The sequence below is a fragment of the Procambarus clarkii genome, chromosome 68, assembly GCF_040958095.1.
Source record: "Procambarus clarkii isolate CNS0578487 chromosome 68, FALCON_Pclarkii_2.0, whole genome shotgun sequence".
NCBI lineage: Eukaryota > Metazoa > Arthropoda > Malacostraca > Decapoda > Cambaridae > Procambarus > Procambarus clarkii.
The window spans coordinates 20,251,278-20,827,993 of record NC_091217.1 but is presented as its reverse complement, the minus strand read 5'-3'; positions in this window follow the sequence as shown (position 1 = coordinate 20,827,993).

Sequence of the window (576,716 nt, the reverse complement as noted above, 5' to 3'; positions counted from 1 at the left end):
TCACTTTTTATTCGTTTCCCTCTTAAACTATAAAAGAGGGTGGTCCTTCGTAATTGATTTCATTACTTTAATAATTAAATAAATAGTCAAGCCCCAAATGTCCCACATTATGGTCCTTATCGAACCGGATAAACATAAATTATAACTATAAATACTAATTAGTAATAACTAATCAATGTGATGTAGTCTTGACTAATCATTTTAATCAATTGTGTCTATCAACAGCATAACATAGGTTAGCCTAAGTCACACCAATTCATTGCTACTTTCACCTCATGTATAAGGTAGCACTCATGGGACACAGTCAATTACCCACAACACTTAGACCTATACCTCATACTGAGGTAAGAATCTTTAGGTCACCAGGTGCAACAGCTCATAACTTTTATAACAATTCCACACTAACACCTGCATTAGAGTAGCCTCACCATCTAACCATTATATACCTAGGTGGTAATGACATCCATCCTACTCGTCATCCAGCCGAGGTGATCAAGCACCTTAAAGCCATAATTTCTTCTTTCAAGCTCATCAGTAATTCGGTAGTATTCACATTAGTGGAACCTCACCAACCAAGTCAAGTTAATCGTTGGGGAGTAACACCAGAATACTACCAGAGAGCTGCTAAGTACATAAATTTCAGGCTGAAAAAACGAGTGAGATTGGATGCCACTTATATCCAATTTACAGCCAGACCATATAGACAAAACCTGGCCAGAGATGGTGTACACCTGTCAGGTGAGATTTAGGTTGCATGTGGTTGACAAATTGATCAACACAATCAATTATCACAAACGGCTGTGGCTAACAAGCCAAACTTAACTGCACATAATTGTTTTCACTTGTGTGTGCAAGTGCACACTTATAAACTATAAAATCCAAAAAACCCAAAAATACAGCACAACTATATTCACATTACTGCACCACAATAATCTTTGCCAATCTTATTAGGTAGAATTTAGGCTGTGATTGTGCTGAATTTGGCACAAGCCCAGACTAAATAAATTTGTAGTTTCTTAGGTAGGAATTATCACGACTAGACTTAAGCTAGTCAGTAGTGTATGTATTATATCATTTGTGCTGACCCTTTCCAGGGTGGGATTAAACTTTGAGATAACTCTGATTGGAGTGTCTCCATAATATTTCATCTTGTACTCATTATTTTGTGTGTATCTATTTTGTGTATTGCTGGATGATCACCATTACATCTAATGGTGATATAGAAGAGCTAACCGGATGAAAGTTAGTGGTGAAGTTCAGACAATGCACAAATTATTTAGCTATCTCTTGTTAGGTAGGTAAAATTATAGTCTATTCAAGTATATTAGGCTATTCTCATTGATATTGATCTCCACTGAATGAGTCAATATCCCAGTTATCTCAGTAACAAATATTTACTGACAAACCAGCCTTTACCCACCAAAATGGAAACGGCTGCAAAAATGAAAGGGACCCTTATCGGTCTGAAAGGTCATTTGACCCGACAGATTAATAAATGCCAAAATCTGTCACAACAGTCAACTGTTGATTACTTTGAATTAGAAGATTTACAACAAGTTGCTGAAAGCAAATTTGCCCATATTAAGCAACATATGAGTCTGTATTTGACAGAACTTCACTCAACTTCTGTAGATAGTAGTGAACTTGAGGATGTTATAGATGATTTAGCTCAGTATGAAGAAGATATACGGGTTAAGCTTCTACCCTTTAAGAAGCAAATTGCTAAAAACAAATTGACAGTAGCTTCTGCTGCACGCACAGATCCTGAGGTCAAATTACCTCAAATCAATATACCCACATTCTCTGGTAATGAGAACGAAAGTTGGGATGATTTCTGGAGTAAATTCGTAGATGCAGTAGACTCTAAAGTTAACATTCCTCAAACAACCAAATTCACTTATTTACAAGGCTTGTTACGAAATGAAGCCTTGAAAGTAATCTCTAATATAACACTGACCAGTGATGGTTACACATTAGCTGTTCAATTGCTCAAAACCAACTACGATAACACGGAGAGAACTATTACTGTCTTAGTTCAAAAATTGCTAGATTTACCCTCTGCTAATAATTCTACAGATTCTCTCCAAACTTTCAGGCTAGAGTTAGAGTCTTTATTCAAGGCCTTAAGCCTTAAGGTCCAAATTCAGTCAGCTGAATGGATGACCAAAGCAGTTGTTAGGCGAAAATTGCCAAGAGAAACCTTAGATAAATTGTGTACTATGTACAGTAAGACTTTTTTGAAAGAAATCACAGAAGGTCTACATACCTTAGTCGAAAGACAAAGAGCCAACCAAGATGGGGAGCATGTTTCAAACTTCTCTACTAACTCCCATCGTAACTCAGTTCATATTGACACTTCAGTCAAACCAAAAATGACTTTAAATAAGTCTAATAAATTTAAATCTAGGACTGATCCATCCACTGGAAAAAGGAGTGGTAATGTAGGTACTTATTCGGTGTCTCCTTCTGAGATAACCAATGACTTGTCTGCTAAAGAGACAAAGTCAACCAAAGAAAGAAGGTGTCTGTTTTGTAATCAAGGACATGCCACCTACCAATGCTCTGTTTATCCTAAATATAATACTAGGATTAAACGGTTACAAGAAATACACAAGTGCACCAGGTGCATGGGCTCTCATGATCCCAAAAAATGTGTAGGGCAACTACGTTCATGCAGTAGATGCAACCAAGGTGTACATCACTACGCCTTATGTAGAAAAACTTCTACCCAATCCATGACCACTGGGGAGAATTCGAAGAATTCTACCACAGTTCAATATTGCAAAGTGCATCAAGAAATAAATGTACTTGCTACTGAGTCAGGCAATAATACCACTCTGCCTACAGCTCAACTTAGACTAATAAATAGGAGATCTAGAGTTAACACTAGAGGTCTTTTTGATCAAGGATCACAGAAAACTTTCATTACACAACAGTTAGTAGAGCAGTTAAAATTAAAACCTGCCAAAAGTGTGAGATTAAATATTTCTGGTTTCTTGACTAAAAGTGGACCTCGTGAATACCAAGTAGTTAAGGTATTAGTGAGACTTGGATCTTCCACTAGTCCAATACAAGCGGTAGTAGTAGATAAACTTCCTACAGACCTGCAGGTCAGAGGATTAGCTCGCACTGCGAAATATCTTAAACGAAACCGCATGAGGCTAGCAGATTACAAAATAAATTCTGACTGCCTCACTGATGTTGGAATACTTATAGGCGCGGATCATTATTATAAATTTATAACGGGATGCACCAGACAACACGGAATGAATTTGTTGTCATCTGTTGGAGGCAAGTTGCTTACTGGACCGGTGCTTTTCCAACAAAATCCAGCGTCAACAAACCAACAATCTAACAACATAATAGTGGCGTGACTAGGCTTGGAACAGTCACCCCTACATTTCAGAGAAATATCTGAAGATATTGAGTCTGATCCACCTGTACATCGTCTGTGGGATTTAGACACTTTAGGTATTATCCCTGAACAACCAAGCCCTGATGATATGTGGACTTACCAGCAATATCTGGATACAGTTGTCTATAAAGATAAACAATACTGGGTAAGACTCCCATGGAAGTTGGATCATCCACAATTTCCAGTTAATTATTTTATGGCAGCCTCACAATTGCAGTCTCAGTTAACACGACTACAGAAGCAGCCAGACAAACTGAACATGTATCATCAACTAATCCAAAAACAACTCAACAGTAAATTCATCGAGGTTGTTGATAATGATGACCGGAAAATAGGTCATTATTTACCCCATCACGCTGTGGTGAAAGATTCATTGACAACACCTATACGCATTGTCTTCAACTGTAGTGCTAAAGTGAAGCCAAGCAGTGTGTCTTTGAATGAATGTCTCCAAACAGGACCTAGCCTAACCCAAAGGCTACATGATGTGCTATTACGATTCCGCACTGGTGTTTTTGCTTATACTGCTGATATCAGTAAAGCTTTCCTCCGAGTAGGTTTACAGGAAGAGGATCGTAATTACACTAAGTTTCTCTGGATTAAGGACCCACTGGATCCTAACAGTGATATCATCACATATCGTTTTGCCTCAGTATTATTCGGAGCGACATCCTCCCCGTTTCTATTGCAAGCAACATTAGACACACATTTGAGGAAGTCAAATAGCCCTTATAAGGCAGAAATTAGTGACAACTTGTATGTGGACAATTTCCAGGGAACTACAAATGATCAATCCAATTTGGTAGAAATCTACCATGAGGTTAACCATGAGTTTTCAGGAGCCAATATGCCACTACAGTCATGGGCCTCAAATAATGAATCATTAAACCAGATAATCGAGAAAGAATTTCCAGGTTATCAGGTACCCAATCAATTAAAGGTTCTAGGTGTGGAATGGAACACAAGTACTGACGAGATGAATGTCAAGTCAGTACAAACCGATAATTCATCCCTTACCATGAGAACATTGCTCTCGTTTGTCAGTCAACCATTTGACCCTTTAGGCTTACTTAGTCCTATATTAATAAGGGCCAAACTCCTAATGCAGGAGTGCTGGCAGAAACATATGGGATGGGATGATCCGTTACCAAGTGAGTTACAAGCTAAATGGCAGGTACTCTCAACGGATTTTAATCAGTTAGGTGTTTTGAAATTTCCTCGTAATGCTTCAGGACCAAACTTGCCCACAAATTTGCACGTTTTCTGCGATGCCTCTGGCAAAGCGTATGGCGCTGTAGCCTACTTAGTTAATAGTGCACAATCAATTTTGCTCACATCTAAAGCAAGAGTTGCTGCCATTAAGAAGAGATCTTTACCTCACACGGAGTTGACTGCATTGCTGGTGGGAGTAAGATTGGCTCATTGCTTGACTAAGACACTCAATAATATCCACTTTGGTGAGATTGTCGTGTGGTCAGACAATGAGGCAGTCTTACAATGGTAAGAAACAACAATAATAAAACTCCCTACGTCAGTAATCGTGTTACGGAAATTCATGAATTATCTGCTGGATATAAATTCAGACATGTTCCTACTAAGGACGATCCTGCAGATTATTTATCTCGAGGATTAACACTGAAACAACTTATCAAGTCTTCGCTGTGGTTCAATGGACCTTCATGGCTTGTTGGTGGTCAGTGGCCCAAACAAAAGCCACAAGTCATAGTGACCAATATCACCACTCCCATGAAAGAACCAGAACCTCAACGAATCTTAGCTATTGATCCTCACAATTATTCCAACTTAAGTAAGTTATTAAGAATGACAGCACATGTGTTTGACTTTCTTGCTAAGATAGGAATCCGACATAAGTTTCCCAATCCTATCCTCTACTGGATCAAACGTGCACAACAAGAGACATATGGAAGCGAATATGAAAATCTTCCAGATAAATTAACTAAGTCTCTAGGTATCTGGTATGATGCCAACACTCATAATATACTAAGGTGTGGAGGACGTTTGCTTCATGCAAAAATTTATCTGGACACAAAGAATCCAATTCTTCTACCACGTCACCACATCATTACCAAACTTCTAGTTTTACATCACCATCAATATGGTACTTTACATGGTGGAGTGTTAGATACTCTCACCGACCTTAGACAGAAATACTGGCTTCCTCAAGGTCGTCAGACAGTCAAGTCAATTATTAAATTCTGTGTAATCTGCAAAAGATACGATGCTAGAGTATGTCCTTACCCAGGACCTCCACCACTCCCTGAAGAAAGAGTGGTTCATCTTCGTCCTTTTGAAACCACTAGTGTTGATTACACAGGAGCCTTGCTTCTCACTGGCAACCCAGATAAGATACCAGTGAAAGCTTACATTTGCTTCTTTACGTGTGCTACTACCAGAGGCGTACATTTTGAAGTGACTTCAGATATGAGTGCTGAAGCCTTCATCCAAGCCTTCCGCAGATTTGCAGCTCGCAGATCTTGTCCGAAACTAATGATATCGGACAATGGTTCCAATTTTGTGGCAGGAGAAGCCTGTCTGCGAGAAGTATGGAATCATCCAGATATACAGTCAGTCCTACAGAGACGACAATGTCACTGGAAATTTATTGCTCCAAGAGCCCCTTGGCAAGGTGGGTTCTACGAACGAATGATAGGCACTGTAACACGGGGAGGGTGTTCTCGAATTATCTTTCCTCCTATTTCTCCCTCTACCCGTATTCTTACTTTTTATTCTCTACAAGGGACTCCAAAACTTTTACTAAAGCCGACTCCATGCCACGTGGTCCTAAGACGATTGACCGACTTAGGATTCTACAACCCGTAAGACGTGACATAGGCTTCGAGCAAAACCCTAGAGTCGCCTCCGCCGCCACCACCAGACCAGTAACACTGAGCAATGATCGAGGTCTGGATCGATCATGCTAATTAATCAACCGTGGGGCTTGATCCCCACTATAACCGATACCCTTAAAGATCTTAAGTGTGGAATTAATTAAACGGGACTGATGACTTCCGATTTGGTGTTAGAATCGGCGCCCAATCCAACTCTGCCTCGTGTGGACCACGTGACCAGGACAAGTTCACATACATATACATACACATGGAAATAATAAAAAGGCAAATTATTAACTAATTAATTTATTAAAAGAAAAACTAAAACAAAATCTAAAGATGTTCACTCCCTACTTGACCTGAACGGCAATGAGTTGACTATCCCTATAAAAACTCATAAAGCAACTCTACCTTGGGCGACCAGCTCAGATGTTGGGGCTGGTCTTGGGGGAGGTAAGATGGTTGACCTCTCCCAGTTGATCTCGCGTCCACACTGATCTCCCTCTCTCTCTGGTCTTCCCCAGACTAGAGCATTGTATTGTTCCGCATCGCTTACCCAGTAACTTAGCAAGGTTTAAGTTATAACTATTAAATTATGTTGTACTTAATTGATCCAGACTGGTTGAATTATTTTACTGAAGTTAAATTACACAAGCATCTAACGGCAGAGCTGTTCCCGATCACCAAAATGGTTATTTGAACTTTGAAAAATAGTGGACATGTCAACTCTGATGACCTATGACCGCCGGTATTTCGCGCCTTACAACTTAGATCTGATTCGTGACGTCACTGATGGTGACTTAACTCAAATCTCCTAATAATTAGAATACTCTTGGTACTATAACCAGGAATATTATACAATACAATTTTAATACAAAATGAATAAAGGCTAATTTCTCTAAATTACTGAATACTATAGGATGATTCATTATACGCAACTATGAACAGAGACGCCCGCCATTTGTGACTCAGACCTGCTAATCCCCAGAGGAATGTGCGTTGTTGAGGTCAGGTCCCTACACGAAACTTCTGGAACCTTCTGGAATAATTCTTACAACAGCCTAGTTTGTTACAGCACTGTCAAGAAGTGTTTAAGAAAAACCTTACATCGACAGAAAATTAGTTACTCCGAACTCCAAACAATTGTTGTGGAAATCGAGGCGCGAGTCAATAACCGCCCATTAACATACCTGTCTGATGATTTCTCACAGAGAGAACCTCTGAGTCCCTCACACTTGATACATGGAGGCCTGCTGAGCCCTCTCATACCTTTAGCAGAAGAGGACCCCGTCGACCCTTCACATGTAACCAGGAGTGACTTGGTAGAAAGTTACCAACATCTCTCAAGAGTCATTGAAAGGTGGAATGAGGTGTGGACTGGAGAGTACCTCACAACTCTACGAGAGTACCACTATGGAGCTTCGAGTCCTTATAATAAAGTACAACTTAAACCAGGGGACCTAGTATTGGTCGACAGTGATAGACCAAGGTCAGAGTGGCCCATAGGCAAAATTGTTACCGTCCATCCAGATCATCAAGGTATCCTGAGAGTAGTGAAAGTTTTATGCCGAGGCAACACTACCCTAAAAACTTTAGAGAAGTTGCTACCTCTCGAATTAGCAGAACGAGAGTGTTTGCCAGAACCAGCTTCACCAGTAGTTTCCGAGGACAGTAATTCTCATCCACCGAGCAACCGCCCCACTAGAGTTGCTGCTCAACAATGCAAGCGGAAACTGCAAGCCTATTACAGCTCTGACCAAGAGCAAATACCTTCCCATCCAATTTAAGTAATCATGATGATACTGTGGTGTGATGTCAAGTAACAAATCATTACAAGTCACTATGACCCAGGACATTCTCATCACAGTAGATTCTCTGTTATTTAAATTGTGTGATTTAAATTCTTAATTGTTGTATAGGCTATAAATAACATTATTTGTCTAGAGTATCTGAGAGTTTACTAGACTTTGAGACTTAGTAACATAAACATTACATGTCATAGCGACCCCAGTCACAGAGTTTATTGTAAGCTTTCTTAGTTATTAGCTTTAGGTAATTCATAATAACATGTTTCATTTAACATGATATCTGCAAGACTTAAGTTTCTTGTATGTCCTTGACAAATACGGGACATCCGTTATGTGTGTACTAACATACTAACATATTAACACTTTTCTGGATTTTCGACTTGGAATTACGGGCGTTTTCCCTAACCGCTTGTCGGATCACGACATAAATTTACGGTGCGGTTTAAAATATTTGTAAAAAATCCAGTTTAAATCCGATTTACTTGGGGTTTGTTTCAAACTCCGCGCCATGAAATTCCCGTTCTCTCGGGTAGGCCGCAAGTCACGTCGGCCTACTTGGTCACGTGACAGGCCGTGACCCAGTGATCCGTCACGTGTCCGGATCTCTCTCCCCTCGGCTGCCAAACTCGCACGTTTTCAAGGATTATTACCCGTTTGTGTGTGTTTATAACCCACTTAATTCATCAATAATGGATCCAGCACCAGGCCCAAGCGGTGTTGGGCTACAGGAGCCTCAGAATCAAGTGGAAAAGACAGGATTACCGCCATCTATAGGAGGTTTGCTGGTATGAGGCTCACTCCCACCAAGATTCCCAATGTCTTGGATGCCTTTGATCAAGCTGAAAATGAACGAAGTGATGCAGAAGGTGAGGATGTAGAAGAAGAATTTGAAATTGTGGGCCGTAGACCCCTTGGGGATGACTCAACAGAGGATGAGACTGAAAGCCAAACTGAGGAGGAGGGGGCGAGTTGCGGGCGACAAGCGAGTTGTCTCTATGATTACCAACCTACACAATGCAGACACAAAGAAAGTTCAGAAAAGAAAACGAGTTCGCAGGGTAGATGGAACAGTAAGACTACAGCAGGTTGTGGTGAACAAACCACAGGCAATTGTTGACTACAATAAGTTCATGAAGGGTGTTGACCACTTTGATCAAATGGTAAAGTATTACCATTTCGCCAGGAAATGTCACAAGTGGACCAAGAAAATAACATTTTATTTCTTGCAAATGGCATTGCAAAACGCTTATGCATTGTACAAGGCCAACACAGATGATCGAAGGAAACTAACTCTGCTCCAGTTCCATGAAGTTGCTATTTGGTCTTTATTGAAATTTGACAAGGCAGAGTGGCCTGCAACAACTACACCATCTCCACATCTAGTTCATGCTCCAGACATAAATGATGACACTGGTCCTGTGTATCCTGCTGCTGACCCGTCGGGTGTAAGGCGCCCTCTCTTCACGTCTACACCTAGTGCTGAAGCTGAATCTGATGAAGATAATTCATATTCCACATTAGTGTTTGAAAACAATAGTGAGAGCGACGATTCAGACAGTAGTTTATTGCCAACCCAGAGACAACAGCGACGTGTTGTTATAGCAGAGACTCGCCTGAACTATAAATTGAAACATGAGCTGGTAAAAATCCCCAAACGTCGCAGGTGTGAAGTGTGTGCAAAGTCGGGTATCAGGAAGGAAACTGGTATAGCGTGCAAGACATGCGATGTTCCACTTTGCGTCATACATTGTTACACCACTTATCACAGGAAAAGGGTGTATTGGGTGGACAAGAAATAACCACCCGCACCAGCTTCACTCCACCTAGGAACATCTGTTGAGCAACTTCAGGAATCAGTACCTGAAGGAGGTGGAGTGGAGATAAAATGCTCAACTTATTTTACTACAGTCGTCTTTGCTTTGGTAAGTACACATAATTGTCTTAGATTGTTTCAGTATTGTAGTCTATTTTCTTAGGAATATTTTGATACCTAAATGAGAACTGTAGCACGAAAACTAAAGTAAGTATACACGAAACAAGAGAAACTTTTTTTGTGGGTGTTGCGGGTGTTGTGGGTGTGAGTTGGAGTGTCAAGAGCGGGTTCCGGTTGTGTGTTTTCCGTCATCTCTACAGCTGTGAATTCCAAGGAATTGTATTTGATATGCATATGTCTGTGTAGGGAATTTTATTCCGAACACTATATAAAAGAAAAAAACGGTGTGAAACAAGTATAAACTTGAAAAACATGAGCAAAGTAAAAACTTTTGACGCTCACGGGTACAAACACGCGTAAGATTTTATTCGCTGCAAATTTATTTGACGCTGTGTTAGCCAACTCTACCCATGTTCTTATAGAACTTTCTATTGCGAACACATTGCTATAAAAATGAAATACGTAGCTCCAGAAATAATGTCAGGACAGTGAAATAAGTATAAACATTCAAAGCGCTGCATCACACCAGTGTCGTCGCTGCTGAAATCACGGCTAACGCTTCGCCCAGTTCCCACACTCGTGGGGGTCACCCGATACCATAATTAGACATTAATAGGCATATGTCTGGGTGGGGAATTTTATTGCGAGTTCAGTGATATCAAAATGAGCGCTGTAGGGTGACTGTGAGGCTGGCAACAAACGAAAGAGTATGAACATTTACTTCCTGTTTGGGTGTCACGGCGAGTCAACTTCGTGTTTATTTACTTTGTGGTGGGATACCAAATGCTTGGGTGACATTTTATGCAAATGTTCTTGTAGAGAATTTTATTGCCAACGCATTGATACCAAAATGAAAAACGTAGCTCAAGAATTTATGATAGGAGGGTGAAAAGATTATACACTTTTTTGTGTTTACGCTTGAGCGCCCAGAACGCCCTGCGCACAACCCACTTTATTTTCAGCAAGTGCCGCGCGCACTAAAGTGCTAATATTAATATTAACTTCGGGATGGGTATGTCAGTACTCAACATTACACTGCGACCCGATAAATCTCCCCCCAGAGGTATGTTGGAAATTTCCAACACTAATACAATATAGTTGTATTATTATTAATTATTACTAAAATCTACTAATTACTGTAGTAACTAAAATTAACCAACAGAAGGGTTCACATGAACTAATAATTGTATCTGTACAATAATGCTAGAATTCTTACGTAACCAAACACCAGTATTGCGTCCATATTCTACCAAAATAAACACATTTATATCCAGTGTGTTAGAGAATTGAGTTTGATTCTCTAAAAACAACAGTATTCTGTGTGATAATTATTACCGATAACATGACTCCCAAATAATGCCAAACGGAGAGTTTCTAGTTACAACTGTTATATGGTAATAAATTTAACGTCACGCGTGAATGCCATGGAGAGAATTAAAATCATCTCCATTTCTCGTTTACCATCGTAAAACGAGAAAGTAATAATATTTAACTCCCTAGAATTATAACCCATGCTTTATCAAAGCATTTTAGCCACAACTGACAGAAATAATATTATTCGTGGTAAATAATTTGTATGGCGAATGCGGGACGTGGGGCAGGGAGAGACGCCATTAATTAGAGAACGTTTAGAGGCGTCGGCGTGAGAGGAAGGCGCCTGAGTGCGGCGTGAAGACTTGTTGTGGAATTGAGCAACTCGTTTGGTGTCAGTGTCTAGGATACGTTGTGGTGAATCGTCAGCAAGATTTAACCTGACATTCAGCCCGGAACTTGTCAATTTGTTCTGCGTAATCCATCGTGACCGGCCAGAGAAGCGCGTCGACATCCAGGCCAAGCTAGCCACCACGTGTTCGCCATTGTGACGCTAGAGCCTGAGACGCGAGTTTCGGCAAGCTTCAACTTATACAGTGCCCTATTAGCTAAGTACACATATAACTCGCTTTTGATGCATCATTAGAGATTGTATATAGCAGGGTAGCTTGTCGTCACGCCGAGCGACATAAATAAAACACATGTTAGTATATTTTATTACTCTCCATTCCCAACTTCTTGAATATAGATATTTAGTAGCCTAATATGTTGCTACGTAATATATCTTAATTTACAGCTTGCGTGTGAGGAATTCCCCGAGCTGTTACTTTACCGTGTTATTCATCTCCCAGTGTTCTACGAAGAATTCCGGAGATTCCGAGGATGATTCGTGACTGATGTCTTTGAAAACGTCTTCAAGCTAAGACTTTTTCATATTTCTTTATTGTTCAAATTATCTGTATTTGATTGTCATTATAGAATGCTGTGCACTGGAAGTAACACGTTTTTATTATAATTATTAATTTCTGATATTCATGATCTATATTCTTATTGGTGACAAATTTACTATTGATTCTCTAATTGGTCATAAGATTAGGTTATTACACAATGAACTGGTGTACGAACCACACTAGTTCCTAGACATATATGAAGTTCTAGCAATAACCCCCCAATGTAGGTGTTTGAGGCTTTGATTCAATTAAATTATTTATACAGCCCATTAATTATTCAAGTGATTATATTTTCTAGTATTTATCCATAGTTACTGGTTCCTCTAGGAATTTCAAATGATCACTTTTTATTAGTTTCCCTCTTTACTATAAAAGCGGGTGGTCCTTCGTAATTGATTTCATTACTTTAATAATTAAATAAATAGAGTCAAGCCCCAAATGTCCCACAGCTGGCATGAGTTAGTGCCTCACATGTGTTGGCTGGCGTGAGTGCCCTACTTCTGTCAGCTGGCGTGAGTGAGTGTCCCACATGTGTTGGCTGGCGTGAGTGAGTGTCCCTAATATGTTGACTGGCCTGAGTGAGTGCTCCACATGTGTTGGCTGGCGTGAGAGTGTCCCACATGTGTAGGGTTGCATGAGTGAGTGTCCCACATGTGCTGGCTGGCGTGAGTAAGTGCCCCACATGTGTTAGCTGGCGTGAGTGAATGCCCCACATGTGTTGGCTGGCTATGGTGACTATCCGACATGTTTTGGCTGGCGTGAATGAGTGCCCCACATGTGTTGGCTGGCATGAGTGAGTGCCCCACATGTTTTGAATGGCGTGAGTGAGTGCCCCACATGTGTTGCTGGCGTGAGTGAGTGTCCCACATGTGTTGGATGGCGAGAGTGAGTGCCCCACATGTATTGGCTGGCGTGAGTGAGTGCCCCTCATGTGTTGGATGGCGAGAGTGAGTGCCCCACATGTTTTGGCTGGCATGAGTGAGAGTCCCTCATGTGTTTGCTGGTGTGAGTGCCCCACGTGTGTTGGCTGGCGTGCGTGAGTGCCTCACATGTGTTGGCTTGCGTGAGTGAGTGCCCCACATGTATTGGCTGGCGCGAGTGAGTATCCCACATGTGTTGACTGGCGAGAGTGAGTGTCCCACATGTGTTTACTAGCGTGAGTGAGTGCCCCACATGTTAACTGGCGTGAGTGAGTGCCCCACATGTGTTGGCTGGCTTGAGTGAGTGTCCCACATGTGTTGGCTGGCTTCTGTGATTGTCCCACATGTGTTGGCTGGCGTGAGTGAGTGCCCCACATGTGATGGCTGGCGTGAGTTAAGTCCCCACATGTGTTGATTGGAGTGAGTTGGTGTCCCATATGTGTTGGCTGGCATGAGAGAAAGGCTCAAATGTGTTGGCTGTCATGAATGATTGCCCCACATGTGTTGGGTGGCGTGAGTGTGGGTAATTCATGTGCTAGCTGGCATGAGTGAGTGTCCCACATATGTTAGCAGGCGTGAGTGGGTGCACCACACGTGTTGTCTGGCGTGAGTGAGTGCCCCACATGTGTTGGGTGTCTAGAGTGAGTGTCGCACATGTGTTGGGTGGCTTCAGTTAGTGCCCCACATGTGTTGGCTGGCTTGAGTGTCCCACATGTGTTGGCTGGCTTGAGTGTCCCACATTTGGTGGCTGGCGTAAGTGAGTGTCCCACATGTGTTGGCTGGCGTGAGTGAGAGTCACACACGAGTTGGCTGGCGTGAGTGAGTGCTCCACATGTCTTGCCTGGTATGAGTGACTGCCCCACGTGTGTTGGCTGGTGTGAGTGTTCCACGTGTGTTGACTGGCGTGAATAAGTGTCTCACATGTGTTAGCTGGCATGAGTGAGTGTCCCACAAGTGTTGGCAGGCGTGTGTGTGTGTAATACATGTGTTAGCTGGCATGAGTGACTGTCCCACATATGTTAGTTGGCGTGAGTGAATGCTCCACATGTGTTGGCTGGCGTGAATGAGTGTCCCACATGTGTTGGATTGCGTGAATGAGTGCCTCACATGTGTTGGCTGGCGTGAGTGAATGACCCACATGTTTTGGCTGGCATGAGTGAGAGCCCCACATGTGTTGGCTGGCGTGGGTGCCTTCATGTGTTAACTGCCGTGAGTGCCCTACATGTGTTGGCAGGCGTGAGCGAGTAACCCACATGCGTAGGCTAGCGTGAGTGAGTGTCCCACATGTGTTGGCTGGCGAGAGTTAGTGTCCCACATGTGTTTACTAGCGTGAGTGAGTGTCCCACATGTTAACTGGCGTGAGTGAGTGCCCCACATGTGTTGGCTGGCTTGAGTGAGTGTCCCACGTGTGTTGGCTGGCGTGAGTGAGAGCCCGACATGAGTTGGCTGGCATGAGTGTCCCACATGTGTTGGCTGGCGTGAGTCAGTGCCCCACATATGTTGGCTGGCTTGAGATAAAGCTCCACATGTGTTGGCTGGCGTGAGTTAGAGCCCCACTTGTGTTGGCTGGCGTGGGTGAGTGTACCATATGTGTTGACTGGCGTGAGTTAGTGCCCCACATGTGTTGACTGTCGTGAGTGAGTGTCCCACATGTGTTGGCTGGCGTGAGTGAGTGCCCCACTTGTGTTGGCTGGAGTGAGTGAATGTCCCCTCATGTGTTTGCTGGAGTGAGTTACTTCCCCACATGTGTTGGTTGGGCATGAGATTGAGCCCCACATGTGTTGGCTGGCGTGAGTGCCCTACTTCTGTTAGCTGGTGTGAGTGCTTGTCCCACATGTGTTGGGTTACATGGGTGAGTATCTCACATGCGTTGACTGGCATGAGTGAGTGTCCCACATGTGTTGGCAAGCGTGAGTGTGTCCTACATATGTTGGCTGGCATGAGTGAGTGTCCCACATGTGTTGGCTTGCGTGAGTGAGTGTCCCACATGTGTTGGCTTGCGTGAGTGAGTGTCCCACATGTGTTGGCTTGCGTGAGTGAGTGCCCCACGTGTGTTGGCTGGCGTGAGTGTCCCACATGTGTTGGCTTGCGTGAGTGAGTGTCCCACATGTGTAGGGTTGCATGAGTGAGTGTCCCACATGTGCTGGCTGGCGTGAGTAAGTGCCCCACATGTGTTAGCTGGCGTGAGTGAATGCCCCACATGTGTTGGCTGGCTATGGTGACTATCCGACATGTTTTGGCTGGCGTGAGTGAGTGCCCCACATGTGTTGGCTGGCATGAGTGAGTGCCCCACATGTTTTGAATGGCGTGAGTGAGTGCCCCACATGTGTTGCTGGCGTGAGTGAGTGTCCCACATGTGTTGGATGGCGAGAGTGAGTGCCCCACATGTATTGGCTGGCGTGAGTGAGTGCCCCTCATGTGTTGGATGGCGAGAGTGAGTGCCCCACATGTTTTGGCTGGCATGAGTGAGAGTCCCTCATGTGTTTGCTGGTGTGAGTGCCCCACGTGTGTTGGCTGGCGTGCGTGAGTGCCTCACATGTGTTGGCTTGCGTGAGTGAGTGCCCCACATGTATTGGCTGGCGCGAGTGAGTATCCCACATGTGTTGACTGGCGAGAGTGAGTGTCCCACATGTGTTTACTAGCGTGAGTGAGTGCCCCACATGTTAACTGGCGTGAGTGAGTGCCCCACATGTGTTGGCTGGCTTGAGTGAGTGTCCCACATGTGTTGGCTGGCTTCTGTGATTGTCCCACATGTGTTGGCTGGCGTGAGTGAGTGCCCCACATGTGATGGCTGGCGTGAGTTAAGTCCCCACATGTGTTGATTGGAGTGAGTTGGTGTCCCATATGTGTTGGCTGGCATGAGAGAAAGGCTCAAATGTGTTGGCTGTCATGAATGATTGCCCCACATGTGTTGGGTGGCGTGAGTGTGGGTAATTCATGTGCTAGCTGGCATGAGTGAGTGTCCCACATATGTTAGCAGGCGTGAGTGGGTGCACCACACGTGTTGTCTGGCGTGAGTGAGTGCCCCACATGTGTTGGGTGTCTAGAGTGAGTGTCGCACATGTGTTGGGTGGCTTCAGTTAGTGCCCCACATGTGTTGGCTGGCTTGAGTGTCCCACATGTGTTGGCTGGCTTGAGTGTCCCACATTTGGTGGCTGGCGTAAGTGAGTGTCCCACATGTGTTGGCTGGCGTGAGTGAGAGTCACACACGAGTTGGCTGGCGTGAGTGAGTGCTCCACATGTCTTGCCTGGTATGAGTGACTGCCCCACGTGTGTTGGCTGGTGTGAGTGTTCCACGTGTGTTTACTGGCGTGAATAAGTGTCTCACATGTGTTAGCTGGCATGAGTGAGTGTCCCACAAGTGTTGGCAGGCGTGTGTGTGTGTAATACATGTGTTAGCTGGCATGAGTGACTGTCCCACATATGTTAGTTGGCGTGAGTGAATGCTCCACATGTGTTGGCTGGCGTGAATGAGTGTCCCACATGTGTTGGATTGCGTGAATGAGTGCCTCACATGTGTTGGCTGGCGTGAGTGAATGACCCACATGTTTTGGCTGGCATGAGTGAGAGCCCCACATGTGTTGGCTGGCGTGGGTGCCTTCATGTGTTAACTGCCGTGAGTGCCCTACATGTGTTGGCAGGCGTGAGCGAGTAACCCACATGCGTAGGCTAGCGTGAGTGAGTGTCCCACATGTGTTGGCTGGCGAGAGTTAGTGTCCCACATGTGTTTACTAGCGTGAGTGAGTGTCCCACATGTTAACTGGCGTGAGTGAGTGCCCCACATGTGTTGGCTGGCTTGAGTGAGTGTCCCACGTGTGTTGGCTGGCGTGAGTGAGAGCCCGACATGAGTTGGCTGGCATGAGTGTCCCACATGTGTTGGCTGGCGTGAGTCAGTGCCCCACATATGTTGGCTGGCTTGAGATAAAGCTCCACATGTGTTGGCTGGCGTGAGTTAGAGCCCCACTTGTGTTGGCTGGCGTGGGTGAGTGTACCATATGTGTTGACTGGCGTGAGTTAGTGCCCCACATGTGTTGACTGTCGTGAGTGAGTGTCCCACATGTGTTGGCTGGCGTGAGTGAGTGCCCCACTTGTGTTGGCTGGAGTGAGTGAATGTCCCCTCATGTGTTTGCTGGAGTGAGTTACTTCCCCACATGTGTTGGTTGGGCATGAGATTGAGCCCCACATGTGTTGGCTGGCGTGAGTGCCCTACTTCTGTTAGCTGGTGTGAGTGCTTGTCCCACATGTGTTGGGTTACATGGGTGAGTATCTCACATGCGTTGACTGGCATGAGTGAGTGTCCCACATGTGTTGGCAAGCGTGAGTGTGTCCTACATATGTTGGCTGGCATGAGTGAGTGTCCCACATGTGTTGGCTTGCGTGAGTGAGTGTCCCACATGTGTTGGCTTGCGTGAGTGAGTGTCCCACATGTGTTGGCTTGCGTGAGTGAGTGCCCCACGTGTGTTGGCTGGCGTGAGTGTCCCACATGTGTTGGCTGGCGAGAGTGAGTGTCCCACATTTTTTTGGCTGGCGTGTGTGATTGTCCCACATGTGTTGGCTGGCTTGAGTGAGTGTCCCACATGTGTTGGCTGGCGTGAGTGAGCGCCCCACATATGTTGGCTGGTGTGAGTTATTGCCCCACATGTGTTGACTGGCGTTAGTGAGTGCCCCACATGTGTTGGCTGGCGTGAGTTAGTTCCCCACTTGTCTTGGCTGGCGTGAGTGAGTGTACCACATTTGTTGACTAGCGTAAGTTAGTTCTTCACATGTGTTGACTGGCGTGTGTGGGTGTCCCACATGTGTTGGCTAGCATGTATGAGATCCCCACATGTGTTTGCTGGTGTGAGTGCCCCACTTGTGTTGTCTGGCGTGAGTGGGTGTCCCACATGAGTTTGCTGTTTGGTGGTTCACGTTCTGGGTGTGAGAGGGGGAAGGGACACGCTATGCGAACTCCGCGAAAAACAATATATATCTATAGATATTTCAGTGATACTGGAACTAAACACAGTCAGGTAACTTTTAAAGTGTGTATCAACATATTAAACAATATATCATAGTGATTACCATCCGACCGTTTGTGTCAAGGAAAAATAAGTGAAATTCGTGTGTAGTCAAGGCCTGCCCTCGTGGTGCCAGGAGGCCTTTTGCGATAGTTGCCAAGTCGTCTTTATATCACGTCCCTCGCTATTGAAACATCAAGAAATCAGTGCCCATAGTGCTAAGCTCTCTATACAAAACGTATGTTATATATATATATATATATATATATATATATATATATATATATATATATATATATATATATATATATAACAAAATAAGTTAACATATCTTAATATTTATACACAAAATAAGTCCGTCGTGTGTATGTAAACAAGGGCCATTTGGAGGTAGGCTCACCCCAGTACCCACTGTGAGTGTATTCTTCCAAATAGTGTAACGTACTCAGGTAACTAGTGCTCAGACACAGAAACTAGACGCCTCTACTGTAAGGTAACTAACGGGAAAATGCAAGTAATGTAATCTAACAAGTGAACAAAACAAATTAAGAGTGCGACACGTGGTAGCAACACTGCCAGTCCATACAGCCTCCTGCAGGCCTATGTCAAGTTGGTAAACACCCACGGTCAACCCCCAACGGTCAACACCCCACCTTGTAAGACTATCACCACTGAACAGAAGTGTTCAACAAAAATGTCTTTGAATAAAACGTGCATAGAATGCAACATGAAGGTAGATTACCAACAGAGCTTTCAATGCCAACTCTGTTCAGCAGCCATACACAAAAAATGTGCCAACATGACTAACAATTCAAAGAGAAATGGTCCCAGTGACCACTCTGTGTACTGGCTCTGCAAAAAGGATGATGTAACTTTTTTGAAGAAGATGGAAATCCTGAATAAAACTCCCGCCGAAAACAGAGAATCACTAATAAATGCCTGTATAGCAATTTCTAATGGCTTCAAACAAACTGTACATGACACCAAGGTACAACCAGATGCAGCACAGAGCTCGGTGGCAGCGGCGCCTGAGCAGAGCGGGGAGTCGGGGACGCCTGAGCAGAGCGGGGAGTCGGGGACGCCTGAGCAGAGTGGGGAGTCGGGGACGCATGAGCAGAGCGGGGAGTCGGGGGCGCCTGAGCAGAGCGGGGAGTCGGGGACGCCTGAGCAGAGCGGGGAGTCGGGGGCGCCTGAGCAGAGCGCGGAGTCGGGGGCGCCTGAGCAGAGCGCGGAGTCGGGGGCGCCTGAGCAGAGCGCGGAGTCGGGGACGCCTGAGCAGAGCGGGAAGTCGGGGGCGCCTGAGCAGAGCGGGGAGTTGGGGGCGCCTGAGCAGAGCGAGGAGTCGGGGGCGCCTGAGCAGAGCGCGGAGTCGGGGGCGCCTGAGCCGAGCGCGGAGTCGGGGAAGCCTGAGTAGAGCGCGGAGTCGGGGACGCCTGAGCAGAGCGCGGAGTCGGGGACGCCTGAGCAGAGCGCGGTGTCGGGGACGCCTGAGCAGGGCGCGGTGTCGGGGACGCCTGAGCAGAGCGCGGTGTCGGGGACGCCTGAGCCGAGCGTGGTGTCAATGGCACCAGAGCAGAGCGCGGTGTCGCAGGCCCCAAAGCAGAGCAGTGTCGGGGACGCCGCAGCAGAGTGTAGTCCCTGGCAAAGGGACACAAACAAAACAAGTCCCCAAAATCTGTTGGTATTACAAATGGGCAACCTGTAAACATGGAATATCGGGAAGAACAAAGGGAACATGCAAGTACGATCACCCTAGAACGTGCAGAAACCTCCTCAATACAGGTAAATGTACCAAAAGCTGTGAATTCTTTCACCCAGAAATTTGCAAGAACTCTTTGGACAGGAAAGAGTGCTTCAGTGCTTAATGTCCAGCTTTTCATATAAGAGGTACCAGTCGAATAAAACCGACAGACCGCCACTATGAAAACAGCCACTACTCTATCGACCGGGATAATTTTTTAGCAAGAGGAGGAGGAGGAGGAGAAGAATGGCTAAAAATGACCAAACTCTACCACTAACTCGGTCAAATGCTAGAGAGGACGCAAACACAGTGGCCTCCTTACCAGAGCCTCAGATATTAACACCAAGTAAGGCATCCAGCACTTCCACTAACACGATAACATCATTTATATTTGCCAACATCCAGGGTATAAAAACAAGCAAATCAAACAAAATTCACTTTATAGATGGTCTCCTTCATGAGGCAAATGCAGTGTTTGCAGCCCTAACGGAAACTCACACAAAGGACTACCTTGATGGTGAAATATGGATCTCAGAGTACAATCTTTTCAGATGTGATAGGAAACACAAGCTACAGGGTGGGGTCAGCCTCTACATCAAAGAAACACTCATCTGTACTGAGCTGCTAAGCACCTCAAATGATATGGTGGAAGTGCTGATAATCAAAATAGAGATCCTAAATGTAGTTATTGTCCTTGTATATAAGTCACCGTAGGCAAACCCTCAGCAGTTTAAAGACCAACTAATGAAAATAGAACACTGCTTGGAAAACCTCCCAAATCCAGCTCCAAACATCATCCTGCTTGGGGACTTCAACCTACGGCACCAGAAACGGAAGCACCTGGCTAATACAGTAATATCAGAGAGAATACCAGGAAGTAGCCTAAATGAAAAGGCACATGCAAATGACCTGCTATGGATGTGCGACAGGGTTGCCTTAAACCAGCAAATAGTAGAACCAACTAGGAAGGAGAACACGCTGGACCTCATTTTCACTAATAATGATGAATTGATCAGGAACATAATGATTACAAATGCCTGTTACTCAGATCACAACGTAATTGAAGTTATAACAACCATGGGGAATAGACCTTCAAAACCAGTCCAGATTTCCGGTGGAGGAGATTTCAGCAAATTCAACTTCAATAATAAACAGATAAACTGGGAGCTAATAAACCAGGACTTCACAGAAATAAACTGGGAAGAACAGCTAGAAAATGCAACCTGAACCAGTGCCTGGAAAAAAATAAGCTCAGTAGCACTAGAAATATGTTCAAACCGCTTACCCCTAAGAAAAAAATAGAGAAGATTCAGGTTGGAACGGGAACGTCGTTCCCTATACAGACAAAGAAAACGAATTGCGGAACAACATGAGAGTCGCACCCTATCTCAAGAACGGCGAAGAAGGTTAGGTAGAGAAATAAAAACAATTGAACTAAAGCTACAAGAATCATACAAAACCCAGGAGAGGCAAAGAGAGCAAAAGGCCATCAGTGAAATAGAGAGAAATCCGAAATATTTTTTCTCCTATGCAAAATCAAGATCAAAAACCACATCTAGTATCGGGCCCCTGCGAAAGGGAGATGGAACTTTCACCGATGACAACAAAGAAATGAGCGAGCTACTAAAGAAGCAGTACGACTCTGTTTTCAACGAACCATTAAACGCACTAAAGATTGATAACCCAAATGAATTTTTCATGGATATGATACCAACATCAAATCATATATCAGACGTCACCCTATCCCCACTGGATTTTGAAGAAGCCATAAACAGTATGCCTATGCATTCTGCACCAGGCGCGGATTCTTGGAACTCCATATTCATCAAGAAATGTAAGAAACCACTATCGCAGGCCCTCCACATTCTGTGGAGACAAAGCTTAGATACTGGCGTTATTCCTGATATACTAAAAACAGCAGAGATAGCACCACTTCATAAAGGAGGAAATAAGGCAGAGGCAAAAAATTACAGACCGATAGCACTAACATCACACATCATAAAAGTTTTTGAGAGAGTGCAAAGAAGTAGGATCACAAAATACATGGAATCACAGCATCTCCATAACCCCGGACAACATGGTTTCAGAACAGGGCTCTCTTGCCTGTCGCAGTTGTTGGACCACTATGATATGGCATTAGATGCTATGGAAGACAAAGAAAACGCTGATGTAATTTACACAGATTTCGCAAAAGCTTTTGATAAATGTGACCATGGTGTTATTGCACATAAAATGCGTTCAAAAGGAATTACCGGAAAAGTAGGCAGATGGATCTACAATTTCCTGACTAACAGAACTCAATGTGTAATAGTCAACAAAATAAAATCCAGCCCATCAACCGTGAACAGCTCAGTCTTCCAGGGTACTGTGCTTGCTCCAGTACTTTTTCTCATCCACATATCGGACATAGACAAGAACACAACCTGTAGCACTGTATCATCTTTTGCAGATGACACTAAGATCTTCATGAGAGTAGGCAACATAGAGGACACGGCAAACCTCCAATCAGATGTAGATCAGGTCTTTCTATGGGCTACAGAAAATAATATGGTGTTTAACGAAGATAAGTTCCTGCTCATGCGCTATGGAAAAATTTAAAATATAAAAACGGAAACCACGTACAAAACTCAGGCAAATCATACCATAGAACGAAAAGGCAATGTAAAGGATCTGGATGTACTCATGTCGGAATACCCTACCTTTAAAGAACACAATAAAGTAGCCTTCACAACTGCAAGAAAAATGACAGGTTGGATAACAAGAACTTTTCACACTAGAGATGCTATACCGATGATGATACTTTTCAAAACGCTTGTGCTCTCTAGAGTGGAGTACTGCTGCACAATGACAGCCCCTTTCAAAGCTGGAGAAATTGCTGACCTGGCGAGAGTGCAGAGATCCTTTACTGCTAGAATCCACTCAGTTGAACATCTAAACTATTGGGACTGACTAAAGAGACTAAATCTGTACTCTCTTGAGTGCAGGCGGGAGAGATACATAATACATAATAACACGTGGAAAATATTAGAGGGGCTGGTCCCAAACCTGCACACAGAAATAACATCACATGAGACCAAAAGACAGGGCAGGATGTGCAGAATACCCCCAATGAAAAGCAGAGGTGCAACAGGTACTCTGAGAGAGAACTCTCTCATCATCAGAGGCCCGAGACTGTTCAACACGCTTTCCGGTACACATAAGGGGCATAACTGGCAATCCCCTCACAGTGGTCAAGAGAGAACTGGATAAGCACCTCCAAAGGATACCTGATCAACCAGGCTGTGACTCATACGTCTGGGTGCGAGCAGCCGCGTTCAACAGCCTGGTTGATCAGTCCAGCAACCAGGGCCATCAACACAATTCTAGGCCATCAACACGCCTCCAGGGCTATCAACACAATTCTAGGCCATCAACACGCCTCCAGGGCCATCAACACGCCTCCAGGGCTATCAACACAATTCTAGGCCATCAACACGCCTCCAGGGCCATCAACACAATTCTAGGCCATCAACACGCCTCCAGGGCTATCAACACAATTCTAGGCCATCAACACGCCTCCAGGGCCATCAACACGCCTCCAGGGCCATTAACACAATTCTAGGCCATCAACACGCCTCCAGGGCTATGAACACAATTCTAGGCCATCAACACGCCTCCAGGGCCATTAACACAATTCTAGGCCATCAACACGTCTCCAGGGCTATCAACACAATTCTACGCCATCAACACGCCTCCAGGGCTATCAACACAATTCTAGGCCATCAACACGCCTCCAGGGCCATCAACACGCCTCCAGGGCCATTAACACGTCTCCAGGGCTATCAACACAATTCTAGGCCATCAACACGCCTCCAGGGCCATTAACACAATTCTAGGCCATCAACACGTCTCCAGGGCTATCAACACAATTCTAGGCCATCAACACGCCTCCAGGGCTATCAACACAATTCTAGCTAGGCCATCAACACGCCTCCAGGGCCATCAACACAATTCCAGGACATCAACACAACACCACCATCAACACACCATCCAGCCTACCACCACAAGCTTATATATATACTACACATGTCTAAGAACAAATAAAAGAAAACAGTTACCTTAACTATTGAAGATGCAGCAGGAGTTTGTAGATAAGCCAGCAGGCGTCCCTCTGGACACGATTTTAAAATGGCGACTACCACAAAATGCAACGAGCCTAAAGAATGTCCAGCTCTAGCATTATCTAAACGCTATTATATATTATCAAATATTACGAAAATCTAAAATAAAAAAATGTTACAAATAATTGTATTAAATATTTATTTGCAATTACAATACCTCGGGAATATATTTTTGCGTTAGCAAAATATATATTAAGTTCGTATTTAGTTTAACTCATTTAAATTCTTTACAAATATTAACCTGATTTTACTTGATGGCCACTAACATTAATGTTTTATGTTGATGCATTTAATACCGCTATTAATATCCCACTTCGTTATGTTCATTCATCCAATTGTACACCTCCATCAGGTCACCCCTAATTCTTAACAATGAGCTCACAGGTACATCGAGCAGTTTATAGAATCACTTGATCCATCGTCCAGGCCACGTAACCCAAATTACACTGGTCATAGCACTTATACTTATTATAATGATTCTAAATTGCATGCACTAAAACGTACTGCCAGAAGAATTGGACTAGCTTATAGAAGGACCCGCACTGCTGAAATGCTTAAGCTCTTTCAAACGGCTCTGGCTGAGGCCAGGGTACGTATGGTAGAGCTGAGGCAGACAGACTGGGAAACTTTTGTCAGTGGTCTCAATTCTCACACGCCGATCGACTTGGGGATAGTATAGACATGTTTGTCATACAATTTTCGTTTTCTCTAACAGTCACATAGCCTTTTTGGGAGAACAGCATTGTATTGGATCTTCGTGGTAAAACTATTGTATTGTTGACACGACAAGTGTAATTAATCGACGTAGGTTTTTTTTTATTTGTTGCCGGTCTAACGCATCCTTGTGTGACATTTTATACATATGTCCTTGTAGAACATTCTATTGCGAACACATTGGTACAAGAATGAAATACGTACATTGAAAATTAAGGTCAGAACAGTGAAAAGAATACACTTTTCAATACTAATTTCGTCGATGTGCTGTAACAGGTAACACTTTCCCCACTTCCCACACTCTTGAGGGTGGGCGCGATCATGATTCTACATTTATATGCATATGTCCGTGTAGGGAATTTTATTGCGATTTCAGTGATTACAAATTTAACGCTGTAGGTCAAGTGTGGAGTTTACAACCATGAAAAGAATAGAAACATTTCGTCGCTGTGTGGAGCTCACGGCTAGTGATCGATGTAGTTATTTATTTGCTGCCGGTCTAACGCATCCTTTATTTATTTATTTATTTATACACAAGAAGGTACATTGGGATTGTGAGGATAAATAGGATAGTAATTACAATCTTGTAAAGCCATTAGTACGCGCAGCGTTTCGGACAAGTCCTTAATCTAAGAAAATTTTAAGTAGGTAAATACTTGCAAAATTTATGAAAATGATAACAGTTACATAGCAAGAAAAAAAATAAAACATAAGAGAAAAATTGTAGGTATATTAAGCACATAGGTAGCTCAGATTGATTGAAATGACAGCTTGAATGGTAGTTTAACAAAAATTAGTAGGCACAGTACAGCATATGGCTAGCACAGAAAAGAAGACGGCAATGAACACAATAATAAAGTTGTTTGGGTTAAGTACATAAAGATTGGGAGATTTGGTAACACTAGATACAGAGCACATTTAAAGCTCAGTGTAGGAAACTACGAAGATGAAATTAGGTACTTTTTGTTTTTGTTTTTAAATGAGGCAAAAGTTTGACAGCTTTTCAATTCACTAGGGAGTGAGTTCCATAGACTAGGTCCCTTCATTTGCATAGAGCGTTTACACAGATTAAGTTTGACCCTGGGGATATCAAAGAGATATTTATTTCTGGTGTGGTGATAATGGGTCCTATTACATCTGTCCAGGGAGAGTTTCAGAGCAGGATTTGCATTTAAGAACAGGGTTTTGTAAATGTAATTGACACAAGAGAATGTGTGGAGGGAGTTAATATTTAGCAAGTTTAGGGATTTAAACAAGGGAGCTGAGTGTTGTCTGAAAGCAGAGTTTGTTATTATTCTGATAGCAGATTTTTGCTGGGTGATGATGGGCTTAAAGTGGTTTGCAGTGGTCGACCCCCATGCAAAGATACCATAATGAAGATAGGGATAGATTAGTGCATAATATAGTGAGAGGAGAGCAGAATTAGCAACATAATATCTTATTGTTGAGAGTATCCCAACTGTTTTAGAGACTTTCTTAGTTATGTATTGAATGTGGGTGCTGAAGTTGAGTCTCTTGTCCAGGAATAGGCCAAGAAACTTTCCATCGTTTTTATTACTGATGTTAATGTTGTCTATCTGTAGCTGAATTGCATTCGATGATTTGCTTCCAAATAAGATGTAGTAGGTCTTTTCTACGTTTAGTGTTAGTTTGTTAGTTGAAATCCATAAGTGGACCTCTTTTTAATTCATTATTCACAACATTATTTAGTGTGTGTGGGTTGGGGTCTGAATAGATGAGGGTAGTATCATCAGCAAACAATATAGGTGTAAGAATATTAGAGACATTAGGCAGATCATTGATATATATAAGAAATTGAAGAGGTCCTAAGATGCTGCCTATTGGCACTCCAACGGTTATTGGTAGAGTGGAAGAGGTTGTATCATTGATGGTTACACATAGGTGTCTGTCACTAAGATAGGATCGGATGTAGTCAAGGGCAAGGCCTCGGATTCCATAATGCTGGAGTTTAAGTAAGAGGTAGTTGTGATTAACAGTATCAAAGGCTTTTCTTAGGTCGATGAAGAGTCCAATCAAAAACTCATTTTTGTCAAGGGCTGAGTAGATTACGTCAAGGAGACTAATGATTGCATCATTGGTGCTCTTTTGGGACCGGAAGCCAAACTGGCAGGGGGGCTGAGTATGCCGAATTTTACGAGGTAGGAATAGAGCTGTTTGTAGATAATTTTTTCAAATATTTTTGATAGAATGGGTAGTTTTGAAATTGGTCTATAATTGTTTATGTCCGCCGGATTGCCTCCTTTATGGACTGGCGTTACTCTTGTTTTTTTAAGGATATCAGGGAAGGGGTGACACTCTATAGATTTGTTGAACAGTAGAGCTATGGGTGGGGCAAAGGCATGGGAGGCGCTCTTGTATACAATGGACGGAATTTTCCTGGTGTTCCCTGCGTTAGTTTTTAGAGAGTAAATGATGGACACAACATCTGCCGGGCTGACTGGTGAAAGGAGAAGAGAGTTTGGATAGCTGCCTGAGAGATATGTGTTAATATGTGTCTGAGTCTGTGGGATTTTACTGGCAAGATTAGCACCAGCCGATGAAAAGAAGCGATTAAATTCATTTGCCATTTCTAAATCAGTTGACGGTGTATCACCATCCTTATAGAGTTTTATTTGGTTATGTGAGTGTTGTTTAGTTCTTAGGATACTAGAGATTGTTTTCCAAGTGCTTTTCATGTTGCCTTTTGCTTCATTGAATCTATTCACATAATATGAAAGTTTTGCCTTTCTTATGATACTGGTAAGCATTGATGAGTACCATTTAGCTACTTCCTTTGAAACTAGGCCAATCCTAACTTTCTTTTCATATTCATGTTTCTTGTTGATTGAGTTAAGAACACCACTTGTAAGCCATGGATTGTTTAATCATTTGTCAGTTACTTGCTTGGTAAAAAGGGGACAATGAATTTTGTAGAGGCTTAGAGTTTTGGAGAGGAATAGGTTAGCTAATGAATTTATATCCTAAGTATTATTGAATTCAGAATCCCAGTTAATATTGTGAAGTGCATTGGTAAGATTACCTAGAGCTGATTCACTGTACAACCTGAATGAAAGTTTCTTGCTTTTTGGTGGTGTTATGTCCATGTTCGCTATGAGAAAAGTAGGATAGTGGTCAGTTGTTCTGTCGTAGATTATACCAGATACAAGGGGAGCTGTTATGTTTTTCCATATGTGATCCAAGGTAGTGGCTGATGTTTGAGTGACTCGGGTAGGTTTGGTGATTGTGGGGATTAGCATACAGGAGTTCATGCTGTTAAGGAAATAGTCAACTTGAGAGCAATTTTGTTGACTCAAGTCAATATTGAAGTCTCCTCCCAGAATGATGTATTTTTTGTTGAGATTGTTGTTTATAATATGATTCCTTAGGTTTATCTGAGAAAGAAGCTATGTTAGTATTGGGAAATCTATAGATGGCTCCAATAGTCAAGGAGGATTTAAGGGATTTAATTGTAAACTGAGCAAAAGTATATTCACAGTAGTCATCTCTATCACTAATGACACTGTTGCAGATAAATGTATCTCGGTAATATATAGCTGTGCCACCACCTTTTTTATTAGGCCTACAGTTGTGAATGGCTTTATAACCAGCTAAGTTGTAGTGTTGGGTATAGTCTTTATTTAGCCAAGTTTTTGTTAAAATAATGAACGATAAGTTAGTCCCTAGTGCTGTGAGTAATGCATATATATCGTCAAAATGTTTACCAAGTCACCTAACATTTTGGTTGTAAACTGATAAGCAGGTGCTATTTTGGAGTTTGTTTTTTGCCTGGTGTGCTGTGTAATACTTGCAATAATGATGATCAATGTGCTGGTTGGTGTAGATATGAGAGAAGATTTAGATCAGGATCATTATCAGTGTGCATGGAAATGCAGAGCGATCACGATACAATACGACAAGCAATTACAGAAACAGATAAATACTAAATCTGCTGTAAAAACAAAGTAATTATAGCAAAACACAAGAATAGAAGCAAATACACATAAAATAGTAACAAATTAGAAGTAAAATAAAGATCCAATAGATAGCCAGGAAGGACCCAGAAGTTAGATATAAGAAGAAAAACAAAAAATCAGTGAAGACTGACAATATAAATGTAAAATAAAAAATAATAATCATAAAGTAAAATGATCTTAAAGATAATTAGCTTAGTAATGGTTAGTTAAAATCCTATAATTAGTATGAACCTAAGAAAACAAAGTGAGCTCAAGTAGATAATTCAGAAAAAGAAAAAAAAAATGACATATAAATAAATGTAAGTGAATCTAGAAATTTACTCTAATATAAATCTAAGTGAAAAATAAACAGGGTGAGATTATATTTATGTGGAAGATTTTATTATAATACTGAGGTAGATGCTTATATAAACATTTATACAATTAATTAATTCCAATAAATGATTACTAAGAAACAAATTCCAAGTTACTTTTATTTGTTTATTTATGCATATACAAGAATGTACATAAGGAATGTGAGGATACAAATATGGTAATTACAGTCTTGTAAAGCCACTAGCACGCGCAGCGTTTCGGGCAGGTCCTTAATCTAAGAAAATTTTAAGGAGGTAAATACTTGCAAAATTTATAGACAAAAAAATGGTAACAGTTACATGAAATGAAAAAAAAGATGAGAGAAAATTGTAGGTACAGTATATTAAAGCACATAGGTAGCTAAGATTGATTGCAATGACAGCTTGAATGGTAGTTGACAAAAATTGGTAGGCACAATACAGCAGAAACAATATAAGATTGATTGCAATGACAGCTTGAATGGTAGTTGACAAAAATTGGTAGTCACAATACAGCATATGGCTAGCACATTAAAGAAGAGAGCAATGAACACAATGATAAGGTTGTTTGATATTACATAAAAATTAGGAGATTGGGTAACACTAGGTACAGAGCAAATTTAAAGCTCAGTGTAGGAAACTAAGAAGACGAAGTTAGGTTCTTTTTGGTTTTGCTTTTAAATAAGGCAAAAGTTTTACAGTTTTTCAATTCACTAGGCAGTGAGTTCGAAAGACTAGGTCCCTTAATTTGTATAGAGTGTTTACACAGATTAAGTTTGACCCTGGGGATATCAAAGAGATATTAATTTCTGGTGTGGTGATAATGGGTCCTTTTACATCTGTCCAGGGAGAATTTCAGAGCATGGTTTGCATTTAAGAACAGGGTTTTGTAAATGTAATTGACACAAGAGAATGTGTGGAGGGAGTTAATATTTAGCAAGTTTAGGGATTTAAACAAGGGAGCTGAGTGTTGTCTGAAAGCAGAGTTAGTTATTATTCTGATTGCAGATTTTTACTGTGTGATGATGGGCTTAAGGTTGTTTGCAGTGGTAGACCCCATGCACAGATACCATAATTAAGATAGGGGTAGATTAGTGCATTATATAGTGAGAGGAGAGCAGAGTTAGGAACATAATATCTGATTTTGGAGAGTATACCAACTGTCTTAGAGACTTTCTTAGTTATGTGTTGAATGTGGGTGCTGAAGTTGAGTCTCTTGTCTAGGAATAGGCCAAGAAACTTGCCATCATTTTTATTACTGATAGTAATGTTGTCTATCTGTAGCTGAATTGCATTTGATGATTTGCTTCCAAATAAGATGTAGTAAGTCTTTTCGATGTTTAATGTTAGTTTGTTCGTTGACATCTATAAGTGGACTTTTTTTAATTCATTATTCACAACATTATTTAGTGTATGTGGGTTGAGGTTTGAATAGATAAGGGTAGTATCGTCAGCAAACAATATAGGTTTGAGAATATTAGAGATATTAGCCAGATCGTTTATATATATATAAGAAATAGAAGAGGTCCTAAGATGCTGCCCTGTGGCACTCCAACGGTAATTGGTAGAGTGGAAGAAGTTGCATCATCGATGGTTACATATTGGTGTCTGTCACTAAGATAGGATCGGATGTAGTCAAGGGCAAGGCCTCGGATTCCATAATGCTGGAGTTTAAACTGTTATCACTACACACTGCAATCACTTCAAACTGTTATCACTACACACGGTATTCACTACATACAGTTATCACTACACAGTTATCACCACACACTCTTATCACTACACACTGTTATCACTTCACACGTTTATCACTACACACTGTTATCACTTCACACTGTTATCACTACACACTGTTATTTCTACACACTGTTATCACCACACACTGTTATCACTACACACTGTTATCACTACACATGGTTATCACTACACACAGCTATCACTACACACTGTTGTCCCTATACACTGCTATCACTACTCACTGTTATCTTTTCACACTGTTATCAATACACACTGTTATCACTACACACTGTTATCACTACACATGGTTATCACTACAGACTGTTATAACTTCAGACGGTTATCACTACACACAGTTATCACTACACACTGTTATCACTACACACTGTTATCACTAAACACTGTTATCACTACACACTGTTATCACTTCACACAGTTATCACTACACACTGTTTTCACTACACACTGTTATCACTACACACTGTTATCACTACACATTGTTATCACTACACACTGTTATCAGTTCACACGGTTATCACTACACACAGCTATCACTACACACTGTTATCACTAATCTGTTATCACTACACACTGTTATCACTAAACTGTTATCACTACACACTGCAATCACTTCAAACTGTTATCACTACACACGGTTATCACTACATACAGTTATCACTACACAGTTATCACCACACACTCTTATCACTACACACTATTATCACTTCACACGTTTATCACTACACACCTTTATCACTTCACACTGTTATCATTACATACTGTTATCACTTCACACGGTTATCACTACACACGGTTATCACTACACACTTTTATCACTACATACGGTTATCACTGCATACGGTTATCACTACACACGGCTATTACGACTCACGGTTATCACCACACACTGTTATCACTACACACTGTTATCACTACACATGGTTATCACTACACACAGCTATCACTACACACTGTTGTCCCTATACACTGCTATCACTACTCACTGTTATCTTTTTACACTGTTATCAATACACACTGTTATCACTACACACTGTTATCACTACACAAGGTTATCACTACAGACTGTTATAACTTCAGAAGGTTATCACTACACACAGTTATCACTACACACTGTTATCACTACACACTGTTATCACTAAACACTGTTATCACTACACACTGTTATCACTTCACGCAGTTATCACTACACACTGTTTTCACTACACACTGTTATCACTACACACTGTTATCACTACACATTGTTATCACTACACACTGTTATCAGTTCACACGGTCATCACTACACACAGCTATCACTACACACTGCTATCACTAAACTGTTATCACTACACACTGTTATCACTAAACTATTATCACTACACACTGCAATCACATCAAACTGTTATCACTACACACGGTTATCACTACATACAGTTATCACTACACAGTTATCACCACACACTCTTATCACTACACACTGTTATCACTTCACACGTTTATCACTACACACCGTTATCACTTCACACTGTTATCACTACATACTGTTATCACTTCACACGGTTATCACTACACACGGTTATCACTACACACTTTTATCACTACATACGGTTATCACTGCATACGGTTATCACTACACACGGCTATTACGACTCACGGTTATCACTACACACTGTTATCACTAAACACTGTTATCAATACACTGTTATCACTTCACACGGTTATCAGAACACAATGTTATCACTACACTCTGCTATCACTTCACACGGTTATCACTACACACTGTTATCACTACACACTATTATCACTACATACGGTTATCACTACATATGGTGATCACTACAAACGGCTATCACAACACATGGTTTTCACTACACACTGTTATCACTGCACTGTTATCACTATACTTTTATCACTTCACACGGTTATCACTACACACAGCTATCACTACACACTGTTATCACTACACACTGTTATCACTTCACACGTTTATCACTACACTCCGTTATCACTGCACACTGCTATCACTACACACTGTTATCACTACATACGGTAAATACTACACAAGGTTAACACTACACACAGCTATCACTACACACTGTTATCACTACACACTATTATCACTTCACACGTTTATCACTACACTCCGTTATCACTGCACACTGTTATCACTACACACTGTTATCACTACATACGGTTATTACTACACACGGTTATCACTACACACAGCTATCACTACTCACTGTTATCACTACAAACTTTTATCACTACACACTGTTATCACTACACACTGTTATCACTACACACTGTTATCACTACACATGGTTATCACTACACACAGCTATCACTACACACTGTTGTCCCTATACACTGCTATCACTACTCACTGTTATCTTTTCACACTGTTATCAATACACACTGTTATCACTACACACTGTTATCACTACACAAGGTTATCACTACAGACTGTTATAACTTCAGACGGTTATCACTACACACAGTTATCACTACACACTGTTATCACTACACACTGTTATCACTAAACACTGTTATCACTACACACTGTTATCACTTCACACAGTTATCACTACACACTGTTTTCACTACACACTGTTATCACTACACACTGTTATCACTACACATTGTTATCACTACACACTGTTATCAGTTCACACGGTTATCACTACACACAGCTATCACTACACACTGTTATCACTAAACTGTTATCACTACACACTGTTATCACTAAACTGTTATCACTACACACTGCAATCACTTCAAACTGTTATCACTACACACGGTTATCACTACATACAGTTATCACTACACAGTTATCACCACACACTCTTATCACTACACACTATTATCATTTCACACGTTTATCACTACACACCTTTATCACTTCACACTGTTATCATTACATACTGTTATCACTTCACACGGTTATCACTACACACGGTTATCACTACACACTTTTATCACTACATACGGTTATCACTGCATACGGTTATCACTACACACGGCTATTACGACTCACGGTTATCACCACACACTGTTATCACTACACACTGTTATCACTACACATGGTTATCACTACACACAGCTATCACTACACACTGTTGTCCCTATACACTGCTATCACTACTCACTGTTATCTTTTTACACTGTTATCAATACACACTGTTATCACTACACACTGTTATCACTACACAAGGTTATCACTACAGGCTGTTATAACTTCAGAAGGTTATCACTACACACAGTTATCACTACACACTGTTATCACTACACACTGTTATCACTAAACACTGTTATCACTACACACTGTTATCACTTCACACAGTTATCACTATACACTGTTTTCACTACACACTGTTATCACTACACACTGTTATCACTACACATTGTTATCACTACACACTGTTATCAGTTCACACGGTCATCACTACACACAGCTATCACTACACACTGCTATCACTAAACTGTTATCACTACACACTGTTATCACTAAACTATTATCACTACACACTGCAATCACATCAAACTGTTATCACTACACACGGTTATCACTACATACAGTTATCACTACACAGTTATCACCACACACTCTTATCACTACACACTGTTATCACTTCACACGTTTATCACTACACACCGTTATCACTTCACACTGTTATCACTACATACTGTTATCACTTCACACGGTTATCACTACACACGGTTATCACTACACACTTTTATCACTACATACGGTTATCACTGCATACGGTTATCACTACACACGGCTATTACGACTCACGGTTATCACTACACACTGTTATCACTAAACACTGTTATCAATACACTGTTATCACTTCACACGGTTATCAGAAAACAATGTTATCACTACACTCTGCTATCACTTCACACGGTTATCACTACACACTGTCATCACTACACACTATTATCACTACATACGGTTATCACTACATATGGTGATCACTACAAACGGCTATCACAACACATGGTTTTCACTACACACTGTTATCACTGCACTGTTATCACTATACTTTTATCACTTCACACGGTTATCACTACACACAGCTATCACTACACACTGTTATCACTACACACTGTTATCACTTCACACGTTTATCACTACACTCCGTTATCACTGCACACTGCTATCACTACACACTGTTATCACTACATACGGTAAATACTACACAAGGTTAACACTACACACAGCTATCACTACACACTGTTATCACTACACACTATTATCACTTCACACGTTTATCACTACACTCCGTTATCACTGCACACTGTTATCACTACACACTGTTATCACTACATACGGTTATTACTACACACGGTTATCACTACACACAGCTATCACTACTCACTGTTATCACTACAAACTTTTATTACTGCACACTGTTATCACTACACACTGTTATCACTATACACTGTTATCACTTCACACGGTTATCACTACACACAGTTATCACTACACTCTTTTATCACTACATACAGTTATCTCCACATACGGTTATCACTACACACAGCTATCACTACACATGGCAATCACTACACACTGTTATCACTACACACTGTTATCACTTCACAGTTATTGCTTCACACGGTTATCACTACAAACTGTTATCACTACACACTGTTCTCACTTCACAGGGTTATCACTATACACTATTATCACTACATACGGTTATTACTACACACGGTTATCACTACACACGGCTATCACTACTCACTGTAATCACTACAAACTTTTATCACTACACACTGTTATCACTACACACTGTTATCATTAAACACTGTTATCACTACACACTGTTATCACTTCACACAGTTATCACTACACACTGTTTTCACTACACACTGTTATCACTACACACTGTTATCACTACACATTGTTATCACTACACACTGTTATCAGTTCACACGGTTATCACTACACACAGCTATCACTACACACTGTTATCACTAAACTGTTATCACTACACACTGCAATCACTTCAAACTGTTATCACTACACACGGTTATCACTACATACAGTTATCACTACACAGTTATCACCACACACTCTTATCACTACACACTGTTATCACTTCACACGTTTATCACTACACACCGTTATCACTTCACACTGTTATCACTACACACTGTTATTTCTACACACTGTTATCACCACACACTGTTATCACTACACACTGTTATCACTACACATGGTTATCACTACACACAGCTATCACTACACACTGTTGTCCCTATACACTGCTATCACTACTCACTGTTATCTTTTCACACTGTTATCAATACACACTGTTATCACTACACACTGTTATCACTACACAAGGTTATCACTACAGACTGTTATAACTTCAGACGGTTATCACTACACACAGTTATCACTACACACTGTTATCACTACACACTGTTATCACTAAACACTGTTATCACTACACACTGTTATCACTTCACACAGTTATCACTACACACTGTTTTCACTACACACTGTTATCACTACACACTGTTATCACTACACATTGTTATCACTACACACTGTTATCAGTTCACACGATTATCACTGCACACAGCTATCACTACACACTGTTATCACTAAACTGTTATCACTACACACTGTTATCACTAAACTGTTATCACTACACACTGCAATCACTTCAAACTGTTATCACTACACACGGTTATCACTACATACAGTTATCACTACACAGTTATCACCACACACTCTTATCACTACACACTGTTATCACTTCACACGTTTATCACTACACACCTTTATCACTTCACACTGTTATCATTACATACTGTTATCACTTCACACGGTTATCACTATACACGGTTATCACTACACACTTTTATCACTACATACGGTTATCACTGCATACGGTTATCACTACACACGGCTATTACGACTCACGGTTATCACCACACACTGTTATCACTACACACTGTTATCACTACACATGGTTATCACTACACACAGCTATCACTACACACTGTTGTCCCTATACACTGCTATCACTACTCACTGTTATCTTTTCACACTGTTATCAATACACACTGTTATCACTACACACTGTTATCACTACACAAGGTTATCACTACAGACTGTTATAACTTCAGACGGTTATCACTACACACAGTTATCAATACACACTGTTATCACTACACACTGTTATCACTAAACACTGTTATCACTACACACTGTTATCACTTCACACAGTTATCACTACACACTGTTTTCATTACACACTGTTATCACTACACACTGTTATCACTACACATTGTTATCACTACACACTGTTATCAGTTCACACGGTTTTCACTACACACAGCTATCACTACACACTGTTATCACTAAACTGTTATCACTACACACTGTTATCACTAAACTGTTATCACTACACACTGCAATCACTTCAAACTGTTATCACTACACACGGTTATCACTACAAGCAGTTATCACTACACAGTTATCACTACACAGTTATCACCACACACTCTTATCACTACACACTCTAATCACTTCACACGTTTATCATTACACACCGTTATCACTTCACACTGTTATCACTACATACTGTTATCACTTCACACGGTTATCACTACACACGGTTATCACTACACACTTTTATCACTACATACGGTTATCACTGCATACGGTTATCACTACACACGGCTATTACGACTCACGGTTATCACTACACACTGTTATCACTAAACACTGTTATCAATACACTGTTATCACTTCACACGGTTATCAGAACACAATGTTATCACTACACTCTGCTATCACTTCACACGGTTATCACTACACACTGTTATCACTACACACTATTATCACTACATACGGTTATCACTACATATGGTGATCACTACAAACGGCTATCACAACACATGGTTTTCACTACACACTGTTATCACTGCACTGTTATCACTATACTTTTATCACTTCACACGGTTATCACTACACACAGCTATCACTACACACTGTTATCACTACACACTGTTATCACTTTACACGTTTATCACTACACTCCATTATCACTGCACACTGTTATCACTACACACTGTTATCACTACATACGGTTAATACTACTCAAGGTTAACACTACACACAGCTATCACTACACACTGTTATCACTACACACTATTATCACTTCACACGTTTATCACTACACTCCGTTATCACTGCACACTGTTATCACTACACACTGTTATCACTACATACGGTTATTACTACACACGGTTATCACTACACACTGCTATCACTACTCACTGTTATAACTACAAACTTTTATCACTACACACTGTTATCACTACACACTGTTATCACTATACACTGTTATCACTTCACACGGTTATCACTACACACAGTTATCACTACACACTTTTATCACTACATACAGTTATCTCCACATACGGTTATCACTACACACAGCTATCACTACACATGGCAATCACTACACACTGTTATCACTACACACTGTTATCACTTCACAGTTATTGCTTCACACGGTTATCACTACAAACTGTTATCACTACACACTGTTCTCACTTCACAGGGTTATCACTACATACGGTTATTACTACACACGGTTATCACTACACACGGCTATCACTACTCACTGTAATCACTACAAACTTTTATCACTACACACTGTTATCACTACACACTGTTATCACTAAACACTGTTATCACTACACACTGTTATCACTTCACACAGTTATCGCTACACACTGTTTTCACTACACACTGTTATCACTACACACTGTTATCACTACACATTGTTATCACTACACACTGTTATCAGTTCACACGGTTATCACTACACACAGCTATCACTACACAATGTTATCACTAAACTGTTATCACTACACACTGCAATCACTTCAAACTGTTATCACTACACACGGTTATCACTACATACAGTTATCACTACACAGTTATCACCACACACTCTTATCACTACACACTGTTATCACTTCACACGTTTATCACTACACACCGTTATCACTTCACACTGTTATCACTACACACTGTTATTTCTACACACTGTTATCACCACACACTGTTATCACTACACACTGTTATCACTACACATGGTTATCACTACACACAGCTATCACTACACACTGTTGTCCCAATACACTGCTATCACTACTCACTGTTATCTTTTCACACTGTTATCAATACACACTGTTATCACTACACACTGTTATCACTACACAAGGTTATCACTACAGACTGTTATACCTTCAGACGGTTATCACTACACACAGTTATCACTACACACTGTTATCACTACACACTGTTATCACTAAACACTGTTATCACTACACACTGTTATCACTTCACACAGTTATCACTACACACTGTTTTCACTACACACTGTTATCACTACACACTGTTATAACTACACATTGTTATCACTACACACTGTTATCAGTTCACACGGTTATCACTACACACAGCTATCACTACACACTGTTATCACTAAACTGTTATCACTACACACTGTTATCACTAAACTGTTATCACTACACACTGCAATCACTTCAAACTGTTATCACTACACACGGTTATCACTACATACAGTTATCACTACACAGTTATCACCACACACTCTTATCACTACACACTGTTATCACTTCACACGTTTATCACTACACACCTTTATCACTTCACACTGTTATCATTACATACTGTTATCACTTCACACGGTTATCACTACACACGGTTATCACTACACACTTTTATCACTACATACGGTTATCATTGCATACGGTTATCACTACACACGGCTATTACGACTCACGGTTATCACCACACACTGTTATCACTACACACTGTTATCACTACACATGGTTATCACTACACACAGCTATCACTACACACTGTTGTCCCTATACACTGATATCACTACTCACTGTTATCTTTTCACACTGTTATCAATACACACTGTTATCACTAAACACTGTTATCACTACACACTGTTATCACTTCATACAGTTATCACTACACACTCTTTTCACTACACACTGTTATCACTACACACTGTTATCACTACACATTGTTATCACTACACACTGTTATCAGTTCACACGGTTATCACTACACACAGCTATCACTACACACTGTTATCACTAAACTGTTATCACTACACACTGCAATCACTTCAAACTGTTATCACTACACACGGTTATCACTACATACAGTTATCACTACACAGTTATCACCACACACTCGTATCACTACACACTGTTATCACTTCACAAGTTTATCACTACACACCGTTATCACTTCACACTGTTATCACTACACACTGTTATTTCTACACACTGTTATCACCACACACTGTTATCACTACACACTGTTATCACTACATATGGTTATCACTACACACAGCTATCACTACACACTGTTGTCCCTATACACTGCTATCACTACTCACTGTTATCTTTTCACACTGTTATCAATACACACTGTTATCACTACACACTGTTATCACTACACAAGGTTATCACTACAGACTGTTATAACTTCAGACGGTTATCACTACACACAATTATCACTACACACTGTTATCACTACACACTGTTATCACTAAACACTGTTATCACTACACACTGTTATCACTTCACACAGTTATCACTACACACTGTTTTCACTACACACTGTTATCACTACATACAGTTATCTCCACATACGGTTATCACTACACACAGCTATCACTACACATGGCAATCACTACACACTGTTATCACTACACACTGTTATCACTTCACAGTTATTGCTTCACACGGTTATCACTACAAACTGTTATCACTACACACTGTTCTCACTTCACAGGGTTATCACTACATACGGTTATTACTACACACGGTTATCACTACACACGGCTATCACTACTCACTGTAATCACTACAAACTTATATCACTACACACTGTTATCACTACACACTGTTATCACTAAACACTGTTATCACTACACACTGTTATCACTTCACACAGTTATCGCTACACACTGTTTTCACTACACACTGTTATCACTACACACTGTTATCACTACACATTGTTATCACTACACACTGTTATCAGTTCACACGGTTATCACTACACACAGCTATCACTACACAATGTTATCACTAAACTGTTATCACTACACACTGCAATCACTTCAAACTGTTATCACTACACACGGTTATCACTACATACAGTTATCACTACACAGTTATCACCACACACTCTTATCACTACACACTGTTATCACTTCACACGTTTATCACTACACACCGTTATCACTTCACACTGTTATCACTACACACTGTTATTTCTACACACTGTTATCACCACACACTGTTATCACTACACACTGTTATCACTACACATTGTTATCACTACACACTGTTATCAGTTCACACGGTTATCACTACACACAGCTATCACTACACACTGTTATCACTAAACTGTTATCACTACACACTGTTATCACTAAACTGTTATCACTACACACTGCAATCACTTCAAACTGTTATCACTACACACGGTTATCACTACATACAGTTATCACTACACAGTTATCACCACACACTCTTATCACTACACACTGTTATCACTTCACACTTTTATCACTACACACCTTTATCACTTCACACTGTTATCATTACATACTGTTATCACTTCACACGGTTATCACTACACACGGTTATCACTACACACTTTTATCACTACATACGGTTATCACTGCATACGGTTATCACTACACACGGCTATTACGACTCACGGTTATCACCACACACTGTTATCACTACACACTGTTATCACTACACATGGTTATCACTACACACAGCTATCACTACACACTGTTGTCCCTATACACTGCTATCACTACTCACTGTTATCTTTTCACACTGTTATCAATACACACTGTTATCACTACACACTGTTATCACTACACAAGGTTATCACTACAGACTGTTATAACTTCAGACGGTTATCACTACACACAGTTATCACTACACACTGTTATCACTACACACTGTATCACTAAACACTGTTATCACTACACACTGTTATCACTTCACACAGTTATCACTACACACTGTTTTCACTACACACTGTTATCACCACACACTGTTATCACTACACATTGTTATCACTACACACTGTTATCAGTTCACACGGTTATCACTACACACAGCTATCACTACACACTGTTATCACTAAACACTGTTATCACTAAACTATTATCACTACACACTGCAATCACTTCAAACTGTTATCACTACACACGGTTATCACTACATACAGTTATCACTACACAGTTATCACCACACACTCTTATCACTACACACTGTTATCACTTCACACGTTTATCACTACACACCGTTATCACTTCACACTGTTATCACTACATACTGTTATCACTTGACACGGTTATCACTACACACGGTTATCACTACACACTTTTATCACTACATACGGTTATCACTGCATACGGTTATCACTACACACGGCTATTACGACTCACGGTTATAACTACACACTGTTATCACTAAACACTGTTATCAATACACTGTTATCACTTCACACGGTTATCAGAACACAATGTTATCACTACACTCTGCTATCACTTCACACGGTTATCACTACACACTGTTATCACTACACACTATTATCACTACATACGGTTATCACTACATATGGTGATCACTACAAAAGGCTATCACAACACATGGTTTTCACTACACACTGTTATCACTGCACTGTTATCACTATACTTTTATCACTTCACACGGTTATCACTACACACAGCTATCACTACACACTGTTATCACTACACACTGTTATCACTTCACACGTTTATCACTACACTCCGTTATCAATGCACACTGCTATCACTACACACTGTTATCACTACATACAGTTAATACTACACAAGGTTAACACTACACACAGCTATCACTACACACTGTTATCACTACACACTATTATCACTTCACACGTTTATCACTACACTCCGTTATCACTGCACACTGTTATCACTACACACTGTTATCACTACATACGGTTATTACTACACACGGTTATCACTACACACAGCTATCACTACTCACTGTTATCACTACAAACTTTTATCACTACACACTGTTATCACTACACACTGTTATCACTATACACTGTTATCACTTCACACGGTTATCACTACACACAGTTATCACTACACACTTTTATCACTACATACAGTTATCTCCACATACGGTTATCACTACACACAGCTATCACTACACATGGCAATCACTACACACTGTTATCACTACACACTGTTATCACTTCACAGTTATTGCTTCACACGGTTATCACTACAAACTGTTATCACTACACACTGTTCTCACTTCACAGGGTTATCACTATACACTATTATCACTACATACGGTTATTACTACACACGGTTATCACTACACACGGCTATCACTTCTCACTGTAATCGCTACAAACTTTTATCACTACACACTGTTATCACTACACACTGTTATCACTAAACACTGTTATCACTACACACTGTTATCACTTCACACAGTTATCACTACACACTGTTTTCACTACACACTGTTATCACTACACACTGTTATCACTACACATTGTTATCACTACACACTGTTATCAGTTCACACGGTTATCACTACACACAGCTATCACTACACACTGTTATCACTAAACTGTTATCACTACACACTGCAATCACTTCAAACTGTTATCACTACACACGGTTATCACTACATACAGTTATCACTACACAGTTATCACCACACACTCTTATCACTACACACTGTTATCACTTCACACGTTTATCACTACACACCGTTATCACTTCACACTGTTATCACTACACACTGTTATTTCTACACACTGTTATCACCACACACTGTTATCACTACACACTGTTATCACTACACATGGTTATCACTACACACAGCTATCACTACACACTGTTGTCCCTATACACTGCTATCACTACTCACTGTTATCTTTTCACACTGTTATCAATACACACTGTTATCACTACACACTGTTATCACTACACAAGGTTATCACTACAGACTGTTATAACTTCAGACGGTTATCACTACACACAGTTATCACTACACACTGTTATCACTACACACTGTTATCACTAAACACTGTTATCAATACACTGTTATCACTTCACACGGTTATCAGAACACAATGTTATCACTACACTCTGCTATCACTTCACACGGTTATCACTACACACTGTTATCACTACACACTATTATCACTACATACGGTTATCACTACATATGGTGATCACTACAAAAGGCTATCACAACACATGGTTTTCACTACACACTGTTATCACTGCACTGTTATCACTATACTTTTATCACTTCACACGGTTATCACTACACACAGCTATCACTACACACTGTTATCACTACACACTGTTATCACTTCACACGTTTATCACTACACTCCGTTATCAATGCACACTGCTATCACTACACACTGTTATCACTACATACAGTTAATACTACACAAGGTTAACACTACACACAGCTATCACTACACACTGTTATCACTACACACTATTATCACTTCACACGTTTATCACTACACTCCGTTATCACTGCACACTGTTATCACTACACACTGTTATCACTACATACGGTTATTACTACACACGGTTATCACTACACACAGCTATCACTACTCACTGTTATCACTACAAACTTTTATCACTACACACTGTTATCACTACACACTGTTATCACTATACACTGTTATCACTTCACACGGTTATCACTACACACAGTTATCACTACACACTTTTATCACTACATACAGTTATCTCCACATACGGTTATCACTACACACAGCTATCACTACACATGGCAATCACTACACACTGTTATCACTACACACTGTTATCACTTCACAGTTATTGCTTCACACGGTTATCACTACAAACTGTTATCACTACACACTGTTCTCACTTCACAGGGTTATCACTATACACTATTATCACTACATACGGTTATTACTACACACGGTTATCACTACACACGGCTATCACTTCTCACTGTAATCGCTACAAACTTTTATCACTACACACTGTTATCACTACACACTGTTATCACTAAACACTGTTATCACTACACACTGTTATCACTTCACACAGTTATCACTACACACTGTTTTCACTACACACTGTTATCACTACACACTGTTATCACTACACATTGTTATCACTACACACTGTTATCAGTTCACACGGTTATCACTACACACAGCTATCACTACACACTGTTATCACTAAACTGTTATCACTACACACTGCAATCACTTCAAACTGTTATCACTACACACGGTTATCACTACATACAGTTATCACTACACAGTTATCACCACACACTCTTATCACTACACACTGTTATCACTTCACACGTTTATCACTACACACCGTTATCACTTCACACTGTTATCACTACACACTGTTATTTCTACACACTGTTATCACCACACACTGTTATCACTACACACTGTTATCACTACACATGGTTATCACTACACACAGCTATCACTACACACTGTTGTCCCTATACACTGCTATCACTACTCACTGTTATCTTTTCACACTGTTATCAATACACACTGTTATCACTACACACTGTTATCACTACACAAGGTTATCACTACAGACTGTTATAACTTCAGACGGTTATCACTACACACAGTTATCACTACACACTGTTATCACTACACACTGTTATCACTAAACACTGTTATCACTACACACTGTTATCACTTCACACAGTTATCACTACACACTGTTTTCACTACACACTGTTATCACTACACACTGTTATCACTACACATTGTTATCACTACACACTGTTATCAGTTCACACGGTTATCACTACACACAGCTATCACTACACACTGTTATCACTAAACTGTTATCACTACACACTGCAATCACTTCAAACTGTTATCACTACACACGGTTATCACTACATACAGTTATCACTACACAGTTATCACCACACACTCTTATCACTACACACTGTTATCACTTCACACGTTTATCACTACACACCGTTATCACTTCACACTGTTATCACTACACACTGTTATTTCTACACACTGTTATCACCACACACTGTTATCACTACACACTGTTATCACTACACATGGTTATCACTACACACAGCTATCACTACACACTGTTGTCCCTATACACTGCTATCACTACTCACTGTTATCTTTTCACACTGTTATCAATACACACTGTTATCACTACACACTGTTATCACTACACAAGGTTATCACTACAGACTGTTATAACTTCAGACGGTTATCACTACACACAGTTATCACTACACACTGTTATCACTACACACTGTTATCACTAAACACTGTTATCACTACACACTGTTATCACTTCACACAGTTATCACTACACACTGTTTTCACTACACACTGTTATCACTACACACTGTTATCACTACACATTGTTATCACTACACACTGTTATCAGTTCACACGGTTATCACTACACACAGCTATCACTACACACTGTTATCACTAAACTGTTATCACTACACACTGTTATCACTAAACTGTTATCACTACACACTGCAATCACTTCAAACTGTTATCACTACTCACGGTTATCACTACATACGGTTATCACTGCATACGGTTATCACTACACACGGCTATTACGACTCACGGTTATCACCACACACTGTTATCACTACACACTGTTATCACTACACATGGTTATCACTACACACAGCTATCACTACACACTGTTGTCCCTATACACTGCTATCACTACTCACTGTTATCTTTTCACACTGTTATCAATACACACTGTTATCACTACACACTGTTATCATTACACAAGGTTATCACTACAGACTGTTATAACTTCAGACGGTTATCACTACACACAGTTATCACTACACACTGTTATCACTACACACTGTTATCACTAAACACTGTTATCACTACACACTGTTATCACTTCACACAGTTATCACTACACACTGTTTTCACTACACACTGTTATCACTACACACTGTTATCACTACACATTGTTATCACTACACACTGTTATCAGTTCACACGGTTATCACTACACACAGCTATCACTACACACTGTTATCACTAAACTGTTACCACTACACACTGTTATCACTAAACTGTTATCACTACACACTGCAATCACTTCAAACTGTTATCACTACACACGGTTATCACTACATACAGTTATCACTACACAGTTATCACCACACACTCTTATCACTACACACTGTTATCACTTCACACGTTTATCACTACACACCGTTATCACTTCACACTGTTATCACTACATACTGTTATCACTTCACACGGTTATCACTACACACGGTTATCACTACACACTTTTATCACTACATACGGTTATCACTGCATACAGTTATCACTACACACGGCTATTACGACTCACGGTTATCACTACACACAGCTATCACTACACACTGTTATCACTACACACTGTTATCACTTCACACGTTTATCACTACACTCCGTTATCACTGCACACTGCTATCACTACACACTGTTATCACTACATACGGTTAATACTACACAAGGTTAACACTACACACAGCTATCACTACACACTGTAATCACTACACACTATTATCACTTCACACGTTTATCACTACACTCCGTTATCACTGCACACTGTTATCACTACACACTGTTATCACTACATACGGTTATTACTACACACAGTTATCACTACACACAGCTATCACTACTCACTGTTATCACTACAAACTTTTATCACTACACACTGTTATCACTACACACTGTTATCACTATACACTGTTATCACTTCACACGGTTATCACTACACACAGTTATCACTACACACTTTTATCACTACATACAGTTATCTCCACATACGGTTATCACTACACACAGCTATCACTACACATGGCAATCACTACACACTGTTATCACTACACACTGTTATCACTTCACAGTTATTGCTTCACACGGTTATCACTACAAACTGTTATCACTACACACTGTTCTCACTTAACAGGGTTATCACTATACACTATTATCACTACATACGGTTATTACTACACACGGTTATCACTACACACGGCTATCTCTACTCACTGTAATCACTACAAACTTTTATCACTACACACTGTTATCACTACACACTGTTATCACTAAACACTGTTATCACTACACACTGTTATCACTTCACACAGTTATCACTACACACTGTTTTCACTACACACTGTTATCACTACACACTGTTATCACTAAACATTGTTATCACTACACACTGTTATCAGTTCACACGGTTATCACTACACACAGCTATCACTACACACTGTTATCACTAAACTGTTATCACTACACACTGCAATCACTTCAAACTGTTATCACTACACACGGTTATCACTACATACAGTTATCACTACACAGTTATCACCACACACTCTTATCACTACACACTGTTATCACTTCTCACGTTTATCACTACACACCGTTATCACTTCACACTGTTATCACTACACACTGTTATTTCTACACACTGTTATCACCACACACTGTTATCACTACACACTGTTATCACTACACATGGTTATCACTACACACAGCTATCACTACACACTGTTGTCCCTATACACTGCTATCACTACTCACTGTTATCTTTTCACACTGTTATCAATACACACTGTTATCACTTCACACTGTTATCACTACACAAGGTTATCACTACACAAGGTTATCACTACAGACTGTAATAACTTCAGACGGTTATCACTACACACAGTTATCACTACACACTGTTATCACTACACAATGTTATCACTAAACACTGTTATCACTACACACTGTTATCACTTCACACAGTTATCACTACACACTGTTTTCACTACACACTGTTATCACTACACACTGTTATCACTACACATTGTTATCACTACACACTTATCAGTTCACACGGTTATCACTACACACAGCTATCACTACACACTGTTATCACTAAACTGTTATCACTACACACTGTTATCACTTCAAACTGTTATCACTACACACGGTTATCACTACATACAGTTATCACTACACAGTTATCACCACACACTCTTATCACTACACACTGTTATCACTTCACACGTTTATCACTACACACCGTTATCACTTCACACTGTTATCACTACATACTGTTATCACTTCACACGGTTATCACTACACACGGTTATCACTACACACTTTTATCACTACATACGGTTATCACTGCATACAGTTATCACTACACACGGCTATTACGACTCACGGTTATCACTACACACTGTTATCACTAAACACTGTTATCAATACACTGTTATCACTTCACACGGTTATCAGAACACAATGTTATCACTACACTCTGCTATCACTTCACACGGTTATCACTACACACTGTTATCACTACACACTATTATCACTACATACGGTTATCACTACATATAGTGATCACTACAAACGGCTATCACAACACATGGTTTTCACTACACACTGTTATCACTGCACTGTTATCACTATACTTTTATCACTTCACACGGTTATCACTACACACAGCTATCACTACACACTGTTATCACTACACACTGTTATCACTTTACACGTTTATCACTACACTCCGTTATCACTGCACACTGTTATCACTACACACTGTTATCACTACATACGGTTAATACTACACAAGGTTAACACTACACACAGCTATCACTACACACTGTTATCACTACACACTATTATCACTTCACACGTTTATCACTACACTCCGTTATCACTGCACACTGTTATCACTACACACTGTTATCACTACATACGGTTATTACTACACACGGTTATCACTACACACAGCTATCACTACTCACTGTTATCACTACAAACTTTTATCACTACACACTGTTATCACTACACACTGTTATCACTATACACTGTTATCACTTCACACGGTTATCACTACACACAGTTATCACTACACACTTTTATCACTACATACAGTTATCTGCACATACGGTTATAACTACACACAGCTATCACTACACATGGCAATCACTACACACTGTTATCACTACACACTGTTATCACTTCACAGTTATTGCTTCACACGGTTATCACTACAAACTGTTATCACTACACACTGTTCTCACTTCACAGGGTTATCACTATACACTATTATCACTACATACGGTTATTACTACACACGGTTATCACTACACACGGCTATCACTACTCACAGTAATCACTACAAACTTTTATCACTACACACTGTTATCACTACACACTGTTATCACTAAACACTGTTATCACTACACACTGTTATCACTTCACACAGTTATCACTACACACTGTTTTCACTACACACTGTTATCACTACACACTGTTATCACTACACATTGTTATCACTACATACTGTTATCAGTTCACACGGTTATCACTACACACAGCTATCACTACACACTGTTATCACTAAACTGTTATCACTACACACTGCAATCACTTCAAACTGTTATCACTACGCACGGTTATCACTACATACAGTTATCACTACACACTTATCACCACACACTCTTATCACTACACACTGTTATCACTTCACACGTTTATCACTACACACCGTTATCACTTCACACTGTTATCACTACACACTGTTATTTCTACACACTGTTATCACCACACACTGTTATCACTACACACTGTTATCACTACACATGGTTATCACTACACACAGCTATCACTACACACTGTTGTCCCTATACACTGCTATCACTACTCACTGTTATCTTTTCACACTGTTATCAATACACACTGTTATCACTACACACTGTTATCACTACACAAGGTTATCACTACAGACTGTTATAACTTCAGACGGTTATCACTACACACAGTTATCACTACACACTGTTATCACTACACACTGTTATCACTAAACACTGTTATCACTACACACTGTTATCACTTCACACAGTTATCACTACACACTGTTTTCACTACACACTGTTATCACTACACACTGTTATCACTACACATTGTTATCACTACAGACTGTTATCAGTTCACACGGTTATCACTACACACAGCTATCACTACACACTGTTATCACTAAACTGTTATCACTACACACTGTTATCACTAAACTGTTATCACTACACACTGCAATCACTTCAAACTGTTATCACTACACACGGTTATCACTACATACAGTTATCACTACAGAGTTATCACCACACACTCTTATCACTACACACTGTTATCACTTCACACGTTTATGACTACACACCTTTATCACTTCACACTGTTATCATTACATACTGTTATCACTTCACACGGTTATCACTACACACGGTTATCACTACACACTTTTATCACTACATACGGTTATCACTGCATACGGTTATCACTACACACGGCTATTACGACTCACGGTTATCACCACACACTTTTATCACTACACACTGTTATCACTACACATGGTTATCACTACACACAGCTATCACTACACACTGTTGTCCCTATACACTGCTATCACTACTCACTGTTATCTTTTCACACTGTTATCAATACACACTGTTATCACTACACACTGTTATCACTACACAAGGTTATCACTACAGACTGTTATAACTTCAGACGGTTATCACTACACACAGTTATCACTACACACTGTTATCACTACACACTGTTATCACTAAACACTGTTATCACTACACACTGTTATCACTTCACACAGTTATCACTACACACTGTTTTCACTACACACTGTTATCACTACACACTGTTATCACTACACATTGTTATCACTACACACTGTTATCAGTTCACACGGTTATCACTACACACAGCTATCACTACACCCTGTTATCACTAAACTGTTATCACTACACACTGTTATCACTAAACTGTTATCACTACACACTGTTATCACTAAACTGTTATCACTACACACTGCAATCACTTCAAACTGTTATCACTACACACGGTTATCACTACATACAGTTATCACTACACAGTTATCACCACACACTCTTATCACTACACACTGTTATCACTTCACACGTTTATCACTACACACCGTTATCACTTCACACTGTTATCACTACATACTGTTATCACTTCACACGGTTATCACTACACACGGTTATCACTACACACTTTTATCACTACATACGGTTATCACTGCATACGGTTATCACTACACACGGCTATTACGACTCACGGTTATCACTACACACTGTTATCACTAAACACTGTTATCAATACACTGTTATCACTTCACACGGTTATCAGAACACAATGTTATCACTACACTCTGCTATCACTACACACTGTTATCACTACACACTATTATCACTACACACTATTATCACTACATACGGTTATCACTACATATGGTGATCACTACAAACGGCTATCACAACACATGGTTTTCACTACACACTGTTATCACTGCACTGTTATCACTATACTTTTATCACTTCACACGGTTATCACTACACACAGCTATCACTACACACTGTTATCACTACACACTGTTATCACTTTACACGTTTATCACTACACTCCGTTATCACTGCACACTGTTATCACTACACACTGTTATCACTACATACGGTTAATACTACACAAGGTTAACACTACACACAGCTATCTCTACACACTGTTATCACTACACACTATTATCACTTCACACGTTTATCACTACACTCCGTTATCACTGCACACTGTTATCACTACACACTGTTATCACTACATACGGTTATTACTACACACGGTTATCACTACACACAGCTATCACTACTCACTGTTATCACTACAAACTTTTATCACTACACACTGTTATCACTACACACTGTTATCACTATACACTGTTATCACTTCACACGGTTATCACTACACACAGTTATCACTACACACTTTTATCACTACATACAGTTATCTCCACATACGGTTATCACTACACACAGCTATCACTACACATGGCAATCACTACACACTGTTATCACTACACACTGTACACACTGTTATCACTTCACAGTTATTGCTTCACACGGTTATCACTACAAACTGTTATCACTACACACTGTTCTCACTTCACAGGGTTATCACTATACACTATTATCATTACATACGGTTATTACTACACACGGTTATCACTACACACGGCTATCACTACTCACTGTAATCACTACAAACTTTTATCACTACACACTGTTATCACTACACACTGTTATCACTAAACACTGTTATCACTACACACGGTTATCACTTCACACAGTTATCACTACACACTGTTTTCACTACACACTGTTATCACTACACACTGTTATCACTACACATTGTTATCACTACACACTGTTATCAGTTCACACGGTTATCACTACACACAGCTATCACTACACACTGTTATCACTAAACTGTTATCACTACACACTGCAATCACTTCAAACTGTTATCACTACACACGGTTATCACTACATACAGTTATCACAACACAGTTATCACCACACACTCTTATCACTACACACTGTTATCACTTCACACGTTTATCACTACACATCGTTATCACTTCACACTGTTATCACTACACACTGTTATTTCTACACACTGTTATCACCACACACTGTTATCACTACACACTGTTATCACTACACATGGTTATCACTACACACAGCTATCACTACACACTGTTGTCCCTATACACTGCTATCACTACTCACTGTTATCTTTTCACACTGTTATCAATACACACTGTTATCACTACACACTGTTATCACTACACAAGGTTATCACTACAGACTGTTATAACTTCAGACGGTTATCACTACACACAGTTATCACTACACACTGTTATCACTACACACTGTTATCACTAAACACTGTTATCACTACACACTGTTATCACTTCACACAGTTATCACTACACACTGTTTTCACTACACACTGTTATCACTACACATTGTTATCACTACACACTGTTATCAGTTCACACGGTTATCACTACACACAGCTATCACTAAACACTGTTATCACTAAACTGTTATCACTACACACTGTTATCACTAAACTGTTATCACTACACACTGCAATCACTTCAAACTGTTATCACTACACACGGTTATCACTACATACAGTTATCACTACACAGTTATCACCACACACTCTTATCACTACACACTGTTATCACTTCACACGTTTATCACTACACACCTTTATCACTTCACACTGTTATCATTACATACTGTTATCACTTCACACGGTTATCACTACACACGGTTATCACTACACACTTTTATCACTACATACGGTTATCACTGCATACGGTTATCACTACACACGGCTATTACGACTCACGGTTATCACCACACACTGTTATCACTACACACTGTTATCACTACACATGGTTATCACTACACACAGCTATCACTACACACTGTTGTCCCTATACGCTGCTATCACTACTCACTGTTATCTTTTCACACTGTTATCAATACACACTGTTATCACTACACACTGTTATCACTACACAAGGTTATCACTACAGACTGTTATAACTTCAGACGGTTATCACTACACACAGTTATCACTACACACTGTTATCACTACACACTGTTATCACTAAACACTGTTATCACTACACACTGTTATCACTTCACACAGTTATCACTACACACTGTTTTCACTACACACTGTTATCACTACACACTGTTATCACTACACATTGTTATCACTACACATTGTTATCACTACACACTGTTATCATTTCACACGGTTATCACTACACACAGCTATCACTACACACTGTTATCACTAAACTGTTATCACTACACACTGTTATCACTAAACTGTTATCACTACACACTGCAACCACTTCAAACTGTTATCACTACACACGGTTATCACTACATACAGTTATCACTACACAGTTATCACCACACACTCTTATCACTACACACTGTTATCACTTCACACGTTTATCACTACACACCGTTATCACTTCACACTGTTATCACTACATACTGTTATCACTTCACACGGTTATCACTACATACGGTTATCACTACACACTTTTATCACTACATACGGTTATCACTGCATACGGTTATCACTACACACGGCTATTACGACTCACGGTTATCACTACACACTGTTATCACTAAACACAGTTATCAATACACTGTTATCACTTCACACTGTTATCAGAACACAATGTTATCACTACACTCTGCTATCACTTCACACGGTTATCACTACACACTGTTATCACTACACACTATTATCACTACATACGGTTATCACTACATATGGTGATCACTACAAACGGCTATCACAACACATGGTTTTCACTACACACTGTTATCACTGCACTGTTATCACTATACTTTTATCACTTCACACGGTTATCACTACACACAGCTATCACTACACACTGTTATCACTACACACTGTTATCACTTCACACGTTTATCACTACACTCCGTTATCACTGCACACTGTTATCACTACACACTGTTATCACTACATACGGTTATTACTACACAAGGTTAACACTACACACAGCTATCACTACTCACTGTTATCACTACAAACTTTTATCACTAAACACTGTTATCACTACACACTGTTATCACTTCACACAGTTATCACTACACACTGTTTTCACTACACACTGTTATCACTACACACTGTTATCACTACACATTGTTATCACTACACACTGTTATCAGTTCACACGGTTATCACTACACACAGCTATCACTACACACTGTTATCACTAAACTGTTATCACTACACACTGCAATCACTTCAAACTGTTATCACTACACACGGTTATCACTACATACAGTTATCACTACACAGTTATCACCACACACTCTTATCACTACACACTGTTATCACTTCACACGTTTATCACTACACACCGTTATCACTTCACACTGTTATCACTACATACTGTTATCACTTCACACGGTTATCACTACACACTTTTATCACTACATACGGTTATCACTGCATACGGTTATCACTACACACGGCTATTACGACTCACGGTTATCACTACACACTGTTATCACTAAACACTGTTATCAATACACTGTTATCACTTCACACGGTTATCAGAACACAATGTTATCACTACACTCTGTTATCACTTCACACGGTTTTCACTACATACTGTTATTACTACACACTATTATCTCTACATACGGTTATCACTACATATGGTTATCACTACAAACAGCTATCACAACACATGGTTTTCACTACACACTGTTATCACTGCACTGTTATCACTATACTTTTATCACTTCACACGGTTATCACTACACACAGCTATCACTACACACTGTTATCACTACACACTGTTATCACTTCACACGTTTATCACTACACTCCGTTATCACTGCACACTGTTATCACTACACACGTTTATCACTACACTCCGTTATCACTGCACACTGTTTTCACTACACACTGTTATCACTACATACGGTTATTACTACACACGGTTATCACTACACACAGCTACCACTACTCACTGTTATCACTACAAACTTTTATCACTACACACTGTTATCACTACACACTGTTATCACTATACACTGTTATCACTTCACACGGTTATCACTACACACAGTTATCACTACACACTTTTATCACTACATACAGTTATCTCCACATACGGTTATCACTACACACAGCTATCACTACACATGGCAATCACTACACACTGTTATCACTACACACTGTTCTCACTTCACAGGGTTATCACTATACACTATTATCACTACATACGGTTATTACTACACACGGTTATCACTACACACGGCTATCACTACTCACTGTAATCACTACAAACTTTTATCACTACACACTGTTATCACTACACACTGTTATCACTATACACTGTAATCACTTCACACGGTTATCACTATACAATTTTATCACTACACACTGTTATCATTTCACACTGATATTACTACACAATGTTATCACTACACACTGTTATCACTACACACAGGTATCACTTCACACTGTTATCACTTCACACGGTTATCACTACACACTGTTATCACTATACACTGTTATTACTACACACTGTTATCATTTCACATGGTTATCACTACACACAGTTATCACTACACACAGTTATCACTACACTGTTATCACTACACACTGATATCTCTACACACTGTTATCATTACACACTGTTATGACTACACACTGTTATAACTACACACCGTTATCACTACACACTGTTATCACTTCACACAGTTATCACTACACACTGTTATCTCTACACACTGTTATCACCACACACTGTTATCACTACACATAGATATCACTACACACTGTTATCACTACACATGGTTATCACTACACACTGTTGTCAGTTCACACGGTTATCACTACACACAGCTATCACTACACACAGCTATCACTACACACTGTTGTCCCTATACACTGCTATCACTACTCACTGTTATCTTTTCACACTGTTATCAATACACACTGTTATCCCTAAACACTGTTATCACTACACAAGGTTTTCACTACACACTGTTATAGTTTTACACGGTTATCACTACACACAGTTATCACTACACACGGTTATCATTAAACACTGTTTTGACTACACACTGTTATGACTACACACTGTTATGACTACACACTGTTATCACTACACACTGTTATCACTACACATGATTATCACTACACACTGTTATTACTACACATGGTTATCACTACACACTGTTAACAGTTCACACGGTTATCACTACATACGGTTATCACTACACAAGGCTACCACAACACACGGTTATCACTACACACTGTTATCACTACACTGTTATCACTATACTGTTTTCACTTCACACGGTTATCACTAGACGCTGTTATCACTACACACTGTTATCACTTCACACGGTTATCACTACACACAGCTATCACTACACATAGTAATCATTACAAACTGTTTTCACAACACACTGTTATCAATACACACAGTTATCACTACACACTTTTATCACTAAACTGTTATCACTAAACTGTTATCACTACACACTGCTATCTCTTCAAACTGTTATCACTACACACGGTTATCACTACACACTGCTATCTCTTCAAACTGTTATCACTACACACGGTTATCACTACACACTGTCATCAATACACACTGTTATCACTACTTACTGCTATCACTACTCACTGTTATCTTTTCACACAGTTATCACTGAACACTGTTATCACTACACACTGTTATCACTACACACAGTTATCACTACACACTGTTATCACTACACACCGTTATCACTACACACTGTTATCACTACACATGGTTATCATTACACACTGTTATCAGTTCAAACGGTTATCACTACACACAGCTATCACTACACATGGTTATCACAACACACTTATCACAACACACTGTTATCAATACACAAGGTTATCATTACACACTGTTATCACTAAACTGTTATCACTACACACTGCTATCACTTCAAACTGTTATCACTACACACGGTTATCACTACATACTCTTATCACTACACAGTTATCACTACACAGTTATCACTACACACTTTTATCACTATACACTGTTATCACTTCACACGTTTATCACTGCACACCGTTATCACTTCAAACTGTTGTCACTACACACGGTTATCTTTTCACACGGTTATCACTACACACGGTTATCACTACACACTTTTATCACTAAACACTGTTATGAATAAACTGTTATCACTTCACACGGTTATCAGTACACAATGTTATCGCTACACACTGTTATCACTTCACACGGTTATCACTACACACAGTTATCACTACACACTGTTATCACTACATACGGTTATTACTACACACGGTTATCACTACACACAGCTATCACTACACACTGTTATCACTACACAATGTTATCACTACACACTGTTATCACTACACACAGTTATCACTTCACACTGTTATCACTTCACACGGTTATCACTACACACTGTTATCACTATACTCTGTTATTACTACACACTGTTATCATTTCACACGGTTATCACTACACACAGTTATCACTACACACAGTTATCACTACACTGTTATCACTTCTCACTGTTATCATTTCACACCGTTATCACTACACACTGTTATCACTACACTCGGTTATCACTACACACGGTTATCACTACACACTGTTATCACTTCCCACGGTTATCACTATACACTGTTATCACTTCACACGGTTATCCCTACACACTGTTATCACTACATACGGTTATTACTACACACGGTTATCACTACACACAGCTATCACTACTCACTGTTATCACTACAAACTTTTATCACTACACACTGTTATCACTACACACTGTTATCACTATACACTGTTATCACTTCACACGGTTATCACTAAACACAGTTATCACTACACACTTTTATCACTACATACAGTTATCTCCACATACGGTTATCACTACACACAGCTATCACTACACATGGCAATCACTACACACTGTTATCACTACACACTGTTATCACTTCACAGTTATTGCTTCACACGGTTATCACTACAAACTGTTATCACTACACACTGTTCTCACTTCACAGGGTTATCACTATACACTATTATCACTACATACGGTTATTACTACACACGGTTATCACTACACACGGCTATCACTACTCACTGTAATCACTACAAACTTTTATCACTACACACTGTTATCACTACACACTGTTATCACTAAACACTGTTATCACTACACACTGTTATCACTTCGCACAGTTATCACTACACACTGTTTTCACTACACACTGTTATCACTACACACTGTTATCACTACACATTGTTATCACTACACACTGTTATCAGTTCACACGGTTATCACTACACACAGCTACCACTACACACTGTTATCACTAAACTGTTATCACTACACACTGCAATCACTTCAAACTGTTATCACTACACACGGTTATCACTACATACAGTTATCACTACACAGTTATCACCACACACTCTTATCACTACACACTGTTATCACTTCACACGTTTATCACTACACACCGTTATCACTTCACACTGTTATCACTACACACTGTTATTTCTACACACTGTTATCACCACACACTGTTATCACTACACACAGCTATCACTACACACTGTTGTCCCTATACACTGCTATCACTACTCACTGTTATCTTTTCACACTGTTATCAATACACACTGTTATTACTACACACTGTTATCACTACACAAGGTTATCACTACAGACTGTTATAACTTCAGACGGTTATCACTACACACAGTTATCACTACACACTGTTATCACTACACACTGTTATCACTAAACACTGTTATCACTACACACTGTTATCACTTCACACAGTTATCACTACACACTGTTTTCACTACACACTGTTATCACTACACACTGTTATCACTACACATTGTTATCACTACACACTGTTATCAGTTCACACGGTTATCACTACACACAGCTATCACTACACACTGTTATCACTAAACTGTTATCACTACACACTGTTATCACTAAACTGTTATCACTACACACTGCAATCACTTCAAACTGTTATCACTACACACGGTTATCACTACATACAGTTATCACTACACAGTTATCACCACACACTCTTATCACTACACACTGTTATCACTTCACACGTTTATCACTACACACCGTTATCACTTCACACTGTTATCATTACATACTGTTATCACTTCACACGGTTATCACAACACACGGTTATCACTACACACTTTTATCACTACATACGGTTATCACTGCATACGGTTATCACTACACACGGCTATTACGACTCACGGTTATCACCACACACTGTTATCACTACACACTGTTATCACTTCACACGTTTATCACTACACACCGTTATCACTTCACACTGTTATCACTACATACTGTTATCACTTCACACGGTTATCACTACACACGGTTATCACTACACACTTTTATCACTACATACGGTTATCACTGCATACGGTTATCACTACACACGGCTATTACGACTCACGGTTATCACTACACACTGTTATCACTAAACACTGTTATCAATACACTGTTATCACTTCACACGGTTATCAGAACACAATGTTATCACTACACTCTGCTATCACTTCACACGGTTATCACTACACACTGTTATCACTACACACTATTATCACTACATACGGTTATCACTACATATGGTGATCACTACAAACGGCTATCACAACACATGGTTTTCACTACACACTGTTATTACTGCACTGTTATCACTATACTTTTATCACTTCACACGGTTATCACTACACACAGCTATCACTACACACTGTTATCACTACACACTGTTATCACTTCACACGTTTATCACTACACTCCGTTATCACTGCACACTGTTATCACTACACACTGTTATCACTACATACGGTTATTACTACACAAGGTTAACACTACACACAGCTATCACTACACACTGTTATCACTACACACTATTATCACTTCACACAGCTATCACTACTCACTGTTATCACTACAAACTTTTATCACTACACACTGTTATCACTACACACTGTTATCACTATACACTGTTATCACTTCACACGGTTATCACTACACACAGTTATCACTACACACTTTTATCACTACATACAGTTATCTCCACATACGGTTATCACTACACACAGCTATCACTACACATGGCAATCACTACACACTGTTATCACTACACACTGTTATCACTACACACTGTTCTCACTTCACAGGGTTATCACTATACACTATTATCACTACATACGGTTATTACTACACACGGTTATCTCTACACACGGCTATCACTATACACTGTAATCACTACAAACTTTTGTCACTACACACTGTTATCACTACACACTGTTATCACTATACACTGTAATCACTTCACACGGTTATCACTATACAATTTTATCACTACACACTGTTATCATTTCACACTGATATTACTACACAATGTTATCACTACACACTGTTAACACTACACACAGGTATCACTTCACACTGTTATCACTTCACACGGTTATCACTACACACTGTTATCACTATACACTGTTATTACTACACACTGTTATCATTTCACATGGTTATCACTACACACAGTTATCACTACACACAGTTATCACTACACTGTTATCACTACACACTGATATCACTACACACTGTTATCACTACACAAGGTTATCACTACAAACTGTTATAACTTCACACGGTTATCACTACACACAGTTATCACTACACACGGTTATCATTACACAGTGTTATGACTACACACTGTTATAACTACACACCGTTATCACTACACACTGTTATCACTTCACACAGTTATCACTACACACTGTTATCTCTACACACTGTTATCACCACACACTGTTATCACTACACATAGATATCACTACACACTGTTATCACTACACATGGTTATCACTACACACTGTTATCAGTTCACACGGTTATCACTACACACAGCTATCACTACACACAGCTATCACTACACACTGTTGTCCCTATACACTGCTATCACTACTCACTGTTATCTTTTCACACTGTTATCAATACACACTGTTATCCCTAAACACTGTTATCACTACACAAGGTTTTCACTACACACTGTTATAGTTTCACACGGTTATCACTACACACAGTTATCACTACACACGGTTATCATTAAACACTGTTTTGACTACACACTGTTATGACTACACACTGTTATGACTACACACTGTTATCACTACACACTGTTATCACTACACATGATTATCACTACACACTGTTATTACTAGACATGGTTATCACTACACACTGTTAACAGTTCACACGGTTATCACAACACACGGTTATCACTACACACTGTTATCACTACACTGTTATCACTATACTGTTTTCACTTCACACGGTTATCACTAGACGCTGTTATCACTACACACTGTTATCACTTCACACGGTTATCACTACACACAGCTATCACTACACATAGTAATCATTACAAACTGTTTTCACAACACACTGTTATCAATACACACAGTTATCACTACACACTGTTATCACTAAACTGTTATCACTAAACTGTTATCACTACACACTGCTATCTCTTCAAACTGTTATCACTACACACGGTTATCACTACACACTGTCATCAATACACACTGTTATCACTACTTACTGCTATCACTACTCACTGTTATCTTTTCACACAGTTATCACTGAACACTGTTATCACTACACACTGTTATCACTACACAAAGTTATCACTACACACTGTTATCACTACACACCGTTATCACTACACACTGTTATCACTACACTTGGTTATCATTACACACTGTTATCAGTTCAAACGGTTATCACTACACACAGCTGTCACTACACATGGTTATCACAACACACTTATCACAACACACTGTTATCAATACACACGGTTATCATTACACACTGTTATCACTAAACTGTTATCACTACACACTGCTATCACTTCAAACTGTTATCACTACACACGGTTATCACTACATACTATTATCACTACACAGTTATCACTACACAGTTATCACTACACACTTTTATCACTATACACTGTTATCACTTCACACGTTTATCACTGCACACCGTTATCACTTCAAACTGTTGTCACTACACACGGTTATCTTTTCACACGGTTATCACTACACACGGTTATCACTACACACTTTTATCACTAAACACTGTTATCAATAAACTGTTATCACTTCACACGGTTATCATTACACAATGTTATCACTACACACTGCTATCACTTCACACGGTTATCACTACACACAGTTATCACTACACACTGTTATCACTACATACGGTTATTACTACACACGGTTATCACTACACACAGCTATCACTACACACTGTTATCACTATACTCTGTTATTACTACACACTGTTATCATTTCACACGGTTATCACTACACACAGTTATCACTACACACAGTTATCACTACATTGTTATCACTTCACACTGTTATCATTTTACACCGTTATCACTACACACTGTTATCACTACACTCGGTTATCAATACACATGGTTATCACTACACACTGTTATCAATTCCTACGGTTATCACTATACACTGTTATCACTTCACACGGTTATCCCTACACACTGTTATCACTAAACACTGTTATCACTACACACGGTTATCACTACACACAGCTATCACTACACACTGTTATCACTACACACTGTCATCAATACACACTGTTATTACTACACGCTGCTATCATTACTCACTGTTATCTTTTCACACAGTTATCAATACACACTGTTATCACTACACACTGTTATCACTACACACTGTTATCACTACACACTGTTCTCACTTCACAGGGTTATCACAACACACTGATATCATTACACACTGTTATCATCACATACGGTTATTACTACACACGGTTATCACTACACACGGCTATCACTACTCACTGTAATCACTACAAACTTTTATCACTACACACTGTTATCACTACACACTGTTATCACTATACACTGTAATCACTTCACAGGGTTATCACTATTCAATTTTATCACCACACACTGTTATCATTTCACACTGATATTACTACACAATGTTATCACTACACACTGTTATCACTACACACAGGTATCACTTCACACTGTTATCACTTCACACGGTTAGCACTACACTCTGTTATCACTATTCACTGTTATTACTACACATTGTTATCATTTCATACGGTTATCACTACACACAGTTATCACTACACACAGTTATCACTACACTGGTATCACTACACACTGATATCACTACACACTGTTATCACTACACAAGGTTATCACTACACACTGTTATAACTTCACACGGTTATCACTACACACAGTTATCACTACACACGGTTATCATTACACACTGTTATGACTACACACTGTTATAACTACACACTGTTATCACTACACACTGTTATCACTTCACACAGTTATCACTACACACTGTTATCTCTACACACTGTTATCACCACACACTGTTATCACTACACATAGATATCACTACACACTGTTATCACTACACATGGTTATCACTACACACTGTTATCAGTTTACACGGTTATCACTACACACAGCTATCACTACACACAGCTGTCACTACACACTGTTGTCCCTATACACTGCTATCACTACTCACTGTTATCTTTTCACACTGTTATCAATACACACTGTTATCACTAAACACTGTTATCACTACACAAGGTTTTCACTACACACTGTTATAGTTTCACACGGTTATCACTACACACAGTTATCACTACACACGGTTATCATTAAACACTGTTTTGACTACACACTGTTATGACTACACACTGTTATGACTACACACTGTTATCACTACACACTGTTATCACTACACATGATTATCACTACACACTGTTATCACTACACATGGTTATCACTACACACTGTTAACAGTTCACACGGTTATCACTACATACGGTTATCACAACACAAGGCTATCACAACACACGTTTATCACTACACACTGTTTTCACTACACTGTTATCACTATACTGTTTTCACTTCACACGGTTATCACTAGACGCTGTTATCACTACACACTGTTATCACTTCACACTGTTATCACTACGCACAGCTATCACTACATCTAGTTATCACTACAAACTGTTTTCACAACACACTGTTATTAATACACACAGTTATCACTACACACTGTTATCACTAAACTGTTATCACTAAACTGTTATCACTACACACTGCTATTTCTTCAAACTGTTATCACTACACACTGTTATCACTACACACCGTTATCACTACACACTGTTATCACTACACATGGTTATCATTACACACTGTTATCAGTTCAAACGGTTATCACTACACACAGCTATCACTACACATGGTTATCACAACACCCTTATCACAACACACTGTTATCAATACACATGGTTATCATTACACACTGTTATCACTAAACTGTTATCACTACACACTGCTATCACTTCAAACTGTTATCACTACACACGGTTATCACTACATACTATTATCACTACACAGTTATCACTACACAGTTATCACTACACACTTTTATCACTACACACTGTTATCACTTCACACGTTTATCACTACACACCGTTATCACTTCAAACTGTTGTCACTACACACTGTTATCTTTTCACACGGTTATCACTACACACGGTTATCACTACACACTTTTATCACTAAACACTGTTATCAATACACTGTTATCACTTCACATAGTTATCAGTACACAGTGTTATCACTACACACTGTTATCACTTCACACGGTTATCACAACACACTGTTATCACTACACACTGTTATCACTACATACGGTTATCACTACATACGGTTATCACTACACACGGCTATCACAACACATGGTTGTCACTACATACTGTTATTACTGCACTGTTATCACTATACTGTTATCACTTCACACGGTTATCACTACACACTGTTATCACTACACACTGTTATCACTTCACACGGTTATCACTACACACAGTTATCACTACAAACTGTTATCACAACATACGGTTATTACTACACACGGTTGTCACTACACACAGCTATCATTACACACTGTTATCACTACAAACTTTTATCACTACACACTGTTATCACTACACACTTTTATCACTACACACTGTTATCACTTCAGACGGTTATCACTACACACGGTTATCACTACACACTTTTATCACTACATACGGTTATCACTGCATACAGTTATCACTACACACGGCTATTACAACACACGGTTATCACTACACACTATTATCACTAAACACTGTTATCAATACACAGTTATCACTTCACATTATTATCAGTACACAATGTTATCACTACACACTGTTATCACTTCACACGGTTATCACCACACACTGTTATCACTACACACTGTTAACACTACATATGGTTATCACTACATACGGTTATCACTACAAACGGCTATCACAACACATGGTTATCACTACACACTGTTATCACTGCACTGTTATCACTATACTTTTATCACTTCACACGGTTATCACTACACACAGTTATCACTACACACTGTTATCACTACGTACGGTTATTAGTACACACGGTTATCACTACACACAGCTATCACTACACACTGTTATCACTACACAATGTTATCACTACACACTGTTATCACTACACACAGTTATCACTTCACACTGTTATCACTTCACACGGTTATCACTACACACTGTTATCACTACACACAGTTATCACTACACACAGTTATCACTACACTGTTATCACTTCACACTTTTATCATTTCACACCGTTATCACTACACACTGTTATCACTACACACGTTTATCACTACACACGGTTATCACTACACACTGTTATCACTTCCCATGGTTATCACTACACACTGTTATCACTTCACACGGTTATCCCTACACACTGTTAATACTAAACACTGTTATCACTACACACGGTTATCACTACACACAGCTATCACTACACACTGTTATCACTACACACTGTCATCAATACACACTGTTATTACTACACGCTGCTATCATTACTCACTGATATCTTTTCACACAGTTATCAATACACACTGTTATCACTACACACTGTTATCACTACAAAAGGTTATCACTACACACTGTTATAACTTCACACGGTTATCACTTCACACAGTTATCACTACACACGGTCATCATTACATACTGTTATGACTACACACTGTTATCACTACACACTGTTAACACTACACACTGTTAACACTACACACTGTTATCACTTCACATAGTTATCACTACACACTGTTATTTCTACACTCTGTTATCACCACACACTGTTATCACTACACACTGTTATCACTATACATGGTTATCACTACACACAGCTATCACTACACACTGTTGTCCCTATACACTGCTATCACTACTCACTGTTATTTTTTCACACTGTTATCAATACACACTGTTATCACTACACACTGTTATCACTACACAAGGTTATCACTACAGACTGTTATAACTTCAGACGGTTATCACTACACACAGTTATCACTACACACTGTTATCACTACACACTGTTATCACTAAACACTGTTATCACTACACACTGTTATCACTTCACACAGTTATCACTACACACTGTTTTCACTACACACTGTTATCACTACACACTGTTATCACTACACATGGTTATCACTACACACTGTTATCAGTTCACACGGTTATCACTACACACAGCTATCACTACACACTGTTATCACTAAACTGTTATCACTACACACTGCAATCACTTCAAACTGTTATCACTACACACGGTTATCACTACATACAGTTATCACTACACAGTTATCACCACACATTCTTATCACTACACACTGTTATCACTTCACACGTTTATCACTACACACCGTTATCACTTCACACTGTTATCACTACATACTGTTATCACTTCACACGGTTATCACTACACACGGTTATCACTACACACTTTTATCACTACATACGGTTATCACTGCATACGGTTATCACTACACACGGCTATTACGACTCACGGTTATCACTACACACTGTTATCACTAAACACTGTTATTAATACACTGTTATCACTTCACATGGTTATCAGAACACAATGTTATCACTACACACTGTTATCACTTCACACGGTTATCACTACACACTGTTATCACTACACACTATTATCACTACATACGGTTATCACTACATTCGGTTATCACTACACACAGCTATCACTACACACTGTTATCACTACACACTGTTATCACTTCACACGTTTATCACTACACTCCGTTATCACTGCACACTGTTATCACTACACACTGTTATCACTACATACGGTTATTACTACACACGGTTATCACTACACACATCTATCACTACTCTCTGGTATCACTACAAACTTTTATCACTACACACTGTTATCACGACACACTGTTATCACTATACACTCTTATCACTTCACACGGTTATCACTACACACAGTTATCAATACACACTTTTATCACTACATACAGTTATCTCCACATACGGTTATCACTACACACAGCTATCACTACACATGCCAATCACTACACACTGTTATCACTACGCACTGTTATCACTACACAGTTATCGCTTCACACGGTTATCACTAAAAACTGTTATCACTACACACTGTTCTCACTTCACCGGGTTATCACTACACACTGTTATCACTACACACTGTTATCACTACATACGGTTATTACTACATACGGTTATCACTACACACGGCTATCACTACTCACTGTAATCACTACAAACTTTTGTCACTACACACTGTTATCACTACACACTGTTATCACTATACACTGTAATCACTTCACACGGTTATCACTATACAATTTTATCACTTCACACTGTTATCACTTCACACTGATATTACTACACAATGTTATCACAACACACTGTTATCACTTCACACGGTTATCACTACACACTGTTATCACTATGCACTGTTATTACTACACACTGTTATAATTTCACACGGTTATCACTACACACAGGTATCACTACACACAGTTATCACTACACACTGATATCACTACACAGTTATCACTACACAAGGTTATCACTACACACTGTTATACCTTCACACGGTTATCACTACACACAGTTATCACTACACACGGTTATCATTACACACTGTTATGACTACACACTGTTATCACTACACTCTGTTATCACTACACACTGTCATCACTTCACACAGTTATCACTACACACTGTTATCTCTACACACTGTTATCACCACACACTGTTATCACTACACATAGATATCACTACACACTGTTATCAATACACATGGTTATCACTACACACTGTTATCAGTTCACACGGTTATCACTACACACAGCTATCACTACACACAGCTATCACTACACACTGCTGTCCCTATACACTGCTATCACTACTCATTGTTATCTTTTCACACTGTTATCAATACACACTGTTATCACTACACACTTTTATCACTACACACTGTTATCTCTACACACTGTTATCACTACACACTGTTATCACTACACATGATTATCACTACACACTGTTATCACTATTCATGGTTATCACTACATACTGTTAACAGTTCACACAGTTATCACTACATACCGTTATCACTACACAAGGCTATCACAACACACGGTTATCACTACACACTGTTATCACTACACTGTTATCACTATACTGTTTTCACTTCACACGGTTATAACTAGACGCTGTTATCACTACACACTATTATTACTTCACACGGTTATCACTACACACAGCTATCAAAACACATGGTCATCACTACACACTGTTTTCACAACACACTGTTATCAATACACACGGTTATCACTACACACTGTTATCACTAAACTGTTATCACTACACACTGCTATCACTTCAAACTGTTATCACTACACACGGTTATCACTACACACTGTCATCAATACACACTGTTATCACTACTAGCTGCTATCACTTCTCACTGTTATTTTTTCACACAGTTATCACTACACACTGTTATCACTACACACTGTTATCACTACACACAGTTATCACTACACACTGTTATCACTACACACCGTTATCACTACACACTTTTATCAATACACATGATTATCACTACACACTGTTATCAGTTCACACGGTTATCACTACACACAGCTATCACTACACAAGGTTATCACTACACACTTATCACAACACACTGTTATCAATACATACGGTTATCATTACACACTGTTATCACTAAACTGGTATCACTACACACTGCTATTACTTCAAACTGTTATCACTACACACGGTTATCACTACATACTATTATCACTACACAGTTATCACTACACAGTTATCACTACACACTTTTATCACTACACACTGTTATCACTTCACACGTTTATCACTACACACCGTTATCACTTCACACTGTTATCACTACACACGGTTATCATTTCACACGGTTATCACTGCAAACGGTTATCACTACACACTTTTATCGCTACATACGGTTATCACTGCATACGGTTATCACTACACACGGCTAATACAACACACTATTATCACTAAACACTGTTATCAATACACTGTTATCACTTCACACGGTTATCAGTACACAATGTTATCACTACACACTGTTATCACTTCACACGGTTATCACAACACACTGTTATCACTACACACTGTTATCACTACATACGGTTATCACTACATACGGTTATCACTACACACAGCTATCACAACACACGGTTATAACTACACACTGTTATCACTGCACTGTTATCACTATACTGTTATCACTTCACACGGTTATCACTACACACTGTTATCACTACACAGTGGCATCACTACATACGGTTATTACTACACACGGTTATCACTACACACAGCTATCACTACTCACTGTTATCACTACAAACTTTTATCACTACACACTGTTATCACTACACACTGTTATCACTATACACTGTTATCACTTCACACGGTTATCACTACACACAGTTATCACTACACACTTTTATCACTACATACAGTTATCTCCACATACGGTTATCACTACACACAGCTAACACTACACATGGCTATCACTACACACTGTTATCACTACACAGTTATCACTTCACACGGTTATCACTACAAACTGTTATCACTACACACTGTTCTCACTTCACAGGGTTATCACTACACACTGTTATCACTACACACTGTTATCACTACATACGGTTATTACTACACACGGTTATCACTACACACGGCTATCACTACTCACTGTAATCACTACAAACTTTTATCACTACACACTGTTATCACTACACATTGTTATCACTATACACTGTAATCACATCACACGGTTATCACTATTCTATTTTATCACAACACACTGTTATCACTTCACACTGATATCACTACACAATGTTATCACTACACACTGTTATCACTACACACAGTTATCACTTCACACTGTTATCACTTCACACGGTTATCACTACACACTGTTATCACTATACACTGTTATTACTACACACTGGTATCATTTCACACGGTTATCACTACACACAGTTATCACTACACACAGTTATCACTGCACTGTTATCACTTCACACTGTTATCATTTCACATCGTTATCACTACACACTGTTATCACTACACACGGTTATCACTACACACGGTTATCACTACACACTGTTATCACTACACACTGTTATCAATTCAAACTGTTATCACTACACACGGTTATCACTACATACAGTTATCACTACACAGTTATCACCACACACTCTTATCACTACACACTGTTATCACTTCACACGTTTATCACTACACACCGTTATCACTTCACACTGTTATCACTACATACTGTTATCACTTCACACGGTTATCACTACACACGGTTATCACTACACACTTTTATCACTACATACGCTTATCACTGCATACGGTTATCACTACACACAGCTATTACGACTCACGGTTATCACTACACACTGTTATCAATACACTGTTATCACTTCACACGGTTATCAGAACACAATGTTATCACTACACACTGTTATCACTTCACACGGTTATCACTACACACTGTTATCACTACACACTATTATCACTACATACGGTTATCACTACATTCGGTTATCACTACAAACGGCTATCACAACACATGGTTATCACTACACACTGTTATCACTGCACTGTTATCACTATACTTTTATCACTTCACACGGTTATCACTACACACAGCTATCACTACACACTGTTATCACTACACACTGTTATCACTTCACACGTTTATCACTACACTCTGTTATCACTGCACACTGTTATCACTACACACTGTTATCACTACATACGGTTATTACTACACACGGTTATCACTACACACAGCTATCACTACTCTCTGGTATCACTACAAACTTTTATCACTACACACTGTTATCACTACACACTGTTATCACTATACACTGTTATCACTTCACACGGTTATCACTACACACAGTTATCAATACACACTTTTATCACTACATACAGTTATCTCCACATACGGTTATCACTACACACAGCTATCACTACACATGGCAATCACTACACACTGTTATCACTACGCACTGTTATCACTACACAGTTCTCACTTCACCGGGTTATCACTACACACTGTTATCACTACACACTGTTATCACTACATACGGTTATTACTACATACGGTTATCACTACACACGGCTAATACAACACACTATTATCACTAAACACTGTTATCAATAAACTGTTATCACTTCACACGGTTATCAGTACACAATGTTATCACTACACACTGTTATCATTTCACACGGTTATCACAACACACTGTTATCACTACACACTGTTATCACTACATACGGTTATCACTACATACGGTTATCACTACACACAGCTATCACAACACACGGTTATCACTACACACTGTTATCACTGCACTGTTATCACTATACTGTTATCACTTCACACGGTTATCACTACACACTGTTATCACTACACACTGGTATCACTACATACGGTTATTACTACACACGGTTATCACTACACACAGCTATCACTACTCACTGTTATCACTACAAACTTTTATCACTACACACTGTTATCACTACACACTGTTATCACTATACACTGTTATCACTTCACACGGTTATCACTACACACAGTTATCAATACACACTTTTATCACTACATACAGTTATCTCCACATACGGTTATCACTACACACAGCTATCACTACACATGGCAATCACTACACACTGTTATCACTACGCACTGTTATCACTACACAGTTATCGCTTCACACGGTTATCACTACAAACTGTTATCACTACACACTGTTCTCACTTCACCGGGTTATCACTACACACTGTTATCACTACACACTGTTATCACTACATACGGTTATTACTACATATGGTTATCACTACACACGGCTATCACTACTCACTGTAATCACTACAAACTTTTATCACTACACACTGTTATCACTATACACTATAATCACTTCACACGGTTATCACTATACAATTTTATCACTACACACTGTTATCACTTCACACTGATATTACTACACAATGTTATCACTACACACTGTTATCACTACACACAGGTATCACTTCACACTGTTATCACCTCACACGGTTATCACTACACACTGTTATCACTATACACTGTTATTACTACACACTGTTATCATTTCACACGGTTATCACTACACACAGTTATCACTACACACAGTTATCACTACACTGTTATCACTTCACACTGATATCACTACACACTGTTATCACTACACAAGGTTATCACTACACACTGTTATAACTTCACACGGTTATCACTACACACAGTTATCACTACACACGGTTATCATTACACACTGTTATGACTACACACTGTTATCACTACACACTGTTATCACTACACACTCTCATCACTTCACACAGTTATCACTACACTCTGTTATCTCTACACACTGTTATCACCACACACTGTTATCACTACACATAGATATCACTACGCACTGTTATCAATACACATGGTTATCACTACACACTGTTATCAGTTCACACGGTTATCACTACACACAGCAATCACTACACACAGCTATCACTACACGCTGCTGTCCCTATACACTGCTATCACTACTCACTGTTATCTTTTCACACTGTTATCAATACAGACTGTTATCACTACACTGTTATCACTACACACTGTTATCACTACACATGATTATCACTACACACTGTTATCACTAATCATGGTTATCACTACATACTGTTAACAGTTCACACAGTTATCACTACATACCGTTATCACTACACAAGGCTATCACAACACACGGTTATCACTACACACTGTTATCACTACACTGTTATCACTATACTGTTTTCACTTCACACGGTTATCACTAGACGTTATCACTACACACTATTATCACTTCACACGGTTATCACTACACACAGCTATCAAAACACATGGTCATCACTACACACTGTTTTCACAACACACTGTTATCAATACACACGGTTATAACTACACACTGTTATCACTAAACTGTTATCACTACACACTGCTATAACTTCAAAATGTTATCACTTCACACGGTTATCACTACACACTGTCATCAATACACACTGTTATCACTTTTAACTGCTATCACTACTCACTGTTATCTTTTCACACAGTTATCACACACTGTTATCACTACACACTGTTATCACTACACACAGTTATCACTACACACTGTTATCACTACACACCGTTATCACTACACACTGTTATCACTAAACATGATTATCACTACACACTGTTATCAGTTCACACGGTTATCACTACACACAGCTATCACTACACACGGTTATCATTACACACTGTTATCACTAAACTGTTATCACTACACACTGCTATTACTTCAAACTGTTATCACTACACACCGTTATCACTCCATACTATTATCACTACATACTATTATCACTACACAGTTATCACTACACAGTTATCACTACACACTTTTATCACTACACACTGTTATCACTTCACACGTTTATCACTACACACCGTTATCACTTCACACTGTTATCACTACAAACTTTTATCACTACACACTGTTATCACTACACACTGTTATCACTATACACTGTTATCACTTTACACGGTTATCACTACACACAGTTATCACTACACACTTTTATCACTACATACAGTTATCTCCACATACGGTTATCACTACACACAGCTAACACTACACATGGCTATCACTACACACTTTTATCACTACACACTGTTATCACTACACAGTTATCACTTCACACGGTTATCACTACAAACTTTTATCACTACACACTGTTCTCACTTCACAGGGTTATCACTACACACTGTTATCACTACACACTGTTATCACTACATACGGTTATTACTACACACGGTTATCACTACACACGGCTATCACTACTCACTGTAATCACTACAAACTTTTATCACTACACACTGTTATCACTACACATTGTTATCACTATACACTGTAATCACATCACACGGTTATCACTATTCTATTTTATCACTACACATTGTTATCACTTCACACTGATATCACTACACAATGTTTTCACTACACACTGTTATCACTACACACAGTTATCACTTCACACTGTTATCACTTCACACGGTTATCACTACACACTGTTATCACTATACACTGTTATTACTACACACTGGTATCATTTCACACGGTTATCACTACACACAGTTATCACTACACACAGTTATCACTACACTGTTATCACTTCACACTGTTATCATTTCACATCGTTATCACTACACACTGTTATCACTACACTCGGTTATCACTACACACGGTTATCACTACACACTGTTATCACTACACACTGTTATCACTTCCCACGGTTATCACTACACACTGTTATCACTTCACACGGTTATCCCTACACACTGTTATCACTAAACACTGTTATCACTACACACGGTTATCACTACACACAGCTATCACTACACACTGTTATCACTACACACTGTCATCAATACACACTGTTATTACTACACACTGCTATCATTACTCACTGTTATCTTTTCACACAGTTATCAATACACACTGTTATCACTACACACTGTTATCACTTCACACTGTTATCACTACACACTGTTATCACTACAAAAGGTTATCACTACACACTGTTATAACTTCACATGGTTATCACTTTACACAGTTATCACTACACACGGTCATCATTACACACTGTTATGACTACACACTGTTATCACTACACACTGTTATCACTTCACACAGTTATCACTATACACTGTTATCTCTACACACTGTTATCACCACACACTGTTATCACTACACACTGTTATCACTACAAATGGTTATCACTACACACAGCTATCACTACACACTGTTGTCCCTATTCACTGCTATAACTACTCACTGTTATCTTTTCACACTGTTATCAATACACACTGTTATCACTACACACTGTTATCACTACACAATGTTATCACTACACACTGTTATAACTTCAGACGGTTATCACTACATACAGTTATCACTACACACTGTTATCACTACACACTGTTATCACTACACACTGTTATCACTACACACTGTTATCACTTCACACAGTTATCACTACACACTGTTTTCACTACACAGTTATCACTTCACACTGTTATCACTACACACTGTTATCACTACAAAAGGTTATCACTACACACTGTTATAACTTCACATGGTTATCACTTTACACAGTTATCACTACACACGGTCATCATTACACACTTTTATGACTACACACTGTTATCACTACACACTGTTATCACTTCACACAGTTATCACTACACACTGTTATCTCTACACACTGTTATCACCACACACTGTTATCAATTGTAATGACCGCTTACCCTGTCGTAATAACCGCGGCCTCTATTGTAATAACCCAATGTTCCCTAGTATTAATCCTGTTATCGTGTTATCTCTCGTGATCGTAATATACGCTCTCTGTTGTACATCTCTGTCTCTCTTCACTCAATACCCCGGCTTAACACTGTTACAGTCCAGCATGACCCCTCACTGGACGGCCACGTATATAAGAGGAATATTAAATGAGGAAGATACACCAAGGACATGGGTTATTAGTTAAAAAAAAAACAATAACAAAACACATTTACACTGCCACCACCTTCCCGACCAACCATACCTGAATGTGTCTATCACCGATCCCCCAGGAAGGCAAGGAATCAGTAACCATGGGACTCCGGGTAGTATGAATTTCAGTAATAAATTTTGGAAAATTAGTTTGTGTAATTTACGTTACTAATTTAAATCCAAGGGCAACTTTAGTATCGATTAATTGTTAGGAGAACCTGGGGGAGGCTTCCAATACAACACCTAAAAATGACAAAGTAGCCAAATATATCAAAGGGGAGTTAAGTGAATACCACTGGACAAGCTATACAATTTATTTTATGAAACATGTAAATTAAGACAATTTGAACACATCACCTATTCTATTTCCCTAGAGGCACAATGGATATTTATCGAGGACACAAAACTCAAGTGCTACTATACCTTAAATACCCGCACTACGGCCAAGATGTTGATGGCTGCCCTCAGCCCCGAGGATACGGGCTTGCGGCCCTGTTCCTAATACACTCCCAAGACACACTGATGAAATTTTGTTTTTCCAACTTATTGCTGGGAAGGATTACTCCTCCCACCATCTAATACAGCCCCAGGGCTCCACCCCTTATTTTGGCAATGGCCAACCATTTAACACGTAGGCCTGAGGTCTGGCTCTCTAGGGCCAATAAGGACTTGGCCCTTATCTCAGGCCAATCACCTTCACTGATCTGTCGTGGAAAGCTACATGAATTCCTGAAGATTGAGTCAGCTCTCCCCAGCTAAAGAGAAAGGGGACAAGGCGCGTCTATGGAGCCCAGGCACCTGCGAGCAATGTTTACAAAACTGATAATTTATGTTCAAGCCTGTCTCCTCTAAGATAGGAGTAGGGACATTTGACTCTGCCTGGTATGGGGAAGGCCGCTGCTGAGAGGGAAAGAGAGGGAATGAGAGGGAAAGAGAGGGGATGAGAGGGGGAAGTTGAGTGGGAGAAGCCAAGGTATCCAAGACCACCCTACCCTCAGGTCAACCTCTTGACCCTGACAAATGGGCGACAGGGCGGGGGGAAGAGGAGGAGACGAATGACTGCCAAGGGGAGGGGAGAAGGAAGAAGGGGAGAGGTAGAAGGAAAGGAGGGGAGAAGGGGAGGGAAAAGAGGGGAGAAGGGAGAACCAATGATCTGAGCCCCAGATCATTACAACTCCCCCTCCTCGGAAATTAAGAAATTTGTGTGTAAAGCAAGTTACACACACTTTTCTTATCCAGAAATCCTGCCCTACCCTAACCATTAACTCCAAAAACAACATTTTTAACCCAACACTATATTAAACCAATGCCTCAAAACAAAAGAAATTATCTAATCCTAACTAATTCCATACAATACTCCAACAACAGTAACGGCACACCCAAAAGGTGTGCCCCAGCATGTATTTATATCTATCAACACAACAGTAATAATACATAAAACATAAGGACAGAGACCGCCCCTATAATCCTGACTATCCAACTTGGATGCAGCCACGTACCCTTCCAACTACCTGGAAGACAAAATATCCTATACCTGTCTTAATATAGTAACAAATAACTGGAGAAATCCCAACCTAACAATTACTAACTAGCTAAAATCAGCTGATAGCCTTCAGCTATCCCAGTATTCCACCTGGAATAAAGATCAAACACATCACACAAAACATTAAATAAAAAAAAAAATAAATGTCATTAAAAAAAATTAACAAAATTATAAAATTATATCAACATGGAAGAACACTACCTCTCAGGGACCTAGTGTTCCACTCCACACCTGTGGCAACTGTCCACCACAGCGCATCCCAATCTTAAAATCTAAAGAAAAGACACAGAAATATTTTTATTATTAAAAAAAATTCAATGTCCACAGAGATGTCCCTCAACCAACAACAACACGCTGGATATAAGTTCCTCAAACTCCTAATATCCCAGAGTTCATATTCAAGTCCACAACAACAGCGGGTGAACACATTTGTCAGACTGTGTACCACACCCTTATTGTTCAGTAAACCACAAAAAAAAATTAAAAAAAATATATGTATAACTATCAGTATCTAGGATCTAGAAAAATCTAGATAAAGTTCCCCACTGATCAACGTTTCTAGAGATCCTACTAGATGGTTCTCAAACCAGTTCACTCATACAACTTATCTAGAGACAGGGTCATTGTCTAATGTTCACTTTCTAGATTTATTTCTCTATTTCACTAGTTCTAGTTTTCAACATTTAATACTGGTCCAGAGAACTTTCCGAAGGTGTATAGGTGCTTACTATCAGAAGGAAAATTAAAAGTTGAACTGTTCCGAGTTACCACAGTTTACTATATTAATAGCGTTTATTTTTATATGAAACTTTTCTATAAATATTTTCTCTCGTTCGTTCCTGTTGACATTTCGTTGCTGTAGATTCCGGCGACTACCTCCATTGTAATGACCGCTTACCCTGTCGTAATAACCGCGGCCTCTATTGTAATAACCCAATGTTCCCCAGTATTAATCCTGTTATCGTGTTATCTCTCGTGATCGTAATATACGCTCTCTGTTGTACATCTCTGTCTCTCTTCACTCAATACCCCAGCTTAACACTGTTACAGTCCAGCATGACCCCTCACTGGACGGCCACGTATATAAGAGGAATATTAAATGAGGAAGATACACCAAGGACAAGGGTTATTAGTTAAAAAAAAACAATAACAAAACACATTTACACTGCCACCACCTTCCCGACCAACCATACCTGAATGTGTCTATCACCGATCCCCCAGGAAGGCAAGGAATCAGTAACCATGGGACTCCGGGTAGTATGAATTTCAGTAATAAATTTTGGAAAATTAGTTTGTGTAATTTACGTTACTAATTTAAATCCAAGGGCAACTTTAGTATCGATTAATTGTTAGGAGAACCTGGGGGAGGCTTCCAATACAACACCTAAAAATGACAAAGTAGCCAAATATATCAAAGGGGAGTTAAGTGAATACCACTGGACAAGCTATACAATTTATTTTATGAAACATGTAAATTAAGACAATTTGAACACATCACCTATTCTATTTCCCTAGAGGCACAATGGATATTTACCGAGGACACAAAACTCAAGTGCTACTATACCTTAAATACCCGCACTACGGCCAAGATGTTGATGGCTGCCCTCAGCCCCGAGGATACGGGCTTGCGGCCCTGTTCCTAATACACTCCCAAGACACACTGATGAAATTTTGTTTTTCCAACTTATTGCTGGGAAGGATTACTCCTCCTACCATCTAATACAGCCCCAGGGCTCCACCCCTTATTTTGGCAATGGCCAACCATTTAACACGTAGGCCTGAGGTCTGGCTCTCTAGGGCCAATAAGGACTTGGCCCTTATCTCAGGCCAATCACCTTCACTGATCTGTCGTGGAAAGCTACATGAATTCCTGAAGATTGAGTCAGCTCTCCCCAGCTAAAGAGAAGGGGGACAAGGCGCGTCTATGGAGCCCAGGCACCTGCGAGCAATGTTTACAAAACTGAAAATTTATGTTCAAGCCTGTCTCCTCTAAGATAGGAGTAGGGACATTTGACTCTGCCTGGTATGGGGAAGGCCGCTGCTGAGAGGGAAAGAGAGGGAATGAGAGGGAAAGAGAGGGGATGAGAGGGGGAAGTTGAGTGGGAGAAGCCAAGGTATCCAAGACCACCCTACCCTCAGGTCAACCTCTTGACCCTGACAAATGGGCGACGGGGGGGGGGGGGAAGAGGAGGAGACGAATGACGGCCAAGGGGAGGGGAGAAGGAAGGAGGGGAGAGGGAGAAGGAAAGGAGGGGAGAAGGGGAGGGAAAAGAGGGGAGAAGGGAGAACCAATGATCTGAGCCCCAGATCATTACACTGTTATCACTACACACTGTTATCACTACAAATGGTTATCACTACACACAGCTATCACTACACACTGTTGTCCCTATTCACTGCTATAACTACTCACTGTTATCTTTTCACACTGTTATCAATACACACTGTTATCACTACACACTGTTATCACTACACAATGTTATCACTACACACTGTTATAACTTCAGACGGTTATCACTACATACAGTTATCACTACACACTGTTATCACTACACACTGTTATCACTACACACTGTTATCACTACACACTGTTATCACATCACACAGTTATCACTACACACTGTTTTCACTACACACTGTTATCACTACACACTGTTATCACTACACATGGTTATCACTACACACTGTTACCAGTTCACACGGTTATCACTATACACAGCTATCACTACACTCTGTTATCACTAAACTGTTATCACTACACACTGCAATCACTTCAAACTGTTATCACTACACACGGTTATCACTACATACTGTTATCACTTCACACGTTTATCACTACACACCGTTATCACTTCACACTGTTATCACTACATACTGTTATCACTTCACACGGTTATCACTACACACGGTTATCACTACACTCTTTTATCACTACATACGGTTATCACTGCATACGGTTATCACTACACACGGCTATTACGACTCACGGTTATCACTACACACTGTTATCAGTAAACACTGTTATCAATACACTGTTATCACTTCACACGGTTATCAGAACACAATGTAATCACTACACACTGTTATCACTTCACACGGGTATCACTAGACACTCTTATCACTACACACTATTATCACTACATACGGTTATCACGACATACGGTTATCACTACACACGGCTATCACAACACATGGTTATCACTACACACTGAAATCACTGCACTGTTATCACTATACTTTTATCACTTCACACGGTTATCACTACACATAGCTATCACTACACACTGTTATCACTACACACTGTTATCACTTCACACGTTTATCACTACACTCCGTTATCACTGCACACTGTTATCACTACACACTGTTATCACTACATACGGTTATTACTACACACGGTTATCACTACACACAGCTATTACTACTCTCTGTTATCACTACAAACTTTTATCACTACACACTGTTATCACTACACACTGTTATCACTATACACTGTTATGACTTCACACGGTTATCACTACACACAGTTATCAATACACACTTTTATCACTACATACAGTTATCTCCACATACGGTTATCACTACACACAGCTATCACTACACATGACAATCACTACACACTGTTATCACTACACAGTTATCGCTTCACACGGTTATCACTACAAACTGTTATCACTACACACTGTTCTCACTTCACAGGGTTATCACTACACACTGTTATCACTACACACTGTTATCAGTACATACGGTTATTACTACATACGGTTATCACTACACACGGCTATCACTACTCACTGTAATCACTACAAACTTGTATCTCTACAGACTGTTATCACTACACACTGTTATCACTATACACTGTAATCACTTCACACGTTTATCACTATACCATTTTATCACTACACACTGTTATCACTTCACACTGGTATCACTACACAGTGTTATCACTACACACTATTATCATTACACACAGTTATCACTTCACACTGTTATCACTTCACACGGTTATCACTACACACTGTTATCCCTATACACTGTTATTACTACACACTGTTATTATTTCACACGGTTATCACTACAAACAGTTATCACTACACTGTTATCACTTCAAACTGTTATCATTTCACACCGTTATCACTACACACTGTTATCACTACACACGGTTATTACTACACACGGTTATCACTACACACTGTTATCACTTCCCACGGTTATCACTACACACTGTTATCAATTCACACGGTTATCCCTACACACTGTTATCACTACACACGGTTATCACTACACACAGCTATCACTACACACTGTTATCACTACACACTGTCATCAATACACACTGTTATTACTACACACTGCTATCATTACTCACTGTTATCTTTTCACACAGTTATCAATACACACTGTTATCACTACACACTGTTATCACTACACACTGTTATCACTACAAAAGGTTATCACTACACACTGTTATAACTTCACACGGTTATCACTTCACACAGTTATCACTTCACACGGTTATCATTACACACTGTTATAACTACACACTGTTATCACTACATACTGTTATCACTACACACTGTTATCACTTCACACAGTTATCACTACACACTGTTATCTCTACACACTGTTATCACCACACACTGTTATCACTACACATATATATCACTACTCACTGTTATCACTACACATGGTTATCACTACACACTGTTATCAGTTCACACGTTTATCACTACACACAGCTAACACTACACACAGCTATCACTACACACTGTTGTCCCTATACACTGCTATCACTACTCACTGTTATTTTTTCACACTGTTATCAATACACACTGTTATCACTACACACTCTTACCACTACACAAGGTTATCACTACACACTGTTATAATTTCACACGGTTATCACTACACACAGTTATCACTACACACTGTTATCACTTCACACAGTTATCACTACACACTGTTATCTCTACACACTGTTATCACTACACACTGTTATCACTACACATGGTTATCACTACACACTGTTATCACTACACATGGTTATCAATACACACTGTTAACAGTTCACACGGTTATCACTACATACGGTTATCACTACACAAGGCTATCACAACGGACGGTTATCACTACACACTGTTATCACTACACTGTTATCACTATACTGTTATCACTTCACACGGTTATCACTAGACGCTGTTATCACTACACACTGTTATCACTTCACACGGTTATCACTATACACAGCTATCACTACACATGGTTATCACTACACACTGTTTTCACAACACACTGTTATCAATACACACGGTTATCACTACACACTGTTATCACTAAACTGTTATCACTACACACTGCTATCACTACACACTGTTATCACTACACACGGTTATCACTACACACTGTTATAACTTCACACTTCATACGACTTCGCAAACTGAGGTATACAAGGAACTACAAAGAGGTATATGTTCAGAGGGACATGACCAGAGACGAGATAGTAAGGGCAGCAGATGCAAGGAAAAGGCGCAAGGAGAGGGAAGAGAGCCAGGGAACCTCAGCCTCCAACCCAGCAATCCCTGAGGGGAGTGGGGAACCCCAATCCAGCAACCCAGGAACCCCAGGGGGGAATGCAACACCCCAGTCCACCACCCAATAGGGCCCTCCCTACCCCCCAGCACAAACCCTTCCTTGCCCCTGCATAATGCCCATCATGAAACCCAAATCCTCCCCCTCCCCTTACCCCAAGTAGCCCCTGCTTTCCCAGCCCCTGGTCTTCTCCCTGCCCCAAGCAGGCCTGAGCAAGACCAAAGCCCTCTTTTCCCCACTCCACCTCCCTCCAAACCCCTGTCAACTACACCGCAGGAGGGCGTGCCCTCTCCCCAAGCAATCCCTGCTCCCTCACCCCCAGGACTTCTTCCTGGCCCAAGCAGGCCTGAGGAAGACCTAAGCCCTCCTCCCCCCACTCCACCTCCCCCTGAACCCCTGGCAACTACCTCACAGGAAGAGGAGCCTACCCAAGTAGCAATGACCATAGAACAACCTCCTACACTTGTAGGGAGTGTGGGTGAAATTGGATATAAGAAAGTGAGCTTCAAGGTAATGTACTCAAACATTGATGGGATTACCAATAAAGCAAGTGAACTGGCAGAAAGGGTGCAAGAAGAAAACCCTGATGTAATAGGACTAACAGAAACAAAATTGTCAGGAGTCATAACAGATGCTGTGTTTCCAAAGGACTACTTTACAGTAAGGAAAGAGAGGGAAGGGAGAGGAGGTGGAGGAGTGGCCCTGCTGATAAGGAAGGACTGGAGTTTTGATGAGATGGAAATTCCGGGCTGTGACGGATTCAGAGATTACATAACAGGAACTATAACAATGGGTGGATCTAAGATAATAGTGACAGTCATTTACAACCCTCCCCTAAATGACAGAAGACCTAGACAGGAGTTTGATAGGAACAACATGGCAACCATTTATATAATAGAGAGAGCAGCTTCAGTTGTCTGCAGGAATGGCTCAAGACTCTTAATAATGGGTGATTTCAACCATGGAAAGATAGACTGGGAGAATGGGGACCCACATGGTGGTGCAGATACGTGGCGAGCTAAACTCTTGGAAGTGGCAACAAGGAATTTTCTGAGCCAGCATGTCAAGGAACCCACAAGAATGAGAGGCAATGATGAACCAGCTAGACTCGACTTAATATTCACCCTGAAGGAGTCAGAAATAAGGGAAGTCAAAGTTGAAGCCCCCATAGGAATGAGTGACCACAGTGTACTGACCTTTGAGCACTTGGTGGAGGTAGGGATAACCTATCCAAGGATGGGAGTGGAGGGGAAAAGACTGAATTACCGAAAAGGAAAATATGACGAGATGAGGAACTTCCTCAGGGGAATACCATGGGAAACAGAACTTAGAGACAAGAATGTGCAGGTCATGATGGATATTGTCACCCAAAAGTGCCAGGAAGCTGCAGACAGGTTTATCCCCGTCCAAAAGGAGAAAAACGAAAAACAACAGAAAAACCCATGGTTCAACCAGGAATGTAAGGTAGCGAAACAACTGAGTAAAAGAACATGGAGAAACTACAGAAATAACAGAACACCAGAGAGCAGGGAGAGATACCAGAGGGCCAGAAATGAGTACATCAGAGTGAGGAGGGAAGCAGAGAGACAGTTTGAAAATGACATCGCGAGTAAAGCCAAGACCCAACCAAAGCTGCTCCACAGCCATATCAGGAGGAAAACAGCAGTGAAGGAACAAGTGATGAAGCTGCGGAAAGGGGAGAACAGATACACAGAGAATGACAAGGAGGTGTGTGAAGAACTCAACAAGAGATTCCAGGAGGTCTTCACAATAGAACAAGGAGAAGCCCCTGCACTAAATGAGGAGGCGGCAAACCAAGCAACCTTGGAGGAATTTGACCTCACCAGTAATGAGATCAAAAGGTGTCTGCTGGAGCTAGATGTGACAAAGGCTGTTGGGCCTGATAGAATCTCACCATGGATACTAAAGGAAGGTGCAGAAGCACTAAGTGTGCCACTCTCTATGGTGTATAACAGGTCACTGGAAACAGGAGACTTACCAGAAAGTTGGAAGACAGCTAACATGGTCCCAATATACAAAAAGGGTGACAGGCAAGAGGCACTGAATTACAGGCCAGTTTCCTTAACTTGTATACCATTCAAGGTGCTGGAGAAGATCGTGAGGAAAAGGCTCGTAGAGCATCTGGAGGGAAATAACTTTGTAACGCACCACCAACATGGGTTCAGAGATGGTAAATCGTGCCTCACAGGTTTAATAGAATTTTATGACCAGGCAACGAAATTTAGGCAGGAAAGAGAAGGGTGGGCCGACTGCATTTTCCTGGATTGCCAAAAAGCCTTTGACACAGTACCCCATAAAAGGCTGTTAAAAAAGTTGGAGCAACAGGCAGGAGTAAAAGGGAAGGTGCTCCAGTGGATAAGGGAGTACTTAAGCAACAGGAAACAACGAGTAACGGTGAGGGGGAAGACATCAGAGTGGCGAGATGTCACCAGCGGAGTCGCACAGGGCTCAGTACTTGGACCCATCCTGTTTCTAATATATGTGAACGATCTTCCAGAGGGTATAGACTCATTCCTCTCAATGTTTGCTGATGATGCAAAAATTATGAGAAGAATCAAGACGGATGAAGATAGACAGAGACTACAGGATGACCTGGATAAACTGGAGGAATGGTCTAGAAAATGGCTGCTGAAGTTCAACTCTGGAAAGTGTAAGGTGATGAAATTAGGCGAAGGGAGCAGGAGGCTGAACACAAGGTATCATCAGGGAGGGGAAATCCTGCAAGAATCAAATAGAGAGAAGGATCTGGGGGTTGATATCACACCGAACCTGTCCCCAGAGGCCCACATCAAAAGAATATCATCAGCGGCATATGCTAGACTGGCCAACATAAGAACTGCCTTCAGAAACTTGTGTAAGGAATCTTTCAGAACCCTGTATACCACTTATGTAAGACCAATCCTGGAGTATGCAGCTCCAGCCTGGAGTCCATACCTAGTTAAACACAAGACAAAGTTAAAGAAGATTCAGCGGTATGCCACCAGGCTCGTCCAGGAACTGAGAGGATTGAGCTACGAGGAAAGGCTAAAGGAGCTGAACCTCACATTCCTGGGAAACAGAAGAGTAAGGGGAGACATGATAACCACCTACAAAATTCTCAGGGGAATTGACAGGGTGGACAAAGACAAACTCTTCAACACGGGTGGGACACGAACAAGGGGACACAGGTGGAAACTTAGTACCCATATGAGCCACAGAGACGTTAGAAAGAATTTTTCAGTGTCAGAGTAGTTAATAAATGGAATGCACTAGGAAGTGATGTGGTGGAGGCTGACTCCATACACAGTTTCAAATGTAGATATGATAGAGCCCAGTAGGCTCAGGAATCTGTACACCAGTTGATTGACAGTTGAGAGGCGGGACCAAAGAGCCAAAGCTCAACCCACGCAAGCACAATTAGGTGAGTACAATTAGGTGAGTACACGGTTAGCACTACACACAGTTATCACTACACACTGTTATCACTACACATGGTTATCACTACACACTGTTATCAGTTCACACGGTTATCACTACACACAGCTATTATTACACATGGTTATCACTACACACTTATCATAACACACTGTTATCAATACACACGGTTATCACTACACACTGTTATCTCTAAACTGTTATCACTAGACACTGCTATCACTTCAAACTGTTATCACTACACACGGTTATCACTACATATTGTTATCACTACACAGTTATCACTACACACTTTTAACACTACACACTGTTATCACTTCACACGTTTATCACTACACACCGTTATCACTTCACACTGTTATCACTACACACTGTTATCACTTCACACGGTTATCACTACACACGGTTATCACTACACACTTTTATCACTACATACGGTTATCACTGCATACGGTTATCACTACACACGGCTAATACAACACACGGTTATCACTACACACTATTATCACTAAACACTGTTCTCAATACACTATTATCACTTCACACGGTTATCAGTACACAATGTTATCACTATACACTGTTATCACTATACACTGTTATAACTTCACACGGTTATCACAACACACTGTTATCACTACACACTGTTATCACTACACACGGCTATCACAACACACGGTTATCACTACACACTGTTATCACTGCACTGTTATCACTATACTGTTATCACTTCACATGGTTATCACTACACACTGTTATCACTACACACTGTTATCACTACACACTATTATCACTACAAAAGGTTATCACTACACACTGTTATAACTTCACACGGTTATCACTTCACACAGTTATCACTACACACGGTTATCATTACACACTGTTATCACTACACACTGTTATCACTACACGCTGTTATCACTTCACACAGTTATCAATACACACTGTTATCTCTACACACTGTTATCACCACACACTGTTATCACTACACATAGATATCACTACACACTGTTATCACTACACATGGTTATCACTACACACTGTTATCAGTTCACACGGTTATCACTTCACACAGCTATCACTACACACAGCTATCACTACACACTGTTGTCCCTATACACTGCTATCACTAGTCACTGTTATCAATACACACTGTTATCACTACACACTGTTATCACTACACAAGGTTATCACTACACTCTGTTATAATTTCACACTGTTATCATCACACACAGTTATCACTACACACAGTTATCACTACACACTATTATCACTTCACACTGTTATCACTACACACTGTTATCACTACACATCGTTATCACTACACACTGTTATCACTACACATGGTTATCACTACACACTGTTAACAGTTCACACGGTTATCACTACATACGGTTATCATTACACAAGGCTATCACAACGGACGGTTATCACTACACACTGTTATCACTACACTGTTATCACTATACTGTTATCATTTCACACGGTTATCACTAGACGCTGTTATCACTACACACTGTTATCACTTCACACGGTTATCACTATACACAGCTATCACTACACATAGTTATCACTACACACTGTTTTCACAACACACTGTTATCAATACACACGGTTATCACTACACACTGTTATCATTAAACTGTTATCACTACACACTGCTATCACTTCAAACTTTTATCACTACACACGGTTATCACTACACACTGTCATCAATACACACTGTTATCAGTACACACTGCTATCACTACTCACTGTTATCTTTTCACACAGTTATCACTACACCCTGTTATCACTACACACTGTTATCACAACACACGGTTATCACTACACACTGTAATAACTTCACACGGTTATCACTACACACAGTTATCACTACACACTGTTATCACTACACATGGTTATCACTACACACTGTTATCAGTTTACACGGTTATCACTACACACAGCTATCACTACACATGGTTATCACTACACACTTATCACAACACACTGTTATCAATACACACGGTTATCACTACACACTGTTATCACTAAACTGTTATCACTACACACTGCTATCACTTCAAACTGTTATCACTACACACGGTTATCACTACATACGTTTTCGCTACACAGTTATCACTACACACTTTTATCACTACACACTGTTATCACTTCACACGTTTATCACTACACACCGTTATCTCTTCACACTGTTATCACTACACACTGTTATCACTTCACACGGTTATCACTACACACGGTTATCACTACACACTTTTATCACTACATACGGTTATCACTGCATACGGTTATCACTACACACGGCTAATACAACACACGGTTATCACTACACACTATTATCACTAAACACTGTTATCAATACACTATTATCACTTCACATGGTTATCAGTACACAATGTTATCACTACACTGTTATCACTTCACACGGTTATCACAACACACTGTTATCACTACACACTGTTATCACTACATACGGTTATCACTACATACGGTTTTCACTACACACGGCTATCAAAACACACGGTTATCACTACACACTGTTATCACTGCACTGTTATCACTATACTGTTATCACTTCACATGGTTATCACTACACACTGTTATCACTACACACTGTTATCACTTCACACGGTTATCACTAAACACAGTTATCACTACACACTGTTATCACTACATACGGTTATTACTACACACGGTTATCACTACACACAGTTATCATTACACACTGTTATCACTTCAAACTTTTATCACTACACACTTTAATCACTACACACTGTTATCACTTCACACGTTTATCACTACACACCGTTATCACTTCACACTGTTATCACTACACACTGTTATCACTTCACACGGTTATCACTACACACGGTTATCACTACACACTTTTATCACTACATACGGTTATCACTGCATACGGTTATCACTACACACGGCTATTACAACACACAGTTATCACTACACACTATTATCACTAAACAATGTTATCAATACACTGTTATCACTTCATACGGTTATCAGTACACAATGTTATTACTACACACTGTTATCACTTCACACGGTTATCACCACACACTGTTATCACTACACACTGTTATCACTACATATTGTTATCACTACATGCGGTTATCACTACACACGGCTATCACAACACACGGTTATCACTACACACTGTTATCACAGCACTGTTATCACTATACTGTTATCACTTCACACAGTTATCACTACACACTGTTATCACTACACACTGTTATCACTTCACACGGTTATCACTACACACAGTTATCACTACACACTGTTATCACTACATACGGTTATTACTACACACGGTTATCACTACACACAGCTATCATTACACACCGTTATCAATACAAACTTTTATCACTACACACTGTTATCACTACACACTGTAATCCCTACACACTGTTATCACTTCACACGTTTATCACTACACACCGTTATCACTGCACACTGTTATCACTTGTTACGGACCCGAGCCCAGCGTCCAAGCATGGAGCAGTGACGACAGCGCTATCTGTGGATCAACTCCCGAAACCCACTCCAAATGGACAGCGCCATCTAATGAGGACGAGATATACTGGCCACAAGGTCTAGTTTCCCGTCCTGATCAGCTCATAACACCGCCGCTGCTGACCACTGGTGAGGTGACGCTTAGACAGCAACGCCATCTATGGAGTGGATAGGTGGGCGTTTGCGTCTAAGCCTGTAAGTGAGGTGCCCTAGAGTGTAACTAGTACTGATGACGTGTCTGATTACAGAGTCGACCTGGGACTGCTGTAATGGAAGTTGGATCAGTCTACCCAAGGCAGCCATAGAACCTCCACGCATTTGCTGCTGAAGCTGTGAGTCACCCCCCGGATGAACAATGTTGTGTTAGTCTGCCTGTGAAGTGGCTGAACCAGGAATTGTCGTACCCGGGGCTGACTGGTGGAGAAGATTAACCTCTGGGGTGTTGTGGTGAGGAGAGTGATCTGTGTAATCACACGAGGCTCCTGCCTAGGGCTCGCAACCCTAGCATCAGTCGTGGAGTGGCCTACGCAGCGTTGCTGATTGGAACCTGCCTGCTACAGGCTGGATTTGTGGTTGACGGCCTCCACGACGGTGCACCCAGTGGGACTGTGATTTGGCTGGCCTGTGGCTGGGGTAGACTCGCTAGGAGAATCTAAGGGTTCGTCTAGAGGCCACGAGAAGAGGATCAAGGGCTAAGCATTGTTGAGCAGCATGGAGCATCCCGTGTCTTCGAAGAAGTTATTGTAATTAAGTGTAGTAATAGCAACCCTGCTGGTGATGGTTTATATACTTATTTATTGGTGATGGAATAATTATATATTTAAGTTTAAGTGCAGTTTTATCCCTTCCCCTTTAATTTACTTGCGTTACGGAGCACACCCCTTGAAAGCCACTACCATTTTGGGGCCGGATACCCAAACTCTATTAACATCAGAGAAAGAACCCAGTTGCGACCCAAGAGGGCCGTAACATAATTGGCATCCCCAGCGGAATGCGACCCATTGTCAAGTATGTTTGACAGGGGTGGTGAAGTGGCGCATTCCCTGTAAATAATTCCCCCTGTGTGTGACTATTAGGACGTTATACGTCCTGTGCGGTGCTCAGAGTGTTAAGTGCAATATTGTGTAGTGCGGTGCTCGCTATGATTAAGTGCAATATTGTGTAGTGCGGTGCCCGGTGTAATTACGTGAAATATTAGCAAGTGAGGTATAAAGTGCGATAATGTGCAATATTGACGTAGAACAGTGACTTCCATCTCGGTGACAATGGCAGAAAAAGCGACCATCGACGATCTGGACGATGTTCAGGCCTTTCTGAACAGGGAGGACTGTCTTGCCAGATTGAAATATCTGGGAAAACAGGAACTCATACTAGTGAGTGCCTACCTGGAGATCAAGATACGTGCCAGTGATTCCCGTGTGGAGATCTTGCCCAAGGTTCACCGGCATTTGAAGTCCTAAGAAAAACAGGAAGGTGAGGCACAAAGTACAAAAAAAAGTGAGAAAGTAGCTTCCACTGAAAAGGAAGATAAGGGCAGTGACATTGACAGCGATGCAGGTGAGCTGAATATTAGCTTGCTAACAGTCAAAATGCGTGCCTGAGAAATAAATCGCGAGATAGAATGGAAGAAGTTAGAATTAGAACGAGAATTAACAGATAAAGAAATGGCGATGAGACGTTTAGAATTAGAAGAAAGGAAAGAAGAGCGAGACAGAGAAGAGAAACGAGAAAGAGAAGAGCGAGAAAGAGAAGAGAAACGAGAAAGAGAAGAGCGAGAAAGAGAAGAGAAGAACGAGAAAGAGAAGAACGAGAAAGAGAAAGAGAAGATCGAGCGAGAGAAGAAAAAGAAAAAGAAAGACAACGTGAGCTAGAAGTATTACGATTAAGTGGTGGAAGGCAAAGAATGGAAACAAGTATTTTCGATCCGGTGAGGAACATCAAAATGGTCCCAAAATTCAATGAGAAGGAAGTGTCGAAGTTCTTCGCGGCCTTCGAGAAAGTCGCTGCCTCTTTGGAGTGGCCAAAGGAGAATTGGGCCATCACGATACAGTCAGTCTTAACTGGGAAGGCCGAAATCGCCAACTCCACGTTGTCCCTTGACGACTCCGGCGATTATGAAAAGGTGAAGAAGGTCGTGCTCATTTCGTACCAATTGGTACCTGAGGCGTACAGGCAGAAGTTTAGAAACCTGAAAAAGACCTCAGAGCACACGTTCACCGAATTCGCCACCATCAAGGAGCGGCTTTTCCAAGAATGGTGTGCCTCTCGGAAGGTGGAAACCAAAGAAGACCTCGAGCAGCTCATACTGTTAGAGGACTTCAAAGACTGTCTGTCTGGAGACCTGAAGAGATACTTAGAAGAGCAGCAGGTGGAGACCTTGAGTGCGGCAGCCACCATAGCTGAGGAATACATCCTAACGCATAGGCCTTCTGCTAAGTATGTCCCGAGGAATTACCCACGCCGGTTTGACAAACCTCGTCATGACGAAGAGGAGACCCCGTCCCACAAAGCGCTAAGAAGACGCCCCCAAGTAGCCCTCGAAGTACTAGTCCTAACAGTCCGAAACACCGGAGTCCGAGGAGGAATATGGTGTGCTGAACTTGTGGGCAGAAAGGGCATGTAGCTGCTCTGTGCCGAGGCAGAAGAGGTAGCGGCCCATGTAGGGAGGTGATGTTGATGAGCTGTGTGACACCAACAGAAGGAAGCCAGTCTACAACTACTCAGGATGAACCAAGATTGTTTTCCACTCACACTTCAAGCGGGTATGTATCGAGTGATCATACTGGTAGATCGGTTGTAGTGCTCAGAGATAGTGGAGCAGCCCAGTCCCTGATCGTGAGAAACTCGTTACCCGAGGGAGTGAGTGTGGACGGGAAACAAAAGGTTGTCCTGGTTGGGTTTCCTAGGACGCAGTACGTCGCCCCCTTAGTGCCGGTACATCTAGACTCGCCTTACTTCAGTGGCTCATGTGCGTTGGCAGTAGTCGATACCCTCCCTATAGCTGGGATTGACGTGATACTAGCCAACGACTTGGTGACAGGTTGGGACTACAGACATCCCAAGATAGTGGACGAGCCAGCCGGAACAGCACGGTTTGAGGTAACAGTGGGAAGTGGTAATATCCAGGTACAGACAGACCCGGAATTAAATATGTTTAATCCTTCCTCTCACCTACAGATTGAGAGCATCCTAGCAGAGTCTCCTGATTCTTCTCCCAACAAGGAACATGAGGTTATGATGGCAGAAGCGACTGAGCATGAAGAGAGGTCTCGTGTGCAAGCACCCACGGATACCAACGAGTCTGGAGCGAAGGCGGATGAGTACTTGCGGCAAGGTACAGCGTTCATTGAACCGGCCAAAGATTCCCCAGACGTCGGAGGTATGTGAGGTATGTGCAAAGGTTTTAGTGCCCTCTTCGGTCCAAACCAGGCTAATGGTTATAGCCGGCTATGGACATTACAGGCTCAGGAAGCTTATCCCTCGGTTGGCCATATGTTTCTTAGCGGTGTTTTGTTTTGTTCTCCTGTGTGTTCTCAGTAAGGACCAGTGGACGACCCGACAGATGATGGTTCCCTTGAACATCGTGAAGAGATCCCAGGGATTGGAGACTTGCACTGCAAGTGTTGCAGTCAAAGGAGGGACCTGGAAGGTGATAGATACAGGAGGTACGAGGTGTGATATTATGAGTGACTGTTTCCGACAGGTTGACACCCCCCGTGTGATTGCTGAGCTGGGATGCAGCTTTATACGGAACGTTGGTCGACCTGACGGTGGCAGAGCGAATGCCATCCTCGATGTACGAGCCGCCCTGTTGGAACTAGGAGTGAGCCTAGTAGAGGCATATGCTGTGAGTACTGATTTAACTGTTGCTGTCACTCTAAATAATCCAACCCCTGCATTCCAGGTTCCCGTCTCCCTGAAAGACTACAGGACCGGCACCAGAAATGCCGTCTGTGACCGGCCATCATCGGTGCCACGACACAGGGAAGTGTCGAGTCGCCCCAGATCGTGTCTATACCAATCCTTACTCGGGACACGTGAGATTATGCCCCTGCTTGACATCGCAGTGGAGGTGTGGAAGATTACATCAGGCAGATCATTGCCTTCCATCGACAAGTTTCCTTTGTGTTTCTCCTTAGGACAGTTCCGTGGACAAGACAGCCTCGCCACTCCAGTTCATAATTGTTACGAACCAGGATCCAGCGTCCGAGCCCGGAGCAGTGACGACCGCGCCATCTGTGGGTCAGCTCCCGAAACCCCCGCCAAACGGACGACGACACCTGGTGAGGACGGCGAATACTGGCCACAAGGGCCAGTTTCCAGTCCTGTGCAGCTCACAACACCGCCGCTGCTGACCTCTGGTGAGGTGGTGCTCAGACTACAACGCCATCTATGAAGTGGATATGTCGGGCGTTTGTGTCTGAGCCTGTAAGTGAGGTGCCTTAGTGTGTCCGAGTTATTGATGACGTGTCTGCTTACAGAGTCGACCTGGGACTGCTGTGATGGAAGTTGAGTCAGTCTACCCGAGGCAGCCGTTTCCATACCTTGTACTTTGCTGCAGCAGTTGTGAAGTCGTCCCCCCGGAAGAACACTGTGGTGAGTTACCCTGCCAGTGGAGTGGCAGTAAAAGGATTACCCGGGACCGACTGTTGGAGACGATCATCCACTGGGGTATTGAGGACAGGAGAGTGATTTGTGGTGTCACACGAGGCTCCTGTCTAGGGCGTTCACCTTATATCGTTCGTGGAGTGGCCTCCTAGCGTTGCGGGTCCGGAACCTGCCAGCAGAGAACCTGCTGGATTTGTGGTTGACGGCCTCCACGGCGGTGCCCCCAGTGGACCTGTGTTTTGGCTGACCTGTGGCCAGGGTAGGCTCAGCTTCCTAGAGGATTCGTTGTGAGGCCACGAAGAAGCACCGAGGACTCAGCACCGAGAGAGAGAGCGAGGATCCATAGTCTTCAGCAGAAGACTACAGTGTATTTCCCCTGTAAATAAGTGTTTATACCCCTCCCCCTGTGCACTCTTTTATATCTTATTTATTTATTTGGTGATGGTGAATTACAATCTTAAGTTCTTAACTTTCTTTCCCTTCCCCCTTTAAGTTACTTGCGTCACGGATCACATCCCTTGATAGCCACTACTGGCTTGGGAACGGATATATATCTTCCTCTAACAACATCAGAGTAAGAACCCCGTTGCGTCCCGAGAGGGCCGTAACAATAATGTACGTGAGTCCGTGTGGAGTTGTATCCACGTACCAATTTGGTTTGTGTCTTTCTTTATAGAACCCCAAACCAAATTCTTTTTGGTGGGGAGGTGTTACGGACCCAAGCCCAGCATCCAAGCATGGAGCAGTGACGACAGCGCCATCTGTGGATCAGCTCCCGAAACCCCCTCCAAATGGACAGCGCCATCTAGTGAGGACGAGATTTACCGGCCACAATGGTTGTTTCCCGCCCTGATCAGCTCATAACACAGCCGCTGCTGACCTCTGGTGAGGTGACGCTTAGACAGCAACGCCATCTATGGGGTGGATAGGTGGGCGTTTGCGTCTATGCCTGTAAGTGAGGTGCCCTAGAGTGTAACTAGTACTGATGATGTGTTTGATTACAGAGTCGACCTGGGACTGCTATAATAGAAGTTGGATCAGTCTACCCAAGGCAGCCGTAGAACCTCCACGCATTTGCTGCTGAAGCTGTGAGTCACCCCCCGGATGAACACTGTTGTGTTAGCCTGTCTGTGAAGTGGCAGAACCAGGAATTGTCGTACCCGGGGCTGACTGGTGGAGAAGACTAACCACTGGGGTGTTGTGGTGAGGAGAGTGATCTGAGTAATCACACGAGGCTCCTGCCTAAGGCTCGAAACCCTAGCATCAGTCGTGGAGTGGCCTACGCAGCATAGCTGATTGGAACCTGCCAGCTACAGGATGGATTTGTGGTTGACGGCCTCTACGACGGTGCACCCAGTAGGACTGTGATTTGGCTGGCCTGTGGCTGGGGTAGACTCGCTAGAAGAATCTAAGGATTCGTCGAGAGGCCACGAGAAGAGGATCGAGGGCTAAGCATCGTTGAGCAGCGTGGAGCATCCCGTTTCTTCGAAGAAGTTATTGTAATTAAGTGTAGTAATAGCAACCCCGCTGGTGACGGTTTAAATACTTATTTATTGGTGATGGAATAATTATATATTTAAGTTTAAGTGCCGTTTTATCCCTTCCCCTTTAATTTACTTGCGTTAAGGAGCACACCCCTTGAAAGCCACTACTAACTTGGGGCCGGATACCCAAACTCTATTAACATCTGAGAAAAAACCCAGTTTCGACCCAAGAGGGCCGTAACATCACTACACACTGTTATCACTTCACACTGTTATCACTACACACGGTTATCACTACATACTTTTATCACTACACACAGTTATCACTACACACTGTTATTACTACACAGTTATCACTTCACACGGTTATCACTACAAACTGTTTTCACTACACACTGTTCTCACTTCACACGGTTATCACTACACACTGTTATCAGTACACACTGTTATCACTACATACGGTTATTACTACACACGGTTATCACTACACACGGCTATCACTACTCACTGTTATCACTACAAACTATTATCACTACACACTGTTATCACTACACACTGTTATCACTATACACTGTTATCACTTCACACAGTTATCACTATACAATTTTATCACTACACACTGTTATCACTTCACACTGATATCAATACACAATGTTATCACTACACACTGTTATCACTACACACAGTTATCAATTCACACTGTTATCACTTCACACGGTTATCACTACACACTTTTATCACTATACACTGTTATTACTACACACTGTTATCATTTCACACGGTTATCACTACACACAGTTATCACTACACTGTTATCACTTCACACTCTTATCATTTCACACCGTTATCACTACACACTGTTATCACTACACACGGTTATCACTACACACTGTTATCACTACACACTGTTATCACTACACTGTTATCACTTCACATTCTTATCATTTCACACCGTTATCACTACACACTGTTATCACTACACACAATTATTACTACACACTGTCATCAATACACACTGTTATCACTAAACACTGCTATCATTACTCACTGTTATCTTTTCACACAATTATCAATACACACTGTTATCACTACACACTGTAATCACTACACACTGTTATCACTACACGCTGTTATAATTTTACACGGTTATCACTACACACAGTTATCTCTACACACGGTTATCATTACACACTGTTATGACTACACACTGTTATCACTACACACTGTTATCACTACACACTGTTATCACTTCGCACAGTTATCACTACGCACTGTTATCTCTACACACTGTTATCACTACACACTGTTATCACTACACACTTTTATCACTACACATGGTTATCACTACACACTGTTATCACTACACATGTTTATCACTACACACTGTTATCAGTTCACACAGTTATCACTACACACAGCTATCACTACACACGGTTATCACTACACACTGTTATCACTACACACGGTTATCACTACACCCAGCTATCACTACACACTGTTATCCCTATACACTGTTATCACTACACACTGTTATCACTACACACTGTCATCAATACACACTGTTATCACTACACACTGCAATCACTACTCACTGTTATCTTTTCACACAGTTATCAATACACACTGTTATCACTCCACACTGTTATCACTACACACTGTTATAATTTCACACGGTTATCACTACACACAGTTATCACTACACACGGTTATCATTGCACACTGCTATGACAACACACTGTTATCACTACACACTGTTATCACTACACACTGCTATCACTTAACACAGTTATCACTACACACTGTTATCTCTACACACTGTTATCACTACACACATTTATCACTACTTATGGTTATCACTACACACTGTTATCACTACACATGGTTATCACTACACACTGTTATAATTTCACACGGTTATCACTACACAGTTATCACTACACACGGTTATCCTTACACACTCTTATGAAAACACACCGTTATCACTACACTGTTATCACTATACAGTTATCACTTCACACGGTTATCACTAGACGCTGTTATCACTTATCACTGTTATCACTTCACACGGTTATCACTACACACAGCTATCACTACACATGGTTATCACTACACCCTGTTATCACAAAACACTGTTATTTAATACACACGGTTATCACTACACACTGTTATCACTAAACTGTTATCACTACACACTGCTATCACTTCAAATTTTTATCACTACACACGGTTATCACTACACACTGTTATCACTACACACGGTTGTCACTACACACTGTTATGACTACACACTGTTATCACTGCCCACTGTTATCACTACACACTGTTATCACTTCGCACAGTTATCTCTACACACTGTTATCACTACACACTGTTATCACTACACATAATTATCACTACACACTGTTATCAGTTCACACGGTTATCACTACACACAGCAATCACTACACACTGTTATCAATACACACGGTTATCAATACACACTGTTATCACTAAACTGTTATCACTACACACTGCTATTACTTCAAACTGTTATCACTACATACGGTTATCACTACATACTGTTATCACTACACAGTTATCACTACACACTTTTATCACTACACACTGTTATCTCTTCACACGTTTATCACTACAGACCGTTATCACTTCACACTGTTATCACTACATACTGTTATCACTTCACACGGTTATCACTACACACGGTTATCACTACACACCTTTATCACTACATACGGTTATCACTGCATATGGTTATCACTACACACGGATATTACAACACACGGTTATCACTACACACTGTTATCAATACACTGTTATCACTTCACACGGTTATTAGTACACTATGTTATCACTACACGCTGTTATCACTTCACACGGTTATCACTACACACTGTTATCACTACACACTGTTATCACAACATACGGTTATCACTACATACGGTTATCACTAAACACGGCTATCACAACACACAGTTATCACTACACACTGTTATCACTGCCCTGTTATCACTATACTGTTATTACTTCACACGGTTATCACTAGACACTGTTATCACTACACACTGTTATCACTTCACACGGTTATCACTAAACAGTTATCACTACACATTGTTATCACTACATACGGTTATTACTACACACGGTTATCACTACACACAGCTATCATTACACACTGTTATCACTACAAACTTTTATCACTACACTCTGTTATCACTACACACTCCTATCACTACACACTGTTATCACTTCACACGTTTATCACTACACACCGTTATCACTGCACACTGTTAACACTACACACTGTTATCACTTCACACGGTTATCACTACACACGGTTATAACTACACACGGTTATCACTACACACAGCTATCACTACACATTGCTATCACAACACATAGCTATCACTACACACTGTTATCACTACACACTGTTATCACTACACACTGTTATCACTACATAGTTATCACTTCACACGGTTATCACTACAAACAGTTTTCACTACACACTGTTCTCACTTTACACGGTTATCACTACACACTGTTATCAGTACACACTGTTATCACTACATACGGTTATTACTACACATGGTTATCACTACACACGGCTATCACTACTCACTGTTGTCACTACAAACTTTTATCACTACACACTGTTATCACTACACACTGTTGTCACTATACACTGTTATCACTTCACACGGTTATCACTATACAATTTTATCACTACACACTGTTATCACTTCACACTGATATCAATACACAATGTTATCAATACACACTTTTATCACTTCACACTGATATCAATACACAATGTTATCACTACACACTGTTATCACTACACACAGTTATCACTTCACACAGTTATCACTTCACACGGTTATCACTACACACAGTTATCACTACACTGTTATCACTACACACTCTCATCATTTTACACCGTTATCACTACACACTGTTATCACTACACACGGTTATCACTACACACTGTCATCAATACACACTGTTATCACTAAACACTGCTATCATTACTCACTGTTATCTTTTCACACAATTATCAATACACACTGTTATCACTATACACTGTTATCACTACACACTGTTATAATTTTACACGGTTATCACTACAAACAGTTATCTCTACACACGGGTATCATTACACACTGTTTTGACTACACACTGTTATCACTACACACTGTTTTCACTTCACACAGTTATCACTACACACTGTTATATCTACACACTGTTATCACTACACACTGTTATCACTACACATGGTTATCACTACACACTGTTATCACTACACATGGTTATCACTACACACTGTTATCAGTTCACACAGTTATCACTACACACAGCTATCACTACACACGGTTATCACTACACACTGTTATCACTACAAACGGTTATCACTACACACAGCTATCACTAAACACTGTTATCCCTATACACTCTTATCACTACACACTGTTATCACTACACACAGCTATCACTACACACGGTTATCACTACACACTGTCATCAATACACACTGTTATCACTACACACTGCTATCACTTCTCACTGTTATCTTTTCACACAGTAATCAATACACACTGTTATCACTACACACTGTTATCACAACACAAGGTTATCACTACACATTGTTATAATTTCACACTTTTATCACTACACACAGTTATCACTACACACGGTTATCACTACACACGGTTATCATTACACACTGCTATGACAACACACTGTTATCACTACACACTGCTATCACTTCACACAGTTATCTCTACACACTGTTATCTCTACACACTGTTATCACTACACACTGTTATCACTACACGAGGTTATCACTACACACTGTTATAATTTCACACGGTTATCACTACACACAGTTATCACTACACACGGTTATCATTACACACTGTTATGACAACACACCGTTATCGCTACACGGTTATAACTATACAGTTATCACTTCTCACGGTTATCACTAGACGCTGTTATCACTTATCACTGTTATCACTTCACACGGTTATCACTACACACAGCTATCACTACACATGGTTATCACAACACTCTGTTATCACAACACACTGTTATCACTACACACTGTTATCACTAAACTGTTATCACTACACACTGCTATCACTTCAAACTTTTATAACTACACACGGTTATCACTACACACTGTTATCACTACACACTGTTATCACTGCACACTGTTATCAGTTCACACGGTTATCACTACACACAGCTATCACTACACATAGTTATCACTACACACTGTTATCACAACTCACTGTTATCAATACACACGGTTATCATTACACTCATTTATCACTAAACTGTTATCACTACACACTGCTATCACTTCAAACTGTTATCACTACACCCGGTTATCACTACATACTGTTATCACTTCACACGGTTATCACTACACACGGTTATCACTACACACTTTTATCACTACATACGGTTATCACTGCATATGGTTATCACTACACACGGATATTACAACACACGGTTATCACTACACACTGTTATCACTAAACACTCTTATCAATACACTGTTATCACTTCACACGGTTATCAGTACACTATGTTATCACTACACACTGTTATCATTTCACACGGCTATCACTACACACTGTTATCACTACACACTGTTATCACTTCACACGGTTATCACTACACACTGTTATCACTACACACTTGAATCACTACATACGGTTATCACTTCATACGGTTATCACTACACACGGCTATCACAACACACAGTTATCACTACACACTGTTATCACTGCACTGTTATCACTATACTGTTATTACTTCACACGGTTATCACTAGACACTGTTATCACTACACACTGTTATTACTACACAGTTATCACTTCACACGGTTATCACTACAAACTGTTTTCACTACACACTGTTCTCACTTCACACGGTTATCACTACACACTGTTATCAGTACACACTGTTATCACTACATACGGTTATTACTACACACGGTTATCACTACACACGGCTATCACTACTCACTGTTATCACTACAAACTATTATCACTACACACTGTTATCACTACACACTGTTATCACTGTACACTGTTATCACTTCACACAGTTATCACTATACAATTTTATCACTACACACTGTTATCACTTCACACTGATATCAATACACAATGTTATCACTACACACTGTTATCACTACACACAGTTATCAATTCACACTGTTATCACTTCACACGGTTATCACTACACACTTTTATCACTATACACTGTTATTACTACACACTGTTATCATTTCACACGGTTATCACTACACACAGTTATCACTACACTGTTATCACTTCACACTCTTATCATTTCACACCGTTATCACTACACACTGTTATCACTACACACGGGTATCACTACACACTGTTATCACTACACACTGTTATCACTACACTGTTATCACTTCACACTCTTATCATTTCACACCGTTATCACTACACACTGTTATCACTACACACAATTATTACTACACACTGTCATCAATACACACTGTTATCACTAAACACTGCTATCATTACTCTCTGTTATCTTTTCACACAATTATCAATACACACTGTTATCACTACACACTGTAATCACTACACACTGTTATCACTACACGCTGTTATAATTTTACACGGTTATCACTACACACAGTTATCTCTACACACGGTTATCATTAAACACTGTTACGACTACACACTGTTATCACTACACACTGTTATCACTACACACTGTTATCACTTCGCACATTTATCACTACGCACTGTTATCTCTACACACTGTTATCACTACACACTGTTATCACTACACACTTTTATCACTACACATGGTTATCACTACACACTGTTATCACTACACATGTTTATCACTACACACTGTTATCAGTTCACAAAGTTATCACTACACACAGCTATCACTACACACGGTTATCACTACACACTGTTATCACTACACACGGTTATCACTACACCCAGCTATCACTACACACTGTTATCCCTATACACTGTTATCTCTACACACTGTTATCACTACACACTGTCATCAATACACACTGTTATCACTCCACACTGTTATCACTACACACTGTTATAATTTCACACAGTTATCACTACACACAGTTATCACTACACACGGTTATCATTGCACACTGCTATGACAACACACTGTTATCACTACACACTGTTATCACTACACACTGCTATCACTTCACACAGTTATCACTACACACTGTTATCTCTACACACTGTTATCACTACACACATTTATCACTACTTATGGTTATCACTACACACTGTTATCACTACACATGGTTATCACTACACACTGTTATAATTTCACACGGTTATCACTACACAGTTATCACTACACACGGTTATCCTTACACACTGTTATGAAAACACACCGTTATCACTACACACGGTTATCCTTACACACTGTTATGAAAACACACCGTTATCACTACACTGTTATCACTATACAGTTATCACTTCACACGGTTATCACTAGACGCTGTTATCACTTATCACTGTTATCACTTCACACGGTTATCACTACACACAGCTATCACTACACATGGTTATCACTACACCCTGTTATCACAAAACACTGTTATTTAATACACACGGTTATCACTACACACTGTTATCACTAAACTGTTATCACTACACACTGCTATCACTTCAAATTTTTATCACTACACACGGTTATCACTACACACTGTTATCACTACACACAGTTGTCACTACACACTGTTATGACTACACACTGTTATCACTGCACACTGTTATCACTACACACTGTTATCACTACGCACAGTTATCACTACACACTGTTATCACTACACACTGTTATCACTACACATAATTATCACTACACACTGTTATCAGTTCACACGGTTATCACTACACACAGCTATCACTACACATAGTTATCACTACACACTGTTATCACAACACACTGTTATCAATACACACGGTTATAAATACACACTGTTATCACTAAACTGTTATCACTACACACTGCTATTACTTCAAACTGTTATCACTACACACGGTTATCACTACATGCTGTTATCACTACACAGTTATCACTACACACTTTTATCACTACACACTGTTATCTCTTCACACGTTTATCACAACAGACCGGTATCACTTCACACTGTTGTCACTACATACTGTTATCACTTCACACGGTTATCACTACACACGGTTATCACTACACACTTTTATCACTACATACGGTTATCACTGCATATGGTTATAACTACACACGGATATTACAACACACGGTTATCACTACACACTGTTATCAATACACTGTTATCACTTCACACGGTTATTAGTACACTATGTTATCACTACACGCTGTTATCACTTCACACGGTTATCACTACACACTGTTATCACTACACACTGTTATCACTACATACAGTTATCACTACATACGGTTATCACTAAACACGGCTATCACAACACACAGTTATCACTACACACTGTTATCACTAAACACGGCTATCACAACACACAGTTATCACTACACACTGTTATCACTGCCCTGTTATCACTATACTGTTATTACTTCACACGGTTATCACTAGACACTGTTATCACTACACACTGTTATCACTTCACACGGTTATCACTAAACACAGTTATCACTACACATTGTTATCACTACATACGGTTATTACTACACACGGTTATCACTACACACAGCTATCATTACACACTGTTATCACTACAAACTTTTATCACTACACTCTGTTATCACTACACACTCCTATAACTACACACTGTTAGCACTTCACACGTTTATCACTACACACCGTTATCACTGCACACTGTTAACACTACACACTGTTATCACTTCACACGGTTATCACTACACACGGTTATAACTACACACGGTTATCACTACACACAGCTATCACTACACATAGCTATCACTACACATATCTATCACTACACACTGTTCTTACTTTACACGGTTATCACTACACACTGTTATCAGTACACACTGTTATCACTACATACGGTTATTACTACACACGGTTATCACTACACACGGCTATCACTACTCACTGTTATCACTACAAACTTTTATCACTACACACTGTTATCACTACACACTGTTGTCACTATACACTGTAATCACATCAAACGGTTATCACTATACAATTTTATCACTACACACTGTTATCACTTCACACTGATATCAATACACAATGTTATCAATAAACACTTTTATCACTTCACACTGATATCAATACACAATGTTATCACTACACACTGTTATCACTACACACAGTTATCACTTCACACAGTTATCACTTCACACGGTTATCACTACACACAGTTATCACTTCACTGTTATCACTTCACACTCTTTCATTTCACACCGTTATCACTACACACTGTTATAACTACACACGGTTATCACTACACACTGTTATCACTACACACTGTTATCACTACACTGTTATCACTACACTCTTATCATTTTACATCGTTATCACTACACACTGTTATCACTACACACGGTTATCACTACACACTGTCATCAATACACACTGTTATCACTAAACACTGCTATCATTGCTCACTGTTATCTTTTCACACAATTATCAATACACACTGTTATCACTATACACTGTTATCACTACACACTGTTATAATTTTACACGGTTATCACTACACACAGTTATTTCTACACACGGTTATCATTACACACAGTTTTGACTACACACTGTTATAAATACACACTGTTTTCACTTCACACAGTTATCACTACACACTGTTATATCTACACACTGTTATCACTACACACTGTTATCACTACACATGGTTATCACTACACACTGTTATCACTACACATGGATATCACTACACACTGTTATCAGTTCACACAGTTATCACTACACACAGCTATCACTACACACGTTTATCACAACACACTGTTATCACTACACACGGTTATCACTACACACAGCTATCACTACACACTGTTATCCCTATACACTCTTATCACTACACACTGTTATCACTACACACAGCTATCACTACACACGGTTATCACTACACACTGTCATCAATACACACTGTTATCACTACACACTGCTATCACTACTCACTGTTATCTTTTCACACAGTAATCAATACACACTGTTATCACTACACACTGTTATCACAACACAAGGTTATCACTACACATTTTATAATTTCACACTTTTATCACTACACACAGTTATCACTACACACGGTTATCATTACACACTGCTATGACAACACACTGTTATCACTACACACTGCTATCACTTCACACAGTTATCTCTACACACTGTTATCTCTACACCCTGTTATCACTACACACTGTTATCACTACACGAGGTTATCACTACACACTGTTATAATTTCACACGGTTATCACTACACACAGTTATCACTACACATTGTTATCACTACATACGGTTATTACTACACACGGTTATCACTACACACAGCTATCATTACACACTGTTATCACTACAAACTTTTTTCACTACACTCTGTTATCACTACACACTCCTATAACTACACACTGTTAGCACTTCACACGTTTATCACTACACACCGTTATCACTGCACACTGTTAACACTACACACTGTTATCACTTCACACAGTTATCACTACACACGGTTATAACTACACACGGTTATCACTACACACAGCTATCACTACACGTAGCTATCACTACACATATCTATCACTACACACTGTTATCACTACACACTGTTATCACTACACACTGTTATCACTACATAGTTATCACTTCACACGGTTATCACTACAAACAGTTTTCACTACACACTGTTCTTACTTTACACGGTTATCACTACACACTGTTATCAGTACACACTGTTATCACTACATACGGTTATTACTACACACGGTTATCACTACACACGGCTATCACTACTCACTGTTATCACTACAAACTTTTATCACTACACACTGTTATCACTACACACTGTTGTCACTATACACTGTTATCACATCAAACGGTTATCACTATACAATTTTATCACTACACACTGTTATCACTTCACACTGATATCAATACACAATGTTATCAATACACACTTTTATCACTTCACACTGATATCAATACACAATGTTATCACTACACACTGTTATCACTACACACAGTTATCACTTCACACAGTTATCACTTCACACGGTTATCACTACACACAGTTATCACTTCACTGTTATCACTTCACACTCTTATCATTTCACACCGTTATCACTACACACTGTTATAACTACACACGGTTATCACTACACACTGTTATCACTACACACTGTTATCACTACACTGTTATCACTACACACTCTTATCATTTTACATCGTTATCACTACACACTGGTATCACTACACACGGTTATCACTACACACTGTCATCAATACACACTGTTATCACTAAACTCTGCTATCATTGCTCACTGTTATCTTTTCACACAATTATCAATACACACTGTTATCACTATACACTGTTATCACTACACACTGTTATAATTTTACACGGTTATCACTACACACAGTTATTTCTACACACGGTTATCATTACACACAGTTTTGACTACACACTGTTATCACTACACACTGTTTTCACTTCACACAGTTATCACTACACACTGTTATATCTACACACTGTTATCACTACACACTGTTATCACTACACATGGTTATCACTACACACTGTTATCACTACACATGGTTATCACTACACACTGTTATCAGTTCACACAGTTATCACTACACACAGCTATCACTACACACGGTTATCACTACACACTGTTATCACTACACACGGTTATCACTACACACAGCTATCACTACACACTGTTATCCCTATACACTCTTATCACTACACACTGTTATCACTACACACAGCTATCACTACACACGGTTATCACTACACACTGTCATCAATACACACTGTTATCACTACACACTGCTATCACTACTCACTGTTATCTTTTCACACAGTAATCAATACACACTGTTATCACTACACACTGTTATCACAACACAAGGTTATCACTACACATTTTATAATTTCACACTTTTATCACTACACACAGTTATCACTACACACGGTTATCATTACACACTGCTATGACAACACACTGTTATCACTACACACTGCTATCACTTCACACAGTTATCTCTACACACTGTTATCTCTACACCCTGTTATCACTACACACTGTTATCACTACACGAGGTTATCACTACACACTGTTATAATTTCACACGGTTATCACTACACACAGTTATCACTACACACAGTTATCATTACACACTGTTATGACAACACACCGTTATCGCTACACGGTTATAACTATACAGTTATCACTTCACACGGTTATCACTAGACGCTGTTATCGCTTATCACTGTTATCACTTCACACGGTTATCACTACACACAGCTATCACTACACATGGTTATCACAACACTCTGTTATCACAACACACTGTTATCACTACAAACTGTTATCACTAAACTGTTATCACTACACACTGCTATCACTTCAAACTTTTATAACTACACACGGTTATCACTACACACTGTTATCACTACACACTGTTATCACTGCACACTGTTATCAGTTCACACGGTTATCACTACACACAGCTATCACTACACATAGTTATCACTACACACTGTTATCACAACACACTGTTATCAATACACACGGTTATCATTACACTCATTTATCACTAAACTGTTATCACTGCACACTGCTATCACTTCAAACTGTTATCACTACACCCGGTTATCACTACATACTGTTATCACTTCACACGGTTATCACTACACACGGTTATCACTACACACTTTTATCACTACATACGGTTATCACTGCATATGGTTATCACTACACACGGATATTACAACACACGGTTATCACTACACACTGTTATCACTAAACACTCTTATCAATACACTGTTATCACTTCACACGGTTATCAGTACACTATGTTATCACTACACACTGTTATCACTTCACACGGTTATCACTACACACTGTTATCACTACACACTGTTATCACTTCACACGGTTATCACTACACACTGTTATCACTACACACTTGTATCACTACATACGGTTATCACTACATACGGTTATCACTACACACGGCTATCACAACACACAGTTATCACTACACACTGTTATCACTGCACTGTTATCACTATACTGTTATTACTTCACACGGTTATCACTAGACACTGTTATCACTACACACTGTTATTACTACACAGTTATCACTTCACACGGTTATCACTACAAACTGTTTTCACTACACACTGTTCTCACTTCACACGGTTATCACTACACACTTTTATCAGTACACACTGTTATCACTACATACGGTTATTACTACACACGGTTATCACTACACACGGCTATCACTACTCACTGTTATCACTACAAACTATTATCACTACACACTGTTATCACTTCATACAGTTATCACTATAGAATTTTATCACTACACACTGTTATCACTTCACACTGATATCAATACACAATGTTATTACTACACACTGTTATCACTACACACAGTTATCAATTCACTGTTATCACTTCACACGGTTATCACTACACACGTTTATCACTATACACTGTTATTACTACACACTGTTATCATTTCACACGGTTATCACTACACACAGTTATCACAACACTATTATCACTTCACACTCTTATCATTTCACACCGTTATCACTACACACTGTTATCACTACACTGTTATCACTTCACACTCTTATCATTTCACACCGTTATCACTACACACTGTTATCACTACACACAATTATTACTACACACTGTCATCAATACACACTGTTATCACTGAACACTGCTATCATTACTCACTGTTATCTTTTGTTACGGCCCTCTCGGGACGCAACGGGGTTCTCACTCTGATGTTGTTAGAGGAAGATATATGTATCCGTTCCCAAGCCAGTAGTGGCTATCAAGGGATGAGATCCGTGACGCAAGTAACTTAAAAGGGAGTAGGGAAAGAAAGTTAAGAACTTAATATTATAATTAACACCATCACCTATTAAATATATAAAAATCAAACGTGCACAGGGGGAGGGTATTAACACTTTACAGGGGGATCAGGCACAATCTAGTCTTCTGCTGAAGACTCTTGATCAATGGCTAGGTGCTGAGTCTGCGGTGCTTTCTTCGTGGCCTCAAGACGTGTCCTCTGAGAACGCCGAGCCTACCCTGGCCACAGGTCAGCCACAACACAGGTCCACTGGGGGCACCGTCGTGGAGGCCGTCAACCACACGTCCAGCAGGTCTGCTGGCAGGTACTGAGCCACCAAGGCTGGTACGGCCACTCCACGAACGATAAAAGGGGTACGCCCTAGACAGGAGTCTCGTGTGATATCACCAATCACCCTCCTGTCCTCAATACCCCAGTGGATTATCGTCTCCAACCGTCGGTCCCGGGTAAATACGTTCACTGCCACTCCACTGGCAGGCTTAACACACCACAGTGTTCTTCCGGGGCGACGACGTCACAACAGCTGCAGCAAACTTCACAGTATGGAGACTGGCTGCCTCGGGTAGACTCACTCCACCTTCAACACAGTGGTCCCAGGTCGGCTCTGTAAGCAGACACGTCATTAATAACCGGGACACTAATACACCACACTCACAGGCTCAGATACTAACACCTGACGTATCCAGTCCATAGATGGCGCTGTCGTCGGAGCACCACCTCACCAGAGGTCAGGAGCGGCGGTGTTGAGCGCTGAACCAGACTGGACACTGGTCCTCGAGGCCAGTACACGCTGTCCTCACTAGGTGTCGTCGTCCGTTTGGCAGGGGTTTCGGGAGCTGACCCACAGATGGCGTGGTTGTCACTGCTCCTTGCTCGGACGCTGGATCCGGGTTCGTAACACCTCCCCACCAAAAAGAATTTGGTTTGAGGTTCTATAAAAAGAAACACAAACCAAATTAGTACGACGACACAACTCCAAATGGACACACATGCTTTATAATCTGGGATGTCGAGGCTGTCACGTCTACAGAACTGTACTGAGGAACCCTGGCACAAAGGGAACTTGATAATGGCAGGCGATGACCTGCCTGACGTAATCTTCCACACCTCCTCTGCGATGGCAAACAGGGGCATCATCACACACCTCTCTAGTGAGGATCCGTGTAGACTCGATCTGGGGTGACTCGACACTTCCCTATGTCGTGGCACTGATGATGGCTGAACACAGACGGCATTTCTGGTACCGATCCGGTAGTCCTTCAGGGAGACGGGAACCTGGAATACAGAGGTCTGATAATTCAGAGTGATAGCGACAGTGGGTAAGGCAGTACTTACTACATACTCTTCTACTAGGCCCACACCTAGTTCCAACAGGGCTGCTTGCTCACCGAAGATGGCATTCGCTCTGCCCCCGTCAGGTCGACCAACGTTCCGTATAACGCTGTGTTGAGGCTCAGCAGTCACGCGGGGGGTGTCAACCTGTCGGAAACAGTCACTCATATTATCACATGTCGTACCTCCTGCATCATCTATTACCTCCCAGGTCCCTTCTTCAACTGCAACCCTTGCAGTACAAATCTCCAATCCCTGGGACCTCGTCACGATGTTCATGGGAGCCATCATTCGTCGGGTTGTCCACCGGTCCTCACCGAGAGCACAAACGAGAACACATACGAGAATCAAACAAAATACTGCTAGGAAACATTTGGTCATCTGAGGGATAAGCTTCCTGAACTTGTCATGTCCATAGCCAGCAACATCCACAAGCCTGGCTTGGACCGAAGAGGGCACTAGACCTTTTGAAAACACCCCACATACCTCTGACGTCTGGGGAATCTCTGGCTGGTTCACTACATGCTGTAACTTGCCATACCGCAAGCACACATCTGCCTTCGCTCCAGACTCGTTGGTATCCGTGGGTGCCTGCACACGAGGGCTCTCTTCTAGCTCAGGTACCTCTGCCTTCTTAACCTCATGTTCCTTGTCGAGAGAAGAATCAGGAGACACTGCTAGATTATCGTCGATCTGCGGGTGAGAGGACAAATTAAATATGTTCAAATCCGGGTCTGTCTTTACCTGGACATTACCATTGCCTGTTACCTCAGACCGTGCTGTTCCGGTAGACTCGTCCACAACCTTGGGATGATTGGTGCTCCAATCGGTCACCAAGTCGTTGGCTAGTACCACGTCCATCCCAGCCACAGGGAGGGTATCGACTACTGCCAACGCACATGTGCCGCTGAAATAAGGCGAGTCGAGATGTACTGGCACTAAGGGGGCGATGTACTGCGTCCTTGGAAACCCAACCAGGATAACCTCTGGTCTCCCATCCACATTTACTCCCTCGGGTAACGAGCTCTTCACGATCAGGGACTGGGCTGCTCCACTATCTCTGAGCACTACAACTGATCTACCAGTATGATCACTCGTTACATACCCGCATGAAGTGTGAGGGTCAAACAAACTTGGTCCTTCCTGCGTCATCGTAGACTGGTTTCCTGCTGGTGGTGTAACACAGCTCATCAACATCACCTCCCTTCGTGCGCTGCCACCTCTTCTGCCTCGGCACCTAGCAGCTATGTGTCCCTTCTGCCCACAAGTCCAGCACACCATGTTCCTCCTCGGACTACGGTGTTTCGGACTACTAGGACTTGTTCTTCGAGGGCTACCTGGGGGCGTCTTCTTAGCACTTTGTGGGACGGGTCTTTCTTCTTCGTCGTGAGGTCTGTCAAACCGGCGCTGGTAATTCCTCGGGACGTACTTAGCAGACGGCCTATGAGTCAGGATATACTCTTCAGCCATGGTGGCTGCTGCACTCAAGGTCTCCACCTGCTGCTCTTCTAAGTATGTCTTGAGGTCTCCAGACAAACAATCCTTGAAGTCTTCGAGCAGAATCAGCTGTTCGAGGTCTTCCCTGGTCTCCACCTTCCGAGAGGCACACCATTCTTGAAAAAGTCGCTTCTTGATCGTGGCGAACTCTGTGAAAGTGTGCTCTGAGGTCTTCTTCAGGTTTCTAAACTTCTGCCTGTAAGCCTCAGGTACCAATTGGTACGCCATGAGCACCACTTTCTTCACCATATCGTAATCGCCGGAGTCGTCAAGGGATAACGTAGAGTAGGCGATTTGGGCCTTCCCAGTCAAGACTGACTGTATCATGATGGCCCAATTCTCCCTTGGCCACTCCAAAGAGGCAGCGACTTTCTCGAAGGCTGCAAAGAATTTTGACACCTCCTTCTCATGGAATTTGGGGACCATTTTGATGTTGCGTACCGGATCGAAGCTACTGGTGTCCGTTGTTTGCCTCCGACCACCGCCTAATCGCAAAACTTCTAGTTCATGTTGTCTCTCTCTTTCCTCCCTTTCTCGCTCTCGTTCTTCTCTCTCTCGTCTCTCTTCTCTTTCTCGTTCTTCTCTCTCTCGTTCTCGTTCTTCTCTCTCTCGTCTCTCTTCTCTTTCTCTTTCTCGTTTCTCTTCTCTCTCTCTCTCTGCTTTCCTTTCTTCTAATTCTAAACGTCTCATCTCTAATTCTTTATCTTGTCTCTCTCGCTCCATTTCTAATTTCTTCCATTCTATTTCACGATTGATCTCTAGGGCACGCATCTTGACTGTTAGGAAGCTGATATTAAGCTCGCCTGCATCACTGTCAACGTCGCTGCCCTTATCTTCCTTTTCCGTGGAAGCTATGTCTGCACTTTCCTTTGTACTAGGAGTCTCGCCTTCCTGTTTCTCTTCTGCCTTCAGGTGCCGGTGTACCTTGGACAAGATCTCCACTCGGGAGTCACTGGCACGGATCTTGATCTCCAGGTAGGCGCTCACTAGTACAAGCTCTGGTTTACTCAGATATTTTAATCTGGCAAGACAATCTTCTCTGTTCAGAAAAGCCTGAACCTCGTCCAGATCATCGATGGTAGCTTTGTCTGCCATTGTCACAGATGGAACACTTAGCACTTAACACTGCTTACACGTTAGCACTTAACACACCGAGCACTGTTCTACGCCAATATTGCACTTTATCGCACCAAACACTGCACTTGCCAATATTGCACGTAATCACTTCGGGCACCGCACTACCCAATATTGCACTGAGTCCAAGCGAACACTTCGCTCTACAATATTGCACTGAGTCCAAGCGAACACTTCGCTCTACAATATTACACTAAATCACTGAGCACCGCACTAGTCAATATTGCACTTAATCGCTTAATCACAGCGAGCACCGCACTGCACAATATCGCGCTTAGTCACTCTGAGCACCGCACAGGACGTATAACGTCGCAATCGTCACACAGGGGGAATTATATACAGGGATTACGCCACTTCACCACCCCTGTCAAACATACTTAACAAGGGGACGGATCCCGCTGGGGATGCCAATTATGTTACGGCCCTCTCGGGACGCAACGGGGTTCTCACTCTGATGTTGTTAGAGGAAGATATATGTATCCGTTCTCAAGCCACTAGTGGCTATCAAGGGATGAGATCCGTGACGCAAGTAACTTAAAAGGGAGTAGGGAAAGAAAGTTAAGAACTTAATATTATAATTAACACCATCACCTATTAAATATATAAAAATCAAACGTGCACAGGGGGAGGGTATTAACACTTTACAGGGGGATCAGGCACAATCTAGTCTTCTGCTGAAGACTCTTGATCAATGGCTAGGTGCTGAGTCCGCGGTGCTTTCTTCGTGGCTTCAAGACGTGTCCTCTGAGAACGCCGAGCCTACCCTGGCCACAGGTCAGCCACAACACAGGTTCACTGGGGGCACCGTCGTGGAGGCCGTCAACCACACGTCCAGCAGGTCTGCTGGCAGGTACTGAGCCACCAAGGCTGGTACGGCCACTCCACGAACGATAAAAGGGGTACGCCCTAGACAGGAGTCTCGTGTGATATCACCAATCACCCTCCTGTCCTCAATACCCCAGTGGATTATCGTCTCCAACCGTCGGTCCCGGGTAAATCCGTTCACTGCCACTCCACTGGCAGGCTTAACACACCACAGTGTTCTTCCGGGGGGACGACGTCACAACAGCTGCAGCAAACTTCACAGTATGGAGACTGGCTGCCTCGGGTAGACTCACTCCACCTTCAACACAGTGGTCCCAGGTCGGCTCTGTAAGCAGACACGTCATTAATAACCGGGACACTAATACACCACACTCACAGGCTCTGATACTAACACCTGACGTATCCAGTCCATAGATGGCGCTGTCGTCGGAGCACCACCTCACCAGAGGTCAGGAGCGGCGGTGTTGAGCGCTGAACCAGACTGGACACTGGTCCTCGAGGCCAGTACACGCTGTCCTCACTAGGTGTCGTCGTCCGTTTGGCAGGGGTTTCGGGAGCTGAGCCACAGATGGCGTGGTTGTCACTGCTCCTTGCTCGGACGCTGGATCCGGGTTCGTAACATCTTTTCACACAATTATCAATACACACAGTTATCAATACACACTGTTATCACTCCACACTGTTATCACTACACACTGTTATAATTTCACACGGTTATCACTACACACAGTTATCACTACACACGGTTATCATTGCACACTGCTATGGCAACACACTGTTATCACTACACACTGCTATCACTTCATACAGTTATCACTACACACTGTTATCTCTACACACTGTTATCACTACACACTGTTATCTCTACACACTGTTATCACTACACACATTTATCACTACTTATGGTTATCACTACACACTGTTATCACTACACATGGTTATCACTACACAGTTATCACTACACACGGTTATCCTTACACACTGTTATGAAAACACACCGTTATCACTACACTGTTATCACTATACAGTTATCACTTCACACGGTTATCACTAGACGCTGTTATCACTTATCACTGTTATCACTTCACACGGTTATCACTACACACAGCTATCACTACACATGGTTATCACTATATACGGTTATCACTACACACGGCTATCACAACACACAGTTATCACTACACACTGTTATCACTGCACTGTTATCACTATACTGTTATTACTTCACACGGTTATCACTAGACACTGTTATCACTACACACTGTTATTACTACACAGTTATCACTTCACACGGTTATCACTACAAACTGTTTTCTCTACACACTGTTCTCACTTCACACGGTTATCACTACACACTTTTATCAGTACACACTGTTATCACTACATACGGTTATTACTACACACGGTTATCACTACACACGGCTATCACTACTCACTGTTATCACTACAAACTATTATCACTATACACTGTTATCACTTCATACAGTTATCACTATAGAATTTTATCACTACACACTGTTATCACTTCACACTGATATCAATACACAATGTTATTACTACACACTGTTATCACTACACACAGTTATTACTACACACTGTTATCACTACACACAGTTATCAATTCACACTGTTATCACTTCACACGGTTATCACTACACACTTTTATCACTATACACTGTTATTACTACACACTGTTATCATTTCACACGGTTATCACTACACACAGTTATCACAACACTATTATCACTTCACACTCTTATCATTTCACACCGTTATCACTACACACTGTTATCACTACACACGGTTATCACTACACACTGTTATCACTACACAATGTTATCACTACACTGTTATCACTTCACACTCTTATCATTTCACACCGTTATCACTACACACTGTTATCACTACACACAATTATTACTACACACTGTCATCAATACACACTGTTATCACTAAACACTGCTATCATTACTCACTGTTATCTTTTCACACAATTATCAATACACACTGTTATCACTACACACTGTAATCACTACACACTGTTATCACTACACGCTGTTATAATTTTACACGGTTATCACTACACACAGTTATCTCTACACACGGTTATCATTACACACTGTTACGACTACATACTGTTATCACTACACACTGTTATCACTACACACTGTTATCACTTCGCACAGTTATCACTACGCACTGTTATCTCTACACACTGTTATCACTACACACTGTTATCACTACACACTTTTATCACTACACATGGTTATCACTACACACTGTTATCACTACACATGTTTATCACTACACACTGTTATCAGTTCACAAAGTTATCACTACACACAGCTATCACTACACACGGTTATCACTACACACTGTTATCACTACACACGGTTATCACTACACCCAGCTTTCACTACACACTGTTATCCCTATACACTGTTATCACTACACACTGTTATCACTACACACTGTCATCAATACACACTGTTATCACTACACACTGCAATCACTACTCACTGTTATCTTTTCACAGAGTTATCAATACACACTGTTATCACTCCACATTGTTATCACTACACACTGTTATAATTTCACACGGTTATCACTACACACAGTTATCACTACACACGGTTATCATTGCACACTGCTATGGCAACACACTGTTATCACTACACACTGCTATCACTTCATACAGTTATCACTACACACTGTTATCTCTACACACTGTTATCACTACACACTGTTATCTCTACACACTGTTATCACTACACACATTTATCACTACTTATGGTTATCACTACACACTGTTATCACTACACATGGTAATCACTACACAGTTATCACTACACACGGTTATCCTTACACACTGTTATGAAAACACACCGTTATCACTACACTGTTATCACTATACAGTTATCACTTCACACGGTTATCACTAGACGCTGTTATCACTTATCACTGTTATCACTTCACACGGTTATCACTACACACAGCTATCACTACACATGGTTATCACTACACCCTGTTATCACAAAACACTGTTATTTAATACACACGGTTATCACTACACACTGTTATCACTAAACTGTTATCACTACACACTGCGATCACTTCAAATTTTTATCACTACACACGGTTATCACTACACACTGTTATCACTACACACGGTTGTCACTACACATTGTTATGACTACACACTGTTATCACTGCACACTGTTATCACTACACACTGTTATCACTTCGCACAGTTATCACTACACACTGTTATCACTACACACTGTTATCACAACACACTGTTATCCATACACACGGTTATAAATACACACTGTTATCACTAAACTGTTATCACTACACACTGCTATTACTTCAAACTGTTATCACTACACACGGTTATCACTACATACTGTTATCACTACAGAGTTATCACTACACACTTTTATCACTACACGCTGTTATCTCTTCACACGTTTATCACTACAGACCGTTATCACTTCACACTGTTATCACTACATAGTTATCACTTCACACGGTTATCACTACAAACAGTTTTCACTACACACTGTTATTACTTTACACGGTTATCACTACACACTGTTATCAGTACACACTGTTATCACTACATACGGTTATTACTTCACACGGTTATCACTACACACGGCTATCACTACTCACTGTTATCACTACAAACTTTTATCACTACACACTGTTATCACTACACACTGTTGTCACTATACACTGTTATCACTTCACACGGTTATCACTATACAATTTTATCACTACACACTGTTATCACTTCACACTGATATCAATACACAATGTTATCAATACACACTTTTATCACTTCACACTGATATCAATACACAATGTTATCACTACACACTGTTATCACTACACACAGTTATCACTTCACACAGTTATCACTTCACACGGTTATCACTACACACAGTTATCACTACACTGTTATCACTTCACACTCTTATCATTTCACACCGTTATCACTCCACACTGTTATAACTACACACGGTTATCACTACACACTGTTATCACTACACACTGTTATCACTACACTGTTATCACTACACACTCTTATCATTTTACACCGTTATCACTACACACTGTTATCACTACACACGGTTATCACTACACACTGTCATCAATACACACTGTTATCACTAAACACTGCTATGATTACTCACTGTTATCTTCTCACACAATTATCAATACACACTGTTATCACTATACACTGTTATCACTACACACAGTTATCTCTACAAACGGTTATCATTACACACTGTTTTGACTAAACACTGTTATCACTACACACTGTTTTCACTTCACACAGTTATCACTACACACTGTTATATCTACACACTGTTATCACTACACACTGTTATCACTACACATGGTTATCACTACACACTGTTATCACTACACATGGTTATCACTACACACTGTTATCAGTTCACACAGTTACCACTACACACAGCTATCACTACACACGGTTATCACTACACACTGTTATCACTACACACGGTTATCACTACACACAGCTATCACTACACACTGTTATCCCTATACACTCTTATCACTACACACTGTTATCACTACACACAGCTATCACTACACACGGTTATCACTACACACTGTCATCAATACACACTGTTATCACTACACACTGCTATCACTACTCACTGTTATCTTTTCACACAGTAATCAATACACACTGTTATCACTACACACTGTTATCACAACACAAGGTTATCACTACACATTGTTATAATTTCACACTTTTATCACTACACACAGTTATCACTACACACGGTTATCATTACACACTGCTATGACAACACACTGTTATCACTACACACTGCTATCACTTCACACAGTTATCTCTACACACTGTTATCTCTACACACTGTTATCACTACACACTGTTATCACTACACGAGGTTATCACTACACACTGTTATAATTTCACACGGTTATCACTACACACAGTTATCACTACACACGGTTATCATTACACACTGTTATGACAACACACCGTTATCGCTACACGGTTATAACTATACAGTTATCACTTCACACGGTTATCACTACACACAGCTATCACTACACATGGTTATCACAACACTCTGTTATCACAACACACTGTTATCACTACACACTGTTATCACTAAACAGTTATCACTACACACTGCTATCACTTCAAACTTTTATAACTACACACGGTTATCACTACACACTGTTATCACTACACACTGTTATCACTGCACACTGTTATCAGTTCACACGGTTATCACTACACACAGCTATCACTACACATAGTTATCACTACACACTGTTATCACAACACACTGTTATCAATACACACGGTTATCATTACACTCATTTATCACTAAACTCTTATCACTACACACTGCTATCACTTCAAACTGTTATCACTACATACTGTTATCACTTCACACGGTTATCACTACACACGATTATCACTACACACTTTTATCACTACATACGGTTATCACTGCATATGGTTATCACTACACACGGATATTACAACACACGGTTATCACTACACACTGTTATCACTAAACACTCTTATCAATACACTTTTATCACTTCACACGGTTATCAGTACACTATGTTATCACAACACACTGTTATCACTTCACACGGTTATCACTACACACTGTTATCACTACACACTTGTATCACTACATACGGTTATCACTACATACGGTTATCACTACACACGGCTATCACAACACACAGTTATCACTACACACTGTTATCACTGCACTGTTATCACTATACTGTTATTACTTCACACGGTTATCACTAGACACTGTTATCACTACACACTGTTATCACTTCACACTGTTATCACTAAACACAGTTATCACTACACACTGTTATCACTACATACGGTTATTACTACACACGGTTATCACTACACACAGCTATCATTACACACTGTTATCACTACAAACTTTTATCACTACACACTGTTATCACTACACAGTTATTACTACACACTGTTATCACTTCACACGTTTATCACTACACACCGTTATCACTGCACACTGTTATCACTACACACTGTTATCACTTCACACGGTTTTCACTACTCACGGTTATCAGTACACACTTTTAACACTACATACGGTTATCACTACACACAGCTATCACTACACATAGCTATCACTGCACACTGTTATCACGACACACTGTTATCACTACACAGTTATCACTTCACACGGTTAGCACTACAAACTGTTATCACTACACACTGTTCTCACTTCACACGGTTATCACTACACACTGTTATTACTACACACTGTTATCACTACATACGGTAATTATTACACACGGTTATCACTACACACGGCTATCACTACTTACTGTTATCACTACAAACTTTTATCACATCACACTGTTATAACTTCACACTGATATCACTACACAATGTTATCACTACACACTGTTGTCACTACACACAGTTATCACTTCACACTGTTATCACTTCACACGGTTATCACTACACACTGTTATCACTATACACTGTTATTACTACACACTGTTATCATTTCACACGGTTATCACTACACACAGTTATCACTACACTGTTATCACTTCACACTCTTATCATTTCACACCGTTATCACTACACACTGTTATTACTACACACGGTTATCAATACACAGTGTTATCACTTCACACGGTTATCACTAAAAACTGTTATCACTTCACCCTGTTATCCCTACACACTGTTATCACTACACACTGTTATCACTACACACGGTTATCGCTAAAGACTGTCATCAATACACACTGTTAACACTACACACTGCTATCATTACTCACTGTTATATTTTCACATAGTTATCAATACACACTGTTATCACTACACACTGTTATCACTACATACTGTTATCACTATACAAGGTTATCACTACACACTGTTATAACTTCACACGGTTATCACTACACACAGTTATCACTACACATAGTTATCAATACACACGGTTATCATTACACACTGTTATGACTACATACTGTTATCACTACACACTGTTATCACTACACACTGTTATCACTTCACACAGTTAACACTACACACTGTTATCTCCACACACTGTTATCATTACACACTGTTATCACTATACATGGTTATCACTACACACTGTTATCACTACACATGGGTATCACTACACACTGTTATCAGTTCACATGGATATCACTACACGCAGCTATCACTACACACGGTTATCACTACACACTGGTATCACTACACACGGTTATCACTACACACTGTCATCAATAGACACTGTTATCACTACACACTGCTATCATTACTCACTGTTATCTTTTCACACAGTTATCAATACACACTGTTTTCAGTACACACTGTTATCACTACACATGGTTATCACTACACACTGTTATACCTTCACACGGTTATCACTACACACAGTTATCACTAAAAACGGTTATCATTACACACTGTTATGACTACACACTGTTCTCACTCCAGAGAGTTTTCACTACACACGGTTATCACTACACACATCTATCACTACACACGATTATCCCTACACACTGTTATTACTACACACGGTTATCACTACACACAGCTATCACTACACACTGTTATCCCTATACGCTGTTATCACTACACACTGATATCACAACACACAGCTATCACTACACATGATAAAGTAACAAGGATAAGGCAGGACAGAGAAGGCTGGGCAGACTGCATATTTCTTGACTGCCAAAAGGCCTTTGATACGGTACCGCACATGAGACTGCTATACAAACTTGAGAGGCAGGCAGGAGTAAGCGGAAAGGCCCTAGTATGGGTGAAGAACTACCTAACAGGAAGGAGCCAGAGGGTAATGGTAAGGGGCGAAAAGTCGGACTGGCGAACAGTAACAAGTGGAGTACCTCAAGGATCGGTGCTGGGACCAATCCTCTTTCTAATTTACGTAAATGATATGTTTACAGGAGTGGAATCATACATGTCAATGTTTGCAGATGACGCAAAATTAATGAGAAGAGTTGTGACAGACGAGGATTGTAGGATCCTCCAAGAGGACTTAAACAGGCTGCAGAGATGGTCAGGGAAATGGCTACTGGAGTTTAACACCAGTAAATGTAAAGTTATGGAAATGGGATCAGGTGACAAGAGACCAAAGGGACAGTACACAATGAAGGGGAACAGCCTACCTGTAACGATTCGAGAAAGAGACCTGGGAGTGGATGTGACACCTAATCTAACTCCTGAGGCACATATAAATAGGATAACGACAGCAGCGTACTCTACACTGGCGAAAATTAGAACTTCATTCAGAAACCTAAATGAGGAAGCTTTTAGGGCGCTTTACACTGCCTACGTGAGACCCGTCTTAGAGTATGCCGCGCCATCATGGAGCCCCCACCTGAAGAAACACATAAAGAAACTGGAGAAGGTTCAGAGGTTTGCGACGAGGCTTGTCCCAGAGTTACGAGGGATGGGATATGAATAGCGGCTGAAGAAACTGAACCTTACGACACTAGAGAAAAGAAGGGAGAGAGGAGATATGATAGGGACATATAAAATACTCAGGGGAATTGACAAAGTGGAAATAGATGAAATGTTCACACGTAATAATAACAGAACGAGGGGACATGGGTGGAAACTGGAAACTCAGATGAGTCACAGAGATGTTAGGAAGTTTTCTTTTAGCGTGAGAGTAGTAGAAAAATGGAATGCACTTGGGGAACAGGTTGTGGAAGCAAATACTATTCATACTTTTAAAACTAGGTATGATAGGGAAATGGGACAGGAGTCATTGCTGTAAACAACCGATAGCTAGAAAGGCGGGATCCAAGAGTCAATGCTCGATCCTGCAAGCACATATAGGTGAGTACATATAGGTGAGTACACACTGTTATCCCTATACGCTGTTATCACTACACACTGCTATCACTACTCACTGTTATCTTTTCACACAGTTATCAATACACACTCTTATCACTACACACGGTTATCACTACATACTGTTATCACTACACAGTTATCACTACACACTTTTATCACTACACACTGTTTTCACTTCACACGTTTATAACTACACACCGTTATCACTTCACACTGTTATCACTACATACTGTTATCACTTCACAAGGTTATCACTACACACGGTTATCACTACACACTTTTATAACTACATACGGTTATCACTGCATACGGTTATCACTACACACGGATATTACAACACACGGTTATCACTACACACTGTTATCAATACACTGTTATCACTTCACACGGTTATCAGTACACTATGTTATCACTACACACTGCTATCACTTCACACGGTTATCACTACACACTGTTATCACTACACACTGTTATCACTACATACGGTTATCACTACATACGGTTATCACTACACACGGCTATCACAACACACAGGTATCACTACACACTGTTATCACTGCACTGTTATCACTATACTGTTATTACTTCACACGGTTATCACTAGACACTGTTATCACTACACACTGTTATCACTTCACACGGTTATCACTAAACACAGTTATCACTACAAACTTTTATCACTACACACTGTTATTACTTCACACGTTTATCACTACACACCGTTATCACTGCACACTGTTAACACTACACACTGTTATCACTTCACACGGTTATCACTACACAAGGTTATAACTACACACGGTTATCACTACACACAGCTATCACTACACATAGCTATCACTACACATAGCTATCACTACACACTGTTATCACTACACACTGTTATCACTACATAGTTATCACTTCACACGGTTATCACTGCAAACTGTTTTCACTACACAGTTCTCACTTCACACGGTTATCACTACACACTGTTATCAGTACACACTGTTATCACTACATACGGTTATTACTACACACGGTTATCACTACACACGGCTATCACTACTCACTGTTATCACTACAAACTTTTATCACTACACACTGTTATCACTACACACTGTTGTCACAATACACTGTTATCACTTCACACGGTTATCACTATACAATTTTATCACTACACACTGTTATCGCTTCACACTGATATCAATAGATATTGTTATCACTACACACTTTTATCACTTCACACTGATATCAATACACAATGTTATCACTACACACTGTTATCACTACACACAGTTATCACTTCACACTGTTATCACTTCACACGGTTATCACTACACACTGTTATCAGTACACACTGTTATCACTACATACGGTTATTACTACACACGGTTATTACTACACACGGCTATCACTACTCACTGTTATCACTACAAACTTTTATCACTACACACTGTTATCACTACACACTGTTGTCACTATACACTGTTATCACTTCACACGGTTATCACTATACAATTTTATCACTACACACTGTTATCACTTCACACTGATATCAATACACATTGTTATCACTACACACTTTTATCACTTCACACTGATATCAATACACAATGTTATCACTACACACTGTTATCACTACACACAGATATCACTTCACACTGTTATCACTTCACACGGTTATCAGTATACACTTTTATCACTATACACTGTTATTACTACACACTGTTATCATTTCACACGGTTATCACTAAACACAGTTATCACTACACTGTTATCACTTCACACTCTTATCATTTCACACCGTTATCACTACACACTGTTATCACTACACACGGTTATCACTACACACTGTTATCACTAAACACTGTTATCACTACACTGTTATCACTTCACACTCTTATCATTTCACACCGTTATCACTACACACTGTTATAATTTTACACGGTTATCATTACACACAGTTATCTCTACACACGGTTATCATTACACACTGTTTTGACTACACACTGTTATCACTACTACACACTGTTTTCACTTCACACAGTTATCACTACACACTGTTATATCTACACACTGTTATCACTACACACTGTTATCACTACACATGGTTATCACTACACACTGTTATCACTACACACGGTTATCACTACACACTGTTATCACTACACACGGTTATCACTACACACTGTCATCAATACACACTGTTATCACTAAACACTGCTATCATTACTCACTGTTATCTTTATACACAATTATCAATACACACTGTTATCACTACACACTGTTATCACTACACACTGTTATAATTTTACACGGTTATCATTACACACAGTTATCTCTACACACGGTTATCATTACACACTGTTTTGACTACACACTGTTATCACTACTACACACTGGTTTCAGTTCACACAGTTATCACTACACACTGTTATTTCTACACACTGTTATCACTACACACTGTTATCACTACACATGGTTATCACTACACACTTTTATCACTACACATGGTTATCACTACACACTGTTATCAGTTCACACAGTTATCACTACACACAGCTATCACTACACACGGTTATCACTACACACTGTTATCAATACACACGGTTATCACTACACACAGCTATCACTACACACTGTTATCCCTATACATTGTTATCACTACACACTGTTATCACTACACACTGTCATCAATACACACTGTTTTCCCTACACACTGCTATCACTACTCACTGTTATCTTTTCACACAGTAATCAATATACACTGCTATCACTACACACTCTTATCACAACACAAGGTTATCACTACACACTGTTGTAATTTCACACTTTTATCACTACACACAGTTATCACTACACACGGTTATCGTTACACACTGCTATGACATCACACTGTTATCACTACATACGGTTATCACTACATACGGTTATCACTACACACGGCTATCACAACACACAGTTATCACTACACACTTTTATCAGTTCACACGATTATCCCTACACACTGTTATCACTACACACGGTTATCACTACACACAGCTATCACTACACACTGGTATCCCTATGCGCTGTTATCACTACACACGGTTATCACTACACACAGCTATCACTACACACTGTTATCCCTATACGCTGTTATCACTACACACTGATATCACTACACACAGCTATCACTACACACTGTTATCCCTATACGCTGTTATCACTACACACTGCTATCACTACTCACTGTTATCTTTTCACACAGTTATCAATACACACTCTTATCACTACACACAGTTATCACTAAACACGGTTATCATTACACACTGTTATGACTACACACTGCAATCACTACACACTGTTATCACTACACACTGTTATGACTACACACTGCTATCACTACACATGGTTATCACTACACACTGTTATCACTACACATGGTTATCACTACACACTGTTATTAGTTCGTACGGTTATCACTACACACAGCTATCACTACACACGGTTATCACTACACACTGTTATCACTAAACACTGTTATCACTACACTGTTAACACTTCACACGGTTATCACTACACAATGTTATCACAACAAACTGTTATCACTTCACACGGTTATCACTACACACAGTTATCACTACACACTGTTATCACTACATACGGTTATCACTACATACGGTTATCACTACACAAGGCTATCACAACACACTGTTATCATTACACAGTTATCACTTCACACGGTTATCACAACACACTGTTATCACTACACACTGTTCTCACTTCACACGGTAATCACTACACACTGTTATCAGTACACACTGTTATCACAACACACTGTTATCACTACATACGGTTATTACTACACTAGGTTATCACTACACACGGCTATCACTACACACTCTTATCACAACAAACGTTTATCACTACACACTGTTATCACTACACACTGTTATCACTATACACTGTTATCACTTCACACAGTTAAAACTATAAAATTTTATCACTACACACTGTTATCACTTCACACTGATATCACTACACAATGTTATCACTACACACTGTTATCACTACACACAGTTATCACTTCACACTGTTATCACTTCACACGGTTATCACTACACACTGTTATCACTATACAATGTTATTTCAACACACTGTTATCACTACACATGGTTATCACTACACACAGCTATCACTACACACTGTTATCCCTATACGCTGTTATCACTACACACTGATATCACTACTCACTGTTATCTTTTCACACAGTTATCAATACACACTCTTATCACTACACACAGTTATCACTAAACACGGTTATCATTACACACTGTTATGACTACACACTGCAATCACTACACACTGTTATCACTACACACTGCTATCACTACACACTGTTATCTCTACACACTTTTATCACAACACACTGCTATCACTACACATGGCTATCACTACACACTGTTATCACTACACACTGTTATTACTACACATCGTTATCACTACACACTGTTATCACTACACTTAGTTATCACTACACACTGTTATCAGTTCGTACGGTTATCACAACACACAGCTATCACTAATCACGGTTATCACTACACACTGTTATCACTAAACACTGTTATCACTACACTGTTAACACTTCACACGGTTATCACTACACAATGTTATCACTACAAACTGTTATCACTTCACACGGTTATCACTACACACAGTTATCACTACACACTGCTATCACTACATACGGTTATCACTACATACGGTTATCACTACACAAGTCTATCACAACACACTGTTATCATTACACAGTTATCACTTCACACGGTTATCACAACACACTGTTATCACTACACACTGTTCTCACTTCACACGGTAATCACTACACACTGTTATCAGTACACACTGTTATCACAACACACCCTTATCACTACATACGGTTATTACTACACACGGTTATCACTACACACGGCTATCACTACACACTCTTATCACAACAAACGTTTATCACTACACACTGTTATCACTACACACTGTTATCACTATACATTGTTATCACTTCACACAGTTAAAACTATAAAATTTTATCACTACACACTGTTATCACTTCACACTGATATCACTACACAATGTTATCACTACACACTGTTATCACTATACAATGTTATTACAACACACTGTTATCACTACACATGGTTATCACTACACACAGCTATCACTACACACTGTTATCCCGACACACAGCTATCACTACACACTGTTATCCCTATACGCTGTTATCACTACACACTGATATCACTTCAAACAGCTATCACTACACACTGTTATCCCTATACGCTGTTATCACTACACAATGCTATCACTACTCACTGTTATCTTTTCACACAGTTATCAAAACACACTCTTATCACTACACACAGTTATCACTAAACACGGTTATCATTACACACTGTTATGACTACACACTGCAATCACTACACACTGTTATCACTACACACTGTTATGACTACACACTGCTATCGCTACACACTGTTATCTCTACACACTTTTATCTCTACACACTGCTATCACTACACATGGTTATCACTACACACTGTTATCACTACACACTGTTATTACTACACATGGTTATCACTACACACTGTTATCACTACACATAGTTATCATTACACACTGTTATCAGTTCGTACGGTTATCACTACACACAGCTATCACTACACACGGTTATTACAACACACTGTTATCACTAAACACTGTTGTCACTACACTGTTATCACTTCACACGGTTATCACTACACAATGTTATCACTACAAACTGTTATCACTTCACACGGTTATCACTACACACAGTTATCACTACACACTGATATCACTACATACGGTTATCACTACATACGGTTATCACTACACAAGGCTATCACAACACACTGTTATCATTACACAGGTATCACTTCACACGGTTATCACTACACACTGTTATCACTACACACTGTTCTCACTTCATACGGTAATCACTACACACTGTTATCAGTACCCACTGTTATCACAACACACTGTTATCACTACATACGGTTATTACTACACATGGTTATCACTGCACACGGCTATCACTACACACTCTTATCACAACAAACTTTTATCACTACACACTGTTATCACTACACACTGTTATCACTATACACTGTTATCACTTCACACTGTTAAAACTATAAAATTTTATCACTACACACTGTTATCACTTCACACTGATATCACTACACAATGTTATCACTACACACTGTTATCACTACACACAGATATCACATCACACTGTTATCACTTCACACGGTTATCACTACGCACTGTTATCACTATACAATGTTTATACAACACACTATTATCACTACACACGGTTATCACTACACACTGTTATCAATACACACTGTTATTACTTCCCACGGATATCACTACACACTGTTATCACTGTTACGAACCCGGATCCAGCGTCCGTGCCTGGAGCAGTGACAAACACGCCATCTGTGGGTCGGCTCCCGAAACCCCCGCCAAACGAACGACGACACCTAGTGAGGACAGCGTGTACTGGCCTCGAGGACCAGTTTCCAGTCTGGTTCAGCGCTCAACACCGCCGCTCCTGACCTCTGGTGAGGTGGTGCTCCGACGACAGCGCCATCTATGGAGTGGATATGTCGGGCGTTTGTATCTGAGCCTGTGAGTGTGGTGTATTAGTGTCCCGGTTATTAATGACGTGTCTGCTTACAGAGCCGACCTGGGACCACTGTGTTGAAGGTGGAGTCAGTCTACCCGAGGCAGCCAGTCTCCATACAGTGAAGTTTGCTGCAGCTGTCGTGACGTCGTCCCCCCCGGAAGAACACTGTGGTGTGTTAAGCCTGCCAGTGGAGTGGCAGTGGAAGGATTTACCCGGGACCGACGGTTGGAGACGATAATCCACTGGGGTATTGAGGACAGGAGGGTGATTGGTGATATCACACGAGACTCCTGTCTAGGGCGTACCCCTTTTATCGTTCGTGGAGTGGCCGTGCCAGCCTTGGTGGCTCAGTACCTGCCAGCAGACCTGCTGGACGTGTGGTTGACGGCCTCCACGACGGTGCCCCCAGTGGACCTGTGTTGTGGCTGACCTGTGGCCAGGGTAGACTCGGCGTTCTCAGAGGACACGTCTTGAGGCCACGAAGAAAGCACCGCGGACTCAGCACCTAGCTTCTTAATCAAGAGTCTTCAGCAGAAGACTAGATTGTGCACGATCCCCTTGTATAGTGTTAATACCCTCCCCTTGTGCACGTTTGATTTTTTATATATTTAATAGGTGGTGGTAATAATTATAATATTAAGTTCATAGCTTTCTTTCCCTACTCCCTTTAAGTTACTTGCGTCACGGATCTCATCCCTTGATAGCCACTACTGGCTCGGGAACGGATACATATATCTTTCTCTAACATCAGAGCAAGAACCCCGTTGCGTCCCGAGAGGGCCGTAACAATCACTTCACACTGTTATCACTACACACTGTTTTCACTACACACTGTTATCACTACACACAGCAATCACTACACACTGTTATCCCTACACACTGTTATCACTACACACTGTTATCACTACACACTGTCATCAATACACACTGTTATAACTACAAACAGTTATCACTACACACTTTTATCTCTGCATACAGTTATCTCCCCATACGGTTATCACTACACACAGCTATCACTACACATGGCTATCACTACACACTGTTATCACTACACACTGTTATCACTACACAGTTATCACTTCACACGGTTATCACTACAAACTGTTATCACTACACACTGTTCTGACTTCACAGAGTTATCACTACACACTGTTATCACTACACACTGTTACCACTACATACGGTTATTACTACACACGATTATCACTACACACGGCTATCACTACTCACTGTAATCACTACAAACTTTTATCACTACACACTGTTAGCACTACACACTGTTATCACTATACACTGTAATCACTTCACACGGTTATCACTATACAATTTTATCACTACACATTGTTATCACTACACACATTTATCACTACACATTGTTATCACTACACACTGTTATCACTACACATGGTTATCACTACACACTGTTATCAGTTCACACAGTTATCACTACACACAGCTATCACTACACACACGGTAATCACTACACACTGTTATCACTACACACGGTTATCACTACACACAGCTATCACTACACACTGTTATCCCTATACACTGTTATCACTACACATTGTTATCACTACACACTGTCATCAATACACACTGTTTTCACTACACACTGCTATCACTACTCACTGTTATCTTTTCACACAGTAATCAATACACACTGTTATCACTACACACTGTTATCACAACACAAGGTTATCACTACACACTGTTGTAATTTCACACTTTTATCACTACACAGTTATCACTACACACGGTTATCATTACACACTGCTATGACAACACACTGTTATCACAACATACGGTTATCACTACATACGGTTATCACTACACACGGCTATCACAACACACAGTTATCACTACACACTTTTATCAGTTCACACGATTATCCCTACACACTGGTATCACTACACACGGTTATCACTACACACAGCTATCGCTACACACTGCTATCCCTATACGCTGTTATCACTACACACTGATATTACTACACACAGCTATCACCTCACACTGTTATCCCTATACGCTGTTATCACTACACACTGCTATCACTACTCACTGTTATCTTTTCACACAGTTATCAATACACACTCTTATCACTACACACAGTTATCACTAAACACGGTTATCATTACACACTGTTATGACTACACACTGTTATCACTACACACTGTTATCACTACACACTGTCATCAATACACACTGTTATAACTACAAACAGTTATCACTACACACTTTTATCTCTACATACAGTTATCTCCCCATACGGTTATCACTACACACAGCTATCACTACACATAGCTATCACTACACACTATTATCACTACACACTGTTATCACTACACAGTTATCACTTCACACGGTTATCACTACAAACTGTTATCACTACACACTGTTCTGACTTCACAGGGTTATCACTACACACTCTTATCACTACACACTGTTACCACTACATACGGTTATTACTACACACGGTTATCACTACACACGGCTATCACTACTCACTGTAATCACTACAAACTTTTATCACTACACACTGTTATCACTACACACTGTTATCACTATACACTGTAATCACTTCACACGGTTATCACTATACAATTTTATCACTACACATTGTTATCACTACACACATTTATCACTACACATTGTTATCACTACACACTGTTATCACTACACATGGTTATCACTACACACTGTTATCAGTTCACACAGTTATCACTACACACAGCTATCACTACACACGGTTATCACTACACACTGTTATCACTACACACTGTTATCACTACACACAGCTATCACTACACACTGTTATCCCTATACACTGTTATCACTACACACTGTTATCACTACACACTGTCATCAATACACACTGTTTTCACTACACACTGCTATCACTACTCACTGTTATCTTTTCACACAGTAATCAATACACACTGTTATCACTACACACTGTTATCACAACACAAGGTTATCACTACACACTGTTGTAATTTCACACATTTATCACTACACACAGTTATCACTACACACAGTTATCATTACACACTGCTATGACAACACACTGTTATCACTACATACGGTTATCACTACATACGGTTATCACTACACACGGCTATCACAACACACAGTTATCACTACACACTTTTATCAGTTCACACGATTATCCCTACACACTTTTATGACTACACACTGCAGTCACTACACACTGTTATCACTTCACACTGTTATGACTACACACTGCTATCACTACACATGGTTATCACTACACACTGTTATCAATACACATGGTTATCACTACACACTGTTATCAGTTCGTACGGTTATCACTACACACAGCTATCACTACACACGGTTATCACTACACACTGTTATCACTAAACACTGTTATCACTACACTGTTAACACTTCACACGGTTATCACTACACAATGTTATCACTACAAACTGTTATCACTTCACACGGTTATCACTACACACAGTTATCACTACACACTGTTATCACTTCATACGGTTATCACTACATACGGTTATCACTACACAAGGCTATCACAACACACTGTTATCATTACACAGTTATCACTTCACACGGTTATCACAACACACTGTTATCACTACACACTGTTCTCACTTCACACGGTAATCACTACACACTGTTATCAGTACACACTGTTATCACAACACACTGTTATCACTACATACGGTTATTACTACACACGGTTATCACTACACACGGCTATCACTACACACTCTTATCACAACAAACGTTTATCACTACACACTGTTATCACTACACACTGTTATCACTATACACTGTTATCACTTCACACAGTTAAAACTATAAAATTTTATCACTACACACTGTTATCACTTCACACTGATATCACTACACAATGTTATCACTACACACTGTTATCACTACACACAGTTATCACTTCACACTGTTATCACTTCACACGGTTATCACTACACACTGTTATCACTATACAATGTTATTACAACACACTGTTATCACTACACATGGTTATCACTACACACAGCTATTACTACACACTGTTATCCCTATACGCTGTTATCACTACACACTGATATCACTACAAACAGCTATCACTACACACTGTTATCCCTATATGCTGTTATCACTACACACTGCTATCACTACTCACTGTTATCTTTTCACACAGTTATCAATACTGTTACGAACCCGGATCCAGCGTCCGAGCCTGGAGCAGTGACAACCACGCCATCTGTGAGTCAGCTCCCGAAACCCCCGCCAAACGGACGACGACACCTGGTGAGGACAGCGTGTACTGGCCTCGAGGACCAGTTTCCAGTCTGGTTCCGCGCTCAACACCGCCGCTCCTGACCTCTGGTGAAGTGGTGCTCCGACGACAGCGCCATCTATGGGCTGGATACGTCAGGTGTTTGTGCCCGAGCCCGTAAGTGAGGTGTATTAGTGTCCCAGTTATTGATGACGTGTCTGCTTACAGAGCCGACCTGGGACCACTGTGATGGAAGTGGAGTCAGTCTACCCGAGGCAGCCAGTCTCCATACCTTGAACCTTGCTGCAGCTGTTGTGACGTCGTCCCCCCGGAAGAACACTGTGGTGTGTTAGCCTGCCAGTGGAGTGGCATTAAAAAGGATTTACCCGGGACCGACTGCTGGAGACGATCATCCACTGGGGTACTGAAGACAGGAGAGTGACTTGTGTTGTCACACGAGGCTCCTGTTTAGGGCGTTCCCCTGTTATCGTTCGTGGAGTGGCCGTACCAGCCTTGTTGGCTCAGAACCTGCCAGCAGACCAGCTGGACGTGTGGTTGACGGCCTCCACGGCGGTGCCCCCAGTGGACCTGTGTTTTGGCTGACCTGTGGCCCGGGTAGGCTCGGCATTCTCAGAGGACACGTCGTGAGGCCACGAAGAAAGCACCGCGGACTCAGCACCTTGCTTCTTGATCCAGAGTCTTCAGCAGAAGACTATATTGTACATAATCCCCTTGTATAGTGTTAATACCCCTCCCCCTGTGCACTTGTTGATTCTTTATATTTAATCGGTGATGGTGAAAATTATAATATTAAGTTCTTAACTTTCTTTCCCTACTCCCTTTTAAGTTACTTGCGTCACGGATCTCATCCCTTGATAGCCACTACTGGCTTAAGAACGGATACATATATCTTCCTCTAACAACATCAGAGTGAGAACCCCGTTGCGTCCCGAGAGGGCCTTAACATAATTGGCATCCCCAGCGGGATCCGTCCCCTCGTTAAGTATGTTTGACAGGGGTGGTGAAGTGGCGTAATCCCTGTAAATAATTCCCCCTGTGTGACGATTGTGACGTTATACGTCCAGTGCGGTGCTCAGAGTGACTAAGTGCGATATTGTGCAGTGCGGTGCTCGCTGTGATTAAGCGATTAAGTGCAATATTGACTAGTGCGGTGCTCAGTGATTCAGTGCAATATTGTAGAGCGAAGCGTTCGCTTGGATTCAGCGCAATATTGGGTAGTGCGGTACCCGAAGTGATTACGTGCAATATTGGCAAGTGCAGTGTTTGGTGCGATAAAGTGCAATATTGGCGTAGAACAGTGCTCGGTGCGTTAAGTGCTAACTTGTAAGCAGTGTGTTAAGTGCTAAGTGTTCCATCTGTGACAATGGCAGACAAAGCTACCATCGATGATCTGGACGAGGTTCAGGCTTTTCTGAACAGAGAAGATTGTCTTGCCAGATTAAAATACCTGAGTAAACCAGAGCTTGTACTAGTGAGCGCCTACCTGGAGATCAAGATCCGTGCCAGTGATTCCCGTGTGGAGATCTTGTCCAAGGTACACCGGCACCTGAAGGCAGAAGAGAAACAGGAAGACGAAACTCCTAGTACAAAGGAAAGTGCAGACATAGCTTCCACGGAAAAGGAAGATAAGGGCAGTGATGTTGACAGTGATGCAGGTGAGCTTAATATCAGCTTCCTAACAGTCAAGATGCGTGCCCTAGAAATTAATCGAGAAATTGAATGGAAGAAGTTAGAAATAGAACGAGAATTAAAAGATAAAGAAATGGAGATGAAAGAAAAAGAATTGGCGATGAGGCGTTTAGAATTAGAAAGAGAAGAAAGAAGAGAAGAGCGAGAAAGAGAAGAGAAACGAGAAAGAGAAGAGCGAGAAAGAGAAGAGAAACGAGAAAGAGAAGAGCGAGAAAGAGAAGAGAGACGAGAGAGGGAAGAGCGAGAAAGAGAAGAGAGACGAGAGAGGGAAGAACGAGAAAGAGAGAGAGAAGAACGAGAAAGGCAAGAACGACAGGACAGAGAGGAAAGAGAGAGACAACATGAACTAGAAGTTTTGCGATTAGGCGGTGGTCGGAGGCAAACAACGGACACCAGTAGCTTCGATCCGGTACGCAACATCAAAATGGTCCCCAAATTCCATGAGAAGGAAGTGTCAAAGTTCTTTGCAGCCTTCGAGAAAGTCGCTGCCTCTTTGGAGTGGCCAAGGGAGAATTGGGCCATCATGATACAGTCAGTCTTGACTGGGAAGGCCCAAATCGCCTACTCTACGTTATCCCTTGACGACTCCGGCGATTACGATATGGTGAAGAAAGTGGTGCTCATGGCGTACCAATTGGTACCTGAGGCATATAGGCAAAAGTTCAGAAACCTGAAGAAGACCTCAGAGCACACTTTCACCGAATTCGCTACAATCAAGGAGCGACTTTTCCAGGAATGGTGTGCCTCTCGGAAGGTGGAGACCAGGGAAGACCTCGAGCAGCTGATTCTGCTCGAGGACTTCAAGGATTGTTTGTCTGGAGACCTCAAGACGTACCTAGAGGAACAGCAGGTGGAGACCTTGAGTGCAGCAGCCACCATGGCTGAAGAGTATATCCTGACTCATAGGCCGTCTGCTAAGTACGTCCCGAGGAATTACCAGCGCCGGTTTGACAGACCTCACGACGAAGAAGAAGAATGACCCGTCCCACAAAGTGCTAAGAAGACTCCCCCAGGTAGCCCACGAAGAACAAGTCCTAGTAGTCCGAAACACCATAGTCCGAGGAGGAACATGGTGTGCTGGACTTGTGGGCAGAAGGGGCACGTAGCTGCTAGGTGCCGAGGCAGAAGAGGTGGCAGCGCACGTAGGGAGGTGATGTTGATGAGCTGTGGAACATCACCAGCAGGAAGCCAGTCGACGACGACACAGGAAGAACCCAGATTGTTTTCCCCTCACACTTCAGGCGGGTATGTATCGAGTGATCATACTGGTAGATCTGTAGTAGTGCTCAGAGATAGTGGAGCAGCCCAGTCCCTGATCGTGAAGAGCTCGGTACCCGAGGGAGTAAGTGTGGACGTGAGACAAGAGGTTGTCCTGGTTGGGTTTCCAAGGACGCAGTACATAGCCCCCTTAGTGCCAGTACATCTCGACTCGCCTTATTTCAGCGGCACATGTGCGTTGGCAGTAGTCGATACCCTCCCTGTGGCTGGGATTGACGTGGTACTAGCCAACGACTTGGTGACCGATTGGAGCATCAATCATCCCAAGGTTGCGGACGAGTCTACCGGAACAGCACGGCCTGAGGTAACAGGCAATGGTAATGTCCAGGTAAAGACAGACCTGGATGTAACTATGTTTAATTTGTCCTCTCGCCTACAGATTGAGAACGATCTAGCAGTGTCTCCTGATTCTCTCGACAAGGAACATGAGGTTACGATGGCAGAAGTACCTGAGCTAGAAGAGAGGCCTTGTGTGCAGGCACCCACGGATACCAACGAGTCTGGAGCGAAGGCGGATGTGTGCTTGCGGTATGGCAATTTACAGCATGTAGTGAACCAGCCAGAGATTCCCCAGACGTCAGAGGTAGGTGCGGTGTGTTCAAAAGGTCTAGTGCCCTCTTCGGTCCAAGCCAGGCGTGTGGATGTTGCCGGCTATGGACATGACTGGCTCGGGAAGCTTATCCCTCAATTGGCCCCATGTTTCTTAGCGATATTTTGTTTTATTCTCCTATGTATTCTATGTGTTCTCAGTGAGGATCAGTGGACGACCCGAAGGATGGTGGCTCCCGTGAACATCGTGAAGAGGTCCCAGGGATTGGAGATTTGTACTGCAGGTGTTGCAGTTGAAGAAGGGACCTGGAAGGTGATGGTTGATACAGGAGGTACGACATGTGATAATATGAGTGACTGTTTCCGACAGGTTGACACCCCCCGCGTGACTGCTGAGCCTCAACACAGCGTTATGCGGAACGTTGGTCGACCTGACGGTGGCAGAGCGAATGCCATCTGCGGCGTACGAACAGCCCCGTTGGGACTAGGTGTGGACCTAGTAGAGTATGCTGTAAGTACTGTTTTACCCGCTGTCGCTATCACTCTGAATTATCAGACCCCTGTATTCCAGGTTCCTGTCTCCCCTGAGGACCATCGGACCGGTACCAGAAATGCCGTCTGTGTCCAGCCATCATCGGTGCCACGACATAAGGAAGTGTCGAGTCGCCCCAGATCGTGTCCACACAGATCCTTACTTGAGACATGTGAGATGATGCCCCTGTTTGACATCGCAGTGGAGACGTGGAAGATTACGTCAGGCAGGTCATCGCCTGCCATTTTCAAGCTCCCTTTGTGCCAGGGTTTCTCAGTAGAAAGGTTCTGTGGACAAGACAGCCTCATCACTCCAGTTCATAGTATAAGTAAGTCCATTTGGAGTTGTGTTGCCGTATTAATTTGGTTTATGTTTCTTTTTATACAACCTCAAACCAAATTCCTTTTGGTGGGGAGGTGTTACGAACCCGGATCCAGCGTCCGAGCCTGGAGCAGTGACAACCACGCCATCTGTGAGTCAGCTCCCGAAACCCCCGCCAAACGGACGACGACACCTGGTGAGGACAGCGTGTACTGGCCTCGAGGACCAGTTTCCAGTCTGGTTCCGCGCTCAACACCGCCGCTCCTGACCTCTGGTGAAGTGGTGCTCCGACGACAGCGCCATCTATGGGCTGGATACGTCAGGTGTTTGTGCCCGAGCCCGTAAGTGAGGTGTATTAGTGTCCCAGTTATTGATGACGTGTCTGCTTACAGAGCCGACCTGGGACCACTGTGATGGAAGTGGAGTCAGTCTACCCGAGGCAGCCAGTCTCCATACCTTGAACCTTGCTGCAGCTGTTGTGACGTCGTCCCCCCGGAAGAACACTGTGGTGTGTTAGCCTGCCAGTGGAGTGGCAGTAAAAGGATTTACCCGGGACCGACTGCTGGAGACGATCATCCACTGGGGTACTGAAGACAGGAGAGTGACTTGTGTTGTCACACGAGGCTCCTGTCTAGGGCGTTCCCCTGTTATCGTTCGTGGAGTGGCCGTACCAGCCTTGTTGGCTCAGAACCTGCCAGCAGACCAGCTGGACGTGTGGTTGACGGCCTCCACGGCGGTGCCCCCAGTGGACCTGTGTTTTGGCTGACCTGTGGCCCGGGTAGGCTCGGCATTCTCAGAGGACACGTCGTGAGGCCACGAAGAAAGCACCGCGGACTCAGCACCTAGCTTCTTGATCCAGAGTCTTCAGCAGAAGACTATATTGTACATAATCCCCTTGTACAGTGTTAATACCCCTCCCCCTGTGCACTTGTTGATTCTTTATATTTAATCGGTGATGGTGAAAATTATAATATTAAGTTCTTAACTTTCTTTCCCTACTCCCTTTTAAGTTACTTGCGTCACGGATCTCATCCCTTGATAGCCACTACTGGCTTGGGAACGGATACATATATCTTCCTCTAACAACATCAGAGTGAGAACCCCGTTGCGTCCCGAGAGGGCCGTAACAAATACACACTCTTATCACTACACACAGTTATCACTAAACACGGTTATCATTACACACTGTTATGACTACACACTGCAATCACTACACACTGCTATCACTACACACTGTTATCTCTACACACTTTTATCACTACACACTGCTATCACTACACATGGTTATCACTACACACTGTTATCACTACACACTGTTATTACTACACATGGTTATCACTACACACTGTTATCACTACACATAGTTATCACTACACACTGTTATCATTACACAGGTATCACTTCACACGGTTATCACTACACACTGTTATCACTACACACTGTTATCACTTCACACGGTTATCACTACACACTGTTATCACTACACACTGCTATCACTACATACGGTTATCACTACATACGGTTATCACTACACATAGCTATCACAACACACTGTTATCATTACACAGGTATCACTTCACACGGTTATCACTACACACTGTTATCACTACACACTGTTCTCACTTCATACGGTAATCACTACACACTGTTATAAGTACACACTGTTATCACAACACACTGTTATCACTACATACGGTTATTACTACACATGGTTATCACTACACACGGCTATCACTACACACTCTTATCACAACAAACTTTTATCACTACACACTGTTATCACTACACACTGTTATCACTATACACTGTTATCACTTCACACGGTTAAAACTATAAAATTTTATCACTACACACTGTTATCACTTCACACTGATATCACTACACAATGTTATCACTACACACTGTTATCACTACACACAGTTATCACTTCACACTGTTATCACTTCACACGGTTATCACTACGCACTGTTATCACTATACAATGTTTATACAACACACTATTATCACTACACACGGTTATCACTACACACTGTTATCAATACACACTGTTATCACTTCCCACGGATATCACTACACACTGTTATCACTTCACACTGTTATCACTACACACTGTTTTCACTACACACTGTTATCACTACACACAGCAATCACTACACACTGTTATCCCTACACACTGTTATCACTACACACTGTTATCACTACACACTGTCATTAATACACACTGTTATAACTACAAACAGTTATCACTACACACTTTTATCTCTACATACAGTTATCTCCACATACGGTTATCACTACACACAGCTATCACTACACATGGCTATCACTACACACTGTTATCACTACACACTGTTATCACTACACAGTTATCACTTCACACGGTTATCACTACAAACTGTTATCACTACACACTGTTCTCACTTCACAGGGTTATCACTACACACTGTTATCACTACACACTGTTACCACTACATACGGTTATTACTACACACGGTTATCACTACACACGGCTATCACTACTCACTTTAATCACTACAAAGTTTTATCACTACACACTGTTATCACTACACACTGTTATCACTATACACTGTAATCACTTCACACGGTTATCACTATACAATTTTATCACAACACATTGTTATCACTACACACTGTTATCACTACACACTGTTATCACTACACACTGTTATTACTACACACTGTTATCATTTTACACTGTTATCACTACACGCGGTAATCTGTGCACACTGTTGTCACTTCACACGGTTATCACTACACACTGTTATCACTACACATTGTTATCACTACACACATTTATCACTACACATTGTTATCACTACACACTTATCACTTTACACTGTTATCACTACACACTGTTATCACTACACTGTTATCACTTCACTTGGTTATCACTACACACTGTTATCACAAAACACTGTTATTACTTCACATGGTTACACTACACACGGTTATCACTACACACTGTTATCACTACACACGGTTATCACTACACACTGTTATAACTACTCACTGTTATCACTTCATACTATTATCACTACACACTGTTATCACTACACACTGTTATCACTTAACACGGTTATCACTTCACACAGTTAACACCACACACTGTTATGACTTCACACTGTTATCACTTTACACTGTTATCACTACACACTGTTATCACTTTACACGGTTATCACTACACACTGTTATCACTTCACACTGATATCACTTCACACGGCTATCACTACACACGGCTATCACTACACACTGTTATGACTACACACTGTTTTCACTACACACTTTTATCACTTCACACTGTTTTCACTTCACACGGTTATCACTTCACACGGTTATCACTACACACTGTTATCAATTCACACTGTTATCACTTCACACTGTTATCACTACACACTGTTATCACTTCGCACTGTTATCTCTACACACTGTTATCACTTCATACTGTTATCACTACACACTGTTATCACTGCACACTTTTATCACTTAACACTGTTATCACTTCACACGGTTATTACTTCACATGGTTATCACTACACACTGTTAACACTTCACACGGTTATCACTACACACGTCTATCACTACACACGGTTATCTATACACACTGTTGTCACTTCACACGGTAATCACTACACACGTCTATCACTACACACGGTTATCTATACACACTGTTGTCACTTCACACGGTTATCACTACACACTGTTATTACTACACACCATTATCACTACTCACTGTTATCACTTCACACTGTAATCACTACACACTATTATCACTACACACTGTTATTACTTCACACAGTTATCACTTGTTACGGCCCTATTGGGTCGCAACTAGGTTCTTCTCTGATGTTATTAGAGTTTGGGTATCCGGCCCCAAGTTAGTAGTGGCTTTCAAGGGGTGTGTTCCGTAACGCAAGTAAATTAAAGGGGAAGGGATACAAATGCACTGCTTTTGTATATATATTGCTACCACCACCATAAATAAATATATCACAGTCACTCATGGGGTTGCTATAACTACTTTTATTATATACAGATTAGTCTTCCTCTGAAGACACAGGATGCTCCACGGTGCTCAAGATGAGTAGCCCTGGATCTCTTCGTCGTGGCCCACGATGAATCCTCTGATTCTCTCGGCGAATCTACCCTGGCCACAGGCCAGCCAAATCACAGACCCACTGGGTTCACCGTCGTGGAGGCCTTCAACCTCAAATCCAGCCTGTAGCTGGCAGGTTCCAATCAGCTCCGCTGTGTAGGCCACTCCACGACCGATACTAGGGTTACGAGCCCTAGGCAGGAGCCTCGTGTGATTCCGCAGATAACTCTCCTCTCTCCGCACCACAGTGGCTAGTCTCTTCCACCAGCCAGCCCCCAGATAAGACGATTCCTGGTACTGCCACGTCACAGGCAGGCTAACACACTCAGCAGTGTTCGTCTGGGGGTGGTTCACAGCTTCTGCAGCAAACATGTGGAGAGACTTTGGCTGCCTTGGGTAGACTGCCCTATCGTCCAATACAGCAGTCCCAGGTCGACTCTGTAATCAGACACGTCATTAGTACTGGTGACACTCTAGGGCACCTCACTTACAGGCTTAGACACAAACTTCCACCTGTCCACTTCATAGATGGTGTTGCTGTCTAAGCGCCACCTCACCAGAGGTCAGCAGCGGCTATGTTATGAGCTGAGCAAGACGGGAATCCAGCACCTGTGGCCGGTATATCCCGTCCTCACTAGATGGTGCTGTCCATTTGGAGGGGGTTTCGGGAGCAGACTGGCTGATGGCGTTGTCGCCACTGCTCCGTGCTAGGACGCTGGACTCGGGTCCGTAACACCTCCCCACCAAAAAGAGTTTGGTTTGGGTTTCTCTAAAAGAGAACAAAACAAACCAAATTAGTACTTGGGTACAACTCCAAACAGACTCACGTACACTATGAACTGGAGTGGCGAGGAAGTCTTGTCCACAGAACTGTCCTAATGAGAAACTGGCACAAAGGAAACTTGAAAATGGTAGGCAATGACCTGCCTGATGTGACGTCCCACACCTTCACCGAGATGTCAAGCAGGGGCATAATCTCACGTGCCTCGAGTAAGGATCGGTATCGACGCGATCTGGGGTGAATCGACACTTCCCTGTGTCGTGGCACCGTTGATAGCTTGTCACAGCCGGCATTTCTGGTACCGGTCGGTAGTCCTTCAGGGAGACGGGAACCTGGAATACAGGGGTCTGATAATTTGGAGTGACAGCGATTGTTGTTACATCGGTACTTACAGCATAACCGTCTACTAGGCCCACGCCTAGTCCCAACAGAGCTGCTTGTACAACGAAGATGGTATTCGCTCTGCCACCGTCAGGTCGACCAACGTTCCGCATAATGCGGCATCTAGGCTCAGCAATCACGCGGGGGGTGTCAACCTGTTGGAAACAGTCACTCATAATGTCATTTCTCATACCTCCTGTATCTACCATCACCTTCCAGGTCCCTTCTTTGACTGCAACACTCACAGTGCACGTCTCTAATCCCTGGGATCTCTTTATGATGTTCACGGGAGCCATCATCTGTCGGGTTGTCCACTGGTCCTTACTGAGAACACACACGAGAACAAAACAAAATACCGCCAAGAAACAATTGGCTAACTGAGGGATAAGTTTCATGAGCCTGTAATGTCCATAGCCGGTTATATCCATTAGCCTGGTTTGGACCGAAGATGGCACTAGAACCTTCGCACATATCTCCGACGTCTGGGGAATCTCTGGCTGGTTCAATGAACGTGGTACCTTGTTATACCGCAAGTACTCATCCGCCTTCACTCCAGACTCTTGGGTATCCGTGGGTGCTTGTACACGAGGCGTCTCTTCTCGCTCAGTCGCTTCTGCCACCATAACCTCATGCTTCTTGTCGGGAGAAGAATCAGGAGACTCTGCTAGAATGCTCTCGATCTGTCGGTGAGAGGAAGAATTAAACATGTTAAGTAATCCGTCTGCCTGTACCTCGATATTACCATTTCCTGCTGTTACCTTGGACCTTGCTGTTCCGGCTGACTCGTCCACAACCTTAAGATGTTTGTTGCTCCAATCTGTCACCAAGTCGTTGGCTAGTATCACGTCAATCCCAGCTATATGCAAGGTATCAACTACTGCCAACGCACATGTGCCACTGAAGTAATTCGAGTCGAGATGTATCGGCACTATGGGGGCAACACACTGCGTCATAGAAAACCCAACTAGGACAACCTTTTGTCTCCCGTCTACACTTACTCCCTTGGGTAACGAGTTTCTCACGATCAGGGACTGGGCTGCTCCACTATCTCTGAGCACTACAACTGATCTGCCAGTATGATCACTCGATACATACCTGCCTGAAGTGTGAGGGGCGAACAATCTTGGTCCTTCCTGACTAGTCATAGACTGGCTTCCTGCTGGTGGTGTTACACAGCTCATCAACATCACCTCACTAAATGGGCCGCTACCTCTTCTGCCTCAGCACATAGCAGCTACATGCCCTTTCTGCCCACAAGTCCAACACACCATATTCCTCCTCGGACTACGATGTTTCGGACTGCTAGGACTGGTCTTTCGAGGGCTACTTTGGGGAGTCTTAGCGCTTTGTGAGACGGGTCTCTCTTCTTCCTGACGAGGCTTGTCAAACCGGCGTGGGTAATTCCTCAGGACATACGTACTGGAAGGCCTATGCGTCAAGATGTACTCCTCAGCCATGGTGGCTGCTGCACTCAAGGTCTCCACCTGCTGCTCTTCTAGGTACGTCTTAAGATCTCCACACAGTCTTTGAAGTCCTCTAACAGTATGAGCTGCTCGAGGTCTTCTTTGGTCTCCACCTTCCGAGAGGCACACTACTCTTGGAAAAGCCGTTCCTTGATTGTTGCGAATTCGGTGAACGTGTGCTCCGAGGTCTTTTTCAGGTTTCTGAACTACTGCCTGTAAGCCTCAGGTACCAATTGGTAAGCCATGAGCACTACCTTCTTCACCTTGTCATAGTCGCCGGAGTCACCAAGGGACAACGTGGAGTAAGCGATTTGGGCCTTCCTAGTCACGACGGACTGTATCATGATGGCCCAAATCTTCTTTGGCCATTCCAAAGAGGCTGCGACCTTCTCGAAGGCTGCGAAGAACTTCGAAACTTTCTTTCTCGTTGAACTTCGGGACCATTTTGATGTTCCTTACCGGATCGAAACTACTCGTTTCCATTGTTTGCCTCCCACCACCTAATCGCAATACTTCTAGCTCATGTTGTCTCTCTTTTTCCTTTTCTTCTCTCTCTCGCCCTTCTCTTTTTCTTTCTCTATCTCGCTCTTCTTTTCTTTCTTGTCTTTCTTTTTCCTTTTCTTCTAATTCAAAACGCCTCATCTCCATTTCTTTTTCTTGTCTCTCTCTTTCCATTTCTAATTTCTTCCATTCTATCTCGCGATTTATTTCCTTGGCACGCATTTTGACAGTTAGAAAGCTTATATTCAGCTCACCTGCATCACTGTCAATGTCACTGCCCTTATCTTCCTTTTCAGCGGAAGCTACTTCCTCACTTTCTTTTGTACTTTGTGCCTCACTTTCCCGTTTCTCCTCGGCCTTCAAATGCTTGTGAACCTTGGACAAGAGCTCCACACAGTAATCACTGGCACGTATCTTTATCTCCAGATAGGCACTTACTAATACGAGTTCTGGTTTTCCCAGATATTTTAATCTGGCAAGACAGTCCTCCCTGTTCAGAAAGGCCTGAACATCGTCCAGATCGTCGATGGTCGCTTTTTCTGCCATTGTCACTTAGATGGAACACTAGCACTTAACACACCGCTTCACTTTAGCACTTAACGCACCGAGCACTGTACTACACAATATTGCACTTAATCACAGCGAGCACCGCGCTCTACAATATTGCACTGAATCACACCAAGCACCGCACAGGACGTATAACGTCCTAATAGTCACAAACAGGGGGAATTATTTACAAGGGATTGCGCTACATCACCACCCCTGTCAAACATACTTGACAAGGGGTCGGATCCCGCTGGGGATGCCAATTATGTTACTGCCCTATTGGGTCGCACCTGGGTTCTTCTCTGATGTTATTAGAGTTTGGGTATCCGGCCCCAAGCTAGTAGTGGCTTTCAAGGGGTGTGTTCCGTAACACAAGTAAATTAAAGGGGAAGGGATACAAATGCACTGCTTTTGTATATATATTGCTACCACCACCATAAATAAATATATCACAGTCACACGCGGGGTTGCTATAACTACACTTATTATATACAGATTAGTCTTCCTCTGAAGACACAGGATGCTCCACAGTGCTCAAGATGAGTAGCCCTGGTTCTCTTCGTCGTGGCCCACGATGAATCCTCTGATTCTCTCGGCGAATCTACCCTGGCCACATGCCAGCCAAATCACAGTCCCACTGGGTGAACCGTCGTGGAGGCCTTCAACCACAAATCTAGCCTGCAGCTGGCAGGTTCCAATCAGCTCCGCTGTGTAGGCCACTCCACGACCGATACTAGGGTTGCGAGCCTTAGGCAGGAGCCTCGTGTGATTCCACAGATCACTCTCCTCTCTCCGCACTACAGAGGCTAGTCTTCCACCAGCCAGCCCCCAGGTAAGACAATTCCTGGTACTGCCACGTCACAGGCAGGCTAACACACTCAGCAGTGTTCGTCCGGGGTGGCTCACAGCTTCTTCAGCAAACACGTGGAGAGACTTTGGCTGCCTTGGGTAGACGGCCCCATCCTCCAATACAGCAGTCCCAGGTCCACTCTGTAATCAGACACGTCATTAGTACTGGTGACACTCTAAGGCACCTCACTTACAGGCTTAGATACAAACGTCCACCTATCCACTTTATAGATGGCATTGCTGTCTAAGCGCCACCTCACCAGAGGTCAGCAGCGGCTATGTTATGAGCTGAGCAAGACGGGAATCCAGCACCTGTGGCCGGTATATCCCGTCCTCACTAGATGGCGCTGTCCATTTAGAGGGGGTTTCGGGAGCAGACTGGCAGATGGCGTTGTCGTCACTGCTCTCCGTGCTAGGACGTTGGACTCGGGTCCGTAACATCACTTCACACGGTTATCACTGAGCTAGGACATATAATGCCTAAACCCTCTATTACGCTAAGCGTTTCGGGCATCACTACACACTGTTATCACTACACAGTTATCACTACACACTTTTATCACTACACACTGTTATCACTTCACACGTTTATCACTACACACCGTTATCACTACACACTGGTATCACTTCACACGGTTATCACTACACACGGTTATCAATACACACTTTTATCACTACATACGGTTATCACTACATAAGGTTATCACTACAAACTGTTATCATTACACACTGTTATCACTTCACACAGTTATCACTTCACCCCGGTTATCACTGCACACTGTTATGACTTCACGCAGTTATCACTTTACACTGTTATCACCACACACTGTTATCACTACTCACTGTTATCACTTCACACTGTTATCACTGCACACAGTTATCACTACACACTGTTATCACTTCACACAGTTATAACTTCACAAGGTTATCAATACACACGGCTATCACTACACACGGTTATCTATACACACTGTTATCACTCTACACAGTTATCACTACACACTGTTATTACTACACACTGTTATCACTACACACTGTTATCACTTCACACTGATATCACTACACAATATTATCACTACGCACGGTTACCACTACACACTGTTATCACTACACTGGTATCATTTCACACGGTTTTCACTACACACTGTTATCACAAAACACTTTTATTACTTCACACGGTAACACTACACACGATTATAACTACACACTGGTATCACTACACACTGTTATCACTACACACTGTTATCACTAAATACGTTTATCACAACACACTATTATCACTACACACTTTTATCACTACACATTGCTATCACTACACACACTCTTATTACTACACACTGTTATCATTTCACACGGTTATCACTAGACACTGTTATCACTACACTGTTATCACTTCACACGGTTATCACTACACACTGTTATCACAAAACACTGTTATTACATCACACGGTTACACTATACACGGTTATAACTACACACTGTTATCACTACACACTGTTATCACTACACACTGTTATCACTACATACGTTTATCACTACACACTATTATCACTACACACTGTTATCACTACACACTGTTATCACTACACACGGTTATCACTACACACTGTTATCACTGCACACTGTTATCACTACTCACTGTTATCACTTCATACTGTTATCACTTCACACTGTTATCACTTCAAACGGTTATCACTTCACACGGATATCCCTACACACTGTTGTGACTTCACACTGTTATCACTTTACACTGTTTTCACCACACACTGTTATCACTTCACACGGTTATCACTACACACTGTTATCACTTCAAACAGATATCACTTCACACGGCTATCACTACACACGGCTATCACTACACACTGTTATGACTATACACTGTTATGACTATACACTGTTATCACTACACACTGTTATCTCTTCACACTGTTATCACTTCACACGGTTATCACTTAACCCGGTTATCACTACACACTGTTATCAATTCACACTGTTACCATTTCACACTGTTATCACTACACACTGTTATCACTTCACACTGTTATCACTACACACTGTTATCACTACACACTGCTATCACTTCACACTGTTCTCACTTCACACGGCTATCACTGCACACAGCTATCACTACACACCTTTATCAATACACACTGTTATCACTACACACTGTTATCACTGCACACTGTTATATCTTCACACGCATAGCCCTTCAAACCGTTATCACTTCACTCGGTTATCACTACACACGGTTATTACTACACACTGTTATCACTACATACGGTTATCACTATACACTGTTATCACTTCACACGCTTATCACTACACACTGTTATCACTTCACACGGTTATCACTACACACAGCTATCACTACACACGGTTACCTATACACACTGTTATAACATCACACGGTTATCACTACACATTGTTATCACTACACACTTTTATCACTACTCACTGGTATTACTTCACACTGTTATCACTACACACTGTTATCACTACACACTGTTATCACTTCACACGGTTATCACTTCACACGGATATTACTGCACACTGTTATGACTTCACGCTGTTATCACTTTACACTGTTATAACCACAAACTGTTATCACTTCACACGGTTATCACTACACACTGTTATCACTACACACTGTTACCACTTCACACGGTAATCACTTCACACACTGTTATCACTACATAGTGTTATCACGACACACTGTTATCACTTCACACGGCTATCACTTCACACTGTTATCACTACACACTGTTATCACTACACACTGTTATCACTACACACTGTTATCACTTCACACGAATATCACTATTCACTGTTATCATTACACACTGTCATCACTACACAGTTATCACTACGCACGGTTATCACTACACACTGTTATCATTACACACTGTTATCACTACACAATGTTAACACTTCACACAGTTATCACTTCACCCCGGTTATAACTGCACACTGTTATGACTTCACGCTGTTATCACTTTACACTGTTATCACCGCACACTGTTATCACTTCACACGGTTATCACTACACACTGTTATTACTTCACACTTTTATCACTACATACGGTTATCACTACATACAGTTACCACTACACACAGCTTTCACTACACACGGCTTTCACTACACACTGTTATCACTACACACTGTTATCTTTTCACACAGTTATCACTACACCCTGTTATCACAACACACTGTTACAACTACACACATAGTTATCACTACACACTGTTATCTCTTCACACGGTTCTCACTACACAGTTATCACTACACACTGTTATGACTACACACTGTTATCACTTCATACGGTTATCATTACACACTGTTATCAAACACACACTGTTTTCATTACACACTGTTTTCACTACACATGGTTATCACTACACACTGTTATCAGTTCACACGGTAATCACTACACACTGCTATCACTACACACGATTGTCACTACGCACTGTTATCACTACACACTGTTATCACTACACATGGTTATCACTACACACTGTTAATACTAAACTGTTATCACTACACATTGTTATCACTTCAAACTGTTATCACTACACACTGTTATCACTACACACTGTTATCACTACACAGTTATCACTACACACTTTTATCACTACACACGGTTATCAGTTCACACGTTTATCACTACACACCGTTATCACTACACACTGGTATCACTTCTCACGGTTATCACAACACGGTTATCAATACACACTTTTATCACTACATACGGTTTTCACTACATACGGTTATCACTACACACTGTTATCACTACACACTTTTATCACTACACTGTTATCATTTCACACGGTTACACTACACACGGTTATCACAACACTCTGTTATCACTACACACTGTTATCACTACACCATTTTATCACTACACACTGTTATCACTACACACAGTTGTCACTACACACGGTTATCATTGCACACTGTTATCACTCCAAACGGTTATCACTACACACTGTTATCATTACACACGGTTATCACTACACACGGTTATGACTACACACTATTATCACTACACACTGTTATCACTTCACACTGTTATCACTACACACTGTTATCACTACACACTGTTATCACTGCACACGGTTATCACTACACACTGTTATCACTACATCCGGTTATTACTACACACGGTTATCACTTCACACGCTATCACTACACACTCTTATCACTACACAATGTTATCACTACACACTGCTATCACTTCACACAGTTATCACTACACACGGGTATCACTACACACGATTATCACTTCTCTCTTTTATCACTACATACGGTTATCACTACATACGGTTATCATTACACACGGCTATCATTACACACGGCTATCATTACACACTGTTATCATTACACACTGTTATCACTACACAATTATCACTTCACACGGTTATCACTACGCACTTTTATCACTTCACACGGTTGTCACTACACACTGTTATCACTACATATTGTTATCACTACACACTGTTTTCACTACACACTGTTATCACATCAAACTGATATTACTACACACGGTTATCACTACACACTGTTATCACTACACAGTTATCACTACACGCTGTTATCACTAAATTCGGTTTTACTACACACGGCTATCACTACACACTGTTATCACTACACACTGTTATCACTACACACTGTTATCATTAAACAGTTATCACTACACACTGTTATTACTACATACGGGTATTACTGCACACTGTTATCAGTACACACTGTTATCACTTCAAACTGTTTTCACTACACACGGTTGTGTTTACACACTGTTATTACATCACACGGTTATCACTACACATTGTTATCACTACACACTTTTATCACTACTCACTGTTATTGCTTCTCACTGTTATCACTACACACTGTTATCACTACACACTGTTATCACTTCACACGGTTATCACTTCACACGGATATCACTGAACACTGTTATGACTTAACGCTGTTATCACTTTACACTGTTATAACCACACACTGTTATCACTTCACACGGTTATCACTACACACTGTTATCACTACACACTGTTACCACTTCACACGCTTATCGTTGCACACTGTTATCACTACATACTGTTATCACTACACACTGTTATCACTTCACACGGTTATCACTGCACACTCTTATCACTACACACTGTTATCACTACACACTGTTATCAAAACACACTGTTATCACTTCACACGATTATCACTATTCACTGTTATCAATACACACTGTTATCACTACACAGTTATCACTACGTACGGTTATCACTATACACTGTTATCACTACACACTGTTATCACTACACACTGTTATCACTTCGCACAGTTATCACTTCACCCCGGTAATCACTGCACACTGTTATGACTTCTTGCTGTTATCACTTTACACTGTTATCACTACACACTATTATCACTTCACACGGTTATCACTTCACACTGTTATCACTTCACACTTTTATCACTACATACGGTTATCGCTACATACGGTTATCACTACACACAGCTGTCACTACACACGGCTATGACTACACACTGTTATCACTACACACTGTTATCTTTTCACAGTTATCACTACACACTGTTACAACTACACACATAGTTATGACAACACACTGTTATCTCCTCACACAGTTATCACTACACAGTTATCACTACACACTGTTATGACTACACACTCGTAGGGGCCTCGTAGCCTGGTGGATAGCGCGCAGGACTCGTAATTCTGTGGCGCAGGTTCGATTCCCCGCACGACGCAGAAACAAATGGGCAAAGTTTCTTTCACCCTAAGTGCCCCTGTTACCTAGCAGTAAATAGGTACCTGGGATCAAGTCAGCTGTCACGGGCTGCTTCCTGGGGTGTGTGTGTGTGTGTGTGTGGTGTGGAAAAAAAAAAAGTAGTTAGTAAACAGTTGATTGACAGTTGAGAGGCGGGCCGAAAGAGCAAAGCTCAACCCCCGCAAAAACACAACTAGTAAACACAACTAGTAAACACACTGTTATCACTTCATACGGATATTAATACACACTGTTATCACTACACACTGTTATCATTACACACTGTTATCACTACACATGGTTATCTCTACACACTGTTATCAATTCACACGGTTTTCACTACAAACTGCTATCACTACACACGGTTATCACTACGCACTGTTATCACTACACACTGTTATCACTACACATGGTTATCACTACACACTGTTAATACTAAACTGTTATCACTACACATTGTTATCACTTCAAGCTGTTATCACTACACACTGTTATCCTTACACACTGTTATCACTACATAGTTATCACTACACACTTTTATCACTACACACTGTTATCACTTCACACGTTTATCACTACACACCGTTATCACTACACACTGGTATCACTTCTCACGGTTATCGCTACACACCGTTATCAATACACACTTTTATCACTACATACGGTTATCACTACATACAGTTATCACTACACACTGTTATCACTACACACTTTTATCACTACACTCTTATCACTTCACACGGTTACACTACACACGGTTATCACAACACTCTCTTATCACATCACACTGTTATAACTACACACGGTTATCACTACACACTTGTATCACTCCACGGGGTAATACTACACATGTTTATCACTACACACTGTTATCACTACATCCAGTTATTACTACACACGGTTTTCACTACACACGGCTATCACTACACACGGCTATCACTACACACTGTTATCACTACACACTGTTATCACTACACAGTTATCACTTCACACGGTTATCACTACACACTGTTATCACTTCACACAGTTATCGCTGCACACGGTTATCACTACACATTGTTATTACTACACACTGTTATCACTACACACTGTTATCACTTCAAACTTTTATCACTACACACGGTTATCACTAAACTGTTATCACTACACACTGTTATTACTACATACGGGTATTACTACACTCTGTTATCAGTACACACTGTTATCAGTACACACTGTTATCACTTCAAACTGTTATCACTTCAAACTGTTATTACTACACACGGTTATCACTACACACTGTTATCACTACACAGTTATCACTACACACTGTTATCACTACATTCGGTTTTACTACACACTGTTATCACTACACACGGTTATCACTACACACTGTTATCTCTACACAGTTATCACTACATTTGGTTTTACTACACACTGTTATCACTACACACTATGTTTTCACCACGAAACTATTCCACGAAAAAAATCCAGAGATAAGTGCGGGAATAGCTAGCCAGGAACCACTGGAAGACTTTGAGATTACCAGCGGGGAAGTAAGGAAGTGTTTACTGGAGTTGGATGTGATAAAGGCTATAGGCCCATATTGAATCTCCCCTTGGGTTCTAAAAGAATGAGCAAGAGAACTGTGCCTACCACTCTCCATATTGTATAACAAATCACTGGCAACAGGGGAACTGCCAGATATTTGGAAAGCAGCTAACGTAGTCCCGATATACAAGAAAGGGGATAGACAGGAGGCACTGAACTACAGGCCAGTGTCCCTAACCTGCATACCATGCAAGCTGATGGAGAAGATTGTGCGAAAAAAACTGGTGGAGCATCTGGAGCGAAGGAACCTTGTAACACAGCATCAACATGGGTTCAAGGATGGCAGATCCTGCTTACAGGGTTATTTGAATTCTACGAACAGGCAACAAAAATATGGCAAGAAAGAGAAGGGTGGGCACACTGCATATTTTTGGATTGTCAGGAAAGCCTTTGATACAGTGCCACACAGGAGGTTAGCGAAATAGCTGGAGATGCAGGCTGGAGTGAAAGGTAAGGTACTCCGTTGGATACAGGAGTACCTAAGCAAAAGGAGACAACGAGTCTGTGTGAGGGCTGAGGTCTCAGATTGGCGAGACGTTACAAGTGGAGTCCCACAGGGGTCAGTCCTTGGACCTATACTGTTTCTGGTATATGTAAATGATCTCCCAGAGGGTATTGATTCGTTCCTCTCAATGTTTGCCGACGATGCAAAAATTATGAGGATGATTGAAACAGAGGATGAGTAGGAGGCTACAAGATGCCCTAGATAGACTGAGTGAATGGTCCAACAAATGGCTGTTGAAATTCAACCCGAGTAAATGCAAAGTAATGAAACTAGGCAGTGGAAATAGGAGGCCAGACACAGGATACAGAATAGGAGATGAAGTACTTAATGAAACAGACAGAGAGAAAGATCTAGGAGTTGATATCACACCAAACTTGTCTCCTGAAGCCCACATAAAGGGAATAACATCTGCGGCATATGCGAGGCTGGCTAACATCAGAACGAAGTTCAGGAACCTGTGTAAGGAATCATTCAGAATCTTGTACACCACATATGTAAGACCAATCCTGGAGTATGCGGCTCCACCATGGAGCCCGTACCTTGTCAAGCACAAGACGAAGCTGGAAAAATCCAAAGGTATGCTACTAGACTAGTCCCAGAACTAAGAGGCATGAGTTATGAGGAAAGGCTGCGGGAAATGCACCTTACGACACTGGAAGACAGAAGAATAAAGGGGGACATGATCACAACCTACAAAATCCTCAGGGAAAACGACCAGGAAAACAAGGATAAACTATTCAACATCGGAGGGACGCGAACAAGGGGACACAGGTTGAAGCTGAGTACCCAAATGAGCCACAGAGACATTAGAAAGAACTTTTTCAGTGTCAGAGTAGTTAGTAAATGGAATGCACTAGGAAGTGATGTGGTGGAGGCTGACTCCATACACAGTTTCAAATGAAGATATGATAGAGCTCAGTAGGCTCAGGAATCTGTACACCAGTTGATTGACAGTTGTAAGGCGGGAGCAAAGAGAAATAGCTCAAACCCCGCAAGCACAATTAGGTGAGTACAATTAGGTTAATACACTGTTATCACTTCACACGGTTATCATTACACACTGTTATCACTTCACACGGTTATCATTACACACTGTTATCACTTCACACTGTTATCACTACACACTGTTATCACGACACACGGTTATCACTCCACATAGCTATCACTACACACTGTTATCACTACACAAAACAGTTATCACTAAATACTGTTATCAATAAATACTATTATCACTGCACACTGTTATCACTACACACTGTTATATTTTCACACGGTTATCACTACACACTCTTATCACTACACACTGTTATCACTACACACTGTTACCACTACACACGGTTATCACTACACACTGTTATCACTTCACACGGTTATCTCTACACATTGTTACCACTACACACGGTTATCACTACACACTGTTATCACTACACACTGTTATCACTACACACTGTTATCTCTACAAACTGTTATCACTTCACACGGTTATCACTACACACTGTTATCACTACACACTGTTATCATTACACACTGTTATCACCACACACGGTTATCACTACACACTGTTACCAGTTCACACGGGTATCACCACACACTTCTAACACTAAACACGGTTATCACTACACAGTTATCACTACACACTTTTATCACTACACACTGTTATCACTTCACACGTTTATCACTACACACCGTTATCACTACACACTGGTATCACTTCTCACGGGTATCACTACACACGGTTATCAATACACACTTTTATCACTACATACGGTTATCACTATACACTGTTATCACTACACACTTTTATCACTACACTGTTATCACTTCACACGGTTACACTACACACGGTTATCACAACACTCTGTTATCACTACACACTGTTATCACTACACCCTTTTATCATTACACACTGTTATCACTACACACTGTTGTCACTACACACGGTTATCATTACACACTGTTATCACTCCACACGGTTATCACTTTACACTGTTATCATTACACACGGTTATTACTACACACGGTTATCACTCCACACGGTTATCACTACACACTGTTATCACTACACACTGCTATCACTTCACACAGTTATCACTACACACGGTTATCACTACACACGATTATCAGTACTCTCTTTTATCACTACATACGGTTATCAGAACATACGGTTATCATTACACACTGTTATCATTACACACTGTTATCACTACACAGTTATCACTTCACACGGTTATCACTACGCACTTTTATCACTTCACACGGTTGTCAATACACACGGTTATCACTACATATTGTTATCACTACACACTGTTTTCACTACACACTGTTATCACTTCAAACTGTTATTACTACAAACGGTTATCACTACACACTGTTATCACTACACAGTTATCACTACACACAGTTATCACTAAATTCGGTTTTACTACACACTGTTATCACTACACACTGTTATCACTACACACCAGTTATTACTACACACGGTTATCACTACACACGGCTATCACTACACACGGCTATCACTACACACTGTTATCACTACACACTGTTATCACTACACACTGTTATCAATACACACTGTTATCACTAAACAGTTATCACTACACACACTGTTATTACTACATACGGGTATTACTACACACTGTTATCAGTACACACTGTTATCAGTACACACTGTTATCACTTCAAACTGTTTTCACTACACACGGTTGTGTTTACACACTGTTATTACATCACACGGTTATCACTACACATTGTTAACACTACACACTTTTACCACTACTCACTGTTATTACTTCTCACTGTTATCACTACACACTGTTATCACTACACACTGTTATCACATCACACGGTTATCACTTCACACGGATATCACTGTACACTGTTATTACTTCACGCTGTTATCACTTTACACTGTTATAACCACACACTGTTATCACTTCACACGGTTATCACTACATACTGTTATCACTACACACTGTTACCACTTCACACGGTTATCCTTACACACTGTTATCACTGCATACTGTTATCACTACACACTGTTATCACTTCACACGGTTATCACTACACACTCTTATCACTACACACTCTTATCACTACACACTCTTATCACTACACACTGTTATCACAACACACTGTTATCACTACACAGTTATCACTACGCACGGTTATCACTATACACTGTTATCACTACACTCTGTTATCACTACATACTGTTATCACTTCACACAGTTATCACTTCACCCCGGTTATCACTGCACACTGTTATGACTTCTTGCTGTTATCACTTTACACTGTTATCACCACACACTATTATCACTTCACACGGTTATCACTACACACTGTTATCACTACACACTGCTATCACTTCACACAGTTATCACTACACACGGTTATCACTACACACGATTATCAGTACTCTCTTTTATCACTACATACGGTTATCAGAACATACGGTTATCATTACACACTGTTATCATTACACACTGTTATCACTACACAGTTATCACTTCACACGGTTATCACTACGCACTTTTATCACTTCACACGGTTGTCAATACACACGGTTATCACTACATATTGTTATCACTACACACTGTTTTCACTACACACTGTTATCACTTCAAACTGTTATTACTACAAACGGTTATCACTACACACTGTTATCACTACACAGTTATCTCTACACACAGTTATCACTAAATTCGGTTTTACTACACACTGTTATCACTACACACTGTTATCACTACACACCAGTTATTACTACACACGGTTATCACTACACACGGCTATCACTACACACGGCTATCACTACACACTGTTATCACTACACACTGTTATCACTACACACTGTTATCAATACACACTGTTATCACTAAACAGTTATCACTACACACACTGTTATTACTACATACGGGTATTACTACACACTGTTATCAGTACACACTGTTATCAGTACACACTGTTATCACTTCAAACTGTTTTCACTACACACGGTTGTGTTTACACACTGTTATTACATCACACGGTTATCACTACACATTGTTAACACTACACACTTTTACCACTACTCACTGTTATTACTTCTCACTGTTATCACTACACACTGTTATCACTACACACTGTTATCACATCACACGGTTATCACTTCACACGGATATCACTGCACACTGTTATTACTTCACGCTGTTATCACTTTACACTGTTATAACCACACACTGTTATCACTTCACACGGTTATCACTACATACTGTTATCACTACACACTGTTACCACTTCACACGGTTATCCTTACACACTGTTATCACTGCATACTGTTATCACTACACACTGTTATCACAACACACTGTTATCACTACACAGTTATCACTACGCACGGTTATCACTATACACTGTTATCACTACACTCTGTTATCACTACATACTGTTATCACTTCACACAGTTATCACTTCACCCCGGTTATCACTGCACACTGTTATGACTTCTTGCTGTTATCACTTTACACTGTTATCACCACACACTATTATCACTTCACACGGTTATCACTACACACTGTTATCACTTCACACTTTTATCACTACATACGGTTATCACTACATACGGTTATCACTACACACAGCTGTCACTACACACGGCTATCACTACACACTGTTATCACTACACACTGTTATCTTTTCACACAGTTATCACTACACACTGTTACAACTACACATACAGTTATCACAACACACTGTTATCTCCTCACACAGTTATCACTACACAGTTATCACTACACACTGTTATGACTACACACTCGTAGGGGCCTCGTAGCCTGGTGGATAGCGCGCAGCACTCGTAATTCTGTGGCGCGGGTTCGATTCCCGCACGAGGCAGAAACAAATGGGCAAAGTTTCTTTCACCCTAAGTGCCCCTGTTACCTAGCAGTAAATAGGTACCTGGGAGTAAGTCAGCTGTCACGGGCTGCTTCCTGGGGTGTGTGTGTGTGTGTGTGTGTGGTGTGGGAAAAAAAAAAATCTCTACACACTGCTATCACTTCACACAGCTATCAACACACACTGTTATCACTACACACTGTTATCACTACACACTGTTAACACGATACACGGTTATCACTACACACTGTTATCAGTTCACACGGTTATCACTATACACTGTTATCACTACACACGGTTGTCACTGCACATTGTTATCACTTCAACCTGTTATCACTACACATGGTAATCACTTCACACTGTTATCACTACACAGTTATCACTATACACTGTTATCGCTACACACTGTTATCACTTCACACGGTTATCACTACACACTGTTATCACTACACACGGTTATAACTACACACTGTTATTCACTACACACTGTTATCACTACACTTTGTTATCAATACACATTGTTTACACTACACACTGTTATCACCACACACGGTTATCACTACACACTGTGTTACGAACCCGGATCCAACGTCCGAGCCTGGAGCAGTGACAAACACGCCATCTGTGGGTCAGCTCCCGAAACCCCCGCCAAACGAACGACGACACCTAGTGAGGACAGCGTGTACTGGCCTCGAGGACCAGTTTCCAGTCTGGTTCAGCGCTCAACACCGCCGCTCCTGACCTCTGGTGAGGTGGTGCTCCGACGACAGCGCCATCTATGGACTGGATACGTCAGGTGTTAGTATCTGAGCCTGTGAGTGTGGTGTATTAGTGTCCCAGTTATTGATGACGTGTCTGCTTACAGAGCCGACCTGGGACCACTGTGTTGAAGGTGAAGTCAGTCTACCCGAGGCAGCCAGTCTCCATACTGTGAAGTTTGCTGCAGTTGTTGTGACGTCGTCCCCCCGGAAGAACACTGTGGTGTGTTAAGCCTGCCAGTGGAGTGGCAGTGGAAGGATTTACCCGGGACCGACGGTTGGAGACGATAATCCACTGGGGTATTGAGGACAGGAGGGTGATTGGTGATATCACACGAGACTCCTGTCTAGGGCGTACCCCTTTTATCGTTCGTGGAGTGGCCGTACCAGCCTTGGTGGCTCAGTACCTGCCAGCAGACCTGCTGGACGTGTGGTTGACGGCCTCCACGACGGTGCCCCCAGTGGACCTGTGTTGTGGCTGACCTGTGGCCAGGGTAGGCTCGGCGTTCTCAGAGGACACGTCTTGAGGCCACGAAGAAAGCACCGCGGACTCAGCACCTAGCTTCGAGGATCCATAGTCTCCAGCAGAAGACTACAGTGTTGATCCCCTTTGTAAAGTGTTAATACCCCTCCCCCTTGTGTACGTTTTACTTTTATATATTTAAATGGTGATGGTGAACATTATATAATATTAAGTTCTTAACTTTCTTTCCCTACTCCCTTTTAAGTTACTTGCGTCACGGATCTCATCCCTTGATAGCCCCTACTGGCTTGGGAACGGATACCTAAATCTTCCTCTAACAACATCAGAGTGAGAACCCCGTTGCGTCCCGAGAGGGCCGTAACACACTGTTATCACTAAACTGTTATCACTACACACTGTTATCACTTCAACCTGTTATCACTACACACGATAATCACTACACACTGTTATCACTCCACACTATTATCACAACATTCCGTTTATACTACACACTGTTATCACTACACACTGTTATCACAACACACTGTTATCACTACACACGGTTATCACTTCACACGTTCATCACTACACACTGTTATCACTACACATTGTTATTACTGCACACTGTTATCATTTCACACGGTTATCACTACACTGTTTTCACTACACTGTTATCACTTCACACGGTTATCACTACACACTGTTATCACTACACACTGTTATCACTACACACTGTTGTCACTAAATACGGTTATTACTACACACGGTTATCACTACACACAGCTGTCACTAAACACTGTTATCACTACAAACTTTTATCACTTTACACTGTTATCACTACACACTGTTATCACTATACACTGTTATCACTTCATACAGTTATCACTATACAATTTTATCACAACACACTGTTGTCACTTCACACTGATACCACTATACAATGTTATCACTACAGACTGTTATCACTACACACTGTTATTACTACACACTGGTATCATTTCACACGGTTATTACTACACTGTTATCACTACACTGTTATCACTTCACACTGTTATCACTTCACACTGTTATCACTAGACATTGTTATCACTGCACACGGTTATCACTACTATTATAGTCTGTGGGTTGGTTGGTGTTGTCGTCGTTGATCCTTCTCTATGGACAACCCAACCCACAACTCGGTAGAGTGCTTATACTCGGAGATCACCCTTGGCGCTTCTGGCTCTTGGAGAGGGGCTCAACGTCACACGTTTAGGGGATGCGGCTCCAACACTTAGCCTCGTTGTCACGTGCACACACCCACTCGAGCCGCTGTGACTCCCCACTCTCTCCTTAGGTGATATGATCTCCTCAATTCCCCTTTGACTTATTAGTATTACCTTCTACCCTGTCCACAGCAGTGGTTCTTGGTTCTTTCTCTCTCTCTCTCCTTCTTTACTACCTCCTGGGAAGCCTCACTAGGACAAGGGCAAACACCAGCAAATTGGAATACATTTACTGGACAGAGCAAATACACGATACATACACATATATAATAATAATGAATCCTATACTCTATAATATTACAATCAGGTTGCACTCCAGACACCATCAGAACTCTATTATCAGTTTACCGAGTGGTAACCAATCTTCTGATTCACCACCTGATATTATTACCCTCCTCAAGTAGATCAAATCTACTTACACTGTTGCACCATCAGCAAGAGAATATATATATGTATCTATAAATGTGTACAAAGAAAATCAGCATGTGAATGCAATAACATATATCAGTATAAATGTTCATTGATACACAACAATGATCAATCGATCACTCTATCAGTCCTAGAACACGTACATCTGTAGGTAATCCAGCCTACGACTGTAACTCTAAACTTCAGTATAAAACACTCATTGACGTGAGCATCCAAACAACCACTCACCTCTCACTGCGTCTTGCACACTAATGACAACCAAACACTATCACTCCCTACAAGTAATCCACCAGAACTTCCCTTCCACCTCTGGAAGTTCACTACCCTGATATCTTCAGGTTCTTCTGGGCTTAACTACCAGGATCCTCTGCAGCTCCTCCAGGCTGCTACCATGAAGTTTCTTTGAGCAACTACGGTGCTTCATCCTTTTGCTAGGGTCCTCCACAGCTCTCTTGGCTGCTACACCATGAAGTTTCTTCGAGCAACAATGATGCTTCACCACCTCTACAGAAGCACGTGACACTCCTCTTCACTGCTTCTCCTCACAGCTCGAGGTCCTCTGCTCCACTACCTTGGAGGCTCATCAACTACTTCATCTGTGCTGGCTTCGAAGTTCTCAGCAACTTCTTCCCCAAAGACAAACCTGCAACCCATCGACACTCCAATAAAATGTTCCCCTTTAACACATAAACAAAAATAATCACACAATATGTTTGCCTCAAACCTCTATCTGTCCTCTACGTACAGTGAGAGTGGACTCCCCCGATTTGGGCGGGTCCATACTCCACCTCGCCCGGCGGCGGTCCTCACTCACTCCGCCTCACTCACTCAGGGAGGGGCCTTCGCCGTCAGGAGCCAGGCTCCCTCACTTGCCCGCCAGCGCTCAGAGGGGACGGACGTCGCTCCGTGTTCCTCCCTCTCCACTCTCTTATTTCAGGCCTTCTGCCTTATTAAAACATGTCTAACTTATCAATAAACATTGCTACTGTCGCTGGGCACACGACCAGCTACAAGCAATCACTATGAACTGGCTTATATCGTGCTTACCACAGATTGTCTAGTCGAGGGCGCTCCTCTCTCTGACGAAGCTTGGTCAGGGCGCTGCCACGGCCCACAATAATGCCTCTGGGCGGTTTAATAAACACTTCTCATCGCCCACGACTTGAGACCACACGTCCCCAGCTCGATTCCACAGCTGGTACGTCTGCACACTTCTCTTCTCTTCGAGATATATCACTAGGGGTTCCCTTCTGACGGGAGCTCAACGGAGCGCAGCTTTCCCCCTGCGATGTCTGGCCTCAAGTGAGGTCAAAGCCCCTCCAGAAGCGAGCCTCACGCCTCCAGCAAAATGTCCACATCTCCTAGCCAGTCATTTATCTGTTTTCTTCTTCATTGCCCATAATCTCAAACTGTTATACATATCCAAGCAACTATTTTGCATATGGGTTATCACCTCAATATTTGCTAGACCTTCTAATCAGGTCAGGCTTGATGAATAACTCTCAAGGAGGGAGACTCGTTTCTCCTGCAGGCTGAGATCATAACACTCCCCTCCCCTTATTTTTGAGAGTTATTCCAGTGGCAAAGCTCGGGATAATACATCCACCACCACACTGTCTCGTTCTTCAACCGATTGGTTCGACCGGTTGATCTGCTTACGTACTCCCTTAGTCGTCTACAACTATTTCGTTGCACCTTGCAACATCTGGCTCACAACTCGCCAGAAATATGATCCTCTCACAAACGATTTGACTTCTCTGGCACCTCTTGGCAAGGCTGTCCTCCTTGGACGCTTGCACTCCATCGGTCCACTCTACTTATTGTTTCCACCCTCCGATACCTTGTCTTCTTCTATTCACGTCCAGAGTCAGACATCTACTGTCTGTACCTCCTCTGTCGTCTTCACACTTCCATCTACTGCCATTATACTTTCGTCTCCTGCCATCATACTTCACTCCCTCGTCTTCACCGACGATTCTCCCTCTCGTCTCCTCATTTATCCAAGACCTCATCCTGTTTGACTTCCATCGAGTCCTCGGCTTCCTTCTACTCCTCCATGCTTGTATCCTCATCCTCTTCTCACACTTCTCACCTCTGTACCACTCGATTTCTTCTCCTTCAACTCTTCTTCGTTCCCTAAAAGTTTCTTCGAGCACTGTACTACACTCAACAGCACTCGACCGTACATGTCGCTTTACCTCTCCTAAAGTGCTCTTAAGCATCTCTCCACACATACTCTCTCTTCTCCTTTCATTTTCTCGGCAATTACTCTTCTTCACTATCTCTCTTCCTTGTTTTCTGTGAAACATGTCAACTCCTGACATCTCAAACAACTTAACTCCACTATCCATATGCCCCTGTGCTCGTGAAGTCTCGTGAAGGAAGATGAAGTCTCGGTGAGGTCAAAGGTGAAGATGGCCCAGCCGAAGAAGAATCATGTGAAGAGAGCGGACCTGAGTAGAGCCCAGACTGCTGAAATTAAGAGTCGGAAGGCGAATGCAACTGTGCTGAGTAGGAATGAGGAAAGATGTGGACAGACTGAGGACGGGAGTAGAGCGTCAAGTTGTCCACGAGCACAGAGGCATCTGGATAGTAGAGTTAAGTTGTTTGAGATTTCAGGAGTTGACATGTTTCACAGAAAACGTGGAGGAGGGATAGTGAAGAAGAGTAATAGCCGGGAAAATGAAAGGAGAAGAGACAATATGTGTGGAGAGATGCTTACGAGCACTCTAGGAGAGGTAGAGCAACATGTACAGTCGAATGCTGTTGGTTGTAGTACAGTGCTCGAGGAAACTTTTAGGGAACGAAGAAGAGTTGAAGGAGAAGAAATGGAGTTGTATAGAGGTGAAAAGTGTGGGAAGAGGAAGATGATACAAGCATGGAGGAATAGAGGAAAGCCGAGGACTCGGTGGGAGTCGAACACGATGAGGTCTCGGATAAATGAGGAGACGAAAGGGAGGAGCGTCGGTGAAGACGAGGGAGTGAAGTATGATGACAGGAGACGAAAGTAAAATGGCGGTAGATGGAAGTGTGAAGACGACAGAGGAGGTACAGACAGTAGATGTCTGACTCTGGACGTGAAGAGAAGAAGACGAGGAAACGGAGGGTGGAGACAGTAAGTAGAGTGGACAGATGGAGTGCAGGCGTCCAAGGACGACAGCCTAGCTAAGAGGTGTCAGAGAGGTCAAATCGTTTGTGAGAAGATCATGTTTTTGGCACGTTATGAGCCGGATGTTGCAAGGTGCAACGAACTAATTGTAGACTCCTAAGGGAGTACGTAAGCAGATCAACCGGTCGAACCAATCGGTTGAAGAACGAGACAGTGTGGTGGCGGATGTATTATCCTGAGCTTTGCCACTGGAATAACTCTCAAAAATAAGGGGAGGGGAGTGTTATGATCTCAGCCTACAGGAGAAACGAGTCTCCCTCCTTGAGAGTTATTCATCAAGCCTGACCTGATTAGAAGGTCTAGCAAATATTGAGGTGATAACCCATATGAAAAATAGTATGGTGGATTCAATGAACAGTTTAAGATTATGGGCAGTAAGTAAGGAAATAGATAAATGACTGGCTATGAGATGTGGACATTTTGCTGGAGGCGTGAGGCTCGCTTCTGGAGGGGCTTTGACCTCACTTGAGTGCCAGACATCGCAGGGAAAAGCTGCGCTCCGTTGAGCTCCCGTCAGAAAGGAACCCCTAGTGATATATCTCCAAGAGAAGAGAAGTGTGCAGACGTGCCAGCTGTGGAAATGAGCGGAGAACGTTGTGGTCTCAAGTCTTGGACGGCGAGGAGAGTTTAATAAGCTGCTCAGAGGCATTTTCGTGGGCTGTGTGGAGCGCCCTGACCAGACGCCGTCAGAGGGAGAGCGCCCTCGACCAGTTAATCTGTGGTTTGTCTTTGGGGAAGAAGTTGCTGAGAACTTCGAAGCCAGCATAGATGAAGTAATTGATGGGACTCCAAGGTAGTGAAGCAGAGGACCTCGAGCTGTGAGGAGAAGCAGTGAAGAGGAGTGTCACGTGCTTCTGTAGAGGTGGTGAAGCACCATAGTTGCTCGAGGGGACTTCATGGTGTAGCAGCCAAGAGAGCTGTGGAGGACCCTAGCAGAAGAGTGAAGCACCGTAGTTGCCCAAGTAAACATCATGATAGCAGCCTGGAGGAGCTGCGGAGGAACCTGGTAGTGAAGCCTGGAAGAACCTAAAGATATTAGGGTAGTGAACCGCCAGAGGTGGAAGGGAAGTTCTGGTGGATTACTTATAGGGAGTTGATAGTGTTTGGTTGTCATTAGCGTGCAAGACGCAGTGAGAAGTGAGTGATTGTTGGCATTCTTATGTCGAGGAGTGTTTTACACTGAAATTTAGAGTTACAGTCGTAGGCTGGATTACCTACAGATGTATGCGTTCTAGGACTGTTAAAGTGATCGATTGATCATTGTTGTGTATCAATGAACATTTATACTGGTATATGTTATTGCATTCAAATGCTGATTTTCTTTGTACACATTTATAGATACATATATATATTCTCTTGCTGATGGTGCAACAGTGTATGTAGACTTGATCAACTTAAGGAGGTTGATAGTATCAGGTGGTGAACAAGGAGATAGGACACCACTTGATAAGCTGATGATAGAGTTCTGATGATGATGGAGTGAAACCTGATTGTAATAGTATAGAGTATAGGATTCATTATTACTGTATGTGTGTATGTATTGTGTATGTGCTTTGTCCAGTAAATGTATCCCAATTTGCCGGTGTTTGCCCTTGTCCTAGTGAGGCTTCCCAGGAGGTAGTAAAGAAGGAGAGAGAGAGAGAAAGAACCAAGAACCACTGCTGTGGACAGGGTAGGAGGTAATACTAGTAAGTCATAGGGGATTGAGGAGATCATATCTCATAAGGAAAGAGTGGGGAGTCACAGCGGCTCGAGTGGGTGTGTGCACGTGACAACGAGGCTAAGTGTTGGAGCCGCATCCCCTAAACTTGTGACGTTGAGCCCCTCTCCAAGAGCCAGAAGCGCCAAGGGTGATCTCCTAGTATAAGCACTCTACCGAGTTGTGGGTTGGGTTGTCCATAGAGAAGGATCAACGACGACAACACCAACCAACACACACAATCTATAATACTACACACTGTTATCACTACATACGGTTATCGCTGCACACTGTTATCACTTCACAAGGTTATCACTACACACTGTTAACACTCCACTTGGTTATCACTACACACAGCTATCACTACACACGGTTATTTATACACATTGTTATCACTTCACAATGTTATTACTACACACTGTTATTACTGCACACTGTTATCACTACTCACTGTTATCACTTCACACTATTATCACAACACACTATTATCACTACACACTGTTATCACTTCACACAGTTATCACTTCATACGGTTATCACTGCACACTGTTATGACTTCACGCTGTTATCACTTTACACTGTTATCACCACACACTGTTATCACCACACACAGTTATCACTACACTCTGTTATCAATTCACACGCTTATCACTTCATACGGGTATCAATACACACAGCTATCACTACACACTATTATCACTACACACTGTTATCACTACACACTGTTATCACTACACACTGTTATCACTATACACGGTTATCACTACACACTGTTATCATTGCAGACATCTATCACTACACACTGTTATCACTTCACGGTTATCACAACACACTGTTATCACTACACACGGATATCACTACATACTGTTATCACTACAAACTTTTATCTCTACACACTGTTATCACTACACTCGGTTATCACTGTACACTTTTATCAAGTCACATGGTTATTACTAAAACTGTTTTACTACACACTGATATCATTTCACACAGTTATCACTACACACTGTTATCACTACACACTGTTATCACTACATACGGTTATTACTACATACGGGTATCACTATACACGGCTATCACTACACACTGTTATCACTACAAACTTTTATCGCTACACACTGTTATCACTACACACTGTTATTACTACACACTGTTATCATTTCACACGGTTATCACTACACACTCTTATCACTACACTGTTATCACTACACACTTTTATCATTACACACTGTTATCACTACATACGTTTATCACTAGACACTATTATCACTACACACTGTTATCACTACACACTGTTATCACTGCACACGGTTATCACAACACTGCTATCATTCCTTACATCTATCACTACACACTGTTATCACTTCACAGTTATCACAACACACTGTTATCACTGCACACTGTTTTCACTACACCCTGTTAAAACTACAAACGGTTATCACTTCACACGGTTATCACTACACACTGTTATCACAACACACTGTTATTATTACACACTTTTATCATTACAAACGTTTATCACTACATACTTTTATCACTACACACTGTTATCACTACACAATGTTATCACTCAACAAGGTTATCACTACACCCTGTTATGACACCACACGGTTATCACTAAACATAGTTTTTACTACACACTGCTATCACTACATCCACTTATTACTACACACAGTTATCACTACACACGACTATCACTACACACTGTTATCACTACACACTGTTACCACTACACACTGTTATCACTTCACACGTTTATCACTACACACTGTTATCACTACACACTATTATCACTACACACTACTATCACTTCACACGGTTATCACTACACATGGTTATCACTACACACGATTATCACTACACATGATTATCACTACACACGATTATCACTACACTATCTTATCACTACATACGGTTATCATTACACACGGCTATCACTACACATGGCTATCACTACACACAGTTATCACTTCAAACTTTTATCACTATACACTGTTATCACTACACACGATTATCACTACACTCTTTTATCACTACATACGGTTATAACTACACACGGCTATCACTACACATTGCTATCAGTACAAACAGTTATCACTACACACTGTTATCACTACTCAGTTATCACTTCACACCGTTATCACTACACACTGTTTTCACTCCACACGGTTATCACTAAACACTGTTATCACTACACAGTTATCACTTCACACCGTTATCACTACACACTGTTTTCACTCCACACGGTTATCACTAAACACTGTTATCACTTCACACGGTTATCACTGCACATAGTTATCACCACACAGTTATCACTTTACACCGTTATCACTACACACTGTTATCACTCCACACGGTTATCACTACACTGTTATCACTACTCACGGTTATCACTACACACTGTTGTCACTACACACTGTTATCACTATATACTGTTATCACTACGCACTGTTATCACTTCAAACTGTTATCACTACACACGGTTATCACTACACACGCTTATCACTACATACGGTTATCACTACACACTGTTATCACTACACACTGTTATCACTACACACTGTTATGAATTCACACGGCTATCAATACACACTGTTATCACTACATACGGTTATCGCTGCACACTGTTATCACTTAAGAGTGTGTAGTGATAACCGTGTGAAGTGATAACGTTTTGAAGAGCTATCCTTCTGAAGTGATAACAGTGTGTAGTGTGACGGAGTTCCCCCCCTTATAAATCTCCCACGCCTGCAGTAAGAGTCATGTCTACTTTTCCCAAGTGTTCTCTACGTTGCAGGCTACAATTTGATATATGGGAGAGAGTGAAGTGTTCTCGGAGAGCCGAGAAATTTGTGAAATAGTGATATTTTGGCCTGTGGTTTAGGCCCTTTAGGGAGCGAAGATGGCGCTGGCCTCCCTGATCTCCCGCCAAAACCGTGTGACGTCAGTGGCACCGGATTGGTCACCGACAGCAGTGTGGCACCGGGAGCCAATGATAACTTCCCATAGCGAAAGTGACGTCACGAAGGAAGGGGGTCCAGTCCGCGCGCCGGGCTGGCGCCAGCAGTCAGACACGACACGTCATAGAGGTCGGACGTGCGACGAGTGGTCCTGTCAGTCGGACAGTTATTCCAGCTCCCGTGGATTTACGCGTCACCGGAAGTCCGCCAGTACTCTGAGAAGTCTTCCCTAGTTCATGTGTTGAACCAGAAGAGGGAATTGACGGTTATTTGAGCAACAAGTGCTCCAGTCAGGTACTGTGCCAGTAGCAGTGAAGCCGTGCAGTGACGTATGTTGACGTCTGTGGCAATTCACCAGTTCGTGACAGCGTAGTGGCTGACAGAGCCACTGGGTAGCTGAGGAAGAGAGGACTATTTGGGGAAACCGGACGACTGTAGCTGAGACGTAGGCGACAGCCGTTGCTGGGAGAAGACGACGGCCAGGAGACCGACTCCAACCTTCAAGAAGTTAAGAAGGAGGACGGACCTGCAGTGAGGAGGCCCGGAGACGACGCGCTAAACGGTGGGACGACGAGAGGCTCTGGTAGGACACGACGACGTGTAGTGTGGGGGCGTTCCCGACACGAGGACCAGGAGCTACATCTCGACTCTCATCGGAGGATAGGGTGAAGTAGGTGGTTCTAGTTCCCTCCCCATTCCCCTTTAGTTAGCTATGTTATTTGGCAATATTTTCTAGCCTGAGGATTTTATATGTCGTGAGCAAGTCTCACCCATGTCACGGTAAAGCACCAGTGTGCTAGACAGTACTATCAAGAGTACTTGTAATATTCATGTTGATTATTGGTGTGTACAGGCACCAGGAACCAGTGATAAATTTACTGTGTTGTGTATATCTTTCTATAGATTTTGATATGAACATATAGTGGTAAATCATATATAAGATTATGCCAGTATTTGGAGGTTAGGCTATGTGCCCAGAAACTATTTATTTTCCATGTATTGATGATTGATTTATATACCATATATATGTCTATGTTCATTCAGTGAATAATCATTTGTGAGTACAGTGAATTATTGCGCTATCACCCACGAGAGAAAGTATTGAAAACTCCAGTGTTAATATTTCATAATATATTGCTGAGTGAAGAACAATGTAAAGCCATTACAGTGAATCATTGTAGAATTGATTGTAGAAAAGACTGTTTGAGCCTGAGTACAGTGTAACTAAGTAATTCGGTTTATTTGTGCCAATATCGAGTGTGCGAGTTTCTAGTAATATTGGAGAATTTAAAGAAACCGCACGCGTGAATCTAGAAAACAAGCAAATTTCGCGCGGAGAGACCATTGCGATCAGCTGTTCTTGACACTTGATGAGGAGGGGAGAGTGTTGCCCTCTCGTGATCGCATAATATCCGTGGGAATTACCGGCCGAGTCAGGATCAGTTGATTTATCGATTATTGTGTGGCCTTGTGACATCTTTCATACATTTTAAGTAAAATACAAAACTCTCTTTGTGTTTTTATATTCCCCTCCATTGACCTTGTGGCTATATTATACTGGTAAACATAGAGTGATAATAATAAGTACCTGCCTGATTCCTGATCTTTGAGTGTGACCTTGCCAAGGCTACCACTAAATACACCAGTCCACTGATGGTGTTACTGGCCACCAAAAACACCAGTTGGCGACCTTGTGTTTAACCGTAGAGCCCTATTGTTGGGGAGGGCACACGACAGTCGATGTGAACGAGTCGTGTTCTCACTCTTTCTTAATAAGAGGCCGTTAAGATTGACTGGGAGACTCTCCTGGCGTGCAGTGGCGCCGTGAGGATCGAGGGAAGACCCGCAGGGCTACGGTGAGTTACCTTGGGCATAACTATTGCTCACCCCAGACTAGAGAGAAGAGAGGTGAAACCCCAACATTGGCGACCTTGCCAGGATATCGATCGAAGTAAAGGTTGCAGTGGTACTTGGCAGTGGTGTTAGAGATCAGGTGCAGGTTAACACTCATAGCACAAGATGGAGGATGATAAAGTAACCAAGTTTATTGACTCTAGAGACGAACAGGTGCTGGAAGAGTGCACCAAGGTACAGTTACAGGCTATAGCGAATCATTTTGGAATAAAGCTGAAATCTGCCAGAGTTGGTGAAAAAAGACTAGAGATAATGGCTCAGCTCAAGGCTCGAGACGAAGCTTTGGGGGAGGAACGGCCCCAAACACCTGCCAGTGAGGGTGAACACCTGAGTATTGGTGGAAGCAGCAGGGGATCCAGCGGCAGCAGGCACAGCATTAAGCTGGAAATAATGAAGCTGCAGCTGGAAGCACAGCAGCGCAAAGAAGAGCGAGAAGCAGAAGCGCAGCAGCGCAGAGAAAAGCGGGAAGCAGAAGCACAGCAGCGCAAGGAAGAGCTGGAAGCACAGCAGCCCCAAGAAGAGCGAGAAGCACAGCAGCTCAAAGAAGAGCGAGAAGCAGAGGCACAACAGCGCAGAGAAAAGCGAGAAGCAGAATCGCAGCTAAGGCGTGAGGAGCTAGAAGCACAGCTACGCCGGGAAGAGCAAGAGCGAGAAGCACAGCTACGCCAGGAAGAACACGAGCAAGAAGTTAGGCTGAGACAAATGGAAATAGAAGCCAAAAAGGAAGTAGAGCTGAAGCGAATTGAATTAGGAATAAGTGTACCTGCCCCGCCACAGGAAGACCGACGAGTGAGGGAACAAGACCTGCCGGTCTACGTGCCTAGTGAAGCCGAAAGTTTCTTCGATCACTTTGAGAGAGTTGCTGCTATGAAGAGGTGGCCGAGGGCGGAGTGGGCGGAGTTGGTCCAAGGGAGGCTCACAGGTGAAGCTCGTGAAGCCTTCACTATACCTGGTTGATACCTGGTTGATGGGGTTCTGGGAGTTCTTCTACTCCCCAAGCCCGGCCCGAGGCCAGGCTCGACTTGTGAGAGTTTGGTCCACCAGGCTGTTGCTTGGAGCGGCCCGCAGGCCCACATACCCACCACAGCCCGGTTGGTCCGGCACTCCTTGGAGGAATAAATCTAGTTTCCTCTTGAAAATGTCCACGGTTGTTCCGGCAATATTTCTTATGCTTGCTGGGAGGACGTTGAACAACCGCGGACCTCTGATGTTTATACAGTGTTCTCTGATTGTGCCTATGGCACCTCTGCTCTTCATTGGTTCTATTCTACATTTTCTTCCATGTCGTTCACTCCAGTACGTTGTTATTTTACTGTGTAGATTTGGTACTTGGCCCTCCAGTATCTTCCAGGTGTATATTATTTGATATCTCTCTCGTCTTCTTTCTAGTGAGTACATTTGGAGGGCTTTGAGACGATCCCAATAATTTAGGTGCTTTATTGCGTCTATGCGTGCCGTATATGTTCTCTGTATTCCCTCTATTTCAGCAATCTCTCCTGCTTTGAAGGGGGAAGTGAGTACTGAGCAGTACTCAAGACGGGACAACACAAGTGCCTTGAAGAGTACAACCATTGTGATGGGATCCCTGGATTTGAAAGTTCTCGTAATCCATCCTATCATTTTTCTGGCTGTCGCAATATTTGCTTGGTTATGCTCCTTAAACGTTAGGTCGTCCGACATTATTATTCCCAAATCCTTTACATGCTGTTTTCCTACTATGGGTACATTTGATTGTGTTTTGTACTCTGTATTATGTTTAAGGTCCTCATTTTTACCGTACCTGAGTACCTGGAATTTATCACTGTTAAACATCATGTTATTTTCTGATGCCCAGTCGAAAACTTTATTAATATCAGCTTGAAGTTTTTCAATGTCCTCAGCCGAGGTAATTTTCATACTGATTTTTGTGTCATCTGCAAAGGATGATACGAAGCTGTGACTTGTATTTTTGTCTATATCTGATATGAGAATAAGGAAAAGCAGTGGTGCAAGGACTGTACCCTGAGGTACAGAGCTTTTCACTGCACTTGGACTAGATTTTATATGGTTGACAGTTACTCGCTGAGTCCTGTTTGACAGAAAACTGAGTATCCAGCGTCCTACTTTACCGGTTATTCCCATTGACTTCATTTTGTGTGCTATCACGCCATGGTCACATTTATCGAAGGCCTTTGCGAAGTCCGTGTATATCACATCAGCATTCTGTTTCTCTTCTAATGCCTCAGTGACTTTGTCGTAGTGCTCAAGTAGCTGTGAGAGGCACGATCTTCCCGCTCGAAATCCATGTTGGCCTGGGTTATGAAGGTCATTGGTCTCCATGAAATTGGTGAGTGTAACTAAGTAACGTTCTCCTAATCACTCTCTCAAATACTTTTATGATGTGCGATGTTAGTGCAACTGGTCTATAATTTTTTGCCAATGCTTTGCTCCCTCCCTTGTGTAGAGGGGCTATGTCTGCTACTTTAAGTGCATCTGGTATCTCCCCCGTGTCCAAGCTCTTCCTCCACACTATACTGAGTGCCTGTGCTACCGGCACTTTGCATTTCTTTATAAATATTGAATTCCATGAGTCTGGACCTGGGGCCGAGTGCATGGGCATGTTTTCAATTTCTTTTTCAAAATTTAGTGCGCTCGTGTTTATATCAGTTATATTTACCGGGGTTTGAATATCCCGCATAAAGAAAATGTCTGGATCTTCCACCTTCATGTTGTTTATTGGAGTGCTAAACATGTCCTCATACTGCTTTTTTAGGATTTCACTAATTTCTTTGTCATCCTCCGTGTATGAACCTTCACTTGTACGAATAGGTCCAATACTGGCAGTGGTTTTTGCTTTTGATTTCGCATATGAGAAGAAATATTTTGGATTTTTCTTTATTTCCTGAATTGCTTTCTGTTCTAACTGCCTTTCTTCAGTTTCATATGAGTGTTTCAATTTCCGCTCGATTTCCTCAATCTCCCTATTTAAATTATTCCTTCTTTGACGGGAAATTCGTGTCTGCATAAGCAGTTCCGTTATTTTTTTCCTGCGTTTATAGTGTCGTCTGCGTTCTCTTTCTACGTTAGATCTCTTTCTGGCTTTCCTCAAAGGGACATGTTTCAGACAGACTTGATACGCTTCTGAAGTAAGTTTTTCTATTCCTTCTGTAGGACTTGTATTATTTAGAACAGTTCCCCATGGAATGTTTGTAAGTTCCCTGTTTATTATCTCCCAGTCTATCCTTTTATTATTAAAATTGAATTTACTGAATAGCCCCTCTCGCTTTATCAACGTTTTAGGTCTATTCTGAGTATTGATGGTCGTTTGCACTTCAATGAGTTTGTGATCTGAGTATGTGGTATCTGATATCGTAATGTCTCTGATAATGTCTTCATTGTTCGTAAAGACCAGATCTAGAATATTTTCATTTCTCGTTGGCTCCGATATATGCTGATTGAGTGAAAATTTGTCACAGAATCTAAGTAGTTCTCTAATCTGTGGTTGGTTAGGTCCTGATAGATTTCCTGGTATAATATTATTGTTTGCTATTTTCCACCTGAGACTAGGCAAGTTGAAGTCACCTAGGAAAATAATATCAGGTATCGGGTTCTCCAAATTATCAAGGCTATTCTCTATTTTGCTTATCTGTTCTGTGAATTCCTCAGCCGTTGCATCTGGCGGTTTGTATATTAGTATAATCACTAAATTTATTTTCTCTATTTTTAATCCCAGTACCTCTACCACCTCATTTGTAACGTTTAGGAGCTCCGAGCATACAAGGTCTTCCCTAATATACAGACCCACTCCTCCATGTGACCTAATTTTCCTATCGCACCTGTATAGGTTATATCCTGGAATCCAGATCTCACTGTCCAACAATTCCCCTGCATGGGTTTCTGTGAAAGCTCCAAATACTGCATTTGACTCCGTGAGGAGGCCATTTATGAACTGTACTTTGTTGTTTGTTCTTGTTTTCAGTCCTTGTATGTTGGCAAAGATGAATGAGGTTACTCTATTAGTGATAGTTTGAATGGGAGACTTTTTCGGCACGTCCATTAATTGTGGACATAATGAGTTTGTTCTGACCAGTACTGATTGTTGTAGGGCAGTTTTCTGTCGTAGTTGTAGTTCCCTTTCGGTGGGTAATTGTATCTGTAATTCTGGAATGCCAGTGGATCTGGCATCCAGTTCCATACACTCTCCATGCTGCTCCTTTTGAATTCTCTGCCGGTCTGGTATAAAAAATTTATAGAGTTTCCTCCAAATTCATTATCCTGCTTGCCACTCTTTATGTAGCGTTCCGTGCCTTTCACGTGAAAGTGTGGGCAGCTAAGGTCATAGCATTTTCTGTCCTCCAGTGAGGTTTGGCACATGTCAGGATGGAAAAACCTACATATTGATCCAAATCGACACTCACCTTTCCTAAGCATATTTAAACATTTTTGGGGATGTTGGTAACTGCATTCTAATCCTTTCTTATTACCAGCATATCTATGTCTGCATATGCCCTTTGCATAAAATTTGCATAAGTCTGTCCTTCTGTTCTGAATTGCTCTATCGAGAACCGTCGTGGTGTCTGTACCTATCGAGCTGTCAGGTACACTTTCTAGTTTAATGTCATCTACATCCAGGCCTACTGAGTCAGAGTTTGCAACTTCCTGAGTTTCAGCCTCAGTTTCATCCCTGACTATAGCCTCCGCCCCTTGTATATTAGAATTGTTGTTCCTTTCCCACTCCTTCTGGATGGCTGGTAGGCTTCCAATGAATGATGTTTTCCGTTCATGCGTCATGTTATCTAGAAGGTTTTTTAGGATATTCCAAGCTGGCAGGTCATTTTTACACACCCAGAGCAAGTGGCCAGCTCTCAGTGCCGTAGTGTTACTCACTCCTGTACAAGCCGAATGGAATCTAGTCTTACAGATATAACATTCAATTCCCATTACCTTCGTCTTTAAGAAGTTGTTACAGTGGCCACAAATTTGTTTATTTACTCCCATATTGCCTTGTTTTGTTGTATATATCTATATATTTATAATATTATATGTATATTGTATATTTGTAACAATATATATGTATATATATTTATATGTTTAATATTATAATATTATATGTATATCGTATATTTGTAATATTATGTGTGTTATTTTGTTCAAACTTTATGGCAGGTACTTAGCGTAGGTAGCGAGGCTGGTCCCCCGGTCGGTACAGGTGACCTCTTGTGGCCCAGGTTGATGTCACCAGTTTCCAGTTACCCGATTTATAACCACTGATGCCGCCTCTTGCCACTATTCTATATTTCTAGTGTTCTATATTTATAATATTCACTTCCAACTTATATGTTGTTGTGATACCCGTTCCACATCACTGTTCCACGAATCACCGTTCACTATTTTTTTTTGTTTCGTTTTTTTTTATCCTAATACACGCATGTACACAAAGCCTCGTTCACTGGCTCACACGTGGTCTCCCGTTTATTCTCTATTTAACAGAAAGTTCTATTGTTACTATGCTCGACTTCCAAGAATGCACTAACTACGATGCGGTAAAACGAGCTGTGCTCCGTTCCTTTAAACTCACGCCAGAGTGTTACAGAAAGAGGTTTAGAGAATGTACCAGGTCGCCAGGAAAATCGTATGCAGAGACGGCGAGGGACATGGAAAGAAAGTTCCTTAAGTGGTTGGACTCTGAAGAAGCGGGGTCGGCCAAAGAGGTCAAGGAACTAATGGTCATGGAAAAGTTTATGTCCGTGCTCCCTCCTGAGATCAGGATGAGGGTCAAGGAGGCGGACATAAAGGACCTGAGGGTCGCAGCCGACCGGGCCGACATGTTAGAAGAAGCCCTACGCCCACGCCGAGAGGGACAGAACCGACCACCCGCATACGTCGGAAACGATAGGAGTTATAGAAGGACGGATGGATGGAGGACAGGAGCGAGTTCTCCCAAATCCCACCTCTCAAGTTGGAACACCCGAGGATCAAGAGGTGCTGTAGAGCCGATAAAGGAGAACCAAGCTGAGAGCTCGGGAACTATTACTGCAGGGAAAGAAACGACAAGTGAGGCGGGAAAGACACAGGGTGTGACGGTCTCTGGAGGCAGTGCTAAGACGAGCGGTGGTGGATGGTCTCCGCCGAGGGGCCGCTGCTACAACTGCGGAATACCCGGACACGTCGCGCGGGAGTGCAGACGCTCTAAGCAGCGGGGACATGTTGCTTTAGTGATGTTCGAGGACCAGAGGGCCGAGGGAGTGCGGGATGAACCCGTGCTGAATGGGGAGAAGAAAGTTCACCCATTCATGTGTCAAGGAACCGTAAGGATGGGGGTCGCAGACCCCATCCCAGTAAAGATGCTAAGAGACACCGGGGCTGACTTTACCCTGGTAAGTGAAACCCTGTTCCCCGAGGGTTACAGAAGTACCAGTGTGGGGGTGGCACGGGTGGCCACTGTGGGAGGCCCAGTGAGGATGCCCCTGCACCAGGTAACTTTAAATTCCGATTATGGCTGCCAGACCCTAGTGGTGGGAGTCTGTATATCAGTGCCCAAGATGGAGGCACAGATCATCTTGGGGAATGACGCGTGTGGAGAATACGTCCTCCCACATCTCGTGAAAGGCGAAGAGTGCATAGAACAATGCATGGAGGCAGGCGGAGAGTTGAACGTCTGTGGGGACGAGAAGGGAATCGCACCGGTGGCGATCCCAGTTTGTACTGTGACACCGAGACAACGTGAAGAACCAGGAGGTTGTGGATCTGATGGGGCTGAGGAGTCGACTGACAGCCTGGGAACAGATCACCTCTGCGTAGGACCCAGAGAACGAGTGGAGGGCGAGAGTAGCCCGAATGGTGAGTTGCAGGTGACCTTCACCAGTTCTCCAGGGGTAAACCGCACTCGTCTCGGAGAGTTACAGCAGGAGGAGTTCCCCGAATTGGTTAGTAAGGCCGAAGGAGGACGTGTGGGTCCTGAGAAGGCTTACTTTCCATTTATATATATTATATATGCCGTGCTATTCATGATGAAGGAACGATGGACGCCAGGAGCAACCGTGTTAACGGTGAATAAATATGTCCAGAAGTTCAAAGAACGTCTCACTAGAGCGAAGGGACTGGCTAGGAAACTCCTGAAGAAGGCGCAACGTAAGATGTCGGAGTGGTACGACAGGAGAGCTGCGCAGAGGGATTTTCAGGCCGGATCCAAAGTATTGATTGTGCTGCCAGGTAAAGGTAGAGTGACCAGGTCGCGGTTCAAGAGACCATACCGAGTGCTGCGACGGTTGGGTCCAGTGTCGTACGAGATTGGGAAGCCGGATGGACCCCGAAAGAAACAGGTGTGTCCCGCAGACCGCCTAAGACCTTTCCTCACTGTGGAAGGTAGAGCCGCCAAGCAGGACGGAACGAATACCCGAGAAACCCAGCGGAAGACGGGTCTGAGTGTACCGAGGGACCGAGAACTCCCGGAGGAGGAAAGTAAGTGGTCCAGGGCGGACGGCACCCGTCTCACCCGCACTGAGAGTCTGACAAGGATCAAGGTCAAGCACATCAAGGGGAAGGACAACGTAGTAGCGGACGCCCTATCCCGCATACACTAACGAGACATGACTCTTATTTTAAGGGGAAGGGTATGTGACGGAGTTCCCCCCCTTATAAATCTCCCACGCCTGCAGTAAGAGTCATGTCTACTTTTCCCAAGTGTTCTCTACGTTGCAGGCTACAATTTGATATATGGGAGAGAGTGAAGTGTTCTCGGAGAGCCGAGAAATTTGTGAAATAGTGATATTTTGGCCTGTGGTTTAGGCCCTTTAGGGAGCCAAGATGGCGCTGGCCTCCCTGATCTCCCGCCAAAACCGTGTGACGTCAGTGGCACCGGATTGGTCACCGACAGCAGTGTGGCACCGGGAGCCAATGATAACTTCCCATAGCGAAAGTGACGTCACGAAGGAAGGGGGTCCAGTCCGCGCGCCGGGCTGGCGCCAGCAGTCAGACACGACACGTCATAGAGGTCGGACATGCGACGAGTGGTCCTGTCAGTCGGACAGTTATTCCAGCTCCCGTGGATTTACGCGTCACCGGAAGTCCGCCAGTACTCTGAGAAGTCTTCCCTAGTTCATGTGTTGAACCAGAAGAGGGAATTGACAGTTATTTGAGCAACAAGTGCTCCAGTCAGGTACTGTGCCAGTAGCAGTGACGTATGTTGACGTCTGTGGCAATTCACCAGTTCGTGACAGCGTAGTGGCTGACAGAGCCACTGGGTAGCTGAGGAAGAGAGGACTATTTGGGGAAACCGGACGACTGTAGCTGAGACGTAGGCAACAGCCGTTGCTGGGAGAAGACGACGGCCAGGAGACCGACTCCAACCTTCAAGAAGTTAAGAAGGAGGACGGACCTGCAGTGAGGAGGCCCGGAGACGACGCGCTAGACGGTGGGACGACGAGAGGCTCTGGTAGGACACGACGACGTGTAGTGTGGGGGCGTTCCCGACACGAGGACCAGGAGCTACATCTCGACTCTCATCGGAGGATAGGGTGAAGTAGGTGGTTCTAGTTCCCTCCCCATTCCCCTTTAGTTAGCTATGTTATTTGGCTATATTTTCTAGCCTGAGGATTTTATATGTCGTGAGCAAGTCTCACCCATGTCACGGTAAAGCACCAGTGTGCTAGACAGTACTATCAAGAGTACTTGTAATATTCATGTTGATTATTGGTGTGTACAGGCACCAGGAACCAGTGATTAATTTACTGTGTTGTGTATATCTTTCTATAGATTTTGATATGAACATATAGTGGTAAATCATATATAAGATTATGCCAGTATTTGGAGGTTAGGCTATGTGCCCAGAAACTATTTATTTTCCATGTATTGATGATTTATTTATATACCATATATATGTCTATGTTCATTCAGTGAATAATCATTTGTGAGTACAGTGAATTATTGCGCTATCGCCCACGAGAGAAAGTATTGAAAACTCCAGTGTTAATATTTCATAATATATTGCTGAGTGAAGAACAATGTAAAGCCATTACAGTGAATCATTGTAGAATTGATTGTAGAAAAGACTGTTTGAGCCTGAGTACAGTGTAACTAAGTAATTCGGTTTATTTGTGTCAATATCGAGTGTGCGAGTTTCTAGTAATATTGGAGAATTTAAAGAAACCGCGCGCGTGAATCTAGAAAACAAGCAAATTTCGCGCGGAGAGACCATTGCGATCAGCTGTTCTTGACACTTGATGAGGAGGGGAGAGTGTTGCCCTCTAGTGATCGCATAATATCCGTGGGAATTACCAGCTGAGTCAGGATCAGTTGATTTATCGATTATTGTGTGGCCTTGTGACATCTTTCATACATTTTAAGTAAAATACAAAACTCTCTTTGTGTTTTTATATTCCCCTCCATTGATCTTGTGGCTATATTATACTGGTAAACATAGAGTGATAACAATAAGTACCTGCCTGATTCCTGATCTTTGAGTGTGACCTTGCCAAGGCTACCACTAAATACACCAGTCCACTGATGGTGTTACTGGCCACCAAAAACACCAGTTGGCGACCTTGTGTTTAACCGTAGAGCCCTATTGTTGGGGAGGGCACACGACAGTCGATGTGAACGAGTCGTGTTCTCACTCTTTCTTAATAAGAGGCCGTTAAGATTGACTGGGAGACTCTCCTGGCGTGCAGTGGCGCCGTGAGGATCGAGGGAAGACCCGCAGGGCTACGGTGAGTTACCTTGGGCATAACTATTGCTCACCCCAGACTAGAGAGAAGAGAGGTGAAACCCCAACAGTAGTGATGACAGTGTGTAGTGATAACAGTGTGTATACATAACAGTGTGTATTGATAGCCGTGCGCAGTGATAGCCGTGTGAATTGATAACAGTGTGAAGTGATAACAGTGGGTAGTGATAACAGTGTGTAGTGATAACCGTATGTAGCGATAACCGTGTGTAGTGATAATCGTGTGTAGTGATAACAGTGTAAAGTGATAACAGTGTGTAGTGATAACAGTGTATAGTGACAACAGTGTGTAGTAATAAGCATGTGTAGTGATAACCGTGTGTAGTGATAACAGTGTGTAGTGATAACCATGTGGAGTGATAACAGTGTGTAGTGATAACATTGTGTAGTGATATCAGTGTGAAGTGATAACAGTGTGTAGTGATAACATTGTGTAGTAATAAGAGTGTGTAGTGATATCCGTGTGAAGTGGTAACAGTGTGTATAGATAACCGTGTGTAGTGATAGCCGTGTGTATTGATAACCGTGTGAAGTGTTAACAGTGTGTAGTGATAACAGTTTGTAGTGATAATAGTGTGTAGTGATAGCCGTGTGTAGTGATAACTGTGTGTAGTAATAAGTGGATGTAGTGATAAGTGTGTAGTGATAACCATGTGTAGTGATAACAGTGTGTAGTGATATCTGTGTGCAGTGATAACAGTGTGAAGTGATAACAGTGAGTAGTGATAACAGTGTGTGGTGATAACAGTGTAAAGTGATTACAGCGTGAAGTCATAACAGTGTGCAGTGATAACCGTGTGAAGTGATAACCGTGTGAAGTAATAACAGTGTGTAGTGATAATAGTGTGTAGTGATAACAGTGTAAAGTGATAACAGTGAGTAGTGATAACAGTGTGTAGTGATAACAGTGTGTAGTGATAACCGTGTGAAGTGATAACAGTGTGTATTGATAACCGTGTGTAGTGATAGCCGTGTGTAGTGATAACCGTGTGAAGTGTTAACAGTGTGTAGTGATAACAGTTTGTAGTGATAATAGTGTGTAGTGATAGCCGTGTGTAGTGATAACTGTGTGTAGTAATAAGTGGATGTAGTGATAAGTGTGTAGTGATAACCGTGTGGTGTCATAACAGTGTGTAGTGATAACCTTGTGGAGTGATAACAGTGTGTAGTGATAACCGTGTGTAGTGATAACCGTGTGTAGTGATAACTGTGTTGTGATAAAAGTGTGTAGTGATAAACGTTTGTAGTGATAATAGTGTGTAGTAATAACAGTGTGTTCTGGTAATCGTGAAGTGATAACAGTGTGTAGTGATAGATGTGTGGAATGATAACAGTGTGTAGTGATAACCGTGTGTAGTGATAACAGTGTGTAGTGATAATAGTGTGTAGTGATAAACGTATGTAGTGATAAAAGTGTATATTGATAAGCGTGTGAAGTGATAACCGTGTGAAGTGATAACTGTGTAGTGATAACTGTGTGAAGTGATAACAGTGTGAAGTGGTAAGAGTGAGTAGTGATAACCGTGTGTGGTGATAACAGTGTAAACTGATAGCAGCGTGAAGTCATAACAGTGTGCAGTGATAACCGTGTGAAGTGATAACAGTGTGTAGTGATAACTGTGTGCAGTCATAACAGTGTGAAGTGATAACAGTGAGTAGTGATAACAGTGTGTGGTGATAACAGTGTAAAGTGATAACAGCGTGAAGTCATAACAGTGTGCAGTGATAACCGTGTTAAGTGATAACCGTGTGAAGTAATAACAGTGTGTAGTGATAATAGTGTGTAGTGAATACAGTGTGAAGTGATAACAGTGAGTTGTGATAACAGTGTGTAGTTATAACAGTGTGTAGTGATAACCGTTTCAAGTGATAACAGTGTGTTTAGATAACTGTGTGTAGTGATAGCCGTGTGTAGTGATAACCGTGTGAAGTTTTAACAGTGTGTAGTAATAACCGTGTGAAGTGATAGCAGTGTGCAGCGATAACGGTATGTAGTGATAACAGTGAGTAGTGATAACCGAGTGTAGTGATAACCGTGTGAAGTGATAACGGTTTGAAGGGCTATCCATGTGAAGTGATAACAGTGTATAGTGATAACAGTGTGTAATAATAACAGTGTGTATTGATAGCCGTGCGCAGTGATAGCCGTTTGAATTGATAACAGTGTGAAATGATAACAGTGTGTAGTGATAACAGTGTGTAGTGATAACCGTATGTAGCGATAACCGTGTGTAGTGATAATCGTGTGTAGTGATAACAGTGTGAAGTGATAACAGTGTGTAGTGATAACAGTGTATAGTGACAAGAGTGTGTAGTAATAAGCGTGTGTAGTGATAACCGTGTGTAGTGATAACCGTATGGAGTGATAACAGTGTGTAGTGATAACGGTGTGAAGTGATAACTGTGTAGTGATAACAGTGTGTAGTGATAACTGTGTGTAGTGATAGCCATGTGTAGTGATAGCCGTGTGTAGTGATAACCGTATGTAGTGATAACCGTATGTAGTGATAAAAGAGTGTAGTGATAATCGTGTGTAGTGATAACCAGGTGTAGTGATAACCGTGTGAAGTGATAGCAGTTTGTAGTGATAACAGTGTGTAGTGATAACAGTGTGTAGTGATAGTCGTGTGTAGTGATAACCGTGTTTAGTAATAAGTGGATGTAATGACAACAGTGTGTAGTGAAAACTATGTGTAGTGATAACCGCGTGGTGTCATAATCGTGTGTAGTGATAACCTTGTGGAGTGATAACATTGTGTAGTGATAACCGTGTGTAGTGATAACAGTGTGTAGTGATAAAAGTGTGTACTGATAAACGTTTGTAGTGATAACAGTGTGTAATAATAACAGTGTGTTGTGATAACAGTGTGTAGTGATAACCGTGTGAAGTGATAACCGTTTGTAGTTATACCAGTGTGTAGTGAAAACAGTGTCTAGTTATAAGAGTGTGTTGTGATAACTGTGAATTGATAACAGTGTGTAGTGATAGATGTAAGGAATGATAACAGTGTGTAGTAATAACCATGTGTAGTGATAACAGTGTGTAGTGATAACAGTGTGTAGTGATAATAGTGTCTAGTGATAAACGTATGTGTTGATAACAGTGTGTAGTGATAACAGTGTGTAGTGATAACAGTGTAGTGATAAGAGTATGTAGTGATAACCGTGTGAAATGATAACAGTGTGTAATAATAACAGTTTTAATGATAACCGTGTGACTTGATAACAGTGTGTAGTGATAACAGTGTTTAGCGATAAAAGTTTGTAGTGATAACAGTGTGTAGAAATAAAAGTTTGTAGTGATAACAGTGTGTAGTAATAGCCGTGTGTAGTGATACCCGTGTGTAGTAATAACCGTATGTAGTGATAACAGTGTGTAGTGATAACAGTGTGTAGTGATAACAGTGTGTTGTGATAACCGTGAAGTGATAACAGTGTGTAGTGATAACCGTGTGTTGTGATAACAGTGTGTAGTGATAACAGTGTGTAGTGAAAATAGTGTGTGGTGATAAACATATGTAGTGATAACAGTGTGTTTAGATAAACGTGTGTAATGATACCCGTGTGTATTGTTAACCGTGTGAAGTGATAAGCGTGTGAAGTGATAACAGCGTGAAGTCATAACATTGTGCAGTGATAACCGTATGAAGTGATAACTGTGTGAAGTGATAACAGTGTGTAGTGATAACTGTGTGCAGTGATAACAGTGTGAAGTGATAACAGTGAGTAGTGATAACAGTGTGTGGTGATAACAGTGTAAAGTGATAAAAGCGTGAAGTCATGAGAGTGTGCAGTGATAACCGTGTGAAGTGATAACCGTGGAGAAGTAATAACAGTGTAGTGATAATAGTGTGTAGTGATAATAGTGTGAAGTGATAACAGTGAGTAGTGATAACAGTGTGTAGTGATAACAGTGTGTAGTGATAACATTGTGAAGTGATAACAGTGTGTATAGATAACAGTGTGTATTGATAGCCGTGTGTAGTGATAACCGTGTGAAGTGTTAACAGTGTGTAGTGATAACCGTGTGAAGTGATAACAGTGTGCAGCGATAACCGTATGTAGTGATAACAGTGTGTAGTGATAACCGTGTGTAGTGATAATCGTGTGAAGTGATAACGGTTTGGAGGGCTATCCATTTGAAGTGATAACCGTATGTAGTGATAACAGTCTGTAGTGATAACAGTGTTTAGTGATAACAGTGTGTTGTGATAACCGTGAAGTGATAACAGTGTGTAGTGAAAGATGTGTGGATTGATAACAGTGTGTATAGATAACCGTGTGTAGTGATAGCTGTGTGTATTGATAAATGTGTGAAGTAATAACCGTGTGAAGTGATAACAGTGTGTAGTGATAACTGTGTGCAGTGATAACAGTGTGAAGTGATAACAGTGAGTAGTGATAACAGTGTGTGGTGATAACAGTGTAAAGTGATAACAGCGTGAAGTCATAACTGTGCAGAGATAACAGTATGAAGTGATATCCGTGTGAAGTGATAACAGTGTGTAGTGATAACTGTGTGCAGTCATGAACAGTGTGAAGTGATAACAGTGAGTAGTGATAGCAATGTGTTGTGATAACAGTGTAAAGTGATAACAGCGTGAAGTCATAACAGTGTGCAGTGATTACCGTGTTAAGTGATAACCGTGTGAAGTAATAACAGTGTGTAGTGATAATAGTGTGTAGTGATAACAGTGTAAAGTGATAACAGTGAGTTGTGATAACAGTGTGTAGTGATAACAGTGTGAAGTGATAACCGTTTCAAGTGATAACAGTGTGTATAGATAACCGTGTGTAGTGATAGCCGTGTGTAGTGATAACTGTGTGAAGTGTTAAGAGTGTGTAGGTATAACCGTGTGAAGTGATAACGTTTTGAAGAGCTATCCTTGTGAAGTGATAACAGTGTGTAGTGATGACAGTGTGTAGTGATAACAGTGTGTAGTGATAACAGTGTATTGATAGCCGTGCGCAGTGATAGCCGTGTGAATTGATAACATTGTGAAGTGATAACAGTGGGTAGTGATAACAGTGTGTAGTGATAACCGTATGTAGCGATAACCGTGTGTAGTGATAATCGTGTGTAGTGATAACAGTGTGAAGTGATAACAGTGTGTAGTGATAACAGTGTATAGTGACAACAGTGTGTAGTAATAAGCATGTGTAGTGATAACCGTGTGTAGTGATAACAGTGTGTAGTGATAACCGTGTGGAGTGATAACAGTGTGTTGTGATAACATTGTGTAGTGATATCAGTGTGAAGTGATAACAGTGTATAGTGATAACATTGTGTAGTAATAAGAATGTGTAGTGATATCCGTGTGAAGTGGTAACAGTGTATATAGATAACCGTGTGTAGTGATAGCCGTGTGTATTGATAACCGTGTGAAGTGATAACCGTGTGAAGTGATAACAGTGTGTAGTGATAGCTGTGTGCAGTGATAACAGTGTGAAGTGATAACAGTGAGTAGTGATAACAGTGTGTGGTGATAACAGTGTAAAGTGATAACAGCGTGAAGTCATTACAGTGTGCAGTGATAACCGTGTGAAGTGATAACCGTGTGAAGTAATAACAGTGTGTAGTGATAATAGTGTGTAGTGATAACAGTGTAAAGTGATAACAGTGAGTAGTGATAACAGTGTGTAGTGATAACAGTGTGTAGTGATAACCGTGTGAAGTGATAACAGTGAGTATTGATAACCGTGTGTAGTGATAGCCGTGTGTAGTGATACCCGTGTGTAGTAATAAACGTATGTAGTGATAACAGTGTGTAGTTATAACAGAGTGTAGTGATAATTGTGTAAAGTGATAACAGTGTGTAGTGATAACCGTGTGAAATGATAACAGTATGTAGTAATAACAGTTTTAGTGTTAACCGTGTGACTTGATAACAGTGTACAGTGATAACAGTGTGTAGTGATAACAGTGTGTAGAAATAAAAGTTTGTAGTGATAACAGTGTGTAGTAATAGCCGTGTGTAGTGATACCCGTGTGTAGTAATAACCGTATGTAGTGATAACAGTGTGTAGTGATAACAGTGTGTAGTGATAACAGTGTGTTGTGATAACCGTGAAGTGATAACAGTGTGTAGTGATAACCGTGTGTTGTGATAACAGTGTGTAGTGATAACAGTGTGTAGTGAAAATAGTGTGTGGTGATAAACATATGTAGTGATAACAGTGTGTTTAGATAAACGTGTGTAATGATACCCGTGTGTATTGTTAACCGTGTGAAGTGATAAGCGTGTGAAGTGATAACAGCGTGAAGTCATAACATTGTGCAGTGATAACCGTATGAAGTGATAACTGTGTGAAGTGATAACAGTGTGTAGTGATAACTGTGTGCAGTGATAACAGTGTGAAGTGATAACAGTGAGTAGTGATAACAGTGTGTGGTGATAACAGTGTTAAGTGATAAAAGCGTGAAGTCATGAGAGTGTGCAGTGATAACCGTGTGAAGTGATAACCGTGTGAAGTAATAACAGTGTAGTGATAATAGTGTGTAGTGATAATAGTGTGAAGTGATAACAGTGAGTAGTGATAACAGTGTGTAGTGATAACAGTGTGTAGTGATAACATTGTGAAGTGATAACAGTGTGTATAGATAACAGTGTGTATTGATAGCCGTGTGTAGTGATAACCGTGTGAAGTGTTAACAGTGTGTAGTGATAATCGTGTGAAGTGATAACGGTTTGGAGGGCTATCCATTTGAAGTGATAACCGTATGTAGTGATAACAGTCTGTAGTGATAACAGTGTTTAGTGATAACAGTGTGTTGTGATAACCGTGAAGTGATAACAGTGTGTAGTGAAAGATGTGTGGATTGATAACAGTGTGTATAGATAACCGTGTGTAGTGATAGCTGTGTGTATTGATAAATGTGTGAAGTAATAACCGTGTGAAGTGATAACAGTGTGTAGTGATAACTGTGTGCAGTGATAACAGTGTGAAGTGATAACAGTGAGTAGTGATAACAGTGTGTGGTGATAACAGTGTAAAGTGATAACAGCGTGAAGTCATAACTGTGCAGAGATAACAGTATGAAGTGATATCCGTGTGAAGTGATAACAGTGTGTAGTGATAACTGTGTGCAGTCATGAACAGTGTGAAGTGATAACAGTGAGTAGTGATAGCAATGTGTTGTGATAACAGTGTAAAGTGATAACAGCGTGAAGTCATAACAGTGTGCAGTGATTACCGTGTTAAGTGATAACCGTGTGAAGTAATAACAGTGTGTAGTGATAATAGTGTGTAGTGATAACAGTGTAAAGTGATGACAGTGAGTTGTGATAACAGTGTGTAGTGATAACAGTGTGAAGTGATAACCGTTTCAAGTGATAACAGTGTGTATAGATAAACGTGTGTAGTGATAGCCGTGTGTAGTGATAACTGTGTGAAGTGTTAAGAGTGTGTAGGTATAACCGTGTGAAGTGATAACGTTTTGAAGAGCTATCCTTGTGAAGTGATAACAGTGTGTAGTGATGACAGTGTGTAGTGATAACAGTGTGTAGTGATAACAGTGTATTGATAGCCGTGCGCAGTGATAGCCGTGTGAATTGATAACATTGTGAAGTGATAACAGTGGGTAGTGATAACAGTGTGTAGTGATAACCGTATGTAGCGATAACCGTGTGTAGTGATAATCGTGTGTAGTGATAACAGTGTGAAGTGATAACAGTGTGTAGTGATAACAGTGTATAGTGACAACAGTGTGTAGTAATAAGCATGTGTAGTGATAACCGTGTGTAGTGATAACAGTGTGTAGTGATAACCGTGTGGAGTGATAACAGTGTGTTGTGATAACATTGTGTAGTGATATCAGTGTGAAGTGATAACAGTGTGTTGTGATAACATTGTGTAGTAATAAGAATGTGTAGTGATATCCGTGTGAAGTGGTAACAGTGTGTATAGATAACCGTGTGTAGTGATAGCCGTGTGTATTGATAACCGTGTGAAGTGATAACCGTGTGAAGTGATAACAGTGTGTAGTGATAGCTGTGTGCAGTGATAACAGTGTGAAGTGATAACAGTGAGTAGTGATAACAGTGTGTGGTGATAACAGTGTAAAGTGATAACAGCGTGAAGTCATAACAGTGTGCAGTGATAACCGTGTGAAGTGATAACCGTGTGAAGTAATAACAGTGTGTAGTGATAATAGTGTGTAGTGATAACAGTGTAAAGTGATAACAGTGAGTAGTGATAACAGTGTGTAGTGATAACAGTGTGTAGTGATAACCGTGTGAAGTGATAACAGTGAGTATTGATAACCGTGTGTAGTGATAGCCGTGTGTAGTGATAACCGTGTGAAGTGTTAACAGTGTGTAGTGATAACAGTTTGTAGTGATATTAGTGTGTAGTGATAGCCGTGTGTAGTGATAACTGTGTGTAGTAATAAGTGGATGTAGTGATAAGTGTGTAGTGATAACCATGTGTAGTGATAACCGTGTGGTGTCATAACAGTGTGTAGTGATAACCTTGTGGAGTGATAACAGTGTGTAGTGATAACCGTGTGTAGTGATAACAGTGTGTAGTGAAAATAGTGTGTGGTGATAAACATATGTAGTGATAACAGTGTGTTTAGATAAACGTGTGTAATGATACCCGTGTGTATTGTTAACCGTGTGAAGTGATAAGCGTGTGAAGTGATAACAGCGTGAAGTCATAACATTGTGCAGTGATAACCGTATGAAGTGATAACTGTGTGAAGTGATAACAGTGTGTAGTGATAACTGTGTGCAGTGATAACAGTGTGAAGTGATAACAGTGAGTAGTGATAACAGTGTGTGGTGATAACAGTGTAAAGTGATAAATGCGTGAAGTCATAACAGTGTGCAGTGATAACCGTGTGAAGTGATAACCGTGTGAAGTAATAATACTGTAGTGATAATAGTGTGTAGTGATAACAGTGTGAAGTGATAACAGTGAGTAGTGATAACAGTGTGTAGTGATAACAGTGTGTAGTGATAACATTGTGAAGTGATAACAGTGTGTATAGATAACCGTGTGTATTAATAGCCGTGTGTAGTGATAACCGTGTGAAGTGTTAACAGTGTGTAGTGATAACCGTGTGAAGTGATAACAGTGTGCAGCGATAACCGTATGTAGTGATAACAGTGTGTTGTGATAACCGTGTGTAGTGATAATCGTGTGAAGTGATAACGGTTTGGAGGGCTATCCATTTGAAGTGATAACCGTATGTAGTGATAACAGTGTGTAGTGATAACAGTGTGTAGTGATAACAGTGTGTTGTGATAACCGTGAAGTGATAACAGTGTGTTGTGAAAGATGTGTGGAATGATAACAGTGTGTATAGATAACCGTGTGTAGTGATAGCTGTGTGTATTGATAAATGTGTGAAGTGATAACCGTGTGAAGTGATAACAGTGTGTAGTGATAACTGTGTGCAGTGATAACAGTGTGAAGTGATAACAGTGAGTAGTGATAACAGTGTGTGGTGATAACAGTGTAAAGTGATAACAGCGTGAAGTCATAACTATGCAGAGATAACCGTGTGAAGTGATATCCGTGTGAAGTGATATCCGTGTGAAGTGATAACAGTGTGTAGTGATAACTATGTGCAGTCATGAACAGTGTGAAGTGATAACAGTGAGTAGTGATAGCAATGTGTTGTGATAACAGTGTAAAGTGATAACAGCGTGAAGTCATAACAGTGTGCAGTGATTACCGTGTTAAGTGATAACCGTGTGAAGTAATAACAGTGTGTAGTGATAATAGTGTGTAGTGATAACAGTGTAAAGTGATAACAGTGAGTTGTGATAACAGTGTGTAGTGATAACAGTGTGAAGTGATAACCGTTTCAAGTGATAACAGTGTGTATAGATAACCGTGTGTAGTGATAGCCGTGTGTAGTGATAACTGTGTGAAGTGTTAAGAGTGTGTAGGTATAACCGTGTGAAGTGATAACGTTTTGAAGAGCTATCCTTGTGAAGTGATAACAGTGTGTAGTGATGACAGTGTGTAGTGATAACAGTGTGTAGTGATAACAGTGTGTATTGATAGCCGTGCGCAGTGATAGCCGTGTGAATTGATAACATTGTGAAGTGATAACAGTGGGTAGTGATAACAGTGTGTAGTGATAACCGTATGTAGCGATAACCGTGTGTAGTGATAATCGTGTGTAGTGATAACAGTGTGAAGTGATAACAGTGTGTAGTGATAACAGTGTATAGTGACAACAGTGTGTAGTAATAAGCATGTGTAGTGATAACCGTGTGTAGTGATAACAGTGTGTAGTGATAACTGTGTGGAGTGATAACAGTGTGTTGTGATAACATTGTGTAGTGATATCAGTGTGAAGTGATAACAGTGTGTAGTGATAACATTGCGTAGTAATAAGAATATGTAGTGATATCCGTGTGAAGTGGTAACAGTGTGTATAGATAACCGTGTGTAGTGATAGCCGTTTGTATTGATAACCGTGTGAAGTGATAACCGTGTGAAGTGATAACAGTGTGTAGTGATAGCTGTGTGCAGTGATAACAGTGTGAAGTGATAACAGTGAGTAGTGATAACAGTGTGTGGTGATAACAGTGTAAAGTGATAACAGCGTGAAGTCATAACAGTGTGCAGTGATAACCGTGTTAAGTGATAACCGTGTGAAGTAATAACAGTGTGTAGTGATAATAGTGTGTAGTGATAACAGTGTAAAATGATAACAGTGAGTAGTGATAACAGTGTGTAGTGATAACAGTGTGTAGTGATAACCGTGTGAAGTGATAACAGTGTTTATTGATAACCGTGTGTAGTGATAGCCGTGTGTAGTGATAACCGTGTGAAGTGTTAACAGTGTGTAGTGATAACAGTTTGTAGTGATATTAGTGTGTAGTGATAGCCGTGTGTAGTGATAACTGTGTGTAGTAATAAGTGGATGTAGTGATAAGTGTGTAGTGATAACCATGTGTAGTGATAACCGTGAGGTGTCATAACAGTGTGTAGTGATAACCTTGTGGAGTGATAACAGTGTGTAGTGATAACCGTGTGTAGTGATAACAGTGTGAAGTGAAAATAGTGTGTGGTGATAAACATATGTAGTGATAACAGTGTGTTTAGATAAACGTGTGTAATGATACCCGTGTGTATTGTTAACCGTGTGAAGTGATAAGCGTGTGAAGTGATAACAGCGTGAAGTCATAACATTGTGCAGTGATAACCGTATGAAGTGATAACCGTGTGAAGTGATAACAGTGTGTAGTGATAACTGTATGCAGTGATAACAGTGTGAAGTGATAACAGTGAGTTGTGATAACAGTGTGTGGTGATAACAGTGTAAAGTGATAAAAGCGTGAAGTCATAACAGTGTGCAGTGATAACCGTGTGAAGTGATAACCGTGTGAAGTAATAACAGTGTAGTGATAATAGTGTGTAGTGATAACAGTGTGAAGTGATAACAGTGAGTAGTGATAACAGTGTGTAGTGATAACAGTGTGTAGTGATAACATTGTGAAGTGATAACAGTGTGTATAGATAACCGTGTGTATTGATAGCCGTGTGTAGTGATAACCGTGTGAAGTGTTAACAGTGTGTAGTGATAACCGTGTGAAGTGATAACAGTGTGCAGCGATAACCGTATGTAGTGATAACAGTGTGTAGTGATAATCGTGTGTAGTGATAATCGTGTGAAGTGATAACGGTTTGGAGGGCTATTCATTTGAAGTGATAACCGTATGTAGTGATAACAGTGTGTAGTGATAACAGTGTGTTGTGATAACAGTGTGTTGTGATAACCGTGAAGTGATAACAGTGTGTAGTGATAACAGTGTGTAGTGATAACAGTGTGTTGTGATAACCGTGAAGTGATAACAGTGTGTAGTGAAAGATGTGTGGAATGATAACAGTGTGTATAGATAACCGTGTGTAGTGATAGCTGTGTGTATTGATAAATGTGTGAAGTGATAACCGTGTGAAGTGATAACAGTGTGTAGTGATAACTGTGTGCAGTGATAACAGTGTGAAGTGATAACAGTGAGTAGTGATAACAGTGTGTGGTGATAACAGTGTAAAGTGATAACAGCGTGAAGTCATAACTGTGCAGAGATAACCGTGTGAAGTGATATCCGTGTGAAGTGATATCCGTGTGTAGTGATAACAGTGTGTAGTGATAACTATGTGCAGTCATGAACAGTGTGAAGTGATAACAGTGAGTAGTGATAGCAATGTGTTGTGATAACAGTGTAAAGTGATAACAGCGTGAAGTCATAACAGTGTGCAGTGATTACCGTGTTAAGTGATAACCGTGTGAAGTAATAACAGTGTGTAGTGATAATAGTGTGTAGTGATAACAGTGTAAAGTGATAACAGTGAGTTGTGATAACAGTGTGTAGTGATAACAGTGTGAAGTGATAACCGTTTCAAGTGATAACAGTGTGTATAGATAACCGTGTGTAGTGATAGCCGTGTGTAGTGATAACTGTGTGAAGTGTTAAGAGTGTGTAGGTATAACCGTGTGAAGTGATAACGTTTTGAAGAGCTATCCTTGTGAAGTGATAACAGTGTGTAGTGATGACAGTGTGTAGTGATAACAGTGTGTAGTGATAACAGTGTGTATTGATAGCCGTGCGCAGTGATAGCCGTGTGAATTGATAACATTGTGAAGTGATAACAGTGGGTAGTGATAACAGTGTGTAGTGATAACCGTATGTAGCGATAACCGTGTGTAGTGATAATCGTGTGTAGTGATAACAGTGTGAAGTGATAACAGTGTGTAGTGATAACAGTGTATAGTGACAACAGTGTGGAGTAATAAGCATGTGTAGTGATAACCGTGTGTAGTGATAACAGTGTGTAGTGATAACCGTGTGGAGTGATAACAGTGTGTTGTGATAACATTGTGTAGTGATATCAGTGTGAAGTGATAACAGTGTGTAGTGATAATATTGTGTAGTAATAAGAATGTGTAGTGATATCCGTGTGAAGTGGTAACAGTGTGTATAGATAACCGTGTGTAGTGATAGCCGTTTGTATTGATAACCGTGTGAAGTGATAACCGTGTGAAGTGATAACAGTGTGTAGTGATAGCTGTGTGCAGTGATAACAGTGTGAAGTGATAACAGTGAGTAGTGATAACAGTGTGTGGTGATAACAGTGTAAAGTGATAACAGCGTGAAGTCATAACAGTGTGCAGTGATAACCGTGTGAAGTGATAACCGTGTGAAGTAATAACAGTGTGTAGTGATAATAGTGTGTAGTGATAACAGTGTAAAGTGATAACAGTGAGTAGTGATAACAGTGTGTAGTGATAACAGTGTGTAGTGATAACCGTGTGAAGTGATAACAGTGTGTATTGATAACCGTGTGTAGTGATAGCCGTGTGTAGTGATAACCGTGTGAAGTGTTAACAGTGTGTAGTGATAACAGTTTGTAGTGATATTAGTGTGTAGTGATAGCCGTGTGTAGTGATAACTGTGTGTAGTAATAAGTGGATGTAGTGATAAGAGTGTAGTGATAACCATGTGTAGTGATAACCGTGTGGTGTCATAACAGTGTGTAGTGATAACCTTGTGGAGTGATAACAGTGTGTAGTGATAACCGTGTGTAGTGATAATCGTGTGTAGTGATAACAGTGTGTTGTGATAAAAGTGTGTAGTGATAAACGTTTGTAGTGATAATAGTGTGTAGTAATAACAGTGTGTTCTGGTAATCGTGAAGTGATAACAGTGTGTAGTGATAGATGTGTGGAATGATAACAGTGTGTAGTGATAACCGTGTGAAGTGATAACAGTGTGTAGTGATAATAGTGTGTAGTGATAAACGTATGTAGTGATAAAAGTGTATATTGATAAGCGTGTGAAGTGATAACCGTGTGAAGTGATAACAGTGTGTAGTGAAAACTGTGTGAAGTGATAACAGTGTGAAGTGATAAGAGTGAGTAGTGATAACAGTGTGTGGTGATAACAGTGTAAAGTGATAGCAGCGTGAAGTCATAACAGTGTGCAGTGATAACCGTGTGAAGTGATAACCGTGTGAAGTGATAACAGTGTGTAGTGATAACTGTGTGCAGTCATAACAGTGTGAAGTGATAACAGTGATTAGTGATAACAGTGTGTGGTGATAACAGTGTAAAGTGATAACAGCGTGAAGTCATAAGAGTGTGCAGTGATAACAAATTTAATTGATAACCGTGTGAAGTAATAACAGTGTGTAGTGATAATAGTGTGTAGTGAATACAGTGTGAAGTGATAACAGTGAGTTGTGATAACAGTGTGTAGTTATACCAGTGTGTAGTGATAACCGTTTCAAGTGATAACAGTGTGTATAGATAATTGTGTGTAGTGATAGCCGTGTGTAGTGATAACCGTGTGAAGTGTTAACAGTGTGTAGTAATAACCGTGTGAAGTGATAGCAGTGTGCAGCGATAACCGTATGTAGTGATAACAGTGAGTAGTGATAACCGAGTGTAGTGATAACCGTGTGAAGTGATAACGGTTTGAAGGGCTATCCATGTGAAGTGATAACAGTGTGTAGTGATAACAGTGTGTAGTGATAACAGTGTGTAATGATAACAGTGTGTATTGATAGCCGTGCGCAGTGATAGGCGTTTGAATTGATAACAGTGTGAAATGATAACAGTGTGTAGTGATAACAGTGTGTAGTGATAACCGTATGTAGCGATAACCGTGTGTAGTGATAATCGTGTGTAGTGATAACAGTGTGAAGTGATACAGTGTGTAGTGATAACAGTGTATAGTGACAACAGTGTGTAGTAATAAGCGTGTGTAGTGATAACCGTGTGTAGTGATAACCGTATGGAGTGATAACAGTGTGTAGTGATAACGGTGTGAAGTGATAACTGTGTAGTGATAACAGTGTGTAGTGATTACTGTGTGTAGTGATAGCCATGTGCAGTGATAGCCGTGTGTAGTGATAACCGTATGTAGTGATAACCGTATGTAGTGATAAAAGAGTGTAGTGATAATCGTGTGTAGTGATAACCATGTGTAGCGATAACCGTGTGAAGTGATAGCAGTTTGTAGTAATAACAGTGTGTAGTGATAACGGTGTGTAGTAATAAACGTGTAAAGTGATAACAGTGTGTAGTGATAACAGTGTGTAGTGATAGTCGTGTGTAGTGATAACCGTGTGTAGTAATAAGTGGATGTAATGACAACAGTGTGTGGTGAAAACTATGTGTATTGATAACCGCGTGGTGTCATAATCGTGTGTAGTGATAACCTTGTGGAGTGATAACATTGTGTAGTGATAACCGTGTGTAGTGATAACAGTGTGTAGTGATAAAAGTGTGTAGTGATAAACGTTTGTAGTGATAACAGTGTGTAATAATAACAGTGTGTTGTGATAACAGTGTGTAGTGATAACCCTGTGAAGTGATAACCGTTTGTAGTTATACAAGTGTGTAGTGAAAACAGTGTCTAGTTATAACAGTGTGTTGTGATAACCGTGAAGTGATAACAGTGTGTAGTGATAGATGTGTGGAATGATAACAGTGTGTAGTAATAACCGTGTGTAGTGATAACAGTGTGTAGTGATAACAGTGTGTAGTGATAATAGTGTCTAGTGATAAACGTATGCATTGATAACAGTGTGTAGTGATAACAGTGTGTAGTGATAACAGTGTAGTGATAAGAGTATGTAGTGATAACCGTGTGAAATGATAACAGTGTGTAATAATAACAGTTTTAATGATAACCGTGTGACTTGATAACAGTGTGTAGTGATAACAGTGTTTAGCGATAAAAGTTTGTAGTGATAACAGTGTGTAGTGATAGCCGTGTGTAGTGATACCCGTGTGTAGTAATAACCGTATGTAGTGATAACAGTGTGTAGTTATAACAGAGTGTAGTGATAATTGTGTGAAGTGATAACAGTGTGTAGTGAAAACCGTGTGAAATGATAGCAGTATGTAGTAATAACAGTTTTAGTGTTAACCGTGTGACTTGATAACAGTGTACAGTGATAACAGTGTGTAGTGATAACAGTGTGTAGAAATAAAAGTTTGTAGTGATAACAGTGTGTAGAAATAAAAGTTTGTAGTGATAACAGTGTGTAGTGATAGCCGTGTGTAGTGATACCCGTGAGTAGTAATAACCGTTTGTAGTGATAACAGTGTGTAGTGATAACAGTGTGTAGTGATAAAAGTGTGTAGTGATAACAGTGTGTAGTGACAATAGTGTGTGGTGATAAACATATGTATTTATAACAGTGTGTTTAGATAAACGTGTGTAGTGATACCCGTGTGTATTGATAACCGTGTGAAGTGATAAGCGTGTGAAGTGATAAAAGCGTGAAGTCATAACATTGTGCAGTGATAACCGTATGAAGTGATAACTGTGTGAAGTGATAACAGTGTGTAGTGATAACTGTGTGCAGTGATAACAGTGTGAAGTGATAACAGTGAGTAGTGATAACAGTGTGTGGTGATAACAGTGTAAAGTGATAAAAGCGTGAAGTCATAATAGTGTGCAGTGATAACCGTGTGAAGTGATAACCGTGTGAAGTAATAACAGTGTGTAGTGATAATAGTGTGTAGTGATAACAGTGTGAAGTGATAACAGTGAGTAGTGATAACAGTGTGTAGTGATAACAGTGTGTAGTGATAACATTGTGAAGTGATAACAGTGTGTAAAGATAAGCGTGGGTAGTGATAGCCGTGTGTAGTGATAACCGTGTGAAGTGTTAACAGTGTGTAGTGATAACCGTGTGAAGTGACAACAGTGTGCAGCGATAACCGTATGTAGTGATAACAGTGTGTAGTGATAACCGTGTGTAGTGATAACCGTTTGAAGTGATAACGGTTTGGAGGGCTATCCGTTTGAAGTGATAACCGTATGTAGTGATAACAGTGTGTAGTGATAACAGTGTGTAGTGATAACAGTGTGTTGTGATAACCGTGAAGTGATAACAGTGTGTTGTGAAAGATGTGTGGAATGATAACAGTGTGTATAGATAACCGTGTGTAGTGATAGCTGTGTGTACTGATAAATGTGTGAAGTGATAACCGTGTGAAGTGATAACAGTGTGTAGTGATAACTGTGTGCAGTGATAACAGTGTGAAGTGATAACAGTGAGTAGTGATAACAGTGTGTGGTGATAACAGTGTAAAGTGATAACAGCGTGAAGTCATAACAGTGTGCAGTGATAACTGTGTGAAGTGATATCCATGTGAAGTGATAACAGTGTGTAGTGATAACTGTGTGCAGTCATAACAGTGTGAAGTGATAACAGTGAGTAGTGATAGCAATGTGTTGTGATAACAGTGTAAAGTGATAACAGCGTGAAGTCATAACAGTGTGCAGTGATTACCGTGTTAAGTGATAACCGTGTGAAGTAATAACAGTGTGTAGTGATAATAGTGTGTAGTGATAACAGTGTAAAGTGATAACAGTGAGTTGTGATACAGTGTGTAGTGATAACAGTGTGTAGTGATACCCGTTTCAAGTGATAACAGTGTGTATAGATAACCGTGTGTAGTGATAGCCGTGTGTAGTGATAACTGTGTGAAGTGTTAAGAGTGTGTAGTGATAACCGTGTGAAGTGATAACGTTTTGAAGAGCTGTCCTTGTGAAGTGATAACAGTGTGTAGTGATAACAGTGTGTAGTGATAACAGTGTGTAGTGATAACAGTGTGTATTGATAGCCGTGCGCAGTGATAGCCGTGTGAATTGATAACAGTGTGAAGTGATAACAGTGGGTAGTGATAACAGTGTGTAGTGATAACCGTATGTAGCGATAACCGTGTGTAGTGATAATCGTGTGTAGTGATAACAGTGCGAAGTGATAACAGTGTGTAGTGATAACAGTGTATAGTGACAACAGTGTGTAGTAATAAGCATGTGTAGTGATAACCGTGTGTAGTGATAACAGTGTGTAGTGATAACCGTGTGGAGTGATAACAGTGTGTAGTGATAACAGTGTAAAGTGATAACTGTGTGGTGATAACTTTGTGTTGTGATAACCGTGTGTATTGATAACAGTGTGTAGTGATAACCGTGTGGAGTGATAACAGTGTGTATAGATAACCGTGTGTAGTGATAGTCGTGTGTAGTGATAACCGTGTGAAGTGATAACAGTGTGCAGCGATAACCGTATGTAGTGATAACAGTGAGTAGTGATAACCGTGTATAGTGATAACCGTGTGAAGATATAACGGTTTGAAGGGCTATCCTTGTGAAGTGATAACAGTGTGTAGTGATAACAGTGTGTAGTGATAACAGTGTGTATTGATAACAGTGTGTATTGATAGCTGTGCGAAGTGATAGCCGTGTGAATTGATAACAGTGTGAAGTGATAACAGTGGGTAGTGATAACGTTTGTAGTGATAACCATATGTAGCGATAACCGCGTGTAGTGATAATCGTGTGTAGTGATAATCGTGTGTAGTGATAACAGTGTGTAGTGATAACAGTGTATAGTGACAACAGTGTGTAGTAATAAGCGTGTGTAGTGATAACCGTGTGTATTGATAACAGTGTGTAGTGATAACCGTGTGGAGTGATAACAGTGTGTAGTGATAACGGTGTGAAGTGATAACTGTGTAGTGATAACAGTGTCTAGTGATAATTGTGTGTAGTGATAGCGATGTGTAGTGATAACCGTGTGAAGTGATAGCAGTGTGTAGTGATAACAGTGTGTAGTGATAACAGTGTGTTGTGATAAACGTGTGAAGTGATAACAGTGTGTAGTGGTAACATTGTGTAGTGATAACAGTGTAGTGATAGTCGTGTGTAGTGATAACTGTGTGTAGTAATAAGTGGATGAAGTGATAACAGTGTGTAGTTAAAACTATGTATAGTGATAACCGTGTGGTGTCATAACAATGTGTAGTGATAACCTTGTGGAGTGATAACATTGTGTAGTGATAACCGTGTGTAGTGATAACAGTGTGTAGTGATAAAAGTGTGTAGCGATAAACGTTTGTAGTGATAACAGTGTGTAATAATAACAGTGTGTTGTGATAAGAGTGTGTAGTGATAAACGTGTGACGTGATAACCTTTTGTAGTTGTAACAGTGTGTAATGAAAACAGTGTGTAGTGATAACAGTGTGTTGTGATAACTGTGAAGTGATAACAGTGTGTAGTGATAACCGTGTGTAGTGATAATAGTGTCTAGTGATAAACGAATGTAGTGATAACAGTGTGTAGTGATAACAGTGTGTTGTGATAACTGTGTAGTGATAAGAGTGTGTATTGATAACCGTGTGAAATGATAACAGTGTGTAGCAATAACAGTTTTAATGATAACTGTGTGACTTGATAACAGTGTGTAGTGATAACAGTGTGTAGCGATAAAAGTTTGCAGTGATAACAGTGTGTAGTGATAGCCGTGTGAAGTGATACCCGTGTGTAGTAATACCCGTATGTAGTGATACCAGTGTGTAGTGATAACAGAGTGTAGTGATAACCGTGTGAAATGATAACAGTGTGTAGTAATAACAGTTTTAGTGATAACCGTTGTTACGGTGCCCTCTCCTATTTCTTTCGTTTGCCGGCTTAAAGAGTCATATCAGCTCTCCCTACTGATTCTCTGAGGTTCAGGGAGTCTAATGATATATGTGGCGACCAGACCGGCTGCCAGTAAAGGGAAGGAAGTTATATTATAAGTTGTAAATAAAGGAAAATTGGCGCCCTGTTATAAAATGAAACAGTATCCCCTACGGCAGATATGACCTTTTGGAAGGGACACAAGCCGATCGCGGATTGGCCGACGTAGGTCGCGGGCGACAAATCAGGGCCCGCCATGATGTCACCGAGTGCCCCGGGCGGCGCCAACGTCAGAGTTGTTCTGACCTTGGAAGCGACAGGACGCGCCTCGGTCTGCTCTCAAGGATTGGAGGCTCTGCAAGCCTTGTTCAGTGGATTGAGCTGGCCATCGCAGCCCATCATAGTTATTGGAGACCCTGCGCTTCTGGGAAGCAAAAGAGGAACCAAGTTCAGTGAGCAGAGAAGTGCCAAACTTGGAAAATAGTCGGCGACGACGCTGGGCGGCGCCGCTGGCTGGACGTTGAGGTCTGGAAGGTGGGCGGGCAGGCCTAGCTGTGACTGGGGTCACATCCACTGAGAATCTTGGAAGGACGACACCGTGCCTAGGACAAGGAGCAACGCCTTGTGGGAGAGGCGACTGTGGGGAAAATATTGATTAGCTCAGCGCCCATCGATGAACCAGGATTGGGGCAGCTGAATCTCAGGGATTGGAACGGCGACGACGCGAAGGCTCCATGACACCTGTGGAGCGTCCTGGATCGTCAAGGATCGACCCAAGGAAGCGTGGGAACCTCACACCATCGAGGGACAGGCATCGTGAGCCAGGAATGTAAGGTAGATCATTTTCCCTCCCATTACCCCTTGTATGAGTAGGCTAGTTAGGCCACAATATTTACTTGTGTATGTGGCAGCAAGACTTTATTACTTTAATAGTAGAATAGGCTGCAAAGCAGCTTGTGTCCAGGACTGTCAGAGAGGACAGTGTGTATGGATGGCAGGACAGTGAAGAAGAGGTGCCGACGTGGTGAAGAGGCCCTCCTGTGAGAGTGTGAGACTCCTGTCTTCCTGCCCAGTTGAAGGAGTGTTGGAGGTCGTGGAAGAAGAGGCTGATGATCTCCAGACTCATTATCCATATTCCATATTCATGTATTACTTGTGATTGTGTGTGTGTGTTCATGTAATTTGCATCAGTAAATCCACACATTTTATTACTGTGTTTGAGTGTGCCTCCATTTATGATATTTCTCTATGAGCATACATTTCTGGCTACAAACAATATATAATACACCCACTGAACTGCATTGCTGGGGTGCAGATATAATAACCCAGCTGGCGACCTTGCTAAGAGGAAGATAGAGAAGACAGGCGGGAAAGGAGTTCCTGCAACCTTTTTTTGTCTGGCAGGCAAGACTCAGGGAGGTTATGGTTATAGGTAAGCCTGAGTCTTCCTTCACTCCCCCACGGGTCTAGGCCGGAACTGTTAACAGCAGTTTCCCCGTGTTTGACTGAAGGGCTTCCAGGGTGAATCAGTAGCACCCCTTTGTGGTGGAAGCAAAGACCTGCGGAGGTGGGCATTGTTGGTCCTATCTTGTGTGACCAAGGAGACTCCGGTGAATCCCGGGAGTCGGAGGGGCTGAGTATTTGGGCCTTTTGAGCCCCTAGCAGCCGAGTGTTAGCAGAGCCCCGGACCGCCCACCCCCACGTGACACCGTGTGACTTGATAACAGTGTACAGTGATAACAGTGTGTAGTGATAACAGTGTGTAGAAATAAAAGTTTGTAGTGATAACAGTGTGTAGTGATAGCCGTGTGTAGTGATACCTGTGTGTAGTAATAACCGTATGTAGTGATAACAGTGTGTAGTGATAACAGTGTGTTGTGATAGCCGTGAAGTGATAACAGTGTGTAGTGATAGATGTCTGGAATGATAACAGTGTGTAGTGATAACCGTGTGTAGTGATAACAGTGTAGTGATAACAGTGTGTAGTGACAATAGTGTGTAGTGATAAGTGTGTTTAGATAACAGTGTGTAGTGATAGCCGTGTGTATTGATAACCGTGTGAAGTGATATGCGTGTGAAGTGATAACAGTGTGTAGTGATAACTGTGTGTGGTGATAACACTGTGTGGTGAAAACAGTATAAAGTGATAACAGCGTGAAGTCATAACAGTGAGTACTGATAACAGTGTGTAGTGATAATAGTGTGTAGTGATAACAGTGTGAAGTGATAACAGTGAGTACTGATAACAGTGTGTAGTGATAACAGTGTGTAGTGATAACATTGTGAAGTGATAACAGTGTGTATAGATAACCGTGTATAGTGATAACCGTGTGTAGTGAAAACCGTGTGAAGTATTTACAGTGTAGTGATAACCGTGTTAACACTTCACACAGTTATCACTACACACGGCTATCACTACACACGGTTATCTATACACACTGTTATCACTTGAAACGGTTATCACTACACACTGTCATCACAACTCACTGTTATCACTTTACACTGTTATCACTACACACTATTATCACTACACACTGTTATTACTTCACACGGTTATCACTTAACACGGTAATCACTGCACACTGTTATGACTTCACGCTGTTATCACTTTACACTGTTATCACAACACATTGCTATCACTACTCACTGTTATCTCTTCACACTGTTATGACTGCACACAGTTATCACTACACACTGTTATCACTTCACACGGATATCACTTCACACGGTTATCACTGCACACTGTTATGACTTCACGCTGTTATCACTTTACACTGTTATCACCACACACTGTTATCACTACTCACTGTTATCACTTCACACTGTTATCACTGCACACAGTTATCACTACATACTGTTATCACTTCACACGGTTATCACTTCACACATTTATCAATACACACAGCTATCACTACACACGGTTATCTATACACACTGTTATCATTCCACACATCTTTCACTACACACTGTTATCACTTCACGGTTATCACAACACAATGTTATCACTACACACTGTTATCACTACACACTGTTATCATTCCAGACATCTATCACTACACACTGTTATCACTTCACGGTTATCACAACACACTGTTATCACTATACACTGTTATCACTACACACTGTTATCACTACATACGGTTATTACTACACACGGGTATCACTACACACGGCTATCACTACACACTGTTATCACTACAAACTTTTATTTCTACACACTGTTATCACTACACACTGTTATCACTGTACACTGTTATCAAGACACACGGTTAACACTAAAACTGTTATTACTACATACTGTTATCATTTCACACGGTTATCACTACACACTGTTATCACTTCACACAATTATCACTACACTGTTATCACTACACACTGTTATCACTACATACGGTTATTACTACACACGGGTATCACTACACACAGCTATCACTACACACTGTTATCACTACAAACTTTTATCGCTAATTACTGTTATCACTACACACTGTTATCAAGTCACACGGTTATCATTAAAACTTATTATTACACACTGTTATCATTTCACACGGTTATCACTACACACTCTTATCACTACACTGTTACCACTACACGCTGTTATCACTACACACTGTTATCAATACATACGTTTATCACTAGACACTATTATCACTACACACTGTTATCACTACACACTATTATCACTACACACGGTTATTACTACACACTGTTATCATTCCACACATCTATCACTACACACTGTTATCACTTCACGGTTATCACAACACACTGTTATAACTACACACTGTTTTCACTACACACTGGTATAACTACAAACGGTTATCACTTCACACGGTTATCACTACACAGTTATCACAACACACTGTTATTGTTACACACTGTTATCACTATAAACGTTTATCACTACACACTTTTATCACTACACACTGTTATCACTACACACGGTTATCACTACACAATGTTATCACTCCACAAGGTTATCACTACACACGATTATGACACCACGCGGTTATCACTACACATACTTTTCACTACACACTGTTGTCATTATATCCACTTATTACGACACACGGTTATCACTACACACGACTATCACTACACACTGTTATCACTACACACTGTTATCACTTTACACGTTTATCAATACACCGTTATCACTACACACTGTTATCACTACACACTGCTATCACTTCACACAGTTATCACTACACATGGTTATCACTACACACGATTATCACTACACTCTTTTATCACTACATACGGTTATCACTACATACGGTTATCACTACACTCGGCTATCACTACACATGGCTATCACTACACACAATTATCACTACACACTGTTATCACTACACAGTTATCACTTCACACCGTTATCACTACACACTGTTATCACTCCACACGGTTATCACTACACACGGTTATCACTACACACGCTTATTACTACACACTGTTGTCACTATACACTGTTATCACTACACACTGTTATCACTTCACACTGTTATCACTACACACGATTATCACTACACACGTTTATCGCTACATACGGTTATCACTACACACTGTTATCACTACACACTGTTATTATTTCACACTGTTATCAATTCACACGTCTATCACTGCGCACAGCTATCAATACACACTGTTATCATTACACACTGTTATCACTACACACTGTTATCACTACACAGTTATCACTTCACATGGATAGCCCTTCAAACCGTTATCATTTGTTGGGGTTTTCCCTTCTCTATTCTCTCTTACTCTGGGGTGAGCAATAGTTATGCTCAAGGTCACTCACCGTAGCCCTGCGGGTCTTCACTCGTTCCTCACGGCGCCACTGCACGCCAGGAGAGTCTCCCAGTCAATCTTAACGGCCTCTGATTAAGAAAGAGTGAGAACACTACTCGTTCACTTTACTGTCGTGTGCCCTCCCCAACAATCGGGCTCTACGGTTAACCACAAGGTCGCCAACTGGTGTTTTAGGTGGCCAGTAACACCTCAGTGGACTGGTGGAGTCAATGGTAGCCTTGGCAAGGTCACACTCAATAGATCAGGAATCCAGGCAGGTACTTACTGTTATCACTCTATGCTTTCAGTATTATATAGCCACAAGATCAATGGAGGATATGATAAAAACACAAAGATAGTTTTGTATTTTACTTAAAATGTATGAAAGATGTCACAAGGACAAACAATAACAAATAAACCAACTGATCCTGACGCGGTCGGTAGTTCCCACGGTTAGTATGCGATCACTAAGTGGCAACACCTGCCCTCCTTGTCAAATGTCAAGAACAGCTGATCGCCTGGCCTCCGCGCGCGAAAGCTTTTGCTTGTTTCCTAGATTCACGCGCGCTGTTTCTTTAAGTTCTCCAATATTACTATAAACTGGCACACTCGATATTGGCACAATAGCACATATCACTTAGTTACACTATACTCAGGCTCAAACAGTCGTTTCTACAATCAATGCTATAATGATTCACTGTAATGGATTTCACTGCCCTTCATTCAATGACATATTATAAAGTATTAACCCTGGAGTTTTCAGTACTTTCTCTCGTGGGCGATAACGCAATAATTCACTGTACTTGCAAATGATTATTCACTGAATGAACATAGACATATATATGGTATATAAACCAAACATCAATACATGGAAAATAAATAGTTTCAGGGCACGTAGCCTAACTTCCAAATACTCGCATAATATTATATATAATTTATCACTATATGTTCACCTCAACATCTGTAGAAAGATATACAATACACAGTAAATTTATCACTTGTTCCTGGTGCCTGTACACACCAATAATTAAACATGAATTTTACAAGTACTCTTGATAGTACTGTCTCGCACACTGGTGCTTCACCGTGCCATGGGTGAGACTTGCTCATGACATATAAAATCCTCAGGCTAGATAATATAGCCGAATAATATAGCTAACTAAAGGGGAATGGGGAGGGAAATAGAAACACCTACTTCAACCTATCCTCCGATGAGCGTCGAGATGCAGCTCCTGGTCCTCGTGTCGGGAACGCCCCCACACGACACGTCGTCGTGTCCTACCAGAGCCTCTCGTCGTCCCACCATTTAGCGTGTCGTCTCCGTGCCCTCTTCACTGCAGGTCCGTGCTCCTTCCTGACTTCTTGAAGGGTTGGAGTCGGTCTCCTGGCCGTCGTCTTCTCCCAGCAACGGCTGTCGCCTACGTCTCAGCTACAGTCGTCCGGTTTCCCCAAATAGTCCTCTCCTTCCTCAGCTACCCGGTGGCTCTGTCAGCCACTACGCTGTCACGAACTGGTGAACTGCCACAGACGTCACATACGTCACTGCACGGCTTCACTGCTTCTTGCACAGTACCTGACTGGAGCACTTGTTGCTCAAATAACCGTCAATTCCCTCTTCTGGTTCAACACATGAACTAGGGAAGACTTCTCAGAGTACTGGCGGACTTCAGGTGACGCGTAAATCCACGGGAGCGGGAAACAACTGTCCAACTGACAGGACCAATCGTCGCACGTCCGACCTCTATGACGTGTCATGTCTGACTGCTGGCGCCAGCTCGGCGCGCTGGCCGGACCCCCTTCCTTCGTGACGTCACTTTCGCCACGGGAGGTTTTCATTGGCTCCCGGTGCCACATTGCTGTCGGTGACCAATCCGGTGCCACTGACGTCACACGGTTTCGGCGGGAAATCAGGGAGGCAAGCGCCATCTTGGCTCCCTAAAGGGCCTATACCACAGGCCAAAATATTACTATTTCACAAATTTCTCGGCTCTCCGAGAACACTTCACTCTCTCCCATATATCAAATTGTAGCCTGCAACGTAGAGAACGCTTGGGAAAAGTAGACATGACTCTTACTGCAGGCGTGGGAGAATTATAAGGGGGGGAACTCCGTCACACACTTCACACGGTTATCACTACACTCGGTTATCACTACTCACTGTTATCACTACATACGGTTATCGCTGCACACTGTTATCACTTCACACGGTTATTACTACACACTGTTAACACTTCACACGGTTATCACTACACACAGCTATCACTACACACACAGTTATCTATACACACTGTTATCACTTGAAACGGTTATCACTACACACTGTTATCACTTGAAACGGTTATCACTACACACTGTTATAACTACACACTGTTATCACAACTCACTGTTATCACTTTACACTGTATTCACTACACACTATTATCACTACACACTGTTATTACTTCACACGGTTATCACTTAACACGGTTATCACTGCACACTGTTATGACTTCACGCTGCTATCACTTTACACTGTTATCACCACACACTGTTATCACTACTCACTCTTATCACTTCACACTGTTATCACTTCACACAGTTATCACTACACACTGTTATCACTTCACACGGTTGTCACTTCACACGGTTATCAATATACACTTTTATCACTACATACGTTTATCACTACACACTATTATCACTACACACTGTTATCACTACACACGGTTATCACTACACACTGTTATCATTCCACACATCTATCACTACACACTGTTATCACTTCACGATTACCAGAACACACTGTTATTACTACACACTATTATCACTACAAACGTTTATCACTACACACTTTTATCACAACACACTGTTATCACTACACACGGTTATCACTACACACGGTTATCACTACACACTGTTATCACTCCACAAGGTTATCACTACACACTGTTATGACACAACACGGTTATCACTACACATAGTTATCACTACACACTTATCACTACATCCACTTATTACTACACACAGTTATCACTACACACAGCTATCACTACACACTATTATCACTACAAACTGTTATCACTACACACTGTTAACACTTCACACGGTTATCACTACACACAGCTATCACTACACACAGTTATCTATACACACTGTTATCACTTGAAACGGTTATCACTACACACTGTTATAACTACACACTGTTATCACAACTCACTGTTATCACTTTACACTGTATTCACTACACACTATTATCACTACACACTGTTATTACTTCACACGGTTATCACTTAACACGGTTATCACTGCTCACTGTTATGACTTCACGCTGCTATCACTTTACACTGTTATCACCACACACTGTTATCACTACTCACTCTTATCACTTCACACTGTTATCACTTCACACAGTTATCACTACACACGGTTATGACTATACACTGTTATCACTACACACTGTTATCTCTTCACACTGTTATCACTTCACACGGTTATCACTTCACACTGTTATTACTACACACTGTTATCACTACACACTGTTATCACTTAACACTGTTATCACTTCACACGGTTAATAATACACACGGTTATCACTACATACGGTTATCACTACACACTGTTATCACTACACACTGATATCACTTCACACTGTTATCACTTCACACAGCTATTACTGCCCACGGCTATCACTACACACCTTTATCAATACCCACTGTTATCACTACACACTGTTACCACTGCACACTGTTATCACTTCACACGCATAGCCCTTCAAACCATTTTTACTTCACTCGGTTATCACTACACACGGTTATCACTACACACTGTTATCACAACATACTGTTATCACTACACACTGTTATCACTTCACACGCTTATCACTACACACTGTTATCACTTCACACAGTTATCACTACACACGGCTATCACTACACACGGTTATCTATACACACTTGTATTACTTCACACGGTTATCACTACACATTATTATCACTACACACTGTTATCACTACTCACTGTTATCACTTCACACTATTATCACTACACACTGTTATCACTACACACTGGTATCACTTCACACAGTTATAACTTCACACAGTTATCACTGAAACACTGTTATGACTTCACACTGTTATGACTTCACGCTGTTATCACTTTACACTGTTATCACCAAACACTGTTATCACTTCACACGGATATCACTACACACTGTTACCACTTCACACGGTTATCACTACACACGGTTATCACTACACACTGTTATCACTCCACAAGGTTATCACTACACACTGTTATGACACCACACGGTTATCACTACACATGGTTATCACTACACACTTATCACTACATCCACTTATTACTACACACAGTTATCACTACACCCGGCTATCACTACACACTATTATCACTACAAACTGTTATCACTACACACTGTAAACACTTCACACGGTTATCACTACACACAGCTATCACTACACACAGTTATCTATACACACTGTTATCACTTGAAACGGTTATCACTACACACTGTTATAAATACACACTGTTATCACAACTCACTGTTATCACTTCACACTGTATTCACTACACACTATTATCACTACACACTGTTATTACTTCACACGGTTATCACTTAACACGGTTATCACTGCACACTGTTATGACTTCACGCTGCTATCACTTTACACTGTTATCACCACACACTGTTATCACTACTCACTCTTATCACTTCACACTGTTATCACTTCACACAGTTATCACTACACACTGTTATCACTTCACACGGTTATCACTTCACACGGTTATCAATATACACTTTTATCACTACATACGTTTATCACTACACACTATTATCACTACACACTGTTATCACTACACACGGTTATCACTACACACTGTTATCATCCCACACATCTATCACTACACACTGTTATCACTACTCACTGTTATCACTTTACACTGTTATCACTACACACTATTATCACTACACACTGTTATTACTTCACACGGTTATCACTTCACACGGTTATCACTGCACACTGTTATGACTTCACGCTGTTATCACTTTACACTGTTATCACCACACACTGTTATCACTACTCACTGTTATCACTTCACACTGTTATCACTGCACACAGCTATCACTACACACTGTTATCACTTCACACGGTTATCACTTCACACGGTTATCAATACACACGGCTATCACTACACACGGTTATCTATACACACTGTTACCACTTCACACGGATATCACTACGCACTGTTATTACTACACACTGTTATCACTACACACTGTTATCACTTCAAACTGATATCACTACACTGTGTTATCACTACACACTGTTATCACTACACATACTTATCACTACACACTAATATCACTTCACTCGGTTATCACTACACACTGTTATCAATACACACTCTTATTACTACACACTGTTATCATTTCACACGGTTATCACTACACACTGTTATCACGACACTGTTATCACTTCACACGGTTATAACTACACACTGTTATCACAAAAGACTGTTATTACATCACACGGTTACACTACATACGGTTATAACTACACACTGTTATCACTATACACTGTTATCAATACACACTGTTATCACTACATACGTTTATCACTACACACTATTGTCACTACACACTGTTATCACTACACACTGTTATCACTACACACGGTTATCACTACACACTGTAATCACAACACACTGTTATCACTACTCACTGTTATCACTTCACACTGATATCTCTTCACACTGCTATCACTACACACGGCTATCACTACACACAGTTATGACTATACACTGTTATCACTACACACTGTTATCTCTTCACACTGTTATCACTTCACACGGTTATCACTACACACTGTTATCACAACATACTGTTATCACTACACACTGTTATCACTTCACACGCTTATCACTACACACTGTTATCACTTCACACAGTTATCACTACACATGGTTATCACTACACACTGTTATCACAACATACTGTTATCACTACACACTGTTATCACTACACACTGTTATCACTACTCACTGTTATCACTTCACACTGTTATCACTACACACTGTTATCACTACACACTGGTATCACTTCACACAGTTATCACTTCACACAGTTATCACTGAAACACTGTTATGACTTCACACTGTTATGACTTCACGCTGTTATCACTTTACACTGTTATCACCAAACACTGTTATCACTTCACACGGACATCACTACACACTGTTACCACTTCACACAGTTATCACTACACACTGTTATCATTACATACTGTTATCAATACACACTGTTATCACTTCACACTGTTATCACTACACACTGTTATCACTACACACTGTTATCACTTCACACGATTATCACTATTCACTGTTATCACAACACACTGTTATTACATCACACAGCTACACTACATATGTTTATAACTACACACTGTTAACACTACACATTGTTATCACTACATACGTTTATCACTACACACTATTATCACTACACACTGTTATCACTACACACTGTTATCACTACTCATTGTTATCACTTCATACTGTTATCATTACACATTGTTATCACTTCACACTGTTAACACTTCACACGGTTATCCCTACACACTGTTATGACTTCACACTGTTATCACTTAACACTGTTATCACCACGCACTGTTATCACTTCACACGTTTATCACTGCATACTGTTATGACTTCACGCTGTTTTCACTTTACACTGTTATCACCACGCACTGTTATCACTTCACACAGTTATCACTGCACACTGTTATGACTTCACGCTGTTTTCACTTTACACTGTTATCACCACACACTGGTATCACTTCACACGGTTATCACTACACACTGTTATCACTACACACTGTTACCACTTCACACAGTTATCACTACACACTGTTATCATTACATACTGTTATCAATACACACTGTTATCACTTCACACTGTTATCACTACACACTGTTATCACTACACACTGTTATCACTTCACACGATTATCACTATTCACTGTTATCACAACACACTGTTATTACATCACACAGCTACACTACATACGTTTATAACTACACACTGTTAACACTACACACTGTTATCACTACATACGTTTATCACTACACACTATTATCACTACACACTGTTATCACTTCACACTGTTATCACTACTCATTGTTATCACTTCATACTGTTATCATTACACATTGTTATCACTTCACACTGTTAACACTTCACACGGTTATCCCTACATACTGTTATGACTTCACACTGTTATCACTTAACACTGTTATAACCACGCACTGTTATCACTTCACACGTTTATCACTGCATACTGTTATGACTTCACGCTGTTTTCACTTTACACTGTTATCACTACGCACTGTTATCACTTCACACGGTTATCACTGCACACTGTTATGACTTCACGCTGTTTTCACTTTACACTGTTATCACCACACACTGGTATCACTTCACACGGTTATCACTACACACTGTTATCACTACACACTGTTACCACTTCACACGGTTATCAATACACACTGTTATTACTACATAATGTTATCACTACACACTGTTATCTGTTTACACTGTTATCACGGCTATCACTACACACGGTTATCTATACACACTGGTATTACTTCACACGGTTATCACTACACATTCTTATCACTTTACACTGTTATCACTTCACACGGTTATCACTACACACTGTTATCACTACACACTGTTATCACTACACACTGTGATCACTACACACTGTTATCACTTCACACGATTATCACTATTTACTGTTATCACTACACACTGTTATTACATCACACAGTTACACTACATACCGTTATAACTACACACTGTTATCACTACACACTGTTATCACTACATACGTTTATCACTACACACTATTATCACTACACACGGTTATCACTACACACTGTTAACACTACACACTGTTATCACTACTCACTGTTATCACTTCATACTGTTATCACTACACACTGTTATCACTTCACACGGTTTTCCTTACACAATGTTGTGACTACACACTGTTATCACTTTACACTGTTATCCCCACACACTGTTATCACTTCACACGGTTATCACTACACACTGTTATCACTTCACACTGATATCACTTCACACGGCTATCACTACACACGGCTATCACTACACACTATTATGATTATACACTGTTATCACTACACACTGTTATCTGTTTACACTGTTATCACTTCACACGGTTATCACTTCACACTGTTATCCCTACACACTGTTATCACTACACACTGTTATCACTTAACACTTATCATTTCACACGGTTATCACTACACACGGTTATCACTACATACGGTTATCACTACACACTGTTATCACTACACACTGATATCACTTCACACTGTTATCACTTCACACGGTTATCACTGCACACGGCTATCACTACACACCTTTATCAATACACACTGTTATCACTACACACTGTTATCACTGCACACTGTTATCACTTCACACGCATAGCCCTTCAAACCGTTTTCACTTCACTCGGTTATCACTACATACGGTTATCACTACACACTGTTATCATTACATACGGTTATCACTACACACTGTTATCACTTCACACGCTTATCACAACACACTGTTATCACTTCACACGGTTATCACTACACACGGCTATCACTACACACGGTTATCTATACACACTGTTATTACTTCACATGGCTATCACTACACATTGTTATCACTACACACTGTTATCACTACTCACCGTTATCACTTCACACTGTTATCACTACACACTGTTATCACTACACACTGTTATCACGTCACACGGTTATCAGTTCACACGGTTATCACTGCACACTGTTATGACTTCACGCTGTTATCACTTTACACTGTTATCACCACACAATGTTATCACTTCAGACGGTTATCACTACACACTGTTATCACTACACACTGTTACCACTTCACACGGTTATCACTACACACTGTTATCACTACATACTGTTATCACTACACACTGTTATCACTTCTCACGGTTATCACTACACACTGTTATCACTACACACTGTTATACCTAAACACTGTTATCAATACACACTGTTATTACTTCACACGATTATCACTATTCACTGTTATCACTACACGCTGTTATCACTACACAGTTATCACAACGCACCGTTATCACTACACACTGTTATCACTACACACTGTTATCACTACACACTGTTATCAATTCACACGGTTATCACTTCACACGGTTATCACTGCACACTGTTATGACTTCACGCTGTTATCACTTTACACTGTTATCACCACACAATGTTATCACTTCAGACGGTTATCACTACACACTGTTATCACTACACACTGTTACCACTTCACACGGTTATCACTACACACTGTTATCACTACATACTGTTATCACTACACACTGTTATCACTTCTCACGGTTATCACTACACACTGTTATCACTACACACTGTTATACCTAAACACTGTTATTGCTTCACACGATTATCACTATTCACTGTTATCACTACACGCTGTTATCACTACACAGTTATCACAACGCACCGTTATCACTACACACTGTTATCACTACACACTGTTATCACTACACACTGTTATCAATTCACACGGTTATCACTTTACACGGTTATCACTGCACACTGTTATGACTTCACGCTGTTATCACTTTACACTGTTATCACCACACACTGTTATAACTTCGTACGGTTATCACTACACACTGTTATCACTACACACTTTTACCATTTCACACGGTTATCACTACACACTGTTATCACTACATACTGTTATCACTACATACTGTTATCACTTCACACGGTTATCACTATACACTGTTATCACTACACACTGTTATCACTACACGCTGTTATCACTACACACTTATCATTTCACACGATTATCACTATTTACTGTTATCATTACACAGTTATCACTACGCACGGTTATCACTACACACTGTTATCACTACACACTTATCACTACACACTGTTATCACTTCACACGGTTATCACTTCACACGATTATCACTGCACACTGTTATGAATTCATGCTGTTATCACTTTACACTGTTATCACCACACACTGTTATCACTTTATACGGTTATCACTACACACTGTTATCACTACACACTGTTACCATTTCAAACGGTTATCACTACACACTGTTATCGCTACATACTGTTATCACTACACACTGTTATCACTTCACACGATTATCACTATTCACTGTTATCACTACACACTCTTATCACTACACAGTTATCACTACACACGGTTATCACTTCACACTGTATCACTACACACGGTTATTACTTCACACTGTTATCACTACACACGGTTATCACTACACACTGTATCACTACACACGGTTATTACTACACACTTTCATCACTACACACGGTTAGTGTGTAGTGATAAGCTACAGGGGATATCACTATCCAGGAGACCCCTGGATGCCCCTGGTAAGGTCCCGGGGCCCTTAGGTGCCAGGTCCCGAGGCCTCCAGGGGCCAGGTCCCGGGGCCTCCAGGGGCTAGGTCTAGGGACCAAGTCCAGGGTCATCTAGGGGCCAGGTCCAGGGGCCTCCAGGGGCCTGGTCCCGAGGCCTTTAGGGGCAAGTTCCCTGTGCCTCCTGGGGCAATGTTCAGGGGCCTCCAGGGGCCAGGTCCAGCGGCCTCCAGGGGCCAGGTCCAGCGACCTCCCGGGACCAGGTCCCGAGGCCTTCAGGAGCCAGGTACAGGGGCCTCCAGGAGCTCGAGGGGCTAGGTCCAGGGGCCTCCAGGGGCTAGGTCACGAGGCTTCCAGGGGCCAGGTCCAGGGGGGGCCTCCAGGGGCCAGAACCAAGGGCCTGGTCCAGAGGCCTCCAGGGGCCTCCAGGTGCCAGGTCCAGGGGCCTCCAATAGGCCAGGTCCAGGGGCCTCCAGGTGCCGGGTCGAGGGGCCTCCAGGGGCCAGGTCCAGGGGCCTCCAGGAGCCAGGACCAGGGGCCTCCAGCAGCCAGGTGCAGGGGCCTGCAGGGGCCAGGTCCAGGGGCCTCCAGGGGCAAGGTCCAGGAAACTTGTACCGCCGCTAAAGTGACGCTGGCCCTCCCAATAACTTTTAATATCTTAGACAATAAATATTAGTTAGGGGGAAAGTTTTATTTGGACATTATTAATGATATGAACTTAATGGGTATAGTGTAGTTGAGGTGGTTAAAGGTAGGGTAGTTGTTGTTGTTGTTGTTGTTCTTGTTCTTGTTGTTTCAGACTCAGCAACTGGGAACATAAGGGTGCACGTGGCACGAATAAAGGGCTGTACGCAAATTGTGAAGAGTTGACTTGGTAAATGGTAGGGAAGGTGGTGAAGGTTAAAGATGGTGGTGAAGGGTAGGGAAGGTGGTGAAAGTTAGGGGTGGTGGTGAAGGATAGGGAAGGTGGTGAAGGGTAGGGAAGGTTGAGAAGGGTAGGGAAGGTGGTGAAGGATAGGGAAGGGGGTGAAGTGTAGGGAAGATTATGAAGGGTAGGGAAGGTGGTGAAGGATAGGGAAGGGGTGAAGGGTAGGGAAGATGGTGAAGGTTAAGGGTGGTGGTGAAGGATAGGGAAGGTTGTGATGGATAGGGAAGGTTGTGAAGTTAGGAAAGGTGGTGAAGGGTAGGGAAGGTGGTGAAGGGGAGGGAAGGTTGAGAAGGGTAGGGAAGGTAGTGAAGGATAGAGAAGGGGGTGAAAGGTAGGGAAGGTGGTGAAGGGCAGGGAATGTTGTGAAGGTTAGGGGTGGTGGTGAAGGATAGGGAAAGTTGAGAAGGTAGGGAAGGTGGTTAGGTTAGGGGTGGTGGTGAAGGATAGGGAAAGTTGTGAAGGTATGGAAGGTGGTTAGGTTAGGGGTGGTGGTAATGGTAAGGAGTGGAGGGGAAGGTGGTTAAGGGTAGCGAAGATGGTGAAGGGTAGGGAAGGTGATGATGCGTTGGGGAGGTTGTGAAGGATAGGGAAGGTGGTGAACGGTAGGAGAAGGTGGGAAAGAGTAGGGAAGGTGGTGAAAGGTAGGGAATGTGGTTAAGGGTAGGGAAGGTAGCAAAGGGAAGGGAAAGTGGTGAAGGGTAGGGAAGGTGGTGAAGGGTAGGGAAGGTGGTGAAGGGTTGGGAAGGTGGTGAATGGTAGGAGAAGGTGGGATAGCGTAGGGAAGGTGGTAAGGGGTAGGGAAGGTGATGAATGGTAGGGAAGGTGGTGAATGGTAGGAGAAGGAGGGATAGCGTAGGGAAGGTGGTAAGGGGTAGGCAAGGTGATGAATGGTAGGGACGGGGGTGAAGGGTAGGGAAGGTTGTGAAGGGTAGGGGAGGTTGTGAGGGATATGGAAGGTGATGATGGGAAGAGAAGGTGGTGAAGGATAGGGAAGGGGGTGAAGGGTAGGGAAGTGGGTGAAGGGTACGGAAGGTAGTGAATGGTAGGGAAGGTGGTGAAGGATAGGGAAGGTGTTGAAGGATAGGGAAGGGGGTGAAGGGTAGGAAAGCTGGTGAAGGGTAGGGAACTTGATGATGGGAGGAGAAGGTGGGGAAGGATAGGGAAGGGGGTGAAGGGTAGGGAAGGGAGTGAAATGTACGGAAGGTGGTGAAGGTAGGGAAGGTGTTGAAGTATAGGGAAGGTTGTGAAGGGTTGGGAAGGTTGTGAAGGGTAGTGGTAGTGGTGAATTGTAGGAAAGGTTTAGAAGGGTAGAGGCGATGGTGAAGGGTAGGAATGGTGGGGAAGTTCAGAGGTAGTCGTGAACTGTAGTGATGGTTGTGAAGAGTAGGGAAGGTGGGGAAGAGTAGGGAAGATGGTAAAGGGTAGGGAAGGTGGTGAAGGGTAGGTGCGATGGTGAAGGGTAGGAAAGGTGGGGAAGTTTAGTGATATTGGTGAACTGTAGGGAAGGTTGTGAAGGGTAGGGAAGGTTGTGAAAGGTAGGGAAGGTGGTGAAGGGTAGGGAAGGTTGTGAAGAGTAGGGAAGGTTGTGAAGGGTAGAGAAGATGGTGAAGGGTAGGGAAGGTTGTGAAGGGTAGGGAAGGTTGTGAAAGGTAGGGAAGGTGGTGAAGGGTAGGGAAGGTTGTGAAGAGTAGGGAAGGTTGTGAAGGGTAGAGATGATGGTGAAGGGTAGGGAAGGTGGTGAAGGGTATGGAAGGTTGTGAAGGGTAGGGAAGGTTGTCAAGGGTAAGGAAGGTGGTGAATGGTTGGGAAGAAGGTGAAGGATAGGGAAGGTTGCGAAGGGTAAGGAACGTGGTGAACTGTAGGAAAGGTGGTAAGGAGTAGGGGAGGTTGTGAAGGTAAGGGAAGGTAGTGAAGGGTAGGGAAGGTTGTGAATGGTGGGGACGTTGGTGAAGAGTAGGAAAAGTTATGAAGGGTAGGGAAGGTGGTGAAGGGTAGGGAAGGTGGTGAAGGGTAGGGAAGGTTGTGAAGGGAAATGAACGTGGTGAAGAATAGGGAAGGTTGTGAAGGGTTGGGAAGGTTGTCAAGAGGTATTGGTGAAGGTTAGGGGTAGTGGTGAAGGTTAGGGATAGTGTTGAAGGGTAGGGAAGGTTGTGAAGGTAAGGGGTAGTGGTGAAGGGTAGAGAAGGTTGTGAAGAGTAGGGAAGGTGGTGAAGAGTAGAGGGGGTGGTGAAGGGTAGGGAAGGTGGTGAAAGGTTGGAAGGTGGTGAAGGGTATGGAAGGTGGTGAACTGTAGGGAAGGTGGTAAGGAGTAGGGGAGGTTGTGAAGGTAAGCGAAGCTGGTGAAAAGTAGGGAAGGTGATGAAGGGTAGGGATGGTGAAGGGTAGGGGAGGTTGTGAAGGGTAGGGGTGGTGGTAAAAGGTAAGGAAGGTGGTGAATTGTAGGGAAGGTTGTGAAGGTTAGGGGAGGTGTTGAGGGTTAGGGGTAGTAGTGAAAGTTAGGGGTGGTGGTGAAAGGTAGGGAAAGTTGCGAAGGTTAGGGGTGGAGGGGAAGGGTAGGGACGGTGGTGAAGGGAAGCGATGATGGTGAAGGTTAGGGTAGGTGGTGAAGGTTAGGGGTGGTGGTGAAGGATAGGGAAGGTTGTGAAGGGTAGGGGTGGTGGTGAAGGGTAGGGAAGGTGGTGAAGGGTTAGGGAAGGTGGTGAAGGGTAGGGAAGATTCTGAAGGGTAGGGAAGGTAGTGAAGGGTAGGGAAAGTGGTGAAAGGTAGGGAAGGTGGTGAAGAGTAGGGAAGGTGGTGAAGGGTAAGGAAGGTGGTGAAGGGTAGGGAACGTGGTGAAGGGTAGGGAAGGTGGTGAAGGGTAGGGAATGTGGATAAGGGTAGGGAAGTTGATAAAGGGTAGGGGAGGTGTATAGTAGGGGAGGTGGTAAAGGGTAGGGAAGGTGGTTAGAGGTAGGGGAGGTGGTGAAAGGGTAGAGAAAGTGGTAAAGGGTAGGGAAGGTAGTGAAGGGGAGGGAAGGTTGTGAAGGGTAGGAAAGGTTGTGAAGGATTAGGAAGGGGGTGAAGGGTAGAGAAGATGGTGAAGATTAGGGGTGGTGATGAAGGACAGGGAAGGTTGTGAAGGGAAGGGAAGGTGGTGAAGTTAGGGAAGGTGGTGAAGTGTAGGGAAGGTGGTGAAGGGAAAGGAACGTGGTAAAGAATAGGGAAAGTTGTGAAGGGTTGGGATGGTTGTCAAGAGTAAGGAAGGTGGTGAATGGTAGGGAAGGTGGTGAAGGGTAGGGAAGGTTGTGAAGGGAAAGGAACGTGGTGAAGGATAGGGAAGGGGGGTGAAGGGTAGAAAACGTGGAGAAGGGTCGGGAAGGTTGTGAAGGTTAGGGAAGGTGGTGAAGGTTAGGGGTATTGGTGAAGGTTAGGGGTGGAGGTGAAGGTTAGGGGTAGTGGTGAAGGTTAGGGATAGTGTTGAATAGTAGGGAAGATTGTGAAGGTAAGGGGTAGTGGTGAAGGGTAGAGAAGGTTGTGAAGAGTAGGGAAGGTGGTGAAGAGTAGAGGGGGTGGTGAAGGGTAGGGAAGGTGGTGAAAGGTTGGAAGGTGGTGAAGGGTATGGATGGTGGTGAACTGTAGGGAAGGTGGTAAGGAGTAGGGGAGGTTGTGAAGGTTAGGGAAGGTGGTGAAAAGTAGGGAAGGTGATGAAGGGTAGGGATGGTGAAGGGTAGGGGAGGTTGTGAAGGGTAGGGGTGGTGGTAAAAGGTAAGGAAGGTGGTGAAGTGTAGGGAAGGTTGTGAAGGTTAGGGGAGGTGTTGAGGGTTAGGGGTAGTATTGAAAGTTAGGGGTGGTGGTGAAAGGTAGGGAAAGTTGCGAAGGTTAGGGGTGGAGGGGAAGGGTAGGGACGGTGGTGAAGGGAAGCGATGATGGTGAAGGTTAGGGTAGGTGGTGAAGGTTAGGGGTGGTGGTGAAGGATATGGAAGGTTGTGAAGGGTAGGGGTGGTGGTGAAGGGTAGGGAAGGTTGTGAAGGGTAGGGTTGGAGGGGAAGGGTAGGGAAGGTGGTGAATGGTAGGGAAAGTAGTGAAGGGAAAGGAAGGTGGTGAAAGGTAGGGAAGGTGGTGAAGGGTAGGGAAAGTGGTGAAGGGTAGGGAAGGTGGTGAAGGGTAGGGAAGGTTGTGAAGAGTAGGGAAGGTTGTGAAGGGTAGAGAAGATGGTGAAGGGTTGGGAAGGTTGTGAAGGGTAGGGAAGGTTGTGAAAGGTAGGGAAGGTGGTGAAGGGTAGGGAAGGTTGTGAAGAGTAGGGAAGGTTGTGAAGGGTAGAGAAGATGGTGAAGGGTAGGGAAGGTTGTGAACGGGAGGGAAGGTTGTGAAAGGTAGGGAAGGTGGTGAAGGGTAGGGAAGGTTGTGAAGAGTAGGGAAGGTTGTGAAGGGTAGAGAAGATGGTGAAGGGTAGGGAAGGTTGTGAAGGGTAGGGAAGGTGGTGAAGGGTAGGGAAGGTTCTGAAGAGTAGGGAAGGTGGTGAAGTGTATGGAAGGTTGTGAAGGGTAGGGAAGGTTGTCAAGGGTAAGGAAGGTGGTGAATAGTAGGGAAGGAGGTGAAGGGTAGGGAAGGTTGCGAAGGGTAAGGAACGTGGTGAACTGTAGGGAAGGTGGTAAGGAGTAGGGGAGGTTGTGAAGGTTAGGGAAGGTAGTGAAGGGTAGGGAAGGTTGTGAATGTTGGGGAAGTTGGTGAAGAGTAGGGAAAGTTGTGAAGGGTAGGGAAGGTGGTGAAGGGTAGGGAAGGTTGTGAAGGGAAAGGAACGTGGTGAAGAATAGGGAAGGTTGTGAAGGATTGGGAAGGTTGTCAAGAGTACGGAAGGTGGTGAATGGTAGGGAAGGTGGTGAAGGGTAGGGAAGGTTTTGAAGGGTAGAAAACGTGGTGAAGGGTCGGGAAGGTTGTGAAGGTTAGGGAACGTGGTGAAGGTTAGGGGTATTGGTGAAGGTTAGGGGTGGAGGTGAAGGTTAGGGGTAGTGGTGAAGGTTAGGGATAGTGTTGAAGGGTAGGGAAGGTTGGGAAGGTAAGGGGTAGTGGTGAAGGGTAGAGAAGGTTGTGAAGAGTAGGGAAGGTGGTGAAGAGTAGAGGGGGTGGTGAAGGGTAGGGAAGGTGGTGAAAGGTTGGAAGGTGGTGAAGGGCATGGAAGGTGGTGAACTGTAAAGAAGGTGGTAAGGAGTAGGGGAGGTTGTGAAGGTTAGGGAAGGTGGTGAAAAGTAGGGAAGGTGATGAAGGGTAGGGATGGTGAAGGGTAGGGGAGGTTGTGAAGGGTAGGGGTGGTGGTAAAAGGTAAGGAAGGTGGTGAAGGGTTAGGGAAGGTGGTGAAGGGTAGGAAAGATTCTGAAGGGTAGGGAAGGTAGTGAAGGGTAGGGAAAGTGGTGAAAGGTAGGGAAGGTGGTGAAGGGTAGGGAACGTGGTGAAGGGTAGGGAAGGTGGTGAAGGGTAGGGAATGTGGATAAGGGTAGGGAAGTTGATAAAGGGTAGGGGAGGTGTATAGTAGGGGAGGTGGTAAAGGGTAGGGAAGGTGGTTAAAGGTAGGGTAGGTCGTGAAAGGGTAGAGAAAGTGGTAAAGGGTAGGGAAGGTAGTGAAGGGGAGGGAATGTTGTGAAGAGTAGGAAAGGTTGTGAAGGATTAGGAAGGGGGTGAAGGGTAGGGAAGATGGTGAAGATTAGGGGTGGTGATGAAGGACAGGGAAGGTTGTGAAGGGAAGGGAAGGTGGTGAAGTTAGGGAAGGTGGTGAAGGGTAGGGAAGGTGGTGAAGGATAGGGAAGGGGGTGAAGGGTAGGGAAGGTGATGAGGGGTAGGGAAGGTTGTGAAAGTTAGGGAAAGTGGTGAAAGTTAGGGGTAGTGATGAAGGTTAGGGGTGGTGGTAAAGAATAGGGAAAGTAGTGAAGTAAGGAAAGGTGTTGAGGTTAGGGGTGGAGGTAATGGTTAAGGGGTGGAGGGGAAGGGTAGAGAAGGTGGTGAAGGGTAGCGAGGATGGTGAAGGGTAGGAAAGGTGGTGAAGGTTAGTGGTGGTGGTGAAGGATAGGGAAGGTTGTGAAGGGTACGGAGGGTAGTGAAGGGTAGGGAATGTGGTGAAGTGTAGGGGAGGTTGTGAAGGGTAAGGAAGGTGGGGAAGAGTAGGGAAGGTGGTGAAAAGTAGTGAATATGGTTAAGGTTACGGAAGGTAATGAAAGGTAGGGGAGATGGTGAAAGGGTAGGGAAGGTGGTGAAGGGTAGGGAAGACGGTGAAAGGTAGGTGAGATGGTGAAAGGGTAGGGAAGATTGTGAAGAGTAGGGAAGGTGGTGAAGGGTAAGGAGGGTGGTGAAGGGTTGGGAAGATGGTGCAGGGTAGGGAAGGTGGTGAAGGGTAGGGAAGGTGGTGAAGGACAGGGAAGGGGGTGAGGGGTACGAAAGGTGGTGAAGGGTAGGGAAGATTGTGAAGGGTAGGGAAGGTGGTGAAGAGTAGGAAAAGTTGTGAAGGGTATGGAAGGTGGTGAAGGGAAGGGAAGGTGGTGAGGAGTAGCGGAGGTTGTCAAGGGTAGGGAAAGTGGTGAAGAGTAGGGAAGGTGGTGAAGGGTAGGGAAGGTGGTGAGGAGTAGCGGAGGTTGTCAAGGGTAGGGAAAGTGGTGAAGAGTAGGGAAGGTGGTGAAGGGTAGGGAAGGTGGTAAAGGGTAGGAAAGGTTGTGAAGGAAGGGAAGGTGGTGAAGGTTAGGGGTGGTGGTGAAAGTTTGGGGTGGAGGTGAAGGGTCGGGACGGTTGTAAAGAGTAGGGGTGAAGGGGAAAGGTACGGAAGGTGGTGAAGGGTTGGAAAAGTAGTGAAGGGAAGGGAAGGTGATGAAAGGTAACTAAGGTGGTGAAGGGTAGGGAAAGTGGTGAAGGATAGGGAAGGTGGTGAAGGGTAGGGAAGGTGGTGAAGGGTAGGGGAGGTTGTTGAGGGTAGGGAAGGTGGGGAAGAGTAGGGAAGGTGGTAAAGGGTAGGGAAGGTGGTGAAGGGTAGGGAATGTGGTGAAGGGTAGAGAAAGTAGTAAAGGGTAGGGAAGATGGTGAAAGGTATGGAAGGTGAAGAGTAGGGAAGGTGGTGAAGGGTAGGGAAGGTGGTGAAAGGTAGGGTAGATGGTGAAAGGGTTGGGAAGTTGGTGTATGGTAGGGTGGTGGTGTAGGGTAAGGAAGGTGGTGAAGGGTAGGGAAGATTGTGAAGGGTAGGGGTGAAGGTGAAGGGTAGGAATGGTGGGAAGTTCAGAGGTAGTTGTGAACTGTAGGGAAGGTTGTGAAGGGTAGGGAAGGTGGGGAAGAGTAGGGAAGGTGGTAGAGTGTTGGGAACGTGGTGAAGGTTAGGGAAGGTGGTGAAGGGTAGGGAATGTGGTTAAGAGTAGGGAAAGTGGTGAAGGGTAGGGAAGGTTGTGAAGGGTAGGGAAGGTTGTTTAGGTAGGGAAGTTGGTGAAGGTTAGGGGTGGGGGTGAAGGTTAGGGGTAGTGGTGAAGGTTAGGGGTGGTGGTGAAAACTAGGGAAGGTTGTGAAGGTAGAGAAGGTGGTGAAGGTTAGGGGTGGTGGTGAAGGTTAGGGGTAGTGGTGAAGGTTAAGGGTGGTGGTGAAGGGTAGAGAAGGTTGTGAAGGTTAGGGTTGGAGGGGAAGGGTAGGGAAGGTGGTGAATGGTAGGGAAAGTTGTGAAGGGAAAGGAATGTGGTGAAAGGTAGGGAAGGTGGTGAAGGGTAGGGAAAGTGGTGAAGGGTAGGGAAGGTGGTGAAGGGTAGGGAAGATGGTGAAGGATATTGGAGGTTGTGAAGGGTAGGGAAGGTGGTGAATGGTAGGGAAAGTAGTGAAGGGAAAGGAAGGTAGTGAAAGGTAGGGAAGGTGGTGAAGGGTAGGGAAAGTAGTGAAGGGTAGGGAAGGTGGTGAAGGGTAGGGAAGGTGGTGAAGGATAGGGGAGGTTGTGAAGGGTAGGGAAGGTGGGGAAGAGTAGGGAAGGTGGTAAAGGGTAGGTAAGGTGGTGAAGGGTAGGAAAGGTGGTGAAGGGTAGGGAATGTAGTTAAGGGTAGGGAAGGTGGTGAAGGGTATGGAAGGTGAAGAGTAGGGGAGGTGGTGAGGACTAGGGAAGGTGGTGAAAGGTAGGACAGGTGGTGAAAGGGTAGGGAAGTTGGTGAAGGGTAGGGTGATAGTGAAGGGTAAGGAAGGTGGTGAAGGGTAGGGAAGATTGTGAAGGGTAGGGGTAGTGTTGAAGGGTAGGAAAGGTTTTGAAGGGTAGGGGCGATGGTGAAGGGTAGGAATGGTGTGAAGTTCAGAGGTAGTGGTGAAATGTAGGGAAGGTTCTGAAGGGTAGGGAAGGTGGGGAAGAGTAGGGAAGGTAGTAAAGAGTACGGAAGGTGGTGAAGGGTACGGAAGGTGGTGAAGGGTAGGGAATGTGGTTAAGAGTAGGGTAGGTGGTGAAGGGTAGGGAAGGTTGTGAAGGGTAGGGAAGGTGGTAAAGGGTAGGGAAGGTGGTGAATGGTATCAAAGGTGGTGAAGGATAGGGAATGTAGTTAGGGGAGGGGAAAGTGGTGAAAGGTATGGAAGGTTATCACTACACACTGTTATCACTACACACTGCTATCACTTCACACGGTTATCACTACACACAGTTATCACTACACACGGTTATCACTACACACTGGTATCATTACACTGTTATCACTTCACACGGTTATCACTACACACTGTTTTCACTACACACTGTTATTACTACACACTGTTATCACTTCACACTGTTATCATTACACACTGTTATCACTACACACTGTTATCACTACATCCGGTTATTACTACACACGGTTATCACTACACACGGCTATCACTACACACTGTTATCACTATAAACTGTTATCACTACACACTGTTATCACTTCACACGTTTATCACTACACACCATTATCACAACACACTGTTATCACTACACAATGTTATCACTACACACTTTTATCACTACACACTGTTATCACTTCACACGTTTATCACTACACACCGTAATCACTACACACTGGTATCACTTCACACGGTTATCACTACACACTGTTATCACTACATTCAGTTATCACTACACACAGCTGTCACTACACACGGCTATGACTACACACTGTTATCTATTCACACGGTTATCATTACACATTTATCACTACACACTGTTATCACTACACATTGTTATCACTACACACTGTTATCTATTCACACGGTTATCATTACACATTTATCACTACACACTGTTATCACTACACATTGTTATCACTTCACACTGTTATCACGACACATGGTTATCACTACACACTGTTGTCAGTTCACACGGTTATCACTACACACTGCTATCACTACACACTGTTGTCAGTTCACACGGTTATCACTACACACTGCTATCATTACACACGGTTATCACTATGCACTGTTATTACTACACACTGTTATCACTACACACGGTTATCACTACGCACTATTATTACTAAACTGTTATCACTACAGACTTTTATCCCTTCAAACTGTTATCACTACACACTGTTATCACTAGACACTGTTATCACTTCACATGGTTATCACCACACAATTTTATCACTACACACTGTTATCACTTCACACTGATATCACTACACAATCTTATCACTACACACTGTTATCATTGCACACGGTTTTCACTACACACTGTTATCAGATCACCAGGTTATCACTACACACTTTTATCACTACACACTGTTATTACTACACTGTTATCATTTCACAAGGTTATCACTACACACTGTTATCACTACACTGTTATCACTTCACACGGTTATCACAACACACTGTTATCACTACACATGCTTATAACTACACACTGTTATCACTACATCCAGTTATTACTACACACGGTTATCACTTAACACGGTTATCACTGCACACTGTTATGACTTCACGCTGCTATCACTTTACACTGTTATCACCACACACTGTTATCACTACTCACTCTTATCACTTCACACTGTTATCACTACACACTGTTATCACTTCACACGGTTATCACTTCACACGGTTATCAATATACACTTTTATCACTACATACGTTTATCACTACACACTATTATCACTACACTCTGTTATCACTACACACGGTTATCACTACACACTGTTATCATCCCACACATCTATCACTACACACTGTTATCACTACTCACTGTTATCACTTTACACTGTTATCACTACACACTATTATCACTACACACTGTTATTACTTCACACGGTTATCACTTCACACGGTTATCACTGCACACTGTTATGACTTCACGCTGTTATCACTTTACACTGTTATCACCACCCACTGTTATCACTACTCACTGTTATCACTTCACACTGTTATCACTGCACACAGCTATCACTACACACTGTTATCACTTCACACGGTTATCACTTCACACGGTTATCAATACACACGGCTATCACTACACACGGTTATCTATACACACTGTTACCACTTCACACGGATATCACTACGCACTGTTATTACTACACACTGTTATCACTACACACTGTTATCACTTCAAACTGATATCACTACACTGTGTTATCACTACACACTGTTATCACTACACATACTTATCACTACACACTAATATCACTTCACTCGGTTATCACTACACACTGTTATCAATACACACTCTTATTACTACACACTGTTATCATTTCACACGGTTATCACTACACACTGTTATCACGACACTGTTATCACTTCACACGGTTATCACTACATACTGTTATCACAAAAGACTGTTATTACATCACACGGTTACACTACATACGGTTATAACTACACACTGTTATCACTATACACTGTTATCAATACACACTGTTATCACTACATACGTTTATCACTACACACTATTGTCACTACACACTGTTATCACTACACACTGTTATCACTACACACGGTTATCACTACACACTGTAATCACAACACACTGTTATCACTACTCACTGTTATCACTTCACACTGATATCTCTTCACACGGCTATCACTACACACGGCTATCACTACACACTGTTATGACTATACACTGTTATCACTACACACTGTTATCTCTTCACACTGTTATCACTTCACACGGTTATCACATCACACTGTTATTACTACACACTGTTATCACTACACACTGTTATCACTTAACACTGTTATCACTTCACACGGTTATTAATACACACGGTTATCACTACATACGGTTATCACTACACACTGTTATCACTACACACTGATATCACTTCACACTGTTATCACTTCACACAGCAATTACTGGCCACGGCTATCACTACACACCTATATCAATACCCACTGTTATCACTACACACTGTTACCACTGCACACTGTTATCACTTCACACGCATAGCCCTTCAAACCATTTTTACTTCACTCGGTTATCACTACACACGGTTATCTCTACACACTGTTATCACAACATACTGTTTTCACTACACACTGTTATCACTTCACACGCTTATCACTACACACTGTTATCACTTCACACAGTTATCACTACACACGGTTATCACTACACACTGTTATCACAACATACTGTTATCACTACACACTGTTATCACTACACACTGTTATCACTACTCACTGTTATCACTTCACACTGATATCACTACACACTGTTATCACTACACACTGGTATCACTTCACACAGTTATCACTTCACACAGTTATCACTGAAACACTGTTATGACTTCACACTGTTATGACTTCACGCTGTTATCACTTTACACTGTTATCACCAAACACTGTTATCACTTCACACGGACATCACTACACACTGTTACCACTTCCCACAGTTATCACTAAACACTGTTATCATTACATACTGTTATCAATACACACTGTTATCACTTCACACTGTTATCACTACACACTGTTATCACTACACACTGTTATCACTTCACACGATTATCACTATTCACTGTTATCACAACACACTGTTATTACATCACACAGCTACACTACATATGTTTATAACTACACACTGTTAACACTACACACTGTTATCACTACATACGTTTATCACTACACACTATTATCACTACACACTGTTATCACTACACACTGTTATCACTACTCATTGTTATCACTTCATACTGTTATCATTACACATTGTTATCACTTCACACTGTTAACACTTCACACGGTTATCCCTACACACTGTTATGACTTCACACTGTTATCACTTAACACTGTTATCACCACGCACTGTTATCACTTCACACGTTTATCACTGCATACTGTTATGACCACGCTGTTTTCACTTTACACTGTTATCACCACGCACTGTTATCACTTCACACAGTTATCACTGCACACTGTTATGACTTCACGCTGTTTTCACTTTACACTGTTATCACCACACACTGGTATCACTTCACACGGTTATCACTACACACTGTTATCACTACACACTGTTACTACTTCACACAGTTATCACTACACACTGTTATCATTACATACTGTTATCAATACACACTGTTATCACTTCACACTGTTATCACTACACACTGTTATCACTACACACTGTTATCACTTCACACGATTATCACTATTCACTGTTATCACAACACACTGTTATTACATCACACAGCTACACTACATACGTTTATAACTACACACTGTTAACACTACACACTGTTATCACTACATACGTTTATCACTACACACTATTATCACTACACACTGTTATCACTACACACTGTTATCACTACTCATTGTTATCACTTCATACTGTTATCATTACACATTGTTATCACTTCACACTGTTAACACTTCACACGGTTATCCCTACATACTGTTATGACTTCACACTGTTATCACTTAACACTGTTATAACCACGCACTGTTATCACTTCACACGTTTATCACTGCATACTGTTATGACTTCACGCTGTTTTCACTTTACACTGTTATCACCACGCACTGTTATCACTTCACACGGTTATCACTGCACACTGTTATGACTTCACGCTGTTTTCACTTTACACTGTTATCACCACACACTGGTATCACTTCACAGGGTTATCACTACACACTGTTATCACTACACACTGTTACCACTTCACACGGTTATCAATACACACTGTTATTACTACATAATGTTATCACTACACACTGTTATCACTTCACACGGTTATCACTACACGCTGTTATCAATACACACTGTTATCACTAAACACTGTTATCACTACACACTGTTATCACTAAACACGGTTATTACAACACACGGTTATCACTACACACTGTTATCACTACATACGGTTATCACTACACACTGTTATCACTTCACACGCTTATCACTGCACACTGTTATCACTTCACACAGTTATCACTACACACGGCTATCACTACACACGGTTATCTATACACACTGGTATTACTTCACACGGTTATCACTACACATTCTTATCACTTTACACTGTTATCACTTCACACGGTTATCACTACACACTGTTATCACTACACACTGTTATCACTACACACTGTGATCACTACACACTGTTATCACTTCACACGATTATCACTATTCACTGTTATGACTACACACTGTTATTACATCACACAGTCACACTACATACCGTTATAACTACACACTGTTATCACTACACACTGTTATCACTACATACGTTTATCACTACACACTATTATCACTACACACGGTTATCACTACACACTGTTATCACTACACACTGTTATCACTACTCACTGTTATCACTTCATACTGTTATCACTACACACTGTTATCACTTCACACGGTTTTCCTTACACACTGTTATGACTACACACTGTTATCACTTTACACTGTTATCCCCACACACTGTTATCACTTCACACGGTTATCACTACACACTGTTATCACTTCACACTGATATCACTTCACACGGCTATCACTACACACGGCTATCACTACACACTATTATGACTATACACTGTTATCACTACACACTGTTATCTGTTTACACTGTTATCACTTCACACGGTTATCACTTCACACTGTTATCCCTACACACTGTTATCACTACACACTGTTATCACTTAACACTTATCATTTCACACGGTTATCACTACACACGGTTATCACTACATACAGTTATCACTACACACTGTTATCACTACACACTGTTATCACTACACACTGTTATCACTGCACACTGTTATCACTTCACACGCATAGCCCTTCAAACCGTTTTCACTTCACTCGGTTATCACTACATACGGTTATCACTACACACTGTTATCACTACATACGGTTATCACTACACACTGTTATCACTTCACACGGTTATCACTACACACGGCTATCACTACACACGGTTATCTATACACACTGTTATTACTTCACATGGCTATCACTACACATTGTTATCACTACACACTGTTATCACTACTCACCGTTATCACTTCACACTGTTATCACTACACACTGTTATCACTACACACTGTTATCACGTCACACGGTTATCAGTTCACACGGTTATCACTGCACACTGTTATGACTTTACGCTGTTATCACTTTACACTGTTATCACCACACAATGTTATCACTTCAGACGGTTATCACTACACACTGTTATCACTACACACTGTTACCACTTCACACGGTTATCACTACACACTGTTATCACTACATACTGTTATCACTACACACTGTTATCACTTCTCACGGTTATCACTACACACTGTTATCACTACACACTGTTATACCTAAACACTGTTATCAATACACACTGTTATTACTTCACACGATTATCACTATTCACTGTTATCACTACACGTTGTTATCACTACACAGTTATCACAACGCACCGTTATCACTACACACTGTTATCACTACACACTGTTATCACTACACACTGTTATCAATTCACACGGTTATCACTTCACACGGTTATCACTGCACACTGTTATGACTTCACGCTGTTATCACTTTACACTGTTATCACCACACAATGTTATCACCACACAATGTTATCACTTCAGACGGTTATCACTACACACTCTTATCACTACACACTGTTACCACTTCACACGGTTATCACTACACACTGTTATCACTACATACTGTTATCACTACACACTGTTATCACTTCTCACGGTTATCACTACACACTGTTATCACTACACACTGTTATACCTAAACACTGTTATCAATACACACTGTTATTGCTTCACACGATTATCACTATTCACTGTTATCACTACACGCTGTTATCACTACACAGTTATCACAACGCACCGTTATCACTACACACTGTTATCACTACACACTGTTATCACTACACACTGTTATCAATTCACACGGTTATCACTTTACACGGTTATCACTGCACACTGTTATGACTTCACGCTGTTATCACTTTACACTGTTATCACCACACACTGTTATAACTTCGTACGGTTATCACTACACACTGTTATCACTACACACTTTTACCATTTCACACGGTTATCACTACACACTGTTATCACTACATACTGTTATCACTACATACTGTTATCACTTCACACGGTTATCACTATACACTGTTATCACTACACACTGTTATCACTACACGCTGTTATCACTACACGCTGTTATCACTACACACTTATCATTTCACACGATTATCACTATTTACTGTTATCACTACACAGTTATCACTACGCACGGTTATCACTACACACTGTTATCACTACACACTTATCACTACACACTGTTATCACTTCACACGGTTATCACTTCACACGATTATCACTGCACACTGTTATGAATTCACGCTGTTATCACTTTACACTGTTATCACCACACACTGTTATCACTTTATACGGTTATCACTACACACTGTTATCACTACACACTGTTACCATTTCAAACGGTTATCACTACACACTGTTATCGCTACATACTGTTATCACTACACACTGTTATCACTTTACACGGTTATCTCTACACACAGTTATCACTACACACTGTATCACTACACACTGGTATCACTACACACTGTTATCACTTCACACGATTATCACTATACACTGTTATCACTACACACTCTTATCACTACACAGTTATCACTACACACGGTTTTCACTTCACACTGTATCACTACACACGGTTATTACTTCACACTGTTATCACTACACACGGTTATCACTACACACTGTATCACTACACACGGTTATTACTACACACTTTCATCACTACACACGGTTAGTGTGTAGTGATAAGCTACAGGGGATATCACTATCCAGGAGACCCCTGGATGCCCCTGGTAAGGTCCCGGGGCCCTTTGGTGCCAGGTCCAGAGGCCTCCAGGGGCCAGGTCCCGGGGCCTCCAGGGGCTAGGTCTAGGGACCAAGTCCAGGGTCATCTAGGGGCCAGGTCCAGGGGCCTCCAGGGGCCTGGTCCCGAGGCCTTCAGGGGCAAGTTCCCTGTGCCTCCTGGGGCAAGGTTCAGGGGCCTCCAGGGGCCAGGTCCAGCGGCCTCCAGGGGCCAGGTCCAGCGACCTCCCGGGACCAGGTCCCGAGGCCTTCAGGAGCCAGGTACAGGGGCCTCCAGGAGCTCGAGGGGCTAGGTCCAGGGGCCTCCAGGGGCTAGGTCACGAGGCTTCCAGGGGCCAGGTCCAGGGGGGGCCTCCAGGGGCCAGAACCAAGGGCCTGGTCCAGAGGCCTCCAGGGGCCTCCAGGTGCCAGGTCCAGGGGCCTCCAATAGGCCAGGTCCAGGGGCCTCCAGGAGCCGGGTCGAGGGGCCTCCAGGGGCCAGGTCCAGGGGCCTCCAGGAGCCAGGACCAGGGGCCTCCAGCAGCCAGGTGCAGGGGCCTGCAGGGGCCAGGTCCAGGGGCCTCCAGGGGCAAGGTCCAGGAAACTTGTACCGCCGCTAAAGTGACGCTGGCCCTCCCAATAACTTTTAATATCTTAGACAATAAATATTAGTTAGGGGGAAAGTTTTATTTGGACATTATTAATGATATGAACTTAATGGGTATAGTGTAGTTGAGGTGGTTAAAGGTAGGGTAGTTGTTGTTGTTGTTGTTGTTCTTGTTCTTGTTGTTTCAGACTCAGCAACTGGGAACATAAGGGTGCACGTGGCACGAATAAAGGGCTGTACGCAAATTGTGAAGAGTTGACTTGGTAAATGGTAGGGAAGGTGGTGAAGGTTAAAGATGGTGGTGAAGGGTAGGGAAGGTGGTGAAAGTTAGGGGTGGTGGTGAAGGATAGGGAAGGTGGTGAAGGGTAGGGAAGGTTGAGAAGGGTAGGGAAGGTGGTGAAGGATAGGGAAGGGGGTGAAGTGTAGGGAAGATTATGAAGGGTAGGGAAGGTGGTGAAGGATAGGGAAGGGGTGAAGGGTAGGGAAGATGGTGAAGGTTAAGGGTGGTGGTGAAGGATAGGGAAGGTTGTGATGGATAGGGAAGGTTGTGAAGTTAGGAAAGGTGGTGAAGGGTAGGGAAGGTGGTGAAGGGGAGGGAAGGTTGAGAAGGGTAGGGAAGGTAGTGAAGGATAGAGAAGGGGGTGAAAGGTAGGGAAGGTGGTGAAGGGCAGGGAATGTTGTGAAGGTTAGGGGTGGTGGTGAAGGATAGGGAAAGTTGAGAAGGTAGGGAAGGTGGTTAGGTTAGGGGTGGTGGTGAAGGATAGGGAAAGTTGTGAAGGTATGGAAGGTGGTTAGGTTAGGGGTGGTGGTAATGGTAAGGAGTGGAGGGGAAGGTGGTTAAGGGTAGCGAAGATGGTGAAGGGTAGGGAAGGTGATGATGCGTTGGGGAGGTTGTGAAGGATAGGGAAGGTGGTGAACGGTAGGAGAAGGTGGGAAAGAGTAGGGAAGGTGGTGAAAGGTAGGGAATGTGGTTAAGGGTAGGGAAGGTAGCAAAGGGAAGGGAAAGTGGTGAAGGGTAGGGAAGGTGGTGAAGGGTAGGGAAGGTGGTGAAGGGTTGGGAAGGTGGTGAATGGTAGGAGAAGGTGGGATAGCGTAGGGAAGGTGGTAAGGGGTAGGGAAGGTGATGAATGGTAGGGAAGGTGGTGAATGGTAGGAGAAGGTGGGATAGCGTAGGGAAGGTGGTAAGGGGTAGGCAAGGTGATGAATGGTAGGGACGGGGGTGAAGGGTAGGGAAGGTTGTGAAGGGTAGGGGAGGTTGTGAGGGATATGGAAGGTGATGATGGGAAGAGAAGGTGGTGAAGGATAGGGAAGGGGGTGAAGGGTAGGGAAGTGGGTGAAGGGTACGGAAGGTAGTGAATGGTAGGGAAGGTGGTGAAGGATAGGGAAGGTGTTGAAGGATAGGGAAGGGGGTGAAGGGTAGGAAAGCTGGTGAAGGGTAGGGAACTTGATGATGGGAGGAGAAGGTGGGGAAGGATAGGGAAGGGGGTGAAGGGTAGGGAAGGGAGTGAAGTGTACGATAGGTGGTGAAGGTAGGGAAGGTGTTGAAGTATAGGGAAGGTTGTGAAGGGTTGGGAAGGTTGTGAAGGGTAGTGGTAGTGGTGAAGGGTAGGAAAGGTTTAGAAGAGTAGAGGCGATGGTGAAGGGTAGGAATGGTGGGGAAGTTCAGAGGTAGTCGTGAACTGTGGTGATGGTTGTGAAGAGTAGGGAAGGTGGGGAAGAGTAGGGAAGATGGTAAAGGGTAGGGAAGGTGGTGAAGGGTAGGAGCGATGGTGAAGGGTAGGAAAGGTGGGGAAGTTTAGTGATATTGGTGAACTGTAGGGAAGGTTGTCAAGGGTAGGGAAGGTTGTGAAAGGTAGGGAAGGTGGTGAAGGGTAGGGAAGGTTGTGAAGAGTAGGGAAGGTTGTGAAGGGTAGAGAAGATGGTGAAGGGTAGGGAAGGTTGTGAAGGGTAGGGAAGGTTGTGAAAGGTAGGGAAGGTGGTGAAGGGTAGGGAAGGTTGTGAAGAGTAGGGAAGGTTGTGAAGGGTAGAGATGATGGTGAAGGGTAGGGAAGGTGGTGAAGGGTATGGAAGGTTGTGAAGGGTAGGGAAGGTTGTCAAGGGTAAGGAAGGTGGTGAATGGTAGGGAAGAAGGTGAAGGATAGGGAAGGTTGCGAAGGGTAAGGAACGTGGTGAACTGTAGGAAAGGTGGTAAGGAGTAGGGGAGGTTGTGAAGGTAAGGGAAGGTAGTGAAGGGTAGGGAAGGTTGTGAATGGTGGGGACGTTGGTGAAGAGTAGGAAAAGTTATGAAGGGTAGGGAAGGTGGTGAAGGGTAGGGAAGGTGGTGAAGGGTAGGGAAGGTTGTGAAGGGAAATGAACGTGGTGAAGAATAGGGAAGGTTGTGAAGGGTTTGGAAGGTTGTCAAGAGGTATTGGTGAAGGTTAGGGGTAGTGGTGAAGGTTAGGGATAGTGTTGAAGGGTAGGGAAGGTTGTGAAGGTAAGGGGTAGTGGTGAAGGGTAGAGAAGGTTGTGAAGAGTAGGGAAGGTGGTGAAGAGTAGAGGGGGTGGTGAAGGGTAGGGAAGGTGGTGAAAGGTTGGAAGGTGGTGAAGGGTATGGAAGGTGGTGAACTGTAGGGAAGGTGGTAAGGAGTAGGGGAGGTTGTGAAGGTTAGCGAAGGTGGTGAAAAGTAGGGAAGGTGATGAAGGGTAGGGATGGTGAAGGGTAGGGGAGGTTGTGAAGGGTAGGGGTGGTAGTAAAAGGTAAGGAAGGTGGTGAATTGTAGGGAAGGTTGTGAAGGTTAGGGGAGGTGTTGAGAGTTAGGGGTAGTAGTGAAAGTTAGGGATGGTGGTGAAAGGTAGGGAAAGTTGCGAAGGTTAGGGGTGGAGGGGAAGGATAGGGAAGGTTGTGAAGGGTAGGGGTGGTGGTGAAGGGTAGGGAAGGTGGTGAAGGGTTAGGGAAGGTGGTGAAGGGTAGGGAAGATTCTGAAGGGTAGGGAAGGTAGTGAAGGGTAGGGAAAGTGGTGAAAGGTAGGGAAGGTGGTGAAGAGTAGGGAAGGTGGTGAAGGGTAAGGAAGGTGGTGAAGGGTAGGGAACGTGGTGAAGGGTAGGGAAGGTGGTGAAGGGTAGGGAATGTGGATAAGGGTAGGGAAGTTGATAAAGGGTAGGGGAGGTGTATAGTAGGGGAGGTGGTAAAGGGTAGGGAAGGTGGTTAGAGGTAGGGGAGGTGGTGAAAGGGTAGAGAAAGTGGTAAAGGGTAGGGAAGGTAGTGAAGGGGAGGGAAGGTTGTGAAGGGTAGGAAAGGTTGTGAAGGATTAGGAAGGGGGTGAAGGGTAGAGAAGATGGTGAAGATTAGGGGTGGTGATGAAGGACAGGGAAGGTTGTGAAGGGAAGGGAAGGTGGTGAAGTTAGGGAAGGTGGTGAAGTGTAGGGAAGGTGGTGAAGGGAAAGGAACGTGGTAAAGAATAGGGAAGGTTGTGAAGGGTTGGGATGGTTGTCAAGAGTAAGGAAGGTGGTGAATGGTAGGGAAGGTGGTGAAGGGTAGGGAAGGTTGTGAAGGGAAAGGAACGTGGTGAAGGATAGGGAAGGGGGGTGAAGGGTAGAAAACGTGGAGAAGGGTCGGGAAGGTTGTGAAGGTTAGGGAAGGTGGTGAAGGTTAGGGGTATTGGTGAAGGTTAGGGGTGGAGGTGAAGGTTAGGGGTAGTGGTGAAGGTTAGGGATAGTGTTGAATAGTAGGGAAGATTGTGAAGGTAAGGGGTAGTGGTGAAGGGTAGAGAAGTTGTGAAGAGTAGGGAAGGTGGTGAAGAGTAGAGGGGTGGTGAAGGGTAGGGAAGGTGGTGAAAGGTTGGAAGGTGGTGAAGGGTATGGATGGTGGTGAACTGTAGGGAAGGTGGTAAGGAGTAGGGGAGGTTGTGAAGGTTAGGGAAGGTGGTGAAAAGTAGGCAAGGTGATGAAGGGTAGGGATGGTGAAGGGTAGGGGAGGTTGTGAAGGGTAGGGGTGGTGGTAAAAGGTAAGGAAGGTGGTGAAGTGTAGGGAAGGTTGTGAAGGTTAGGGGAGGTGTTGAGGGTTAGGGGTAGTATTGAAAGTTAGGGGTGGTGGTGAAAGGTAGGGAAAGTTGCGAAGGTTAGGGGTGGAGGGGAAGGGTAGGGACGGTGGTGAAGGGAAGCGATGATGGTGAAGGTTAGGGTAGGTGGTGAAGGTTAGGGGTGGTGGTGAAGGATAGGGAAGGTTGTGAAGGGTAGGGGTGGTGGTGAAGGGTAGGGAAGGTGGTGAAGGGTAGGGTTGGAGGGGAAGGGTAGGGAAGGTGGTGAATGGTAGGGAAAGTAGTGAAGGGAAAGGAAGGTGGTGAAAGGTAGGGAAGGTGGTGAAGGGTAGGGAAAGTGGTGAAGGGTAGGGAAGGTGGTGAAGGGTAGGGAAGGTTGTGAAGAGTAGGGAAGGTTGTGAAGGGTAGAGAAGATGGTGAAGGGTTGGGAAGGTTGTGAAGGGTAGGGAAGGTTGTGAAAGGTAGGGAAGGTGGTGAAGGGTAGGGAAGGTTGTGAAGAGTAGGGAAGGTTGTGAAGGGTAGAGAAGAAGGTGAAGGGTAGGGAAGGTTGTGAAAGGGAGGGAAGGTTGTGAAAGGTAGGGAAGGTGGTGAAGGGTAGGGAAGGTTGTGAAGAGTAGGGAAGGTTGTGAAGGGTAGAGAAGATGGTGAAGGGTAGGGAAGGTTGTGAAGGGTAGGGAAGGTGGTGAAGGGTAGGGAAGGTTCTGAAGAGTAGGGAAAGTGGTGAAGTGTATGGAAGGTTGTGAAGGGTAGGGAAGGTTGTCAAGGGTAAGGAAGGTGGTGAATAGTAGGGAAGGAGGTGAAGGGTAGGGAAGGTTGCGAAGGGTAAGGAACGTGGTGAACTGTAGGGAAGGTGGTAAGGAGTAGGGGAGGTTGTGAAGGTTAGGGAAGGTAGTGAAGGGTAGGGAAGGTTGTGAATGGTGGGGAAGTTGGTGAAGAGTAGGGAAAGTTGTGAAGGGTAGGGAAGGTGGTGAAGGGTAGGGAAGGTTGTGAAGGGAAAGGAACGTGGTGAAGAATAGGGAAGGTTGTGAAGGGTTGGGAAGGTTGTCAAGAGTAAGGAAGGTGGTGAATGGTAGGGAAGGTGGTGAAGGGTAGGGAAGGTTTTGAAGGGTAGAAAACGTGGTGAAGGGTCGGGAAGGTTGTGAAGGTTAGGGAACGTGGTGAAGGTTAGGGGTATTGGTGAAGGTTAGGGGTGGAGGTGAAGGTTAGGGGTAGTGGTGAAGGTTAGGGATAGTGTTGAAGGGTAGGGAAGGTTGGGAAGGTAAGGGGTAGTGGTGAAGGGTAGAGAAGGTTGTGAAGAGTAGGGAAGGTGGTGAAGAGTAGAGGGGGTGGTGAAGGGTAGGGAAGGTGGTGAAAGGTTGGAAGGTGGTGAAGGGCATGGAAGGTGGTGAACTGTAAAGAAGGTGGTAAGGAGTAGGGGAGGTTGTGAAGGTTAGGGAAGGTGGTGAAAAGTAGGGAAGGTGATGAAGGGTAGGGATGGTGAAGGGTAGGGGAGGTTGTGAAGGGTAGGGGTGGTGGTAAAAGGTAAGGAAGGTGGTGAAGGGTTAGGGAAGGTGGTGAAGGGTAGGAAAGATTCTGAAGGGTAGGGAAGGTAGTGAAGGGTAGGGAAAGTGGTGAAAGGTAGGGAAGGTGGTGAAGGGTAGGGAACGTGGTGAAGGGTAGGGAAGGTGGTAAAGGGTAGGGAATGTGGATAAGGGTAGGGAAGTTGATAAAGGGTAGGGGAGGTGTATAGTAGGGGAGGTGGTAAAGGGTAGGGAAGGTGGTTAAAGGTAGGGTAGGTCGTGAAAGGGTAGAGAAAGTGGTAAAGGGTAGGGAAGGTAGTGAAGGGGAGGGAATGTTGTGAAGAGTAGGAAAGGTTGTGAAGGATTAGGAAGGGGGTGAAGGGTAGGGAAGATGGTGAAGATTAGGGGTGGTGATGAAGGACAGGGAAGGTTGTGAAGGGAAGGGAAGGTGGTGAAGTTAGGGAAGGTGGTGAAGGGTAGGGAAGGTGGTGAAGGATAGGGAAGGGGGTGAAGGGTAGGGAAGGTGATGAGGGGTAGGGAAGGTTGTGAAAGTTAGGGAAAGTGGTGAAAGTTAGGGGTAGTGATGAAGGTTAGGGGTGGTGGTAAAGAATAGGGAAAGTAGTGAAGGAAGGAAAGGTGTTGAGGTTAGGGGTGGAGGTAATGGTTAAGGGTGGAGGGGAAGGGTAGAGAAGGTGGTGAAGGGTAGCGAGGATGGTGAAGGGTAGGAAAGGTGGTGAAGGTTAGTGGTGGTGGTGAAGGATAGGGAAGGTTGTGAAGGGTACGGAGGGTAGTGAAGGGTAGGGAATGTGGTGAAGTGTAGGGGAGGTTGTGAAGGGTAAGGAAGGTGGGGAAGAGTAGGGAAGGTGGTGAAAAGTAGTGAATATGGTTAAGGTTACGGAAGGTAATGAAAGGTAGGGGAGATGGTGAAAGGGTAGGGAAGGTGGTGAAGGGTAGGGAAGGTGGTGAAGGACAGGGAAGGGGGTGAGGGGTACGAAAGGTGGTGAAGGGTAGGGAAGATTGTGAAGGGTAGGGAAGGTGGTGAAGAGTAGGAAAAGTTGTGAAGGGTATGGAAGGTGGTGAAGGGAAGGGAAGGTGGTGAGGAGTAGCGGAGGTTGTCAAGGGTAGGGAAAGTGGTGAAGAGTAGGGAAGGTGGTGAAGGGTAGGGAAGGTGGTGAGGAGTAGCGGAGGTTGTCAAGGGTAGGGAAAGTGGTGAAGAGTAGGGAAGGTGGTGAAGGGTAGGGAAGGTGGTAAAGGGTAGGAAAGGTTGTGAAGGAAGGGAAGGTGGTGAAGGTTAGGGGTGGTGGTGAAAGTTTGGGGTGGAGGTGAAGGGTCGGGACGGTTGTAAAGAGTAGGGGTGAAGGGGAAGGGTACGGAAGGTGGTGAAGGGTTGGAAAAGTAGTGAAGGGAAGGGAAGGTGGTGAAAGGTAACTAAGGTGGTGAAGGGTAGGGAAAGTGGTGAAGGATAGGGAAGGTGGTGAAGGGTAGGGAAGGTGGTGAAAGGTAGGGGAGGTTGTTGAGGGTAGGGAAGGTGGGGAAGAGTAGGGAAGGTGGTAAAGGGTAGGGAAGGTGGTGAAGGGTAGGGAATGTGGTGAAGGGTAGAGAAAGTAGTAAAGGGTAGGGAAGATGGTGAAAGGTATGGAAGGTGAAGAGTAGGGAAGGTGGTGAAGGGTAGGGAAGGTGGTGAAAGGTAGGGTAGATGGTGAAAGGGTAGGGAAGTTGGTGTATGGTAGGGTGGTGGTGTAGGGTAAGGAAGGTGGTGAAGGGTAGGGAAGATTGTGAAGGGTAGGGGTAGTGGTGAAGGGTAGGAAAGGTTGTGAAGGGTAGGGGTGAAGGTGAAGGGTAGGAATGGTGGGAAGTTCAGAGGTAGTTGTGAACTGTAGGGAAGGTTGTGAAGGGTAGGGAAGGTGGGGAAGAGTAGGGAAGGTGGTAGAGTGTTGGGAACGTGGTGAAGGGTAGGGAAGGTGGTGAAGGGTAGGGAATGTGGTTAAGAGTAGGGAAAGTGGTGAAGGGTAGGGAAGGTTGTGAAGGGTAGGGAAGGTTGTTTAGGTAGGGAAGTTGGTGAAGGTTAGGGGTGGGGGTGAAGGTTTGGGGTAGTGGTGAAGGTTAGGGGTGGTGGTGAAAACTAGGGAAGGTTGTGAAGGTAGAGAAGGTGGTGAAGGTTAGGGGTGGTGGTGAAGGTTAGGGGTAGTGGTGAAGGTTAAGGGTGGTGGTGAAGGGTAGAGAAGGTTGTGAAGGTTAGGGTTGGAGGGGAAGGGTAGGGAAGGTGGTGAATGGTAGGGAAAGTAGTGAAGGGAAAGGAATGTGGTGAAAGGTAGGGAAGGTGGTGAAGGGTAGGGAAAGTGGTGAAGGGTAGGGAAGGTGGTGAAGGGTAGGGAAGATGGTGAAGGATATTGGAGGTTGTGAAGGGTAGGGAAGGTGGTGAATGGTAGGGAAAGTAGTGAAGGGAAAGGAAGGTAGTGAAAGGTAGGGAAGGTGGTGAAGGGTAGGGAAAGTAGTGAAGGGTAGGGAAGGTGGTGAAGGGTAGGGAAGGTGGTGAAGGATAGGGGAGGTTGTGAAGGGTAGGGAAGGTGGGGAAGAGTAGGGAAGGTGGTAAAGGGTAGGGAAGGTGGTGAAGGGTAGGAAAGGTGGTGAAGGGTAGGGAATGTAGTTAAGGGTAGGGAAGGTGGTGAAGGGTATGGAAGGTGAAGAGTAGGGGAGGTGGTGAGGACTAGGGAAGGTGGTGAAAGGTAGGACAGGTGGTGAAAGGGTAGGGAAGTTGGTGAAGGGTAGGGTGATGGTGTAGGGTAAGGAAGGTGGTGAAGGGTAGGGAAGATTGTGAAGGGTAGGGGTAGTGTTGAAGGGTAGGAAAGGTTTTGAAGGGTAGGGGCGATGGTGAAGGGTAGGAATGGTGTGAAGTTCAGAGGTAGTGGTGAAATGTAGGGAAGGTTCTGAAGGGTAGGGAAGGTGGGGAAGAGTAGGGAAGGTAGTAAAGAGTACGGAAGGTGGTGAAGGGTAGGGAAGGTGGTGAAGGGTAGGGAATGTGGTTAAGAGTAGGGTAGGTGGTGAAGGGTAGGGAAGGTTGTGAAGGGTAGGGAAGGTGGTAAAGGGTAGGGAAGGTGGTGAATGGTATCAAAGGTGGTGAAGGATAGGGAATGTAGTTAGGGGAGGGGAAAGTGGTGAAAGGTATGGAAGGTTATCACTACACACTGTTATCACTACACACTGCTATCACTTCACACGGTTATCACTACACACAGTTATCACTACACACGGTTATCACTACACACTGGTATCACTACACTGTTATCACTTCACACGGTTATCACTACACACTGTTTTCACTACACACTGTTATTACTACACACTGTTATCACTTCACACTGTTATCACTACACACTGTTATCACTACACACTGTTATCACTACATCCGGTTATTACTACACACGGTTATCACTACACACGGCTATCACTACACACAGTTATCACTATAAACTGTTATCACTACACACTGTTATCACTTCACACGTTTATCACTACACACCATTATCACAACACACTGTTATCACTGCACAATGTTATCACTACACACTTTTATCACTACACACTGTTATCACTTCACACGTTTATCACTACACACCGTAATCACTACACACTGGTATCACTTCACACGGTTATCACTACACACTGTTATCACTACATTCAGTTATCACTACACACAGCTGTCACTACACACGGCTATGACTACACACTGTTATCTATTCACACGGTTATCATTACACATTTATCACTACACACTGTTATCACTACACATTGTTATCACTACACACTGTTATCTATTCACACGGTTATCATTACACATTTATCACTACACACTGTTATCACTACACATTGTTATCACTACACACTGTTATCACGACACATGGTTATCACTACACACTGTTGTCAGTTCACACGGTTATCACTACACACTGCTATCACTACACACTGTTGTCAGTTCACACGGTTATCACTACACACTGCTATCACTACACACGGTTATCACTATGCACTGTTATTACTACACACTGTTATCACTACACACGGTTATCACTACGCACTATTATTACTAAACTGTTATCACTACAGATTTTTATCACTTCAAACTGTTATCACTACACACTGTTATCACTAGACACTGTTATCACTTCACATGGTTATCACCACACAATTTTATCACTACACACTGTTATCACTTCACACTGATATCACTACACAATCTTATCACTACACACTGTTATCATTGCACACGGTTTTCACTACACACTGTTATCAGTTCACCAGGTTATCACTACACACTTTTATCACTACACACTGTTATTACTACACTGTTATCATTTCACAAGGTTATCACTACACACTGTTATCACTACACTGTTATCACTTCACACGGTTATCACTACACACTGTTATCACTACACACTGTTATTACTTCACACGGTTACACTACACACGGTTATCACAACACACTGTTATCACTACACATGCTTATAACTACACACTGTTATCACTACATCCAGTTATTACTAAACACGGTTATCACTACACACGGCTATCACTACACACGGTTATCACTACACACCGTTATCACTCCACATGGTTATCACTACACATTGTTATCACTACACACGGTTATCACTACACATTTATCACTACACAATGTCATCACTACACACTGTTATCACTACACACTGTTATCACTTCACACTATTATCACTACACACTGTTATCACTACACATTGTTATCACTACACACGGTTATCACTACACACTGTTATCACTACATCTGGTTATTACTACACAAATACTTATTACTTACTTACTAGGTTATTACTAGCAAATACTATTCATACTTTTAAAATTAGGTATAATAGGGAAATGGGACAGGAGTCATTGCTGTAAACAACCGATGGTTGGAAAGGCGGGATCCAAGAGTCAATGCTCGGTCCTGTAAGCACAAATAGGCGTGTACAAATTGGCGAGTACACTGTTATCCCTACAAACTTTTGTCACATCACACTATTATCACTACACAATGTTATCACTAAACACTGTTATCACTTCACACGGGTATCACTACACACTGTTATCACTAAACACTGTTATCACTTCACACGGGTATCACTACACGCTGTTATTACTACACACTGTTATCACTTCACACTGATATCACTACACAATGATATCACTACACACTGTTATCACTACACTGTTATCATTTCACACGGTTATCACTACACACTGTTATCACAAAACACTGTTATTACTTTTACACGGTTATCACTACACACTGATATCACTTGTTACGGACCCGAGTCCAGCGTCGGAGCATGGCGCAGTGACGACAACGCCATCTGTGAATCCGCTCCCGAAACCCACTCCAAATGGACAACGCCATCTAGTGAGGACAGGATATACCGGCCACAGGTGCTAGATTCCTGTCTTAATCAGCTCATAACATAGCCGCTGCTGACCTCTGGTGAGGTGGCGCTTAGACAGCAATGCCATCTATGGAATGAAAAGGTGGACGTTTGTGTCTAAGCCTGTAAGTGAGGTTCCCTAGAGCGTCCCAGTATTAATGACGTATCTGATTGCAGAGTCGACCTGGGACTGCTGTATTGGACGATGGAGCAGTCTATCCAAGGCAGCAAAGGTCTTTTCACGAGTCTGCTGAAGAAGCTGTGAGTCACCCCCGGACGAACTCTGTTGAGAGTATTAGCCTGCCTGTAACGTGGCAGTATCAGGATTCACCTTATCCGGGGCTGGCTGGTGGAAGAGACTAGCCACTGTGGTGCTTAGTGAGGAGAGTGATCAGCGGGATCACACGAGGCTCCTGCCTAGGGCTCGCAACCCTAGTATCGGTCGTGGAGTGGCCTACACAGAGGAGCTGATCGGTACCTGCCAGCTTAAGGCTGGATCGTGGTTGAAGGCCTCCACGACAGAGCACCCAGTGGGTCTGTGATTTGGCTGGCCTGTGGCCAGGGTAGATTCGCCAAGAGAATCATAGAGGATTCATGAGGATTCATAGAGGATTCCTTCTCTACGGACAACCCAACCCACAACTCGGTAGAGTGTTTATACTTTACCAGGAGATCCCCCTGGGCGCTTCTGGCTCTTGGAGAGGGGCTCAACGTCACACGTTTATGGAATGCGGCTCCAATACTTAGCCTCGTTGTCACGTGCACATACCCACTCGAGCCGCTGTGACTCCCCACTCTCTCCTTAGGTGATATGACCTCCACAATCCCCTTTTGACTTATTAGTATTACCTTCTACTCCGTCCACAGCAGTGGTTCTTAGTTCTTTCTCTCTCGCTCTCTCTCTTCTTCTGTACTATTCCATGGGAAGCCTCACTAGGACAAGGGCAAACACCAGCAAATTGGAATACATTTACTGGACAAAGCACATACACAATACATACACATATAATAATAATGAATCCTATACTCTATACTATTACAATCAGGTTGCACTCCAACACCATCAGAACTCTATCATCAGCTTTTCAATTGGTATCCTATCTTTTGATTCCTCACCTGATACTATCTACCTCTTCAAGTAGATCAAGTCTTATACTACAATGTTGCACCGTCAGCAAGAGAATATATATATGTATCTATAAATGTGTACAAAGAAAATCAGCATGTGAATGCAATAACATATATCAGTATAAATGTTCCTTGATAGACAACAATGATCAATCGTTCACCCTATCAGTCCTGGAACGCATACATCTGTAGGTAATCCAGCCTACGACTGTAACTCTAAACTTCAGTATAAAACACTCCTTGACATAAGAATGCAAACAATCACTCACCTCTCACTGCGTCTTGCACGCTAATGACAACCAAACACTATCAACTCCCTACAAATAATCCACCAGAACTTCCCTTCCACCTCTGGAAGTTTACTACCCTGATATCTTCAGGTTCTTCTGGGCTTAACTACCAGGATCCATTGCAGCTCCTCCAGGCTGCTACCATAAAGTTCTCCTTGAGCAACTACGGTGCTTCACCCTTCTGCTAGGTTCCTCCACAGCTCTCCTGGCTGTTACACCACGAAGTTCCCCCGAGCAACTATGGTGCTTCACCACCTCTACAGAGACATTCACGTGACATTCCTCTTCACTGCTTCTCCTCACAGCTCGAGGTCCTCTGCTCCACTACCTAGGAGTCTCATCAACTTCACCCTCTGTGCTGGCTTCGAAGTTCTCAGCAACTTCTTCCCCAAAGACAAACCTGCAACCCATCTACACTCCAATAAAAATGTGTCCCCTTTAACACATTAACAAAAATAATCACACAATATGTTTGCCTTAAACCTCTATCTGTCCTCTACATACTGTGAGAGTGGACTCCCCCGTTGGGCGGGTCCATGCTCCACCTCGCCTGGCGGGTGTGAGTCACACTGGGAGGGTCCTCCACTGTCAGGAGCCGGGCTCCCTCAGTAGCCTGCCAGCGCTCAGAGGAGACGGATGTCGCTCCATGTTCCTCCCTCTCCACTCTCATATTTTAGGCTTTCTGCCTTATCAAAACATGTCTAACTTATAAATAATCATCGCTACTGTCGCTGGGCACACGACCAACTACAAGCAATCACTATGAACTGGCGTATATCGTGCTTACCACAGATTATCTGGTCGAGGGCGCTTCTCCCTCTGACGGAACTTGGTCAGGGCACTTTCACGGCCCACAATAATGCCTCTGGGGGTTTTAATAAACACTCCTCGTCGCCCGGGACTTGAGACCACACGTCCCCAGCTCGATTCCACAGCTGGTACGTCTGCACACTTCTCTTCGAGATATGTCACTAGGGGTTCCCTTCTGACAGGAGCTCAACGGGGCGCGGCTTTTCCCCTGCGATGTCTGGCCTCAAGTGAGGTCAAAGCCCTCCAGAAACGAGCCTCACGCCTCCAGCAAAATATCCACATCTCCTAACCAGTCATTTATCTATTTCCTTACTTACTGCCCATAATCTTAAACTGTTCATTGAATCCAACAAACTATTTTACATCTGTGTTATCGCCTCTATATTTCTTAGACCTTCTGGTTAGGTCAGGCCTGCTGAATAACTCTCAAGGGGGGAGACTCGTTTCTCCTGCAGGCTGAGATCATAACACTCCCCTCCCCTTATTTTTGAGAGTTATTCCAGTGGCAAAGCTCGGGATAATACATCCGCCACCACACTGTCTCGTTCTTCAACCGATTGGTTCGATCGGTTGATGTACTTACGTACTCCCTTAGGAGTCTACAATTTGTTCGTTGCAACTTGCAACATCCGGCTCACAACTCGCCAAAAATATGATCTTCTCATAAACAATCTTACTTCTCTGGCACCTCTTTGCTAGGCTGTCCTCCTTGGACGCCTGCACTCCACTGGTCCACTCTATTTATTGTTTCCACCCTCCGTTTCCTCGTCTTCTTCTAACTTATTTTTGAGAGTTATTCCAGTGGCAAAGCTCGGGATAATACATCCGCCACCACACTCTCGTTCTTCAACCGATTGGTTCGATCGGTTGATGTACTTACGTACTCCCTTAGGAGTCTACAATTTGTTCGTTGCACCTTGCAACATCCGGCTCACAACTCGCCAGAAATATGATCTTCTCATAAACAATCTTACTTCTCTAGCACCTCTTGGCTAGGCTGTCCTCCTTGGACGCCTGCACTCCATCGGTCCACTCTATTTATTGTTTCCACCCTCCGTTTCCTCGTCTTCTTCTCTTCTGATGTCTGATGTCTGACACCTCCAGAGTCAGACATCTGCTGTCTGTACCTCCTCTGTCGTCTTCACACTTCCATCTACTGCCATTATACTTCCGTCTCCTGTCATCATACTTCACTCCCTCGTCTTCACCGACGATCCTCCCTTTCGTCTCCTCATTTATCCGGGACATCATCCTGCTTGACTTCAATCGAGTCCTCGGCTTTCTTCTACTCCTCCATGCTTGTATCATCATCCTCTTGCCACACTTCTCACCTCTATACAACTCCCTTTCTTCTCCTTCAACTCTTCTTCGTTCCCTAAAAGTTTCTTCGGGCACTGTACTAAAACCAACATCACTCGATCGTACATGTCAATTTACCTCTCCTAGAGTGCTCGTAAGCATCTCTCCACACATACTGTCTCTTCTCCTTTCATTTTCTCGGCTAATACTCTTCTTCACTATCTCTCCTCCAAGTTTTCTGTGAAACATGTCAACTCCTGACATCTCAAACAACTTAACTCCACTATCCAAATGCCTCTGTACTCGTGTACAACTTGACGCTCTACTCCCGACCTCAGTCTGTCCACATCCTTCCTCATCCTTCCTGAGCACAGTTGCATTCACCTTCCGACTCTTAATTTCAGCAGTCTGGGCTCTACTCAGGTCCGCTCTCTTCACATGATTCTTCTTCGGCTGGGCCATCTTCACTTTTGACCTCACCGAGACTTCAATTTCCTGGGCTGGACCTTCATCAAACAGCCATGCTATATCTACGTCGATATCTTCTACCGGTTGAATCGACACTGTCTTATATTCTCCAGCGTCTCCCTCGTCGGCCACCTCTGCCTTCATCACTACCGAGACAGGGTTTTCAATGGCTTGGCGGTCTCCTGACTCATCTCCTCGGATGTCAGTCAGGTTCACACTCTCACGTGTCCCACCCGTGCCATGGCCTTCTGGGCACTCCTCTGGCACAGTCTCCGCTATGACTCTTGGCAACACCTTTGTCCCGCACAAGTCATTCCCCAGGATCACTTGGACTCCTGGAATAGATATGTCGGGGCATACTCCCAACATCACCTCTGCCGACACATATTCCGACCTTAGCTGGACAGTGCATACAGGTATGTCACTCTCAGACAATAACCCATATACTTTCATCTTACTCCTGCCAGCTAACCGTCGATCCTTCCCGATCAGGCTTCTCGTAATCAAGCTCTGATTAGCTCCGGTGTCCCTTAAGATACCAACTTCTACCTCAGGTTGGCCTCCTATACTGATCCAACCTTTGCTCATGAACGGCCTATACCTCTCGTTCACTAAGTTCGCTCTCTGTGGTTTGTCTTGGAACACATTAGTATATTTACTTCGGGGGTCACACATGGCCAGGGTCACAGCTCTCTTGCCCTGCTGACAATCTCGCATCACGTGACCCAATCCGTTACAATTGTAACACCTCACCTGGGAAAAATCTCTGCTATATGTACCAGAGCGGCTCTGACTTTGTCCACTCACAAAGTTTTACTGGGTTTTACTGGACTCTTGATTTCCTGGATAACGATCAGTTTCTCGTTTAGCTCCTCCATCTTCACTTTCAGACGAAGTGCGCGACCTACTCTTCTGAGTTTTAGGGTACTTACTTTTATCTGCCCATTTATCAAAATTCTTCTCACCCCAGACTCCTCTGGGTCTTTCATAATTTCTTCCTCCCCAGACTCCACTGGATCTGCCATTGCTGTGTCTCACCTCATTCTTCACTCTATTTTCCCTCAAGCTCTTGTACGCTTCAGTAATCATATCCGCCCTATCTGCGGCATCTTTCACATCCTTTACCCCTGCTTCTTGGATCTTGAACTTTGTTTCGGGATGCATCATCTCCAAGAACTTCTCCATGACCATCAGTTGCTTCAGGTCAGCGTAAGATCCAACTCCAGCAGCCTCAATCCACTTCTGGAATCGTCTTTCTAGATCCCTTGCTGTCTCAGCAAAGGTACATGCTCAAACCTTGATCATCTCTCTGAAGCGCTTATATAAGCTTCTGGGGTTAGCTGAACCGAGCGCAGTATGCTGCTCTTTACTGTGGCATAATCCTGGCACTCTTCCAGTGACATTTGGGTGTATGCCTCCCTGGCTGCACCGGTCAGTCTTAACTGAACCAGCTGGGCCCATTCCTCCTGTGGCCACTCCTTGATGCTGGCTACTTTTTCAAAGTGCTCGAAAAAGCTTTCTGCCTCTTCGGGAACAAACAAGGGAATGTCCTTCTCCCTAACCCTAACATCTGGTGGGTGAGATACCTGGGTGGTGCTCTCTGGCAACTTATGTTCAATCCTTTGCTCAGCCAAGGTTCTATTCGCTTCTATCTGCATTTGTTTTGTTCTCTCTTTTTCTTTTTCCACCTCTAGTCTTGCTTTCTCTTTTTCTACCTCTAGTCTGGTTTTCTCTTTTTCTACTTCCAGCCTGTTTTTTTCTCTTTCCTTCTCAGCTTCATTTTTCATCTGGAGTTCTAATTTCATCTTTTCCAGCTGGAACTGTCTCTCCTTGTCCTCTCGTTGTTGCTGCATCTGGAGCTCTAACTGGAATCTCTCCAAGCTCCTATTTCGGCTACTCCTGCTACTGCAGCTACTCTTACTGCTTCTACTCGATCCCTGGGATCTCACTTCATCCTGCCCATCATCCTCCTTTCCACTTTCATCTCCTTTCTTGGCTCCTTGTTCTGCCGCTTCATTTTTGGCTCTTAACTGCCTCAGGGTCTCATCCTTCATCCCAGCTACTTTAGATGCTCTCAACCTGATGCCACATTTTTCTGCTATTTGTTTTAATTGATCCCTCGTGCAACCTTCCAAGTCCTCAGGCTTGCCTGACTCCACAAACGCTTGCACCTTATCCAACTTGTCCTGTGAGTCTTCCCAAAAAAGAGAGAATATACACCTGCGGTCACACAGTTTATCTGTTTCAGCAAGGGTGTACAAATCCACTCTTGGACAGGGTGTGGGTGTGTCAGTTCACTCTCCCGGACACAGGCCCCCCAATTTATTATAGTTTTGTGGGTAGGTTGGTGTTGTCGTCGTTGATCCTTCTCTACGGACAACCCAACCCACAACTCGGTAGAGTGTTTATACTTTACCAGGAGATCCCCCTGGGCGCTTCTGGCTCTTGGAGAGGGGCTCAACGTCACACGTTTATGGAATGCGGCTCCAATACTTAGCCTCGTTGTCACGTGCACATACCCACTCGAGCCGCTGTGACTCCCCACTCTCTCCTTAGGTGATATGACCTCCACAATCCCCTTTTGACTTATTAGTATTACCTTCTACTCCGTCCACAGCAGTGGTTCTTAGTTCTTTCTCTCTCGCTCTCTCTCTTCTTCTGTACTATTCCATGGGAAGCCTCACTAGGACAAGGGCAAACACCAGCAAATTGGAATACATTTACTGGACAAAGCACATACACAATACATACACATATAATAATAATGAATCCTATACTCTATACTATTACAATCAGGTTGCACTCCAACACCATCAGAACTCTATCATCAGCTTATCAAGTGGTATCCTATCTTCTGATTCCTCACTTGATACTATCTACCTCTTCAAGTAGATCAAGTATTATACTGCAATGTTGCACCGTCAGTAAGAGAATATATATATGTATCTATAAATGTGTACAAAGAAAATCAGTATGTGAATGCAATAACATATATCAGTATAAATGTTCCTTGATAGACAACAATGATCAATCGTTTACCCTATCAGTCTTAGAACGCATACATCTGTAGGTAATCCAGCCTACGCCTGTAACTCTAAACTTCAGTATAAAACACTCCTTGACATAAGAATGCAAACAATCACTCACCTCTCACTGCGTCTTGCACGCTAATGACAACCAAACACTATCAACTCCCTACAAGTAATCCACCAGAACTTCCCTTCCACCTCTGGAAGTTCACTACACTGATATCTTCAGGTTCTTCTGGGCTTAACTACCAGGATCCTCTGCAGCTCCTCCAGGCTGCTACCATGAAGTTCTCCTTGAGCAACTACGGTGCTTCACCCTTCTGCTAGGTTCTTCCACAGCTCTCCTGGCTGTTACACCACGAAGTTCCCTCGAGCAACTATGGTGCTTCACCACCTCTACAGAAGCACTTGACACGCCTCTTCACTGCTTCTCCTCACAGCTCGAGGTCCTCTGCTCCACTTCCTTGGAGTCTCATCAACTAAACAGTCTCCGTCGTGTAGTGGTAAGACACTCGCCTGGCGTTCCGCGAGCGTTATGTCATGGGTTCGTATCCTGGACGGGGAGGATTTACTTGGCGCAATTCCTTACCTGTAGCCTCTGTTTAACGCAACAGTAAAATGTGTACATGGATGAAAAAACGATTCTTTGCGGCAGGGGATCGTATTCCAGGGACCTGCCCGAAACACTACGCGTACTAGTGGCTGTACAAGAATGTAACAACTCTTGTATATATCTCAAAAAAAAAAAAAAACTACTCCCTCTGTTTCGAAGTTCTCAGCAACTTCTTCCCCAAAGACAAACCTGCAACCCATCGACACTCCAATAAAAATGTTTCCCCTTTAACACATAAACAAAAATAATCACACAATATGTTTGCCTTAAACCTCTATCTGTCCTCTACATACTGTGAGAGTGGACTCCCTCGTTGGGCGGGTCCATGCTCCACATCGCCTGGCGGGTGTGAGTCACACTGGGAGGGTCCTTCACCATCAGGAGCCGGGCTCCCTCAGTCGCCTGCCAGCGCTCAGAGGAGACGGATGTCGCTCCATGTTCCTCCCTCTCACCTCTCTTATTTTAGGCTTTTTGCCTTATCAAAACATGTCTAACTTATAAATAAGCATCGCCACTGTCGCTGGGCATACGACCAACTACAAGCAATCACTATAAACTGGCGTATATCGTGCTTACCACAGATTATCTGGTCGAGGGCGCTCCTCCCTCTGACGGAGCTTGGTCAGGGTGCTTCCACGGCCCACAATAATGCCTCTGGGCGGTTTAATAAACACTTCTCGTCGCCCGGGACTTGAGACCACACATCCCCAGCTCGATTCCACAGCTGGTACGTCTGCACATTTCTCTTCTCTTCGAGATATGTCACTAGGGGGTTCCCTTCTAACAGGAGCTCAAAGGAGCGCGGCTTTCCCCCTGCGATGTCTGGCCTCACGTGAGGTCAAAGCCCTCCAGAAACTAGCCTCACGCCTCCAGCAAAATATCCACATCTCCTAACCAGTCATTTATCTATTTCCTTACTTACTGCCCATAATCTTAAAATGTTCATTGAATCCAACAAACTATTTTACATCTGTGTTATCGCCTCTCTATATCTTAGACCTTCTGGATAGGTCAGGCATGCTGAATAATTCTCAAGGGGGGGAGACTCGTTTCTCCTGCAGGCTGAGATCATAACACTACACACTGTTATCACTACACTCGGTTGTCACTACACACTGTTATCACTACACACTGTTATCACTTCTCACTGTTATCACTTCACACGGTTATGACTTCACACGGTTATCACTACACACTGTTATGACATCACACTGTTAACACTTTACACTGTTATCACCACACACTGTTATCACTTCAAACGGTTATCACTACACAATGTTATCGCTTCACATTGATATCACTTCGCACGGCTATCACTACACACGGCTATCACTACACACAGCTATCACTACACACTGTTATGACTACACACCGTTATGACTACACACTGTTATCACGTCACACTCTTATCACTTCACATGGTTATCATTTCACACGGTTATCACTACACAGTTTTAGCAATTCACACTGTTATCACTTCACACTGTTATCACTACACACTGGTTGATACCTGGTTGATACCTGGTTCATGGGGTTCTGGGAGTTCTTCTACTCCCCAAGCCCGGCCCGAGGACAGGCTCGACTTGTGAGAGTTTGGTCCACCAGGCTGTTGCTTGGAGCGGCCCGCAGGCCCACATACCCACCACAGCCCGGTTGGTCCGGCACTCCTTGGAGGAATAAATCAAGTTTCCTCTTGAAAATGTCCACGGTTGTTCCGGCAATATTTCTTATGCTTGCTGGGAGGACGTTGAACAACCGCGGACCTCTGATGTTTATACAGTGTTCTCTGATTGTGCCTATGGCACCTCTGCTCTTCACTGGTTCTATTCTACATTTTCTTCCATGTCGTTCACTCCAGTACGTTGTTATTTTACTGTGTAGATTTGATACTTGGCCCTCCAGTATCTTCCAGGTGTATATTATTTGATATCTCTCTCGTCTTCTTTCTAGTGAGTACATTTGGAGGGCTTTGAGACGATCCCAATAATTTAGGTGCTTCATTGCGTCTATGCGTGCCGTATATGTTCTCTGTATTCCCTCTATTTCAGCAATCTCTCCTGCTCTGAAGGGGGAAGTGAGTACTGAGCAGTACTCAAGACGGGACAACACAAGTGACTTGAAAAGTACAACCATTGTGATTGGAACCCTGGATTTGAAACTGTTATCACTACACTGTTATCACTACACACTGTTATCATTTCAAACTATTATCACTTCACACGGATAGCCCTTCAAACCGTTATCACTTCACACGGTTATCACTACACACGGTTATCACTACACAGTTATCACTACATAAGGTTATCACTAAACACTGTTATCACCTCACACGTTTATCACTACACACTGTTATCACTTCACACGGTTATCACTACACACGGCTATCACTACACACGGTTATCTATACACACTGTTATCACTTCACACGGTTATCACTACACACGGCTATCAATACACACGGTTATCTATACACAATGTTATCACTTTACACGGTTATCACTTTACATAGTTATCACTACACACTGTTATCACTACACACTGTTATCACTACTCATTGTTATCACTTCACACTGTTATCACTACACACTGTTATCACTACACACTTTTATCACTATTCATTGTTATCACTTCACACTGTTATCACTACACACTGCTATCACTACACACTGTTATCACTACTCACTTTTATCACTTCACACGGTTATCACTTCACACGGTTATCACTGCACACTGTTATGACTTCACGTTGTTATCACTTTACACTGTTATCACCACACACTGTTATCACTACTCACTGTTATCACTTCACACTGTTATCACTGCACACAGTTATCACTACACACTGTTATCACTTCACACGGTTATCACTTCACACGGTTATCAATACACACGGCTATCACTACACTTGGTTATCTATACACACTGTTATCACTTTACACGGTTATCACTACACACTGTTATTACTACACTGTTATCACTACACACTGTTATCACTTCACACTGATATCACTACACAATCATATCACTACACTCTGTTATCACTTCATACGCTTATCACTACACACTGATATCACTTCACACGGTTATCACTACACACTTCTATCACTACACACTCTTATTACTACACACTGTTATCATTTCACACGGTTATCACTACACACTGTTATCACTACACCGTTATCACTTCACACGGTTATCACTGCACACAGTTATCACAAAACACTGTTATTACTTCACACGGTTACAGTACACATGGTTATAACTACACAGTGTTATCACTACACACTGTTATCACTACACACTGTTATTACTACATACGTTTATCACTACACACTATTATCACTACACACTGTTATCAGTACACACTGTTATCACTACACACGGTTATCACTACACACTGTTATCACTACACTCTGTTATCACTACTCATTGTTATCACTTCATACTGTTATCACTACACACTGTTATCACTTCACACGGTTATCACTACACACTGTTATCACTACACTTTGTTATGACTATACACTGTTATCACTACACACTGTTATCTCTTCACACTGTTATCACTTCACACGGTTACCACTTCACACGGTTATCACTACACACTGTTATCACTTAACACTGTTATCACTTCACACAGTTATCACTACACACTGTTATCACTACACACTGTTATCACTTCACACGGTTATCACTACACACGGCTATCACTACACACGGTTATCTATGCACACTGTTATTACTTCACACGGTTATCACTACACATTGTTATCACTACACACTGTTATCACTACATACGGTTATCACTACACACTGTTATCACTTCACACGCTTATCACTACACACTGTTATCACTTCACACGGTTATCACTACACACGGCTATCACTACACACGGTTATCAATGCACACTGTTATTACTTCACACGGTTATCACTACACATTGTTATCACTACACACTGTTATCACTACTCACTGTTATCACTTCACACTGTTATCACTTGCCACTGTTATCACTACACACTGTTATGACTTCACACGGTTATTACTTCACACGGTTATCACTGCACACTGTTATGACTTCACGCTGTTATCACTTTACACTGTTATCACCACACACTGTTATCACTTCAGACGGTTATCACTACACACTGTTATCGCTACACACTGTTACCACTTCACACGGTTATCACTACACACTGTTATCACTACATACTGTTATCACTACACACTGTTATCATTTCACACGGTTATCACTACACACTGTGATCACTACACACTGTTATCACTACACACTGTGATCACAACACACTGTTATCACTTCACCAGATTATCACTATTCACTGTTATCACTACACACTGTTTTCACTACACAGTTATCACTACGCAGGTTTTCACTACACACTGTTATCACTACAAACTGTTATCACTACACACTGTTATCACTTCACACGGGTATCACTTCACACGGTTATCACTGCACACTGTCATGACTTCATGCTGTTATCACTTTACACTGTTATCACCACACACACTTATGCGCTCAACCCCTGCAAAAACACAACTAGTAAACACACTGTTATCACTACTCACTGTTATCACTTCACACTGTTATCACTGCACACAGTTATCACTACACACTGTTATCACTTCACATGGTTATCACTTCACACGGTTATCAATACACACTGTTATCACTACACACTGTTATCACTTCACATGGTTATCACTTCACACGGTTATCAATACACACTGTTATCACTACATACGTTTATCACTACACACTATTATCACTATACACTGTTATCACTGCACACGGTTATCACTTCACGCTGTTATCACTTTACACGGTTATCACTTCACCTGGCTATCACTGCACACTGTTATGACTTCACGCTACTATCACTTTACACTGTAATCACCGCACACTGTTATCACTACTCACTGTTATCAATTCACACTGTTATCACTGCACACAGTTTTCACTACACACTGCTATCACTTCACACGGTTATCACTTCACGCGGTTATAAATACACACTGTTATCACTACACACGTTTATCTCTACACACTATTATCACTACACACTGTTATCACTACACACGGTAATCACTACACACTGCTATCATTCCACACATCTATCACTACTCACTGTTATCAATTCACACTGTTATCACTGCACACAGTTTTCACTACACACTACTATCACTTCACACGGTTATCACTTCACGCGGTTATATATACACACTGTTATCACTACACACGTTTATCACTACACACTATTATCACTACACACTGTTATCACTACACACGGTAATCACTACACACTGCTATCATTCCACACATCTATCACTACACACAGTTATCACTTCACGGTTATCACAACACACTGCTATCACTTCACGGTTATCACAACACACTGTTATCACTACACACTGTTTTCACTACACACTGTTATAACTACACACTTTTATCACTACACACTGTAATCACTACACACGGTTATCACTACACACTGTTATAACTACACACTTTTATCACTTCACACGGCTATCACTACACACTGTTATCACAACACACTGTTATTACTACACACTGTTATCACTACAAACGTTTATCACTACACACTTTTATCACTACACACTGTTATCACTACACACGATTATCACTACACACGGTTATCACTACACACTGTTATCACTCCACAAGGTTATCACTACAAACTGCTATGACACCACACGGTTATCACTACACATGGTTATCGCTACACTGTTATCACTACACACCTCTATCACTACACACTGTTATCACTACAAACTGTTATCACTACACACTGTTATCACTTCACACGTTTATCACTACACACCGCTATCACTACACACTGTTATCACTTCACACTGTTATCAATTCACACAGCTATCACTGCACACGGCTGTCAATACACACTGTTATCACTACACACTGTTATCACTTCACATGGATAGCCCTTCAAACCGTTATCACTTCACACGGTTATCACTACACACGGTTATCATTACTCACTGTTATCACTACATACGGTTATCGCTGCACACTGTTATCACTTCACACGGTTATCACTACACACTGTTAACACTTCACACGGTTATCACTACACACGGCTATCACTACACACGGTTATCTATACACACTGTTATCACTACACACTGTTATCACTACACACTGTTATCACTACACACTGTTATCACAACTCGCTGTTACCACTTCACACTGTTATCACTACACACTATTATCACTACACACTGTTATTACTTCACACGGTTATCACTTAACACGGTTATCACTGCACACTGTTATGACTTCACGCTGTTAACGCTTTACACTGTTATCACCACACACTGTTATCACTGTTACGGACCCGAGCCCTGCGTCCGAGCACGGAGCAGTGAGGACTATGCCATCTGTGGGTCAGCTCCTGAAACCCCCTCCAAATGGACGGCGCCATCAAGTGAGGACAGGAAATACCAGCCACAAGGGCTAGTTTCCCGTCCTGATCAGCTCATAACACAGACGCTGCTGACCTCTGGTGAGGAGGCGCTTAGACAGCAACGCCATCTATGGAGTGGATAGGTGGGCGTTTGGGTCTGAGCCGGTAAGTGACATGCCCTAGAGTGTCCCTAGTACTGATGACGTGTCTGATTACAGAGTCGACCTGGGACTGCTGTAATGGAAGTGGGATCAGTCTACCCAAGCCAGCCGTCTTGTCTCCAAGTGTTTGCTGCAGCAGCTGTGAGTCGCCCCCCCCCCCCCCCCGGATGAACACTGTGGTGTTACCCTGCCTGTGACGTGGCAGTTGAGGGATTGTCGTACCCGGGACTGAGTGGTGGAGACGCTTAACCACTGGGGCGTTGTAGTGAGAAGAGTGGTCTGTGGGATCACACGAGGCTCCTGACTAGGGCTTGCTACCCTAGTATCGGTCGTGGAGTGGCCTAACCAGCGTTGCTGATTGGAACCTGCCAGCTACCGGCTGGACTTGTGGTTGATGGCCTCCACGACGGTGCCCCCAGTGGAACTGTGATTTGGCTGGCCTGTGGCCAGGGTAGAGTCAAGAGAATCGAAGGATTCGTCGTGAGGCCACAAGAGGACCAAAAGCTTAGCATCGTTGAGCATTGTGAACGTCCAGAGTCTTCAGAAGAAGACTACGTTGTACATTCTAGTGTTTATACCCCCCCCCCATGTTATCTTTTATATAGTATTTATGGTGATGGTGACAATTATATTATTAAGTTTTTGCCTTTATTTCCCTTCCCCTTTAATTTACTTGCGTTACGGATCACATCCCTTGAAAGCCACTACTGGCTTGGGGCCGGATACCCTTCCTCTAACAACAGCAGAGAAAGAACCCGGTTGCGACCCGAGAGGGCCGTAACATAATTGGCATCCCCAGCGGGATCCGACCCCTTGTCAAGTATGTTTGACAGGGGTGGTGAAGTGGCGTAATCCCTGTAAATAATTCCCCCTGTATGTGACTATTAGGACGTTATACGTCCTGTGCGGTGCTCGGAGTGATTCAGTGCAATATTGTAGAGCGAGGTGCTCGCTGTGATTAAGTGCAATATTGTGTAGTGCGGTGCCCGGTGTAATTACGTGCAATATTGGCAAGTGCAGTGTTTGGTGCGATAAAGTGCAATATTGACGTAGAACAGTGCTCGGTGCATTAAGTGCTAAAGTGAAGCGGTGTGTTAAGTGCTAGTGTACCAAGTGACGATGGCGGAAAAATCGACTATCGACGATCTGGACGATGTTCAGGCTTTTCTGAACAGGGAGGACTGTCTTGCCAGATTAAAATATCTGGGCAAACAGGAACTCGTACTGGTGAGTGCCTACCTGGAGATCAAGATCCGTGCCAGTGATTCCCGTGTGGAGATCTTGTCCAAGGATCACCGGCATTTCAAGGCCGAAGAAAAACAGGAAGATGAGGCACAAGGTACAAAAGAAGGTGAGGAAATAGCTTCCACTGAAAAGGAAGATAAAGGCAGTGACATTGACAGCGATGCAGGTGAGCTGAATATTAGCTTGCTAACAGTCAAAATGCGTGCTTTGGAAATAAATCGTGAGATAGAATGGAAGAAGTTGGAAATAGAACGAGAATTAAAAGAAAAAGAATTGGCGATGAGGCGTTTAGAATTAGAACGAGAAAGAGAAAGAGAAGAGCGAGAAAGAGAAGAGAAACGAGAAAGGGAAGAGCGAGAAAGAGAAGAGAAACGAGAGAGAGAAGAACGAGAAAGAGAAAGAGAAGAAAGAAGAAAAGAGCGAGAGAGAGAACAAAAAGAAAGACAGAGACAACATGAGCTAGAAGTATTGCGGTTAGGTGGTGGAAGGCAAACAACGAGAACAAGTATTTTTGATCCGGTGAGAAACATCAAAATGGTCCCGAAGTTCAACGAGAAGGAAGTGTCGAAGTTCTTTGCGGCCTTCGAGAAAGTCGCTGCCTCTTTGGAGTGGCCAAGGGAGAATTGGGCCATCATGATACAGTCAGTCTTGACTGGGAAGGCCCAAATCACCTACTCCACGTTGTCCCTTGATGACTCCGGCGATTACGACAAGGTGAAGAAGGTAGTGCTAATGGCGTACCAATTGGTACCCGAGGCTTACAGGCAGAAGTTCAGGAACCTGAAAAAGACCTCAGAGCACACTTTCACCGAATTCGCCACAATCAAGGAGCGACTTTTCCAGGAATGGTGTGCCTCTCGGAAGGTGGAGACCAAAGAAGACCTCGAGCAGCTCATACTGTTAGAGGACTTCAAAGACTGTCTGTCTGAAGATCTGAAGACGTACTTAGAGGAACAGCAGGTGGAGACCTTGGGTGCGGCAGCCACCATGGCTGAGGAATACATCCTGACGCATCGGTCTTCCGCTAGGTATGTTCCTAGGAATTACCCACGCCGGTTTGACAAACCTCGTCATGACGAAGAGGAGACTCCCGTCCCACAAAGCGCTAAGAAGACGCACCCAAGTAGCCCTCGAAGGACCAGTCCTAGCAGTCCGAAACACCGGAGTCCGAGGAGGAATATGGTGTGTTGGACTTGTGGGCAGAAAGGGCATGTAGCTGCTATGTGCCGAGGCAGAAGAGGTAGCGGCCCACGTAGGGAGGTGATGTTAGTGAGCTGTGTGACACCACCAGAAGGAACCCCGTCCCTGATGACTAGTCAGGAAGAATCCAGATTGTTTTCCCCTCACACTTCAAGCGGGTATGTATCGAGTGGTCATACTGGTAGATCTGTTGTAGTGCTCAGAGATAGTGGAGCAGCCCAGTCCCTGATCGTGAGTAGCTCGTTACCCGAGGGAGTGAGTGTGGATAGGAGACAAAAGGTTGTCCTAGTCGGGTTTCCTAGGACGCAGTATGTCGCCCCCCTTAGTGCCGGTACATCTCGACTCGCCTTACTTCAGCGGCACATGTGCGTTGGCAGTAGTCGATACCCTCCCTATAGCAGGGATTGACGTGGTACTAGCCAACGACTTGGTGACAGATTGGAGCATCAATCTTCCCAAGGTCGCGGACGAGTCAGCCGGAACAGCAAGGTCAGAGGTAATAGCAGGCAGTGGTAATGTCCAGGTACAGTCAGACCCGGAATCAGGTAACATGTTTAATTTGTCCTCTACCCGACAGATCGAGAACGTTCTAGCAGAGTCTCCTGAATCTTTTCCCGACAAGAAGCAAGAGGTTATGATGGCAGAAGTGACTGAGCGAGAAGAGAGGCCTCGTGTGCAAGCACCCACTGATACCAAAGAGTCTGGAGTGAAGGCACCTGAGTACTTGCAGTATGGCAAGGTACAGCGTTCATTGAACCGGCCAGAGATTCCCCAGACGTCGGAGGTATGTGCGAAGGTTTTGGCGCCCTCATTGGTCCAAACCAGGCTATTGGATGTAGCCGGCTATGGACATTACAGGCGCAGGAAGCTTATCCCTCGGTTGGCCATATGTTTTTTAGCGGTATTTTGTTTTATTCGTGTATGTGCTCTCAGTGAGGACCAGTGGACGACTCGCCAGATGATGGCTCCCATGAACACCATGAAGAGATCCCAGGGATTGGAAATTTGCACTGCGAGTGTTGCAGTCGAAGAAGGGACCAGGACGGCGAGGGTAGATACAGGAGGTACGAGTTGTGATATTATGAGTGACTGTTTCCGACAGGTTGACACCCCCCGTGTGATTGCTGAGCTGGGATGCAGCTTTATACGGAACGTTGGTCGACCTGACGGTGGCAGAGCGAATGCCATCCTCGATGTACGAGCAGCCCTGTTGGGACTAGGTGTGGGCCTAGTAGTGGAGTATGCTGTGAGTACTGATTTAACATTCGCTGTGACTCTAAATAATCCGACCCCTGTATTCCAGGTTCCCGTCTCCCTGAAGGACTACCGGACTGGCACCTGAAATGCCGTCTGTGACCAGCCATCATCGGTGCCCCGACACAGGGAAGTGTCGAGACGCCCCAGATCGTGTCTATACCGATCCTTACTCGAGAGATGTGAGATGATGCCCCTGCTTGGCATCGCAGTGGAGGTGTGGAAGATTACATCAGGCAGATCATCGTCTTCCACCGGCAAGTTTCCTTATGCCAGAGTTGCCCAGTGGGACAGTTCTGTGGACAGGACATCCTCGCCATTCCAGTTCTTAGTGTACGTGAGTCCATTTGGTGTTGTGTCCTCGTACTAATTTGGTTTGTGTTTCTCTTTATAGAACCCCAAACCAAATTCCTTTTGGTGCGGAGGTGTTACGGACACGAGCCCTGTGTCGGAGCACGGAGCAGTGACGACCACGCTATCTGTGGGTCAGCTCCCGAAACCCCCTCCAAATGGACGGCGCCATCAAGTGAGGACAGGAAATACCAGCCACAAGGGCTAGTTTCCCGTCCTGATCATCTCATAACACAGCCGCTGCTGACCTCTGGTGAGGTGGCGCTTAGACAGCAACGCCATCTATGGAGTGGATAGGTGGGCGTTTGAGTCTGAGCCGGTAAATGACATGCCCTAGAGTGTCCCTAGTACTGATGACCTGTCTGATTACAGAGTCGACCTGGGACTGCTGTAATGGCAGTGGGATCAGTCTACCCAAGCCAGCCGTCTTGTCTCCAAGTGTTTGCTGCAGCAGCTGTGAGTCGCCCCCCCAGATGAACACTGTGGTGTTACCCTGCCTGTGACGTGGCAGTTGAGGGATTGTCGTACCCTGGACTGACTGGTGGAGACGCTTAACCACTGGGGCGTTGTAGTGAGGAGAGTGGTCTGTGGGATCACACAAAGATCCTGACTAGGGCTTGCTACCCTAGTATCAGTCGTGGAGTAGCCGAACCAGCGTTGCTGATTGGAACCTGCCAGCAACCGGCTGGACTTGTGGTTGCTGGCCTCCACGACGGTGCCCCCAGTGGAACTGTGATTTGGCTGGCCTGTGGCCAGGGTAGACTCAAGAGAATCGAAGGATTCGTCGTGAGGCCACAAGAGGACCAAAAGCTTAGCTTCGTTGAGCACCGTGAACGTCCAGAGTCTTCACAAGAAGTCTACGTTGTACATTCTAGTGTTTATACCCACCCCCCCGTGTAATCTTTTATATAGTATTTATGGAGATAGTGACAATTATATTATTAAGTTTTTGCCTTTATTTCCCTTCACCTTTAATTTACTTGCGTTACAGATCACATCCCTTGAAAGCCACTACTGGCTTGGGGCCGGATACCCTTCCTCTAACAACAGCAGAGAAAGAACCCGGTTGCAACTTGAGAGGGCCGTAACAATCACTACTCACTGTTATCACTTCACACTGTTATGACTGAAAACAGTTATCACTACACACTGTTATCACTTCACACGGTTATCACCTCACACGGTTATCACTGCACACTGTTATGACTTCACGTTGTTATCACTTTACACTGTTATCACCACACACTGTTATCACTACTCACTGTTATCACTTCACACTGTTATCACTGTACACAGTTATCACTACACACTGTTATCACTTCACACAGTTATCACTTCACACGGTTATCAATACACACAGCTATCACTACACACGGTTATCTATACACACTGTTATCACTACATACGTTTATCACTACACACTATTATCACTACACACTGTTATCACTACACACTGTTATCATTACACACGGTTATCACTACACACTGTTATCATTCCACACATCTTTCACTACACACTGTTATCACTTCACGGTTATCACAACACACTGTTATCACTAAAGACTGTTTTCACTACACACTGATATAACTACACAATGTTATTATTACACACTGTTATCACTACAAATGTTTATCACTACACACTTTTACCACTACACACTGTTATCAATACACACGGTTATCACTACACACGATTATCACTACACACTGTTATCACTCAACAAGGTTATCACTAAATACTGTTATGACACCACATGGTTATCACTACACACTGTTATCACTACATCAACTTATTACTACACACGGTTATCACTAGACACGGCTATCACTACACACTGTTATCACTACACACTGTTATCACTACACACTGTTATCACTTCACACGTTTATCACTACACACCGTTATAACTGCACACTGTTATCACTACACACTGCTATCACTTCACACGGTTATCACTACACATGGTTATCACTAAACACGATTATCACTACACTCTTTTATCACTACATTCGGTTATCACTACATACGGTTATCACTACACACGGCTATCACTACACATAGCTATCACTACACACAGTTATCACTACACACTGTTATCATTACACAGTTATCACTTCACACCGTTATCACTACACACTGTTATCACTCCACACGGTTATCACTACACACTGTTATCACTACACACGGTTATCACTACATACTGTTAACACTTCACACGGTTATCACTACACACGGCTATCACTACACACGGTTATCTATACACACTGTTATCACTTGAAACGGTTATCACTACACACTGTTATCACTACACACTGTTATCACAACTCACTGTTATCACTTCACACTGTTATCACTACACACTATTATCACTACACACTGTTATTACTTCACACGGTTATCACTTAACACGGTTATCACTGCACACTGTTATGACTTCACGCTGTTATCACTTTACACTGTTATCACCACACACTGTTATCACTACTCACTGTAATCACTTCACACAGTTATCACTATACACTGTTATCACTACACACTGTTATCACTACATAGTTATCACTTCACACCGTTATCACTACACACTGTTATCACTCCACACGGTTATCACTACACACTGTTATCACTACACACGGTTATCACTACACACTGTTATCACTACACAGTTATCACTTTACACCGTTATCACTACACACTGTTATCACTCCACACGGTTATCACTACACACTGTTATCACTACACACGGTTATCACTTCACACTCTTATCACTACACACGGTTATCACTACACACGGTTATCACTACATACGGTTATCAGTACACACTGTCATCACTACACACTGTTATCACTTCACACTGTTAATTCACACCGTTATCACTACACACGGATATCACTACACACTATTATCAATACACACTGTTATCACTACACACTGTTATCACTTCACACCGATAGCCCTTCAAACCGTTATCTCTTCACATGGTTATCACAACACACTGTTATCACTACACACTGTTATTACTACATACGGTTATCGCTGCACACTGTTATCACTTCACACTGTTATCACTACGCACCATTATCACTACACACTGTTATTACTTCACACGGTTATCACTTCACACGATTATCACTGCACATTGTTACCACATCACGCTGTTATCACTTTACACTGTTATCACCACACAGTTATGAATACTCACTGTTATCACTTCACACTGTTATCACTGCACACAGTTATCACTACACACTGTTATCACTTCACACGGTTATCACTTCACACGGATATCAATACACATTGTTTTCACTACATACGTTTATCACTACACACTATTATCACTACACACTACAGGGGCCTCGTACCCAGGTGGATAGCGCGTAGGACTCGTAATTCTGTGGCGCGGGTTCGATTCCCGCACGAGGCAGAAACAAATGGGCAAAGTTTCTTTCACCCTAAGTGCCCCTGTTACCTAGCAGTAAATAGGTACCTGGGAGTTAGTCAGCTGTCACGGGCTGCTTCCTGGTGGGTGTGGTGTGGGGAAAAAAAAAGTAGTTAGTAAACAGTTGATTGACAGTTGAGAGGCGGGCCGAAAGAGCAAAGCTCAACCCCCGCAAAACACAACTAGTAAACACAACTAGTAAACACACTGTTATCACTACATACTGATATCATTCCACACATCTATCACTACACACTGTTATCACTTCACGGTTATCACAACGCACTGTTATCACTACACACTGTTTTTACTACACACTGTTATAACTACACACGGTTATCACTTCACACGGTTATCACTACACACTGTTATCACAACACACTGTTATTACTACACACTGTTATCAATACAAACGTTTATCACTACACACTTTTATCACTACACACTGTTATCACTACACACGGTTATCACTACACACGGTTATCACTACACACTGTTATCACTACACAGTTATCACTTCACACGGTTATCACTACACACTGTTATCACTACACACTTTTATCACTACACACTGTTATCACTGCACACGGTTATCACTACACACGGTTATCACTACACACTGTTTTCACTCCACAAGGTTATCACTACACACTGTTATGACACCACACGGTTATCACTACACATGGTTATCACTACACACTGTTATCACTACATCCACTTATTACTTCACACAGTTATCACTACACACGGCTATCACTACACACTGTTATCACAACAAACTGTTATCACTACACACTGTTATCACTTCACACGTTTATCACTTCACACCGTTATCACTACACGCTGTTATCACTACACGCTGTTATCACTACACAATGCTATCACTTCACACGGTTATCACTACACATGGTTATCACTACACACGATTATCACTACACTCTTTTATCACTACATACGGTTATCACTAGATACGGTTATCACTACACACGGCTATCACTACACATAGCTATCACTACACACAGTTATCACTACACACTGTTATCACTACACAGTTATTACTTCACACCGTTATCACTACACACTGTTATCTCTCCACACGGTTATCACTACACACTGTTATCACTACACACGGTTATTACTACACTCTGTTATCACTACACAGTTATCACTTTACACCGTTATCACTACTGTGACGATAATTTCTTTCAAGAGAGATTGAGCCTGCTCTTCCCTACATAAGTACGTCAATATACAAGAGACTATATACAAAATACGTTCACCAAGTATCGCCAAACGTTTTGCCCAGAGAGCAAATCGTACACAGCACACCGTGACACCTGCTACCACCGCCGTAACCAGCTAACCACCAGCTCATCCTCTGCCTGCCTGTCGCTGATTGGCTGGTGACTCGTCGCCCCTGCCCTCCGCCTCCATCCCAAGTCGACGTCTGGGCTGCAGTGCAGCAGTATCGTCAGAATATCTCAGTGCTGCAAGCAGTTGACATCTCTCGCTAGTAGACTAAGCCTTGGCTTTCGTGTACTAAGGGAGGTGGCAGCTCGAAGCCAGTATTCCAGCACCACTTATATTTTATTTTGCTATCACTGTAACTTACTTGTCTTAGCGTAACTTTTCATTTGCCAGTGATTATTCATGTTATTTTGTTTGTTGACTTATCTTGCATATTTTTATGTCATTACCTTTATTCATGCCTTGTTTTTCTAGAGTAATTAAAATTTCATTGTTTATATACTTGTGTTTTGTGTGTCTTCCCATTACCTTACCACAGACGAAAGGACCAACTTTTTTTTTTCGATTATGTGACGAGGCCCTGCCCCTAGCTTTTGAAGCAGCCGAACACCAACGCTTTACCGTCACATAACGTGGGGGGCCTGCCCTAGGAGCTTCACTCAGGTACTGGTGCCAAGTAGTAAATTTATGGTAAGCGTATTTGGCTTTGGTAGCGTAGCTTTTCACTATTGTAATATTCAATTTTATTTTCATATGGTGCTGTGTGTATTGTGCATTCCGAGAGTAGCATATGGTGAAGATGAGACAACTTTGGATTACGTGGTGACTGTAGGCCTCAGTCATTCTCTTAATTGGTCATCTCTCCCTCCGTGTTATTACTCGTGTTTACCATCTTTTGTCCCTAGGATATTTCTCATATTTTCGGCAGATCATCATATTGGTACCCTGGTCCTGTGGTCTGTCCCCGGGTCAAGTGCACCTAATCTTCTGCAATCTGACAGTAGGAGCATAAAGAGGGCCATAGTTCCTCTCGCACGAACTTTAGTTGCTGAATTGAGACCTCAGCAGCAGTTCTCGTCACCAGTTGACACCTCGCACCCCTACACGTCGGTCAGAGATGATGATACCTACATTGGTAGGGAATTAGCCTTCTTTTTCAGAGCACAAAAGTTCGCTAATTCTGTAAGTATCATATTAATTTCAGTGGGAAAAACTTGCTTATGTCCTATAGAGACTCGGCAAGCTATGCCTACATTCATGGACTACCAATTTTACTTTTGAGGCAATTAACTGTTTCATTTGTTATAGAAATTCAGTTTCGCTTGTTTAGTAGGATTTTCTTGCCCTTATTCTCTTACATGAGTACCGAGTACAAGATTTCCTGCGACCTTGATTTAATTAATCATTTATCATCTTGAAATTAACATTAATTGTTAAAGATTCCACAGGATAGGTACCAGTTGCCACGTTGTCCTGTTTCTGACATTCACCATATCACAACAGTATATTCGTTGTGCATTTATTTGCTAATTTCACCATGTTTCGTCTCCAAGCTTTCCGTGCAGATCCAGCAGGTGTTATCCACTGTTATCACTACACACTGTTATCATTTCACACTGTTATCACTTCACACGGATAGCCCTTCAAACCGTTATCACTTCACACGGTTATCACTACACACGGTTATCACTACAGTTATCACTACATAAGGTTATCACTAAACACTGTTATCACCTCACACGTTTATCACTACACACTGTTATCACTTCACACGGTTATCACTACACACGGCTATCACTACACACGGTTATCTATACACACTGTTATCACTTCACACGGTTATCACTACACACGGCTATCAATACACACGGTTATCTATACACAATGTTATCACTTTACACGGTTATCACTTTACATGGTTATCACTACACACTGTTATCACTACACACTGTTATCACTACTCATTGTTATCACTACACACTGTTATCACTACACACTGTTATCACTACACACTTTTATCACTACTCATTGTTATCACTTCACACTGTTATCAATACACACTGTTATCACTACATACGTTTATCACTACACACTATTATCACTACACACTACAGGGGCCTCGTAGCCTGGTGGATAGTGCGCAGGACTCGTAATTCTGTGGGCGGGTTCAATTCCCGCACGAGGCAGAAACAAATGGGCAAAGTTTCTTTCACCCTAAGTGCCCCTGTGACCTAGCAGTAAATAGGTACCTGGGAGTTAGTCAGCTGTCACGGGCTGCTTCCTGGGGGGTGTGGTGTGGGGAAAAAAAAAGTAGGTAGTAAACAGTTGATTGACAGTTGAGAGGCGGGCCGAAAGAGCAAAGCTCAACCCCCGCAAAACACAACTAGTAAACACAACTAGTAAACACACTGTTATCACTACATACTGATATCATTCCCCACATCTATCACTACACACTGTTATCACTTCACGGTTATCACAACGCACTGTTATCACTACACACTGTTTTTACTACACACTGTTATCAATACAAACGTTTATCACTACACACTTTTATCACTACACACTGTTATCACTACACACGGTTATCACTACACACGGTTATCACTACACACTGTTTTCACTCCACAAGGTTATCACTACGCACTGTTAGGACACCACACGGTTATCACTACACATGGTTATCACTACACACTGTTATCACTACATCCACTTATTACTTCACACAGTTATCACTACACACGGCAATCACTACACACTGTTATCACTACAAACTGTTATCACTACACACTGTTATCACTTCACACGTTTATCACTTCACACCGTTATCACTACACACTGTTATCACTACACAATGCTATCACTTCACACGGTTATCACTATACATGGTTATCACTACACACGATTATCACTACACTCTTTTATCACTACATACGGTTATCACTACATACGGTTATCACTACACACGGCTATCACTACACATAGCTATCACTACACACAGTTATCACTACACACTGTTATCACTACACAGTTATCACTTCACACCGTTATCACTACACACTGTTATCACTCCACACGGTTATCACTACACACTGTTATCACTACACACGGTTATTACTACACTCTGTTATCACTACACAGTTATCACTTTACACCGTTATCACTACTGTGACGATAATTTCTTTCAAGAGAGATTGAGCCTGCTCTTCCCTACATAAGTACGTCAATATACAAGAGACTATATACAAAATACGTTCACCAAGTATCGCCAAACGTTTTGCCCAGAGAGCAAATCGTACACAGCACACCGTGACACCTGCTACCACCGCCGTAACCAGCTAACCACCAGCTCATCCTCTGCCTGCCTGTCGCTGATTGGCTGGTGACTCGTCGCCCCTGCCCTCCGCCTCCATCCCAAGTCGACGTCTGGGCTGCAGTGCAGCAGTATCGTCAGAATATCTCAGTGCTGCAAGCAGTTGACATCTCTCGCTAGTAGACTAAGCCTTGGCTTTCGTGTACTAAGGGAGGTGGCAGCTCGAAGCCAGTATTCCAGCACCACTTATATTTTATTTTGCTATCACTGTAACTTACTTGTCTTAGCGTAACTTTTCATTTGCCAGTGATTATTCATGTTATTTTGTTTGTTGACTTATCTTGCATATTTTTATGTCATTACCTTTATTCATGCCTTGTTTTTCTAGAGTAATTAAAATTTCATTGTTTATATACTTGTGTTTTGTGTGTCTTCCCATTACCTTACCACAGACGAAAGGACCAACTTTTTTTTTTCGATTATGTGACGAGGCCCTGCCCCTAGCTTTTGAAGCAGCCGAACACCAACGCTTTACCGTCACATAACGTGGGGGGCCTGCCCTAGGAGCTTCACTCAGGTACTGGTGCCAAGTAGTAAATTTATGGTAAGCGTATTTGGCTTTGGTAGCGTAGCTTTTCACTATTGTAATATTCAATTTTATTTTCATATGGTGCTGTGTGTATTGTGCATTCCGAGAGTAGCATATGGTGAAGATGAGACAACTTTGGATTACGTGGTGACTGTAGGCCTCAGTCATTCTCTTAATTGGTCATCTCTCCCTCCGTGTTATTACTCGTGTTTACCATCTTTTGTCCCTAGGATATTTCTCATATTTTCGGCAGATCATCATATTGGTACCCTGGTACTGTGGTCTGTCCCCGGGTCAAGTGCACCTAATCTTCTGCAATCTGACAGTAGGAGCATAAAGAGGGCCGTAGTTCCTCTCGCACGAACTTTAGTTGCTGAATTGGGACCTCAGCAGCAGTTCTCGTCACCAGTTGACACCTCGCACCCCTACACGTCGGTCAGAGATGATGATACCTACATTGGTAGGGAATTAGCCTTCTTTTTCAGAGCACAAAAGTTCGCTAATTCTGTAAGTATCATATTAATTTCAGTGGGAAAAACTTGCTTATGTCCTATAGAGACTCGGCAAGGTATGCCTACATTCTTGGACTACCAATTTTACTTTTGAAGCAATTAACTGTTTCATTTGTTATAGAAATTCAGTTTCGCTTGTTTAGTAGGATTTTCTTGCCCTTATCCTCTTACATGAGTACCGAGTACAAGATTTCCTGCGACCTTGATTTAATTAATCATTTATCATCTTGAAATTAACATTAATTGTTAAAGATTCCACAGGATAGGTACCAGTTGCCACGTTGTCCTGTTTCTGACATTCACCATATCACAACAGTATATTCGTTGTGCATTTATTTGCTAATTTCACCATGTTTCGTCTCCAAGCTTTCCGTGCAGATCCAGCAGGTGTTATCCACTGTTATCACTACACACTGTTATCATTTCACACTGTTATCACTTCACACGGATAGCCCTTCAAACCGTTATCACTTCACACGGTTATCACTACACACGGTTCTCACTACACAGTTATCAGTACATAAGGTTATCACTAAACACTGTTATCACCTCACACGTTTATCACTACACACTGTTATCACTTCACACGGTTATCACTACACACGGCTATCACTACACACGGTTATCTATACACACTGTTATCACTTCACACGGTTATCACTACACACGTCTATCAATACACATGGTTATCTATACACAATATTATCACTTTACACGGTTATCACTTTACACGGTTATCACTACACATTGTTATCACTACACACTGTTATCACTACTCATTGTTATCACTTCACACTGTTATCACTACACACTGTTATCACAACACACTTTTATCACTACTCATTGTTATCACTTCACACTGTTATCACTACACACTGCTATCACTACATCACACTGCTATCACTACATCACGCAAAAATGCAAGGATGCAGCAAACAAGTTTGTCCCAGTCCAAAAGGAAAACAGTGAAATGAAGATGAGAAACCCATGGTTTAATCAGAGATGTAGGCTAGCTAAGCAGCAAAGTAAAAGGGCATGGAGAAACTATAGGAATAACAGGACACTGGAGAGCAGAGAAAGATACCAGAATGCCAGGAATGAATATGTTAGGATGAGAAGAGAGGCAGAAAGACAATACGAAAATGACATCGCAAGCAAGGCAAAGACTCAGCCTAAATTGCTGCACAGCCACATCAGGAGAAAAACAACAGTAAAGGAACAGGTTATGAAATTAAGGTTAGGGGCAGAGGGATTCACTACAAACGACAAGGAAGTGTGTGAGGAACTGAATAAGAAATTCAAGGAGGTCTTCACCCTGGAGCAAGGAGAAATCCCAGAAATAAGAGAGGGAATAGCTAACCAGGAACCACTGGAAGAGTTTGAGATTACCAGCGGGGAAGTAAGGAAGTGTTTACTAGAATTGGATGTGACAAAGGCTATAGGTCCAGATGGAATCTCCCCTTGGATACTAAAGGAAGGAGCAGAAGAACTATGCCTCCCGCTCTCCATGGTGTATAACAAATCACTGGCAACAGGGGAACTACCAGAAATTTGGAAAGCAGCTAACGTAATCCCGATATACAAGAAAGGGGATAGGCAGGAGGCACTGAATTACAGACCAGTGTCCCTAACCTGCATACCATGCAAGTTGATGCATGGTATGTATCAAGCTACCGTATGTAGCTATCACTACATACGGTTATCACTATACACGGCTATCACTACAAATAGCTATCACTACACACAGTTATCACTACACACTGTTATCACTACACAGTTATCACTTCACACCGTTATCACTACACACTGTTATCACTACATACGGTTATCACTACTCACAGTTATCACTACACACTGTATCACTACACACGGTTATCACTACACACTGTTATCACTACACACTGTTATCACTTTACACTGTTATCACTACACACTGTTATGACTTCACACTATTATCACTACACACGGTTATCACTACACACTTTTATCACTACACACTGTTATCACTACTCACTGTTATCACTTCACACGGTTATCACTTCACACGGTTATCACTGCACACTGTTATGACTGCACGCTCTTATCACTTTACACTGTTATCACCACAACCTGTTATCACTACTCACTGTCATCACTTCACACCGTTATCACTGCACACAGTTATCACTACACACAGGCACTGTTATCACTACACACGGTTATCACTTCACACGGTTATCAATACACACGGCTATCACTACACACGGTTATCTATACACACTGTTACCACTTCACACGGATATCACTACACACTGTTATTAATACACACTGTTATCACTACACACTGTTATCACTTCACACTGATATCACTATACAATGTTATCACTACACAATGTTATCATTACACATTGTTATCACTTCACACGCTTATCACTACACACTAATATCACTCCACACGGATACCACTACACACTGTTATCACTACACACTCTTATTACTACACACTGTTATCATTTCAAACGGTTATCACTACGCACTGTTATCACGACACTGTTATCACTTCACACGGTTATCACTACACACTGTTATCACAAAAGACTGTTATTACATCACACGGTTACACTACATACGGTTATAACTACACACTGTTATCACTACACACTGTTATCAATACACACTGTTATCACTACATACGTTTATCACTACACACTATTATCACTACACACTGTTATCACTACACACTGTTATCACTACACACGGTTATCATTACACACTGTTATCACTACACACTGTTATCACTACTCACTGTTATCACTTCATACTGTTATCACTACACACTGTTATCACTTCACACGTTTATCACTTCACACGGTTATCACTTTACACTGTTATCACCACACACTGTTATCACTTCACACGGTTATCACTACACACTGTTATCACTTCACACGGTTATCACTACACACTGTTATCACTTCACACTGATATCACTTCACACGGCTATCACTGCACACGGCTATCACTACACACTGTTATGACAATACAGTGTTATCACTACACACTGTTATCTCTTCACACTGGTATCACTTCACACGGTTATCACTTCACACTGTTATCACTACACACTGTTATCACTACACACTGTTATCACTTAACACTTTTATCACTTCACACGGTTATTACTACACACGGTTATCACTACATACGGTTATCACTTCACACTGTTATCAGTACACACTGTTATCACTACACACGGTTATCACTACACACGGTAATCACTACACACTGTTATCACTCCACAAGGTTATCACTACACACTGTTAAGACGCCACACGGTTATCACTACACATGGTTATTACTACATCCACTTATTACTACACACAGTTATCACTACACACAGCTATCACTACACACTGTTATCACTACAAACTGTTATCACTACTCACTGTTATCACTTCACACGTTTATCACTACAAACCGTTATCACTAGACACTCTTATCACTACACAATGCTATCACATCACACGGTTATCACTACACATGGTTATCACTACACACGATTATCGCTACATACGGTTATCACTACAAACGGTTATCACTACATACGGTTATCACTACACACGACTATCACTACATATAGCTATCACTACAAACGGTTATCACTACACACGGCTATCACTACACATAGCTATCACTACAGACAGTTATCAGTACACACTGTTATCACTACACAGTTATCACTTCACACCGTTATCACTACACACTGTTATCACTCCAGATGGTTATCACAACACACTGCTATCACTACACACGGTTATTAGTAAACTCTGTTATCACTACACAGTTATCACTTTACGCCGTCATCACTACACACTGTTATCACTACACACGGTTATCACTACACACTGTTATTACTACACACTGTTATCACTATACACTGTTATCACTACACACTGTTATCACTTCACACTGTTATCACTAAACACGGTTATCACTACACACAGTTATCACTACATACGGTTAACACTACTCACAGTTATCACTTTACACGGTTATCACTAAACACTGTTAACACTTCCCACGGTTATCACTACACACGGTTATCACTACACACGGTTATCAGTACACACTGTTATCACTTCACACGGTTATCACTACACACTTTTATCACTACACACTGTTATCACTACTCACTGTTATCACATCACACGGTTATAACTGCACACTGTTATGACTTCACGCTGTTATCACTCCACACAGTTATCACTACACACTGTTATCACTTCACACGGTCATCTCTTCACACGGTTATCAATACACACGGCTATCACTACACACGGTTATCTATACACACTGTTGCCACTTAACACGGATATCACTACACAATATTATCACTTCACACTGATATCACTACAAAATGTTATCACTACACATTGTTATCACTACACACGCTTATCACTACACACTAATATCACTTCACACGCTTATCACTACACACTGTTATCACTCCACACTGTTATTAATACACACTGTTATCATTTCACACGGTTATCATTTCACACGGTTTTCACTACACACTGTTATCACGACACTGTTATCACTTCACACGGTTATCACTACACACTGTTATCATAAAAGACTGTTATTACATCACACGGTTACACTACATACGGTTATAACTACACACTGTTATCACTACACATGGTTATCACTACACACTGTTATCACTACACACTGTTATCACTACTCACTGTTATCACTTCATACTGTTATCACTACACACTGTTATTACTTTACACTGTTATCACCACACACTTTTATCACTACTCACTGTTATCACTTCACACTGTTATCACTGCACACAGTTATCACTACACACTGTTATCACTTCACACGGTTATCACTTCACACGGTTATCACTGCACACTGTTATGACTTCACGCTGCTATCACTTTACACTGTTATCACCACACACTGTTATCACTACTCACTGTTATCACTTCACACTGTTAACACTGCACACAGTTATCACTACACACTGTTATCACTTCACACGGTTATCACTTCACACGGTTATCAATACACACTGTTATCACTACATACGTTTATCACTACACACTATTATCACTACACACCGTTATCATCACACACGGTTATCACTACACACTGTTATCATTCCACACATCTATCACTACACACTGTTATCACTTCACGGTTATCACAACACACTGTTATCACTACACATTGTTTTCACTACACACTGTTATAACTACACACGGTTATCACTTCACACGGTTATCACTACACACTGTTATCACAACACACTGTTATCATTACACACGGTTATCACTACACACGGTTATCACTACACACTGTTATCACTCCACAAGGTTATCACAACACACTTTTATCACTACACACTGTTATCATTACGCACGGTTATCACTACACACTGTTATCACTCCACAAGGTTATCACTACACACTGTTATGACACCACACGGTTATCACTACACATGGTTATCACTACACACTGTTATCACTACATTTACTTACTACTACACACAGTTATCACTACACACGGCTATCACTACACACTGTTATCACTACAAACTGTTATCACTACACACTGTTATCACTTTACACGTTTATCACTACACACCGTTATCACTACACACTGTTATCACTACACAATGCTATCACTACATACGGTTATCACTACATACGGTTATCACTACATACAGTTATCACTACACACGGCTATCACTACATATAGCTATCACTACATCCGGTTATCACTACACACGGCTATCACTACACATAGCTATCACTACACACAGTTATCACTACACACTGTTATCACTACACAGTTATCACTTCACACCGTTATCACTACACACAGTTATCACTCAACACGGTTATCACAACACACTGTTATCACTACACACGGTTATTACTACACTCTTTTATCACTACATATTTAACACTTTACGCCGTCATTACTACACACTGTTATCACTCAACACAGTTATCACTACACACTGTTATCACTACACACTGTTATCACTATACACTGTTATCACTACACACTGTTATCACTTCACACTGTTATCACTACACAGTGTTATCACTTTACACGGTTATCACTACACATTGTTAACACTTCCCACGGGTATCAGTACACACGGTTATCACTACACACAGTTATCAATACACACTGTTATCACTTCACACGGTTATCCTAACACACTTTTATCACTACACACTGTTATTACAACTCACTGTTATCACTTCACACTGTTATGACTACACACTATTATCACTACACACGGTTATCACTTCACACGGTTATCACTGGACACTGTTATGACTTCACGCTGTTATCACTTTACACTGTTATCACCACACACTGTTATCACTACTCACTGTTATCACTTCACACTGTTATCACTGCACACAGTTATCACTACACACTGTTATCACTTCACACGGTTATCACTTCACACGGTTATCAATACACACGGCTATCACTACACACGGTTATCTATACACACTGTTACCACTTCACACGGATAACACTACACAATGTTATCACTACACACTGTTATCACTACACACGCTTATCACTACACACTAATATCACTTCACACGGTTATCACTACACACTGTTATCACTACACACTCTTATTACTACACACTGTTATCATTTCACACGGTTATAACTACACACTGTTATCACGACACTGTTATAACTTCACACGGTTATCACTACACACTGTTATCACAAAAGACTGTTATTATATCATACGGTTACACTACATACGGTTATAACTACACACTGTTATCACTACACACCGTTATCAATACACACTGTTATCACTACATACGTTTATCACTACACACTATTATCACTACACACTGTTATCACTACACACTGTTATCACTACACACGGTTATCATTACACACTGTTATCACTACACACTGTTATCACTACTCATTGTTATCACTTCATACTGTTATCACTACACACTGTTATCACTTCACACGTTTATCACTTCACACGGCTATCACTACACACCTTTATAAATACACACTGTTATTACTACACACTGTTATCACTGCACACTGTTATCACTTCACACGAATAGCCCTTCAAACCGTTTTCACTTCACTTGGTTATCACTACACACGGTTATCACTACACACTGTTATCACTAAATACGGTTATCACTACACACTGTTATCACTTCTCACGCTTATCACTACATACTGTTATCACTTCACACTTTTATCACTACACCTGGCTATCACTACACACGGTTATCTATACACACTGTTATTACTTCACACGGTTATCACTACACATTGTTATCACTACACACTGTTTTCACTATTCACTGTTATCACTTCACACTGTTATCACTTCACACTGTTATCACTACACACTGTTATCACTTCACACGGTTATCACTTCACACGGTTATCACTGCACACTGTTATGACTTCACGCTCTTATCACTTTACATTGTTATCACCACACACTGTTATCACTTCACACGGTTATCATTACACACTGTTATCACTACACACTGCTACCACTTAAAGCGGTTAACAATACACACTGTTATCACTACATACTGTTATCACAACACACTGTTATCACTTCACACGGTTATCACTACACACTGTTATCAATACACACTGTTATCACTAAACACTGTTATAACTACACACTTTTATCACTAAACACTGATAATACAACACACGGTTATCACTACACACTCCTATCACTACATACGGTTATCACTACACAGTTATCACTTCACACGCTTATCACTACACACGGTTATCTAAACACACTGGTATTACTTCACACGGTTATCACTACACATTGTTATCACTAAACACTGTTATCACTACTCACTGTTATAACTTCACACTGCTATCACTACACACTGCTATCACTACACACTGTTATCACTTCACACGGTTATCACTTCACACGGTTATCACAGCACACTGTTATCACTTCACGCTGTTATCACTTTACACTGTTATCACCACACACTGTTATCACTACACACGGTTATCACTACACACTGTTATCATTACACACTGTTACCACTTCACACGGTTATCACTACACACTGTTATCACTACATACTGTTATCACTACACACTGTTATCACTTCACACGGTTATCACTACACACTGTTATCACTACACACTGTTATCACTACATACTGTTATCACTACACACTGTTATCACTTCACACGGTTATCACTACACACTGTTATCACTACACACTGTTATCACTACATACGGTTATCACTACACATTGTTATCACTTCACACGCTTATCACTACACACTGTTATCACTTCACACAATTATCACTACACACGGCTATCACTACACACGGTTATCTATACACACTGGTATTACTTCACACGGTTATCACTACACATTGTTATCACTACACTGTTATCACTACTCACTGTTATCACTTCACACTGCTATCACTACACACTGTAATCACTACACACTGTTATCACTTCACACGGTTATCACTTCACACGGTTATCACTGCGCACTGTTATCACTTCACGCTGTTATCACTTTACACTGTTATCACCACACACTGTTATCACTTCATATGGTTATCACTACACACTGTTATCACTACACACTGTTACCACTTCACACGGTTTTCACTACACACTGTTATCACTACATACTGTTATCACTACACACTGTTATCACTTAACACGGTTATCACTACACACTGTCATCACTACACACTGTTATCAATACACACTGTTATCACTGCACACTGTTATCACTTCACACGCATAGCCCTTCAAACCCTTTTTACTTCACTCAGTTATCACTACACACAGTTATCACTACACACTGTTATCACTACATACTGTTATCACTACACACTGTTATCACTTCACACGCTTATCACTACACACTGTTATCACTTCACACAGTTATCACTGCACACTGTTATGACTTCACGCTGTTATCACTTTACACTTTCACCACACACTGTTATCACTTCACACAGTTATCACTACACACTGTTATCACCACATACTGTTACTACTTCACACGGTTATCACTACACACTGTTATCATTATACTGTTATCACTACACACTGGTATCACTTCACACGGTTATCACTACACACTGTTATCACTACACACTTGTTATGGACCCGAATCCAGCGTCCGAGCACGGAGCAGTGATGACCGCGCCATCTGTGGGTCAGCTCCCGAAACCCCCTCCAAATGGACGCTGCCACCTAGTGAGGACGAGATATACTGGCCACAAGGGCTAGTTTCCCGTCCTGATCAGCTCATAACACAGCCGCTGCTGACCTCTGGTGAGGTGGCGCTTAGACAGCAACGCCATCTATGGAGTGGATAGGTGGGCGTTTGGGTCTGAGCCGGTAAGTGATGTGCCCTATTGTGTAATCGTTACTGATGACGTGTCTGATTACAGAGTCGACCTGGGACTGCTGTAATGGAAGTTGGATCAGTCTACCCAAGGCAGCTGACTGGTTTTCCAAGTGTTTGCTGAAGTAACTGTGAGTCGCCCCCCCCCCCCCCCCGGATGAACACTGTGGTGATACCCTGCCTGTGAAGTGGCAGGTGAAGGATTGTAATACCCGGGACTGACTGGTGGAGACGCTTAACCACTGGGGTGTTGTGGCAAGGAGAGTGGTCTGTGGGGATCACACGAGGCTCCTGACTAGGGTTCGCGACCTTAGTATCGATCGTGGAGTGGCCTCACCAACGTCGCTGATTTGGAACCTGCCAGCTATCTGCTGGACTTGTGGTTGACGGCCTCCACGACGGTGCCCCCAGTGGAACTGTGATTTGGCTGGCCTGTGGCCAGGGTAGACTCAGAGAATCGAAGGATTCGTCGTGAGGCCACAAGAGGACAAGGAGCTTAGCATCGTGAGCACCGCGAATGTCTAGAGTCTTCAGAAGAAGACATTGTTGTACATTCTAGTGTTTATTTCCCCCCCCCCCCCCCCCCGTGTAATCTTTTATATAGTATTTATGGTGATGGTGATAATTATGATATTAAGTTTTTGCCTTTATTTCCCTTCCCCTTTTATTTTACTTGCGTTACGGATCACATCCCTTGAAAGATACTACTAGCTTGGGGCCGGATACCCTTGCTCTACTAACATCAGAGAAAGAACCCGGTTGCGACTCGAGAGGGCCGTAACATAATTGGCATCTCCAGCGGGATCCGACCTCTTATCAAGTATGTTTGACAGGGGTGGTGAAGTGGCGTAATCCCTGTAAATAATTCCCCCTGTGTGTGACTATTAGGACGTTATACGTCCTGTGCGGTGCGCTGTGATTAAGTGCAATATTGCGTAGTGCGGTGCTCGATGTGATAACGTGCAACATTGTATAGCGAAGTGCTCGCTGTGATTAAGTGCAATATTGTGTAGTGCGGTGCCCGATGTAATTACGTGCACTATTGGCAAGTGCAGTGTTTGGTGCGATAAAGTGCAATATTGACGTAGAACAGTGCTCGGTGCGTTAAGTGCTAAAGTGAAGCGGTGTGTTAAGTGCTAAGTGTTCCATCTGTGACAATGGCAGAAAAAGCTACCATCGATGATCTGGACGACGTTCAGGCTTTTCTGAACAGAGAGGACTGTCTTGCAAGATTAAAATATCTGAGCAAACCGGAACTCGTACTGGTGAGTGCCTACCTGGAGATCAAGATCCGTGCCAGTGATTCCCGTGTGGAGATCTTGTCCAAGGTTCACAAACACTTGAAGGCCGCGGAGAAAAAGGAAAGTGAAGCACATAGTATAAAAGAAGGTGAGGAAATGGCTTCCACTGATAAGGAAGGTAAGAGCAGTGATGTCGAAAGTGATGAGAGTGAACTGGATATAAGTTTACTTACTGTGAAAATGCGTGAACTAGAGATCCACCGTGAAATAGAATGGAAAAAGCTAGAAATCGCTAAAGAGAGAGAAGAGAAAGCGAGAGAGAGAGAAGATAAGAAATTAGAAATGGAGAGAGAGAGATTAGGAAAAGAATTGGAGATAAGGCGTTTAGAATTAGAACGAGTAGAACGAAGAGAAGAGCGAGAAAGAGCAGAGAAACGAGAAAGAGAAGAGCGAGAAAGAGCAGAGAAACGAGAAAGAGAAGAGAAACGAGAAAGAGAAGAGCAAGAAAGAGAAGAGAAACGAGAAAGAGAAAAGCGAGAGAGAGAAGAAAAAGAAAGAGAGAGACAACATGAACTAGAAGTTTTGCGATTAGGCGGTGGGAGACAAACAACGGACACCAGTAGTTTCGATCCGGTAAGGAACATCAAAATGGTCCCGAAGTTCAGCGAGAAGGAAGTTTCGAAGTTCTTCGCAGCCTTCGAGAAAGTCGCTGCCTCTTTGGAGTGGCCAATGGAGAATTGGGCCATCATGATACAGTCAGTCTTGACTGGGAAGGCCCAAATAGCCTACTTCACGTTATCCCTTGACGACTCCGGCGATTATGACAAGGTGAAGAAGGTCGTGCTCATGGCGTACCAATTGGTACCTGAGGCTTACAGGCAGAAGTTCAGGAACCTGAAAAAGACCTCAGAGCACACTTTCACCGAATTCGCCACTATCAAGGAGCGACTTTTCCAGGAATGGTGTGCCTCTCGGAAGGTGGAGACCAAAGAAGACCTCGAGCAGCTCATACTGTTAGAGGACTTCAAAGACTGTGTGTCTGGAGATCTAAAGACGTATGTAGAGGTGACCCACGTGTTACAACAATAGTACAGTAATTCACCTGGAACTGTCGTCGTAGGGAGAGGAAGGGCTGGTAGGGTAGGTGGAGCAAGTCTAGGCTCCTCAGGAAGGGTAGGACAGAGGGAATCAATGCCTCTTAGGGGTCCTATGGGCACATATCCTAAGTGCCAGTGGTGCCGGGCAGGCGTCGTCCGCGTTGGGTCACATGCAGTTCAAATCTGCCCCACTCGGCCTGCGCGGGCTGCCGCGCGGGTAGGCCGTGCGCCGTCGTCGTCCACCAATCAGGGCACAGCCCTGCCTATACTGTAAAATGTCTCCTTGGCGGGCACTTTGAATGTGGTTCCCTCTACACTCCTCCCGTCCCTATAGAACAATGGGTATGTTGGAGGGAAAACGTTTCACTATATACAACATGTCTTTTTTGTAAAAAAGTCTGGTTTCATGAATGGGTCCTATTACAATTATTACCCGTATTATCTTTGCACTATACACGAACTGTTTCAACATTGCATACACTACACTATTCCCTTTCCTTTTTTTTTTTTTTCTTTTCAGCTTCACTCTTAGGAATTTACTCTGTCCTAACAATATTCCTCGCACCGAAGCGCTGCTCCTTGAATGTGAGTCCTTTGACAGAGCAACCCTCTTCCCACATCTCACCCCCAGGATCCCAAGGGAAAGCAATTGGATCTATGCCTTCCAAGAACTGACCAAATGCTAGTTCATTCTTTATTTTCTTCTGAGCCCTCCTTTCCACATTGTGTCTTAACGGGCCCCACTTCCTGTGAGAATTTTGCTTTGCTTCCTGATCCAGACCTGTTTGTTCAGTAGTGGCATGGTCCCGAATTGCCACTTTTGTCCTGCATTGGATTCCTGAAGGAGCCTCACTTGACGAGTTCTCACTTAGCATAACCAAACTCTGTTGGTTGTATGTGTCTGATGTGCTAATGTCCATGTCCCCCCTGTCAGTGTGAGCCGAGATGTCTTCCACACCTCTAGACAATATCTGGTCAGCATCTTGCTCCGATGCCCCTCCTTGGCCTGTTATGCACTGGGTCGGAATTAGACCGAATGAGCCGACCCGGCAGCGTTTAAAGACGAATTCTGGTCCTTAAATGAAACATGTGGCTTGTTGCCCGAGGTGTCCCCGTGCTGGCGGACTGCTTCCTCATCCCTTTCGGATTCCTCACAGTCCCGAGCAAAATGACCCTCTTTCCCACACCTGTAGCACTGAACAGGTCGCCTAGGGGATGGGCTACGGCGATGCTGTGGTGACATAAGAGCAACTGTAAGGTGCCTCAAACTCTCACACACCTGGTCCAATCTCCCGTTGGTCTCTGAGATGCCTGCTACCAAGGTGTCCAACTTCGCCTCCACGCCCCTGGAAGATAAAGGATGCGAGCCCGCACTCGATGGTCGGCAACTGTTGATTCCAAAACCTGAAGAGCTGGTAGCCGGTGACGTGCCTGGGGAGCTGGGGAGGGCGAGTGTCGAGCGCCGAGAAGCGTCATTACTCCTGGGTGGCCGCTCATACTGGGAGTACCTTCCCACTGCATTCACTCGCACTGCTGGACCTTGGGGCACTCGGTGATGGGAGTCGTATCCTTTGGAACCTGAGGAACCGTGGATCGCTATGGCATTGTGCTGGAAGGTTTGGGCCCGATCGATAGCCTCCTCCATGGAGGAGTTCCTTGCATTGGAAATGTATCCTGCCAGACTCTTATCCTGTAATCCCTGGCCAAATCTCATTACTGCGATTTGTTCCACTTCCCACCGTGGCAAATGTTTGTAAGCCCGATGAGCCAAGTGGTGGGCCCTATCTGCCCAATCAGCAATATCCTCTTCTGGTTCCTGCTGGGCCTGGTTAAACTTCATCATGGCTACATCCAGAACTTCCCTATCGCCAAATCGCTTGATCATCTTATGCATCATGCGAATATAATCGATCGACGGTTCTCTGTCCAGTAAGCGATTGTAAAAATCACTTGCCTTACCCTTGAGGCACCATCCTAACTGTGTCAATGACGTAGGCCCGCTCCAGTCCTTTTCCGAGGCATAAGACGTGAAGCGGCGGTAGAAGGTGGCCCAATCTGACTTCCCGTCATAGTCCAATGCCCGAGGTGGTGTGCGGAAGGTCTCCTTTTGTTGGCGATAACCTGTCCGCCTGCTGCGGGATAGAGAGGCATCCGAATCGGAAGTCAGAGAGCTGTGTGACGAGTGTCGAGCTGTCCGTCTCCTTGATCGAGCCGATCGATGGCGGGAGGGGCTCCCCTGCCGAGTACCTTGCTGGCCACTAGCCCTGGAGTAAGCTGGTGACTGAGGTCGACGTCCACGTTGGCTGCTGCTGGCGGCACCCCTAGAGGAGTGGCGGGTTCCCATTTCGCTGGACGAGGACGATGAACGACTTCCTGCCCCCTGACCTAAGGGCCCGGAGCCCTGTTGGGACGGGTCCACCTCAAACGATATAGCAGCCATCAACTCGGGTTTGGCCCGAAGGCGGTTGATATCATAAATGTTGTCCTCCGTGATCACATGGTGACGCCGAAACTTGATAATGCGAGCGGCCAATTTATCTCCTACACCCGGTAGCAGCTGCAGCTCAGCAGCCGAAGCAGAGTTTATCTTGATTAGAGCCATTGTGCTGGTGTCGAAAGTTAAAGCTCCGATATCGTGCCACACCTGGTAATAAGCCTTAGATCTGGGGCCAGGCACCTCACATGTATACCACCCCAAACAGAAAAACAAAACAAAAAAAAACACAGACACCAATAGCCACACTTAAGGTTCCAATGTTCAGAGATAGAGATAAATGTTCCACAAGGAAAAATAAGCACTGCACAGTCAATAATGTAAATGATGGGGCCAGGTGGGTTTCAAGCAACATAAAACACTGCACACTTAATTGGTACCTAAATCACTTGAGGCTTAGACAAAAACTGGGCACTTACTGCACTTGCAAAACTGGAAAATCTGATATGGCAGGCACTTTGAGGAACTTTAACAAGCAATGTGCCTGATTTTCATAAGCACTGGGCTGAGGGTTCTCAAAAACACTTTTTTCAGGTGAACGTGTGGAACTGTGTGCAGGGCGGATCACCATCCACCTTAAATCTGGTATGAACACAAACTCACTGGCTCACTTAATGTATCTCTTTCCCTTGAGCCGTTACTTCTGTAGAAAGCCCAGAACAGGTTACGTCTAGCTAACAGTAGAAATGAGAAAATAACAGACCTGTAGCAAGCACCCTGCAGAGCTGGGACCAGCGTCGCTGTAGTAAACACGCTGGAGACGGATGCGCTCGGGAACGACAGCCTGAAATCCTCCGCGAGCGGATTCGTAAACAATACAGGTCGGGTATGCTCATGAACGGTGGCCCGTATTCCGTGTGAATGGTGGTACTCGTCTCCCCTTCTTCAAAGAACTTGGGGACCGCGGGAATCGGTGCTTGGGGGACAAGACAATAAAATGCAACAAATCCGGAGAAATAATCCGTATAAAACACTGATAACTGGAACTTATGGAGAATCTTGGGGGATTGCACGAGATGTGGAATAAAACATATGCACACAAAAAACAGGGGTTGAAATATCTTGGGCACCGCTATTGAACAACGAACCGAAGAACATCTATGGTGCAACCAAAGCCAGTAATTCGAGACTGGAACCGTTGAACACTATCCAAGACGTCTTGACTGAAGTCGGCAGAACGATGATGCAGATATCTTGGCGAGGTCCTCTTGATCACCGCGTGGGAACGTTTACTCACTGCGCCAATGTAGAGGTGACCCACGTGTTACAACAATAGTACAGTAATTCACCTGGAACTGTCGTCGTAGGGAGAGGAAGGGCTGGTAGGGTAGGTGGAGCAAGTCTAGGCTCCTCAGGAAGGGTAGGACAGAGGGAATCAATGCCTCTTAGGGGTCCTATGGGCACATATCCTAAGTGCCAGTGGTGCCGGGCAGGCGTCGTCCGCGTTGGGTCACATGCAGTTCAAATCTGCCCCACTCGGCCTGCGCGGGCTGCCGCGCGGGTAGGCCGTGCGCCGTCGTCGTCCACCAATCAGGGCACAGCCCTGCCTATACTGTAAAATGTCTCCTTGGCGGGCACTTTGAATGTGGTTCCCTCTACACGTATCTAGAGGAACAGCAGGTGGAGACCTTGAGTGCGGCAGCCACCATGGCTGAGGAATACATCCTGACGCACAGGCCTTCTGCTAAGTACGTCCCGAGGCATTACCAACGCCGGTTTGACAAACCTCATGACGAAGAAGAAACCACCGTCTCACAAAGCGCTAAGAAGACGCCCCCAAGTAGCCCTCGAAGGACGAGTCCTAGCAGTCCGAAACACCGGAGTCCGAGGAGGAATGTGGTGTGCTGGACTTGTGGGCAGAAAGGGCATGTAGCTGCTATGTGCCGAGGCAGAAGAGGTAGGGGCGCACGAAGGGAGGTGATGTTGATGAGCTGTGTAACATCACCAGCAGGAAGCCAGTCTACGATTACGCAGGAAGAACCCATATTGTTTTCCCCTCACACTTCAAGCGGGTATGTATCGAGTGGTCATACTGGTAGATCTGCTGTAGTGCTCAGAGATAGTGGAGCAGCCCAGTCCCTGATCGTGAGTAACTCGTTACCCGAGGGAGTGAGTGTGAACGGGAGACAAAAGGTTATCCTGGTTGGGTTTCCTAGGACTAAGTACATCGCCCCCTTAGTGCTGGTACATCTCGACTCGCCTTACTTCACCGGCACATGTGCGTTGGCAGTAGTCGATGCCTTGCCTATAGCTGGGATTGACGTGGTACTAGCCAACGACTTGGTGACAGATTGGAGCACCAATCATCCCAAGATTGCGGACGAGTCAGCCGGAACAACAAGGTCTGAGGTAACAGCAGGCAGTGGTAATGTCCAGGTACAGACAGACCCGGAACTAAATGTGTTTAATCCTTCCTCTCACCTGCAGATCATCCGCGTTCTAGCAGAGTCTCCTGATTCTTCTCCTGACAAGAAGCATGAGGTTATGATGGCAGAAGGGACTAAGCGAGAAGAGAGGCCTCGTGTGCAAGTACCCACGGATACCAAAGAGTCTGGAGTGAAGGCAGATGAGTACTTGCGGTATGGCAAGGTATAGCGTTCATTGAACCGGCCAGAGATTCCCCAGACGTGGGAGGTATGTGAGGTATGTGCGAAGGTTTTAATGCCCTCTGTCGTCCAAACCAGGCTAATGGATGTAGCCGGCTATGGACATTACAGGCTCAGGAAGCGTATACCTCGGTTGACCATATGTTTCTTAGCGGTATTTTGTTTAATTCTTGTGTGTGTTCTCAGTAAGGACCAGTGGACGACCCGACAGATGATGGCTCCCTTGAACATCGAGAAGAGGTCTCAGGGATTGGAGACGTGCACAGTGAGTGTTGCAGTTGAAGAAGGGACCTGGAAGGTAATGATAGATACAGGAGGTACGAGAAATGATAATATGAGTGACTGTTTCCGACAGGTTGACACCCCCCGTGTGATTGCTGAGCCTAAATGCAGCGTTATACGGAACGTTGGTCGACCTGACAGTGGCAGAGCGAATGCCATCTTCGTTGTACAAGCAGCTCTGTTGGAACTAGGTGTGGGCCTAGTAGGCGAGTATGCTATGAGTACAGATTTAACGATCGCTGTCACTCTAAATTATCAGACCCCTGTATTCCAGGTTCCCGTCTCCATGAAGGACTGCCGGACCGGCACCAGAAATGCCGTCTGTAACCAGCCACACAGGGAAGTGTCGAGTCGACCCACATCGTGTCTACACCGATCCTTACTCGAGAGAGGTGAGATTATGCCCCTGCTTGACATCGCAGTGGAGAGGTGGAAGATTACATCAGGCAGATTATCGTCTTCCATCTTAAAGTTTCCTTTGTGCCAGAGTTCCCCAGTAGAACAGTTCTGTGGACGAGATAGCCTCGCCGTTCCAGTTTACAGTGTACGTGAGTCCATTTGGAGTTGTGTCCCCGTACTAATTTGGTTTGTGTTTCTCTTTATAGAACCCCAAACCAAATTCTTTTTGGTGGGGAAGTGTTACGGACCCGAATCCAGCGTCCGAACACGGAGCAGTGACAACCGCGCCATCTGTGGGTCAGCTCCCGAAACCCCCTCCAAATGGACGCCGCCACCTAGTGAGGACGAGATATACTGGCCACAAGGGCTAGTTTCCCGTCCTGATCAGCTCATAACACAGCCGCTGCTGACCTCTGCTGAGGTGGCGCTCAGACAGCAACGCCATCTATGGAGTGGATAGGTGGGCGTTTGGGTCTGAGCCGGTAAGTGACGTGCCCTAGTGTGTAATCGTTACTGATGACGTGTCTGATTACAGAGTCGACCTGGGACTGCTGTAATGGAAGTTGGATCAGTCTACCCAAGGCAGCCGACTGGTCTCCAAGTGTTTGTTGAAGCAACTGTGAGTCGCCACCCCCCCCCCCGGATGAACACTGTGGTGTTACCCTGCCTGTGAAGTGGCAGTTGAAGGATTGTAGTACCCGGGACTGACTGGTGGAGACGCTTAACCACTGGGGTGTTGTGGCAAGGAGAGTGGTCTGTGGGGATCACACAACGCTCCTGACTAGGGTTTGCGACCTTAGTATCGATCGTGGAGTGGCCTCACCAACGTCGCTGATTTGGAACCTGCCAGCTATCTGCTGGACTTGTGGTTGACAGCCTCCACGACGGTGCCCCCAGTGGAACTGTGATTTGGCTGGCCTGTGGCCAGGGTAGACTCAGAGAATCGAAGGATTCGTCGTGAGGCCACAAGAGGACAAGGAGCTTAGCATCGTGAGCACCGCGAACGTCTAGAGTCTTCAGAAGAAGACATTGTTGTACATTCTAGTGTTTATACCACGTGTAATCTTTTATATAGTATTTATGGTGATGGTGATAATTATAATATTAAGTTTTTGCCTTTATTTCCCTTCCCCTTTTATTTTACTTGCGTTACGGATCACATCCCTTGAAAGCCACTACTAGCTTGGGGCCCGGATACCCTTGCTCTACTAACATCAGAGAAAGAACCCGGTTGCGACTCGAGAGGGATGTAACAACACTGTTATCACTACACACTGTTATCACTTCAGACGATTATCACTATTCACTGTTATCACTACACACTGTTATTACATCAGACAGTTACACTACATACGGTTATAACTACACACTGTTATCACTACACACTGTTATCACTACATACGTTTATCACTACACACTATTATCACTACACACTGTTATCACTACACACTGTTATCACTACACACGGTTATCACTACTGTTGGGGTTTCACCTCTCTCCCCTTACTCTGGGGTGAGCAGTAGTTATGCTCAAGGTAACTCACCGTAGCCCAGCGGGTCTTCACTCGATCCTCACGGCGCCACTGCACGCCAGGAGAGTCTCCCAGTCGATCTTAACGGCCTCTTATTAAGAAAGAGTGAGAACACGACTCGTTCACTTGACTGTCGTGTGCCCTCCCCAACAATCGGGCTCTACGGTTAACAACAAGGTCGCCAACTGGTGTTTTAGGTGGCCAGTAACACCATCAGTGGACTGGTGGAACTAGTGGTAGCCTTGGCAAGGTCACACTCAAAAAATCAGGAATCAGGCAGGTACCTATTGTTATCACTCCATGCTTACCAGTATAACATAGCCACAAGATCAATGGAGGGGATGATATAAACACAAAGATGGTTTTGTATTTTACTTAAAATGTATGAAAGATGTCACAAGGCCAAACAATAACAAATAAATCAGCGGATCCTGACGCGGCCGGAAGTTCCCACGAATAGTCTGCGATCATTAGGTGGCAACACCTCCCCCTCCTCATCAAGTGTCAAGAACAGCTGATCGCCTGGCCCTCCGCGCGGAAGCTCTTTGCTTGTTTTCAGAATCACGCGCGCTGTTTCCTTAAGTTCTCCAATATTACTATGAACTCGCACACACGATATTGGCTACAGTAGCACGTATCACTTGGTTACACTGTACTCAGGCTCAAACAGTTTTTTCTACAATCAATGCTATAATGACTCACTGTAATGGTCTTACACTGTTATTCACCCAACAATATATTATGGAATATTAACACTGGAGTTTTCAGTACTTTCTCTCGTGGGCGATAACTCAATAATTCACTGTACTCACAAACGACTTATCACTGCATGAACATAGCATATATAATGTAGACACATCAAATATCAATACATGGAAAATAAATGATTTCTGGGCACACAGCCTAACTTTCAAATACTGGCATAATATTATATATAATTTACCACTATATGTTCATATCAAAATCTATAGAAAGATATACACAACACAGTAAATTTATCACTTGTTCCTGGTGCCTGTACACACCAATAATCAACATGAATATTACAAGTACTCTTGATAGTACTGTCTAGCACACTGGTGCTTTACCGTGACATGGGTGAGACTTGCTCACGACATATAAAATCCTCAGGCTAGATAATATAGCCTAATAATATAGCTAACTAAAGGGGAATGGGGAGGGAACTAGAAACACCTACTTCACCCTATCCTCCGATGAGAGTCGAGATGTAGCTCCTGGTCCTCGCGTCGGGAACGCCCCCACACTACACGTCGTCGTGTCCTATCAGAGCCTCTCGTCGTCCCACCATTTAGCGCGTCGTCTCCTTGCCTCCTCACTGCAGGTCCGTCCTCCTTCTTAACTTCTTGAAGGTTGGAGTCGGTCTCCTGGCCGTCGTCTTCTCCCAGCAACGGCTGTCGCCTACGTCTCGGCTACAGTCGTCCGGTTTCCCCAAATAGTCCTCTCTTCCTCAGCTACCCAGTGGCTCTGTCAGCCACTACGCCGTCACGAACTGGTGAATTGCCACAGACGTCAACATACGTCACTGCACGGCTTCACTGCTTCTTGAACAGCACCTGACAGGAGCACTTGTTGGTCAAATAACCGTCAATTCCCTCTTCTGGTTCAACACATGAACTAGGGAAGACTTCTCAGAGTACTGGCGGACTTCAGGTGACGCGTAAATCCACGGTAGCGGGAAACAACTGTCCAACTGACAGGACCAACCGTCGCACGTCCGACCTCTATGACGTGTCGTGTCTGACTGATGGCGACCTCTATGACGTGTCGTGTCTGACTGATGGCGCCAGCCCGGCTCGCGGGCCGGACCCCTTTCCTTCGTGACGTCACTTTTGCCACGGGAGGATTTCATTGGCTCCCGGTGCCACATTGCTGTCGGTGACCAATCCGGTGCCACTGACGTCACACGGTTTTGGCGGGAGATCAGAGAGGTAAGCGCCATCTTGGCTCCCTAAAGGGCCTAAACCACAGGCCAAAATATTACTATTTCACAAATTTCTCGGCTCTCCGAGAACACTTCACTCTCTCCCATATATCAAATTGTAGCCTGCAACGTAGAGAACGCTTGAGAAAAGTAGACATGACTCTTACTGCAGGCGTGGGAGAATTACAAGGGGGGGAACACCGTCACACTACACACTGTTATCACTACACACTGTTATCACTACTCACTGTTATCTCTTCATACTGTTATCACTACACACTTTTATCACTTCACACGGTTATCACTTCACACGGTTATCCCTACACACTTTTATGACTTCACACTGTTATCACTACACACTGTTATCACTTCACACGGTTATCACTTCACACGGTTATCCCTACACACGTTTATGACTTCACACTGTTATCACTTTACACTGTTATCACCACACACTGTTATCACTTCACACGATTATCACTACACACTGTTATCACTTCACACTGATATCACTGCACACTGTTATCTCTTCACACTGTTATCACTTCACACGGTTATCACTACACACTGTTATCACTACACACTGTTATCACTACTCACTGTTATTACTTCATACTGTTACCACTACACACTGTTATCACTTCACACGGTTATCAATTCACACGGTTATCCCTACACACTGTTATGACTTCACACTGTTATCACTTTACACTGTTATCACCACACACTGTTTTCACTTCACACGATTATCACTACACACTGTTATCACTTCACACTGATATCACTGCACACTGTTATCTCTTCACACTGTTATCATTTCACACGGTTATCACTAAACACGGTTATCACTACATACGGTTATCACTACACACTGTTATCACTACACACTGATATCACTTCACACTGTTATCACTTCACACGGCTATCACTGCAAACGGCTATCACTACACACCTTTATCAATACACACAGTTATCACTACACACTGTTATCACTGCACACTGTTATCATTTCACACGAATAGCCCTTCAAACCGTTTTCACTTCACTCGGTTATCACTACACACGGTTATCACTGCACACTGTTATCACTACATACGGTTATCACTACACACTGTTATCACTTCACACGCTTATCACTACACACTGTTATCACTTCACACGGTTATCACTACACACGGCTATCACTACACACGGTTATCTATACACACTTTTATTACTTCACACGGTTATCACTGCACACTGTTATCACTACATACGGTTATCATTACACACTGTTATCACTTCACACGCTTATCACTACACACGGTTATCACTTCACACGGTTATCAATACACACGGCTATCATTACACACGGTTATCTATGCACACTTTTACCACTTCACACGGATATCACTACACAATGTTATCACTACTGTTATGATCTCAGCCTACAGGAGAAACGAGTCTCCCTCCTTGAGAGTTATTCGTCAAGCCTGACCTGATTAGAAGGTCTAGCGAATATTGAAGTGATAACGCATATGTAAAATAGTTGGTTGGATATGTGTAACAGTTTGAGATTATGGGCAATGCAGAAGAAAATAGATAAATGACTGGCTAGGAGATGTGGACATTTTGCTGGAGGCGTGAGGCTCGCTTCTGGAGGACCTTGACCTCACTTGAGTGCCAGACATCGCAGGGGGAAGCCGCGCTCCGTTGAGCTCCCGTCAGAAGGGAACCCCTAGTGATATATGTCTAAGAGAAGAGAAGTGTGCAGACGTGCCAGCTGTGGAATCGAGCTGGGGACGTGTGGTCTCAAGTCGTGGACGATAATTAGTGAATATTAAGCCGCCCGGAGGCATTATTGTGGGTCGTGGGAGCGCCCTGACCAGACGCCGTCAGAGGGAAAGCGCCCTCGACCAATTAATCTGTGGTAAGCACGATATACGCCAGTTCATAGTGATCACTTGTAGTTGGTCGTGTGCCCAGCGACAGTAGCAATTTTTATTTATAAGTTAGGCATGTTTTAATAAGGCAGAAAGCCTGAAATAAGAGAGTGGAGAGGGAGGAACACGGAGCGACGTCCGCCCCCTCTGAGCGCTGGCGGACGACTGAGGGAGCCTGGCTCCGGATGGAGGAAGACCCTCCCAGCGAGTGAGGACCGCCGCCAGGCGAGGTGGAGTATGGACCCGCCCAAAACGGGGGAGTCCACTCTCACTGTATGTAGAGGACAGATAGAGGTTTGAGGCAAGCATATTGTGTGGTTATTTTTGTTTATGTGTTAAAGGGGAACATTTTATTGGAACGTCGATGGGTTGCAGGTTTGTTCTTTGGGGAAGAAGTTGCTGAGAACTTCGAAGCCAGCAGATGATGTAGCTGATGAGACTCCAAGGTAGTGGAGCAGAGGACCTCGAGCTGTGAGGAGAAGCAGCAGTGAGGAGGAGTGTCACGTGCTTCTGTAGAGGTGGTGTAGCAGCCAAGAGAGCTGTGGAAGAACCTAACAGAAGGGTGAAGCACCGTAGTTGCACAAGGAAACTTCATGATAGCAGCCTGGAGGAGCTGCAGAGGATCCTGGTAGTGAAGCCCGGCAGAACCTAAAGATATTAGGGTAGTGAACTTCCAGAGGTGGAAGGGGAAGTTCTGGTGGATTACTAGTAGGGAGTTGCTAGTGTTTGGTTGTCATTAGCGTGCAAGACGCAGTGAGAGGTGAGTGACTGTTTGCATTCTTATGTCAAGGAGTGATTTAGTCTGAAGCTTAGAGTTGCAGTCGTAGGCTTGATTACCTACAGATGTATGTGCTCGAGGACTGACAGTGATCGATTAATCATTGTTGTGTATCAATGAACATTTATACTGATATATGTTATTGCATTCAAATGCTGGTATTCTATATATACATTATCTTGCTGATAGTGCAACAGTGTATGTAGGCTTGACCAACTTGAGGAGGTTAATAGTATCAGGTGGTGAACCAGGAGATAGGATACCACTGGATAAGCTGATAATAGAGTTCTGATGGTGTTGGAGTGCAACCTGATTGTGATTATCGAGTATAGGATTCATTATTATTATATGTGTGTATGTATCATGTATGTGCTTTGTCCAGTAAATGTGTCACAATTTGCTGGTGTTTGCCCTTGTCCTAGTGAGGCTTCCCAGGAGGTAGTAAAGAAGGAGAGAGAAAGAACCAAGAACCACTGCTGTGGACAGGGTAGGAGGTAATACTAGTAAGTCATAGGGGATTGAGGAGATCATATCTTATCTAAGGAGAGAGTGGGGAGTCACAGCGGCTCGAGTGGGTGTGTGCACGTGACAACGAGGCTAAGTGTTGGAGCCGCATCCCCTAAACGTGTGACGTTGAGCCCCTCTCCAAGAGCCAGAAGCGCCAAGGGTGATCTCCTAGTATAAGCACTCTACCGAGTTGTGGGTTGGGTTGTCCGTAGAGAAGGATCAACGACGACAACACCAACCAACCCACAGTCTATAATAAATTGGGGGCCTGTCCGGGAGAGTGAACTGACACACCCACACCCTGTCCAAGAGTGGATTTGTACACCCTTGCTGAAATAGATAAACTGTGTGAACGCAGGTGTATATTCTCTCTTGGGAAGACTCACAGGACAAAGATGGATAAGGTGCAAGCGTTTGTGGAGTCAGGCAAGCCTGAGGATTTAGAAGGTTGCACGAGGGATCAATTGAAACAAATAGCAGAAAAATGTGGCATTAGGTTGAAAGCATCTAAAGTAGCTGGGATGAAGGATGAGATCCTGAGGCAGTTGAGAGCCAGAAGTGAAGCGGCAGAACAAGGAGCCCAGGAAGGAGCTGAAAGTAGAAAGGAGGATGATGGGCAGGATGACGTGAGATCCCAGGGATCGAGTAGGAGCAGCAAGAGTAGCCGCAGTAGCAGGAGTAGCCGGAATAGGAGCTTGGAGAGATTCCAGTTAGAGCTCCAGATGCAGCGTGAGGACAAGGAGAGACAGTTCCAGCTGGAAAAGATGAAATTAGAACTCCAGATGAAAAATGAAGCCGAGAAGGAAAAAGAGAAAACCAGGCTGGAAGTAGAAAAAGAGAAAACCAGGCTGGAAGTAGAAAAAGAGAAAACCAGGTTGGAAGTAGAAAAAGAGAAAACCAGAGTAAGAGAACTGGAGTTGGAACAAGAAAAAGAAAAAGCCCAGGTCGAAAAAGAAAAAGAGAGAACAAAACAAATGCAGATAGAAGCGAATAGAACCTTGGCTGAGCAAAGGATTGAACATGGGTTGCCAGAGAGCACCACCCAGGTATCACACCCACCAGATGTTAGGGTTAGGGAGAAGGACATTCCCTTGTTTGTTCCCGAAGAGGCAGAGAGCTTCTTCGAGCATTTTGAGAAAGTAGCCAGTATCAAGGAGTGGCCACAGGAGGAATGGGCCCAGCTGGTCCAGTTAAGATTGACCGGTGCAGCCAGGGAGGCATACACCCAATTGTCACTGGAAGAGTGCCAGGATTACGCCACGGTAAAGAGCAGCATATTGCGCTCGTTTCAGTTAACCTCAGAGGCTTATAGGAAGCGCTTCAGAGAAATGATCAAAGTTGGAGCATGTACGTTTGCTGAGACAGCAAGAGATCTGGAAAGACGATTCCAGAAGTGGATTGAGGCTGCTGGAGTTGGATCTTATGCTGACCTGAAGCAACTGATGGTCATGGAGAAGTTCTTGGAGATGATGCATCCCGAAACAAAGTTCAAGATCCAAGAAGCAGGGATAAAGGAGGTGAAAGATGCCGCAGATAGGGCGGATATGATTACTGAAGCGTACAAGAGCTTGAGGGAGAACAGAGTGAGAAGCGAGGTGAGACGCAGCAATGGCAGATCCAATGGAGTCTGGGGAGGAAGAAATTATGAGAGACCCAGAAGAGTCTGGGGTGAGAAAAATTTTGATAAATGGGCAGATAAAAGTAAGTACCCTAAAACTCAGAAGAGTAGGTCGCGTACTTCGTCTGAAAGTGAAGATGGAGGAGCTAAACAAGAAACTAATCGTTATCCTGGAAATCAAGAGTCCAGTAAAGCTCCACAGAGTACGAGTAGTACGTCTGGCCCGAGGAACTCCAATACGAGTGGGCAGAGTCAGAGCTACTCTAATACATATAGAAGAGACTTTTCCCAGATGAGATGTTACAATTGTAACGGATTGGGTCACGTGATGCGAGATTGTCGGCAGGGCAAGAGAGTTGTGACCCTGGCCATGTGTGACCCACGAAGTAAATATACTAATGTGTTCCAAGACAAACCACAGAAGGTGAACTTAGTGAACGAGAGGTATAGGCCGTTCATGAGCAAAGGTTGGATCAGTGTAGGAGGCCAACCTGAGGTAGAAGTTGGTATCTTAAGAGATACCGGAGCTAATCAGAGCTTGATTGCGAGAAGCCTGATTGGGAATGATCGACGGTTAGCTGGCAGGAGTAAGATGAGAGTATATGGGTTATTGTCTGAGAGTGACATGCCCGTATGTACTGTCCAGCTAAGGTCGGAATATGTGTCGGCGAAGGTGATGTTGGGAGTATGCCCCGACATACCTATTCCAGGAGTCCAAGTGATCCTGGGAAATGACTTGTGCGGGACAAAGGTGTTGCCAAGAGTCATAGCGGAGACTGTGCCAGAGGAGTGCCCAGAAGGCCATGGCACGGGTGGGACACCTGAGAGTGTGAACCTGACTGACATCCGAGGAGATGAGTCAGGAGACCGCCAAGCCATTGAGTACCCTGTCTCGGTAGTGATGAAGGCAGAGGTGGCCGACGAGGAAGACACTGGAGAAGGTGAGACAGTGTCGATTAAACCGGTGGAAGATATCGATGTAGATATAGCATGGCTGTTTGATGAAGGTCCAGCCCAGGAGAATGAAGTCTCGGTGAGGTCAAAAGTGAAGATGGCCCAGCCGAGGAAGACTCATGTGAAGAGAGCGGACCTGAGTAGAGCCCAGACTGCTGGAATTAAGAGTCGGAAGGCGAATGCAACTGTGCTGAGTGGGAATGAGGAAAGATGTGGACAGACTGAGGACGGAAATAGAGCGTCAAGTGGTCCACGAGCACAGAGGCATAGGGATAGTGGAGTTAAGTTGTTTGAGATGTCAAGAGTTGGCATGTTTCACAGACAACGTGGAGGAGAAATAATGAAGAAGAGTAATAGCCGAGAAAATGAGAGGAGTAGAGACAGTATGTGTGGAGAGATGCTTACGAGCACTCTGGGAGAGATAGAGCGACATGTACGGTCGAGTGCTGTTGGATGTAGTACAGTGCTCGAAGAAACTTTTAGGGGACGAAGAAGAGTTGAAGGAGAAGAAATGGAGTGGTATAGAGGTGAGAAGTGTGGGAAGAGGATGATGATGCAAGCATGGAGGAATAGAAGAAAGCCGAGGACTCGATGGAGGTCAAACAAGGCGATGTCTTGGATAAATGAGGAGACGAAAGGGAGAATCGTCGGTGAAGACGAGGGAGTGAAGTATGATGACAGGAGGCGAAAGTATAATGGCAGTAGATGGAAGTATGAAGACGACAGAGGAGGTACAGACATTAGATGTCTGACTCTGGACATGAAGAGAAGAAGACTAGGTGACGGAGGGTGGAGACAATAAGTAGAGTGGACCAATGGATTGCAGGCGTCCAAGGAGGACAGCCTAGCCAAGAGGTGCTAGAGAAGTCAAATCGTTTATGAGAAGACCATGTTTCTGGAGAGTTGTGAGCCGGATGTTGCAAGGAGCAACGAACTAATTGTAGACTCCTAAGGGAGTACGTAAGCAGATCAACCGTTCGAATCAATCGGTTGAAGAAAGAGACAGTCTAGTGGCGGATGTATTATCCCGAGCTTTGCCACTGGAATAACTCTCAAAAATAAGGGGAGGGGAGTGTTATGATCTCAGCCTACAGGAGAAACGAGTCTCCCTCCTTGAGAGTTATTCGTCAAGCCTGACCTGATTAGAAGGTCTAGCGAATATTGAAGTGATAACGCATATGTAAAATAGTTGGTTGGATATGTGTAACAGTTTGAGATTATGGGCAATGCAGAAGAAAATAGATAAATGACTGGCTAGGAGATGTGGACATTTTGCTGGAGGCGTGAGGCTCGCTTCTGGAGGACCTTGACCTCACTTGAGTGCCAGACATCGCAGGGGGAAGCCGCGCTCCGTTGAGCTCCCGTCAGAAGGGAACCCCTAGTGATATATCTCTAAGAGAAGAGAAGTGTGCAGACGTGCCAGCTGTGGAATCGAGCTGGGGACGTGTGGTCTCAAGTCGTGGACGATAATTAGTGAATATTAAGCCGCCCGGAGGCATTATTGTGGGCCGTGGGAGCGCCCTGACCAGACGCCGTCAGAGGGAAAGCGCCCTCGACCAATTAATCTGTGGTAAGCACGATATACGCCAGTTCATAGTGATCACTTGTAGTTGGTCGTGTGCCCAGCGACAGTAGCAATTTTTATTTATAAGTTAGGCATGTTTTAATAAGGCAGAAAGCCTGAAATAAGAGAGTGGAGAGGGAGGAACACGGAGCGACGTCCGCCCCCTCTGAGCGCTGGCGGACGACTGAGGGAGCCTGGCTCTGGATGGAGGAAGACCCTCCCAGCGAGTGAGGACCGCCGCCAGGCGAGGTGGAGTATGGACCCGCCCAAAACGGGGGAGTCCACTCTCACTGTATGTAGAGGACAGATAGAGGTTTGAGGCAAGCATATTGTGTGGTTATTTTTGTTTATGTGTTAAAGGGGAACATTTTATTGGAACGTCGATGGGTTGCAGGTTTGTTCTTTGGGGAAGAAGTTGCTGAGAACTTCGAAGCCAGCAGATTATGTAGCTGATGAGACTCCAAGGTAGTGGAGCAGAGGACCTCGAGCTGTGAGGAGAAGCAGCAGTGAGGAGGAGTGTCACGTGCTTCTGTAGAGGTGGTGTAGCAGCCAAGAGAGCTGTGGAAGAACCTAACAGAAGGGTGAAGCACCGTAGTTGCACAAGGAAACTTCATGATAGCAGCCTGGAGGAGCTGCAGAGGATCCTGGTAGTGAAGCCCGGCAGAACCTAAAGATATTAGGGTAGTGAACTTCCAGAGGTGGAAGGGGAAGTTCTGGTGGATTACTAGTAGGGAGTTGCTAGTGTTTGGTTGTCATTAGCGTGCAAGACGCAGTGAGAGGTGAGTGACTGTTTGCATTCTTATGTCAAGGAGTGATTTAGTCTGAAGCTTAGAGTTGCAGTCGTAGGCTTGATTACCTACAGATGTATGTGCTCGAGGACTGACAGTGATCGATTAATCATTGTTGTGTATCAATGAACATTTATACTGATATATGTTATTGCATTCAAATGCTGGTATTCTATATATACATTATCTTGCTGATAGTGCAACAGTGTATGTAGGCTTGACCAACTTGAGGAGGTTAATAGTATCAGGTGGTGAACCAGGAGATAGGATACCACTGGATAAGCTGATAATAGAGTTCTGATGGTGTTGGAGTGCAACCTGATTGTGATTATCGAGTATAGGATTCATTATTATTATATGTGTGTATGTATCGTGTATGTGCTTTGTCCAGTAAATGTGTCACAATTTGCTGGTGTTTGCCCTTGTCCTAGTGAGGCTTCCCAGGAGGTAGTAAAGAAGGAGAGAGAAAGAACCAAAAACCACTGCTGTGGACAGGGTAGGAGGTAATACTAGTAAGTCATAGGGGATTGAGGAGATCATATCTTATCTAAGGAGAGAGTGGGGAGTCACAGCGGCTCGAGTGGGTGTGTGCACGTGACAACGAGGCTAAGTGTTGGAGCCGCATCCCCTAAACGTGTGACGTTGAGCCCCTCTCCAAGAGCCAGAAGCGCCAAGGGTGATCTCCTAGTATAAGCACTCTACCGAGTTGTGGGTTGGGTTGTCCGTAGAGAAGGATCAACGACGACAACACCAACCAACCCACAGTCTATAATACTACACACTGTTATCACTACACACGCTTATCACTACACACTAATATCAATTCACACGGTTATCACTACACACTGTTATCACTACACACTCTTATTACTATACACTGTTATCATTTCACACGGTTATCAGTACACACTGTTATCACAAAAGACTGTTATTACATCACACGGTTACACTACATACGGTTATAACTACACACTGTTATCAGTACACACCGTTATCAATACACACTGTTATCACTACATACGTTTATCACTACATACTATTATCACTACACACTGTTATCACTACACACTGTTATCACTACACACGGTTATCATTACACTCTGTTATCACTACACACTGTTATCACTACTCACTGTTATCACTTCATACTGTTATCACTACACACTGTTATCACTTCCCACGGCTATCACTACACACGGCTATCAGTTCACACCTTTATCAATACACACTGTTATCACTACACACTTTTATCACTGCACACTGTTATCACTTCACACGAATAGCCCTTCAAACCGTTTTCACTTCACTCGGTTATCACTACACACGGTTATCACTACACACTGTTATCACTAAATACGGTTATCACTACACACTGTTATCACTTCTCACGCTTATCACTACACACTGGTATCACTTCACACGGTTATCACTACACACGGCTATCACTACGGCTATCACTATCTGTACACACTACAGACTCATTCCTCTCAATGTTTGCTGATGATGCAAAAATTATGAGAAGAATCAAGACGGATGAAGATAGACAGAGACTACAGGATGACCTGGATAAACTGGAGGAATGGTCTAGAAAATGGCTGCTGAAGTTCAACTCGGGAAAGTGTAAGGTGATGAAATTAGGCGAAGGGAGCAGGAGGCTGAACACAAGGTATCATCTGGGATGGGAAATCCTGCAAGAATCAAATAGAGAGAAGGATCTGGGGGTTGATATCACACCGAACCTGTCCCCAGAGGCCCACATCAAAAGCATATCATCAGCGGCATATGCTAGACTGGCCAACATACGAACTGCCTTCAGAAACTTGTGTAAGGAATCTTTCAGAACCCTGTATACCACTTATGTTAGACCAATCCTTGAGTATGCAGCTCCAGCCTGGAGTCCATACCTAGTTAAACACAAGACAAAGTTAGAGAAGATTCAGCGGTATGCCACAAGGCTCGTCCCGGAACTGAGAGGATTGAGCTACGAGGAAAGACTAAAGGAGCTGAACCTCACATCCCTGGAAAACAGAAGAGTAAGGGGAGACATGATAACCACCTACAAAATTCTCTGGGGAATTGACAGGGTGGACAAAGACAAACTTCAGCACGGGTGGGACACGAACAAGGGGACACAGGTGGAAACTTAGTACCCAGATGAGCCACAGAGACGTTAGAAAGAATTTTTTCAGTGTCAGAGTAGTTAATAAATGGAATGCACTAGGAAGTGATGTGGTGGAGGCTGACTCCATACACAGTTTCAAATATAGATATGATAGAGCCCAGTACGCTCAGGAATCTGTACACCAGTTGATTGACAGTTGAGAGGCGGGACCAAAGAGCCAAAGCTCAACCCCCGCAAGCACAGAAAGGTGAGTACACGGTTATCTATACACACTGTTATTACATTACACGGTTATCACTACACATTGTTATCACTACACACTGTTTTCACTACTCACTGTTATCACTTCACACTGTTATCACTACACACTGTTATCACTACACACTGTTATCACTTCACACGGTTATCACTTCACACGGTTATCACTGCACACTGTTATGACTTCACGCTGTTATCACTTTACATTGTTATCACCACACACTGTTATAACTTCACACAGTTATCACTACACACTGTTATCACTACACACTGTTATCACTACACACTGCTACCACTTCAAACGGTTAACAATACACACTGTTATCACTACATACTGTTATCACTACACATTGTTATCAATACACACTGTTATCACTAAACACTGTTATCACTACACACTTTTATCACTAAACACTGATAATACAACACACGGTTATCACTACACACTCTTATCACTACATACGGTTATCACTACACACTGCTATCACTTCACACGCTTATCACTACACACTGTTATCACTTCACACAGTTCTCACTACACACGGCTATCACTACACACGGTTATCTATACACACTGGTATTACTTCACACGGTTATCACTACACACTGTTATCACTACTCACTGTTATCACTTCACACTGCTATCACTACACACTGTAATCACTACACACTGTTATCACTTCACACGGTTATCACTTAACACGTTTATCACTGCACACTGTTATCACTTCACGCTGTTATCACTTTACACTGTTATCACCACATACTGTTATCACTTCAAACGGTTATCACTACACACTGTTATCACTACACACTGTTACCACTTCACACGGTTTTCACTACGCACTTTTATCACTACATTCTGTTATCACTACACACTGTTATCACTTCACACGGTTATCACCACACACTGTTATCACTACACACTGTTATCACTACATACGGTTATCACTACACACTGTTATCACTTCACACGCTTATCACTACACACTGTTATCACTTCACACAGTTATCACTACACACGGCTATCACTACACACGGTTATCTATACACACTGGTATTACTTCACAAGGTTATCACTACACATTGTTATCACAACACACTGTTATCACTACTCACATTTATCACTTTACACTGTTATCACTACACACTGTTATCACTACACACTGTTATCACTTCACACGGTTATCACTACACAGTTATCACTGCACACTGTTATGACTTCACGCTGTTATCACTTTACACTATCACCACACACTGTTATCACTTCACACGGTTATCACTACACTGTTATCACCACACACTGTTACCACTTCACACGGTTATCACTACACACTGTTATCACTTCACACGGTTATCACTACACACTGTTATCACTACACACTGTTATCACTACACACTGTTATCACTTCACACGATTATCACTATTCACTGTTATCACTGCACACTGTTATTACATCACACAGTTACACTACATATGGTTATAACTACACACTGTTATCACTACACACTTTTATCACTGCATACGTTTATCACTACACACTATTATCACTACACACTGTTATCACTACACACTGTTATCACTACACACGGTTATCACTACACACTGTTATCACTACACACTGTTATCAGTACTCACTGTTATCACTTCACACGGTTATCACTTCACACGGTTATCCCTACACACTTTAATGACTTCACACTGTTATCACTTTACACTGTTATCACCACACACTGTTATCACTTCACACGATTATTACTACACACTGTTATCACTTCCCACTGATATCACTGCACACTGTTATCTCTTCACACTGTTATCACTTCACACGGTTATCACTACACACTGTTATCACTACACACTGTTATCACTACTCACTGTTATCACTTAATACTGTTGTAACGGGGGGTGGGGGAAATAGCTCTATCTAGTCCATTATTCCACCCCCCAGTTAACTAACGAGGCCGGGGGAAACAGCTCTCTCTAGTCCGTTATCCCGTCCCCAGTTAGCTAACTATTCTAGAGCACTCCCAGAGTTCCTAAGGCAACCTCTCTCGTTCAACACCTTGTAACCTAGGTATTTGACTACCTAGGTTCTAAGACTACAAGGCGCCGTCACTTGATCAGTTACCCGAAACTCTAGAGAGAACTCTAGAATACAGAATCATTGCCACAAACGTATAAGAGAAAACGAAAGGAAAGAAATGAATAGTGAAGTAATTAGTGAGGGTTTGGGGTGAGAGGCAGAGAGGTGGGAGGGGCAAGGAGGGTCATTAGTTGAAAGTGAGAGTTTAGAGAAGGGTGGAGGGAGAGGTGTAGATAGGTAGAAGTAGAAGAGTAGATAGTAGAAGTAGAAGAGTAGATAGTAGAAGAAGAAATGCTGCCACCATCCATTCATGATCATTACATACAAGACAAGGAATGGAACTTGTCTGTATCACAATATTCACCAAGGATGTTATCAAGAGATCATTATTAGTATGGTCCCATCTTTATCATGAAACCAGTAACCACAGAGGCTTTCTCACCTCAACTCAAAGCTCTAGGGAACAAAGTTAAACACAATTTAAATAATAAATTCATAATTATATTTCCCATGAAGTATCATAATTTAGCAATTCAATTAAAATGTTCCAGTTTAATATGCAAAGTGAGTCATCATCCAAGAATTCGAGAACCCTACAACTTGACTGCCCCTGATCATCACACAACACTTGTAAAACACACAAGTCACCTTACTGTTCACTCACCGAGGACTGAGTCTAAGTTGAATAGAGAGGGGGGGGGGGTCTGTAGTTGACAGAGACTCCCGCCCTTGCCGGCCGACAGCCTCCCTGCTAGGGACGTCGTCTCTGCTCTCGTCTGCTCTTCTCTTGATGCTGTTCTGTCTGTCAATGCTCTATGCTGGATAGCTCTCCGAGTTTATATTGGGGAACCTAGTAGCTAACTCCGCCCACAAGTAGATAGCCTCCGGCACTACCAAGCCACTCCTTAAACGTCGGCATGTTTGAAGGCTACCCGGCTCCAATTATACGCTTAGCAGAAGCAAGGTGAAATTATCATGATCTGACCTCAGGTCACTTGGGGTCATTAACGGTTAGAGGTGTGAGATCTCAGGCAGACAACTGGCGCCTCTCAGATCCTTGTCTGTGACTCGTGTACTCTATATATATTTTAAATAAACTAACCCAAACACTTTTACAGTGTTACATCTCCCCTTCTCCCCGAAATAAAGTTTTTGCAACACTGCTAAAGCAAGCTAGCTGTGTGCAACAACTTTATTAACGAAAAAAAAATACATCCTAGCTAAACAAATATACATCATCCTACTCTAAAAAAATGAAATATGTAGACAGACGTCCATTGTCTCTGGCTGGGCGACGTCACTGCTTGGTCTTGTAGATAATCCTGTACCACATTTCTTCAACACAACTGCCTCCGTCGCTTCTCCGTCGTTAACGCACAACAACCCTTGGTCAACCCGAAAGCCGTTACTACTTGAACTGCGCACAGGACCGTGGAATTCGGTTGTCCCAGCTGATCTGTAATTGGCCCTACGTCAGTCACCATGAGAGACGTATATTGGGGTTCTTCACAGCTATAGGGACTACAAGTTTCGAGACCTTCATATAGTTGCCAACAGTAGAAATCCCATCCTACTCTTCTTCCTCCCTGTTGCTCCAGCACGCCTCCTTCAGAGAGCTACTTCTGACAGCCACATCAAGTCCGCATGACACAGGATGAATCACTCAACAGAGCAACATGCTTGCAGGAGGGGCGGCCAGTTAAGGCAAACGATCCTGTCTTGCAATTACGCTCCATGCAATGATGCTGATACCAGCAAGGGACACTAGGTATCGTGTCTCAGCTTGTCTTATCTTCTTCTTTCTTCTCTCTTCTTTTTTCTCTCTTCCTTCTTCTCTCTTCTTTCTTCTCTCTTCTTTCTTCTCTCTTCCTCCTCCCATGGGTCTTTGACAAGCGACCTGGGGTCCATTGGGGTCCGTCCGTCCTGGGGTCCATCCTGGGTAGACCGATGTTGGTGGGACAGACTGGAGTCGTTGTTGCTCCTCTTCCATCTTTACTGGGTCGTCTGGAGGCGTGGGTTCGTATCCCACCGCTGCCACCATTGTAACGGGGGGTGGGGGAAATAGCTCTATCTAGTCCATTATTCCACCCCCCAGTTAACTAACGAGGCCGGGGGAAACAGCTCTCTCTAGTCCGTTATCCCGTCCCCAGTTAGCTAACTATTCTAGAGCACTCCCAGAGTTCCTAAGGCAACCTCTCTCGTTCAACACCTTGTAACCTAGGTATTTGACTACCTAGGTTCTAAGACTACAAGGCGCCGTCACTTGATCAGTTACCCGAAACTCTAGAGAGAACTCTAGAATACAGAATCATTGCCACAAACGTATAAGAGAAAACGAAAGGAAAGAAATGAATAGTGAAGTAATTAGTGAGGGTTTGGGGTGAGAGGCAGAGAGGTGGGAGGGGCAAGGAGGGTCATTAGTTGAAAGTGAGAGTTTAGAGAAGGGTGGAGGGAGAGGTGTAGATAGGTAGAAGTAGAAGAGTAGATAGTAGAAGTAGAAGAGTAGATAGTAGAAGAAGAAATGCTGCCACCATCCATTCATGATCATTACATACAAGACAAGGAATGGAACTTGTCTGTATCACAATATTCACCAAGGATGTTATCAAGAGATCATTATTAGTATGGTCCCATCTTTATCATGAAACCAGTAACCACAGAGGCTTTCTCACCTCAACTCAAAGCTCTAGGGAACAAAGTTAAACACAATTTAAATAATAAATTCATAATTATATTTCCCATGAAGTATCATAATTTAGCAATTCAATTAAAATGTTCCAGTTTAATATGCAAAGTGAGTCATCATCCAAGAATTCGAGAACCCTACAACTTGACTGCCCCTGATCATCACACAACACTTGTAAAACACGACAAGTCACCTTACTGTTCACTCACCGAGGACTGAGTCTAAGTTGAATAGAGAGGGGGGGGGGGGGTCTGTAGTTGACAGAGACTCCCGCCCTTGCCGGCCGACAGCCTCCCTGCTAGGGACGTCGTCTCTGCTCTCGTCTGCTCTTCTCTTGATGCTGTTCTGTCTGTCAATGCTCTATGCTGGATAGCTCTCCGAGTTTATATTGGGGAACCTAGTAGCTAACTCCGCCCACAAGTAGATAGCCTCCGGCACTACCAAGCCACTCCTTAAACGTCGGCATGTTTGAAGGCTACCCGGCTCCAATTATACGCTTAGCGGAAGCAAGGTGAAATTATCATGATCTGACCTCAGGTCACTTGGGGTCATTAACGGTTAGAGGTGTGAGATCTCAGGCAGACAACTGGCGCCTCTCAGATCCTTGTCTGTGACTCGTGTACTCTATATATATTTTAAATAAACTAACCCAAACACTTTTACAGTGTTACACTGTTATCACTAGACACTGTTATCACTTCACACGGTTATCACTTCACACGGTTATCACTACACACTGTTATCACTACTCACTGTTATCACTTCATACTGTTATCACTACACACTGTTATCACTTCACACGGTAATCACTTCACACGGTTATCCCTACACACTGTCATGACTTCACACTGTTATCACCACACACTGTTATCACTTCACACTGATATCACTGCACACTGTTATCTCTTCACACTGTTATCATTTCACACGGTTATCACTAAACACGGTTATCACTACATACGGTTATCACTACACACTGTTATCACTACACACTGATATCACTCCACACTGTTATCACTTCACACGGCTATCATTGCACACGGTTATCATTACACACCTTTATCAATACACACTGTTATCACTACACACTGTTATCACTGCACACTGTTATCACTTCACACGAATAGCCCTTCAAACCGTTTTCACTTCACTCGGTTATCACTACACACGGTTATCACTACACACTGTTATCACTGCACACTGTTATCATTTCACACGAATAGCCCTTCAAACCGTTTTCACTTCACTCGGTTATCACTACACACGGTTATCACTGCATACTGTTATCACTACATACGGTTATCACTACACACTGTTATCACTTCACACGCTTATCACTACACACTGTTATCACTTCACACGGTTATCACTACACACGGCTATCACTACACACGGTTATCTATACACACTTTTATTACTTCACACGGTTAACACTGCACACTGTTATCACTACACACTGTTATCACTACACACGCTTATCACTACACACTAATATCAATTCACACGGTCATCACTACACACTGTTATCACTACACACTCTTATTACTACACACTGTTATCATTTCACACGGTTATCACTACACACTGTTATCACGACACTGTTATCACTTCACACGGTTATCAGTACACACTGTTATCACAAAAGACTGTTATTACATCACACGGTTACACTACATACGGTTATAACTACACACTGTTATCACTACACACCGTTATCAATACACACTGTTATCACTACATACGTTTATCACTACACACTATTATCACCAAACACTGTTATCACTACACACTGTTATCACTACACACGGTTATCATTACACACTGTTATCACTACACACTGTTATCACTACTCACTGTTATCACTTCATACTGTTATCACTACACACTGTTATCACTTCACACGGCTATCACTACACACGGCTATCAGTTCACACCTTTATCAATACACACTGTTATCACTACACACTGTTATCACTGCACACTGTTATCACTTCACACGAATAGCCCTTCAAACCGTTTTCACTTCACTCGGTTATCACTACACACGGTTATCACTACACACTGTTATCACTAAATACGGTTATCACTACACACTGTTATCACTTCTCACGCTTATCACTACACACTGTTATCACTTCACACGGTTATCACTACACACGGCTATCACTACGGCTATCACTATCTGTACACACTACAGACTCATTCCTCTCGATGTTTGCTGATGATGCAAAAATTATGAGAAGAATCAAGACGGATGAAGATAGACAGAGACTACAGGATGACCTGGATAAACTGGAGGAATGGTCTAGAAAATGGCTGGTGAAGTTCAACTCGGGAAAGTGTAAGGTGATGAAATTAGGGAAGGGAGCAGGAGGCTGAACACAAGGTATCATCTGGGATGGGAAATCCTGCAAGAATCAAATAGAGAGAAGGATCTGGGGGTTAATATCACACCGAACCTGTCCCCAGATGCCCACATCAAAAGGATCTCATCAGCGGCATATGCTAGACTGGCCAACATAAGAACTGCCTTCAGAAACTTGTGTAAGGAATCTTTCAGAACCCTGTATACCACTTATGTTAGACCAATCCTTGAGTATGCAGCTCCAGCCTGGAGTCCATACCTAGTTAAACACAAGACAAAGTTAGAGAAGATTCAGCGGTATGCCACAAGGCTCGTCCCGGAACTGAGAGGATTGAGCTACGAGGAAAAGCTAAAGGAGCTGAACCTCACATGCTGGAAAACAGAAGAGTAAGGGGAGACATGATAACCACCTACAAAATTCTCTGGGGAATTGACAGGGTGGACAAAGACAAACTTCAGCACGGGTGGGACACGAACAAGGGGACACAGGTGGAAACTTAGTACCAAGATGAGCCACAGAGACGTTAGAAAGAATTTTTTCAGTGTCAGAGTAGTTAATAAATGGAATGCACTAGGAAGTGATGTGGTGGAGGCTGACTCCATACACAGTTTCAAATACAGATATGATAGAGCCCAGTACGCTCAGGAATCTGTACACCAGTTGATTGACAGTTGAGAGGCGGGACCAAAGAGCCAAAGCTCAACCCCCGCAAGCACAGAAAGGTGAGTACACGGTTATCTATACACACTGTTATTACATTACACGGTTATCACTACACATTGTTATCACTACACACTGTTTTCACTACTCACTGTTATCACTTCACACTGTTATCACTACACACTGTTATCACTACACACTGTTATCACTTCACACGGTTATCACTTCACACGGTTATCACTGCACACTGTTATGACTTCATGCTGTTATCACTTTACATTGTTATCACCACACACTGTTATTACTTCACACGGTTATCACTACACACTGTTATCACTACACACTGCTACCACTTCAAACGGTTAACAATACACACTGTTATCACTACATACTGTTATCACTACACACTGTTATCAATATACTCTGTTATCACTAAACACTTATCACTACACACTTTTATCACTAAACACTGATAATACAACACACGGTTATCACTACACACTCTTATCACTACATACGGTTATCACTACACACTGCTATCACTTCACACGCTTATCACTACACACTGTTATCACTTCACACAGTTCTCACTACACACGGCTATCACTACACACGGTTATCTATACACACTGGTATTACTTCACACGGTTATCACTACACATTGTTATCACTACACACTGTTATCACTACACACTGTTATCACTACTCACTGTTATCACTTCACACTGCTATCACTACACACTGTAATCACTACACACTGTTATCACTTCACACGGTTATCACTTCACACGGTTATCACTGCACACTGTTATCACTTCACGCTGTTATCACTTTACACTGTTATCACCACACACTGTTATCACTTCAAACGGTTATCACTACACACTGTTATCACTACACACTGTTACCACTTCACACGGTTTTCACTACACACTGTTATCACTACATACTGTTATCACTACTGTTATGATCTCAGCCTGCAGAAGAAACGAGTCTCCCTCCTTGAGAGTTATTCAGCAAGCCTGACCTAACTAGAAGGTCTAGCAAATATTGAGGTGATAACCCATATGAAAAATGGTATGGTGGATTCAATGAACAATTTAAGATTATGGGCAGTGAAGAAGGAAACATATAGATGACTGGCTAGGAGATGTGGACATTTTGCTGGAGGCGTGAGGCTCGCTTCTGGAGGGGCTTTGACCTCACTTGAGTGCCAGACATCGCAGGGGAAAGCTGCACTCCGTTTGAGCTCCCGTCAGAAGGGAACCCCTAGTGATATATCTCGAAGAGAAGAGAAGTGTGTAGACGTGCCAGCTGTGGAATTGAGCTGAGAACGTTGTGGTCTCAAGTCTTGGACGGCGAGGAGAGTTTAATAAGCTGCTCAGAGGCATTTTCGTGGGCTGTGTGGAGCGCCCTGACCAGACGCCGTCAGAGGGAAAGCGCCCTCGACCAGTTAATCTGTGGTAAGCACGATATACGCCAGTTCATAGTGATTGCTTGTGGTTGGTCGTGTGCCCAGCGACAGTAGCAATGTTTATTTATAAGTTAGACATGTTTTAATGAGGCAGAAAGCCTGAAATAGGAGAATGAAGAGGGAGGAACACGGAGCGACGTCCATCCCCTCTGGGCTCTGACAGACGACTGAGGGAGCCCGGCTCCTGACGGAGGAAGACCCTCCCAGCGAGTGAGGACCGCCGCCGGGCAAGGTGGAGTATGGACCCGCCCAAAACGGGGGAGTCCACTCTCACTGTATGTAGAGAACAGATAGAGGTTTGAGGCAAGCATATTGTGTGGTTATTTTTGTTTATGTGTTAGAGGGGAACATTTTATTGGAGTGTCGATGGGTTGCAGGTTTGTCTTTGGGGAAGAAGTTGCTGAGAACTTCGAAGCCAGCCTAGGTGAGGTAATTGATGAGACTCCAAGGCAGTGAAGCAGAGGACCTCGAGCTGGGAGGAGAAGCAGTGAAGAGGAGTGTCACATGCTTCTGTAGAGGTGGTGAAGCACCATAGTTGCTCGAGGAAACTTCATGGTGTAGCAGCCAAGAGAGCTGTGGAGGAACCTAGCAGAAGGGTGAAGCACCGTAGTTGCTCAAGGAAACTTCATGGTAGCAGCCTGGAGGAGCTGCAGAGGATCCTGATAGTGAAGCCCGGAAGAACCTGAAGATATCAGGGTAGTGAACTTCCAGAGGTGGAAGGGGAAGTTCTGGTGGATTACTTGTAGGGAGTTGATAGTGTTTGGTTGTCAGTGGCGTGCAAGACGCAGTGAGAGGTGAGTGATTGTTGGTATTCTTATGTCAAGGAGTGTTTTACACTGAAGTTTAGAGTTACAGACGTAGGCTGGATTACCTGCGGTTGTATGCGTTCTAGGACTGATAGGGTGATCGATTGATTATTGTTGTGTATCAATGAACATTTATACTGATATCTGTTATTGCATTCAAATGCTGATTTTCTATATACATATTATCTTGCTGATGGTGCAACAGTGTATGTAGGCTTGATCAACTTGAGGAGGTTGATAGTATCAGGTGGTGAATCAGATGATAGGGTACCACTTGATAAGCTGATGATAGAGTTCTGATGGTGTTGGAGTGCAACCTGATTGTAATATTATAGAGTATAGGATTCATTATTATTATATGTGTGTATGTATCGTGTGTGTGCTTTGTCCAGTAAATGTATTCCAATTTGCTGGTGTTTGCCCTTGTCCTAGTGAGGCTTCCCAGGAGGTAGTAAAGAAGGAGAGAGAAAGAGAGAAAGAACCAAGAACCACTGCTGTGGACAGGGTAAAAGGTAATACTAATAAGTCAAAAGGGGATTGAGGAGATCATATCACCTAAGGAGAGAGTGGGGAGTCACAGCGGCTCGAGTGGGTGTGTGCACGTGACAACGAGGCTAAGTGTTGGAGCCGCATCCCCTAAACGTGTGACGCTGAGCCCCTCTCCAAGAGCCAGAAGTGCCAAGGGTGATCTCCTAGTATAAGCACCCTACCGAGTTGTGGGTTGGGTTGTCCATAGAGAAGGATCAACGACGACAACACCAACCAACCCACAGTCTATAATACTACACACTGTTATCACTTCACACGGTTATCACTACACACTGTTATCACTACACACTGTTATCACTACATACGGTTATCACTACACACTGTTATCACTTCACACGCTTTTCACTACACACTGTTATCACTTCACACAGTTATCACTACACACGGCTATCACTACACACGGTTATCTATACACACTGGTATTACTTCACACGGTTATCACAAAACATTGTTATCACAACACACTGTTATCACTACTCACATTTATCACTTCACACTGTTATCACTACACACTGTTATCACTACACACTGTTATCACTTCACACGGTTATCACTTCACACAGTTATCACTGCACACTGTTATGACTTCACGCTGTTATCACTTTACACTATCACCACACACTGTTATCACTTCACACAGTTATCACTACACACTGTTATCACCACACACTGTTACCACTTCACACGGTTATCACTACACACTGTTATCACTTCACACGGTTATCACTACACACTGTTATCACTACACACTGTTATCACTACACACTGTTATCACTTCACCCGATTATCACTATTCACTGTTATCACTACGCACTGTTATTACATCACACAGTTACACTACATACGGTTATAACTACACACTGTTATCACTACACACTTTTATCACTGCATACGTTTATCACTACACACTATTATCACTACACACTGTTATCACTACACACTGTTATCACTACACACGGTTATCACTACACACTGTTATCACTACACACTGTTATCAGTACTCACTGTTATCACTTCACACTGTTATCACTACACACTGTTATCACTACACACTGTTATCACTTCACACGGTTATCACTTCACACGGTTATCACTGCACACTGTTATGACTTCACGCTGTTATCACTTTACATTGTTATCACCACACATTGTTATCACTTCACACGGTTATCACTACACACTGTTATCACTACACACTGCTACCACTTCAAACGGTTAACAATACACACTGTTATCACTACATACTGTTATCACTACACACTGTTATCAATACACACTGTTATCACTAAACACTGTTATCACTACACACTTTTATCACTAAACACTGATAATACAACACACGGTTATCACTACACACTCTTATCACTACATACGGTTATCACTACACACTGCTATCACTTCACACGCTTGTCACTACACACTGTTATCACTTCACACAGTTCTCACTACACACGGCTATCACTACACACGGTTATCTATACACACTGGTATTACTTCACACGGTTATCACTACACATTGTTATCACTATACACTGTTATCACTACTCACTGTTATCACTTCACACTGCTATCACTACACACTGTAATCACTACACACTGTTATCACTTCACACGGTTATCACTTCACACGGTTATCACTGCACACTGTTATCACTTCACGCTGTTATCACTTTACACTGTTATCACCACACACTGTTATCACTTCAAACGGTTATCACTACACACTGTTATCACTACACACTGTTACCACTTTACACGGTTTTCACTACACACTGTTATCACTACATACTGTTATCACTACACACTGTTATCACTTCACACGGTTATCACTACACACTGTTATCACTACACACTGTTATCACTACATACGGTTATCACTACACACTGTTATCACTTCACACGCTTATCACTTCACACTGTTATCACTTCACACAGTTATCACTACACACGGCTATCACTACACACGGTTATCTATACACACTGGTATCACTTCACACGGTTATCACTACACATTGTTATCACAACACACTGTTATCACTACTCACATTTATCACTTCACACTGTTATCACTACACACTGTTATCACTACACACTGTTATCACTTCACACGGTTATCACTTCACACAGTTATCACTGCACACTGTTATGACTTCACGCTGTTATCACTTTACACTATCACCACACACTGTTATCACTTCACACGGTTATCACTACACACTGTTATCACCAAACACTGTTACCACTTCACACGATTATCACTACACACTGTTATCACTTCACACGGTTATCACTACACACTGTTATCACTACACACTGTTATCACTACACACTGTTATCACTTCACACGATTATCACTATTCACTGTTATCACTACACACTGTTATTTCATCACACAGTTACACTACATACGGTTATAACTACACATGTTATCACTACACACTTTTATCACTGCATACGTTTATCACTACACACTATTATCACTACACACTGTTATCACTACACACTGTTATCACTACACACGGTTATCACTACACACTGTTATCACTACACACTGTTATCACTACTCACTGTTATCACTTCATACTGTTATCACTACACACTGTTATCACTTCACACGGTTATCACTTCACACGTTTATCCCTACACACTTTTATGACTTCACACTGTTATCACTTTACAGTGTTATCACCACACACTGTTATCACTTCACACGATTATCACTACACACTGTTATCACTTCACACTGATATCACTGCACACTGTTATCTCTTCACACTGTTATCACTTCGCACGGTTATCACTACACACTGTTATCACTACACACGGTTATCACTACACACTGTTATCACTACACACTGTTATCAGTACTCACTGTTATCACTTCACACTGTTATCACTACACACTGTTATCACTACACACTGTTATCACTTCACACGGTTATCACTTCACACGGTTATCACTGCACACTGTTATGACTTCACGCTGTTATCACTTTACATTGTTATCACCACACATTGTTATCACTTCACACGGTTATCACTACACACTGTTATCACTACACACTGCTACCACTTCAAACGGTTAACAATACACACTGTTATCACTACATACTGTTATCACTACACACTGTTATCAATACACACTGTTATCACTAAACACTGTTATCACTACACACTTTTATCACTAAACACTGATAATACAACACACGGTTATCACTACACACTCTTATCACTACATACGGTTATCACTACACACTGCTATCACTTCACACGCTTGTCACTACACACTGTTATCACTTCACACAGTTCTCACTACACACGGCTATCACTACACACGGTTATCTATACACACTGGTATTACTTCACACGGTTATCACTACACATTGTTATCACTATACACTGTTATCACTACTCACTGTTATCACTTCACACTGCTATCACTACACACTGTAATCACTACACACTGTTATCACTTCACACGGTTATCACTTCACACGGTTATCACTGCACACTGTTATCACTTCACGCTGTTATCACTTTACACTGTTATCACCACACACTGTTATCACTTCAAACGGTTATCACTACACACTGTTATCACTACACACTGTTACCACTTTACACGGTTTTCACTACACACGGTTTTCACTACACACTGTTATCACTACATACTGTTATCACTACTGTTATGATCTCAGCCTGCAGAAGAAACGAGTCTCCCTCCTTGAGAGTTATTCAGCAAGCCTGACCTAACTAGAAGGTCTAGCAAATATTGAGGTGATAACCCATATGAAAAATGGTATGGTGGATTCAATGAACAATTTAAGATTATGGGCAGTGAAGAAGGAAACATATAGATGACTGGCTAGGAGATGTGGACATTTTGCTGGAGGCGTGAGGCTCGCTTCTGGAGGGGCTTTGACCTCACTTGAGTGCCAGACATCGCAGGGGAAAGCTGCACTCCGTTTGAGCTCCCGTCAGAAGGGAACCCCTAGTGATATATCTCGAAGAGAAGAGAAGTGTGTAGACGTGCCAGCTGTGGAATTGAGCTGAGAACGTTGTGGTCTCAAGTCTTGGACGGCGAGGAGAGTTTAATAAGCTGCTCAGAGGCATTTTCGTGGGCTGTGTGGAGCGCCCTGACCAGACGCCGTCAGAGGGAAAGCGCCCTCGACCAGTTAATCTGTGGTAAGCACGATATACGCCAGTTCATAGTGATTGCTTGTGGTTGGTCGTGTGCCCAGCGACAGTAGCAATGTTTATTTATAAGTTAGACATGTTTTAATGAGGCAGAAAGCCTGAAATAGGAGAATGAAGAGGGAGGAACACGGAGCGACGTCCATCCCCTCTGGGCTCTGACAGACGACTGAGGGAGCCCGGCTCCTGACGGAGGAAGACCCTCCCAGCGAGTGAGGACCGCCGCCGGGCAAGGTGGAGTATGGACCCGCCCAAAACGGGGGAGTCCACTCTCACTGTATGTAGAGAACAGATAGAGGTTTGAGGCAAGCATATTGTGTGGTTATTTTTGTTTATGTGTTAGAGGGGAACATTTTATTGGAGTGTCGATGGGTTGCAGGTTTGTCTTTGGGGAAGAAGTTGCTGAGAACTTCGAAGCCAGCCTAGGTGAGGTAATTGATGAGACTCCAAGGCAGTGAAGCAGAGGACCTCGAGCTGGGAGGAGAAGCAGTGAAGAGGAGTGTCACATGCTTCTGTAGAGGTGGTGAAGCACCATAGTTGCTCGAGGAAACTTCATGGTGTAGCAGCCAAGAGAGCTGTGGAGGAACCTAGCAGAAGGGTGAAGCACCGTAGTTGCTCAAGGAAACTTCATGGTAGCAGCCTGGAGGAGCTGCAGAGGATCCTGATAGTGAAGCCCGGAAGAACCTGAAGATATCAGGGTAGTGAACTTCCAGAGGTGGAAGGGGAAGTTCTGGTGGATTACTTGTAGGGAGTTGATAGTGTTTGGTTGTCAGTGGCGTGCAAGACGCAGTGAGAGGTGAGTGATTGTTGGTATTCTTATGTCAAGGAGTGTTTTACACTGAAGTTTAGAGTTACAGACGTAGGCTGGATTACCTGCGGTTGTATGCGTTCTAGGACTGATAGGGTGATCGATTGATTATTGTTGTGTATCAATGAACATTTATACTGATATCTGTTATTGCATTCAAATGCTGATTTTCTATATACATATTATCTTGCTGATGGTGCAACAGTGTATGTAGGCTTGATCAACTTGAGGAGGTTGATAGTATCAGGTGGTGAATCAGATGATAGGGTACCACTTGATAAGCTGATGATAGAGTTCTGATGGTGTTGGAGTGCAACCTGATTGTAATATTATAGAGTATAGGATTCATTATTATTATATGTGTGTATGTATCGTGTGTGTGCTTTGTCCAGTAAATGTATTCCAATTTGCTGGTGTTTGCCCTTGTCCTAGTGAGGCTTCCCAGGAGGTAGTAAAGAAGGAGAGAGAAAGAGAGAAAGAACCAAGAACCACTGCTGTGGACAGGGTAAAAGGTAATACTAATAAGTCAAAAGGGGATTGAGGAGATCATATCACCTAAGGAGAGAGTGGGGAGTCACAGCGGCTCGAGTGGGTGTGTGCACGTGACAACGAGGCTAAGTGTTGGAGCCGCATCCCCTAAACGTGTGACGCTGAGCCCCTCTCCAAGAGCCAGAAGTGCCAAGGGTGATCTCCTAGTATAAGCACCCTACCGAGTTGTGGGTTGGGTTGTCCATAGAGAAGGATCAACGACGACAACACCAACCAACCCACAGTCTATAATACTACACACTGTTATCACTTCACACGGTTATCACTACACACTGTTATCACTACACACTGTTATCACTACATACGGTTATCACTACACACTGTTATCACTTCACACGCTTTTCACTACACACTGTTATCACTTCACACAGTTATCACTACACACGGCTATCACTACACACGGTTATCTATACACACTGGTATTACTTCACACGGTTATCACAAAACATTGTTATCACAACACACTGTTATCACTACTCACATTTATCACTTCACACTGTTATCACTACACACTGTTATCACTACACACTGTTATCACTTCACACGGTTATCACTTCACACAGTTATCACTGCACACTGTTATGACTTCACGCTGTTATCACTTTACACTATCACCACACACTGTTATCACTTCACACAGTTATCACTACACACTGTTATCACCACACACTGTTACCACTTCACACGGTTATCACTACACACTGTTATCACTTCACACGGTTATCACTACACACTGTTATCACTACACACTGTTATCACTACACACTGTTATCACTTCACCCGATTATCACTATTCACTGTTATCACTACGCACTGTTATTACATCACACAGTTACACTACATACGGTTATAACTACACACTGTTATCACTACACACTTTTATCACTGCATACGTTTATCACTACACACTATTATCACTACACACTGTTATCACTACACACTGTTATCACTACACACGGTTATCACTACACACTGTTATCACTACACACTGTTATCAGTACTCACTGTTATCACTTCACACTGTTATCACTACACACTGTTATCACTACACACTGTTATCACTTCACACGGTTATCACTTCACACGGTTATCACTGCACACTGTTATGACTTCACGCTGTTATCACTTTACATTGTTATCACCACACATTGTTATCACTTCACACGGTTATCACTACACACTGTTATCACTACACACTGCTACCACTTCAAACGGTTAACAATACACACTGTTATCACTACATACTGTTATCACTACACACTGTTATCAATACACACTGTTATCACTAAACACTGTTATCACTACACACTTTTATCACTAAACACTGATAATACAACACACGGTTATCACTACACACTCTTATCACTACATACGGTTATCACTACACACTGCTATCACTTCACACGCTTGTCACTACACACTGTTATCACTTCACACAGTTCTCACTACACACGGCTATCACTACACACGGTTATCTATACACACTGGTATTACTTCACACGGTTATCACTACACATTGTTATCACTATACACTGTTATCACTACTCACTGTTATCACTTCACACTGCTATCACTACACACTGTAATCACTACACACTGTTATCACTTCACACGGTTATCACTTCACACGGTTATCACTGCACACTGTTATCACTTCACGCTGTTATCACTTTACACTGTTATCACCACACACTGTTATCACTTCAAACGGTTATCACTACACACTGTTATCACTACACACTGTTACCACTTTACACGGTTTTCACTACACACTGTTATCACTACATACTGTTATCACTACACACTGTTATCACTTCACACGGTTATCACTACACACTGTTATCACTACACACTGTTATCACTACATACGGTTATCACTACACACTGTTATCACTTCACACGCTTATCACTTCACACTGTTATCACTTCACACAGTTATCACTACACACGGCTATCACTACACACGGTTATCTATACACACTGGTATCACTTCACACGGTTATCACTACACATTGTTATCACAACACACTGTTATCACTACTCACATTTATCACTTCACACTGTTATCACTACACACTGTTATCACTACACACTGTTATCACTTCACACGGTTATCACTTCACACAGTTATCACTGCACACTGTTATGACTTCACGCTGTTATCACTTTACACTATCACCACACACTGTTATCACTTCACACGGTTATCACTACACACTGTTATCACCAAACACTGTTACCACTTCACACGATTATCACTACACACTGTTATCACTTCACACGGTTATCACTACACACTGTTATCACTACACACTGTTATCACTACACACTGTTATCACTTCACACGATTATCACTATTCACTGTTATCACTACACACTGTTATTTCATCACACAGTTACACTACATACGGTTATAACTACACATGTTATCACTACACACTTTTATCACTGCATACGTTTATCACTACACACTATTATCACTACACACTGTTATCACTACACACTGTTATCACTACACACGGTTATCACTACACACTGTTATCACTACACACTGTTATCACTACTCACTGTTATCACTTCATACTGTTATCACTACACACTGTTATCACTTCACACGGTTATCACTTCACACGTTTATCCCTACACACTTTTATGACTTCACACTGTTATCACTTTACAGTGTTATCACCACACACTGTTATCACTTCACACGATTATCACTACACACTGTTATCACTTCACACTGATATCACTGCACACTGTTATCTCTTCACACTGTTATCACTTCGCACGGTTATCACTACACACTGTTATCACTACACACGGTTATCACTACACACTGTTATCACTACACACTGTTATCAGTACTCACTGTTATCACTTCACACTGTTATCACTACACACTGTTATCACTACACACTGTTATCACTTCACACGGTTATCACTTCACACGGTTATCACTGCACACTGTTATGACTTCACGCTGTTATCACTTTACATTGTTATCACCACACATTGTTATCACTTCACACGGTTATCACTACACACTGTTATCACTACACACTGCTACCACTTCAAACGGTTAACAATACACACTGTTATCACTACATACTGTTATCACTACACACTGTTATCAATACACACTGTTATCACTAAACACTGTTATCACTACACACTTTTATCACTAAACACTGATAATACAACACACGGTTATCACTACACACTCTTATCACTACATACGGTTATCACTACACACTGCTATCACTTCACACGCTTGTCACTACACACTGTTATCACTTCACACAGTTCTCACTACACACGGCTATCACTACACACGGTTATCTATACACACTGGTATTACTTCACACGGTTATCACTACACATTGTTATCACTATACACTGTTATCACTACTCACTGTTATCACTTCACACTGCTATCACTACACACTGTAATCACTACACACTGTTATCACTTCACACGGTTATCACTTCACACGGTTATCACTGCACACTGTTATCACTTCACGCTGTTATCACTTTACACTGTTATCACCACACACTGTTATCACTTCAAACGGTTATCACTACACACTGTTATCACTACACACTGTTACCACTTTACACGGTTTTCACTACACACTGTTATCACTACATACTGTTATCACTACACACTGTTATCACTTCACACGGTTATCACTACACACTGTTATCACTACACACTGTTATCACTACATACGGTTATCACTACACACTGTTATCACTTCACACGCTTATCACTTCACACTGTTATCACTTCACACAGTTATCACTACACACGGCTATCACTACACACGGTTATCTATACACACTGGTATCACTTCACACGGTTATCACTACACATTGTTATCACAACACACTGTTATCACTACTCACATTTATCACTTCACACTGTTATCACTACACACTGTTATCACTACACACTGTTATCACTTCACACGGTTATCACTTCACACAGTTATCACTGCACACTGTTATGACTTCACGCTGTTATCACTTTACACTATCACCACACACTGTTATCACTTCACACGGTTATCACTACACACTGTTATCACCAAACACTGTTACCACTTCACACGATTATCACTACACACTGTTATCACTTCACACGGTTATCACTACACACTGTTATCACTACACACTGTTATCACTACACACTGTTATCACTTCACACGATTATCACTATTCACTGTTATCACTACACACTGTTATTTCATCACACAGTTACACTACATACGGTTATAACTACACATGTTATCACTACACACTTTTATCACTGCATACGTTTATCACTACACACTATTATCACTACACACTGTTATCACTACACACTGTTATCACTACACACGGTTATCACTACACACTGTTATCACTACACACTGTTATCACTACTCACTGTTATCACTTCATACTGTTATCACTACACACTGTTATCACTTCACACGGTTATCACTTCACACGTTTATCCCTACACACTTTTATGACTTCACACTGTTATCACTTTACAGTGTTATCACCACACACTGTTATCACTTCACACGATTATCACTACACACTGTTATCACTTCACACTGATATCACTGCACACTGTTATCTCTTCACACTGTTATCACTTCGCACGGTTATCACTACACACTGTTATCACTACACACTGTTATCACTCCTCACTGTTATCACTTCATACTGTTATCACTAGACACTGTTATCACTTCACACGGTTATCACTTCACACGGTTATCACTACACACTGTTATCACTACTCACTGTTATCACTTCATACTGTTATTACTACACACTGTTATCACTTCACACGGTTATCCCTACACACTGTCATGACTTCACACTGTTATCACCACACACTGTTATCACTTCACACGATTATCACTACACACTTTTATCACTTCACACTGATATCACTGCACACTGTTATCTCTTCACACTGTTATCATTTCACACGGTTATCACTAAACACGGTTATCACTACATACGGTTATCACTACACACTGTTATCACCACACACTGTTACCACTTCACACGGTTATCACTACACACTGTTATCACTTCACACGGTTATCACTACACACTGTTATCACTACACACTGTTATCACTACACACTGTTATCACTACACACTGTTATCACTTCACCCGATTATCACTATTCACTGTTATCACTACGCACTGTTATTACATCACACAGTTACACTACATACGGTTATAACTACACACTGTTATCACTACACACTTTTATCACTGCATACGTTTATCACTACACACTATTATCACTACACACTGTTATCACTACACACTGTTATCACTACACACGGTTATCACTACACACTGTTATCACTACACACTGTTATCAGTACTCACTGTTATCACTTCACACTGTTATCACTACACACTGTTATCAATACACACTGTTATCACTAAACACTGTTATCACTACACACTTTTATCACTAAACACTGATAATACAACACACGGTTATCACTACACACTCTTATCACTACATACGGTTATCACTACACACTGCTATCACTTCACACGCTTGTCACTACACACTGTTATCACTTCACACAGTTCTCACTACACACGGCTATCACTACACACGGTTATCTATACACACTGGTATTACTTCACACGGTTATCACTACACATTGTTATCACTATACACTGTTATCACTACTCACTGTTATCACTTCACACTGCTATCACTACACACTGTAATCACTACACACTGTTATCACTTCACACGGTTATCACTTCACACGGTTATCACTGCACACTGTTATCACTTCACGCTGTTATCACTTTACACTGTTATCACCACACACTGTTATCACTTCAAACGGTTATCACTACACACTGTTATCACTACACACTGTTACCACTTTACACGGTTTTCACTACACACTGTTATCACTACATACTGTTATCACTACACACTGTTATCACTTCACACGGTTATCACTACACACTGTTATCACTACACACTGTTATCACTACATACGGTTATCACTACACACTGTTATCACTTCACACGCTTATCACTTCACACTGTTATCACTTCACACAGTTATCACTACACACGGCTATCACTACACACGGTTATCTATACACACTGGTATCACTTCACACGGTTATCACTACACATTGTTATCACAACACACTGTTATCACTACTCACATTTATCACTTCACACTGTTATCACTACACACTGTTATCACTACACACTGTTATCACTTCACACGGTTATCACTTCACACAGTTATCACTGCACACTGTTATGACTTCACGCTGTTATCACTTTACACTATCACCACACACTGTTATCAATTCACACGGTTATCACTACACACTGTTATCACCAAACACTGTTACCACTTCACACGATTATCACTACACACTGTTATCACTTCACACGGTTATCACTACACACTGTTATCACTACACACTGTTATCACTACACACTGTTATCACTTCACACGATTATCACTATTCACTGTTATCACTACACACTGTTATTTCATCACACAGTTACACTACATACGGTTATAACTACACATGTTATCACTACACACTTTTATGACTGCATACGTTTATCACTACACACTATTATCACTACACACTGTTATCACTACACACTGTTATCACTACACACGGTTATCACTACACACTGTTATCACTACACACTGTTATCACTACTCACTGTTATCACTTCATACTGTTATCACTACACACTGTTATCACTTCACACGGTTATCACTTCACACGTTTATCCCTACACACTTTTATGACTTCACACTGTTATCACTTTACAGTGTTATCACCACACACTGTTATCACTTCACACGATTATCACTACACACTGTTATCACTTCACACTGATATCACTGCACACTGTTATCTGTTCACACTGTTATCACTTCGCACGGTTATCACTACACACTGTTATCACTACACACTGTTATCACTCCTCACTGTTATCACTTCATACTGTTATCACTAGACACTGTTATCACTTCACACGGTTATCACTTCACAATGTTATCACTACACACTGTTATCACTACTCACTGTTATCACTTCATACTGTTATTACTACACACTGTTATCACTTCACACGGTTATCACTTCACACGGTTATCCCTACACACTGTCATGACTTCACACTGTTATCACCACACACTGTTATCACTTCACACGATTATCACTACACACTTTTATCACTTCACACTGATATCACTGCACACTGTTATCTCTTCACACTGTTATCATTTCACACGGTTATCACTAAACACGGTTATCACTACATACGGTTATCACTACACACTGTTATCACCACACACTGTTACCACTTCACACGGTTATCACTACACACTGTTATCACTTCACACGGTTATCACTACACACTGGTATCACTACACACTGTTATCACTACACACTGTTATCACTTCACCCGATTATCACTATTCACTGTTATCACTACGCACTGTTATTACATCACACAGTTACACTACATACGGTTATAACTACACACTGTTATCACTACACACTTTTATCACTGCATACGTTTATCACTACACACTATTATCACTACACACTGTTATCACTACACACTGTTATCACTACACACGGTTATCACTACACACTGTTATCACTACACACTGTTATCAGTACTCACTGTTATCACTTCACACTGTTATCACTACACACTGTTATCACTACACACTGTTATCACTTCACACGGTTATCACTTCACACGGTTATCACTGCACACTGTTATGACTTCACGCTGTTATCAATTTACATTGTTATCACCACACATTGTTATCACTTCACACGGTTATCACTACACACTGTTATCACTACACACTGCTACCACTTCAAACGGTTAACAATACACACTGTTATCACTACATACTGTTATCACTACACACTGTTATCAATACACACTGTTATCACTAAACACTGTTATCACTACACACTTTTATCACTAAACACTGATAATACAACACACGGTTATCACTACACACTCTTATCACTACATACGGTTATCACTACACACTGCTATCACTTCACACGCTTGTCACTACACACTGTTATCACTTCACACAGTTCTCACTACACACGGCTATCACTACACACGGTTATCTATACACACTGGTATTACTTCACACGGTTATCACTACACATTGTTATCACTATACACTGTTATCACTACTCACTGTTATCACTTCACACTGCTATCACTACACACTGTAATCACTACACACTGTTATCACTTTACACTGTTATCACCACACACTGTTATCACTTCAAACGGTTATCACTACACACTGTTATCACTACACACTGTTACCACTTCACACGGTTTTCACTACACACTGTTATCACTACATACTGTTATCACTACACACTGTTATCACTTCACACGGTTATCACTACACACTGTTATCACTACACACTGTTATCACTACATACGGTTATCACTACACACTGTTATCACTTCACACGCTTATCACTTCACACTGTTATCACTTCACACAGTTATCACTACACACGGCTATCACTACACACGGTTATCTGTACACACTGGTATTACTTCACACGGTTATCACTACACATTGTTATCACAACACACTGTTATCACTACTCACATTTATCACTTCACACTGTTATCACTACACACTGTTATCACTTCACACGGTTATCACTTCACACAGTTATCACTGCATACTGTTATGACTTCACGCTGTTATCACTTTACACTATCACCACACACTGTTATCACTTCACACGGTTATCACTACACACTGTTATCACCACACACTGTTACCACTTCACACGGTTATCACTACACACTGTTATCACTTCACACGGTTATCACTACACACTGTTATCACTACACACTGTTATCACTACACACTGTTATCACTTCACACGATTATCACTATTCACTGTTATCACATACGGTTATCACTACACACTGTTATCACTTTACACGCTTATCACTACACACACTGTTATCACTTCACACAGTCATCACTACACACGGCTATGACTACACACGGTTCTCTATACACACTAGTATTACTTCACACGGTTGTCACTACACATTGTTATCACTACACACTGTTATCACTACTCACTGTTATCACTTCACACTGTTATCACTTCTCACTGTTATCACTTCACACGGTTATCACTGCACACTGTTATCACTTCACGCTGTTATCACTTTACACTGTTATCACCACACACTGTTATCACTTCACACGGTTATCACTACACACTGTTATCACTACACACTGTTACCACTTCACACGGTTATCACTACACACTGTTATCACTACATACTGTTATCACTACACACTGTTATCACTTCACACGGTTATCACTACACACTGTTATCACTACACACTGTTATCACCACACACTGTTATTACTACACACTGTTATCACTTCACACGATTACCACTATTCACTGTTATCACTACGAACTGTATTACATCACACAGTTACACTACATACGGTTATAACTACACACTGTTATCACTACACACTGTTATCACTACATACGTTTATCACTACACACTATTATCACTACACACTGTTATCACTACACACTGTTATCACTACACACGGTTATCACTATACACTGTTATCACTACACACTGTTATAACTACTCACTGTTATCACTTCATACTGTTATTACTACACACTGTTATCACTTCACACGGTTATCACTTCACACGGTTATCCCTACACACTGTTATGACTACACACTGTTATCACTTTACACTGTTATCACCACACACTGTTATCACTTCACACGGTTATCACTACACACTCTTATCACTTCACACTGATATCACTTCACACGGCTATCACTACACACGGCTATCACTACACACTGTTATGACTATACACTGTTATCACTACACACTGTTATCTCTTCACACTGTTATCACTTCACACGGTTATCACTTCACACTGTTATCCATACACACTGTTATCACTTAACACTGTTATCATTTCACACGGTTATCACTACATACGGTTATCACTACACACTGTTATCACTACACACTGATATCACTTCACACTGTTATCACTTCACACGGCTATCACTACACACGGTTATCTATACACACTGTTATTACTTCTCACGGTTATCACTACACATTGTTATCACTACACACTGTTATCACTACTCACTGTTATCACTTCACACGATTATCACTATTCACTGTTATCACTACACACTGTTATCACTACACAGTTATCACTACACACGGTTATCACTACACACTGTGAGGCGGGACCAAAGAGCCAGAGCTCAACCCCCGAAAACACAACTAGGTGAGTACACTGTATCACTGCACACGGTTATCGCTACACACTGTTATCACTACACACTAACCGTGTGTAGTGATAAGCTATAGGGGATATCACTATCCAGGAGACCCCTGGATGCCCCTGGCTAGGTCCCGGGGCCCTTAGGTGCCAGGTCCAGAAGCCTCCAGGTGCCAGGTCCCGGGGCCTCCAGGGGCTAGGGCTAGGGGCCAAGTCCAGGGGCATCTAGGGGCCAGGTCCAGGGGCCTCCAGGTGCCAGGTCCCGAGGCCTTCAGGGGCAAGGTCCCGGTGCCTCCAGGGGCAAGGTTCAGGGGCCTCCAGGGGCCAGGTCCAGCGGCCTCCAGGGGCCAGGTCCAGCGGCCTCCAGGGACCAGGTCCCGAGGCCTTCAGGAGCCAGGTACAGGGGCCTCCAGGAGCTCTAGGGGCTAGGTCCAGGGGCCTCCAGGAGCTCTAGGGGCTAGGTCCAGGGGCCTTCAGGGGCTAGGGCACGAAGCTTCCAGGGGCCAGATCCAGGGGCCTCCAGGGGCTAGGTCACGAGGCTTCCAGGGGTCATGTCCAGGGGGCCTCCAGGGGCCAGAACCAGGGGCCTGGTCCAGAGGCCTCCCGGGGCCTCCAGGAGGCCAGGTCCAGGGGCCTCCAGGAGCCGGGTCGAGGGGCCTCCAGGGGCCAGGTCCAGGGGCCTCCAGGAGCCAGGACCAGGGGCCTCCAGCAGCCAGGTGCAGGGGCCTGCAGGGGCCAGGTCCAGGGGCCTCCAGGGGCAAGGTCCAGGAAACTTGTACCGCCGCTAAAGTGACGCTGGCCCTCCCAATAACTTTTAATATCTTAGACAATAAATATTAGTTAGGGGGAAAGTTTTATTTGGACATTATTAATGATATGAACTTAATGGGTATAGTGTACTTGAGATGGTTAAAGGTAGGGAAGTTGTTGTTGTTCTTGTTGTTCTTGTTGTTTCAGACTCAACAACTGGGAACATAAGGGTGCACGTGGCACAATTAAAGGGCTGTACGCAAATTGTGAAGAGTTGACTTGGTAAATGGTAGGGAAGGTGGTGAAGGTTAAAGATGGTGGTGAAGGGTAGGGAAGGTGGTGAAAGTTAGGGGTGGTGGTGAAGGTTAAAGATGGTGGTGAAGGGTAGGGAAGGTAGTGAAGGTAGGGAAGGTGGTGAAAGTTAGGGGTGGTGGTGAAGGATAGGGAACGTGGTGAAGGGTAGGGAATGTTGAGATGGGTAGGGAAGGTGGTGAAGGATAGGGAAGGGGGTGAAGGGTAGGGAAGGTGGTGAAGGGTAGGGAAGGTGGTGAAGGGTAGGATAGGTTGTGAAGGGTAGGGAAGGTGTTGAAGGATAGGGAAAGGGGTGAAGGGTAGGGAAGATTATGAAGGGTAGGGAAGGTGGTGAAGGATAGGGAAGGGGTGAAGGGTAGGGAAGAGGGTGAAGGTTAAGGGTGGTGGTGAAGGATAGGGAAGGTTGTGATGGGTAGGGAAGGTTGTGAAGTTAGGGAAGGTGGTGAAGGGTAGGGAAGGTGGTGAAGGAGAGCGAAGGTTGAGAAGGGTAGGGAAGGTGGTGAAGGATAGGAAAGGGGGTGAAGGGTAGGAAAGGTGGTGAAGGGCAGGGAATGTTGTGAAGGTTAGGGAACGTGGTGAAAGTTAGGGGTAGTGGTGAAGGTTAGGGGTGGTGGTGAAGGATAGGGAAAGTTGTGAAGGTAGGGAAGGTGGTTAGGTTAGGGGTGGTGGTAATGGAAAGGAGTGAAGGGGAAGGTGGTTAAGGGTAGTGAAGATGGTGAAAGGTAGGGAAGGTGATGATGCGTTGGGGAGGTTGTGAAGGATAGGGAAGGTGGTGAAGGGTAGGAGAAGGTGGGAAAGAGTAGGCAAGGAGGTAAGGGGTTGGGAAGGTGATGAATGGTAGGGAAGGTGGTGAAGGGTAGGGAAGGTTGTGAAGGGTAGGGGAGGTGGTGAGGGATACGGAAGGTGATGATGGAAAGAGAAGGTGGTGAAGGATAGGGAAGGGGGTGAAGGGTAGGGAAGTGGGTGAAGGGTACGGAAGGTAGTGAATAGTAGGGAAGGTGGTGAAGGATAGGGAAGGTGTTGAAGGATTGGGAAGGGGGTGAAGGGTAGGAAAGCTGGCAAAGGGTAGGGAAATTGATGATGGGAGGAGAAGGTGAGGAAGGATAGGGAAGGGGGTGAAGGGTACGGAAGGTGGTGAAAGGTAGGGTAGGTTGTGAAGGGTTGGGAAGGTTGTGAAGGGTAGTGGTAGTAGTGAAGGGTAGAAAAGGTTTTGAAGGGTAGAGGCGATGGTGAAGGGTAGGAATGGTGGGGAAGTTCAGAGGTAGTCGTGAACTGTAGTGAAGGTTGTGAAGGGTAGGGAAGGTGGGGAAGAGTAGGTAAGATGGTAAAGGGTAGGGAAGGTGGTGAAGGGTAGGTGCGATGGTGAAGGGTAGGAAAGTTGGGGACGTTTAGTGACAGTGGTGAACTGCAGGGAAGGGTGTGAAGGGTAGGGAAGGTTGTGAAAGGTAGGGAAGGTGATGAAGGGTAGGGAAGGTTGTGAAGAGTAGGGAAGGTTGTGAAGGGTAGAGAAGATGGTGAAGGGTAGGGAAGGTTGTGAAGGGTAGGGAAGGTTGTGAAAGGGTAGGGGAGGTGGTGAAGAGTAGGGAAGGTTGTGAAGAGTAGGAAAGGTTGTGAATGGTAGAGAAGATGGTGAAGGGTAGGGAAGGTTGTGAAGGGCAGGGAAGGTGGTGAAGGGTAGGGAAGGTTGTGAAGGGTAGGGAAGGTGGTGAAGGGTATGGAAGGTTGTGAAGGGTAGGGAAGGTTGTCAAGGGTAAGGAAGGTGGTGAATGGTAGGGAAGGAGGTGAAGGGTAGGGAAGGTTGCGAAGGGTAAGGAACGTGGTGAACTGTAGGGAAGGTGGTAAGGAGTAGGGGAGGTTGTGAAGGTTAGGGAAGGTTGTGAAGGGTAGGGAAGGTTGTGAATGGTAGGGAAGGTAGTGAAGAGTAGGGAAAGTTGTGAAGGGTAGGGAAGGTGGTGAAGGGTAGGGAAGGTTTGAAGGGAAAGGAACGTAGTGAAGGATAGGGAAGGTTGTGAAGGGTAGGGAAGGTTGTCAAGAGTAAGGAAGGTTGTGAATGGTAGGGAAGGTGGTGAAGGGTAGGGAAGGTTGTGAAGGGAAAGGAACGTGGTGAAGGATAGGGAAGGGGGTGAAGGGTAGAAAACGTGGTGAAGGGTCGGGAAGGTTGTGAAGGTTAGGGAAGGTGGTGAAGGTTAGGGGTATTGGTGAAGGTTAGGGATGGAAGTGAAGGTTAGGGGTAGTGGTGAAGGTTAGGGATAGTGTTGAAGGGTAGGGAAGGTTGTGAAGGTAAGGGGTAGTGGTGAAGGTTAGGGATAGTGTTGAAGGGTAGGGAAGGTTGTGAAGGTAAGGGGTAGTGGTGAAGGGTAGAGAAGGTAGTGAAGAGTAGGGAAGGTGGTGAAGAGTAGAGGGGGTGGTGAAGGGTCTGGAAGGTGGTGAAAGGTTGGAAGATGGTGAAGGGTATGGAAGGTGGTGAACTGTAGGGAAGGTGGTAAGGAGTAGGAGAGGCTGTGAAGGTTAGGGAAGGTGGTGAAGAGTAGGGAAGGTGATGAAGGGTAGGGATGGTGAAGGGTAGGGGAGGTTGTGAAGGGTAGGGGTGGTGGTAAAAGGTAAGTAAGGTGGTGAAGTGTAGGAAAGGTTGAGAAGGTTAGGGGAGGTGTTGAGGGTTAGGGGTAGTAGTGAAAGTTAGGGGTGGTGGTGAAAGGTAGGGAAAGTTGTGAAGGTTAGGGGTGGAGGGGAAGGGTAGGGACGGTGGTGAAGGGAAGCGATGATGGTGAAGGTTAGGGTAGGTGGTGAAGGTTAGGGGTGGTGGTGAAGGATAGGGAAGGTTGTGAAGGGTAGGGGTGGTGGTGAAGGGTAGGGAAGGTGGTGAAGGGTTAGGGAAGGTGGTGAAGGGTAGGGAAGGTTCTGAAGGGTAGGGAAGGTAGTGAAGGGTAGGGAAAGTGGTGAAAGGTAGGCAAGGTGGTGAAGAGTAGGGAAGGTGGTGAAGGGTAAGGAAGGTGGTGAAGGGTAGGGAACGTGGTGAAGGGTAGGGAAGGTGGTGAAGGGTAGGGAATGTGGATAAGCGTAGGGAAGTTGATAAAGGGTAGGGGAGGTGTATAGTAGAGGAGGTGGTAAAGGGTAGGGAAGGTGGTTAAAGGTAGGGGAGGTGGTGAAAGGGTAGAGAAAGTGGTAAATGGTAGGGAAGGTGGTGAAGGGGAGGGAAGGTTGTGAAGGGTAGGATAGGTTGTGAAGGATTAGGAAGGGGGTGAAGGGTAGAGAAGATGGTGAAGATTAGGGGTGGTGATGAAGGACAGGGAAGGTTGTGAAGGGAAGGGAAGGAGGTGAAGTTAGGGAAGGTGGTGAAGGGTAGGGAAGGTGGTGAAGGATAGGGAATTGGGTGAAGGGTAGGGAAGGTGATGAAGGGTAGGGAAGGTTGTGAAGGTTAGGGTAAGTGGTGAAAGTTAGGGGTAGTGATGAAGGTTAGGGGTGGTGGTGAAGAATAGGGAAAGTTGTGAAGGAAGGAAAGGTGTTGAGGTTAGGGGTGGAGGTAATGGTTAAGGTTGGAGGGGAAGGGTAGAGAAGGTGGTGAAGGGTAGCGAAGATGGTGAAGGGTTGGAAAGGTGGTGAAGGTTAGTGGTGGTGGTGAAGGATAGGGAATGTTGTGAAGGGTAGGGAGGGTAGTGAAGGGTTGGGAAGGTGGTGAAGGGTAGGGGAGGTTGTGAAGGGTAAGGAAGGTGGAGAAGAGTAGGGAAGGTGGTGAAAAGTAGTGAATGTGGTTAAGGTTACGGAAGGTGGTGAAAGGTAGGGGAGATGGTGAAAGGGTAGGGAAGGTGGTGAAGGGTAAAGAAGGTGGTGAAAGGTAGGTGAGATGGTGAAAGGGTAGGGAAGGTTGTGAAGAGTAGGGAAGGTGGTGAAGGGTAAGGAAGGTGGTGAAGGGTTGGGAAGATGGTGAAGGGTAGGGAAGGTTGTCAAGGGTAAGGAAGGTGGTGAATGGTAGGGAAGGAGGTGAAGGGTAGGGAAGGTTGCAAAGGGTAAGGAACGTGGTGAACTGTAGGGAAGGTGGTAAGGAGTAGGGGAGGTTTTGAAGGTTAGGGAAGGTTGTGAAGGGTAGGGAAGGTTGTGAATGGTAGGGAAGGTAGTGAAGAGTAGGGAAAGTTGTGAAGGGTAGGGAAGGTGGTGAAGGGTAGGGAAGGTTGTGAAGGGAAAGGAACGTGGTGAAGGATAGGGAAGGTTGTGAAGGGTAGGGAAGGTTCTCAAGAGTAAGGAAGGTGGTGAATGGTAGGGAAGGTGGTGAAGGGTAGGGAAGGTTGTGAAGGGAAAGGAACGTGGTGAAGGATAGGGAAGGGGGTGAAAGGTAGAAAACGTGGTGAAGGGTCGGGAAGGTTGTGAAGGTTAGGGAAGGTGGTGAAGGTTAGGGGTATTGGTGAAGGTTAGGGATAGTGTTGAAGGGTAGGGAAGGTTGTGAAGGTAAGGGGTAGTGGTGAAGGATAGAGAAGGTTGTGAAGAGTAGGGAAGGTGGTGAAGAGTAGAGGGGGTGGTGAAGGGTAGGGAAGGTGGTGAAAGGTTGGAAGGTGGTGAAGGGTAAGGAAGGTGGTGAACTGTAGGGAAGGTGGTAAGGAGTAGGAGAGGCTGTGAAGGTTAGGGAAGGTGGTGAAGAGTAGGGAAGGTGATGAAGGGTATTGATGGTGAAGGGTATGGGAAGTTGTGAAGGGTAGGGGTGGTGGTAAAAGGTAAGGAAGGTGGTGAAGTGTAGGGAAGGTTGCGAAGATTGTGAAGGTTAGGGGAGGTGTTGAGGGTTAGGGGTAGTAGTGAAAGTTAGGGGTGGTGGTGAAAGGTAGGGAAAGTTTTGAGGGTTAGGGGTGGAGGGGAAGGGTAGGGACGGTGGTGAAGGGAAGCGATGATGGTGAAGGTTAGGGTAGGTGGTGAAGGATAGGGGTGGTGGTGAAGGATAGGGAAGGTTGTGAAGGGTAGGGGTGGTGGTGAAGGGTAGGGAAGGTGGTTATGGGTTAGGGAAGGTGGTGAAGGGTAGGGAAGGTGGTGAAGGGTATGGAAGGTTGTGAAGGGTAGGGAAGGTTGTCAAGGGTAAGGAAGGTGGTGAATGGTAGGGAAGGAGGTGAAGGGTAGGGAAGGTTGCGAAGGGTAAGGAACGTGGTGAACTGTAGGGAAGGTGGTAAGGAGTAGGGGAGGTTGTGAAGGTTAGGGAAGGTTGTGAAGGGTAGGGAAGGTTGTGAATGGTAGGGAAGGTAGTGAAGAGTAGGGAAAGTTGTGAAGGGTAGGGAAGGTGGTGAAGGGTAGGGAAGGTTGTGAAGGGAAAGGAACGTGGTGAAGGATAGGGAAGGGGGTGAAGGGTAGAACACGTGGTGAAGGGTCGGGAAGGTTGTGAAGGTTAGGGAAGGTGGTGAAGGTTAGGGGTATTGGTGAAGGTTAGGGATGGAAGTGAAGGTTAGGGGTAGTGGTGAAGGTTAGGGATAGTGTTGAAGGGTAGGGAAGGTTGTGAAGGTATGGGGTAGTGGTGAAGGTTAGGGATAGTGTTGAAGGGTAGGGAAGGTTGTGAAGGTAAGGGGTAGAGGTGAAGGGTAGAGAAGGTTGTGAAGAGTAGGGAAGGTGGTGAAGAGTAGAGGGGGTGGTGAAGGGTCTGGAAGGTGGTGAAAGGTTGGAAGATGGTGAAGGGTATGGAAGGTGGTGAACTGTAGGGAAGGTGGTAAGGAGTAGGAGAGGCTGTGAAGGTTAGGGAAGGTGGTGAAGAGTAGGGAAGGTGATGAAGGGAAAGGATGGTGAAGGGTAGGGGAGGTTGTGAAGGGTAGGGGGGGGGGTGGTAAAAGGTAAGGAAGGTGGTGAAGTGTAGGAAAGGTTGTGAAGGTTAGGGGAGGTGTTGAGGGTTAGGGGTAGTAGTGAAAGTTAGGGGTGGTGGTGAAAGGTAGGGAAAGTTGTGAAGGTTAGGGGTGGAGGGGAAGGGTAGGGACGGTGGTGAAGGGAAGCGATGATGGTGAAGGTTAGGGTAGGTGGTGAAGGTTAGGGGTGGTGGTGAAGGATAGGGAAGGTTGTGAAGGGTGGGAGGGGTGGTGAAGGGTAGGGAAGGTGGTGAAGGGTTAGGGAAGGTGGTGAAGGGTAGGGAAGGTTCTGAAGGGTAGGGAAGGTAGTGAAGGGTAGGGAAAGTGGTGAAAGGTAGGGAAGGTGGTGAAGAGTAGGGAAGGTGGTGAAGGGTAAGGAAGTTGGTGAAGGGTAGGGAACGTGGTGAAGGGTAAGGAAGGTGGTGAAGAGTAGGGAATGTGGATAAGGGTAGGGAAGTTGATAAAGGGTAGGGGAGGTGTATAGTAGGGGAGGTGGTAAAGGGTAGGGAAGGTGGTTAAAGGTAGGGGAGGTGGTGAAAGGGTAGAGAAAGTTGTAAATGGTAGGGAAGGTGGTGAAAGGGAGGGAAGGTTGTGAAGGGTAGGATAGGTTGTGAAGTTTTAGGAAGAGGGTGAAGGGTAGAGAAGATGGTGAAGATTAGGGGTGGTGATGAAGGACAGGGAAGGTTGTGAAGGGAAGGGAAGGAGGTGAAGTTAGGGAAGGTGGTGAAGGGTAGGGAAGGTGGTGAAGGATAGGGAATTGGGTGAAGGGTAGGGAAGGTGATGAAGGGTAGGGAAGGTTGTGAAGGTTAGGGTAAGTGGTGAAAGTTAGGGGTAGTGATGAAGGTTAGGGGTGGTGGTGAAGAATAGGGAAAGTTGTGAAGGAAGGAAGGGTGTTGAGGTTAGGGGTGGAGGTAATGGTTTAGGTTGGAGGGGAAGGGTAGAGAAGGTGGTGAAGGGTAGCGAAGATGGTGAAGGGTTGGAAAGGTGGTGAAGGTTAGTGGTGGTGGTGAAGGATAGGGAATGTTGTGAAGGGTAGGGAGGGTAGTGAAGGGTAGGGAAGGTGGTGAAGGGTAGGGGAGGTTGTGAAGGGTAAGGAAGGTGGAGAAGAGTAGGGAAGGTGGTGAAATGTAGTGAATGTGGTTAAGGTTACGGAAGGTGGTGAAAGGTAGGGGAGATGGTGAAAGGGTAGGGAAGGTTGTGAAGAGTAGGGAAGGTGGTGAAGGGTAAGGAAGGTGGTGAAGGGTTGGGAAGATGGTGAAGGGTAGGGAAGGTTGTCAAGGGTAAGGAAGGTGGTGAAGGGTAAGGAACGTGGTGAACTGTAGGGAAGGTGGTAAGGAGTAGGGGAGGTTTTGAAGGTTAGGGAAGGTTGTGAAGGGTAGGGAAGGTTGTGAATGGTAGGGATGGTAGTAAGAGTAGAGAAAGTTGTGAAGGGTAGGGAAGGTGGTGAAGGGTAGGGAAGGTTGTGAAGGGAAAGGAACGTGGTGAAGGATAGGGAAGGTTGTGAAGGGTAGGGAAGGTTGTCAAGAGTAAGGAAGGTGGTGAATGGTAGTGAAGGTGGTGAAGGGTAGGGAAGGTTGTGAAGGGAAAGGAACGTGGTGAAGGATAGGGAAGGGGGTGAAGGGTAGAAAACGTGGTGAAGGGTCGGGAAGGTTGGGAAGGTTAGGGAAGGTGGTGAAGGTTAGGGGTATTGGTGAAGGTTAGGGATAGTGTTGAAGGGTAGGGAAGGTTGTGAAGGTAAGGGGTAGTGGTGAAGGGTAGAGAAGGTTGTGAAGAGTAGGGAAAGTGGTGAAGAGTAGAGGGGGTGGTGAAGGGTCTGGAAGGTGGTGAAAGGTTGGAAGATGGTGAAGGGTATGGAAGGTGGTGAACTGTAGGGAAGGTGGTAAGGAGTAGGAGAGGCTGTGAAGGTTAGGGAAGGTGGTGAAGAGTAAGGAAGGTGATGAAGGGTAGGGATGGTGAAGGGTAGGGGAGGTTGTGAAGGGTAGGGGTGGTGGTAAAAGGTAAGTAAGGTGGTGAAGTGTAGGAAAGGTTGTGAAGGTTAGGGGAGGTGTTGAGGGTTAGGGGTAGTAGTGAAAGTTAGGGGTGGTGGTGAAAGGTAGGGAAAGTTGTGAAGGTTAGGGGTGGAGGGGAAGGGTAGGGACGGTGGTGAAGGGAAGCGATGATGGTGAAGGTTAGGGTAGGTGGTGAAGGTTAGGGGTGGTGGTGAAGGATAGGGAAGCTTGTGAAGGGTAGGGGTGGTAGTGAAGGGTAGGGAAGGTGGTGAAGGGTTAGGGAAGGTGGTGAAGGGTAGGGAAGGTTCTGAAGGGAAGGGAAGGTAGTGAAGGGTAGGGAAAGTGGTGAAAGGTAGGGAAGGTGGTGAAGAATAGGGAAGGTGGTGAAGGGTAAGGAAGGTGGTGAAGGGTAAGGAACGTGGTGAAGGGTAGGGAAGGTGGTGAAGGGTAGGGAATATGGATAAGGGTAGGGAAGTTAAAAAAGGGTAGGGGAGGTGTATAGTAGGGGAGGTGGTAAAGGGTAGGGAAGGTGGTTAAAGGTAGGGGAGGTGGTGAAAGAGTAGAGAAAGTGGTAAATGGTAGGGAAGGTGGTGAAGGGGAGGGAAGGAGGTGAAGGGTAGGGAAGGTTGCGAAGGGTAAGGAACGTGGTGAACTGTAGGGAAGGTGGTAAGGAGTAGGGGAGGTTGTGAAGGTTAGGGAAGGTTGTGAAGGGTAGGGAAGGTTGTGAATGGTAGGGAAGGTAGTGAAGAGTAGGGAAAGTTGTGAAGGGTAGGGAAGGTGGTGAAGGGTAGGGAAGGTTTGAAGGGAAAGGAACGTAGTGAAGGATAGGGAAGGTTGTGAAGGGTAGGGAAGGTTGTCAAGAGTAAGGAAGGTGGTGAATGGTAGGGAAGGTGGTGAAGGGTAGGGAAGGTTGTGAAGGGAAAGGAACGTGGTGAAGGATAGGGAAGGGGGTGAAGGGTAGAAAACGTGGTGAAGGGTCGGGAAGGTTGTGAAGGTTAGGGAAGGTGGTGAAGGTTAGGGGTATTGGTGAAGGTTAGGGATGGAAGTGAAGGTTAGGGGTAGTGGTGAAGGTTAGGGATAGTGTTGAAGGGTAGGGAAGGTTGTGAAGGTAAGGGGTAGTGGTGAAGGTTAGGGATAGTGTTGAAGGGTAGGGAAGGTTGTGAAGGTAAGGGGTAGTGGTGAAGGGTAGAGAAGGTAGTGAAGAGTAGGGAAGGTGGTGAAGAGTAGAGGGGGTGGTGAAGGGTCTGGAAGGTGGTGAAAGGTTGGAAGATGGTGAAGGGTATGGAAGGTGGTGAACTGTAGGGAAGACTGTAAGGAGTAGGAGAGGCTGTGAAGGTTAGGGAAGGTGGTGAAGAGTAGGGAAGGTGATGAAGGGTAGGGATGGTGAAGGGTAGGGGAGGTTGTGAAGGGTAGGGGTGGTGGTAAAAGGTAAGTAAGGTGGTGAAGTGTAGGAAAGGTTGAGAAGGTTAGGGGAGGTGTTGAGGGTTAGGGGTAGTAGTGAAAGTTAGGGGTGGTGGTGAAAGGTAGGGAAAGTTGTGAAGGTTAGGGGTGGAGGGGAAGGGTAGGGACGGTGGTGAAGGGAAGCGATGATGGTGAAGGTTAGGGTAGGTGGTGAAGGTTAGGGGTGGTGGTGAAGGATAGGGAAGGTTGTGAAGGGTAGGGGTGGTGGTGGAGGGTAGGGAAGGTGGTGAAGGGTTAGGGAAGGTGGTGAAGGGTAGGGAAGGTTCTGAAGGGTAGGGAAGGTAGTGAAGAGTAGGGAAAGTGGTGAAAGGTAGGCAAGGTGGTGAAGAGTAGGGAAGGTGGTGAAGGGTAAGGAAGGTGGTGAAGGGTAGGGAACGTGGTGAAGGGTAGGGAAGGTGGTGAAGGGTAGGGAATGTGGATAAGCGTAGGGAAGTTGATAAAGGGTAGGGGAGGTGTATAGTAGAGGAGGTGGTAAAGGGTAGGGAAGGTGGTTAAAGGTAGGGGAGGTGGTGAAAGGGTAGAGAAAGTGGTAAATGGTAGGGAAGGTGGTGAAGGGGAGGGAAGGTTGTGAAGGGTAGGATAGGTTGTGAAGGATTAGGAAGGGGGTGAAGGGTAGAGAAGATGGTGAAGATTAGGGGTGGTGATGAAGGACAGGGAAGGTTGTGAAGGGAAGGGAAGGAGGTGAAGTTAGGGAAGGTGGTGAAGGGTAGGGAAGGTGGTGAAGGATAGGGAATTGGGTGAAGGGTAGGGAAGGTGATGAAGGGTAGGGAAGGTTGTGAAGGTTAGGGTAAGTGGTGAAAGTTAGGGGTAGTGATGAAGGTTAGGGGTGGTGGTGAAGAATAGGGAAAGTTGTGAAGGAAGGAAAGGTGTTGAGGTTAGGGGTGGAGGTAATGGTTAAGGTTGGAGGGGAAGGGTAGAGAAGGTGGTGAAGGGTAGCGAAGATGGTGAAGGGTTGGAAAGGTGGTGAAGGTTAGTGGTGGTGGTGAAGGATAGGGAATGTTGTGAAGGGTAGGGAGGGTAGTGAAGGGTTGGGAAGGTGGTGAAGGGTAGGGGAGGTTGTGAAGGGTAAGGAAGGTGGAGAAGAGTAGGGAAGGTGGTGAAAAGTAGTGAATGTGGTTAAGGTTACGGAAGGTGGTGAAAGGTAGGGGAGATGGTGAAAGGGTAGGGAAGGTGGTGAAGGGTAAAGAAGGTGGTGAAAGGTAGGTGAGATGGTGAAAGGGTAGGGAAGGTTGTGAAGAGTAGGGAAGGTGGTGAAGGGTAAGGAAGGTGGTGAAAGGTTGGGAAGATGGTGAAGGGTAGGGAAGGTTGTCAAGGGTAAGGAAGGTGGTGAATGGTAGGGAAGGAGGTGAAGGGTAGGGAAGGTTGCAAAGGGTAAGGAACGTGGTGAACTGTAGGGAAGGTGGTAAGGAGTAGGGGAGGTTTTGAAGGTTAGGGAAGGTTGTGAAGGGTAGGGAAGGTTGTGAATGGTAGGGAAGGTAGTGAAGAGTAGGGAAAGTTGTGAAGGGTAGGGAAGGTGGTGAAGGGTAGGGAAGGTTGTGAAGGGAAAGGAACGTGGTGAAGGATAGGGAAGGTTGTGAAGGGTAGGGAAGGTTCTCAAGAGTAAGGAAGGTGGTGAATGGTAGGGAAGGTGGTGAAGGGTAGGGAAGGTTGTGAAGGGAAAGGAACGTGGTGAAGGATAGGGAAGGGGGTGAAAGGTAGAAAACGTGGTGAAGGGTCGGGAAGGTTGTGAAGGTTAGGGAAGGTGGTGAAGGTTAGGGGTATTGGTGAAGGTTAGGGATAGTGTTGAAGGGTAGGGAAGGTTGTGAAGGTAAGGGGTAGTGGTGAAGGATAGAGAAGGTTGTGAAGAGTAGGGAAGGTGGTGAAGAGTAGAGGGGGTGGTGAAGGGTAGGGAAGGTGGTGAAAGGTTGGAAGGTGGTGAAGGGTAAGGAAGGTGGTGAACTGTAGGGAAGGTGGTAAGGAGTAGGAGAGGCTGTGAAGGTTAGGGAAGGTGGTGAAGAGTAGGGAAGGTGATGAAGGGTAGTGATGGTGAAGGGTATGGGAAGTTGTGAAGGGTAGGGGTGGTGGTAAAAGGTAAGGAAGGTGGTGAAGTGTAGGGAAGGTTGCGAAGGTTGTGAAGGTTAGGGGAGGTGTTGAGGGTTAGGGGTAGTAGTGAAAGTTAGGGGTGGTGGTGAAAGGTAGGGAAAGTTTTGAGGGTTAGGGGTGGAGGGGAAGGGTAGGGACGGTGGTGAAGGGAAGCGATGATGGTGAAAGTTAGGGTAGGTGGTGAAGGATAGGGGTGGTGGTGAAGGATAGGGAAGGTTGTGAAGGGTAGGGGTGGTGGTGAAGGGTAGGGAAGGTGGTTATGGGTTAGGGAAGGTGGTGAAGGGTAGGGAAGGTGGTGAAGGGTATGGAAGGTTGTGAAGGGTAGGGAAGGTTGTCAAGGGTAAGGAAGGTGGTGAATGGTAGGGAAGGAGGTGAAGGGTAGGGAAGGTTGCGAAGGGTAAGGAACGTGGTGAACTGTAGGGAAGGTGGTAAGGAGTAGGGGAGGTTGTGAAGGTTAGGGAAGGTTGTGAAGGGTAGGGAAGGTTGTGAATGGTAGGGAAGGTAGTGAAGAGTAGGGAAAGTTGTGAAGGGTAGGGAAGGTGGTGAAGGGTAGGGAAGGTTGTGAAGGGAAAGGAACGTGGTGAAGGATAGGGAAGGGGGTGAAGGGTAGAAAACGTGGTGAAGGGTCGGGAAGGTTGTGAAGGTTAGGGAAGGTGGTGAAGGTTAGGGGTATTGGTGAAGGTTAGGGATGGAAGTGAAGGTTAGGGGTAGTGGTGAAGGTTAGGGATAGTGTTGAAGGGTAGGGAAGGTTGTGAAGGTAGGGGGTAGTGGTGAAGGTTAGGGATAGTGTTGAAGGGTAGGGAAGGTTGTGAAGGTAAGGGGTAGAGGTGAAGGGTAGAGAAGGTTGTGAAGAGTAGGGAAGGTGGGGAAGAGTAGAGGGGGTGGTGAAGGGTCTGGAAGGTGGTGAAAGGTTGGAAGATGGTGAAGGGTATGGAAGGTGGTGAACTGTAGGGAAGGTGGTAAGGAGTAGGAGAGGCTGTGAAGGTTAGGGAAGGTGGTGAAGAGTAGGGAAGGTGATGAAGGGAAAGGATGGTGAAGGGTAGGGGAGGTTGTGAAGGGTAGGGGGGGGTGGTAAAAGGTAAGGAAGGTGGTGAAGTGTAGGAAAGGTTGTGAAGGTTAGGGGAGGTGTTGAGGGTTAGGGGTAGTAGTGAAAGTTAGGGGTGGTGGTGAAAGGTAGGGAAAGTTGTGAAGGTTAGGGGTGGAGGGGAAGGGTAGGGACGGTGGTGAAGGGAAGCGATGATGGTGAAGGTTAGGGTAGGTGGTGAAGGTTAGGGGTGGTGGTGAAGGATAGGGAAGGTTGTGAAGGGTAGGAGGGGTGGTGAAGGGTAGGGCAGGTGGTGAAGGGTTAGGGAAGGTGGTGAAGGGTAGGGAAGGTTCTGAAGGGTAGGGAAGGTAGTGAAGGGTAGGGAAAGTGGTGAAAGGTAGGGAAGGTGGTGAAGAGTAGGGAAGGTGGTGAAGGGTAAGGAAGTTGGTGAAGGGTAGGGAACGTGGTGAAGGGTAAGGAAGGTGGTGAAGAGTAGGGAATGTGGATAAGGGTAGGGAAGTTGATAAAGGGTAGGGGAGGTGTATAGTAGGGGAGGTGGTAAAGGGTAGGGAAGGTGGTTAAAGGTAGGGGAGGTGGTGAAAGGGTAGAGAAAGTTGTAAATGGTAGGGAAGGTGGTGAAAGGGAGGGAAGGTTGTGAAGGGTAGGATAGGTTGTGAAGTTTTAGGAAGAGGGTGAAGGGTAGAGAAGATGGTGAAGATTAGGGGTGGTGATGAAGGACAGGGAAGGTTGTGAAGGGAAGGGAAGGAGGTGAAGTTAGGGAAGGTGGTGAAGGGTAGGGAAGGTGGTGAAGGATAGGGAATTGGGTGAAGGGTAGGGAAGGTGATGAAGGGTAGGGAAGGTTGTGAAGGTTAGGGTAAGTGGTGAAAGTTAGGGGTAGTGATGAAGGTTAGGGGTGGTGGTGAAGAATAGGGAAAGTTGTGAAGGAAGGAAGGGTGTTGAGGTTAGGGGTGGAGGTAATGGTTTAGGTTGGAGGGGAAGGGTAGAGAAGGTGGTGAAGGGTAGCGAAGATGGTGAAGGGTTGGAAAGGTGGTGAAGGTTAGTGGTGGTGGTGAAGGATAGGGAATGTTGTGAAGGGTAGGGAGGGTAGTGAAGGGTAGGGAAGGTGGTGAAGGGTAGGGGAGGTTGTGAAGGGTAAGGAAGGTGGAGAAGAGTAGGGAAGGTGGTGAAAAGTAGTGAATGTGGTTAAGGTTACGGAAGGTGGTGAAAGGTAGGGGAGATGGTGAAAGGGAAGGGAAGGTTGTGAAGAGTAGGGAAGGTGGTGAAGGGTAAGGAAGGTGGTGAAGGGTTGGGAAGATGGTGAAGGGTAGGGAAGGTTGTCAAGGGTAAGGAAGGTGGTGAAGGGTAAGGAACGTGGTGAACTGTAGGGAAGGTGGTAAGGAGTAGGAGAGGTTTTGAAGGTTAGGGAAGGTTGTGAAGGGTAGGGAAGGTTGTGAATGGTAGGGATGGTAGTAAGAGTAGAGAAAGTTGTGAAGGGTAGGGAAGGTGGTGAAGGGTAGGGAAGGTTGTGAAGGGAAAGGAACGTGGTGAAGGATAGGGAAGGTTGTGAAGGGTAGGGAAGGTTGTCAAGAGTAAGGAAGGTGGTGAATGGTAGTGAAGGTGGTGAAGGGTAGGGAAGGTTGTGAAGGGAAAGGAACGTGGTGAAGGATAGGGAAGGGGGTGAAGGGTTGAAAACGTGGTGAAGGGTCGGGAAGGTTGGGAAGGTTTGGGAAGGTGGTGAAGGTTAGGGGTATTGGTGAAGGTTAGGGATAGTGTTTAAGGGTAGGGAAGGTTGTGAAGGTAAGGGGTAGTGGTGAAGGGTAGAGAAGGTTGTGAAGAGTAGGGAAAGTGGTGAAGAGTAGAGGGGGTGGTGAAGGGTCTGGAAGGTGGTGAAAGGTAGGAAGATGGTGAAGGGTATGGAAGGTGGTGAACTGTAGGGAAGGTGGTAAGGAGTAGGAGAGGCTGTGAAGGTTAGGGAAGGTGGTGAAGAGTAAAGAAGGTGATGAAGGGTAGGGATGGTGAAGGGTAGGGGAGGTTGTGAAGGGTAGGGGTGGTGGTAAAAGGTAAGTAAGGTGGTGAAGTGTAGGAAAGGTTGTGAAGGTTAGGGGAGGTGTTGAGGGTTAGGGGTAGTAGTGAAAGTTAGGGGTGGTGGTGAAAGGTAGGGAAAGTTGTGAAGGTTAGGGGTGGAGGGGAAGGGTAGGGACGGTGGTGAAGGGAAGCGATGATGGTGAAGGTTAGGGTAGGTGGTGAAGGTTAGGGGTGGTGGTGAAGGATAGGGAAGCTTGTGAAGGGTAGGGGTGGTGGTGAAGGGTAGGGAAGGTGGTGAAGGGTTAGGGAAGGTGGTGAAGGGTAGGGAAGGTTCTGAAGGGAAGGGAAGGTAGTGAAGGGTAGGGAAAGTGGTGAAAGGTAGGGAAGGTGGTGAAGAATAGGGAAGGTGGTGAAGGGTAAGGAAGGTGGTGAAGGGTAAGGAACGTGGTGAAGGGTAGGGAAGGTGGTGAAGGGTAGGGAATATGGATAAGGGTAGGGAAGTTAAAAAAGGGTAGGGGAGGTGTATAGTAGGGGAGGTGGTAAAGGGTAGGGAAGGTGGTTAAAGGTAGGGGAGGTGGTGAAAGAGTAGAGAAAGTGGTAAATGGTAGGGAAGGTGGTGAAGGGGAGGGAAGGTTGTGAAGGGTAGGATAGGTTGTGAAGGATTAGGAAGGGGGTGAAGGGTAGAGAAGAGGGTGAAGATTAGGGGTGGTGATGAAGGACAGGGAAGGTTGTGAAGGGAAGGGAAGGAGGTGAAGTTAGGGAAGGTGGTGAAGGGTAGGGAAGGTGGTGAAGGATAGGGAATTGGGTGAAGGGTAGGGAAGGTGATGAAGGGTAGGGAAGGTTGTGAAGGTTAGGGTAAGTGGTGAAAGTTAGGGGTAGTGATGAAGGTTAGGGGTGGTGGTGAAGAATGGGGAAAGTTGTGAAGGAAGGAAAGGTGTTGAGGTTAGGGGTGGAGGTAATGGTTAAGGTTGGAGGGGAAGGGTAGAGAAGGTGGTGAAGGGTAGCGAAGATGGTGAAGGGTTGGAAAGGTGGTGAAGGGTTGGAAAGGTGGTGAAGGTTAGTGGTGGTGGTGAAGGATAGGGAATGTTGTGAACGGTAGGGAGGGTAGTGAAGGGTTGGGAAGGTGGTGAAGGGTAGGGGAGGTTGTGAAGGGTAAGGAAGGTGGAGAAGAGTAGGGAAGGTGGTGAAAAGTAGTGAATGTGGTTAAGGTTACGGAAGGTGATGAAAGGTAGGGGAGATGGTGAAAGGGTAGGGAAGGTAGTGAAGGGTAAAGAAGGTGGTGAAAGGTAGGTGAGATGGTGAAAGGGTAGGGAAGGTTGTGAAGAGTAGGGAAGGTGGTGAAGGGTAAGGAAGGTGGTGAAGGTTTGGGAAGATGGTGAAGGGTAGGGAAGGTTGTCAAAGGTAAGGAAGGTGGTGAATGGTAGGGAAGGAGGTGAAGGGTAGGGAAGTTTGCGAAGGGAAAGGAACGTGGTGAACAGTAGGGAACGTGGTAAGGAGTAGGGGAGGTTTTGAAGGTTAGGGAAGGTTGTGAAGGGTAGGGAAGGTGGTGAATGGTAAGGAAGGTAGTGAAGAGTAGGGAAAGTTGTGAAGGGTAGGGAAGGTGGTGAAGGGTAGGGAAGGTTGTGAAGGGAAAGGAACGTGGTGAAGGATAGGGACGGTTGTGAAGGGTAGGGAAGGTTCTCAAGAGTAAGGAAGGTGGTGAATGGTAGGGAAGGTGGTGAAGGGTAGGGAAGGTTGTGAAGGGAAAGGAACGTGGTGAAGGATAGGGAAGAGGGTGAAGGGTAGAAAACGTGGTGAAGGGTCGGGAAGGTTGTGAAGGTTAGGGAAGGTGGTGAAGGTTAGGGGTATTGGTGAAGGTTAGGGATAGTGTTGAAGGGTAGGGAAGGTTGTGAAGGTAAGGGGTAGTGGTGAAGGATAGAGAAGGTTGTGAAGAGTAGGGAAGGTGGTGAAGAGTAGAGGGGGTGGTGAAGGGTAGGGAAGGTAGTGAAAGGTTGGAAGGTGGTGGAGGGTATGGAAGGTGGTGAACTGTAGGGAAGGTGATGAAGGGTAGTGATGGTGAAGGGTATGGGAAGTTGTGAAGGGTAGGGGTGGTGGTAAAAGGTAAGTAAGGTGGTGAAGTGTAGGGAAGGTTGTGAAGGTTAGGGGAGGTGTTGAGGGTTAGGGGTAGTAGTGAAAGTTAGGGGTGGTGGTGAAAGGTAGGGAAAGTTGTGAAGGTTAGGGGTGGAGGGGAAGGGTAGGGACGGTGGTGAAGGGAAGCGATGATGGTGAAGGTTAGGGTAGGTGGTGAAGGATAGGGGTGGTGGTGAAGGATAGGGAAGGTTGTGAAGGGTAGGGGCGGTGGTGAAGGGTAGGGAAGGTGGTTATGGGTTAGGGAAGGTGGTGAAGGGTAGGGAAGGTGGTGAAGGGTAGGGAAGGTTGTGAAGGGTAGGGAAGGTGGTGAAGGGTATGGAAGGTTGTGAAGGGTAGGGAAGGTTGTCAAGGGTAAGGAAGGTGGTGAATGGTAGGGAAGGAGGTGAAGGGTAGGGAAGGTTGCGAAGGGTAAGAAACGTGGTGAACTGTAGGGAAGGTGGTAAGGAGTAGGGGAGGTTGTGAAGGTTAGGGAAGGTTGTGAAGGGTAGGGAAGGTTGTGAATGGTAGGGAAGGTAGTGAAGAGTAGGGAAAGTTGTGAAGGGTAGGGAAGGTGGTGAAGGGTAGGGAAGGTTGTGAAGGGAAAGGAACGTGGTGAAGGATAGGGAAGGTTGTGAAGGGTAGGGAAGGTTGTCAAGAGTAAGGAAGGTGGTGAATGGTAGGGAAGGTAATGAAGGGTAGGGAAGGTTGTGAAGGGAAAGGAACGTGGTGAAGGATAGGGAAGGGGGTGAAGGGTAGAAAACGTGGTGAAGGGTCGGGAAGGTTGTGAAGGTTAGGGAAGGTGGTGAAGGTTAGGGATGGAAGTGAAGGTTAGGGGTAGTGGTGAAGGTTAGGGATAGTGTTGAAGGGTAGGGAAGGTTGTGAAGGTAAGGGGTAGTGGTGAAGGGTAGAGAAGGTTGTGAAGAGTAGGGAAGGTGGTGAAGAGTAGAGGGGGTGGTGAAGGGTCTGGAAGGTGGTGAAAGGTTGGAAGATGGTGAAGGGTATGGAAGGTGGTGAACTGTAGGGAAGGTGGTAAAGAGTAGGAGAGGCTGTGAAGGTTAGGGAAGGTGGTGAAGAGTAGGGAAGGTGATGAAGGGTAGGGATGGTGAAGGGTAGGGGAGGTTGTGAAGGGTAGGGGGGGGTGGTAAAAGGTAAGGAAGGTGGTGAAGTGTAGGAAAGGTTGTGAAGGTTAGGGGAGGTGTTGAGGGTTAGGGGTAGTAGTGAAAGTTAGGGGTGGTGGTGAAAGGTAGGGAAAGTTGTGAAGGTTAGGGGTGGAGGGGAAGGGTAGGGACGGTAATGAAGGGAAGCGATGATGGTGAAGGTTAGGGTAGGTGGTGAAGGTTAGGGGTGGTGGTGAAGGATAGGGAAGGTCGTGAATGGTAGGGGTGGTGGTGAAGGGTAGGGAAGGTGGTGAAGGGTTAGGGAAGGTGGTGAAGGTTAGGGAAGGTTCTGAAGGGTAGTGAAGGGTAGGGAAAGTGGTGAAAGGTAGGGAAGGTGGTGAAGAGTAGGGCAGGTGGTGAAGAGTAAGGAAGTTGGTGAAGGGTAGGGAACGTGGTGAAGGGTAAGGAAGGTGGTGAAGAGTAAGGAATGTGGATAAGGGTAGGGAAGTTGATAAAGGGTAGGGGAGGTGTATAGTAGGGGAGGTGGTAAAGGCTAGGGAAGGTGGTTAAAGGTAGGGGAGGTGGTGAAAGGGTAGAGAAAGTGGTAAATGGTAGGGAAGGTGGTGAAAGGGAGGGAAGGTTGTGAAGGGTAGGATAGGTTGTGAAGGATTAGGAAGGGGGTGAAGGGTAGAGAAGATGGTGAAGATTAGGGGTGGTGATGAAGGACAGGGAAGGTTGTGAAGGGAAGGGAAGGAGGTGAAGTTAGGGAAGGTGGTGAAGGGTAGGGAAGGTGGTGAAGGATAGGGAATTGGGTGAAGGGTAGGGAAGGTGATGAAGGGTAGGGAAGGTTGTGAAGGTTAGGGTAAGTGGTGAAAGTTAGGGGTAGTGATGAAGGTTAGGGGTGGTGGTGAAGAATAGGTAAAGTTGTGAAGGAAGGAAAGGTGTTGAGGTTAGGGGTGGAGGTAATGGTTAAGGTTGGAGGGGAAGGGTAGAGAAGGTGGTGAAGGGTAGCGAAGATGGTGAAGGGTTGGAAAGGTGGTGAAGGTTAGTGGTGGTGGTGAAGGATAGGGAATGTTGTGAAGGGTAGGGAGGGTAGTGAAGGGTAGGGAAGGTGGTGAAGGGTAGGGGAGGTTGTGAAGGGTAAGGAAGGTTGAGAAGAGCAGGGAAGGTGGTGAATAGTAGTGAATGTGGTTAAGGTTACGGAAGGTGGTGAAAGGTAGGGGAGATGGTGAAAGGGTAGGGAAGGTGGTGAAGGGTAAAGAAGATGGTGAAAGGTAGGTGAGATGGTGAAAGGGTAGGGAAGGTTGTGAAGAGTAGGGAAGGTGGTGAAGGGTAAGGAAGGTGATGAAGGTTTGGGAAGATGGTGAAGGGTAGGGAAGGTTGTCAAGGGTAAGGAAGGTGGTTAATGGTCGGGAAGGAGGTGAAGGGTAGGGAAGGTTGCGAAGGGTAAGGAACGTGGTGAACTGTAGGGAAGGTGGTAAGGAGTAGGGGAGGTTTTGAAGGTTAGGGAAGGTTGTGAAGGGTAGGGAAGGTTGTGAATGGTAGGAAAGGTAGTGAAGAGTAGGGAAAGTTGTGAAGGGTAGGGAAGGTGGTGAAGGGTAGGGAAGGTTGTGAAGGGAAAGGAACGTGGTGAAGGATTGGGAAGGTTGTGAAGGGTAGGGAAGGTTGTCAAGAGTAAGGAAGGTGGTGAATGGTAGTGAAGGTGGTGAAGGGTAGGGAAGGTTGTGAAGGGAAAGGAACGTGGTGAAGGATAGGGAAGGGGGTGAAGGGTAGAAAACGTGGTGAAGGGTCGGGAAGGTTGTGAAGGTTAGGGAAGGTGGTGAAGGTTAGGGGTATTGGTGAAGGTTAGGGATAGTGTTGAAGGGTAGGGAAGGTTGTGAAGGTAAGGGGTAGTGGTGAAGGGTAGAGAAGGTTGTGAAGAGTAGGGAAGGTGGTGAAGAGTAGAGGGGGTGGTGAAGGGTAGGGAAGGTGGTGAAAGGTTGGAAGGTGATGAAGGGTATGGAAGGTGGTGAACTGCAGGGAAGGTGGTAAGGAGTAGGAGAGGCTGTGAAGGTTAGGGAAGGTAGTGAAGAGTAGGTAAGGTGATGAAGGGTAGTGATGGTGAAGGGTAGGGGAAGTTGTGAAGGGTAGGGGTGGTGGTAAAAGGTAAGGAAGGTGGTGAAGTGTAGGGAAGGTTGTGAAGGTTAGGGGAGGTGTTGAGGGTTAGGGGTAGTAGTGAAAGTTAGGGGTGGTGGTGAAAGGTAGGGAAAGTTGTGAAGGTTAGGGGTGGAGGGGAAGGGTAGGGACGGTGGTGAAGGGAAGCGATGATGGTGAAGGTTAGGGTAGGTGGTGAAGGATAGGGGTGGTGGTGAAGGATAGGGAAGGTTGTGAAGGGTAGGGGTGGTGGTGAAGGGTAGGGAAGGTGGTTATGGGTTAGGGAAAGTGGTGAAGGGTAGGGAAGGTTCTGAAGGGTAGGGAAGGTAGTGAAGGGTAGGGAAAGTGGTGAAAGGTAGGGAAGGGGGTGAAGAGTAGGGAAGGTGGTGAAGGGTAAGGAAGGTGGTGAAGGGTAAGGAACGTGGTGAAAGGTAGGGAAGGTGGTGAAGCGTAGGGAATGTGGATAAGGGTAGGGAAGTTGATAAAGGGTAGGGGAGGTGTATAGTAGGGGAGGTGGTAAAGGGTAGGGAAGGTGGTTAAAGGTAGGGGAGGTGGTGAAAGGGTAGAGAAAGTGGTAAAGAGTAGGGAAGGTGGTGAAGGGGAGGGAAGGTTGTGAAGGGTAGGATAGGTTGTGAAGGATTAGGAAGGGGGTGAAGGGTAGAGAAGATGGTGAAGATTAGGGGTGGTGATGAAGGACAGGGAAGGTTGGGAAGGGAAGGGAAGGAGGTGAAGTTAGGGAAGGAGGTGAAGGGTAGGGAAGGTGGTGAAGGATAGGGAAGGGGGTGAAGGGTAGGGAAGGTGATGAAGGGTAAAGAAGGTTGTGAAAGTTAGGGTAAGTGGTAAGTGGAAGGAAAGGTGTTGAGGTTAGGGGTGGAGGTAATGGTTAAGGGTGGAGGGGAAGGGTAGAGAAGGTGGTGAAGGGTAGCGAAGATGGTGAAGGGTAGGAAAGGTGGTGAAGGTTAGTGGTGGTGGTGAAGGATAGGGAATGTTGTGAAGGGTAGGGAGGGTAGTGAAGGGTAGGGAAGGTGGTGATGGGTAGGGGAGGTTGTGAAGGGTAAGGAAGGTGGGGATGAGTAGGGAAGGTGGTGAAAAGTAGTGAATGTGGTTAAGGTTACGGAAGGTGGTGAAAGGTAGGGGAGATGGTGAAAGGGTAGGGAAGGTGATGAAGGGTAAAGAAGGTGGTGAAAGGTAGGTGAGATGGTGAAAGGGTTGGGAAGGTTGTGAAGAGTAGGGAAGGTGGTGAAGGGTAAGGAAGGTGGTGAAGGGTTGGGAAGATGGTAAAGGGTAGGGAAGGTGGTGAAGGGTAGGGAAGGTGGTGATGGATAGGGAAGGGGGTGAGGGGTAGGAAAGCAACCCGTTCTCACACAAGACAGCACATATATGACTTAATGCTTAAAGTCAATATGTTGAATATGATTTAGTACATATGTGATATATTTCCAGTTACCTTTTTTTACCAAGGCCCAAACTCTTCCTCACGTACCAATTTACGTGTCACAGTACCCGTACATCAACGTAGATAGCAGAATTGTCGTGATTGGTTCAATTATAATGAAAATTGTAGTTTTCAGGTCCCACATGGGTTGTGAAATTTACCTACTATTGTCCATGATCTTATAATATTACAGATCAGCTACTTCCTATTGAAGGCTCGTAGTTTTGTTTTGAGAAATATTAGTTGTTCTTAGTAAATTATAATAAGCACTATAAATTATTACATAGAATAACAGTGCGTCACCAATCAATATTATATACCATAGTTTGCGCTTTAAAAATCTTTAAAGAATGTTTTGTAGGAACGCTAACAGAAAACGATGTTATGTTGGAATGTTTATGGAGTAAACTACTGCAAACTTGGGGATCACTTCCACCCACAGGAAGGGAATGGGGTCCAATACCATCCACTGGATGTGTATGGCGTCCACTACCACCGACAGGATGGGTATGGGGCTCACAACAACCCACAGGATGGGTATGGGGTCCAATACCACCCACAGGATGAGTATGGCGTCCACTATTACCCACAGGATGGGTATATGGGGCTCCAACCACCCACAGAATAAGTATGGGGTCCAATAACACCCACTGGATGTGTATGGCGTCCATTGCCGCCCACAGGATGAGTATAGGGTCCAGTATCGCCCACAGGATTAGTATATTGAGTCCACTGCCGCCCACAGGGTCGGTAAAGGGTCCCCTACCGCCCACAGGGTTGGTAGGGGGTCAACTGCCGCCCACAGGGTCGGTAGGGGGTTCACTACCGCCCACAGGGTCGGTATGAGGTCCACTGCCACCCACAGGGTTGGTATGGGGTCCACTACCGCCCACAGGGTCGGTAGGGCGTCGACAGGGTCGGTAGGGGTCCACTGCCGCCCACAGGGTCGGTATGGGGTCCACTGGCGCCCACAGGGTCGGCAGGGGGTCCACTACCGCCCACAGGGTCGCTATGAAGTCAACTACCGCCCATAGTGTTTGTATAGTGCCCACTACCGCCCATAGTGTTATTATGGGGTCCACTACCCCTCATAGTGTCGGTATGGGGGTCCATTACTACCCATAGGGTGTGTCTGGGGTCTATTTTTTTCTGTATAGCAGAGGTGGCAATACTGCTTTTCCAATCTCATTTGTTGTTCAATGTAAAATATTTGTTGCTCGACTTGCAACAATTTATATATATATATATATATATATATATATATATATATATATATATATATATATATATATATATATATATATATATATATATATATATATAATATATATATATATATATATATATATAATATATATATATATATATATATATATATATATATTGTGACGGTAACGCGTTGGTGTTCGGCTGTTTAAGGCTAGGGGTATGGCCTCGTCACATAGTTATAAAAAAAAATAGAAAAACTGGAACTTCGTCTGTGGTAAGGTAAGGAGAAGACACACAAAACACAAGTAAAACTTTAACAATGAAATTTTAATTACGTTAAATAAATCAAAACATGAAAATAATGCACAAACAAATATGTATAATAAAATCAATGAATCAAAATAATAAGAATATTTAAATGACAAAATGAAAAGTTACGTTAAGGCAAAATAACAAGTAGTGCAATAAAAGTTAAGTGGGAGGTGCTGGAATATTGGCTTAAAGCCACCACCTCTCTCAGTACACGCTAGAGTCTAGCTGGGAGGTGTGATGGCCACGAAAGCACTGAACATTCTGAGGACTGATGTTGGGGCGACCCCAGACATCAGGTAGTATTGGGGGGCGAGTGCAGGTGCAGCCAGACCGGCGACCAATCAGCGCAGCCGGCAGCGATCAACATGTAGTTTGGTGATTTGGGTCCGAACAGGTGGCTGGCTGCATACGTTTTTGCTCACCCTGGCAAGCCTTGCTGGTGTTGTTGTCGTTGTTGGACATTTCTTCCATAGTCTTTTTATATAATTGTGAAGACGTAATTATGGAGGGAAGAGCAGGCTCAATCTCTTGAAGGAGATTATCGTCACAACTCTCCCCCGAAGCCTGCGGTTCTGGAAGAAGTACGTCGTTATGTGGTGGAGTAATGGATGGAGTTGCTTCTACTTTATAAACTCTGGAGAGATCATGGGCTAAGATGTTGTCAGACTCTTGGTATAGCGTGTCTCCAGGTTGAATTTCTGCAGTTAACAAGCCCATAGTAGAAGACGTTGAGATGAGAAGTGGGCGTGCTGCAGGAGGTGTAGGGTGGTGTGGTCCGTATTGATGGTGGACCGAGCACTTTTCAGGTGTGGAGTGAAGTGCTGAAGCTTCAGGATGAGGAAGAGTAGCTCCTTGCCAATTGTTCCATCGTTCCTTGTAGCAGTAGTCGCTGACAGGTGTATTCTTCTCGCCTCGTTGCTGCATCACGACACCACCATCGTCGGTACCATTGGCGTCGACATGGAGGATGTAGGGCTTATCTGACGAGGTGAGAGTGGAATTAGAAGAGGGCATAGGAGCACGAGTATTATCCTGAAAACATTTGGGAAGATCATTAAGGATTTTGGAATTAGAAAGCGCCGACTCCTTGTCAGTGCTTCCGGGAGAAGAAGCCGGGACGGTCTCACTGTGGATGTAGGGTTCTGTGAAGGTAGAACAATTAATCAAGACAGTGGGAGGAGTACCATTATATTGCTTCAGGAGGTTGACGTGGCACAGCTGGGTCTTCCGCCGCCTATCTGGAGTCTCTATCACATAATTATTATTATTCCTGCACTCTTTGACGCAGTAGGGTCCTGAAAATCTGTTTTGTAAAGGTGAACCTGGGATAGGAAAATAAGCAAGGACGAAGTCTCCCGGCTTGAATTTTCTTACTTTGCTGGTCTGGTCGTAATGAGTCTTCATTCTCACCTGGGCTTTCAATAGATTATCATGGGCAAAGCGGTGGACTCTCTCTAGAATGTGCTGAAGGTTTTGAAGAAACTGGGGCACATTCTGATGCTCACTGAAGGTGGCATCTCTGAGAGAGTCTTTGAAAGCCTTAAGGGGAGTACGGCACTTACGGCCGTAGAGCATCTCATAAGGAGATACTCCTAGGGACTCATTGGGGAGACTTCTGAAAATACACATTATTAGGTCAATCTGCTTATCCCAATCCTTCGAGGTTTCACTACAAAACTTTTTCAAGAGTGCTTTGATGGTCTGATGACTACGTTCAAGAGAACCCTGTGAAGCAGGATGATAGGGGCTGGACAATACCTGTTTGATGTTAAACTCCTCCAGTGTCCTTTTGAAGAGATCACTGGTGAAGTTGGTGCCACAGTCACTTTGAATCTCCCTGGGAAATCCGTATTGAGTGAAGATCTTCAATAGATGTTTGATAACCGTAGCAGCCGTGATGTTCTTCACTGGAACTGCTATGGGAAATCTGGTGGTAGGACACAGGATGGTTAGGATGTAGGCGTTACCTGAACTGGTCCGAGGTAAAGGACCAACACAGTCTATTATGAGTCTGTGGAAAGGTTCCGCAGGCACCTGTATGGGAATCAGTGGTGCTCTGGGAATGGAGACGTTCGGTTTGCCTGCCATCTGACATGTATGACACTGTTTTACGTACTGTTTGACGTTATTTACCATACCTGGCCAGTAGTAGTCTTGACGAATCCCATGGTAAGTCTTGTTGAAGCCGTAGTGGGAGAATGCTCCGTGGGCCAGGTGTAGAATAGTGGGCCGCAGGCTGGTGGGAATCACAAGTTGTTCGGTGTTGGCCCAATCGTCCTCCTCCTTCAGTTTACTGGGTCTATATCTGCGGTAGAGCAAGTCGTTCTCTAGGAAGAACCCAGGAATACTGTCGGGTTGAGTCTCAGCCTGGAAAAACAATGGTGTTAAAGTAAGATCTTCCCTCTGCAACTTACGGAACTCCAACTTGGTCAGATGCGGGGGGAGTTTCTGAGGGTCTTGAGGGACAGCGGTAGCAGTAGAGTCAGCTGGCTGTGGACGTGCGGCTTGTGCACGGGTGGTCACGAGAACCGGAGGAGAAACTTCATCACTCTCTTGAACCTCTGCTGGAACATACTCAAGAATAGGATTTATTGGCACAGAGTTACACACCTGGGGTTTGTCCATGACGATCAGGTTGGTCGGTTGCAGGTCTTCTGCCAAGTCGTTGCCTAGGAGAAGTTGCACTCCAGGCATGGGAAAAGGCTTTTCCCTGACGGCGACTTGGACTTCCCCGTTCACGTAGGGACAATCCAGGTGGACTCTGGCGAGAGGGTATGGAGTGGTAGCAGTGAGGTCAGTGATGAAGACTGTTTCCCCGGTGTAGACTATGTTGGGCACAGCCGACTTCAAGATGATCGATTGTAGAGCCGCTGTGTCCCTCAAGATCTTCAATTTGAAACGTCCCTCCGGATTTGAACCGTTGGCAGAGACAGTTCCAGTATACAGGTGGTTACTGAAAAGAGAAAGATCATTAACATCAACACCAACATTCATCACAGGCTTACCGGACTTAGGAGGAGTTGGTTTGGGTCGTTGTTGGTCAGTGGTTCCCTTGTATTGAGACTTACCACACTTGTCTATGGTATGTCCATAGAGTCTACAATACTTGCAGTACAGTTGTGAACCAGCTTGATCGGGGCTCACCTTCTCGTAACTGTACCACGACTTCCTACTGGAGGATGGTTCAGGTGTCAGCCGGTGGATGAGGCTGTAAGTGTCAGCCGACTTAGCACACTTCAGGTAGTCGGTTTCTTCTTTATCTGCTAAGTAGAGGCGGACAGGAGGCGGCACACGTCTCAAGAATTCTTCAACAAGCATCAGGTTGACGAGTTCTGTAAAAGTAGAGACATGTGCTGCTTCCAGCCATTTCATGAAATACCTCCGTTTCGTGTTAGCAAACTCGAGGAAGGTAGTGGTACTTGCCTTCAGGTGGTCACGGAATTTCCTTCTATAACTTTCAGTAGAGAGGAGGTAGGCGTCCAACACTGCTTGTTTCAGAGTGTAGTAGTCATTCTCAGACGCCAAAGTACTGAGTGTGACTGCAGCTCTACCTGTAAGATGGACTCTGAGAAGTGTGGCCCATTGGTCGACAGGCCAACTGAGTTGATTAGCAAGGGTTTCAAAGGTGGTGAAAAAAACATCAACTTCTGCTTCTACAAAGGATGGCATTAACTTACTTGCATGTGATATATTAAAACTGACGGGAAGATTGGCAGTAGCTTGCTGGCGTTGAGCGAGGTGTGAAGTTTCCAACGTGTATTCCCGTTGACGACACTCAAGAGCCAGAGTCGCTTGTTGCTTGTCATGTTCACGTTGCATTTCCAACTCGCGTTGTTTGGTTTCAAGCCGTATGCGTTCCCGCTCCTGGAGTAAGGCAATCTCACGTTCTTGTTCTTCCCTTCGTATGGCAGCTGCTCGTTCTTGTTGTTCGAGGGCTTCCCTTTGCTGTTCGCGGGCTTCCTTTTGCTGCTCACGTTCAATCTTAGCCAGCTCTAGTTTAAGTTTCATCGTTGCCAAGTCAGTTTTATCTGCAATATAGTAAGTTTCATGAGTTTCAGAGTCTATCTTACCTTGCTCTAAATAGTAATCCAGCAACAGGTTGTGTAGGTCATTTTTGTTGGCTTGGTAGGGAACTTCTAGTTGATACTCATGTGCAAGAGTTTGTAGTTCAGTCCTCTTGGCACGACTTAAAGTCCCTATTTCACCTGCTGGATTTGCACGGAAAGTTTGGAGACGAAACATGGTGAAATTAGCAAATAAAGGTACACGAATGTTCAATAATGAAATGTCAGAAACAGGACAACGTGGCAACTGGTACCTATCCTGTGTGATCTTTAACAATTAACGTTAAGTGAAAGATATTAAATGATTAAATTAAATCAAGGGCGCAGGAAATCTTGTACCCGGTACTCATGTAAGAGAATAAGGGCAAGAAAATCCTACTAACAAATGAAACAAAGTTTCGAAAACAAATGAAACAGTTAAATGCTTCAAAAGTAAAATTGGTAGTCCAAGGATGTAGGCATACCTTGCCAAGTCTCTATAGGACATAAAGCAAGTTTTTCCTACTGAATTTAATATGATACTTACAGAATTAGCGAACTTTTGTGCTCTGAAAAAATAAGCTAATTCCCTACCGTTGTATGTATCATCATCTCTGACTGACGTGTAGGGGTGCGAGGTGTCAACTGGTGACGAGAACTGCTGCTGAGGTCCCAATTCAGCAACTAAAGTTCGAGCTAGAGGAACTATGGCCCTCTTTGTCCTCCTACAGTCAGATTGCAGAAGATTGGGTACTCTTGACCTGGGGCAGACCACAGTACCAGGGTACCAATATGATGATCTGTCAGAATGAGAAATATTCAAGGGACATAGATGGTAAATACGAGTAATAACAAGGAGGGAGAGATGACCAATTAAGAGTATGACTGAGGCCTACAGTCACCACGTAATCCAAAGTTGTCTCACCTTCACTAATGTTACTCTCGTAATGCACAATACACCGCACCTTATAAAAAATGAAATTGAATGAAAAATAGTAAAGCTACGTTAACAAAGTTAAATACGCTTACCATAAATTACCACTTGGCACCAGTACCTGAGTGAAGCTCCTAGGACAGGCCCCCATATAACTTGTGACGGTAACGCGTTGGTGTTCGGCTGTTTAAGGCTAGGGGTATGGCCTCGTCACATAGTTATAAAAAAAAATAGAAAAACTGGAACTTCGTCTGTGGTAAGGTAAGGAGAAGACACACAAAACACAAGTAAAACTTTAACAATGAAATTTTAATTACGTTAAATAAATCAAAACATGAAAATAATGCACAAACAAATATGTATAATAAAATCAATGAATCAAAATAATAAGAATATTTAAATGACAAAATGAAAAGTTACGTTAAGGCAAAATAACAAGTAGTGCAATAAAAGTTAAGTGGGAGGTGCTGGAATATTGGCTTAAAGCCACCACCTCTCTCAGTACACGCTAGAGTCTAGCTGGGAGGTGTGATGGCCACGAAAGCACTGAACATTCTGAGGACTGATGTTGGGGCGACCCCAGACATCAGGTAGTATTGGGGGGCGAGTGCAGGTGCAGCCAGACCGGCGACCAATCAGCGCAGCCGGCAGCGATCAACATGTAGTTTGGTGATTTGGGTCCGAACAGGTGGCTGGCTGCATACGTTTTTGCTCACCCTGGCAAGCCTTGCTGGTGTTGTTGTCGTTGTTGGACATTTCTTCCATAGTCTTTTTATATAATTGTGAAGACGTAATTATGGAGGGAAGAGCAGGCTCAATCTCTTGAAGGAGATTATCGTCACAATATATATATATATATATATATATATATATATATATATATATATATATATATATATATATATATATATATATATATATATATATATTAGTATATTTTGGTAGCAGTCTTTCCTGTAGACATATTTTATTAAATATGACCGAAAAAGTAAGATTAATAATTCTAACACGAATTTTCTCAATCTTTCGTACATTATGCTTCACTGTTGGAGGTAAATCAAAAATCACTTCTCCAAAATTCATTTTTATTTCTAGTCTGACGCGACACGGGCGCGTTTCGTAAAACTTATTACATTTTCAAAGACTTCACAAATACACAACTGATTAGAACTTGCGTTTCCCTGATTTTATATCTACATTTGAGTGAGGTGGGAAGGGTGATGTGGCATTACATTTGAGTAAGGTGGGAAGGATGATGTGGCATTAGAGGATATTAATAGGGTATTAAAAGTATCAACACAAGACAGAACACGAAACAATGGATATTGAATAGAAGTGTTTGTAGAAAGCCTATTGGTCCATATTTCTTGATGCTTCTATATTGGAGCGGAGTCTTGAGGTGGGTAGAATATAGTTGTGCAATAATTGGCTGTAGATTGCTGGTGTTGACTTCTTGATGTGTAGTGCCTCGCAAACGTCGAGCCGCCTGCTATCGCTGTATCTATCGATGATTTCTGTGTTGTTTACTAGGATTTCTCTGGCGATGGTTTGGTTATGGGAAGAGATTATATGTTCCTTAATGGAGCCCTGTTGTTTATGCATCGTTAAACGCCTAGAAAGAGATGTTGTTGTCTTGCCTATATACTGGGTTTTTTGGAGCTTACAGTCCCCAAGTGGGCATTTGAAGGCATAGACGACGTTAGTCTCTTTTAAAGCGTTCTGTTTCGTGTCTGGAGAGTTTCTCATGAGTAGGCTGGCCGTTTTTCTGGTTTTATAGTAAATCGTCAGTTGTATCCTCTGATTTTTGTCGGTAGGGATAACGTTTCTATTAACAATATCTTTCAGGACCCTTTCCTCTGTTTTATGAGCTGTGGAAAAGAAGTTCCTGTAAAATAGTCTAATAGGGGGTATAGGTGTTGTGTTAGTTGTCTCTTCGGAGGTTGCATGGCTTTTCACTTTTCACAACACAGAAATCATCGATAGATACAGCGATAGCAGGCGGCTCGACGTTTGCGAGGCACTACACATCAAGAAGTCAACACCAGCAATCAACAGCCAATTATTGCACAACTATATTCTACCCACCTCAAGACTCCGCTCCAATATAGAAGCATCAAGAAATATGGACCAATAGGCTTTCTACAAACACTTCTATTCAATATCCATTGTTTCGTGTTCTGTCTTGTGTTGATACTTTTAATACCCTATTAATATCCTCTAATGCCACATCATCCTTCCCACCTTACTCAAATGTAATGCCACATCACCCTTCCCACCTCACTCAAATGTAGATATAAAATCAGGGAAACGCAAGTTCTAATCAGTTGTGTATTTGTGAAGTCTTTGAAAATGTAATAAGTTTTACGAAACGCGCCCGTGTCGCGTCAGACTAGAAATAAAAATGAATTTTGGAGAAGTGATTTTTGATTTACCTCCAACAGTGAAGCATAATGTACGAAAGATTGAGAAAATTCGTGTTAGAATTATTAATCTTACTTTTTCGGTCATATTTAATATATATATATATATATATATATATATATATATATATATATATATATATATATATATATATATATATATATATATATATATATTATAGTGCCTTTGCAATAATGTACCAATGTGTGTATTTGTTGTATTGTATTGTTGAAATACATTGTTCACATGAAATACATGTGAAATATTGTTGAAAACATCTTGATGACTTATTAAACCAAAATTATTTATTAGTCAGAAGAAAGACAAAAACGCGAACTATATGTTAAACCTCTACCAGACAAATATTTTAAGTAAAACCAAAAATATTTGAAGTTTTATAAAAGGGGCAGTTTTCATTGCTCATCGAGCTCGAAAACCGCAGCATTCATCTCAGAACCATGCCTATTTCACACAGATTCCTTAATAAACGTAAGAGTTTTATATGTCACAAGAAAGATAGAAATATAAGCTTCATTCTAAATACCTTACCATGGGCATATTTAAATTTAAAGCGAAGATACGTGTACTTTTATAATAGCCGAGCTTTAACCCCGGACAGATTGATCGACCGAGCAACTCTCTCTCAGAACAATGTTTATTTCAAGTGAATTCGTTAATAAACATATATGTTTTATATGTCTCAAGAAAGGCAAACATATAAGCTTCACTTTAAACACTTTACCATAGACATATTTAAAGTTCTAATGAAGATACATGTATTTCAAAATTACGGAGCTCCCACCCCGTACAGACTGAACGACAGAGCAACTCTCTCTCAAATCAATGTTTATTTCACGTAAATTCGTTAATAAACACAAATGTTTTATATGTCTTAAGCAAGATAGAAATAAGAGCTTCATTTTAAATACATTACAATAGACATATTTATAGCTCAAGTGAAGATACATATGTTTTTATAGTAGCGCTCAGTAGCTTGTCGGGCATGGAGTGCAGACGCCTACGCACTTGCCGATATATTGTATAATTAACAAAGATACGCTAATAAAGCCTAAAATCTTATATGCCTCCAGAAAGACCGAGATATGAACATTATTATGATTTCACCAAATGAAATATATCATGTTCGAGAACAAAGATATATCAATTTTAAATTAAGTTTCGACTCTTGCTCGGGCGAGAGAGATGGGGCGACTCTCGCCCCATCTATTGGAGATTCTGTCCACTAAAGACCCAAAGCTACTCAAACCCTCCTAGCATTATTTAAGTATTGAAGTAATATGGTATATTTACTATAATGTGGGTGCTGAATGCAGAACATGAGAAAACATATATTTACTCCAAACTAATATAATTTCATTATGAAATAAGTAGCATGAAAGGAAGTCGACAGTCCAAGCGTCAATGTTGTGGAGCGACTTATCCAAGATATATCGTTGTTTGGAAAGTGTTTGTTGGCATATCCAGTTGTCGCACTTCTCTGCACAAATTATCACAAATTTAAATTATAATGTTAACAAGTAGAATACGTATTTTTAATAAAATCTAACATAACTAGCCAGAAAACATTTAACATTTATTAAAAAAATATATCTTTGGAAGTTAAATCGACTTCATAGGACAATAGTTTTGTTATATATACTCGTTATTCGTTGACATGCGTTCGCTACTTAAACTACCATGTACTGTACTTAAATAAAATCTCCCATGTCAAGTTCAAGTTCAAGTATGTTTATTGAGATAAGCAATATACATCTCAAAGGGATAGAGTAGCTTAGGCTATTTCTACCCACCTTTACTTCAAGTCCCTCAAGGGGCGCATATATTCAGTGAGTACAAATAGACAAATAACATTACAAGAATCCCATTTAATCTCCCATGTCTCTTCGCTCATCTCACCGAACCCTACAGGCTCTGTGATATATTGTTTAATTAATTGAGATTCACAAATAAAGCTGATAATTGTATCTGTTAACAAAAAGGCAGAGCTTAGTTTAGTTCATTTATTATGCACCCCATACCCATCTTATGGGCGATAGTGGAGTGTTACATAGGCACATAATGGGCTCAGGGACTGAGCCCCACAATTCATATAGCCAAGGAAGTTATAATCTTGATAAGCTAGTTACAAAAGTCAATGCACATTGTCACATTAACAATGGGCTCGAGACCGACCACAAGTACAGTTTATAATTTAAGCAACTGACATATATGGAGGGCTAGTGTCACAATTGATATATTTATCCTACACATAATCCCCTCTCCCCCATCCAATGGGCAGCGGTGGATAGGTTACAATTAAGTCGTTTTTTGCGTTTTATTTAGAGATTAGATCTTATTGGGTGCGGAAAGATATTCATATTTTAAAGAAGGCTTCTTGGCTGATGCTCTCCATTGATGGAAAATATACAACCTTTGAAAATCAATGTTAGTTTGATCTAGATATTGTAATTAACGCAGTTACCTGGTGTTATTCTTCACCTATATCTTTTTCTGGTTAATTCCTATTTACATTATGCAGTTCAGGTTTCGTCGCCAGACTATAGTTTTTAGTTTAGTTAATTTATCACATAATGGGTTCAGGGACTAAAAACACAATTTATTTATCTAAGCAAGTTACAATCTTGAGGAGCTAGCCACAAAATTCATAACACATCGCCACATCAACAACGTGGGTTCGAGATCGACTACAAGTACAGTTTCTAAATTAAGCAAATGCCATATGTGGAGAGCTAGTGTCACAATTGATATGTTTGTCCTGCACATTTCCACAGTGGTTTGCTTGGGTTCTTTTAATTATCTTAGATACCATTGAAGAGAACCTCCTAGGTACTATTGTGTATATATGCTGGTAAGAAGTATAATTATCCTGAGAAATCGTGTAAATTATGTTGTGCGAGTGCTTCCAGTTAAGTAACATAGTTCATTTGTGTGCGCGTGCTTGAAGAGAAAATGTTATCCCCCCCCCCATTGGAAATATTTGTGGGTTTTAGACCATACGACCACGGCTTACCCTCGCCGCGGTCGAGGGTAAGAACACCGGATGTATACCCAGTATTACAAGTAAACATTAGCAATAACAATTATGGAAAGTTCCTTCACCTATACATAGACAAGAGATTGAACTTCAGCACCCACATACAACACATAAGGGGGTGCTCTGAGAGAGAGAGAGAGGGAGAGTAAAATTATCCACTGAGGTCTGATTAAGTCCTTTTGGGGACCTTAATCATTAGGACGTCCAATGATTAACGCAAAGTGAAGCGTATTCAGATGGTATATTGACAACATTCAGCATATCTCATAATGACCTAGTAGTACTTGGTGCACAAATACCTTTTCCAAAGGAATCGCAAAACATAATTAAACACAACTGTACCGTACAGTGTTATATATTTATTTCAGTTTGAACAATTTTTAACATTAACATTCCAACATTCATTTTAGCAAGTTCTCTCAGAATGACGTGTGGGTTAGCAATGTCAAAGGCTGACTTAAGATCTAGAAAAGTGGTATATGACCTATCAGTATGCAGGGTGAGGAATGTGGTAATACAGTGATGTACACTCTTTCCATGCATAAAGCCATATATCTGTGGAGACAACATATTAATAATTTTGTTAAGGAGACGGTTGAGAACCATCCTCTCAAGACACTTATAGAGACAACTAGTGAGGGAGATTGGGCGAAAAGCACTCGGCTGGTGAGGTTTAGGAATGGGAATAATAACACTGTTGGTCCATGACTTAGGAAGCTCCCCAGTTACATAGCTCATATTATACAATTGAAGAAAGGTATTCCCCTGGAACTAGCAGAAGCATACGCAGTATGCCGTAAGTAACTCCATCCTCCCCGGGTGATGTAGCTTTGCCTTTATGTAGAGCAGAATCTAGTTCGTATTCAGTATAAGCATGTCACAGTCATCCTCTTGATGAAGCATGAAGTCAAGGAACCTTGCCCTATCAGTATATCTATCATTTAATTCATTCTGTGAGTGTAGAGGAAGACTGTCAAAGCTGGAAGTCGTGGCCCAAGCACCAACAAGCTCATTTGCTCTGTGCAGAGGATTAGGGTACGAGATCTCTGCAGCATTTTTCCCTTTGATCTTGTTGATATCCTTCCATGCCTGACTTAGTGGCGTGTGAGAATTGAGACCACGGACAAAAGTTTCCCAGTCTGTCTGCCTCAGCTCCACCATACGTTCCCTGGCCTTAGCCAGAGCCGCTTGAAAGAGCCGAAGCATTTCAGCAGTGCGGGTCCTTCTACAAGCTAGTCCAATTATTCTGGCAGTGCATTTTAGTGTCTGCAATTTAAAATCATTATAATAAACATAAGTGCTATGACCAGTGTAATTTGGGTTACGTGGCCTGGACGATGAATCAAGTGATTCTATAAACTGTTCGATAGTACCTGTGAGCTCATTGTTAAAATCTTCAACTGATGAAGGCTCAGATGAACTGCACCAATCTGACACATGAGCAACAAGATTGTCTCGTTGATCGATGGGCACAGCCAGCCTCTTCCGCTTGAACACTCCACCAGGGAGGATAGAGCATCCAATGCTTATAGAGGCTAATGTGGCCAGATGATCAGACGCCATAACTGGCACTATTGACGAGGCGCACACGGTGTGGAAGACGTTGAAACCGAGACATAGATCAAGAATACCTCCGTAGATATTCGTCGGTTCAAGGTCACCCACAATCTGTGCATCATCGTGACCACCTAATAGTGACACCAGTTGGTTGCCGTTACGATTACTGAACTGCGAATTACCAATATTCCTATGTCTAGCGTTATAATCACCTTTAATGATGGTAGGCTCAGTCTGAATACAGATAGGAAGGTCAGCATAATTAAAGTTACAAGGAGTCGATTATTTAGTACACAGTTGTTTTTCTCTTAAACTGGATGATAGAGGGGGAGTCTTTAACGTGATTGGGAATACATACATACATACATACATACATACATACATACATACATACATACATACATACATACATACGTACATACATACATGCGTACATACATACATACATTCATCCATACATACATACATACATACATACATACATACATACATACATACATACATACATACATACATACATACATACATACATACATGCATACACACATACATCCATACATACATGCATGCGTACATCCATCCATCCATCCATACATACATACATACATACATACATACATACATACATACATACATACATACATACATACATACATACATACATACATGCATGCATGCGTACATACATACATCCATCCATCTATCCATTCATACATGCATACATACATACATACATACATACATACATACATACATACATACATACATACATACATGCATGCATGCATGCATGCATACATACATACATACATACATACATACATACATACATACATACATACATACATACATACATACATACATACATACACGTCCAGTCAGCATATAGCTATTTCGGGACAAAATCCAATACAGTTTATATTTTTTTTTTTTTTGAGATATATACAAGAGTTGTTACATTCTTGTACAACCACTAGCCACCAGCCACCAGCCACCAGCCACTAGCCACAGCCATATTGGTGAGACGCCACTGTGATGAGGAGTTTAAATATCACAGGAACTGTAGGTTAATGTGTGGCATAAGTGAGGTTAGATGAGGCATCTACAAGCATCAGCTGGAGGCTGATGGAGTGTTGTGGAGGCTGGTGCTACTATGTCCAGATGTTGGAGGGTGGATTTGACTCTCCCACCCTCCCTCCCCCTCCCCCCCCCCCCACATTGACCGCAGTACGTCAAAGGTTACTTTCCACTCTCGCTTACCAAGGGTATAACCCCCGCCCCCTTCCCCCCCCAACACACACACATGCATCAGATTCTTAACTTACAATATTTATGATTTACCAATTTATGTTACTACACTGACTCTCAATTTCACAATATTGTATAAACTTTGATGAATCGCTCGTCTATGGGTCATCCAATAATGTTAGCAGACTTCAAGATGTTACCACGGCTAGTTATAGGCTCAGCTACAAGTACCTCTGGTAGTTAGTAACATCTGATGATGTAGATTTGACTGAATGTAAACTCTGTCAGCAGAACTATTCGCATACTTTGCGTCATTATATAATGGAATGTGAAAAATCGCGGAATTTAAAGATAACAACATCAATAGTGTCCATGAAATGTGTAAGTACTTCATTCATAATGATGTGCTGCCCGAAATCTTAGCGAAGTATCCAAAATTTGCTTACTGTAGGTAATGCATACACATGACTGTAAAGCTGCCGCCCAGTTGGGTGGGTGTGGAGCACATGACTGTAAAGCTGCCGCCCAGTTGGGTGGGTGTGGAGCACATGACTGTAAAGCTGCCGCCCAGTTGGGTGGGTGTGGAGCACATGACTGTAAAGCAGCCGCCCAGTTGGGTGGGTGTGGAGCACATGACTAAAGCAGCCGCCCAGTTGGGTGGGTGTGGAGCACATGACTGTAAAGCTGCCGCCCAGTTGGGTGGGTGTGGAGCACATGACTGTAAAGCTGCCACCCAGTTGGGTGGGTGTGGAGCACATGACTGTAAAGCTACCGCCCAGTTGGGTGGGTGTGGAGCACATGACTGTAAAGCTGCCGCCCAGTTGGGTGGGTGTGGAGCACATGACTGTAAAGCTGCCGCCCAGTTGGGTGGGTGTGGAGCACATGACTGTAAAGCTGCCGCCCAGTTGGGTGGGTGTGGAGCACATGACTGTAAAGCTGCCGCCCAGTTGGGTGGGTGTGGAGCACATGACTGTAAAGCTGCGGCCCAGTTGGGTGGGTGTGGAGCACATGACTGTAAAGCTGCCGCCCAGTGGGTGGGTGTGCAGCAAGACTAGTAACTGTGTGACTCACCATAAATGTAAAGTGCCTTGTATAGTGACTGTTGTGAGCCTCTTGTTGAATCACTTGTGACACAAAAGAATAATGATGTGTGTATTTGTGGTGGTGATTAAATATGTATGTGTATGTATATATGTATACGTATGAATATGTACATGTATGCATAAGTATATGTACATTAATAATTTTGTAACTAGCGTCAAAAGATTGTTATTTGCTTACCTAAACGAACTAGAGTGTTCAGTTCCTGAACCGATTATGTGCCTCTGTAATCCTTTACACCACCGCCCACGGGATGTGTATTATGGGGTGCATAATAAAGAAAGAAAATGAATGGACCGAACCCCACAATTCATTTAGCTAAGCAAGTTACAATCTTGATGAGCTAGTTACAAAATTCACTATAAGTCGTCACATCATAAATGGGTTCGAGATGGACCACAAGTAGTGCATTACATAATTTATCAGTATTGTGCAGCCTGTGATCCCCGCCTGGCTGGATGCTGATACCTAGGTAATTTTCATGTGTCCGGACTCCGGCAATAAGGTGGTATTATTTATTTAACTTAAGATATATATATTTTTAAATGTTGTCACATTAACGGCTACATCTTCCTTTCTTCTGACATATAGATTTTTAAGATTAATTAAAATATATGGAAACTAATTATACAATTTATTGGCTGGTGTGCAGGGCTTCACACTCTCAGAGCTAGCCATCAAGTAACTATCAAAACGCATATATCTTCGTTTTCACTTCAGTTATATTTATGACAAAGGATTTTAAATGTAGCCTATATTTCTACCTTTCAGATGACAAATACTTTCGTTAATTACAATATCTAGATCAAACTAACATTGATTTTCAAAAGGTTGTATATTTTCCATCAATGGAGAGCATCAGCCAAGAAGCCTTCTTTAAAATATGAATATCTTTCCTCACCCAATAAGATCTAATCTCTGAATAAAACGCAAAAAACGACTTGATTGTAACCTATCCACCGCTTTCCATTGGATGGGGGAGAGGGGGTTATGTGTAGGATAAACATATCAATTGTGACACTAGCCCTCCATATATGTAAGTTGCTTAAATTATAAACTGTACTTGTGGTCGGACTCGAGCCCATTGTTGATGTGACAATGTGCATTGACTTTTGTAACTAGCTTATCAAGATTATAACTTGCTTGGCTATATGAATTGTGGGGCTCAGTCCCTGAGCCCATTATATGCCTCTGTAACACTCCACTATCGCTCATAGGATGGGTATGGGGTGCATAATAAATGAACTAAAATAAGCTCTGCCTTTTTGATAACATATACAATTATAAGCTTTATTTGTGAATCTCAATTAATTAAACAATATATCAAAGAGCCTGTAGGGTTCGGTGAGATGAGCGAAGAGACATGGGAGATTTTACATAAGTACAGTACATGGTAGTTTAAGTAGCGAACGCATGTCAACGAATAACGAGTATATATAACACAACTATTGTCCTATGAAGTCGATTTAACTTCCTAACATATATTTTTTTAATAAATGTTAAATGTTTTCTGGCTAGTTATGTTAGATTTTATTAAAAATACGTATTCTACTTGTTAACATTATAATTTAAATTTGTGATAATTTGTGCAGAGAAGTGCGACAACTGGATATGCCAACAAACACTTTCCAAACAACGATATATCTTGGATAAGTCGCTCCACAACATTGACGCTTGGACCGTCGACTTCCTTTGATGCTACTTATTTACTTATTTCATAATGAAATTATATTAGTTTGGAGTAAATATATGTTTTCTCATGTTCTGCATTCAGCACCCACATTATAGTAAATATACCATATTACTTCATTACTTAAATAATGCTAGGAGGGTTTGAGTAGCTTTGGGTCTTTAGTGGACAGAATCTCCAATAGATGGGGCGAGAGTCGCTCCCTCTCTCTCGCCCGAGCAAGAGTCGAAACTTAATTTAAAATTGATATATCTTTGTTCTCGAACATGATATATTTCATTTGGTGAAATCATAATAATGTTCATATCTCGGTCTTTCTGGAGGCATATAAGATTTTAGGCTTTATTAACGTATCTTTGTTAATTATACAATATATCTGCAAGTGCGTAGGCGTCTGCACTCCATGCCCGACAAGCTACTGAGCGCTACTATAAAAACATATGTATCTTCACTTGAGCTATAAATATGTCTATTGTAATGTATTTAAAATGAAGCTCTTATTTCTATCTTGCTTAAGACATATAAAACATTTGTGTTTATTAACGAATTTACGTGAAATAAACATTGATCTGAGAGAGAGTTGCTCTGTCGTTCAGTCTGTACGGGGTGGGAGCTCCGTAATTTTTAAAATACATGTATCTTCATTAAAACTTTAAATATGTCCATGGTAAAGTGTTTAAAGTGAAGCTTTTATGTCTGCCTTTCTTGAGACATATAAAACATATATGTTTATTAACGAATTCACGTGAAATAAACATTGTTCTGAGAGAGAGTTGCTCGGTCGATCAATCTGTCCGGGGTTAAAGCTCGGCTATTATAAAAGTACACGTATCTTCGCTTTAAATTTAAATATGCCCATGGTAAGGTATTTAGAATGAAGCTTATATTTCTATCTTTCTTGTGACATATAAAACTCTTACGTTTATTAAGGAATCTGTGTGAAATAGGCATGGTTCTGAGATGAATGCTGCGGTTTTCGAGCTCGACGCGCGGCAATGGACGCCATACACATCCAGTGGGTGTTATTGGACCCTATACCCATTTTATTTGTGGTTGGAGCCCCATACCCATTCTATGGGTGGTTGGAGCCCCATACCCATCCTGTGGGTTGTAGTGGACGCCATACTCATCCTGTGGGTGGTATTGGACCCCATACCCTTCCTGTGGGTGGATGTGATCCCCATACTCATCCTGTGGGTGGATGTGATCCTCATACCCATCCTGTGGGTGGTATTGGACCCCTTTCCCACCTAACAGGTGGTAGGTGACAATATACCCATCCAAGCTATAGTTGGTATAGTAGAGACAATACCGTCCTGTTTGCAGTAGTTTACCCCATAGACATTCCAACGTAACATCGTTTTCTGTTAGCGTTCCTACAAAACATCCTTTAAAGATTTGTAAAGCACAAACTATGGTATATAATATTGATTGGTTAAGGACTGTTATTCTATGTAATAATTTTTAGTGCTTATTATAATTTACTAAGAACAACTAATATTTCTCAAAACAAAACTACGAGCCTTCAATAGGAAGTAGCTGATCTGTAATATTCTAAGAGCATGGACAATAGTAGGTAAATTTCACAATCCATGTGGGACCTGAAAACTACAATTTTCCTTATAATTGAACCAATCACGAATATTCTGCTATCTATGTTGACGGACGGGTACTGTGACACGTAAATTGGTACGTGAGGAAGAGTTTGGGCCTTGGTAAAAAAAGTAACTGGGAATATATCACATATTTACTAATTCATATTCAACATATTGACTTTAAGCATTAAGTCATATATGTGCTGTCTTGTGTGAGAACGGGTTGAGGAAAGGTGGTGAAGGGTAGGGAAGATTGTGAAGGGTAGGGGAGGTGGTGAAGAGTAGGAAAAGTTGTGAAGGGTATGGAGGGTGGTGAAGGGTAGGGAAGGTGGTGAGGAGTAGCGGAGGTTGTCAAGGGTAGGGAAAGTGGTGAAGAGTAGGGAAGGTGGTGAAGGGTAGGGAAGGTGGTAAAGGGTAGGGAAGGTTGTGAAGGAAGGGAAGGTGGTGAAGGTTAGGGGTGGTGGTGAAGGTTTGGAGTGGAAGTGAAGGGTAGGGACGGTTGTAAAGAGTAGGGGTGGAGGGGAAGGGTATGGAAGGTGGTGAAGGGTTGGAAAAGTAGTGAAGGGAAGGGAAGGTGGTGAAAGGTAAGTAAGGTGGTGAAGGGTAGGGAAAGTGGTGAAGGGTAGGGAAGGTGGTGAAGGGTAGGGAAGGTGGTGAAGGGTAGGGGAGGTTGTGGAGGGTAGGGAAGGTGGGGAAGAGTAGGGAAGGTGGTGAAGGGTAGGGAAGGTGGTGAAGGGTAGAGAATGTAGTTAAGGGTAGGGAAAGTGGTGAAAGGTATGGAAGGTGAAGAGTAGGGAAGGTGGTGAAGGATAGGGAAGGTGGTGAAGGGTAGGGAAGGTGGTGAAGTGTAGGGAAGGTGGGGAAGGGTAGGGAAAGTGGTGAAAGGTATGGAAGGTTATCACTACACACTATTATCACTACACACTGTTATCACTTCACACGGTTATCACTACACACTGTTATCACTACACACTGTTATCACTACACATGGTTATCACTACACACTGTTATCAGTTCACACGGTTATCACTACACACAGCTATCACTACACACTGTTATCACTACATTGTTATCACTAGGCACTTTTATCACTACACACTGTTATCACTTCACATGTTGATCACTAGACACCGTTATCACTACAAACTGTTATCACTACACACTGTTATCACTTCACACGTGTTATCACTTTATACGGTTATCACTACACCCTTTTATCACTACAGACGGTTATCACTACATACAGTTATCACTACACACGGCTATCACTACACACGGCTATCACTACACACTGTTATCACTACACACTGTTATCTCTACACTGTTATCACTTCACACGGTTATCACTGCACACTGTTTTCGCTACACACTGTTATCACTTTACTCGGTCATCATTACACACTGTTATCACTACACACTGGTATCACTACATACGGGTATTACTACACACGGTTATCAATACACACGCTATCACTACACACTGTTATCACTACACACTGTCATCACTACACATGGTTATCACTACACACTGTTATCACTTCACACGGTTATCACTACACACGTTTATCACTACACACTGTTATTACTACACACTGTTTCCATATCACACGGTTATCACTACACACTGGTATCACTACACTGTTATCCCTTCACACGGTTATCACTACACACTGTTATCACTACACACGGTTATCACTACACACTGGTATCACTACACTGTTATCACTTCACACGGTTACCACTACACACTGTTTTCACTACACACTGTTATTACTTCACACGGTTACACTACACACTTTTATCACTACACTCTGTTATCACTACGCACTGTTATCACTACACACTGTTATCACTACACACTGTTATCTCTTCACACTGTTATCACTACACACTGTTATCACTACACACGGTTATCACTACACACTGTTATCACTACATCCGGTTATTACTACACACGGTTATCACTACACTTCGTGTCCATCATGAGTCGTAGCGTGTTAGCATCAGACGTCAGGCTGATACCTAACAACAGGAGATTAACGGATGTGGGGGATAATGCGTTGCGGGTGTTGGGAGAGACAACTGTGGATTTCCATCTAGAAGATAGATGGTTTAAACATAGTTTTGTAGTAATACAGGATATAGGGCTGAAACATACCAACATTATCTTGGGAATTGATTTCCTCGAAAAATACTCATGTACCATAGCGTTCAGCGCAAGGGGGAATAAATTGGTATGTGGGGGTCAAGCGGTAGACGTTAACAAGGTGAGGAGTAGAGAAGGAGTAGCAGTAGTGAGGGGTAACTGTGGTAACTCGGCTGGGGACCAGAATATACAGTGGGCAGTCACGGTGCCCAAGGATGTCACCCTTCCGGGAGAAGCATCCTTAGTGATTAAAATTGCATGTAAAGCCAAGGGAGTAGACGTTGTGCAAATTGAGCCATTGGATAATCCAGCAGGGTTGGTGATAATGGAGACTATTGAAGACATAAATGAAGGGGTAGTTCGGTTGAGGGTTTTTAATCCCTCTCGGTGGCCAGTCACCTTGAGTAAGCATGCACAGGTAGCGTGGGGGCACCCTGTGGAGGAGATTATTGCAGCCATGTCAGTAAGTCAAAGTGAGGGCGACGAGGATAGAATGGATAAATTAATGGGTAGAGTGGATTGGATGTCCATGGAAAGGGAGGTTAAGGAAGCCTTAAGGGGCTTAGTCAGGGAGTTCCCGGATGTTTTTGCGTTGAGAGGGGAACCCTCGGGGTGCATTACTCAAGGAGCACATAGGATTGACGTAGAGGGCGCACATCCAGTATTTACGAGAGCATATAGCATACCAGTGGCACACCAGAGGGAGGTGAAAGAGGAGATAAGCCAGCTAAGGGAGCATGATATCATTGAACCATCCAGTTCACCGTGGCACAGCCCTCTCGTAGTAGTCAGGAAAAAGAATGGGGGAGTGAGGTTATGCGTAGATTTCCGCAGAATAAACAAGCTGACGAAGGACGAAGCATACCCATTACCTAACATACAGGACACATTGACACACTTGAAGGGTACACAATATTTTACCACATTAGACCTACTCAGTGGGTATCACCAGATACCGCTGGAGGAAGAATCGAAGGAAATCACAGCGTTTAGTGCATGGCCATGGTAGTTTTTGTAGAGTGTGGGGTAGTGTGTAGAGTGTGGTGTTGAGTGGTGCATGGGCATGGTAGTTTTCTAGAGTGTGGGGTAGTGTGTAGAGTGTGGTGTTGAGTGGTGCATGGGCATGGTAGTTTTGTAGAGTGTGGGGTAGTGTGTAGAGTGCGGTGTTGAGTGGTGCATGGGCATGGTAGTTTTGTAGAGTGTGGGGGTAGTGTGTAGAGTGCGGTGTTGAATGGTGCATGGGCATGGTAGTTTTGTAGAGTGTGGTAGTGTGTAGAGTGTTGTGTAGAGTAGCGTGTGTAGTGGGTGGTGTAGTGTTGTGGCGTTTGGACGCCTGGTATGGAGTGTGGTGTTGTGGAGTACATAACGGCACAGGAGGCCAGGTGATGGTGGGTACGGTGAGTATCGGTGTAATGAGGTCAGGTGTGTCAGGACGCAGAGCCTGGCTGTTGAGAGACGTGGTGTTATAACGAGGTCATCAGTGGTTGGGTTGACCAGAGGTGATGGTGTGTCGGAGTGAGTAAGTCTTATGAATAAGATTATAATGTAGAATTTCAAAATTTCAGGTGTTGATGGTTGCAGTGGGCAAGCCAAGTAGATATATCTAGCAAAACTCATAAAAGACTAATAAAAATTCATTATTCTCATTAAATTTTCATTAATTATGTAGGAGTGGGTAAGTTTTATGGATAAGATTACAATGTAGAATTTCAAAATTTCAGGTGTTGATGGTTGCAGTGGGCGAGCCAAGTAGATATACTAATTTCTCATTAATTAAGTTGTTACAGGAATCTCGCTAGAAGCGAGCCAGTGGCAGTATGATGCTTTAGTGACATTAGTTGTGAAATGATTTTAATGTGGTATTTATTGTGATAATGTATGTATATACTGTATGTGTATGTATATACTGTATGTGTATGTATATACTGTATATTACCTCATCGGCACCATTACTGAGTGTTAGGCTTGAGAAGGTCCCCCGAGATCATGTCACCGAGCATCAGGTAGAGTAGAAGGGAAACCATGAGGCTACACTCAATAATTCTAGAGAAAAAAAGAGGGGGAGGAAGGGGGGAATTTCGCCAACGTGACGTTATAGGCGAAATTCGATATCCCTGACATCAAAGCAGGGATAAGGGCCAGCTGCAATGGTTTTGCAGCTGCGCTCAGGCTATATACGGGGAGAGAGTAAGGAGCCGAGGGGGTTATGTAATAATGGGATCGAGCCAGGGGGCTCCGAGGGAATATTTTGCAGGTACAGCGGTCGGGAAGGTGTGAATACAGGTGGACACACTCTGGGAGGATGGGCCTAGAGTAATGTGCTACAGCTGTGGTGAGCACAGCAAGGAAGGATGACCAGAGAGCTGTGAGGTATCTACAGCGTTCTGGGATTGGTGCCCTGGAACGAGACGTCAGCACAGACCCGAGGGAACATGACCCTGGGGTAGGAATCTCCGTTGCTCTGGAGGCCAGGATCACGTTAGCTCAGAGCAACGATGGGACATTGACAACATTCACCAGGCTGGACAGCCTGGGTTTTGTCTGGGTCATGGAGGATCTATGACCTAGCAACCATGGAACACGAAGACATGAGAAGTGATGCTGCCAATTGTGGAGGAGGCCAGTGAAACATTGTGTGATCATTGTAAGCCTTATGTCAACAGTACAGGGCAAGATGTTAAATTATTATTAACTTGTTAATAAGGATGAAGAACCTTAGATATATATGTGTTGTGTATATATTAATGACTAGTGTCATTTCTGTTTAAGTGGTCCATGTAATTTTATGGTTATGTTTGTATGTAATTATATGTCAGCAGTTTAGGTATATGTGCATTGTTGGAGATGGGAAAAATTATTACAGACTATTTTACCTGTGCTATGATGTGAATATAATGTATATGTTGGAGAAGTGTTGTGAGTCATGTCGGGGAAATTTTTAATTTATTTCATCGTGTGTATGATGAACTTTTTGGATGATTTTTTAGTTGTACACATATGGTGGGTGCATCCTCCAGGTCCTTGCACTAATGGACCCATTGCAATGATGCATATGGGGACATATGCGTTTTTAAGGAGGGGAGTGGTGTTGTAATCCACAAGTTAGTAGGAATTATTAGCTAGAGGATCATTACTACAACACTTAACGAATGATGATTGGAAGTACATGTACAGACTATGGATCACATATCTAAGAAAGGTCAATGGATTAAGACCGAAGCTGTTTAGCCAAATTAATAATTCCTGGAAAGAGGAATTATTCTTCGTCAGGCTTCTAGGATCAAGGTTACCGCTCTAGGGATAAGGTTAATCGGATTATACCTACCTCGAGAGGCGTGGTGAAATGTTTGAGGCCATGGTTGGCTGGAGTCAGTCTTGTTGTGGGAGTTGAACTGGCAAGTCCTCCGAGGTCTCTGTTTGTGGCAGCAGCGAAGTGTAGCAGACAGCTATGCGAGAACCTGATTTGATCTTAGTGACGAAGTTAAGTCTGCAGTATTTGAGTATTGAATGAAAGACTAACCGGGTGTGGAGCGTTGTAGTAATCATTCCGTATTAGGGACTTAGGCGGAAGTTACGAGTGTGGGTGGTGATCGCGGAGGTCAAGTGGTCTATGGGTATTGGAAGTGTATTGACCTAATAGAGTATGTTAATTAATATAGTATTATTTGTCAGAGTCTATTCTTTGTAATTAAATGACAAAACCCGACGGCCTTTATATACCTTCCATATGTTCATTCATTGTGTTCCAGTACAAACCTAGTGGTACGCCTCAAGGGTCTGGTGTGTGTAGGAGTATAGGTGGTAGTAACGGTTGCCAAGGGCAAGGTGTTATGTGTTGTGTAATCGCTGTGTTCGGAATGAACCGGGGTTCAGCGTCACGACAACGGCTATCACTACTGTTAAACACATATGGCAAAATCTTACTGAAGCGACCATACGAGTCATAAATACTCATACTCCGCCCAAGTAAAACAGAAACAAGCAACACTTAGTAGGCCAGCCAGAGGCTTAGGGCCCGCGTAGGAATATCCCAGCCAAAAAAAAAAAAAAAAAAAACTACACACTGTTTTCACTATAAACTGTTATCACTACACACTGTCATCACTTCACACGTTTATCACTACACACCATTATCACTACACACTGTTATCACTACACACTGTTATCACTACACAGTTATCACTACACACTTTTATCAGTACACACTGTTCTCACTTCACACGTTTATCACTACACACCGTTATCACTACACACTGGTATCACCACACGGTTATCACTACACACTGTTATCACTTCACACTTTTATCACTACATACGGTTATCACTACATACGGTTATCACTACACACAGCTGTCACTACATACGGCTATCACTACACACTGTTATCACTACACACTGTTATCTTTTCACACAGTTATCACTACACACTGTTATAACTACACACTGTTGCAACTACACATAGTTATCACTACACACTGTTATCTCTTCACACGGTTATCATTACACAGTTATCACTACACTGTTATCACTACACACTGTTATCACTACACATGTTTATCACTACACACTGTTATCAGTTCACACGGTTATCACTACACAATGCTATCACTACACACGGTTATCACTACTCACTGTTATTACTACACACTGTTATCACTACACACGGTTATCACTACGCAATGTTATTACTAAACTGTTATCACTACACATTTTTATCACTTCAAACTGTTATCACTAAACACTGTTATCACTACACAGTTATTACTCAACACTTTTATCACTACACACTGTTATCACTTCACACGTTTATCACTACACACCGTTATCACTACACACTGGTATCACTTCACATGGTTATCACTACACACGGTTATCAATAAACACTTTTATCATTACATACGGTTATCACTACATACGGTTATCACTACACACTGTTATGACTACACACTGTTATCACTACACTGTTATCACTTCACACGGTTATCACTAGACACTGTTATCACTTCACACGTTTATCACTACACACTGTTATCTCTACACACTGTTATCACTAAATACGGTTATTACTACACACGGTTATCACTACACACGGCTATAACAACACACTGTTATCACTACAAACTTATATCACTTCACACTGTTATCACTACACACTGTTATCACTAGACACTGTTATCACTTCACATGGTTATCACCACACAATTTTATCACTACACACTGTTTTCACTTCACACTGATATCACTACACAATGTTATCACTACACACTGTTATCACTGCACACGGTTATCACTACACACTGTTATCACTTCACCAGGTTATCACAACACACTTTTATCACTACACACTGTTATTACTACACAGTTATCATTTCACACGGTCATCACTACACACTGTTATCACTACACTGTTATCACTCCACACGGTTATCACTGCACACTGTTATCACTACACACTGTTATTACTTCACACGGTTACACTACACACGGTTATCACAACACACTGTTATCACTACACATGGTTATAACTACACACTGTTATCACTACATCCGGTTATTACTACACACGGTTATCACTACACACGGCTATCACTACACACGGTTATCACTACACACCGTTATCATTCCACATGGTTATCACTACACATTGTTATCACTACACACGGTTATCACTACACATTTATCACTACACAATGTCATCACTACACACTGTTATCACTACACACTGTTATCACTTCACCAGGTTATCACAACACACTTTTATCACTACACACTGTTATTACTACACAGTTATCATTTCACACGGTCATCACTACACACTGTTATCACTACACTGTTATCACTCCACACGGTTATCACTGCACACTGTTATCACTACACACTGTTATTACTTCACACGGTTACACTACACACGGTTATCACAACACACTGTTATCACTACACATGGTTATAACTACACACTGTTATCACTACATCCGGTTATTACTACACACGGTTATCACTACACACGGCTATCACTACACACGGTTATCACTACACACCGTTATCATTCCACATGGTTATCACTACACATTGTTATCACTACACACGGTTATCACTACACATTTATCACTACACAATGTCATCACTACACACTGTTATCACTACACACTGTTATCACTTCACACTATTATCACTACACACTGTTATCACTACACACTGTTATCACTATGCACGGTTATCACTAAACGCTGTTATCACTACATCTGGTTATTACTACACCAATACTTATTACTTACTTACTAGGTTATTACTAGCAAATACTATTCATACTTTTAAAACTAGGTATGATAGGGAAATGGGACAGGAGTCATTGCTGTAAACAACCGAAGGCTGGAAAGACGGGATCCAAGAGTCAATGCTCGGTCCTGCAAGCATAAATAGGTGAGTACAAATTGGCGAGTACACTGTTATCCCTACAAACTTTTGTCACTTCACACTATTATCACTACACACTGTTATCACTAAACACTGTTATCACTTCACACAGGTATCACTACACACTGTTATCACTAAACACTGTTATCACTTCACACGGGTATCACTACACGCAGTTATTACTACACACTGTTATCACTTCACACTGATATCACTTCACAATGTTATCACTACACACTGTTATCACTACACACGGTTATCACTACACACTGTTATCACTTCACACGGTTATCACTACACACTGTTATCACTACACACTGTTATTACTACACAGTTATCATTTCCCACGGTTATCACTACACACAGTTATCACTACACTGTTATCATTTCACACGGTTATCACTACACACTGTTATCACTTGTTACAGACTCGAGTCCAGCGTCGGAGCACGGAGCAGTGATGACACCGCCATCTGTGAGTCCGCTCCCTAAACCCACTCCAAATGGACAACGCCATCTAGTGAGGACATAATATACCGGCCACAGGTGCTGGATTCCCATCTTAATCAGCTCATAACATAGCCGCTGCTGACCTCTGGTGAGGTGGCACTTAGACAGCAATGCCATCTATGGAATGAAGAGGTGGACGTTTGTGTCTAAGCCTGTAAGTGAGGTTCCCTAGAGCGTCCCAGTATTAATGACGTATCTGATTGCAGAGCCGACCTGGGACTGCTGTATGGGCACACGACCAACTACAAGCAATCACTATGAAATGGCGTATATCGTGCTTACCACAGATTATCTGGTCGAGGGCGCTCTTCCCTCTGACGGAGCTAGGACTGGGCGCTTCCACGGCCCACAATAATGCCTCTGGGCGGTTTAATAAACACTCCTCGTCGCCCGGGACTTGAGACCACACTCCCCAGCTCGATTCCACCGCTGGTACATCTGCACACTTCTCTTCTCTTCGAGATATGTCACTAGGGGGTTCCCTTCTGACAGGCGCTCAATGGAGCATGGCTTTCCCCCTGCGATGTCTGGCCTCAAGTGAGGTCAAAGCCCTCCAGAAACTAGCCTCACGCCTCCAGCAAAATATCCACATCTCCTAACCAGTCATTTATCTATTTCCTTACTTACTGCCCATAATCTTAAACTGTTCATTGAATCCAACAAACTATTTTACATCTGTGTTATCGCCTCTCTATTTCTTAGACCTTCTGGATAGGTCAGGCTTGCTGAATAACTCTCAAGGGGGGAGACTCGTTTCTCCTGCAGGCTGAGATCATAACACTACACACTGTTATCACTACACTCGGTTGTCACTACACACTGTTATCACTACACACTGTTATCACTACTCACTGTTATCACTTCACACGGTTATCACTTCACACGGTTATCACTACAAACTGTTATGACTTCACCCTGTTAACACTTTACACTGTTATCACCACACACTGTTATCACTTCAAACGGTTATTACTACACAATGTTATCACTTCACACTGATATCACTTCGCAAGGCTATCACTACACACGGCTATCACTACACACAGCTATCACTACACACTGTTATGACTACACACCGTTATGACTACACACTGTTATCACGTCACACTCTTATCACTTCACATGGTTATCATTTCACACGGTTATCACAACACAATTTTAGCAATTCACACTGTTATCACTTCACACTGTTATCACTACACACTGTTATCACTACACACTGTTATCATTTCACACTGTTATCACATCACACGGATAGCCCTTCAAACCGTTATCACTTCACACGGTTATCACCACACACGGTTATCACTACACAGTTATCACTAAACACTGTTATCACCTCACACGTTTATCACTACACACTGTTATCACTTCACACGGTTATCACTACACATGGCTATCACTACACACTGTTATCACTTCACATGGTTATCACTACACACAGTTATCACTACACACTGTTATCACTACTCATTGTTTTCATTACACACTGTTATCACTACACACTGTTATCACTACTCATTGCTATCACTTAACACTTTTATCACTACACACTGTTATCACTACACACTGTTATCACTACTCTCTTTTATAACTTCACACTGTTATCACTGCACACAGTTATCACTACACACTGTCATCACTTCACACGGTTATCACTTCATACGGTTATCACTGCACACTGTTATCACTACACACTGTTATCACTTCACACTGATATCACTACACAATCATATCACTACACTCTGTTATCACTACACACGCTTATCACTACACACTGATATCACTTCACACGGTTATCACTACACACTGCTATCACTACACACTCTTATTACTACACACTGTTATCATTTCACACGGTTATCACTAAACACTGTTATCACTACACTGTTATCACTTCACACGGTTATCACTGCACACTGTTATCACCAAACACTGTTATTACTTCACACGGTTACAGTACACACGGTTATAACTACACACTGTTATCACTACACACTGTTATCACTACATACGTTTATCATTACACACTATTATCACTACACACTGTTATCACTACACACTGTTATCACTACACACGGTTATCACTACACACTGTTATCACTACACACTGTTATCACAACTCACTGTTATCACTTCATACTGTTATCACTACACACTGTTATCACTTCACACGGTTATCACTACACACTGTTATGACTTCACACGGTTATCACTTTACACTGTTATCACTACACACTGTTATGACTATACACTGTTATCACTACACACTATTATCTCTTCACACTTTTATCACTTAACACGGTTATCACTTCACACGGTTATCACTACACACTGTTTTCAATTAACACTGTTATCACTACACACTGTTATCGCTTCACACTGTTATCAGTACACAGTGTTATCACTACACACTGTTATCACTTAACACTGTTATCACTTCGCACAGTTATCACTACACACGGTTATCACTACATACGGTTATCACTACACACTGTTATCACTACACACTGTTATCACTTCACACTGTTATCACTTCACACGGCTATCACTGCACACGGCTATTACTACACATCTTTATCAATACACACTGTTATCACTACACACTGTTATCTCTGCACACTGTTATCACTTCACACACATAGCCCTTCAAACCGTTATCACTTCATTCGGTTATAACTACACACGGTTATAACTACACACTGTTATCACTACATACGGTTATCACTACACACTGTTATCACTTCACACGCTTATCACTACACACTGTTATTACTTCACACGGTTATCACTACACAATGTTATCACACCTCACTGTTATCACTTCACACTGTTATCACTACAAACTGTTATTACTACACACTGTTATCACTTCACACGGTTATTACTTCACACGGTTATCACTGCACACTGTTATGACTTCACACTGTTATCACTTTACACTGTTATCACCACACACTGTTATCACTTCACACGGTTATCACTACACACTGTTATCACTACACATTGTTATCAGTACATACTGTTATCACTACACACTGTCATCATTTCACACGGTTATCATTACACACTGTGATCACTACACACTGTTATCACTTCACACGATTATCCCTATTCACTGTTATCACTACACACTGTTATCACTACACAGTTATCGCTACACACGTTTTCACTACACACTGTTATCACTACACACTATTATCACTACACACTGTTATCACTTCACACGGTTATCACTTCACACGGTTATCACTGCACCCTCTTATGACTTCATGCTGTTATCACTTTACACTGTTATCACCACACACTGTTATCACTTCACACGGTTATCACAACACACTGTTGTTACGGACCTGAGTCCAGCGTCGTAGCACGGAGCAGTGACGACAACGCCATCTGTGAGTCCGCTCCCGAAACCCCCTCCAAATGGACGACGCCATCTAGTGAGGACAGGATATATCGGCCAATGGTGCTGGATCCCCGTCTTAATCAGTTCATAACATCTTAATCAGCCGCTGTTGATCTCTGGTGAGGTGGTGCTTAGACAGCAGCGCCATCTATGAAGTGGATAGGTGGACGTTTCTGTCTAAGCCTGTAAGTGAGGTTCTCTAGTCCCAGTACTAATGACGTGTCTGATTACAGAGTCGACCTGGGACTGCTGTATTGGACGATGGATCAGTCTTCCCAAGGCAGCCAAAGTCTCTCCACGAGTTTGCTCTGCAGAAGCTTTGAGTCACCCCCGGACGAACACTGTTGAAATGGTTAGCCTGCCTGTGACGTGGCAGTATCAGGAATCGCCTTATCCGGGGCTGGCTGGTGGAAGAGACTAGCCACTGTGGTACTTAGAGAGGAGGGTGATCAGCGGGATCACACGAGGCTCCTGCCTAGGGCTCGCAACCCTAGTATCGGTCGTGGAGTGGCCTACACAGCGGAGCTGATTGGAACCTGCCAGCTACAGGCTGGATTGTGGTTGAAGGCCTTCACGACGGAGCACCCAGTGGGACTGTGATTTGGCTGGCCAGTGGCAAGGGTAGATTCGCTGAGAGACGCTGAGAGGATTCATCGTGGGCCACGGAGGAAGGAACCAGTCCTACCCGGAGAGTGCGAGAGTGCGAACCGAGGAGCATCCTGTGTCTTCTGAGGAAGACAACTCTGTATATTTTCATGTAGTTATAAACCCCGTGTGATTGTTATTTATTTATATGGTGGTGGTGAAATTTTTTTATAAATCAGAACATTTGTATCCCTTCCCCTTTATTTTAACTTGCGTTACGGAACACATCCCTTGTAAGCCTCTACTAACTTGGGGCCGGATTCCCAAATTCTAATAACACCAGAAAAGAACCTGATTACGCCCCAGTAAGGCCGTAACAACTGTTATCACTACACACTGTTATCTCTTCACACGGTTATCACTACACACTGTTATCACTTCATACTTCTATCACTACATACGGTTATCACTACACACAGCTGTCACTACACACGGCTATCACTACACACTGTTATGACTACACACTGTTATGACTACACAATGTTATCACTACACATTGTTATCACTGCACACGGTTATCACTACACACTGTTATCACTTCACCAGGTTATCACTACACACTTTTAAAACAACACACTGTTATTACTATACACTGTTATCATTTCACACGGTTATCACTACACATTGTTATCACTACACACGGCTATCACTACACACTGTTATCACTACATCCGGTTATTACTACACACGGTTATCACTACACACGGCTATCACTACACACGGTTATCACTACCCACCGTTATCACTCCACATGGTTATCACTACACATTGTTATCACTACACAGTTATCACTACACACTGTTATCACTACACAATGTCATCACTACACACTGTTATCACTACGCACGGTTATTACTTCACACTGTTATCACTACATCTGGTTATTACTACACAAATACATATTGCTTACCAGGTTATTACTAGCAAAAAAATTCATACTTTTAAAACTAGGTTTGATAGGGAAATGGGACAGGAGTCATTGCTGTAAACAACCGATGGCTGGAAAGGCGGGATCCAAGAGTCAATGATCGATCCTTCAAGCACAAATAGGTGAGTACAAATAGGTGAGAACACTGTTATCCCTACAAACTTTTGTCACTTCACACTATTATCACTAAACACTGTTATCACTAAACACTGTTATCACTTCACACGGGTATCACTACACAATGTTATTACTACACACTGTTATCACTTCACACTGATATCACTACACAATGTTATCACTACACACTGTAATCACTACACACGGTTATCACTACACACTGTTATCACTTCACACGGTTAACACTACACACTGTTATCACTACACACTGTTATTACTACACACTGTTATCATTTCACACGGTAATCACTAAACACTGTTATCACTAAACTGGTATCATTTCACACGGTTATCTCTACACACTGTTATCACAAAACACTTATTACTTCACACGGTTATCACTACACTGTTATCACTACACACTGTTATCACTACATACGATTATCACTACACACTATTATCACTACACACTTTTATCACTACACACTGTTATCATTACACTCGGTTGTCACTACACATTCTTATCACTACACACTGTTATCACTACTCACTGTTATCACTTCACACGGTTATCATTTCACACGGTTATCACTACACACTGTTATGACTTCACACTGTTATCACTTTACATTGTTATCACCACACACTGTTATCACTTCAAATAGTTATCACTACACAATGTTATCACTTCACACTGATATCACTTCACACGGCTATCACTTCAAATAGTTATCACTACACAATGTTATCACTTCACACTGATATCACTTCACACGGCTATCACTACACAATGTTATCACTTCACACTGATATCACTTCACACGGCTATCACTACACACAGCTATCACTACACACGGCTATCACTACACACTGTTATGACTACAAACCGTTATGACTACACACTGTTATCACTTCACACTCTTATCACTTCACATAATTATCATTTCGACACAGTTATCACTACACAATTTTAGCAATTCACACTGTTTTCACTACACACTGTTATCACTTCACACATTTATCACTTCACACTGTTATCACTACACACTGTTATCACTTAACACTGTTATCACTTAACACTGTTATCACTTCACACGGTTATCACTACACACACGGTTATCACTACATACGGTTATCACTCCACACTCTTATCACTACACACTGTTATCACTTCAAACTGTTATCACTTCACACGGCTATCACTGCACACGTCTATCACTACACACTGTTATCAATACACACTGTTATCACTACACACTCTTATCACAGCACGCTGTTATCTCTTCACACGGATAGCCCTTCAAACCGTTATCACTTCACACGGTTATCACTTCACACGGTTATCACTACACACAGTTATCACTACACAGTTATCACTACATACGGTTTCACTAAACACTGTTATCACCTCACACGTTTATCACTACACACTGTTATCACTTCACACAGTTATCACTAAACACGGCTATCACTACACACGGTTATCTATACACACTGTTATCACTTCACACGGTTATCACTACGCACGGCTATCACTACACACGGTTATCTATACACACTGTTATCACTTTACACGGTTATCACTACACACTGTTATCACAACACACTGTTATCACTACTCACTGTTATCCCTTCACACTCTTATCACTACACTCTGTTATCACTACACACTGTTATCACTACACACGGTTATCACTTCACACGGTTATCACTTCACACTGTTATGACTTCACGCTGTTATCACTTTACACTGTTATCACCACACAGTTATCATTTCCCACTGTTATCACTGCACAAAGTTATCACTACACACTGTTATCACTTCATACGGTTATTACTTCACACGGTTATCAATACACACGGCTATCACTACACACTGTTATCACTACACACTGTTATCACTACACACTGTTATCACTTCACACTGATGTCACTACACAATGTTATCACTACACACAGTTATCATAACACAGTTATCACTATATAGAGTTATCACTAAACACTGTTATCACCACACACGTTTGTCACTAAACACTGTTATCACTTCACACAGTTATCACTAAACACGGCTATCACTACACACGGTTATCTATACACACTGTTATCACTTCACACGGTTATCACTACGCACGGCAATCACTACACACGGTTATCTATACACACTGTTATCACTTTACACGGTTATCACTACACACTGTTATCACTACACACTGTTATCACTACTCACTGTTATCACTTCACACTATTATCACTACACACGGTTATCTATACACACTGTTATCACTTTTCACTGTTATCACTACACACTGTTATCACTACACACTGTTATCACTACTCACTGTTATCACTTCACACTCTTATCACTACACACTGTTACCATTACACACTGTTATCACTACACACGGTTATCACTTCACACGGTTATCACTGCACACTGTTATGACTTCACGCTGTTATCACTTTACACTGTTATCACCACACAGTTCTCATTTCACACTGTTATCACTGCACACAGTTATCACTACACACTGTTACCACTTCATACGGTTATTACTTCACACGGTTATCAATACACACGGCTATCACTACACGCTGTTATCACTACACACTGTTATCACTTCACACTGATGTCACTACACAATGTTATCACTACACACTGTTATCACTACACATTGTTATCTCTTCACACGGTAATCACTACACACTATTTTCACTGCACGCTGTTATTACTACACACTGTTATCATTTGACACTGTTATCACTACACACTGTTATCACCACAAACGGTCATCTGTACATACTATTATCACTTCACACCGTTATCACTACACACTGTTATCACTAACCACTGTTATCACTACACACTGTTATCACTTCACACTGTTATCACTACAAACTGTTATCACTACACTGTTATCACTTCACACGGTTATCACTACACACTGTTATCACAAAACACTGTTATTACTTCATATGGTTATACTACACACTGTTATTACTTCATATGGTTACACTACACACTGTTATCACTACACACTGATATTACTTCAGACTATTATCACAACAGACTGTTATTACTACACACTGTTATCACTACACACTGTTATCACTACTCACTGTTATCACTTCATACTTTTATCACTACACACTGTTATTACTACACACTGTTATCACTTCACACGGTTATCACTTCAAACGGTTATCACTACACACGGTTATCACTACATACGGTTACCAATACACACTGTTATCACTACACACTGTTATCACTGCACACTGTTATCACTTCACACGGATAGCCCTTCAAACCGTTATCACTTCACACGGTTATCACTACACACGGTTATCACTACAAACAGTTATCGCTGCACACTGTTATCACTTCACACGGTTATCACTACACACTGTTAACACTTCACACGGTTATCACTACACACGGCTATCACTACACACGGTTATCTATACACACAGTTATCACTTCAACCGGTTATCACTACACACCGTTACCAATACTCACTGTTATCACTTCACACTGTTATCACTACACACTATTATCACTACACATTGTTATTACTTCACACGGTTATCACTTCACACGGTTATCACTGCAAACTGGTATGACTTCACGCTTTAACACTTTACACTGTTATCACCACACACTGTTATCACTACTCACTGTTATCACTTCACACTGTTATCACTGCACACAGTTATCACTACACACTGTTATCACTTCACACAGTTATCACTTCACACGGTTATCACTGCAAACTGTTATGACTTCACGTTGTTATCACTTTACACTGTTATCACCACACACTGTTATCACTACTCACTGTTATCACTTCACACTGTTATCACTGCACACAGTTATCATTACACACTGTTATCACTTCACACGGTTATCACTTCACACGGTTATCAATACACACGGCTATCACTACACACGGTTATCTATACACACTGGTATCACTTCACATTGTTATCACTACACACTGTTATCATTTCACACGGTTATCACTACACACTCTTATCACTAAATTGTTATCATTTCACACGGTTATCTCTGCACACTGTTATCACAAAACACTTATTACTTCACACGGTTATCACTACACTATTATCTCTACACACTGTTATCACTACACACTGTTATCACTACATACGTTTATCACTACACACTATTATCACTACACACTGTTATCACTACACACTGTTAACACTACACTCGGTTGTCACTACACATTGTTATCACTACACACTGTTATCACTACTCACTGATATCACTTCACACGGCTATCACTACACACGGCTATCACTACACACGGCTATCACTACACACTGTTATGAATACAAACCGTTATGACTACACACTGTTATCACTTCACACTCTTATCACTTCACACAATTATCATTTCACACGGTTATCACTACACAATTTTAGCAATTCACACTGTTATCACTACACACTATTATCACTTCACACTGTTATCACTGCACACTATTATCACTACACACTGTTATCACTTAATACTGTTATCACTTAACTCTGTTATCACTTCACACGGTTATCACTTAACACTGTTATCACTTAACTCTGTTATCACTTCACACGGTTATCACTACACACGGTTATCACTACATACGTTTATTACTCCACACTGTTATCAATACACACTGTTATCTCTACAAACTGTTATCACTACACACTCTTATCAATGCTTGCTGTTATCTCTTAACACGGATAGCCCTTCAAACCGTTATCACTGCACTGGGTTATCACTTCACACGGTTATCACTACACACAGTTATCACTACACAGTTATCACTACATACAATTATCACTAAACACTGTTATCACCTCACACGTTTATCACTAAACACTGTTATCCCTTCACACGGTTATCACTAAACACGGCTATCACTACACACGGTTATCTATACACACTGTTATCACTTCACACGGTTATCACTACGCACGGCTATCACTACACACAGTTATCTATACACATTGTTATCACTTTACACTGTTATCACTACACACTGTTATCACTACTCACTGTTATCACTTCACACTGTTATCACTACACACTCTTATCAGTACACACTGTTATCACTACACACGGTTATCACTTCACACGGTTATCACTGCACACTGTTATGACTTCACGCTGTTATCACTTTACACTGTTATCACCACACAGTTATCGTTTCACACTGTTATCACTACACACGGGTATCACTACACACTGTTATCACTTCACACGGTTATCACTACACACTATTATCACTGCACGCTGTTATTACTACACACTGTTATCATTTGACACTGTTATCACTACACACTGTTATACCTACACACGGTTATCTGTACACACTATTATCACTTCACACGGTTATAACTACACACTGTTATCACTACCCACTGTTATCACTAAACACTGTTATCACTTCACACTGTTATCACTACAAACTGTTATCACTACACTGTTATCACTTCACACGGTTATCACTACACACTGTTATCACAAAACACTGTTATTACTGCATATGGTTACACTACACACGGTTATCACTACACACTGTTATCACTACACACTGTTATTACTACAGATTATTATCACAACACACTGTTATTTCTACACACTGTTATCACTACACACTGTTATCACTACACACTGTTATCACTACTCACTGTTATCACTTCATGCTGTTATCACTACACACTGTTATCACTACACACTGTTATCACTTCACACGGTTATCACTTCACACAGTTAAAACTACACACTGTTATGATTTCACACTGTTATCACTTTACACTGTTATCACCACACACTGTTATCTCTTCACACGGTTATAACTACACACTGTTATCACTGCACACTGTTATCATTTAACACTGTTATCGCCACACACGGTTATCACTACATACGGTTATCACTACACACTGTTATCGCTACACACTGTTATCACTTCACACTGATATCACTTCACACGGCTATCACTACACACTGTTATCACTTCACACTGATATCACTTCACACGGCTATCACTACACACGGCTATCACTACACACTGTTATGACTACACACTGTTATCACTGCACACTTTTATCACTTCACACTGTTTTCACTTCACACGGTTATCACTTCACACGGTTATTACTCCACACTGTTATCAATTCACTCTGTTATCACTTCACACTGTTATCACTACACACTGTTATCACTTCACACTGTTATCACTACACACTGTTATCACTGCACACTGTTATCATTTAACACTGTTATCACCACACACGGTTATCACTACATACGGTTATCACTACACACTGTTATCGCTACACAATGTTATCACTTCACACTGTTATCAAATCACACGGCTATTATTGCACACATTTATCACTACACACTGTTATCAATACACACTGTTATCACTACACACTGTTATCACTGCACACTGTTATCACTTCACACGGATAGCCATTCAAACCGTTATCACTTCACACGGTTATCACTAAACACGGTTATCACTACACACTGTTATCACTACAAACGGCTATCGCTGCACACTGTTATCACTTTACACTGTTATCACCACACACTGTTATCACTACTCACTGTTGTCACTTCACACTGTTATCACTGCACACAGTTATCACTACACACTGTTATCACTTCACACAGTTATCACTTCAAACGGTTATCACTGCACACTGTTATGACTTCACGCTGTTATCACTTTACACTGTTATCACCACACACTGTTATTACTACTCACTGTTATCACTTCACACATTTATCACTGCACACAGTTATCTCTACACACTGTTATCACTTCACACAGTTATCACTTCAAACGGTTATTACTGCACACTGTTATGACTTCATGCTGTTATCACTTTACACTGTTATCACCACACATTGTTATCACTACTCACTGTTATCACTTCACAATGTTATCACTGCACACAGTTATCACTACACACTGTTATCACTTCACACGGTTATCACTTCACACGGTTATCAATACACACGGCTATCACTACACACGGTTATCTATACACACTGGTATAACTTCACACGGTTATCACTACACACTGTTATTACTACACACTGTTATCACTACACACTGTTATCACTTCACACTGATATCACTACACAATGTTATCACTACACACTGTTATCACTACACACGCTTATCACTACACACTGATATCACTTCACACGGTTATAACTACACACTATTATCAATACACATTATTATCACTACACACTATTATCACTACACACTGTTATCACTATACACTGTTATCACTACACATTGTTATCACTACACACTGTTATCACTGCACACTGTTATCACTACTCACTGTTATCACTTCATACTGTTATCACTACACACTGTTATCACTTCACACGGTTATCACTTCACACGGTTATCCCTACACACTGTTATCACTTCACACTTTTATCACTTTACACTGTTATCACCACACACTGTTATCACTTCACACGGTTATCACTACACACTGTTATCACTTCATACTGATATCACTTCACACGGCTATCACTACACACGGCTATCACTACACACTGTTATGACTATACACTGTTATCACTACACACTGTTATCTCTTCACACTGTTATCACTTCACACAGTTATCACTTCACACGGTTATCACTACACACTGTTATCAATTCACACTGTTACCATTTCACACTGTTATCACTACACACTGTTATCACTTCACACTGTCATCACTACACACTGTTTTCACTACACACTGTTATCACTTAACACTGTTATCACTTCACACAGTTATCACTACTCACGGTTATCACTACATACGGTTATCACTACACACTGTTATCACTACACACTGTTATCACTTCACACTGTTATCACTTCACACGGCTATCACTGCACACGGCTATCACTACACACCTTTATCAATACACACTGTTATCTCTACACACTGTTATCAATGCACACTGTTATCACTACATACGTTTATCACTACACACTATTATCACTACACACTGTTATCACTACACACTGTTATCACTACACACGGTTATCACTACACACTTATCACTACACACTGTTATCACTACTCACTGTTATTACTTCATACTGTTATCACTAAACACTGTTATCACTTCACACGGTTATCACTTCACACGGTTATCACTACACACTGTTATCACTTCATACTGATATCACTTCACACGGCTATCACTACACACGGCTATCACTACACACTGTTATGACTATACACTGTTATCACTACACACTATTATCTCTTCACACTGTTATCACTTCACACGGTTATTACTTCACACAGTTATCACTACACACTGTTATCAATTCACACTGTTACCATTTCACACTGTTATCACTACACACTGTTATCACTTCACACTGTCATCACTATTCACTGTTATCACTACACACTGTTATCAGTACACAGTTATCACTACGCACGGTTATCACTACACACTGTTATCACTACATACTGTTATCACTAAACACGCTTATCACTACACACTGTTATCACTTCACACGGTTATCACTTCACACGGTTATCACTGCACACTGTTATGACTTCACGCAGTTATCACTTTACACTGTTGTCACCACACTCTGTTATCACTTCACATGGTTATCACTACACACTGTTATCACTACACACTGTTACCATTTCACACGGTTATCACTACAAACTGCTATCACTACATACTGTTATCATTACACACTGTTATCACTTCGCAATGTTATCACTACACACTGTTATCACTACACACTGTTATCACTCATTACACACTGTTATCACTACACATTGTTAAGTCTTCACACGATTATCACTATTCACTGTTATCACTACACACTGTTATCACTACACACTGTTGTCACTACACAGTTATCACTACACACGGTTATCACTACACACTGTATCACCACACACGGTTATCACGACACACTGTTACCATTTCACACGGTTATCACTACACACTGTTATCACTACATACTGTTATCACTACACAGTTATCACTTCGCACTGTTATCACTACACAGTTATCACTACACACGGTTAACACTGCACACTGTATCACACTGTTCTGAAGGGAAGGTGGTGTGTAGTGATAAGCTACAGGGGTTATCACTATCTAGGGGACCCCTGGATGCCCCTGGCTAGGTCCCGGGGCCCTCAGGTTCCAGGTCCAGAGGCATGGTCCCGGGGCCTCTAGGGGCTAGGTCTAGGGGCCAGGTCAAGGGGCATCCAGGTGCCAGGTCCATGGGCCTCCAGGGGCCAGGTCTCGAGGCCTTCAGGGGCAAGGTCCCGGTGACTCCAGGGGCAAGGTTCAGGGGCCTCCAGGGGCCAGGTCCAGCGGCCTCCAGGGGCCAGGTCCAGCGGCCTCCAGGGGCTATAGGGGCTAGGTCCAAGGGCCTCCAGCGGCTAGGTCACGAGGCTTCCAGGGACCAGGTCCAGAGGGGCCTCCAGGGGCCAGGACCAGGGGCCTGGTCCAGAGGCCTCTAGGGGCCTCCAGTGGCCAGGTCCAGGGGCCAGATCCTGGGGCCTCCAGGAGACCAGGTCCAGGGGCCTCCATGAGCCAGGTCCAGGGGCCTCCAGGAGCCAGGTCCAGGGGCCTCCAGCAGCCAGGTCCAGGGGCCTGCAGAGGCCAGGTCCAGGGGCCTCCAGGAGGTCAGGTCCAGGGGCCTCCAGGAGCCAGGTCCAGGGGCCTCCAGGAGCCAGGACCAGGGGCCTCCAGCAGCCAGGTCCAGGGGCCTGCAGAGGCCAGGTCCAGGGGCCTCCAGGAGGCCAGGTCCAGGGGCCTCCAGGAGCCAGGTCCAGGGACCTCCAGGAGCCAGGACCAGGGGCCTCCAGCAGCCAGGTCCAGGGGCCTGGTGGGGCTAGGTCCAGGGGCCTCCAGGGGCAAGGTCCAGGAAACTTGTACCGCCGCTAAAGTGACGCTGGCCCTCCCAATAACTTTTAATATCTTAGACAATAAATATTAGTTAGGGGGAAAGTTTTATTTGGACATTTTTAAAGAGATGAACTTAATGGGTATAGTGTAGTTGAGGTGGTTAAAGGTAGGGTAGTTGTTGTTCTTGTTGTTCTTGTTGTGTCAGACTCAGCAACTGGGAACATAAGGGTGCATGTGGCACGAATAAAGGGCTGTACGCAAATTGTGAGGAGTTGAGTTGGTAAATGATAGGGAAGGTGGTGAAGGTTTGGGATGGTGGTGAAGGGTAGGGAAGGTTGAGAAGAGTAGGGAAGGTGGTGAAGGATAGGGAAGGGGGGTGAAGGGTAGGGAAGGAAGTAAAGGTAGGGAAGGTGGTGAAAGTTAGGGGTGGTCGTGAAGGTTAGGGGTAGTGGTAAAGGTTAGGGGTGGTGGTAAAGGGTAGGGAAGGTTGTGAAGGTTAGGGTGGAGAGGAAGAGTAGGGAAGGTGGTGAAGGGTAGCGAAGATGGTGAAGGTTAGCGAAGGTGGTGAAGGTTAGGGGTGGTGGTGAAGGGTAGGGAAGGTGGTGAAGGGGTAGGGAAGGTAGTGAAGGGTAGGTGAGGTTGTGAAGGGTAGGGAAGGTTGAGAAAGGTAGGGAAGGTGGTGAAGGATAGGGAAGGGGGTGAATGGTAGGGAAGGTGGTGAAGGGTAGGGAAGGTGGTGAAGGGAAGGAAAGGATGTGAAGGGTAGGGAAGGTGTTGAAGGATAGGGAAGGGGGCGAAGGGTAGGGAAGATTATGAAGGGTAGGGAAGGTGGTGAAGGATAGGGAAGGAGTGAAGGGTAGGGAAGATGTTGAAGGTTAAGGGTAAAGGTGAAGGATAGGGAAGGTTGTGATGGGTAGGGAAGGTTGTGAAGTTAGATAAGGTGGTGAAGGGTAGGGAAGGTGGTGAAGGATAGGGAAGGGTGTAGAGGGTTGGGAAGGTGGTGAAGGGTAGGGAAGGTGGTGAAGGGTAGGTGAGGTTGTAAAGGGTATGGAAGGTGGTGAAGGGTAGGGAAGGTGGTAAAGGGTAGGAAAGGTTGTGAAGGGTAGGGAAGGTGTTGAAGGATTGGGAAGGGGGTGAAGGTTAGGGAAGATTATGAAGGGTAGGGAAGGTGGTGAAGGATGGAGAAGGGGTGAAGGGTGGGAAAGATGGTGAAGGTTAAGGGTGGTGGTGAAGGATAGGGAAGGTTGTGAAGGGTAGGCAGGGTAGTGAAGGGTAGGGAAGGTGGTGAAGGGTAGGGAAGGTTGTGAAGGGTAGGGAAAGTGGTGAAGAGTAGGGAAGGTGGTGAAGGGTAGAGAAGGTGGTGAAGGGTAGGGAAGTTGGTGAGGAGTAGGGGAGGTTGTCAAGGGAAGGGAAAATGGTGAAGGGTAGGGAAGATGGTGAAGGGCAGTGAAGGTGGTAAAGGGTAGGGAAGGTGGTGAATGGTAGGGGAGGTTGTGGAGGGTAGGGAAGGTGGGGAAGAGTAGGGAAAGTGGTAAAGGGTAGGGGAGGTGGTGAAGGGTAGGGAAGGTGGTGAAGGGTAGAGAATGTAGTTAAGGGTAGGGAAGAATGTAGTTAAGGGTAGGGATGGTGAAGGGTAGGAAAGGTGGGGAAGTTTAGTGGTAGTGGTGAACTGTAGGGAAGGTTGTGAAGGGTAGGGAAGGTTGTGAAAGGTTGGGAAGGTGGTGAAGGGTAGGGAAGGTTGTGAAGAGTAGGGAAGGTTGTGAAGGGTAGAGAAGATTGTGAAGGGTAGGGAAGGTTATGAAGGGTAGGGAAAGTGGTGAAGAGTAGGGAAGGTGGTGAAGGGTAGAGAAGGTGGTGAAGGGTAGGGAAGTTGGTGAGGAGTAGGGGAGGTTGTCAAGGGAAGGGAAGATGGTGAAGGGTAGGGAAGATGGTGAAGGGCAGTGAAGGTGGTAAAGGGTAGGGAAGGTGGTGAATGGTAGGGGAGGTTGTGGAGGGTAGGGAAGGTGGGGAAGAGTAGGGAAAGTGGTAAAGGGTAGGGGAGGTGGTGAAGGGTAGGGAAGGTGGTGAAGGGTAGAGAATGTAGTTAAGGGTAGGGAAAGTTGTGAAGGGTATGGAAGGTGAAGAGTAGGTAAGGAGGTGAAGGGTAGGGAAGGTGGTGAAAGGTAGGGGAGGTGGTGAAAGGGTAGGGAAGTTGGTGAAGGGTAGGGTGGTGGTGAAGGGTAAGGAAGGTGGTGAAGGGTTGGGAAAATTGTGAAGGGTAGGGGTAGTGGTGAGAGGTAGGAAAGGTTGTGAAGGGTAGGGGCGACGGTGAAGGGTAGGAATGGTGGGAAGGTAAGAGGTAGTGGTGAACTGTAGGGAAGGTTGTGAAGGGTAGGGAAGGTGGAGAAGAGAAGGGAAGGTGGTAAAGGGTAGGGAAGGTGGTGAAGGGTAGGGAAGGTGGTGAAGGGTAGGGAATGTGGTTAAGAGTAGGGAAGGTGTTGAAGGGTAGGGAAGGTTGTGAAGGGTAGGGAAGGTTGTTTAGGTATGGAAGGTGGTGAAGGTTGGGGGTGGGGGTGAAGGTTAGGGGTAGTGGTGAAGGTTAGGGGTGGTGGTGAAGGCTAGGGAAGGTTGTGTAAGTAGAGAAGGTGGTGAAGGTGAGGGGTGGTGGTGAAGGTTAGGGGTAGTGGTGAAGGTTAGGGGTAGTGGTGAAGGTTAGGGGGTTAAGGGTAGTGGTGAAGGTTAGGGGTGGTGGTGAAGGCTAGGGAAGGTTGTGAAAGTAGAGAAGGTGGTGAAGGTGAGGGGTGGTGGTGAAGGTTAGGGGTAGTGTTGAAGGTTAAGGGTGGTGGTGAAGGGTAGAGAAGGAGGTGAAGGTTATGATTGGAGGAGATTAGGGAAGGTAGTGAATGGTAGGGAAAGTGTTAAGGGAAAGGAAGGTGGTGAAAGGTAGGAAAGGTGGTGAAGGGTAGGGAAAGTGGTGAGGGGTAGGGAAGGCGGTGAAGGGTAGGGGAGGTTGTGAAGGGTAGGGAAGGTGGGGAAGAGTAGGGAAGGTGGTAAAGGGTAGGGAAGGTGGTGAAGGGTAGGAAAGGTGGTGAAGGGTAGGGAATGTAGTTAAGGGTAGGGAAGGTTATCTTGAGGTTATCTTGAGATGATTTCGGGGCTTTAGTGTCCCCGCGGCCCGGTCCTCGACCAGACCTATACCCCCAGGAAGCAGCCCGTGACAGCTGACTAACACCCAGGTACCTATTTACTGCTAGGTAACAGGGGCATAGGGTGAAAGAAACTCTGCCCATTGTTTCTCGCCGGCGCCTGGGATTGAACCCAGGACCACAGGATCACAAGTCCAGTGTGCTGTCCGCTCGGCTGACCGGCTCCCTTCACCACCTCCCCTACCCTTTACCACCTTCCCTACTCTTCCCAACCTTCCCTACCCTCCACAACCTCCCCTACCCTTCCCCTCCACCCCTACCCTCTACAACCTTCCCTACCCTTCACCTCCAGCTCAAACCTTCTCCAACACCCCTAACCTTCACCACCTTCCCCTCCTTCACAACCTTCCCTACACTTTACCACCTTCTCTACCCTTCACCACATTCCCTACTCTTCACCACTTTCCCTACCCTTGACAACCTCCCCTACTCCTCACCACCTTCCCTACATTTCACCACCTTCCCTATCCTTCACCACCTTCCCTACCCTTCACCACCTTTCCAACCCTTCACCCTCTTCCCTATCCTTCAACACCTTCCCTACCCTTCACAACCTTCCCTATCCTTCACCACCTTCCCTATCCTTCACCACCTTCCCTACCCTTCACCACCTTCCCTATCCTTCACCACCTTCCCTATCCTTCACCACCTTCCCTACCCTTCACAACCTTCCCAACCCTTCACCACCCTTCACCAACCCTTCACCAGGTGGTGAAAGGTCTTGAAGGTGAAGAGTAGGGGAGGTGGTGAAATGTAGGGAGGTTGTGAAAGGGTAGGGAAGTTGGTGAAGGGTAAGGTGGTGGTGAAGGGTAGGGAAGATGGTGAAGGGTACGGGTAGTGGTGAAGGGTAGGAAAGGTTGTGAAGGGTAGGGGCGACGGTGAAGGGTAGGGGCGACGGTGAAGGGTAGGAATGGTGGGAAGTTCAGAGGTAGTCGTGAACTGTAGGGAAGGTTGTGAAGGGTAGGGAAGGTGGGAAAGAGTAGGGAAGAGGGTAAAGGGTAGGGAAGGTGGTGAAGGGTAGGTGCGATGGTGAAGGGTAGGAAAGGTGGGGAAGTTTAGTGGTAGTGGTGAACTGTAGGGAAGGTTGTGAAGGGTAGGGAAGGTTGTGAAAGGTTGGGAAGGTGGTGAAGGGTAGGGAAGGTTGTGAAGAGTAGGGAAGGTTGTGAAGGGTAGAGAAGATTGTGAAGGGTAGGGAAGGTTATGAAGGGTAGGGAAGGTGGTGAAGGGTAGGGAAGGTTGTGAAGGGTAGGGAAGGTGGTGAAGGGAAGGGAAGGTTGTGAAGGGTAGGGAAGGTGGTGAAGGATAGGGGTATTGGTGAAGGTTAGGGGTGGAGGTAAAGATTAGGGGTAGTGGTGAACGTTAGGGATAGTGTTGAAGGGTAGGGAAGGTTGTGAAGGTGAGGGGTAGTGGTGAAGGGTAGAGAAGGTTGTGAAGAGTAGGGAAGGTGGTGAAGAGTAGGGGAGGTGGTGAAGGGTAGGAAAGGTGGTGAAAGGTTGGAAGGTGGTGAAGGGTATGGAAGGTGATGAACTGTAGGGAAGGTGGTAAGGAGTAGGGGAGGTTGTGAAGGTTAGGGAAGGTGGTGAAGAGTAGGGAAGGTGATGAAGGGTAGGGAAGGTGAAGGGTAGGGGAGGTTGTGAAGGGTAGGGGTGGTGGTAAAAGGTAAGGAAGGTGGTGAAGTGTAGGGAAGGTTGTGAAGGTTAGGGGAGGTGGTGAGGTTTAGGGGTAGTAGTGAAAGTTAGAGGTGGTGGTGAAAGGTAGGGAAACTTGTGAAGGTTAGGGGTGGAGGGGAAGGGTAGGGACGGTGGTGAAGGGAAGCGATGATAGTTAGGGTTAGGGTAGGTGGTGAAGGTTAGGGGTGGTGGTGAAGGATAGGGAAGATTGTGAAGGGTAGGGGTGGTGGTGAAGGGTAGGGAAGGTTCTGAAGGGTAGGGAAGATAGTGCAGGGTAGGAAAAGTGGTGAAAGGTAGGGAAGGAGGTGAAGAGTAGGGAAGGTGGTGAAGGGTAAAGAAGGTGGGGAAATGTAGGGAACGTGGTGAAGAGTAGGGAAGGTGGTGAAGGGTAGGGAATGTGGATAAGGGTAGGGAAGTTGATAAAGTGTAGGGGAGGTGAATAGTAGGGGAGGTGGTAAAGGGTAGGGGAAGGTGGTTAAAGGTAAGGGAGGTGGTGAAAGGGTAGGGATTTTGGTAAAGGGTAGGGAAGGAGGTGAAGGGGAGGGAAGGTTGTGATGGGTAGGAAAGGTGGTGAAGGATTAGGAAGGGGGTGAAGGGTAGAGAAGATAGTGAAGATTAGGGGTGGTGATGAAGGACAGGGAAGGTTGTGTAGGGAAGGGAAGGTGGTGAAGTTAGGGAAAGTGGTGAAGGGTAGGGAAGGTGGTGAAGGAAAGGGAAGGGGGTGAAGGGTAGGGAAGGTGATGAGGGGTAGGGAAGGTTGTGATGGTTAGGAAAAGTGGTGAAAGTTAGGAGTAGTGATGAAGGTTTGGGGTGGTGGTGAAGAATTGGGAAAGTAGTGAAGGAAGAAAAGGTGTTGAGGGTAGGGGTGGAGGTAATGGTTAAAGGTGGAGGGGAAGGGTAGGGAAGGTGGTGAAGGGTAGCGAAGATGGTGAAGGGTAGGGGAGGTTGTGAAGGGTAGGGAAGGTGGGGAAGAGTAGGGAAGGTGGTGAAAAGTAGGGAATGTAGTTAAGGTTACGGAAGGTGGTGAAAGGTAGGGGAGATGGTGAAAGGGTAGGGAAGGTGGTGAAGGGTAGGGAAGGTGGTGAAAGGAAGGTGAGATGGTGAAAGGGTAGGGAAGGTTGTGAAGAGTAGGGAAGGTGGTGAAGGGTAAGGAAGGTGGTGAAGCGTTGGGAAGAAGGTGAAGGGTAGGGAAGGTGGTGAAGGATAGGGAAGGTGGTGAAGGATAGGGAAGGGGGTGGAGGGTATGAAAGGTGGTGAAGGGTAGGGAAGATTGTGAAGGGTAGGGAAGGTGGTGAAGAGTAAGAAAAGTTGTGAAGAGTAGGGAAGATGGTGAAGGGTAGGGAAGGTGGTAAAGGTTACGGAAGGTTGTGAAGGAAGGGGAGGTGGTGAAGGTTAGGGGTGGTGGTGAAGGTTAGGGGTGGTGGTGGTGAAGGCTAGGGAAGGTTGTGGAGGTAGGGAAGGTGGTGAAGGTTTGGGGTGGTGGTGAAGGTTAAGGGTGGTGGTGAAGGGTAGAGAAGGTTGTGAAGGTTAGGGTTGGAGTGGAAGGGTAGGGAAGGTGGTGAATGGTAGGGAAAGTTGTGAAGGGAAAGGAAGGTGGTGAAAGATAGGGAAGGTGGTGTAGGGTGGGGGAGGTTGTGAAGGGTAGGGAAGGTGGGGAAGAGTATGGAAGGTGGTAAAGGGTAGGGAAGGTGGTGAAGGGTAGGAAAGGTGGTGAAGGGTAAGGAATGTAGTTAAGGGTAGGGAAGGTGGTGAAGGGTATGGAAGGTGAAAAGTAGGGGAGGTGGTGAGGGGTAGGGAAGGTGGTGAAAGGTAGGGGAGGTGGTGAAAGGGTAGGAAAGTTGGTGAAGAGTAGGGTGGTGGTGAAGGGTAAGGAAGGTGGTGAATGGTAGGGAGATTGTGAAGGGTAGGGGTAGTGGTGAAGGGTAGGAAAGGTTGTAAAGGGTAGGGGCGATGGTGAAGGGATGGAATGGTGGGAAGTTCAGAGGTAGTGGTGAACTGTAGGGAAGGTTATGAAGGGTAGGGAAGGTGGAGAAGAGTAGGGAAGGTGGTAAAGGGTAGGGAAGGTGGTGAAGGGTAGGGAAGGTGGTGAAGGTAGGGAATGTTGTTAAGAGTAAGGAAGGTGGTGAAGGGTAGGGAAGGTTGTGAAGGAAGGGAAGGTGGTGAAGGTTAGGGGTGGTGGTGAAGGTTTGGGGTGGAGGTGAAGGGTAGGGACGGTTGTAAAGGGTAGGGATGGAGGGGAAGGGTACGGAAGGTGGTAAAGGGTTGGAAAAGTAGTGAAGGGAAGGGAAGATGGTGAAAGGTAAGGAAGGTGGTGAAAGGTAGGGAAAGTGGTGAAGGGTAGGGAAGGTAAAGGGTAGGGATGGTGGTGAAGGGTAGGGGAGGTTGTGGAGGGTAGGGAAGGTGGGGAAGAGTAGGGAAGGTGGTAAAGGGTAGGGATGGTGGTGAAGGGTAGGGAAGGTGGTGAAGGGTAGAGAATGTAATTAATGGTAGGGAAGGTGGTGAAAAGTATGTAAGGTGAAGAGTAGGGAAGGTGTTGAAGGGTAGGGAATGTGTTGAAAGCTAGGGGAGGTGTTGAAAGGGTAGGGAAGTTGGTGTAGGGTAGGGTGGTGGTGATGGGTAAGGAAGGTAGTGAAGGGTAGGGAAGATTGTGAAGGGAAGGGGTAGTGGTGAAGGGTAGGAAAGGTTATGAAGGGTAGGGGCGATGGTGCAGGGTAGGAATGGTGGGAAGTTCAGAGGTAGTGGTGAACTGTAGGGAAGGTGGTGAAGGGTAGGGAAGGTGGTGAAAGGCAGGGAATGTGATTAAGAGTAGGGAAAGTGGTGAAGGGTAGGGAAGGTTGTGAAGGGTAGGGAAGGTGGTAAAGGGTAGGAAAGGTGGTGAAGGGTAGGAAAGGAGGTGAAGGGTAGGGAATGTAGTTAAGGGTAGGAAAGGTGGTGAAGGGTATGGAAGGTTATCACTACACACTGTTATCACTACCCACTGTTATTAATTCACACGGTTATCACTACACACTGTTATCACTACACACTTTAATCACTACACACTGTTATTACTACACATGGTTATCACTACACACTGTTATCAGTTCACACGGTTATCAATACACACAGCTATCACTACACACTGTTATCACTACACAGTTATCACTAGGCACTTTTATCACTACACACTGTTATCACTTCACATGTTATAACTACACACCGTTATCACTTCACACGGTTATCACTACACCCTTTTATCACTACAGACGGTTATCACTAGATACAGTTATCACTACACACGGCTATCACTACACCTGTTATCACTACACACTGTTATCACTACACTGTTATATTTTCACACGCTAAACACTTTAATCACTTCACTCGGTTAACATTACACACTGTTATCACTACACACTCTTATCACTACATACGGGTATTACTACACACGGTTATCAATAAACACGCTATCACTACACACTGTTATCACTGCAAACTTTTATCACTACACACGGTTATCACTACACACTGTTATCACTTCACACGGTTATCACTACACACTGTTATCACTACACACTGTTACTACTACACACTGTTTTATTATCACACGGTTATCACTACACACTGGTATCACTACACTGTTATCACTTCACACGGTTATCACTACACACTGTTATCACTACACTGTTATTACTTCACACGGTTACACTACACACTTTTATCACTACACACTGTTATCACTACACACTGTTATCACTACACACGGTTACACTACACACTTTTATCACTACACACGGTTATCATTACACACTGTCATCCCTACACACGGTTATCACTACGCACTGTTATCACTACACACGGTTATCACTACATACTGTTATTACTACACACTGTTATCACTACACACTGTTATCACTTCACACTGTTATCACTACACACTGTTATCACTACACACTGTTATCACTACTTACGGTTATCACTACACACTGTTATCACTACATCCGGTTATTACTACACACTGTTACCACTATAAAATGTTATCACTACACACTTATCAATTCACACGTGTATCACTACACACCATTATCACTACACACTGTTATCACTACACACTGTTATGACTTCACACGGTTATCACTACACACTGTTATCACTTCACACGGTTATCACTTGACACGGTTATCAATACACACAGCTATCACTTCACACGGTCATCCCTACACACTGTTATTACTACAAACTATTATCACTACACACCGTTATCACTTCACACTGATATCACTACACAATGTTATCACTACACACTGTTATTACTACACACTGTTATTACTACACACTCTTATCACTACACACGATTATCACTGTTATGGCCCTCTCGGGGCGCAACGAGGTTCTTACTCTGATGTTGTTAGAGGAAGATATAATGTATCCGTTCCCAAGCCAGTAGTGGCTATCAAGGGATGAGATCCGTGACGCAAGTAACTTAAAGGGAGTAGGGAAAGAAAGCTAAGAACTTAATATTATAATTTTCACTATCACCGATTAAATATATAAAATAAAAGAGTACACAAGGGGGAGGTATATTAACACTTGACAAGGGTATTCTTCACAATGTAGTCTTCTGCTGAAGACTCTGGATGCAGAAGCTAGGCGCTGATTCCTTGGTGCTTTCTTCGTGGCCACACAACGAATTCTCCAAAGAAGTTGAGCCTACCCTGGCCACAGGTCAGCCAAAACACATGTCCACTGGGGGCACCGCCGTGGAGGCCGTCAACCACACGTCCAGCTGGTCTGCTGGCAGGTTCTGAGCCAACAAGGCTGGTACGGCCACTCCACGAACGATAAAAGGGGAACGCCCTAGACAGGAGCCTCGTGTGACACCACAAATTACTCTCCTGTCTTCAGTACCCCAGTGGATGATCATCTCCAACAGTCGGTCCCGGGTAAATCCTTTTACTGCCACTCCACTGGCAGGCTAACACACCACAGTGTTCTTCCGGGGGGACGACTTCACAACAGCTGCAGCAAGGTTCAAGGTATGGAGACTGGCTGCCTCGGGTAGACTGACTCCACTTCCATCACAGCAGTCCCAGGTCGGCTCTGTAAGCAGACACGTCATCAATAACTGGGACACTAAAACACCTCACTTACGGGCTCGGGCACAAACACCTGACGTATCCAGTCCATAGATGGCGCTGTCGTCAGAGCACCACCTCACCGGGGGTCAGGAGCGGCTGTGTTGTGAGCTGCACAGGACTGGAAAGTGGCCCTTGTGGCTGGTACACCTTGTCCTCACCAGGTGTCGTCGTCCGTTTGGCGTGGGTTTCGGGAGCTGGCCAACAGATGGCGCGGTCGTTACTACTCCGTGCTCGGACGCTGGATCCGGGTTTGTAACAATCACTACACACTGTTATCACTACACACTGTTATCACTACTCACTGTTATCACTTCATACTGTTATCACTACACACTGTTATCACTACACACTGTTATCACTTCACACGGTTATCACTTCACACAGTTAACGCTACACACTGGTATGACTTCACACTGTTATCACTTTAGACTGTTATCACCACACACTGTTTTCACTTCATACGGTTATCACTACACACTGTTATCACTTCACTCTGATATCACTTCACACGGCTATCACTACACACGGCTATCACTACACACTATTATGACTACACACTGTTATCACTACACACTTTTATCACTTTACACTGTTTTCACTTCACACGGTTATCACTTCACACGGTTATCACTACACACTGTTATCAATTCGTACTGTTATCACTTCACACTGTTATCACTACATACTGTTATCACTTCACACTGTTATCACTTAACACAGTTATCACCCCACACGGTTATCACTACACACGGTTATCACTGCACACGGTTATCACTACACACTGTTATCACTACACACTGTTATCTCTTCACACGGATAGCCCTACAAACCATTATCATTTCACACGGTTATCACTACACACTGCTAACACTTCACACGGTTATCACTACACACGGCTATCACTACACACGGTTATCTATACACACTGTTATCACTTCAAACAGTTATCACTACACACTGTTATCACTACACACCGTTATCACTACTCACTGTTCTCACTTCACACTGTTATCACTACATACTATTATCACTACACACTGTTATTACGTCACACGGTTATCACTTCACACGGTTATCACTGCACACTGTTATTACTTCACGCTTTTATCACATTATACTGTTATCACCACACACTGTTATCACTACTCACTGTTATCACTTCACACTGTTATCACTGCACAGTTATCACTACACACTGTTATCACTTAACCCGGTTATCACTTCACACGGTTATCACTGCACATTGGTATGACTTCACGCTGTTATCACTTTACACTGTTATCACCACACACTGTTATCACTACGCACTGTTATCACTTCACACTGTTATCACTGCACACAGTTATCACTACACACTGTTATCACCTCACACGGTTATAACTTGACACGGTTATCAATACACACAGCTATCACTACACACGGTTATCTATACACACTGTTATCACTTCACACGGTTATCACTACACACTGTTATTACTACAAACTATTATCACTACACACCGTTTCACTTCACACTGATATCACAACACAATGTTATCACTACACACTGTTATTACTACACACTGTTATTACTACACACTCTTATCACTACACACGATTATCACTACACACTGTTATCACTACACACTGTTATCACTACTCACTGTTATCACTTCATACTGTTATCACTACACACTGTTATCACTACACACTGTTATCACTTCACACGGTTATCACTTCACACAGTTAACACTACACACTGTTATGACTTCCCACTGTTATCACTTTACACTGTTATCACCACACACTGTTTTCACTTCACACGGTTATCACTACACACTGTTATCACTTCACTCTGATATTACTTCACACAGCTATCACTACACACGGCTTTCACTACACACTATTATGACTACACACTGTTATCACTACACACTTTTATCACTTTACACTGTTTTCACTTCACACGGTTATCACTTCACACGGTTATCACTACACACTGTTATCAATTCACACTGTTATCACTTCACACTGTTATCACTACATACTGTTATCACTTCACACTGGTATCACTACACACTGTTATCACTGCACACTGTTATCACTTAACACAGTTATCACCTTACACGGTTATCACTACACACGGTTATCACTGCATACGGTTATCACTACACACTGTTATCACTACACACTGTTATCTCTTCACACGGATAGCCCTTCAAACCATTATCATTTCACACGGTTATCACTACACACTGTTAACACTTCACACGGTTATCACTACACACGGCTGTCACTACACACGGTTATCTATACACACTGTTATCACTTCAAACAGTTATCACTACACACTGTTATCACTACACACCGTTATCACTACTCACTGTTCTCACTTCACACTGTTATCACTACATACTATTATCACTACACATTGTTATTACTTCACACGGTTATCACTTCACACGGTTATCACTGCACACTGTTATTACTTCACGCTTTTATCACTTTACACTGTTATCACCACACACTGTTATCACTACTCACTGTTATCACTTCACACTGTTATCACTGCACACAGTTATCACTACACACTGTTATCACTTAACCCGGTTATCACTTCACACGGTTATCACTGCACACTGGTATGACTTCACGCTGTTATCACTTTACACTGTTATCATCACACACTGTTATCACTACTCACTGTTATCACTTCACACTGTTATCACTGCACACAGTTATCACTACACACTGTTATCACTTCACACGGTTATCACTTGACACGGTTATCAATACACACAGCTATCACTACACACGGCTATCTATACACACTGTTATCACTTCACACGGTTATCACTACACACTGTTATTACTACAAACTATTATCACTACACACCGTTATCACTTCACACTGATATCACTACACAATGTTATCATTACACGCTGTTATCACCACACACGCTTATCACTACAAACTGATATCACTTCACACGGTTATCACTACACTATGCTATCACTACACACTCGTATTACTACACACTGCTATCATTTTACACGGTTATCACTACGCACTGTTATCACTACTCTGTTATCACTTTAAACTGTTATCACCACACACTGTTATCACCACACACTGTTATCACTTCACACTGTTATCACTGCACGCAGTTATCACTACACACTGTTACCACTTCACACGGTTATCACTTCACACGGTTATCAATACACACGGCTATCACTACACACAGTTATCTGTACACACTGTTATCACTCCACACGGTTATCACTACACAATGTTATCACTACACACGGTTATCACTACACACTGCTATCACTTCACACGGGTATCACTAAACACTGTTATCACTACACGCTTTTATTACTACAGACCTTCATCATTTGACACAGTTATTACTACAGACTGTTATCACTACACAAGGTAATCTGTACACACTGTTATCACTTCACACGGTTATCACTACACACAGTTATCACTACACACTGTTATCACTACACACTGTTATCACTTCACACTGTTATTACTACACACTGTTATCACTACACTGTTATAACTTCACACAGTTATCACTACACACTGTTATCACAAAACACTGTTATTACTTCACATGGTTACACTACACACGGTTATCACTACACACTGTTATCACTACACACTGTTATTACTACACACTCTTATCACTACACACGGTTATCACTTCACACTGTTATCACTACACACTGTTATCACTACTCACTGTTATCACTTCATACTGTTATCACTACACACTGTTATCACTACACACTGTTATCACTTAACACTGTTATCACTTCACACATTTAACACTACACACTGTTATGACTTCACACTGTTATCACTTTACACTGTTATCACAAAACACTGTTTTCACTTCACACGGTTATCACTACACACTGTTATCACTTCACACTGATATCACTTCACACGGCTATCACTACACACGGCTATCACTACACACTATTATGACTACACACTGTTATCACTACACACATTTATCACTTTACACTGTTTTCACTTCACACGGTTATCACTTCTCACGGTTATCACTACACGCTGTTATCAATTCCCACTGTTATCACTTCACACTGTTATCACTACATACTGTTATCACTTCACACTGTTATCACTACACACTGTTATCACTTCACACTGTTATCACTTAACACTGTTATCACCTCACACGGTTATCACTACACACGGTCATCACTGCATACGGTTATCACTACACACTGTTATCACTACACACTGTTATCTCTTCACACGGATAGCCCTTCAAACCATAATCATTTCACACGGTTAACACTACACACTGTTAACACTTCACACGGTTATCACTATACACTGTTATCACTTCACACTGTTATCACTCAACACTGTTATCACCTCACACGGTTATCTATACACACTGTTATCACTTCACACAGTTATCACTACACACTGTTATCACTTCACACCGTTATCACAACTCTCTGTTCTCACTTCACACTGTTATCACTACATACTATTATCACTACACACTGTTATCACTTCACACGGTTATCCCTGAACACTGTTATTACTTCACGCTTTTATCACTTTACACTGTTATCACCACACACTGTTATCACTACTCACAGTTATCACTTCACACTGTTATCACTGCACACAGTTATCACTACACACTGTTATCACTTAACCCTGTTATCACTTCATACGGTTATCACTGCACACTGGTATGACTTCACGCTGTTATCACTTTACACTGTTATCAACACACACTGTTATCACTACTCACTGTTATCACTTCACACTGTTATCACTGCACACAGTTATCACTACACACTGTTATCACTTCACACGGTTATCACTTGAGACGGTTATCAATACACACGGTTATCTATACACACTGTTATCACTTCACACGGTTATCACTACACACTGTTATTACTACAAACTATTATCACTACACACCGTTATCGCTTCACACTGATATCACTACACAATGTTATCACTACACACTGTTATCACCACACACGCTTATCGCTACACACTGATATCACTTCACACGGTTATCACTACACACTGTTATCACACAACACTGTTTTTACTTCACACGGTTACACAACACACGGTTACAACTACACACTGTTATCACTACACACTGTTATCACTACACGCTGTTATCACTACACGCTGTTATTACTACAGACCTTTTTCATTTGACACAGTTATCACTACAGACTGTTATCACTACACACGGTAATCTGTACAGACTGTTAACACTACACACTGTTATCACTACACACTGTTATCACTTCACACTGTTATCACAACACACTGTTATCACTACACTGTTATCACTTCACACGGTTATCACTACACACTGTTATCACAAAACACTGTTATTACTTCACATGGTTACACTGCACACGGTTATCACTACACACTGTTATCACTACACACTGTTATTACTACACACTCTTATCACTTCACACGGTTATCAAAACACGCTGTTATCACTACACACTGTTATCACTACTCACTGTTATCACTTCATACTGTTATCACTATACACTGTTATCACTACACACTGTTATCACTTCACACGGCTATCACTACACACGGCTATCACTACACACTATTATGACTACACACTGTTATCACTACACACTTTTATCACTTTACACTGTTTTCACTTCACACGGTTATCACTTCACACGGTTATCACTACACACTGTTATCAATTCCCACTGTTATCACTTCACACTGTTATCACTACATACTGTTATCACTTCACACTGTTATCACTACACACTGTTATCACTTCACACTGTTATCACTTAACACTGTTATCACCTCACACGGTTATCACTACACACGGTTATCACTGCATACGGTTATTACTACACACTGTTATCACTACACACTGTTATCTCTTCACACGGATAGCCCTTCAAACCATTATCATTTCACACGGTTATCACTACACACTGTTAACACTTCACACGGTTATCACTATACACGGCTATCACTACACACGGTTATCTATACACACTGTTATCACTTCACACAGTTATCACTACACACTGTTATCACTACACACCGTTATCACAACTCTCTGTTCTCTCTTCACACTGTTATCACTACATACTATTATCACTACACACTGTTATCACTTCACACGGTTATCACTGCACACTGTTATTACTTCACGCTTTTATCACTTTACACTGTTATCACCACACACTGTTATCACTACTCACTGTTATCACTTCACACTGTTATCACTGCACACAGTTATCACTACACACTGTTATCACTTAACCCTGTTATCACTTCACACGGTTATCACTGCACACTGGTATGACTTCACCCTGTTATCACTTTACACTGTTATCAACACACACTGTTATCACTACTCACTGTTATCACTTCACACTGTTATCACTGCACACAGTTATCACTGCACACTGTTATCACTACACACTGTTATCACTTCACACGGTTATAACTTGACACGGTTATCAATACACACAGCTATCACTAAACACGGTTATCTATACACACTGTTATCACTTCACACGGTTATCACTACACACTGTTATTACTACAAACTATTATCACTACTCACCGTTATCACTTCACACTGATATCACTACACAATGTTATCACTACACACTGTTATCACCTGTTACAAACCCGGATCCAGCGTCCGAGCACGGAGCAGTAACAACCACGCCGTCTGTGGGTCAGCTCCCGAAACCCCCGCCAAAGGGACGACGACACCTGGTGAGGACAAGGTGTACCAGCCACGAGGGCCAGTTTCCAGTCCTGTGCAGCTCACAACACAGCCGCTCCTGACCTCTGGTGAGGTGGTGCTCCGACGACAGCGCCATCTATGGACTGGATACGTCAGGTGTTTGTGCCCGAGCCCGTAAGTGAGGTGTTTTAGTGTCCCAGTTATTGATGACGTGTCTGCTTACAGAGTCGACCTGGGACTGCTGTGATGGAGGGTGAGTCAGTCTACCCGAGGCAGCCAGTCTCCATACCTTGAACTTTGCTGCAGCTGTTGTGACGTCGTCCCCCCGGAAGAACACTGTGGTGTGTTAGCCTGCCAGTGGAGTGGCAGTAAAAGGATTTACCCGGGACCGACTGTTGGAGACGATCATCCACTGGGGTACTGAAGACAGGAGAGTGACTTGTGGTGTCACACGAGGCTCCTGTCTAGGGCGTTCCCCTTTTATCGTTCGTGGATTGGCCGTACCAGCCTTGTTGGCTCAGAACCTGCCAGCAGACCAGCTGGACGTGTGGTTGACGGCCTCCACGGCGGTGCCCCCAGTGGACTTGTGTTTTGGCTGACCTGTGGCCAGGGTAGGCTCAACTTCTTTGGATACTTCGTTGTGTGGCCACGAAGAAAGCACCAAGGACTCGGCACCGAGAGTTATGGCACCAGCGTCTTCAGCAGAAGACATCGATTGAGGATTAATCCCCTTGTAAAGTGTTAATACCCCTACCCCTGTGCACTTTTATTCTATATATTATAATTGGTGATGGTGATAAGTATAATATTAAGTTCTTAACTTTCTTTCCCTACTCCCTTTAAGTTACTTGCGTCACGGATCTCATCCCTTGATAGCCACTACTGGCTTGGGAACGGATACATTATATCTTCCTCTAACAACATCAGAGTAAGAACCCCGTTGCGTCCCGAGAGGGCCGTAACATATTTGGCATCCCCAGCGGGATCCGTCCCCTTGTTAAGTATGTTTGACAGGGGTGGTGAAGTGGCGTAATCCCTGTATATAATTCCCCCTGTGTGAGACTATTGTGACGTTATACGTCCTGTGCGGTGCTCAAGAGTGACTAAGTGCGATATTGTGCAGTGCGGTGCTCGCTGTGATTAAGCGATTAAGTGCAATATTGAGTAGTGCGGTGCTCTGTGATTTAGTGCAATACTGTAGAGCGAAGTGTTCGCTTGGATTCAGTGCAATATTGGGTAGTGCGGTGGCCGAAGTGATTACGTGCAATATTGGCAAGTGCAGTGTTTGGTGCGATAAAGTGCCATATTGACGTAGAACAGTGCTCGGTGCGTTAAGTGCTAACGTGTAAGCGGTGTGTTAAGTGCTAGTGGAGTATTCCATCGGTGACAATGGCAGAAAAAGCTACCATCGATGATCTGGACGATGTTCAGGCTTTTCTGAACAGAGTGGATTGTCTTGCCAGATTAAAGTATCTGAGCAAACCGGAACTTGTACTAGTGAGCGCCTACCTGGAGATCAAGATCCGTGCCAGTGATTCCCGTGTGGAGATCTTGTCCAAGGTTCACCGGCACCTGAAGGCAGAAGAGAAACAGGAAGGCGAGACTCCTAGTACAAGGGAAGGTGAGGAAATAGCTTCCACAGAAAAGGACGATAGGGGCAGTGACGTTGACAGTGATACAGGTGAGCTTAATATCAGCTTCCTAACAGGCAAAATGCGTGCCCTAGAGATCAATCGTGAGATAGAGTGGAAGAAGTTAGAATTAGAACGAGAATTAAAAGATAAAGAAGTGGAAATGAAAAATAAAGAAATGGAGATGAAAGAAAAAGAATTGGCGATGAGGCGTTTAGAATTAGAAAGAGAAGAGAAACGAGAGAGAGAAGAGAGAGAAAGAGAAGAAAGAAGAGAAGAACGAGAAAGAGAAGAAAAACGAGAAAGAGAAGAACGAGAAAGAGAAGAGAAACGAGAAAGAGAAGAACGAGAAAGAGAAGAGAAACGAGAAAGAGAAGAACGAGAAAGAGAAGAACGAGAAAGAGAAGAGAAACAGCGAGAGAGAGAAGAAAAAGAAAGACAGAGACAACATGAACTAGAAGTATTACGGTTAGGCGGTGGTCGGAGGCTAACAACGGACACCAGCGGTTTCGATCCGGTAAGGAACATCAAAATGGTCCCCAAATTCAACGAGAGAGAAGTTTCGAAGTTCTTCGCAGCCTTCGAGAAAGTCGCTGCCTCTTTGGAGTGGCCAAGGGAGAATTGGGCCATCATGATACAGTCAGTCTTGACTGGGAAGGCCCAAATCGCCTACTCTACGTTATCCCTTAACGACTCCGGCGATTACGATATGGTGAAGAAAGTTGTGCTCATGGCGTACCAATTGGTACCTGAGGCGTAAAGGCAGAAGTTCCAAAACCTGAAGAAGACCTCAGAGCACACTTTCACCGAATTCGCCACAATCAAGGAGCGACTTTTTCAAGAATGGTGTGCCTCTCGGAAGGTGGAGACCAAGGAAGACCTCGAGCAGCTGATTCTGCTCGAGGACTTCAAGGATTGTTTGTCTGGAGACCTGAAGACGTACCTAGAGGAACAGCAGGTAGAGACCTTGAGTGCGGCAGCCACCATGGCTGAAAAGTATATCCTGACTCATAGGCCGTCTGCTAAGTACGTCCCGAGGAATTACCAGCGCCGGTTCGACAGACCTCATGATGAAGAGGAAAGACCCGTCCCACAAAGTGCTAAGAAGACGCCCCCAAGTAGCCCTCGAAGAACAAGTCCTAGCAGTCCGAAACACCGGAGCCCAAGGAGGAATATGGTGTGCTGGACTTGTGGGCAGAAAGGGCATGTAGCTGCTAGGTGCCGAGGCAGAAGAGGTGGCAGCGCACGTAGGGAGGTGATGATGATGAGCTGTGTTACACCACCAGCAGGAAGCCAGTCGACGACGACACAGGAAGGATCAAGTTTGTTTTCCCCTCACACTTCAGGCGGGTATGTATCGAGTGATCATACTGGTACGTCAGTTGTAGTGCTCAGAGATAGTGGAGCAGCCCAGTCCCTGATCGTGAAGAGCTCGTTACCCGAGGGAGTAAGTGTGGACGGGAGACAACAGGTTGTCCTGGTTGGGTTTCCGAGAACGCAGTATATCGCCCCCTTAGTGCCAGTACATCTCGACTCGCCTTATTTCAGCGGCACGTGTGCGTTGGCAGTAGTCGATACCCTCCCTGTGGCTGGGATTGACGTGGTACTAGCCAACGACTTGGTGACCGATTGGAGCACCAATCATCCCAAGATAGCGGACGAGTTAGCCAGAACAGTACAGGCAATGGTAATGTCCAGGTAAAGACAGACCCGGATATAACTATGTTTAATTTGTCCTCTCGCCTACAGATTGAGAACGTTCAAGCAGTGTCTCCTGATTCTTCTCTCGACAAGGAACATGAAGTACCTTGTACTTCCTTGGCAGAAGTACCTGAGCTAGAAGAGAGGCCTTGTGTGCGGGCACCCACGGATACCAACGAGTCTGGAGCAAAGGCGGATGTGTGCTTGCGGTATGGCAAGTTACAGCGTGTATTGAACCCGCCAGAGATTCCCTAGACGTCAGAGGTATGTGAGGTGTGTTCAAAAGGTCTAGTGCCCCCTTCGGTCCAAGCCAGGCTAGTGGATGTTGCCGGCTATGGACATGACAGGCTCAGGAAACTTATCCCTCGGCTTACCAAATGTTTCCTATCGGTATTTTGTTTGATTCTCGTATGTGTTCTCTGTGTTCTCAGTAAGGATCAGTGGACGACCCGAAGGATGATGGCTCCCATGAACATCGTGAAGAGGTCCCAGGGATTAGAGATTTGCACTGCAAGTGTTGCAGTTGAAGAAGGGACCTGGAAGGTGATGGTTGATACAGGAGGTACGACATATGATAATATGAGTGACTGTTTCCGGCAGGTTGACACCCCCCGCGTGATAGCTGAGCCTCAAAACAGCGTTATACGGAACGTTGGTCGACCTGACGGTGGCAGAGCGAATGCCATCTGCGACGTACGAACAGCCCCGTTGGAACTCCTGCCCGAAACGCTTTGCGTAATAGTGGCTTTAGGCATTGTATGTACTAGCTCTATCTATAAAGCCAACAAACTTTGTAAATCTCTTTATGTATGTACCTTACCTAAATAAAGATTATTATTATTATTATTATAACTAGGTGTGGGCCTAGTAGAGGAGTGTATAGTAAGTACCGACTTGCCCATTGTCGCTATCACTCTGAATTATCAGACCCCTGTATTCCAGGTGCCCGTCTCCCTGAAGGACCACCGGACCGGTACTAGAAATACCGTCTAGGACCAGCCATCACCGGTGCCATGACACAGGGAAGTGTCGAGTCACCCCAGATCGTGTCGAAACCAATCCTTACTCGAGAGGTGTGAGATGGTGCCCCTGTTTGCCTTCGCAGTGGAGACGTGGAAGATTACACCAGGCAGGACCTTGCCTTACATCTGCAAGTTCCCGTTGTGCCGGAATTGTCCAGTAGTACAGTTCTGTGGACGAGACAGCCTCATCACTCCAGTTCATAGTATAAGTAAGTCCATTTGGAGTTGTGTCACCGTGCTAATTTGGTTTGTGTTTCTTTTTATAGAACCTCAAACCAAATTCTTTTTGGTGGGGAGGTGTTACGAACCCGGATCCAGCGTCCGAGCACGGAGCAGTAACAACCACGCCATCTGTGGGTCAGCTCCCGAAACCCCCGCCAAAGGGACGACGACACCTGGTGAGGACAAGGTGTACCAGCCACGAGGGCCAGTTTCCAGTCCTGTGCAGCTCACAACACAGCCGCTCCTGACCTCTGGTGAGGTGGTGCTCCGACGACAGCGCCATCTATGGACTGGATACGTCAGGTGTTTGTGCCCGAGCCCGTAAGTGAGGTGTTTTAGTGTCTCAGTTATTGATGACGTGTCTGCTTACAGAGTCGACCTGGGACTGCTGTGATGGAGGGTGAGTCAGTCTACCCGAGGCAGCCAGTCTCCATACCTTGAACTTTGCTGCAGCTGTTGTGACGTCGTCCCCCCGGAAGAACACTGTGGTGTGTTAGCCTGCCAGTGGAGTGGCAGTAAAAGGATTTACCCGGGACCGACTGTTGGAGACGATCATCCACTGAGGTACTGAAGACAGGAGAGTGACTTGTGGTGTCACACGAGGCTCCTGTCTAGGGCGTTCCCCTTTTATCGTTCGTGGATTGGCCGTACCAGCCTTGTTGGCTCAGAACCTGCCAGCAGACCACCTGGACGTGTGGTTGACGGCCTCCACGGCGGTGCCCCCAGTGGACGTGTGTTTTGGCTGACCTGTGGCCAGGGTAGGCTCAACTTCTTTGGATACTTCGTTGTGTGGCCACGAAGAAAGCACCAAGGACTCGGCACCGAGAGTTATGGCACCAGCGTCTTCAGCAGAAGACATCGATTGAGGATTAATCCCCTTGTAAAGTGTTAATACCCCTCCCCCTGTGCACTTTTATTCTATATATTATAATTGGTGATGGTGATAAGTATAATATTAAGTTCTTAACTTCCTTTCCCTACGGGGAACGGATACATTATATCTTCCTCTAACAACATCAGAGTAAGAACCCCGTTGCGTCCCGAGAGGGCCGTAACATCACCACACACGCTTATCGCTACACCCTGATATCACTTCACACTGTTATCACTACACACTGTTATCACAAAACACTGTTTTTACTTCACACGGTTACACAACACACGGTTACAACTACACACTGTTATCACTACACACTGTTATCACTACACACTGTTATCACTACACGCTGTTATTACTACAGACCTATTTCATTTGACACAGTTATCACTACAGACTGTTATCACTACACACGGTAATCTGTACACACTGTTATCACTTCACACGGTTATCACTACACACTGTTAACACTACACACTGTTATCACTACACACTGTTATCACTTCACACTGTTATCACTACACACTGTTATCACTACACTGTTATCACTTCACACGGTTATCACTACACACTGTTATCACAAAACACTGTTATTACTTCACATGGTTACACTACACACGGTTATCACTACACACTGTTATCACTACACACTGTTATTACTACACACTCTTATCACTTCACACGGTTATCACTACACACTGTTATCACTACAGACTGTTATCACTACTCACTGTTATCACTTCATACTGTTATCACTACACACTGTTATCACTACACACTATTATCACTTCACACGGTTATCACTTCACTCAGTTAACACTACACACTGTTATGACTTCACTCTGTTATCACTTTACACTGTTATCACCACACACTGTTTTAACTTCACACGGTTATCACTACACACTGTTATCACTTCACACTGATATCACTTCACACGGCTATCACTAAACACAGCTATCACTACACACTATTATGACTACACACTGTTATCACTTCACACTTTTATCACTTTGCACTGTTTTCACTTCACACGGTTATCAGTTCACACGGTTATCACTACACACTGTTATCAATTCACACTGTTATCACTTCACACTGTTATCACTACATACTGTTATCACTTCACACTGTTATCACTGCACACTGTTATCACTGCACACTGTTATCACTTAACACTGTTATCACCTCACACGGTTATCACTACTCACGGTTATCACTGCATACGGTTATCACTACACACTGTTAACACTACACACTGTTGTCTCTTCACACTGTTATCAATTCACACGGCTATCACTGCACACGGCTATCACTACACACCGTTATAGATACACACTGATATCACTACACACGGTTATCACTACACACTGTTATCACTACACTCTTTTATCACTGCACACTGTTATCACTTCACACGGATAGCCCTTCAAACCGTTATCATTTCACACGGTTATCACTACACACTGTTAACACTTCACACGGTTATCACTAACACGGCTATCACTACACACGGTTATCTATACACACTGTTATCACTTCACACAGTTATCACTACATACTATTATCACTACACACTGTTATTACTTCACACGGTTATCACTCCACACGGTTATCACTGCACACTGTTATGACTTCACGCTTTTATCACTTTACACTGTTATCACTTTACACTGTTATCACCACACACTGTTATCACTACTCACTGTTATCACTTCACACTGTTATCACTGCACACAGTTATCACTACACACGGTATCACTTAACCCGGTTATCACTGCACACTGGTATGACTTCACGCTGTTATCACTTTACACTGTTATCACCACACACTGTTATCACTACTCACTGTTATCACTTCACACTGTTATCACTGCACACAGTTATCACTACACACTGTTATCACTTCACACGGTTATCACTTGACACGGTTATCAATACACACAGCTATCACTACACACGGTTATCTATACACACTGTTATCACTTCACACGGTTATCACTATACACTGTTATTACTACACACTGTTATCACTACACACTGTTACCACTTCACACTTATATCACTACACAATGCTATCACTACACACTGTTATCACCACACACGCTTATCACTACACACTGATATCACTTCACACGGTTATCACTACACTATGCTATCACTACACACTCGTATTACTACACACTGCTATCATTTTACACGGTTATCACTACACACTGTTATCACTACACTGTTATCACTTCACACGTAGGGGGCCTCGTAGCCTGGTGGATAGCGCGCAGGATTCGTAATTCTGTGGCGCGGGTTCCATTCCCGCACGAGGCAGAAACAAATGGGCAAAGTTTCTTTCACCTTAAGTGCCCCTGTTACCTATCAGTAAATAGGTACCTGGGAGTTAGTCAGCTGTCACGGGCTGCTTCCTGGGGTGTGTGTGTGTGTGTGTGGTGTATGGAAAATAAAAAAGTAGTTAGTAAACAGTTGATTGACAGTTGAGAGGCGGGCCGAAAGAGCAAAGCTCAACCCCCGCAAAAATACAACTATTTAACACAACTATTAAACACACGGTTATCACTACACACTGTTATCACAAAACACTGTTTTACTTCACTCTGTTACACTACACACGGTTATAACTACACACTGTTATCACTACACACTGTTATCACTACACACTGTTATCACTACATACGTTTATCCCTACACACTATTATCACTACACATTGTTATCACTACACACTGTTATCACTACACACGGTTATCACTACACACTGTTATCACTACACTCTGTTATCACTACTCACTGTTATCACTTCATACTGTTATCACTACACACTGTTATCACTTCACACGGTTATCACTTCACACGGTTATCCCTACACACTGTTATCACTTCACACTGTTATCACTTTACACTGTTATCACCACACACTCTTATCACTTCACACGGTTATCACTACACACTGTTATCACTTCATACTGATATCACTTCACATGGCTATCACTACACATGGCTATCACTACACACTGTTTTGACTATACACTGTTATCACTACACACTGTTATCTCTTCACACTGTTATCACTTCACACGGTTACCACTTCACACGGTTATCACTACACACTGTTATCAATTCACACTGTTACCATTTCACACTGTTATCACTACACACTGTTATCACTGTACACTGTTATCACTACACACTGTTATCACTGTACACTGTTATCACTACACACTGTTATCACTTAACACTGTTATCACTTCACACAGTTATCACTATACACGGTTATCACTACACACTGTTATCACTACACACTGTTATCACTACTCACTGTTATCACTTCATACTGTTATCACTGCACACTGTTATTACTTCACACGGTTATCACTTCACTCGGTTATCCCTACACACTGTTATGACTTTACACTGTTATCACTTTACACTGTTATCACAACACACTCTTATCACTTCACACGGTTATCACTACACACTGTTATCACTTCATACTGATATCAATTCACACGGCTATCACTACACACGGTTATCACTACACACTGTTATGACTACACACTGTTATCACTACACACTGTTATCTCTTCACACTGTTATCACTTCACACGGTTTCCACTTCACACGGTTATCACTACACACAGTTATCAATTCACACTGTTACCATTTCACACAGTTATCACTAAACACTGTTATCGCTGGACACTGTTATCACTACACACTGTTATCACTACACACTGTTATCACTTCACGCTGTTATCACTTCACACGGCTGTCACTGCACACGGCTATCACTACACACCTTTATCAATACACACTGTTATCACTACACACTGTTATCACTGCACACTTTTATCACTTCACATGCATAGCCCTTCAAACCGTTATGACTTCACTCGCTTATCACTACACAAAGTTATCACTACATACGGTTATCACTACATACTTTTATCACTTCACATGCTTATCACTACACACTCTTATCACTGCACACTGTTATCACTTCACACGGATAGCCCTACAAACCGTTATCACTTCACACAGTTCTCACTACACACGGTTATATATACACACTGTTATCACTTTACATGGTTATCACTACACACTGTTATCACTACTTCCTGTTATCACTTCACACTGTTATAATTACACACTGTTACCACTACACACTGTTATCACTTCACACGGTTATCACTTCACACGGTTATCACTGCACACTGTTATGACTTCACGCTGTTATCACTTTACACTGTTATCACCACACACTGTTATAACTTCACACGGTTATCACTACATACTGTTATCACTAGACCGTGTTTCCACTTCACACGGTTATCACTACACACTGTTATCACTACATACTGTTATCACTACACACTGTTATCACTTCACACGGTTATCACTACACACTGTTATCACTACACACTGTTATCACTACTCACTGTTATCACTTCACACTGTTATCACTGCACACAGTTATCACTGCACACAGTTACCACTACACACTGTTATCACTTCACACGGTTATAACTTGACACGGTTATCAATACACACAGCTATCACTAAACACGGTTATCTATACACACTGTTATCACTTCACCCGGTTATCACTACACACTGTTATTACTACAAACTATTATCACTACACACCATTATCACTTCACACTGATATCACTACACAATGTTATCACTACACACTGTTATCACCTGTTACAAACCCGGATCCAGCGTCCGAGCACGGAGCAGTAACAACCACGCCGTCTATGGGTCAGCTCCCGAAACCCCCGCCAAAGGGACGACGACACCTGGTGAGGACAAGGTGTACCAGCCACGAGGGCCAGTTTCCAGTCCTGTGCAGCTCACAACACAGCCGCTCCTGACCTCTGGTGAGGTGGTGCTCCGACGACAGCGCCATCTATGGACTGGATACGTCAGGTGTTTGTGCCCGAGCCCGTAAGTGAGGTGTTTTAGTGTCCCAGTTATTGATGACGTGTCTGCTTACAGAGTCGACCTGGGACTGCTGTGATGGAGGGTGAGTCAGTCTACCCGAGGCAGCCAGTCTCCATACCTTGAACTTTGCTGCAGCTGTTGTGACGTCGTCCCCCCGGAAGAACACTGTGGTGTGTTAGCCTGCCAGTGGAGTGGCAGTAAAAGGATTTACCCGGGACCGACTGTTGGAGACGATCATCCACTGGGGTACTGAAGACAGGAGAGTGACTTGTGGTGTCACACGAGGCTCCTGTCTAGGGCGTTCCCCTTTTATCGTTCGTGGATTGGCCGTACCAGCCTTGTTGGCTCAGAACCTGCCAGCAGACCAGCTGGACGTGTGGTTGACGGCCTCCACGGCGGTGCCCCCAGTGGACTTGTGTTTTGGCTGACCTGTGGCCAGGGTAGGCTCAACTTCTTTGGATACTTCGTTGTGTGGCCACGAAGAAAGCACCAAGGACTCGGCACCGAGAGTTATGGCACCAGCGTCTTCAGCAGAAGACATCGATTGAGGATTAATCCCCTTGTAAAGTGTTAATACCCCTACCCCTGTGCACTTTTATTCTATATATTATAATTGGTGATGGTGATAAGTATAATATTAAGTTCTTAACTTTCTTTCCCTACTCCCTTTAAGTTACTTGCGTCACGGATCTCATCCCTTGATAGCCACTACTGGCTTGGGAACGGATACATTATATCTTCCTCTAACAACATCAGAGTAAGAACCCCGTTGCGTCCCGAGAGGGCCGTAACATATTTGGCATCCCCAGCGGGATCCGTCCCCTTGTTAAGTATGTTTGACAGGGGTGGTGAAGTGGCGTAATCCCTGTATATAATTCCCCCTGTGTGAGACGATTGTGACGTTATACGTCCTGTGCGGTGCTCAAGAGTGACTAAGTGCGATATTGTGCAGTGCGGTGCTCGCTGTGATTAAGCGATTAAGTGCAATATTGAGTAGTGCGGTGCTCAGTGATTTAGTGCAATACTGTAGAGCGAAGTGTTCGCTTGGATTCAGTGCAATATTGGGTAGTGCGGTGGCCGAAGTGATTACGTGCAATATTGGCAAGTGCAGTGTTTGGTGCGATAAAGTGCCATATTGACGTAGAACAGTGCTCGGTGCGTTAAGTGCTAACGTGTAAGCGGTGTGTTAAGTGCTAGTGGAGTATTCCATCGGTGACAATGGCAGAAAAAGCTACCATCGATGATCTGGACGATGTTCAGGCTTTTCTGAACAGAGTGGACTGTCTTGCCAGATTAAAGTATCTGAGCAAACCGGAACTTGTACTAGTGAGCGCCTACCTGGAGATCAAGATCCGTGCCAGTGATTCCCGTGTGGAGATCTTGTTCAAGGTTCACCGGCACCTGAAGGCAGAAGAGAAACAGGAAGGCGAGACTCCTAGTACAAGGGAAGGTGAGGAAATAGCTTCCACAGAAAAGGACGATAAGGGCAGTGACGTTGACAGTGATACAGGTGAGCTTAATATCAGCTTCCTAACAGGCAAAATGCGTGCCCTAGAGATCAATCGTGAGATAGAGTGGAAGAAGTTAGAATTAGAACGAGAATTAAAAGATAAAGAAGTGGAAATGAAAAATAAAGAAATGGAGATGAAAGAAAAAGAATTGGCGATGAGGCGTTTAGAATTAGAAAGAGAAGAGAAACGAGAGAGAGAAAGAGAAGAAAGAAGAGAAGAACGAGAAAGAGAAGAAAAACGAGAAAGAGAAGAACGAGAAAGAGAAGAGAAACGAGAAAGAGAAGAACGAGAAAGAGAAGAGAAATGAGAAAGAGAAGAACGAGAAAGAGAAGAGAAACAGCGAGAGAGAGAAGAAAAAGAAAGACAGAGACAACATGAACTAGAAGTATTACGGTTAGGCGGTGGTCGGAGGCTAACAACGGACACCAGCGGTTTCGATCCGGTAAGGAACATCAAAATGGTCCCCAAATTCAACGAGAGAGAAGTTTCGAAGTTCTTCGCAGCCTTCGAGAAAGTCGCTGCCTCTTTGGAGTGGCCAAGGGAGAATTGGGCCATCATGATACAGTCAGTCTTGACTGGGAAGGCCCAAATCGCCTACTCTACGTTATCCCTTGACGACTCCGGCGATTACGATATGGTGAAGAAAGTTGTGCTCATGGCGTACCAATTGGTACCTGAGGCGTACAGGCAGAAGTTCCAAAACCTGAAGAAGACCTCAGAGCACACTTTCACCGAATTCGCCACAATCAAGGAGCGACTTTTTCAAGAATGGTGTGCCTCTCAGAAGGTGGAGACCAAGGAAGACCTCGAGCAGCTGATTCTGCTCGAGGACTTCAAGGATTGTTTGTCTGGAGACCTGAAGACGTACCTAGAGGAACAGCAGGTAGAGACCTTGAGTGCGGCAGCCACCATGGCTGAAGAGTGTATCCTGACTCATAGGCCGTCTGCTAAGTACGTCCCGAGGAATTACCAGCGCCGGTTCGACAGACCTCATGATGAAGAGGAAAGACCCGTCCCACAAAGTGCTAAGAAGACGCCCCCAAGTAGCCCTCGAAGAACAAGTCCTAGCAGTCCGAAACACCAGAGCCCAAGGAGGAATATGGTGTGCTGGACTTGTGGGCAGAAAGGGCATGTAGCTGCTAGGTGCCGAGGCAGAAGAGGTGGCAGCGCACGTAGGGAGGTGATGATGATGAGCTGTGTTACACCACCAGCAGGAAGCCAGTCGACGACGACACAGGAAGGATCAAGTTTGTTTTCCCCTCACACTTCAGGCGGGTATGTATCGAGTGATCATACTGGTACGTCAGTTGTAGTGCTCAGAGATAGTGGAGCAGCCCAGTCCCTGATCGTGAAGAGCTCGTTACCCGAGGGAGTAAGTGTGAACGGGAGACAACAGGTTGTCCTGGTTGGGTTTCCGAGAACGCAGTATATCGCCCCCTTAGTGCCAGTACATCTCGACTCGCCTTATTTCAGCGGCACGTGTGCGTTGGCAGTAGTCGATACCCTCCCTGTGGCTGGGATTGACGTGGTACTAGCCAACGACTTGGTGACCGATTGGAGCACCAATCATCCCAAGATAGCGGACGAGTTAGCCAGAACAGTACAGTCAGAGGTGTCTACAGGCAATGGTAATGTCCAGGTAAAGACAGACCCGGATATAACTATGTTTAATTTGTCCTCTCGCCTACAGATTGAGAACGTTCTAGCAGTGTCTCCTGATTCTTCTCTCGACAAGGAACATGAAGTACCTTGTACTTCCTTGGCAGAAGTACCTGAGCTAGAAGAGAGGCCTTGTGTGCGGGCACCCACGGATACCAACGAGTCTGGAGCAAAGGCGGATGTGTGCTTGCGGTATGGCAAGTTACAGCGTGTGTTGAACCCGCCAGAGATTCCCCAGACGTCAGAGGTATGTGAGGTGTGTTCAAAAGGTCTAGTGCCCCCTTCGGTCCAAGCCAGGCTAGTGGATGTTGCCGGCTATGGACATGACAGGCTCAGGAAACTTATCCCTCGGCTTACCAAATGTTTCCTATCGGTATTTTGTTTGATTCTCGTATGTGTTCTCTGTGTTCTCAGTAAGGATCAGTGGACGACCCGAAGGATGATGGCTCCCATGAACATCGTGAAGAGGTCCCAGGGATTAGAGATTTGCACTGCAAGTGTTCCAGTTGAAGAAGGGACCTGGAAGGTGATGGTTGATACAGGAGGTACGACATATGATAATATGAGTGACTGTTTCCGGCAGGTTGACACCCCCCGCGTGATAGCTGAGCCTCAAAACAGCGTTATACGGAACGTTGGTCGACCTGACGGTGGCAGAGTGAATGCCATCTGCGACGTACGAACAGCCCCGTTGGAACTCCTGCCCGAAACGCTTTGCGTAATAGTGGCTTTAGGCATTGTATGTACTAGCTCTATCTATAAAGCCAACAAACTTTGTAAATCTCTTTATGTATGTACCTTACCTAAATAAAGATTATTATTATTATTATTATAACTAGGTGTGGGCCTAGTAGAGGAGTGTATAGTAAGTACCGACTTGCCCATTGTCGCTATCACTCTGAATTATCAGACCCTTGTATTCCAGGTGCCCGTCTCCCTGAAAGACCACCGGACCGGTACTAGAAATACCGTCTAGGACCAGCCATCACCGGTGCCACGACACAGGCAAGTGTCGAGTCACCCCAGATCGTGTCGAAACCAATCCTTACTCGAGAGGTGTGAGATGATGCCCCTGTTTGCCATCGCAGTGGAGACGTGGAAGATTACACCAGGCAGGACCTTGCCTTACATCTGCAAGTTCCCGTTGTGCCGGAATTGTCCAGTAGTACAGTTCTGTGGACGAGACAGCCTCATCACTCCAGTTCATAGTATAAGTAAGTCCATTTGGAGTTGTGTCACCTTGCTAATTTGGTTTGTGTTTCTTTTTATAGAACCCCAAACCAAATTCTTTTTGGTGGGGAGGTGTTACGAACCCGGATCCAGCGTCCGAGCACGGAGCAGTAACAACCACGCCATCTGTGGGTCAGCTCCCGAAACCCCCGCCAAAGGGACGACGACACCTGGTGAGGACAAGGTGTACCAGCCACGAGGGCCAGTTTCCAGTCCTGTGCAGCTCACAACACAGCCGCTCCTGACCTCTGGTGAGGTGGTGCTCCGACGACAGCGCCATCTATGGACTGGATACGTCAGGTGTTTGTGCCCGAGCCCGTAAGTGAGGTGTTTTAGTGTCCCAGTTATTGATGACGTGTCTGCTTACAGAGTCGACCTGGGACTGCTGTGATGGAGGGTGAGTCAGTCTACCCGAGGCAGCCAGTCTCCATACCTTGAACTTTGCTGCAGCTGTTGTGACGTCGTCCCCCCGGAAGAACACTGTGGTGTGTTAGCCTGCCAGTGGAGTGGCAGTAAAAGGATTTACCCGGGACCGACGGTTGGAGACGATCATCCACTGAGGTACTGAAGACAGGAGAGTGACTTGTGGTGTCACACGAGGCTCCTGTCTAGGGCGTTCCCCTTTTATCGTTCGTGGATTGGCCGTACCAGCCTTGTTGGCTCAGAACCTGCCAGCAGACCAGCTGGACGTGTGGTTGACGGCCTCCACGGCGGTGCCCCCAGTGGACGTGTGTTTTGGCTGACCTGTGGCCAGGGTAGGCTCAACTTCTTTGGATACTTCGTTGTGTGGCCACGAAGAAAGCACCAAGGACTCGGCACCGAGAGTTATGGCACCAGCGTCTTCAGCAGAAGACATCGATTGAGGATTAATCCCCTTGTAAAGTGTTAATACCCCTCCCCCTGTGCACTTTTATTCTATATATTATAATTGGTGATGGTGATAAGTATAATATTAAGTTCTTAACTTTCTTTCCCTACTGGGAACGGATACATTATATCTTCCTCTAACAACATCAGAGTAAGAACCCCGTTGCGTCCCGAGAGGGCCGTAACATCACCACACACGCTTATCGCTACACCCTGATATCACTTCACACTGTTATCACTACACACTGTTATCACAAAACACTGTTTTTACTTCACACGGTTGCACAACACACGGTTACAACTACACACTGTTATCACTACACACTGTTATCACTTCACACGGTTATCACTTCACTCAGTTAACACTACACACTGTTATGACTTCACTCTGTTATCACTTTACACTGTTATCACCACACACTGTTTTAACTTCACACGGTTATCACCACACACTGTTATCACTTCACACTGATATCACTTCACACGGCTATCACTAAACACAGCTATCACTACACACTATTATGACTACACACTGTTATCACTTCACACTTTTATCACTTTACACTGTTTTCACTTCACACGGTTATCAGTTCACACGGTTATCACTACACACTGTTATCAATTCACACTGTTATCACTTCACACTGTTATCACTACATACTGTTATCACTTCACACTGTTATCACTGCACACTGTTATCACTGCACACTGTTATCACTTAACACTGTTATCACCTCACACGGTTATCACTACTCACGGTTATCACTGCATACGGTTATCACTACACACTGTTAACACTACACACTGTTGTCTCTTCACACTGTTATCAATTCACACGGCTATCACTGCACACGGCTATCACTACACACTGTTATAGATACACACTGATATCACTACACACGGTTATCACTACACACTGTTATCACTACACTCTGTTATCACTGCACACTGTTATCACTTCACACGGATAGCCCTTCAAACCGTTATCATTTCACACGGTTATCACTACACACTGTTAACACTTCACACGGTTATCACTACACACGGCTATCACTACACACGGTTATCTATACACACTGTTATCACTTCACACAGTTATCACTACATACTATTATCACTACACACTGTTATTACTTCACACGGTTATCACTCCACACGGTTATCACTGCACACTGTTATGACTTCACGCTTTTATCACTTTACACTGTTATCACTTTACACTGTTATCACCACACACTGTTATCACTACTCACTGTTATCACTTCACACTGTTATCACTGCACACAGTTATCACTACACACGGTATCACTTAACCCGGTTATCACTTCACACGGTTATCACTGCACACTGGTATGACTTCACGCTGTTATCACTTTACACTGTTATCACCACACACTGTTATCACTACTCACTGTTATCACTTCACACTGTTATCACTGCACACAGTTATCACTACACACTGTTATCACTTCACACGGTTATCACTTGACACGGTTATCAATACACACAGCTATCACTACACACGGTTATCTATACACACTGTTATCACTTCACACGGTTATCACTATACACTGTTATTACTACACACTGTTATCACTACACACTGTTACCACTTCACACTTATATCACTACACAATGCTATCACTACACACTGTTATCACCACACACGCTTATCACTACACACTGATATCACTTCACACGGTTATCACTACACTATGCTATCACTACACACTCGTATTACTACACACTGCTATCATTTTACACGGTTATCACTACACACTGTTATCACTACACTGTTATCACTTCACACGTAGGGGGCCTCGTAGCCTGGTGGATAGCGCGCAGGATTCGTAATTCTGTGGCGCGGGTTCCATTCCCGCACGAGGCAGAAACAAATGGGCAAAGTTTCTTTCACCTTAAGTGCCCCTGTTACCTATCAGTAAATAGGTACCTGGGAGTTAGTCAGCTGTCACGGGCTGCTTCCTGGGGTGTGTGTGTGTGTGTGTGGTGTATGGAAAAAAAAAAGTAGTTAGTAAACAGTTGATTGACAGTTGAGAGGCGGGCCGAAAGAGCAAAGCTCAACCCCCGCAAAAATACAACTATTTAACACAACTATTAAACACACGGTTATCACTACACACTGTTATCACAAAACACTGTTTTACTTCACTCTGTTACACTACACACGGTTATAACTACACACTGTTATCACTACACACTGTTATCACTACACACTGTTATCACTACATACGTTTATCCCTACACACTATTATCACTACACATTGTTATCACTACACACTGTTATCACTACACACGGTTATCACTACACACTGTTATCACTACACTCTGTTATCACTACTCACTGTTATCACTTCATACTGTTATCACTACACACTGTTATCACTTCACACGGTTATCACTTCACACGGTTATCCCTACACACTGTTATGACTTCACACTGTTATCACTTTACACTGTTATCACCACACACTCTTATCACTTCACACGGTTATCACTACACACTGTTATCACTTCATACTGATATCACTTCACATGGCTATCACTACACATGGCTATCACTACACACTGTTTTGACTATACACTGTTATCACTACACACTGTTATCTCTTCACACTGTTATCACTTCACACGGTTACCACTTCACACGGTTATCACTACACACTGTTATCAATTCACACTGTTACCATTTCACACTGTTATCACTACACACTGTTATCACTGTACACTGTTATCACTACACACTCTTATCACTGTACACTGTTATCACTACACACTGTTATCACTACACACTGTTATCACTTAACACTGTTATCACTTCACACAGTTATCACTATACACGGTTATCACTACACACTGTTATCACTACACACTGTTATCACTACTCACTGTTATCACTTCATACGTAGGGGGCCTCGTAGCCTGGTGGATAGCGCGCAGGATTCGTAATTCTGTGGCGCGGGTTCCATTCCCGCACGAGGCAGAAACAAATGGGCAAAGTTTCTTTCACCTTAAGTGCCCCTGTTACCTATCAGTAAATAGGTACCTGGGAGTTAGTCACCTGTCACGGGCTCCTTCCTGGGGTGTGTGTGTGTGTGTGTGGTGTATGGAAAAAAAAAAGAAGTTAGTAAACAGTTGATTGACAGTTGAGAGGCGGGCCGAAAGAGCAAAGCTCAACCCCCGCAAAAATACAACTATTTAACACAACTATTAAACACACGGTTATCACTACACACTGTTATCACAAAACACTGTTTTACTTCACTGTGTTACACTACACACGGTTATAACTACACACTGTTATCACTACACACTGTTATCACTACACACTGTTATCACTACATACGTTTATCCCTACACACTATTATCACTACACATTGTTATCACTACACACTGTTATCACTACACACGGTTATCACTACACACTGTTATCACTACACTCTGTTATCACTACTCACTGTTATCACTTCATACTGTTATCACTACACACTGTTATCACTTCACACGGTTATCACTTCACACGGTTATCCCTACACACTGTTATGACTTCACACTGTTATCACTTTACACTGTTATCACCACACACTCTTATCACTTCACACGGTTATCACTACACACTGTTATCACTTCATACTGATATCACTTCACATGGCTATCACTACACATGGCTATCACTACACACTGTTTTGACTATACACTGTTATCACTACACACTGTTATCTCTTCACACTGTTATCACTTCACACGGTTACCACTTCACACGGTTATCACTACACACTGTTATCAATTCACACTGTTACCATTTCACACTGTTATCACTACACACTGTTATCACTGTACACTGTTATCACTACACACTCTTATCACTGTACACTGTTATCACTACACACTGTTATCACTACACACTGTTATCACTTAACACTGTTATCACTTCACACAGTTATCACTATACACGGTTATCACTACACACTGTTATCACTACACACTGTTATCACTACTCACTGTTATCACTTCATACTGTTATCACTGCACACTGTTATTACTTCACACGGTTATCACTTCACTCGGTTATCCCTACACACTGTTATTACTTTACACTGTTATCACTTTACACTGTTATCACAACACACTCTTATCACTTCACACGGTTATCACTACACACTGTTATCACTTCATACTGATATCAATTCACACGGCTATCACTACACACGGTTATCACTACACACTGTTATGACTACACACTGTTATCACTACACACTGTTATCTCTTCACACTGTTATCACTTCACACGGTTTCCACTTCACACGGTTATCACTACACACTGTTATCAATTCACACTGTTACCATTTCACAGTTATCACTAAACACTGTTATCGCTGTACACTGTTATCACTACACACTGTTATCACTACACACTGTTATCACTTCACGCTGTTATCACTTCACACGGCTGTCACTGCACACGGCTATCACTACACACCTTTATCAATACACACTGTTATCACTACACACTGTTATCACTGCACACTTTTATCACTTCACATGCATAGCCCTTCAAACCGTTATGACTTCACTCGCTTATCACTACACAAAGTTATCACTACATACGGTTATCACTACATACTTTTATCACTTCACATGCTTATCACTACACACTCTTATCACTGCACACTGTTATCACTTCACACGGATAGCCCTACAAACCGTTATCACTTCACACAGTTCTCACTACACACGGTTATCTATACACACTGTTATCACTTTACATGGTTATCACTACACACTGTTATCACTACTTCCTGTTATCACTTCACACTGTTATAATTACACACTGTTACCACTACACACTGTTATCACTTCACACGGTTATCACTTCACACGGTTATCACTGCACACTGTTATGACTTCACGCTGTTATCACTTTACACTGTTATCACCACACACTGTTATAACTTCACACGGTTATCACTACATACTGTTATCACTAGACACTGTTACCACTTAACACGGTTATCACTACACACTGTTATCACTACATACTGTTATCACTACACACTGTTATCACTTCACACGGTTATCACTACACACTGTTATCACTACACACTGTTATCACTACTCACTGTTATCACTTCACACTGTTATCACTGCACACAGTTATCACTGCACACAGTTATCACTACACACTGTTATCACTTCACACGGTTATAACTTGACACGGTTATCAATACACACAGCTATCACTAAACACGGTTATCTATACACACTGTTATCACTTCACACGGTTATCACTACACACTGTTATTACTACAAACTATTATCACTACACACCGTTATCACTTCACACTGATATCACTACACAATGTTATCACTACACACTGTTATCACCTGTTACAAACCCGGATCCAGCGTCCGAGCACGGAGCAGTAACAACCACGCCGTCTGTGGGTCAGCTCCCGAAACCCCCGCCAAAGGGACGACGACACCTGGTGAGGACAAGGTGTACCAGCCACGAGGGCCAGTTTCCAGTCCTGTGCAGCTCACAACACAGCCGCTCCTGACCTCTGGTGAGGTGGTGCTCTGACGACAGCGCCATCTATGGACTGGATACGTCAGGTGTTTGTGCCCGAGCCCGTAAGTGAGGTGTTTTAGTGTCCCAGTTATTGATGACGTGTCTGCTTACAGAGTCGACCTGGGACTGCTGTGATGGAGGGCGAGTCAGTCTACCCGAGGCAGCCAGTCTCCATACCTTGAACTTTGCTGCAGCTGTTGTGACGTCGTCCCCCCGGAAGAACACTGTGGTGTGTTAGCCTGCCAGTGGAGTGGCAGTAAAAGGATTTACCCGGGACCGACTGTTGGAGACGATCATCCACTGGGGTACTGAAGACAGGAGAGTGACTTGTGGTGTCACACGAGGCTCCTGTCTAGGGCGTTCCCCTTTTATCGTTCGTGGATTGGCCGTACCAGCCTTGTTGGCTCAGAACCTGCCAGCAGACCAGCTGGACGTGTGGTTGACGGCCTCCACGGCGGTGCCCCCAGTGGACTTGTGTTTTGGCTGACCTGTGGCCAGGGTAGGCTCAACTTCTTTGGATACTTCGTTGTGTGGCCACGAAGAAAGCACCAAGGACTCGGCACCGAGAGTTATGGCACCAGCGTCTTCAGCAGAAGACATCGAATTAGGATTAATCCCCTTGTAAAGTGTTAATACCCCTACCCCTGTGCACTTTTATTCTATATATTATAATTGGTGATGGTGATAAGTATAATATTAAGTTCTTAACTTTCTTTCCCTACTCCCTTTAAGTTACTTGCGTCACGGATCTCATCCCTTGATAGCCACTACTGGCTTGGGAACGGATACATTATATCTTCCTCTAACAACATCAGAGTAAGAACCCCGTTGCGTCCCGAGAGGGCCGTAACATATTTGGCATCCCCAGCGGGATCCGTCCCCTTGTTAAGTATGTTTGACAGGGGTGGTGAAGTGGCGTAATCCCTGTATATAATTCCCCCTGTGTGAGACGATTGTGACGTTATACGTCCTGTGCGGTGCTCAAGAGTGACTAAGTGCGATATTGTGCAGTGCGGTGCTCGCTGTGATTAAGCGATTAAGTGCAATATTGAGTAGTGCGGTGCTCAGTGATTTAGTGCAATACTGTAGAGCGAAGTGTTCGCTTGGATTCAGTGCAATATTGGGTAGTGCGGTGGCCGAAGTGATTATGTGCAATATTGGCAAGTGCAGTGTTTGGTGCGATAAAGTGCCATATTGACGTAGAACAGTGCTCGGTGCGTTAAGTGCTAACGTGTAAGCGGTGTGTTAAGTGCTAGTGGAGTATTCCATCGGTGACAATGGCAGAAAAAGCTACCATCGATGATCTGGACGATGTTCAGGCTTTTCTGAACAGAGTGGACTGTCTTGCCAGATTAAAGTATCTGAGCAAACCGGAACTTGTACTAGTGAGCGCCTACCTGGAGATCAAGTTCCGTGCCAGTGATTCCCGTGTGGAGATCTTGTCCAAGGTTCACCGGCACCTGAAGGCAGAAGAGAAACAGGAAGGCGAGACTCCTAGTACAAGGGAAGGTGAGGAAATAGCTTCCACAGAAAAGGACGATAAGGGCAGTGACGTTGACAGTGATACAGGTGAGCTTAATATCAGCTTCCTAACAGGCAAAATGCGTGCCCTAGAGATCAATCGTGAGATAGAGTGGAAGAAGTTAGAATTAGAACGAGAATTAAAAGATAAAGAAGTGGAAATGAAAAATAAAGAAATGGAGATGAAAGAAAAAGAATTGGCGATGAGGCGTTTAGAATTAGAAAGAGAAGAGAAACGAGAGAGAGAAGAGAGAGAAAGAGAAGAAAGAAGAGAAGAACGAGAAAGAGAAGAAAAACGAGAAAGAGAAGAGAAACGAGAAAGAGAAGAACGAGAAAGAGAAGAGAAACAGCGAGAGAGAGAAGAAAAAGAAAGACAGAGACAACATGAACTAGAAGTATTACGGTTAGGCGGTGGTCGGAGGCTAACAACGGACACCAGCGGTTTCGATCCGGTAAGGAACATCAAAATGGTCCCCAAATTCAACGAGAGAGAAGTTTCGAAGTTCTTCGCAGCCTTCGAGAAAGTCGCTGCCTCTTTGGAGTGGCCAAGGGAGAATTGGGCCATCATGATACAGTCAGTCTTGACTGGGAAGGCCCAAATCGCCTACTCTACGTTATCCCTTGACGACTCCGGCGATTACGATATGGTGAAGAAAGTTGTGCTCATGGCGTACCAATTGGTACCTGAGGCGTACAGGCAGAAGTTCCAAAACCTGAAGAAGACCTCAGAGCACACTTTCACCGAATTCGCCACAATCAAGGAGCGACTTTTTCAAGAATGGTGTGCCTCTCGGAAGGTGGAGACCAAGGAAGACCTCGAGCAGCTGATTCTGCTCGAGGACTTCAAGGATTGTTTGTCTGGAGACCTGAAGACGTACCTAGAGGAACAGCAGGTAGAGACCTTGAGTGCGGCAGCCACCATGGCTGAAGAGTATATCCTGACTCATAGGCCGTCTGCTAAGTACGTCCCGAGGAATTACCAGCGCCGGTTCGACAGACCTCATGATGAAGAGGAAAGACCCGTCCCACAAAGTGCTAAGAAGACGCCCCCAAGTAGCCCTCGAAGAACAAGTCCTAGCAGTCCGAAACACCGGAGCCCAAGGAGGAATATGGTGTGCTGGACTTGTGGGCAGAAAGGGCATGTAGCTGCTAGGTGCCGAGGCAGAAGAGGTGGCAGTGCACGTAGGGAGGTGATGATGATGAGCTGTGTTACACCACCAGCAGGAAGCCAGTCGACGACGACACAGGAAGGATCAAGTTTGTTTTCCCCTCACACTTCAGGCGGGTATGTATCGAGTGATCATACTGGTACGTCAGTTGTAGTGCTCAGAGATAGTGGAGCAGCCCAGTCCCTGATCGTGAAGAGCTCGTTACCCGAGGGAGTAAGTGTGGACGGGAGACAACAGGTTGTCCTGGTTGGGTTTCCGAGAACGCAGTATATCGCCCCCTTAGTGCCAGTACATCTCGACTCGCCTTATTTCAGCGGCACGTGTGCGTTGGCAGTAGTCGATACCCTCCCTGTGGCTGGGATTGACGTGGTACTAGCCAACGACTTGGTGACCGATTGGAGCACCAATCATCCCAAGATAGCGGACGAGTTAGCCAGAACAGTACAGTCAGAGGTGTCTACAGGCAATGGTAATGTCCAGGTAAAGACAGACCCGGATATAACTATGTTTAATTTGTCCTCTCGCCTACAGATTGAGAACGTTCTAGCAGTGTCTCCTGATTCTTCTCTCGACAAGGAACATGAAGTACCTTGTACTTCCTTGGCAGAAGTACCTGAGCTAGAAGAGAGGCCTTGTGTGCGGGCACCCACGGATACCAACGAGTCTGGAGCAAAGGCGGATGTGTGCTTGCGGTATGGCAAGTTACAGCGTGTATTGAACCCGCCAGAGATTCCCCAGACGTCAGAGGTATGTGAGGTGTGTTCAAAAGGTCTAGTGCCCCCTTCGGTCCAAGCCAGGCTAGTGGATGTTGCCGGCTATGGACATGACAGGCTCAGGAAACTTATCCCTCGGCTTACCAAATGTTTCCTATCGGTATTTTGTTTGATTCTCGTATGTGTTCTCTGTGTTCTCAGTAAGGATCAGTGGACGACCCGAAGGATGATGGCTCCCATGAACATCGTGAAGAGGTCCCAGGGATTAGAGATTTGCACTGCAAGTGTTCCAGTTGAAGAAGGGACCTGGAAGGTGATGGTTGATACAGGAGGTACGACATATGATAATATGAGTGACTGTTTCCGGCAGGTTGACACCCCCCGCGTGATAGCTGAGCCTCAAAACAGCGTTATACGGAACGTTGGTCGACCTGACGGTGGCAGAGCGAATGCCATCTGCGACGTACGAACAGCCCCGTTGGAACTCCTGCCCGAAACGCTTTGCGTAATAGTGGCTTTAGGCATTGTATGTACTAGCTCTATCTATAAAGCCAACAAACTTTGTAAATCTCTTTATGTATGTACCTTACCTAAATAAAGATTATTATTATTATTATTATAACTAGGTGTGGGCCTAGTAGAGGAGTGTATAGTAAGTACCGACTTGCCCATTGTCGCTATCACTCTGAATTATCAGACCCCTGTATTCCAGGTGCCCGTCTCCCTGAAGGACCACCGGACCGGTACTAGAAATACGGTCTAGGACCAGCCATCACCGGTGCCACGACACAGGCAAGTGTCGAGTCACCCCAGATCGTGTCGAAACCAATCCTTACTCGAGAGGTGTGAGATGATGCCCCTGTTTGCCATCGCAGTGGAGACGTGGAAGATTACACCAGGCAGGACCTTGCCTTACATCTGCAAGTTCCCGTTGTGCCGGAATTGTCCAGTAGTACAGTTCTGTGGACGAGACAGCCTCATCACTCCAGTTCATAGTATAAGTAAGTCCATTTGGAGTTGTGTCACCGTGCTAATTTGGTTTGTGTTTCTTTTTATAGAACCCCAAACCAAATTCTTTTTGGTGGGGAGGTGTTACGAACCCGGATCCAGCGTCCGAGCACGGAGCAGTAACAACCACGCCATCTGTGGGTCAGCTCCCGAAACCCCCGCCAAAGGGACGACGACACCTGGTGAGGACAAGGTGTACCAGCCACGAGGGCCAGTTTCCAGTCCTGTGCAGCTCACAACACAGCCGCTCCTGACCTCTGGTGAGGTGGTGCTCCGACGACAGCGCCATCTATGGACTGGATACGTCAGGTGTTTGTGCCCGAGCCCGTAAGTGAGGTGTTTTAGTGTCCCAGTTATTGATGACGTGTCTGCTTACAGAGTCGACCTGGGACTGCTGTGATGGAGGGTGAGTCAGTCTACCCGAGGCAGCCAGTCTCCATACCTTGAACTTTGCTGCAGCTGTTGTGACGTCGTCCCCCCGGAAGAACACTGTGGTGTGTTAGCCTGCCAGTGGAGTGGCAGTAAAAGGATTTACCCGGGACCGACTGATGGAGACGATCATCCACTGAGGTACTGAAGACAGGAGAGTGACTTGTGGTGTCACACGAGGCTCCTGTCTAGGGCGTTCCCCTTTTATCGTTCGTGGATTGGCCGTACCAGCCTTGTTGGCTCAGAACCTGCCAGCAGACCAGCTGGACGTGTGGTTGACGGCCTCCACGGCGGTGCCCCCAGTGGACGTGTGTTTTGGCTGACCTGTGGCCAGGGTAGGCTCAACTTCTTTGGATACTTCGTTGTGTGGCCACGAAGAAAGCACCAAGGACTCGGCACCGAGAGTTATGGCACCAGTGTCTTCAGCAGAAGACATCGATTGAGGATTAATCCCCTTGTAAAGTGTTAATACCCCTCCCCCTGTGCACTTTTATTCTATATATTATAATTGGTGATGGTGATAAGTATAATATTAAGTTCTTAACTTTCTTTCCCTACTGGGAACGGATACATTATATCTTCCTCTAACAACATCAGAGTAAGAACCCCGTTGCGTCCCGAGAGGGCCGTAACATCACCACACACGCTTATCGCTACACCCTGATATCACTTCACACTGTTATCACTACACACTGTTATCACAAAACACTGTTTTTACTTCACACGGTTACACAACACACGGTTACAACTACACACTGTTATCACTACACACTGTTATCACTACACACTGTTATCACTACACGCTGTTATTACTACAGACCTTTTTCATTTGACACAGTTATCACTACAGACTGTTATCACTACACACGGTAATCTGTACACACTGTTATCACTTCACACGGTTATCACTACACACTGTTAACACTACACACTGTTATCACTACACACTGTTATCACTTCACACTGTTATCACTACACACTATTATCACTACACTGTTATCACTTCACACGGTTATCACTACACACTGTTATCACAAAACACTGTTATTACTTCACATGGTTACACTACACACGGTTATCACTACACACTGTTATCACTACACACTGTTATTACTACACACTCTTATCACTTCACACGGTTATCACTACACACTGTTATCACTACAGACTGTTATCACTACTCACTGTTATCACTTCATACTGTTATCACTACACACTGTTATCACTACACACTGTTATCACTTCACACGGTTATCACTTCACTCAGTTAACACTACACACTGTTATGACTTCACTCTGTCATCACTTTACACTGTTATCACCACACACTGTTTTAACTTCACACGGTTATCACTACACACTGTTATCACTTCACACTGATATCACTTCACACGGCTATCACTAAACACAGCTATCACTACACACTATTATGACTACACACTGTTATCACTTCACACTTTTATCACTTTACACTGTTTTCCCTTCACACGGTTATCAGTTCACACGGTTATCACTACACACTGTTATCAATTCACACTGTTATCACTTCACACTGTTATCACTACATACTGTTATCACTTCACACTGTTATCACTGCACACTGTTATCACTGCACACTGTTATCACTTAACACTGTTATCACCTCACACGGTTATCACTACTCACGGTTATCACTGCATACGGTTATCACTACACACTGTTAACACTACACACTGTTGTCTCTTCACACTGTTATCAATTCACACGGCTATCACTGCACACGGCTATCACTACACACTGTTATAGATACACACTGATATCACTACACACGGTTATCACTACACACTGTTATCACTACACTCTGTTATCACTGCACACTGTTATCACTTCACACGGATAGCCCTTCAAACCGTTATCATTTCACACGGTTATCACTACACACTGTTAACACTTCACACGGTTATCACTACACACGGCTATCACTACACACGGTTATCTATACACACTGTTATCACTTCACACAGTTATCACTACATACTATTATCACTACACACTGTTATTACTTCACACGGTTATCACTCCACACGGTTATCACTGCACACTGTTATGACTTCACGCTTTTATCACTTTACACTGTTATCACTTTACACTGTTATCACCACACACTGTTATCACTACTCACCGTTATCACTTCACACTGTTATCACTGCACACAGTTATCACTACACACGGTATCACTTAACCCGGTTATCACTTCACACGGTTATCACTGCACACTGGTATGACTTCACGCTGTTATCACTTTACACTGTTATCACCACACACTGTTATCACTACTCACTGTTATCACTTCACACTGTTATCACTGCTCACAGTTATCACTACACACTGTTATCACTTCACACGGTTATCACTTGACACGGTTATCAATACACACAGCTATCACTACACACGGTTATCTATACACACTGTTATCACTTCACACGGTTATCACTATACACTGTTATTACTACACACTGTTATCACTACACACTGTTACCACTTCACACTTATATCACTACACAATGCTATCACTACACACTGTTATCACCACACACGCTTATCACTACACACTGATATCACTTCACACGGTTATCACTACACTATGCTATCACTACACACTCGTATTACTACACACTGCTATCATTTTACACGGTTATCACTACACACTGTTATCACTACACTGTTATCACTTCACACGTAGGGGGCCTCGTAGCCTGGTGGATAGCGCGCAGGATTCGTAATTCTGTGGCGCGGGTTCCATTCCCGCACGAGGCAGAAACAAATGGGCAAAGTTTCTTTCACCTTAAGTGCCCCTGTTACCTATCAGTAAATAGGTACCTGGGAGTTAGTCAGCTGTCACGGGCTGCTGCCTGGGGTGTGTGTGTGTGTGTGTGGTGTATGGAAAAAAAAAAGTAGTTAGTAAACAGTTGATTGACAGTTGAGAGGCGGGCCGAAAGAGCAAAGCTCAACCCCCGCAAAAATACAACTATTAAACACAACTATTAAACACACGGTTATCACTACACACTGTTATCACAAAACACTGTTTTACTTCACTCTGTTACACTACACACGGTTATAACTACACACTGTTATCACTACACACTGTTATCACTACACACTGTTATCACTACATACGTTTATCCCTACACACTATTATCACTACACATTGTTATCACTACACACTGTTATCACTACACACGGTTATCACTACACACTGTTATCACTACACTCTGTTATCACTACTCACTGTTATCACTTCATACTGTTATCACTACACACTGTTATCACTTCACACGGTTATCACTTCACACGGTTATCCCTACACACTGTTATGACTTCACACTGTTATCACTTTACACTGTTATCACCACACACTCTTATCACTTCACACGGTTATCACTACACACTGTTATCACTTCATACTGATATCACTTCACATGGCTATCACTACACACTGTTTTGACTATACACTGTTATCACTACACACTGTTATCTCTTCACACTGTTATCACTTCACACGGTTACCACTTCACACGGTTATCACTACACACTGTTATCAATTCACACTGTTACCATTTCACACTGTTATCACTACACACTGTTATCACTGTACACTGTTATCACTACACACTGTTATCACTACACACTGTTATCACTTAACACTGTTATCACTTCACACAGTTATCACTATACACGGTTATCACTACACACTGTTATCACTACACATTGTTATCACTTCACACTGTTATCACTTCACACGGCTATCACTGCACACGGCTATCACTACACACTGTTATAGATACACACTGATATCACTACACACGGTTATCACTACACACTGTTATCACTACACTCTGTTATCACTGCACACTGTTATCACTTCACACGGATAGCCCTTCAAACCGTTATCATTTCACACGGTTATCACTACACACTGTTAACACTTCACACGGTTATCACTACACACGGCTATCACTACACACGGTTATCTATACACACTGTTATCACTTCACACAGTTATCACTACATACTATTATCACTACACACTGTTATTACTTCACACGGTTATCACTCCACACGGTTATCACTGCACACTGTTATGACTTCACGCTTTTATCACTTTACACTGTTATCACTTTACACTGTTATCACCACACACTGTTATCACTACTCACTGTTATCACTTCACACTGTTATCACTGCACACAGTTATCACTACACACGGTATCACTTAACCCGGTTATCACTTCACACGGTTATCACTGCACACTGGTATGACTTCACGCTGTTATCACTTTACACTGTTATCACCACACACTGTTATCACTACTCACTGTTATCACTTCACACTGTTATCACTGCTCACAGTTATCACTACACACTGTTATCACTTCACACGGTTATCACTTGACACGGTTATCAATACACACAGCTATCACTACACACGGTTATCTATACACACTGTTATCACTTCACACGGTTATCACTATACACTGTTATTACTACACACTGTTATCACTACACACTGTTACCACTTCACACTTATATCACTACACAATGCTATCACTACACACTGTTATCACCACACACGCTTATCACTACACACTGATATCACTTCACACGGTTATCACTACACTATGCTATCACTACACACTCGTATTACTACACACTGCTATCATTTTACACGGTTATCACTACACACTGTTATCACTACACTGTTATCACTTCACACGTAGGGGGCCTCGTAGCCTGGTGGATAGCGCGCAGGATTCGTAATTCTGTGGCGCGGGTTCCATTCCCGCACGAGGCAGAAACAAATGGGCAAAGTTTCTTTCACCTTAAGTGCCCCTGTTACCTATCAGTAAATAGGTACCTGGGAGTTAGTCAGCTGTCACGGGCTGCTTCCTGGGGTGTGTGTGTGTGTGTGTGGTGTATGGAAAAAAAAAAGTAGTTAGTAAACAGTTGATTGACAGTTGAGAGGCGGGCCGAAAGAGCAAAGCTCAACCCCCGCAAAAATACAACTATTAAACACAACTATTAAACACACGGTTATCACTACACACTGTTATCACAAAACACTGTTTTACTTCACTCTGTTACACTACACACGGTTATAACTACACACTGTTATCACTACACACTGTTATCACTACACACTGTTATCACTACATACGTTTATCCCTACACACTATTATCACTACACATTGTTATCACTACACACTGTTATCACTACACACGGTTATCACTACACACTGTTATCACTACACTCTGTTATCACTACTCACTGTTATCACTTCATACTGTTATCACTACACACTGTTATCACCACACACTCTTATCACTTCACACGGTTATCACTACACACTGTTATCACTTCATACTGATATCACTTCACATGGCTATCACTACACATGGCTATCACTACACACTGTTTTGACTATACACTGTTATCACTACACACTGTTATCTCTTCACACTGTTATCACTTCACACGGTTACCACTTCACACGGTTATCACTACACACTGTTATCAATTCACACTGTTACCATTTCACACTGTTATCACTACACACTGTTATCACTGTACACTGTTATCACTACACACTGTTATCACTACACACTGTTATCACTTAACACTGTTATCACTTCACACAGTTATCACTATACACGGTTATCACTACACACTGTTATCACTACACATTGTTATCACTTCACACTGTTATCACTTCACACGGCTATCACTGCACACGGCTATCACTACACACCTTTATCAATACACACTGTTATTACTACACACTGTTATCACTGCACACTGTTATCACTTCACACGCATAGCCCTTCAAACCGTTATCACTTCACTCGGTTATCACTACACACGGTTATCACTACATACGGTTATCACTACACACTGTTATCACTTCACATGCTTATCACTACACACTGTTATCGCTTCACACTCTTATCACTTGTTACGGACCCGAGTCCAGCGTCCGAGCCCGGAGCAGTGACGACCACGCCATCTGTGGGTCAGCTTCCGAAACCCCCTCCAAATGGACGACGCCATCTAGTGAGGACGAGAAATACCAGCCACAAGGGCTAGTTTCCCGTCCTGATCAGCTCATAACACAGCCGCTGCTGACCTCTGGTGAGCTGACGCTTAGACAGCAACGCCATCTATGGAGTGGATAGGTGGGCGTTTGTGTCTAAGCCGGTAAGTGAGATGCCCTAGAGTGTAACCGGTACTGATGACGTGTCTGATTACAGAGTCGACCTGGGACTGCTGTAATGAACGTTGGATCAGTCTACCCAAGGCAGCCGTAGAACCTCAACGTATTTGTTGCTGCAGCTGTGAGTCACCCCCTCGGATGAACACTGTTGTGTTAGCCTGCCTGTGAGGTGGCAAAACCAGGGATTGTCGTACCCGGGGCAGACTAGTGGAGAAGACTAGCCACTGGGGTGTTGTGGTGAGGAGAGTGATCTGTGGAATCACACGAGGCTCCTGCCTAGGGCTCGCAACCCTAGTATAGGTCGTGGAGTGGCCTACGTAGCGTTGCTGATAGGAACCTGCCAGCTAAAGGCTGGATTTGTGGTTGACGGCCTCCACGACCGTGCACCCAGTGGGACTGTGATTTGGCTGGCCTGTGGCCGGGATAGACTCGTTACGAGAATCTAAGGATTCGTCTAAAGGCCACAAGAAGAGAACCAGGGCTATTCGTCTTAAGCACCGTTAAGCAGAGCATCAAGTGTCTTCGGAGGAAGACAAGTGATTGTAAATAAGTGTAGTTATAGTAACAGCGTGTGACTGTTTATATATTTATTTATTGGTGGTGAATATATATTTATTTCTGAGCAGTTTTATCCCTTCCCCTTTAATTTACTTGCGTTACGGAGCACACCCCTTGAAAGCCACTACTAGCTTGGGGCCGGATACCCAAGCTCTACTAACATCAGAGAAAGAAGCCAGTTGCGACCCAAGAGGGCCATAACATCACTTCACACGGATAGCCCTACAAACCATTATCACTTCACACGGTTATCACTACACACGGTTATCACTACACAGTTATCACTACATACGGTTATCACTAAACACTGTTATCACCTCACACGTTTATCACTACACACTGTTATCACTTCACACAGTTATCACTACACACGGATATCACTACACACGGTTATCTATACACACTGATATCACTACACACTGTTATCACTACATACGTTTGTCACTACACACTATTATCACTACACACTGTTATCACTACACACTGTTATAACTACACTCGGTTGTCACTACACACTGTTATCACTACACACTGTTATCACTACTCACTGTTATCACTTCACACGGTTATCACTTCACACGGTTATCACTACACACTTTTATCACTACACACTGTTATCACTTCACACGGTTATCACTTCAACAGTTATCACTGCACACTGTTATGACTTCACGCTGTTATCACTTTATACTGTTATCACCACACACTGTTATCACTTCACACGGTTATCACTACACACGGCTATCACTACACACGGTTATGTATACACACTGTTATGACTTCACACGGTTATCACTACACACGGCTATCACTACACACGGTTATCTATACACACTGTTATCACTTTACATGGTTATCACTACACACTGTTATCACTACACACTGTTATCACTACTCACTGTTATCACTTAACAATGTTATCATTACACACTGTTATCACTACACACTGTTATCACTTCACACGGTTATCACTTCACATGGTTATCAATGCACACTGTTATGACTTCACGCTGTTATCACTTTACACTGTTATCACTACACACTGTTATCACTTCACACTGTTATCACTTCACACAGTTATCACTACACACTGTTAGCACTACACACTGTTATCACTACACACTGTTATCACTACAAACTGTTATCAATTCACACGATTATCACTATTCACTGTTATCACTACACACTGTTATCACTACACAGTTATCACTACGCACGGTTATCACTACACACTGTTATCACTACACACTGTTATCACTTAACACTGTTATCACTTCACACAGTTATCACTATACACGGTTATCGCTACACACTGTTATCACTACACATTGTTATCACTTCACACTGTTAGCACTTCACACGGCTATCACTGCACATGGCTATCACTACACACCTTTATCAATACACACTGTTATTACTACACACTCTTATCACTGCACACTGTTATCACTTCACATGCATAGCCCTTCAAACCGTTATCACTTCACTCGGTTATCACTACACACAGTTATCACTACATACGGTTATCACTACACACTGTTATCACTTCACATGCTTATCACTACACACTGTTATCACTTCACACTCTTATCACTTAACACTGTTATCACTTGTTACGGAGCCGAGTCCAGCGTCCGAGCCCGGAGCAGTGACGAACACGCCATCTGTGGGTCAGCTCCCGAAACCCCCTCCAAATGGACGACGCCATCTAGTGAGGACGAGAAATACCAGCCACAAGGGCTAGTTTCCCGTCCTGATCAGCTCATAACACAGCCGCTGCTGACCTCTGGTGAGGTGACGCTTAGACAGCAACGCCATCTATGGAGTGGATAGGTGGGCGTTTGTGTCTAAGCCGGTAAGTGAGATGCCCTAGAGTGTAACCGGTACTGATGACGTGTCTGATTACAGAGTCGACCTGGGACTGCTGTAATGAACGTTGGATCAGTCTACCCAAGGCAGCCGTAGAACCTCCACGCATTTGTTGCTGCAGCTGTGAGTCACCCCCTCGGATGAACACTGTTGTGTTAGCCTGCCTGTGAGGTGGTAAAACCAGGGATTGTCGTAACCGGGGCTGACTAGTGGAGAAGACTAGCCACTGGGGTGTTGTGGTGAGGAGAGTGATCTGTGGAATCACACGAGGCTCCTGCCTTGGGCTCGCAACCCTAGTATCGGTCGTGGAGTGGCCTACGTAGCGTTGCTGATTGGAACCTGCCAGCTAAAGGCTGGATTTGTGGTTGACGGCCTCCACAACCGTGCACCCAGTGGGACTGTGATTTGGCTGGCCTGTGGCCGGGATAGACTTGTTACGAGAATCTAAGGATTCGTCTAGAGGCCACAAGAAGAGAACCAGGGCTATTCGTCTTAAGCACCATTAAGCAGAGCATCAAGTGTCTTCGGAGGAAGACAAGTGATTGTAAAAAAGTGTAGTTATAGTAACAGCGTGTGACTGTTTATATATTTATTTATTGGTGGTGAATATATATTTATTTCTGAGCAGTTTTATCCCTTCCCCTTTAATTTACTTGCGTTACGGAGCACACCCCTTGAAAGCCACTACTAGCTTGGGGCCGGATACCCAAGCTCTACTAACATCAGAGAAAGAACCCAGTTGTTGCGACCCAAGAGGGCCGTAACATCACTTCACATGGATAGCCCTACAAACCATTATCACTTCACACGGTTATCACTACACAGTTATCACTACATACGGTTATCACTAAACACTGTTATCACCTCACACGTTTATCACTACACACTGTTATCACTTCACACAGTTATCACTACACACGGCTATCACTACACACGGTTATCTATACACACTGTTATCACTACACACTGTTATCACTACATACGTTTGTCACTACACACTATTATCACTACACACTGTTATCACTACACACTGTTATCACTATACTCGGTTGTCACTACACACTGTTATCACTACACACTGTTATCACTACTTACTGTTATCACTTCACACGGTTATCACTTCACACGGTTATCACTACACACTTTTATCACTACACACTGTTATCACTTCACACGGTTATCACTTCACACAGTTATCACTGCACACTGTTATGACTTCACGCTGTTATCACTTTAAACTGTTATCACCACACACTGTTATAACTTCACACGGTTATCACTACACACGGCTATCACTACACACGGTTATCTATACACACTGTTATGACTTCACACGGTTATCACTACACACGGCTATCACTACACACGGTTATCTATACACACTGTTATCACTTTACATGGTTATCACTGCACACTGTTATCACTACACACTGTTATCACTACTCACTGTTATCACTTAACAATGTTATCATTACACACTGTTATCACTACACACTCTTATCACTTAACACGGTTATCACTTCACATGGTTATCAATGCACACTGTTATGACTTCACGCTGTTATCACTTTACACTGTTATCACTACACACTGTTATCACTTCACACTGTTATCACTTCACACAGTTATCACTACACACTGTTATCACTACACACTGTTATCACTACACACTGTTATCACTTCACACGATTATCACTATTCACTGTTATCACTACACAGTTATCACTACGCACGGTTATCACTACACACTGTTATCCCTACACACTGTTATCACTAAACACTGTTATCACTTTACACGGTTATCACTTCACACGGTTATCACTGCACACTGTTATGACTTCACGCTGTTATCACTTTACATTTTTATCACCACACACTGTTATCACTTCACTCGGTTATCACTACACACTGTTATCACCACACACTGTTATCACTTCACACGGTTATCACTACACACTGTTATCACTTCACATTTTTATCACTACATACGGTTATCACTATATACGGTTATCACTACACACAGCTGTCACTTCACACTCTTATCACTACACACTCTTATCACTACACACTCTTATCACTACACACTGTTATCTCTTCACACGATTATCACTACACAGTTATCACTACACACTGGTATGACTATCACACCACGCTGGAGACGGTAGGAGACACACACGATTAGTGAGGTCCGCGGAAATTCGTCAATTTTCTCGGAACATTGAAGGAGTATAGAGGCTAGATCATAGTATTTGGCCTCTCGCAGTGTGTAGCTTGCAGGGTGCAACATAGCATAGTCATATTGCTTGCGATAGTGCAAAGATTTGGCGAAGAAACCGAAAGTGGAGCTAGGGCATCACCGGTGCATGTAAGTGTGTGACCTGACCGGGTGGGACGACCCGCCGTGGAACTACCTGATTGTGCTGTGAGTGGTGACTGTGATCAGTGGTACAGTGAATTAGTGAACTGTCACATAACGATACAGTGATTGACTCCAGAGCTTTGTGTAGACAGAGAAGAACCGACCTCATCAATCTACCAGTACTTAGTGAATCACCTAGTGGGAGACAACGAAGGATAACCATCGTCATCATACATCGCCCTGCCCTTACTCATCTGGTTGTGTGAGCGGGAGGCAAACTGGTATGTACCCCCCTCTCTGGTCAATTAATCAGGTGTACAGATCGAGGTAAAAGATTATCAAATTCTCGTTCAGGATATCATATATATTTAAAAATCTCAGAGTGGCTCATTTAGGCAGAGGTAACGCATAAGGGATATCTTGACACATACAAGCACGCCTGCCCACGTACGTATCCACGCACACAAGTGTGCACACGCTAAAACAGACACACACACACGTGCACACACACACACACACAATTGTTCAGTCGGGGGAAAAGGCATTAACACCTGCAATAGGACCTTACTATCCCCCCCCCCCTCTTGACCCCACCATCTGACCTGACCTGACTTAGTCGCCATCTCCGCCCCCCCCCCACCCCCTAGTCCCCCGCATCGCCCATACACACACTCTTCCCCTCCCCACTCTCCCTCTCTCCCACTCCCTCTCTCTCACTCCCACTATCTCTCTCCTGCTCTCTCTCTCTCTCTCTCTCTCTCTCTCTCTCTCTCTCTCTCTCTCTCTCTCTCTCTCTCTCTCTCTCTCTCTCTCTCTCTCTCTCTCTCTCTCCCTCCCTCCCTCCCCCTCTCCCTCCCTCTCTTTCCTTCCCCCTCCCTCCCCCTCTCCCTCCCTCTCTTTCCTTCCCCCTCCCTCTCTGCCCACACACACACACACACCTCCCCCCCTCTCTCCCTCACCCGCTCTCTCCCTCACCCGCTCTCTCCCTCACCCGCTCTCTCCCTTACCACCCACTCTCTCCCTCTCCTCTCTCTCCCTCCCGCCTCTCTCTCCATCTCCTCCCCCCCCCCTCCTTTTCTACTTTCTTCTCACTTCAGTGGAAGGGTCGGATCCCCCCCCCCACCCACCCATTTATCTCTCCCTTTATCACTCCCTTTCTCTCTCTCTCTTTCTCTCTCTCTTCCTCTCTCTCTCTCTCTCTCTCTCTCCCTCCCCCATCCCAACAGGGTCAAACATGGCAGCCAGAGGTCCCAGGGGAACAGGAAAGAGCCAAGGTGACGAGATGAAGGAAATGTTCGCCCAGTTTCTGGAGGACATCAAGAGTGAGATGCAAGAAATGATGCAGGAAATGAAGAACGAAATAAGCAACCTGAAAAGAGAGCTGACAGCAGCAAAGGAGGAGATTAGAGCCTTCAAAGAGAATGGTATCGAGGCTGAGAATCAGAAAACCACCCAGGGAGAAGGTCGTAATAGTTTTCTGGATGAGAATGCCACAATAAAAGCAACATTTGCGGAAATACTAAAAAAAAATAACTCTGAAGTAATGACTGCAGTGATGGAGGTGGCCATGAAAGCAGCCACCTCGCAGGAGGCGGCACGCTCCACTAGCCAACTGCTGGAAAGGAACAGATCAGTGGTTGCTGTGGGTATTAAGGAGCAGGAAGGATCTAATAGGACAGAGTGGAATGACAAGGACAAAGCAGCAGTGAATGAAGTACTAAAGGCACTAGACATGGAAGGGGCTGAGCATAGCATTGAGAAGGTTTTCAGGCTAGGCCGGTACAACAAAGACCGAGACCGAATGATAAAGATAGTGTTTGCAAACGAGAACACAAAGGAGAAGATCCTATCAAGGAAGAGCTCCCTGAAAAACGTGGGAAAATTAAAAAATGTATTCCTCCAGAGAGACATGACAAGGGAGGAGAGAGCCGTGGCGGCAGAAGCAAGGAAGAGGCGCAGGGCGAGAGGGGAAAACCAGGAAGTCACAGCTCCCAGCACAACACCCCCAGAGGCGAGGGGGGAACCCACAACCAGCTACCCAGTAACACCAGAAGGGAGGACAACCCCGCCTCCCTCCTCTGCATAGAAAACTCCCCTACCCCAAACCCTCCCTGCCCCCACTCAAATGTTCAGCCAAATCTCCCTCCCCCCACACCCAATCCCCACCCTTCTACCCCTCCCCTCCTCCCGAGTCCTCCCTCCCCCCCTTTCCTTCCCGTCCTCCCTCCCCTTTCACCCCATACCCTCCCTGTCCCTCCCCCTTCACTGGATCCCCCGCCCCTCATCCCAGTATCCTCTGAGACCCTGTTATCCACCTCACAGGTCCTCACACCCATGGAACAGCCTCCCCCACCAGCAGAACACTCACCAAGGAGGCGATTTGAGAAGGGGCAAAAAAAAGTGAGCCTCAAAGCGATGTACACTAACATACATGGAATTACAAATAAAGCAAATGAGCTTGGAGAACTGGTACTAGAGGAAAACCCAGACATAATAGCCCTCACAGAAACATAGATCACGAAAACGATAACAAATGCAGTGTTCCCACAGGACTATTATGTTATGAGGAAAGAGAGGGAAGAAAGAGGTGGGGGTGGTGTAGCTCTGCTGGTAAGAAAAGGCTGGGATTTTGAGGAGATGGATATTCAGGGCTGTGAAGGTTTCAGGGACTACATAGCAGGTACTGTAACAAATGGAGGGAAAAAAATTATAGTCGCAGTCATATATAATCCACCACCAAATGACAGAAGACCTAGACAGGAATATGAAGAAACAACATGGCCACCATTAACATAATAGAAAGAGCAGCTTCTGTTGCTAGCTGGAATGGATATGGACTACTAATTATGGGAGACTTCAACCATGGGAAGATAGATTGGAAGAACAGAGACCCGCATGGAGGACCAGAAACATGGAGAGCTAAGCTGCTGGACGTGGCAACAAGAAACTTTCTAAGCCAGCACACCAAAGAACCAACAAGAATGAGAGGAGAAGATGAACCAGCAATGCTTGATTTGATATTTACCCTAAATGAATGGGATATAAGGGAAGTTAAGATGGAAGCGCCTTTGGGAATGAGTGACCACAGTGTATTGAACTTTGAGTACCTGGTAGAGCTAGGACTTATCTCCCCCAAAAAAGAACTAGGAATCAAAAGGCTGGCATACCGAAAGGGGAATTTTGAACAGATGAGAAGTTTCGTAATTGAAATACCTTGGGACACAAACCTCAGAGACAAGTCTGTACAGGGTATGATGGACTATGTTACCCAAAAGTGTCAGAAGGCAGTAAACAGGTTCATCCCGGCCCAAAGGGAAAAATCCGAGAAGCAACAGAAGAATCCATGGTATAATAGGGCATGTATGGAAGCGAAGAAACTGAACAAAAAGGCGTGGAGGAACTTCCGGAATAACAGAACACCAGAAAGCAGAGAGAGATACCAGAGAACCAGGAATGAGTACGTCAGAGTGAGAAGAGAAGCAGAGAAAAATTTTGAAAATGATATAGCAAACAAAGCCAAGACCGAACCAAAGCTACTCCACAGTCATAGCAGAAGGAAAACAACAGTGAAAGAACAGGCATTGAAACTTAGAACAGGCGAGGACAGGTATACAGAGAATGACAGAGAGGTGTGTGAGGAACTCAACAAGAGGTTCCAGGAGGTCTTCACAATAGAACAGGGTGAGGTCACTGTGCTAGGAGAAAGGGAGGTAAACCAGGCGGCCTTGGAGGAGTTCGAAATTACGAGAGAGGAGGTCAAGAGACACCTGCTGGATCTAGATGTTAGAAAGGCTGTTGGTCCAGATGGGATCTCACCATGGGTACTGAAAGAGTGTGCAGAGGCACTTTGCTTGCTACTCTCCATAGTGTATAGTAAGTCACTAGAGACGGGAGACCTACCAGAAATATGGAAGACGGCGAATGTGGTCCCAATATACAAAAAGGGCGACAGACAAGAGGCACTGAACTACAGGCCAGTGTCCTTGACTTGTATACCATGCAAGGTGATGGAGAAGATCGTGAGAAAATACCTGGTAACACATCTGGAGAGAAGGGACTTCGTGACAAATCGCCAACATGGATTCAGGGAGGGTAAATCTTGCCTTACAGGCTTGATAGAATTCTACGACCAGGTGACACAGATTAAGCAAGAAAGAGAGGGCTGGGCGGACTGCATTTTCTTGGATTGTCGGAAAGCCTTTGACACAGTACCGCATAAGAGGCTGGTACATAAGCTGGAGAGACAGGCAGGTGTAGCTGGTAAGGTGCTCCAGTGGATAAGGGAGTATCTAAGCAATAGGAAGCAGAGAGTTACGGTGAGGGGTGAGACCCCGATTGGCGTGAAGTCACCAGTGAGGTCCCACAGGGCTCTGTACTCGGTCCTATCTTGTTTCTGATATATGTAAATGATCTCCCGGAGGGTATCGATTCATTTCTCTCAATGTTTGCGGACGATGCTAAAATTATGAGAAGGATTAAAACAGAAGATGACTGTTTGAGGCTTCAAGAAGACCTAGACAAGCTGAAGGAATGGTCGAACAAATGGTTGTTAGAGTTTAACCCAACCAAATGTAATGTAATGAAGATAGGTGTAGGGAGCAGGAGGCCAGATACAAGGTATCATCTGGGAGAGGAAATTCTTCAGGAGTCATAGAAGGAAAAAGACTTGGAGGTTGATATCACGCCAGACCTGTCTCCTGCAGCACATATCAAGCGGATAACATCAGCGGCATATGCCAGGCTGGCCAACATACGAACGGCATTCAGAAACTTGTGTAAAGAATCATTCAGAACTTTGTATACCACATATGTCAGGCCAATCCTGGAGTATGCAGCCCCAGCATGGAGTCCATATCTAGTCAAGGATAAGACTAAACTGGAAAAGGTTCAAAGGTTTGCCACCAGACTAGTACCCGAGCTGACAGGTATGAGCTACGAGGAGAGACTACGGGAATTAAACCTCACTTCGCTGGAAGACAGAAGAGTTAGGGGGGACATGATCACCACATTCAAGATTCTGAAGGGGATTAATAGGGTAGATAAAGACAGTCTATTTAACACAAGGGGAACACGCACAAGGGGACACAGGTGGAAACTGAGTGCCCAAATGAGCCACAGAGATATTAGAAAGAACTTTTTTAGTGTCAGAGTGGTTGACAAATGGAATGCATTAGGGGGTGATGTGGTGGAGGCTGACTCCATACACAGTTTCAAGTGTAGATGTGACAGAGCCCGATAGGCTCAGGAATCTGTACACCTGTTGATTGACGGTTGAGAGGCGGGACCAAAGAGCCAGAGCTCAACCCCCGCAAACACAACTAGGTGAGTACAACTAGGTGAGTACACTGTTATCACTTCATACAGTTATTACTACACACTGTTATCACTATGCACTGTTATCACCACACACTGTTATCACTACACATGGTTATCACTACTCACTGTTATTACTAAACTGTTATCACTAAACAACGTTATCACTTCAAACTGTTATCACTTCACACTGTTATCACTACACACTGTTATCACTACACAGTTATCACTACACACTTTTATCACTACACACTGTTATCACTTGACACGTTTATCACTACACACCGTTATCACTACACACTGGAATCACTTCACACGGTTATCACTACACACGGTTATCAATACACACTTTTATCACTACATACGGTTATTACTACATACGGTTATCACTACACACTGCTATCGCTACACTCTGTAATCACTACATACGGTTATTACTACACACGGTTATCACTACACACGTTTATCACTACACACTGATATCACTTCACACAGTTATCACTACACACGGCTATCACTACACACGGTTATCTATACACACTGTTATCATTTCACACGTTTATCACTACACACAGCTATCACTACACACGGGTATCTATACACACTGTTATCACTTCACACTGTTATCTCTACACACTTTTATCACTACAAACTTTCATCACTTCGCACTGTTATCACTACACACTGTTATTACTATACACTGTTATCACTTCACATGGTTATCACTACACAATTTTATCACTACACACTGTTATCACTTCACACTGATATCACTACACAATGTTATCACTACACACTGTTATCACTGCACAGGGTTATCAGTACACACTGTAATCACTTCAACAGGTTATCACTACACACTTTTATCACTACACACTGTTATTACTACACACTGTTATCATTTCACACGGTTATCACTACACACTGTTATTACTACACGGTTATCACTCCACACGGTTATCACTACACACTGTTATCACTACACACTGTTATCACTACAAAATTTTATCACTTCACACTGTTATCACTACACACTGTTATAACTATACACTGTTATCACTTCACATGGTTATCACTACACAATTTTATCACTACACACTGTTATCACTTCACACGGTTATCACTACACACTGCTATCACTACACACGCTTATCACTACACACTGTTATCACTTCACACGGTTATCACTACACACTGCTATCACTACACACTCTTATTACTACACACTGTTATCAATTCACACGGTTATCACTACACACTGTTATCACTTCACACGGTTATCACTACACACTGTTATCACAAAACACTGTTATTACTTCACACGGTTACACTACACACGGTTATAACTACACACTGTTATCACTACACACTGTTATCACTACACACTGTTATCACTACATACGTTTATCACTACACTCTATTATCACTACACACTTTTATCACTACACACTGTTATCACTACACACGGTTATCACTACACACTATTGTCACTACACACTGTTATCCCTAAACACTGTTATCACTACACACTGTTATCACTTTACACGGTTATCCCTACACACTGTTATCACTTTACCCTGTTATCACCACACACTCTTATCACTTCACACGGTTATCACTTTACACGGTTATCTCTTCATACTGTTATCACTTTACATAGTTATCACTACACACTCTTATCACTGCACACTGTTATCACTTTACACGGATAGCCCTACAAACTGTTATCACTTCACTCGCTTATCACTACATACGGTTATCACTACACACTGTTATCACTTCACATGCTTATCACTACACACTCTTATCACTGCACACTGTTATCACTTCACACGGATACCCCTACAATCCGTTATTACTTCACACGGTTATCACTACACACGGTTATCTATACACACTGTTATCACTACACACGGTTATCTATACGCACAGTTATCACTTTACATGGTTATCACTACACACTGTTATCACTGCACACTGTTATCACTACTTCCTGTTATCACTTCACACTGTTATAATTACACACTCTTATCACTACACACTGTTATCACTTCACACGGTTATCGCTTCACACGGTTATCACTGCACACTGTTATGACTTCACGCTGTTATCACCACACACTGTTATCACTTCACACGGTTATCACTACACACTGTTATCACTAGACACTGTTACCACTTCACACGATTATCACTATTCACTGTTATCACTACACACTGTTATCACTACACAGTTATCACTACGCACAGTTACCACTACACACTGTTATCCCTAAACACTGTTATCACTACACACTGTTATCACTTCACACGGTTCTCACTTCACACGGTTATCACTGCACACTGTTATGACTTCACGCTGTTATCACTTTACACTTTTATCACCACACACTGTTATCACTTCACACGGTTATCACTACACACTGTTATCACAACACACTGTTATCAATTCACACAGTTATCACTACACACTGTTATCACTTCACACTTTTATCACTACATACGGTTATCACTACATACGGTTATCACTACACACAGCTGTCACTACACACGGCTATCACTACACACTGTTATCACTACACACTGTTATCACTACACACTGTTACAACTAAACATAGTTATCACTACACACTTTTATCTCCTCACACGGTTATAACTACACAGTTATCACTACACAGTTATCACTACACACTGTTATGACTACACACTGTTATCAATTCATACCGTTATCACTACACACTGTTATCACTACACACTGTTATCACTACACATGGTTATCAGTACACACTGTTATCAGTTCACACGGTTATCTCTACACTCTGCTATCACTACACACGGTTATCACTACGCACTGTTATCACTACACACTGTTATCACTACACATGGTTATCACTACTCACAGTTATTACTAAACTGTTATCACTACACAACGTTATCACTTCAAACTGTTATCACTTCACACTGTTATCACTACACACTGTTATCACTACACAGTTATCACTACACACTTTTATCACTACACACTGTTATCACTTCACACGTTTATCACTACACACGGTTATCAATACACACTTTTATCTCTACATACGGTTATCACTACATACGGTTATCACTACACAATGTTATAACTACACTGTTATCACTTCACACGGTTATCACTACACATTGTTATCACAAAACACTGCTATTACTTCACACGGTTACACTACACACGGTTATAACTACACACTGTTATCACTACACACTGTTATCACTACACACTGTCATCACTACATACGTTTATCACTACACACTATAATCACTACACACTTTTATCACTACACACGGTTATCACTACACACTGTTATCACTACACACTGTTATCACTACTCACTGTTATCACTTCATACTGTTATCACTACACACTGTTATCACTTCACACGGTTATCACTTCACACGGTTATCCCTACACACTGTTATCACTTTACACTGTTATCACCACACACGCTTATCACTTCACACGGTTATCACTACACACTGTTATCACTTCATACTGATATCAATTCACACGGCTATCACTACACACGGTTATCACTACACACTGTTATGACTACACACTGTTATCACTACACACTGTTATCTCTTCACACTGTTATCACTTCACACGGTTTCCACTTCACACGGTTATCACTACACACTGTTATCAATTCACACTGTTACCATTTCACACAGTTTTCACTAAACACTGTTATTGCTGTACACTGTTATCACTACACACTGTTATCACTTAACACTGTTATCACTTCACACGGCTGTCACTGCACACGGCTATCACTACACACCTTTATCAATACACACTGTTATCACTACACACTGTTATCACTGCACACTGTTATTACTTCACACGCATAGTTCTTCAAACCGTTATCACTTCACTCGCTTATCACTACACAAGGTTATCACTACATACGGTTATCACTACACACTGTTATCACTTCACATGCTTATCACTACATACGGTTATCACTACACACTGTTATCACTTCACATGCTTATCACATCGCTACACACTGTTATCACTACACACTGTTATCACTTCACACTGTTATCACTTCACACGGCTGTCACTGCACACGGCTATCACTACACACCTTTATCAATACACACTGTTATCACTACACACAGTTATCACTACACACGGCTATCACTACACACGGTTATCTATACACACTGTTATCATTTCACACGTTTATCACTACACACGGCTATCACTACACACGGGTATCTGTACACACTGTTATCACTTCACACTGTTATCTCTACACACTTTTATCACTACAAACTTTCATCATTTCACACTGTTATCACTACACACTGTTATTACTATACACTGTTATCACTTCACATGGTTATCACTACACAATTTTATCACTACACACTGTTATCACTTCACACTGATATCACTACACAATGTTATCACTACACACTGTTATCACTGCTCAGGGTTATCAGTACACACTGTAATCACTTCAACAGGTTATCACTACACACTTTTATCACTACACACTGTTATTACTACACACTGTTATCATTTCACACGGTTATCACTACACACTGTTATCACTACACGGTTATCACTTCACACGGTTATCACTACACACTGTTATCACTACACACTGTTATCACTACAAAATTTTATCACTTCACACTGTTATCACTACACACTGTTATAACTATACACTGTTATCACTTCACATGGTTATCACTACATAATTTTATCACTACACACTGTTATCACTTCACACGGTTATCACTACACACTGCTATCACTACACACGCTTATCACTACACACTGTTATCACTTCACACGGTTATCACTACACACTGCTATCACTACACACTCTTATTACTACACACTGTTATCAATTCACACGGTTATCACTACACACTGTTATCACTTCACACGGTTATCACTACACACTGTTATCACAAAACACTGTTATTACTTCACACGGTTACACTACACACGGTTATAACTACACACTGTTATCACTACACACTGTTATTACTACACACTGTTATCACTACATACGTTTATCACTACACTCTATTATCACTACACACTTTTATCACTACACACTGTTATCACTACACACGGTTATCACTACACACTATTGTCACTACACACTGTTATCCCTAAACACTGTTATCACTACACACTGTTATCACTTTACACGGTTATCCCTACACACTGTTATCACTTTACACTGTTATCACCACACACTCTTATCACTTCACACTGTTATCACTACACACTGTTATCTCTTCATACTGTTATCACTTTACATAGTTATCACTACACACTCTTATCACTGCACACTGTTATCACTTTACACGGATAGCCCTACAAACTGTTATCACTTCACTCGGCTTATCACTACATACGGTTATCACTACACACTGTTATCACTTCACATGCTTATCACTACACAACTCTTATCACTGCACACTGTTATCACTTCACACGGATACCCCTACCATCCGTTATTACTTCACACGGTTATCACTACACACGGTTATATATACACACTGTTATCACTACACACGGTATCTATACGCACAGTTTATCACTTTACATGGTTATCAACTACACACACTGTTATCACTGCACACTGTTATCACTTCACGCGCATAGCCCTTCAAACCGTTATCACTTCACTCGCTTATCACTACACAAGGTTATCACTACATACGGTTATCACTACACACTGTTATCACTTCACATGCTTATCACAACACACTCTTATCACTGCACACTGTTATCACTTCACACGGATACCCCTACAAACCGTTATCACTTCACACGGTTATCACTACACACGGTTATCAATACACACTGTTATCACTTTACATGGTTATCACTTTACATGGTCATCACTACACACTGTTATCACTACTTCCTGTTATCACTTCACACTGTTATAATTACACACTGTTTATCACTACACACTGTTATCACTTCACACGGTTATCACTTTACACGGTTATCACTGCACACTGTTATGACTTCACGCTGTTATCACTTTACACAGTTATCACCACACACTCTTATCACTTCACACGGTTATCACTACACACTGTAATCACTAAACACTGTTACCACTTTACACGGTTATCACTACACACTGCTATCACTACATACTCTTATCACTACACACTGTTATCATTTCACACGGTTATATCTACACACTGTTATCACTACACACTGTTATCACTACACACTGTTATCACTTAACACGGTTACACACTGTTATCACTACACTGTTATCACACTTATCACTACACACTGTTATCACTACACTGCTATCACTTCACACGGTTATCACTAGACACTATTATCACTTCACACGATTATCACTACACACTGTTATCGCTACACTCTGTTATCACTAAATACGGTTATTACTACACACGGTTATCACTGCACACGTTTATCACTACACACTGTTATCACTTCACACAGTTATCACTACACACGGTAATCACTACACACGGTTATCTATACACTCTGTTATCACTTCACACGGTTATCACTACACACTGTTATCACTACACACTGTTATCACTATTTCCTGTTATCACTTCACACCGTTTAATTACACACTGTTATCACTACACACTGTTATCACTACACTGCTATCACTTCACACGGTTATCACTAGACACTATTATCACTTCACACGGTTATCACTACACACTGTTATCGCTACACTCTGTTATCACTAAATACGGTTATTACTACACACGGTTATCACTGCACACGTTTATCACTACACACTGTTATCACTTCACACAGTTATCACTACACACGGTAATCACTACACACGGTTATCTATACACTCTGTTATCACTTCACACGGTTATCACTACACACGGCTATCACTACACACGGTTATCTATACACACTGTTATCACTTCACACTGTTATCACTACACACTGTTACCACTACAAACTCTTATCACTTCACACTGTTATCACTACACACTGTTATCACTATACACTGTTATCTTTTCACATGGTTATCACTACACAATTTTATCACTACACACTGTTATCACTTCACACTGATATCACTACACAATGTTATCACTACACACTGTTATCACTGCACACGGTTATCACTACACACTGTTATCACTTCACCAGGTTATCACTACACACTTTTATCACTACACACTGTTATTACTACACTCTGGTATCATTTCACACGGTTATCACTACACTGTTATCACTTCACACGGCTATCACTACACACTGTTATGACTACACACTATTATCACCACAAAGTTTTATCACTTCACATGGTTATCACTACACAATTTTATCACTACACACTGTTATCACTTCACACGGTTATCACTACACACGCTTATCACTACACACTGTTATCACTTCACACGGTTATCACTACACACGCTTATCACTACACACTGTTATCACTACACACTGTTATCACTACACTGTTATCACTTCATACAATTATCACTACACACTGTTATCACAAAACACTGTTAATACTTAACACGGTTACACTACACACGGTTATAACTACACACTGGTATCACTACACACTGTTATCACTACACACTGTTATCACTACATACGTTTATCATTACACACTATTATCACTACACACTTTTATCACTACACACTGTTATCACTACACACGGTTATCACTACACACTGTTATCACTACACACAGTTATCACTACACACTGTTATCACTTCATACTGTTAACACTAAACACTGTTATCACTTCACACGGTTATCACTTCACACGGTTATCCCTACACAATGTTATGACTTCACACTGTTATCACTTCACACGGTTATCACTACACACTGTTATCTTTTCACACTGTTATCACTTCACACGGTTTTCACTTCACACGGCTATCACTACACACCTTTATCAATACACACTGTTATCACTACACACTGTTATCAATGCACACTGTTATCACTTCACACGGATAGCCCTACAAACCGTTATCACTTCACACGGTTATCACTACACACTGTTATCACTACACAGTTATCACTACATACGGTTATCAAAAAACACTGTTATCACCTCACACGTTTATCACTACACATTGTTATCACTTCACAGTTATCACTACACACGGCTATCACTAAACACGGCTATCACTACACACTCTTATCACTTCACACGGTTATCACTACACACAGTTATCTATACACACTGTTATCACTTTACATGGTTATCATCACACACTGTTATCACTACTTCCTGTTATCACTTCACACTGTTATCACTTCACACTGTTATAATTACACACTGTTTTCACTTCAAACTGTTATCACTTCACACGGTTATCACTGCACACTTTTATGACTTCACGATGTTATCACTATACACTGTTATCACCACACACTGTTATCACTTCACACGGTTATCACTACACACTGTTATCACTACACACTGTTACCACTTTACACGGTTATCACTACACTCTGTTATCACTACATACTGTTATCACTACACACTGTTATCACTACACACTGTTATCACTTCACACGATTATCACTATTCTCTGTTATCACTACACACTGTTATCACTACACAGTTATCACTTCACACGGTTATCACTCCACACTGTTATGACTTCACGCAGTTATCACTTTACACTTTTATCAAAACACACTGTTATCACTTCACACGGTTATCACTACACACTGTTATCGCTACACTCTGTTATCACTAATACGGTTATTACTACACACGGTTATCACTACACACGTTTATCACTACACACTGTTATCACTTCACACAGTTATCACTACACACGGCTATCACTACACACGGTTATCTATACACATTGTTATCACTACACACTGTTATCACTACACACTGTTACAACTAAACATAGTTATCACTACACACTTTTATCTCCTCACACGGTTATAACTACACAGTTATCACTACACAGTTATCACTACACACTGTTATGACTACACACTGTTATCAATTCATACCGTTATCACTACACACTGTTATCACTACACACTGTTATCACTACACATGGTTATCAGTACACACTGTTATCAGTTCACACGGTTATCTCTACACTCTGCTATCACTACACACGGTTATCACTACGCACTGTTATCACTACACACTGTTATCACTACACATGGTTATCACTACTCACAGTTATTACTAAACTGTTATCACTACACAACGTTATCACTTCAAACTGTTATCACTTCACACTGTTATCACTACACACTGTTATCACTACACAGTTATCACTACACACTTTTATCACTACACACTGTTATCACTTCACACGTTTATCACTACACACGGTTATCAATGCACACTTTTATCACTGACATACGGTTATTACTACACACTGTTATCACTACACACTGTTATCACTTCACACTGTTATCACTTTACACGGTTATCACTGCACACGGCTATCACTGCACACCGTTATCAATACACACTGTTATCACCACACACTGTTATCACTGCACACTGTTATCACTTCACACGCATAGCCCTCAAACGTTATCACTTCACTCGGTTATCACTACACACGGTTATCACAACACACTATTATCACTACGTACGGTTATCACTACACACTGTTATCATTTCACACGCTTATCACTACACACTGTTATCACTTCACAAGGTTATCACTTCACACCGCTATCACTACACACGGTTATCTTTACACACTGTTATTACTTCACATGGTTTCACTACACATTGTTATCACTACACACTGTTATCACTAATACTGTTATCACTTCACACTGTTTATCACTTCACACTGTTATAACTACACACTGTTATCACTGCACACTGTTGTGACTTCACACTGTTATCACTTTACACTGTTATCACCACACACTGTAATCATTTCACACGGTTATCATTTCACACTGTTATCAAGAGACACTGTTACCACTTACATGGTTATCACTACACACTGTTATCACTACACACTGTTATGACTACACACTGTTATCACTACACACTGTTATCTCTTCACACTGTTATCACTTCACACGGTTTCCACTTCACACGGTTATCACTACACACTGTTATCAATTCACACTGTTACCATTTCACACAGTTTTCACTAAACACTGTTATTGCTGTACACTGTTTTCACTACACACTGTTATCACTTAACACTGTTATCACTTCACACGGCTGTCACTGCACACGGCTATCACTACACACCTTTATCAATACACACTGTTATCACTACACACTGTTATCACTGTACACTGTTATTACTTCACACGCATAGCCCTTCAAACCGTTATCACTTCACTCGCTTATCACTACACATGGTTATCACTACATACGGTTATCACTACACACTGTTATCACTTCACATGCTTATCACTACATACGGTTATCACTACACACTGTTATCACTTCACATGCTTATCACATCGCTACACACTGTTATCACTACACACTGTTATCACTTCACACTGTATCACTACACACTGTTATCACTACACACGTTTATCACTACACACGGTTATCAATACACACTTTTATCTCTACATACAGTTATCACTACATACGGTTATCACTACACACTATTATCACTACACTGTTATCACTTCACACGGTTATCACTACATACTGTTATCACAAAACACTGCTCTTACTTCACACTGTTACACTACACACGGTTATAACTACACACTGTTATCACTACACACTGTTATCACTACACACTGTTACCACTACAAACTCTTATCACTTCACACTGTTATCACTACACACTGTTATCACTATACACTGTTATCTTTTCACATGGTTATCACTACACAATTTTATCACTACACACTGTTATCACTTCACACTGATATCACTACACAATGTTATCACTACACACTGTTATCACTGCACACGGTTATCACTACACACTGTTATCACTTCACCAGGTTATCACTACACACTTTTATCACTACACACTGTTATTACTACACTCTGGTATCATTTCACACGGTTATCACTACACTGTTATCACTTCACACGGCTATCACTACACACTGTTATGACTACACACTGTTATCACCACAAAGTTTTATCACTTCACATGGTTATCACTACACAATTTTATCACTACACACTGTTATCACTTCACACGGTTATCACTACACACGCTTATCACTACACACTGTTATCACTTCACACGGTTATCACTACACACGCTTATCGCTACACACTGTTATCACTACACACTCTTATTACTACACACTGTTATCATTTCACACAGTTATCACTACACACTGTTATCACTACACTGTTATCACTTCATACAATTATCACTACACACTGTTAACACAAAACACTGTTAATACTTAACACGGTTACACTACACACGGTTATAACTACACACTGTTATCACTACACACTGTTATCACTACACACTGTTATCACTACATACGTTTATCATTACACACTATTATCACTACACACTTTTATCACTACACACTGTTATCACTACACCACGGTTTATCACTACACACTGTTATCACTACACACAGTTATCACTACACACTGTTATCACTCCATACTGTTAACACTAAACACTGTTATCACTTCACACGGTTATCACTTCACACGGTTATCCCTACACAATGTTATGACTTCACACTGTTATCACTTTACACGGTTATCACCACACACTCTTATCACTTCACACGGTTATCACTACACACTGTTATCTCTTCACACTGTTATCACTTCACACGGTTTTCACTTCACACGGCTATCACTACACACCTTTATCAATACACACTGTTATCACTACACACTGTTATCAATGCACACTGTTATCACTTCACACGGATAGCCCTACAAACCGTTATCACTTCACACGGTTATCACTACACACTGTTATCACTACACAGTTATCACTACATACGGTTATCACTAAACACTGTTATCACCTCACACGTTTATCACTACACATTGTTATCACTTCACACGGCTGTCGCTGCACACGGCTATCACTACACACCTTTATCAATACACACTGTTATCACTACACACTAATATCACTGCACACTGTTATCACTTCAAACGCATTGCCCTTCAAACCGTTATCACTTCACTCGCTTATCACTACACAAGGTTATCACTACATACGGTTATCACTACACACTGTTATCACTTCACATGCTTATCACAACACACTCTTATCACTGCACACTGTTATCACTTCACACGGATACCCCTACAAACCGTTATCACTTCACACGGTTATCACTACACACGGTTATCAATACACACTGTTATCACGTTACATGGTTATCACTTTACATGGTCATCACTACACACTGTTATCACTACTTCCTGTTATCACTTCACACTGTTATAATTACACACTGTTATCACTACACACTGTTATCACTTCACACGGTTATCACTTTACACGGTTATCACTGCACACTGTTATGACTTCACGCTGTTATCACTTTACACAGTTATCACCACACACTCTTATCACTTCACACGGTTATCACTACACACTGTAATCACTAAACACTGTTACCACTTTACACGGTTATCACTACACACTGCTATCACTACATACTGTTATCACTACACACTGTTATCACTTCACACGGTTATATCTACACACTGTTATCACTACACACTGTTATCACTACACACTGTTATCACTACACACTGTTATCACTTCACACGGTTACACACTGTTATCACTACACTGTTATCACACTTATCACTACACACTGTTATCACTACACTGCTATCACTACACACTGTTATCACTTCACACGGTTATATCTACACACTGTTATCACTACACACTGTTATCACTTCACACGGTTACACACTGTTATCACTACACTGTTATCACACTTATCACTACACACTGTTATCACTACACTGCTATCACTTCACACGGTTATCACTAGACACTATTATCACTTCACACGATTATCACTACACACTGTTATCGCTACACTCTGTTATCACTAAATACGGTTATTACTACACACGGTTATCACTGCACACGTTTATCACTACACACTGTTATCACTTCACACAGTTATCACTACACACGGTAATCACTACACACGGTTATCTATACACTCTGTTATCACTTCAAACGGTTATCACTACACACGGCTATCACTACACACGGTTATCTATACACACTGTTATCACTTCACACTGTTATCACTACACACTGTTACCACTACAAACTCTTATCACTTCACTCTGTTATCACTACACACTGTTATCACTATACACTGTTATCTTTTCACATGGTTATCACTACACAATTTTATCACTACACACTGTTATCACTTCACACTGATATCACTACACAATGTTATCACTACACACTGTTATCACTTCACACGGTTATCACTACACACTGTTATCACTTCACCAGGTTATCACTACACACTTTTATCACTACACACTGTTATTACTACACTCTGGTATCATTTCACACGGTTATCACTACACTGTTATCACTTCACACGGCTATCACTACACACTGTTATGACTACACACTGTTATCACCACAAAGTTTTATCACTTCACATGGTTATCACTACACAATTTTATCACTACACACTGTTATCACTTCACACGGTTATCACTACACACGCTTATCACTACACACTGTTATCACTTCACACGGTTATCACTACACACGCTTATCACTACACACTGTTATCACTACACACTCTTATTACTACACACTGTTATCATTTCACACAGTTATCACTACACACTGTTATCACTACACTGTTATCACTACACTGTTATCACTTCATACAATTATCACTACACACTGTTATCACAAAACACTGTTAATACTTAACACGGTTACACTACACACGGTTATAACTACACACTGCTATTACTACACACTGTTATCACTACACACTGTTATCACTACATACGTTTATCATTACACACTATTATCACTACACACTTTTATCACTACACACTGTTATCACTACACACGGTTATCACTACACACTGTTATCACTACACACAGTTATCACTACACACTGTTATCACTTCATACTGTTAACACTAAACACTGTTATCATTTCACACGGTTATCACTTCACACGGTTATCCCTACACAATGTTATGACTTCACACTGTTATCACCTCACACGGTTATCACTACACACTGTTATCTTTTCACACTGTTATCACTTCACACGGTTTTCACTTCACACGGCTATCACTACACACCTTTATCAATACACACTGTTATCACTACACACTGTTATCAATGCACACTGTTATCACTTCACACGGATAGCCCTACAAACCGTTATCACTTCACACGGTTATCACTACACACTGTTATCACTACACAGTTATCACTACATACGGTTATCAAAAAACACTGTTATCACCTCACACGTTTATCACTACATACGGTTATCAAAAAACACTGTTATCACCTCACACGTTTATCACTACACATTGTTATCACTTCACACAGTTATCACTACACACGGCTATCACTAAACACGGCTATCACTACACACTGTTATCACTTCACACGGTTATCACTACACACAGTTATCTATACACACTGTTATCACTTTACATGGTTATCATCACACACTGTTATCACTACTTCCTGTTATCACTTCACACTGTTATCACTTCACACTGTTATAATTACACACTGTTTTCACTTCAAACTGTTATCACTTCACACGGTTATCACTGCACACTTTTATGACTTCACGATGTTATCACTATACACTGTTATCACCACACACTGTTATCACTTCACACGGTTATCACTACACACTGTTATCACTACACACTGTTACCACTTTACACGGTTATCACTACACTCTGTTATCACTACATACTGTTATCACTACACACTGTTATCACTACACACTGTTATCACTTCACACGATTATCACTATTCTCTGTTATCACTACACACTGTTATCACTACACAGTTATCACTTCACACGGTTATCACTCCACACTGTTATGACTTCACGCAGTTATCACTTTACACTTTTATCAAAACACACTGTTATCACTTCACACGGTTATCACTACACACTGTTATCGCTACACTCTGTTATCACTAAATACGGTTATTACTACACACGGTTATCACTACACACGTTTATCACTGCACACTGTTATCACTTCACACAGTTATCACTACACACGGCTATCACTACACACGGTTATCTATACACATTGTTATCACTTCACACTGTTATCACTACACACTGTAATCTCTATACACTGTTATCACTTCACATGGTTATCACTACACAATTTTATCACTACACTGTTATCACTTCACACGGTTATCACTATGCACTGTTATCACTGCACACTGTAATCTCTATACACTGTTATCACTTCACATGGTTATCACTACACAATTTTATCACTACACTGTTATCACTTCACACTATTATCACTACACACTGTTATCACTACACACTTTTATCACAACTCACTGTTATCACTTCATTCTGTTATCACTACACACTGTTATCACTTCACACGGTTATCACTTCACACGGTTATCCCTACACACTGTTATGACTTCACACTGTTATCACTTTACACTGTTATCACAACACACTGTTATCACTTAACATGGTTATCACTACACACTATTATCACTTCATACTGATATCACTTCACACGGCTATCACTACAGACGGCTATCACTACACACTGTTATGACTATACACTGTTATCACTTCACACGGTTATCACTTCACACGGTTATCACTACACACTGTTATCAATTCAAACTGTTACCATTTCACACTGTTATCACTACACACTGTTATCACTTCACACTGTTATCACTACAGACTGTTATCACTACACACTGTTATCACTTAACACTGTTATCACTTCACACAGTTTATCCATACCACGGTTATCACTACATACGGTTATTAGCTACACACTGTTATCACTACACACTGTTATCACTTCACACTGTTATCACTTTACACGGTTATCACTGCACACGGCTATCACTGCACACCGTTATCAATACACACTGTTATCACCACACACTGTTATCACTGCACACTGTTATCACTTCACACGCATAGCCCTTCAAACCGTTATCACTTCACTCGGTTATCACTACACACGGTTATCACAACACACTATTATCACTACGTACGGTTATCACTACACACTGTTATCATTTCACACGCTTATCACTACACACTGTTTATCACTTCACAAGGTTATCACTTCACACCGCTATCACTACACACGGTTATCTTTACACACTGTTATTACTTCACACGGTTATCACTACACATTGTTATCACTACACACTGTTATCACTACTCACTGTTATCACTTCACACTGTTATCACTTCACACTGTTATCACTACACACTGTTATCACTGCACACTGTTGTGACTTCACACTGTTATCACTTTACACTGTTATCACCACACACTGTAATCATTTCACACGGTTATCACTTCACACTGTTATCAAGAGACACTGTTACCACTTTACATGGTTATCACTACACACTGTTATCACTACATACTGTTATCACTACACACTGTTATCACTTCACACGGTTATAACAACACACTGTTTTCACTACACACTGTTATCACTACACTCTGTTATCACTTCACACGATTATCACTATTCACTGTTATCACTACACACTGTTATCACTACACAGTTATCACAACGCACGGTTATCACTGCGCACTGTTATCCCTACACACTGTTATCACTACACACTGTTATCACTTCACACGGATATCACTTCACATGGTTATCACTGCACACTGTTATGACTTCATGCTGTTATCACTTTACACTTTTATCACCACACACTGTTATCACTTCACACGGTTATCACTACACACTGTTATCACTACACACTGTTATCACTTCACACAGTTATCACTACACACTGTTATCACTTCACACTTTTATCACTACAGACGGTTATCACTACATACGGTTATCACTACACACAGCTGTCACTACACACGGCTATCACTACACACTGTTATCACTACACACTGTTTTAACTACACACGGTTATCACTACACACTGTTATGACTACACACTGTTATCACTTCATACGGTTATCACTACACACTGTTATCACTACACATGGTTATCAGTACACACTGTTATAAGTTCACACGGTTATCTCTACACACTGCTATCACTACACACGATTATCACTACGCACTGTTATCACTACACACTGTTATCACTACACATGGTTATCACTACTCACTGTTATTACTAAACTGTTATCACTACACAACGTTATCACTTCAAACTGTTATCACTTCACACTGTTATCACTACACACTGTTATCACTACACAGTTATCACTACACACTTTTATCACTACACACTGTTATCACTCCACACGTTTATCACTACACACGGTTATCAATACACACTTTTATCTCTACATACAGTTATCACTACATACGGTTATCACTACACACTATTATCACTACACTGTTATCACTTCACACGGTTATCACTACATACTGTTATCACAAAACACTGCTCTTACTTCACACTGTTACACTACACACGGTTATAACTACACACTGTTATCACTACACACTGTTATCACTACACACTGTCATCACTACATACGTTTATCACTACACACTATTATCACTACACACTTTTATCACTACACACTGTTATCACTACACACGGTTATCACTACACACTGTTATCACTACACACTGTTATCACTACTCACTCTTATCACTTCATACTGCGATCACTACACACTGTTAACACTTCACACGGTTATCACTTCACACGGCTGTCGCTGCACACGGCTATCACTACACACCTTTATCAATACACACTGTTATCACTACACACTAATATCACTGCACACTGTTATCACTTCAAACGCATAGCCCTTCAAACCGTTATCTCTTCACTCGCTTATCACTACACAAGGTTATCACTACATACTGTTATCACTACATACTGTTATCACTTCACATGCTTATCACTACACACTCTTATCACTGCACACTGTTATCACTTCACACGGATAGCCCTACAAACCGTTATCACTTCACACGGTTATCACTACACACGGTTATCTATACACACTGTTATCACTTTACATGGTTATCACTACACACGGTTATCTATACACACTGTTATCACTTCACACTGTTATCACTACACACTGTTACCACTACAAACTCTTATCACTTCACACTGTTATCACTACACACTGTTATCACTATACACTGTTATCTTTTCACATGGTTATCACTACACAATTTTATCACTACACACTGTTATCACTTCACACTGATATCACTACACAATGTTATCACTACACACTGTTATCACTGCACACGGTTATCACTACACACTGTTATCACTTCACCAGGTTATCACTACACACTTTTATCACTACACACTGTTATTACTACACTCTGGTATCATTTCACACGGTTATCACTACACTGTTATCACTTCACACGGCTATCACTACACACTGTATGACTACACACTGTTATCACCACAAAGTTTTATCACTTCACATTTTTATCACTACACAATTTTATCACTACACACTGTTATCTCTTCACACGGTTATCACTACACACGCTTATCACTACACACTGTTATTACTTCACACGGTTATCACTACACACGCTTATCACTACACACTGTTATCACTACACACTCTTATTACTACACACTGTTATTATTTCACACAGTTATCACTACACACTGTTATCACTACACTGTTATCACTTCATATAATTATCACTACACACTGTTAACACAAAACACTGTTAATACTTAACACGGTTACACTACACACGGTTATAACTACACACTGTTATCACTACACACTGTTATCACTACACACTGTTATCACTACATACGTTTATCATTACACACTAGTTATCACTACACACCTTTTATCACTACACACTGTTATCACTACACACGGTTATCACTACACCACTGTTATCACTACACACTGTTATCACTTACACACTGTTATCACTTCATACTGTTAACACTAAACACTGTTATCACTTCACACGGTTATCACTGTCACACGGTTTATCCCTACACAATGTTATGACTTCACACTGTTATCACTTTACACGGTTATCACCACACACTCTTATCACTTCACACGGTTATCACTACACACTGTTATCTCTTCACACTGTTATCACTTCACACGGTTTTCACTTCACACGGCTATCACTACAACACCTTTATCAATACACACTGTTATCACTACACACTGTTATCAATGCACACTGTTATCACTTCACACGGATAGCCCTACAAACCGTTATCACTTCACACGGTTATCACTACACACTGTTATCACTACACAGTTATCACTACATACGGTTATCACTAAACACTGTTATCACCTCACACGTTTATCACTACACATTGTTATCACTTCACACAGTTATCACTACACACGCTATCACTAAACACGGCTATCACTACACACTGCTATCACTTCACACGGTTATCACTACACACAGTTATCTATACACACTGTTATCACTTTTACATGGTTATCATCACACACTGTTATCACTACTTCCTGTTATCACTTCACACTGTTATAATTACACACTGTTTTCACTTCACACTGTTATCACTTCACACGGTTATCACTGCACACTTTTATGACTTCACGCTGTTATCACTATACACTGTATCACCACACACTGTTATCACTTCACACGGTTATCACTACACACCTGTTATCATTACACACTGTTACCACTTTACACGGTTATCACTACACTCTGTTATCACTACATACTGTTATCACTACACACTGTTATCACTACACACTGTTTCACTTCACACGATTATCACTATTCTCTGTTATCACTACACACTGTTATCACTACACAGTTTATCACTTCACACGGTTATCACTCCACACTGTTATGACTTCACGCAGTTATCACTTTACACTTTTATCAAAACACACTGTTATCACTTCACACGGTTATCACCTACACACTGTTATCGCTACACTCTGTTATCACTAAATACGGTTATTACTACACACGGTTATCACTACACACGTTTTATCACTACACACTGTTATCACTTCACACAGTTATCACTACACACGGCTATCACTACACACGGTTATCTATACACATTGTTATCACTTCACACTGTTATCACTACACACTGTATTCTCTATACACTGTTATCACTTCACATGGTTTATCACTACACAATTTTATCACTACACTGTTATTCACTTCCACACGGGTATCACTATGCACTGTTATCACTGCACACTGTTAATCTCTATACACTGTTATCACTTCACATGGTTATCACTACACAATTTTATCACTACACTGTTATCACTTCACACTATTATCACTACACACTGTTATCACTACACACTTTTATCACAACTCACTGTTATCACTTCATTCTGTTATCACTACACACTGGTTATCACAACACACTGTTATCACTTAACATGGTTATCACTACACACTGTTATCACTTCATACTGATATCACTTCACACGGCTATCACTTACACACGGCTATCACTACACACTGTTATGACTATACACTGTTATCACTTCACACGGTTATCACTTCACACGGTTATCACTACACACTGTTATCAATTCCACTGTTACCATTTCACACTGTAATCACTACACACTGTTTATCACTTCACACTGTTATCACTACAGACTGTTATCACTACACACTGTTATCACTTAACACTGTTAGTACTTCACACAGTTATCCATACACACGGTTATCACTACATACGGTTATTACTACACACTGTTATCACTACACACTGTTATCACTTCACACTGTTATCACTTCACACGGTTATCACTGCACACGGCTATCACTGCACACCGTTATCAATACACACTCTTATCACCACACACTGTTATCACTGCACACTGTTATCACTTCACACGCATAGCCCTTCAAACCGTTATCACTTCACTCGGTTATCACTACACACGGTTATCACAACACACTATTATCACTACGTACGGTTATCACTACACACTGTTATCATTTCACACGCTTATCACTACACACTGTTATCACTTCACAAGGTTATCACTTCACACCGCTATCACTACACACGGTTATCTTTACACACTGTTATTACTTCACACGGTTATCACTACACACCGCTATCACTACACACGGTTATCTTACACACTGTTATTACTTCACAGCGGTTATCACTACACATTGTTATCACTACACACTGTTATCACTACTCACTGTTATCACTTCACACTGTTATCACTTCACACTGTTATCACTACACACTGTTATCACTGCACACTGTTGTGACTTCACACTGTTATCACTTTACACTGTTATCACCACACACTGTTATCATTTCACACGGTTATCACTTCACACTGTTATCAAGAGACACTGTTACCACTTTACACGGTTATCACTACACACTGTTATCACTACATACTGTTATCACTACACACTGTTATCACTTCACACGGTTATAACAACACACTGTTTATCACTACACACTGTTATCACTACACACTGTTATCACTTCACACGATTATCACTATTCACTGTTATCACTACACACTGTTATCACTACACAGCTATCACTACGCACGGGTTTTCACTACGCACTGTTATCCCTACACACTGTTATCACTACACACTGTTATCACTTCACACGGATATCACTTCACATGGTTATCACTGCACACTGTTATGACTTCACGCTGTTATCACTTTACACTTTTATCACCACACCACTGTTATCACTTCACACGGTTATCACTACACACTGTTATCACTACACACTGTTATCACTTCACACAGTTATCACTACACACTGTTATCACTTCACACTTTTATCACTACAGACGGTTATCACTACATACGGTTATCACTACACACAGCTGTCACTACACACGGCTATCACTACACACTGTTATCACTACACACTGTTTTAACTACACACGGTTATCACTACACACTGTTATGACTACACACTGTTATCACTTCATACGGTTATCACTACACACTGTTATCACTACACACTGTTATCACTACACATGGTTATCAGTACACACTGTTATAAGTTCACACGGTTATCTCTACACACTGCTATCACTACACACGATTATCACTACGCACTGTTATCACTACACACTGTTATCACTACACATGGTTATCACTACTCACTGTTATTACTAAACTGTTATCACTACACAACGTTATCACTTCAAACTGTTATCACTTCACACTGTTATCACTACACACTGTTATCACTACACAGTTATCACTACACACTTTTATTACTATACACTGTTATCACTCCACACGTTTATCACTACACACGGTTATCAATACACACTTTTATCTCTACATACAGTTATCACTACATACGGTTATCACTACACACTATTATCACTACACTGTTATCACTTCACACGGTTATCACTACACACTGTTATCACAAAACACTGCTCTTACTTCACACTGTTACACTACACACGGTTATAACTACACACTGTTATCACTACACACTGTTATCACTACACACTGTCATCACTACATACGTTTATCACTACACACTATTATCACTACACACTTTTATCACTACACACTGTTATCACTACACACGGTTATCACTACACACTGTTATCACTACACACTGTTATCACTACTCACTGTTATCACTTCATACTGCTATCACTACACACTGTTAACACTTCACACGGTTATCACTTCACACGGCTGTCGCTGCACACGGCTATCACTACACACCTATATCAATACACACTGTTATCACTACACACTGTTATCAATGCACACTGTTAAACACTTCACACGGATAGCCCTACAAACCGTTATCACTTCACACGGTTATCACTACACACTGTTATCACTACACAGTTATCACTACATACAGTTATCACTAAACACTGTTATCACCTCACACGTTTATCACTACACATTGTTATCACTTCACACAGTTATCACTACACACGGCTATCACTAAACACGGCTATCACTACACACTGTTATCACTTCACACGGTTATCACTACACACAGTTATCTATACACACTGTTATCACTTTACATGGTTATCATCACACACTGTTATCACTACTTCCTGTTATCACTTCACACTGTTATAATTACACACTGTTTTCACTTCACACTGTTATCACTTCACACGGTTATCACTGCACACTTTTATGACTTCACGCTGTTATCACTATACACTGTTATCACCACACACTGTTATCACTTCACACGGTTATCACTACACACTGTTATCAACTACACACTGTTACCACTTTACACGGCTATCACTACACTCTGTTATCACTACATACTGTTATCACTACACACTGTTATCACTACACACTGTTATCACTTCACACGATTATCACTATTCTCTGTTATCACTACACACTGTTATCACTACACAGTTATCACTTCACACGGTTATCACTCCACACTGTTATGACTTCACGCAGTTATCACTTTACACTTTTATCAAAACACACTGTTATCACTTCACACGGTTATCACTACACACTGTTATCGCTACACTCTGTTATCACTAAATACGGTTATTACTACACACGGTTATCACTACACACGTTTATCACTACACACTGTTATCACTTCACACAGTTATCACTACACACGGCTATCACTACACACGGTTATCTATACACATTGTTATCACTTCACACTGTTATCACTACTGTTACGGCCCCTCTCGGGACGCAACGGGGTTCTCACTCTGATGTTGTTAGAGGAAAATATATGTATCCGTTCCCAAGCCAGTAGTGGCTATCAAGGGATGAGATCCGTGACGCAAGTAACTTAAAAGGGAGTAGGGAAAGGAAGTTAAGAACTTAATATTATAATAGTACCATCACCACTTAAATATATAAAATAAAAGAGTACACAAGGGGGAGGGGTATTAACACTTTACAAGGGGATCATGCACAATCTAGTCTTCTGCTGAAGACCCTTGATCAAGAAGCTAGGTGCTGAGTCCGCGGTGCTTTCTTCGTGGCCTCAAGACGTGTCTTCTGAGAATGCCGAGCCTACCCTGGCCACAGGTCAGCGAAAAACACAGGTCCACTGGGGGCACCGGTCGTGGAGGCCGTCAACCACACGTCCAGCAGGTCTGCTGGCAGGTACTGAGCCACCAAGGCTGGTACGGCCACTCCACGAACGATTAAAAGGGGTACGCCCTAGACTGGAGTCTCGTGTGATATCACAAATCACCCTCCTGTCTTCAGTACCCCAGTGGACGATCGTCTCCAACAGTCGGTCCCGGGTAAATCCTTTCACTGCCACTCCACTGGCAGGCTAACACACCACAGTGTTCTTCCGGGGGGACGACGTCACAACAGCTGCAGCAAACTTCACAGTATGGAGACTGGCTGCCTCGGGTAGACTGACTCAACCTTCAACACAGTGGTCCCAGGTCGACTCTGTAAACAGACACGTCATCAATAACCGGGACACTAATACATCTCACTTACGGGCTCGGGCGCAAACACCTGACGTATCCAGTCCATAGATGGCGCTGTCGTCGGAGCACCACCTCACCAGAGGTCAGGAGCGGCGGTGTTGAGTGCGGAACCAGACTGGAAACTGGTCCTCGAGGCCAGTACACGCTGTCCTCACCAGGTGTCGTCGACCGTTTGGCGGGGGTTCCGGAAGCTGACCCACAGATGGCGTGATTGTCACTGCTCCAGGCTCGGACGCTGGATCCGGGTTCGTAACACCTCCCCACCAAAAAGAATTTGGTTTGGGGTTCTATAAAAAGAAACACAATCCAAATTAGTACGGCGACACTGCTCCAAATGGACACACATGCTTTATAATCTGGGATGGCGAGGCTGTCTTGTCTACAGAATTGTCCTACTGGGCAATTCCGGCCCAATGGGAACTTGCAGATTGAAGGCGATGTCCTGTCTGGCGTAACCTTCCACGTCTCCACTGCGATGTCAATCAGGGGCGTCATCTCACATGTCTCAAGGAAGGATCGGTGTAGACACGATCTGGGGCGTCTCGACACTTCCCTGCGTCCGTGGCACCGATGATGGCTGATCCCAGACGGTATTTCTAGTACCGATCCGGTGGTCCTTCAGGGAGACAGGAACCTGGAATACAGGGGTCAGATAATTCAGAGTGATCGCGACAGTGGGTAAGTCAATACTTACGGCATACCCTACTAGGTCCACTCCTAGTCTCAACGGGGCTGTTTGCACGTCGCAGATGGCATTCGCTCTGCCACCGTCAGGTCGACCAACGTTCCGTATAACGCTGCATTGAGGCTCAGCTATCACGCGGGGAGTGTCAACCTGTCGGAGACAGTCACTCATATTATCATTTCTTGTACCTCCTGAATCTACTATTACCTCCCAGGTCCCTTCGTCGACTGCAACACTTGCAGTACCAATCTCCAATCCCTGGGACCTCTTCACGATGTTCATGGGAGCCATCATTCGTCGGGTCGTCCACCGGTCCTCACTGAGAGCACAAACGAGAATCAAACAAAATACCGATAGGAAACATTTGGTAAATCGATGGATAAGTTTCCTGAGCTTGTTATGTCCATAGCCGGCAACATCCACAAGCCTGGCTTGGACCGAAGAGGGCACTAGACCTTTTGAACACACCTCACATACCTCTGACGTCTGGGGAATCTCTGGCTGGTTCACTACATGCTGTAACTTGCCATACCGCAAGCACACATCCGCCTTCGCTCCAGACTCGTTGGTATTCGTGGGTGTCTGCGCACAAGGCCTCTCTTCTAGCTCAGGTTCTTCTGCCATCGTAACCTCATGTTCCTTGTCGAGAGAATCAGGAGACACTGCTAGAACGTTCTCAATCTGTAGGCGAGAGGACAAATTAAACATAGTTACATCCGGGTCTGTCTTTACCTGGACATTACCATTGCCTGTAGACACCTCCGACCTTGCTGTTCTGGTAGACTCGTCCACAACCTTGGGAAGATTGATGCTCCAATCGGTCACCAAGTCGTTGGCTAGTACCACGTCAATCCCAGCCACAGGGAGGGTATCGACTACTGCCAACGCACATGTGCCGCTGAAATAAGGCGAGTCAAGATGTACTGGCACTAAGGGGGCGATGTACTGCGTCCTAGGAAACCCAACCAGGACAACCTCTGGTCTCCCAACCACACTTACTCCCTCGGGTAACGAGCTCTTCACGATCAGGGACTGGGCTGCTCCACTATCTCTGAGCACTACAATTGATCTTCCAGTATGATCACTCGTTACATACCCGGTTGAAGTGTGAGGGGCCAACAAACTTGGTCCTTCCTGCGTCGTCGTCGACTGGCTTCCTGCTGGTGATGTTCCACAGCTCATCAACATCACCTCCCTTCGTGCGCTGCCACCTCTTCTGCCTCGGCACCTAGCAGCTATGTGCCCCTTCTGCCCACAAGTCCAGCACACCATGTTCCTCCTCGGACTACGGTGTTTCGGACTACTAGGACTTGTTCTTCGAGGGCTACTTGGGGGAGTCTTCTTAGCACTTTGTGGGACGGGTCTTTCTTCTTCTTCGTCGTGAGGTCTGTCAAACCGGCGCTGGTAATGCCTTGGGACGTACTTAGCAGACGGCCTATGAGTCAGGATGTACTCTTCAGCCATGGTGGCTGCTGCACTCAAGGTCTCTACCTGCTGTTCCTCTAAGTACGTCTTCAGGTCTACAGACAAACAATCCTTGAAGTCCTCGAGCAGAATCAGCTGCTCGAGGTCTTCCTTGGTCTCCACCTTCCGAGAGGCACACCATTCTTGAAAAAGTCGCTCCTTGATGGTGGCGAATTCGGTGAAAGTGTGCTCTGAGGTCTTCTTCAGGTTTCTGAACTTTTGCCTATATGCCTCAGGTACCAATTGGTACGCCATGAGCACCACTTTCTTCACCATATCGTAATCGCCGGAGTCGTCAAGGGATAACGTAGAGTAGGCGATTTGGGCCTTCCCAGTCAAAACTGACTGTATCATGATGGCCCAATTCTCCCTTGGTCACTCCAAAGAGGCAGCGACTTTCTCGAAGGCTGCGAAGAACTTCGAAACTTCTCTCTCGTTGAATTTGGGGACCATTTTGATATTCCTTACCGGATCGAAACCGCTTACTCCAGTTTGTCTCTGTCCAGCGCCTAATCGTAATACTTCTAGTTCATGTTGTCTCTGTCTTTCTTTTTCTTCTCTTTCTCGTTCTTCTCTCTCTCTTTCTCGTTCTTCTCTTTCTCTTTCTCGTTCTTCTCTCTCTCTTTCTCGTTCTTCTCTCTCTCTTTCTCGTTCTTCTCTCTCTTTCTCGTTCTAATTCTAAACGCCTCATCGCCAATTCTTTATCTTGTCTTTCTCTTTCCATTTCTAATTTCTTCCACTCTATTTCTCGATTAATTTCCAAGGCACGCATTTTGACAGTTAGCAAGCTTATATTCAGCTCACCTGCATCACTGTCAACGTCGCTGCCCTTATCTTCCTTTTCCATGGAAGCTATCTCCTCACCTTCCCTTGTACTAGGAGTCTCGCCTTCCTGTTTCTCTTCTGCCTTCAGGTGCCGGTGAACCTTGGACAAGATCTCCACACGGGAATCACTGGCTCGGATCTTTATCTACAGGTAGGCGCTCACTAGTACAAGCTCTGGTTTGCTCAGATACTTTAATCTGGCAAGACAGTCCACTCTATTCAGAAAAGCCTGAACATCGTCCAGATCATCGATGGTAGCTTTTTCTGCCATTGTCACAGATGGAACACTCAACTAGCACTTAACACATCGCTTACACGTTAGCACTTAACGCACCGAGCACTGTTCTACGTCAATATTGCACTTTAACGCACCAAACTCTGCACTTGCCAATATTGCACGTAATCACTCCGGGCACCGCACTACCCAATATTGCACTGAGTCCAAGCGAACACTTCGCTCTACAATATTGCACTGAATCACTGAGCACCGCACTAGTCAATATTGCACTTAATCGCTTAATCACAGCGAGCACCGCACTGCACAATATCGCACTTAGTCACTCTTGAGCACTGCACAGGACGTATAACGTCACAATCGTCTCACACAGGGGGAATTATATACAGGGATTACGCCACTTCACCACCCCTGTCAAACATACTTAACAAGGGGACGGATCCCGCCGGGGATGCCAATTATGTTACGGCCCTCTCGGGACGCAACGGGGTTCTCACTCTGATGTTGTTAGAGGAAAATATATGTATCCGTTCCCAAGCCAGTAGTGGCTATCAAGGGATGAGATCCGTGACGCAAGTAACTTAAAAGGGAGTAGGGAAAGGAAGTTAAGAACTTAATATTATAATTAGTACCATCACCACTTAAATATATAAAATAAAAGAGTACACAAGGGGGAGGGGTATTAACACTTTACAAGGGGATCATGCACAATCTAGTCTTCTGCTGAAGACCCTTGATCAAGAAGCTAGGTGCTGAGTCCGCGGTGCTTTCTTCGTGGCCTCAAGACGTGTCTTCTGAGAATGCCGAGCCTACCCTGGCCACAGGTCAGCGAAAACACAGGTCCACTGGGGGCACCGTCGTGGAGGCCGTCAACCACACGTCCAGCAGGTCTGCTGGCAGGTACTGAGCCACCAAGGCTGGTACGGCCACTCCACGAACGATAAAAGGGGTACGCCCTAGACAGGAGTCTCGTGTGATATCACAAATCACCCTCCTGTCTTCAGTACCCCAGTGGACGATCGTCTCCAACAGTCGGTCCCGGGTAAATCCTTTCACTGCCACTCCACTGGCAGGCTAACACACCACAGTGTTCTTCCGGGGGGACGACGTCACAACAGCTGCAGCAAACTTCACAGTATGGAGACTGGCTGCCTCGGGTAGACTGACTCAACCTTCAACACAGTGGTCCCAGGTCGACTCTGTAAACAGACACGTCATCAATAACCGGGACACTAATACATCTCACTTACGGGCTCGGGCGCAAACACCTGACGTATCCAGTCCATAGATGGCGCTGTCGTCGGAGCACCACCTCACCAGAGGTCAGGAGCGGCGGTGTTGAGTGCGGAACCAGAATGGAAACTGGTCCTCGAGGCCAGTACACGCTGTCCTCACCAGGTGTCGTCGACCGTTTGGCGGGGGTTCCGGAAGCTGACCCACAGATGGCGTGATTGTCACTGCTCCAGGCTCGGACGCTGGATCCGGGTTCGTAACAACTACACACTGTAATCTCTATACACTGTTATCACTTCACATGGTTATCACTACACAATTTTATCACTACACTGTTATCACTTCACACGGTTATCACTATGCACTGTTATCACTGCACACTGTAATCTCTATACACTGTTATCACTTCACATGGTTATCACTACACAATTTTATCACTACACTGTTATCACTTCACACTATTATCACTACACACTGTTATCACTACACACTTTTATCACAACTCACTGTTATCACTTCATTCTGTTATCACTACACACTGTTATCACTTCACACGGTTATCACTTCACACGGTTATCCCTACACACTGTTATGACTTCACACTGTTATCACTTTACACTGTTATCACAACACACTGTTATCACTTAACATGGTTATCACTACACACTGTTATCACTTCATACTGATATCACTTCACACGGCTATCACTACACACGGCTATCACTACACACCGTTATCAATACACACTGTTATCACCACACACTGTTACACTGACTTCACGCTGTTATCACTTTACACTTTTATCACCACACACTGTTATCACTTCACACGGTTATCACTACACACTGTTATCACTACACACTGTTATCACTTCACACAGTTATCACTACACACTGTTATCACTTCACACTTTTATCACTACAGACGGTTATCACTACATACGGTTATCACTACACACAGCTGTCACTACACACGGCTATCACTACACACTGTTATCACTATACACTGTTTTAACTACACACGGTTATCACTACACACTGTTATGACTACACACTGTTATCACTTCATACGGTTATCACTACACACTGTTATCACTACACACTGTTATCACTACACATGGTTATCAGTACACACTGTTATAAGTTCACACGGTTATCTCTACACACTGCTATCACTACACACGATTATCACTACGCACTGTTATCACTACACACTGTTATCACTACACATGGTTATCACTACTCACTGTTATTACTAAACTGTTATCACTACACAACGTTATCACTTCAAACTGTTATCACTTCACACTGTTATCACTACACGCTGTTATCACTACACAGTTATCACTACACACTTTTATCACTACACACTGTTATCACTCCACACGTTTATCACTACACACGGTTATCAATACACACTTTTATCTCTACATACAGTTATCACTACATACGGTTATCACTACACACTATTATCACTACACTGTTATCACTTCACACGGTTATCACTACACACTGTTATCACAAAACACTGCTCTTACTTCACACTGTTACACTACACACGGTTATAACTACACACTGTTATCACTACACACTGTTATCACTACACACTGTCATCACTACATACGTTTATCACTACACACTATTATCACTACACACTTTTATCACTACACACTGTTATCACTACACACGGTTATCACTACACACTGTTATCACTACACACTGTTATCACTACTCACTGTTATCACTTCATACTGCTATCACTACACACTGTTAACACTTCACACGGTTATCACTTCACACGGCTGTCGCTGCACACGGCTATCACTACACACCTTTATCAATACACACTGTTATCACTACACACTAATATCACTGCACACTGTTATCACTTCAAACGCATAGCCCTTCAAACCGTTATCACTTCACTCGCTTATCACTACACAAGGTTATCACTACATACTGTTATCACTACATACTGTTATCACTTCACATGCTTATCACTACACACTCTAATCACTGCACACTGTTATCACTTCACACGGATAGCCCTACAAACCGTTATCACTTCACACGGTTATCACTACACACGGTTATCTATACACACTGTTATCACTTTACATGGTTATCACTACACACTGTTATCACTACACGCTGTTATCACTACTTCCTGTTATCACTTCACACTGTTATAATTACACACTGTTATCACTACACACTGTTATCACTTCACACGGTTATCACTTCACACGCATAGCCCTTCAAACCGTTATCACTTCACTCCCTTATCACTACACACGGTTATCACTACATACGGTTATCACTACATACTGTTATCACTTCACATGCTTATCACTAGACACTTATCACTACACACTGTTATCACTTCACACTGTTATCACTACACACGGCTGTCACTGCACACGGCTATCACTACACACCTTTATCAATACACACTGTTATCACTACACACTGTTATCACTGCACACTGTTATCACTTCACACGGATAGCCCTACAAACCGTTATCACTTCACACGGTTATCACTACACACTGTTATCACTACACAGTTATCACTACATACGGTTATCACTAAACACTGTTATCACCTCACACGTTTATCACTACACATTGTTATCACTTCACACAGTTATCACTACACACGGCTATCACTAAACACGGCTATCACTACACACTGTTATCACTTCACACGGTTATCACTACACACAGTTATCTATACACACTGTTATCACTTTACATGGTTATCACTACACACTGTTATCACTACTTACTGTTACAACTTTACACGGTTATCACTACACACTGTTATCACTACATACTGTTATCACTACACACTGTTATCACTTCACACGGTTATCACTACACACTGTTATCACTACACACTGTTATCACTACACTGCTATCACTTCACACGGTTATCACTAGACACTATTATCACTTCACACGGTTATCACTACACACTGTTATCGCTACACTCTGTTATCACTAAATACGGTTATTACTACACACGGTTATCACTGCACACGTTTATCACTACACACTGTTATCACTTCACACAGTTATCACTACACTGCTATCACTTCACACGGTTATCACTAGACACTATTATCACTTCACACGGTTATCACTACACACTGTTATCGCTACACTCTGTTATCACTAAATACGGTTATTACTACACACGGTTATCACTGCACACGTTTATAACTACACACTGTTATCACTTCACACAGTTATCACTACACACGGTAATCACTACACACGGTTATCTATACACTCTGTTATCACTTCACACGGTTATCACTACACACGGCTATCACTACACACGGTTATCTATACACACTGTTATCACTTCACACTGTTATCACTACACACTGTTACCACTACAAACTCTTATCACTTCACACTGTTATCACTACACACTGTTATCACTATACACTGTTATCTTTTCACATGGTTATCACTACCCAATTTTATCACTACACACAGTTATCACTTCACACTGATATCACTACACAATGTTATCACTACACACTGTTATTACTGCACACGGTTATCACTACACACTGTTATCACTTCACCAGGTAATCACTACACACTTTTATCACTACACACTGTTATTACTACACTCTGGTATCATTTCACACGGTTATCACTATACTGTTATCACTTCACACGGCTATCACTACACACTGTTATGACTACACACTGTTATCACCACAAAGTTTTATCACTTCACATGGTTATCACTACACAATTTTTTCACTACACACTGTTATCACTTCACACGGTTATCACTACACACGCTTATCACTACACACTGTTATCACTTCACACGGTTATCACTACACACGCTTATCACTACACACTGTTATCACTACACACTCTTATTACTACACACTGTTATCATTTCACACAGTTATCACTACACACTGTTATCACTACACTGTATTATAGACTGTGGGTTGGTTGGTGTTGTCGTCGTTGATCCTTCTCTATGGACAACCCAACCCACAACTCGGCAGAGTGCTTATACTAGGAGATCACCCTTGGCGCTTCTGGCTCTTGGAGAGGGGCTCAACGTCACACGTTTAGGGGATGCGGCTCCAACACTTAGCCTCGTTGTCACGTGCACACACCCACTCGAGCCGCTGTGACTCCCCACTCTCTCCTTATGAGATATGATCTCCTCAATCCCCTATGACTTACTAGTATTACCTCCTACCCTGTCCACAGCAGTGGTTCTTGGTTCTTTCTCTCTCCTTCTTTACTACCTCCTGGGAAGCCTCACTAGGACAAGGGCAAACACCAGCAAATTGTGACACATTTACTGGACAAAGCACATACACGATACATACACACATATAATAATAATGAATCCTATACTCTATAATATCACAATCAGGTTGCACTCCAATACCATCAGAACTCTATTATCAGCTTATCAAGCGGTATCCTATCTCCTGGTTCACCACCTGATACTATTAACCTCCTCAAGTTGGTCAAGCCTACATACACTGTTGCACCATCAGCAAGATAACATATATATAGAAAATCAGCATTTGAATGCAATAACATATACCAGTATAAATGTTCATTGATACTTCAGTATAAAAAACTCCTTGACATAAGAATGCCAACAGTCACTCACCTCTCACTGCGTCTTGCACGCTAATGACAACCAAACACTATCAACTCCCTATAAGTAATCCACCAGAACTTCCCCTTCCACCTCTGGAAGTTCACTACCCTAATATCTTTAGGTTCTGCCGGGCTGCACTACCAGGATCCTCTGCAGCTCCTCCAGGCTGCTATCATGAAGTTTCCTTGTGCAACTACGGTGCTTCACCCTTCTGTTAGGTTCTTCCACAGCTCTCTTGGCTGCTACACCATGAAGTTTCCCCGAGCAACTGTGGTACTTCTCCACCTCTACAGAAGCACGTGACACTCCTCTTCACTGCTGCTTCTCCTCACAGCTCGAGGTCCTCTGCTCCACTACCTTGGAGTCTCATCAGCTACTTCATCTGCTGGCTTCGAAGTTCTCAGCAACTTCTTCCCCAAAGACAAACCTGCAACCCATCGACACTCCAATAAAATGTTCCCCTTTAACACATAAACAAAAAATATTCACACAATATGTTTGCCTCAAACCTCTATCTGTTCTCTACATACAGTGAGAGTGGACTCCCCCGTTTTGGGCGGGTCCATACTCCACCTCGCCTGGCGGCGGTCCTCACTCGCTGGGAGGGTCTTCCTACATCCGGAGCCAGGCTCCCTCAGTCGTCCGCCAGCGCTCAGAGGGGGTGGACGTCGCTCCGTGTTCCTCCCTCTCCACTCTCTTATTTCAGGCTTTCTGCCTTATTAAAACATGTCTAACTTATAAATAAACATTGCTACTGTCGCTGGGCACACGACCAACTACAAGTGATCACTATGAACTGGCGTATATCGTGCTTACCACAGATTAATTGGTCGAGGGCGCTTTCCCTCTGACGGCGTCTGGTCAGGGCGCTCCCACGGCCCACAATAATGCCTCCGGGCGGCTTAATATTCACTAATTATCGTCCACGACTTGAGACCACACGTCCCCAGCTCGATTCCACAGCTGGCACGTCTGCACACTTCTCTTCTCTTAGAGATATATCACTAGGGGTTCCCTTCTGGCGGGAGCTCAAACGGAGCGCGGCTTCCCCCTGCGATGTCTGGCACTCAAGTGAGGTCAAGGTCCTCCAGAAGCGAGCCTCACGCCTCCAGCAAAATGTCCACATCTCCTAGCCAGTCATTTATCTATTTCCTTACTTACTGCCCATAATCTTAAACTGCTCATTGAATCCAACCAACTATTTTACATATGCGATATCACCTCAAATTCTGCTAGACCTTCTAGTTAGGTCAGGCTTGCTGAATAACTCTCAAGAAGGGAGACTCGTTTCTCCTGCAGGCTGAGATCATAACACTCCCCTCCCCTTATTTTTGAGAGTTATTCCAGTGGCAAAGCTCGGGATAATACATCCGCCACTAGACTGTCTCTTTCTTCAACCGATTGATTCGAACGGTTGATCTGCTTACGTACTCCCTTAGGAGTCTACAATTAGTTCGTTGCTCCTTGCAACATCCGGCTCACAACTCTCCAGAAACATGGTCTTCTCATAAACGATTTGACTTCTCTAGCACCTCTTGGCTAGGCTGTCCTCCTTGGACGCCTGCAATCCATTGGTCCACTCTACTTACTGTCTCCACCCTCCGTTTCCTCGTCTTCTCTTCACGTCCAGAGTCAGACATCTACTGTCTGTACCTCCTCTGTCGTCTTCACTCTTCCATCTACTGCCATTATACTTTCGTCTCCTGTCATCATACTTCACTCCATCGTCTTCACCAACTATCCTCCCTTTCGTCTCCTCATTTGTCCAAGACATCGTCTTGTTTGACCTCCATCGAGTCCTCGGCTTTCTTCTATTCCTCCATGCTTGCATCATCATCCTCTTCCCACACTTCTCACCTCTATACCACTCCATTTCTTCTCCTTCAACTCTTCTTCGTTCCCTAAAAGTTTCTTCGGGCCCTGTATTACATCCAACAGCACTCGACCATACATGTCGCTTTGCCTCTCCCAAAGTGCTCGTAAGCATCTCTCCACACATACTGTCTCTTCTCCTTTCATTTTCTCGGTTATTACTCTTCTTCACTATCTCTCCTCCACGTTGTCTGTGAAACATGTCAACTCTTGACATCTCAAACAACTTAACTCCACTATCCCTATGCCTCTGTGCTCGTGGACCACTTGACGCTCTATTTCCGTCCTCAGTATGTCCACATCTTTCCTCATTCCTACTCAGCACAGTTGCATTCACCTTCCGACCCTTAATTTCAGCAGTCTGGGCTCTACTCCGGTCCGCTCTCTTCACATGATTCTTCTTCGGCTGGGTCATCCTCACTTTTGACCTCACCAAGACTTCATTTTCCTGGGCTGGACCTTCATCAAATAGCCGTGCTATATCTACATCGATCTCTTCCACCGGCTGAATCGACACTGTCTCACCTTCTCCAGTGTCTTCCTCGTCGGCCACTTCTGCCTTCGTCACTACCGAGACAGGGTACTCAATGGCTTGGCGGTCTCCTGACGCATCTCCTCGGATGTCAGTCAGGTTCACACTCTCAGGTGTCCCCCCCGTGCCGTGGCCTTCTGGGCACTCCTCTGGCACAGTCTCCGCCATGACTCTTGTCAACACCTTTGTCCCGCACAAGTCATTCCCTAGGATCACTTGGACTCCTGGAATAGGTATGTCGGGGCACACTCCCAACATCACCTCTGCCGACACATATTCCGACCTTAGCTGGACAGTACAAACGGGCATGTCACTCTCAGACAATAACCCATATACTTTCATCTTACTCCTGCCAGCTAACCGTCGATCATTCCCAATCAGGCTTCTCGCAATCAAGCTCTGATTTGCTCCGGTATCTCTTAAGATACCAACTTCTACCTCAGGTTGGCTTCCTACACTGATCCAACCTTTGCTCATGAACGGCCTATACCTCTCGTTCCCTAAGTTCATCTTCTGTGGTTTGTCTCGGAACACATTAGTATATTTACTTCCGGGGTCACACATGGCCAGGGTCACAACTCTCTTGCCCTGCCTACAATCTCGCATCACGTGACCCAATCCGTTACAATTGTAACATCTCATTTGGGAGAAATCTCTCCTATACGCCCCCGAGTAGCTCTGACTCTGCCCACTCGTATTGGAGTTCCTCGGGCCAGATGTACTACTCATACTCTGTGGAGCTTCATTGGACTCTTGTCTCCTCTGCACACTTTTATTTTCCTGCTTACCTCCAGCAGGCGGACTCGGCAACTTTCCTTCCTGGGGCTTAAAACTAGCTGGTCTGCTTGTCTGCCCCCCAAAACTTCTTCCTCCCCAGACTCCACTGGGTCTGCTATTGCTGCGTCTCGCCTCGCTTCTCACTCTGTTCTCCCTTAAGCTCTTGTACGCTTCAGTAATCATATCCGCCCTATCTGCGGCATCTTTCACCTCCTTTATCCCTGCTTCTTGGATCTTGAACTTTGTTTCGGGATGCATCATCTCCAAGAACTTCTCCATGACCATCAGTTGCTTCAGGTCAGCATAAGATCCAACTCCAGCAGCCTCAATCCACTTCTGGAATCGTCTTTCCAGATCTCTTGCTGTCTCAGCAAACGTACATGCTCCAACTTTGATCATTTCTCTGAAGCGCTTCCTATAAGCCTCTGAGGTTAACTGAAACGAGCGCAATATGCTGCTCTTTACTGTGGCGTAATCTTGGCACTCTTCCAGTGACAATTGGGTGTATGCCTCCCTGGCTGCACCGGTCAATCTTAACTGGACCAGCTGGGCCCATTCCTCCTGTGGCCACTCCTTGATGCTGGCTACTTTTTCAAAGTGCTCGAAAAAGCTCTCTGCCTCTTCGGGAACAAACAAGGGAATGTCCTTCTCCCTAACCCTAACATCTGGTGGGTGTGATACCTGGGTGGTGCTCTCTGGCAACCCATGTTCAATCCTTTGCTCAGCCAAGGTTCTATTCGCTTCTATCTGCATTTGTTTTGTTCTCTCTTTTTCTTTTTCGACCTGGGCTTTTTCTTTTTCGACCTGGGCTTTTTCTTTTTCTTGTTCCAACTCCAGTTCTCTTACTCTGGTTTTCTCTTTTTCTACTTCCAACCTGGTTTTCTCTTTTTCTACTTCCAGCCTGGTTTTCTCTTTTTCTACTTCCAGCCTGGTTTTCTCTTTTTCCTTCTCGGCTTCATTTTTCATCTGGAGTTCTAATTTCATCTTTTCCAGCTGGAACTGTCTCTCCTTGTCCTCACGCTGCATCTGGAGCTCTAACTGGAATCTCTCCAAGCTCCTATTCCGGCTACTCCTGCTACTGCGGCTACTCTTGCTGCTCCTACTCGATCCCTGGGATCTCACGTCATCCTGCCCATCATCCTCCTTTCTACTTTCAGCTCCTTCCTGGGCTCCTTGTTCTGCCGCTTCACTTCTGGCTCTCAACTGCCTCAGGATCTCATCCTTCATCCCAGCTACTTTAGATGCTTTCAACCTGATGCCACATTTTTCTGCTATTTGTTTCAATTGATCCCTCGTGCAACCTTCTAAATCCTCAGGCTTGCCTGACTCCACAAACGCTTGCACCTTATCCATCTTTGTCCTGTGAGTCTTCCCAAGAGAGAATATACACCTGCGTTCACACAGTTTATCTATTTCAGCAAGGGTTTACAAATCCACTCTTGGACAGGGTGTGGGTGTGTCAGTTCACTCTCCCGGACACAGGCCCCCAATTTTATTATAGACTCGTGGGTTGGTTGGTGTTGTCGTCGTTGATCCTTCTCTATGGACAACCCAACCCACAACTCGGCAGAGTGCTTATACTAGGAGATCACCCTTGGCGCTTCTGGCTCTTGGAGAGGGGCTCAACGTCACACGTTTAGGGGATGCGGCTCCAACACTTAGCCTCGTTGTCACGTGCACACACCCACTCGAGCCGCTGTGACTCCCCACTCTCTCCTTATGAGATATGATCTCCTCAATCCCCTATGACTTACTAGTATTACCTCCTACCCTGTCCACAGCAGTGGTTCTTGGTTCTTTCTCTCTCCTTCTTTACTACCTCCTGGGAAGCCTCACTAGGACAAGGGCAAACACCAGCAAATTGTGACACATTTACTGGACAAAGCACATACACGATACATACACACATATAATAATAATGAATCCTATACTCTATAATATCACAATCAGGTTGCACTCCAATACCATCAGAACTCTATTATCAGCTTATCAAGCGGTATCCTATCTCCTGGTTCACCACCTGATACTATTAACCTCCTCAAGTTGGTCAAGCCTACATACACTGTTGCACCATCAGCAAGATAACATATATATAAAAAATCAGCATTTGAATGCAATAACATATACCAGTATAAATGTTCATTGATACTTCAGTATAAAAAACTCCTTGACATAAGAATGCCAACAGTCACTCACCTCTCACTGCGTCTTGCACGCTAATGACAACCAAACACTATCAACTCCCTATAAGTAATCCACCAGAACTTCCCCTTCCACCTCTGGAAGTTCACTACCCTAATATCTTTAGGTTCTGCCGGGCTTCACTACCAGGATCCTCTGCAGCTCCTCCAGGCTGCTATCATGAAGTTTCCTTGTGCAACTACGGTGCTTCACCCTTCTGTTAGGTTCTTCCACAGCTCTCTTGGCTGCTACACCATGAAGTTTCCCCGAGCAACTGTGGTACTTCTCCACCTCTACAGAAGCACGTGACACTCCTCTTCACTGCTGCTTCTCCTCACAGCTCGAGGTCCTCTGCTCCACTACCTTGGAGTCTCATCAGCTACTTCATCTGCTGGCTTCGAAGTTCTCAGCAACTTCTTCCCCAAAGACAAACCTGCAACCCATCGACACTCCAATAAAATGTTCCCCTTTAACACATAAACAAAAAATATTCACACAATATGTTTGCCTCAAACCTCTATCTGTTCTCTACATACAGTGAGAGTGGACTCCCCCGTTTTGGGCGGGTCCATACTCCACCTCGCCTGGCGGCGGTCCTCACTCGCTGGGAGGGTCTTCCTACATCCGGAGCCAGGCTCCCTCAGTCGTCCGCCAGCGCTCAGAGGGGGTGGACGTCGCTCCGTGTTCCTCCCTCTCCACTCTCTTATTTCAGGCTTTCTGCCTTATTAAAACATGTCTAACTTATAAATAAACATTGCTACTGTCGCTGGGCACACGACCAACTACAAGTGATCACTATGAACTGGCGTATATCGTGCTTACCACAGATTAATTGGTCGAGGGCGCTTTCCCTCTGACGGCGTCTGGTCAGGGCGCTCCCACGGCCCACAATAATGCCTCCGGGCGGCTTAATATTCACTAATTATCGTCCACGACTTGAGACCACACGTCCCCAGCTCGATTCCACAGCTGGCACGTCTGCACACTTCTCTTCTCTTAGAGATATATCACTAGGGGTTCCCTTCTGGCGGGAGCTCAAACGGAGCGCGGCTTCCCCCTGCGATGTCTGGCACTCAAGTGAGGTCAAGGTCCTCCAGAAGCGAGCCTCACGCCTCCAGCAAAATGTCCACATCTCCTAGCCAGTCATTTATCTATTTCCTTACTTACTGCCCATAATCTTAAACTGCTCATTGAATCCAACCAACTATTTTACATATGCGATATCACCTCGAATTCTGCTAGACCTTCTAGTTAGGTCAGGCTTGCTGAATAACTCTCAAGAAGGGAGACTCGTTTCTCCTGCAGGCTGAGATCATAACAACTGTTATCACTTCATACAATTATCACTACACACTGTTATCACAAAACACTGTTAATACTTAACACGGTTACACTACACACGGTTATAACTACACACTGTTATCACTACACACTGTTATCACTACACACTGTTATCACTACATACGTTTATCATTACACACTATTATCACTACACACTTTTATCACTACACACTGTTATCACTACACACGGTTATCACTACACACTGTTATCACTACACACAGTTATCACTACACACTGTTATCACTTCATACTGTTAACACTAAACACTGTTATCACTTCACACGGTTATCACTTCACACGGTTATCCCTACACAATGTTATGACTTCACACTGTTATCACTTTACACGGTTATCACCACACACTCTTATCACTTCACACGGTTATCACTACACACTGTTATCTCTTCACACTGTTATCACTTCACACGGTTTTCACTTCACACGGCTATCACTACACACCTTTATCAATACACACTGTTATCACTACACACTGTTATCAATGCACACTGTTATCACTTCACACGGATAGCCCTACAAACCGTTATCACTTCACACGGTTATCACTACACACTGTTATCACTACACAGTTATCACTACATACGGTTATCACTAAACACTGTTATCACCTCACACGTTTATCACTACACATTGTTATCACTTCACACAGTTATCACTACACACAGCTATCACTAAACACGGCTATCACTACACACTGTTATCACTTCACGCGATTATCACTATTCTCTGTTATCACTACACACTGTTATCACTACACAGTTATCACTTCACACGGTTATCACTCCTCACTGTTATGACTTCACGCAGTTATCACTTTACACTTTTATCAAAACACACTGTTATCACTTCACACGGTTATCACTACACACTGTTATCGCTACACTCTGTTATCACTAAATACGGTTATTACTACACACGGTTATCACTACACACGTTTATCACTACACACTGTTATCACTTCACACAGTTATCACTACACACGGCTATCACTACACACGGTTATCTATACACATTGTTATCACTTCACACTGTTATCACTACACACTGTAATCTCTATACACTGTTATCACTTCACATGGTTATCACTACACAATTTTATCACTACACTGTTATCACTTCACACGGTTATCACTATGCACTGTTATCACTGCACACTGTAATCTCTATACACTGTTATCACTTCACATGGTTATCACTACACAATTTTATCACTACACTGTTATCACTTCACACTATTATCACTACACACTGTTATCACTACACACTTTTATCACAATTCACTGTTATCACTTCATTCTGTTATCACTACACACTGTTATGACTTCACACGGTTATCACTTCACACGGTTATCCCTACACACTGTTATGACTTCACACTGTTATCACTTTACACTGTTATCACAACACACTGTTATCACTTAACATGGTTATCACTACACACTGTTATCACTTCATACTGATATCACTTCACACGGCTATCACTACACACTGTTATCAATTCAAATTGTTACCATTTCACACTGTTATCACTACACACTGTTATCACTTCACACTGTTATCACTACAGACTGTTATCACTACACACTGTTATCACTTAACACTGTTATCACTTCACACAGTTATCCATACACACGGTTATCACTACATACGGTTATTACTACACACTGTTATCACTACACACTGTTATCATTTCACACTGTTATCACTTCACACGGTTATCACTGCACACGGCTATCACTGCACACCGTTATCAATACACACTGTTATCACCACACACTGTTATCACTGCACACTGTTATCACTTCACACGCATAGCCCTTCAAACCGTTATCACTTCACTCGGTTATCACTACACACAGTTATCACAACACACTATTATCACTACGTACGGTTATCACTACACACTGTTATCATTTCACACGCTTATCACTACACACTGTTATCACTTCACAAGGTTATCACTTCACACCGCTATCACTACACACGGCTATCACTACACACGGTTATCTATACACATTGTTATCACTTCACACTGTTATCACTACACACTGTAATCTCTATACACTGTTATCACTTCACACGCATAGCCCTTCAAACCGTTATCACTTTACTCGGTTATCACTACACACAGTTATCACAACACACTATTATCACTACGTACGGTTATCACTACACACTGTTATCATTTCACACGCTTATCACTACACACTGTTATCACTTCACAAGGTTATCACTTCACACCGCTATCACTACACACGGCTATCACTACACACGGTTATCTATACACACTGTTATTACTTCACACGGTTATCACTACACATTGTTATCACTACACACTGTTATCACTACTCACTGTTATCACTTCACACTGTTATCACTTCACACTGTTATCACTACACACTGTTATCACTGCACACTGTTGTGACTTCACACTGTTATCACTTTACACTGTTATCACCACACACTGTAATCATTTCACACGGTTATCACTTCACACTGTTATCAAGAGACACTGTTACCACTTTACACGGTTATCACTACACACTGTTATCACTACATACTGTTATCACTACACACTGTTATCACTTCACACGGTTATAACAACACACTGTTATCACTACACACTGTTATCACTACACACTGTTATCACTTCACACGATTATCACTATTCACTGTTATCACTACACACTGTTATCACTACACAGTTATCACTACGCACGGTTATCACTACGCACTGTTATCCCTACACACTGTTATCACCACACACTGGTATCACTTCACACGGTTATCACTACACACTGTTATCACTACACACTGTTATCACTTCACACAGTTATCACTACACACTGTTATCACTTCACACTTTTATCACTACAGACGGTTATCACTACATACGGTTATCACTACACACAGCTGTCACTACACACGGCTATCACTACACACTGTTATCACTACACACTGTTTTAACTACACACGGTTATCACTACACACTGTTATGACTACACACTGTTATCACTTCATACTGTTATCACTACACACTGTTATCACTACACACTGTTATCACTACACATGGTTATCAGTACACACTGTTATAAGTTCACACGGTTATCTCTACACACTGCTATCACTACACACGATTATCACTACGCACTGTTATCACTACACACTGTTATCACTACACATGGTTATCACTACTCACTGTTATTACTAAACTGTTATCACTACACAACGATATCACTTCAAACTGTTATCACTTCACACTGTTATCACTACACACTGTTATCACTACACAGTTATCACTACACACTTTTATCACTACACACTGTTATCACTCCACACGTTTATCACTACACACGGTTATCAATACACACTTTTATCTCTACATACAGTTATCACTACATACGGTTATCACTACACACTATTATCACTACACTGTTATCACTTCACACGGTTATCACTACATACTGTTATCACAAAACACTGCTCTTACTTCACACTGTTACACTACACACGGTTATAACTACACACTGTTATCACTACACACTGTTATCACTACACACTGTCATCACTACATACGTTTATCACTACACACTATTATCACTACACACTTTTATCACTACACACTGTTATCACTACACACGGTTATCACTACACACTGTTATCACTACACACTGTTATCACTACTCACTGTTATCACTTCATACTGCTATCACTACACACTGTTAACACTTCACACGGTTATCACTTCACACGGCTGTCGCTGCACACGGCTATCACTACACACCTTTATCAATACACACTGTTATCACTACACACTAATATCACTGCACACTGTTATCACTTCAAACGCATAGCCCTTCAAACCGTTATCACTTCACTCGCTTATCACTACACAAGGTTGTCACTACATACTGTTATCACTACATACTGTTATCACTTCACATGCTTATCACTACACACTCTTATCACTGCACACTGTTATCACTTCACACGGATAGCCCTACAAACCGTTATCACTTCACACGGTTATCACTACACACGGTTATCTATACACACTGTTATCACTTTACATGGTTATCACTACACACGGTTATCTATACACACTGTTATCACTTCACACTGTTATCACTACACACTGTTACCACTACAAACTCTTATCACTTCACACTGTTATCACTACACACTGTTATCACTATACACTGTTATCTTTTCACATGGTTATCACTACACAATTTTATCACTACACAATTTTATCACTACACACTGTTATCACTTCACACTGATATCACTACACACTGTTATCACTGCACACGGTTATCACTACACACTGTTATCACTTCACCAGGTTATCACTACACACTTTTATCACTACACACTGTTATTACTACACTCTGGTATCATTTCACACGGTTATCACTACACTGTTATCACTTCACACGGCTATCACTACACACTGTTATGACTACACACTGTTATCACCACAAAGTTTTATCACTTCACATGGTTATCACTACACAATTTTATCACTACACACTGTTATCACTTCACACGGTTATCACTACACACGCTTATCACTACACACTGTTATCACTTCACACGGTTATCACTACACACGCTTATCACTACACACTGTTATCACTACACACTCTTATTACTACACACTGTTATCATTTCACACAGTTATCACTACACACTGTTATCACTACACTGTTATCACTTCATACAATTATCACTACACACTGTTAACACAAAACACTGTTAATACTTAACACGGTTACACTACACACGGTTATAACTACACACTGTTATCACTACACACTGTTATCACTACATACGTTTATCATTACACACTATTATCACTACACACTTTTATCACTACACACTGTTATCACTACACACGGTTATCACTACACACTGTTATCACTACACACAGTTATCACTACACACTGTTATCACTTCATACTGTTAACACTAAACACTGTTATCACTTCACACGGTTATCACTTCACACGGTTATCACTTCACACGGTTATCCCTACACAATGTTATGACTTCACACTGTTATCACTTTACACGGTTATCACCACACACTCTTATCACTTCACACGGTTATCACTACACACTGTTATCTCTTCACACTGTTATCACTTCACACGGTTTTCACTTCACACGGCTATCACTACACACCTTTATCAATACACACTGTTATCACTACACACTGTTATCAATGCACACTGTTATCACTTCACACGGATAGCCCTACAAACCGTTATCACTTCACACGGTTATCACTACACACTGTTATCACTACACAGTTATCACTACATACGGTTATCACTAAACACTGTTATCACCTCACACGTTTATCACTACACATTGTTATCACTTCACACAGTTATCACTACACACGGCTATCACTAAACACGGCTATCACTACACACTGTTATCACTTCACACGGTTATCACTACACACAGTTATCTATACACACTGTTATCACTTTACATGGTTATCATCACACACTGTTATCACTACTTCCTGTTATCACTTCACACTGTTATAATTACACACTGTTTTTACTTCACACTGTTATCACTTCACACGGTTATCACTGCACACTTTTATGACTTCACGCTGTTATCACTATACACTGTTACCACCACACACTGTTATCACTTCACACGGTTATCACTACACACTGTTATCACTACACACTGTTACCACTTTACACGGTTATCACTACACTCTGTTATCACTACATACTGTTATCACTACACACACTGTTATCACTACACACTGTTATCTCTTCACACTGTTAAGACTTCACACGGTTTTCACTTCACACGGCTATCACTACACACCTTTATCAATACACACTGTTATCACTACACACTGTTATCAATGCACACTGTTATCACTTCACACGGATAGCCCTACAAACCGTTATCACTTCACACGGTTATCACTACACACGTTTATCACTACACACTGTTATCACTTCACACAGTTATCACTACACACGGCTATCACTACACACGGTTATCTATACACATTGTTATCACTTCACACAGTTATCACTACACACGGCTATCACTAAACACGGCTATCACTACACACTGTTATCACTTCACACGGTTATCACTACACACAGTTATCTATACACACTGTTATCACTTTACATGATTATCATCACACACTGTTATCACTACTTCCTGTTATCACTTCAAACTGTTATCACTTCACACGGTTATCACTGCACACTTTTTTGACTTCACGCTGTTATCACTATACACTGTTATCACCACACACTGTTATCACTTCACACGGTTATCACTACACACTGTTATCACTACACACTGTTACCACTTTACACGGTTATCACTACACTCTGTTATCACTACATACTGTTATCACTACACACTGTTATCACTACACACTGTTATCACTTCACACGATTATCACTATTCTCTGTTATCACTACACACTGTTATCACTACACAGTTATCACTTCACACGGTTATCACTCCACACTGTTATGACTTCACGCAGTTATCACTTTACACTTTTATCAAAACACACTGTTATCACTTCACACGGTTATCACTACACACTGTTATCGCTACACTCTGTTATCACTAAATACGGTTATTACTACACACGGTTATCACTACACACGTTTATCACTACACACTGTTATCACTTCACACAGTTATCACTACACACGGCTATCACTACACACGGTTATCTATACACATTGTTATCACTTCACACTGTTATCACTACACACTGTAATCTCTATACACTGTTATCACTTCACATGGTTATCACTACACAATTTTATCACTACACTGTTATCACTTCACACGGTTATCACTATGCACTGTTATCACTGCACACTGTAATCTCTATACACTGTTATCACTTCACATGGTTATCACTACACAATTTTATCACTACACTGTTATCACTTCACACTATTATCACTACACACTGTTATCACTACACACTTTTATCACAATTCACTGTTATCACTTCATTCTGTTATCACTACACACTGTTATCACTTCACACGGTTATCACTTCACACGGTTATCCCTACACACTGTTATGACTTCACACTGTTATCACTTTACACTGTTATCACAAAACACTGTTATCACTTAACATGGTTATCACTACACACTGTTATCACTTCATACTGATATCACTTCACACGGCTATCACTACACACTGTTATCAATTCAAATTGTTACCATTTCACACTGTTATCACTACACACTGTTATCACTTCACACTGTTATCACTACAGACTGTTATCACTACACACTGTTATCACTTAACACTGTTATCACTTCACACAGTTATCCATACACACGGTTATCACTACATACGGTTATTACTACACACTGTTATCACTACACACTGTTATCACTTCACACTGTTATCACTTCACACGGTTATCACTGCACACGGCTATCACTGCACACCGTTATCAATACACACTGTTATCACCACACACTGTTATCACTGCACACTGTTATCAATTCACACGCATAGCCCTTCAAACCGTTATCACTTCACTCGGTTATCACTACACACGGTTATCACAACACACTATTATCACTACGTACGGTTATCACTACACACTGTTATCATTTCACACGCTTATCACTACACACTGTTATCACTTCACAAGGTTATCACTTCACACCGCTATCACTACACACGGTTATCTTTACACACTGTTATTACTTCACACGGTTATCACTACACATTGTTATCACTACACACTGTTATCACTACTCACTGTTATCACTTCACACTGTTATCACTTCACACTGTTATCACTACACACTGTTATCACTGCACACTGTTGTGACTTCACACTGTTATCACTTTACACTGTTATCACCACACACTGTAATCATTTCACACGGTTATCACTTCACACTGTTATCAAGAGACACTGTTACCACTTTACACGGTTATCACTACACACTGTTATCACTACATACTGTTATCACTACACACTGTTATCACTTCACACGGTTATAACAACACACTGTTATCACTACACACTGTTATCACTACACACTGTTATCACTTCATACGATTATCACTATTCACTGTTATCACTACACACTGTTATCACTACACAGTTATCACTACGCACGGTTATCACTACGCACTGTTATCCCTACACACTGTTATCACTACACACTGTTATCACTTCACACGGATATCACTTCACATGGTTATCACTGCACACTGTTATGACTTCACGCTGTTATCACTTTACACTTTTATCACCACACACTGGTATCACTTCACACGGTTATCACTACACACTGTTATCACTACACACTGTTATCACTTCACACAGTTATCACTACACACTGTTATCACTTCACACTTTTATCACTACAGACGGTTATCACTACATACGGTTATCACTACACACAGCTGTCACTACACACGGCTATCACTACACACTGTTATCACTACACACTGTTTTAACTACACACGGTTATCACTACACACTGTTATGACTACACACTGTTATCACTTTATACTGTTATCACTACACACTGTTATCACTACACACTGTTATCACTACACATGGTTATCAGTACACACTGTTATAAGTTCACACGGTTATCTCTACACACTGCTATCACTACACACGATTATCACTACGCACTGTTATCACTACACACTGTTATCACTACACATGGTTATCACTACTCACTGTTATTACTAAACTGTTATCACTACACAACGATATCACTTCAAACTGTTATCACTTCACACTGTTATCACTACACACTGTTATCACTACACAGTTATCACTACACACTTTTATCACTACACACTGTTATCACTCCACACGTTTATCACTACACACGGTTATCAATACACACTTTTATCTCTACATACAGTTATCACTACATACGGTTATCACTACACACTATTATCACTACACTGTTATCACTTCACACGGTTATCACTACATACTGTTATCACAAAACACTGCTCTTACTTCACACTGTTACACTACACACGGTTATAACTACACACTGTTATCACTACACACTGTTATCACTACACACTGTCATCACTACATACGTTTATCACTACACACTATTATCACTACACACTTTTATCACTACACACTGTTATCACTACACACGGTTATCACTACACACTGTTATCACTACACACTGTTATCACTACTCACTGTTATCACTTCATACTGCTATCACTACACACTGTTAACACTTCACACGGTTATCACTTCACACGGCTGTCGCTGCACACGGCTATCACTACACACCTTTATCAATACACACTGTTATCACTACACACTAATATCACTGCACACTGTTATCACTTCAAACGCATAGCCCTTCAAACCGTTATCACTTCACTCGCTTATCACTACACAAGGTTGTCACTACATACTGTTATCACTACATACTGTTATCACTTCACATGCTTATCACTACACACTCTTATCACTGCACACTGTTATCACTTCACACGGATAGCCCTACAAACCGTTATCACTTCACACGGTTATCACTACACACGGTTATCTATACACACTGTTATCACTTTACATGGTTATCACTACACACGGTTATCTATACACACTGTTATCACTTCACACTGTTATCACTACACACTGTTACCACTACAAACTCTTATCACTTCACACTGTTATCACTACACACTGTTATCACTATACACTGTTATCTTTTCACATGGTTATCACTACACAATTTTATCACTACACAATTTTATCACTACACACTGTTATCACTTCACACTGATATCACTACACACTGTTATCACTGCACACGGTTATCACTATACACTGTTATCACTTCACCAGGTTATCACTACACACTTTTATCACTACACACTGTTATTACTACACTCTGGTATCATTTCACACGGTTATCACTACACTGTTATCACTTCACACGGCTATCACTACACACTGTTATGACTACACACTGTTATCACCACAAAGTTTTATCACTTCACATGGTTATCACTACACAATTTTATCACTACACACTGTTATCACTTCACACGGTTATCACTACACACGCTTATCACTACACACTGTTATCACTTCACACGGTTATCACTACACACGCTTATCACTACACACTGTTATCACTACACACTCTTATTACTACACACTGTTATCATTTCACACAGTTATCACTACACACTGTTATCACTACACTGTTATCACTTCATACAATTATCACTACACACTGTTAACACAAAACACTGTTAATACTTAACACGGTTACACTACACACGGTTATAACTACACACTGTTATCACTACACACTGTTATCACTACATACGTTTATCATTACACACTATTATCACTACACACTTTTATCACTACACACTGTTATCACTACACACGGTTATCACTACACACTGTTATCACTACACACAGTTATCACTACACACTGTTATCACTTCATACTGTTAACACTAAACACTGTTATCACTTCACACGGTTATCACTTCACACGGTTATCACTTCACACGGTTATCCCTACACAATGTTATGACTTCACACTGTTATCACTTTACACGGTTATCACCACACACTCTTATCACTTCACACGGTTATCACTACACACTGTTATCTCTTCACACTGTTATCACTTCACACGGTTTTCACTTCACACGGCTATCACTACACACCTTTATCAATACACACTGTTATCACTACACACTGTTATCAATGCACACTGTTATCACTTCACACGGATAGCCCTACAAACCGTTATCACTTCACACGGTTATCACTACACACTGTTATCACTACACAGTTATCACTACATACGGTTATCACTAAACACTGTTATCACCTCACACGTTTATCACTACACATTGTTATCACTTCACACAGTTATCACTACACACGGCTATCACTAAACACGGCTATCACTACACACTGTTATCACTTCACACAGTTATCACTTCACACTGTTATCAAGAGACACTGTTACCACTTTACACGGTTATCACTACACACTGTTATCACTACATACTGTTATCACTACACACTGTTATCACTTCACACGGTTATAACAACACACTGTTATCACTACACACTGTTATCACTACACACTGTTATCACTTTACACGATTATCACTATTCACTGTTATCACTACACACTGTTATCACTACACAGTTATCACTACGCACGGTTATCACTACGCACTGTTATCCATACACACTGTTATCACTACACACTGTTATCACTTCACACGGATATCACTTCACATGGTTATCACTGCACACTGTTATGACTTCACGCTGTTATCACTTTACACTTTTATCACCACACACTGTTATCACTTCACACGGTTATCACTACACACTGTTATCACTACACACTGTTATCACTTCACACAGTTATCACTACACACTGTTATCACTTCACACGTTTATCACTACACATTGTTATCACTTCACACAGTTATCACTACACACGGCTATCACTAAACACGGCTATCACTACACACTGTTATCACTTCACACGGTTATCACTACACACAGTTATCTATACACACTGTTATCACTTTACATGGTTATCATCACACACTGTTATCACTACTTCCTGTTATCACTTCACACTGTTATAATTACACACTGTTTTCACTTCACACTGTTATCACTTCACACGGTTATCACTGCACACTTTTATGACTTCACGCTGTTATCACTATACACTGTTATCACCACACACTGTTATCACTTCACACGGTTATCACTACACACTGTTATCACTACACACTGTTACCACTTTACACGGTTATCACTACACTCTGTTATCACTACATACTGTTATCACTACACACTGTTATCACTACACACTGTTATCACTTCACACGATTATCACTATTCTCTGTTATCACAACACACTGTTATCACTACACAGTTATCACTTCACACGGTTATCATTCCACACTGTTATGACTTCACGCAGTTATCACTTTACACTTTTATCAAAACACACTGTTATCACTTCACACGGTTATCACTACACACTGTTATCGCTACACTCTGTTATCACTAAATACGGTTATTACTGCACACGGTTATCACTACACACGTTTATCACTACACACTGTTATCACTTCACACAGTTATCACTACACACGGCTATCACTACACACGGTTATCTATACACATTGTTATCACTTCACACTGTTATCACTACACACTGTAATCTCTATACACTGTTATCACTTCACATGGTTATCACTACACAATTTTATCACTACACTGTTATCAATTTACACGGTTATCACTATGCACTGTTATCACTGCACACTGTAATCTCTATACACTGTTATCACTTCACATGGTTATCACTACACAATTTTATCACTACACTGTTATCACTTCACACTATTATCACTACACACTGTTATCACTACACACTTTTATCACAACTCACTGTTATCACTTCATTCTGTTATCACTACACACTGTTATCACTTCACACGGTTATCACTTCACACGGTTATCCCTACACACTGTTATGACTTCACACTGTTATCACTTTACACTGTTATCACAACACACTGTTATCACTTAACATGGTTATCACTACACACTGTTATCACTTCATACTGATATCACTTCACACGGCTATCACTACACACGGCTATCACTACACACTGTTATGACTATACACTGTTATCACTTCACACGGTTATCACTACACACTGTTATCAATTCACACTGTTACCATTTCACACTGTTATAACTACACATTGTTATCACTTCACACTGTTATCACTACAGACTGTTATCACTACAGACTGTTATCACTACACACTGTTATCACTTAACACTGTTATCACTTCACACAGTTATCCATACACACGGTTATCACTACATACGGTTATTACTACACACTGTTATCACTACACACTGTTATCACTTCACACTGTTATCACTTCACACGGTTATCACTGCACACGGCTATCACTGCACACCGTTATCAATACACACTGTTATCACCTCACACTGTTATCACTGCACACTGTTATCACTTCACACGCATAGCCCTTCAAACCGTTATCACTTCACTCGGTTATCACTACACACGGTTATCACAACACACTATTATCACTACGTACGGTTATCACTACACACTGTTATCATTTCACACGCTTATCACTACACACTGTTATCACTTCACAAGGTTATCACTTCACACCGCTATCACTACACACGGTTATCTTTACACACTGTTATTACTTCACACGGTTATCACTACACACCGCTATCACTACACACGGTTATCTTTACACACTGTTATTACTTCACACGGTTATCACTACACATTGTTATCACTACACACTGTTATCACTACTCACTGTTATCACTTCACACTGTTATCACTTCACACTGTTATCACTACACACTGTTATCACTGCACACTGTTGTTACTTCACACTGTTATCACTTTACACTGTTATCACCACACACTGTAATCATTTCACACGGTTATCACTTCACACTGTTATCAAGAGACACTGTTACCACTTTACACGGTTATCACTACACACTGTTATCACTACATACTGTTATCACTACACACTGTTATCACTTCACACGGTTATAACAACACACTGTTATCACTACACACTGTTATCACTACACACTGTTATCACTTCACACGATTATCACTATTCACTGTTATCACTACACACTGTTATCACTACACAGTTATCACTACGCACGGTTATCACTACGCACTGTTATCCCTACACACTGTTATCACTACACACTGTTATCACTTCACACGGATATCACTTCACATGGTTATCACTGCACACTGTTATGACTTCACGCTGTTATCACTTTACACTTTTATCACCACACACTGTTATCACTTCACACGGTTATCACTACACACTGTTATCACTACACACTGTTATCACTTCACACAGTTATCACTACACACTGTTATCACTTCACACTTTTATCACTACAGACGGTTATCACTACATACGGTTATCACTACACACAGCTGTCACTACACACGGCTATCACTACACACTGTTATCACTACACACTGTTTTAACTACACACGGTTATCACTACACACTGTTATGACTACACACTGTTATCACTTCATACGGTTATCACTACACACTGTTATCACTACACACTGTTATCACTACACATGGTTATCAGTACACACTGTTATAAGTTCACACGGTTATCTCTACACACTGCTATCACTACACACGATTATCACTACGCACTGTTATCACTACACACTGTTATCACTACACATGGTTATCACTACTCACTGTTATTACTAAACTGTTATCGCTACACAACGTTATCACTTCAAACTGTTATCACTTCACACTGTTATCACTACACACTGTTATCACTACACAGTTATCACTACACACTTTTATCACTACACACTGTTATCACTCCACACGTTTATCACTACACACGGTTATCAATACACACTTTTATCTCTACATACAGTTATCACTACATACGGTTATCACTACACACTATTATCACTACACTGTTATCACTTCACACGGTTATCACTACATACTGTTATCACAAAACACTGCTCTTACTTCACACTGTTACACAACACACGGTTATTACTACACACTGTTATCACTACACACTGTTATCACTACACACTGTCATCACTACATACGTTTATCACTACACACTATTATCACTACACACTTTTATCACTACACACTGTTATCACCACACACGGTTATCACTACACACTGTTATCACTACACACTGTTATCACTACTCACTGTTATCACTTCATACTGCTATCACTACACACTGTTAACACTTCACACGGTTATCACTTCACACGGCTGTCGCTGCACACGGCTATCACTACACACCTTTATCAATACACACTGTTATCACTACACACTAATATCACTGCACACTGTTATCACTTCAAACGCATAGCCCTTCAAACCGTTATCACTTCACTCGCTTATCACTACACAAGGTTATCACTACATACTGTTATCACTACATACTGTTATCACTTCACATGCTTATCACTACACACTGTTATCACTGCACACTGTTATCACTTCACACGGATAGCCCTACAAACCGTTATCACTTCACACGGTTATCACTGCACACGGTTATCTATACACACTGTTATCACTTTACATGGTTATCACGACACACGGTTATCTATACACACTGTTATCACTTCACACTGTTATCACTACACACTGTTACCACTACAAACTCTTATCACTTCACACTGTTATCACTACACACTGTTATCACTATACACTGTTATCTTTTCACATGGTTATCACTACACAATTTTATCACTACACACTGTTATCACTTCACACTGATATCACTACACAATGTTATCACTACACACTGTTATCACTGCACACGGTTATCACTACACACTGTTATCACTTCACCAGGTTATCACTACACACTTTTATCACTACACACTGTTATTACTACACTCTGGTATCATTTCACACGGTTATCACTACACTGTTATCACCTCACACGGCTATCACTACACACTGTTATGACTACACACTGTTATCACCACAAAGTTTTATCACTTCACATGGTTATCACTACACAATTTTATCACTACACACTGTTATCTCTTCACACTGTTATTACTTCACACGGTTTTCACTTCACACGGCTATCACTACACACCTTTATGAATACACACTGTTATCACTACACACTGTTATCAATGCACACTGTTATCACTTCACACGGATAGCCCTACAAACCGTTATCACTTCACACGGTTATCACTACACACTGTTATCACTACACAGTTATCACTACATACGGTTATCACTAAACACTGTTATCACCTAACACGTTTATCACTACACATTGTTATCACTTCACACAGTTATCACTACACACAGCTATCACTAAACACGGCTATCACTACACACTGTTATCACTTCACACGGTTATCACTTCACACTGTTATCAAGAGACACTGTTACCACTTTACACGGTTATCACTACACACTGTTATCACTACATACTGTTATCACTACACACTGTTATCACTTCACACGGTTATAACAACACACTGTTATCACTACACACTGTTATCACTACACACTGTTATCACTTCACACGATTATCACTATTCACTGTTATCACTACACACTGTTATCACTACACAGTTATCACTACACACTGTTATCACTACACAGTTATCACTACGCACGGTTATCACTACGCACTGTTATCCCTACACACTGTTATCACTACACACTGTTATCACTTCACACGGATATCACTTCACATGGTTATCACTGCACACTGTTATGACTTCACGCTGTTATCACTTTACACTTTTATCACCACACACTGTTATCACTTTACACGGTTATCACTACACACTGTTATCACTACACACTGTTATCACTTCACACAGTTATCACTACACACTGTTATCACTTCACACTTTTATCACTACAGACGGTTATCACTACATACGGTTATCACTACACACAGCTGTCACTACACACGGCTATCACTACACACTGTTATCACTACACACTGTTTTAACTACACACGGTTATCACTACACACTGTTATGACTACACACTGTTATCACTTCATACGGTTATCACTACACACTGTTATCACTACACACTGTTATCACTACACATGGTTATCAGTACACACTGTTATAAGTTCACACGGTTATCTCTACACACTGCTATCACTACACACGATTATCACTACGCACTGTTATCACTACACACTGTTATCACTTCACATGGTTATCACTATTCACTGTATTACTAAACTGTTATCACTACACAACGTTATCACTTCAAACTGTTATCACTTCACACTGTTATCACTACACACTGTTATCACTACACAGTTATCACTACACACTTTTATCACTACACACTGTTATCTTTCCACACGTTTATCACTACACACGGTTATCAATACACACTTTTATCTCTACATACAGTTATCACTACATACGGTTATCACTACACACTATTATCACTACACTGTTATCACTTCACACGGTTATCACTACATACTGTTATCACAAAACACTGCTCTTACTTCACACTGTTACACTACACACGGTTATAACTACACACTGTTATCACTACACACTGTTATCACTACACACTGTCATCACTACATACGTTTATCACTACACACTATTATCACTACACACTTTTATCACTACACACTGTTATCACCACACACGGTTATCACTACACACTGTTATCACTACACACTGTTATCACTACTCACTGTTATCACTTCATACTGCTATCACTACACACTGTTAACACTTCACACGGTTATCACTTCACACGGCTGTCGCTGCACACGGCTATCACTACACACCTTTATCAATACACACTGTTATCACTACACACTAATATCACTGCACACTGTTATCACTTCAAACGCATAGCCCTTCAAACCGTTATCACTTCACTCGCTTATCACTACACAAGGTTATCACTACATACTGTTATCACTACATACTGTTATCACTTCACATGCTTATCACTACACACTGTTATCACTGCACACTGTTATCACTTCACACGGATAGCCCTACAAACCGTTATCACTTCACACGGTTATCACTGCACACGGTTATCTATACACACTGTTATCACTTTACATGGTTATCACTACACACGGTTATCTATACACACTGTTATCACTTCACACTGTTATCACTACACACTGTTACCACTACAAACTCCTATCACTTCACACTGTTATCACTACACACTGTTATCACTATACACTGTTATCTTTTCACATGGTTATCACTACACAATTTTATCACTACACACTGTTATCACTTCACACTGTTATCACTACACACTGTTATCACTGCACACTGTTGTGACTTCACACTGTTATCACTTTACACTGTTATCACCACACACTGTAATCATTTCACACGGTTATCACTTCACACTGTTATCAAGAGACACTGTTACCACTTTACACGGTTATCACTACACACTGTTATCACTACATACTGTTATCACTACACACTGTTATCACTTCACACGGTTATAACAACACACTGTTATCACTACACACTGTTATCACTACACACTGTTATCACTTCACACGATTATCACTATTCACTGTTATCACTACACACTGTTATCACTACACAGTTATCACTACGCACGGTTATCACTACGCACTGTTATCCCTACACACTGTTATCACTACACACTGTTATCACTTCACACGGATATCACTTCACATGGTTATCACTGCACACTGTTATGACTTCACGCTGTTATCACTTTACACTTTTATCACCACACACTGTTATCACTTCACACGGTTATCACTACACACTGTTATCACTCCACACGTTTATCACTTCACACGGTTATCAATACACACTTTTATCTCTACATACAGTTATCACTACATACGGTTATCACTACACACTATTATCACTACACTGTTATCACTTCACACGGTTATCACTACATACTGTTATCACAAAACACTGCTCTTACTTCACACTGTTACACTACACACGGTTATAACTACACACTGTTATCACAACACACTGTTATCACTACACACTGTCATCACTACATACGTTTATCACTACACACTATTATCACTACACACTTTTATCACTACACACTGTTATCACCACACACGGTTATCACTACACACTGTTATCACTACACACTGTTATCACTACTCACTGTTATCACTTCATACTGCTATCACTACACACTGTTAACACTTCACACGGTTATCACTTCACACGGCTGTCGCTGCACACGGCTATCACTACACACCTTTATCAATACACACTGTTATCACTACACACTAATATCACTGCACACTGTTATCACTTCAAACGCATAGCCCTTCAAACCGTTATCACTTCACTCGCTTATCACTACACAAGGTTATCACTACATACTGTTATCACTACATACTGTTATCACTTCACATGCTTATCACTACACACTGTTATCACTGCACACTGTTATCACTTCACACGGATAGCCCTACAAACCGTTATCACTTCACACGGTTATCACTACACACGGTTATCTATACACACTGTTATCACTTTACATGGTTATCACTACACACGGTTATCTATACACACTGTTATCACTTCACACTGTTATCACTACACACTGTTACCACTACAAACTCTTATCACTTCACACTGTTATCACTACACACTGTTATCACTATACACTGTTATCTTTTCACATGGTTATCACTACACAATTTTATCACTACACACTGTTATCACTTCACACTGATATCACTACACAATGTTATCACTACACACTGTTATCACTGCACACGGTTATCACTACACACTGTTATCACTTCACCAGGTTATCACTACACACTTTTATCACTACACACTGTTATTACTACACTCTGGTATCATTTCACACGGTTATCACTACACTGTTATCACCTCACACGGCTATCACTACACACTGTTATGACTACACACTGTTATCACCACAAAGTTTTATCACTTCACATGGTTATCACTACACAATTTTATCACTACACACTGTTATCTCTTCACACTGTTATCACTTCACACGGTTTTCACTTCACACGGCTATCACTACACACCTTTATCAATACACACTGTTATCACTACACACTGTTATCAATGCACACTGTTATCACTTCACACGGATAGCCCTACAAACCGTTATCACTTCACACGGTTATCACTACACACTGTTATCACTACACAGTTATCACTACATACGGTTATCACTAAACACTGTTATCACCTAACACGTTTATCACTACACATTGTTATCACTTCACACAGTTATCACTACACACAGCTATCACTAAACACGGCTATCACTACACACTGTTATCACTTCACACGGTTATCACTTCACACTGTTATCAAGAGACACTGTTACCACTTTACACGGTTATCACTACACACTGTTATCACTACATACTGTTATCACTACACACTGTTATCACTTCACACGGTTATAACAACACACTGTTATCACTACACACTGTTATCACTACACACTGTTATCACTTCACACGATTATCACTATTCACTGTTATCACTACACACTGTTATCACTACACAGTTATCACTACGCACGGTTATCACTACGCACTGTTATCCCTACACACTGTTATCACTACACACTGTTATCACTTCACACGGATATCACTTCACATGGTTATCACTGCACACTGTTATGACTTCACGCTGTTATCACTTTACACTTTTATCACCACACACTGTTATCACTTTACACGGTTATCACTACACACTGTTATCACTACACACTGTTATCACTTCACACAGTTATCACTACACACTGTTATCACTTCACACTTTTATCACTACAGACGGTTATCACTACATACGGTTATCACTACACACAGCTGTCACTACACACGGCTATCACTACACACTGTTATCACTACACACTGTTTTAACTACACACGGTTATCACTACACACTGTTATGACTACACACTGTTATCACTTCATACGGTTATCACTACACACTGTTATCACTACACACTGTTATCACTACACATGGTTATCAGTACACACTGTTATAAGTTCACACGGTTATCTCTACACACTGCTATCACTACACACGATTATCACTACGCACTGTTATCACTACACACTGTTATCACTTCACATGGTTATCACTATTCACTGTATTACTAAACTGTTATCACTACACAACGTTATCACTTCAAACTGTTATCACTTCACACTGTTATCACTACACACTGTTATCACTACACAGTTATCACTACACACTTTTATCACTACACACTGTTATCTTTCCACACGTTTATCACTACACACGGTTATCAATACACACTTTTATCTCTACATACAGTTATCACTACATACGGTTATCACTACACACTATTATCACTACACTGTTATCACTTCACACGGTTATCACTACATACTGTTATCACAAAACACTGCTCTTACTTCACACTGTTACACTACACACGGTTATAACTACACACTGTTATCACTACACACTGTTATCACTACACACTGTCATCACTACATACGTTTATCACTACACACTATTATCACTACACACTTTTATCACTACACACTGTTATCACCACACACGGTTATCACTACACACTGTTATCACTACACACTGTTATCACTACTCACTGTTATCACTTCATACTGCTATCACTACACACTGTTAACACTTCACACGGTTATCACTTCACACGGCTGTCGCTGCACACGGCTATCACTACACACCTTTATCAATACACACTGTTATCACTACACACTAATATCACTGCACACTGTTATCACTTCAAACGCATAGCCCTTCAAACCGTTATCACTTCACTCGCTTATCACTACACAAGGTTATCACTACATACTGTTATCACTACATACTGTTATCACTTCACATGCTTATCACTACACACTGTTATCACTGCACACTGTTATCACTTCACACGGATAGCCCTACAAACCGTTATCACTTCACACGGTTATCACTGCACACGGTTATCTATACACACTGTTATCACTTTACATGGTTATCACTACACACGGTTATCTATACACACTGTTATCACTTCACACTGTTATCACTACACACTGTTACCACTACAAACTCCTATCACTTCACACTGTTATCACTACACACTGTTATCACTATACACTGTTATCTTTTCACATGGTTATCACTACACAATTTTATCACTACACACTGTTATCACTTCACACTGTTATCACTACACACTGTTATCACTGCACACTGTTGTGACTTCACACTGTTATCACTTTACACTGTTATCACCACACACTGTAATCATTTCACACGGTTATCACTTCACACTGTTATCAAGAGACACTGTTACCACTTTACACGGTTATCACTTCACACTGTTATCACTACACACTGTTATCACTATACACTGTTATCTTTTCACATGGTTATCACTACACAATTTTATCACTACACACTGTTATCACTTCACACTGTTATCACTACACACTGTTATCACTGCACACTGTTGTGACTTCACACTGTTATCACTTTACACTGTTATCACCACACACTGTAATCATTTCACACGGTTATCACTTCACACTGTTATCAAGAGACACTGTTACCACTTTACACGGTTATCACTACACACTGTTATCACTACATACTGTTATCACTACACACTGTTATCACTTCACACGGTTATAACAACACACTGTTATCACTACACACTGTTATCACTACACACTGTTATCACTTCACACGATTATCACTATTCACTGTTATCACTACACACTGTTATCACTACACAGTTATCACTACGCACGGTTATCACTACGCACTGTTATCCCTACACACTGTTATCACTACACACTGGTATCACTTCACACGGATATCACTTCACATGGTTATCACTGCACACTGTTATGACTTCACGCTGTTATCACTTTACACTTTTATCACCACACACTGTTATCACTTCACACGGTTATCACTACACACTGTTATCACTCCACACGTTTATCACTTCACACGGTTATCAATACACACTTTTATCTCTACATACAGTTATCACTACATACGGTTATCACTACACACTATTATCACTACACTGTTATCACTTCACACGGTTATCACTACATACTGTTATCACAAAACACTGCTCTTACTTCACACTGTTACACTACACACGGTTATAACTACACACTGTTATCACAACACACTGTTATCACTACACACTGTCATCACTACATACGTTTATCACTACACACTATTATCACTACACACTTTTATCACTACACACTGTTATCACCACACACGGTTATCACTACACACTGTTATCACTACACACTGTTATCACTACTCACTGTTATCACTTCATACTGCTATCACTACACACTGTTAACACTTCACACGGTTATCACTTCACACGGCTGTCGCTGCACACGGCTATCACTACACACCTTTATCAATACACACTGTTATCACTACACACTAATATCACTGCACACTGTTATCACTTCAAACGCATAGCCCTTCAAACCGTTATCACTTCACTCGCTTATCACTACACAAGGTTATCACTACATACTGTTATCACTACATACTGTTATCACTTCACATGCTTATCACTACACACTGTTATCACTGCACACTGTTATCACTTCACACGGATAGCCCTACAAACCGTTATCACTTCACACGGTTATCACTACACACGGTTATCTATACACACTGTTATCACTTTACATGGTTATCACTACACACGGTTATCTATACACACTGTTATCACTTCACACTGTTATCACTACACACTGTTACCACTACAAACTCTTATCACTTCACACTGTTATCACTACACACTGTTATCACTATACACTGTTATCTTTTCACATGGTTATCACTACACAATTTTATCACTTCACACTGTTATCACTTCACACTGATATCACTACACAATGTTATCACTACACACTGTTATCACTGCACACGGTTATCACTACACACTGTTATCACTTCACCAGGTTATCACTACACACTTTTATCACTACACACTGTTATTACTACACTCTGGTATCATTTCACACGGTTATCACTACACTGTTATCACCTCACACGGCTATCACTACACACTGTTATGACTACACACTGTTATCACCACAAAGTTTTATCACTTCACATGGTTATCACTACACAATTTTATCACTACACACTGTTATCTCTTCACACTGTTATCACTTCACACGGTTTTCACTTCACACGGCTATCACTACACACCTTTATCAATACACACTGTTATCACTACACACTGTTATCAATGCACACTGTTATCACTTCACACGGATAGCCCTACAAACCGTTATCACTTCACACGGTTATCACTACACACTGTTATCACTACACAGTTATCACTACATACGGTTATCACTAAACACTGTTATCACCTCACACGTTTATCACTACACATTGTTATCACTTCACACAGTTATCACTACACACGGCTATCACTAAACACGGCTATCACTACACACTGTTATCACTTCACACGGTTATCACTTCACACTGTTATCAAGAGACACTGTTACCACTTTACACGGTTATCACTACACACTGTTATCACTACATACTGTTATCACTACACACTGTTATCACTTCACACGGTTATAACAACACACTGTTATCACTACACACTGTAATCACTACACACTGTTATCACTTCACACGATTATCACTATTCACTGTTATCACTACACACTGTTATCACTACACAGTTATCACTACGCACGGTTATCACTACGCACTGTTATCTCTACACACTGTTATCACTACACACTGTTATCACTTCACACGGATATCACTTCACATGGTTATCACTGCACACTGTTATGACTTCACGCTGTTATCACTTTACACTTTTATCACCACACACTGTTATCACTTCACACGGTTATCACTACACACTGTTATCACTACACACTGTTATCACTTCACACAGTTATCACTACACACTGTTATCACTTCACACTTTTATCACTACAGACGGTTATCACTACATACGGTTATCACTACACACAGCTGTCACTACACACGGCTATCACTACACACTGTTATCACTTCACACGATTATCACTATTCACTGTTATCACTACACACTGTTATCACTACACAGTTATCACTACGCACGGTTATCACTACGCACTGTTATCCCTACACACTGTTATCACTACACACTGTTATCACTTCACACGGATATCACTTCACATGGTTATCACTGCACACTGTTATGACTTCACGCTGTTATCACTTTACACTTTTATCACCACACACTGTTATCACTTCACACGGTTATCACTACACACTGTTATCACTACACACTGTTATCACTTCACACAGTTATCACTACACACTGTTATCACTTCACACTTTTATCACTACAGACGGTTATCACTACATACGGTTATCACTACACACAACTGTCACTACACACGGCTATCACTACACACTGTTATCACTACACACTGTTTTAACTACACACGGTTATGACTACACACTGTTATGACTACACACTGTTATCACTTCATACGGTTATCACTACACACTGTTATCACTACACACTGTTATCACTACACATGGTTATCAGTACACACTGTTATAAGTTCACACGGTTATCTCTACACACTGCTATCACTACACACGATTATTACTACGCACTGTTATCACTACACACTGTTATCACTACACATGGTTATCACTACTCACTGTTATTACTAAACTGTTATCACTACACAACGTTATCACTTCAAACTGTTATCACTTCACACTGTTATCACTACACACTGTTATCACTACACAGTTATCACTACACACTTTTATCACTACACACTGTTATCACTCCACACGTTTATCACTACACACGGTTATCAATACACACTTTTATCTCTACATACAGTTATCACTACATACGGTTATCACTACACACTATTATCACTACACTGTTATCACTTGACACGGTTATCACTACATACTGTTATCACAAAACACTGCTCTTACTTCACACTGTTACACGACACACGGTTATAACTACACACTGTTATCACTACACACTGTTATCACTACACACTGTCATCACTACATACGTTTATCACTACACACTATTATCACTACACACTTTTATCACTACACACTGTTATCACCACACACGGTTATCACTACACACTGTTATCACTACACACTGTTATCACTACTCACTGTCATCACTTCATACTGCTATCACTACACACTGTTAACACTTCACACGGTTATCACTTCACACGGCTGTCGCTGCACACGGCTATCACTACACACCTTTATCAATACACACTGTTATCACTACACACTAATATCACTGCACACTGTTATCACTTCAAACGCATAGCCCTTCAAACCGTTATCACTTCACTCGCTTATCACTACACAAGGTTATCACTACATACTTTTATCACTACATACTGTTATCACTTCACATGCTTATCACTACACACTGTTATCACTGCACACTGTTATCACTTCACACGGATAGCCCTACAAACCGTTATCACTTCACACGGTTATCACTACACACGGTTATCTATACACACTGTTATCACTTTACATGGTTATCACTACACACGGTTATCTATACACACTGTTATCACTACACACTGTTATCACTTCACACGGATATCACTTCACATGGTTATCACTGCACACTGTTATGACTTCACGCTGTTATCACTTTACACTTTTATCACCACACACTGTTATCACTTCACACGGTTATCACTACACACTGTTATCACTACACACTGTTATCACTTCACACAGTTATCACTACACACTGTTATCACTTCACACTTTTATCACTACAGACGGTTATCACTACATACGGTTATCACTACACACAGCTGTCACTACACACGGCTATCACTACACACTGTTATCACTACACACTGTTTTAACTACACACGGTTATCACTACACACTGTTATGACTACACACTGTTATCACTTCATACGGTTATCACTACACACTGTTATCACTACACACTGTTATCACTACACATGGTTATCAGTACACACTGTTATAAGTTCACACGGTTATCTCTACACACTGCTATCACTACACACGATTATCACTACGCACTGTTATCACTACACACTGTTATCACTACACATGGTTATCACTACTCACTGTTATTACTAAACTGTTATCACTACACAACGTTATCACTTCAAACTGTTATCACTTCACACTGTTATCACTACACACTGTTATCACTACACAGTTATCTCTACACACTTTTATCACTACACACTGTTATCACTCCACACGTTTATCACTACACACGGTTATCAATACACACTTTTATCTCTACATACAGTTATCACTACATACGGTTATCACTACACACTATTATCACTACACTGTTATCACTTCACACGGTTATCACTACATACTGTTATCACAAAACACTGCTCTTACTTCACACTGTTACACTACACACGGTTATAACTACACACTGTTATCACTACACACTGTTATCACTACACACTGTCATCACTACATACGTTTATCACTACACACTATTATCACTACACACTTTTATCATTACACACTGTTATCACCACACACGGTTATCACTACACACTGTTATCACTACACACTGTTATCACTACTCACTGTATCACTTCATACTGCTATCACTACACACTGTTAACACTTCACACGGTTATCACTTCACACGGCTGTCGCTGCACACGGCTATCACTACACACCTTTATCAATACACACTGTTATCACTACACACTAATATCACTGCACACTGTTATCACTTCAAACGCATAGCCCTTCAAACCGTTATCACTTCACTCGCTTATCACTACACAAGGTTATCACTACATACTGTTATCACTACATACTGTTATCACTTCACATGCTTATCACTACACACTGTTATCACTGCACACTGTTATCACTTCACACGGATAGCCCTACAAACCGTTATCACTTCACACGGTTATCACTACACACGGTTATCTATACACACTGTTATCACTTTACATGGTTATCACTACACACGGTTATCTATACACACTGTTATCACTTCACACTGTTATCACTACACACTGTTACCACTACAAACTCTTATCACTTCACACTGTTATCACTACACACTGTTATCACTATACACTGTTATCTTTTCACATGGTTATCACTACACAATTTTATCACTACACACTGTTATCACTTCACACTGATATCACTACACAATGTTATCACTACACACTGTTATCACTGCACACGGTTATCACTACACACTGTTATCACTTCACCAGGTTATAACTACACACTTTTATCACTACACACTGTTATTACTACACTCTGGTATCATTTCACTCGGTTATCACTACATTGTTATCACCTCACACGTCTATCACTACACACTGTTATGACTACACACTGTTATCACCACAAAGTTTTATCACTTCACATGGTTATCACTACACAATTTTATCACTACACACTGTTATCTCTTCACACTGTTATCACTTCAAAAGGTTTTCACTTCACACAGCTATCACTACACACCTTTATCAATACACACTGTTATCACTACACACTGTTATCAATGCACACTGTTATCACTTCACACGGATAGCCCTACAAACCGTTATCACTTCACACGGTTATCACTACACACTGTTATCACTACACAGTTATCACTACATACGGTTATCACTAAACACTGTTATCACCTCACACGTTTATCACTACACATTGTTATCACTTCACACAGTTATCACTACACACGGCTATCACTAAACACGGCTATCACTACACACTGTTATCACTTCACACGGTTATCACTACACACAGTTATCTATACACACTGTTATCACTTTACATGGTTATCATCACACACTGTTATCACTACTTCCTGTTATCACTTCACACTGTTATAATTACACACTGTTTTCACTTCACACTGTTATCACTTCACACGGTTATCACTGCACACTTTTATGACTTCACGCTGTTATCACTATACACTGTTATCACCACACACTGTTATCACTTCACACGGTTATCACTACACACTGTTATCACTACACACTGTTACCACTTTACACGGTTATCACTACACTCTGTTATCACTACATACTGTTATCACTACACACTGTTATCACTACACACTGTTATCACTTCACACGATTATCACTATTCTCTGTTATCACAACACACTGTTATCACTACACAGTTATCACTTCACACGGTTATCACTCCACACTGTTATGACTTCACGCAGTTATCACTTTACACTTTTATCAAAACACACTGTTATCACTTCACACGGTTATCACTACACACTGTTATCGCTACACTCTGTTATCACTAAATACGGTTATTACTACACACGGTTATCACTACACACGTTTATCACTACACACTGTTATCACTTCACACAGTTATCACTACACACGGCTATCACTACACACGGTTATCTATACACATTGTTATCACTTCACACTGTTATCACTACACACTGTAATCTCTATACACTGTTATCACTTCACATGGTTATCACTACACAATTTTATCACTACACTGTTATCACTTCACACGGTTATCACTATGCACTGTCATCACTGCACACTGTAATCTCTATACACTGTTATCACTTCACACTATTATCACTACACACTGTTATCACTACACACTTTTATCACAACTCACTGTTATCACTTCATTCTGTTATCACTACACACTGTTATCACTTCACACGGTTATCACTTCACACGGTTATCCCTACACACTGTTATGACTTCACACTGTTATCACTTTACACTGTTATCACAACACACTGTTATCACTTCACACTGTTATAATTACACACTGTTATCACTACACACTGTTATCACTTCACACGGTTATCACTTCACACGCATAGCCCTTCAAACTGTTATCACTTCACTCGCTTATCACTACACACGGTTATCACTACATACGGTTATCACTACATACTGTTATCACTTCACATGCTTATCACTAGACACTTATTACTACACACTGTTATCACTTCACACTGTTATCACTTCACACGGCTGTCACTGCACACGGCTATCACTACACACCTTTATCAATACACACTGTTATCACTACACACTGTTATCACTGCACACTGTTATCACTTCACACGGATAGCCCTACAAACCGTTATCACTTCACACGGTTATCACTACACACCGTTATCACTACACAGTTATCACTACATACCGTTATCACTAAACACTGTTATCACCTCACACGTTTATCACTACACATTGTTATCACTTCACACAGTTATCACTACACACGGCTATCACTAAACACGGCTATCACTACACACTGTTATCACTTCACACGGTTATCACTACACACAGTTATCTATACACACTGTTATCACTTTACATGTTATCACTACACACTGTTATCACTACTTCCTGTTATCACTTCACACTGTTTTAATTACACACTGTTATCACTTCACTCTGTTATCACTTCACACGGTTATCACTGCACACTGTTATCACTTCACGCTGTTATCACTTTACACTGTTATCACCACACACTGTTATCACTTCACACGGTTATCACAACACACTGTTATCACTACACACTGTTACCACTTTACACGGTTATCACTACACACTGTTATCACTACACACTGTTATCACTACATACTGTTGTCACTACACACTGTTATCACTTCACACGGTTATCACTACACACTGTTATCACTACACACTGTTATCGCTACTTCCTGTTATCACTTCACACCGTTTAATTACACACTGTTATCACTTCACACGGTTATCACTTCACACGGTTATCACTTCATACGGTTATCACTGCACACTGTTATGACTTCACGCTGTTATCACTTTACACTGTTATCACCACACACTGTTATCACTTCACACGGTTATCACTACACACTGTTATCACTACAAACTGTATCACTACACACTGTTATCACTTCACACTGTTATCACTACACACTGTTATCACTACACACTGTTATCACTTCACACGATTATCACTATTCACGGTTATCACTACACACTGTTATCACTACTCACTGTTACCACTTTACACGGTTATCACTACACACTGTTATCACTACATACTGTTATCACTACACACTGTTATCACTTCACACGGTTATCACTACACACTGTTATCACTACACACTGTTATCACTACACTGCTATCACTTCACACGGTTATCACTAGACACTGTTATCACTTCACACGGTTATCACTACACACTGTTATCGCTACACTCTGTTATCACTAAATAAGGTTATTACTACACACGGTTATCACTGCACACGTTTATCACTACACACTGTTATCACTTCACACAGTTATCACTACACACGGTAATCACTACACACGGTTATCTATACACTCTGTTATCACTTCACACGGTTATCACTACACACGGCTATCACTACACACGGTTATCTATACACACTGTTATCACTTCACACTGTTATCACTACACACTGTTACCACTACAAACTCTTATCACATCACACTGTTATCACTACACACTGTTATCACTATACACTGTTATCTCTTCACATGGTTATCACTACACAATTTTATCACTACACACTGTTATCACTTCACACTGATATCACAACACAATGTTATCACTACACACTGTTATCACTGCACACGGTTATCACTACACACTGTTATCACTTCACCAGGTTATCACTACACACTTTTATCACTACACACTGTTATTACTACACTCTGTTATCATTTCACACGGTTATCACTACACTGTTATCACTTCACACGGCTATCACTACACACTGTTATGACTACACACTGTTATCACAACAAAGTTTTATCACTTCACATGGTTATCACTACACAATTTTATCACTACACACTGTTATCACTTCACACGGTTATCACTACACACGCTTATCACTACACACTGATATCACTTCACACGGTTATCACTACACACTGCTATCACTACACACTCTTATTACTACACACTGTTATCATTTCACACGGTTATCATTACACACTGTTATCACTACACTGTTATCACTTCATACAATTATCACTACACACTTTTATCACAAAACACTGTTATTACTTAACACGGTTACACTACACACGGTTATACCTACACACTGTTATCACTACACACTGTTATCACTACACACTGTTATCACTACATACGTTTATCATTACACACTATTATCACTACACACTTTTATCACTACACACTGTTATCACTACACACGGTTATCACTACACACTGTTATCACTACACACAGTTATCACTACACACTGTTATCACTTCATACTGTTAACACTAAACACTGTTATCACTTCACACGGTTATCACTTCACACGGTTATCCCTACACAATGTTATGACTTCACACTGTTATCACTTTACACTGTTATCACCACACACTCTTATCACTTCACACGGTTATCACTACACACTGTTATGTCTTCACACTGTTATCACTTCACACGGTTTTCACTTCACACGGTTATCACTACACACTGTTATCAATTCACACTGTTACCATATCACACTCTTACCATATCACACTGTTATCACTAAACACTGTTGTCGCTGCACACTGTTATCATTACGTACTGTTATCACTACACACTGTTATCACTTAACACTGTTATCACGTCACATAGTTATCACTACGCACGGTTATTACTACACACTGTTATCACTACACACTGTTATCACTTCACACTGTTATCACTTCACACGTCTGTCACTGCACACATCTATCACTACACACCTTTATCAATACACACTGTTATCACTACACACTGTTATCAATGCACACTGTTATCACTTCACGCGCATAGCCCTTCAAACCGTTATCACTTCACTCGCTTATCACTACACACGGTTATCACTACATACGGTTATCACTACATACTGTTATCACTTCACATGCTTATCACTACACACTCTTATCACTACACACTGTTATCACTTCACACTGTTATCACTTCACAAGGCTGTAACTGCACACGGCTATCACTACACACCTTTATCAATACACACTGTTATCACTACACACTGTTATCAATGCACACTGTTATCACTTCACACGGATAGCCCTACAAACCGTTATCACTTCACACGGTTATCACTACACACTGTTATCACTACACAGTTATCACTACATACGGTTATCACTAAACACTGTTATCACCTCACACGTTTATCACTACACATTGTTATCACTTCACACAGTTATCACTACACACGGCTATCACTAAACACGGCTATCACTACACACTGTTATCACTTCACACGGTTATCACTACACACAGTTATCTATACACACTGTTATCACTTTACATGGTTATCACTACACACTGTTATCACTACCTCCTGTTATCACTTCACACTGTTATAATTACACACTGTTATCACTTCACACTGTTATCACTTCACACGGTTATCACTGCACACTGTTATCACTTCACGCTGTTATCACTTTACACTGTTATCACCACACACTGTTATCACTTCACACGGTTATCACAACACACTGTTATCACTACACACTGTTACCACTTTACACGGTTATCACTACACACTGTTATCACTACACACTGTTATCACTACACACTGTTATCACTACTTCCTGTTATCACTTCACACCGTTTAATTACACACTGTTATCACTTCACACGGTTATCACTTCACACGGTTATCACTTCACACGGTTATAACTGCACACTGTTATGACTTCACGCTGTTATCACTTTACACTGTTATCACCACACACTGTTATCACTTCACACGGTTATCACTACACACTGTTATCACTACTCACTGTTACCACTTTACACGGTTATCACTACACACTGTTATCACTACATACTGTATCACTACACACTGTTATCACTTCACACTGTTATCACTACACACTGTTATCACTACACACTGTTATCACTTCACACGATTATCACTATTCACGGTTATCACTACACACTGTTATCACTACTCACTGTTACCACTTTACACGGTTATCACTACACACTGTTATCACTACATACTGTTATCACTTCACACTGTTATCACTACACACTGTTACTACTACAAACTTTTATCACTTCACACTGTTATCACTACACACTGTAATCACTATACACTGTTATCACTTCACATGGTTATCACTACACAATTTTATCACTACACTGTTATCACTTCACACGGTTATCACTACACACTGTTATCACTGCATACGTTTATCACTACACACTATTATCACTACACACTGTTATCACTACACACTTTTATCACAACTCACTGTTATCACTTCACACTGTTATCCCTACACACTGTTATCACTTCACACGGTTATCACTTCACACGGTTATCCCTACACACTGTTATGACTTCACACTGTTATCACTTTACACTGTAATCACCTCACACTGTTATCACTTAACACGGTTATCACTACACACTGTTATCACTTCATACTGATATCACTTCACACGGTTATCACTACACACTATTATCACTACCCACGGTTATCACTACACACTGTTATCACTTCACACGCTTATCACTACACACTGTTTTCACTTCACACGGTTATCACTTCACACCGCTATCACTACACACGGTTATCTTTAAACACTGTTATTACTTCACACGGTTATCACTACACACCGCTATCACTACACACGGTTATCTTTACACACTGTTATTACTTCACACGGTTATCACTACACATTGTTATCACTACACACTGTTATCACTACTCACTGTTATCACTTCACACTGTTATCACTACACACTGTTATCACTACACACTGTTATCACTGCACACTGTTGTGACTTCACGCTGTTATCTTTATACACTGTTATCACCACACACTGTTATCACTTCACACGGTTATCACTACACACTGTTATCACGAGACACTGTTACCACTTTACACGGTTATCACTACACACTGTTATCACTATATACTGTTATCACTACACACTGTTATCACTTCACACGGGTATCACTATTCACTGTTATCACTACACACTGTTATCACTACACAGTTATCACTACGCACGGTTATTACTACACACTGTTATCCCTACACACTGTTATCACTACACACTGTTATCACTTCACACGGTTATCACTTCACATGGTTATCACTGCACACTGTTATGACTGCACACTGTTATGACTTCACGCTGTTATCACTTTACACTTTTATCACCACACACTGTTATCACTTCACACGGTTATCACTACACACTGTTATCACTACACACTGTTATCACTTCACACAGTTATCACTACACACTGTTATCACTTCACACTTTTATCACTCCAGACGGTTATCACTACATACATTTATCACTACACACAGCTGTCACTACACACGGCTATCACTACACACTATTATCACTACACACTGTTATAACTACACACGGTTATCACTACACACTGTTATGACTACACACTGATATCACTTCATACGGTTATCACTATACACTGTTATCACTACACACTGTTATCACTACACATGGTTATCAGTACACACTTTTATCAGTTCACACGGTTTTCTCTACACACTGCTATCACTACACACGGTTATCACTACGCACTGTTATCACTACACACTGTTATCAGTACACATGGTTATCACTATTCACTGGTATTACTAAACTGCTATCACTACACAACGTTATCACTTCAAACTGTTATCACTTAACACTGTTATCACTACACACTGTTATCACTACACAGTTATCACTACACACTTTTATCACTACACACGGTTATCAATACACACTTTTATCTCTACATACGGTTATCACTACATACGGTTATCACTACACACTATTATCACTACACTGTTATCACTTCACACGGTTATCACTACACACTGTTATCACAAAACACTGCTATTACTTCACACGGTTACACTACACACGGTTATAACTACACACTGTTATCACTACACACTGTTATCACTAATCACTGTTATCACTTCATACTGTTATCACTACACACTGTTATCACTTCACACGGTTATCACTTCAAACGGTTATCCCTACACTCTGTTATGACTTCACACTGTTATCACTTTACACTGTTATCACCACACACTGTTATCACTTCACACGGTTATCACTACACACTGTTATTACTTCACACTGTTATCACTTCACACGGTTTTCACTTCACACGGTTATCACTACACACTGTTATGACTACACACTGTTATCACTACACACTGTTATCTCTTCACACTGTTATCACTTCACACGGTTTCCACTTCACACGGTTATCACTTCACACTGTTATCCATTCACACTGTTACCATTTCACACAGTTATCACTAAACCCTGTTATCGCTGTACACTGTTATCACTACACACTGTTATTACTATCCACTATTGTCACTACACACTGTTATCACTTCACACTGTTATCACTTCACACGGCTGTCGCTGCACACGGCTATCACTTCACACCTTTATCAATACACACTGTTATCACTACACACTAATATCACTGCACACTGTTATCACATCAAACGCATAGCCCTTCAAACCGTTATCACTTCACTCGCTTATCACTACACAAGGTTATCACTACATACTGTTATCACTTCACATGCTTATCACTACACACTCTTATCACTGCACACTGTTATCACTTAACTCGGATAGCCCTACAAACCGTTATCAATTCACACGGTTATCACTACACACGGTTATCTATACACACTGTTATCACTTTACATGGTTATCACTACACACTGTTATCACTACACACTGTTATCACTACTTCCTGTTATCACTTCACACTGTTATAATTACACACTGTTATCACTACACACTGTTATCACTTCACACGGTTATCACTTCACAAGGTTATCACTACACATTGTTATCACTACACACTGTTAACACTACTCACTGTTATCACTTCACACTGTTATCACTACACACTGTTATCACTACACACTGTTATCACTTCACACTGTTATCACTTCACACTATTATCACTACACACTGTTATCACTACACACTGTTATCACTACACACTGTTATAACTACACACTGTTATCACTACACATGGTTATCAGTACACACTGTTATCAGTTTACACGGTTATCTCTACACACTGCTATCACTACACACGGTTATCACTACGCACTGTTATCACTACACACTGTTATCACTACACATGGTTATCACTACTCTCTGTTATTACTAAACTGTTATCACTACACAACGTTATCGCTTCAAACTGTTATCACTTCACACTATTATCACTACACACTGTTATCACTACACAGTTATCACTACACACTTTTATCACTACACACTGTTATCACTTCACACGTTTATCACTACACACGGTTATCAATACACAATTTTATCTCTACATACGGTTATCACTACATACGGTTATCACTACACACTGTTATCACTACACACTGTTATCACTACACTGTTATCACTTCACACGGTTATCACTACACACTGCTATCACAAAACACTGCTATTATTTCACTCGGTTACACTACACACGGTTATAACTACACACTGTTATCACTACACACTGTTATCACTACACACTGTCATCACTACAAACGTTTATCACTACACACTATTATCACTTCACACTTTTATCACTACTCACTGTTATCACTACACACGGTTATTACTACACACTGTTATCCCTACACACTGTTATCACTACACACTGTTATCACTTCACACGGTTATCACTTCACATGGTTATCACTGCACACTGTTATGACTGCACACTGTTATGACTTCACGCTGTTATCACTTTACACTTTTATCACCACACACTGTTATCACTTCACACGGTTATCACTACACACTGTTATCACTACACACTGTTATCACTTCACACAGTTATCACTACACACTGTTATCACTTCACACTTTTATCACTCCAGACGGTTATCACTACATACATTTATCACTACACACAGCTGTCACTACACACGGCTATCACTACACACTATTATCACTACACACTGTTATAACTACACACGGTTATCACTACACACTGTTATGACTACACACTGATATCACTTCATACGGTTATCACTATACACTGTTATCACTACACACTGTTATCACTACACATGGTTATCAGTACACACTTTTATCAGTTCACACGGTTTTCTCTACACACTGCTATCACTACACACGGTTATCACTACGCACTGTTATCACTACACACTGTTATCAGTACACATGGTTATCACTATTCACTGGTATTACTAAACTGCTATCACTACACAACGTTATCACTTCAAACTGTTATCACTTAACACTGTTATCACTACACACTGTTATCACTACACAGTTATCACTACACACTTTTATCACTACACACGGTTATCAATACACACTTTTATCTCTACATACGGTTATCACTACATACGGTTATCACTACACACTATTATCACTACACTGTTATCACTTCACACGGTTATCACTACACACTGTTATCACAAAACACTGCTATTACTTCACACGGTTACACTACACACGGTTATAACTACACACTGTTATCACTACACACTGTTATCACTAATCACTGTTATCACTTCATACTGTTATCACTACACACTGTTATCACTTCACACGGTTATCACTTCAAACGGTTATCCCTACACACTGTTATGACTTCACACTGTTATCACTTTACACTGTTATCACCACACACTGTTATCACTTCACACGGTTATCACTACACACTGTTATTACTTCACACTGTTATCACTTCACACGGTTTTCACTTCACACGGTTATCACTACACACTGTTATGACTACACACTGTTATCACTACACACTGTTATCTCTTCACACTGTTATCACTTCACACGGTTTCCACTTCACACGGTTATCACTACACACTGTTATCCATTCACACTGTTACCATTTCACACAGTTATCACTAAACCCTGTTATCGCTGTACACTGTTATCACTACACACTGTTATTACTATCCACTATTGTCACTACACACTGTTATCACTTCACACTGTTATCACTTCACACGGCTGTCGCTGCACACGGCTATCACTTCACACCTTTATCAATACACACTGTTATCACTACACACTAATATCACTGCACACTGTTATCACATCAAACGCATAGCCCTTCAAACCGTTATCACTTCACTCGCTTATCACTACACAAGGTTATCACTACATACTGTTATCACTTCACATGCTTATCACTACACACTCTTATCACTGCACACTGTTATCACTTCACTCGGATAGCCCTACAAACCGTTATCAATTCACACGGTTATCACTACACACGGTTATCTATACACACTGTTATCACTTTACATGGTTATCACTACACACTGTTATCACTACACACTGTTATCACTACTTCCTGTTATCACTTCACACTGTTATAATTACACACTGTTATCACTACACACTGTTATCACTTCACACGGTTATCACTTCACAAGGTTATCACTACACATTGTTATCACTACACACTTTTAACACTACTCACTGTTATCACTTCACACTGTTATCACTACACACTGTTATCACTACACACTGTTATCACTTCACACTGTTATCACTTCACACTATTATCACTACACACTGTTATCACTACACACTGTTATCACTACACACTGTTATAACTACACACTGTTATCACTACACATGGTTATCAGTACACACTGTTATCAGTTTACACGGTTATCTCTACACACTGCTATCACTACACACGGTTATCACTACGCACTGTTATCACTACACACTGTTATCACTACACATGGTTATCACTACTCTCTGTTATTACTAAACTGTTATCACTACACAACGTTATCGCTTCAAACTGTTATCACTTCACACTATTATCACTACACACTGTTATCACTACACAGTTATCACTACACACTTTTATCACTACACACTGTTATCACTTCACACGTTTATCACTACACACGGTTATCAATACACAATTTTATCTCTACATACGGTTATCACTACATACGGTTATCACTACACACTGTTATCACTACACACTGTTATCACTACACTGTTATCACTTCACACGGTTATCACTACACACTGCTATCACAAAACACTGCTATTATTTCACTCGGTTACACTACACACGGTTATAACTACACACTGTTATCACTACACACTGTTATCACTACACACTGTCATCACTACAAACGTTTATCACTACACACTATTATCACTTCACACTTTTATCACTACTCACTGTTATCACTACACACGGTTATTACTACACACTGTTATCCCTACACACTGTTATCACTACACACTGTTATCACTTCACACGGTTATCACTTCACATGGTTATCACTGCACACTGTTATGACTGCACACTGTTATGACTTCACGCTGTTATCACTTTACACTTTTATCACCACACACTGTTATCACTTCACACGGTTATCACTACACACTGTTATCACTACACACTGTTATCACTTCACACAGTTATCACTACACACTGTTATCACTTCACACTTTTATCACTCCAGACGGTTATCACTACATACATTTATCACTACACACAGCTGTCACTACACACGGCTATCACTACACACTATTATCACTACACACTGTTATAACTACACACGGTTATCACTACACACTGTTATGACTACACACTGATATCACTTCATACGGTTATCACTATACACTGTTATCACTACACACTGTTATCACTACACATGGTTATCAGTACACACTTTTATCAGTTCACACGGTTTTCTCTACACACTGCTATCACTACACACGGTTATCACTACGCACTGTTATCACTACACACTGTTATCAGTACACATGGTTATCACTATTCACTGGTATTACTAAACTGCTATCACTACACAACGTTATCACTTCAAACTGTTATCACTTAACACTGTTATCACTACACACTGTTATCACTACACAGTTATCACTACACACTTTTATCACTACACACGGTTATCAATACACACTTTTATCTCTACATACGGTTATCACTACATACGGTTATCACTACACACTATTATCACTACACTGTTATCACTTCACACGGTTATCACTACACACTGTTATCACAAAACACTGCTATTACTTCACACGGTTACACTACACACGGTTATAACTACACACTGTTATCACTACACACTGTTATCACTAATCACTGTTATCACTTCATACTGTTATCACTACACACTGTTATCACTTCACACGGTTATCACTTCAAACGGTTATCCCTACACACTGTTATGACTTCACACTGTTATCACTTTACACTGTTATCACCACACACTGTTATCACTTCACACGGTTATCACTACACACTGTTATTACTTCACACTGTTATCACTTCACACGGTTTTCACTTCACACGGTTATCACTACACACTGTTATGACTACACACTGTTATCACTACACACTGTTATCTCTTCACACTGTTATCACTTCACACGGTTTCCACTTCACACGGTTATCACTACACACTGTTATCCATTCACACTGTTACCATTTCACACAGTTATCACTAAACCCTGTTATCGCTGTACACTGTTATCACTACACACTGTTATTACTATCCACTATTGTCACTACACACTGTTATCACTTCACACTGTTATCACTTCACACGGCTGTCGCTGCACACGGCTATCACTTCACACCTTTATCAATACACACTGTTATCACTACACACTAATATCACTGCACACTGTTATCACATCAAACGCATAGCCCTTCAAACCGTTATCACTTCACTCGCTTATCACTACACAAGGTTATCACTACATACTGTTATCACTTCACATGCTTATCACTACACACTCTTATCACTGCACACTGTTATCACTTCACTCGGATAGCCCTACAAACCGTTATCAATTCACACGGTTATCACTACACACGGTTATCTATACACACTGTTATCACTTTACATGGTTATCACTACACACTGTTATCACTACACACTGTTATCACTACTTCCTGTTATCACTTCACACTGTTATAATTACACACTGTTATCACTACACACTGTTATCACTTCACACGGTTATCACTTCACAAGGTTATCACTACACATTGTTATCACTACACACTGTTAACACTACTCACTGTTATCACTTCACACTGTTATCACTACACACTGTTATCACTACACACTGTTATCACTTCACACTGTTATCACTTCACACTATTATCACTACACACTGTTATCACTACACACTGTTATCACTACACACTGTTATAACTACACACTGTTATCACTACACATGGTTATCAGTACACACTGTTATCAGTTTACACGGTTATCTCTACACACTGCTATCACTACACACGGTTATCACTACGCACTGTTATCACTACTCACTGTTATCACTACACATGGTTATCACTACTCTCTGTTATTACTAAACTGTTATCACTACACAACGTTATCGCTTCAAACTGTTATCACTTCACACTATTATCACTACACACTGTTATCACTACACAGTTATCACTACACACTTTTATCACTACACACTGTTATCACTTCACACGTTTATCACTACACACGGTTATCAATACACAATTTTATCTCTACATACGGTTATCACTACATACGGTTATCACTACACACTGTTATCACTACACACTGTTATCACTACACTGTTATCACTTCACACGGTTATCACTACACACTGCTATCACAAAACACTGCTATTATTTCACTCGGTTACACTACACACGGTTATAACTACACACTGTTATCACTACACACTGTTATCACTACACACTGTCCTCACTACAAACGTTTATCACTACACACTTTTATCACTTCACACTTTTATCACTACTCACTGTTATCACTACACACGGTTATCACTACACTGTTACCACTACACACTGTTATCACTACTCACTGTTATCACTTCATACTGTTATCACTACACACTGCTATCACTACACACGGTTATCACTACGCACTGTTATCACTACACACTGTTATCACTACACATGGTTATCACTACTCACTGTTATTACTAAACTGTTATCACTACTCACTGTTATTACTAAACTGTTATCACTACACAACGGTATCGCTTCAAACTGTTATCACTTCACACTGTTATCACTACACACTGTTATCACTACACAGTTATCACTACACACTTTTATCACTACACACTGTTATCACTTCACACGTTTATCACTACACATGGTTATCAATACACACTTTTATCTCTTCATACGGTTATCACTACATACGGTTATCACTACACACTGTTATCACTACACACTGTTATCACTACACTGTTATCACTTCACACGGTTATCACTACACACTGTTATCACAAAACACTGCTATTATTTCACTCGGTTACACTACACACGGTTATAACTACACACTGTTATCACTACACACTGTTATCACTACACACTGTCATCACTACAAACGTTTATCACTACACACTATTATCACTACACACTTTTATCACTACTCACTGTTATCACTACACACGGTTATCACTACACTGTTATCACTACACACTGTTATCACTACTCACTGTTATCACTTCATACTGTTATCACTACACACTGTTATCACTTCACACGGTTATCACTTCACACGGTTATCCCTACACACTGTTATGACTTCACACTGTTATCACTTTACACTGTTATCATCACACACTCTTATCACTTCACACGGTTATCACTACACACTGTTATCACTTCATACTGATATCAATTCACACGGCTATCACTACACACGGTTATCACTACACACTATTATGACTACACACTGTTATCACTACACACTGTTATCTCTTCACACTGTTATCACTTCACACGGTTATCACTACACACTGTTATCAATTCACACTGTTACGATTTCACACAGTTATCACTAAACACTGTTATCGCTGTACACTGTTATCACTACACACTGTTATCACTTCACACTGTTATCACTTAACACTGTTATCACTTCACACAGTTATCACTACACACGGTTATTACTACACACTGTTATCACTACACACTGTTATCACTTCACACTGTTATCACTTCACACGGCTGTCACTGCACACGGCTATCACTACACACCTTTATCAATACACACTGTTATCACTACCCACTGTTATCACTGCACACTGCTATCATTTCACACGCATAGCCCTTCAAACCGTTATCACTTCACTCGCTTATTGTTACGGACCCGAGCCCAACGTCCGAGCACGGAGCAGTGACGACCACGCCATCTGTGGGTCAGCTCCCAAAACCCCCTCCAAATGGACGGCGCCAATGAGTGAGGACAGGAAATACTAGCCACAAGGGCTAGTTTCCCGTCCTGATCAGCTCATAACACAGCCGCTGCTGACCTCTGGTGAGGTGGCGCTCAGACAGCAAAGCCATCTATGGAGTGGATAGGTGGGCGTTTGGGTCTGAGCTGGTAAGTGACGTGCCCTAGAGTGTCCCTATTACTGATGACGTGTCTGATTACAGAGTCGACCTGGGACTGCTGTAATGAACGTTGGATCAGTCTACCCAAGGCAGTCGTCTTGTCTCCAAGTGTTTGCTGCAGCAGCTGTGAGTCGCCCCTGGATGAACACTGTGGTGTTTGCCTGCCTGTGAAGTGGCAGTTAAGGGATTGTCATACCCGGGACTGACTGGTGGAGACGCTTAACCACTGGGGTGTTGTGGCAAGGAGAGTGGTCTGTGGGATCACACGAGGCTCCTGACTAGGGTTCGCGACCTTAGTATCGATCGTGGAGTGGCCTAACCAGCGTCGCTGATTGGAACCTGCCAGCTACCGGCTGGACTTGTGGTTGATGGCCTCCACGACGGTGCCCCCAGTGGAACTGTGATTTGGCTGGTCTGTGGCCAGGGTAGACTCAAGAGGATCGCAGGATTCATAGTGAGGCCACAAGAGCACCAAGAGCTTAGCATCGTGAGCACCGTGAACGTCCAGAGTCTTCAGAAGAAGACAACGTTGTACATTCTAGTGTTTAAACCCCCCCCCCCCCCCTCAGTGTAATCTTTCATATAGTATTTATGGTGATGGTGACAATTATATTATTAAGTTTTTGCCTTTGTCTCCCTTCCCCGTTTATTTTACTTGCGTTACGGATCACATCCCTTGAAAGCCACTACTAGCTTGGGGCCGGATACCCTACCTCTAACAACATCAGAGAAAGAACCCTGTTGCGACCCGAGAGGGCCGTAACATAATTGGCATTCCCAGCGGGATCCGACCCCTTGTCAAGTATGTTTGACAGGGGTGGTGAAGTGGCGTAATCCCTGTAAATAATTCCCCCTATGTGTGACTATTAGGACGTTATATGTCCTGTGCGGTGCTCGGAGTGACTAAGTGCAATATTGTGCAGTGCGGTGGTCGCTGTGATTGAGTGCAATATTGTGTAGTGCGGTGCTCAGAGTGATTCAGTGCAATATTGTAGAGCGAAGTGCTCGCAGTGATTAAGTGTAATATTGTGTAGTGCGGTGCCCGGAGTAATTACGTGCAATATTGGCAAGTGCAGTGTTTGGCGCGATAAAGTGCAATATTGACGTAGAACAGTGCTCGGTGCGTTAAGTGCTAAAGGGAAAGCGGTGTGTTAAGTGCTAGTGTTCCATCTCAGTGACAATGGCAGAAAAATCGACCATCGACGATCTGGACGATGTTCAGGCTTTTCTGAACAGGGAGGACTGTCTTGCCAGATTGAAATATCTGGGCAAACAGGAACTCGTACTGGTGAGTGCCTACCTGGAGATCAAGATACGTGCCAGTGATTCCCGTGTGGAGATCTTGTCCATGGTTCACCGGCATTTCAAGGCCGAGGAGAAACAAGAAAGTGAGGCACTAGGTACAAAAGAAAGTGAAGAAGTAGCTTCCACTGAAAAGGAAGATAAAGGCAGTGACATTGACAGTGATGCAGGTGAGCTAAATATAAGTTTACTTACAGTCAAAATGCGTGCCTTAGAAATAAATCGTGAGATAGAATGGAAGAAGTTAGAAATAGAACAAGAATTAAAAGATAAAGAAATGGAAATGAAAGAAAAGGAATTGGCGATGAGGCGTTTAGAATTAGAAAGAGAAGAAAGAAGAGAAGAACAAGAAAGAAAAGAGAAACGAGAAAGAGAAGAGCGAGAAAGAGAAGAGAAACGAGAGAGAGAAGAGCGAGAAAGAGAAAGAGAAGAGCGAGAAAGAGAAGAGAAACGAGAAAGAGAAGAACGAGAAAGAGAAAGAGAAGAACGAGACAGGCAAGAACGACGGGACAGAGAGGAAAGAGAGAGACAACATGAGCTAGAAGTATTGCGGTTAGGCGGTGGTCGGAGGCAAACGACGGACACAAGTCTTTTCGATCCGGTGAGGAACATCAAAATGGTCCCGAAGTTCAACGAAAAGGTAGTTTCAAAGTTCTTCGCGGCCTTCGAGAAAGTCGCAGCCTCTTTGGCGTGGCCAAGGGAGAATTGGGCCATTATGATACAGTCAGTCTTGACTGGGAAGGTCCAAGTCGCCTACTCCACGTTGTCCCTTGATGACTCTGGCGATTACGACAAGGTGAAGAAGGTGGTGCTCATGGCGTACCAATTGGTACCTGAGGCGTACAGACAAAAGTTCAGGAACCTGAAAATGACCTCAGAGCACACTTTCACCGAATTCGCCACTATCAAGGAGCGACTTTTCCAGGAATGGTGTGCCTCTCGGAAGGTGGAGACCAAAGAAGACCTCGAGCAGCTCATACTGTTAGAGGACTTCAAGGATTGTTTGTCTGGAGACCTGAAGACGTACTTAGAGGAGCAGCAGGTGGAGACCTTGAGTGCGGCAGCCACCATGGCTGAGGAATACATCCTAACGCATAGGCCTTCTGCTAAGTACGTCCCGAGGAATTACATACGCCGGTTTGACAGACCTCGTCATGACGAAGAGGAGACTCCCGTCCCACGAAGCGCTAAGAAGACGCCCCCAAGTAGCCCTCGAAGGACTAGTCCTAGCAGTCCGAAACACCGGAGTCCGAGGAGGAATATGGTGTGCTGGACTTGTGGGCAGAAAGGGCATGTAGCTGCTATGTGCCGAGGCAGAAGAGGTAGCGGCCCACGTAGGGAGGTGATGTTGATGAGCTGTGTGACAATACCAGCAGGAAGCCAGTCTACGACTACGCAGGAAGGACCAAGTTTGTTCGCCCCTCACACTTCAAGCGGGTACGTAACGAGTGATCACACTGGTAGGTCAGTTGTAGTGCTCAGAGATAGTGGAGCAGCCCAGTCCCTGATTGTGAAAAACTCGTTACCCGAGGAAGTAAGTGTGGAAGGGAGACAAAAGGTTATCCTGGTTGGGTTTCCTAGGACGCAGTATGTCGCCCCCTTAGTGCCGATACATCTCGACTCGCCTTACTTCAGCGGCACATGTGCGTTGGCAGTAGTCGATACCCTCCCTATAGCTGGGATTGACGTGATACTAGCCAACAACTTGGTGACAGATTGGAGCACCAATCATCCCAAGATTGTGGACGAGTCGGCCGGAACAGCAAGGTCTGAGGTAACAGCGGGCAGTGGTAAAATCCAGGTACAGACAGACCTGGAAATAGATAATATGTTTAATTTGTCCTCTCACCTACAGATTGACAGCATGCTAGCAGAGTCTCCTGATTCTTCTCCCAATAAGGAACATGAGGTTACGATGGCAGAGGCAACTGAGCATGAAGAGAGGTCTCGTGTGCAAGTACCCACGGATACCAAAGAGTCTGGAGCGAAGGCGGATGTGTACTTGCGGTATGGCAAGGTACAGCGTTCATTGAACCGGCCAGAGATTCCCCAGACGTCAGAGGTATGTGAGGTATGTTCGAAAGGTCTAGTGCCCTCTTTGGTCCAAACCAGGCTAGTGGATATTGCCGGCTATGGACATGACAGGCTCAGGAAGCTTATCCCTAAGTTAGCCAAATGTTTCTTAGCGGTGTTTTGTTTTGTTCTCATATGTGTTCTCAGTAAGGACCAGTGGACGATCCAACAGATGATGGCTCCCATGAACATCGCGAAGAGATCCCAGGGATTGGAGATTTGCACTGCAAGTGTTGCAGTCAAAGGAGGGACCTGGAAGGTGATGGTATTTACAGGAGGTACGAGACGTGATATTATGAGTAACTGTTTCCGACAGGTTGACACCCCCCGCGTGATTGCTGAGCCTAGATGCAGCGTTATGTGGAACGTTGGTCGACCTGACGGTGGCAGAGCGAATGCCATCTTCGATGTACGAACAGCCCTGTTGGAACTAGGTGTGAGCCTAGTAGAGGCGTATGCTGTGGGTACTGATTTGACTGTCGCTGTCACTCTAAATAATCCAACCCCTGTATTCCAGGTTCCCGTCTCCCTGAAGGACCACCGGACCGGTACCAGAAATACCGTCTGTAACCAGCCATCAACGGTGCCACGACACAGGGAGGTGTTGAGTCGCCCCAGATCGTGTCTACACCGATCCTTACTCGAGAGATGTGAGATTATACTCCGGATTGACATCTCGGTGAAGGTGTGGGATGTTGCAACAGGCAGGTCATTGCCTTCCATCTGCAAGTTTCATCTGTGCCAGAGTTTCCCGTTCGGACAGTTCTGTGGACAAGACAGCCTCATCACTCCCGTTTATAGTGTACGTGAGTGCATTTGGAGTTGTGTCCCGGTACTAATTTGGTTTGTGTTTCTCTTTATAGAACCCCAAACCAAATTCCTTTTGGTAAGGAGGTGTTACGGACCCGAGCCCAACGTCCGAGCACGGAGCAGTGACGACCACGCCATCTGTGGGTCAGCTCCCGAAACCCCCTCCAAATGGACGGCGCCATCGAGTGAAGACAGGAAATACCAGCCACAAGGGCTAGTTTCCCGTCCTGATCAGCTCATAACACAGCAGCTGCTGACCTCTGGGGAGGTGGCGCTCAGACAGCAACGCCATCTATGGAGTGGATAGGTGGGCGTTTGGGTCTGAGCCGGTAAGTGACGTGCCCTAGAGTGTCCCTATTACTGATGACGTGTCTGATTACAGAGTCGACCTGGGACTGCTGTAATGAACGTTGGATCAGTCTACCCAAGGCAGTCGTCTTGTCTCCAAGTGTTTGCTGCAGCAGCTGTGTGTCGCCCCCCGGATGAACACTGTGGTGTTAGCCTGCCTGTGAAGTGGCAGTTGAGGGATTGTCATACCCGGGACTGACTGGTGGAGACGCTTAACCACTGGGGTGTTGTGGCAAGGAGAGTGGTCTGTGGGATCACACGAGGCTCCTGACTAGGGTTCGCGACCTTAGTATCGATCGTGGAGTGGCCTAACCAGCGTCGCTGATTGGAACCTGCCAGCTACCGGCTGGACTTGTGGTTGATGGCCTCCACGACGGTGCCCCCAGTGGAACTGTGATTTGGCTGGCCTGTGGCCAAGGTAGACTCAAGAGGATCGAAAGATTCATAGTGAGGCCACAAGAGCACCAAGAGCTTAGCATCGTGAGCACCATGAACATCCAGAGTCTTCAGAAGAAGACAACGTTGTACATTCTAGTGTTAATGCGTGTAATCTTTTATATAGTATTTAGGTGATGGTGACAATTATATTATTAAGTTTTTGCCTTTGTCTCCCTTCCCCGTTTATTTTACTTGCGTTACGAATCACATCCCTTGAAAGCCACTACTAGCTTGGGGCCGGATACCCTACCTCTAACAACATCAGAGAAAGAACCCGGTTGCGACCCGAGAGGGCCGTAACACTTATCACTACACAAGGTTATCATTACATACAGTTATCACTACACACTGTTATCACTTCACATGCGTATCACTACACACTCTTATCACTGCACACTGTTATCACTTCAAACGGATAGCCCTACAAACCGTTATCACTTCACACGGTTATCACTACACACAGTTATCAATTCACACTGTTATCACTTTACATGGTTATCACTACACACTGTTATCACTACACACTGTTATCACTACACACTGTTATCACTACACACTGTTATCACTACTTCCTGTTATCACTTCACACTGTTATAATTACACACTGTTTTCACTACACACTGTTATCACTTCACACGGTTATCACTTTACACGGTTATCACTGCACACTGTTATGACTTCACGCTGTTATCACTTTACACGGTTATAATTACACACTGTTATCACTACACACTGTTATCACCACACACTGTAATCACTTCACACGGTTATCACTACACACTGTTATCACTAGACACTGTTACGACTTTACACGGTTATCACTACACACTGTTATCACTATATACTGTTATCACTACACACTGTTATCACTTCACATGGTTATAACTACACACTGTTCTCACTACACACTGTTATCACTACACACTGTTATCACTTAACACGATTATCACTATTCACTGTTATCACTACACACTGTTATCACTACACAGTTATCACTACGCACGGTTCTCACTACACACTGTTATCACTACACACTGTTATCACTTCACACTTATATCACTACATACGGTTATCACTGCATACGGTTATCACTACACACAGCTGTCACTACACACGGCTATCACTACACACTGTTATCACTACACACTGTTATCACTACACACTGTTACAACTACACATAGTTATCACTACACATTGTTATCTCTTAACACGGTTATCACTACACAGTTATCACTACACACTGTTATGACTACACACTGTTATCACTTCATACAGTTATCACTACACATGGTTATCAGTACACACTGTTATCAGTTCACACGGTTATAACTACACACTGCAATCACTACACACGGTTATCACTAAGCACTGTTATCACAACACTGTTATCACTACACATGGTTATCACTACTCACTGTTATTACTAAACTGTTATCACTACACAACGTTATCACTTCAACCTGTTATCACTTCACACTGTTATCACTACACACTGTTATCACTACACAGTTATCACTACACACTTTTATCACTACACACTGTTATCACTTCACACGGTTATCACTAGACACTGTTATCACTTCACACGGTTATCACTACACTCTGTTATCGCTACACTCTGTTATCACTAAATACTGTTATTACTACACACGGTTATCACTACACACGTTTATCACTACACACTGTTATCACTTCACACAGTTACCACTACACACGGTTATCTATACACACTGTTATCACTTCACACGAATATCACTACACACAGCTATCACTTCACACTGTTATCTATACACACCGTTATCACTGCAAACGGTTATCACTACACACTGTTATCACTTCACCAGGTTATCACTACACACTTTTATCACTACACACTGTTATTACTACACACTGCTATCATTTCACATGGTTATCACTACACACTGTTATCACTACACTGTTATCACTTCACACGGCTATCACTACACACTGTTATCACTACACACTGTTATCACCACAAACTTTTATCACTTCACATGGTTATCACTACACAATTTTTTCACTACACACTTTTATTACTTCACACGGTTATCACTACACATGCTTATCACTACACACTGATATCACTTCACACGGTTATCACTACACACTGCTATCACTACACATTCTTATTACTACAAACTGTAGTCATTTCACATGGTTATCACTACACACTGTTATCACTACACTGTTATCACTTCACACAATTATCACTACACACTGTTATCACAAAACACTGTTATTACTTAACACGGTTACACTACACACGGTTATAACTACACACTGTTATCACTACACACTGTTATCACTACACACTGTTATCACTACATACGTTTATCACTACACACTATTATCACTACACACTTTAATCACTACACACTATTATCACTACACACGGTTATCACAACACACTGTTATCACTATATACTGTTATCACTACACACTGTTATCACTTCACACGGTTATAACTACAGACTGTTATCACTACACACTGTTATCACTACACACTGTTATCACTTAACACAATTATCACTATTCACTGTTATCACTACACACTGTTATCACTACACAGTTATCACTACGCACTGTTCTCACCACACACTGTTATCACTACACACTGTTATCACTACACACTGTTATCACTTCACACTTATATCACTACATACGGTTATCACTGCATACGGTTATCACTACACACAGCTGTCACTAAACACGGCTATCACTACACATTGTTATCACTACACACTTTTATCACAACACACTGTTACAACTACACATAGTTATCACTACACATTGTTATCTCTTCACACGGTTATCACTACACAGTTATCACTACACACTGTTATGACTACACACTGTTATCACTTCATACAGTTATCACTACACATGGTTATCAGTACACACTGTTATCAGTTCACACGGTTATATCTACACACTGCTATCACTACACACGGTTATCACTACGCACTAATATCACTACACACTGTTATCACTACACTTGGTTATCACTACTCACTGTTATTACTAAACTGTTATCACTACACAACGTTATCACTTCAACCTGTTATCACTTCACACTGTTATCACTACACACTGTTATCACTACACAGTTATCACTACACACTTTTATCACTACACACTGTTATCACTTCACACGTTTATCATTACACACGGTTATCAATACACACTTTTATCTCTACATACGGTTATCACTACATACGGTTATCACTACACACTGTTATCACTACACTGTTATCACTTCACACGGTTATCACTAGACACTGTTATCACTTCACACGGTTATCACTACACTGTTATCGCTACACTCTGTTATCACTAAATACGGTTATTACTACACACGGTTATCACTACACACGTTTATCACTACACACTGTTATCACTTCACACAGTTATCACTACACACGGTTATCACTATACACTGTTATCACTACACACAGTTATCACTACTCACTGTTATCACTTCATACTGTTATCACTACACACTGTTATCACTTCACACGGTTATCACTTCACACGGTTATCCCTACACACTGTTATGACTTCACACTGTTATCACTTTACACTGTTATCACCACACACACTCTAATCACTGCACACTGTTATCACTACACACTGTTATCACTTCACACTGTTATCACTTCACACGGCTGTCATTGCACACGGCTATCACTACACACCTTTATCAATACACACTGTTATCACTACACACTGTTATCATTGCACACTGTTATCACTTCACACGCATAGCCCTTCAAACCGTTATCAATTCACTCGCTTATCACTACACACGATTAACACTACATACGGTTATCACTACACACTGTTATCACTTCACATGCTTATCACTACACACTCTTTTCACTGCACACTGTTATCACTTCACACGGATAGCCCAACAAACCGTTATCACTTCACACGGTTATCACTACACACGGTTATCTATACACACTATTATCTATACACACTGTTATCACTATACACTGTTATCACTACACACTGTTATCACTACTTCCTGTTATCACTTCACACTGTTATAATTACACACTGTTATCACTACACACTGTTATCACTTCACACTGTTATGACTTCACGCTGTTATCACTTTACACTGTTATCACCACACACTGTTATCACTTCACACGGTTATCACTACACACTGTTATCACTTCACACTGTTATGACTTCACGCTGTTACCACTTTACACGGTTATCACTACACACTGTTATCACTACATACTCTTATCACTACACACTGTTATCACTTCACGCGGTTATAACTACACACTGTTATCACTACACACTGTTATCACTACACACTGTTGTCACTTCACACGATTATCACTATTCACTGTTATCACTACACACTGTTATCACTACACAGTTATCACTACGCACAGTTATCACTACACACTGTTATGACTACACACTGTTATCACTTCATACAGTTTTCACTACACATGGTTATCAGTACACACTGTTATCAGTTCACACGGTTATATCTACCCACTGCTATCACTACACACGGTTATCACTACGCACTGTTATCACTACACAATGTTATCACTACACATGGTTATCACTACTCACTGTTATTAGTAAACTGTTATCACTACACAACGTTATCACTTCAACCTGTTATCACTTCACACTGTTATCACTACACACTGTTATCACTACACAGTTATCACTACACACTTTTATCACTACACACGGTTATCAATACACACTTTTATCTCTACATACGGTTATCACTACATACGGTTATCACTACACACTGTTATCACTACACTGCTATCACTTCACACGGTTATCACTAGACACTGTTATCACTTCACACGGTTATCACTACACTCTGTTATCGCTACACTCTGTTATCACTAAATACGGTTATTACTACACACGGTAATCACTACACACGTTTATCACTACACACTGTTATCACTTCACACAGTTATCACTACACACGGTTATCTATACACACTGTTATCACTTCACACTGTTATCACTACACACTGTTACCACTACAAACTTTTATCACTTCACACTGTTATCACTACACACTGTTATCACTATACACTGTTATCTCTTCACATGGTTATCACTACACAATTTCATCACTACACACTGTTATCACTTCACACTGATATCACTACACAATGTTATCACTACACACTGTTATCACTGCACACGGTTATCACTAAACACTGTTATCACTTCACCAGGTTATCACTACACACTTTTATCACTACACACTGTTATTACTACACACTGTTATCATTTCACACGGCTATCACTACACACTGTTATCACTTCACTGTTATCACTTCACACGGCTATCACTACACACTGTTATCACTACACACTGTTATCACTACACACTGTTATCACCACAAACTTTTATCACTTCACATGGTTATCACTACACAATTTTTTCACTACACACTGTTATCACTTCGCACGGTTATCACTACACATGCTTATCACTACACACTGATATCACTTCACACGGTTATCACTACACACTGCTATCACTACACACTCTTATTACTACACACTGTAGTCATTTCACACGGTTATCACTACACACTGTTATCATTACACTGTTATCACTTCACACAATTATCACTACACACTGTTATCACAAAACACTGTTATTACTTAACACGGTTTCACTACACACGGTTATAACTACACACTGTTATCACTTCACACTGTTAACACTACACACTGTTATCACTACATACGTTTATCACTACACACTATTATCACTACACACTTTAATCACTACACACTGTTATCACTACACACGGTTATCACAACACACTGTTATCACTATATACTGTTATCACTACACACTGTTATCACTTCACACGGTTATAACTACACACTGTTATCACTACACACTGTTATCACTACACACTGTTATTACTTAACGCGATTATCACTATTCACTGTTATCACTACACACTGTTATCACTACACAGTTATCACTACGCACGGTTCTCACTACACACTGTTATCACTACACACTGTTATCACTACACACTGTTATCACTTCACACTTATATCACTACATACGGTTATCACTGCATACGGTTATCACTACACACAGCTGTCACTACACACGGCTACCACTACACACTGTTATCACTACACACTGTTATCACTACATTCTGTTACAACTACACATAGTTATCACTACACATTGTTATCTCTTCACACGGTTATCACTACACAGTTATCACTACACACTGTTATGACTACACACTGTTATCACTTCATACAGTTATCACTACACATGGTTATCAGTACACACTGTTATCTGTTCACACGGTTATATCTACACACTGCTATCACTACACACGGTTATCACTACGCACTGTTATCACTACACACTGTTATCACTACACATGGTTATCACTACTCACTGTTAATACTAAACTGTTGTCACTACACAACGTTATCACTTCAACCTGTTATCACTTCACACTGTTGTCACTACACAATGTTATCACTACACAGTTATCACTACACACTTTTATCACTACACACTGTTATCACTTCACACGTTTATCATTACACACGGTTATCAATACACACTTTTATCTCTACATACGGTTATCACTACATACGGTTATCACTACACACTGTTATCACTACACTGCTATCACTTCACACGGTTATCACTAGACACTGTTATCACTTCACACGGTTATCACTACACTCTGTTATCGCTACACTCTGTTATCACTAAATACGGTTATTACTACACACGGTTATCACTACACACGTTTATCACTACACACTGTTATCACTTCACACAGTTATCACTACACACGGTTATCACTACACACTGTTATCACTACACACAGTTATCACTACTCACTGTTATCACTTCATACTGTTATCACTACACACTGTTATCACTTCACACGGTTATCACTTCACACGGTTATCCCTACACACTGTTATGACTTCACACTGTTATCACTTTACACTGTTATCACCACACACACTCTAATCACTGCACACTGTTATCACTACACACTGTTATCACTGCACACTGTTATCACTTCACACGGCTGTCACTGCACACGGCTATCACTACACACCTTTATCAATACACACTGTTATCACTACACACTGTTATCATTGCACACTGTTATCACTTCACACGCATAGCCCTTCAAACCGTTATCAATTCACTCGCTTATCACTACACACGGTTATCACTACATACGGTTATCACTACACACTGTTATCACTTCACATGCTTATCACTACACACTCTTTTCACTGCACACTGTTATCACTTCACACGGATAGCCCAACAAACCGTTATCACTTCACACGGTTATCACTACACACGGTTATCTATACACACTGTTATCACTTTACATGGTTATCACTACACACTGTTATCACTATACGCTGTTATCACTACACACTGTTATCACTTTTTCCTGTTATCACTTCACACTGTTATAATTACACACTGTTATCACTACACACTGTTATCACTTCACACTGTTATGAATTCACGCTGTTATCACTTTACACTGTTATCACCACACACTGTTATCACTTCACACGGTTATCACTACACACTGTTATCACGAGACACTGTTACCACTTTACACGGTTATCACTACACACTGTTATCACTACATACTCTTATCACTACACACTGTTATCACTTCACGCGGTTATAACTACACACTGTTATCACTACACACTGTTATCACTACACACTGTTGTCACTTCACACGATTATCACTATTCACTGTTATCACTACACACTGTTATCACTACACAGTTATCACTACGCACAGTTATCACTACACACTGTTATGACTACACACTGTTATCACTTCATACAGTTATCACTACACATGGTTATCAGTACACACTGTTATCAGTTCACACAGTTATATCTACACACTGCTATCACTACACACGGTTATCACTACGCACTGTTATCACTTCACAATGTTATCACTACACATGGTTATCACTACTCACTGTTATTACTAAACTGTTATCACTACACACTGTTATCACTACACAGTTATCACTACATACTTTTATCACTACACACTGTTATCACTTCACACGTTTATCATTACACACGGTTATCAATACACACTTTTATCTCTACATACGGTTATCACTACATACGGTTATCACTACACACTGTTATCACTACACTGCTATCACTTCACACGGTTATCACTAGACACTGTTATCACTTCACACGGTTATCACTACACTCTGTTATCGCTACACTCTGTTATCACTAAATACGGTTATTACTACACACGGTTATCACTACACACATCTTATCACTACACACTGTTATCACTTCACACAGTTATCACTACACACGGTTATCTATACACATTGTTATCACTTCACACGAATATCACTACACACGGCTATCACTACACACGGTTATCTATACACACTGTTATCACTTCACACTGTTATCACTACACACTGTTACCACTACAAACTTTTATCACTTCACACTGTTATCACTACACACTGTTATCACTATACACTGTTATCTCTTCACATGGTTATCACTACACAATTTCATCACTACACACTGTTATAACTTCACACTGATATCACTACACAATGTTATCACTACACACTGTTATCACTGCACACGGTTATCACTAAACACTGTTATCACTTCACCAGGTTATCACTACACACTTTTATCACTACACACTGTTATTACTACACACTGTTATCATTTCACACGGTTATCACTACACACTGTTATCACTACACTGTTATCACTTCACACGGCTATCACTACACACTGTTATCACTACACACTGTTATCACCACAAACTTTTATCACTTCACATGGTTATCACTACACAATTTTTTCACTACACACTGTTATCACTTCGCACGGTTATCACTACACATGCTTATCACTACACACTGATATCACTTCACACGGTTATCACTACACACTGCTATCACTACACACTCTTATTACTACACACTGTAGTCATTTCACACGGTTATCACTACACACTGTTATCATTACACTGTTATCACTTCACACAATTATCACTACACACTGTTATCACAAAACACTGTTATTACTTAACACGGTTTCACTACACACGGTTATAACTACACACTGTTATCACTTCACACTGTTAACACTACACACTGTTATCACTACATACGTTTATCACTACACACTATTATCACTACACACTTTAATCACTACACACTATTATCACTACACACGGTTATCACAACACACTGTTATCACTATATACTGTTATCACTACACACTGTTATCACTTCACACGGTTATAACTACACACTGTTATCACTACACACTGTTATCACTACACACTGTTATTACTTAACACGATTATCACTATTCACTGTTATCACTACACACTGTTATCACTACACAGTTATCACTACGCACGGTTCTCACTACACACTGTTATCACTACACACTGTTATCACTACACACTGTTATCACTTCACACTTATATCACTACATACGGTTATCACTGCATACGCTTATCACTACACACAGCTGTCACTACACACGGCTATCACTACACACTGTTATCACTACACACTGTTATCACTACACACTGTTACAACTACACATAGTTATCACTACACATTGTTATCTCTTCACACGGTTATCACTACACCGTTATCACTACACACTGTTATGACTACACACTGTTATCACTTCATACAGTTATCACTACACATGGTTATCAGTACACACTGTTATCTGTTCACACGGTTATATCTACTCACTGCTATCACTACACACGGTTATCACTACGCACTGTTATCACTACACACTGTTATCACTACACATAGTTATCACTACTCACTGTTAATACTAAACTGTTGTCACTACACAACGTTATCACTTCAACCTGTTATCACTTCACACTGTTGTCACTACACACTGTTATCACTACACAGTTATCACTACACACTTTTATCACTACACACTGTTATCAGTTCACACGTTTATCATTACACACGGTTATCAATACACACTTTTATCTCTACATACGGTTATCACTACATACGGTTATCACTACACACTGTTATCACTATACTACTATCACTTCACACGGTTATCACTAGACACTGTTATCATTTCACACGGTTATCACTACACTCTGTTATCGCTACTCTGTTATCACTAAATACGGTTATTACTACACACGGTTATCACTGCACACGTTTATCACTACACACTGTTATCACTTCACACAGTCATCACTACACGCGGTTATCACTACACACTGTTATCACTACACACAGTTATCACTACTCACTGTTATCACTTCATACTGTTATCACTACACACTGTTATCACTTCACACGGTTATCACTTCACACGGGTATCCCTACACACTGTTATGACTTCACACTCTTATCACTTTACACTGTTATCACCCCACACACTCTAATCACTGCACACTGTTATCACTACACACTGTTTTCACTTCACACTGTTATCACTTCACACGGCTGTCACTGCACACGGCTATCACTACACACCTTTATCAATACACACTGTTATCACTACACACTGTTATCACTGCACACTGTTATCACTTCACACGCATAGCCCTTCAAACCGTTATCAATTCACTCGCTTATCACTACACACGGTTATCACTACATGCGGTTATCACTACACACTGTTATCACTTCACATGCTTATCACTACACACTCTTTTCACTGCACACTGTTATCACTTCACACGGATAGCCCAACAAACCGTTATCACTTCACACGGTTATCACTACACACGGTTATCTATACACACTGTTATCACTTTACATGGTTATCACTACACACTGTTATCACTACACACTGTTATCACTACTTCCTGTTATCACTTCACACTGTTATAATTACACACTGTTATCACTACACACTTTTATCACTTCACACGGTTATCACTTCACACGGTTATCACTGCACACTGTTATGACTTCACGCTGTTATCACTTTACACTGTTATCACCACACACTCTTATCACTTCACACGGTTATCACTACACACTGTTATCACGAGAGACTGTTACCACTTTACACGGTTATCACTACACACTGTTATCACTACATACTGTTATCACTACACACTGTTATCACTTCACGCGGTTATAACTACACACTGTTATCACTACACACTGTTATCACTACACACTGTTGTCACTTCACACGATTATCACTATTCACTGTTATCACTACACACTGTTATCACTACACAGTTATCACTACGCACGGTTATCACTACACTCTGTTATCCCTACACACTGTTATCACTACACACTGTTATCACTTCACACGGTTATCACTTCACATGGTTATCACTGCACACTGTTACGACTTCACGCTGTTATCACTTCACACTTTTATCACTACATACGGTTATCACTTCATACGGTTATCACTACACACAGCTGTCACTACACACGGCTATCACTACACAATGTTATCACTACACACTGTTATCACTACACACTGTTACAACTACACATAGTTATCACTACACATTGTTATCTCTCCACACGGTTATCACTACTCAGATATCACTACACACTGTTATGAATACACAATGTTATCACTTCATACGGTTATCACTACACACTGTTATCACTACACACTGTTATCACTACACACTGTTATCACTACACATGGTTATCAGTACACACTGTTATCAGTTCACACGGTTATCTCTACACACTGCTATCACTACACACGGTTATCACTACGCACTGTTATCACTACACACTGTTATCACTACACATGGTTATCACTACTCACTGTTATTACTAAACTGTTATCACCACACAACGTTATCACTTCAACCTCTTATCACTTCACACTGTTATCACTACACACTGTTATCACTACACAGTTATCACTACACACTTTTATCACTACACACTGTTATCACTTCACATGTTTATCATTTTACACATGGTTATCAATACACACTTTTATCTCTACATACGGTTATCACTACATACAGTTATCACTACACACTGTTATCACTACACTGCTATCACTTCACACGGTTATCACTAGACACTGTTATCACTTCACACGGTTATCACTACACACTGTTATTGCTACACTCTGTTATCACTAAATACGGTTATTACTACACACGGTTATCACTACACACGTTTATCACTACACACTGTTATCACTTCACACGGTTATCACTACACACGGCTATCACTACACACGGTTATCTATACACACTGTTATCACATCACACTGTTATCACTACACACTGTTACCACTACAAACTTTTATCACTTCACACTGTTATCACTACACACTGTTATCACTATACACTCTTATCTCTTCACATGGTTATCACTACACAATTTTATCACTACACATTGTTATCACTTCACACTGATATCACTACACAATGTTATCACTACACACTGTTATCACTACACACGGTTATCACTACACACTGTTATCACTTCACCAGGTTATCACAACACACTTTTATCACTACACACTGTTATTACTACACATTGTTATCATTTCACACGGTTATCACTACACACTGTTATCACTACACTGTTATCACTTCACACGGCTATCACTACACACTGTTATTACTACACACTGTTATCACCACAAACTTTTATCACTTCACATGGTTATCACTACACAATTTTTTCACTACACACTGTTATCACTTCACACGGTTATCACTACACACGCTTATCACTACACACTGATATCACTTCACACGGTTAACACTACACTGCTATCACTACACACTCTTATTACTACACACTGTAGTCATTTCACACGGTTATCACTACACACTGTTATCACTACACTGTTATCACTTCACACAATTATCACTACACACTGTTATCACAAAACACTGTTATTACTTAACACGGTTACACTACACACTATTACCACTACACACTTTAATCACTACACACTATTATCACTACACACGGTTATCACTACACAGTGTTATCACTACACACATTTATCACTACTCACTGTTATCACTTCATACTGTTATCACTACACACTGTTATCACTTCACACGGTTATCACTTCACACGATTATTCCTACACACTGTTATGACTTCACACTGTTATCACTTTACACTGCTATCACCACACACACTCTAATCACTACACACTGTTATCACTTCATACTGATATCAATTCACACGGCTATCACTACACACGGTTATCACTACACACTGTTATGACTAAGGACTGTTATCACTACACACTGTTATCTCTTCACACTGTTATCACTTCACACGGTTTTCACTTCACACGGTTATCACTACACACTGTTATCAATTCACACTGTTACCATATCACACTGTTATCACTAAACACTGTTAACGCTGTACACTGTTATCACTACGCACTGTTATCACTACACACTGTTATCACTTCACACAGTTATCACTACGCACGGTTATTACTACACACTGTTATCACTACACACTGTTATCACTTCACACTGTTATCACTTCACACGGTTGTCACTGCACACGGCTATCACTACACACCTTTATCAATACACACTGTTATCGCTACACACTGTTATCACTGCACACTGTTATCACTTCACACGCATAGCCCTTCAAACCGTTATCAATTCACTCGCTTATCACTACACACGGTTATCACTACATACGGTTATCACTACACACTGTTATCACTTCACATGCTTATCACTACACACTCTTTTCACTGCACACTGTTATCACTTCACACGGATAGCCCAACAAACCGTTATCACTTCACACGGTTATCACTACACACCGTTATCTATACACACTGTTATCACTTTACATGGTTATCACTACACAGTGTTATCACTACACACTGTTATCACTACACACTGTTATCACTACTTCCTGTTATCACTTCACACTGTTATAATTACACACTGTTATCACTACACACTGTTATCACTTCACACGGTTATCACTTCACACGGTTATCACTGCACACTGTTATGACTTCACGCTGTTATCACTTTACGCTGTTATCACAACACACTGTTATCACTTCACACGGTTATCACTAAACACTGTTATCACGAGACACTGTTACCATTTTACACGGTTATCACTACACACTGTAATCGCTACATACTGTTATCACTACACACTGTTATCACTTCACGCGGTTATAACTACACACTGTTATCACTACACACTGTTATCACTACACACTGTTGTCACTTCACACGATTATCACTATTCACTGTTATCACTACACATTGTTATCACTACACAGTTATCACTACCCATAATCTCAAACTGTTCATTGAATCCACCATACCATTTTTCACATGGGTTATCACCTCAATATTTGCTAGACCTTCTAGTTAGGTCAGGCTTGCTGAATAACTCTCAAGAAGGGAGACTCGTTTCTCCTGCAGGCTGAGATCATAACACTACACACTGTTATCACTACACAGTTATCACTACACACTTTTATCACTACACACTGTTATCACTTCACACGTTTATCACTACACACGGTTATCAATACACACTTTTATCTCTACATACGGTTATCACTACCTACGGTTATCACTACACATTGTTATCACTACACACTGTTATCACTACACTGCTATCACTTCACACGGTTATCACTAGACACTGTTATCACTTCACACGGTTATCACTACACACTGTTATCGCTAAACTCTGTTATCACTAAATACGGTTATTACTACACACGGTTAACACTACACACGTTTATCACTACACACTGTTATCACTTCACACAGTTATCACTACACACGGCTATCACTACACACGGTTACCTATACACACTGTTATCACTTCACACGGTTATCACTACACACGGCTATCACTACACACGGTTATCTATACACTCTGTTATCACTTCACACTGTTATCACTACACACTGTTACCACTACAAACTTTTATCACTTCACACTGTTATCACTACACACTGTTATCACTATACACTGTTATATCTTCACATGGATATCACTACACAATTTTATCACTACACACTGTTATCACTTCACACTGATGTCACTACACAATGTTATCACTACACACTGTTATCACTGCACACGGTTATCACTGCACACACTTTTATCACTACACTGTTATTACTACACACTGTTATCATTTCACATGGTTATCACTACACTATTATCACTTCACACGGCTATCACTACACACTGTTATCACCACAAACGTTTATCTCTTCACATGGTTATCTCTACACAATTTTATCACTACACACTGTTATCACTTCACACGGTTATCACTACACACGCTTATCACTACACACTGATATCACTTCACACGGTTATCACTACACACTGCTATCACTACACACTCTTATTACTACACCCTGTTATCATTTCACACGGTTATCACTACACACTGTTGTCACAAAACACTGTTATTACTTAACACGGTTACACTACACACGGTTATAACTACACACTGTTAACACTACACACTGTTATCACTACACACTGTTATCACTACATACGTTTATCACTACACACTATTATCACCTCACACTTTTATCACAACACACTGTTATCACTACACACAGTTATGAATACTCACTGTTATCACTTCATACTGTTAACACTAAACACTGTTATCACTTCACACGGTTATCACTTCAAACGGTTATCCCTACACACTGTTATGACTTCACACTGTTATCACTTTACACTGTTATCACCACACACTCTTATCACTTCACACGGTTATCACTACACACTGTTATCTCTTCACACTGTTATCACTTCACACGGTTTTCACTTCACACGGTTATCACTACACACTGTTATCAATTCACACTGTTACCATATCACACTGTTACCATATCACACTGTTGACACAAAACACTGTTATCGCTATACACTGTTATCATTACGCACTGTTATCACTACACACTGTTATCACTTAACACTGTCATCACGTCACATAGTTATCACTACGCACGGTTATTACTACACACTGTTATCACTACACACTGTTATCACTTCACACTGTTATCACTTCACACGGCTGTCACTAAACACGGCTATCACTACACACCTTTATCAATACACACTGTTATCACTACACACTGTTATCACTGCACACTGTTATCACTTCACACGCATAGCCCTTCAAACCGTTATCACTTCACTCGCTTATCACTACACACGGTTATCACTACATACGGTTATCACTACATACTGTTATCGCTTCACATGCTTATCACTACACACTGTTATCACTACACACTGTTATCACTTCACACTGTTATCACTTCACACAGCTGTCACTGCACACGGCTATCACTACACACCTTTATCAATACACACTGTTATCACTACACACTGTTATCACTGCACACTGTTATCACTTCACACGGATAGCCCTACAAACCGTTATCACTTCACACGGTTATCACTACACACGGTTATCACTACACAGTTATCACTACATACGGTTATCACTAAACACTGTTATCACCTCACACGTTTATCACTACACATTGTTATCACTTCACACAGTTATCACTACACACGGCTATCTCTACACACGGCTATCACTACACACTGTTATCACTACATACTGTTATCACTACACACTGTTATCACTTCACACGGTTATCACTACACACGGATATCACTACACACGGCTATCACTACACACAGTTATCACTTCACACGGTTATCACTATACACTGTTATCTATGCACACTGTTATCACTTTACATGGTTATCACTACACACTGTTATCACTACTTCCTGTTATCACTTCACACTGTTATAATTACAAACTGTTATCACTACACACTGTTATCACTTCACACGGTTATCACTTCACACGGTTATCACTGCACACTGTTATGACTTTACGCTGTTATCACTTTACACTGTTATCACCACACACTGTTATCATTTCACACGGTTATCACTACACATTGTTATCACTACACATTGTTACCACTTTACACGGTTATCACTACACACTGTTATCACTACATACTGTTATCACTACACACTGTTATCACTTCACACGGTTATCACTACACACTGTTATCACTACACACTGTTATCACTTCACACTGTTATCACTACTGTTACGGACCCGGATCCCACGTCCGAGCACGGAGCAGTGACGACCGCGCCATCTGTGGGTCAGCTCCCGAAACCCCCTCCAAATGGACGACGACACCTGGTGAGGACGAGGCGTACTGGCTACGAGGGCCAGTTTCCAGTCCTGTTCAGTTCACAACACAACCGCTGCTGACCTCTGGTGAGGTGGTGCTCAGACGACAACGCCATCTATGGAGTGGATACGTTGGGCGTTTGTGTCTGAGCCTGTAAGTCGGGTGCTTTAGTGTGTCCCTGTTATTGATGACGTGTCTGCTTACAGAGTCGACCTGGGACTGCTGTAAGGGAAGTTGAGTCAGTCTACCCAAGGCAGCCGTCTCGACACCAAGTGTTTTGCTGCAGCAGCTGTGAGTCGCCTCCCGGATGAACACTGAGGTGATACCCTGCCTGTGAAGCGGCAGTTGAGGGTTGTCATACCCGGGACTGATTGGTGGAGACGCTTTACCACTGGGGTATTGTGGACAGGAGAGTGATCTGTGGTATCACACGAGGCTTCTGACTAGGGCGCTACCCTAGTATCGCTCGTGGAGTGGCCTGACCAGCGTTGCTGATCCGGAACCTGCCAGCCATCTGCTGGACTTGTGGTTGACGGCCTCCACGGCGGTGCCCCCAGTGGAACTGTGTTTTGGCTGACCTGTGGCCGGGGTAGACTCAGCATTTCGAAGGATTCGTCGTGAGGCCACGAGAGCACCGAGAAGATCCAGGGTCTTCAGAAGAAGACGACAGTGTAGATAAGATCCCTGTGCATTGTTTATACCCCCCCCCCCCGTGTAATCTTCTTATATATATTTATTGGTGGAGGTATTAATTATAATCTTAAGTTTTTGCCTTTCTTTCCCTTCCCCCTTTTAATTTACTTGCGTTACGGATCACATCCCTTGAAAGACACTACTGGCTTGGGGCCGGATACCCTTCCTCTAACAACATCAGAGTAAGAACCCAGTTGCGACCCAAGAGGGCCGTAACAACTACTTCCTGTTATCACTTCACACCGTTATAATTACACACTGTTATCACTACACACTGTTATCACTTTACACTGTTATCACCACACACTGTTATCACTTCACACGGTTATCACTACACACTGTTATCACTACATACTCTTATCACTACACACTGTTATCACTTCACACGGTTATCACTACACACTGTTATCACTACTCACTGTTACCACTTTACACGGTTATCACTACTCACTGTTATCACTACATACTCTTATCACTACACACTGTTATCACTTCACACGGTTATCACTACACACTGTTATCACTACACACTGATATCATTACACACTGTTATCATTTCACACGATTATCACTATTCACTGTTATCACTACACAGTTATCACTACGCACGGTTATCACTACACACTGTTATCTCTACACACTGTTATCACTACACACTGTTATCACTTCACACTTTTATCACTACATACGGTTATCACTACACACGGTTATCACTACACAGCTGTCACTACACACGGCTATCACTACACAGTTATCACTACACACTGTTATCACTACACACTGTTACAACTACACATAGTTATCACTACACACTGTTATCTCTTCACACGGTTATCACTACACAGTTATCGCTACACACTGTTATGACTACACACTGTTATCACTTCATACGGTTATCACTACACACTGTTATCACTACACACTGTTATCACTACAAACTGTTATCACTACACACTGTTATCACTTCACACAGTTATCACTACACATGGTTATCAGTACACACTGTTATCAGTTTACACGGTTATCTCTACACACTGCTATCACTACACATGGTTATCACTACGCACTGTTTTCACTACACACTGTTATCACTTCACATGGTTATCACTACTCACTGTTATTACTAAACTGTTATCACTACACAACGTTATCACTTCAAACTGTTATCACTTCATACTGTTATCACTACACACTGTTATCACTTCACACGTTTAACACTACACACCGTTAACACTACACACTGGTATCACTTCACACGGTTATCACTACACACGGTTATCAATACACACTTTTTTCTCTACATACGGTTATCACTACATACGGTTATCATTACACACTGTTATCACTACACACTAATATCACTACATTGCTATCACTTCACATGGTTATCACTAGACACTGTATCACTTCACACGGTTATCACTACACACTGTTATCGCTACACTCTGTTATCACTAAATACTGTTATTACTACACACGGTTATCACTACACACGGTTATCTATACACACTGTTATCACTTCACACTGTTATCACTACACACGGCTATCACTACACACGGTTATCTATACTCACTGTTATCACTTCACACTGTTATCACTACACACTGTTACCACAGACAAACTTTTATCACTTCACACTGTTATCACTACACACTGTTATCACTATACACTGTTATCACTTCACATGGTTATCACTACACAATTTTATCACTACACTGTTATCACTTCACACGGTTATCACTACACACTGTTATCTCTGCATACGTTTATCACTACACACTATTATCACTACACACTGTTATCACTACACACTTTTATCACAACTCACTGTTATCACTTCATACTGTTATCACTACACACTGTTATCACTTCACACGGTTATCACTTTACACGGTTATCCCTACACACTGTTATGACTTCACACTGTTATCACTTTACACTGTTATCACCACACACTGTTATCACTTCACACGGTTATCACTACACACTGTTATCACTTCATACTGATATCACTTAACACGGCTATCACTACACACGGCTATCACTACACACTGTTATGACTATACGCTGTTATCACTACACACTGTTATCTCTTCACACTGTTATCACTTCACACGGTTATCACTTCACACGGTTATCACTACACACTGTTATCAATTCACACTGTTACCATTTCACACTGTTATCACTACACACTGTTATCACTTCACACTGTTATCACTACACACTGTTATCACTTCACACTGTTATCACTTAACACTGTTATCACTTCACACAGTTATCACTACACACGGTTATCACTACATACGGTTATTACTACACACTGTTATCACTACACACTGTTATCACTTCACACTGTTATCACTTCACACGGTTATCACTGCACACGGCTATCACTGCACACCTTTATCAATACACACTGTTATCACTACACACTGTTATCACTGCACACTGTTATCACTTCACACGCATGGCCATTCAAACAGTTATCTCTTCACTCGGTTATCACTACACACGGTTATCACTACACACTATTATCACTAGGTACGGTTATCACTACACACTGTTATCACTTCACACGCTTATCATTACACACTGTTATCACTTCACACGGTTATCACTTCACACCGCTATCACTACAAACGGTTATCTTTACACACTGCTATTACTTCACACGGTTGTCACTACACACCGCTATCACTACACACTGTTATCTTTACACACTGTTATTACTTCACACGGTTATCACTACACTTTGTTATCACTACACACTGTTATCACTACTCACTGTTATCACTTCACACTGTTATCACTACACACTGTTATCACTACACACTGTTATCACTGCACACTTGTGACTTCACGCTGTTATCACTTTACACTGTTATCACCACACACTGTCATCACTTTACACTGTTATCACCCCACACTGTTATCACTTCACACGGTTATCACTACACACTGTTATCGCCACACACTGTTATCACTTCACACGGTTATCACTTCAAACTGATATCACTACACACTGTTACCACTTGACACGGTTATCACTACACACTCTTATCACTACATACTGTTATCACTACACACTGTTATCACTTCACACGGTTATCACTACACAGTTATCACTACACACTGTTATCACTATACACTGTTATCACTACACACTGTTATCACTTCACACGGTTATCACTTCACACGGTTATCACTGCACACTGTTATGACTTCACGCTGTTATCACTTTACACTGTTATCACCACACACTGTTATCACTTCACACGGTTATCACTACACACTGTTATCACTACACACTGTTACCATTTCACACGGTTATCACTACACACTGTTATCATTGCAAACTGTTATCACTACACACTGTTATCACTTCACACGGTTATCACTACACACTGTTATCACTACACACTGTATCACTACACACTGTTATCACTACACACTGTTATCTCTTCACACGATTATCACTATTCACTGTTATCACTACACACTGTTATCACTACACAGTTATCACTACACAAGGTTATCACTACACACTGTATCACTACACACGGTTATCACTACACACTTATCACTACAGACGGTAAGTGTGTAGTGAAAAGCTACAGAGGTTATCACTATCCACGGGACCCCTGGATGCCCCTGGCTAGGTCCCGGGGCCCTCAGGTGCCAAGTCCAGAGGCCTGGTCCCGGGGCCTCCAGGGGCTAGGTCTAGGGGCCAGGTCCCGGGGCCTCCAGGGGCCAGGTCCCGAGGCCTTCAGGGGCAAGGTCCCGGTGCCTCCAGGGGCAAGGTTCAGGGGCCTCCTGGGGCCAGGTACAGCGGCCTCCAGGGACCAGGTCTAGCGGCCTCCAGGGGCCAGGTCCCGAGGCCTTCAGGAGCCAGGTCCAGGGGCCTCCAGGGGCTCTAGGGGCTAGGTCCAGGGGCCTCCAGGGGCTAGGTCAAGAGGCTTTCAGGGGCCAGGTCCAGGGGGGCCTCCAGGGGCCAGGACCAGGGGCCAGGTCCAGAGGCCTCCATGGGCCTCCAGGGGCCAGGTCCAGGGGCCTCCAGGAGGCCAGGACCAGGGGCCAGGTCCAGGGGCCTCCAGGGGCCTCCAGGAGCCAGGACCAGGGGCCTCCAGCAGCCAGGTCCAGGGGCCTGCAGAGGCCAGGTCCAGGGGCCTCCAGGAGCCAGGTCCAGGGGCCTCCAGGGGCCAGGCCCAGGGGCCTCCAGGAGCCAGGACCCGGGGCCTCCAGCAGCCAGGTCCAGGGGCCTGCAGAGGCCAGGTCCAGGGGCCTCCAGGGGCAAGGTCCAGGAAACTTGTACCGCCGCTAAAGTGACGCTGGCCCTCCCAATAACTTTTAATATCTTAGACAATAAATACTAGTTAGGGGGAAAGTTTTATTTGGACATTATTAATGAGATGAACTTAATGGGTATAGTGTAGTTGAGGTGGTTAAAGGTAGGGAAGTTGTTGATGTTGTTGTTCTTGTTGTTCTTGTTGTTTCAGACTCAGCAACTGGGAACATAAGGGTGCATGTGGCACGAATAAAGGGCTGTACGCAAATTGTGAAGAGTTGAGTTGGTAAATGGTAGGGAAGGTGGTGAAGGTTAGGGATGGTGGTGAAGGGTAGGGAAGGTAGTGAAGGTAGGGAAGGTGGTGAAAGTTACGGGTGGTGGTGAAGGATAGGGAAGGTGGTGAAGGATAGGGAAGGTAGAGAAGAGTAGGGAAGGTGGTGAAGGATAGGGAAGGGGGGTGAAGGGTAGGGAAGGTGGTGAAGGGTAGGGAAGGTGGTTAAAGTTAGGGGTGGTCGTGAAGGTTAGGGGTAGTGGTAAAGGTTAGGAGTGGTGGTAAAGGGTAGGGAAGGTTGTGAAGATTATGGGTGGAGAGGAAGGGTAGGGAAGGTGGTGAAGGGTAGCGAAGATGATGAAGGTTAGCGAAGGTGGTGACGGTTAGGGGATGGTGGTGAAGGATAGGGAAGGTGGTGAAGGGTAGGGAAGGTGGTGAAGGGTAGGGAAGGTGGTGAAGGGTAGGGAAAGTGGTGAAGGGTAGGGAAGGTGGTGAGGGGTAGGTGAGGTTGTGAAGGGTAGGGAATGTGGTGAAGGGTAGGGAAGGTGGTGAAGGGTAGGAAAGGTTGTGAAAAGTAGGGAAGGTGTTGAAGGATAGTGAAGGGTAGGGAAGATTACGAATGGTAGGGAAGGTGGTGAAGGGTAGGGAGCGGGTGAAGGGTAGGGAAGATGGTGAAGGTTAAGGGTGGTGGTGAAGGATAGGGAAGGTTGTGATGGGTAAGGAAGGTTGTGAAGTTAGGGAAGGTTGTGAAGGGTAGGGAAGGTGGTGAAGGGGAGGGAAGGTTGAGAAGGGTAGGGAAGGTGGTGAAGGATAGGGAAGGGGGTGAAGGGTAGGGAAGGTGGTGAAGGGTAGGGAAGGTGGTGAAGGGTAGGAAAGGATGTGAAGGGTAGGGAAGGTGTTGAAGGATAGGGAAGGGGGTGAAGGGTAGGGAAGATTATGAAGGGTAGGGAAGGTGGTGAAGGATAGGGAAGGGGTGAAGGGTAGGGAAGATGGTTAAGGTTAAGGGTGGTGGTGAAGGATACGGAAGGTTGTGATGGGTAAGAAGGTTAGTGAAGTTAGGGAAGGTGGTGAAGGGTAGGGAAGGTGGTGAAGGGGAGGGAAGTTTGAGAAGGGTAGAGAAGGTTGTGAAGGAAAGGGAAGGGGATGAAGGGTAGGGAAGGTGGTGAAGGGTGGGGAATGTTGTGAAGGTTAGGGAACGTGGTGAAAGTTAGGGGTAGTGGTGAAGGTTAGGGGTGGTGGTGAAGGATAGGGAAAGTTGTGAAGGAAGGAAAGGTGGTTAGGTTAGGGGTGGTGGTAATGGTAAGGAGTGGAGGGGAAGGGTAGGGAAGGTGGTGAAGGGTAGCGAAGATAGTGAAGGGTAGGGAAGGTGATGATGGGTTAGGGAGGTTGTGAAGGATAGGGAAGGTGGTGAAGGGTAGGAGAAGGTGGGAAAGAGTAGGGAAAGTGGTGAAAGGTAGGGAATGTGGTTAAGGGTAGGGAAGGTAGTAAAGAGAAGGGAAGGTGGTGAAGGGTAGGGAAGGTGGTGATGGGTAGGGAAGGTGATGAATGGTAGGGAAGGTGTTGAAGGGTAGGGAAGGTTGTGAAGGGTAGATGTGGTGATGATTGGAAGGGAAGGTGGTGAAGGGTAGGGAAGGTTGTGAAGGGTAGGGGAGGTGGTGAGAGATAGGGAAGGTGATGATGGGAAGAGAAGGTGGTGAAGGATAGGGAAGGGGGTGAAAAGTAGGGAAGGGTGTGAAGGGTACGGAAGGTAGTGAAGGGTAGAGAAGGTGGTGAAGGATAGGGAAGGTGTTGAAGGATAGGGAAGGGGTGAATTGTAGGGAAGCTGGTGAAGGGTAGGGAAGGTGATGATGGGAAGAGAAGGTGGGGAAGGATAGGGAAGGGGGTGAAGAGTAGGGAAGGGGGTGAAGGGTTCCGAAGGTGGTGAAGGGTAGGGAAGGTGTTGAAGGATAGGGAAGGTTGTGAAGGTTAGGGAAGGTTGTGAAGGGTAGTGATAGTGGTGAAGGGTAGGAAAGGTTGTGAAGGGTAGAGGCGATGGTTGAAGGGTAGGACTGGTGGGGAAGTTCAGAGGTAGTCGTGAACTGTAGTCGTGAAAGTTATGGGTAGTGATGAAGGTTAGGGGTGGTGGTGAAGAATAGGGAAGGTAGTGAAGGAAGGAAAGGTGTTGAGGTTAGGGGTGGAGGTAATGGTTAAGGGTGGAGGGGAAGGGTAGGGAAGGTGGTGTAGGGTAGCGAAAGGTGGTGAAGGGTAGGAAAGGTGGTGAATGTTAGTGGTGGTGGTGAAGGATAGGGAAGGTTGTGAAGGGTAGGGAGGGGAGTGAAGGGTAGGGAAGGTGGTGAAGGGTAGGGGAGGCTGTGAAGGGTAGGGAAGGTGGGGAAGAGTAGGGAAGGTGGTGAAAAGTAGGGAATGTGGTTAAGGTTACGGAAGGTGGTGAAAGGTAGGGGAGATCATGAAAGGGTAGAAAAGGTGGTAAAGGGTAGGGAAGGTGGTGAAAGGTAGGTGAGATGGTGAAAGGGTAGGAAAGGTTGTGAAGAGTAGGGAAGGTGGTGTAGGGTAAGGAAGGTGGTGAAGGGTTGGGAAGATGGTGAAAGGTAGGGGTAGTGGTGAAGGGTAGGGAAGGATGTGAAGGGTAGTGGATGGTGAAGAGTAGGGAAGGTGGTGAAGGGTAGGGAAGGTTGTGACGGGTAGGGAAGGTGTTGAAGGATAGGGAAGAGGTTGAAGGATAGGGAAGAGGTCGAAGGGTTGGAAAGGTGGTGAAGGGAAGGGAAGGTGGTGAAGGATAGGGAAGGGGGTGAAGGGTAGGAAAGGTGGTGAAGGGTAGGGAAGATTGTGAAGGGTAGGGAAGGTGGTGAAGAGTAGGAAAAGTGGTGAAGGGTAGGGAAGGTGGTGAAGGGTAGGGAAGGTGGTGAGGAGTAGGGGAGGTTGTCAAGGGTAGGGAAAGTGGTGAAGAGTAGGGAAGATGGTGAAGGGTAGGGAAGGTGGTAAAAGGTAGGGAAGGTTTTGAAGGCAGGGAAGGAGGTGAAGGTTAGGGGTGGTATTGAAGGTTTGAGGTGGAGGTGAAGGGTAGGGAAGGATGTAAAGGGTAGGGGTGGAGGGGAAGGGTACGGAAGGTGGTGAAGGGTTGGAAAAGTAGTGAAGGGAAGGGGGTGAAAGGTAAGGAAGGTGGTGAAGGGTAGGGAAAGTGGTGAATGGTAGGGAAGGTGGTGAAGGGTAGGGAAGGTGGTGAAGGGTAGGGGAGGTTGTGGAGGGTAGGGAAGGTGGGGAAGAGTAGGGAAGGTAGTAAAGTGTAGGGGAGGGGGTGAAGGGTAGAGAAGGTGGTGAAGGGTAGAGAATGTAGTTAAGGGTAGGGAAGGTGGTGAAGGGTAAGGAAGGTGAAGTGTAGGGAAGGTGGTGAAGGGTAAGGAAGATGAAGAGTAGGGAAGGTGGTGAAGGGTTGGGAAGGTGGTGAAAGGTAGGGGAGGTGGTGAAAGGGTAGGGAAAGTGGTGAAGAGTAGGGAGGGTGATGAAGGGTAGGGAAGGTGGTAAAGGGTAGGGAAGGTTGTGAACGAAGGGAAGGTGGTGAAGGGTAGGGAAGGTCCTGAAGGTAGGGAAGGTGGTGAAGGTTAGGGGTGGTGGTGAAGGTTAGGGGTAGTGGTGAAGGTTAAGGGTGGTGGTGAAGGGTAGAGAAGGTTGTGAAGGTTAGGGTTGGAGGGGAAGGGTAGGGAAGGTGGTGAATGGTAGGGAAAGTAGTGAAGGGAAAGGAAGGTGGTGAAAGGTAGGGAAGGTGGTGAAGGGTAGGGGAGGTTGTGAAGGGTAGGGAAAGTGGGGAAGAGTAGGGAAGGTGGTAAAGGGTAGGGAAGGTGGTGAAGGGTAGGGAATGTAGTTAAGGGTAGGGAAGGTGGTGAAGGGTATGGTAGGTGAAGAGTAGGGGAGGTGGTGAAGGTTAGAGAAGGTGGTGAAAGGTAGGGGAGGTGGTGAAAGGGTAGGGAAGTTGGTGAAGGGTAGGGTGGTGGAGAAGGGTAAGGAAGTTGGTGAAGGGTAGGGAAGATGGTGAAGGGTACGGGTAGTGGTGAAGGGTAGGAAAGGTTGTGAAGGGTAGGGGCGATGGTGAAGGGTAGGAATGGTGGGAAGTTCAGAGGTAGTGGTGAACTGTAGGGAAGGTTGTGAAGGGTATGGAAGGTGGGGAAGAGTAGGGAAGGTAGTAAAGGGTAGGGAAGGTGGCGAAGGGAAGGGAAGGTGGTGAAAGGCAGGGAAGGTGGTGAAGGATTAGGAAGGGGGTGAAGGGTAGGGAAGATGGGGAAGGTTAGGGGTGGTGGTGAAGGATGGGGAAGGTTGTGAAGGGTTGGGAAGGTGGTGAAAGGCAGGGAAGATGGGGAAGGGTTGGGAAGGTTGTGAAAGCTAGGGAAGGTGAAGGGTAGGGGAGGTTGTGAAGGGAAGGGGTGGTGGTAAAAGGTAGGGAAGGTGGTGAAGGGTAGGGAACGTGGTTAAGGGTAGGGAAGTTGGTAAAGTGTTGAGGAGGTGGTAAAGGGTATGGAAGGTAGTGAAAGGTAGGGGAGGTGGGGAAAGGGTAGGGAAGGTGGTAAAGGGTAGGGAAGGTGGTGAGGGGTAGGGAAGTTGGTAAAGTGTAGGGGAGGTGAATAGTAGGGGAGGTGGTAAAGGGTAGGGAAGGTAGTGAAAGGTAGGGGAGGTGGTGAAAGGGTAGGGAAGGTGGTAAGGGTAGGGAAGGTGGTGAGGGGAGGGAAGGTTGTGAAGGGTAGGGAAGGTGGTGATGCATTAGGAAGGGGGTGTGGGGTAGGGAAGATGGGGAAGGTTAGGGGTGGTGGTGAAGGGTAGGGAAGGTGGTGAAGTTAGGGAAGGTCGTGAAAGGAAGGGAAGGTGGTGAAGGATAGGGAAGGGGGTGATGGGTAGGGAAGGTGATGAAGGGTAGGGAAGGTTGTGAGGTTAGGGAACGTGTTGAAGGCTAGGGGTAGTGATGAAGGTTAGGGGTGGTGGTGAAGGATAGGGAAAGTTGTGAAGGTAGGAATGGTGTTGAGGTTAGGGGTGGAGGTAATGGTATAGGGTGGAGAGGAAGGGTAGGGAAGGTGGTGAAGGGTAGCGATGATGATGAAGGGTAGGGAAGGTGGTGAAAGGCAGGGAAGGTGGTGAAGGATTAGGAAGGTGGTGAAGGGTAGGGGAAGTTGTGAAGGGTAGGGAAGGTGGGGAAGAGTAGTGAAGGTGGTGAAAGGTTGGGAATGTGGTTAAGGTTACGAAGGTGGTGAATGGAAGGGGAGGTTAAGGGTAGAGGAGGTGAAAGGTAGGGGAGGTGGTGAAGGGTAGGGAAGGTGGTGAAAGGTAGGGGAGATAGTGAAAGGGTAGGGAAGTTGGTGAACGGTAGGGTGGTGGTGAAGGGTAGGGAAGGTGGTGAAGGGTAGGGAAGATGGTGAAGGGTACGGGTAGTGATGAAGGGTAGGAAAGGTTGTGAAGGGTAGTGGCGATGGTGAAGGGTAGGAATGGTGGGAAGTTCAGAGGTAGTGGTGAACTGTAGGGAAGGTTGTGAAGGGTAGGGAAGGTGGGGAAAAGTAGGGAAGGTGGTAAAGGGTAGGGAAGGTGGTGAAGGGTAGGGAAGGTGGTGAAGGGTAGAGAATGTGGTTAAGAGTAGGGAAGGTGGTGAAGGGTAAGGAAGGTTGTGAAGGGTAGGGTAGGTTGTTTAGGTAGGGAAGGTGGTGAAGGTTAGGGGTGGGGGTGAAAGTTAGGGGTAGTGGTGAAGGTTTGGGGTGGTGGTGAAGGCTAGGGAAGGTTGTGAAGGTAGGGAACGTGGTGAAGGTTAGGGGTGGTGGTGAAGGTTTGGGGTAGTGTTGAAGGTTAAGGGTGGTGGTGAGGGGTAGAGAAGGTGGGGAAGTTTAGTGGTAGTGGTGAACTGTAGGGAAGGTTGTGAAGGGTAGGGGAGGTTGTGAAAGGTAGGGAAGGTGGTGAAAGGTAGGGAAGGTTGTGAAGGGTAGGGACGGTGGTGAAGGGTAGGGAATATTGTGAAGGGTAGGGAAGGTAGTGAAGGGTAGGGAAGGTTGTGAAGGGTAGGGA